The sequence below is a fragment of the Bos javanicus genome, chromosome 21, assembly GCF_032452875.1.
Source record: "Bos javanicus breed banteng chromosome 21, ARS-OSU_banteng_1.0, whole genome shotgun sequence".
Classification (NCBI taxonomy): Eukaryota; Metazoa; Chordata; class Mammalia; order Artiodactyla; family Bovidae; genus Bos; species Bos javanicus.
In genome coordinates this window covers 14,414,202-14,990,917 of record NC_083888.1, presented here as the reverse complement: position 1 = coordinate 14,990,917, position 576,716 = coordinate 14,414,202, and the positions used below count along the sequence as shown (strand labels likewise).

Genomic DNA, 576,716 nt, shown 5'->3' with positions numbered 1-576,716 from the left:
CATTCTGACTTATCCCCTAACTAGACCAAAAGCAATTAGATGGGCAGATCCTTCATTTTTAAGCTTATTACAGAATTTCTCAGAGCTCCTACATCTTCCCAAAGAAACTGTAAAACCCTCATCACATCACTGAAACTCCTTTCCCATCGGGACCAGTCTGCTCCTAAAATCTCATTTTTTTTTTTTTAAAAAAGCTTGATGGTGCCACATCAGGATCTGGGTAGAATCCAGAATCACAGAGGCACTTAAAAATGGGACAGACTTTCTGGGAATAAAGTTAACTAAGCCATTTTTGTTCTTTTTAATCTAACTGTGTGAACTCACCTGTCACTCAGAAGGAGGATCTGGGAGCTTCTTCACGCTCACATATTTTCATTGGAAATTGAAGAGGGGTCCAGGTTAAAGTGATTTCTTTCACCCTCACCACTAACTCCCAGTTCCGACTAGTTCTTCATTCAAACACGCAGTGAGCACCTGCTGTATGCCATCCTGGCTTCAGGAAGCCTGGAGATGAAAGAGAGACACTGTTTATGTCTCAAGGCTGTCCTAGTTCAGGACAAGATACAGAAAGGGTGCCCCCTTCTATTTGTACAAAATAGAAGGACCACCCTCCCTGAAGGACCTTACTGCCTAGATCAGGGCTGCTAATACTCAGCCACTGGTCACTTGTGGACACTGAGCCCTTGAAATGTAACTGAGGGACTGCATTTGTAATTTTCTTCTATTCCAATTAACTTCAAAGCCAATTCTTCCTCCTATGAACATGCACACATGTGCTCAGTCATGTCTGACTCTTTGTGACCCCATGGGCTGTAGCCCACCAGGCTCCTCTGTCCGTGGGATTTCCCAGGCAAGAATACTGGAGTGGATTGCCATTTCCTTCTCCGATACTTGATTCTATTACTAGAAAATTTAAGTATGCTTGAAACAACTCGGGAAGGTGAGTCTCCTTTTTGAACTCTGTGTGCTTAGTCACTTAGTCGTGTTTGACTCTTTGCCACTCCATGGACTGTAGCCTGCCAGGCTCCTTTACCCATATGGATTCTCCAGGTAAGAATACTGGAGTGGGTTGCAAAGCTCTCCTTCAGGGGATCTTCCCAACCCAGGAATAGAACCCAGATCTCCCGCCTTGCAGGCAGATTCATTACCAGCTGAGCCACCAGGGAAGCCCTTTTGAACTCTAAATGTTATGAAATATAAGCATGGATCAAGTATTTCTGATGAAAATTTAGCATCCAACTTGAGATGTGTTGTAAGTGTAAAAGACACACTGAGTTTCTAAGACTTAGTATGAAAGAAAGAATGTAAAATGAATAATGTATATGTTTCTTAAATGATAATGCCTTGGCTATGTTGGATTAAATAAAATATATTATTAAAATTAATCACCTAAGATTTATAGTTTTCCTTTCTAAAATGTGGCTACTAGAAAATTGAAAGTGACATCTGTGGCATACTGGATAATGGTGCTCTAGAAGAAGAGATAGGCAAGGAAACAGAAAATTAAAACTTAATGGGTTAAGTGTGAGATAGAGAAGTAAGGGACAAATAGGTGGAGTATTCCAGGGGATAGGATGGGTAGGAGTTCATAGGCCTAAGAAAGTAGAAAAGAGAAAAAAGAGAGTCCCAGCTAGAGAGATGCCTTGACATGGGCAAGGACGTGGAAGTATAGACAAATCTCCTACATCAATAATGCAATTGAATAAAAAAAATTTAAATGGGACAGGTGGTGAGAAAGGTGGGATGAGGGTACACCAAATTAAGGGACCTGAGCATTAATCTAAAGATGATGAGGGGCCATTGAAATACTTTAAGGAAAGAAACAGCATCTTCAGAGCTGCATTCTAAAGCAATCTCCCTAACGGCCATGTGAAAAATGGATGGCTGTAGACACCCCTCCATCTAAAGAGAGCAAGGCTGAAATCCCGGGGTCCTTCTCGAAGGCACGTTGAGGGAAGAGCAACAGGAAAGGAAGGGACCACACAGTTTGCTGCTATGCTGTAAGGATGCTGAAGTCATTTAGAAATGAAAAAGGAATTTGATATTGTTGTTCATGTTACTTCCTTTTCTGAAAAAGATCTAGTCCTTCTTAGAAAGTGCAGACCATCGCAGCACTGTTTATAATAGCCAGGACATGGAAGCAACCTAGATGTCCATCAGCAGATGAATGGATAAGAAAGCTGTGGTACATATACACAATGGAGTATTACTCAGCCATTAAAAAGAATACATTTGAATCAGTTCAAATGAGGTGGATGAAACTGGAGCCTATTATACAGAGTGAAGTAAGCCAGAAAGAAAAACACCAATACAGTATACTAATGCATATATATGGAATGGTAACAATAACCCTGTATGCAAGACAGCAAAAGAGACACAGACATATAGAACAGTCTTTTGGACTCTGTGGGAGAGGGAGTGGGGGATGATTTGAGATAATGGCATTGAAACATGTATAATATCATATGAGAAATGAATCGCCAGTCCAGGGTTGATACAGGATACAGGAAGCTTGGGGCTGGTACACTGGGATGACCCAGAGAGATGGTACGGGGAGGGAGGTGAGAGGGGGGTTCAGGATGGGGAACACATGTACATCTGTGGAGGATTCATGTTGATGTATGGCAAAACCAATACAATACTGTAAAGTAAAAAATATATATATATAAAAAATATTAAAAAAAAAAAAGAAAGAAAGTGCAGACTAAACTTGAAAACAAACACACATATTTAAAAAGGCAAGTTACAATCAGAGAGCCCTGAAAATATGAGCTTCTGACAAACCAAATCAATTAATTTATACCCTGGGGCATGAAAAATGCAATTACGAAAAGAAGAAAAAAATTGGCCGTGTTGTGAAGACAGATTTTCCAGGATTACGTCCAACCTTGATGCTACTCGGATCCCGTTGATCTGACTGCTCTGTGTGGAGGGGCCTGCCTTTCATGTTTTAGGCCTTGGGACTCTCCAGGCAGATGCCTTTGAATGCAAATATTTCAGCTCTTCCTTGGAACTCTCATTAGTTTCTGACTTCATTATTAGTGCAAACCTCAATTTATTATTCATTTACTTTTATTTCCCTACCAGGAGGTCAGAGGGTATTTTTTAATAAGGAAATGTAAATTGCTGCATTTCTGTTTTTCCATTAAATGCCAACCACTTGAAAATTATGTGTTATTCTATATCTCCCAAGAAAGATTGAATGAATTAGAATTAAAGATGTGTAAAATGCCTCAGGCCTCTTAGAAGAATAATGTTCCAGAAGCATAACATAGAAATACAGATTTATAAGTACCACAGAAAATTGCCCTGGGTTTAATCAACACAAATGGTCACCAGTTATCAGGCAGTTCTTCTTGGACAGGTTGGGGGCAGAAGTCAGACAGCCTGGTCTCCATCTTGCTGTGTGTCTGGCCTCGGTACCAAATGGGCCATTCACTTAATGGCCCTGGGCTTGCATTTCCTGGTGTGTGAAATTAAAATAATAATATCTGCCCTCTGTACTCCAGGGGGCTAGTGGTAGAATCAAATAAAATATCTTCTATAAAACCAATTGGAAAGCAGACACTTTTCATTGCATATCACCAGAACTGGCACATGTTTGCAGACAGTAATTAAGATTATGGTGGCTGATGCTGCTGTTTTATTTCTCCAGCTTTAGCACATACCTCCGCATAAGGCCCATCATAGGTTCTCAATAAATATTGTTGAATGGAAGCATTCTTTCTCGGCGAGTTCTTTTTCTGACAGAGTTTTGAGAGATCCCCCTCCATATACTTCTTCTTCTCATGAATAATTTTTAAATTTATTTTTATTTTATTACTATTTTTAAATTTTTATTGCAGTATAATTGCTTTACAGTGCTTTGCATTAGTCTCTGCTGTACAACAAAGTGAATCAGCTGTATGTATATATACACTCCCTCCCTCTTAAACCTCTCTCCCACCCTCTCCATCCCACCCATCTAGGTCATAACAGAGCACCCTGTGTTAAGCTCCCTGTGTTATCTAGCAGGTTTCCACTAGCTATCTATTTTACATAAAAGCTTCTGCACAGAGAAGAGAACCACAAGCAAGATGAAAAGACAGCTCTCAGAGTGGGAGAAAATATTTGCAAACGAAGCAACTGACAAGGGATTAATCTCCAAAATATACAAACAGCTCCTGCAACTCAATATTAAAACAACAAACAACCCAATCAAAAAAAAAAAAAAAAGAGCATAAGACCTAAGTAGATATTTCTCCAAAAATGACATACATCTAGCCAAGAAGCACATGAAAAGATGTACAACATCCACCCCACTAATTATGAGAGCATTGCAAATCAAAACTACAATGAGGAATCACCTCACACCAGTCAGAATCAGTTCAGTTCAGTTCAGTCACTCAGTCATGTCCGACTCTTTGCAACTCCATGGACTGCAGCACACCAGGCCTCCTTGTCCATCACCAACTCCCGGAGTTTACTCAAACTCATGTCCACTGAGTTGGTGATGCCATCCAACCATCTCATCCTCTGTTGTCCCCTTCTTCTCCTGCCTTCAATCTTTCCCAGCATCAAAGTCTTTTCAAAGGAGTCAGTTCTTCATATCAGGTGGCCAAAGTATCAGAGTTTCAGCTTCAGCATCAATGCTTCCAATGAATATTCAGGACTGATCTCCTTTAGGATGGACTGGTTGGATGACCTTGCAGTCCAAGGGACTTGCAAGAGTCCTCTCCCAACACCACAGTTCAAAAGCATCAATTCTTTGGCGCTCAGCTTTCTTTAGAGTACAATTCTCACATCCATACATGACTACTGGAAAAACCATAGCTTTGACTAGATGGACCTTTGTTGGCAAAGTAATGTCTCTGGTTTTTAATATGCTGTCTAGGTTGGTCATAACTTTTCTTCTAAGGAGCAAGCTTCTTTTAATTTCATGGCTGCAATCACCATCTGCAGTGATTTTGGAGCCCAGAAAAATAAAGTCTATCACTGTTTCCATTGTATCCCCTATATATTTGCCGTGAGGTGATGGGACCAGTCAGAATGGTCCCAATCAAAAAAATCTACAAACAATAAATGCTGAAGAGGGTGTGGAGAGAAGGGAACACTCTTACACTGGGTGGGAATGGAAATCGACAACAGCTCCTGTGGAGAACAGTATGGGTGTTCTTTCATGAATTCTTAAAGCCATCTTCCTTCATCTCCAGTTTGTGCACCTTAGTCTTTGATTTTTCAAAGCTGGCTTTCTGTGCTAATTTCTCTCCCAGACCCTCTCTTTTAAACCTCACTTCTGGCTGAGGGCTGCCTCCAATTTGGTCTCAGTTAGGGCTTTCTCTGGTCCTCTGAACTTTGTTTCCTGCTCCTTCCCGTTGGAGTTCTAGGAAATCTGTGTTCTCCCTTTTCTTTTGGTGTTGTTTCTTAGTCACTAAATTATTGTCTGACTCTTTTGTGACCCCAGGGACTGTAGCCTGCCAGTCTACAGAAGGCTGTAGGCTCCTCTGTCCATGGGATTCTCCAGACAAGAATAGTGGAATGGGTTGCCATTTCCTTTTCCAGGACATCTTTCCCAACCCAGGGATCAAACCCGTGCCTCCTGCATTGCAGGCAGATTATTTACCATTGAGCCACCTGGGAAGCCTCTTTTTATTTCACGCACCCACAAATGGCTTTGAAAATGTCAGTTCTCACTTAAACTCATCTGCTGCTTTTTCCGGATTCTTCTTTTTCCTCCCCCCACCCCCCGCCCCCTCCATATCAGCAAATCCTTTGCTTCATTGTCAGTGAAACTCTTTTTCTTTTTTACATAGTTCAACTTAACACCACTGTAATCTTTCTCATTACATGGTTTCCTTTTTGGGTAAACCATTATTTTGACACTGTATAGCCTCCTTCCTTTCGTTACCTTCGGTAGACAGCTCTTATTTAATACTAGGCTTCATGTTGATTGTTTCCTTCAAGGTTAGAACCACTACTATAATATTTTAAGATTACACAGTATCTGGTCTCCAAGAACTTCTAGAAGTATCATGCATTTTGGAAAGAGTGAAAGAGTAGGGCAGACCACCATTTCTAAAGCACAATTTGTGCTTACTGGAAACTTGAATGGCATCACAGTCTATCCCCTGAAGTGTTAATTAGCCCCTTGCTTCACCAGATGGACTACATTTCCAGCCTGCAGGAGTACATGTTCTTTCATATATTTACTCTGGCTATTCACTACTTTGCTTAGTGGTATCCCATTGTTCCAATACTTTGGCCACCTGCTGTGAAGAGCTGACTCATTGGAAAAGACTCTAATGCTGGAAAAGATTGAAGGCAGGAAGAGAAGGGGGCAACAGAGGATGAGATGGTTGGATGGCATCACTGACTCAATGGACATGAGTTTGAGCAAAACTTTGGAAGACAGTGAAGGACAGGGAAGCCTGGCATGCTGCAGTCTGTGGGGTCACAAAGATTTGGGCATGACTTAGGGACTGAACAAATTAAAAAAAAAATCCCATTGTTCTAGGCCAGCTAAGGACAAAAAGAGATGATGGAGAACCTAGTTACAATAGTAATAACTATAATAACATTACTAGATACTTCACCAGACAAGTCAGATATTCTTCTAAATACTTTATATATGTTAGCTCATTTTATCCTCCAACAATTCTATGAAGCGAGCACAGTAAGTATGCCAGTATTATAGTCGAAACATTGGGTTTAAATAACTTTCCCAAGTGGCACCACTAGTAAGAGATGGCACATAAAAAGGGCACAAAAGCCAAATTTAATTCACAGTTGTGTCTGCAAGAGGTTGGTCTGCTCATCCCAATGGGTCTACATCATCTCATAGCATATGTGGGGGAAGGTGGTCCCTGGCAATGTGGTGATTATATACAATGGAGGGCAGTTGTAAGGGCCAGAGGAAAATGAATTTGTGAACAAAAACTGCAAAATGAAAGAGAGAAAACTTGTTTTGTGACCAGTTGTAAGAAGATCAAAGTTTCGGGTTTCTTATCAGAAAGTACACACCATCACCGTGAGATAGTAGTAATTTCTGATGAAAGTGCTACAATACGATCCTAAATCCGTGGAGTGCACAGGTCAAATGGTAGCTGCCAGTTCACACTGGTGACCAAAGGGAATCACTATTACGGGTCTACAGTCCACAGTGACTGGACCTGTGATATCGACTTCATAGCAATTTCACTACCTGAAATTTCTTTTTGTTTCCATGGGTCACTTCGGAGTGGTAAGCAGGAAATAGAGGGGGAAAGGAATTGATTGACACAACGGAATGTATAAGCCATGCATATTAAATCATCCTAAATATTCTTCAAAAGCCATGAATTGAACAAGGCCTTCTACAAGGAAACTCATGGCCATTACTCAAACATTTCTATACCTCTCAGTGGTGGTTTCCCTTCCACGATCATAATGACAACCATTTCTGAAGATTTTCCCAATCTCGTCCCAACTGGGACACCCCCATTCATCCTTTATGTTCCTGCTCACCAAATTCCGCTTAGGAAAACCTTTCTTTACTTTCCCCAAGCTGTATGAGATGCACCTTTCTCTGCACCCCATGGCATTTTGTGCTTCCTTATGGCAGCAGTCAGCTTATTGTCTTATAATCCTTCATTTATTAACAGCATTGCTGTCAGTAAATTGAGTTTCCTGGACAGCAACCCTATTGTATAGAATCTATATGATAGACCTTTACTACTCACAGCGAGGATTACCATGCTGCAGATAGTCAAAAAAATAGAGGATAGATGAATGGAAACATGAATAAACAAATTAATACACAGATCAACCTTCACTCTACTTTTCAACTATTTTAAATGACCTATTCAAACCATAGGCATGCCAGGGTTTCATTAGAAAGAGAGCATCACAAATGAATGAACTAGAATAAAAGATTTATATAAGCATGAGACAGCAAAAGAGACACAGATGTATAGAACAGTCTTTTGGACTCTGTGGGAGAGGGAGAGGGTGGGATGATTTGGGAGAATGGCATTGAAACATGTATAATATCATATAAGAAATGAATCGCCAGTCCAGGTTCGATGCAGGATACAGGATGCTTGAGGCTGGTGCACTGGGATGACCCAGAGGGATGGTATGGGGAGGGAGGTGGGAGGGGGGTTCAAGATGGGGAACACGTATACACCCATGGCAGATTCATGTTGATGTATGGCAAAACCAATACAATATTGTAAAGTAATTAGCCTCCAATTAAAATAAATAAATTTAAATTAAAAAAAAAGAACTGGACCTTACACAATTGTAAAAGTTGATTAAGCAGTCTACGTAAAGCCATTGCTTCTTCATCTGAGGAGAAGGCCAGAGCCAGCAGTGCAGGCAATTGGGAGGGGAAAGTAGACATGAAGTGGGTGAAACAAGGACAAACTGGGACCCATGAGAACAGATTGGAACGCATGTCTGCCTCCAACCTCAATATGCGTGATATTGTGGGGCCTTTCTACCATGGAGTTGTATGCGTACCTTGGCCAAGATTCAGAGCAGCTGACACAGGAGATTCAGCTCAAGCGAAGGACAGGACTGATGCTCCAGGCCAACAAGGCAAGATGACAGATCATGGGCTATACTCTAGCCTGACGATCTTACAGATGTGGCACTAAAGTCTCTCACGGCCAACCCTCACCAGCAACCATGGAATAAGGACAGGATTCTGGGGGAGGCAGTTCCAGCTTAGCCAAGTCTACACTGGACAAAGCCACCACAGTAGGTATACTATCATAGCCTACCCAAAGTGAGACCCAAGCACCGTTTTGCAATTTGAGTTTCCTACTTAGGTAGGGCCCATGCGAATGAGAAGGTGAGAATAAGAAGAGCCAGAGAATGTAATCACCAGGCAGCTACGGTAGATTGCATTACGGGCTCCAGTTTCCCAACCCTCTTTGCATCTACACATTTGCATGCCTCACGGGGGACAGGTTGTACTTTCCTGAGCCTTCACTTTGGGTGTGGCCGTGAAACTGACTTTGGCCAATAACATAGGGGTGGAAAAGATAATGAAGAAAGTCTGTCTTAAGAGGCTACATCTGCTTCCACTTTTCCTTTTTCTGTTTTCTGTCTCTGTGAGAAGATCCTAAGAGGGGAATTGGAAAGCATGAAATAGGGCCATCTTCCACTGCAGATGCATGAGTAATGACCACTCGGTTTTAAGCTCTGTGTTTTGGAGTTGTTACATAACAATAGTTCATCGACACAACTCAAAGCAGAAAGAAGGAGGCTCCCGTTGAAAGCCTGTCTCTGAGAGCTGTAGCTTAGCACTTGTGTGAGTATCACTATCAGCTGCAGTTCTCCACTGAGCAGTACTTGTGCTTTGGTGCAGCCTGGCCATTGTTTTGTGCAGTGAGTCCTGCGGGGTAGGGAGTGCGCAGTGTGCGGGAAAGAAGATTAACTCTGATGTGGGCCACCTCTGGCCAGTCGTGGCACACGAGAGATGCACATGGATCAGTAGCCAGAGCCTGCAGATTAGGTGAAGCTGAAACAATGTGTGCCCAGAGGAGGTTAGGGCTTGGTCGGACTTGGAGTTTTTCTAAAGGAATTTTATTATTTTTTTAAATTTATTTATTTTTAATTGGGGAATAATTGCTTTACAATGTTGTGTTAGTTTCTGCCATACAACAATGTGAATCAGCCATAGGAATATACATTACATGTCCTTCTTGAACCTCCCTCCCATGTCCCACCCCATCCCACCTGTCTAGGTTGTCACAGAGCACCAGGCTGAGCTCGCTGCACTATACGGAGACTTCCCACTAGCTATCTAATTCACACATGGTAATGTATATGTTTCCACACTACTCTCGCAATTTGTCTCACCGTCTCCTTCCCCCACTGTGTCCATTAGTCTGTTTTCTATTTCTGAGTCTCTCTTCCTGCCCTGCAGATACGTTCATCAGTACTATTTTTCTAGATTCCATACATATGCATTAATATATAATATTTGTTTTTCTTACTTCATTCTGAATAGCAGGCTCATCCACTTCACTAGAAGTGACTCAAAGCCACTCCTTTTTTATGGCTGAGTAATATTCAACTGTATATATGTACCATAGCGTTTTTATCCATTCATCTATGCCCTAGCTGTTGTAAATAATGCTGCAGTGAACACTGGGGTACATGTGTCTTTTTCAATTATGGTTTTCTCAGTGTATATGCCCAGCAGTGGGATTGCTGAGTCATATGGTAGTTTTATTCTTAGTTTTTTTTTTTTTTTATTTAAGAAATCTCCATACTGTCTTCCATAGTGGCTGTGTCAATTTACATTCCCACCAACAGTGCAAGAGGGTTCCCTTTTCTCCACTTCCTCTCCAGCATTATTTTCAGATCAGATTTGGCTGCAGGGCTGCTGTATAAACAGCTTCTTCTAATGGTTCCCCATCACCTATAGGATAAATGTCAAATGCCTCAACAGGGCAAGAAAGGTGCTTTTCTGACCTAGCCTCCTCGAACCTTCGGAGACCTCTCTGCAGTCCCTCCTTGTTCCTCCTACTCTCACACACCTGCAGATTCTCTTTGCCTAGAATGTCCTTCTCTCCTCTCTCCTTAGCAAGCTCCTGCTTATCTTCAGTGAAAGTGAAAGTCGCTCAGTTGTGTCTGACTCTGTGATTCTGTGGACTATACAGTCCATGGAATTCTCCAGGCCAGAATACTAAAGTGGGTAGCCTTTCTGTCCTCCAGGGGATCGTCTCAACCCAGGGATCGAACCTAGGTCTCCTGCACTACAGGCGGATTCTTTACCAACTGGGCCACAAGGGAAGCTTGTTCTTCAGAGGCTATCGCAAATGTTCCATTTTCTCTGTGGATCTCTCACTCTTTAACTACTTGCAGCCTCCTAACTCACCTCTAGGCAGAACGAACGCTCCTCCAAGTCTTGTGTTGGTTATGTCGCTACCTCCTCCGTTAAATATAACCTCTTGTGGGCAGGGACTGGGTCTCCCTCACTACCACATCCTGCTTCAGCATTTAACCCAGAACCTGGCAGGAAAAAGGTGAGCAGCAGATTGTAGTTACTAGGTTGCTAAGATACATTTCAAGAGGATGAAGATTTTTCTCTACTGAAGTTTGTATTGCTATCTAAAATGGTGACCTTGTTAATTATCAATGGGTTCCACGGCAAAGATGTGAATTTTTCAACTCCTTTGAGAAAAGAGGTCAACTGGGAATCAGAGAAGAGCCAGAACCTTAAAATATACCTGAAAAATCTCAAACACATAAAATGACTACATTCCCATCTAATGCAAAATAGCTTAACAGAAGCCCACTTTAAATGAGCCACTTAAATAGATGCTGACAGGATATATGCTTAGCAAGGCTTTCACTTGGTTTCAGAGCCTTCTCTCTCACACAACTATGATTTTTTTCTTCTTTTTCCAGAATTTCATCTCATTTTCCAAACACCACTCACTCTTTCAGCCTATGAAAAAGCTGAAGTGATGTTTTCTTCTTCCTAAACTGACAACAGAGGAGCCAAAGCAGTACTTGGGCAAGAAAGCAGAGAGATCTCTTCTTTCAGTTTCAGATTTAGCCAAAATGATGTGCAGTCTTCATTGACCTTCATGCTGTCTGCCCACAGCCAGACCTAATCATCTCCCATGTCTAGGGGCAGCATCACACACTGTCCAGGAGTGCCGGTTCTGTGTGTGTGTGTGTGTGTGTGTGCACACGCGCGCTTATTCGCTCAGTCGTGTCTGACTTGAGTTTTTTTGCAACCCCCAGACTGTAGCCCCAGAGAAGGCAATGGCACCCCACTCCAGTACTCTTGCCTGGAGAATTCCATGGACGGAGGAGCCTGGTGGGCTGCAGTCCACGGGGTCGCAAAGAGTGAACATGACTGAGCGACTTGACTTTCACTTTTCACTTTCATGCATTGGAGAAGGAAATGGAAACCCACTCCAGTGTTCTTGCCTGGAGAATCCCGGGGACGGGGGAGCCTGGTTGGCTGCCATCTATGGGGTTGCACAGAGTCGGACACTACTGAAGCAACTTAGCAGCAGCAGCAGCAGACTGTAGCCCACCAGACTCCTCTGTCCCTGGAATTTACCAGGCAAGAATACTGGAGTGGATTGCCATTTCCTCCTCCAGGGATCCTCCTTCCTGACCCAGGGATCAAACTTGAGCCTCCACATATCCTGCATTGGCAGGCAGGTTCTTTACCAGTAGTGCCACCTGGGCCTCCCTGCCAGTTCTCTGAATTCTCTGCAAACCACATTTCCACTTGGCTAGCTGTGTCCTGGGGGCTTCCCTTGTTGCTCAGTGGTCAAGAATCTGCCTGCCAATGCAGGAGATGCAAGTTCAGTCCCTGGGTCTGGAATATCCTCTGGAGAAAGAAATAGCAACCCGCTCCAGTATTCTTGCCCCAGGAAATCCCATGGACAGAGGAGCCTGGCCAGCTACATTGCATTGAGGTGGCAGAGTAGGAAACAGCAACAGCTGTGTCCCACTAGTCATGATCAGTAGGGGGTGCTAGAGAGCGACTGTGAGGCTGCAATAGGAGGCAGGCACTTGCTCCTTTCTTGTGTCCCTTTCAGCTTCACTGAAGCTGGTGGTGGCAGCAGCAGTTCCTTCCTGTGTCAACAGATAAGTTTTCAGCATTTGCAGAAAATGGCTTATCGCATATTCCACCCCTTGCCCCACTGATGCCAGATGCAGCCAAGCGACATTCCCCATAAAGATTCTGAGTTTCAATTCCAGGAATCCTCCTCTGAGTTTCTAAGGTTTAAAAAAAGTTCCAGTCTTTTTTATTTTGTTCCTCCAGGCCTTCAAGGTGGTGGCTACTTTTCTGCCGTTGTAACATCTTGAAACCTTAAGACCGTCTTCTTTTTCTTCTCATTTAACTAGGTAACAACTTTCTACTTTGCTAATAATTATTGATATTAAATTCTTTCTGTTTAAAAAACTGGTGTATCTCTGTCTTGTCATGGAAATCTAGCTAGTATCAGCTATTTCAGCTGCCTGTTCCCTCCTCTGCACCCACTGTAGGCTTCCTAAGCTGATGATGTCCCTGTTAAGGTGCCCTGATCGGCAGGTCCCATGCACACCCCTGGATTCTCCTCCTGGGTTCTGCAGCCCTCTCCCTGTGATTTTCATGCTTGTCACAAGCTCCAGTTACCACTTCAGCCACGATTCTGGTCATGGGGGACTCAGGCTCAAGTCCCCAACACCCACCCTTGTACCATAGGTCACAGCCTTCTGTTCGGACTTTCCAAACCCCTCAACCTGTGTTAAGTTCCCTGATTGCTAACAACTGGTTCCATGGTGGGAAGGTTTTGTTTTATAGTTTTTTCCTGATTTCTGTGATGTGTAAATACTCCCACCAGGACCAATTTCACTGAACATAGAGTGGGGGCTGGAAACACAGTACTCTATTATGTGGGCTTCCTGGGTGTCTCGGTTGTAAAGAATCTGCCTGCAATGCAGGAGACACGGGTTCGATCTCTGGATCAGGAAGGTCCCCTAGAAAAGGAAATGGTGACCCGCTCGAGTATTCTTGCCTGGAGAATCCCATGGACAGAGAAGCCTGGGGCATGACTCTGGCATGACTTGGTAACTAAACAACAAAACAACTCTATTATATAGTAGTTTCATTATAAGGATAAAATAGACACAATACCTAGTGTAAATAATAGAAATACATAGTAAAATAATTAAAAATTATGAGTTCTGAGTATATGCTTTCTTTTTAATGTAATTTATTTAGTTGTTTGGGCTTCCCTGGTGGCTCAGCAATAAAGAATCCACCAGCAATACAGGAGCCACAGGAGACATGAGTTTGACCCCTGGGTCAGGAATATCCCCCGAAGAAGAAAATGCGACCCACCCCAGTATTCTTGAATGGGAAATCCTATGAACAGAAGAGCCTGGGTGGGCTACAATCCATAGGGTTGCAAGAAGTGGGACATGACTGAAGCAACTTAGCACGTATGTACACATTTAATTGTTTTTGCATTTAACTTGCATTTTTATTGTCTCTACTTGACAACTGGGTCACAGAATTTCTGAAAATTTAATTAGCTCCCACCAGCCAATGAGAGCTAGCTGTGATATAGCAAGGGTCAGTGCTGTATCTACAAAGTGTCCCGCCTGTATCCATGGAACCCTGAAGCTATGTAGGGCAAGCATGATGTGAAAACCACTTCTCTGGGGACCAATAAACTCAGGCCATCATTCTATTTCACGCCATCACCACAGCAACACATCTCAAATACAAGTCAGTGATTTGCGGGAGCATCCTGCAAGGCATATAAACACAGAGACCCCCAGAACTCCAGGGATACCAGCCTCCTACCATTATAAAAGGATCCTGGGCTTCACCGTTGGGCCTGTGGTTAAGAATCCACTGGCCAACGCAGGGTACATGGGTTCAATCCCTGGTCCAGGAAGATTCCACACGCTGAGGAGGAACTAAGCACATGCCACAGCTACTGAAGCCCAAGTTCAGAGCCTGTGCTCCTCAACGAGAGAAGCCGCCACAGTAAGAAGCCTGTGCACGGCAACTGGAGTAGCCCCTGCTAGCCGCAACTAGAGAAAATGCCGCGCAGCAGTGAGACCCAGTGTAGCCAAAAATCCAAATAAATAAATCAGAAAGGATCCCTGGCCTTTACACAGAATGGCTGCAACTACGTCCCAACACAGCCAATAAGTAAATATTTTAAAAAGAAACAGGTAGTAGAGATGTAGCTGTCATAAAGCAAAGGAGAAGAACACAGAGAAAAGCCAGTTTATACTTCTGTGAGGACTTCTCTGAGTCGCAAACATAATAAATACCAACAATCATGATTGTAATGTGAAACACCGCTTCAGTTCTTGGTATTTATAGGATGAAATCCTTTGAACTGGGCTCCCCATGACACCACATGTCTTTCCTGAAATGTCGGTGCATACTGGTTGTGTTTCAGGGAACTCTAGGACCAAATTCTTGGGTTTCATCAAAATGAAAGGCATAAAGCCTTCACTGGACTTAATACATGAATAATTAGAAATCAAGCTGAAACCTTGAATGAATTCCAGAAACAAATTAGTTGCTGATTTTGCAAGGCAGTTCCGGTCTGGAACAGCTAATGTTTGCCACATGGTAGGCACCCTCGTTTTACAGATGAGTATATGGAGGCATTGAATTTAACTTTCTACGGTCACACGGTTAGTAATGGCAGAGGCAGGCATTCAACCCGCCCAGTCCGAGTTTAAAGCCCCTTCGTCATTGTGCTGCACTGACTTCTTCTCAAAGCCACTTAACCCTTGCTGCTAAGAACTTTCTAGAGCTGGAAGCTGCAAGAAAGAATCTTGAGAATTTGCCATCCCCCCCCTTTCCTGCCCCATCTCCATACACTCTTACTCCTGATTTCACACAGCCTATTGGTTTTGAAGGTTTTGCTTTATAATTACTACTGGCTGTGCTGAGTCTTCTTTGCAGGGCGAGGCCTTTCTCTAGCTGTGGTGCACAGGCTCTCTAGTTGCATCGTGCAGGCTTAGTGCCCTGTGGCACATGGGCTCTTAGTTCCCTGACCAGGGATTGAACCTGCATCCCCTGCGTTGGAAGGCAGATTCTTAACCACTGGACCACCGGGCAAGTCAAGATTTAATCTTTAATTCAGAAAACAAAGACGGTGTCATCTGCCAGACACCCCTCCCAAACTCTTCCGATCCATGGTCTCACAAATGAAAGAATCCAAGCTGGATGTGTGGTTTTCCCCCAGATGATATTAATACCAAGAGCTATTGTCCATGGGTTGCCTACCATGAGCTGGGATGTGCTATACTTTCAGCAAGTGGTGGTCAGTGGCATCATTTATCACACTGCTGCTGCTAAGTCGCTTCAGTCATATCCGACTCTGTGTGACCCCATAGACGGCAGCCCACCAGGCTCCCCCATCCCTGGGATTCTCCAGGCAAGAACACTGGAGTGGGTTGCCATTTCCTTCTCCAATGCAGGAAAGTGAAAAGTGAAAGTGAAGTTGCTCAGTCGTGTCTGACTCCCAGTGACCCCATGAACTGCAGCCTACCAGGCTCTTCCATCCATGGGATTTTCCAGGCAAGAGTACTGGAGTGGGGTGCCATTGCCTTCTCCCATTTATCACACTACCTCCCCACATTAACCCTCATAACTATACTCAGATGTAGGTTTCATTTTTACCAATGAGGTGACTGAGGCTCCTTAAAGTTACAGTACCCTGGAAACATCCCTTGGCTAGGCGGTGGCCGAACAGAGATTCAGAGATGCCAACTCCAGCCTCGCCCTTCTCCTACCTGCTCCTTCTCAAGAGCACTTCTCTGCGAGGAGGAGCCATGTTAGAGGGAGCCCCCAGGTACACATTACTCGAATTATGCTTAACTACTGCAGAGACTTATTATGCATTTTCATCTTCTCAGTGCTTTCTAATTAAAAAGGAGGGGAACGCGGTGATCTTTTTGCTCTGTAACGTCTGTTCTCTCTGAGTGGAAAGCAGAGGGCCCCCAACGAGAGCCTTTGCATAATAGAGCTCATTGTATTGCAATCAGCTGTTTAAGTGCAGAGTTCTCCAAGGTCCTTTTTTACTATGCTATGCTATGCTGGAGAGAGTTAATTAACAACAGTCACTAATCACTTCCCGGAGCTCCGTCTTGATTACCAAGAATATGTGAATCTACTTAGTCACCTAAAAATTTAAAGTGTGCCCTTACTGTAACAGTCTTTAATTAATAGTAATAATAATATTATTATTCCTATTTAACATCAGTGGAGTGCTTACTAAGGACCAGGTGCTCTGCTATGTGATTTTTATTTAATCCTCACAAGGACTTTAATTAGAAGCAGGCACTGTTGTTTTTCTTTCCACCTTACCCATGAAAACCCGAAGTGAAGGTTAAGGTGAAAGTTAAAGTTGAGGCTTGACCCTAGGTGTATGAAGCCCAGGGCCTTGATGGCCTCCACATCCTAGGGAATAATAAATCATTTTGTTTTATATTATAACAAAACACTCCTTTACTCACCTAGCAGAGCTCAGAGTCATGACATCCAAGAACATGAAGACACTTAGAGCAATAAACTGAAGTTACCAACCATCTGTGGGCTTCCCAGGTGGTGCACTGGGTGAAGAATCCACCTGCCTATGAAGGAGACGCAGCAGACGTGAGTTTGAGCCCTGAATCGGGGAGATCCCCTGGAGGAGGACATGGTAACCCACTCCAATATTCTTGCCTGAAGAATCCCATGGACAGAGGAGCCCGATGGGCTACAGTCCATGGTGTCACAAAGAGTTGGACATTACTGAATGCACACACACACACACACACACATATGGACACACACCAACCTTTTAACTTTAAGGAAACATTTCCAAGACCTTTGAGCTTGGGTCAATGCCAGCTAAGCCCATGGCAAGTAGCAATCAATTCTCCCAGTTGGCGCCCCTAAGACTAAAACCTGGACAAGACAGTATGCTGGTGGCCTCTGAGTGGCCAAGTGGAAACCCATCTGAGTGGTGCAATCTAATAACTATTCTAGCTGAGACTGGTCTTCACTGTACACATCCTGCAGGACCAAGAATACGGTTGTATGGTTAGTGGGAACCAAACAAAGAATTTAGGATTAGAAGAGGAGTCCCCAACCTCTGGGATCTAAAGCCCAATGATCGGAGCTGATGTAATAATAGTGTGTTAGTCGCTCAGTTGTGTCCAACTCTTTGTGACACCATGGGCTGTAGCCTGCCAGTCTCCTCTGCCCATGGAATTCTCCAGGCAAGAATACTGGAGTGGGTTGCCATGCCCTCCTCCAGGGAATCTTCCTGACCCAGGGATTGAACATGTGTCTCTTATGTCTCCTGCATTGGCAGGCAGGTTCTTTACCACTAGCACCACCTGGGAAGCCCAGTCTCTACCATACTTGCTAGAAATAGTAACACTGGTTATGAAGCACTGCCCTAGACCTCGTGGAAATATTTCATTAGTATGTGAGCTGAACTTCCTTCTGAAAATTTGAAAACTTCTGAACTCTGGAAATGGTCTGACTTCAAGGAGTCTTAGACCACTATAGACCTGAATGGGGTGGTGGGCTGATGGGACTGTGTCTGTAGAACAGTGCAGAGCACATGGAAAGGGCTCCATGAGTGTGAGCAGGGCACAAGTGTGACCTGGCACCAAACTGGGGTCCATGTCTCATTCCACTCCCCTCCCACCTGACCTTGATGAACTGCATAACATTTCTCAGGCTCCTCATGTGAAGTGAAGATGATGGCCGTTATGCCAACTGAATCAGTGAATACATGCAAAGTATTGGTAAATTGCTTGGTACATCACAAATACTAGTGGTAGCTATTCTTATAATTATTGCACTCTGACATAGATTAAAATTACTCTTTTATAAATGATACGGCATTAGAGCAAAACTCAGAAAACAAGGTAGTTAAACCTGTGTTGGTATTCCGAGAATTTTGCAGAGAATAAAAAGGCTACCCAGTGTATTAATCTAAGCTGACCTTTTGTGCCTTCTTTAATCAGATTAAAGTACTTTTTCATTAAAATAGTTTTAGTTTGTTTTCATGTAATGTTCTTGATGGATTCTCCACCCGCAGAAGTTCTAAGGCAAAAACAAGAATAAAAGGAATGTTTCTTGTTTTCACCAATACAAGCTGTTTCAGAGGAACAGGTGAGGATGGGAAGATTGGAGGAACTCAATAAGGATGCTGTTCTCAGGACTGTAGGATTCAGCTATTTTTAATCCCTTCCACCCTTGGTGGGGTGGCTGTGGACATGTGCCACTCACTCCCAAGAGAACTTGCCGCTCGTTGGGAGTGTTGCTGGTGGATAACTCCACATTCCCTCCAATTACATCCATTACATGTGTGCCAAGACCTCTCTTCCTCCATATGGCTGGCAGGTCCTCGGGCCAGGCCATTCCTGCCTTCAACATGAGATTCCTTTAATGGGCAACTATCCCCAGGGAAGCCCCATTGCCCTGTCTGTCACTTTCTTAGAACTGCACTCTGAAGCTTGTTCAACCCAATCCTTCCTCCCCTGTCTTCTCATACAGGTATCTGATTTGTAATTGGAATCTAAAGACTCTCCTTCCCCAGTTGTGCTTTCTCCCCGCTTTTTAGTCACAGACAATCCCCCCAAGTAAATACCTTGCTCATCTAATCACTTCTAATTCCATTTTGATGTTTGCTCCTTAAAGGACCCAAACGGACACAAAGGACCCGGACTTTATTTCCCAGAATCCCTTGCCTTGGGAGTTATGGATGCTATTGAGGTTTTGCCCCTGAGATGTTCTTGCAGAAGATTTAGAAAGAAGGAAGAAGGGAGACATTCATCTCTGTGTAGCTGACAATTGAGCTCCAGTAGATTTGGGATTTTGCAATAACCCGAGTCCACATTCCACTGTCGAATCACCAGGCTCATGGACTCAGGATGCTGACATTGGCAGCAGCAGAGGACCTCAGATCACAATTGCCATGGCAGGATTTCAGAGCTGTGCAGCAGCATCTCTTTAGCACCTGCCCTTCCAATTTTTCCAATAATTTCTTTCATAAGCACCCATTTAAAAAAAAAAACTTGATTTCTGTTTAAAACACCTGAGGTGATTTTCATTTCTTGAACTAAATGCTGACTGATACAGCAAATGGATTTGCAAGTTGCAAGGTTAACTTGTTTGTGCTCAGGGAAAATATTTAATAAAAGCTGTTAACTTCTAAGATCTTCTCCAGTGGCTCAGTGGTAAAGAATCCACCTGCAATGCAGGAGATGCAATTAGATCCCTGGGTTGAGAAGATCCCCTGGAGGAGGGCATGGCAACCCACTCTAGTATTCTTGCCTGGAGAATCCCATGGACAGAGGAGACTGACTGACTGGCTGTACTCCATGGAATTACAAAGAGTTGGACATGACTTAGTCACTAAGCATGCATGCATACACATTACCTTCTAAAACTTGGAAGTGAGACTACTTACCTACCAAACTACTAACTCAACAGGAAGGGATTATAAGGATGTAGAGGATTCCTTTGTGCTGGCTGCTCCTCACAAGGTGTTTCAAGAAAAATTGAGCTCCAGCAGGGATTTGCCAGAGAGCAAGCAAGATGGAAGGGAAGAAGTTATCCAGGGATTAAGGTTTTCACTGTGTTGGAAAAGGCAATGAATATATACCTGGTTTCCTTGAACCAATCCTTGAGATAATCCTTGTTTATATGGGCAAAAGTGTTTCAGTTTGAAAAATAAACTACATGGCCATCCTATTTATGCCCTAAATAGCTAGAGAGAGGGGACTATTGTTCAAAACATTTTTCAAAGACCTATTGAATTGAGATCTCTTAGTTAAACAGTAAGTGAAACAAAAGTAGCCCTCACTGACTAAGGATCACATGAAGATGCTGCCTTTCAACTCAACTTAGTGTTTTAACAGGCTTTAGTGTGTGGCGCTATCAAACTGGAAGTGAAACAGAGCCGGACTCTATGGTCCTTCCACCGTGTCCTCTGCCTGACTTTTGTCTGCAGAAGAACTTTAGTCAAAGAAGTTTAACTAGGGAAGTGAGAAAATGCAGAAACAAAGGCAAACAGTCAGAGAAGACCAAATAATAATAAAGCAGTCATTAAGCATAGCCAAGGACATTTAGGTCCTTCTCGAGGGCTGTAGATAATATTCTGAGCCATGTCCTGTGAGCTGTCTTATAGATACCGAAACCCCCATCAGATGGAAGAAGTTAACTACAGGATGACCAGACTGTAGCCTTGACCTAAGCTGCAACAATTCCAAGAACAATTCAAGGAAATGAGAACAAACTGACGCTGCAACTGAAGATTAACTGTACTTAAAACAATCAAGATGACGCTGGTCAGACCACTGCGTGACCAGTTGCCCAGATGACTGTCACCTAACTGTGCTGTTTCTGCATGTAGCCCCCTCTCTCCCCTATAAAAGCTCTAACCCACTGATTGTCAGGATAGGGGGTCAAAGAGTTGGCCTTTGGACAGGCATCCGCCCGTCCCCCAGGTTGCCAGCATCCAAAATAAAGCAAAATTTCCTTTCCATCAACCTGGCCTCTTTATTGGATTTTCAGTGGCAAGCAGCTGGCCCCTTCAGCTACAGAAGTGTGATGGGTATAACAACAAAGTGGGCTTAAGGTAACGTCTAGGAGAGAACTTGGGGAGGGCTTCTGGCACATGGAACTCACTAGACTCAAATGGAGTTGTTTTGCCAACGAAATTATAAAACTGGTTTGCAGACCCTGCGGATTTTTAAGCAAGTCCTGGATCCTCCAAATTCTCACATATAGAATAAGCTGTAAAAGCTGTGTCACGGCCAGAGGTGTCTTACTCTGCGAAAACTGCTTCAGATGTGAATGTGGTGAAGAAGGGAACAGCAGGAGGAAACTCTCAAGGTCAGGGTCAGGGAACGCAGAAGAATATGGCTAGAGAGTTTTTCCAACAGAACAGAGCCAGCACAAAACCAAGTAGCTAATTCCCCTGCAGTTTAACACTCAGAAAACCTTTGGGGATAGGTATAAACAAGCCCCATTTTATAGGTGGAGAGACTAAAATTCAGACAGTTTGACTGATTTCTCCAGGACCGCACACAATCGACTGTGCAGATTTAAAGCAGGTTGCGCTGACTCTTGAACGGATGTTCTTTCCAGTGAGGTCAGCCGTCTCTCTACCCAGACAGCTTCAATTTGAGGATGCAGTGAATAACGCACCTGCTGGGTAGATGCCTACTTGTCTAGCCTGCCCTGAACATTCATGGGACTCATTGCTCACTCAGTCCACTAGGAGAGGAGAAGTGCTCCCATTACTTGATTTATTTCCCTTATTTCTTAACAGAATAAAGTACTCACCACTGGCATGACTGGCCTCCTTATTTCATACCAGATTTATTCTAAATGACTTCAGGCTGTTTCCCAAAAAAGCCAGACTTAAAGGACAAAATTTACCACTGCACAAGTTATTCAAAAGAAATGTTTTAGGCTCTGGCCACATTTAACCTCTATCTCTGAAAGCCACTGGGCAATTGAAAAGGACAAGGGGATCACTTTTCACTGGGTCTGAAGACCCCATTTTTAGCTACCTGAAAAAGGGACCTTGTAACCTGCATCAACTCCAGGGCACATCTTTTAATGACCAAGAATATCAGTGACAAAGCCAATACTTCTCTCCAAATGCCAGATTAGTAATTGGACACGAACTTCCTGGTGGTCCAGTGGTTAAGAATACACCTGCCAGTGCAGGGGACACAAGTTTGATCCTTGGTCCGGGAAGATCCCACATTCCGTGGGGCAGCTAAGCCTGTGCGCCACAGCTACTCAAGCCCTTGCATCTACAGCCCATGCTCTGCAACAAGACAAATCACCACAATGAGAAGTGTGCGCAACTAGAGTGTAGCCCCTGATCACCACAGCTAGGGAAAGCCTGCACAAAGCAACAAAGATCCAGCGCAGCCAAAAAGATAGTTTAAAAATTAAAAAATAATAATTGTACAAAACTGTCACACCCCATTTTATTTGTGTATCTCCTTGACTTTATAAGAAGTAATAAGGACTGTAGTTGACTCCTGAAAGGGGCAACCTAAACCTTTGTAAGGTCTCAAACCCAATCTGTCCCACTTCAAATGATGCCCACTTGCCAATCTCTATCCCTTTTACAAATGATCTTTTTTTTTTTTTTAAACGAAGAAAGGATGTTTTGAAGGCAGTTGAGTTTTCAGAACAGCAAATGATAATATGACCTCAGAGCAGAAAGGTCATAAATTACACCCTGTGATAGCCCGGCCACAGTACATCCTTGAGTTCTCATGGAGAAGTCATTATATAGCAGTGAATAATGGGTAGAACACAGTGTTTTTCTTCAGAGTTCACAATGCTCCATTCGTTCTTTACTCACAAAGCAATCACCAAACTATGTGAAGGGCACATCTGAGGCCCTTCTTTATATGACCAAAAATATCAGTGACAAAGCCAATACTTATCTCCAAATGCCAGATTGGACACAAGTTTGCAGGGCCAGAGAACAAGACACGAAGCAATTATGCCCCAAGTAATCATTATTACTTATCAACAGAAAAAAAAAAAAAAAACACATTTGTGGGTACAGAGTCTAAAACTACTGGGTCAAAAGCCCACTGTAAACACCAGCCCATTCTATCCCTTCAATTGGGCATTTTTGCTAAAATCCAATAATGATCTGATGACAAATCTAACAAAGATCTTACACAAACCTGAATGCATATGGAGCTTGTTGATATGCATACAAAATAAGCCAGTTCACAAAAAGATAAGACCTTAATCTTCCTCCATCTTTTGGGGGGTGATCCATAAAAATTAAATTAAATCTGTACTTTCCCTATTCACTGGGTTAGATTGTTTTTGTGGTTTTTTTTGTCATTGTTTTTTTTTCAATTTCATTTTATTTTTAAACTTTACAATATTGTATTAGTTTTGCCAAATATCGAAATGTATCTGCCACAGATATGTATCTGTGTTCCCCATCCTGAACCCTCCTCCCTCCTCCCTCCCCATACCCTCCCTCTGGGTCGTCCCAGTGCACCAGCCTCAAGCATCCAGTATCGTGTATCGAACCTGGACTGGCGACTCGTTTCATACATGATATTATACATGTTTCAATGCCATTCTCCCAAATCTCCCCACCCTCTCCCTCTCCCAGAGAGTCCATAAGACTGATCTATACATCAGTGTCTCTTTTGCTATCTCATACACAGGGTTATTGTTACCATCTTTCTAAATTCCATATATATGCGTTAGTATACTGTATTGGTGTTTTTCTTTCTGGCTTACTTCACTCTGTATAATAGGTTCCAGTTTCATCCATCTCATTAGAACTGATTCAAATGTATTCTTTTTAATGGCTGAGTAATACTCCATTGTGTATATGTACCACAGCTTTCTTATCCATTCATCTGCTGATGGGCATCTAGGTTGCTTCCATGTCCTGGCTATTATAAACAGTGCTGTGATGAACATTGGGGTACACGTGTCTCTTTCCCTTCTGGTTTCCTCAGTGTGTATGATTGTTAATAGGCTTGGATACATCTCGATTGGATCCTAAGCATAAGCTGAAAACTGAGAAGACAGGTTTTGTCCATGTTAAATAGTTAATTTGGGGGAAGCATCTTAAAAGGGGTTCCCAAGCATAGTTGAGAATTTTAGGCAAAAAGAGATAAATCTTACAAAGTTTTTTTGTGTGTGTGTGTTTTAAGAATAGGAATACACTGAAGACACGAATTGCCAGAGGCCTGGAAGAGTTTATTCTGTCACTTCTCCCTGGTCACTGGTTCACTGCATTGGTGTGCAAGGCAATCTCAAGAATTCCAAGCACCTTCTTGCAATGTCTCACTCTTAGGGTTGTCCTACGTAGCATATCTGGGGGTGTCTATTATATTGGGCAGTCCATATCCCCTAAATGTATGCACGCTGAAGATGAGATGATGGGAAAAGACGTACCCCATCACCATCTTTCCTTCTCTTTCATTTCCTGCCTTCCTAGTTCTTACAACCCGCCATGCTTAGCCAACGCATCCTCCGCCTCCATCCATATGGTGGTTTGGTGAGTCTCCTCTTCTCCAGTGGCCCTCAGATTCCTCCAGCAGATGAATTCTCTTTGCCCACTCCAGAAATCATTTTATCAACAAGGGGGAAATTGAGCTGGAGCAGCCAAGGGACTCTGGAAGCCTGCACACAGCTGCTTGAGATGAAATGTCCTCAGTACAATGTGGGGACTCTTCTGGTGGTGGTGACCAGGGATCCATGACCCTGCCATCCACTGTGCTACACCTCCCAGGAGGTGGAGAGAGTGAGCAGATGGGGAATTCCAGCTCCTTCTTTTTAATCTTCCATTATTTCTTCAACCTGTTTCCCAAACTTCAGGAGGTGAGAGAGGGTTGCTGAGTGGACTAGAGGAGGAGAGACTCACACCTGCCACTCAGCATGCAGGGCCATTCCCTGCTCCTCTTTACACCTCCCCTCAAGAGCCTTACCCTTGCTTCTCCAAACCCCTTTCTCTGCTTGAAAAAATGGAGCTCCTTTAGTTATACCAGGAGTAGATAGCTGAGGCTTGGGAGCCCCCTTAGACCCCCCCACTGAGCCTGGTTTTATTAGTTTGCTGTTACTCCTCACACACTTTTGTGCCCTGAGATGCTGCATGTACACAGTCCCTCAGGAATGAGTATGTGGTGCTGGTTTAGCCACTAGTAATTTCTGACTCATGATCCCATGGACTGTAGCCCACCAGGCTCCTCTGTCCATGGGATTTCCCAGGCAAGAATACTGGAGTGGGTATTGATTTCTTTCTCCATGGGATGTTCCCCACCCAGGGATTGGATCTGCCTCTTTTGCATCTCCTGCATTGCAGGCAGGTTCTTTACCACTGAGCCACCAGGGCAGCCCCCAGGGATAAGTGTTAGTACCTGCCTATTCTGGCATCTTTCTAAATGACTAAAAGACAGCTAAGAGGGAAGGGTCCAAGATTTCCAGTGTCTGGACATTCATCAGGGCTCTAAGAAAGCAAACGGAAAGAGATGGATCACAGTAAGGACTTACAAAACAGGATACCAGACCAAAGAAGTTTGGGATGACTTTTAACAGAGGTAAATGTGAAATAAATGCTTTGGGATAAGAATAAATACAGATTGGAAGCAAGAATAAAGAGCTGGAGCTACTGGTAAAAAATGGGCTCCATGAAGACTGCTGAGTTGCGGCATTAAGATTTATTACACACACGTACCAGACACACACATACACAAAACCCCAGAGAGGTGGGTACTATTTTTATTATTCAGTTTAACACACTGCTGCTGCTAAGTCACTTCGGTTGTGTCCAACTCTGTGCGACCCCACAGACGGCAGCCCACCAGGCTCCCCCGTCCCTGGGATTCTCCAGGCAAGAACACTGAAGTGGGTTGCCATTTCCTTCTCCAATGCATAAAAGTGAAAAGTGAAAGGGAAGTTGCTCAGTCATGTCTGACTCTTCGCAACCCCGTGGACTGCAGCCTACCGGACTCCTCCGTTCATGGGATTTTTCCAGGCAAGAGTACTGGAGTGGGTTACCGTTGCCTTCTCCGTTAACACACTGAGATACATAGAAATTAAGTAATTTGGGCAATGTCACACGGCTAGTAAATAACAGTGTGTGTTAGTCTCTCAGTCATGTCCGACTCTTTGCAACCCCATTAACTGTAGCCTGACAGGCTCCTCTGTCCATGGAATTCTTCACACAAGAATACTGGAGTGGGTAGCCATTTCCTTCTCCAGGGAATCTTCCTGACCTAGGGATCAAGCCCAGATGTCTTGCACTGCAGGCAGATTCTATACCATCTGAGCCACCAGGGAAGCCCAGCATGTGACAGAGTTCAATTCAAACCCAACAATCTATTGTCTTGAGTTTGCTTTTTATTTTCCCAACATTATACAAAAAAATTCATTGATAACCTATGTCCATACTATTTAGGGTCAATAGTTTTGACAACCTTGATATATGTGTATTAGTGCATCTTTTTTCCTGAAACATTTAAAAGTAATTTTTGTGACAGTTTGAAATGGAGCTAGACCCTATAGTCCCCCTCATACACACACACACACACACACACACACACACACTCACACCCACCCACTCACACACACACACCATGTTCTCTGCCGGCCTTTTGTCTGTGGAAAACTTTAGCCAAACAATAAGTTTAATCAGAGAAGTGAGAAAATGCAAAAACAAAGGTAAACAGTCAAACAAGACTAAATAGTAATAGTTTAGCCCTTAAGCAAAGTCACAGACCTTTAGTTTCTCCTCAAGGGCTATAGGTAATATTCTGAGCCGTATCCTGTGAGCTGTCTTATAGATACTGAAAGCCCACCAGGTGAAAGGAGTTAACTAAGTGATGACCAGACTGTCTGCAGTAAAGAATCTGCCTGCCAATGCAGGAGATGCAGGAGACGTGGGTTTGATCTAGGGGTCAGGAAGATCCCTTGGAGGAGGAAATGCACCCTACTTCAGTATTCTTGCCTGGAGAATCTCAGGGACAGAGGAGCCTAACAGACTACAGTCCATAGGGTCACAAAGAGTCTAACATGACTGAATGAGGCAAGGAGACCAGACTATAGCCATGGCATGCTGCTGCTGCTAAGTCGCTTCAGTCGTGTCCGACTCTGTGCGACCCCATAGACGGCAGCCAACCAGGCTCCCATGTCCCTGGGATTCTCCATGGCATAAGGTTCCACAAATCTGAGAACTAGCCTCAAAGAAATGGGAATAAACCAATACTGGAACCAAAGACTAACTGTACTGAAAACAATTAAGTTGACATTGATCAGACCACTGCATGAGTAATTTCAAGATGACCGTCAGAGCTAATGTGCTATTTCTATAGGAAGCCCCCACCACCTGGATTGTCAGCACCTAAGTCAGTCTTGGAGAAGGCGATGGCACCCCACTCCAGTACTCTTGCCTGGAAAATCCTATGGACGGAGGAGCCTGGTGGGCTGCAGTCCATGGGGTCGCTAAGAGTCGGACAGGACTGAACGACTTCACTTTCCCTTTTCACCTTCATGCTTTGGAGAAGGAAATGGCAACCCACTTCAGTGTTCTTGCCTGGAGAATCCCAGGGACGGGGGAGCCTGGTGGGCTGCTGTGTATGGGGTCACACAGAGTCGGACACGACTGAAGCGATTTAGCAGCAGCAAGCCAGTCTTTGGGTAGGAGTCCACCCTCTCCACAACCCCCATCATCCCCATGTTGCTGGCCTCTGAAATAAAGCAAACTTTCCTTCCCACCAACCTTGCCCTTTTATTGGACTCAGAGAGGAGGGCAGCCATACCGCCCATTTCAGTACCAGTTTTTCAGGCCCCAAGGTGAGGCTGCATTCTCGCGATACCTGCCTCCCTGGGGTTTTCCAAAGTAGAGTGGCGGCCATGATGCTGGGCGGGGATGGTTGCAAGGAGCCTGCTGCTCCCGACTAGCTGGCCTTGAGGGAGGGATTTGGGGGGACGTTCCTAGCAGCTGCCGAAACCATTTGTTTCAAGGATCCTCCCTGTTTCTCCCCGGCTGGGCACTGGCTGCCAACTTAACGCTTTTCCTTGGTGGAACGGAAACAGGCATCTGGAAGAACTGACGAGCTCCAGGACTAAGTCCACGGGTATGCACCTGGGAAAATACTCTTTTGAGCTCAAAGTACTATTTGGGCATTTTGCTAATTGGTCCTGATGTGTGTCTGACGTTGAGACCATTTGCGATCAGGGAGTGCTATTGGGCGTTCTTGCCAATTGGTTCTCACGTGTTGCTATTGCTGTTGCTAAGTCACTTCAGTCGTGTCCGACTCTGTGCGACCCCATAGACGGCAGCCCACCAGGCTCCCCCGTCCCTGGGATTCTCCAGGCAAGAACACTGGAGTGGGTGGCCATTTCCTTCTCCAATGCATGAAAGTGAAAAGTGAAAGTGAAGTCACTCAGTCGTGTCCGACTCTTAGCGACCCCATGGACTGCAGCCTTCCAGGTTCCTCCATCCATGGGATTTTCCAGGCAAGAGTACTGGAGTGGGGTGCCAGTATGGGGAAACATTTGTGAGCACGAAGGTGCTATTTGGGCAGTTCGCCAGTAGCTTCTGATGTCTGTATGTCATTGAGGACCATTTGTGATCACTGAGTGTCATTTGGGCTTTTTTGCCATTTGGTTCGGATGTACGTCTGACATCAAGGACCATTTGTATTGGGAAAATGTTTGGGGCTGCATATTGGTCATACCTCCCCAGGATTTGTGATAGTTCAGTCTTCTGATGTGTGAATGTATATTCCATTTGTGTGATTGGTATCTTTGTTGTCTTTTGGCAAATGGGAAATTCAGGTTCAATGCATTAGAAAATTTTTAGCTATGAAATTATGGCTCAAGAAAAGGATAGATGATTTTTTTAAACAATATATGGCAGCAATATTAGACTCCAGCGAAAATTGGTTAAGATGAAACTCCTTTTTTGGAATTCTGAAATTGGTTCTTTTTGCATATGCAGTTAGAGAAAGCTAGTTTGATAAAATACTGTTTTCAGAATTCTGATTCTGAGAGAACAAAAATATGCCTAAGAGAAAGCTTGAATTGAACTCTTATCATGTCCTTGAAATACAAATACAGTTCACTTTGCCTGAGACTTCAGCTTTGGGTTAATTAGTAGAACTTCAAAAGATCTTTGGGTTCATTAAACACATACCTTGTACCATATTAAATTGTGCTATGAGAAAAAATGTAGTTTTTGAGGTTATGGAATATGTTCTTAAGTTTGCCAATCAGAAAATGCTGGTATAATGTTCAAGGACTCTCTTCTTGGTTTTGTTAAGGTTTCTTAAAGGTTAAAAATAGTAGTACGTAATTAAAGATGCTAAAATGATAAAGGAAGCATTTCAGTGTGTAAAGTAAGTAGGGTATGTAGGATATGCTGGCAAGAGAAGGTAAAGACTGGAGATATTTTCATTGAGGAAAAAAGTAGAATAATTTTGTTCCAAAGCTGATTGCTAATAAATGGGGAAAATAAGGGACAAATTAATATGAATCCAGAAAGTAATAAAAGGTTTTTGAAAAAGAAACTTTGGGGAAAGAATCTTTTACATTGTCAGGATTGATTAAGATTAAGAATTTAATTAGATAAATTAATTTTGTTATTAATAGTAAGCTGGTTCAAGACTGGAATTTGGTTTTCTTTCTCTGTGAAAAGAACAAAGTTTTCCTGGAATATTGAACTGCTTTTGATAACAGCTCATAAGTTTCTTTTGTGGTTAACTTTTGAGTATTCCAGAAGGCCCCTGAGGCATCTCAGAAGAAATATTAAAGTAACTGGGATTATTTGGTACATTAAATTACATGGAGAACATTGTCAAATAAAAGTGATAAAAAATATTAAGTTATACTTTGTGGGTAAATGTCATTAATATAAATGTTCTAAAAGTTATTAAACAAATACAGGTTTTTGATAACTTGCAGGTCATACTGCTAAACTGAGTAAAACATTTAATAAGCTCCAATGGAAAGCTATTATTTTGCTTTTAACCATATTTTTGATGCCAATGTTTAGACTGGGAAAAAAATTGTCTAGTGAAATTGTCACAAGGTATAACTACTCACAATATATATCACTGAGGAATATCCAAGAAAAGGGAGATTTGAGATGGAGCAGAATGCTATGGTGCCCCCCCCCACCCCCACCCACACGTCCTCAACCTGTCTATAGCTGCCACACACCTCTCCTTACACTAAGGCATTCTTGTACACTACTACTACTGCTGAGTCACTTCGGTCCTGTCCGACTCTGTGCGACCCCATAGACGGCAGCTCGCAGGCTCCCCCTTCCTTGGGATTCTCCAGGCAAGAACACTGGAGTTGGTTGCCATTGCCTTCTCAGTTCTTATACACTACAACAGTATGATATATCATACCCGAAGTATTTTTATAGAAACTGTCTAGTACCATCCATCATCCAATACTGAATCCATATTCAAATATCCCCAGTTGTTTTGAAAAAAGTTTTTTTTTTTAATTAGAGGCAAAATTAAAATTCACACATTAATTTTTCTAATATTTCTAAGGAAAGGTGCTCCATCTCATTTTTTCATGACATCAAATTTTTGAAAAGACCTGGCCAGTTAATATCTGGTTTTGTCTGAGTCTGCTCTGAAAAGACTGAACACGCTGTCCTTCAAGGGCAAAAGTTCAAGTCACCCCAACACTGAGTTCACCCACTTGGCCTTCTGCCAAAACACACACCCTGCCCCTACATGGGAACTTCCTGTGGCCCCCTGCAGTCTACCGTAATATTTAATATTTGTCTATATCAACACCAGTAAGTTTCTGAATTTATCTTTATATGCTTACTAGGGTTATAAGTTCTTGCATAAGGCCTGGCACAGAGCAGACCCTCAGCATATGTTTCTAAATAAATAAGCTAAATTTCTCTTTTAACTTTTTAAAATTTCAGTATAAAAGCATTCAGAAAAGTGCATAAACTTTAAGTGAAGAGATTTAAGGTCTTTTATGAACATATACCCTAGAACTGCCATCTGATCCAGATAAAAGCTATTTCCAGCGTGGCAGAAGGCATCCTCCTGCCTCTCCCAGTTCCCATTCACAAAGGTAGCCATTGTCTGGATTTCTGTCATCACAGGTCAATTTAACCTTCTCGTAAACATATGAATAATAGAAGTTTTTCTGTGTGTGGCTCTCTCACTCAAACAAGTGTCTGCAGATTTATCCATATTGTTACATTGTTCTTCATAATTCAGAATTTATTATTCTTCAATGCTATGTAATATTTCACTGTGTGAACAAACCTCAGCTTATTCATTCATTGCTACTCTTTGGATTTATTTCTATTTTGGAGCTTTATGAAAAATGCTTCTAAAAACGTTTTCCCATGTGCCTCTGTTGTATATAGATCTAGGAGTGGGATTTCTGGGTCGTCATGAATGGACATATTCTTCTCTAGTAGACACTGCCAAACAGTTTTCAAGGGATTTGTTCTTTAGTTTACCTTTCCAAACATAGTGACTGAGAGTTGACATATTCTATATGTTCTCCTGAAGTCTTCTATATGATGTCTTCTATAACACCGGCTGTGCTAGGCTTTTTAATTTTACCTGTTCTGGAGAGTGTGCAGTGGCATGTCATTTGGCCTAAATGTGTGCTTTCTATTGTCACCTTTCTGTGCTCTTGTTGACTGTGGGTATATTCTCATTTGTGAGATGTTTGCCCAAGTTTTTCATGGTTGAACATTAGGTTGATAATGTTTTCCTTAATTACTGATATGGAAAAGTCCTGCTGCTGCTGCTGCTAAGTTGCTTCAGTCGTGTCCGACTCTGTGCGACCCCAGAGACAGCAGCCCACCAGGCTCCCCCATCCCTGGGATTCTCCAGGCAAGAGCACTGGAGTGGGTTGCCATTTCCTTCTCCAATGCATGAAAATGAAAAGTGAAAGTGAAGTCGCTCAGTCGTGTCCAGCTCTTCACGACCCCATGGACTGCAGCTCACCAGGCTCCTCCATTCATGGGATTTTCCAGGCAAGAGTACTGGAGTGGGTTGCCATCACCTGGATGCAGCTAATTTCTTTTTCTGTGATTTGCCCATGCACTGTATCAGTGGTGTCTTATGGATATTTAAGGTAGTTTCCTATTTTATTCTTGGAGCTGTATTGCTTTACCTTAATACATTTAGATTTGTGATCTACCTGAAATTTATTTTTTCCTATTTAGATATCCAGTTTCTATATGTACCATTTATTGAAAAGACATTCTAAACTCCAGCGCCAAAATTCGGTCATAAATCAGGAGACTACAAATATGTAGGCCTTTTCCTGGGCTGTCTATTTTGTTCTGGTATATCTGTCTACTGTTATAGTAACACCCCTCTGTCTTGATTACTCTAGCATTATAGTAAGTCTTCGGAGAAGGCAATGGCACCCCACTCCAGTACTCTTGCCTGGAAAAGCCCATGGACCGAGGAGCCTGGCAGGCTTCAGTCCATGGGGTCGCTAAGAGTCGGACACGACTGAGCGACTTCACTCTCACTTTTCACTTTCATGCATTGGAGAAGGAAATGGCAACCCACTCCAGTGTTCTTGCCTGGAGAATCCCAGGGGCAGGAGAGCCTGGTGGGCTGATGTCTATGGGGTCACACAGAGTCGGACACGACTGAAGTGACTTAGCAGCAGCAGCAGCATAGTAAGTCTTGAAATATGGTATTAAAAATCCTTCAGTTTTACTCTATTTAAAGTTCTTTTTGTACTCTTCTTAGTGCTCTGCATTGTCATATAAATTTTATAACTAGCTTGTTAATTTGTACAGAAATATCTGCTGGGATTTTGACTGAGATTTCATTAAATTTATGGATAAATTGGAGACAATTTGACATTGTTACAATATTTAATATAATCACAAATGTTATCCACCACTCCATTTACTTGTGTCTTTTAAAATTTATTTCAGTAATGTTATATGATTTTATAAGTAAAATCTTGTAGATTTTTCTTTAGGTTTATTTCTAGGCCTTATTTTTGGTGTTTATTGTAATTGTTCCTAGTATATAGAAATGAAATTTTATCTTGCCATCCTTAGATTTTATCCAGCAACCATGCTAAATTAACTTAACTTATTAAGTCTAATATGTTGCTTATTTTTGAGTTATTTATATACATTGTCTACATATAGCATGTCATCTGCAAATAATGTTTTATTTCTTCCTTTCCAATTTATTTTTCCATTATTTTCTTTGCTTTAATGCACTGGATAACACCTTCAGTAAATATTGAATAAAAATGGTGGTAGCAGAGATCCATGTCTTATTTCTGATCTCAGAGGCAAAGCTTTCAATATTTCATCAACATGAGATTTGCTATACGGGTTTTTTTTTTAATTATTTATTTATTTGGCTGCCTCGAGTCTTGGTTGCAGCACATGGGATCTTCACTGCATCGCTCGGGATGTTTCATTGCAGTGCAGATTCTCTAGTTGTGGTGCCTGGGTTTCAGCAGTTGGGCTTCAGTATTTGTGGTACATGGTCTTAGTTGCTCCTCAGCATGTGAGATGTTAATTCCGCAACCAGGGATTGAACCTGTATCCCCTGCATTGCAAGACAGATTCTTAACCACTAGACCACCAGGGAAATCCCTGCTATAGGGTTTTTATAGATAACTTTTCCTTTGTCAGATTAAGGCAGCTTTCCTCTATTTCTCTTTTGCTAATAAGCATTTCTATCATGGGTGAATGTGAATTATATTGCATATCTCATGCATTTAGGGCTTCCCAGGTGGCTAAGTGGTAAAGAATACACCTACAATGCAGGAGATGTGGGTTTGATCCCTGAGTTGGGAAGATCCCCTGGAGAAGGAAATGGCAACCCACTCCAGTATTCTTGCCTGGGAAATCCCATGGACAGAGGAGCCTGGAGGGCTACAGTCCATGGGGTTGCAAAGAGTCAGACACAACTTAGTGACTAAACAACCATCTCATGCACTTACTGAGATAATCATATTATCTACCCTAGTTTTCCATTTATTCAGTGAACTAATATTTAATTTTCAAATCCTCAACCAACCTTGCATTCCTGAAATAATCCCAACCCAGATGAGCTGTTTTATCCTTTTTATGTGTCACTAGGTTCTAGTTGCTAATATTTTGTTTAGGACTTTCACATCTGAGTTAATGAGGAGATGAAAAACAATGCTTCTTCTAATATATTTGCTCAAGTGTGTTATTAAGGCTATGCAACCCTCATAAAACAGGTTGGGAAGCATACCTGGTTTTTCTACTTTTTTATGCATGCTCACTTCTCAAAATCAGAAGTCCATTTCCCCCTGGGTTTTTTGGTTTTTTAATCCTATCTACCTTAACAACCCTAAATTCCAATTTTATTTTTTCCCCACTTGCAAGCCTTTGCTCTCTGTGCTCTGTGACAGACGTCTTCAAATGTTCTGAGAGGGAAAGTGGTGAATGTGGAATTCACATTAATCTGTTCCTTTCCTTTCAGTATCTTGGCCCTTCAAGATACTTGGCTGCCCTGGTTGCCCTATGATGGTTTCAACAGCGTTTTAAAGACCAGATTGTATAGATGTTGCTTCCAGGAGGAAGCTATTTATTGTAACCAAAAAAAGAAGTGCAATTCTTGTCTTTAAGGTTGATGTCAGATTGGGTCGCCTCTCACTGTTCCTTCTTTGAATGAACGGCTACTACATGGCAGTATCCACAGAATGAGGTATGAGGAGCTATGAAATAGTGCTTGCACAACCAGACTCTGCAGTCAAACGTGGGCTTGGTTTGGTTATGGGTATGGTTTGGTTTGGTTATGGGTATGGTTTGGTTGGGTATGGTGAGTTACAGCTGCACCATAAGTAGCTGTGTGACTTTGCAGAACTTTTCTCAACCTCAATATACTCATTTTAATATAGAATAATAATATCACCCATCTCATAGGCTCATTGCAAAGGCTTAGTGAAATAATACGTGAGGTGGTTTCCTAGTGCCTAGAGCATGGTAATCATACAAAGCTCTAGCTGACACTGCATTCAGTTCAGTTCAGTTCAGTCGCTCAGTCGTGTCCGACTCTTTGCGACCCCATGAATCGCAGCACTGCGTTAATATTCATTATTATTTGCACTGGTATCTATGCCCTTTTCAAAAATTATTTATTTATTTAAATGTGCCGGGTATCAGTTGTGGCACATGGGATCTTCGATCTTATTTGCAGCCTCTGGGACCTTTAGCTGTGGCATGTGAACTCATTTGTGGCATGTGGGATCTAGTTGCCTGATGAGGGATCAAACTCAGGCCCCCTGAATTGGGAGTGCAGAGTCTTAGCTACTGGACCACCACAGAAGTCTGTGACATCTGTGCCCTTTTAGTATTTCTCTTCTTCAAATGTTTTTTAGTTGATCATTTACCCAAGTGTAGAAAAAACTGGGTTTATATTTCTTTATGTGCCTTCATATAATAGTTGCTCAATTAATCAGTTAATAGATTAATTGAAGAGATTTAATTCAGCACATTGCTAGTGATGACTTACTTCATATCATTGGTTCTAAAATAATGGTGATTTCTATCAGCAGCATTAAATTATGACCTTATCAGCTGCTTTTCCTTTAAGTCAAGTCTCATCTCAGTCCGTGAAACCATTTTAAGCAGTCATCAGCCAATCTCATCTCCATCCTAAACCAAGCCAGGAAGAACCCAATACTTAAAAGGAAAATGATGGAGTCCCAGGATCTCTAAGGGCAGAGCCATAGCCATGCTGAAAAGAGAAGTAATTTTTCCCCATTGTGATTTCATATTCTGTCATCTCTAGGAAAAAATAAATGGTTGTAAATAGAATGATGAGTTTCATAGGTAGCCTGACAAAGGGACCCATAGACCATAACTGAAAAGGACACTCAGGTAGAAGGATCCAACTTCACCCTTGCCCATCCAACTGAGCTTATCATCACCCCAGCACTTGCGAAGTGTTATCATCCCCCTGACTGGAGCCCAAGGCTCTGTGGAACCTGGAGTATGAGATCAGAGTATGGGATAGAAGGTGAGATCTCTTGTGGAAAAGATGGATTTTCCCAAAGCTTGTCAGACTGCTAGGGCTTAGGAGGGCTGTACACTGTGGTCCTGAGGGTAGAAAGATCAGTTTCACACATGAAGATGAGTCCTCACAGAGCAGTTCTAAACTTTACTATGTTTGAAACATACAATTTGAGGGTCTTTGTTGGAAAAAAATAATACAATGCTTAAGATACAAAAGTTGGTTTCAAAGAATTATTTAGAATGTGGAAGGAAATTACAACAGATTATGAATTCTAAAAAGCATTTAAACAAAATTTACTTACTACAAACAAAGTAAATAAAATCTGTTGATTACTTGACACACCTCTTCAGTAGTGTTTGCCCATAGTTTTTACCTATCTCTGGGATTTTGCATTATTTCCTGTAGAGAGAATAAGAAGATGGTTCAGTTTTTCCTTTAGTAAGTAAAACATGTTTTTTTTTTTAATTAGTGAGAGATTACAGATTTTATTTTAGCTTCAAAAAGTATTTTTGGTAAAATGCCAATAGTGTAATAACTGATCTTCCTCTTGGGTTATGCACTCGAGCCTCCCATTCAAGCCACAGAGCTTCAGTGACCGTCTTCCAATTTCATATAACTAAGCCAAAATACTGAGGGTGACAGAGAGCAAGAAATAACCTGTATCCTTGATGACATCATTATCCCATTAACCATCCCCAGGGCTGCTTTATTTTAGTGTTTATTATTTTGTGAGATAAAAAAATCACTTTATTGTTGTAAAAAGAGAAAATTTGGTAATGTAATATAATTTTTTAAAATTATTATCAGTTTTTGAAAACCAGTATCTTCTTTTCTTTCTTCTTTGATCTGTAGGTTTGGGAGAAATTTCCAGGCTCGTATCTGATCCAGTAGGTCTCATATCTTCATTTCTCTCCCCAACTGACTGCACACTTGTGGTCTGGACCCCGTATGAGATCTTCTCATGACCTTGGGACATGTTCTTTTGTGTGATGATGCTGGGTGACTCAGTATGTTAGGGTCTTCTAGAAACCATTCCATACCAAACAGCTGCTAGCAGCTACACAGGAGCGTGAGCGTAACCACATAAATACTTCATATTGAAACACACGTCTGTGGTCCCTCCAATGGCTCTGAACCAGAGGGGATGTGTGACAGATAATAAAATGGAATGCAGTACAGGTTGGTTCTTAATTGCTTGCAATTAAAAAAATCATACTCCGGTCAATTGCCCAAAAACATACAAGCCCTTGAACACATTGCTAGGACTGCTCCCAGCGTCTTATAAGGGGTCCATGTAAGTAAGAAACTGAAGCTAAGTCTTCTTTAGATTCTTGGCAAGTACACCCTTGCCAGGACACTGATACACTGCTATATCCAAGTATATCTTCCCTTGTGTATGGCTAAGAAGTTCTACCTTGGCTAGAGTTTTATCTGTTGCCTTTTTTTACTTTGTATCTACTTTCCAAAATGCCATTCCTTGTTTGGCAAAGAAATGTACTTGGAACCCATGCATTAGTCTTGTGAAGATGGAGTAGGAAGGAGATGGGGGAGCTTCTCCCCTACTTTGAGCTCTAGGCATCCAGAGGGGGAGTTACAGCCCATCAAGAAAACTACACCAAGAAATTGCCAGTAGGGAAAGCCCATCCAGGAGTGTTCCAGAGAGGGCTCAGGAGGGTCGCTCACACCTCTCAACAAGCAAGGTTCCCAGGATGAAGTGGATTTGAGAGATAATAAGGCACCTGTCAGCAACTCCCTTCTTTGTCATATTCTCACACAATTGCCCTGCATCTGCCATTTGGCCCTCACGGTGCAGCCAAAATAAGAAACTCAGATTTTGAGGCCATTTAACAAGGAGGAAAAAAAATGGAGCTATGGTTGCTGGTCTATCATTTCTGTTTGGGTCACTTTCTGGTTAAAATATAAATTGAAGACTGTCCCCCAGAAAGTGGGGATGGTGAGACGAATTGGGAGATTGGACTGGCACATATACACTATTGATACTATGTATAAAATAGATAACTAATGAGGACCTACTATATAGCTCTGGGAACTATACTCAGTGCTCTGTGATGACCTAAATGGGAAGGAAATCCGAAAAAGAGGGGGCACATGTATATATATACTGCGGACTCACTTTGCTATCAGTAGAAACTAACACAACATGGTAAAGCAACTATACTCCAATTAGAGAGAAAGACTGCCCCCCACAAATGGCCCCCAGTCAGTGACCCTTTGGCCAGCTCAATCTTAAATACAGTTCCTTCCATTGCTAAGCAGAATGGAGGGTGGAGGATACACACTCTTGACCGGGCCTCAGTCTGCCCAGCAGATGGAGATTGGCTCCTGTCCTGTGACACCAGCTGGGGTCAAGTGGACATGGGAACTGGGGAGTTAAGATAACCCAGACACAAGGGTCTAACAGAACACTAAGGCCCTGTTCTTGATCTTTGCCTGAGGAATTTACCAATGCTGCATTGGACTGCGACCAGGTCTTTTCCATGGTTACAAAGGCCCATTCTTACTGGGGCAAAAGGCAGCATGCATGTGCCTGCCTGGAATTCTAGAGAGCAAATGCCATGCTCGTGTGTGTGTGTGTGTGTGTGTGTGTGGTGTTTGTGAATAGATGACAAATATTTAACAAATGCGTATGGGCCTCATTCTGGATCATAGTTACTTAGATATGCTAGCTGATTCCAAAGTTCATAGCTATTCTACACCACAGCTAGCTGTCTCATTAGAACAGATTCCCTAGACTCAGAAAATGATAGCCTTCCAGAACCACTGAGCTATGCAGACTATGTGATGAGTTGAAATAGAATATACCATCCTAAGAATACCTAATAGTTATCAAATGCTTATGGACACTGTGAATGATAGAAATATTAGAGCTAGAAGAGAGCTTACAATGAATCATGGCTTCAACTAACGTTTATTGAGTACCTATTACATGTCATTCATTTTTTCATACATAGAGGATGCAGAAATGAATAAAATAGGCAGCTTATTTTCCCTTGCAGAGTTTACATCCTAGTAGAAGAGACAAATAATTAGCAAGTAAATAAGTAAGATAAACTCTGATCTTTATAAGTGCTATGATGGAAAGAAACTAGGTGTATAATATAGACACTTAGAGGTGAGAGAAAGCTTATCTAGATAGGTTGGTCACGGGAAATCTCCAAGATGAATGTTCTCCATTTGCCCCCACAGATCCACTGTCTACCCTTCCCTATAAGCTCTGAACCCATGGAGGCTGATCCAGCAAATCCAATGATAAGCAAAGTGTCTGGGGAGGACAGGGATGCATCAAGAAAGGCCTGGTGAACCCCATCACAGGAATCACTGTGGAAATCTATAGACTTCTGGAGTGAGGCCACTCACTTGGCACCATTCTTTTGGGGGACCAGCCAGTGCACTAGTAGGAGATGTGAAGATATTCATATTCTCCATAATGCCTTCCAGAGGGCATCCATCCTGGAGGAGGCTATAAACAATCAGATGAGATTATCTGTCCTGTAAATGTCAGCCAGTCTCTCTCTCTCTCATTTTTTATAAGAAAAGGAATTCACTGTTTATTAAAGAAAAGCAAATTAAAACAGGGATGAGATATCCTACACAACTATTAGGATGGCAACAATCCAAACAAAGCTCAAATACTAATTGCTGGCAAGGACACACAATTACAGATTATTTCATATGCTACTGGTTGGAATGTATAATGGTACAGCCACTTTATTAGACATCTTGTAGATTCTTTCTATGAAAAACATAGTTATCAGTCAGTCTCCTTTCCCATCCACACTAGTGTTTGCTCAGACGGCCATGAATAAAGTGGTCTTGACAACAGGGATGCAGAAAACACCTGGGCTCAAAAGCCTGGACTTTTGGCTACTGCCCTTGCTGATGGTCCTCTCAATTGTGAGAGTAGCCAATGCTGAGTGCCTGATTGGGACTGTTCTTCTAGGGGACCTGCCAATGCTGCCCTTACATTGTAGAGAGAGTAACATTTGTTTTCACAGTTGTTATTGTTCAGACACTCAGTCGTGTCCAACTCCTTGTGACTCCATGAAGTGTAGCACGCCAGGCTTTTCTGTCCTTCACTATCTCCCTGAGTTTGCTCAAACTCATGTCCACTGAGTTGGTGATACCATCCAACCACCTTGTCTTCTGTTTTCCCCCTTCTCCTCCTGCCCTCAATCTTTCCTAGCATCAGGGTCTTTTCCAATGAGTAGGCTGTTCACGTCAGGTGGACAAAGTATTGGAGCTTTAGTTTCAGCATCTGTCCTTGCAATGAGTAGTCAGAGTTGATTTCCTTTAGGATAGACTGGTTTGACCTCCTTGCTGTCCAAGACCACAGTAATATATACATATTCCAAATATGGATTTGCCTTCTCTTCCTGCAATACTTCTGCCAATTCTTTTCCTTCCTCTTGGTATCCCTCACATTACCTCTGCCAGGAAAGGAAGAGAGGCAATGAGAACTGATACTGAAGAGACTGTGTCTGATCCTTTGCCTGGATTAGTCTACATCACAATCTCACAGTGTAGGCACTGTTATCATCCACTTTTTGTGGCTCTGCAAACCAAGACTTGAGGAGTTTAAGAAACTTGCCCTAACTGTTTAGCTAGCTTATGACATGACTAGGGTTAAATCCGGAGAAGGCAATGGCACCCCACTCCAGTACTCTTGCCTGTATTGCAGGCTGATTCTTTACTGCTGAGCCACCAGGGAAGCCCCAATAAATAAATACAGAGAGTAAAAGGGATACATATTTTTTTAGAAGAATTCCAAATAATTTATGTAAATTCTCCCTCTGGCAAGAAGTGGAATGTAATTTCTCTCCTCCTGACTTCAGCCTGGACTGAAAACTAACTTTTAGAAAGAGGAAAAGAGTAACTTGACAGTAGAAAAATCTGGCAGATCTTTACCTTAACCAAGATCACCTTAACCAAGACCACCACTAGTAAGTCGTATTGATTCCATGTGCTCCCTGCTGTGGTACTGTGAGAAGAGCGCTCACTGTGGTGTTCTTCCCCCAAACTCTTAACCCTGGTCTGATCATGACAAAACAGGAAACAAACCCAAATTGAAGGACATTCTACAAAATATCTGACAGGCACTCTTTAAAACTGCCAACGTCGTGGGAAACAAGGGAAGACTGGGAAATTGTTGCAGGCTGGAGGTGACTAAAAAGACATGACAACTAAAGGAAATGTGGTGTCCTGGACTGTATCCAGGAACAGAAATAGGGTGCTTGTTAAAAATGCAACTGACAAAATAAAACCTGTAGTTTGTAAAGTATTGTACCAATATATATTTCTCAGTTTCTGCAAATACAGCATAGCTCTATATAATGTTAACATTAGGAAAAGTTGGGTTAAAAGTATTTGGAAATTCCCTGTATAAAGTCTGAAATTGTTTTTCCATAAATCTAACATTAATGCAAAAATTTTTTTCTTTAAAACTTAAGAAACTAGACCACTGTACTAGATCACCTCTGAGTCATAGTATTTGATAGAATGTCCCTGGATACTATTCTCCCCTGAGAACAGTTAGTCATGGGCCCAGGAAATTTTTCCTTTCTATCCAATTAATACAGAAAATAAAGAAAGCATAATAGGAGAGACCCAGGAGTTGATTTAGTCTCCAGTTAATCAACAGTACTCCAAAGAGACTGCATTATTAACAGCTGTGCATGATTTAATAAACTCAGTGACACTACTAACAGCTATTGGTTCAATGATGGAATTTTCTCAAAATACTCATAAAAACCACAGGTCTTGCATCTATTGTGATAATCTCCAGCTTCACCAACAAAATTGCATACCGGCCTTAATGAATAGCCACTGGAATAAATCATTTGAGACAGTCCGAAGCTTTATTATGTATTTGCTTGAAAAATTGGCCTCTTCTATGAATACATATAATGTATTTCTCAAGCCTGTCTCCAATACAACGTCATGCTGTTGAATCAATATAGACAGTAAATGGACTCCACAAACAAGGGAAATGAAGTGTAATTACCCAGAAGCAAAATCAAGGGCCTGCCCTCTCCATAGCAGCTGGGTTTCCTCCGGTCACAACTGCAGTAGGACCCAAGTCTCTTCAATGCAGTTGGCATTCAATTATCCCATACGTATTGAACATCGAGTTCTGAAATTCATAAAAATACCCACCACTGTGTGCCAGGAAGTACAATTATTATTTTACTATCAACCCTGCAAAATAGGCAGTATTATCCCCACTCTCAGAAATGAAGAGATTGAGAGTCTGAAGCATTAAGCCATGTTGTTAGTTGGACATCAAATCTAGATTTACCTGGCTTTAAACATCAAGAATTTCCCCAGATACAGCACTGTTTATTCACAGAGCCTATTCTTAAAGAGATGGGAATACCAAACCACCTGACCTGCCTCTTGAGAAATCTGAATGTAGGTCAAGAAGCAACATTTAGAACTGGACATGGAACAACAGACTGGTTCCAAATTGGGAAAGGAGTACGTCACGGCTGCATATTGTCACCATGCTTATTTAACTTACATGCAGAGTACATCATGAGAAATGCTGGGCTGGATGAAGCACAAGCTGGAATCAAGATTGCTGGGAGAAATCAATAACCTCAGATATGCAGATGACACCACCCTTATGGCAGAAAGCAAAGAAGAACTAAAGAGCCTCTTGATGAAAGTGAAAGAGGAGAGTGAAAAAGTTGGCTTAAAGCTCAACATGCAGAAAACTAAGATCATGTCATCTGGTCCCATCACTTCATGGAAAATAGATGGGAAAACAATGGAAACAGTGAGAGACTTAATTTTGGGGGGCTCCAAAATCACTGCAGATGGTGACTGCAACCATGAAATTACAAGACTCCTGCTCCTTGGAAGAAAAGCTATGACCAATCTAGACAGCATATTAGAAAGCAATGACATTACTTTGTCAACAAAGGTCTGTCTAGTCAAAGCTATGGTTTTTCTAGTAGTCATGTATGGCTGTGAGAGTTGGACTATAAAGAAAGCTGAGCGCTGAAGAATTGATGCTTTTGAACTGTGGTGTTGGAGAAGACTCTTGAGAGTCCCTTGGACTGCAAGGAGATCCAACCAGTCCATTCTAAAGGAGATCAGTCCTGGGTGTTCATTGGAAGGACTGATGCTGAAGCTGAAACTCCAATACTTCACATCCACCTGATGTGAAGAACCGACTCCCTGGAAAAGACCCTGATGCTGGGATAGATTGAAGGCAGAAGGAGAAGGCAGAGGATCAGTTGGTTCGATGGCATCACCAACACAATGGACATGAGTCTGAGCAAGCTCCGGGAGTTGTTCTCCACTGGGACAGGGAGGCCTGGCATGCTGCAGTCCATGGGGTTGCAAAGAGTCGGACATGACTGAGCTGAGCTGAACTGAACTGATCTTTGCTAACATGGGCCATGGAACACAAACCCTACGCTCCTGGAAAACTAAATGTGAAAAAGTTATTCTTGAGATGAAGGTCATTTGATGTTTTCTTTCAAAGTCATTATTTAAATCAATTGCTTTTCAAAAAACATGAAAGATCAATTAAACACCATTTGGTTATCAGTTAATTGGTCCCAATTTTTTACTTCAAAGGTGTGCACTAAATTATATGTAAATATTGGTAGAAAATGAGAGTTTTCAATGGCAGACACACCTGTTCAAAGTATAATCCAGGGATGTGACTTTTACACTTTTTTCTCCCTTCAAGTCACAAGAAACTGTTTTTTCTTTTCAAAATCTGGGAAAAGAGCAACTAAGCCTCCATGCCACATCTACTGAGCCCAAGCATCACAACTAGTGGGCCCGTGCACCACAACTAAAGAGCCCACGTGGTGCGGCACAGGCGCCGTATGCCACAACTAAGGCCTGATGCAGCTGAATACGTAATTAAATTTAAGAAAAATAAAACTGTTAAAAAGTAGCCATAGAGAGAAGTTGGTAAACAGAAGGCTACACAGCAGAAAGCACCAATCACAGACCTGTGAAGCACACTCCAGATATGGGAGCAAAACTCAGACAGGCGAGGGAGCAGGATGACTGAACCTCAGCTCTAATTTATATATGTCTATAATGCTCCCCTGGTGGCTCAGATGGTAAAGAATTTGCCTGCAATGCATGAGTCCTGGGTTCATTCCCTGGGTCGGGAAGATCCCCTGGAGAAGGGAATGGCAACCCACTCCAGTATTCTTGCCTGGAGAATTCAATGGGCAGAGGAGCCTGCTGGGCTACAGTCCATGGGGTCACAAAGAGTCGGACACGACTGAGCGACTAACACACACATATTTTGGAATTATACATGATATACAGATGCCTTTTTGTAGTCTGGATTTATATATTTTTGTTTATTTCTATACGTACAAAAATATATGATGATTATATGAAAAGATATAAAATGTGAAAGTATATTTATGTGTTAATATTATATATAATCTCAAAATATAAGATAGGCATATTGCTTTATTTTTAAATTTTTAAGACATTTTAAAATTTTTATTTAAAAAATTCTATAGCATTTTACACTTCTCCAATGTTTCACGCATATGATTTCATAAAATCACATAATAACCCTTTTCCCCCACCCCTGCATTTCCCCTCCCACCTTTCTTCTCACTGTCAGTAGCTACGTTTGTTCTCTGTATCTGTGAGTCTGCTTCTTTTTTGCTTCATTCACTAGGTTTATTTTTTAGAGTTCACATATAAGTGATAGCCGGCAGTATTTCTCTTTCTCTGTCTGATTGATTTCACTCAGCATGATGGCCTCCAAGTCCACGCATGTCGCTGCAAATGGCAAAATTTCATCCTTTTTGATGACTAGTATTTGTTTATATGTGGTGTATACCTACATATATCTTCTTTATCCATTTATCTGTTGATGGGCACTTAGGTAGGCAATTGTTTTGCATAATAATTTTTATTTTGAAATGATTCAGTAATCTCAGTTTTCATTTTTCACTGGAAGTTCAGGGCTAATCAAATGTGGGGGCATGCCTTGATTGGATAAGAAAACCTCTTCAAAACAATGGTGTATAATTGGGAAGTTTCCAGCTCCTTAGAGAATGTGATGAAAGCTATAGAATTTCTCCTTGAAAATGAATTCACACTCATTCATGTGTGTGTTCTTTCTGAGACACGCATGAATGCCTGGTGAGCAACCGTTTGGAGAGTCCAGGAGCCTCCCAAGCCTTCGGTCATGTTTGTTTCTAAAATGTAGGGGAAGAGATTGACAAGCCACCAAGAGTTCTAAAAATCAGTTCACAAATCCTTTGTTAAAGCGGTTCTGAGCTTTCTCTGGTTGCACACATGGGGCTGTTTTCCATGCCTTCTGATTTCTAGATAGTGTTCCAGAGGCACATGCCCACAAACAATGTAAGTCAGACAAGCAAGAGCAGAACAGAGCAGGAGACCATACACTCTGAACCTTTGGTACATTAGCAAGAGTCCCCCAAAGCTTAGAATCTGATAAACAGGCAAACCTGGCAGGCCAAAGAGTCCAGTCCACAAAGACATGGCCAGGGGAGCCAGAACGCTGGCCTGGCTGCCTCTAGTTTGTGTGTGGGGCAGAGTGGAAACAAGGTGTTGGAGCTGAGATCACAAAGTCAGTATACAGAGCACGTGGGGTGGTCCTGAATAACAGAACAGAGTGCATCATATGCATGTTTCACTTTCATTCATTCAACTGCACACACAAGGAAATTAGAAGGAAAAGCATAAGTAAGAACAAAATGAAGAGTGAATAATTTAAATCATGCAGGCTATGAGGCCATTCCATTCACTGAACACAGGCCAAAAGGCAGTGGATGCAAAGCTGTTGGCAAGGCCTAGGAGAAGAGGAAGAACATGTGAAGAATGCTAAGGATTTCTTGATCACTGACCAGGAATCAAGCCTATCATTCAGTTGGAAAAAAATAAGTGACTGTTCAAAGAAATCCAAGAGGAATTAGGACCTGGGCCACAAAGAAACCTTAGCCAGTAAAGAAAGAGATAAACCTGTGATGTCAACTGCAAAAGATAGAAAAGCCTAGATAACTGCTTTAGAATTTGGGGATAGGTAGAGAATGAGTCTCCCTCTCTCTCTCCTTTGCTCTCTCTCTTAGAAAGGAGCTTACAGTATTCATTCATGGCAGAAAAACAGAACCAAAAATATTTGCTAATTAAGAAATATGGCCAGAAACCCAGAGTCACTAGCTACTATATTCCTGCTTCAGTCTGGTACGTTACTGGATTACACATTTATTGGATACTCCTAGGGTTTGTCACAGAGAAATTTAAAGCACAGGCTAAAGTGGATTTTATATCACATCTGAACTTGAATAAGAAAACTCAAACAGGGAAGGCCCTAGACTCAGCCCCACAGATATCTCGTGAGTGTGTGGAAAGCACTCGATCTGGACTACAGACTGTCGGTCATTGTTGCTGTTTGGGCCACTGGGAGGAAACACTGGGTTTGTAGCCCATGGAAGTGGGGGATTTGGGCATGAACTAACATTTCATTTTTCAACCTTACCTAGACCAAAGAATTTTCTGAGGGGTTCTACATTTGTCATCAATCTCAAAGGCACTCAAACCATCCGGGGAGAATCACAGTACATGAAGTAGTCATTCTGCTGACTTCAAAAGCAAATGAAAAGTATTATATCAAATATCAGACACAAATCAGAGGTAGAAGATGACGAGAGATTACAAGACGAAAATTTCTACTGATCACTGGGACCTACTTTAGACTTGGCAGAAATGAATCTTTCTTGCAGATATATTAGTCTATACAATTCTCTTATCATATCTGCAAAACTGCTAGGAAAAGTTATCACTGTCCTTCAGATAGTTCTTTATGTTTTATACTATGCTTTAACATGTACTATCTCATGCTGTAGTTATGAGGCAGAGTGTCACAGTGAGGAAACTGAGCCTCAGGACTTAGTTTAGTGACTTGTCAAAGTTCAGACCTGGACTGGAGATGGCTATTTGGTCACGATGGCAAGGAACAAAATTTCACCACTAATAACATCCTATTTGCTGCTGAGTCGCTAAATAGTGTCTGACTCTCTTGCTATAGCACCAGGCTCCTCTGTCCATGGGATTTCCCAGGCAAGAATATTGGAGTGGGTTGCCATTTCCTTCTCCAAGGTTAGATCTTCCTGACCCAGAGATCAAGCCTGTGTCTCCTGCATTGCAGGCAGATTCTTTACCGAACCACCTGGGAAGCCTGATAACATCCTATGCTGCTGCTGCTAAGTCGCTTCAGTCGTGTCCGACTCTGTGCGACCCCACAGACAGCAGCCCACCAGGCTCCCCCGGCCCTGGGATTCTCCAGGCAAGAACACTGGAGTGGGTTGCCATTTCCTTCTCCGATGCATGAATGTGAAAAGTCAAAATGAAGTCGCTCAGTTGTGTCCGACTCTTAGCGACATCATGGACTGCAGCCTACCAGGCTCCTCTGTCCATGGGGTTTTCCAGGCAAGAGTACTAGAGTGGGGTGCCATTGCCTTCTCCGGATAACATCCTATACTGAAAGAAAAGGAACAACTCTTTGCTTGTCTCACTTCTTGTTTAGCACTTCTTGTTTAGCACTTGCAGAACAACAAGCCTATTAGGGTATTGGTCCCTCAAATTCCATCACGAATCCAGGATGAATGGATGCCCAATTTTACAGACTTCCCTGGAAATAATACTGGCTCACTACTCTTTCCTGCATGTCCCAGTTCAGTGCTGTTGTTTTGCTTTTAATCCCTCCCCCATTTATCTGCTATAAAGCCTCGCCAGTTCCAGCATTCTAAACTATGTGTCAATACAAATGCAGGAGGCATTTGTCATGTACTTAACATGCTGTGTTTCTACATCCACCTCTGGAAAATATGGCAAGTGTATGTCAGTCTCTAGTGTCTTTGTGAGATTTTCTCATTACAGAAAACCAAAAATGGCAGAAGATGACTTATTTTGTCTGTAATTTAGGAAACCTTCTATTGATTCTTGTATAATTGTAATAATGTCTCTAGAACTCAACATTATATTCAAACCCTCAACTCCCTCATGCATTTGGCGGGTTTTGAAAATAGAATAGAAGGAATGACTTCAATTTTAAAAAGGAAAACAAGTGCTGAGCTCATGTAAAGTAATTATAACTTCATGAAAGTCTTGAGATGTGGCATGCATAAATGCTTCTCAAAACGGGCTCTCCCCTCCCTTCCAAACTGAACCTAAATCCAGTCTGCTCTCCTATACCCAGACAGAGGGCAAATTTATACTTATGAATTTTGCTGTCAGGATAAAATTTTTAAAAGTATTCCTTTAGGCACACATCTAAATGACATTTGTAACATCACGAGAAGCCTATAAAAAGACACTAAAGAAGATATATGTTCTATAATCTCAATATAAAAATATGTAACATAAAATATATTTTAAATGGCTGGGAAGAGGTACATAAAATGTTCATAATAATGATCTCTGGGTTATACAGTGATGATTAACTTGTGATCTTGTTTTTTCATTCTCCTAAGTTTCTACCATAGTTATGTATGGGTTGTTTTTAAAGATACTATTTTTCTTAAAGCAGTCCTTCCCATATTATAGCAATTATGTATCAGTGTTGCACTCCTACAACTAACTACTCCCACATTTAGCTCCAACTACTAGCAGGACTTAACTCTGCTGCTGTACTCCACCTAGCCCTCTTCCTTCCCCACTCTTTATGTCTATTCCTGTTGCTACAATTATACTCAGTATGTTAATAATTCCCAAACATGGAATATTCCATATCTCAGAACTCTCCTTTGAACTAAAGTTATGTATTGAGACGCCCAACTAGCATGACTACCATGATCACTCAGTGACACCTCAATTTCATTATGTTCAAGTCAGAATTAGGACCCAGGCTGCAGAGAAAGAAAAACATTAAGGTAAATGATGATTTGGGGTTACAGAGTTATTACTCTGATGGGAATCAAGGAAGATGATGCTGGTACAAAAGAGAAAGTAATCAGAGAGTGAGAGTCCAGCAAGGAGGCTTTAAGATGACACTGAGACTAAGGGCAATTTTCTTTCTCATTAAATAATCATAAGGGTTACCAAAAAGAATTACCTCATTGATGCAGTGATTTTGCCAAGTGCAAAACCTTTGTCTTTAGGGAACAAGTAAATGTTTCAGGAAATTAATAATGAAGCAACCACAAGAAGAACAGTTTCCCCTACTCACTCTCCATTGGTTGCCCTTTTCATTCTCAACAGGTGCTTGAAAACATTCATGAACAATTTGAGATTAGGATTTGATTAAATTTTTTAGCCTTTAAATTTTTTTTTTTAATTTTGTGTTTGCGGTATATTTTTCTCTGTTAATCAAACCTCTTTAAGAGCATCTTTTGGAGAAGGAAATGGCAGCCCACTCCAGTATTCTTGCCTGGAGAAATACATGGATGCAGGAGCCTGGTGGGCTACAGTCCATGGAGTCACAAAGAGTCGGGCATGATTTAGTGACTAAACAATGATGACAAAGAGTATCTTTAAAGGGATAAAACATGAGAAAGGTGAATATCTTAGATTTGTGGACTTACTGAAAGCTGGTATTGAAATGAGGGTTCTTCCATGAATAACACTTGTATTATTTTCCTTATATTCACTAATTAAAAGTAAGGTTCAAACGCCATTCTGTATCATTGGATCACTTCACCTCTCTGAGCCTCTGTTTCTTCCTTGGTAAAACAAGGATGATGATGGTGTTCACCTCCAAAGACAGCCGTGAGGACTAAGTATATAGCATTTTTCACTGGGCTTAGCGCACACTGTGTGTGCTAAGTCCCTTCAGTCGTGTCCAACTATGTGCAACCCTATGAAGTGCAGCCTGCCAGGCTCTTCTGTCCATGGGATTCTCCAGGCAAGAATACTGGGGTGGCTTGCCATCTCCTCCTCCAGAGGATCTTCCTGACTCAGGGATCAAATCTGCATCCCGTATGTCTGCCTTGGTAGGCGCTCTCTTTACCACTCGCACCACTTGGGAAGCACATGCTAGGACATAGTAAGTGGTGGCCGTGGCTGCAGTGATGTCAGTGGTAGCTGTAGTGGTGGTGATGGCAGAGATGACGGTGGTGTAACAGTGGCGGTTGTTGTAGTGAAGGTGAAACTTTAGTGGTGGTGGGGGGAGGATAGTGGTAGTGGCGGTGGTGGCAATGGTGCCAGTCGTGGTGGTGGCAATGATCCCGGCGGTGCTGGTGGTGCTGGGAGCAGTGGGACAGCGGTGGCAAGTGGCACTGCTGGGTGTGCAGGTGGTGGCGGTGTTGGAAAGAGGGGTGGAAGTGAGGTGGAAATGAGGTGGTGGTCCAGGTGGTGGTGGGGGATGTAAAGGTAGAGACGATGCAAGAGGAGGTGGAGGCGGTGGAAATGGAGGCGTAGGGAGGGTGGCTTCCCTGTACTTCATTCCTAAAGCTAGGGTGCTTTCCTCAGCGGGAATACAACCCTGACTGGTTGGTCATCAGAGTTGAGCAGGTCTTTTCAAGGGCATTCCATGAGAGCTGTTGCAAAGCATCTTTTCATGTAGGACTTTACTAATTCCCTAGTTCTGCCCATGTCCCAGCTCATGACACTGCCTGTGGCTCTAAAAAGTCCAGAAGGGAATTAACTGATGAGAAAGCCAATGTATTGAATGAACTTAACTTGAGAGAGGGTTAGAAGATCAGTTTAATTTTTTTCCCCTCGGTCCCTTCAAATCCAACTTTTTCTCCCATTCCTGGATGAAATCTTACACAGGACTTTCTGGGTTTTTGTTGTTGTTGTTGTTTGTTTGTTTGTTTGTTTAAGATATTGAACAATTAAGCCCTCCATTCTGGCATCAAAATGTTAAGCCAAATCTAATAATTATCTATTTCCAGGGGAGTAAAATACAATAATCAAAACCTTGTAAATTTCTCACCAAGCACACACTTGCGTCAGGTTGGATGCCTGGTCTCTGCCATTCCTGACATGCTGTTTCTGAATATCCCAGGCAAGGCCAACAGGGTGAGTGGTTTAGGTGAAAAAGAAACTGTCATACGTGTTGCCCTCTTGTCTTCTGGGCTGGTCCCTCTGGATGGAAGGCAGAAGATAACCATCTTCTGGATTTTGCACTCATTGGCACTTCTGCAGGCTCCTCACCCTAGACACACACAGCACACACACACAAACACACATGCACACATACCACCCCACCATACCTCTGAGAGTGGCTCCCTCATCACAGGCAAGACTCCACGTCTCAGGCTCTGGACTGGGATGGCCCAGCCCTCTCTCGGGGTCACACTATCCCACCAGTCTGTCGTCTTTGGTCCCTTTCACCAAGTCCTCTTCTGGTCCCTGGAGAATTCTGACCTTTGTTGCAGTGTCAGCCTCACCCACTCCTCTTTGGCTTCTCTTGATGATGTTTTGACACATGTTTCCAGGTGCCCCACATGCCAGTAGGGCACATGCTGCACTGTTGGGGTGGTTTCATCAAAACCCTCTCACTTGACTTAAAATAAGAGAAAAAAAAAAAGCCCTTACTACCCTCCCAGGGATACAGGGAGGAGCCCTGAGACCTGACAACTTTGCCAAAGAAACCCTCCATCTACCACCTGTCTTAAGCCTGGACTTGGATGAAGGGCCCGTGCGTGCTGAACGTGTTTTCCAGTCTCTCAGCATGCCCTGCTGAGGACTGGGGGTGCTTGTGCCGACTGTGCTGTTGCAAGGCTTCAGGGCCCTGCTGGGAGCCCTAGTCAGGCTGACATTTACCATCCCCTTAGAATAGGCTTCGAGTACTGGCAAAGAAATGAACAACAACAACAAAAATTATGAGTGTTCTTGGTCTAGGAAAACAAACACAAAAAGGAGACAATCATAATTTTAAAAAGTACCTGTGTTTGTTGAACAAAGCTTTTATACATCCTGTTGCGTGATTTTCAAGGACTCAGAGATGGATATGGGGATCAGAATAATAACCTAAAATTTGGATAACATGGCAGAGTTTATTGAGCACTTTCTCACAAATTGTCTCATTTGATCCTTGTGAGAAGCCTGTGAAGTCGATGCTGTTCATTTCATTTTACAGGAGAGCCAGCATCAGGAGTGGCAAAGGAGGTTAGTCACACAAATCTCTGACCCATATCAACTGAGGCCTGCTGGCTAGAGCAGTGTTATTCAGGTTAGAGTCCAAGTGTAGAAATAGAAAATAATCATTGAGGAATGCTCATAGCAATTTTTTTTTATGAATAATCACATTTTGGGGGCTTCCCTGGTGGCTCAGATGGTAAAGAATCTGTTTGCAATGCATGAGACTCAGGTTCGAGTCTGGAGTGGCAACCCACTCCAGTGTTCTTACCTGGAGAATTCCATGGACAGAGGAGCCTAATGGACTACCAGTCCATGGTTTATCATATTTCATATACTCCAATTATATTGTACACATGTATATCCTCCCTCTGGAGCCTCTATCCCACCCCACCTATCTAGGTCATCACAGAGCACCCAGCTGAGCTCCCTGTGTTACGCACCAGCTTCCTGCAAGTTATCTGTTTTACACATGGTCATGTATATTATGTCAAGGCTACTCTATCGGTTTGTCCCATCCTCTCCCTCATGCCCTGTGTCCACAAATCCATTCTCTATGTCTGTGGCTCTATTCCTGCCCTGCAAAGAGTTTCATTGGTGCCATTTTTCTAGATAATATATATTTGTTATCTAGAAACAAATAGAAACAATGTTTTTCTCTTTTTGACTCTGTATGACTCTTAAGTTCATCCACATCACTATAAATCTCATAGCAGTTTAATGTTGCCATAACATCCGTGCATGTAATCAGTAGACTTGTTCCATTGAGTAGGGCATGGACCACTTCAGGTGTTATCAGGCTTACAGGATTTGTGCAGCATGAGCTATATATTAGTCATATACAGTAGGACTTGCATTCGGGTCTGCAATCGGATAGACATTAAAAGAGAGGGGGGAAAAGTCCTTAAGAGTAAGTAAATTAAAAAAAAAATGCCCTACACAGAGCAGTGCATTCAGGAGGATCATAAGCAGTACTGTGGTTGATTAATGATGTCTGCATGAGTGTGGGGGTAGGAGGCAGTGATGTGCAGCCTATATTATGCCCTCTGCTATGTCATGAGGTCCTGTTATAGCAGAACCCACTTAGGTCTTGAAAAGAGACATATATGGGAAAAAGAGAGCTTCCCAGGTGGCTCAGTGGTAAAGAATTGCCTGCCAGTGCAGGAGACATGGGTTCAATCCCTGGGTCAGGAAGATCCCCTAGAGAAGGAAATGGCAACCCACTCCAGTATTCTTGCCTGCAGAATTCCATGGACAGAGGAGCCTGGTGGGCTACAGTTCATGGGGTTACAAAGAGTCAGACGCAACTGAGCACATGTGCACACATGTGGAAAGGAAGCTAGATATTACACTGATAAATCTATGTCAACTGGAAAAAAAAGCACAACTTACAGGGGAGAGTTTGTTTTATTTGGTGGATTTTTCTGAAAACTCAAGCCCAGAAGGCAGTCTCTTGAGTTTGAGGGACTGCACCAGAGGTAAGGAAGGAGCCAGGATATAGGAGAGTTTTGCAACAGAATCCAGTAAGAAATGGAATATTTCATGCCACATCAGTAAGCAACAGATGTCACAGTCACCAACAATTGCAGTCACTAGGATGGTGAGCTAGTGAACCCTGAGGGATCTCAGAAAGGAAAAGAATACCCGTCATCTAGAAGCCCTCAGTCTGCAGCCACTCTCCATGGTGAGCTCTGAGGGCACTCAGGATGTGAAAACACAGAACACTGGACCCAAATAGCTGAAGTTCATATCAAAGGAATGATTTCAGTGAGTCCAAACTCTGACATCTTCCCATATATAGAAAAGCACTTAAGTGCTTAACTGGGGGTATCTGGTTTTCTGTAATTAACAATCATCTTTTGATGTTCTATCTTCCCTTTGTTGCAAATGTTCTATATAACCGGGCTTCCCTTGTGGCTCAGCTGGTAAAGAATCCGCCTGCAATGCAGGAGACCCAGGTTCAATCCCTGGGTTGGGAAGATCCCCAGGCGAAGGGAACAGCTACCCACTCCAGTATTCTGGCCTGGAGAATTTCATGGACTGTGTAGTCCATGGGGTCGCAAAGAGTTGGACAGGACTGAGTGACTTTCACCTTCACTTTTCCCTTTACCTCCTCAGAGCAATTTCTCAGAACTATCTGAAATGCTGTCTCTGGGACTGCAGTCCTCATTTTGCCCCAAAATAAAACTTAACTCGCAACTCTCATGTTGTGCAAATTTTTTTCAACAGGTAGTCAAAACATCAAAGATTATGTTACTTAAAGAAAACCAGACATCTCAAGTTAATATGTTTCATGCTTTTCTGTGTATGGAAAGATGCAAGTGTGGGCTCACTGAAATCATTCATTTGATATGCAACTTAATTACCTAAGGCCACTATCCTGTCTTTGTCCATCCTGACTCACATCAGGGTGTACAGTGGGTGTTGCTGCAGTGGCTGAGGACTTGATGACCACAACCCACAACATCCTCTGTTTACTGACATAGCAGGTCACGCTCTTCATCCATACCTGATTACAAAACCACTTTCTGTTTTCAAGATGCTTTACAAGTTTTAAAGATATTTAACATGTACTGTCTCATTTGATAGTTGGGACAATCCTGTTAAGACAAAGAACAGAGCATTAGTTCCATGCTACAGAGAGGAAAGCTGTGAGCCAGAACATTTACATCCCTACCCACACCCAAAGGGCTAGACAGTGGTAGTGTTGGAACTGGAACCCAGGCAGGTCTCCAATTTTCAGTCTAAATATTGGTACCACCACCCCAGGTTGCCACACTGTGCCTGGCTGATGGCAAAATAAAGGGATTTTTAGGATATAGCTGATTCACTGTGCTGTACAGCAGAAACTAACACAACATTGTAAAGCAACTATACTCCAGTTTTTTTTTAAAGAAATGGATAGGCAAGCTTTGAGTAAAATAAAAATGTCATATGATGTCAGTTTTGCTTCAGAAAAGTTTAGATAATTTCATGGATGGCATTCCTAGATGGTTTTAGATTGACATCACTGAAGGCAGGCTGCCCTGATAATGAAAAGCAATCGCCACTTTCAAACAAATCTCTGGGATAGAGAGGACCATGGGTCTAAACTCACAATGACAATTTCTCCCTTCATTTCAAGTCTTAGGCCTAGTTCCAGATGTGATCACTTGAATGATGTTGTAAATTGGTTAGTAAAACTTTCTTTCTGTGCTGCACGCATCTATTGAGCATTTGCTGTGTGCCAGAAACTAAAACAGTCCTGAGAGATGCAAACAAAGCAGGAACAAAATATGCATGAACAAATATTTGCAATGAACAGGGCTTCCCTTGTGGCTCAGCTAGTAAAGAATCCACCTGCAATGATAAAGACCTGGATTCGATCCCTGGGTTGGGAAGATCCCCTGGAGAAGGGAAAGGCTACCCACTCCAGTATTCTGGCCTGGAGAATTCCAAGGAGGGTTTGCAAAGAGTCAGACACGACTGAGTGACTTTCACTTTCATCTTATGTGCAATAATAACAGATACAAAGAGGTCCAGAACTGCTTCAGAGGAGGGAGAGATTATCTCTGTGGGCAGAGAGGGTAAAGAAAGCAGGAAAGGAAAAGGATTCACCAAGGAGATGACCTGCTCATGGCATGTTTTGTAGGGTGAATAAGCAGACAGATCAAGAAAAGGCATTCAGATAAAAGGAACAGCAAATGCAAAGGCACAGAAGATGTTGACTCTCATGATGGGTTTGGGGAAATACAGACTATTCTACTCACGGTTTATGTATATGTGTGTGTGTGTGTGTGTGTGTGTGTGTGTGTACACCTGCATGCACACACATGTGTGTGTTTTCTGGTAAAATACATGACTTACCGTTTTACATGCACAATTCAGTGGCATCAAGTGCCTTCGCGCTATTTTGCAACCCTCTGAAGATAGATGGTTTCACATCCACTTTTTTCAAAGGTACTATGGGAAACAAATCAGGATTTGACCTACACCTTGAAGTTTTTCAAAGAAACTCATCTGTTGTTCACAGGAAAGGTACACATTTCTCCTTATTGAAACTAGCCAGGTGCTTAACCTCACTGAGACTTAGTGTCTTCTTTGATGATATAAGGATAGTAACAGAACTGGCATTCCTGAGTTGTAAAAATTAACCACGTAGAGTGGTTGGAACAGCATTAGGACACTATAAGTGCTTCATGTTTTATTGTTGATGGTGGTGATGATGCTAGCGGTGGTGGTAGTGAGGATGGTGATGGAGATGATAGTGATAATTTCTCCTTTACTTGGTCTCTTATCCCCCACTGGCACATCTTGGCTTCCAGGACCAAATATGGAATGAATGTGTGATAATTTGATTATGATTTGATGGTATGGAGTATTGTTGAGCCCACAGAGGCTTTACTGAAGACTTTTCAGCTTGTTATCTTGTGGGCAAAGTTGATGAACTGCTGGTAGAGCTTATTGGCATACTAATCTAAGTCTCTTCTACCAGAAACCTCACAGCACTGCCAACCACTTTCTGTAAATACAGCCAGTCCTCTTTATTCACAGATTCCATATTTGTGAATTCACATACTGCCAACATTTATTTGCAACTCAAAGTCAATACTCATGAAACTGGCGGTCACTTGCAGACATGCAGAGAGTGGCAAAAATTTGAATTCCCCAGGACACACATTCCCAGTGGAGGTCAAAGAAGGTGACACTCTGCTTCTTGTTTCAGTTCTCAGACTGTAAGCAAGTGTTCTTTTCACGGTCTATTTAGAGCCACGTGTTTCACATTTCTGTACTCTTTGTTGGTGATTTTGCTGTTTGGAATGGTCCCCAAGGGCAGTGCTGTTCAGTGCCCCTAAGTGCAAGAAGGCTGTGACACGCCTTATGAAGAAAATAAATGTATAAGATAAGTTTCATTCAGCCATGAGTCATAGTGCTGTTAATCATGAACTCAGTGAACCAATTTTCTGTTGAATAAGGTGTCTTTAAACGGAAACACAAAGACCAAGTTTATGTACTTATGGTTTGATGAAAATGTGATCAGAGGTTCTCAGGAAGCTAGCCATGTATTTCCCCTAGAAGTAGTAGTTCAGAATTCACTAATTCTGTGTCTGAAGTGACTTTGTAAACAGTGACTATCTCAAATAACAGGAATCCGTTGAATGAGGAAGGAAATGGCCCACAGGGTCCCCAGTATGTGAGCGCGTTGGTGGAGAGAGGTGCACAGTGACATTAGTGGCTCCTTCTGGTGCCAGGCTCTGCTGGAAAAAGGGAGGTCTTCTGCTCTGACATTTGCTGACTCAGGGAAGACAGGAAATGCTCCCATCATGGTTTGGGCACAAGAAGTTTCCACAATTCATCACATAAACGTTTCTGAGAACAGACTTTTGGGTGTGGGGTGGGCTTTCCTTTTCAGAAAGCTACCTACACAGACTCAAAATGACTTAAATTCCAGTTTCCCTTTTCCCTTGAACTTTGGTGAAGCTTCTGGGAAATAATGTTACTCTTCCTAATCAGACCTTCTGGTGTCTTTCCTTCTAAATAGTACACAGAATTACTAAAATGTCTTCAGTATGACTACTGTGCACTTGCCCTGGAAGATGACACCCACCTCTGGGGCCAGGTCTAAGCATCCAGAGTGATGTAGTCCTAGGCTTGCACAGTTAAAAAAATGTATTACTTCTCTTGCTCCCAGCAGTCATATCTTGAACTGAGTAGGAGGTTCTTCGTATCACAGTGACATTCTAAAGGGGATGCCATGAGCTGAAATGTCTGGTGGGATAGTGCCTAGTCTGTGAGGGAGCTGGGGCAGACACCTCATTGCTCATCCTGTATTTCAAGGCATTATCCACCAAGCAGCTGGGCAGTCCGGGCATGAGTATAATGATGCCCCCTCATGAGACTTCCCTGGTGGTCCAGTGGTTAAGAATCTGCCTTCCAATGCCAGGGACCAGGTTCAGTTCCTGGTCAGGAAGCTAAGATCCCAAGTGAGCAGGGCAACTAAGCCCATGTACCACAACTAGAGAGCCCACGTGCTGTGACAAAGACCTGATACAGCCAAAATAAAAGTAAATAAACATTAAAAAGCAAGCATTACCCTTCTTGTGCGCTAGAGGAGACAACGTTGCAAGCTCCCTGTGCACCCCTCCCTAGATTCTCACTTTTTCCTCCTCTTTCCTTTTCTCCCCTCTTTCTCTCTTCCTTCCCTCTTTCTCTGTTTCCCTCTTCCCTGTCATCTCTCCATCTTAATCAGCTCAAATGCTCTTTAATACTAATCAATGTCACACCCTTGCTAGGTGATGGATGGAATATATATTTAGGAGTTTGGGGTTTGAGCCCCTTCTGTCCCTTACTAAAGGCATGAGTTTGGTCAGTTTGTTCATCAAATATTGAGTGGGAAAAATATTCTTTTCTGGGCACCATTCTGGGTCCTTGGGCTAGTGCAGGACATAAGCAGAACAGTTTGATGTCGTTGTGAAGGTCAGATGCTAGCAGGCATAGACGACCAACAGTAAACATGGTAGTTATATAAGATACAAACGAGGAGCGCTCTGGAGTCGGACGCACTATCTTGTGCCACAGGGGTGGCCGATAAGTGCTATGGAAGAGAGAAAACATGGAGCAGGATTCACAGGATGCACACAGCAGGATGAGGGAAGACCACAAAGGCTTACCCTCTCCAAGACCCCACACACTCTTATATAATATGTGGGTGACACTCACTAGCTCTCCTTGCCAGGGTGAAATGAAACAATACATGCAAAAGGGCCATAGAAGTCATAAATCATGAGAAAAATGTTTACTATTTGAGGAAGAGTGTTTTCAGCCATATGACCCCAAGTTTAACATAAACTCATTATTGGGACAAGAAAGCAATGAGGGACAGAAACTCACATTTGCCACGTGTCTACCTTGTGCCACTTACTGTGTAAGCCTGCCACCTCAGGGACCTCTTCTCATCTTCACGGTGAACATCATTATCCCAGTTTGGTGGCTGAGAAGTGACCTAACCCGCCCAAGGACAGGGCACAGAGCTGGGAGATGATGGTGCCAGACTGAGGCTCCATCTCTGCCTTTCTGGGGCTTTTTCCTCCAGAGATTCAATATGTAAACCTGGTGGATGACCTGTCAAATTCCTTCAATTCCAACAGTGCACAGAGTCTCAGTGATTACTCTGCTGAGTGAGGATAATTGGATGACCCAGAGAGAAACCCGTCTCTGAAGAAAATGAGCTCCTTGGCTTCTTATAGCTCTCCTGGCAACACAGATCTCGGGGGAATCAGACATCAGCAGCCTGGCTGGTCAAGATGAAGGGGAGGGCGGCAGAGGATTGACTCAAGGGGCTTCCCCCACCTCGTGGGGTCCTAGAACCCATGAAGAAGATAAGAACATGGGTATTAAGCTGCCACTTTGAAGCCTCTGAATAGCTAAATAAGAAAGGTTGGACCACAGATGAAGAAGCACCTTCTGACAGTGAGGTAATATCAGAAGGGGTCACCCACCATGCAATAAGCACAAGGTGGCTTAGAAAAGGCAACAGTATATCTATCAAGATCCAAGTGTGTGCACAGGAAGCACTGACAAGTATGTTAAATATTCCTTGCCAAGAATTGGCCAGGAAAAAACAGGGTTCTTTCATGCTTTTATCCCAGTGTTTGAGGTTTTGAGGTATTAAATCACTTAATATTATAGGTAACATAGTGTTTTTTGGCTGTTGTCTCCTGTCTGATCCCTGTCAGGTTATGAATAAAGATAGTCTGATTTACATATTTATTAGCTGCATTTTATAAGAAAACAGCAGCCTCGTGTCTCCCATGGTCCGCAGTCTGCACTGACTGGCAAGGACATTTAAAATAAGCCCCTGTCACAAACTCTTATTTATACTGGTCATAGTGATAGCTGTGCATGAAATTATAATAGAGAGATGCTCCCATAAGTCTGGGCTGAATATCAAGTTTAAGTGCAATGAGGTCATTTGGTGAGTCTGTGACTCTTCTAATTAGGTAAGGGAGATACTGATACCCCTGAATCCCCACCTCAGGACACAGTGCCCAGATCAGCTCACAGAACAAAGGTTCAGAGTATAACATCCTGTCTGGGTGCAGTGGCACCTATGTCTTTTGCAGAAAGACTTGTCACTTCGAGGGGACATTTAAGGGGGCCCCAACATTCATGGTGGTTTGTTTAGAACCCCTTGAATCACTTGGCCACCACTGCAGAGTTTCAGTCATTCTCCTGGGAATACGGGCTCCTTCAACCAAGAAGGCACTGAACATAGTTAGTTTCCTAGTCCAGTTTCCTTGTCTTATAGAAAAATGTGCTGAGTCACTTTAGTCACATCCAACTATTTTCAGTCCTATGGACTATAGCCCGCCAGGCTCCTCTGTCCATGGGATTCTCCAGGCAAGAATACTGGACTGGGTTGCCATGCCATCCTCCAGGGGATCTTTTCAACCCAGGGATTGAACCTGAGTCTCTTATGTCTCAGGTTCTTTACCACTGGCACCACCTGGAGAGCCCCCTAATTACCTTTATATTTTAACAGTCACTCTTCTTCACAGACATAGAGGTACCTACAAGTGGAAACTGTTTGGTAAAAAATACAGGTGTCTTGACTGAGGAGGGGTCTGTGATGGTAGAACTGGTGCCCTCCACCGTGCCTCCTCTAGGAGGAGACTCCTCATGTCTTTTCATTTCCTAGAACACAGATGTTCACCTGTGTTGCAGGACCATCTAGCAGATAGGCGCAAGAGAATAAAATTCTGAATGAATCCAAATTTTCATTTTCTAATTACATCTTGGGGTTTTCTTTTCTCAGCTCAATTCAGTTGTGTTGACTCTTTGCGACCCCATGGACTGCAGCACACCAGGCTTCCGTGTCTCACCAATTCCCAGAGCTTGCTCAAACTCATGTCCATAGAGTCAGTGATGTCATCCAACCATCTCATCCTCTATTCCTTTACTAACTACTGACATAATCATAACTGTGTGATGATTCAAGTCTCATGTGAGTGGCGCAGCCACCACTGGACCCACATTTTGACTGTGAAAAAGAAAATCTCTTTAACACTCTACTACTTAACTTGTTAATCCAACAACTTACTGGCCTCCTGCCTACTTCCCTGGTCATGGGAAGGACTTGAAAACAATATGGACATTTGGCACAAGTCTTTGAAAGAGGTATTCATTATCTGTTTTCTCAAGAGAGCCTGGAAACAACTTTATATTCATTCCAAAAAGAGGCATCTTCTGAGAAGTCACACCAAAGGTAATTTGCATCCTTATCTAATGAGAGCATCACAGGCGGCTTCAACGATTTGCTGGAGACTTGAAGATCCTGTTTCTGGGACATCAGTCCTCTCTAAGCTGTTTCAGTTCAAGATTTACTCATTGACTCAGAGGTTCACTCATTTACTCAGAATTCATTCCTATGAACATAGATTAAATGATGCAGACATAATATAAATTTAGGAATTGCTGGGTGGTTCTCCAGAGGTAAAACACTGATAGGTACTTTAAAGTCCCTTGTGACAGACAAGTCTTTGGTTTTTCTTCACTTGTGTGAGCTCAAAACTGGAATCTTCCAAACTGAGCTTGACCACTTAAGGTCAAGGACCTCCCTCAGATGTGTGGCTCTTTTGGAAAACTGGATGCATTCTTAGATCATCTCCTGCAGGCCTCCTGCGAACTGGCGTCCAATTTCCAGCACCTGTCTTTCTCCTTGACTGATTCAAACAGGTTGAAGCTCCTTGAACAAGGCTTTCTCTCCAACATTTAACCTCCTGACCAGGATCAAGACACTTTCAGGAGGGACCCACAAACTGCAATGGGCCCATCAGGGGTTTCTCTCAGATGTTCAGTTATAGCCTGAGAGGGGCACAAGGGATGGAGACCCCATGAGGCACAGGCAGGTCAAGGGAGGGACAGGGAACACTGCAGGGAAAGGTGCAGGTGAGCTGGGGTTGGGAGAGAAATAACCCGGTCCAGAGACCAGGAGGGCCTGCTGACCTCACCCCCATAGCGTTCTCTCCTCTTCACTGTCCACAGACAGGGTTCTCCCTCCACCATTGCTCTTTCTCATCCCCTCAAAATCACCATTAATAGAACATTTGGGTATTGTATATAAAATCTGGAAATTGCATCTTCATGTGAGAGGGAGAGAAAATAAAAAAGAAATGAAGGCTATCAAGAGGACAGGAGATAACAAGTATTGGTGAGGATGTGGAGAAAAGGGAATCCTCATACATTGTTGGTGGGAGTGCAGATTGGTTCTGCCACTATGGAGGTTCTTTACAGATTTTAAAATAGATTTAATTTTCAAATAAAAAATTACCATTTTAATCCAATTAAAAAATATTTATTTTAGAATAATTAAGAATCGCTACCATATGATCCAGCAGTCCCACTTATGGGGACATGTCCAAAGAAAATGGAGACAGTACCTGGAAGAGACATCCGCATTCCTGTTGTCATTACATTATTCCCCACAGCCAAGAAATGGTAACTTCCCAGGTGGCACAGAGGTAAAGAATCTGCCTTTCAATTCAGGAGACAGGGATTTGATCCCTGGGTCAGGAATATCCTCTGGAGTAGGAAATGGCTACCCATTCCAGTATTCTTATCTGGAAAATTCCATGGACAGAGAAGTCAGGTGGGCTACAGTGCATGGGGTCACAAAGAGTTGGGCATGACTGAGCACGCATGCACACAAAAGAAATGGTAGCAACCTAACACGGATGGATGGATAAAGAGAATGCTGTATATATGTACAATGGAATAGCACTCAGCCTTAAAAAATAAAAGAAAATATTGCCACTTGCAACAACACAGATGAACCTGGAGGATATTATGCTAAGTTAGATAAGCCAGAAGTAGAAAGATAAAATACCTTATGATCATACTCATATGTGAAATCTGATAGACTCAGAAGCAGAGTAGAATGGTGGTTGCTAAGGGCTGGGTGGTAGGGAGAAACGGGAGCTATTGCTCATCAGGCACAAAGTTCCAGTTATGCTGGATGAGTCAATTCCAGAGAGCTTATGTACAGCCTGATGACTAGAGTTAACAATACTGTAATGCATACTTGAAGTTTTCTAAGAGGGTAGATCTTAAGTGTTCTCACTAGAAGGAAAAAGAAAAGGGAATAGAGACACAGACATAGAGAACAAACATATGAACACCAAAGGGGGGAAGGGAGAGGAGTGAGATGAATTGGGAGATGGGGATTGACATGTAGACACTATTGATACTACATATAAAATAGATAACTAATGAGAACCTACTGTATAGCTCAGGGAACTCTGCTCAGTGCTCTGTGGTGGCTTAAATGGAAAGGAAGTCTGAAAGAAGAGATGATACATGTATCCATATAGCCAATTCACTTTACTGTACAGTAGAAGCTAACAACATTGTAAAGCAATGATACACCAATAAAAATTAATTAGGAACCTCCCTGGTGGTCCAGTGATTAGGAATTTGCCTTCCAAGGTAGGGGATGTGGGTTTAATCCCTGGTCAAGGAACTAAGATCCCACATGCTGAGGAGCAACTAAGCCCCTGCCACAACTAGAGAAGCCCATAGACTGCAATGAAGACCCAGCTCAGTGCCCACCCCCCCCCCCAAAAAAAAATTAATTAAAAAAGTAACTATGTGAAATGATGGATCTGTTTCTGCTAATTAGTTGGATTGTGGAAATCATTTCACAATGTATACAGACTTCAAAACTTCATGTTGTTCACCTCAAATATATACAATCTTTATTCATCAATTATACCTCAATAAAGCTGAACAAATGAAAGTAGCATACTTGTCAGGCACTTACTGAGTCTCAGGATCAGCCTGCCTTGAACTTGACTTGTTCCTCTTATGGGATTTGATGGTGAGCTACAGTCCACGGGGTCTCAGAGAGTCAGACATGAGTAAAAAACTAGCTCTTTTACTTTCATCACACTCAAGTGGGTAGGTAGCTCACCTCCAGCCAACAAAAGCCAGACTCTTCATGAATAAGGAAATCCCAGAACTACTGGCAGCAGACACCCAGAAAGTTATTCCACAAAGAAAATTTATAGGCTGAAGGCTCTATAAATCAGCCAATTGGAAGAGAAGATTGATCAATATGAGAGTAAGGAAGCTACTTAACCTGTCCACACCTAAGTGTCCTCAGCTTAAGATAGAGTTACTCATATGAGCCCACAGTGTTGTCAAAAAGACAAATAATTTGTAAAAAGATTTTCAGGACATCAGTGCTCAGTAAGTGCTAACGTTCATATTACAGCAACACCATATGGAAAAAATAAAAGAAGATCCTGTCTCCAGAAGTTTGCCTTCCAGTGGGAAGGCAGGGGTTAAAATAAACAGATGGAACAAGTAGCATAATCACCATAGTAGAGGTGAATGCTTCTGGAAACTTTAGAAGAGTTTTTCCAGGTTTTCTGGAGACTAAGAAAAGACTCCCAGAGAAGATGGCACTTGAACTAGAATACTGAGGATGCGAAGCAGCGGTGTCTGCCATAGGGACATATCCTAGGATCGTCTTCCCACCCCGCCCCACCCTGCCCCAGACCAAAGTACTGAAATATGCAAGGAAATAGAAGTCCTGGAGAACACTGGACTTAGGAAAGAGCAAATACTTCAGATCTTGTACTCTAAGGTTGCACATGAGTCAAGTATAAAATAAACCAGCAATACGATTTTTTAATGGCCAGAAATTTGAAAACTCAGGCAGGCAAAACCAATTCACCCTTCTTAATTAACTGTAGAGAAGAGTTGATAACATCAGCCGCCTTGTTTACAAGAAAACATCAGATATTTCTGCTCCTTAGCTATTATTTACTTCCAGAGTGATAGATTAACACTGAATATATTCTCTGGAAATTATCCTAATTAAGTAAATAATATACAGGATCTGAAACAAACCGCAAAGCAGTCCCTCTCAGTGTTACCTAGATCCAGTGTAAAGTTGAAAGTATTAAGTTTTACTTTTTTAGTTTTTAATTCTTTTGGCTGTGCCACATCTTTGTTGCTGCACACGAGCTTTCTCTAGTCTCAGAGAGTGGGGGCTACTCCTCATCGTGGTGAGCAGGCTTCTAATCACGATGGCTTCTCTTGCTGAAGAGCAGAGCTCTAGGGCATGTGGGCTTCAGTAATTGTGGTACATGGGCTCAGTACTTCCAGTCCATGGGCTCAATTGCTACATGGCATGTGGAATCCTCCCAAAGCAGGGATCAAACCCAAGTCCCCTGCCTTGGCAGGCAGATTGTTAACCACTGAACCAGCAAGGAAGTCCAAAAGTAATTTTTAAGTGTCCTATTTTTCAGTGATTAAAAAGCATCGTGACCCTCAGTCAGACATGGTGTCATTTCCTACTGCATTAGCCAGTGTTCTCTGAAGAAACAGAACCAATTAGGCTGATATAACCCATATCTCTGTATCTATCAATCTATCTATCTGCCTGTCATCTGTTTATCTATCTATAATCTATCAATGTATCTATCTACCAACCTATCCTCTATCTAGATTTACTATAAGAAATTGGTGAATTTCTTATAACACTGTTTATAGGGACACTCTTGTGACTATAGAGACTGAGTCCTCGAATCTGCAGTTGGCAAACTGGAGGCCCAAGAGAGCTGATGATTGAGTTTCAGTTCAGGTTCAAAGGTCTGAGACCTTAGCAGGCGATGTATTTCCAGCCCAGAGTCTATAGGCTAGGGACCCAGGAAGAGCCCCTATTTCAGTTCAAGTCTGAAGGCAGGAAAAAACCAGTGTCCAACTTGAAGGCAGTCAGGCAGAAGAAAATTTTCTTACTCATAAAGCCAGTCTTTTTGTTCTATTAGATCTTCAACTGATTGAATGAGGCCCACCCACAACAGGGAGAGCAATCTGCTTTATTCAGTCTAACAACTCAAATGTTAATCTCATCCCAAAACACCCTCATACACATACCCAGAGTAACGTTTGACCAAATAACTGGGCACTTTGTGGCCCAGCTAAGTTGACACATAAAATTAGCCATCACCTATGTAGTTGCTGTGATATATTATTTGGCATTTGCACTGGCACATGATGGAATTTTTTTCCTGAAACTTTGTTAATTGCAATACCAAAGATATTTGTTATATCCCAAACTGTATATATAAGATTTAAAATCAGGAAAGCCATCTTCAGAGTTCAGAAAATCTCATTTGCATATCCTTAATTGTCAAAATTTCTTTTGATTCTGCATTAAAGTATAATGTAACAGAGCATTATCAGAAGGGCTCCAAATATTGGTAATTTATAACAAGCAGCTCCGAGGGTTCCAATATTGAGAGAGGGAGAGGTACTCTGTCATCACAGGACTGGACTCTGCTGAGTTTCCAAGGCAGCATATAGCTGTTCTTTATAAAATATGTATCATTAAAATCCTGCTCCTGGATAGAGCAGACCCACACAGTGCAAGGTAAAACAAAGTTCTGGCAGCGGCTTCTCTGATTGATGTAAATAGCCAGTCCTGTTAATTCAGGACTGGGGTGATTTTTCTCTTGGTCTTCTTTACCAGTCTTTGCACAATGGTCACATTAATTGATTAATTGTGAGCTTTCCTTTGGGCTGCCTGCTGTTTAAAATCCCTAGGGAATTTCACTTAAGGTTTAAAAAAAAGCTCTATCACAATCATCCCCCAGAAAATCCTTTTCCCAAAATAGGAAGAGAGTCAAGATTTAATGAAGATTTTTTTCCCTTTAAGTGTTCACTTGACCACTCCTTTTTTGCACCTCACATAATGTCTTAAGGATGTAGTGTTCATTCTAACATTACAGCCTCCTACTCTTGGCCACCTTGACTCCAGCAGCCAAGTAGTCTCTGATTGACCAGGCCTACTTAGTTGCACACTGAGTAGTGTGCAATTTGATCAAAATATGTATAAAAATTTTTTGAAGAGATGGTGTATTAATAGGGAAGAAGATGTGTTATCTTACAGTTTTTGAGAATAGCTTTAAGTGTTTGGCTTTGTTTTTCTAATATGGAAGAATCAGTCATCACTGGGATATTTTAGAATCCTAAGGACATCAGAATCAAGAATCAGTTGTCTGATGCTTTTAACAATAGCATGCCTTCAAAATTTTTGCTTCAACACTTTGAAAGCACTCATTTTCTTGTTATTTTTCATTCACTAAGTCATGTCCAATGCTTTGTGACTCCATGGACTGCAACAAGCCAGGTTTCCCTGTCCTTCACTGTCTCCTGGAGTTAGCTCACATTTATGTCCATTGAGTTGGTGATGCTATCTAACCATCTCATCCTCTGCTACCCTGTTCTCCTTTGGCCTTCAATCTTTCCCAGAATCAAGGTCTTTTCCAGTGAGTCAGCTCTTTACATCAGGTGGCCAAAGTATTGGAGTTTCAGCTTCAGCATCAGTCCTTCCAATGAATATTCAGGGTTTATTTCCTTTAGGATTGACTGGTTTGATCTCCTTGCAGTCCAAGGGACTCTCAAGGGTATTCTCCAACACCACAGTTCAAAAGCATCAATTCTCAGGATTCAGCCTTCTTTTTGGTCCAACTTTCACATCTGTATGTGACTACTGGAAAAACCATAATTTTGACTCTACAGACCTTCGTCAGCAAAGGGATGACTGCTTTTTTAATTAACTGTCTAAGGTTATCATAGACTTTCCTTCCAATGAGCAAGTGTCTCTTAATTTCATGGCTGCAGTCACTGTCTGCAAGAAAATAAAATTTGTCACTTTTCCTGATTTTTCCCCTTCTATTTGACATGAACTGATAGGACTGGATGCCATGATCTTAGTTTTTCAAATGTTGAATTTTAAGCCAGTTTTTTCACTCTCCTCTTTCACCTCATCAAGAGGCTCTTTAGTTCCTCTTCACTTTCTGCCGTTAGAGTGGTATCATCTGCATATATCATTTTCTTATTCCAAACCAATTAAATATTCTGTGTCAAACAGTTCATTCATGTGCTTATGACCTTTTAGAAAAGTTATTTTTTAATGCTATGAAAAATAAAGTGAAGTGAAGTGAAAGTTGCTCAGTCATGTCTGACTCTTTGCGACACCATGGACTATATAGTCCATGGAATTCTCCAGGCCAGAATACTGGAGTGGGTAGTCGTTGTCTTCTTCAGGGTATATTCCCAATCAAGGAATCGAACCCAGGTCTCCCACATTGTAGGTGGGTCCTTTACCAGCTGAGCCACAAGGGAAGCCCAAGAATACTGGAGTGGGTAGCCGATCCCTTCTCCAGTGGATCTTCCCAACTCAGAAATTGAACTGGGGTCTCCTGCATTGCAGGCAGATTCTTTACCAATTGAGCCACCAGGGAAGCCCATTTTAATGCTATAAGTGAAAATCGCTCAGCCATGTCTGACTCTTTGCAGCTCCATGGACTATAGAGTCCATGGATTCTCCAGGCCAGAATACTGGAGTGGGTAGCCTTTTTTCAATGCTGAGCTACCACACGCCCAAGGTCAGGGGAGGCAGCCTAGAGGAGCACGTCCAAGGAGCAGTGGCTGCACAGGTGCAGGAGGGCCGAGAGAAGCTACTCCACATTTAAGGGCAGGAGGGGTGGCCCTGAGGAGATACTCCTAGTCCAAGGTAAGAGAAACCCAAGTAAGACGGTAGGTGTTGCAAGAGAGCATCAGAGGGCAGACACACTGAAACCATAATCACAGAAAACTAGCCAATCTGGTCACACGGACCACAGCCTTGTCTAACTCAATGAAACTAAGCCATGCCCTGTGGGGCCACCCAAGACGGGTGGGTCATGGTGGAGAGTTCTGACAGAATGTGGTCCACTGGAGAAGGGAATGGCAAACCACTTCAGTATTCTTGCCTTGAGAACCCCATGAACAGTAGGAAAAGGGAAAAAGATAGGATACTGAAAAAGGAACTCCCCGGGTCGGTAGGTGCCCAATATGCTACTGGAGATCAGTGGAGAAATAACTCCAGGAAGAATGAAGGGATGGAGCCAAAGCAAAAACAATACCTAGTTGTGGATGTGACTGGTGATAGAAGCAAGGTCCGATGCTGTAAAGAACAATGTTGCATAGGAACCTGGAATGTTAGGTCCATGAATCAAGGCAAATTGGAAGTGGTCAAACAGGAGATGGCAAGAGTGAACGTTGACATTCTAGGAATCAGCGAACTGAAATGGACTGGGATGGGTGACTTTAACTCAGATGACCATCTACCACTGTGGGCAGGAATCCCTTAGAAGAAAGGAGTAGCCATCAAGGTCAACAAAAGAGTCCAAAATGCACTACTTGGATGCAATCTCAAAAATGACAGAATGATCTCTGTTCGTTTCCAAGGCAAACCATTCAATATCATGGTAATTCAAGCCTATGCCCCAATGCGTAACACTAAAGAAGCTGAAGTTGAATGGTTCTATGAAGACCTACAAGACCTTTTAGAACTAACACCCCCCAAAAGATGTCCTTTTCATTATAGGGGACTGAAATGCAAAAGTAGGAAGTCAAGAAACACCTGGAGTAACAGGCAAATTTGGCCTTGGAGTATGGAATGAAGCAGGGCAAAACTAATAGAGTTTTGCCAAGAGAATGCACTGGTCATAGCAAAACCCTCTTCCAACAACACAAGAGAAGACTCTACACATGGACATCACCAGATGGTCAACACCGAAACCAGACTGATTATATTCTTTGCAACCAAAGATGGAGAAGCTCTTTAGAGTCAGGAAAACAAGACCAGGAGCTGACTGTTGCTCAGATTGTGAACTCCTTATTGCCAAATTCAGACTGAAATTGAAAAAGTAGGGAAAACCACTAGACCATTCAGGTATGACCTAAATCAAATTCCTTATGATTATACAGTGGAAGTGAGAAATAGATTTAAGGGACTAGATCTTATAGAGTGCCTGAAGAACTATGGATGTAGGTTCGTGACATTGTACAGGAGACAGGGATCAAGACCATCCCCATGGAAAAGAAATGCAAAAAAGCAAAATGGCTGTCTGGGGAGGCCTTACAAATAGCTGTGAAAAAAAGAGAAGCAAAAAGCAGAGGAGAAAAGGAAAGATATAAGCATCTGAATGCAGAGTTCCAAAGAATAGCAAGAAGAGATAAGAAAGCCTTCTTCAGCGATCAATGCAAAGAAATAGAGGAAAACAACAGAATGGGAAAGACTAGAGATCTCTTCAAGAAAATTAGAGATACCAAGGGAACATTTCAGGCAAGGATGGGCTCGATAAAGGACAGAAATGGTATGGACCTAACAGAAGCAGAAGATATTAAGAGGTGGCAAGAATACACAAGAGAACTGTACAAAAAAGATCTTCACGACCCAGATAATCACAATGGTGTGATCAGTCACCTAGAGCCAGACATCCTGGAATGTGAAGTCAAGTGGGCCTTAGAAAGCATCATATGAACAAAGGCTAGTGGAGGTGATGGAATTCCAGTTGAGCTATTTCAAATACTGAAAGATGATGCTGTGAAAGTGCTATACTCAATATGCCAGCAAATTTGGAAAACTCAGCAGTGGCCATAGGACTGGAAAAGGTCAGTTTTCTTTCCAATCCCAAACAAAGGCAATGCCAAAGAATGGTCAAACTACCACACAATTGCACTCATCTCACACGCTAGTAAAGTAATGCTCAAAAATCTCCAAGCCAGACTTCAGCAATATGTGAACCGTGAACTTCCAGATGTTCAAGCTGGTTTTAGAAAAGGCAGAGGAACAGAGATCAAATTGCCAACATCCGCTGGATCATTGAAAAAGCAAGAAAGTTCCAGAAAAACATCTATTTCTGCTTTATTGACTATGCCAAAGCCGTTGACTGTGTGGATCACAATAAACTGCGGAAAATTCTGAAAAAGATGGGAATACCAGACCACCTGACTTGCCTCTTGAGAAACGTGTATGCAGGTCATGACACAACAGTTAGAACTGGACATGGAACAACAGACTGGTTCCAAATAGGAAAAGGAGTACGTCAAGGCTGTATATTGTCACCCTGCTTATTTAACTTCTATACAGAGTACATCATGAGAAATGCTGGGCTGGAAGAAACACAGCTGGAATCAAGATTGCCAGGAGAAATATCAATAACCTCAGATATGCAGATGACACCACCCTTATGGCAGAAAGTGAAGAGGAACTAAAAAGCCTCTTGAGGAAAGTGAAAGAGGAGAGTGAAACTGTTGGCTTAAAGCTCAACATCCAGAAAACTAAGATCATGGCATCTGGTCCCATCACTTCATGGCAAATAGATGGGGAACCAGTGGAAACAGTGTCAAACTTTATTTTTGGGGGCTCCAAAATCACTGCAGATGGTGATTACAGCCATGAAATTAAAAGACACTTACTTCTTGGAAGGAAAGTTATGACCAACCTAGATAGCATATTTAAAAGCAGAGACAGTACTTTGCCAACAAAGGTCCGTCTAGTCAAGGCTATGGTTTTTCCGGTGGTCATGTATAGATGTGAGAGTTGGACTGTGAAGAAAGCTGAGAGCCGAAGAATTGATGCTTTTGAACTGTGGTGTTGGAGAAGACTCTTGTGAGTCCCTTGGACTGCAATGAGGTCCAACTAGTGTGTCCTAAAGGAGATCAGTCCTGGGTGTTCATTGGAAGGAATGATGCTAAAGCTGAAACTCCAGTACTTTGGCCACCTCATGTGAAGAGTTGACTCATTGGAAAAGACTCTGATGCTGGGAGGGATTGGGACCAGGAGGAGAAGGGGACGACAGAGGATGAGATGGTTGGATGGCATCACCGACTCGATGGACATGAATTTGAGTGAACTCCAGGAGTTGGTGATGGACAGGGAGTCCTGGTGTGCTGCGATTTATGGGATTCCAAAGAGTCGGACACAACTGAGTGACTGAACTGAACTGAACTGACTATTAACTTGAATTTGTGTTGACTTTATTTTAGACTATTTATAAATGGTGAACTAAGTTTCTGAAATAAAGGTTTTTATTTCAATTTTCTACAAAAAAATTTAAGTGGATACCACTGCCCTTGTAAACTGGATTGTTGGGACTTCCCTGGCAATCCAGTGGTTAGATTTTACCTTCCAATGCTGGGCATGTGGGTTCAGTCCATGGTCAGAGAGCTAAGATCGCACATGCTTCAAGACCAAATAAACCAAAACATAAAGCAGAAGCAATGTTATAACAAATTTAATAAAGATTTTTAAAATGGTCCACATCAAAAAAAATTTCAAAAAAATAAACTGGATTGATGTCATGCGCACAATATTCCTGGAAGTCTACAAATGCTGATTGTGTGTTTTCAGGCTGGTGGTCTTTGAGGTTTATGAAGAGGCTCCTGCAGGGCTGCCACGTGAGGGACGAAGGATCTTCAAGGCAGCTCTGCTTCTAAGTCTTAATTATTGACCTTAAATGAAAGAGTGCAGAATGGAAGGTCCAAGACTATAAATCTTTCTAGGCAATCACTTAGGTATCTTTCTCACTTATTTCCCATGACTTTTGTGGGAATAAACTACTTGATTTTTATATATTAATAAAACAAACTACTATGTTTAAAATGAATAGTCAGCAAAGAACTACTGTATAGCACAAGGAACTCTGCTCGATGTTATGTGGCAGCCTGGCTGGAAGCGGGGCTTGGGGGAGAATGGATGCATGTATATGTGTGGCTGAGTCACTCTGCTGTGCACCTGAAATTCCCACAACATTGTTAATTGGCTATATCCCAATATAAAATTAAAAGTTTTTAAAATAAATTAGACAGTACCAAAATAAATCAAACCCAGAATCTCAGTGGCTTACCCCAACAATGAAGTTTTGCTTACTCATACCAACTTATATGACTAACACAGGTTGGCAGAGAGTCCTGCTTCACTAGACACCGAGAGACCTAGCTTGACTGCTATTTGGGGAGCACAGAATTCCAGGTGCCTGGGAAGTAGAGAAGAATGGGATGTTTGCAATGTCTGAATAATAATGTTCAACAGAAATCTCTCTTTTTCCCTTCATCTCAGACTCCTGACTTCCAACTCCCTCCCAACCTTTCTCTGGTTGCATAATATCTTGAACACTTTTCCTGAAATTCTAATTGTGTCTGTCCTTGCCCTCTCCCAACAAACTTCCATACAAGTTAGCACCCCTCCTACAACACACACGCATGCACACCCCACAGTAGGAATGAGTGTCTGACAGTTGACAATGCTTATACACATGTAGTAGAAGCAACTGTCAGTAAGAAATGTGAGCATTCAGAATGCCTCGAACTTGTTGACTCATAAGAATTGGTTTTGATGGTCTCCAAGCCCTGCCATTCCATGCGCTTATATATTTGAAAATGGTTCATAATAATCCTCTGGTCATGTTTAGTACTACTTCTCTTGTATATATTGTAGCAGCTCATTGATGATAATGGACCTACTTCAATTAGACGTGTGTGTGTGTGTGTGTGTGTGTGTGTGTGTGTGTTAGAGGAGGGCATTAGCAGGATCATTCCCATCCAAATGCAGAAATAGCAAATTCAACTGAAATGATCAGGCAGAATTTCCAAAATTATAATTGCTCAATGCTGGCAGAGGTACAAGGAGACAGGCATGCTCGTACACTACAGGTGAGATATGGACTCTAACACAACTTTCCTGAAGGATAATTTGGAGATATCTGTCAAAAGATTTTAAATTGTCCATATACTTTGTTCCAGCACTTCCATTTGTAAAATTTGTTCCTAGGGGTAAGCACAAAGATTTAATTGTACAGTTGTTCAGTATAACATTATTTATTATAGGCTTGAAACATCCTAGATGCCCAACAATAGTAAATCGAATACATCATTTTATATTATTGGACACTACCCAACAGTTGAAATTACATTGTGGAAATACACTTATTGACATGAAAAGCTGGTCACAGGTTATTATTATATGTTTCCATTTTGGAAACAACTACACACACACGCTTTTTACCTTTGCATAAGATGATTTGACTTGGCTGATTTTTATCTTCTTATTCTAATTTATCTGAAATGACTTTTTGGCTGAGATATTTGAGTAAAAAACATTATTTTGAATACATTTGAGATGTGACATTTTTAAGGAGGTCTAGGGTTGACCCATCCATGCATCACCCCTACTCACCCCAAAACCCCCATTGGACAGATCACATAATCCTTGGCTAAATCTCTCTTGCCTCTCTTTTCCAAAAGCTTTTTATTTTGTATTAGGGCATATCTGATTAACAATGTTGTAATAGTTTCAGGGGAACAGCAAAGGGACTCAGCTGTACATATACACATATCCATTCTCCCCCAAACTCCCTTCCCATCTAGGCTGCCACATCACATTGAGCACAATTCCAAAATCCTTTTTGGTTATTCATTTAAAATATATCCGTGTGTACATGTGGATTCCAAACTCCCTAACTATCCCTTTCCCTCATCTTTCCCCCTGAGAGCCATAAGTTTGCTTTATAAGTCTGTGTCTCTCCTCTTATATTGTATTCACCTAGCAAACAGCCTCCCACTGCGGTTATTTCTGTCTGTGACTTTCTGCTTTCATTCATTTTATTCTTTTTTAGAATGAATAACCACAAAAACCTTTCACAACTCTTTCCTCCAATACCTTGAGTTTAGATCTGTTCTCTTTTTCACAAAATTCTATACTAGCCCCACGGGTCCAAGCATCATGAACAGTGTGTTAAAGCCTTCCTCCAGCCCACCTGTCCCATCCTTCGGAATTCTTATCTCAATGAATGATATTTGTTATTACAGAGCCCTCAGGGTCAAGTCATATTCCCTTGTCCACTCCCACTACTCCAATCATGGGAATGGGATTAGATACAAGACCAAAGTTGTTGGTATTTACATAGAACTCATGAAAACCTGGAAAAATGATGAAACTCACACTGACGACTTGAGGAGTTATAAAAACAATATTGAGAAATAATATTAAGCTTCCAGGTAAGGGCTTGCTTATCCTAACAGCTGGACTGTGGCAAATGTAAAGCTTTTGAGTAACCTTATATGTTTTCCCAACATTTGTCATGGGTATTTGGTTAATAGACAACTAGATAAAATTCTACACGAACAAGCCCTTCTGTTTCACTATCAGAGTACATGAATGTCCTCACAAAAGAAGTCCTCTTGTTAACATTGTGCTGAGTACACCAATGAACGTTATTTATGTGGCAGGAGCAAATGGAGAAAATAGAGGCTGTTCTATTATATGAGAAGCAAATGCCCACCTCTCCTTTAATCAGCCTTTGTATGACTTGTGCTGTTCAGACTCTTGTTTCATGTGGTAATGGCCTTGCACATCTGCCTGTTGGGGCAGTTTGTCCTCCACCATGGCAGAATCAATGAGCATTCTTCACTGGTTTAAAAGCACAGAGTGAGAGACATTGCCCTGGAAGAAAGGAAAATATGACTGAGCTAAGAATTCTTCAACACCTTCCAAAGAGCTTCTCCCTAATTCTGCACGCTGGTGGGGCTGCCTTCCTAAGGAAGTCATCTGTGTACATACACGTGGAGCCTTCCAAGGCTGGGCACACACGAGCTACTTCAGGACCGTGTGGGTGCAAGTGACAAATTCTCCTGCTGGTTACGTTATCACACATCATGGCAACACTGAGGAGCCATCCATCTGGATTGGCTTTATACTCTGAAATATAAGGTTTCAGAATTGGGTTAAATGTACATTTATTTGTGGAGGCAGTTTTTTAGGAAGAAGAAATGGCAGCAGTGGAGGTCAAAGCCAAACAGACATTGAAACATTCGACACCTAAGGAGATAATATGTGACCTAAGGGGATTTGTTTCATTAACTGGTGTCTCAAAGCTTCCTCTAGAAAAGTTCTTTATTTATAGATGCATATGCCTCACCCCAGTTAAAAATATACAGTTTAGATGGGAGCAAGAGGTTAAACCTGCAAGGATAAGATTACAAAAAGAAATACGACTCTCGCTATAAACTCAATATCTTTTGGGCTGACCGAGGGCCCCTTTAAATATAACATTACTATTTGTTGTAGGTAATCTCAGTGGAGGCATCACCAAATTTACAATGACTGCTTTCAACAAGATGGCTAAACATTATTGAAATAATATGCCTTGATTAAATCTGTGATAAATCAACTATACTTAAAGCTCCATAATGCATTAGGGAGAGAGCCAACTCTTGAGAAAGAGTGACTACCGTGTCAGCTGTTCTGCTGTCAACAGCCCACACTGAGTGAAAGGCTTGTCTTATTTCATCAGCGAGAGGGACTGAAGAAGAGGAATTTAGGAAGGGATTGATGAGGCTGGCAGTCATGGATGGTGATGTCCTCCACAGTGTATAGCCAACCAAGAGCCATGGGTTCTTTCTGCTCCTGAGGGATCATAACTCGAGGGGGAAGGACAGAGACCCATCAGGGCAGGGTTGGTCTACAGAAGGAAGACTATAACAGCAAGTAGAAAAGTAGAAGGCAGTGACACCCCACTCCAGTACTCTTGCCTGGAAAATCCCATGGATGGAGGAGCCTGGTGGGCTGCACTCCATGGGGTCACTAAGAGTCGGACACAACTGAGCGACTTCACTTTCACTTTCACTTTCTTGCATTGAAGAAGGAAATGGCAACCCACTCCAGTGTTCTTGCCTGGAGAATCCCAGGGATGGGGGAGCCTGGTGGGCTGCCGTCTATGGGGTTGCACAGAGTTGGACACGACTGAAGCGACTTAGCAGGAGCAGCAGCAGAAAAGTAGAAGGATGAAGCACAGGGAAAACTGGATTGGAACCAGATCTAGGTTCTCTGTGGGTCTTTGACAAATATCTTGACTTCTCTGAGCCTTGGTTTTCCTACCTGAGCAATAGTGATCATTACATACAGAGTGTATTAGTTTGCTGATGCTATCATAATAAAACACCACAGACTGGATAGCTTAAACAATAGAAATGCATTTCCTTATAGTTCAGGAGGCGAGAGTCCAATATCCTGAGTTGGTTTCTCCTGAGGTCTCTCTCCTTGTATTGCAGACAGCCACTTTGTCATTGCAGATTTGTTTCTCATTGTGTCTTCACGTCATTATTCCTTCATGTGCTCACATCACTGTGTTCTCTCTGTACGTCCAAATTACTTCCTCTTATCAGGATACCTGATAAGAATCAAGAAGAATTGATGCTTTTGAACTGTGGCATTGGAGAAGACTCTTGAGAGTCCCTTGGACTGCAAGGAGATCCAACAAGTCAATCCTAAAGGAAATCAGTCCTGAATATTCACTGGAAGGACTGATGGTGAAGTTGAAGCTCCAATAGTTTGGCAAGCTGATGCAAAGAGCCAACTCGTAAGAAAAGACTCTGAAGCTGGGAAAGATTGAAGGCAGAAGGAGAAGGGGATGACAGAGGATAAGATGGTCGGATGACAAAAACTGACTCAACAGACATGAGTTTGAGCAAGCTCTGGGAGATGAAGGACAGGGAAGCCTGGCACCCTGCAGTCCATGGGGTTGCGAAGAGTCAGACATGACTAAGCGATTGAACAACAACAACAGTCAGGATACCAGTCCTAGAGAGGAGGGCCCACACTAACAGATTTATTTAAACGTAATCATCTCTCCTCTCTCCTCTCTAAATAGAGCCACAGTCAGATCTAAGGGGTTATGGTTTTGACATATGAATTTGGGAGCAGGGGACATAATTCAGTCCACAAGATGAAGCAAATGTAAATATGCAAGGAGATAATGGGTATTCAAGCACAAGGCAGGTTGCAGGGTGCTTTAGGGCAGGATTCATTATCACTTGGAAGGAAATGACAGAACACTGCCCCAGACCTTCACCAGGAGCAACTGGCTCCTGGAAGCCTTCTTGTTGAGTCGGAAAGTAGAAAAGGAGGGCACGGGGAATGGGAGGAAGGAGGGACACATACAGAACAATTTTAGGAATATTTTGGCCAGTGGGCATCCATTCTCTTTCATATTTTTACTTTGATTTCCTTTGAGAACTTACCTCCTCTGTAGAAATATCCTGCATTACTTAGCTAACTGGTTAGAGTCTCCTGGAACATTGTGTCCTACCAAAGTGATGTAAGGATGAAGAAAAATTGTGTTTCATTGATTTCTTCTGAAGAGCTCTGATAGCCCAAAATGTCATAATTCTTGCTTTTCAGTTGCTCAGTTGCATCCACCTCGTTGTGCCCCCATGGGCTGCAGCACACCAGGCTTTCTTGTCCTTCATCATCTCCCAGGGATTATGTAAACTCGTTGAGTCAGTGATGCCATCCAAGCATTTCAGCCTCTGTTGTTCCATTCTCCTCCTGCCTTCAATCTTTTCCAGCATCAGGGTCTTTTCCAATGAGTTGGCTCTTTGCATCAGGTGGCCAAAGTACTGAAGCTTCAGCATCAGTCCTTCCAATGAATATTTAGGGTTGATTTAGGATTGACTTGTTTGATCTCCTAGCTGTCCAAGGGACTCTCAAGAATATTCTCCAACACCACAGTTCAAAAGCGTCAGTTCTTCGGTGCTGTCCTTCTTTATGGTCCAACTCTTACGTCCATACACGACTACTGGAAAAACCATAGCTTTGACTATATGGATCATTGTCAGCAAAGTGATGTCTCTGCTTTTTGATATGCTGTCTAGGTTTGTCATAGCTTTTCTTCCAAGGAGCATGTATCTTTTAATTTCATGGCTGCAGTTACTGTCCACAGTGACTTTGGAGCCCAAGAAAATAAAATCTTTCACTGTTTCCATTGTTTCCCCATCTATTTGCCCTGAAGTGATGGGACTGGATGACATTATCTTAGTTTTTTGAATGTTGAGTTTTAAGCTAGCTTTTCCACTCTTTTCTTTTTTACCTTCATCAAGAAGCTCTTTAGTTTCTCTTGACTTTCTACCATAAGGGTGGTGTCATCTGCATATCTGAGGTTACTGATATTTCTCCTGGCAATTTTGATTCCAGCCTGTGCTTCATTCAGCCTGGTGTTTTGCCAGATATATTTTGAAAATAAGTTAAATAAGCAGGATGACAATATACAGCCTTGATATACTCCTTCCCCAATTTTGAACCAGTCTTTTGTTCCATGTCTAGTTCTAACTGTTGCTTCTTGACCTGCATACAGGTTTCTCAAGAGGCAGGCAAGGTGGTCTGGTATTTGGATCACTTTAAGAATTTTCCACAGTTGTTGTGATCCACACAGTCAAAGGTTTTAGCATAGTCAATGAAGCAGAAGTAGATGTTTTTCTGGAACTCTCTTGCTTTTTCTATGATCTAACAGATGTTGGTAGTTTGATCTCTGGTTCTTCTACCTTTTCTAAATCCATCTTGAACTTCTAGAAGTTCTCAATTAATATATTGTTAAAGCCTAGTGAAGGATTTGGGGCAGTACCTTGCTAGTATGTGAAGTCAGGGAAATTGTACAGTAGTTTGAACATTCTTTGGCATTGCCTTTCTTTGGAAATGAAAACTGGAATGAAATGATTGGAGTGAAAACTGATCTTTTGTAGTCCTGTGGCCACTGCTGAGTTTTCCAAATTTGCTGGCATATTGAGTGCAGCACTTTAACAGCATCATCTTTTAGGATTTGAAACAGTGTAGCTGGAATTCCATCATCTCCACTAGCTTATTCATAGTAATATTTCCTAAGGCCCACTTGACTTCACACTCCAGGATATCTGGCTCTAGGTGAGTGGTCACACCATTGTCGTTATCTGGATCATTAAGACCTTTTCTATACAGTTCTTCTGTGTATTCTTGCTAGTTCTTCTTAATATCTTCTGCTTGTTAGGTCCATAACCATTTCTGTCCTGTAGTCCCATTTTTGCATGAAATGTTCCCTTGGCATCTCTAATTTTCTTGAAGAGATCTCTAGTCTTTCCCATTCTAATATTTTCCTCTATTTCTTCATGTTGTTCATTTAAGATTGCTTTCTTATCTCTCCTTGCTATTCTTTGGAACTCTGAATTCAGATGGGTATATCTTTCCCTTTCTCCTTTGCCTTTAGCTTCTCTTCTTTCCTCAGCTATTTGTAAGGCCTCCTCAGACAAACATTTTGCCTTGTTGCATTTCTTTCTCTTGGGGATGGTTTTGGTCACTTCCTCCTGTACAGTGTTATAAACCTCCATCCATAGTTCTCAGGAACTCTTGTCTGTCTAATCCCTTGAATCTGTTCCTCACTTACACTGTATAATCATAAGGGATTTGATTTAGGTCATACCTGAATGGCCTAGTGATTTTCCCTACTTTCTTCAACTTAAGTCTGAATTTTGCAATATGGAACGCATGATCTGAGCCATAATCAGCTCCCAGTCTTGTTTTCGTTGACTATATAAATCTTCTCCATCTTTGGCTACAAAGAATATAATCAATCTAAGTTCCTTATTGACCATCTGGTGATGTCCAATGTGTAGAGTCACCTCTTGTGCTGTTGGAAAAATGTGTTTGCTATTACCAGTATATTCTCTTGGCAAAACTGTGTAAGCCTTTGCCCTGTTTCATTTTGTACTCCAAGGCCAAACTTGCCAATTACTCCAGGTATCTCTTGGCTTCCTATTTTGCATTCCAGACCCCTATGATGAAAAGAACATCTTTAGTTCTAGAAGGTCTTGTAGTTCTTCATTGACCCATTCAACTTCATCTTCTTTGGCATTAATGGTTAGGACATAGACTTGAATTACTGTGATGTTGAATGGTTTGCCATGGAAATGAACCAAGATCATTGTCATTTTCGAGATTGTACCTTAAGTCTGGTTTCTGCCCTATTGCTGGTTCTTAATGCTTTTCAAGATTCTTTCCTCTAATTCTCTTTTGCTCAAAGTAGCCAGAGTTTGGGTCTGTTGCTTACAACCAGAAAAGCCGTTAACTGGTAACAAAGTAGAAGGATGAACAGAAAGAAGTCTGCAACAGAGGAGCAAAGATGGAAGGAGGGAATATGGAAGGAATAGAGAGGATAGAAAATTGAAAGAGAGGGAAGAAGAGATGGAAGAAAGAAATGGATAAAAGGGATGGAAAAGAAGAGGAAGGATGAATGAATGAAAAGGTCACATGGCATAGCCACTCAGATCTTCCTTGAGTGAAATCAGCTCTATACCAAGAGAAGAGAATATGGTTTTCTGCTAATGCTTAACATACAGAGTTTCAGCTCAGTGAGATCTTTGTATTCATGGAAACTAGTGGTCCACCCAAGTCATTTAACCCCAAAAGTTTTCACTTCCTGGAGCACCCTCTGGTTATTAAACCTTTTATGGAGCAGAAATTTGCTCCCAATAATGTATATGCTATGGAGCAGCTCAACACAGATCCCCTAGCAGACTTGCAAATATTTTCAGACTCATTGGGAGAGAAAGGGTGGATATACAGAAGCTATTCTCAATGAGGTCTCTATATCCCAGATTCTGGTCCTCAGCTCCATAGGTCCAGAAACTCAACTTATCCAGGGGACCTAGAATGGACCAATCACTTTAGACAAATTTATAATATTATGGACAGATAGAACAGGATCCCGATTTCTCAGTACAGAAATACTAGGTTAGAATCAGATCTGGATCCAAATGTAGCCCCTGTATTTCTTATCTTGTAACTTTTGTGCCAGCTTATTAACTTCTCTGAGTTTGAGTAATGCCTGTGATTGGTGCAAGGGTTGCATTAGATATTCCCTGTGACGTGCCTGGACATTAGGAGGATCCACCACAAATCACTTGTCGTCCCTCACTTTCTGTACCTGACTCCTCTCCTGAACCTCTTCAGATGCTCTCAGCCTCATCTGTTCTTGCTTCAGCCCCTGTAACAACAACCAGCTCTGAGTGGGCTCTGACTTACTTCAAGCAGGGGCACCCTGGCAGTGTCTTCCGCCTGCCTGTTTCGGCTCCTCTCCATCATGGCCATTCTACGGACCTGAGGTGTGGGAGGCTGCAGAACACTGCTTGGTGCCCTCCTGCACATGGCCTTGAAGGGTATGGGGATTACCCCCATAGAGTGAATCTCTGATGGAGAGACAGGACCCAGGATAAATCCTTCCATCCTTCTCCATTCCCCTGTCCTGTGACCATTGATAAGGCCTCTCAGAGGTCTGTCCCTACATCCTTGGACCCTTGGTCCCTTAAAATTTGGTTTCTAGTGGCACTTGGCTGTGGCTTGACTCCAAATCATCCTTCTGTTGGTTTTTCCTCCTTCTCTCCCTCACTCTCTGAGGTGCTTACTCCCTACCTTGTAATGACAAAGAAGCTGTTTTCCTTAGAAGATCCAGGCTAAATTGAATTCTGACTTCCTTTCCCTTTGCAGTCACCAGATTACCTACATCAGTCTGTCCATTGTCTGGATCAGACAAATTTCATGAAATTCAGGAGATCACACTAAAAGCTTGCAGTTTGCTGGTATATATGTAGAGTGAAACATTATACAGCCTTAAAAGTAAAAAAGAAAAATTCTGTCGTATACTACAGCAAGGATGAACCTTGAGAATGTTGTCATTATTTAGTCCCTAAGTCATGTCTGACTCTTTTGCAACCCCATGGACTGTAGCCCGCCTGGCTCCTCTATCCATGGGATTTCCCAGCAAGAATACTGGAGTGAGGGATTTCCATAATGGTCCAGCAATTAAGATTCATGCTCCCAAGGAGAGGGCCTGGGTTCAATCCCTTGTCAGGGAACTAGATCCAACATGCCACAACTAAGACCTAGTGCAGTCAAATAAGTAAATATTTCAAAAGAGACAACTGGAGTGGTTGCCATTTCCTGCTCCAGGGGATCTTCCCGACTCAGAGACTGAACCCACATCTCTTGCATTGGTGGGCAGATTCTTTACCACTGAGCTACCAGGGAAGCACTTTGAGAACATTACACTCAATAAAATAAGCCAGTTGTAAAAATGAACAAAACTGTAAAGTTCCACTTATACCAGGTACCTAGAATAGTCAAATTCATAGAGACAGAAAATAGAATGGTGGTTACCAGGGGCTGGGGGGAAGGAGAAATGGGGAGTATTGTTTAATGGATGCAGAGTTTCTGCAGGATGAAGAGTTTTCAAGATTGGTTACACAAGGTGAACGTACTTTAAGAGTCCAGTGGGACAATTCCTTCTGGAGTTTGTAACCATATATTTTTTTGAAAGATTATTTATTGTTTTTGTTTGGCTGTGCTGGGTCTTAGTTGCGGCACTCAGGATCTTCATTGATTTTCATTGCAGCATGCAGGATCTTTAGTTGTGGTGTATGGGTCCTAGTTCGCTGGCCAGGGATTGAACCTGGGCCTCCTGAACTGGGAGCGTGGAGTCTTAGCCACTGGAGCACCAGAGAAGTCTCTGTAAACCATATTTTAATAAAAATAGTCAAGGATTCGCTAGACTTAGTCTCTTATAATTAGACTATAAATATTACCTAAGCTACATTTTAGGTCTCGAAAGCCCTCTGTCATGGATTTGACTGTCTCCCCCTCCTAAATTCATATGTTGAAATCTTAACCTTCAGCACCTCAAAATGGACTTTATTTGTAAATAGTGTCATTGCAAATGTAATAAGTCAAGACATGGTCATGAGGGTAGGCCCCAGTCAAATATGAATCATGTCTTTATTAAAATGGTAAATTTAAGACACACACATACAGGGAAAATGCCATGTGATGGTGAAGGCAGAGGTTCTACGAGGTAAGACAGGCCAAAGACTGCTAGCAAAGCACCTGAACCTGGGGGAAGGCACAGAACGGACTCCTTCTCACAGCTGCGAAGGAGCCCACTGTAGCGAGACTGCAGTCTTAGACAAGATATTCCCATGTTGTTGAAGCAACTATTGCTTTCTTAACTGGGGGCCAAATGATGGATCCTTTTAAAATTAGAGAAACTAACAAGTTCTCATTGTAAACAACTGTTTTGTTGTTACCTATAAAACAAAAGTCAAATTAACCTAAGAACTCTTTTGAATGAGAAAAACCGGTTTAGGAAGCTTCATTGAGCCCTTCCCAATGGGTCTTATAGATACTAAAAAGAGCAATTAAGAATATCAGCAGATACTTGGAAAAAACCCCAAAAGATCTAGCTATTATTTCAATGAGGTAAAATTTATTTTTCTTTTAAAAAAAGGAGTTACTGTAGGTGAATTTTTAAAAATTCTTCAGATGGTTATTTAGAATGGGGTAAATAAAGTAGACATTTATGTGATTAAAACAAGATTTGATATTACTACACTACCTAACATTTCATGCAAAGATGGGCACTATGAAGGACAGAAATGGTATGGACCTAACAGAAGCAGAAGATATTAAGAAGAGGTGGCAAGAATACACAGAAGAACTGTATAATAAAGATCTTCATGACCCAGATAATCATGATGGTGTGATCACTCACCAAGAGCCAGACATCCTGGAATATGAAGTCAAGTGGGCCTTAGAAAGCATCACTACAAACAAAGCTAGTGGAGGTGATAGAATTCCAGTTGAGCTATTTCAAATCCTGAAAGATGATGCTGTGAAAGTGCTGCACTCAATATGCCAGCAAATTTGGAAAACTCAGCAGTGGCCACAGGACTGGAAAAGGTCAGTTTTCTTTCCAATCCCAAAGAAAGGCAATGCCAAAGAATGCTCAAACTACCGCACAATTGCACTCATCTCACACGCTAGTAGAGTAATGCTCAAAATACTCCAAGCCAGACTTCAGCAGTACATGAACTGTGAACTCAGATGTTCAAGCTGGTTTTAGAAAAGGCAGAGGAACCAGAGATCAAATTGCCAACATCTGCTGGATTATCAAAAAAGCAAGAGAGTTCCAGAAAAACATCTATTTCTGCTTTATTGACTATGCCAAAGCCGTTGACTGTGTGGATCACAATAAACTGTGGAAAACTCTGAAAGAGATAGGAATACCAGACCACCTGACCTGCCTCCTGAGAAACCTATATGCGGGTCAGGAAACAACAGTTAGAACTGGACATGGAACAACAACAGACTGGTTCTAAATAGGAAAAGGAGTACGTCAAGGCTGTATATTGTCACCCTGCTTATTTAACTTATACACAGAGTACATCATAAGAAACACTGGGCTGGAAGAGGCACAAGCTGGAATCAAGATTACTGGGAGAAATATCAATAACCTCAGATAAGCAGATGACACCACCTTTATGGCAGAAAGTGAAGATGAACTAAAGAGCCTCTTGATGAAAGTGAAAGAGGAGAGTGAAAAAGTTGGCTTAAAGCTCAACATTCAGAAAACGAAGATCATGGCATCCGGTCCCATCACTTCATGGCAAATAGATGGGGAAACAGTGGAAACAGTGGCTGACTTTATTTTTCTGGGCTCCAAAATCACTGCTGATGGTGACTGCAGCCATGAAAGTAAAAGATGCTTACTCCTTGGAAGGAAAGTTATGACCAACCTAGATAGCATATTCAAAAGCAGAGACATTACTTTGCTAACAAAGGTCCATCTAGTCAAGGCTATGGTTTTTCCAGTGGTCATGTATGGATGTGAGAGTTGGACTGTGAAGAAAGCTGAGCGCTGAAGAACTGATGGTTTTGAACTGTGGTGTTGGAGAAGACTCTTGAGAGTCCCTTGGACTGCAAGGAGATCCAACCAGTCCATCCTCCATCCTAAAGGAGATCAGTCCTGGGTGTTCATTGGAAGGACTGACATTGAAGCTGAAACTCCAATACTTTGGTCACCCAGTGCGAAGAACTGACTCATTTGAAAAGACCCTGATGCTGGGAAAGATTGAGGGCTGAAGGAGAAGGGAATGACAGAGGATGAGATGGTTGGATGGCATCATCGACTTAATGGACATGGGTTTGGGTGAACTCTGGTTGTTGATGATGGACAGGGAGGCCTGGTGTGCTGTGATTCATGGGGTCGCAAAGAGTGGACATGACTGAGTGACTGAACTGAACTGACCTGAACTGACACCACCTAAAGTTGGCTTTCCTGGAGTCTGAGACTGCAAAGAATCAGTTTGCCAATGCAGGAGATGCAGATTTGACCCTTGGGCCAGGAAGATCCCCTGGAGGACACGGTGACCCAGTCTAGTATTCTTGCCTGCAGAGTTCCCTGGACAGAGGAGCCTGGCAGGCTACAGACCATGGGGTCACAAAGAGCTGGACATAACTTAGTGACTAACACTAAGTCACTTAGGTCTGGCACCTTATCACACCTACCATAGCAAATTAATATGCAACCCCCCCACCCCCCCACCCCCGCACTGAGATCTCGCCTACACGTCAGGTTCCATCTCCCCTATCCTGTACTGTGTATTTTTTTTCTTTTCTATACCCAACAGCAAGACTTCATATATATTTTGTATAATTTTGGATTGCAATGTATGCCATCAAAATCATTGGAAGCCTTGACTCTATCATATATTGCATTTGCTCCCTTCCAGGTTTATATTTTCTGTAAACCCAGTATTCAGCTCATCTGCAGTAGGGACTGCGTCCTCTTTCTCCTGGGATTCAGAGCGTGACTCAGTGGTGCTTAGAAGGACATTGTCCTCATGATACACATTCTGCCTAGCCAAGTGAATAATCGTGATTTTATTACTGATGTCACCAACATGTTTACATGATTGGCACATTTCCCATAGGTTAACCAAAGTCTGTGAGATGCAAAATCCTATCTCCATTAAAATGATTTGGTGGTCATATAATAAAACATTCACAATTTCATTACAATTTTATTTTAAAAAATCAGAAGCTGCTGAAAACTCAGCAGTTTATCCTGTGACTCTGGCATGCTGCAGTCCGTGGGCCACAAAGAGTTGGATACAACTTAGTGACTGAACAACAAACAGCAGCTATCTGCTTGCTTTCTTTCCTTTTGGTAGTCGTTGTGCCCACAGCCTCCTAGATGGATAGGTAGATAGATAGATGATAAATATCACTAGGTATCGAGGGGGGTTCATATATATTGGCATCACAGTCGTGCATAGAATGGCTTGACTGAATTCAATACATAGGAAGACCAAGAGTGTCTTTTGTGTGTTTTGCATGAAAGTGAAAAGTGAAAGTGAAGTTGCTCAGTCGTGTCCGACTCTTCGAGACCCCATGGACTGCAGCCCACCAGACTCCTCCGTCCATGGGATTTTCCAGGCAAGAGTACTGGAATGGGGTGCCATTGCCTTCTCCGTATTTTGAAATAATAGACCTTAAATTCTCCTTGAGTAAATCTTGTTTGATATTGTGTCACAGAAGGGAAACAGCTTTGACTTCATTTTTCCTCTCTAATCCCTCACACCAGGAGTCATAGCATCTGTTGATACCATCTTGCTCTCAGTTACCATTAACTCTGAGTAATCCTGGGTTCGTCTCTTCACCTTCCAGGAAAATGAGAGCCTTGGGGAAGCCACCCTCTGAGGTCCCTTTTTCAGTCCTAATCCTGGGAGGCTTTGGGGTGGTAGGGGGCAGGGAATTCCTCATCATCAATATATGTTTTCAAAATGGCAGTTCTCTTGTTAAGTCAAGCAGTTCTTGCTAGAAATTTGACAGAGACAGAATTGGAACAGGTTTAGTAATCATAATTTCAATCTCTCTCCAGACATGTTTTTCTGATGTTTATAAGTGAAAGGTATCAAAAGCATTCCATTCACTGGTGTGAATTTTTATTGAATATTAAGAGTACATAATATATGACTTGGGAGGAAACTTCTATTAAATCTGTTTGGGGCCTTATGTAGATAAAGCTATTCAATTTGTGCTTTGCTTTGAAATGGATGCATTAATATTCATCTACAAATAATCTCTGGCTATTATTTTTACAGGTGCCTGAAACAATATATGCCTTTGAAAGACATGTGGGGAATCAGGGACTTCCCCAGGGCCCTAGAGAGCACCTTGATGATAATGCTTCCATGATATGACCCAACGAGGTAGTGCCAATATTCTTTTGTGATCGTCAGAGGTGGCAACAGCCCTGATGAGTAGAGATGACATGAATACTAGTGAGATGTCAAGGGGCCAGGGTAGAGAAGTACCACTTTCTCATTAGTACAGAAATAGAATGTAGAGGAAATGTCAAAAATAAATAAAATTAAATTTTGGATTTTTCTCCAAAACCTAGCCTCCAAAAAACAATCTTTGAGGAAATTAACATGTATTGATGGTCAACTCTGCATAACAAATGTTACCAATGCAGTCACATCAAAACCCACAATAGCCCAAGGAAATACCAACATCAGACTCTGTTCATAGATCTGCTGGGTGGTGTTTCAAAGGATAAAGGTATGGTAGGGAAAACCAGTATTTATTTAGTATTTATCACATTCCTTCCAAAAGTTGTGACTAACCTTCATAAGAACATTTTGAGATATGAATACACTTGACAGGTGAGGAAACTGAGGCTAGTAGAGGTTATGTGTCTCACCCAACCAAGAAGTGTCACATTTAACTGGCTCTGTGGACTCCTGAGTCTAAACTCTTTCCATTCTACCTTGCTGCCTTAAGGAATATAGTTGAAATTTGATTTTAAAACATTAACCCTGCAACTTCCCTCATGGTCCAGTGGTTGAAAATCTACCTTTCAATGCAGAGGATGTGGGTTTGATCTCTGGTAGGGCAAGTAAGATCCCATATGCTGTGAGGCAATGAAGCCCACATGCTGCTAACTGTTGAGCCAGCGCCACAACTAGAGAAGACCCAGCACTTCAGCAAAGACCCTATGCACTGCAAGGGAGACCCAGAGCAGCCAAGAAAAAATTATTCCTAAAAACATATTCAGTCACTCAGTCGGGTCCAACTCTTTGTGACCCCATGGACTGCAGCATGCCAGACTTCCCTGTCCATCACCAATTCCTGGAGCTTACCCAAACTCATGTCCATTGAGTCGGTGATGCCATCCAACCATCTCATCCTCTGCTGTCCCCTTCTCCTCCTGCCCTCAATCTTTCCCAGCATTGGGGTCTTTTGCAGTGAGTCAGTTTGTCACATCAGGTGGCCAAAGTATTGGAGTTTCAGCTTCAGCATCAGTGCTTCCAATGAACACCCAGGACTGACTGATCTCCTTTAGGATGGAGGGGTTGGATCTCCTTGCAGTCCAAGGGACTCTCAAGAGTCTTCTCCAACACCACAGTTCAAAAGCCTCATTCTTCAGTGCTCAGCTTTCTTTATAGTCCAACTCTCACATCCATACATGAATACTGGAAAAACCATAGCTTTGACTAGACGGACCTTTGATGGCAAAGTAATGTCTCTGCTTTTGAATATGCTGTCTAGGTTGGTCATAACTTTCCTTCCAAGGAGTAAGCATCTTTTAATTTCATGGCTGCACTCACCATCAGCAGTGATTTTGGAGCCCCCCCAAAATAAAGTTTCTCACTGTTTCCATGGTTTCCTCATCTATTTGCCATAAAGTGAGGGGACCAGATGCCATGATCTTAGTTTTCTGAATGTTGGGTTTTAAGCCAACATTTTCACTCTCCTCTTTCACTTTCATCAAGAGGCTCTTTAGTTCTTTGCTTTCTACTATAAGGGTGGTGTCACCTGCATATCTGAGGTTACTGATATTTCTCCCAGTAATCTTAATTCTAGCTTGTGCTTCATCCAGCCTGGCATTTCACATGATGTACTCTGAATATAAATTAAATAAGCAGGGTGACAATTTACAACATTGACATACTCCTTTCCCAATTTGTAACCAGTCTGTTGTTCTATGTCCAGTTCTAACTGTTGCTTCTTGACCTGCATACAGATTTCTCAAGAGGCAGGTCAGGTGGTCTGGTAGTCTCATCTCTTGAAGAATTTTCCACAGTTTGTTGTGATCCACACAGTCAAAGCCTTTGGCATAGTCAATAAAGCAGAAGTAGATGTTTTTCTGGAACACTCTTGCTTTTTGCATATTTTTTCATTAAAATTTCTACAATTCTTTTGGGCATTGAGGCATTTTTTCAATAGTCTAAAATTTAAACATATTTCAGTAGGCAAACTGTTCTCTAAATCTTTTTTTTTTTTTTTTTTAATTCCTCCACACAGCAGTGCAGGGTTGACTCAAGGTCCATAAATTTGCTATGGTGGTCAATTAACCTTCTGGAATTGTATGTCAGATTGAGTGTGTGTGTGTGTGTATGTGTGTGTTTGTGTGTGTTTGTCTACAACTTTCAAAAGTCTCAATTCCAAAGAAGGTTAGGAATTCATGGCATAGATTAATAGAACTATTGTTAGTCTCCAGGTCACTGGTGCTTGCAAGGAATGTAAGAGGATGAACAATATAAGCCACAGAGGAGGTGGGTGCTCAGCATGAACTACCAGATCCTTAGAAGAAATCCACTAACAAGCTTAAGGGAGGTCAGAGTCCTGCAAATTTGTGTATGGATAGAGTCATCACCAAGTGTATCTTGTTCAGTCCTGAGCACCATAGTTACAAAGGGCCTTGGCCAACCAGGGAGTAGCCAGAGGGGAGCAACCTCGATGGATGTTGCATCAGGAAACCACTCAATGCAAAGAAGAGGTGGAGGGATAGAGTGTGAAAGGAACGCTCAGACACTGAAAGTAGGAGTGTAAATGGTACAACTTTGGAAAGCACTATGGTAATACATATTAAAAATGTGGATATCCTACAGCTTGGCAATGCTACCTGTCCACAGAGAAACTCTTACCCATGTGTATAAGGAGACAAGTAGAATATGAATTTAGAATTATGTGTAATAGCAGAAATAAAAATAACCAAAATACAGAAAAATTTAGAGCCTATATATTTATTGACACAATTTGTTTAAAAAATGTAGAATAGTCACAGAATGGGGAATGAATAGCTCATAAAATGAATGAACTTCTCTGGTGGTCCAGTGGTTAAGAAATCTGCCTTGCAATGTAGGGGACATGGTTCAATCCCTGGTTGGGGAACTAAGATCCCAGAGGCCACATTGAAACTAAGCCTGAGTGCCACAACTGCTGAGCCTGTGTGCTCCAGAGCATGCACGCCATAACTAGAGAGGCTGCGTGCTGCAGCAAAGACCTGATGCAGCCCCCAAAATAAATAAAAGAATGTTAAAAAGTAAAAACATAAATGTAAACAAGCAAAAACAATGCAGTATCTGTGAAGCATAATAAAGTAAAACAATAAAAGATAAATAATTAAAAAAAGTAAACTGAATAAATTATGTACCAATGTGGACAAATCTCAACACAAATTATCAAGACCATTTTTTAAAGGTTATATACAATGTGGTATTCGCCACATAAACTTTAAAATTATGCAAAAATAAACAATATATTGTGCATGTATACATGTATATACGGTAAAGTAGAAAATGTGTTTGGGAATGATTACACCAACTTTCAGAAGATTACCTCAGGGAGTAGGATAAAGAATGGCTTTAGAGCAATTACAAAGGGAGTTTTGGCTTTGTCTGAATTATTTTTTTGATCTGAAGGAAATATGGAAAAATAGTGCAGTTTAACAAAGGCAGATAGTGAATACATACTTTGAATTATCTCTAGTATTGTTGTTGTATATCTCTGTGCTTGAAAAATTTTATAATATCAAAACACAGAAAGACTTGGTGAGCTGCCTTTACTGAAAAGTTTCAGGTTAGAGCTGAATGTCTTCTAGAACAGGAGTCCCCAGCCTCGGGGGGATTAGGAAGTAGGTTGCACAGCAGCCATGAAACTAAATGATGCTTGTCCTTGGAAGGAAAGTTATGACCAACCTAGACAGCATATTAAAAAGAGACATTACTTTCCCAGCAAAGGTCCATCTAGTCAAAGCTATGGTTTCTTCAGTAGTCATGTATGGATGTGAGAGTTGGACTATAAAGAAAGCTGAGCGCTGAAGAATTGATGCTTTCGAACTGTGGTGTTGGAGAGGACTCTTGAGAGTCCCTTGGACTGCAAAGAGATCCAACCCCTCCACCCTAAACAGATTAGTCCTGGGTGTTCATTGGAAGGACTGATGCTGAAGCTGAAATTTCAATACTTTGGCCACCTGATGCAAAGACCTGACTCATTTGAAAAGACCCTGATGCTGGGAAAGATTGAAGGTGGAGAAGGGGATGACAGAGGATGAGATGGTTGGATGGCATCACTGACTCAATGGATGTGAGTTTGGGTAAGCTCCGGGAATTGGTGATGGACAGGGAGGCCTGGCGTGCTGCAGTCCATGGGATTGCAAAGAGTTGGACGTGACTGAGTGACTGAACTGAACCGCACAGCAGGAGCTGAGTGGCTGGCAAGTGAGTGAAGCGTCATCTGTATTTACAGCTGCTCTCCATCATTCACTCTACCGCCTGAGCTCTGCCTCCTGTCAGATCAATGGTAGCAGTAAGTCCTCACAGGAGCATGAACCCTACTGTGAACTGCACAAGTTAGGGATCCAGGTTGCATGCTCCTTATGAGAATCATCCCCAAACCACCCCCTCATCCCGGTCCCTGGAAAGATTGTCTTCCATGAAAATAGTACCTAGTGCCAGAAAGTTTGGGAACCGCTGTTTCAGAGGCAATTCCTGTAACCACATAGACTAAATTGACCAGTGGCTCTTTTCCAGCTCGAAGCCTCTCAGAGTCTGGCGCCCTCAACAGCATCCTAGCATTTGGATAACCAGCCTGCATCTGTGTTGCACCTGCTTCGTTTCCCCTGGTGAGTTAGGTGCAATGCTGGAGCAGAATGCAAGGAAATGAAAGTCCCTTTTGATTGGATGCAGCCAGGGTCCCTTTCCACACTTAGAGCCCGTGTTTGATTCCTACTCAATTTGAGAAAACTTCCCCAACTTACTGTTTTCAGAGTTCCAGCCAGAGGTTAAATCATGTTAGAGACTGTCTTTATCCGTGATCCCTTTCACCTACCTTCTTATTTCTCTGGGCAAGAAACCAACCTCACCACCCACTCTACCCTTGTCCCCAGTACTTTCAAAACAGCTCTGGCCCACATAAGGGGCCTCTTACCTCACCCTGTCACCTCCCCATATGCCTCCCTCTGAACCAGCATCCCACATGGTATAGGCTGTTTTCTTGCCCTTTCTCTGTTCAGAGCTTCACTGTTTACCGTTTTCTACCAAGGTGAAAATGAGGTGATGACATTTGCCTGGAATCAAGTTCCACAGTCTCTATGGTATCTGTTTTGGGGGTAAGACTTTAACTCAAAGTGGCTCATGGGATTGATAGAATGAAAAAGAAGCAGGAGTGGGACTTTACCATCAGTGGTAAAGTATCTCCTTGCCAATGCAGGGGACATTGGTTCAATCCCTGGTCAGGGAAGATTCCGCATGCAGCGGGGCAACTAAGCGTGTGCCTCAACTACTGAGCCCGTGCGCCCTAGGCCCATGCTCTGCAATAAGAGAAGCCACCTTAATGCTCAAGCACCACAGCTAGAGAGTAGCCACAACTATGCAACTAGAGAAAGCTCGCGGCAATGAGGAAGCCCGCTCGCCTCAATGAAGGCCCGGCGCAGTCAAAAATAATTAAAAGTGATAGAGAAAGGGGAAAATAATGCTTTTCAAAAAGAAGAAGTAGGAGAGATACTTGGTGGCAGGCAGGCCTCAGACTCATGTCTAAGAGGTTCTTGATTCCTCCAGACAACCTTTCATTTGAGAGAATGCTTTCCTTTTGACTTGGCATATGCATTGGGAGCCAATCAGTCCTGGTGTGAATCTTTGTTTGCTACTTTCTGGCTGAGGAATCTTTGGCAAGTTTCTTAAATATTATGTGTTCTTAAACATGCAGCCCTCTTAGAAGTTAAGGAACAAAATAAAGTATGCATTAATATGATAATACTCAATTAATGTTAGTCCCTGAATTAGTTATCTATGCTACATAACAAATTGCCCCCAAACTTAGCAGCTTATAATAGTAACTTTGTTTGGTTTTTATTTATTTATTTTTAAAGATTTATTCCAGGCACTTGTGGTTTTTTAAGTTATTTATTTGGCTGCATGCAGGATCTTTATTGCCTCATTAGCGATTTCTCATTGCAGGCTCTAGAGCACAAGGCTCAGTAGCTGTGGATCAAGCTTAGTTGTTCTGCAGCACGTGGGATCTTAGTTCCCCGAGTGGGGATCAAACCTAGGATCCCTGCATTGCAAGGCAGATTCTTAACCAGTGGACCAGCAGGGAAGTCCCAATGATACATTTTAATCTCACCATTTCTGTGAGTCAGGCGTCCAGGTGTGACTTGGCTGGGTCCTCCGGCTCAAGGTCTCTTACAGGCTGCAGCCAAGGCGTCAGATGGGGCTGACGTCATCTAGTGACCTGACCAGAACAGTTACTAATGGGCTGTTGGCTAGAGGACCTCAGTTTACCACTGGTGATGGCAGGAGGCCACCCTGCATTCTTTGCCACAGGGTCATCTCAACATGGTAGCTGACTTTAGAGACAGAGGGAGAGGGGAGTCACATTCTTGTATAGCCTGGCTTCAGGATTGACATCTCAGTTTTCCCATGTCCCACACATTAAAGGAAGCCACTAGTACAACCCACACTCTTGGGGATAAGATTATACAGAAGTGTGATTTCCGGGAGGTAGGGCTCATTGGAGACCATTTTTCAAGGCTGCCTACCACAGCTATGTTTCTTTTTCCCTGTTGTGGGTCGATACTGATCAAAAGATATGCACATACTGCCCTTTGTCATGGAGAAGGCAATGGCACCCCACTCCAGTACTCTTGCCCAGAAAATCCCATGGACAGAGGAGCCTGGTGGGCTGCAGTCCATGGGGTCGCTAAGAGTCGGACATGACTGAGCGACTTCACTTTCACTTTTCACTTTCATTCATTGGAGAAGGAAATGGCAACCCATTCCAATGTTCTTGCCTGGAGAATCCCAGAGACAGGGATCCTGGTGGGCTGCCATCTATGGTGTCGCACAGAGTCGGACATGACTGAGTGACTTAGCAGCAGCAGCAGCAGCAGCCCTTTGTCAAAGCTGTTTTAATTTCAGGTATTACTAATGCATATACATATAACTTCTTAATATTTTTTGTGTGTGTACTTTTTGTTTTGTTTTGCTTTACTTTACAATATTGTATTGGTTTTGTCATACATTGACATGAATCTGCCACAGGTGTACATGTGTTCCCCATCCTGAACCCCCCTCCCACCTCCCTCCCCATCCCATCCCTCTGGGTCATCCCAGTGCACCAGTCCCGAGTACCCTGTCTCACGCATCAAACCTGGACTGGCGATCCGTTTCACATATAATAATATACATGTTCCCATTCAGATCATATTTACATAGAAATTATATAGTATTCCCATGTACACATATAACTTCTTTGAGAATTTCTGATACCTTAAGACCAGTGAGTATGTGCTTAGTCTCTTTGCAACCTCATGGACTGTAACCCACCAGGCTCTGCTATCCATGGATTCTCCAGGCGAGAATATTGGAGTGGGTTGCCATGCCCTGCTGCAGGGGATCTTCCCAACCCAGGGATCGAACCCAGGTCTCCCACACTGCAGGCAGCCCAATGGCCTCTCATCCAGCATGTCTTTGGGCCTGAAGGATGTTCCATCCACTTACAGGTACAGGGGAGGTCACAGTCTGAACCCCCACCCCCATTATTCACCACCCCATTCTCCCTTTGATTCCTCGGAAGACAGGCCATCTCCCCTGCCCAGCTGGGAAGACCTAACACAGGCCCCCAGCCCTGTCACTTTGCCTAAGACCCGGAAGATATTGTATGCATTTCCCTCTTACCTCCTGGTCCCTGCCTGGTCCATGCATCTCTCTGTTGAGACATCAACTGTGGCCCCATTTTTGCCAACCTCTAGTAAATTAAAGAATCATTTCACGATCATACAGGCCTTGTAAACACAGCTCTGTGTCGAAAAATTCAAGAATACCAAAGCCTCCTACTTCTTCTTTTTTTTTTTAATCGAAGTATAATTGATTTACAATGCTGTGCCAATGTCTGCTGTATAGCAAAGCGACTTTTTCGTTACACACATACAGACGTTCTTTTTCTGGTACATATTCTTTTCCATTGCAGTTTATCCAGGATATTGAATAGAGTTCCTTGTGCTACACAGTAGGACCTTGTTGTTTATTCATCCTATATATAATAGTTTACAGCTGCTAAACCCACACTTCCCTCCTCCTCCCGGCCCTTCCTTGGGGACTAGAAATCCGTTCTCTCTGTCTGTGAGGCTGTTACTGTTTTGTAGATAGGTTCATCTGTGCCGTATTTTAGATCCCACATGTAAGTGATATCATATGGGATTTGTCTTTCTCTTTCTTGGTATGAAAATCTCTATTTGCATCCATATTGTTGCAAATATGAAGCCTCCTTCTTGTCTTTATCATGCAACTTCACTTTCTATCAAAACCTCTGAACCTTGAAAGTGTCAGACAGACAGATGTTTGTAGCTTACGTTCTTGTTGCTCTGTCACTCTGTCCTGCTTACCTGGCCCCACTCTGGCCCTCTGTTTGCCCCCCTCCCACTGCTCTTCTTTGTGGTCATTTCCCAGCACCCAGGGGAACTGTGGGCCAGCACCACTGGTCATCTCCTCACATCCCCTCTGGTGCTTTGCGCCTCACTTTTGCTCACGTTATCCCCTGTATCTATGATGCTTTGCTCACCTGACTCTCTTCTTCCTCCTTTAGAACACAACTCAGTGCTGAGTCCAGGCAACTGAGCGTTAATTCCTAAGCCCACAGTGGTCCTTCTGTGACAGAGAGTAGTATTACTATAGTACTTACTGTGTTATATTGTAATGTCCGGTTTGCATACTCACCTTCACCCTAGGGGCCTTCTCCAAAACGGACCCAGTGTCCATTGTGTTATCTCAACATATTAAGATACTATGTTATCTCAACAAAGTAAAGGTCATATATTACTGGGACAAGCCCACAACTAACATCATACTCAATGAAGAGAGATTGAAAGCTTTTCCTCTAAGTTCAGGAGCAAGACAAAGTGTGCCCACTCTCACCACGCCTCTTTAACATGATAGGGAAGTCCTAATTAGAGCAATCCGGCAAGAAAAAGAAATAAAACATATCGGAATTGGAAAAGAGGAAGTAAAATTGTCTCTATTTGCAGATGGCATGATTTTATATACAGAAAATCCAAAAGATTGCAACCAAAAAACAGCTGGATCTAATCTAGGCATTATGTTTATTCCTGCTTTGCAAATACAGTAAGTCCCCTATATGTAAACCTTCAAGTTGGAAACTTTTAAAAATCCAAATGTGCCTAGAGAAAGGAGGAAGAGAGATATGACAAAGAAGAAGTAACCGAAGACCTAAAGGGATTCACGATGCAGGAGAAGGAAGGGGATTTTCTGTATTTGTGGGGGTGCTTTTAGCTTTTGAGGCACAGGCCTTGAACATAGAAGGCTGCACAAAGGTTGCAGCAGCTGTTCACAAAGCAATCCAGTGCTACCGTGTCATCTGTATGAGAAAAAAATAGCTACTACCCAGACTCTACATCATCTCATTCAGGAGGGTAGATAGAATTAAATCCAGCAAGGAATCAGAACCCGTGCCACCAGCGTCAGGCGTCAGTGAAATGGCAGCTTGCCCTCCATCTCCTATTGCTGCCGATTCTTCAGTTCTACCATCTCTCACCTCCTCTCCCAACTCCATCAGGAACTCTTCTTACTTGTCCTTCTTGCCAGTTCCTGTAAGCCAGCTGTTGTACTGTATTACTGTAGTTTTCAAGGAATTGTACTGTAAGATTAAAAACATTATTTTTATTTTTGTGTGTGTTTTTGTGTGTATTATTTGTGTGAACAGTATTATAAACCCATTACAACACAGTAGTATATAGCTGATCCTGATAGTTGGGTACCTAGGCTAACCTTGTTGGACTTACAAATGAACTGGATTTATGAATGTGTTCTTGGTATTGAACTCCTTTGTATGCAGTAGAATTACTACATACAGTGGGTTGGGAGAGGTTAACAGGTCAGTTCAGTTCAGTTCAGTTCAGTCACTTAGTCATGTCTGACTCTTTGTGACCCCATGGACTGCAGCATGCCAGGCCTCCCTGTCCATCACAAATGCCCAGAGACTACTCATACTCATGTCCATTGAGTCAGTGATGCCATCCAACCATCTCATCCTCTGTCGTCCCCTTCTCCTCCCACCTTCAATCTTTCCCAACATCAGGGTCTTTTCAAATGCATCAGTTCTTCACATTAGGTAGCCAAAGTATTGGAATTTCAGCTTCAACATCAGTCCTTCCAATGAACACCCAGGACTGATCTCTTTGCAGTCCAAGGGACTCTCAAGAGTCTTCTCCAACACTACAGTTCAAAAGCATCAATTCTTCGGCACTCAGCTTTCTTTATAGTCCAACTGTTACATCCATACATGACCACTGGAAAAAACCATAGCCTTGATTAGATGGACTTTTGTTGGCAAAGTAATGTCTTTGCTTTTTAATATGCTGTCTAGATTGGTCATAACTTTTCTTCCAAGGAGCAAGTGTCTTTTAATTTCATGGCTGCAATCACCATCTTCAGTGATTTTGGAGCCCAGAAAAATAAAGTCTGCCACTGTTTCCACTGTTTCCCCATCTATTCGCCATAAAGTGATGGGACCAGATGCCATGATCTTCGTTTTCTGAATGTTTAGTTTTAAGACAACTTTTTCACTCTCCTTTTTCACTTTCATCAAGAGATTCTTTAGTTCTTCTTCACTTTCTGCCATAAGGGTGGTGTCATCTGCATATCTGAGGTTATTGGTATTTCTCCCAGCAATCTTGATTCCAGCTTGTGCTTCCTTCAGCCCAGCATTTCTCATGATGTACTCTGCTGCTGCTGCTGCTAAGTCACTTCAGTCGTGTCTGACTCTGTGCGACCCCATAGACGGCAGCTCACCAGGCTCCCCCGTCCCTGGGATTCTCCAGGCAAGAACACTGGAGTGGGTTGCCATTTCCTATTCCAAATGCATGAAACTGAAAAGTGAAAGTGAAGTCGTTCAGTCATGTCCGACCCTTAGCGACCCCATGGATTTCAGCCCACCAGGCTCCTCCATCCATGGGATTTTCCAGGCAAGAGGACTGCAGTGGGGTGCCATCGCCTTCTACGGATGTACTCTACATATAAGTTATATAAGCAGGGTGACAATATACAGCCTTGATGTACTCCTTTCCCAATTTGGAACCAATCTGTTGTTTCATGTCCAGTTCTAACTGTTGCTTTCTGACTTGTATACAGATTTCTGAGGAGGCAGGTCAGGTGTTCTGGTATTCCCATCTCTTTTAGAATTTTCCACAGTTTGTGGTGATCCGCACAATCAAAGGCTTTGACATAGTCAATAAAGCAGAAATAGATGTTTTTCTGGAACTCTCTTGCTTTTTCCATGATCCATTTGATGCTGGAAATTTGATTTCTGGTTCCTCTGCCTTTTCTAAAACCAACTTGAACATCTAGAAGTTCACAGTTCACATATTGCTGAAGCCTGGCTTGGAGAATTTTGAGCATTACTTTACTAGTGTGTGAGATGAGTGCAATTGAGTGGTAGTTTGAACATTCTTTAGCATTGCCTTTCTTTGGGATTGGAATGAAAATTTTCCAGTCCTGTGGCCACTGCTAATTTTTCCAAATTTGCTGGCATATTGAGTGTAACACTTTCACAGCATCATCTTTCAGGATTTGAAACAGCTCAACTGGAATTCTGTCACCTCCACTAGTTTTGTTCATAGAGATGCTTCCTAAGGCCCACTTGACTTCACATTCCAGGATGTCTGGCTCTAGGTGGGTGATCACACCATCATAATTATCTAGATAGTGAAGATCTTTTTTGTACAGTTCTTCTGTGTATTCTTGCCACCTCTTCTTAATATCTTCTGCTTCTGCTAGGTCCATGCGATTTCTGTCCTTTATTGAGCCCATCTTTCATGAAGTGTTCCCTTGGTATCTCTAATTTTCTTGAAGAGATCTCTAGTCTTTCTCGTTCTATTGTTTTCCTCTATTTCTTTGCACTTATCACTGGAGAAGGCTTTCTTATCTCTCCTTGCTATTCTTTGGAACTCTGCGTTCAAATGGGTAGATCTTTCCTTTTTTCATTGCTTTTTGCTTCTCTTCTTTTCACAGCTATTTTTAAGGCCTCCTCAGACAGCCATTTTGATTTTTCACATTTCTTTTTCCTGGGGATGGTCTTGATTCCTGCTTCCTGTACAATGTCATGAACCTCTGTCCATATTTCTTCAGGAACTCTGTGTATCAGATCTAATCCCTTGAATCTATTTGTCACTTCCACTGTATAATTATAAGGGATTTGATTTAGGTCATACCTGAATGGTCTAGTGGTTTTCCCTACTTTCTTCAAAAATACATCTGAATTTGGCAATAAGGAGTTCATGATCTGAGCCACAATCAGCTCCCAGTCTTATTTTTGCTGACTGTATAGAGCTTCTCCATCTTTGGCTGTAAAGAATATAATCAATCTGATTTTGGTGTTTACCATCTGATGATGTCCATGTGTAGAGTCTTCTCTTGTGTTGTTCGAAGAGGGTGTTTGCTATGACCAGTGTGTTCTCTTGGGAAAACTCTATTAGCCTCTGCCCTGCTTCATTCTGTACTCCAAGGCCAAATTTGCCTGTTACTCCAGGTATTTCTTGACTTCCTACTTTTGCATTCCTGTCCCCCATAATGAAAAGGACATCTTTTTTGGGTGTTAGTTCTAAAAAGTCTTGTAGGTCTTCATAGAACCATTCAACTTCAGCTTCTTCAGCATTACTGGTTGGGGCATAGACTTGGATTACTGTGATATTGAATAGTTTGCCTTGGAAATGAACAGAGATCATTCTGTCATTTTTGAGATTGCATCTAAGTTCTGCATTTCAGACTCTTTTGTTGACTGTGATGACTACTCCATTTCTTCTAAGGGATTCTTGCCCACAGTAGTAGATATACTGGTCATCTGAGTTAAATTCACCCATTCCAGTCCATTTTAATTTGCTGATTCCTAGAATGTTGACATTCATTCTTGCCATCTCCTGTTTGACCACTTCCAATTTACCCTGATTCATGGACCTAACATTCCAGGTTCCTATGCAATATTGCTCTTTACAGCATTGGACCTTGCTTCCATCACCTGTCACATCCACAATTGGATGTTGTTGTTGTATTGTTTTTGCTTTGGCTCCATCCCTTCATTCTTTCTGGAGTTATTTCTCCACTGATTTCCAGTAGCATATTGGGCACCTACCGACCTGGGTAGTTCCTCTTTCAGTGTCCTATCTTTTTGCCTTTTCCTACTGTTCATGGGGTTCTCAAGGCAAGAACACTGAAGTGGTTTGCATTCCCTTCTCCAGTGGACCACATTCTGTCAGAACTCTCCACCATGACCCATCTGTCTTGGGTGGCCCCACATGGTATGGCTTAGTTCCGTTGAGTTAGAAAAGGCTGCGGTCTGTGTGATCAGATTGGTTAGTTTTCTGTGATTGTGGTTTTCAATCTGTCTGCCCTCTGATGGGGAAAGATAAGAGGCTTATGGTAGCTTCCTGTTGGGAGACTGGGTCTTGTTCTGATGGGTGGGGCCATGCTCAGTAAATCTTTAATCCAATTTCCTGTTGATGGGTGGAGCTGTGTTCCCTCCTTGCTATTTACCTGGGGCCAAACTGTGGTGGAGGTGATAATGGCAACCTCCTTCAGAGATTCCATGCATGTAATTCTACACTCACTGCTCCCAACCCTGCAACAGGCCACCACCAACCCACGCCTCCACTGGAGACTCCTGGACACTCCCAGGCAAGTCTGGGTGGTCTGTTGTGGGGTCACTGCTCCTTTCTCCTGGGTTCTGGTGCACACAAGGTTCTGTTTGTCCCCTCCAAGATTCATTTTCCCAGTCCTGTGTAAGGTCTGACACCTCTATGGCTACTTAAGGTCTGACAAGGTCATGAGGTCATAAAGGAGCTGGGAGAAGTTTGGAGTCCAATCTGTCCTGGAAGTCAATGCCCTTGACTGTTTAGCTAGACAGCCTGCATCTCCCCGCCCAGCCCTGAGTCCTCCACCCTCCCCTGTCAGCAGGAGGCCAGCCTGGGGTTGGTGCTCAATCCCTGTCTGTCTAATACAACTGAATGCAACCAAGCTGTTTATACAAAAGGAAATTACATTCCTACTGCCTTCATCAGAGCCAGGAGAAATGAACAGGTCTTTTTATATGCCTTTGATTTAAATGTACTTATCTAATTTTTTCCTAAAAGACTAATCATCTTCGTCATCAATACATAAAGGCTCAATAAAAACTGCAGATAAAACATGGATGCAATTTGTTGTTGACATATAACCACCTTATATCAACCAGGTCTAGGTGCATTAGAGAAAAAAATTAGAGCTTTAATTACTTTTTGGCAAAATGTACAGTCATTCATAAGGGGGCTCTCGACTGTTGCTGAGTCAAAGCTGTTTGCATGTGTCTCACTGGCCCTTTAAATACCACTCTCTTGCTCTTTGGGAAAAGGAGAATGATGTAATTCTTCTAATTATAACTGACCAGGCTCTTCCATACTCGGTTTGATTCCCCGCAGGTTTCACTATTTGCCAATATCTATTTCACTGTAGCAGAAACGGGAAAAAAATTCCCAAGCCTAATCATCTAGAAATTCTTTGACTCTCTTCCACTTTAGTGGAATCACATTTTTGCACTTGAGGTCATCTTTATATATGAGAGGAGAGCAAGGTTGGGAGAAAGTTGGTATTAAAAATAGAGCAAAGTTCCAGATTCTCACTCTTTAGAGCTCATGGAAGATTCTGGCCTTTTATTATTTATGCCTAATGCTGGCACTACCACCCCTGCCTTGAGAGCATGCCAAGGATCTTCACAGTGCCCTGGCTTCATCTTGCCAGCTGCCAGGGTTGGCATCTTTCAGGAGGTTTCCTTTTATTTCTGCCCATCACATCCAGACACCATGGTGGCAGGACAAGTCCAGGCAAATGGAGCATCTGTTCACCTGCTAGGCTTGCCTCCCAATCCGAAACCCTGACCACCTCTCCCACTGCCACCTACTTCCTCCCCATACCCAAGGATGCCTCAGCCAGGAACATCACCTGCCCCAAAGTTCACAGTTTAGGGATGGAAGCAAAGATCAGTTAAATCATGAAATTAAATACTGAAAATATGCTGCCAACAAGAAAATCCCTTCTAGTCAAAAAATTCAACTTTTATACATAACCCCCCTGCTTGTGAATCTAATGCAAATGTCACTCTAATGGCAGTATTCTGGAATAGTTAAGAATATATGTTAAGCAAATGGAGGGTTTTAGGAAATGTTGAGTTTGACTCCATCATAACTGGTGATGGGAAAAATAATCAGGTGAGCAAGCAAAGGAGAAGCGAGTCTTGGTTGAGTCCTTTCCATGATAAGCACCATGCTTAATTCTGAATTCAGAATATCTCATCTAACTGTCACCATCACCCTTTGGGTAAATCTAAAAGTCCACATTCTTACAGTAGAGGATACAAGGTTCAAGGAAGTCAAATAACTCTTCCAAGGTCTACCCAGGTGGAAACTTGAGCTCTGGTCAGGTGATCTCCAAAATGCTATTTTCCTTCCACCTCACACTGAGAAGGACCAGGGATCAAGTGTTGGCCCAGTCAACCAGAGGAAGGTGTAGAATCAGAACAGGGAGTTAGGATAAGAGCTACTCTTCTAGAGAAGGATGTGTGGCCCTTTGGTCCAAATCCAGTGCCTAGGTTAGGAGCTGTACCTGAGCAAGGGCAAGGTGACCGACAGGGAAGAGACAGTGGCTAATAAATTCATCAGATATGTTCAGAGAAGCACAAGGAAGCAGGAGAGAGGTTCCAGGGAGGTCCAAAGCCAGCTCAAGGGGAGTGGTGTTCAGGTCCAGGGTCTGCATCTATTTGGAAACTGGAGAACAGGACAGAGAATGAGGCAGATGACTGAGCACTCAGTCGCTGGACCAGAGGTTCAGGTTTGAGGAGGGACCAACCCCAAGCCTGGCCTGCTGCTGAGGTGCTAAGCCTAGAGCCCTGGACCTCTGTGTGTCCAAATACCAGATGAGGCTGCTCCCCAGGAGGGTCTCTGTCATCACAGGTTCCCCAGTTGAGAAACCTGCAGCTGTGGAGATGTGAGGGTCAGTGATTCTATGAAGACCTGGGGCAAAGCCTGAGCTTTATCCCATTTTACAGAAGCCAACAGGATTGCTAGTTCCCTCCATGTTCGGTGGGTCAGCACATCACTCACTCAGTCACCAAGAGCTCTTTTGAGTCCCTAGGATTCTTTCATTCCATTGCACAGCTGTGTTCTGCTCTAGGTATAAAAAGACAAAAACCAGCTTTTATGTTGAATGTCATGGGAAATAAGTTGGTAAAATAGAACTAAAACACATGTGCCCAATGTTCATTGCAGCACTATTTACAATAGCCATGACATGAAAGCAACCCAAATGTCCGTCAACAGATGAATGGATAAAATATGGTGCAGATACACAGTGGAATATTACTCAGCCATGAAAAGGAACAAGATTGGTCATTTGGATAGACATGGATGGACCTAGAGTCTATCATACAGAGTGAAGTAAATCAGAAAGAGAAAAACAAATACCATATATTAATGCATATATGTGGAATATAGAAAAATGGTACAGATGAACCTATTTGCAGGGCAGGAATAGAGACACAGACCAAGGGAAGAGACTTGTGGACACAGGGTTAGGGGGTGGATGGGATGACCTGGGAGATTGGGATTGATGTATGTGCACCACCATGTGTAAACCTGCTGTAAGCACAGGAAGCTCAGCTCCGTGTTCTGTAGTGACCTAGGTGGATACAGGGTGGGGTGGGAGGGAGGGAGAGAGACCCAAGAGGGGATATACATACATACATACATATATATATATATATGTGTGTGTGTGTGTGTGTGTGTGTGTGTGTATAAAATCCACTTCATTGTACAGCAAAAACTAACATTGTAAAGCAACTATATCCCAATTTTAAAAAAAGAAATGATTTGGTAAGAAAGACCTCGACTCTCATTCTATAATCTAGTAGAGATGATAGGACACAAACTGGAATAGATACAAGATCAGGTCACATGTGCTAAGGACCCCTGTGGAGGAGTGAAGTAGCAGCTCTGCATAATAAGAGAGGAAGGCGAGCTCTCCTAGGGACAGGAGGGTGACTGAGATGACTTGGTGAGATTCCAGGAACACGTGAACTTTGTTGTAAAGACACAAGGAGGGGGTGGGGTCAGGAGGTTGCAGGTCAGGGGTGACCCTCATCTGCATGACATGCACTCTTCTTATTCCTCTCTGACTGGCCGTTTCCAGTCATGGAGGCCAAGCTCCTTGGTCATCCTTCATGCCTATCTCTGACCTCAAAACGCGACACCTTACTCTCCGTGCCCTTCCAGTGACACATGTTCTGCTCCTGAAGATCATTAACAAACAACCTCTCCACCATCAAGTGGTCCAAGATCAGATTCTTCCCCTGACTTTTTGTTGAATCCCCTTGAACTTGAAAAACTGTGTGGCTAGAGTTAGCAGGTCTCTCTTGATCAAAGGCTTTCCTGATGGCTCAGATGGTAAAGAATCCACCTGCAAGGCAAAAGACCTCAGTTCAATCCCTGGGTCAGGAAGATACCCTGGAGAAGGGAATGGCTATCCACTTTAGTATTCTTGCCTGGAGAATTTCATGGACAGAGGAACCTGGCGGGCTATAGTCCATGGGGTCACAAAGAGTCAGACACAACTGAGTGACTAACATTCTTGGTCAAAGTGTAAGCCTTCCATTACCAAATGGCAAGACTCCTGTAGGAGAGCCGAGAAAGCCTGTCTGCTCTCCAGGTCATATTTGAAAACTACTAGAGGAGAGGAGATTGTTGGAGAAGGCAATGGCAACCCACTCCAGTACTCTTGCCTGGAAAATCCCATGGACGGAGGACCCTGGTAGGCTGCAGTTCATGGGGTCGCTAAGAGTTGGGCACGACTGAGCAACTTCACTTTCACGTTTCACTTTCATGCATTGGAGAAGAAAATGGCAACCCACTCCAGTGTTCTTGCCTGGAGAATCCCAGGGACGGGGGAGACTGGTGGGCTGCGGTCTATGGGGTCGCACAGAGTTGGACATGACTGAATCGACTTAGCAGCAGCAGCAGCAGAGGAGATTGTTATTATGCTGTAGGGAGTCCTTGGTAGGCCAAATGATCTTCTGGAACACAGTTAACCCCATCCTATGTGTCTGTTTTCTTAGAAGACAAGTTTTCTTCTTCCTTAAGTATCTGTGGGTTCTTGGGCATGTGTTTTCATGGAAGCTTGATTTGACTTAAAATTGTCCTTCTCTTCAAATCATACATGGACCTCAGAGCAGAGAAGTCATTTTTAAAACTCCATGTTCAAAGGGTCTGGCACAGCAACACTCCATGAGGCTTGGCTGCTAGCCTGGTTGGCTTTATGCTGCGCTCACCCGGCTCAGCAACAAGCTGGGGTGGACCAGTGGCTTACTTGTTGTGGATGCTCTTCTCTGCCTGCACATGAGGGTGCTTCATGGAAGTCAGCCCTTCTGTAGGTGCCGCTTCATTCAGGTCTGTTCTGCAAGGCCTCCAAGGTCTACCCATTCTGGGTACCAGGATCCTAAAGGCCTAGGGAGTTAACAGCCTTTGGTTGAAGTTATTTCTCCTCAGTAGGAGGAAGCAGCATAATGTGATAAAAAGGGGAATGAACCCCAAATCAGATAAGCTGAGCTCAAGGTGCATCTTTGGTAATTACTAATTGGGTGAGCAAAGTACTAAATGTAATCTCCTTTAAGGCTCTGTTTGTCTTTACAGTAAGATAAGCAGTACCTATTTCAGAAAGTCATAAATATAAATGAATCTGGATCATAGTAGTCCTTTGGTGAATGATAGCTATACTTAATCTTCCTTCTTTGAATTTCAAAATTTTAATGAAAAAAATGTTTAAGAAAAGTGAACCCATGCTCTTTTAAAAAAGTTATTTCAAGGATACACATTTATATTTGGTTTCCTAATAGGTTGACATAAGCTTAGACACATCTTCATAATGTATGTTTATGCATATATGTTTCTATATCCAGACACTAGGTGCCTGAGGGTGCATATGTGTACACACACACACACACACACACACACACACACACGCATGCACAACACCTCAAATTAACTGCAGATGTGGTATTTGGTTTCAACATTAATTTTCAGCCCCTCCTCACTAAGAAATTATTATTTCTAAACTGAATTAACATCACTCTGTCTTTTATTGTAAACACACCTGCTGGTAAGAGTCTTCCCAGGGCCCCTAAGTCAGCAGTTCTTAAACTCAGGTGCTAGCTGAGCTGCAGCAGCAGCCCCAGTTCACTAGTTGCTGTGAGAAACAGAGCACCATCTTCCTTAGACAAAACTAGTAAGCCACTTTAGGATTTCATCCAGCATCTAGACAAGAGAAGGAATGCCATGCCCAGCTCTGTATCCCCAGTGACGGCAAGAACCATTTGCCACACCTGTGGGATAACACCCACACTCAGCTCTTCTGGCATATTTGGTTGCTAACTAGATCATATCACTAATCGAGTTTCAGTGGAATTATTCATGCATGTGTCTTTCTCCTGTGCAAGACCATGAGTTTCTGTGTATGTGGAGCATGGACATTTCTGTGTCTCTAGTGTCTAGCCTGCATTGTATGGCTCCTGGCACATACTTGATTAAGATGGATGAATGGATGGACATATGGATGGATGGACAGATGGATGGGTGGCACTTTTGCTGTTTTGGCTGTCTTAGGTTGGACAAAAAATTGTTCAGGTTTTTCCGTAGCTGTTACAAAAAACCTGAATGAAATTTTTGGCCAACCCAATATATCAACCTTGATCCAAAGTCATAGGAAAATTTTTAAAAATAATATTTACCCTATTTTTAAAGATTTTCAAGTATTATCTTCTCCATGACCAGAGACTGAGTCTTTTGACAATCAGCAGCATGTGGTTATGCTGCCCTGTATACCATTCTTGTATCTATCAGTTTTTACTTCAGGACTATCTTCTGCCCACTGTAACACTACTTCTGCTGCCAGGCATTCTTCCTAGAAGGGGATCAGAATATGCCGGCCCAACACGTGCTACTTTGATGTAAAGATTATTTTGAGCTAAAGGAAATTGAGAAATTGCAAACACTGGAAAAGCTTCCTAACCTTACCCAATCTGTCTAAAACAAGGGCATAGTTTTTCCTTACTGAAGGTGCCCCCCTCTCACGTCACAAAGAGAACAATCCTTTAAAAAAAAAAAAAACACACATTTATTTATGTATTTATTTGACTGTGTCAACTCAGATCCCTGCAGCACAGTTCAGTTCAGTCGCTCAGTCGTGTCCGACTCTTTGTGACCCCATGAACCGCAGCACGCCAGGCCTCCCTGTCCATTACAGACTCCCTGAGTTTGCTCAAACTCATGTCCATTGAGTCAGTGATGCCTTCCAACCATCTCATCCTCTGTCATCCCCTTCTCCTCCTGCTCAAATGTTCCCAGCATCAGTGTCTTTTCAAATGAGTCAGCTCTTCGTATCTGGTGGTGGGACCGAATGCCATGATCTTATTTTTCTGAATGTTGAGCTTTAAGCCAACTTTTTCATTCTCCTCTTTCACCATCATTAGGAGGCTCTTTAGTTCTTCTTCACTTTCTGCCATAAGGATGGTGTCATCTGCATATCTCAGGTTATTGATATATCTCCCAGCAATCTTGATTCCAGCTTGTGCTTCTTCCAGCGCAGCGTTTCTCATGATGTACTCTGCATATAAGTTAAATAAGCAGGGTGACAATATACAGCCTTGACATACTCCTTTTCCTATTTGGAATCAGTCTATTGTTCCATGTCCAGTTCTAACTGTTGCTTCCTGACCTGCATACAGGTTTCTCAAGAGGCAGGTCAAGTGGTCTGGTATTCCTATCTCTTGAAGAATCTTCCACAGTTTATTGTGATCCACACAGTCAAAGGCTTTGACATAGTCCATAAAGCAGAAATAGATGTTTTTCTGGAACTCTCTTGCTTTTTTGATGATCCAGCAGATGTTGGCAATTTGATCTCTGGTTCCTCTGCCTTTCAGCTTGAACATCTGCAAGTTCATGGTTCACGTATTGCTGAAGACTGGCTTGGGGAATTTTGAGCATTACTTTACTAGCATGTGAGATGAGTGCAATTGTGCAGTAGTTTGAGCATTCTTTGGCATTGCCTTTCTTTAGGATTGGAATGAAAACTGACCTTTTCCAGTCCTGTGGCCACTCCTGAGTTTTCCCAATTTGCTGGCACAACAAACTTTCACAGCATTATCTTTTAGGATTTGAAATAGCTCAACTGGAATTCTGTCACCTCCACTAGCTTTGTTTGTATGATGCTCCTAAGGCCCACTTGACTTCACATTCCAGGATGTCTGACTCTAGGTCAGTGATCACACCGTCATGATTATCTGGCTAGTGAAGATCTTTTCTGTACAGTTCTTCTGTGTATTCTTGCCACCTCTTCTTAATATCTTCTGCTTCTGTTAGGTCCATGCTATTTCTGTCCTTTATCGAGCCCATCTTTGCATGAAATGTTCCCTTGGTATCTCTAATTTTTTTGAAGAGATCTCTAGTCTTTCCCATTCTATTGTTTTCCTCTATTTCTTTGCATTGATTGCTGAGGAAGTCTTTCTTATCTCTCCTTGCTATTTTTTGGAACTCTGCATTTAAATGGGTGTATCTTTCTGTGCCTCGCTTGTGGCTCAGATGGCAAAGCATCTGCAGCACATGGGATCTTCACTACATCAGGTGGGATCTCTTGTTGCAGCTTGTGGGCTCTGTAGTTGTGGCACACAGGCTTAATTGCCCTGTGTCATGTGGTAATCTTAATTCCCAGACCAGGGATCAAACCCATGTCCCCTGCATTGCAAGGCAGAATCTTAACCACTGGAGTAACAGGGACATCCCAAGAACAATCTTTATGAGCAGAGATAGCTCTGGGATGTGTCAAGCACAAACAGAAGCTTACTAAATAACTCCTAACGTCCCCTCGTTCAGTTCAGTTCAATTCAGTCGCTCAGTTGTGTCCAGCTCTTTGCAACCCCATGGACTGCAGCATGCCAGGCTTCCCTGTGTATCACCAACCCCCAGAGCTTGCTGAAGCTCATGTCTTTTGAGTCAGTGATGCCATCCAACCATTTCATCCTCTGTTGTCCCCTTCTCCTTCTGCTTTCAATCTTTCCCAGCATCAGGGTCTTTTCCAATGAGTCTGTTCTTCACATCAGGTGGCCAAAGTATTGGAGTTTCAGCTTCAGTATCAGTCCTCCAATGAATATTCAGGACTGATTTCCTTTAGGATGGACTGGTTGCATCTCCTTGCAGTCCAAGGGACTCTCAAGAGTCTTCTCCAACACCATAGTTCAAAAGCATCAATTCTTCGACACTCACCTTTCTTTATAGTCCAACTCTTACATCCATACATGACTACTGAAGAAACCATAGCTTTGACTATTCAGATCTTGCTCAGCAAAGTAATGTCTCTGCTTTTTAATACGCTGTCTAGATTGGCCATAGCTTTTCTTCCAATGAGCAAGCCTTCCACCCCACCCCACCAAATATTTATCTTCTCATAGTTTACCACTCCTAGAAGCCCAAACACCTTTTCTTTGTCAAGTCATGTCTTCACAATTTATCACCCTTTGTTAAAATGGTATATAAACTTCTGAGTCTAACTGCCTCTTTGGAACTTCATTTCTTTTCTGTGAACTCCTTGTGTACATGTCAAGATTAGCATCAAATAAAATGCACAGGCCTTTTCTTTGGTTACTCTTTTTCAGTTTAATTTGCAGATGCAATTTGCAGAATCTAAGAGGGTAGAGGCAATTGTTTCCTCTCTTACACCCTTTGTTATCTCTTTCCTGACCTTATTTTGGACTGTGGGAGCTCAAAATAAACTGTAACATAGGTGTCCCCAGAAGGAACTAGAAGGCTTGTAAATGAGCACCTTATCTAATTAATATACAAGTATCCGAGAGATTGAGCTACTTTGAAAAGTTTCTCAGACTCTGAGACAGTACTTTGTAGCTGCCAGTTCATGACTGTTCTCTTGCGTCTCCTTTCCCTTCCCCTCTCTTCTCCCTTCCCCTCTCTAACTCCCTTACAGTTCGGTACCTTTCTTTGTCCTTTCCTCCTCCCTTTTCCATAACTCCTGGGGTTTTGGTTAGAGACCTCACATCAGTCTCTAGGATGTGCTAATCTGCTGATTAGAAAGGCCCCCCCACCCCCACCCACCCGGGCCACATGGATTTCCTCCTCAACATGTCATCAACCCCAGCTTAGCTTATTTAATGACCCAGTCCTTCAAAACCAGTGACTACTGAAATCACAGCCTTTGACTGGCTATTATCTGCCCACCACCTTCCCATTTACAACAGTCACTGGAAACTAGACAAGGAAGTTTCAGCATCTAAAATCAATGCCTAAGAGACAGAGACAGGGAACAAAAATACCAAGGGGGAAAAGCAGGAGAAGCTGGGAGGAATTGGGAGTTTGGGATTGACATATATACATTATTGATACTATATATAAAATAGAAACTAATGAGAGCCTATTGTATAGCACAGGGGACTCTACTCAATGCTCTGTGGTGACATGAATGGGAAGGAAGTCCAAAAGGGAGGCGATATATGTATATGCATGTCTGATTCATTTTGCTGTACTGCTGCTGCTGCTAAGTCGCTTCAGTCGTGTCTGACTCTGTGCGACCCCATAGACGGCAGCCCACCCTGTCAAGAACACTGGAGTGGGTTGCCATTTCCTTCTCCAATGCATGAAAGTGAAAAGTGAAAGTGAACTCTCTCAGTCGTGTCCAACTCTGTGCAACCCCATAGACAGCAGCCCACCAGGCTCCTCCATCCATGGGATTTTCCAGGCAAGAGTGCTGGAGTTGGGTGCTGTTGCCCAGACACTAATACATGGAGAAGGACATGGCAACCCACTCCAGTATTCTTGCCTAGAGAATCCTGTGGACAGAGGAGCCTTGGTGGGCTGCTGTCCATAGGGTCGCACAGAGTCGGACATGACTGAAGTGACTTGGCATGCATGCATTGGAGAAGGAAATGGCAAGCCACTCTAGTATTCTTGCTTGGAGAATCCCAGGGACAGAGGAGCCTGGTAGGCTGCCATCTATGGGGTCACAAAGAGTCGGACACGACTGAAGTGACTTAGCAGCAGCAACAGCAGCAGACACTAATACAACACTGTAAAGCAACTATACTCCAATAACATTAATTTAATACAATTAAATTTAAAAAAATAAAATCTATTCCTGGAGGATCAGGCCTCATTGTTATTAAGCAGTAAGCTCCCCCAAGGACTGGAAGAATGTTCAGAAAATGTCTTTAGCTGTGTCCGTTGAAGGGACATGGAGGCAACTCCTACCACTCCTGCTATCTCAGCAGCCACTGGCACTGCCTGGGAAGAACCTTGGAATTCAGGGCTCCTGGAATATCCCCACACTCCCAACACCCTTCAGTGGCCTTACAGAAGGTGGGTCCCAGTGATGAAAATGGGGTTGCTGTTTTTAGTTCTCACTCCCCTCTTTATTTCCTAGGATTTACAGGAAGAAAGGAGCAGGGGAAGAAAGTCAACTTTACACCATAATCTTCAAGACAGTTATCTTCCCTTTGAATATCAAAGTGACTACCAGCAAGATTTTAACCCTCCTACCCATTTTCCCAAAACTGGAGGGGGACCTTTGTCCCCATGCTGTTAGTCTTTTATTTGTCTAGACATCTTCAGCAAATGTTAAGTGTTCCCTACTGCCCTTGGCACCTTTCATCTTTTGTGATCAAGTCCAGACACTTACAGCCCAAAGGAGGATCAGGTCAAATGTGCACTGACCCCAAAGTAGGCTTCACCCAGGCCCTACTTTGCTATCTGGTGGGTTATACTGCACAGCCTAGAAGGAGACGACCTCAAGAGCGTTTATACTCCCTTCATTCAAAAAGGGAGAGTAGGACTTCCCTTGTAATCCAGTGGTTAAGACTCTGTGCTTCCAATATAGGTGGCATGTGTGCAATCTCTGGTCAGGAAACTAAGATCCCATATGACACAGCCAAAACTGAAAAAAAAAAAAAAAAGAGAGAGAGAGAGAGGCAGAGAGGGGGTAGTTGGGGGGTGGAGGGTGTCAGTACCTACAGTGATTAAACATGGGCTCAGGAGTCAAATTGCCTAAATTTGAGGCCCAGTTCTTCCACTGCCATCTCTGCGGCTTTGCACAGACCACCAGCTTATCTCAAACTTCATTGTCACATAGAGCTGTGGGAGCTGAACTGGGCTCATCTGGGTAAAAGCTTTCAGTGCAGGGCAAGCTCTCAATGTCAGGGGTGACACCTGGAGCTCCCTTCTGTCTCCCACTACTCTTCCTCAAGTTCTCTTAATTCTCCAATGTCAAGGCAGAACGCATTTTCCAGACAAACCTCCCAAATGATGTTACCCAGCTCCCAATGCATGAAGAAACATTGGCCCCTCCCTATCTGACAGTTTAAAATTAAGTTTGCTCACCCCTGGGAAAGGTGGGGAAGGGTAGAGACCAAGTGGGTGGGTCCTTGTCACTCTGCATTCCCAGTCGTGCCAGATTGTTCTTGTTGTTCAGTCGCTAAGTCGTGTCCAACTCTTTGCACCCTCATGGACTGCATCATGCCAGGCTTCCCTTCCTTCACTATCTCCTGGCGTTTGCTCAAACTCATGTCTATTGAGTCGGTGATCCCATCCAACTATCTCATCTTCTTCTCCTCCTGCCTTCAATCTTTCCCAGCATCAGGGTCTTTCCCAGTGAGTCAGCTCTTCACATCTAGTGGCCAAAGTCTTGGAGCTTCAGCTTCACCATCAATCCTTCCAATGAATATTTAGGGTTGATTTCCTTTAGGGCTGACTGATTTGATCACCTTTCTGTCCAGGGGACTCTTAACTGTCTTCTCCAGCAGTGCAATTCAAAAGCATCAATTCTCCAGTTCTCATTCTTCTTTATAGTCCTACTCTTACATCCGTACATGACTACTGGAAAAACCATAGCTTTGACTATATAGACCTTTGTCAGCCAAGTGATATCTCTGCTTTTTAATATGCTGTCTATATTTGTCATAGCTTTTCTTCCAAGGGGCAAGCATCTTTTAATTTCATGGCTGCAGTCACCATCTGCAGTGATTTTGGAGCCCACGAAAATAAAGTCTATCACTGTTTCCATTGTTTCCCCATCTATTTGCTATGAAGTGATGGGACCAGATACCATAATCTTAGTTTTATGAATGTTGAGTTTTAAGCCAGCTTCTTCACTATCCTCTTTCACCTTCATCAAGAAGCTCTTTAGTTCCTCCTTACTTTCTGCCACTAGACTGGTATCATCTGCATATCCGAGGTTGTTGATATTTCTCCTGGCAATCTTGATTCCAGCTTGTAATTCATCCAGTCTGGCATTTTGCATGATGTACTCTTCTCTAGTGGCTCAGATAGTAAAGAATCCACCTGCAATGCATAAGACCTGGGTTTGATCCCTGGGTCAGGAAGAGCCCCTGTAGAAAAAAATGGCAGCTCATTCCAGTACTCTTGCCTGGGAAATCCCCTAGACAGAGGAGCCTGGCAGGCTACAGTCCATGGGGTCACAAAGAGTCCGACACAACTGAGTCACTATCACTTCATTCTGCATGTAAGTTAGATAGGCAGAGTGACAATATACAGCCTTGACATACTCCTTTCCCAATTTTGAAGCAGTCAATTTTGCCAGGTTGGTAGTAGAAGATCCTTATCCTCGTAAATGCTCCATAGAGGAGGGTGAGAAACACCGTGAAGCTGTCATGTCCTGGCCTTGCAAAGAGTTACAGGGATGGTTTTGGCAAGAGGTATCTCTAGAGCACTTTATCCCAAAGCTATCAGCATAAAAGAGAATATAAAGAAGATAATCCTGAAAATCCTAAAGCCTTTTAAGAGGGATTATCAGACAGGAAGGAGTTTCTTAGACTCTGAAAAGACAGTTCATGGTTGGAAAAGCCCTGGATGATGAGTCAGAAGACAGGGGTTTCAAAACAAACTTCAGCTTTAAGAAGGGTGGCCTTGGAACTTCCCTGGTGGCCCACTGGTTAAAACTGTGCTCCCAAAGTAGAGGCACAAATTCAATCTGTTTTTGGGGAACTGAGATCCCACTTGCCACACAGTGGGGCCAAAACAAAGGAATTGTGGCCTTGACCAAGACAGCTAAACGCAGGGACCATAGTTTTCTCAACTCTACATGAAGGGTAATAGTTCCTTGTTCAGCAGTTTGCTGTGAAAATTTGTGGGGATCTGTGTGAAAGACACTTAAAAATTATGATGTACCATACAATATTATTATTATAAATAATAATGAAAGTCAAAAGGAAAGTCTGAAACTTAGAGTTCTTCAGTGTTCTCAAAATTGTCTAAGAATACAGGAATTTTTTTTTAGGTCAGTGGTTTTGAAACTTTATTTAACATGACCATCAATAAGAAAAGTCATTTTACATTAGGAGCCAGGATACATATAACACATATCTGTGTATGTACATGTGTATTAATTCTCCAGAGAAACAAGACCAACAGGTATACAGAGAGATTTATTTAAACATTGGCTCATGTAATTATGGAGGCTGAAAAGTTTTATGATCTGCTCTCTATCAACTCTAAAGAAATCCCAGGAAGCCAGCATGCATGCATCCTAAGTTGCTTCAGTCGTGTCTGACTCTGCCACCCTATAGACTACAGTCTGTCAGGCACCTCCGTCCATGGAATTCTCCAGGCAAGAATGCTGGAGTGGGTAGCCATGCCCTTCTCCAAGGGATCTTCATGACCCAGGGGTCAAATCCACGTCTCTTACATCTCCTGCATTGGCAGGGGTGTTTTTTGCCACTAGCACCACTTGGGAAGCCCTCCAGGAAGCTGGGGGTGTAGATTATAGTCTGAGTCTGAAGGCCTGTAAACCAGGAACATCAAGGACAAAGACTGATGCCACAACTCAGTCAGAGGCTGAATTCAGATTTTCTCTACCTTTTTGTTCTATCCAGGGCACTAACAGATTAAATGATGTTCTCCCACTTTGGAGGAGGGCAATCTGCTTTATCCTTATGGCAGAAAGTGAAGAAGAACTAAAGAGCCTCTTGATGAAAGTGAAAGAGGAGAGTGAAAAAGTTGGCTTAAAACTCTACATTCAGTAAACTTAGATCATGGCATCCGGTCCCATCACTTCATGGCAAATAGATTGGGAAACAGTGACAGACTTTATTTTTTTGAGCTTCAAAATCACTGCAGATAGTTACTGTAGCTATGAAATTAAAAGATGCTTGCTACTTAGAATAAAAGCTATGATCAATCTAGACAGCATATTAAAAAGCAGAGGCATTATTTTGCTGACAAAGGTCTGAATAGTCAAAGCTATGGTTTTTCCAGTAGTCATGTATGGATGTGAGAGTTGGACCTTAAAGAAGGATTAGCACCGAAGAAATTATGCTTTTGAACTGTGGTGTTGGAGAAGACTCTTGAGAGTCCTTTGGACAGCAAGGGGTACTGGGGAAATGAACACATTTTCAATAGGTTTCCCATGTTTTTCTACATTTGCTTCTTTTTGTCCCCCTTCTCTACAAGGATGATGTTTTAAAAAATTAATGCACATTAAATTAAATGTGCATCAATTAATCACATTTAATCAAACCAGCCCATCCTAAAGGAAATCAGTCCTGAATATTCATTGGAAGGACTGATGCTGAAGCTCAAACTCCAATATTTTGGCCACCTCATGTGAAGAACTGACTTATTAGAAAAGACCCTGATGGTGGGAAAGATTGAAGGCAGAAGGAGAAGGGGACAACAGAGGATGAGATAATTGGATGGCATCACCAACTCGAAGAGCATGAGTTTAAGCAAGCTCCGGGAGTTAGTGATGGACAGGGAAGCCTGGTGTACTACTGTCCAGGGGGGTCGCAAAGAGTCAGACACAACTGAGCAACTGAACTGAACTGAATCTGCTTTACAAAATCCACCAGTTCAAATGCTCATCTCTTCCAGAAACACTCTCACAGACATCTGAGCAGCCCTTGGGCCAATCAGGTTGACATCTGAAATTAACCATTACAGCATTCAAAAACAAACATTTCACAGTGTAATACTTACCTTGAAAATAAAATGGACTCTGATATGTCCCATTGTTGTTGTTCTACTTGAAATAAAATGCTGATCATTAATCTTTAAAATGATTTTTTAAAACACCGATAGGTCGAAACTACAACTTCAGAAACACTAGTGCAAATTAGTAGATTAGATTAGTAGTGTAGGTTTACTATCTGGCCTCTATTTTTTAAAGAGCAGTCCAGGGGGTCGCAGAGAGGCAGACACAACTGAGCAACTGAACAACAACAACTCTGAAGGGCTCGATAATAAATTTTAGGCTTTGTAAGCCATAGAGTTTCTGTTGCAGAAGACAGTCACAGACCATGCATAAATGAATGAGAACGGTTGTGTTTCAATAAAACTCATTTACAAAAACAGGTGACCAACCCACCGGCCATAGTCTGCTGACCCCTGGTCTAGATGAACTAAAGTTTTTTTAGGCAAAAACGTGCTAAAGGACTATGAGACCGTAATGCAGATAACCTTGAAAACCTTCTGGGTCTCTAAGACCTTGCAGAGCTTGCTGACAACCTCAGTTTGGCCTCCTGTATCAATCCACTCTCCCAGAGAGAGAGAGTTCTTCCAGCAGCAGAAATAGCCAGCCCTGTGTCTCATGACAAGTACTCCTCCCAGTGCAAATCAGCAACCTGGCATCTGGTCATGAATTGAATTAGTGTGAGTCATTGCCCGAGAGCCTGATCAGACTTGAGTGATAAAAAGAGTCATGTTCCAGAGCCTACAAAACCAAGGACTGGATTCCAAAATGTCTCATCTCATGAAGCACTGCCTTCCCAGTTCTGCTTCTTCCCCCATGGCCCCAGCCTGGAGAAACAAGACTGGCAGAGTATTAACTATGGAAATCTAAACAATTGTGCACTGGCATAGGAACTTCCGGTTTCATTTGGTGTTCAGTTGCTAAGCTGTGTTGAACTCTTTGCGACCGCTTAGACTGAAGCACGTCAGGCTTCCCTGTCCTTCACCAACTCCCAGAGTTTGCTCAAACTCACGTCCATTGAGTCGGTGATGCCATCCAACCATCTCATCCTCTGTAACCCCCTTCTCCTCCTGCCCTCAATCTTTCCCAGCATTAGTTGGGTCTTTGACTAGGAGGAAGGAAATTCCAATAATGTCTCTGGAGAAGGACACATTTTTACCCAAAGCTTCTTTTTGGCAGTCTACAGAATCTTTTAGTTTGACCTTCCAGAAAGTCATCGTGTCTTTATTTCAAAGTGAGCAGAGGGACTTCTCTAGTGGCTAAGACTCTGAGTTCCCAACGCAGGGGGCCCAGGTTTCATGCCTAGTCAGAGAATGAGATCTCACATGCCACAATTAAAGATCCCATATGCCACAACTAAGATCTCATGCAACCAAGTAAATAAATAAATATTTTAAAAAAGAAGTGTCCAAGCTATAATTAAAAAATAATAATAATGAGCAGAGCATAGCCCGGTGGCTTTTGACACAAACAACCTATTGTCCTGCAGCTCCACTCAAGAGAACCAGTGATTTTGACCTCTGTTGGCACCTTAAAGGCATAGGGTTTATTATGAGCTCACCAAGGGGTCAGAAAGCTCTTTCATAAAGGACCAGATAATAACTGGTTTAGGTTTGCAAGCCCAGAGGCAAAAGCAAAGACCTATACAAGCATTTCAAATGTAATCATTTAAAAATGTGAAAATCATTCCTAGTTCATTGGGCCCTACAAATACAAGAGGAGAGTTACATTTGGCCCATAGGCAGTAGTCTGCCAACCCCTGGTTTAGAGGAATGGAGCGCAGAACAGTAGCATAGCAACATTCTTCAAGGGGAAAAACAATGGCAGATTTGGTTTTTGAAATATATCCTTTCAAAGTCATTGCCCTTTTTAATGGGTAGTATTAACTGAAGGGAATTTATTATACTGGAATAAGGATAGTAAAGTAATGCTCAAAATTCTCCAAGCCAGGCTTCAGCAATACGTGAACCATGAACTCCCAGATGTTCAAGCTGGCTTTAGAAAAGGCAGAGGAACCAGAGATCAAATTGCCAGCATCCACTGGATCATGGAAAAAGCAAGAGAGTTCCTGAAAAACATCTATTTCTGCTTTATTGACTATGCCAAAGCCTTTGACTGTGTGGGTCACAATAAACTGTGGAAAATTCTGAAAGAGATAAGAATACCAGACCACCTGACTCACCTCTTGAGAAACCTATATGCAGGTCAGGAAGCAACAGTTAGAACTGGATATGGAACAACAGACTGATTCCAAATAGGAAAAGGAGTATGTCAAGGCTGTATATTGTCACCCTGCTTATTTAACTTATATGCAGAGTACATCATGAGAAACACTGGGCTGGAAGAAGCACAAGCTGGAATCAAGATTGCCGGGAGAAATATCAATAACCTCAGATATGCAGATGACACCACCCTTATGGCAGAAAGTGAAGAGGAACTCAAAAGCCTCTTGATGAAAGTGAAAGAGGAGAGTGAAAAAGCTGGCTTAAAACTCAACATTCAGAAAACTAAGATCATGGCATCTGGTCCCATCACTTCATGGGAAATAGATGGGGAAACAGTGGAAACAGTGTCAGACTTTATTTTGGGGGGCTCCAAAATCACTGCAGATGGTGATTGCAGCCATGAAATTAAAAGACACTTACTCCTTGGAAGGAAAGTTATGACCAACCTAGATAGTGTATTCAAAAGCAGAGACACTACTTTGCCAACAAAGGTCCATGTAGTCAAGGCTATGGTTTTTCCTGTGGTCATGTATGGATGTGAGAGTTGGACTGTGAAGAAAGCTGAGCGCCGAAGAATTGATGCTTTTGAACTGTAGTGTTAGAGAAGACTGCTGAGAGTCCCTTGGACTGCAAAGAGATCCAACCAGTCCATTCTAAAGGAGATCAGTCCTGGGTGTTCTTTGGAAGGACTGATGCTAAAGCTGAAACTCCAATACTTTGGCCACCTCATTCGAAGAGTTGACTCATTGGAAAAGACTCTGATGCTGGGAGGAATTGGGGCAGGAAGAGAAGGGGATGACAGAGGATGAGATGGCTGGATGGCATCACTGACTCAATGGACGTGAGTTTGAGTGAACTCTGGGAGTTGGTGATGGACAGGGAGCCCTGGCGTGTTGCAATTCATGGGGTCACAAAGAGTTGGACATGGCTGAGTGACTGAACTGAACTGAAGGATATTTACTAGGTTAAAAATTAAGGACATAATTTAATATTAGAAGGTCTTAAAAATAAAATTATATGGTTAATCTTCTTATAAATGTTCTTTATGATATAGTGTAAAAATATGATATTTTAATCTTGTGGATTTAGAACAGGTACTAGTCAATAAGTTGAAGATACAGGTATAGTCCTATAGAGTAAAATTCCATGAAAATTCTATATTCTTGAGATCCATACAATGAGGTGAGAAGAAAAAAATGTTTAGAATCTGGCTAGAGGAGCAGAAGTCACCATGTAGACTGGACCTGGTTGTCCTGTTATGGACCCTTGAGCACATGATAATGATATATAAGAAGCGAAGCCACATGCAGATAAGGTAGAAAGAGAACCTGGGATGAGCTTCACATGGTCTTCTGAGTCCCATTGGAAGGGAGTACTATAGTGGGGTTGGGTGGAGAACAAAAAGTGAAATTGTGAAAAACTAGGATGGAAAATATAGGAAAGAAGCTGTGTTCTTATTAATGACAACGTTTAGGGCACTGAATATGCCTGCCAAACCATCCATCTTCATGATTCCATGTCATCCCATCTGTTCTGATCATCACCATTCCTGCTGGCCTGAGGCAGTGTAACAAGGAAGAGAATCAAATAGAGATTTTAGTTAAGGAGAAGAGCATGGTCTTTGCTGGGAAAACAGACAGAAACCCCAGGGCTGAAAGATGAGATGGGGCTCAAAGTTGGAGAATGGGTATAATGATCTGAAGCCAACAAGAGCAATAATGTATATAAATACAGAATCAGAGCCAGGAGTTCAGGACAAAGGTCTTGGGGATATAATGTACGGCATGGTGGAAATGGCACCCCACTCCAGTACTCTTGCCTGGAAAATCCCATGGACTGAGGAGCGTGGTAGGCTACAGCCCATGGGGTCGCAAAGAGTCGGACACGACTGAGCGACTTCACTTCATGGTGACGATAGTTAATAATACTGTATTGTTATTTGAATGTTGCTAAGAAAGTAAATCATAAAAGTTCTCATCACAAGAAAAAAATGTGACTATGTATGGTGACAGATATTAACTAGGCATATTGTGACCATTTCACAAATATACAGATATTGAATTATTATGTTGTATACCTGAAATTAATATAATGTTAAGTGTTAATTCGGAGAAGGCAATGGCACCCCACTCTAGTACTCCTGCCTGGAAAATCCCATGGATGGAGGAGCCTGGAAGGCTGCAGTCCATGGGATCACTGAGAGTTGGGCACGACTGAGTGACTTCACTTTCACTTTTCACTTTCATGCATTGGAGAAGGAAATGGCAACCCACTACAGTCTTCCTGCCTGGAGAATCCCAGGGACGGGGGAGCCTGGTGGGCTGCCATCTATGGGGTCACACAGAGTCGGACACGACTGAAGCAACTTAGCATCAAGTGTTAATTATATCTTGATAAATAAATAACTAAAAAAAATATAAGTGATCACCATGAGAAACAGATAATCGTCCTTAAAAAAGAAAGCAGCAGAGAAGCACGTTAATGTGAGCCTGACATTCTAGACATGTTTCCCCCTTGAGGTATTACTATACTGAAGCAGCTCAGAGCCAAGAGACTAAGAGGTAGAGTATAAAGTTGTGTCTAAGAGGCTGAGTGGCTGAGCAAAGATGTTGGTAATCTCACAGAGCTGGGAAGGCAGACATTCAAGGTCAGAGCTCACCAGATAGATGAAACCCTGGAAAGCACACTAGAGCAATAATGAACTGGAAACAGACTATCCATCCTAAAAACTGAAACCAGTCTTCAAACTGCTCAATCACAAACTGGATTGCAGAGATCTGACTCAATTCTGCCTACCAGAAAGGAAAAATAAACTCTTTGTGGAATGTCAGCCAGAGTCTCATATGATCTTGATAATTTCCCATACATAATATTTGACTCTCAATAAAGAAATTATCATGCATTCTAGGAGTTAAGAAAAGTGACTAAAAACTAAAAATCAAGAGAGAAAACAGAAAAGATGACAAACTTGATAATTCATTTTGAAAAGAGACTAATTAAAGTATAAAAATTAAGGACTAATTAAGTTAATTAGTAGATGAGCAGATTAGACACAGTAGAAAAGAGGATTAGTGAACTGCAAGATAGGTCAATAGAAAATATTCAGATCAACTAATGTAGAGAAAAAAGCATCAAAGTGTGTGAAAGTTTATATTAGACCTGAGCTACATTAAGAAGATCTAATATTTGTAATATTTGGATAATAGACCTGAGATACATTAAGAAGATCTAATATTTGTAATATTTGGATAATTCATATACCAGAAGGAAATGATTAAAAATTGGAACAGAAGCAATATTTGAAGAGATAATTGAGAATAAAGTCAGAAAAGTGAAAAAAAGCGTGAAATCAAAGATTGAGAAAGTTATTTGAACTCTATACAGAGTTAAAAAAGAAACTTCTTACAGACAAAAATATTCTAAGACCAGATGACTTGAATACAGATTGACTAGATTATCTTCAGTGATAAACATACATATAAATTCTGGATGTAAATGATGAATGTATTTTTTCTCATGCCTCACAGAACAGACAGGAGCTTCTTTTCCTGCATCTTGCTTCAATTCTTGACCAGCAAAACACATGCGAAACCTTCCAAAGCAAACTCCAAGGCCAGATGTCTCCACTGAGGAATAGTTACAAATATTAAAGGAAAGACCACAATAGTCTTATATAAGATCTTTTAGAGAATAGAGTGAATACTTTGTAATTAATACTATGAGGTCAGTGTAATTTTGATTCCCCATACTGGCAATACATTATAAGAAAGAAAATTACAGGTACATCTTTCTCAAAAAACTATTGTTTCACACAGAGATCAAGGGTATATTAAAAAAAAAAAAAAAACTTGCCTTGCTAAATTTATTTAAAATATCACATTAGGATCAATTTTAAACTTATTCAAAGAATAAATATTGGTTTAAAATTCAGAATTCAATTGATTCAATTCATCCTATTAATAGAAGAAAGAAAAACCAAATAATTTTCTCAATAATGAAGAAAAAATATTTGACAAAATTCAACCCTGATTTGTTATTTAAAGAATAATCTTTTAGTAAACTAACTATAAAAAAGGAGCCTCCTTATTTGACAGCATATCTACAACACACAAAAAACAAACATCATATTTAATGACCAATTATTACAATTTTTATTGGCAGTTAGGATGAAGACAATGACTCTGCCCTCTCCATTCCTGTTTAATATTGTATTGAAGGCTGTGACCTCTTCAGTATATTACTACAAAATAAACATAATGGATTAAAAAGGAAGAAAATAAAGTTGTTACTCACAGACAACATGATTTTACACACACAAAAAGTGTTTAAAAATATATAAATCATTAGAATTAGTAAATAAATTTAGTAAGGTGGTTAGATAAAAATTAATATAAAAAATAAATTTATTCCCATTGTCCAGCATCCAACAATTTTTACAAATGAATTAAACAAATAATACCATGTAGGATAATATCCCCAAAGTTCTAATGCCTAAAAATAAACAATATGCAAGGCTTTTACAATGCAGAAGAACAATATTAAAAGAATACAGATGAAACCTAAATAAGTGTAAGACTATATCCTGTTTTGTGGATTAGCAGAGACAAATGTTGCAAATTTGTTGACTTTTCCAGGTTGATTTTAATACCAGGAGGTTTATTTTTGGGAACTGAGAATCTGAATTTCGAATTTCATATGGAAATGCCAAACACCAAAGGTAGCCAGAATAAACTTGAAATACTTCCACCAACTGATGTCAAAACTGGTTATAAAGGCATTGTAATTAATATATTAATTAGCGCAAGAACAGACAAGTAGGCCAGTGAAACAGAGTAAAAAGCCCATAGAGTTATACAAAACACACTTGCTTTATGACAGAATTAAAAGAGGATATTGTTGACAATAATGATGCTGAATCAGCTTAAGATTTATATGAAAAAATAAAACATGGTAAACCAAAACATGAGTCTTACCTCAACCCACATACACAGCTCAAGTTTTAATGGACTGTTGAAGGTGCAGAAGGATATCTTTAGGACTATTTGATTTAGCAAAGATTATTTACACAGTAAAATATAGGCACCATTTATAAGGGAAAACACATACATTGGCCACTTTTTGAGAGAGTGGAATTACAAACCACATTTGGAGAATATATTTTAATCTATATTACGAACAAAAGACTCATAGCCAGAACCCAAAGAGAATATAAGAATAAAGAAAATATTGATAGAAACATAAGAAAAAATATATTGAAAATCAGAAAAAAGAGTTGAACAGTCACTATTAAAAACATTAATAATCACTAGAATAGGTAAAATTAAAAGGATTAATTATCAAATTAATCAAAATTAAAAGGATTAATTATCATATCAAAATGGTCAGTTGTAGAGAAACTGAAATCTTCATACATTTCTGGTAGAATGCAACTTCTCCAGAAAACTGCATGGCATTACCTGCTAAGGCTGAATGTATTTATACTCTGTGATTCAGCACTTCCTTTCCTAGGAATAGATAGATGTACCCAACAGATATCAACATACAGGTTCAGCAGTAGACATGATTAAGAATACTCACAATGACTTTATTGATAATAGCCAAAATAACCATCTGTAGAAGAAGGAATAAATAAGTGGAATGTTTTACAGCAATGAGATGAATGAGTTCCTTCTACATGAAAAATATGAATAGATCTTATAAAAAGAATAAGCAAAAAACCTGCTTTATTTCACTTATATGAAGCTCAAATATAGATGAGGCTAATCTACGGTATTAGAAATTAGGAGAGGGGAGACTGGTAGAACGGCATAGTGGGAACTGACAATACAGTGACCAACTGACCTGATTTACCTGGGACTGAGACTTTAATCAGGGTATTCAGTGTTAGAACTGGGCTAATCTCAAACAAACTTGAATGGTTTGGTCACTATAATTGGCAGGATTTTGTGTGGTGCCTCTGCTGAGTTGTTGATCTCTTTCTACACCAGAGTGGCACTTACATGGCAATCACTTTGTGATAAGCTATCTGGCTATACCTGCGTAACTTGTTGTCTTCCTTTTTTCATGTATGCCTCACTAATAAATTTACTAAGCAAACGATCTAGCATTTATGCGTAGGGTATACAGAAAATCATCCCCAAATCCTATATTGATTTATGTGTGCTTTTTCTGCTGATTGGAAAGACTCTTCCTCATTAAGCTCATGCTTATTCACTCACTATATATTTGATCAGTACCTACCACCAGGTAAGTGCTGTTCCAGGGCCTGGGAATACAAAAGCAAGCAATGCTTGTATTCTTGGGGAGCTTTCATTCAAGGAGCAGGAACAAACAAACAAACAAAAAAACATTACAAAACATACTAATATGTAGCATGCTGCTGCTGCTGCTAAGTCACTTCAGTCGTGTCCGACTCTGTGCGACCCCATAGACGGCAGCCCACCAGGCTCCCCATCCCTGGGATACTATTAGATATAAAAGTGTAATCAAAAAATTAAAAATGAAGAGGGTCAATGTTTAGAGGGTCATGAGAAACTGATGTTCAGGAAAGGGTGGGTCATAGAAGGCTCTTCCTTCCTTTCATAGAAGGAGGTGACATTCAGTAGAGATCTGAATGAAGTGGAGGAACAGCCGTGCCAGTATCTTAGGGTAAAGAGAGAAGGCGAATTCCACGTGGAGGGAGCGATGACTATAAAGTTCCTGAGATGGGAGCATAAAATCCATCACTTTTGAGTACTTATTACAAATAAAACTATCCATTTAAAGTCTGCCTTTCCTATGACCCACTGATAGCTTCATTAGGGCCAGGAACATATCTGGCTTATTCACCAAATGTTCCCACTGTCAAGCATGGTGTGTGCACTTGCCCAGTATCTGTAAAGAGAACAGATTACAACACGATGTTTTTGCATATCCTTCGGTTTGTTCCTGGGCTATCTCTTCTGTCCCAAGAATCTGTTTATTTGTGCCTTGGTCTCTCACACTGCTTTAATTGCTGTGGCTTTAGAGTTTGTCTTGACATCTGATGATATGGACCACACACTGGAGATATAAGCATAAGTAAAAATAGACAGATGTTGTCATTGTCCTCATGACGGTAAACTCCTGGTAGGATGGTGGAGGGAGGAAAGCTTAACTTCAAAGGCGAGATTGGCAGTGTTATCTAGGTCTTGGGGCGTAAGTGCAGAAAATTGAGAACTAGAACAGCTTGTCTGGATAAGCAGGTTGAGGATTTGACATGGGAAAGTCTTCCAAATAGGGCTCAGGGTTTTTATTCGAGGTGAGTTTCTTGGGAGCCATGTGTAGGTTCTAAAAAGGGCGTGTGCTATTTCCAGTCCCCAAACCAAGTGGCGAGTGTTAGTATCTGTGAAGCAGAGCCCAGAATAAATTCCTGCTGAGAGGGTATGACTGGTGTGGGGCACAGTGTGATCTGTCCATCTGATCCTCACGAAGTAGCAGCCACACAAACAGCTCAGACTGTCCCTCTGTGCCCTTGCTCTGAACCAGTGCAGACCTGGGGCCCAAGGGTTAAGTGTGGATTTTTAAAAATTAAGCAGCTATCTGAGACGGCCTGATGCGATAACCCAGCAGCGCCCTTTGGCTGGGGCTTGAGTCTCCCCAGCCCCAAACGTGGATAGTGTTGCTGGCTGCCCCAGATTTTAGAGGGTGAGATGGCAGGAGGTGAAAATGTCAGTGTCCTTGGCCAGGAGAGGATGCCAAGGCAGATTTAGAAACCTCAGCAAGGCCATGCACAGGAAAGTAATCAGACATGTATTTCAGTCTTTGCACCTTGGTTGCAAATTATTTCCAAAATCTTATGCTTATGTCCTGCTCTCTCACCACCAGCTTCCAATCCAACGGGTAAAACTGGGTCTATCTTTTATGTTTCATGTTTTGGTCTCAAGTTTGAGCCTAACTGAATTTCCATAACCCAATTCATGCTCTATCTGATCTTTTAAGTTCATTAATTAATTTTTGGCTGCACTGGGCCTTCACTGTGGTGCACAGGCTTTCTCTAGTTGCAAGTGAGCAGGGCCTGCCCACGGTTGTAGTACCTGGCTTTCTCACTGGGGTGGCTTCTCTTGTAGTGGAGCATGGGGTTCTAGGCACATGGGCTTCAGCAGTTGCAGCACACAGGCTCAGTAGTTGGGGCACACAGACCCAGTTGACCCAAGGCATGTGGAATCTTCCCAGACCAGGGATTGAACCCATGTCTCCTGCCTTGGCAGACAGATTTTTATACACTGTGCCATCAGGGAAGTCCACGCTCTATATGACCTTCACCGACTATTTAAGTAAGCAGGATAGTTTTATAAAGCTAATAACTACCCAGTTTTGTATGATGAGTTTTCATAAAGCAAGACGGCACTGTCATGAAGTCTCACCAGCTCCTTGCTGCAGGCAAGCACGGACACCTCACCTGCAGGGAGCCGGGCATGTGAAGTGTCTTAGCTGGGGTCTTAGGGAGGTAGGAGAAGATTGTGGTGGTTTCTAATATTCGCCAACTTGCTATGAGCCTCCACGTAGACTTGTTACTGGCGCCTCATTACCATCTTCATCCCTACGTGCTCAGATTCTCTTTTTCTCATGGAGAAGGGATTTCCAAGGAAGAAAAGCACCCTTGGCCCTTCCTGGATTGTCTTCCAGGAACAACAACACATCATGGGAATGTGTTTGTGTGCCACCACCTAGCAGGGCCAGCAGACAGCACCCCCACAGTGGTCCCAGTCCCCCCACCAGAGCTTGCTGACAGACCTGCTCCTGTGGGACACTAGGCAGTGTCCTTGTCCCTTCTAGGGGGCAAAGAATCAGTAGTGGTTGATTGAATGGATCAAAGGCATAGTCTAAAGGTACAAACTGAGTTCTCCAGGCCAGAATACTGGAGTGGGTAGCTGTTCCTTTCTCCAGGAGATCTTCCCAACACAGGGATTGAACCCAGGTTTCCTGCATTACAGGTGGATTCTTTACCCGCTGAGCCACTAGAGGGGACAAGGAATCACTAGTGGTTGAGTGAATGGATCAAAGATGTTGTCTAAGGGTATAAACTTCCAACTAGTAGACAAGTCCTGGAGTTCTTAATGCATAGTACAGTGAATACAGACAATGATATAGTCTAATCACCACATTTTACTGGGTCTTACTTATTGCCACCAAAATGAAAGAAATGATAATTATGTGATGTGATAGAGGTGGTAAGTAAAGATACAGTGGCAATTATATTACAGCATACAAGTGGCTCGGAGGTTAAAGCATCTGCCTCCAATGCGGGAGACCCAGGTTTGATCCCGATCCCCTGGATAAGGAAATGGTAACCCACTCCAGTATTCTTGCCTGGAGAATCCCAAGGACGGAGAAGCCTGGTGGGCCATGGGGTCACAAAGAGTCGGACACGACTGAGCAACTTCACTTTACTTCACTTCATACAAATGTATCAAGTCAACATGGGGTATACCTTAAAATTACAGTTATATTTTTAATGTATTTCAATTAAAAAAAGATGAATGAGAGAACCCCACAAAGTAGGGGGATCAATTAAACGGTCTGGGATGAAACTTCTGGCCTTAGAGATGACAGAGCTCATTCAAGTCCAGCCTCTGGGCTCACAAACCCTTTCACCTTGCGAGTTACTTTACCCTCTCTTTGCCTCCACTTCTTCCCCTGTTTGGAGAAGCAAACACCTACTTCACAGAAGGGTTGTGAAAATTACACTTGGCAATGTATATAAAGGGTATGACCTAGTACCTAGGTCCTGAGGCAACACATGAGCAAATCCACCGTGGAGAACTAGCTGTGACTCCAGCCATGGTGCCTGGCCTGCTCTCTGTGTGAATATTGTCAAGACCCCCATCTTTATCTTTTTATCTGGGATCAAATCAGTGATTAAGAAATATTCGCCTTTTTTATGTTGTTCAGTCACCAAGTCATGTCCATGTCTTCCCAAACCCATGGACTGCATATATATACACCTTTTGTAAGGACCTTTTATATATCTTAAAAAAAAAAAGAAAAAGAAAAAAAGCCTTTAGCATATGTCTAAACACTGAATCTCTTCCTTACCTCTGTATGCCTCAGGCTCCACTCTTCCTGGTGTACAGTTCAGTCCTGTTTACAACTGTCTGTTCATGGCCTTAAAAACAAATGATCAAGAAATGTTAGGGATTGAAGTAAAAATAAAATAGCACACATTACAAGGATACAGCTTACTGAATTTTATTCTTCACCCCTTACTAATCCCATTATTCTCAATGATGCCATTATTCTTACCCTTCTGGGGTAGGAATAATTGATTATCTATCTATAGATTCCACGTAGACCTCTATTATTATGGTTCTATTAGTAACATAGGAGGAAAGAGTGGTTAACAAAAGTAGTAAGATTTGTACCAGAAGGAAATGATCAGGAGCTTCAGACTTAGGTAAACAGGGAGAGACAAGGGGCAGATGAATTCCAGCAAGTTAATTTGTGTTCACCAAGTCTCCCAGGTTCCAGAGGACAAGGATGTTGGAAGAGCCTGGAAGTCAAGCTGCAAGGTAAGGATAGAGGGCTGCTCTCCATGTCCTCAGCCTGACCACATGTTTGATGTGAGAATGAGGTCATCGTGTGGGACCACCATCATCGTCCATGTTCTGAGAGTTGACCAAAAGTCAGAATCTTATGCAAGATTGTGAACCAGAGTTAGATCCCACTAGAATTTAGCTCATCTTTGAGATCTGATCAAAAAAGCAAAACAATTAGGCTGATGGTAACAGGACTCATCCTCTCACAGCCTGTTGAAGAGAGGCAGACATAGAAGTGGAGACCTGGAGAAAATATTGAGTTACTGGCCATATGCTGGAGGTTCCAGGAGATTCATATGAGGAGTTCAAGATAGGCCATGGGCATTCTCAAACCACATTTGGCAATGGAGGGAGCAGTGATTTCTAACTTCCTTGGAAGAGAAAAGTTTTTACCCATCATCGGAATTTTTTAGCTTAGCTTCCAGGTGATGCCCTCAAGCCCTTGGTACCCTATTTCCAATAAATCTCCACTTAAATACACAAAGAAACAAAAAAACATGGGGAACCATCACTGTCCTAGACCTGGGAGAAAAATCTAAGAAAGCTTAACTCTTCTTATCCCATTTTATCTGGGTGAGAGAGAGTTCTTTAACTGTATTATGGTCCTTCTCAGTTTTATTGTGATATAAAGGGATTCATAAGCTGGGTCCCTTCTTCTCATTCAAGTTTAAAACCAGTTGAAAGAGAGACAAAAGGTAGTCAAAGAAATGAATTTACGATAGGTGCTTTATTACTGATTAAGACTCAACTGGAAGATATAGTTTAGATGTGCAATTATAATGAGCGGCTCAAAGCTGCACCCCAGTTAATCAATCCACACAAGTTCAGACAGTCTTAGGAAACATCAAGTCTTCCCACAGGAGCAGAGCCATGACTGCTAAGCAGACCATTTGGCAAAGAACAAGCTAGAGCACAAGTTCCTCTCAGCTGCCATTTTCCAAGAGAAGAAGAAGGAATGGTTGGTTCCTTCTCCCAAATGGGCTTTTCCCACTCAGAAAAGCCACTCTCTTCCAGAGATAAATAAGCCAGAGAGAAGAGAAAGGCTGAGCACTTCTCTCTAACAGATGTTGCTCTTCACAGAAGGATACATCACGGGTGGGATGCAATGCTCCCAATAGTGGATTTTCATTTATTTCTTCTCATTTGCCATTTCTCTCTCAAAGAGAAGGAACCACCTCTTTTCCTTCTTCGGCACTGTGGTCCTTGGAATGGTACACTGGATGAGAATACTCTCTGTCACATGTAGGCTGACACATAAGGGATTTCCATATGTTCATGGCAGTGGCAAATGGACTGCTAAATGGCTAGAGCACCCTGCACAGGACTTGGCTGTGTTACCAGCAGTCAAGCTCAGGGCTTTCATAAAATGGCAAAGGAACCCTTCCACATGGGAACGCTGATTCATCCAAACTGTGTCTGTGGGAAGGTGATGGTATCATGGCAGGATGAAGGATTTCCGGGGAAAGAACAAGTAGGAGAGTGGATGTGTTTCTAAATCCATTCATGAATTTGAGGATATAAGTGGGATATTCATTTTTTTTACTTAATGTTTAATTGATTTACAATGTATTAATTTCTGCTGTACAGCAAAGTGATTCAGTTATACATATGTATGTGCTGTGATTAGTCGCTCAGTCGTGTCTGACTCTTTGCAGCCCCATGAACTATAGTCCATGGGATTCTCCAGGCAAGAATACTGGGGTGGGTTGCCATACCCTCCTCATACATGTGTATATACTCTTTTTAAATATTCTTTTCCACTGTGGTTTGGGGCATTCAGTATTCATTCCTTCAACAAATATTCCCCAGTGTCTATGAGGGCTAGCCCCTGCTCTGGGGATTCAGCAGGGGATAGGACCCAGGCCCTGGCCTCATGAAGCTTTCTTTCTGCTCTGGATGGCAGGAAATACAGTGTAACAAATAAAGAAATAATATGTATTACCACATGTAGAGACTCACTGCTATGAAGGAAGATACCACTGGGTAAGGGAGTAGAGAATGACAGAGATGTCAGGGCGTACATTTTTTGGGTAACAGGTGTCTGGATGAAATAACTGTCAGCAGCTGGAGACAGTTACATGCCTTGGAGTCTTGCCTTCCACGCAGTGAAGAAATCTCAGTTCTAGATTCTCGGAAACTCTTTTGCCAGCCCCAGTGTGAACAAATCAAGGGACAAGGAGTTTTCTGGGTTTTTAAGAAAACTGTTACTGCTAGACAGCTCCAAAATGTAATAAGAATTTTCCTTAAGCTGATAATTTTCTCATGCTGAAAGGCTTGTGATAGTTTCTGGAGCAACCTAGAATAAAATGCCTTCTTCATTCATGTGCTAATAATCGACTTTTTTTTTTTTTTTTTTGAGGGCCTCCTCTCTACATGGGACATCTCTGGTGGCTCAGATGGTAAAGCATCTGTCTACAATGTGGGAAGGTGGGGTTCGATCCCTGGGTCGGGAAGATCCCCTGGAGAAGGCATGGCAGCCCACTCCAGTACTATTGCGTGGAAAATCCCACGGAAGGAGAAGCGTGGTAGGCTACAGTCCATGGGGTCACAAACAGTCGGACACGACTGAGCAATTCCACTTTCTTTCTTCTTACTTTTCCTCTCTACATAGAATGCCACTTACAAAGATGGGCAAGTTCCTTAACTTCTGTAAGCATCGTTTTCCTCATTTGTAAATCAGGAGGAACAGGGCTTGCCTTACTGAGTTTTGATCAAAATTAAGGTAGGCAACATATCTGTACCCAGGTACTGAATTATAACAGAGCTAATCTAGCACAAGGCTGATTGATCTCCTGTGATACCCAAGATAATCCTGGAATGAAAGGTTTTCTTTCCTCAATTTATAATAAGTGGATGGGTCCTTACAAAAGTAAGTTTAAAACTTAGTTCATTGGAAGGACTTGCCTGGTGGTTCAGTGGCTAAGACTCTGTGTTCACAATTTGGGGGGCCTGGGTTTGATCCCTGGTCAGGGAACTAGGTCCCACATGCTGCAGCTAAGACCTGGTGCAGTCAAATCAATAAATGAAAATAATTATTTTTAAAAAAAGTTCATTAGATTTCACAGTCCAAATATTTTCCAAAGTTGCATGCTTACTCCTCAGAAAGAGCTTGTCCTGGACTAATTCATGTTTTCTAACACCATATCATCTCTTCAAATTTTCATTATATGGCATTATTCCTAGGCTTTTTCATCCTGTCTGTTTCCATTTGGATACATGCCTTTTGAATGGGGAACATTTTGGCCAGGTGAGCTCTGACTGGCAGAGAATTAAATGGACTGAGTTCACCCCCATCTCCTTTGTGTGGGCACTGAATCTCTATTAACAACATGACATTTATATCAATTTTTAAAAAGTACTGCATCACATGAATTGCAAATATTGCACAAAAGATTATTGCAACCTTCATTCTTAAGTGAAATACTGTGAGAAGAGGAATCCCAATCTTTCTGTCTTCCATTTATCTTTTTGGGAATCATGAGTTTCTCATTTATATGGCATACAGAGTATTTTTTTATGGTCTTCTTTCATATCCAAAACCCCACTAAAGTAAGAAAGTATCAGTTCAGTCCAGTTCAGTCACTCAGTCGTGTCTGACACTTTGTGACCCCATGAATTGCAGCATGCCAGGCCTCCCTGTCCATCACCAACTCCCGGAATTCACTCAAACTCACATCCATCAAGTCCTTGATGCCATCCAGCCATCTCATCCTCTGTCATCCCCTTTTCCTCCTGCCCCCAATCCTTCCCGGCATCAGAGTCTTTTCCAATGAGTCAACTCTTCGCATGAGGTGGCCAAAGTATTGGAGTTCCAGCTTTAGCATCAGTCCTTCCAAAGAAAACCCAGGATTGATCTCCTTCAGAATGGACTGGTTGGATCTCCTTGGAGTCCAAGGGACTCTCAAGAGTCTTCTCCAACACCACAGTTCAAAAGCATCAATTCTTCAGCGCTCAGCTTTCTTCACAGTCCAACTATCACATCCATACATGACCACTGGAAAAACCATAGCCTTGACTACATGGACCTTTGTTGGCAAAGTAATGTCTCTGCTTTTGTATATGCTATCTAAGTTGGTCATAACTTTCCTTCCAAGGAGTGTCTTTTAATTTCATGGCTGCAATCACCATCTGCAGTGATTTTGGAGCCCCCCAAAATAAAGTCTGACACTGTTTCCACTGTTTCCCCATCTATTTCCCATGAAGTGATGGGACCAGATGCCATGATCTTCGTTTTCTGAATATTGAGTTTTAAGCCAACTTTTTCACTCTCCTCTTTCACTTTCATCAAGATGCTTTTTAGTTCCTCTTCACTTCTTAGGGGTGGTGTCAAATGCATATCTGAGGTTACTGATATTTCTCCCGGCAATCTTGATTCCAGCTTGTGCTTCTTCCAGCCCAGCATTTCTCATGATGTACTCTGTGTATAAGTTAAATAAGCAGGGTGACAATATACAGCCTTTTCCTATTTGGACGTACTCCTTTTCCTATTTGGAACCAGTCTGTTGTTCCATGTCCAGTTCTAACTGTTGTTTCCTGACCCGCATATAGGTTTCTCAGGAGGCAGGTCAGGTGGCCTGGTATTCCTATCTCTTTCAGAGTTTTCCACAGTTTATTGTGATCCACACAGTCAACGGCTTTGGCATAGTCAATAAAGCAGAAATAGATGTTTTTCTGGAACTCTCTTGCTTCTTCTATGATCCAGTGGATGCTGGCAATTTGGTCTCTGGTTCCCCTGCCTTTTCTCAAACCAGCTTGAACATCTGGAAGTTCACAGTTCACGTATTGCTGAAGCCTGGCTTGGAGAATTTTGAGCATTACTTTACTCATGTGTGAGGTGAGTGCAATCGTGTGGTAGTTTGAGCATTCTTTGGCATTGCCTTTCTTTGGGATTGGAATGAAAACTGACCCTTTCCAGTCCTGTGGCCACTGCTGAGTTTTCCAAATTTGCTGGCATATTGAGTATAGCACTTTCACAGCATCATCTTTCAGGATTTTAAATAGCTCAACTGGAATTCCATCACCTCCACTAGCTTTGTTCATAGTGATGCTTTCTAAGGCCCACTTGACTTCACATTCCAGGATGTCTGGCTCTAGGTAAGTGATCACACCATTGTGATTATCTTGGTCATGAAGATCTTTTTTGTACAGTTCTTCTGTGTATTCCTGCCACCTCTTCTTAATATCTTCTGCTTCTGTTAGGTCCATACCATTTCTGTCCTTTATCGAGCCTATCTTTGCATGAAATGTTCCCTTGGTATCTCTAATTTTCTTGAAGAGATCTCTAGTCTTTCCCATTCTGTTGTTTTCCTCTCTTTCTTTGCATTGATCGCTGAAGAAGGCTTTCTTATCTCTTCTTGCTATTCTTTGGAACTCTGCATTCAGATGTTTATATCTTTCCATTTCTCCTTTGCTTTTCACTTCTCTTCTTTTCACAGCTATTCGTATGCCTTCCCCAGACAGCCATTTTGCTTTTTTGCATTTCTCTTCCATGGCGATGGTCTTGATCCCTGTCTTCTGTACAATGTCACGAACCTTAGTCCATAGTTCATCAGGCACTCTATCTATCAGACCTAGTTCCTTAAATCTATTTCTCACTTCCACTGTATAATCATAAGGGATTTGATTTAGGTCATACCTGAATGGTCTAGTGGTTTCCCCTACTTTTTCAATTTCAGTCTGAATTTGGCAATAAGGAGTTCATGATCTCAGCCACAGTCAGCTCCATGGAATGCTCCAGGCTAGAATACTGGAGTGGGTAGCCTTTCCCTTCTCCAGGGGATCTTCCCAACTCAGGGATAAAACCCAGGTCTCCCAATTTGTGGGCAGATTCTTTACCAGCTGAACCACAAGGGAAGCCCTGTAAGAAAGTATAAAAAAGGCAAAAACCACTAAGAGTAAAGAAAATGGATAGGGGAGGGAAGGATGAAGGGCAGTAAGATTATTATCCTCTGAGAAATTTTGAAAATACTGTCTGGATGGCAAATACCAATGGGAGCCTTTGATGAGCAGAATGATGTGGAAAAAGCAGAAGTTAGAATTAAATCGTACAAGTCAAAGATTTAATTTTTGGCAGATGTGAGAGAGGAAATCTGGAGCCTTGTTCTCAACTAAGGAGCAGCTTGGAAAGCCAGACCTTTATCTTGACAAGGGGAGCCTGGGGCAAACTCGATTTAGTGTTGATTTCCTATTAGGTCTTTTCCTTATTAACTTCTTTATCTGATACTTACAGAGCCCTGATAAGTGTTGTACAATGCTTCCGATGCAGAAGATCCAGAGATAAATAATATATAGTATATACCTTTGAGGAATAGCAGTTTCTCCTAAAGGAAATCAACCCTGAATATTCATTGGAAGGGTTAATACTGAAACTCCAATACTTTGGCCACCTGATGCAAAGACCTCACTCATTGGAAAAGACCCTGATTCTGGGAAGGTTGAAGGCAGAAAGAGAAGGAGACAAGAGGATGAGATGCTTGGATGGCATCCCTGACACAATGGACATGAGTTTGAGCAAGCTCTGGGAGACAGTGAAGAAGGACAGGGAAGACTGGCCTGCTGAAGTTCATGGGGTCGCAAAGAGTCAGACACAACTTCATACACAGGAAGGTTTTGTAGAGGAGGTAATGTTTTATCTGAGTTCTGAAGGAAGCTAGGACTTCTCAGGCATATAATGGGGAAAGATCCTACTAGAAAGAGACATAGCTCATAGTACAAAAACATCCTCTTAAAAAATTTTTTTTGATTGTGCCTTTCAAGAATCTTCTCCTTTTTTTGTTCTGAAGTTTATGACATTATAATGGAATTCCAGCTATTTTGATTATTTGTATTGCAAGAAGATACATCAAAAAGAAAAGAAAAATGAATTGTTGAAAAATTTCCAGGTGGGTGTGTTAAAAAAAATTCTCATCTAATCTGACTACCACAAATAGGAATGAAATTTAATATATTTTAATGATTTTAAAATGCAATTATTTAACCACCTTGAATTTGATGCGCAGAAGTATGATAAAGCCACTTTGGTGTGTTGTTTGGTTTTTGTGAGACTGAGAATCCAAATAGTACAATGCAAAGGTGTTCTCTTCCCTGGGAAGACCAAGTTCAAAGACCTGAAGAAAAACACTCCCATCAGATGGCCTGCTTCCTGTAAAGCTTTATTAACTTAAATGAAGTGTAGAATTTCTTATCAAGAGCTTGTATTTCCTATAATTCAGTAAGATTATTATATCATTGCTTTGAAGTTTTTCCTTATGTGAGCACACAAGAATATTCTTATAACTTAGCTTAGAACAATCTTTAGAGGAAAGACAGTTTCATAAGACTTGCTATCCTATGAAGGTGTCTCAGGTGGCACAGTGGTAAAGAACCTGTCTGCCAACACAGAAGACACAGGTTCAATCACTGGGTCCAGAAGATCCCCTGGCGGAGGAAATAGCAACCCACTCTAGTATTCTTGCTGGGGAAATCCCAAGAATAGAGGAGCCCAGTGGGCTATGGTCCATGGAGTTGCAAAGAGTTGGACATGACTGAGCATACATGCACACATACACACATATATTCTGTGATTGTCATAAGGTGATCTAGTAGAAATAACAGAGGAATACAAAGATATATATCAATCAGGACTTCTTACATTTCTTTTCAGATCAGTGATGAACAATATTCCACCTAAATCATTTATTAATCATCTGACTGACCATAAACATTATTTTTTTCTCCCCTAAAGGTTTTGAAACACGAGGGGGTAGGGCTCAGCCTTTAAAATAATGACATAGCCCACGGACATGGCATAAGCTGATTAGAACCAAATAAATCCAAATGACTGATGAGTAGACCCACTAGACCTTGAGCCTCAGTATACACTCAGTGTAACACATCAGCAAGCTAGGATGCATGCTCAGGTACCATGATAGTTTCCAAGAGCAACCATAAAGGTCAAGAAGTGGGCAGTGGCCTGATTCCTGGAAATCTCTGCTTCTTCCCCCAAATTGTTGGAATAATCCTCCCACTCATTGTGCTCAGTTGTGTGCAACTCTTGTGTAAGCCCATGGACTGTAGCCCTGCCAGGCTTTTCTGTCCCTGAGATTTCCCAGGCAAGAATACTGGAGTGGGTTGACATTTTCTTCTCCAGGGGATCTTCCCAACCCAGGGATTAAATCTGCATCTCCTGCATTGCAGGAGGATGCTTTACTGCTTGAGCCATCAGGGAAGCCCAAAGTGAACGTGTTATTTGCTCAGTTATGTCCAACTCTTTGCCACCCCATGGACTGTAGCCCACCAGGCTCCTCTTAGCTTTTATGGGCTGAGTAATTTCCCACTCATTAGCCTATGAAATTACTCAGCCTGTGAAAGCTAACCACACCACATTTCAAGGCTGCTCTTGCCTTCTGAGATGGCCCACACTCTGTGGAATGTGTTTCTCTCTACGTAAATCCTTTTCTTACCAATCACTTTGTCTCTCATTGGACTCTTTCTGCAATGAGACATCAAGAGCCTGAGCTTCGTTAGGTCCTGAAACCAGGTGTGTGATCTCATTTGGAAGACTGTGGGTTTTAGCCAGGTTCAAGTCCCAGTCGGAGCTAAACAGCTTCGGTTCTACCTGTGATTTCCTATGGACAGGGAGCTCCAGGAAAGCAGGGACCATGACTGTCACTTTTACAGGTTATCTTTGGAACCTAGCATAGCACCTCTCACCGACATCAGTTCAGTTCAGTTCAGTCGCTCAGTCGTGTCTGACACTTTGTGACCCCATGAACCACAGCACGCCAGGCCTTCCTGTCCATCACCAACTTCCGGAGTTCACTCAGACTCACATCCATCAAGTCCTTGATGCCATCCAGCCATCTCATCCTCTGTCGTCCCCTTCTCCTCCTGCCCCTAATCCCTCCCAGCATCAGAGTCTTTTCCAATGAGTCAACTCTTCGCATGAGGTGGCCAAAGTACTGGAGTTTCAGCTTTAGCATCATTCCTTCCAAAGAAATCCCAGGGCTGATCTCCTTCCGAATGGACTGGTTGGATCTCCTTGCAGTCCAAGGGACTCTCAAGAGTCTTCTCCAACACCACCGTAGTAGAAGCCTAATAAGCACTCACTGAATATACAATGTCAGCAGTTTATTTAGGCACTACAAAAGAGGCAAGCAAGCTCCACATGTGTTCCAGAGGACCAGTGCAGTTATAGTTTTCAGAATAATCCAGAAATATATAAGAACCAGCAGCCCAACAGAGGAATCATCAGTACAGTTTATCAAATGGAGACCTACTTGGGTCAAGAGCTCTTGTTGAAATTCTTTTTAAGATTTTTTTTTTTTTTTTATGTAGACCATTTAAAAGTCTTCATTGAATTTGTTACAATATTGCTTCTGTTTTATATTTTGGTAGTTTGGCCACAAGGCTTGTGGGATCGTAGCTCCCCAGCCAGGAATGGAACCTGCATCCCTGCATCAGAAGGTGAAGCCTTAATCACTAGACTGACAGATAAGTCCCCCTTGTTGAAATTTAAAAACACTCTTGGAGGCACATGTATATGGGTTACACTCTAGTGCCATTTGATTTAATCAGCCATCAACATTAGCTACTCAGATTTATATCTGGAAAAAAAAATCCTGTGTTCATAGAGAAAGATTGTCATCTTAGAAGACTTCAGCTTTCCAGGAGTAGGGGATCTGAGATAATAGTAACTATCATATTTAAAGGGCTTCTCAGCTGGTACAGTGGTGAAGAATCTGCCTCCCAGTGCAGGAGACACAAGAGACGTGGGTTTGACTCCTGGGTCAGGAAGATCCCCTGAAGGAGGAAATGGCAACCCCCTCCGGTATTCTTACTTGGGAAATCCCATGGACAGAGGAGCCTGGGAGGCTGCAATCCGTGGGGTCACAAAGAGTCGGACATGCTTGAGTGACTGAGCACACACACATCATATTTAAGTGCATACTTCAAGCTAGGCAATCTTCTAAGTGTTTATCTCACTTTCTTCTCCCTAAACTCTATCAAAAAAGGTATTATTATCCAACTTCTACACAGAAGGACACTGAAGATAAGAGAGGTTAAAAGGTGTGTCCAAGTTCAACTCAGCTAGTCAGCGATAGAGCCAGGATTTAAACCAAATCTGCTGCTTTTACCAACTACAAGGGGTTGGCAATTTTTTTCAATAAAGGGCCAGATACTAAATCTTCTAAGTTTATCGGCCATACAATCTCTAGCCTGAGTTCTCAACTCTGCTGATGGATTGTGAAAACAACCAACAGATAAGTAAACCCATGAGCATGCTTGCACGCCAGCAAAATTTCACTACTGACTCAAGAATACAATCTTATATCATTTCACGTGCCACAAAATAGTCTTCTTTTTAGCTTTTTTTAACATTTAAAAATATAAAAACTGTTCTTGTCTCCAGCTATACAAAAACAGGTGGTGTTAGATTTGGTTTGTGGGCTATACTTTGTCAACTGCTGACCCTACTATACTCTACTCCCCCCCACCCCTCCCACCACCCCCACCCCTCCCACCACCCCCCCCCCACCCCAGTTTGGAAGCAGGAAGAGTGCTATTGATGTCTGGAAAGTAGATTTGAGGAAAGGCAAAGGAAATCTGGAGAAAAATGTCTGTGTTCTTTGAAGTGCATGCAAGGATTGAGGTGGCCTTTGATATGTCAGGATAAGCTTACCTTTCTGGAAACTTTCCTGGCAGTCCAGTGGTTAAGAATCTACCTTCCCATGCAAAGGATGCAGGGTTAACCCCTGGTTGGGAACTAAGATCCCACATGCCATAGGGCAGCTAAGCCTGTACACTACAACACATTCCACAATTAAGGGCCAACATAGCCAAAAATAAGTAAACATTTTTTTAAGTTCATCTTTTTGTTGAATCTGATGGTCTTTTAATATCATGGGCTGTTATAATGCAAATTGAGATGTCAGGAATAACCAATAAGTCTGCAAACTCCTTCTTGCTCAGCCCTTTACTCTCCAAGTCAATCCAGGGTTCCCCATGATGTTTTTACAACTTTACTCTTTGAGAAGAAAGAATGAAAACCAAGAAGAGAGAATGTCATTCTTTACTTCCTTTCTACTTGTATTGCATAACATTGACTACAAGCAACTGAAATAACAAAATAACAGGGCCATGAAGAACACAAAAGTAATATATTTCCTTCTCATGAAAATTTAATCAGTCCTGAGCTGCATTGTTCCACCTTATATTTCTGCTGTCAGTGGAACATTTCAATGTGTGGCCTAAGATGGATGCTGCATTCTGGCCATCACATCACCATTCCAAAGAGAAAGGTATAGAAGAAGAGCAAGGCTTCACTGTTTTCAGGCACTTCCATTGTTGTTCACATCCTAATAGAACACAGTCACAGTAGCACCTAGCTGCAAGGGAGTCTGAAAAATGTAGTCTTTGATTCCTGGCATTCAAGTTTTCAACTAATGTTTAGATGTTTATACTTAGCAAGAAGGGGAGAAGAGATGTTGGTGCCAAATTGACAGTTTCTGTCACACAGTGGATTGGTAGAGGGGGACAGTTGCCACCTTATGCTCTTCACATCCACCACTGCAACACTGATGTCAATCAAGAGTTCTGATCACTTCTCTCTTGGACAAAGTTCAGAGTTGCTAACCCTGGATGCACCTCACATTCACCCTGTGTATCTCTGCCTCTCCTGGGCACCAACCTCAGTAGTCAGCCTCCCTTCCTTGTTCTGGAGTAATAACTGGCAACCCACTCCACTATTCTTGCCTGGGAAATCCCATGGACAGAGGAGCCTGGCAGGTTACAGTCTGTGGGGTTGCAGAGCGTTGGACCTGACTGAGCATGAGCACTTCCTGTTCATCCTAGTTGCCGACCTTTCTCTGTTACTACCATGGCTTCTTTCAGCTGGCTTCACAACACCACATTTTGGCAACATACTCTAGGGCTAGGCTGGAACTGTTCAGGCTGACCTGACCCCCACAGTCATCAACCCAGGTGACCTTCTCCGGCGGGTGTTCCATCCATATGTCTCACTGAATGTGTATCACAGAACCCGTCATCCATTTAATGTCAAGATAACGCTGAATGTCTGAAACACAGACAGTAATCTATTTTTATTTCAAAGATACATTTGAAAATTATGAAGGGCATACCATAAAGATAGAGAAGAATGCCTATTTAGCCATTGTTTCTTTAAAAATCAACTTTAAAATGTAAAGCATTACCACATGGTCTCATCATCAAGCATTATTGTCAGTGGTAATAAGTGTGTTTGCTTAAACTGATGTGCAAATCTAAAATTCGAAAAAAGAAGTCTGTTAGCTGAATGACATTCAGTTGCACAGCCACTGATAAGGTAAGCAGAGTTTTAGTACCGAAGAGAGCAAAATGAGACATGGCTCTTTGTTCTTTTTTTTTTCCCCTCTTAAGAAGTACAATTTAATGCCATTGGAAAAGATATTTTTAAAAATCTATTATAGAGTCATTTCTTTAGCGAGAAGAAGGGGATACGAACACGGAAAGGCCTATTTTTCCTAAAAGCTATCTTTTGCCAAGCTAAAGTCCCCTAATATAAGATCACAATGACGTGAATATAAAATATGCTTGTTAGACATCCTGCATCACACAGGGTAGCCAACAGACTGCTCTGGAAATGCCAATCTCGTGGTGTACAGCCACCCAAATACCGAGGCCAGCATCACTCCTTAAATTTTCTCCCTCTTGTTGGTTAGATACTTGTTTCCGGTCTGGATATGCAGGTTATTTAAGGAGCTGTATGGCAACCCACTCCAGTGTTCTTGCCTGGAGAACCCCAGGGACGGGGGAGCCTGGTGGGCTGCCGTCTATGGGGTCGCACAGAGTCGGACACGACTGAAGCGACTTAGCAGTAGCAGTAAACAAGTACATGCATTCGGAGGAATTCATTTTACTAATGGGTTGAATTTGGTAAGGTTTTGAGGTTTAAGAATATTATGATTCAGTGCATTCTGTGATCTTTTCCCTCATCTCTGCCTCCTCAGAAGATCTCCAAATACTCGCATTCGTTTTCAAGGCTCTTTTAAGTCCAACTTTACGTCCTTTGGACGTTAGCACTATGCAGAGATCAGCCTCGGGGCCACCCAGGATGATTCTGTTTATATTTATTTGGTTTAGTTTTATGCTTTCTGCAGATATGGAAGACTGTCCCCAGAATGGCCTCTGGCAGTGTGTTTATCACTCAGTTTAAGTGTGGGACACAATTACCCCTCCAACTGCTAGAAGCCAAGGTCAGGGCTGTAGAAGCAGCTGTGGACTATATGGTGTACATATTAGCATATGTTAGAAACCAGGCGGGCAAGGAACTGGGGAATTCAGAATACAGTGGTTTACAAATGCTCCCTCTAGCCCCATTAGGTTTTCTCAGTGCCCTTGCCCCAAATCTCTTCAGACTGAGAACTAAGGTTCTTTCCTTGTTTACAAAAACCCTACATGCCATGGTGGCCATAACACTCTCTATATGGTAGCCCACACTCTTTCAATATTAAGCTTTCTTGAGTCCACATTTGTGTATGCTAGGAAATAGCAAGGCACTGCAGTATTCTTGCCTGGGAAATCCCACGGACAGAGGAGCCTGGTGGGCCGCAGAGGGTGGGAAGCAACTGAGCAACTAATGCTTTCACTTTCTGGCATTTGAAAGAGACCCAGAGCTTCTCAAAGAAGCTAGTGTCTGAATTTTTTAATTTTTATAAGTTAAATATTCGTGGAGCTCTTATTTCGGCAGCAGGCATAAATGAAGAGACAGCTGAGAAGTTAGTTGAGAATCTTTCCTCCTGTGGTTTCTACCTGTTGTTGAAACTGAGAGTTCCCTTTGTCACTGCCACAGCTCTCTTTGTGCCTAATTGGGTTTTGAAGGAACATTAGGCATTTCCTGGTGAAATAATTCACAGGGAGAGTCAGGAGAGAGTTGAGAAAATGTGTCCAGATTCATAAAATGGGGAAAGGGTATCACACAGAGGAGAGATAATAAAACAATCTAGGGTTGCCAATGAATGAAAGGTGAAAGCAAGCAGGAAATGAGGCTGGAAAACTGCACATCAAGAATATATGTATATATATATATATATTTTAAGTTAAAAAATAATATATAGCTGACAAGATTTTAACTTCAGAGAAAGCAAGCTTACAGATTTTTTTAGTCATTATTAAATAAAAGTCAAGGACTACATGATGAAATCCACCCAAATGTGGATTGCTTGTACAATTTTGCTCTTATTATGGGAAAGAAATAAAGTCAACAAGCAATAGAAAGACCACATCTGAGCAGTAACTCTGGCTTTCGCTGTTGGTATGAGCCTCATGTCCCTAAAAGCCTATTGAAAAGCAGCAATTATAAAAGCCTATTGGAAAGCAGCAATTATGCTAGCAATCTAAGGCTCCATCACCATCAGAATCACTTCCTCCACATGCTGCTAATTCAGAACAGACACAACGTGGGCTTCTTTATGGCCAGAGGGGAATGAAGGCTATCGCAGGCCTTGTCCAGGTCAAAAGAGGTTTCCATTTCCTTTCCACAAACATACTGCAGTGGTCTAAATTGACTTCATAGTGATCAAGGATCAAAAGGGTCCATTGCAGCCGTCTGCTTTGGCTTGACAGGATGCTCCTAGGGAGTAGTGGGTCAACGTTGAGTCATCTTTGCTACTTGCATGCGTGCTAAGTCACTTGAGTCGTGTCCAACTCTTAGTGACCCCATGGGCTGTAGCTCATCAGACTCCTCTGTCCTTGGGATTCTCCAGGCAAGGTTACTGGAGTAGGTTGCCACGCCTTCCTCCAGGGAATCTTCCCAACCCAGGGATCGAACCCACATCCCTTCTGTCTCCTGCATTGGCAGGCAGGTTCTTAACCAGTAGTAGTTCTTTACCTGGGAAGCCCATTCTTGCTACACGGCTTATCAATGTAACCAGGTCAAAACACAGAGATCATCTTGGTCTCATTTCTGTGTCGGAGGAAGACGTTATCTAAGATGAAAACAGCCAATATTTTGTGTTTGTGTGTATGAGAGAGAGAAACAGAGAAAGATTCAGAGTGCCTCATGGCTTGGAAAAGATGTGGCTGGTACCCACATGGAGGCATTAAAAGACAACAGCTATTTTGAGACCACCATTGGATTGTGCTTGGTGAAAATGGCTCTAAGCTAAAGATGCTGAAATCTAACATTATCTTTGAAATTGCATGTGATTTATTGCTTTAAGTGCCACCACCAAAGGTCTCCAGCGTCTTGGTCAGTCCATTCAGTAGAGTCATTAAAATAACCACAAACTTTTTAGTCTTTATGCCTCCTTCAATGGTCTGGTTCCTGAGGAAGCATTCAGGCCTTCTGGGACCAGTCAATTATGAAATAAAACTGTACATCCTCCATGCTAGGATGCCCAAGGGGGCCTTGTGGCGGTGGGGTAGAAGAGGGACTAAGATTAAATAAATGCACCTTTGGACGAGGTCCCATTACAAATGGGTCTCACAGTTTAATGGGTTATTGTGCCATGAAAAAAGTCTTTGATGGGCTGCTGCTGCTGCTAAGTTGCTTCAGTCATGTCCAGCTCTTTGCAACCTTATGGACTGTAGCCTACCACGTTCCTCTGTCTGTGGGATTCTCCAGGCAAAAACACTGGAGTGGGTTGACATGCCCTCCTCCAGGGGTTCTTCCAGATTCAGGGATCAAACCTACGTCTCTTACATTTCCTGCATTGACAGGCGGGTTCTTTACCACTAGCGCTACCTGGGAAGCCCTTTTGACTCTTTTGTCTCTCTATCCTTCCCATGCCCTGCAGTCCTGCTGTATCGCTTTCCTAGCAGCTCCTTCCTCCTACATCTTACCTTATTCTATCATTTGCCCATAATCAACAGGTATGGAAGAACTTAGACTCAATCAGTTCAGTTCAGTTCAGTCACTCAGTCATGTCCGACTCTTTGCAACCCCATGAATCGCAGCACACCAGGCCTCCCTGTCCATCTGAGGTTATTGATATTTCTCCCAGCAATCTTGATTCCAGCTTGTGCCTCTTCCAGCCCAGCGTTTCTCACGATGTACTCTGCATATAAGTTAAATAAGCAGGGTGACAATATACAGCCTTGACATACTCCTTTTCCTATTTGGAACCAGTCTGTTGTTCCATGTCCAGGTCTTACTGTTGCTTCCTGACCTGCATACAAATTTCTCAAGAGGCAGGTCAGGTGGTCTGATATTCCCATCTCTTTCAGAGTTTTCCACAGTTTATTGTGATCCACACAGTCAAAGGCTTTGGCATAGTCAATAAAGTAGAAAGAGATGTTTTTCTGGAACTCTCTTGCTTTTTCCATGATCCAGCGGATGTTGGCAATTTGGTCTCTGGTTCCTCTGCCTTTTCTCAAACCAGCTTGAACATCTGGAAGTTCACAGTTCATGTATTGCTGAAGCCTGGCGTGGAGAATTTTGAGCATTACTTTACTAGTGTGTGAGATGAGTGCAATTGTGCGGTAGTTTGAGCTTTCTTTGGCATTGCCTTTCTTTGGGATTGGAATGAAAACTGACCTTTTCTTGTCCTGTGGCAACTGCTGAGTTTCCCAAATTTGCTGGCATATTGAGTATAGCACTTTCACAGCATCATCTTTCAGGATTTGAAATAGCTCTACTGGAATTCCATCACCTCCACTAGCTTTGTTCATAGTGATGCTTTCTAAGACCCACTTGACTTCACATTCCAGGATGTCTGGCTCTAGGTGAGTGATCACACCATCATGATTATCTTGGTCATGAAGATCTTTTTTGTACAGTTCTTCTGTGTATTCTTGCTATCTCTTCTTAATAGTGAAACAGTATTATCAATATCTGGCAGAATTAAGGAGATTTCTATAACCTTGTTTTACTAGCGACTGGCATGGTCTCAGTGAGGACAATATCTAGGGTTTGTCTTTTGATAGAGAGTAGAAGCTAAAAGAAATTACTTTCTCAAGGAAACCTAGAAGAGAACAAGAGCAACGATGTGCCTAATACAAGGTCCTGAGAGAAAGAATGTGATCTGGTAGGAAGGCCAAAGCTTAGGTGCAGGAAGGTCTAAGTACAAATTTCAACATGGTCTCTTATAAATTGTGTGGCCTTGAGATTATTTCATACCTATGACTTTTAGTTTCCTTGTCTGCAAACTGAGTATCATAAAGGATTATTATAGATTGCAAACAGTATAATTCAATATAATGGTTTGGCACATGATAGGTATGTGATAAATATGAATTATTATTTTATCATCATTACCATCTTCAGAGCTGAGGACCAATCTGAGGATACCAAACTCAGTTAGCAAGTCCAAAGAATAATGAAAGTTTCAGAAAACAGTAAACAAAACCATGGATCTGAATGGGAGTGAAGTGGTCCCAGGCAGTGTGATGTCAAAACTGGAATGTCTGTAGCCTGTCTACACTGGCCTCGAGTTATGTGCTGTGTGAATGAGTGAGTCCCATTTAAATGTATAGGGTGAGGTCAGCACTCTCCACCAGTGAGTGGGCTTTGGAGCTCCTCTTATGTCCTCAGGCCCAGGATGCAGCCTGTCTGATGAGAGCTAGACACCATCCATCCAGGGAGATACCATTTTTGTCTCTCCTCTGCTAGGGCTGGGCTTCTGTGAACATGAGATGAAACACAAACAGTGGAATCCCATCCTCAGCCAAGATCTAAATTGAGTGCTTTGGATGGACTGTTCACAGTGCATCATTTGTTCAGGTGCAAATATGAGGGAAGAGAGGGCCTCGGGGAAAAAATGGGGGAGGAGGCTCTGATAAGAAGGAAAAGCCTAAAACAAGAAATTAAAAAAAAAAAAAAAAGGTTACTAGCTTCTTAATTTATTCACTTATAAGTGAATTTTGGGCTTAAGAAAGTAATGTCCTCATTGCCGAAATTAAGAATGAACTTTCATTAACCACTGAGCTTGGGCAAGAAACTAAACCCTTCTCTTTCTCCATTTCGTCATCTGTAAAATGGAAAAGCATTAGTCTAGACTGTATTAAAAGTCATATTAACATTTCTTTGGTCTAAACACCTTGATGTTATGGAGTCATTAATAGCTGCAACTGATTGGAGAAGAAACAGATCAAGCTATGTTCCAAACCATCTCCCAGAGGTGCTCAGGAAATGAATTCCAAATTAAGGAGACTTTGTAATAATAGAAGAAACACTTTGCCTCTTTTGTTTACTTTTTCCCCAGGTATAACTTGAAGAAAGAAGTTATGGAAACTCCAACTGTGCTTGACTTTTCTTAACATTTTATGTTATTTTATACCAGTGATAATACAATATGATGACCAAAAACAAGTTAGACTTCTTCAGTTTAACTTAATTCTTGACTTCTAAACAACAGTGAGAACAAAGCCCATAGGAAATTTGGCCTGCCGGACACGTTAGGGAATCTCACAGAATTAATTAATGGCAGCCCTCTTGATCTTTTTTTTTTTTTTCTATTTATTTAAACTAAACATAGGAGAAGGCGATGGCACCCCACTCCAGCACTTTTGCCTGGAAAATCCCATGGACAGAGGAGTCTGTTGGGCTGCAGTCCATGGGGTCGCTGAGAGTCGGACACAACTGAGCGACTTCCCTTTCACTTTTCACTTTCACACATTGGAGAAGGAAACGGCAACCCACTCCAGTGTTCTTTCCTGGAGAATCCCGGGGACAGTGGAGCCTGGTGGGCTGCCGTCTATGGGGTCACACAGAGTCGGACACGACTGAAGTGACTTAGCAGCAGCAAACTAAACATACATCAGTTAACCCTCTTCCCCCACCCTCTACCACACCCTACTCTTGACAACCAACAGCCAGTCCTCTGTAGCTATGGGCTTGTTTATTTTGTTTTAGTTTGGGGTTTTTGTTTTAGATCTTGCTTGTGAAAGGTGGTACAGTGTTTGTCTTTCTCTGATTTATTTCACTCAGCATAATGGGTTGGACCCTTGAGGTCCAACCATTTTGTTACAGATGGCTAGCTTTCATCCATTTTTATGACTGAATAACATTTCATTGTGCATATGTACCAGTTCTTTATCCATTCATCCAGCAGTGGACATCTTGGTTGTTTCCACATCTTGTCTTTTCTAAGTCATGTGGCAATGAGATGGGGGTGCATGTATCTTTTCAAATTAGTGTTTGGGTTTGTTTGTTTGTTTGTTTGTTTTCAGATAAGTACTCAGGAGTGGAATTGCTAGATCATATGGATGTTCTATTTTCAATTTTTCTTCGGGAACATCCATACTATTTTCCATAGTGGCTGCACAAATTTACATTTCCACCGACAGAACACAGGGGTTTCCTTTTTTCCACATCTTTGCTGACACTTATTTCTTGTCCTTTTGATGATAGTCATTTTAACAGGTAATATCTCTCTGTGTTTTTGATTTGCATTTCCCTGATGATTAACGATGTTGAACACCTTTGCTTGTACCTGTCGGCCATCTATATATCTTCCCTGGAAAAATATCCATTCAGATCTTCTGCCCATTTCCTAACTAGAGTGTTTTGTTTGTTTGTTTATTTTGCTATTGAGTTTTATGAGTTCTTTATATAATTTGTATATTAGCCCCTCATCAGATATTTGACTTACAAATATTTCCTCTCAATCAGAAGGTTGCCTTTTCATTTTGATTATGGTTTCCTGAGCTGTGCACAAGATTTTAGTTCAATGTAGTCCCACTTCACTTCACTTCACTTTATGGCAAAAAGAAGGGGCAGTAGTGGAAGCAGTGACAGATTTTCTTTTCTTCGGCTCCAAAATCACTGAGGACAGTGACTGCAGCCATGAAATTAAAAGACACTTGCTCCTTGGAAGGAAAGCTCTGACAAACCTAGACAGTGTATTAGAAAGGAAAGGTGTCACCTTGCTAACAAAGGTCCATCTAGTCAAAGCTCTGGTTTTTCCAGTAGTCATGTAATGATGTGAGAGCTGGGCCATAAAGAAGGCTGAGCACCGAAGAACTGATCCTTTCCAACTGTGGGGCTAGAGAAAGACTCTCAGGAGTCTCTTGGACAGCAAGGAGATCAAACCAGTCAATTCTAAAGGAAATCAACCCTGAATATTCATTGGAAGGACTAATGCTGAAGCTCCAATACTTTGGCCACCTGATACAAGGAGCCAATTCACTGCAAAAGATGCTGGAAAAGAGTAACAGCAAAATGAGAAAAGGGTGACAGAGGATGAGATGTTTAGATAGCACCACTTACACAATGGACATGAATTTGAGCCAACTCTGGGAGATGGTGAAGAACAGGGAACCCTGGCGTGCTGCAGTCCACGGATCACAAAGAGTCAGACGTGGCTTAGTAACTGAACAACAACAAAGTCCCATTTGTTCATTTTTGCTTTTTTTTTTTTTTGGTGTTGGATTAAAAAAATTATCACTAAGTCTTTAATACACTTTGCTTGAAGTTTTGTTTATGGTGTAAGATAGTGGTTTCTTTTTTTTTTTTTTTTTTTTTGCATATGGCTATCCAGTTTACTCAACACCATTTATTCATTTATTAAAGAGACTATCCTTTCTTCATTGTATACTTTTGCTTTCTTCATCATAAATTAGTTGGCTATATATACATGGGTTTATTTTTGGGGCTCTCCATTTTATTCCTTTGATCTATGTGCCTGTTTTTATGTCAGGCTACAGCTTTGTAATGTAGTTTGAAATCAGGGAGCATGATGTCTTTAACTTTATTCTTTCCTGAGATTGATTTGGCTATATGTGGTCTTTTGTGGCTCCATACAAATTTTAGAATTGTTTGTTCTATTCCCATGAAAAATGCCATTGGAATTTTGGTAGGGATTGCATCGAATATGTGTATTGTTTTGGAACATATGGACATTTTAATTCCATACGTTAAATGTTAATTCTTCCAGTTAATGTTAAGTGTTAATTCTTCCAGTTAATTCTTAAATGTTAAGTGTTAATTCTTCCAGTCTATGAACACAGACTATCTTTCCATTTATTTGTATCTTCAATTTATTTCATTAATGTCTTATCATTTTCATTATGCATGCCTTTCACTTCCTTAGTTAAATTTATTCCTAGATATTTTATTATTTTTGATGCAATTATAAACCAGATTGCTTACTTAATTTTTCTTTTTGATAGTTTCTTGTTAGTATAGAGAAACACAACAGATTTTTACATATTGATTTTGTACTCTGCAATTTTATTGCAAGTGTTTATTAGTTTTAATACTTTTATTTAATGTTTTACTTTTTAATGTGGTGTATCACATTGACTGATTTGCAGATATTGAACCATCCTTACATCTGTGGAATAAACTCCATTTAATCATGGTATAGGAGCCATTGTTGGATTTGGTATGCTAATATTTTGTTAAAGATTTTTGCAAGATTGTTTTAGAGATATTGGCCTGTAATATTCTTTTCTTGTGGCATCTTTGTCTGGTTTTTGCATGAGAGGCTGGAGAATTCCATGGACTGTATAGACCATGGGGTCGCAAAAAGTCAGACTTGACTGAGCGACTTTCACTGCATTCTGATGCTGCCCTCATTAAATGAGTTTAGAATAGTTTCTACCTTTTCTTTTTGAAGAGTTTGAGTTTTGGAGAGTTTCTAGTTTGAGAAGAATTGGTAACAATTCTTCCTTGAATGTTTAATAGAATTCACCAGTGAAGCAATCTGGTCCTGGACTTTGGTTTGTTGGGAAGTTTTTGATTACTGATTGAATCTTCTTACAAGTAGTTGGTTTGTTTAGATTTTCTATTTTATTGTTATTCAGTTTTGGTGGACTGTATGCATCTAGGAATTTATCTAATTCTTCTGAGTTGTCCAATTTATTGGCATATAACTATTCACAGGAGTCTCACGATCTTTTGTATTTCTCTGGCATCAACTGTAATATCTTCTCTTCCATTTCTGATGTTATTTGCTTCTAATCCTCTTCCTTTACTTTTTCAGTGTGTCTAAAGTTTCATCAGTTTTGTTGTTTTAGAGAACCAGCTCTTAATTTCATTGATCTTTCTGGATTTTTGTTTTGCTTTGGTTTTTTTTCCTCTATTTTATTTATTTCTACTGTACATTTGCTATCTCCTTCCACCTACTAACTTTGGGCTTCATTTGTTTCTATTTTTCTAGTCCTTAAAGTGTAAAGTTAGGTCGTTCATTAGAAATTTTTCTTGTTTCTTGAAGTAGGCACTTATCATTATGAACCTCCCTCTCAGAAAATTTTTGCTGCATTACATAAATTTTGGTATGTTACATTTCCATTTTCATTTGTCTTAAGGTATTTTTAAACAATTTTTATTTGGCAATTTTTGGCTGTGGTGGGTCTTTGCTGCTGTGTGGGCTTTTCTCTAGTTGCAGTGAGTGGGGGCTACTCTACTTGCAGGGCTTGGGTTTCTCACTGTGGTACTTTCTCTTGTTGTAGAGCATGGACTCTGGGTGTGCCAGCTTCCGTGGCTGCAGCTCCTAGGCCCTGGAGCCCAGGCTCAGTAGTGGTGGTGTACAAGTTCAGTTGTACTGCAGCATGTGCGATCATCTCAGACCAGGGATCAAACCATGTCTCCTGCATTGTCAGGCAGATTCTTTACCACTGAGCCACCAGTAGCCTATCCACACATATTCTGAGCATATTGTTCTGGCCTGAAAGCTCCTGCTTAAAAAGTCTCCTGATTGTCTTATGGGGGTAACCTTGTACAGAGCAAGTTGCTTTTCTCTTGATGCTTTTACAATTTTCTCCTTGTTTTTAACTTTTGACATTTGGCTATGTGCCTTCCTGTGGGTGCCTTTGAATTTATAATTTTCGGAACTCTCTGGGCTCCATAGATCTAAGTGTTTGTTTCCTATCCCAGGTTAGGGAAGTTTTCAGCCATTATTAGATTTCTGCCTCTTTCTCTTTCTTCTTCTTGGAGTCATAAAGTGCAAATGTTAGTTTATTTGATGTTCTCTCATAATTCCCTTCCCTGGAGAAGGAACTGGCAACCCGCTCCAGTATTCTTGCCTAGAGAATCCCATGGACAGAGGAGCCTGGCGGGCTACAATCCATGGGGTCACAAAGAGTCGGACACAACTAAGCAACTAACACACACACACACACACACACACACACACAAAGCCCTTACGCTATCTTCACTTGTTTTCATTTTTCTTTCTTTTTGCCACTTTGATTGGGTGAGTTCCACTGCCTTGTCTTCAAGTGACAGAAGATCTGCTTCATCTAGTCTGTTGTTGAAACTTCCTAGTGTATTTTTCAACTCAGTTACTGTATTATTCAGCTTGTGATTTCTATTTGGTATACTTCCATTCTCTGCTGAAGTCCTCACTGTGCTCATTCATTTTTCTCTACAGTTCAGTGAGAATCTTTATGACTATTTCTTAAACTCTTCATCAGGTAAATTAGTTATCTCCATTTCTTATTCTTTCATTCAGGACGTGCCTCCCTGGTTCTTCATTTTGCTTGACTCTCTGTGTTGATTTCTTCACAGTATATAAAACAATCATCTCCTCTAGTCTTGAAGGACTGATCTTGTATAGGAGATGAACCTTGCTATTCAACGCTGCCCCAGCTCATTGTTTCTCAAACCTGTGTGCTTGTCCAAGCAGACTATTATACTTCCAGTAGCTTCCAGTAGTTGAAAATGTGCCAAAACCTGCCAGTATCCCAAAGGGGTGGATCTCAACCTCTAGATTCAGGTGCTAGAAGCCAGGCTTTCAGTAAGGCAGCAGTTTTTAAAAGTATGCAGTTATATACAGATCTGTGAGACCACAAGCATAAGCCCCATGGGCCACCAGAGCCAGGCAATCTGGAGCTGTCCCCTGGGCAGAAGTCACAAATATCAGGGCTCCAGACTAGTGTATACGCTCCTTTCTGGAAGATGCCGGTGAGCTGGATCAAGACAGAGGGAGAACACCGAGATGGCATCCACAGCCTGCATTCCTTGAGAGAAACTCCATAATCCGCTAGACATGTGCCAGATGTGAAGCCCAGCCCAGAATGCTAGGACAAGCAAAGAGGCCCCTTCACAGAAAGACCAGGAGCCTGGGCTGTGCCTCAGTACACTGTCCATGCAGTGCTCTGGGGGTGGTAGCCTCCCGAGAACCGTCTCTCCAACTGCCACAGTCTCACAGGAATCAGGAACGCGAGCCTCCCTGGCCACCAGAGCTAGGTGATCAAGGGATATCCCCAGGGCATCAGTCACAAAACCTGGGGCACCAGACATAAAAACCATGGGGCCAGATGCACATAAAGCTCCCCCCCAGGAGAGTGACAGTAAAGATAGTACCCATCCTCCAAGTCTTCTGGAAAGGATTACAGTCAGCGCCTAGATTCCTGGATGTGTGTTTAATTAGAAACCTGCCCCTCAGGCCACAGTCATAATGATTAGTTAATAAGCCTCCTTCACAGACAGACCAGGCCTCTGGGTCTGTTGCCTCTTGCTGTGCCCTGCGGGTGGTGACTATTTAAGAACTCTTTCTCCATTGCTTATGTCCTCTGGGATCCATGAGCAGAAGCCCCCCTGGCCACAAGAGCAAGGTGATATAGAGGTGTCCCTGGTAGCAGTCACAAAATTCAGGATAGTGTACAGGGGTGTGAGCTTCTTCTGTGCATTCGTGCATGCTCAGTCACTCAGTCGTATTCAACTCTTAGCAACCCTATGGACTGTAGCCCACCAGGCTTCTCTGTCCATGGAATTCTCCAGGCAAGAATATTGGAGCTGGTTGCCATTTCCTACTCCAGGGGATCTTCCCGACCCAGGGATTGAACCCACATCTCTTGTGTCTCCTGCATTAACAGGCAGATCCTTTACCACTGCACTGCCTGGGAAGCCCTTGAGCTTCTTTCTGGGTGACCCTAAATATTACAGCCACACAGGACCAAGAACACACACTCATCTGACTTCCAGAGCCAGGTGATCAAGAGATGTCCCTTGGGTGACAACCACAAAAATGAGGGTGCCAGATACATATAAGGGCTTCCCAGGTGACACTGGTGGTAAAGAACCCACCTGTCAATGCAGGAGATGCAGGTTTGATCCCTGGGTAGGGAAAATCCCCTGGAGGAGGGTATGGCAACCCGCTCCAATATTCTTGCCTGGAGAATCCCATGACAGAGGAGCCTGGTGGGACCCTGGGTGTCCATGAGGTCACAAAGAGTCAGACACAACTGAAACAATTAGCACATATTCATATAAAAGCTCCAGATTCAAAGTGAAAAAGGCTCATTTGCTAATATTAAAGTGCTGGCCTGTGGGGCGGGCATCAAATTTAACACACACATTAGGGAGCCTGCTGGAACCCTCTCTGGGGATGGAGACAGGCAGACCATCTTCAAGCTCTTCCTGCACTGTGATCAATATGGACTTTTAAGAAATCTGTTTTCTTCTTTTGAGGATATATGTGATGGTTGAAGAATAACATGAATATTCCACCATTTATCTTCTGGTATGTGCCTGGTATATGTTCAGTATTAAGTGTTAAGTATTTTTACATCAATTACTTCATTTAACATTTATGACAGCCTCAAGAGCTCAGTATATATTACCAACTCCATTTGAAGAGGACAGAGTTAAGTAATATGCCAAAATTCACAGTTAGAAAACAATGATGGAAGAGGTCAAACCCCGGTGCCTTCATTGAATAGTGAGTCAGTCCCTATGACATCCCAGACACTGTGCCAAGAACCTAGGTGCCAAGGTGATTAAAAACAGATACAGTCTAATCTTCTGTATGATCAGGCCACTCAAGATGGCTGCTCTCTTGCTCTCTGCATATCCCCTGCTTGACCAGAGCCTGCTCCACTTCTACCCTACTCACCTGACTGACCTTCCTTCATACTTGCCCCAAGCCCCAGCCAGTGATGTTCTTATCAAAGGAGCAGTGAGGGGCGTGTCCCTCTACTGATTTCCCTGGTGAATAATAGACCACGCAACGTCAATTCCCCTACAACTGGTAACCTCCCCTTCCCCTCTGGGAGCAAAGACTGCCACCATATCCTGCCCGCCATCCACTGCACAGTGGGGTGTCACTCTAGGACTCTGCTTCAGGGGTGTAAGCTTACCCATCAGTTAAATCACTGATATCTCTGTTGCTGACTCTGGGCTCTCTCTTCTGTCTTGAAGTTGGGCAAGCACAGCCCTTGTAGGCATGTAGGGTATAGCCCAAAACTTTCATCTACCAAGGAAGATGAATAGAAAGAAATTCATTGGACAAACCGACACGTGTTAGAATAGCAGCAAACCCAAGACTAGAAAGAATTACATGGCACTTGCAGAGCCTTTAAAGAGGGATTTGACCTAGCCAGGGAGCTTGGGAAATGCTTCCTTGATGTGCCTGGAGAACTGAGAGTTGAAGATCATTATGGGCAGAGGGAACAGTGTGTGCAAAGGTCCTGTGGCAGAAGATGGTAGGAACCATGAGGGACTAAGAGAAAGCCAATGTGATTAAAACAGAGAGATCAAGGGTAAGAATGGGATCTAGCACAACTGGAGAGGGAGACAGGGCAGGACATGCAGAGTTCCATGGATGAAAAAGAGGAATTTTGTCTTTCTCCAAAGAGCAATGGAACCTCATTGAGCTACTAAATTAGGTATAAATTCTCTTCCTTATTTAGCCAGTGGAAATGAGGTCAAATAAACACCCACCTTATGGAGAGGGGGAGGAAACAGAAGAAAGAAGGGGATGGTGTTCATGCTTTTTCTTCTTGAGAGTATTGGCCCAGCTCATCATAAGGTGAACTGTCTGTGGCAACAAATTGTCCATGAAAAGCCACAGAGGGCCCAACCTGGCTTCTAAAACACTTTGCCAATGGAAATCTTACAGCAATTCTCATTCTCAAAACAGTTATATGATAAACAGATGAGTTTTATTTGCTTTGTCTACAAACCAACAGATTTTAAAGTGCCTACTCACCCAGGATGGTGGTTAGTAAAACTAAACACGCATAGGAATCAAATTCAGCAATGGGTAACTACTGATCTCTGGCATTATCAGTTGTTTTGAATGATGTGTGGGGAATGTTCTCTCTCTGTTAAAGGATCCCAGGCCCTTTGAGTTATGCAAAAGTTTGTTGTTGTTAAGTTGCTCAGTCATGTCCAACTCTTACAACCCCACAGACTGCAGCAAGCCAGGCTTCCCTGTCCTTCACTATCTCCCAGAGTTTGTTAAAACTCATGTCCATTGAGTCAGTGATGCCATCCAGTCATCTCATCCTCTCTTGCCCCCTTCTCCTCCTGCCCTCAATCTTTCCCAGATTCGAGTTTTTTTCCAATGACTTTTCACATCGTATGGCCAAAGTATTGGAGTTTCAGCATCAGTCCTTATAGTGAATATTCAGAGTTGATTTCCTTTAGGATTCACTGGTTTGATCTTCTTCCTGTCCAAGGGATTCTCAAGAGTCTTCGCCACCACTGTATTTCAAAAGCATCAGTGCTTCAGTGCTCAGGGTTCTTAGAAGAAATAAATGAGGCAAAGGTTGGTTTCACTCCTGTTATTGAAGTGAGCATGTGTTCATCAGCTCAGAGATAAAACTGTGTCATAAGAGAAAGGACATGAGTATCTATGGTTTTCAGCTGTTTTTAGTAAAATCAGAAATTCTGCGCTTCCTTATGATGACTGAACATACTGTTCTGGCTTTATGAATATTAAGAAGTTTTCAAACCTGCAAAGGTTTCTGTATAGATAAAAAAGTGAAAGAGTCTTAAGTCCAGTTCTCTGAACTTCAGAAGGGACAAGGCTCTCCTAACAGGTCTCTTTGCAGAAATGTAAGGAAAAGCAGGAACATTCTAGAAAACAGGTCTTTCTTTCTTTTGGACTTTGAACAGCACAGAGAACTCAGGTGAGGCCATTCCATGATCTCAATATGCTCTGTTCATATATCTGATGTTCACGTATTAATCACTCAGTAGCTGGTTCCTTGCTGGGCATCTGGGAAACTCCACTCCCCAGTGAATAAGTGAAGTTGCTCAGTTATGTCCGACTCTTTGCGACCCTAAGGACTGTAGCCTACCAGGCATCCCTGGAATTTTTCAGGCAAGAGTACTGGAGTGGGTTGCCATTTCCTGGAAATGGGATCTTCCTGACCCAGGGATCAAACTCAGGTCTCCTGCATTGCAGGCAGATGCTTTATCATCTGAGAGACCAGGGAAGCATATTATTTCCTACCAAAATGGCAGGATACTCTTTGTTGCTTCCAGTTGGAAACAGCCATCCTGGACCCTTTTGAGCTGACCTCTAGCAATGTCTCCACTCTCTTCTCTGATCTCTTTCCTGTACTTTATGGGGTGATTTTCTTTAAAACTTCCTTTTATTAATAATTGGAGGACAATTATTTACAATGTTGTGTTTGTTTCTGCCATACAACAACATGAATCAGCCCTAAGTGTACATATATCCCTTCCCTCTTGAGCCTCCCACCCACCTCCCATCCCACCTCTCTAGGTCATCACAGAGCACCAAGCTGGGCTCCTTGTGCTATACAGCTGCTTCCCACTAGTTATCTGTTTTACACATGGTAATATGTATATTTCAAATATGTCCACAGGTACTTCCAAATTCCTCCTTCCAAAAGGTGGGACCTAATCTTGAGTGTGGGCTAGACTTCTTGACTCATTTTACAAATAGAATATGGTGGCAGACTGTATCTCCTGAAAAATAGGTCATAAAAGATATGACAGCTTTTTCCTTCCTCTCTTTCTTGGAATACTCACTCTGGGGGAAGCCAGCTGCCATGTTGTGATGATCCATCAGACCCTGTGAAAAGGCCCATGTGTAGGGGATGGAGGCTTCCTGCCAACAGCCATGTGACTGCGCCATCTTGGAATTGAATTCTCCAGGACTAGTCAAGCTTTCCGATCCCTGTGTGTACTAAGTTGCTTCAGCTGTGTTAACTCTTTGTGACCTTATGGACTGTAGCCCAGCAAGCTCTTCTGTCTATGGGATTCTCTGGGCAGGGATATTGGAGTGTGTTGCCATGACCTCCTCCAGGGGATCTTTCCAACCCAGGGATCAAACCTGAATCTCCTGTGACTCCTGAATTGCAGGTGGATTCTTTACCACTGAGCCACCAGGGAAGCCCTCTCATCCCTGTAGCACCAACCAGAACCACCTAACTAATCTACCCCCAATTCTTGACCCATAGAATGAAGAAAATAAAGATTTGCTGTTTTAAGTGTCTGTATTTTGAGATGAATTGTTATATAGAAATAGATAGCTAATATACCATATAATCGGAGAAGGCAATGGCACCCCACTCCAGTACTCTTGCCTGGAAAATCCCATGGATGGAGGAGCCTGGTAGGCTGCAGTCCATGGGGTCACTAAGAGTTGGACACGACTGAGCGACTTCACTTTCACTTTTCACTTTCATGAATTGGAGAAGGAAATGGCAACCAACTCCAGTGTTCTTGCCTGGAGAATCCCAGGGACGGGGAGCCTGGTGGGCTGCCGCCTATGGGGTCGCACAGAGTCAGACACAACTGAAGCGACTTAGCAGAAGCATACCATATAATTGGAGAAGGAAATGGCAACCCACTCCGGTGTTCTTGCCTGGAGAATCCCAGGGACAGCGGAGCCTGGTGGGCTGCCGCCTATGGGGTCGCACAGAGTCGGACATGACTGAAGCAACTTAGCAGCAGCAGCAGCAGCAGCATACCGTATAATAATAGCAGCAAAACATTACTCACATTGTTGAGTTTATGGAACATAATCTCCTTACAGAAAGGAACCACATCTGCTGACTTACCTCCGCGCACTGGCCCAAAGTCAGTATTCAATACCTATTTGTTGATTCAGTGATTGATAAGACCTTAGTTACGTGACTGGTATTGTGTTATTCAGTTTACACAAGCTTTCTTGTTTAATTCTCACAGCTGTTCTATAAAGTGTGTTTTTCATGCCTGTTTTACAGACAGGCATTCCAAGGCTTAGCAAGATGATGCAAGTAGATAATGGCCTCCCTGTGACTCTGGGAGCTGAGAGTCGCATATGAATCTGGGGCATTCCCTAGACTGAGGGTCCAGCCACACTGAGTTGTGTTACTGCACTTGCTTTCCTGTCAGCTAGAGTCTTGTTCTTCCCCTTCCTCTCCGCAGAACGCCAGTGACCCAGCCAACATGTGCCAAAGGTCCCATGGAGTTGTAACTGCCATCAGCTCCGGCAAAATAGCATGAGAACAGGTTCAGTTGGTTAGGATGGGAAGAGCCAGGTCTGCTTCCAGAGCAAGAAGCTGGGCAGGACCTGCCCAGGGCAGATAGGAACCAGCCACTGTCTTTCTTAGCAGAGACTCCCTCTCTCAAGATGGCTTCATACACGTCCAATCTCCAGTACTGGCAGCGAGGTCCAGGCTGATTCAGAACCGCAGAAACCAAATGCCCAAACTCAAGGCAAGATCCACAAGACTCTACCTGAATTCTCCAAACACAACACACCCTGGGGATTAAATTCTAAGGATCCAAATCCCTAAATGCATTCCTGGCCCCTCACTAAGCCTTAATGGAAAAATGTTGAGTTGTTGAAAACAAGGATGAAAGAGATTAACCTAGTAAATCCAAGCAGCAATCAACATGCAGAGAACACCAGCCTAACATGTTCCTGTCTAAATACACAGTGTCTTGTGGTAACCTAGTTTTTCCTTTTAAAACACAAAAATCTGCAGTACCAATGCAATTTATGTAGAGCTTGAGAGTTTCATTTTTTGCTGTTTTGGGGGCCTTTTGTTTCATTTCATAAAATGGTGTGGCTCTGAGATTTTTAAGTTTGGAAATAACCTTACCAAACTTTGGTCTTGTAAGTATATCTAGTCCTACCTTTAAGATGGCTAAATTTTTTTGGTGAAAACTAAATTTTGAATAGAGTTCTAGGGGCTTGTATAACCCATGAGAGAATCTCAGTGAAAGTGAAAGTATTAGTCGCTCAGCCATGTCTGATTGTTTGCGACCCCATGGACTGTAGCCCACCAGGCTCCACTGTCCACAGGATTCTCCAGGGAAGAATACTGGAGGGAGTAGCCATACCCTTCTCCAAGGGATCTTCCCAACCCAGGGACTGAACTAGTTTCTCCTGCATTGCAGGCAAATTCTTTGCCTTCTGAACCACCAGGGAAGTCCAACTCATATCTGCTGCTGCTGCTAAGTCACTTCAGTTGTGTCTGACTCTGTGTGACCCCATAGGCGGCAGCCTACCAGGCTCCACTATCCCTGGGATTCTCCAGGCAAGAACATGGAGTGGGTTGCCATTTCCTTCTCCAATGCATGAAAGTAAAAAGTGAAAGTGAAGTCGCTCAGTCATTTCCGACCCTTAGCGACGCCATGGACTATAGCCCACCAGGCTCCACTGTCCATGGGATTCTCCAGGCAAGAATAGTGGAGCAGGTAGCCATACCCTTCTCCAGGGGATCTTCCCAACCCAGGGACTGGACTCATTTCTCCTGCATTGCAGGCAAATTCTTTACCTTCTGAGCCACCAGGGAAGTCCAACTCATATCTAGAAGTCTTAAAAAGGTAATGCATTTTGAAATTTTCCCAATAAGCAACTTATTTTTCTGGTGGGAAAAGAGGGAAACAGGGAATAACATTATTTGTTTTAATGTCAAAATAATTTTTAGAAGACTATATAATGACATAGAAAGAAGCTCACTATACACTACAAGTGAGAAATAGTATAACTATTGTGATACTCTTACATTAAATATATAGAGAGAAAATTTATGTTCACATATGGAAAAGACTAGGATAGACATGAAATATTAATAGTTAGTCCTCCCCTTGTTCCCTCCATCCATCCTTTCCTTCTTCCCAGTGTTTCTTCGGGACCTACCATGTGTCAGACACTGACTTATCTTCCAAGTGTCCAAAGATGAGTCAGTTCTGCCCTCAAGTGCTTCAAAGCCCAGTGGGAAATTCAGTGAAGTGAACAATCAGGAAAAAAAAAAAAAAACAGATGCATAAAAGGCAGCAGAGCATGGTGGCTCTGAGAACTCACCCTTCCAATCAGCATGGATTTAAGTCCAAACCACAGTTTTTCACTTTCTATGTACACTGAAGCAAATTTTCCCACTTCTCTAAGTTCCACTATCCACATGTGCTAGTAGGAATAGAAATACCTACCTCACAGGACAGTTGTAATAATCAGGAAGCTTATAAATATGAAGAGCAGAGACCCAGCTGTAGTAAGCACTGAATAAATGGCCACCATTGGTTGTATCGTAGATGGCAGAGTGGGAACTCAGAGGAAGCTTACAGGCTTCTGAAGATCAAAATCCTCCCAGAAAGTGAAGTCGCTTAGTCATGGCTGACTCTTTGCAACCCCATGGACTGCAACCTATTAGGCTCTTCCAACCATGGATTTTCCAGGCAAGAATACTGGAGTGGGTTGCCATTTCCTTCTCCAGGGGATCTTCCCAAACCAGGGATCAAACCCGAATCTCCTGCATTGCAGGCAGATGCCTTACCGTCTGAGCCACCAGGGAAGCTAAAATCCCCAAACTCACAGTCAAATGGCTAAGCTTGAACTAGTAATGATAACTCCAGAACCTACAATTGGTGTGTTTTGCAAACCCAATCAGCTTTGAGCTTCATCCATGTCTGAGATCTCTTCCGAAAGACACTGAAGTAGCCCCAACCCACAAGGCAGATCTATAACAGCTCACAGGCCACCCCAGAGACCCTCAGACTTCCCACATTTCTTTCATTTCACATGTCCTTTTTCCATTCATGTTACTTAACATTTTCATTCCTATCATAATTGGCATAATTGGGCTTCCCTGGTGGCCCAGACTGGTAAAGAATCCACCTATAGTGCAGGAGACCCAGGTTGGATCCCTGGGTTGGGAAGATCCCCTGGAGAAAGGAATGGCTGCCCACTCCAGTATTCGCCTGGGAAATCCCATGGACAGAGCAGCATGGCAGGCCACAGTCCATGGGGTCACAGTGGGACACGACTCAGCAATTAACACATAATAATTACCAGAGTTGCTACATCTTACTTTCTCAAGAGGTAGTGTGGTGAGGGAGAGAAAGCCCAGTCCTTGGAGTCAGGCAGCCCCAAATCTGCATCCTGTCGCTAGGAGCCCAGGAACATTGCGTGAGCCATCTGTGCCAGCCCCTGTCCTTCTGTTTGGCCTGAGAGTGAAAATAACCACCTCATGGGTTTGTTGTTGAAATGAAGGTCACTAACCCAGTAACCAATGCTTGGCACATGCTCTACAAATACTGGTTTTCTTTCTTTGTCAATAAAGACCATACATTGACTCCGCACACAGAGGCGTGGATGACACTGTCACTCAGCACCAACGTGCCTTCATTCTCTCCTCGTGTAGAGCAAATAAGCCTTTCAGAGGCTTTTAAAACTGAAGCCCAGCTGAACTAACTGTGTTTTGAGAGGAAAGTTGTGCACGTAACACTCATTTTAGGCATCATTGGACAGTACTGACAAGAGGGGCCATGAAATTGGTCAACTCGATTGGGTTTCATTTGCTGTTGGGGCTTCCTTGGTGGCTCAGATGGTAAAGAATCTGCCTGCAATCTGGGAGACTCGGGTTCGATCCCGGGATCAGGAAGATCCCCTGTTGGAAGAAATGGCTACCTGCTCCAGGATTCTTGTCCGGAGAAGCCCATGGGCAGAGGAAACCGGTGGGCTACACTCCATAGTGTTGCAAAGATTCTGACACGACTGAGCAGCTGACACTTTCCCTTTCACTTTTTTTCATTCACTGTTATTACCCAACAGTCTGAATGAGAAAGCCTCTTCGGCCAAATGGTCTTAGTTTCATTAGAAACTATACTAAAGTGTTGCAACTGAAAGGTGAAGCTACTCCAAATTAAAGCAAAATGACTCAAAATATTTCATTCATCCATTTATGTAGATCCCCACGCATTTGGCAACTAGAAGATACCTGTATAACACTATTCTAGAAAAAAATGAACAGCAAAAACCCCTGTTCCCACAGAGAACTTGGTAGATACAATGCCTGTGATCTCTCCTCGCCCTATGGGCTACATAGCCTGCCAGCTGCAAATACTCACAGGTGTTCCCTGTTCCCGTGACACGCCTCAGCTCTTTGGTAGACACCTGCTCTCCACTGAATTATCTTCTCAGAGGATATCAATAACCTCTTCACCAACAAGACAATGGGTCCCACCCCCGCCAGGCCCCCCGCCAACTCTCCGCCCATTTTTCATGGTTTCTAACACAGTTGACTGCTCTTTTCTCAAATGTCTCTCATCCGTTGATTTCTCTGCAAATTGTACTGCTTCCCTTTCATTCATCATCTTCATTGTTGGCAGAGTTATTTATTGAAAATCCAGTTCTCTCCATATTATTCTCCTGTTTAGCATCCTTCAACGTTTGCCCATGGCCTGTGGGATAAAGTAGGATTTCTCCACTGCCCCATAGAAAGGTCCTTTGAGTCATGCTCCTGCCTGTTCTTACAGCCTGGTCCCCTGTTAGTTCACTTACAGAAACTTCATTCTCCAGTGATGTGAACAGGCTTCTCTTCAAGTCTCCAGCCCTCCACTCCTCTATTTACAGGGGCTCAGCCAGATAAGGATCTTCACCTCCCTGAAAATTCCACCGTGCCACCCAGAACCTGTTTGTGGTATGGCTGCCTCCATCCCTAGTTTTGAGCTACTTTATGGGAAGAATGTGTTTTGTCCTGATACTCTAGGGCCTAGCACAATGCCAGGCACGTTATAGAAAAATGAACCAGACTTTGGCGGTTCTGTCGGTTTGCCTCTGCAGTTTCTCAACTATCTTTATCCTGTTCCTTTCTCTCTGTTGTGTCCCAAACAAAAGAGTTGAGCCTTTGTTGTTGTTCAGTCACTAAGTCATATCCAGCTCTCTGCCACCCCATGGACTGCAGCATGCCGGGCTTCCCTGTCCTTCACTCTCTTCTGGAGTTTGCTCAAACTTACGTCCACTGCGTTGGTGATGCTATCTAATCATCTTATCCTCTGCTGCCCCCTTCTCCTCCTGCCCTCAATTTTTCCCAGCATCAGGATCTTTGCCAGCGAGTCAACTCTTCGCATCAGGTGGACAAAGTACTAAGTCTTTTACCCCTGGAGAAAGTAATGGCAACCCACCCCAGTACTCTTGCCTGGAAAATCTCGTGGATGGAGGAGGCTGGTAGGCTGCAGTCCCTGAGGTCGCAAAGATTCGGACGTGACTGAATGATGTCACTGAGTTTTAGTCATATACCCTTTTACTTATTTTCTCCTGTCTTCTACCTCTCCTTAATAACGTGCATCTAAAACAGAGAAACCAGAGCAACATTCCCAAAGTATTGGGTTGGCCAAAAGTTTTTCTGGTGTTTCCATACAATGTTACAGAAAAACCTCAATGAACGTTTTGGCCAATCCAATATTATTTGCACATGGGCAGTTGGTAAATAGCCACTGACTCAGTGGATGCCCTACCCACCTACCTGGTCGAGGCCCCCAAGAATGACCTGCCCACTTAGCTGCTACCACTGCCTCCCTCCCCAGACTTCAAGTTGGAGGAACTTGACACATCAGGGGAGTTGTAAGACCTGTCCCACAGTAAGCCCAGCATTGATTCCACTGAATTGGTGTTCAGTTTGCACATCAGGTGGCTCAGATGGTAAAGAATTTGCTTGCAACACGGGAGACCCAGGTTTGATCCCTGGGTTGGGAAGATCGCCTGGAGAAGGGAATGGCTGCCCACCCTAGTATTCTTGCCTAGAGAATTCCATAGACAGAGGACCCTGGCAGGCTACAGTCCATGGGATTGCAAAGAGTTGTACATCTGAGCAACTAACATACCCATCAGTGTCTGCTTAGAAGCTGTCAATGGTACATATAACCTATCACAGAAAGTCAACGTTTCTCAGCATAGTATCAAGGCCCTTCATAATTGGATCCAATTTTTAGCCATATTTACAAATAATATAAGCAACATTCTATACAAGTACATCTAAAACTTAATATGCATGTGAATCATCAATCAAAATGTAGATTGATTCAGGAGGGCTGGAGTGAGGACCTGAGACTGCATTTCTCACAAAGGTCAGGGATATTGATGGTGTTGCCTCCCAGACCCAACTTTGAGTAGGGGGGGACTCACCTCCGAGCTGCTTCTGCCCCTCTGTTCCCACTAAGACTTCCTCCCAGAATCCCCTCTGGGCTCCGTTAGTTAATGGGTTAACCCCTCAAAGCCAAGCTCAAATGTGACCTCCTCACTAAAATTTTCTCTTGTCTCCTGAAGTAAATATGAACTCTGTCTCCTTGGGGTTTTGTTTGTTTGCTATGGGAAACCAATCACCCCAAAGACATAACTAGCAAAGCTTTCACATATATTTCCATCTTAAGACAAGTCTTATTGTTTTTCTGTAAGTGCCCCAATCGTACCCCAAAATGACCTGCACATTGGTGACTAGGTCTGCATAACTGTGGAAGTACAATGGAAGGCTCCCATCCATTCACAATAAAATAATCAGAAAAAAATGCGAACAACCTAGACTGTGAAGAATGGCACAATCACTTACGTTCATAGTAATACACCCGGAGGCAGAAGGAGCCAAAAATAGCTCCTGAATCTCAAAGATTAAAGTTATACTCACCATATTTTATTAAGTGAATTTGCATTCTAATTCTCTGAAAACTGACATATGGTGTGTACATGTATACTTGTGTGTCTATGAGTGTGTATTATATGAATAATATGTTCTGATTCCTTGAAGATCTATATGGAATATATGATTATGTATTTTAGTTACATGCAATATTAAAAGCATCCTTAGCACCAAGTCTATGCCTGCCATTCCTGTAACACACACACACACACACACACACACACCTTTCTCAGGGGAAAAATTTTAAAGCTAGGATTCCACTGTACTTCCTAAATTTTCCAAATAAACTCTTCAAAACCTTCAGTTGTTTTGCCTGATATTGAAGACCTGATTATTATCTGGACTGAGCCTAGACAGTGGTTGCTTTTCCTCTTTTTTTTTTTTTTTTGGCTTTCACATAATTAATGTGTATTGGTCTTCGTTCCTTAGAGATCGCTAGTGGATACAAACACATATAATAAAGTTTCACAAGCAGATAAAATTAAATATGCAGAAAAAAACACAAGAGTTGAATATTAATGAAGCCAGGAAGAGTGGCTGGCTGGTCAGGTATTTCGTAAGGTGCTGCCTTTTCTTTAGCCTGGAGCAAGGACGTGGTACCCCAGGTCTTCCTTCTCGTGTCCCCATGCTCTTCTTTTTGGCCTTCCCATAGCCTGTCGGGGCAGATGGCAGACACTCCCTTCTTCCTCTTCACTGGGACTTGTTCTACACATGTCTTCCCTTGTCCAGAGGTAGGTAGCATAGACCTCTCTGTTTTCCCTGGGATTGTATAAGAAATTGCTGCTTCACTTACTAGGAAGAATAAATCACACAGGGACTTGCCTGGTAGTCCAGTGGTTAAGGCTCCATGCTCCCAGTGCAGGGGGCCTGGGTTCAATCCCGGGTCAGGGAACTGGATCCTGCATGTTGCAACAATGATTGTGAGTGCCACAACTGTGACCCGGCACAGCCATATAAATTAAAACAAGACAAATTGCTTCAATCAAAAAGAATAAATCACATATTTATTTCATATTTATTTTAAAATTTTCATTCAATATGTGCCCGCGTGCTAAGTTGCTTCAGTTGTATGTGATTCTTTGCAACTCCATGGACTGTAGCCTGCCAGGCTCCTCTGTCCACAGGATTCTCCAAGCAAGAATACTAAAATGTGTTGCCATGCCCTCCTCCAGGGGATCCTCCCGACCCAGGGATTGAACCTGTGTCACAGTAGGAATTGGCAGGCGAATTCTGTGCCATGGAGCCACCTGGGAAGCCTTGCATTCTCCTTGCTTTGTCTCTAACTTCAGCTCCTGAGAATTCCTTGTTCCTGATTGTCTGTAAATTGTTTTTTGCATGCCTCAAAGCTTCAGGGTTTATATTGGCCTATTTCTTATAAATCTACCTTACTTCTCACACACAATTTGCCTTGATCTCAGTAATTTGTCTCTGCCTTCTTTCAAACTCTTGGAGTTTCTCTCACCCATGACAAATACCTAATTCTTCCATTCATGTTTTATTTTTCCCAGGTGCTGTTTCTTACCCTTCATCCACAATCCACTGCTATTTACATCACTGCAGGAAAATATTTGAAGCAGTCACTAAAGGAGTCATCTTTGTGTAGTATGGGGTTAGTGAAGAGGAAGAGAGTCATGGGAGCATTTCATCCATGACCAAGTTCTCAGCATCATGTCAACTGCCTACCTGGTCACACCAGGAGAGGTCAGAGGATAATAATACTTGTGAATCTCTACCAATTGTGTGTTTCATGGTTCTTCTCTTCTTGCCACTGGAGAATATTCTATTAGAATTGCAAAGACTGTGGAGATTACAGGATACAAGGCAATGATTTTACAGAGAGGTTAAAAGTTGCCCAGAAAGCTTAAGGCCTTTGCCCAACATCTAAGGGCTAATCAGTACAGAGGTTAAGACCAAAATCTAAGTTTTCCAGTTTCCAAGTCCAATGTTCCTTCCACTGCATTAAAAATTCCTTCAACACATGTAAGTAAGTGGAAATATTGAGTTGACCATAAGGTTCATTCAAGTTTTTCTATAATATCTTATGGCAGAACTCAAATGAACCTTTTGGTAAATCCAATCAATTTAGTTCAGTTGCTCAGTTGTGTCTGACTCTGCGACCCCATAGACTGCAGCACGACAGGCTTCCCTGTCCATCATCACCAACTCCCGGAGCTTACGCAAACTCATGTCCGTTGAGTCGGTGATGCCATCTAATCATCTTATCCTCTGTCTTCCCCTTCTCCTCCTGCCTTCAGTCTTTCCCAGCATCAGGGTCTTTTCCAGTGAGTCAGTTCTTCATATCAGGTGGCCAAAGTATTGGAGTTTCAGCTTCAGCATCAGTCCTTCCAATGAATATTCAGGATTGATTTCCTTTAGGATTGACCAGTTTGATCTCTTTGCAGTCCAAGGCACTCTTAAGAGTCTTCTCCAACACCACAGTTCAAAAGCATCAATTCATTGGTCAATCCAACAGAACTGGAATTTTTTTTTTTAAGTCAAAATTTCAGTGGGTAAAACTCAAGAAGATTTTGCTTTACTCATTCATTTTATTCCTCTTTATCAGATCCCCACTATATATCACTACTGCTGGGAGAAGGATAAAGGTGGGAGCAAACAGATGCCAATGTGATCTATGGACCTCAGACACTAAGCAAATATCCATGCAATCAAATCATACCATATCTCAAGAAGCAGTTATTTTCTTTTCAACATAACAGCATATGTAACATAAAGTCTCACTAAATGATGAACGTGTCTTACCATCAAGATGGCCTGGAAGGGAGCCAAGTTCTTCCAGAGAGTATTTGCATTCATTTCTTTCACCCAGGGCTACTCCCAACATGAAACCTCTTTTAAAGTATATCCTACATTAAAATACACTCCTGGGTATATGCCCAGGGGTGGGATTGCTGGGTCACGTGGTAGTTCTATTCTTAGTTTTCCAGGGACCCTCCATACTGTTCTCCATAGTGGCTACATCAATTTACATTCCCTCCAACGATGTAAGAGGGTTCCTTTTTCTCCACACCCTCTCCAGTGCTTATTGTTTATAGATTTTTTGATGATGACCATTCTGATCATCATCAGATGGCCATTCTGATACATCATTGTAGTTTTGATTTGCGTTCTCTAAAATTAGTGATGTTGAGCATCTTTTCACTGGTTTGCTGGCCACATGTAAGTCTTCCTTGGAGAAATGTCCATTTAGGTCTTCTGCCCACTTTTTTCTTTTATTGATTGGGTTGTTTGTTGTTTTGGTATTGAGCTGCATGAGCAGTTTGTATTTTTTGGCAATTAGTCCCTTATCAATTGGTTCATTTGCAAATATTTTCTCCCATTCTGTGGTTGTCTTTTTGTCTTGTTTATGGTTTCCTTTGCTGTGCAAAACATTTTAGGTTTAATTAGGCCCCATTTACTTATTTTTATCTGCATTACTCTGGTACGGATGAACCTATCTGCAAAGCAGAAATAGAGACTCAGATGTAGAGAACAAACGGATGGACACTAGGGGGGACATGGGGTGGGATGAATTGGGAGACTGGAATTGACATACATACACTGCTGCTGCTGCTGCTGCTAAGTCGCTTCAGTCGTGTCCGACTCTGTGCAACCCCATGGACTGCAGCCCACCAGGCTCCCCTGTCCCTGGGATTCTCCAGGCAAGAACACTGGAGTGGGTTGCCATTTCCTTCTCCAACGCATAAAAGTGAAAAGTGAAAGTGAAGTCGCTCAGCCGTTTACGACTCTTAGCGACCCATGGACTGCAGCCTACCAGGCTCCTCTGTCCATGGGATTTTCCAGGCAAGAGTACTGGAGTGGGATGCCATTGCCTTCTCCGATACATACACTACTATGAATAAAACAGATAACTAGTGAGAACCTGCTTTATGGCACAGGGAACTCTACTCAGCACTCTGTGGTGACCTAAATGGGAAGGAAATTTAAAAAAGAGGAATATATGTATAATGTGTGGTTCATTCGTTTTGCTATACACCAGAAACTAACACAACATTGTAAAGCAACTATACTCCAGCACAAAGTAAATAATTTAAAAATGAAAAATACAGTGTATCCCCTGATTGAGCTTCTCTGGACCACACTTGCAGTTGGGCTTCAGACCAGACACCTGCATGATGATCACCTCCTGATACAAAGTCGAGGAGAGAGTTGCTGCTTCTTCCCACCAGGACTAAGGTGGAGTTTCCTTGCTGTCCCTTTCTCTCTGGGCTGGGTTTGTTTCTGATGTGCCCTTCCATTAGTGAGCCAACTTCATATGTGGAGTCCCATGCTAAATTCTGTACCTTGAGTGTTTGGGTTTTTTATCCAATTTTCTCAGAGGTAGATACAGTAATTGTGCATTTTACAGTCAATGGCATTTTTGGTTCTATAAAATGCAATGGTTTTAAATTGTGATAAAAATTATGAAAAAGAAGACAAAAGTGACACAAGGAAGCACAATTAGACTAATTTAGACTGACGGCCCTACAGATAAGGGACGTGTCAACTGTATGAGTTTGCTAAGTTTGCAGTAACAAGTAGCACAGACTGGGTGGCTTAAACTGCAGAAATGTATTTTCTCAGTTTTGGAGTCTGGAAATCCAAGAGTAGTGGTTAGCAAGACTGACTTTTTCTGAAATCACCTTTCCTATCTTGCAGGTCGTCGCACTCTCGTGTGTCTTCACGTGGTGTGTGCTGTGTCTACATCTCTATCCTGACCTATTTTTTCAAGGGCACAAGTGCGGTTGAATTAGGGCCCACCCGAATGACCTCATTTAACCTTAATTACCTCTTTAAAGATGCTATCTCCCAATACAGTCAGATTCTGAGGTCCTGGGGGTTAGGACCTCAACAAGCGAATTTTGGGGAGTGCCTAATTGAGTTCATGGGCTTCCCAGGTGGTGCTAATGATAAAGAACCCACCTACCAATGTAGGAGACATAAGAGACTCAGGTTTGATCCCTGGATTAGGAAGCTCCCCTGAAGGAGGGCATGGCAACCCACTCCAGTATTCTTACCTGGAAAACGCCATGGACGGAGGAGCTTGACGGGCTACAGTCCACAGTGTTGCAAAGAGCTGCACACAACTGAGCAACACAGCAGGTGGATGCACATAGTTGGGCTCATAAAATAAACTGAAGTCTGGAAGATGGGACAAACGACCCATCGTTTGTCCAACCCATCGTTGACCCAACTCCTTCCCATCTCTGGAAAGGAGTTGACTTTTCCAGACAGAGGATCAGCCTGTGTAAAGTCCTCTTAGATGAGGAAGCCAGAGGTAGTTTCAAATTCCTTTAATGTGCTACCTCCAACAGGTTTATATTCAAAGGAAAAGAATATCATTACAGCGAATCAATTTCTCTTGAAATCTGAAATAGGAATATGATGAAACTTGATTATAAATTACTTTTAAAATCATATTTTTAAAAGTAAATGGGGTTATGCCCTCTGATTATAATTATCACCCATTTTTTCCTCAATCTGAATGTGATTTTGGGCCCTGTTGCTATGCTAAATGCCTTATGAATTGACATGGGAATCTCTAACAAGATATATTACCACCATTATATATGCCTTTTGGTAGGGAAGTATTAAAGCCATTCTCTCTCACTGCTTGTTTAGAATAGCCTCATATCTGGGGGCCAAGCATTCCAGACAAGGTGAACAGACTATGACGTTGGAGAATAAATGATGATCTGTAACAGGCTCATGGATGAATGTTTTCCATCTGGTGTATAGAAGGTGCCCTTCCTCTCAGACCATACTCTTCAGTTCAGTGCAAAAGTCCACGCTCATCCCAGAACTGCTCCACAGGTGTTTCCTGGGATTTCATGAAAGTGATCATAAAAAGCACAACTCATATTTTTTTCACATGCGTAACTACAGCAAACAGGACCTGAGGATATCTCTGCTTTGACTGGGCCATCTCAAAACTGGATCTGAGTTCCTGGTTTGTTGTAAGATTAGACAAAAATCTTTCAAATTGTTGTGCTGGGGAAGATTCTTGAGAGTCCTTTGGACTGCAAGGAGACCAAACCAGTCAATTCTAAAGGAAATCAACCCTAAATATTCACTGGATGGACTGATGCTGAAGCTGAAGCTCCAATACTTTGGCCACCTGATACAAAGAGTCAACTCATTGGAAAAGACCCTGATGCTGAGAAAGACTGAGGGCAAGAGGAGAAGTGGGCAGCAGAGGATGAGATAGTTAGACAGCATCACTGACTCAATGGATATGACCTGGAGCAAACTCCAGGAGATAGTGAAGGACAGGGAAGCCTGGTGTGCTACATTCCATGGAGTCACAAAGAATCAGACACAATATAGCAACTGAACAATTACAACTAGACAAAAAGAGCTTACTTATATTTCCAGAGTTCTGCTACAAGAGCTTCTTGACAGAAGTAAATGGTTTACTACACTGAAGAAGTGCCTAGTTACAGTAGAGTTCATCAGATGAAAGGCACGATTCTTTTTTTCGAGCAAGCGCTCTTCTCTTAAATGACCAAAACACTCATGTGAATTTCTAGGAGGGTGTTCAGCATTTTCCATCCTCTGTCTGGGTTGGGTGACATATATTAAACGTATATATTAAACGTCAGCTTGCACTCGCTATGCTAGCATGTAGAGCTCATGGAGTTTCTTTTGCTCACAGGAGCAGGGCACCTTCTATTCCAGGAGTTCAGAGAGTTGTGGTGAGTTGCCTCTTTCTCACTTATCTGCCATTCTCAAATAGAAATAGGAGAGGCAGTCCCCAGGAATGAGATTTGAGATGGCAATTTCCCCCACCTGCAGCCAAACCCCATAATGGGTGGGAGATGTGGGGGAATTCTCACCAGCTGAGACCCTTATTTTCTCTCATTTGGACCCCAGGTTGATCATTCTAGTCCAAAAGAATAAATCTCCCTTCCCTCTCTTCCCCCACTTCCTACTACTGTCATTATTTCATTCTGAGAAGAGCTTTGGCTTTGATAAAGAGCAATGATGAGAGATTAATGGATCATTCATTTATTCATTCAAGCAGTAATTAACTGTGCATTTTTCTTTCATTTTATTATTTATGCAAGTTAAAGTTCATCGGTAACAGGAATTCTTGCAACTGCAAAGTAAAACTACATAGATGTAAGAAGTCATGTAAATGGTTAATGAGATTACCAAGGTTAGCAAAACTTTCGTTGTAAATCAGTCTGTACGCGGAAAATAAAAATTATGAGTGCATAAACACAAATCCATTTTGACTTTCAGGCTGTCACCCTGAAGCCCTAGCAGCTTGAGTCCTTATATTTGTGATGTTATACAAACTATTACTATTTTCTTTTATATTCAGTTTGCATGAGTACAACCACCAGAGAATAAGATCTATCTTTAAATTAAACAAAAATCCTACGAGACGGTCAGTGCTGCTCTACGTACTAGCACGTTTTATTCTCCAAATCTCTTATTGAAATTGTTGTGCTGTGTATCTGAATCTTCTTTTAACTTCTCTTCCACCCTTCTAATCTTCCTTTTGACTTTTAAGTTTATATTATTGATTATTAGATCAAATAATTGCATTTGGTTTGATAAAAAGAAAGAAGGCCTCAAAGTAGTTAAATCCTGACTTCTTGTGTTAATTTCAGGCTTAGTGGAACAAAGCAGCTGGACTACCTCAAAGATCAAAAGCAAGGCAAATATTCAGCTGTTGACTCTGAAGCACTCTCAGAGAAAACAGCCAACTAGCTGACACCAATAAAGTCCCAGAACAGTTGATTAAGTTTAAATCTGTCGCTTTTACCTGGGGGCGGGGGAAGGGGGGGAAACTGTAGGCTTATGTGGTGAAATAAACCATTTATTTCAAAACTAAACTTTGAAGTTTGAAAATAAAAGATAGAGTTATGGCCCAGTAAGCAAAGGGCTATTCCAAACTGGAGGGCTCATCTGAATTTCAAATGGTGAGTCACACCCTAATACAGCTTTCCAGATGGCTTAGTGGTAAAGAATCCACCTGCCAATGCAGGAGATGCAAGAGACGTGGTTCAATCCCTAGAATGGGAAGATCCCCTGGAGGAGGAAATGGAAATCCACTCCAGCATTGTTGCCGGGGAAACCCCATGGACAGAGGAGCCTGGCAGGCTACAGTCCATGGAATCACAGGGAGCTGGACACAACACCCTAACAGGTGAGTCCCCACTTCCATGTGCAGGAGTGGGCTCTGGGAACCGAGCCCTGCAGACAGCACAGAACCACCACTAACATTCTCACCAGGTCACGGATGGGCTTCCCTATAGACAAGCTAAATGCACAGGACCTGGAAAGAAAATCATTCAGTCTTGCCTGCCTATAATCCTGGTCAAAAGTAGAAGAAATTCCTAGGGGCTTCCTGGTGGTCTCGTGGTTGAGAATGTGCCTTGCCATGCAGGAGTTGCATGTTTAATTCCTAGTTGGGAACCAATAAGATCCCACATTCTTCAGAGCAACTAAGCCCGCTTGCCACAACTAGAGAGTCTGTGCACCCCACATGCTGCAACTAAGACCTGATGCAGTGAAGTAAATAAATATTACAATATACATATGTATATATCCATAAAAAAAACAGTCCTTTCCCTTTTCCTTTTGCTGCCTAGAAATGGCACACAGACTCTGGAAAAAAAAAAAAAGGCCTAGAAGGTGGAGCCACAGGAGGCGTAGAGCAGTGGTTCTCAAATTTTGCTGCATTACTACACGTTAGAACCACAAGAGAGTTTATAAAACTTCTGACGCCATGTTGGGGGTGTGGAGGTGAGGATGGCTCATTGAATCAGGTCTGTGGGTGAAAACCAGGTGTTAGCATTTGTTAAAGACCCCAGATGTCTCTAATGCTCAGCAAGGTAGAGACCAGAGGAGGTAAAAGTGGGGTTTCTCAATTAGATGGAGCTTGGGTGTCTGCATTCCTACCAATCTCCCAGGTGGTGCCCACTGCTACTGGCCCCCAGAATGCACTTTCAATAACAAGGTGTAGGGCTCCTCATCCCACCCCCAGCGCTGTCCTGGCAATATAAAAGGAGCCAGTGTTAGTTGCTCAGTTATCTCTGATTCTTGAACCCATGGACTGTAGCCCACCAAGCTCCTCTGTCTGTGGAATTCTCCAGGCAAGAATACTGGAGTGGGCAGCCATTCCCTTCTCCAGGGGAATCTTTCTGACCCAGGGGTCAAACCTGGGTCTCCTGCATTGCAGGAAGATTCTTTACCGGCTGAACCACAAAAGAAGCCCAAGGAGCTAAGGGAAAAGAAAAGTGAGCCTGAGGCAGACATTCTCTGTAGTTAGTCTAACCTGATGGGGAGAGGGTGGAGATGGGTGTGTGATGCTATTTGGAAGGGTGGGTCTCATTGCCACAGTCTAGAACAAAGGATTAAAAAAAAAATGTGCATTACCCAAGAGGACGGAATTGCTTGCTGCTTTGAGGTGGGACACCCACTCCACCTGACAGCCCTTCCCTTCTTCCCCACACCCCAGTACCATGCACGTGGGAAGAATTGGCTTGTACATATCTCCATCTATACTGCCCAATTCCTCTGCCTCCCTGTAATTACACAGCCCGAGGAGGAGGGAAAGGGCTCAGTTCCCCCCTCCCCCACCGGCTTTAGCATATGAATATGCTCCAGGTTCTTTCATCTTTTTATTTAATAATATATGTATATATTTTTAATTAGAGGATAATTACTTGACGGTTTTTGCCACACATCAACGGGAATCGGCATTAGGAATACATATGTCCCCTCCCTCTTGCAGCTCCTCCCACCTCCCTCCCCATTCCATCCCTCTGGTTGTCACAGAGTACTGACTGGGTTCCCTTCGTCACGCCTCGAACTCCCACTGCCTATCTATTTTACATCTTGAACCAACCCCCAAGCCATCTCGTCTCTGTGAACTCTGGATTTCCTCTGAGCAAAAGCTGTCTCCTTGCACACAACTTCAGAAAAAGAGCCCTCTGTATGCACCTGCTGTCCACAATTCTCTTAATTTCTACCCTGTTAGTATTTAAAATGTGGAAATATGGCTCCTCCTAAGTTTGCACTAATTATTATTTTAAAATACTACCTTATCCACCTACTCCTCTAGGTACCTCCTGTAAGTGGAATGGCACAATATTTGTCCTTTTGTGACTGGCTTATTTCTCTTAGTATGATGTCTTTAAGGTTCATCCACGTTGTAACATGTGTCAGAATTTCCTTCCTTTTTTAGGACTGAGTGGGCTTCCCACGTAGCACTAATGGTAAAGAACCTGCCTGCCAGTGTGGGAGGTGTGAGACAAGAGTTTGATCCTTGGGTCAGGATGATCCCCTGAAGGAGGGCACAACAACCCTCTCCAGTATTCTTGCCTGGAGAATCCCATGGACAGAGGAGCCTGAGGGACTACAGTCCATGGGGTCACAGAGAGTCAGACATGACAGAAGTGACTTAGCACACACCCACAGTGTTATATCGTATGCATGAATCCTATTTCATTCATCGTGTTCACATGCTAAGTTGCTTTTAGTAATGTCTGACTCTTTGCGACCCCATGGACTGTAGCCCACCAGGTTCCTCGGTCCATGGGATTTCCCAGGCAAGAATACTGGCATGGGTTGCCATTTCTTCCTCCAAGAGATCTTCCTGACCCAGGGATTGAACCTGCACCTCCTGTGTCTCCTGCACTGGCAGGCGGATGCTTTACCACTGTGCCACCTAGGAAGTCCTATTCATTTATCTGTGGAATGGATACTTGGGTTTCTTCCACTTTTTGGCTGTTGTGTGAATGATGCTGCTATGAACATGGATGTACAAACACCTGTTTGAATTCCTGCTTTCAATGTTCTTGAGCATATACTTTAAATGGTGTTTTAAGACTATTTTCCAGATGTGTATTTCTAAAATACAGAAATACAATTGGTTTTTTTGTGTTGAAAATAAACTACTGCCTTAACTTCCCTGGTGGTTCAGACGGTAAAAGTGTCTGCCTACAATATGGGAGACCTGGGTTCAATCCCTGGGCCGGGAAGATCCTCTGGAGAAGGAAATGGCAACCCACTCCAGTACCCTTGCCTGCAAAATCCCATGGATGGAGGAGTGTGGTAGACTACAGTCCATGGGCTCGCAAAGAGTCAGACACGACTGAGCGACTTCACTTTCACTTTAAAATATTATTACTTTTGATTACTTAGTGTTTTGCATCCCACTCCCCACTTACATTTGCACTTGTTTTGAGGAGAAGGAAGGAGGGCTCGAAGTAGTTAACTCTCAACTTCAACTGTTAATTTCAGGTTTAGTGGAACAAAGCAGCTGAACCACCTGAAAGATCAAAAATCAGACAAGTCTTCAGCCAACAGGCAAATGCTTCACTTGCCTTACCCCAGCCCCAGTCCTGTTTTATTTACTCCGTAACCAATTAGAATCTGGCCTCTGCTCCCCCAGCTGCAATAGAAACTAACATTGCAACATCCATAAATTAAAAAAAAAAAAAATCCTCGTTGCAACACTGTTTTAGTGAACATTCCTTTCACTGTCTGTTTTAGTTGACATTTTTTGAACATTTCAAAGAAGTCAGACATATTACTATTACCGAAAAAATTACTATACTTATACCTAAATCTATTCCTAGAATGTCATCCTGTTTCATTCTCTATTTTACTTTTATTTTATTGATTTACAATATTAGTTTCAGGTGTACAACATAGTGGATCTGTATTTTTGTAGATTATAGTCCATTTGAAGTTATAAAGCAATGGCTATATTCACTGTACTATATGTCCTTTTAGTTCATTTATTTCATACATAGTACTTTGTACGGGCTTCCCTGGAGGTTCAGTGGTAAAGAATCTGCCTGCAATGTAGGAGCCACAGAAGACGTGGGTTCAATTCCTGGTTTGGGAAGATCCCCTGGAGGAGAGCATGGCAACCCACTCCAGTATTTTTGCCTGGAGAATCCCATGGACAGAGGATCCTAGTGGGCTACAGTCCATGGGGTCACAAAGGATTGGACATGACTAAAGCAAATTAGCATGCACTCACTTTGTACATCTTAATTCTATGCCCCTATCTTGCCCCTCCCCCCTAACTTCTCTCCCTACTGGTGACCACTTCTTTGTTCTCTATACTTCTTTATTACTTTTTCAGAAACTTTTTATTGTTCACCATTTTTAAAGTCTTTATTGAATTTGTTACAATATTACTTCTGCTTTGTGTTTTAGGTTTTTTTGGACAGGAGGCATATGGGATCTTACCTCCCTGATCAGGGATCAAACCTGCACCCCACGCATTGGAAGGAAAAGTCTTAACCACTGGACCACCAGGGAACTCTTCTCTTTATTATTTTAATAACATTTCTATACTTCCTAAAATTATAGCAGTTCTTAATTAAAAACTTTCTCAAGGTTATAGTATTCCAACCCAAACCAAAGAGAAAATGAATAGTTTGGGCAGCCAGGTTTACAGGATCCCATTAATCAGCTGATTCTTGGTTACGGCATAAACCCAGGTTTTTTTACCAAGCGTGTTCAAAACAAAGCCATGGACATCAGGCTGAAACTTCCATCTTGAGATAATATTCTCTTTTAACATCAATAAAGAAAAAAAATTTAGGTTCATAGTTTTCTTCTTTCCTCGCAGATTTTAGTTTGTAGTAGCCTGGAATTTCCCCACTAAATGTTGAAATCTTTCTTGGCCAGCATGACATAGCTCATTGTCCTGTTATTGTGATAACCTGGTCTCTCAGCATTATTTACAGTGTATAGATACCATACTAGTGGCTATAGTTCATAGACGCCCCTTAGGAGTTTTGTCTCCCGGGAAAGGTAGTGTTAAGGCTGTGCAATGAGTGCTGTTTTTCAGACACTTGGCCTTTTCGAGTCATCCTGAAACAGTTTGAAGCTCCTTTCTGCATAGTTACTGTGTGTGAGTACCATGCCTAGTCCCTCCCCATCTTGGTTCTGTATATTTTCCCAAGGTGATTTGGTAACTCACAGTTCCCTGTATTTCTCCTTCTCTTCTTATACAGATAGATATTAAGTTAATATCTCTGTTTTAAAGGCAAATAGAGTTAATAGACAGAGAAGGCAATGGCACCCCACTCCAGTACTCTTGCCTGGAAAATCCCATGGACAGAGGAGCCTGGTAGGCTGCAGTCCATGAGGTCGCTAAGAGTTGGACACAACTGAGCGGCTTCACTTTCACTTTTCACTTTCATGAATTGGAGAAGGAAATGGCAACCCACTCCAGTGTTCTTGCCTGGAGAATCCCAGAGACAGAGGAGCCTGGTAGGAGGCCGTCTACGGAGTCGCACAGAGTCGGACACGACTGAAGCGACTTAGCAGCAGCAGCAGAGTTAATAGAAGAAATAAAATACTGATTTATATTAACCTCTTTTCATTAAAACTAATAAAAAAATCGGTCCCTTTATAGTCAGACTTCTACATTCATCCTAATGAATTCATCCTAACTTTTACATTCATTCCTTCAGTGTACTTTATATTAATTTTTTCTTAGTATCATTATGAAATTATAGCCTTGCTCAAATTCATCATATTTCAAGTAATCACAGTTATATAAGCTTTTTGACGCTCAAGTTTCAATTTGGCCAGTGGGAGACCCGTAAGCTAGCTCTTTTGTCTTTTTAGCACTGTCCCTTGCATCTGTGCTTTCTCCAACACGTGGCCGTTCAGGTCCATTCTACTCTGTGTGTGTACATACGCCAGGAGAGCTAGTATCCTCCACTCAAGTGTCAGAAATCCACATCTGGGCATCTAGAAAGTTCATGTGAAAATTAGCGGTGAACCAGCTGACACTGCTGTTGAGACCCTTCTAGAAGGAAAAATACTGCTGTTTAACACCCCGAGTTCACATTGCCTTTTTTTCCTAATATCATTAACATAATTAAGCCACTGAACTTGATTCATATCATGAGGATTTATCGATAGCCTCTAAGACTTCCTAATATATTTCTGCAGCCAGTGACCGCCACTTGAACCCTGTGTCTTTCATAGCTCCAGCCACAGTATGGGCTTTTGTGCTTGTCTTTGCATCGCGCTGATAGTCCAGGACTCTTGAGCATTTGGTTTCTGTACCTCGTGGCCCTTAGCTCACTGATTTCCAACCTCATCCCAGATGACTCCTTGGCCGCTGGGAGATGAACCTAAGTGTTTCTTGCCCCTGGATGGTGGCCTGTGAATTTTCTGCTATTCGAAGAAAGGCTTGACTTCACTCATCACGAAGCCTCTTCTCTGCTGAAGGACACCACTTTTCTCTTTGTCCGTATTTCCTCACCACCTCTGTACCTGTCCCTGCAATTTCTAGCCATTGACATCCAACACATTTTACTACAGGTAGAAACCTGTGGTCTCTGGATAGTCTCCTCAATGACAACATTGAAAGGAAAGGACAGAGCACTCTTCTCTCTGTCTCAATCTGGTTCCTATACTTCCTTTGAGAAATCTGGGTTTTCTTACATTTTTCACAAGGAGGATCCTCCTTGACTGGTGAATCCAGACTTTTCTGATCTCTCTGTTCAAAGGATGCAGAGCTCCACAAGCGTGTGCTCTGGCAACATCCTTGGGTTCGGTGGGGAGTAGGGGCCACACCACCTTGTGAGCTGGGCCAAGTATATACACCCTCTCACCTTTACACTTTGGAAGGGGGCTCTGGAAAAGGGAATGAGAGAATGCGTTCTTAGTGAGATAAGAGCTAGACAGCAGAGAACAATCAAAGGACTTATATATGATCTCTTATTCAAAAGAACTTCGGCAGGATGGAGCCTGGTTTCAGCCGCAGCCTGGGTTTCATTGTATGCTTTTGATCTAGAACAGAGTGCGTAAGAAACACCAGTTTGCTCGAGGTTTCCCATTAAACAAGGCAATTTGGGTTGAGAAATATAGTATATATATATTTTTAAAAATAGGTAAATTTTCTTTTAAATTACAATCCTAATGCATGTTTATGTTTTAAAATGGTAACTCAGAATATATATGAATGTAAAATCTGCCATTTATGAGCAAGGCTCAATGCTAGGCCCTTGACATTGATAACTCTTCCAGTATTCCTAAATATATACTGGGACAGGTACTATGGTTATAGTGCTCTGTGTTCAGTATTTCTGCCTTATGATTATTTTTAACTTTAAAAGTTAGTTTATATTAGCGTATAGATGATTAACAATTTTGTGATAGTTTCAAGTGGACAGAAGAGACTCAGCCCTACATATACATGTATCCATTCTCCCCTAAACTCCCTTCTTACTTATGTTTTATGAAAGATAACTTTTAAGTGGCTGGCCAGTCACCTGTTCATGAACACATACAATTTTTCAGTACTATAAATAATTATTCAATGTATGTATGTGCTCAGTCGTTTAGTCATGTCCAACTCTTTGAGGCCCCGTGGGCTGTAGCCCACCAGGCTCCTGTGCCCATGAAATTTCCCAGGCAAGAATATTGGAGTGGGGTGTCATTTCCTCCTCCAGGGGGAATCTTCCCGACCCAGGGATCAAACCAATGTCTCTTATTATTCAATACGTAGTAAAAAGTAAAGCATTGTATTTCCATATCTGTTTGTGTTTCTCTTTTCTTAAGCTACGTTCATTGGAAGGGGCTTCCTGAGCCAGCGGAAGGGACCAGTGTGAGTACCTAGGCTGTTGTGTTGTTTAGTCACTGAGTCGCGTCCAGCTCTTTTGCGACCCCATGGACTGTAACCTGCCAGGGGCCTCTGTCCATGGGATTTCCCAGGCAAGAATACTGGAATGGGGTCCTATTTCCTTCTCTAGGGGATCTTCCCAACCCAGAGATCAAACCTGCATCTCCTGATTTGGCAGGTGGATTCTTTACCACTGAGCCACCTGAGAAGCTTTGAGTACCTAGGTAGATATCACCAAAGAGTTTTGTACTAACACAAACTCTTACCTCTGCCAGCTATTTATTATGGAAATTTCTGTCAAACTTTTATCAGCACAGAAAACATTTTTTTTTAAAAATGTTTTGCCAGTTTAGTGGGTGAGTAAAATACAGACATTGTTTTAATTAGCATTTGATTAGTTATGAGTGTGAATATTTTTACATGTTTATTAGATTTTGTATTTCTTTAAAATTTCTGTGATCTTTTAATATTAACCTTGTCTTTTGTTTTAATGATATTCTGTTTTATATTTTCCTTTTGTTCCTTTTCTTTATTTCCTTTGTTTTAATGATATTATCCTCTGCCCTGTTGGTAAATTACTTTTCCGAAGTTGTGATTTTATTATTGTGAATGATGTTCCTTGACATAGAGGAGTTCTAATTGTGTAACGGCAAAATCTATTTAGCTTTTCTTTTGTACTTACTTCCATTGCTCTTATATTTAGAATGTCTTTCCCTCTCCAGAAATCTGATAATTATTTACTTATATTTTTGTCTATGTATACTTCTTTAATCCATCTGTTTCAGTGGTGTTTCGGGCTACTGTATGATGAGGCTATTGTTTGAGTTAGTCAATTTTTTTCAATTATTTGATGAATAACCTCTCCCATTTTTTGTTGTGCTTTCTTTGCTAAGCTGGAATGTATACTAGAGTCTATTTTAAGGCTTATTGCTCTATTTTATCAGCTGTCAGTTCTCGAACTAGTGCCATACTGCTTTGTTTGATGTTGCTTGCAATATGTTTTAAATCCTAGTTGGACAAGCCTCCTTAACCTAAGTGCCCAGTTTTCCTTTTTTAATATATTCTTAATTTTTTATATTCCTATGAATGAACTTTAGAATCACTATGTCATTAAGAAAGATAACATTGCTTATTTTTTGGTTTTCATCATGTCATTGAGTATTTAACCTAAATATTGTCACTACAAAACCGTGATAGTGTTTATTGTTCTTTTGTGCCGTTTTTGTCTGTTTTATATTAGTGCTACACTGACTTCATAAAATGAATCTTTATATTCTTAGCTTTTGTTTTTGTATTTGGAAAAATTATATACTATGAAATTATCTGTCTTTGTGAAAGTCTGAAAGTTATCACTAGTGAAATTTGCAGACAGTGAGATATCTTCAGAGGTCTTGCTGCTGCTAAGTCACTTCAGTTGTGTCCGACTCTGTGCGACCCCATGGACTGCAGCCCACCAGGCTCCCCCGTCCCTGGGATTCTCCAGGCAAGAACACTAGAGTGGGTTGCCATTTCCTTCTCCAATGCATGAAAGTGAAAAGTGAAAGTGAAGTTGCTCAGTTGTGTCCGACTCTTAGCGACCCCATGGACTGCAGCCTACCAGGCTCCTCCATCCATGGGATTTTCCGGAAAACAGTACTGGAGTGGGGTACCATTGAGTTGGGTAAAATTTGCCATAAAATAATCATTTAAGTCATTTTATCAAATTGATTAGCATAGTATTTTAAAATAATATTTTCATACTTATTAAAATCTTCCTGTTTTTATTTTTGTTTCATTTCTACTTTTATATTTTGTTTTTTCTGTTTACTTTTCATCTGTTCTCAAGTTGTGTTAAAACAAAACGCGGTTCTTGAATTTGTATTTCAACTTTACTATTTCTATTTTTAAAAATTTGTTCAATTCTCTATGCTTATCTTTAGAAAAATTTTTCTTCTGTTTTCCTTGGTTTTGTCTTAAGTACATTTTAATTATAGTACAAATCCCTTGAAATGTATATACTTTGTCTACTTGTTTTTTCAAAGACTAGTCATTCTGTAAAGGGCTCACATGAAATAATAGTGTTCTGTCCATTTCCTCTTATGCATCTTTACTTTATATATCTGTTTCATAAACTGTGTATTCTTTGATGTCTTCATTTAGGATGCACATTTTTATGTACTCTTTGACTCTTTTGGTATTATTTGGCCTTGTATCCATTCTTGTATAAATTTTATAATACTATCTCTATTTTTACTTTGTTTCTATTTTTCTAGTAAATATTTATTCATTAAAAAAATTTTAACCTATTTGTGTCCTTCTATTTTGGATATGTTTTTTTATTATTAAGTCACAGTTGGATTTTTCTTAACCCAATCTTGAAGTCTTCACTTCATTTGTGTCTGACTCTGGACAACCCTATGGACTGCAGCCCAACAGGCTTCTCTATCCTTGGGATTCTCCAGGCTAGAATACTGGAATGGATTGTCATCCCCTTCTCCAGGGGATCTTTCCAGTCCAGGGATCAAACCCAGGTCTCCTGCATTGCAAGCAGATTCTTTACCACTAAGTCACCAGGGAAGCCCCCAATATTTTAATACAAGAGGTTAAATCATTTAAATTTATTGTTATACCTCTCCATTAACTCATCCTGGATAATCACTTGGGATATCTGGGGGTTTTACTCAGGCAGGGTTTCAGGGAACTGAATCTAAATAGTGACATGAGAAACAGCTGCAGACCTGAAAACAAAGACAAACTCACACTTGGTCATGGGCAAGTTCATTTTTCAAAGGACCATTCTAAGTGTCACGTCTGTGCAATTGATCAGAAATCTAGAACAGGAGCCAAATCAAAGAAGGTTAAAAGATCAAGACTCAAGTGAGGAGTAGGATCAGAAAACACGGCTAGGAGAGCTTCGCTGAGGAGGAACACTGGGGAGACTCAAGCATTCTCAATCCTTTAATGTAAGTGAAAATGAAAACAAAAACCATGTTAATACTGATGAACAACAACTCAATTTCTTTTTTTTAACCTCAAGGTCCCTCCCGAGAGCATGGACTATTGCAGAGGCAGATGGAAGGAGGCAGCACCACCAGATACCAGAGGGGCCTGAGCTGGGGGTCAGTATAATTAGATTTTATTCTTAAACTTGCTGTTGATGTTAGGGCACCCAGTCCAGAATCAGTTGCCAGGCAGTGCCCCATGCCAACCCCACATGCCTACAGTGGGAATCCAACATCCAGCCAGCTCCCGGGAGTGTGGGCCCAGAAACCTGCTCAGCGTCTTGGCACCATCCCAAATCAGGGTGATCCAGTCCCTGCTGGCCCAGGTGGCAGCAACTCACTTTTCCAATTCATGCTTAGGCTAAGTATTGGATTAATTTTTTTCTTTTTTTAAAAACATTTTGTATTGGAGTACAGTTGATTTATAATACAATGTTGTGTTCATTTCAGGTGTACAGTAATGTGAATCAGCTATGAATATACATATCTCCACTGTTTTTTAGATTCTCTTCCCATACAGGTCATTAAAGAATACTGAGTAGAGTTCCCCATGCTATAAATAGGTCCTCATTAGTTACCTGTTTTCTATATATAACCTATTAACATTTTGAGGATCATTTGTTACTGCTGTTAGCCCACTTGACTAACACTGAGAGCAAAAAGGCATTTGATAAAATTCAATATCTACTGCTAATTAAAAACTTGTCAAATGGAACATGATTCTTTATTAACTTGTTAAAAATACCTACCTTGTATCAAATGCCAACATTGTTCTCTTTTTATTATTGGAGGAGAATCGCTTTATAACGTTGTGGGGATCTCTGCTGTACATCGAGAATCAGTCATAAATATACATATACATCTCCCCTCCCTCCTGAGCCTGCCTCCTGCCCCCATTCCACCCCCGTAGGTCATCACAGAGCATCAGGCTGGACTCCATATGTTAAACTGCAACTTCCTGCTGACTATCTGCTTTACACGCGAGAGTGTACATTACACGTGAGAGTGTGCATTACACATGACCGTGTATATTACACGTGACTGTGTATATTACACAGAGTGTATATGCATCACGATACTTTCCTAACTTGTCCCGCCCTCTCCTCCCCCGCTGTGTCCACCAGACTATTACGTCTGCATCTCCATTTCTTCTCTGTAAATAGGTGCGTCAGGACTATTTTTCTAGATTCCATATATACGTGTTATTTGTTTTCCTCTTTCTGACTTATTTCACTCTGTATAACAGGCTCCAGCTTCATCCCCTCACTACAACTGACTCAAATGCATTCCTTTTGTGACTGAGTAATACTCCATTGTGTGTGTGTACCACATTCTTTATCCATCTATCTGCTGATGGACATCTAGGTTGCTTCCATTTCCTGGCTATTGCAAACAGTGCTGCAGTGAACGGGGTTCATGTGTCGTCTTTTAGAATTGTGACTTTTGCAGGGTATATGCCCAGTAGTGGGATTGCTGAGTCATATGGTAGTTTTATTCCTAGTTTGGTAAGGAATTTCTTGATAAATTTCTTTAGACAAAGATTTCCTATTAACCCCACAACTACCCTGTGAAATATGTATTTTATTCCAATTTTAAAGATAGGAAAAGAGAGGCTCTGAATACGTGAGTAAATTTTCAGGACCAACATTAGTAAATTGGAGAACCATTTTCAGAAACCAGGTTTTCCTGCCTCAAGCCCATGATTTGAACCACTGTGTTATTTCATTTTCTTCCCAAATTACAATTTTTCTTGGTTTTTATTTTCCCCATTTTTATAAGTATATATTCTTTTTAATCAGAGAAGGCAATGGCACCCCACTCCAGTACTCTTGCCTGGAAAATCCCATGGACAGAGGAGCCTGGTGGGCTGCAGTCCATGTGGTCGCTGAGTCGGACACGACTGAGTGACTTCACTTTCACTTTTCACTTTCATGCACTGGAGAAGGAAATGGCAACCCACTCCAGTTTTCTTGCGTGGAGAATCCCAGGGACGGGGAAGCCTGGTGGGCTGCCATCTATGGGGTCGCGCAGAGTTGGACACGACTGAAGCGACTTAGAAGAAAAAAATTCTTTTGAATTCTTCTACTTTGGTTCTTCAAAATTACAGTTTAATGTATAGGTTCTCTAATTATCAAATTCATGAATAATATAATAATTCATTCCTCTATAAGATGAGGAATTTAGTACCCTTCTAATTCTCCACATACCTTCTTTCCCACATTCATTGCCAATATCATTTGGGATTATAAACCTATTTATTACTAGTTTTATTTTTAGTTATTTTAAGAAGTAACTACAACAAAAACTTTCCATCTGTACCGATATTCTATATACAGCATTTTTAAAAAACTTAATTCTACACATTTGGCTTGGACTATTACAATGTTTTTGAACCCACTTTTGATATTCTTGATTTTTTTTTTTTTGTCCTTAAGTAATATTTGTTCCATTTGAACCTATCTTTCGGTAAATTTTTCAAAAAAAGGGCCTGGGGTATCTTTTTTGAACCCCTGATTAGAATAACTGAGAATGTCTTTTTTGTTTTCTTTGAAGATTAACATCTCAGCTTGAGTCATAAGCGTTTTCTCTTAGTATCATTTAGACTTCGCTCTATTATCGTCTGGCATCAGTTGTGTGATGCATTCTCAAATCAGCCTATTTTCATTTGATGATAAGTGAGTTTAATGTTTTGTCTAGATAGTTGAAGATTTTTTAAAAAATGCTTCATATTCAAAGAAATTTGCTGCTGCTGCTAAGTTACTTCAGTTGTGTCCGACTCTGTGCGACTCCATAGACGGCAGCCCACCAGGCTCCCCCATCCCTGGGATTCTCCAGGCAAGAACACTTGAGTGGGTTGCCATTTCCTTCTCCAATGCATGAAAGTGAAAAGTGAAAGTGAAGTCGCTCAGTCGTGTCCGACTCCTAGCGACCCCACGGACTGCAGCCTACCAGGCTCCTCTGTCCATGGGATTTTTCAGGCAAGAGTACTGGAGTGGGGTGCCATTGCCTTCTCCGAAAGAAATTTGCTAGATCATATCAAATTGTGTACCTTCCTTCATTAATTTTGCCTGGAAATTGTGTGCTATTTTAAATTGTACATTCAACTTATTTTCTCAGCTTGAAAAGTTTTCTTCCATCATTATTTTTCTTCAGTGTTGCCGCAACATCATTTTAGTTATATCTTCCTCAAGGGGGTCCTTCTTATCCATATATTAAGTCTTTATTTACTTTTGATCAACTGAATTACCCATCTTTTCTCTCATCTTGTTTTTTCTGTTTCTTTTCTCTACATTGATAGACACCTTCTCGAGCTTGATTCTGTATCATTTGGGTTTTCTGCAATTTGAGTTCTGATCTTCCAAGTCAGATTTCAATCCCACAACTTTCATTTAGGTTTACGTGGATCCAAATCTTATCTGCCAGCTTCCTTTCCAAATTCCTTTAGAATCTGAACCATCTAGCGGGGCAGGGTGACTTTTTCTTCTGTTTTCCCTCTTTGGTTCTCTTCCCAGTACTAGTTACTGATCACGTGGGTCCTGGCTCTTCTGGGGGCAGAACTAGGGAGATGAAAGACGCTGATCAGAGTCTGGACAGGAAGAAGGAGGTGAGTGTCCTCACCAATGGGATAAATGCTAGAGCAGAGGCCGGCATAGGTGTAATGGGATGTAGGCAGGAGTGAGGCGGTGGGGGAGTTGGCAGGGCAGTAGGGAGAGGGTAATCTTAAGGGCTTCCTGGAGGAGGTGACACTTTAGGTGCATCTTTAGATACTAGTAGGTGTGAGCTGAAGAAAGGGGCGGTAAGGGCAGAGGAAAGAGCAGATGCAAAAGGAGGAGGAGGAAGCATGGTGAGCCCAAGGAACCAACATTAATTAATTCTGGCCAGATTACAGGGTGAGAGCCCAGGGCCGGGGAGAGGGTTGAGGTATTTTTTTAGCTCGCTAGGGCAGCCATAACAAAATATGACAGACTGGGGGGCATAACAACAGAAATTTACTTCCTTCCAGTTCTGGAGGCTGGAAGTCTGAGATCAAGGTGTCTGCAGGCCTGCTTTCCTCTGAGGCCTCTCTCTTGACTGGCAGATCCTGTCGCTCTGTGCTTTCTGTGTCCTTAGCTCCTTTTCTTATAAAGACACCGGTCCTGTTGGATTTGGACCCACCTGTATGACTTCACTGTGCCTTAATTACCTCTCTAATGGCCCCGCCTTCAAATAGGGCCACGTTTTGTGTAATGAGGGGCTTAGGACATCAACATATAAATTTGAAGAGGAGAGCAACCAATCAGCCAGTGACAGGCAGAGACTGGGCAGCCTTCTTGTTCGGTGTATCACAGCCTGAGCACCCCCTTGCCTGTCACCCCACAGTGGAGGAGAATGCCCTGCAGGAGCTAGACAGGCTTTAGTAAGGAAGGCGGGCTGTGGGGAGGACCCTAACCTAAGGTGGGGTGCTCCTCCTCTCATCTGTTTATAATTTCTTTATATATTCTCATCTGTATCTAATTTCACATTCTCCATTTAGGGCTCAGGGGCACCTGAACCTGTGGATTCCCTTTCATGATCTTAGTCTATCCTCTCCTTGGAACCCTTTATCACTTAGATCAGTCTGCAAGTTAATGCATTGCATTGCGCTGTGCCTGCCAAGAGGACACAGGCTTAGAGCCCACCGCCCCTCAGGAAGGCGGGCAGCTGTGGCCACTTTCTGCCAAGCTTAGAACCCGTGAGACTCTTGCCATGATATTAACCTCTGAGTCTCCAGCTTCCTTGGCTGGAGATGCTGTGATGCCTTGCAGACGTTTTCAGTGCTGGCTGATTTCATTTGCCTACAGTTGCTGTCAGTACCCATCCTTAGAATAATGCTACAAAGATTGGCATGCATCGTTCAGAGATGAGGAGCAGAGCTGAGATATTCCTTTTCTGAGAAAGAAAAGTAAAAGCGTGGTGTCAGTGAAAGGGGCTGAGAGGGGCACTTCCTGTTGCAAGAAGGATGTACTTTGGTGGGCTGGAGAAGTGGGTCCCTGGGGAGAGTACCTGGAAGGAAGTTGTCTAGAAATCTGGACCCCTTCTGGGTTATTTTCCTGTTCCAGTCAAAAATATCAAGGTTCTTGGCAGGAGGTCTGTTAGACCCTGAGCAAGAAATTTTCCGTTATTTCTAAAGTAAGATAGTCTCTCCACCCTTAAGAAGCTAATGGCTTATTTGCATAAATACATTTTATTTACAGAAATATCAGTTTGTTGTTGTTTCCAGTCACCAAGTCATATTTGACTCTCTGTGACCCCATGGACTGCAGCACGCCAGGCTCCCTTGTCCTTCAATATCTCCCAGAGTTTGCTCAAATTCATGTCCATGGAGTCCGTGGTGCTATCATCTCATTCTCTGCTGTCCTCTTTTTCTGCTCTCAATCTTTCCCAACACTGGGGTCTTTTCCAGAGAGTTGGCTCTTCACATCCAGTGACCAAAATATTGGAGCTTCAGCTTTAGCATCAGTCCTGCCAATGAATGCTCAGGATTGATTTCTTTTAGGATGGACTGGTTTGATCTTGCAGCCCAAGGGACTACCCAGAGTCTTCTCCAGCACCACAATTCAAAAGCATCAATTCTTGGGTGTTCAACTTTCTTTATGGTCCAATTCTCACATCTATACATGACTACTGGAAAAACCATTGCTTTGACTATATAGAAATATCAATGAATGTGAAAGTCACTCAGTCGTGTCCCACTCTTTGAAAACCCATGGACTGGGGCCTGCCAGGCTCCTCCTTCCATGGGATTCTCCAGGCAAGAATACTGGAGTGGGTAGCCATTCCCTTCTCTAGGGGATCTTCACGGCCTAGAGATGGAACCCAGGTTTCCTGCATTGCAGGCGGACTCTTTACCATCTGAGCCACCAGGGAAGCCCCAGAAATATCAACAGAAGGTAGCAAATGGTGAGCTCCCTAGATACACTAATGTTGGTACATGTTTGCTTTTATTTCTTCTCCTTTATCACAAAACTCATTCTCCATAAATATAACATTTTCTAAAAACCATATTTTCTCATACCTATCCTTCATTAGCTTTTTTTTTTCCTTCTGTTTCTCCACTTGGATTTGTTTTTTAAATTGCATCCACATTAATGCTTATCCTTTTTACTTCTTAGTTGAGTTTAAGATATATTCAAACTAAGACATGTAATTAAAAATACAGAACTATGGGTATAGAAAGCAGCAAACACAGGCTATATGGTAGAGAGACATATGGATAAGGCTAATTGGAAAGTGGAGGTGGGGAGAGAAAAACCCTAAGAAGGTGAAATAAGCTTCAACTCAGCCCAAATATTACTTTCAGGCCAAAGAAGTTGGCCCAGCCCCAATTCTATCCTTGGTTTGACACAATACACGATTGGTGTATTTTCAGAAAAAGAAAAGAAAAATCCATCCATAGGGTGAATATCTAAGCATCTATTTTCCATTCCAGTGACAATCAGAAATCATTCTTTGCATTTATTTTTCAACTTTGTATTTGCCTGTGAACAAAATTGAAGTTGGCAAAAGACAGTTCATGTGAATTACTTGAACAACGGTTTCTCATTGTGTTGAATTACATTGAGGCTGCTTGCTGTGAAATCTTGCCACAGTCCAGTAACAGTGGAAGATATTGTCATTTTTTTTTTCCATGCCCATGAAGTTAACCCACTTCTCTCCTACAGGAATGAATTGATGGTGCTTTTTAAAGCAGGAGAGAAAAGCTCTCCAAGTTCAAACCACTAAGCATATCCATGCAGCTTCTTAATATTTTAGGAATAAAAAGTCAGTTTATCTTCCCATGTCACTCAATCTTCTTTATGCTTCCCTAGGTCAGATTTCCAGAGTACAGGCAGCATCTCAGTGTTTGGAATACTTTTAACAGCAAAGTAAGGGCTCATGGAATCAGAGCCTCAGCTAGAAGATTTTTATCTAACTCTGAAAAGTCAGACTTTTCCCTGGTGATCCAGTGGTTATGACTCTGTGCTTCACATCCAGGGGGCTTGGGTTCAATCCCTGACTGAGGAACTAACATTCCACATGCCATGGAGCATAGCCAAAAATTAAAAATTTAAAAATTTTTTAAAAAAAGAAAAATCACCTAGTCCCAGGAAGGAGTTGAGAGGCTAAAATAACCCCAAGGGTTCTACAGTCATTCACATTCATACTGCATGCATGTGTGGTCAATTGTCTTTGTGTGGTCTGACTCTTTGAGACCCCATGGACCATAGTCCACCAGGCTCCTCTGTCCATGGGATTTACCAGGCAGGAATACTGAAGCGGGTTGCCATTTCCTTCTTCAGGGGATCTTCCCAATGCAGGGATTAAATGCAAGCCTCCCATGTCTCCTGGATTGGCAGGCGGGTTCTTTACCACTGAGCAACCTGGAAAGCCTCACTCACGGTGACCGGTTCTAAACACATCATCCACCATTGGCGGGGCAGATAAACGAAAAAGGCTGCAGCCTAGAAATGGTGGCTACATCATTCCTCGAGGCCACAGTCAAGGTCGCCCAGTTGGTGGATGGGGTTTAAACTAATGTTTTGCTCATGACATGATGGTCCACTTCAGAAGCTGATTGGAGGGGTCACCCCAGATCATAGGAAGCTTAAATTTTTTCTTAATCTCATTCCCCCTCCTCCTCGGTGCTCCCCCAATTTAGGGTGGGAAATACAGCTTTTAATTCCTGCCACCAGCTAGCCATGAGCTCCCAAAGTCACTTGCTGCTTTCTTTCCATGAGTAAAATGGGGTTAATAAAGACCTGCTCTCCACGCTGTAAGAGCTGAGTGAGACACAGGACCTCAGAGCACTCTATCAGCACTCACGTGCTCGACAGATATGAAGACAGTTACCCTGAATATTCACTGGAAGGACAAGGCTGAAGCTCCAGTACTATGGCCACTCGATGCGAAGAGCCGACTCATTGGAAAAGACCCTGATGCTGGGAAAGATAGAAGGCAGGAGGAGAAGGGGGCGGCAGAGGATGAGATGGTTGTATAGCATCACTGACTCAGTGGACATGAGTTTGAACAAATTTCCTTCTGACTGTCGTGGGGCTAACTGGTACCGTGCAGGGCCTGTGGGGCTCCCGGGCACAAAGACTTTCTGTGTCCCCCATTTCTTTGATTATAGGAACCAGCCTTCATTCAGCCACCATGACATTCTCTGAGTTCCAAGGGACAAATTCAAGCAGTTGTTAATTAGGGGAAGGAGGGGATGCAAGACCAGGGAGAAAGTCAAGAGCAGCCTTGGGGTAAGATCCTGTTTCCCCATCGAGGGATACACAGAACAACATCGTTGAGCTATTCTGGGCTTTCCTGATGGCTCAGATGGTAAATAATCTGCCTGCAATGTAGGAGACCTGGGTTTGATCCCTGGAGAAGGAAATGGCTACCTACTCCAGTATTCCTGCCTGGAGAATCCTATGGACAGAGGAGTCTGGCAGGCTGCAGCCCATGGGGTGGCAAAGAGTCGGACATGACTGAGCAACTAACACTTTCACTTTCATTCTGCAGGTACTGAAACCCCCTCTAGGTGGGAGAAGTTAATGATTAATGATGGTATGCTGCCAACAAACCTGTAGACCCCAGACCAGTTAGACCTGGAGGTTGACGATGCTGACTCCTGCTTACCTGACCACCAACCCATCAGAAGAATGTCCACAAACAGATCATACCCTCTTTGAGCAGTTACTATAAAACTTCTCACTCCCTTCCCCAAGCTGGGACACATGGTTGAGGGCATTAGCCTACTTTGGCCCCTTTTGCTTGGCAAGGTGATAAAGCCCAAAACTACTTCACCCAAAACTTGGTTTCAGAGATTCGATTTGGCACTGGTGTGCAGAGAAGCTGAGCTTTGGGCCTCGTAATGCCTGACTGCCTTCAGGCTGACTTTGATTATTCTTAAGGCTTTAGGCATTGAATTATTTTCATGGCTGCTTACCATTAATTGTAGGAGGAATCTACAACCCTACTCCAGAATCCTTTCTCTGACAGCAAAAGTGTTTGATTTTTCTACAGACAGTTAAGTTTTATGTAAAATAAATGGTCAAAAATGAAAAATAGTCATCCCTCTTTTGGAATGTTTTCATTGTTGTTTTAGTCGCTCAGTCATGTCCACCCCATGGGCTGTTTTAGTCGCTCAGTCGTGTCCACCCCACATGGGCTGCAGCCCACCAGGGTCCTCTGTCCACAGGATTTCCCAGGCAAGAATACTAGAGTGGGTTGCCATTTCCTTCTCCAGGGGATCTTCCCGATCCAGGAATTGAACCCACATCTCGTGCATTGGCTACCAGATTCTTTACCACTGAGCCACCAGGGAAGCCCCTTCTGGACTGTACTGGAGGCAATGTAGTATAGACAGAGAGCTGGACTTGGATACAAGTCCTGTCCCTTTTGTGTGACACTGGGCTGGTCACTCTACATCTCTGAATTTCCATTTATAAAATAGCAACAATATGAATCCCACCCTCCCCAAGAAACAGACCACTGGGTGATAAACAGATAAACAAGATAATACATAGGGAGTTCCAAACTGGGGCTGTGATAGCAGACACCTTGGTTTCAAAGGCTGGTCCTGCCACTTACAGGATACTTGTGACATTGGTAAATGTAGTTAACATTTCTGGGCCTGTTATTTGTAAAACAGAGCTAATAGTATCTAGTTTAGAGGGTGGTCGAGTGGCTTAAACTGTAAATGTGGGTGAAGCACTTAGAACAACCGTGCTTGGCCAGAGTCAGCATACAACAGACATTAGTTCTTGTTATCACAAAGTATGTAAATAAGACTCGAGGACTAGACTGCACTTTGAAAGCTAGTTCAATAGTGACAAGGTCTCTCTGTTCAGATGCGAGTAAAGGGTCTTAGCTCAGCTTTGTAGCTCACAGTCTGGAAGGCAGGGAAGGGGGTGAGCTCATCAAGGGTCTTCTTGGGAAAAAGTGATGAGGTGCTGTCATGATGCCAGAGTGCCAGAGCGGGCTGAGGGTGTGAGAGGAATGACCCATGGAAAACTTGGCTCTGAGTGAGGGGAGGATGTGGAGAGAAAGGGAGGGTCTCCAGGAAGGTGATAGTCTCTTGGGGAATGGGATAGCTGATAGTGACAGGGATCAGGGGCAACGGAAAAAGACCTCTGTGGTGAGAACCAGTTCAGAGAGGAGACAGCCCAGACAAGGGGAGGGGAGAATCTGTAAGGAACACCAAGCCTAGGTGAGATCATGTCTGGGCCCACAGCAGGAAGCATCAGTTTGTATTTAAAAGTTATGGCAAGACAACACCCCCCACCATTACACCATTCCTTCTCACTCAAGTTCTTTGGGAGTAAGTAGAAATTATACAAGTGTTAATTATGATTCAGTTTCAGATTTAAGCCTGCTTTGGTACCCAGGAGCCTAGAAGAGTGGGTCTTTTTCTTAAACACAGTTATTCAGTTCAGTTCAGTCGCTCAGTCGTGTATGACTCTTTGCAACTCCATGAACCGCAGCATGCCAGGCCTCCCTGTCCATCACCAACTCCCGGAGTTTACTCAAACTCATGTCTATCGAGTCAGTGATGCCATCCAGCAACCTCATCTTCTGTAGTCCTCTTCTCCTCCTACCCTCAATCATTCTCAGCATCGGGGTCTTTTCCAATGAGTCAGCTCTTTGCATCAGGTGTCCAAAGTATTGGAGTTTCAGCTTCAACATCAGTCCTTCCAATGAACACCCAGGACTGATCTCCTTTAGAATGGACTGGTTGGATCTCCTTGCAGTCCAAGGGACTCTCAAGAGTCTTCTCCAACACCACAGTTCAAAAGCATCAATTCTTCAGTGCTCAGTTTTCTTTATAGTCCAACTCTCACATCCATACATGACCACTGGAAAAACCATAGCCTTGACTAGATGGACCTTTGTTGACAGACTAATGTCTCTGCTTTTTAATATGCTGTCTAGGTTGGTCATAAATTTTCCTTCCAAGGAGTAAGCGTCTTTTAATTTCATGGTTGCAATCACCATCTGCAGTGATTTTGGAGCCCAAAAAATAAAAGTCAGCCACTGTTTCCCCATCTATTTGCCATGAAGTGATGGGACCAGATGCCATGATCTTCGTTTTCTGAATGTTGAGCTTGAAGCCAACTTTTTCACTCTCCTCTCTCACTTTCATCAAGAGGCTCTTCTTTGCTTTCTACCATAAGGGTGGTGTCATCTGCATATCTGAGGTTATTGGTATTTCTCCTGACAATCTTGATTCTAGCTTGTGCTTCTTCCAGCCCAGCGTTTCTCGTGATGTACTCTGCATGTAAGTTAAATAAGCAGGGTGACAATATACAGCCTTGACGAACTTCTTTTCCTATTTGGAACCAGTCTGCTGTTCCATGTCCAGTTCTAACTGTTGCTTCCTGACCTGCATACAGGTTTCTCAAGAGGCAGGTCAGGTGGTCTGCTATTCCCATCTCTTTCAGAATTTTCTACAGTTATCAAGGAGAGGTTTTTCAAAGGATTGGTTAAGCCCCCCAGTGGACCAAGTGGAAGATGCTGAGTGCCTCCTGGTACTCAGCAGTACCAGGAGTGTTCAGTCCTTTCCAGGCTTCACTGAACTTCCAAATGCCGTCTGGGGACCAGCAGACCCTGTGGCCCAAACTCCTGGTAATGACTAAAAAGAGTGGCTGCGACGGGGAGCCCAGATATTCAGGCCAAGGCAAGGAAGGGGCCCGACCACAAAGCTAGGGGAGGGGTGGGGACCAAGGCAGGCCTGTGGCTAATACCTTCCCGCGGCCTCTAGCCGCGTGGCCACATCATTCTTGAGGATGGGCTCCAGGCACGCAAGCGTGCTGCACAAGGCCCTCTGCTGGGGTCGCTGCGACCCTGCAGCCACCTAGACCCCTTTGGCTGGGGGCGATGGATGAACCGCGCAGCTCCGGATGGGTTAATGGGACTTCTCCTTCGCTGCGCTTCCGTTCTTTTCTCCTCTTTCGGTCTGGGACCTTTGAGCACACCCAGTGGCCTAGGAGAGCAGATGCAGAGGCCGGCAGGCTGTGGAAGCCTCAGCGGCTCTGACCTCCGGCGCGTCCCCACGGCCCAGAGCGCAACATCTGTCCCCAGAAATAGCCGGGCGGGCGGAGTTGGTAGGGGAAAACCTCAACCCTTTCCTAGGGACGCGGTCTTCTTCCTCTTCCTAGAAACCGTTCCTCCCCTCCTAAGTGCCCCGAGGTCGGAGCTCTAGGTCCCCGCCCCGCGGGGGAGCCTTCGCACCCCACCTCGGCGCCCGGAGTTCCCCTTGCAGTACCACCCAGTGTCCGCGGCGGCGCCCCGCGCTCCGCAGCGCCTTCTAGGGGCCGGGCACGGCCTTCGTGCCAGCCGGAGCACCCGCTCCCTGACTCCGCAAGGGCTCCCCCTCTCCCGCGTGCTTCGGGCCACCCGGGCCCTCCCAAGCCTTGGCTGGAGGTCCGCGCTCTGCGCCCCCAGGCCGGTATCTTCGCGCCTTCCCCCGGGGCGCACGGGTGGCGCGGAGCGGCGCGGCGGGCGCGCGCAGCGGCGATCGAGGCCGGGGCCTCGCGTTAGAAGAAGGGGAGACGAGGGCAGGCGCGGCCCGCGGGCCCCAGCCAGCGGGCGATGGCAGCGGCGGGCGTCCGCGGGCGGCGAGGCGGCGGCGGCGGCGGGCGGCGAGAGGAGCCCCTGTGATTGGCACAGCCCGAGCCGGAGGAGGAGGCGAAGGGAGGGCGGAGGAGGAGGAGAGAAGGAGGCAGGGGGGCGAGCGCGGCGGCGGCTGCGAAGAGCTGTGCCTTCCACCTCTCCAGCCCCGGCAGGACGGGGGCGGCCGCCGTGGGCCCGGGGCGGGGACAGCACGCAGCCTCGCCGCGCGCACCCCCGCCCGGCAGCGGCCCCGACACCCAGCGCGAGCGGGAAAGCGGCGGCGGCGGCGGCGGGGGAAGGATGCAGGCGAAGAAGCCGGGCGGCTCGTCGGGCGGCGGCCGGAGCGGCGAGCTGCAGGGGGACGAAGCGCAGAGGAACAAGAAGAAGAAAAAGAAGGTGTCCTGCTTCTCCAACATCAAGATCTTCCTGGTGTCCGAGTGCGCCCTGATGCTGGCGCAGGGCACGGTGGGCGCCTACCTGGTGAGTCTCCCGTGCCAAGTCCGCCACGGGCCCCTTCCCCAGCGCGGCTCCCAGGTGCCCGGCTGGCAGGAGGAGGGGGCAGCCCGGGCGCCGAGGGGCAGGCGGGCATGACCTCCGCCCGGCGACGAGGTTGGCGAGTGGTGCAGAGGCGGCCGCCGGGGGAGCTGCCGGCCCGGGCTGCTGGGCGAGCGGGGAGCCGGCGGGACCGTGGATGCCGGCAGGGAGCTGGGGGGACCCGGGGAAGAGAGGCAGCGGGCAGGTGGGCGTGAAACCATCCCTCTCCCCCACTCCTTCTAAAAACAGCCAGAGGGTGAGTTCTGGTGCACTCCTGGAGGGGAAGGCATCGCGGTTTTCAGGTGACCTGCACAAGGAAAGAAAAGCCCGTTAGCATGTCGCGTCCTCTACTCCCCATTCTAGCCGCCTGGAGAACACATCCATTATGCATCATTTCTCCCAGTGCTTTCTCCATCCGCCAATTACGGAGGGATGTAACAGTTTAGAGGAAAAGGCGCCCAAGTGTGGGGCACTGATCCGAGCTGGGGCTGCAGGGGGAATATTCCCACTTCGTATCCCATTAACCATCTCTCAGCGTCTGGGATAAAGTTACAGTACCTGGAGAGCAGCTGTGAGTTTGTGCAGTTCTGCCGCCCACTCTTAGACCTGAATTCCCCACCATGGTCTCTCTCGTGTACAAGGGGGTGTTGCGCCATGGTGCACATTGTACATGGATTCCATCTGCCTTCTGAAAGGGGGTATTCATGTTCAAATGGCCAGGGGTGCATAACATATCAGAGGAAACAGCTTGTAATGACTCAGCACTGGCAAATACCTGCTTTACCCGCTGTCTCCTGCCCCGCGCAGGTGGTCCCAACTTGGGTTTCAGAGAATGCATTTCCAGAGCCGAGTATTATCTTGACTAAACGGGATTTTTCAGAGTGTATAGTGTTAAGGCGTTTCTTGACTATTGACCTGAAACTGAAATCAAATGTCATAGACTTTGAGTGTTAGTGAGCAAGTTTGATGGAGATAGAACTGGACAAGATTTTGGCTGTGGAAGTGCCACATCCCCAGATAGAGCCATGCTTTGCACGATGGTCCCATTAATCCCTGGCCTTTGGGGTGCAGTTAATGAGGGTCAGTCGCTCGTTGCCCTGTACCATTCCTCAACAGTCTCCTGAGACTTGGGGCTTGCTGTCAGAGGGAAGTACAAGCAAGCTAGCTCTCTGGTGTGGGGTAAAGTCAGTGATGTGGTTACAAGAGAGGGCTGTTCAAACTCAGCTCGGTTCCTGGGGTGGCAGACTTAACAGGGCTTCTGAAAGTCAAATGCATTTTCTTTGCTCTGTGTCAGATGAGAGGCGTTTAGATCCCAGTTCCTGCCTGCATCCGTGACATGTATGCTGCCGGTAAGCCCTGTAGCCAAAAGCACGTTTTCTTTTCCATTTAGATTTTTGTTTTACAAAATGCACTTGTAGTTTGAACACATAGTTGTAGACAGTACCTGTGGCCTTTGCAGTTTTGGAATCAGGGAGTGATCCTGTCCTGGGGTGTGAGGGGAGCGTATCAGTATATCAGAGTGTCCTTGGAGGAGTTTGACTGTCATTAAAATAGAGACATATATTACCAAGACGCAAATGCACAGTAATAAAAATACCTGTAGTTCTGTACTACAGCATATGCAAAGTATGTGATACCTAAACCAGGGCTGTGTTTATCAACAGCTGCCTCCAGTTTTTAACAGTTTGCCTCAAACCAATTTTGCTCAATAGAGTGGATTATTCATGTTCCATATAATAGTGTCTACTGTTGGCAAAAGCTGAATTTATGAAGTGTACAGAGTGTTATGGGTTTGGAAATTTGTGGACACAGATCTGGAAGCTCACCATTTATAAATTATTTTACATCTAGGGGAAAAAATACCAAAAGAACTTTTCACACCACAAATGATAAAGGCATGGGCCTAGTTTTAGCTTGCAATGGTTTAAGGCTTTTGGAAAGAAATGAAGCTGGGCTTCGATCAAGTGAGTGGCCTAAGCCCCTTTACGAAGTTAGAAAGCAGAGGACTGGTGGATACTAGTGGCAGGGCTGGCGCTGGGGGACAGGAAGTTGACTGTGGTACCAGAATTGGTGAGGAATTGAGTCCACCTGCTGGGGGCCTCTCGGCATTTCCAGCCTGGGCTGAGGGAAAGCCTGGTTCGAGGCGTATGGTAACCGGAGTCAACAGGTGACTGGCAGAAAGCAGATGGAGGCCCAGGAAAGGAGTGGCTTAGGAAATTGGATTCATTATGATTACTATGAGTCGAGGCATCAGTTGCTCAGGACTCTGCCTTACCCGGCTGATCGCAGCTCTGCATTGCCACCTGAACCTCATGAAGATGAATAGTTTGCTTGTCATGAATTGGATTGTGATGGCTTTTGCTCTTTCTGGCAGCTTGTGATTTTCTTCTTCATCTGCTATTTGGAAGGTAGAATTAAAAGCTGTGGTACCCTCAGTGATGTGAGACTTCTTCATGGCTAATTTGAGAAGGAAACATTGTAGAAGGTTTGCCAGAAAGGCTTTCTGGAAACCTCAGAACCTGTGCTTGTAGGCAGTCACACCCACGGGATCCACGTGCAATAGGTGATCATGCACACGGGCTCCATGTGCAAGGTATATGTTCTCTGGGATCTTTACCCTGTCAATCAGCCTGTCCCTCTGAGGAAGCATTTTCAGATACCTGGTGAAGAGCACACCTGGGGGCCCTGCTTACTTTCAGGAAGAGAAGGGTGACGGCAGATTCTCTGCCTATGATATTATTTCCTATTTGATTTCCAAGTCCATGTCATTTACTATGACATTTACTACCTTATTATTTCATCTTCCCAGGTGCCTTTTTTTTTTTTTTTAATATTTGGAGGCTTCATTTCACTTCTCCCTTTTCTTTCTGAAAAGACAGATGACCTAGTGTCTTTGATGAAGCTGTAGAACTTCCCGACTGTAGAACTGAAGCAGGAAGTCACCTGTGATTTGAGAAGCAACTTTGAAAAGCTGGACTCTCTGTGTGTGTGTCTGTGTCTGTTTTCCCTTAAGAACCTGCACATGCTCAAGGTAGACCCGTATGGGAGAAAACCACCCTTTGTTAAGCGAGGCAGGGGACAGGCAACTTTTGGCCCGGGGATCGGGTCTCCTGGGGCAGTGCAGAAGGGCTGAGACCCTGATGCCTAGACTCGATGGTGATCATGATGTAGATAAGGTGACTCCGGTGCAACCCGGGCCAGCTGTGGATTCTGAAATCTCTTACCCTTGCCAGTGATTAACTGGAAATCATGCTGCACATAAGCCAGCAGTCACAGGGAAATGGTCTCTTGTAGTCACTTAAACCTCCTGACTGGCTAGGACATTTTTTTTTTCTTCCTAAGAAGAGGGGACCCATTCCATTTGAACATCACTGTGTGCAGAAGAGAGAATGCGATTTAATTTTCCTCTCCTTGGGTCTTTGCTTCGGGTGGCTCCAGTCTGCATTGACCTACTTGCGAGGATGTAACATCTGTTAAAGTCTTGGGCTGTTTGGAGAAGACACAGGCCTGTGGAAACTGCATGGAGAGAAAGGTGTATTGTTTGCACTTGATGGAGTTTGGTGGAGACCCACTGGGATATTCCAAGCCGTTCACTGAGGGTAGCCTTGCCTACAGAGGTTGATGTGCATTCTCAAATGACTGAGGACTGGAGTTGATAAGGATGTGTGCAGGAAATTAAAACCTCGGACACCTCTGGGCTCTTACGGATGAGATTCAATTACAAATGCATTTGAATTTCTTCAGGATAAAATCCTAAAAAGGCCAGTTTAGCCTCTGGGTGAGGCACACAAGAGGTTCCTGTGAACCAGGGGTGAGGATGGAGGATGTCCTTGGGTTTTTTTTTTTTTTTTTTTTTTTGCAGCTTGTTATTAAAATAATGTAGGATCTTCCTGGGCAGTCTGGTGCTAGGACCCTGTGCTTCCACTGCAGGAGTCACAGGTTTGATACCTGGTCGGGGAAGATCCCACATGCCATGAAACGAGGCCAAAATAAAAATTTTTTAAATAGTTTATTTTTTATTGAAGTATACTTGATTTTTATTGAAGTATAATCTAGCTTTTATAGTTGTTAAAATAAATAGTTTATTTTTTATTGAAGTATAGTTTCAGGAGGACAGCACAGTGATTCAGTTTTTCTATATATATATATATATATTCTTTTACAGATTTTTTCTGTTACAAGTTATTACAAAACATTGAGTATAGTTCTCTGTGCTGTACAGTACTTTATCCCTGTTTATCTATTTTGTTATACAGCAGCGTGTGTCTGTTAATCCCAACTTCCTAATTTATCCTGCTTCCCCCCTTTCCCTTTTGGTTATCATAAGTTTGTTTCCTATGACTGTGAGTCTCTGTTTTGTAAATAAGTTGATTTCTTTTTTAATTTTAGATTCCACATATAAGGGATATCATATAGTATTTGTCTGACTTGTTCAGTTGCTAAGTCATGTCCTGCTCTTTGTGACCTCATGGATTGCACCACGCCAGGCTTCCCTCTCCTTCACTGTCTCCCAGAGTTTGCTCAAACTCATGTCCATTGAGTCAGTGGTGCCATCCAACCATCTCATCCTCCGTTGCCTGACTTGCTTCTCTGTGTTTAGAGTTATGCAAAAACCAAGTCTGAGGTTTTGGTGACAACAGAAGGAGACGGAGGGCTGAGTGTGTGAACAAGGTTCCATCTCACTGCTTTTGGTCACCTTTTTCCTAGGCCTGAGAGCATTCAATGAGCTTACAAGGTGAAGCAACTGGATTTGTTCTCTCTATATATTTTTTTGTATTTCTAAAGCATCATTGTGAAGATTTTTTTTTTTTTTTTTGCATATCTAACCCAGAAGCAGACAGCTGAGAGACAATTTTTAAAGTCCTTGTCAAATTAGTATGATGACTAAGGCAACTGTAGTTTCCTTAATCAAATTATTTTACACACTTTTGGTTACTCAAAATGACAAATTCCCTTCCATTTGCATAATTACTATATAGCCCCAGGTAGGAAGAAAAAAAATTTCCCTGATTTTTTTTTTCCTTACAGCTTGGTTGAAAATGTTTAGCTAATAATCACTTAAGGGGAAAAAAATGTTTCTGGCAATTCCTTTCAACCACCTTTGCGTATATACCTCAGTTTCTGTGGAGGTTTCCTCTTGTGTGTTTAGCAATCGAAGAAATGGAATTAGTTGTGAAGGGACCAAGAGCTGTTTCCTGAATTGGGTAACTCTCTGCACTTCAGTTTTAGGTACCTTCCAAAGAGGGCGACCCAGAGGCCTCTCTGCAGCGGCCCTGCCTTGCTGATCAATTTCTCAGCATTTAAATTCACCTTTTTGCTGGCTGCCTGAACAGTGTCATTCTGAAACTGCGTAAGTTTCCTCTTGTGCTGAGGCCACCTGGGCAAGAGTCTCTCTGTGACTTTCTCTTGCTCTTCTTATGACAGCAAGCTTGGTGGTGCTGTCTCGTCCAGGGACGGAGTTCACTTAGCAGACTGGCCAGGCATGAGTAAGTGTAATGTCCCCAAAATGATGAGGTCACAGCTGCCTTCCCTATATAAGTAGGTCTGGGAAAAAAAAGAAAAAAAATTCTGTGAATGTTGTTGGCTGGTTAGAAAGAGAGAGAGAGCAGAGATTGGCATTGGTTTCAGGGTCTGTGCCAGGCCTCCTGCAGAGGCTGTGAGAGCCACGGGGACTTGTGCTGAGCTGCCCGTGGTCCTTGGATTGCAGGGGCTGGGCCTGACTGTGGACAGATGAGTGACAAGCTGCTGAGCCTCTGTGGCCCTGGAGAACTCGGCTCTGGACAGAGTGGCGTTTCTCCAGCACCTTACTTCCAAATTCACAGACACGTTTCACTTGCACAGATTTAACTGCACACATCATGGACTAACCATGCTCCTGTGAAGTCGAGTCAAAATACCCATTGTCATGTCTCATCACTTCTACTCACCTGGATTTTGTAGTTGTGGTTTAGTCACTGAGTCACATCCAGCTCTTTGTGACTCCATGGACTTTAGGTCACCAGGCTCCTCTGTCCATGGGATTTCCCAGGCAAGAAGAATACTGGAGTGGGTTCCCATTTCCTTCTCCAGGGGATCTTCCCAGATCAGCAATCGAGCGTGCATCTCCTGTGTCTCCTGCTTTAGCAGGCGGGTTCTTTTTGACTGAGCCACCAGGGAAGCCCGGATTTTGTAGTACTGTGTCACTCACTTGTGTCTGACTCTTTGTGACCCCATGGACTGTAGTCCGCCAGGATCCTCTGTCCATCGAATTCTCCAGGCAGGAATACTGGAGTGGGTTCCCATGCCCTCCTCTAAGGAATCTTCCCAACCCAGGGATGGAACCTAGGTCTCCCTCATTGCAGGCAGATTCTGTACTGTCTAAGCCACCATATTCTGTGCATTTGTGTGCATTACCCATTTATATACATGTTCTTATACAGGGTTACACTCACCAGATACAGTATTCTGTCATTTGGGGGGCATATTAAGGGGCATTTTTGTGGTAATTTTGATTATATGGAGCCCAGGTGGATTTAGAACTCAGTCTTTTCTGAAGACAAGTCACCTATATTTTATTCCCTCTCTGAAATGCCTTTGGTAATCTGTAGGCCAGGAAGATAGCATCCTTGCTCTTTTAGTTTAGTTTTGCTTTCTGTTTCTCTAAGTCTGAAAAATAGATGATACACAGGAAGCAGTGTCATCTGTGACTTTGGTTTATAAAGTAAATTGATGTGGTTCTAAGACGCTTGTATTTGATGTGATCTGAGTGCTCAGGTGTTTCTGTGAGAAACAGTATTGCTCAATGATACAAACTCCAAGTTAAATGGTAAAAATTCTCAGGTGGAGAACATCAAGCACTCGTGACAGCTGTGACTTACTGGTTGAGCATCCTAAAACCCAGGATTCACTCCTGTTCTCCTCTTGCCAGCTCTGTGAGCTGGGGTTGGTCACTTAACCTCTCTGTGCACTGGTGTTTGCTTTTAAAACTCATAGTGTTTCTGTGAGTATTAACTCAGTCAGCATACATAAAGCACTTTGAACACGAACATGTGGTGAATAGTCATGAAAAATGAAAGTGAATTTACTCAGCTGTGTCCCACTCTTTTCAACCCTATGGACTGTAGCCCACCAGGCTCCTCCATCCATAGGGCTTTCCAGGCAACAATACAGGAGTGGGTTGCTGTTTCCTTCTCCAGGGGATCTTCCTGACCCAGGGATCAAACTCAGGTCTCCCGCATTGTGGGCAGACTCTTTACCCTCTGAGCCACAAGGGAATCCCAAATAGACAATAAATACTAGCTGCTATTCTTATTCAGAGGTTCATGTGGTAATATCAGGGATATCTTGAACTCTAAAAATAGATTTCTTATTTAGACTATTTCTATAATGAAAGCTAAGTAGAAATTTTGGAATTTCTTTTAGACACTATGGTGACCCTCAGATCACATCAGATTTTTTGTTTTAACTATCTGAAATATGTATTTTAAATATGCATATTTAAATATGTATTTAAAATATGTGTTTTAAATACACACACACATACATATATATGGACGGAGGAGCCTGGTAGGTGCAGTCCGTGGGGTCGCTAGGAGTCAGACACGACTGAGCAACTTCACTTTCACTTTTCACTTTCATGCGTTGGAGAAGGAGATGGCAACCCACTCCAGTGTTCTTGCCTGGAGAATCCCAGGGACGGGGAGCCTGGTGGGCTGCCGTCTATGGGGTCGCATAGAGTCGGACACGACTGAAGCGACTTAGCAGCAGCAGCAGCATTATTATTATTAAAATAATATGGTTATACATATTTACATAAGAACTATATAGCCCCAACCAATGAGAAATAAAATCATTTTGGTCAAATTTCTGGTTTGGTTTAGTGTATCATACATTCAAATCATTTCCTGTTTTGCTGTGCATTTTGTCTGGGAGGTGAAAAGTTTTTAAAAGCAAGAGATAAGTACTAGTAAATAAATTGCTAATTCTGTTCATTGCCTTATTATAAGTACAACAATCCATTTCATCTTGTTGTTCAGTCGCTAGGTCTTGTCTGACACTTTCCGACTCCATGGACTGCTTCACTCCAGGCTCCCCTGTCCTTCACTATCTCCCGGAGTTTACTCAAACTCGTGTCCCTTGAGTTGGTGATGCCATCCAACCATCTCATCCTCTGCCACCCCCTTCTCTTCCTACCCTCAATCTTTCCCAGCATCAGGGTCTTGTCTAATGAGTCGGCTTTTCACATCAGGTGGCCAATGCGTTAGAGACTCAGCTTCAGCATTTCATGTTACAGATGCTATAAAAATTATTAGTCACATGGAAGAGAAGTCCACTATAATAATGGTTCTGCTGGCCATTTACAGTCAGTGGGTACTCTGAGGTGAGCAGAGAAGGGACAGCACATGGCCAGCCGGGAGGACAGGTGCTTCTCTACAGGAGGCCCTGAGGATCTTTGCTCTGGTTTGTGGCCACAGGGTAGAGAAGATTGGGTAGGTCTTCTAGGTCTGTAGGCAGCTGAGAGGCAGGGAAGAGAACATCGGACTTAGAGTCAAAAAGACCTAGGTTTGAACCTGGTCCTGTTCCTTACTTGCTCCCAGTGACCTGACTTCTCTGAGCCTCAGTATTCTTATCTGAAAAATGGGATGCTGAGAGAGCCCATCTTACAGATGGTTGAGAGATTGAAATTCAGGGACACGTGATAGAGTGCTTCTCGTAGGGTGCAGTGTTCAGTAGCTGCTTTACCAATAATGGCATAGCCCTACTCGCTGACCTTGACACAGCAGACATCCCTTCCAGGGACCTGAGGGTGTGGGCTGTTGTGTGTGGCCTGGGCTTTGTTTCCTTAATTGGAGATCTGTTTCTCTGGATGAAAAGTAGCCACATTAAGGCCTCCTGGGGTGTTGGGAGGTGGACAGGGGGACATATGTTGTGGACATATGCTACCCTCCAGGCAGCCTTGTTCAAGATGTGCAACCTCAGAGCTCAGCCCTGGTTGCAGGGAAGAGCTCAGGTCCCACTTAGCACCCACTGCCTTCACCTTAGTCCTTTTACAGTTCTAAGCGGTGATGCCAGAAGCTCAGCTTCTCTGCACACTGGTGCTGAATCAAGTCTCAGAAATGGCGTTTTGGGTGAAGTAGAAGAGGATAGCTTTATAGTTTGCTGAGCCAAGGGGGCAGCAGTGGGCTAATGCTTTCACAACCATGTTTCCCAACTTGAGGAAGACAGTGAGTTTTATAGCAGTTGCTCAAAGAGGGTGTGATCCATTCATGGACATTCTTCTAATGAATTGGTGGTTAGGAGTCAGTATCATCAACCTTCGGGTCCAGCTGGTCTGGGGTCTGCATGCTGGTGCAGCCTACCATCATTAATTGTTAATTTCTCCCACTTGGAGGGGGTTTCAGGCTCTGTAGAATAGCTCAAAGATATGGTTGTGTGTATGCCTTGATAAGGAACCAGAATCTTATCCCAAGGCTTCTCTTGATGGTTTGTTTCTCTTGCGTCTCACATCCCCTTCCTTCCCTCATTAACAACTGCTTGAATCTGCCCTTTGGAACCCAGGCAAGGTCATGGAGGCTGCATGAAGGTTGTTCCCTGTAATCAAAGAAATGGGGGACACAGAAAGGCCAGGAGCCCCGCAGGACCCTGCTTGGTATCAGCAGGGCTCAGCAGACGCAGTTGTGGGAAATTCCCTGATTGTGGTCCTTTTTGGTTTCTTGGAAGCAGAGCAAAGGAGATCCTGACAGTCTTGCTGCCCATTTGGTGGACACGTCCATCAGGGCCTGCGGCCTGGCGGGGGTCATACAGCAGGGTAGATACTGCCTGGCGCCATTCTCCTCCCATCAGTGGTTTTGAATCTTCTCTCTCCTAGCCAGGTCAGTCCGGTCCTTGGGAAGGACAGGGTTTATTTTAGGTGAGTTCTTAGGTTCACCTTCAAATGCCACAGGCGTCTCAGGAACACACAGGCTGAGGGCCCGTGAGCCCCAAACCCCGGTGGCTCCCTGTTGGCCTCACTGAGGAAGGAACTTGTCAGCTTTCTAAAGCACTGAACTTTCTACAGCCACAGTTGTGAAGTGAGCGAACACGAGAGACTTCCTTCCGGGGGTTTCGTGACAACATGCAGAGCGGAAGTGGCCCGTGGCCCATTGGATGTGGGCAGACTGTCTGTCATCGGCTCTTCCCAGCTTCTTTCTTTCAGTTCTTCTTTGTGACTTGAGTCAAGCCCTTCTGAAAAGGGAAGCCCTTTCTAACAGACTGTTTAGTTTCTTGCTGTTTAGTAGAGATCATGGTAACCCAGCCACTTCTTAAATGACTGGGTATTCCTCTCCAAATAGGAAAGAGTTATTTGACTGGCGAAGTTATGAGAGTTGGACATTAGAATTTTCTTATTTATCCCTTCCAGTCAACACTCGTTGGAAATACTTGATGACAAGAGGAACATAGGTTGCTGTGGGCCCTGCTGTTTGAAGCAGGGGCAGCGGGGAGATGTGGGCCCATTCTTCCCTTTGGCGTCATGATGATTTCCCCTGTAAATACCCTGACAATGGCTTTTTAGTACCTCCTTTGGGGGATGTCTTATCCCACCTGGCATCTTAAGTTCCAGGTAACATAGTCAAAGAGGACACTTCTATAAGGAGAGGGTCTTACTTCCAGGTCAGCTTTGGTTGGAATCTTTGCCACGAGCTGTCTGTGGCCTCAGGCCCCTCCAAGGAGACAGTGGTGTGGCGCTCTCTTCACAGGGATGTGGCGGAAGGTCCAAGCTGTGGGCAGTAGCAAGGGCCATTCAAAAGCCCGAAGTGTGCCGCTTGCTTTTCTATCTGTGCCTCTCTGTTCATGTCTCTATCCATCCACACTCCCGGTGGGAGTTCTGTACTGCGTGCAGATTCTAATTCGTCTGGCGGCTTGCCCTTCGGGACAGGTCTCTGGATAATGAACTTGGCTGTCCAGGTAACCCTTGAAACCACAAAGCCTGTGTGGCTGTCACTTGTGAGCATCCTAAAGCTGTGTAGTGTTAGCAGAAATAGGAAGCTGTGCAGGCTTTCAACAGACAGTCCTGGGGGCTGTAATGAAATAATACAAACAGAATAGCCAGTTCCTTCCTACATCTCTGTTCACACAACCACAGGAACTGGAGAAAGGTTGAAATGAGTCTTTGCACCTCCATTTCTACACTTGCAAGGTTGGGGAGGGAAAGCAGTGGCCAGTCATGTTTTTCAATTAAAGACTATTGTAAAATGTTCCTGCCAATGGTATTGTCTTTCTCCCCACCTTTGGAAAAGGCTCATGTAAAATAGGCAGGCTGTTTCTAATTGTTGGCCCCCTCCCCCCTTCTGGCTGTGAGTCTCCATTCTCAGCTGATTGGAATGAGAAATTACCACCTGGAATATAAGCAAGTTGAAATTGGAAAGCCACCCTCTAACTGATTATGTAAGCTTGAAAATACTGTACCTGAAATCTCTTCCCTTAATGAAGATAAAAATCTCAAAGCAGCACGGACGCACCTGTTTTTATTATGTAAGATTCAATTATTGTGATGCAACCTGTATAATAAAGAATGGTGTTGATTAGTTCAGCTCCCGGTTGACTTTTTGGGTCAGAGAATTGTTTGAAGTAGACCCACAGAGCCGCTGAGAGCTCAGCCCCCAGGAAGTAGGCGCCCTGCTTCAGCACCAGCACCCCCCTTTCTCTCGAGGGGTGCAAAGGCTTAACCTAGGTCTGTGGTCACCACAGTACTAACATTGCAAGAGCCGATGTCCATTAAGGTTGGCCTTAGAGATGGCTCATGCCATTCAGCAGAACGTGTGGGATGATGGCTGTTGACTGGAGTGGGCTTTATCTTCGGTCACTTCATTTCTTGAAGCACTGCCATCTTGGCACTTGGGATGCTGATGGCTCATGGGGTGGACTGTCTTGTTTGCGATAACTGGCGTGTGTTTCAGTGTGGCTCGTGACATTGTCCTCTTCTGAGAGCCATACACGAGGCGGGTACATAGCACCACACGCTACAGGGTCAATTTCTGATTCCCAGTCCCCTGAGTTGTAGCCAAGGAGGTTATTCTGTGGCCGTGGTGAACACTGGAGAGAAAAAGACGTAAAGGGAACAAGACCAGTTGAAATAGCTACAGAAGAGCCTCAGACAGACCTCCCTTGCAAAAAAAATTAGGGCAAGACTCACGATGTGGCGTGTGGGGTGGCCTCCCCAGTGCTGGTAAAAACTGTGTTGGTTGCAAGGCTTAATGTGCCAACAACAGGTTTTTCAGCCAGACTGAAGGAGGATCTCTTTTGGAAACAAACAACAGCAACAAAAAGATAAATTAGTGCCTTCCCTTTACCTTTGCTGGGACTTCCCTGGTGCCTCAGGTGGTACAGAATCTGCTTGCAATGCAGGAGACCCAGGTTCAGTTCCTGGGTTGGGAAAATCCCTTGACGAAGGGAATGGCTACCTGCTCCAGTATTCTTGCCCAGAGAATCCCATGGACAGTGAGCCTGGTGGGCTACTGTCCATGGGGTCGCAAAGAGTCGGACGTGACTGAGCAACTAAGGCTTTCTCTTTACTTTTGCCAGTGTGGTGGAGATGCATGTAAGTAGATCAAGAAGTCCTCGAGCAGTTCTGCAGCTTTGCCGGCTGCAGTCGGGGACGTCTGCCTTGCTGCTGCTGGACTCATAGTGGCGCTTGGAGCCAGCAGCCCCTGGGCTCAGCCCAAAGGCAGCCCGTGGAACTTGTGAGATGCACAGGTGGATTGATGGCCTGTGTCCTGAGGTTGGCCTTGGCCTGCGTGGGGAGCCTCGATCTTACGTCTGTGTGGAAAGCTCTATGTTTGTGAATTACTTGCATCTTCAGCAGAATCAGGGCCCAGAACTAAGTCACTTACCTAAATGTACTCCAGAGCTGCCAACAGTAGCCAGCCGGCATGAGCAGGTAAACAGGACGAGTTTTATTTTGGGACATAATGATTAGAAACATGTATAGTTAAAAATAATGTTTTGATGAATGCTGGGGGTGGAAAACACTCACTTCTCTCACTGCCTTTTAAAGCATCCCTCTTCTTCTTTTTATCTCTTAAATAGAATTGCTTCCTGATAGGAAACACTACCAATCCTTAATCTAGTGAATAGATAAAAATATATGCATTTATATTTATCTGCCTTCTGACACTTTGGATTTCCTTGGGGAATGTTTTCGTCATTTAAGAATAATAGTACCAACGCAGCCAATTAAAAATAACCCCAGGGTCCTGGCACCCCAAGGCCATCAGGGAAACAATTCCACGTGGCAAGTGAAACATTTTAGATCCTTTGCTTTAAGAAAGCTGAGAGTTCTCGCTGAGGTCTGTCACCTTGTGGTTGCCTTTCTCTCTGTGCCGGCTGAGAACAGTGAGGGTCACGGTGGTCAGCTCAGCTCTGTCGCCTCCTGCTCATTTATTCATTTTTATTCTGACCTCCCTGCGCTGGCCCCTGACCCCAACAGAACCAGGCTTCGCCAGCCTGGCAGGATGTCACAGTCGGGTCTGTGAGACTCCGGTGAGGGCGTGCTCCTGGGAGTCCAAACCCGGATCACTGTGGAGTGGGACTCTGTGCCAGGCTTATGCCACGGGCACCGTTGACAGCTTTATCCAGCTCCCCTCTGCTGGCTTCCCACCGTCCTTGTTCAGGGGTCGAGGCAGTGAGTCCTTACCCCTACAGGCCCTAACAATCCAATCCCATCCTTCACCACAGACGGCATGGTGATTGTTGCTGTCTGGGACCCGTCCTGAGCTCTGTTATATCTGATCTCAGAGTGGGAGTGAGGGAGTGGGCTCTTTGTGTTTATTTAAACCTTTGCTTCCATGGGGCTCATAGGGAAGTAGGGTCATTTTTAAACATTTTGGGCATCTCAGATGTTAGACCACCATCAGATGGTCTTTTCTCCCTTAGATGTAGAAAGATGTGATGTGTATTAAAGAGAAGGTGGCCTTGACAGTTATCCTTGGGTGGGGAGCTGGACTTAGAGGGGGACTTAGAGGGAAGGTGGATGAATATAAGTGTATTTCTGTGGGTGTTTCTGAAAGAAGGACCCAGGTGTGGTAAGTAGTCTCCTGGGACTGCCGGAACACATCATCACAAACTGAGTGGCTTCAAGCAACAGGTTTCTTTTCTCACAGTCCTGGGAGCCAGAAGTCTGAAATCAAGGTGGCAGCACCACCCTTGCTCTGAGACGCTGGGAAGAATCCTCTCTTGCTTCTTCCTCGCTTCTGCTTCTGGAGGTGGCCCTTGATGCCCGCATCTCTTAGCTTGCAGCTGTACCCGCTAATGTATGACTCTGAGGTCACATGGCATTTCTCCTCTGTGCGTCCCTCTCCTCCTCTTATAAGGTAGTTGTGGATGAGGACCTTACCCTAGTATCCACATCTGACCTTAATTACATCTCTTAAGACTGTTTCCTAATAAGGTCACATTCACAGATCCCAGGAGTTAGGTCTTTACCATGTCTTTTGCCAGGGTTAGGGCGGGGGGCGGGGAACACGTTCAACCCATTAGTTGAACCCATTGCTTCCCAAGTGGCTTTGTAGTAAAGAATCTGCCTACCAATGTAGGAGATGCAAGAGGCACAGGTTCAATCCCTGTGTTGGGAAGATCCGATGGAGGAAGAAATGGCAACCCACTCCAGTACTCTTGCCTGGAAAATTTCATGGACAGAGGAGCCTGATGGGCAACAGTCCATGGGGTCCCAAAGAGGCAGACATGACTGAGTGTGCATGTGCACACACACACACACACACACATTCGACCCATTATGCCAGGAAAGAAAAGAGCAAAGGATCTGAAAACAGTCTAAAGGTACAAAGGAAAAAAAAGAAAGAAAGAAAAGGACAAACTGCCCTTTTTAGAGTTTGGGAGTGAGTCTCAGTGAACTCTGGGAGTTGGTGATGGACAGGGAGACCTGGCGTGCTGCGATTCATGGGGTCGCAAAGAGTTGGACACGACTGAGCGACTGATCTGATCTGATATGAAGAAGATTATGGGATATTGGTTGGAGAGTTACTCTAACTGGGAAGCTCTGTCTTAGAAGAAATGCTGCCCTCTGACGATTCCTTGCTTGCTTTCTATAAGAAGATAACTGTGTTTCTCTCTGTGAGGGGCTGGTGTGGCTTATGGGAGTGGACCTGTTGGATTATTGAGTAGCTTTGAACACGTCCTTTCTGTATTCTGGGCGTAACTGAATGCAGAGATTGCATTAGATGATCACATCATTTGATGAAGGGCAATTTCTAGGCTTTTCTAAAAAGCCTAGAAATACATGCGAGTGAGCATTCTATGTGTATGGATGTTGGGTGGGGGTGTGTTTGTGGGCAGCCCATGTTCCCTGTCTCTTACACTTGGGACTTATTCACAGCTGGTAAAATGTGCAACAGTCCCTGTCTCCTCCCTGAAGCTCAGTCTGATTTGGTGAGGCTGACAGACACTTTAGGGCTGTGCCAGCCAGTCTGAGATTTGGCCGAGTCCGTGTTCCGTGAGGACCAGACATCTGCCTTCTCACCTCATTCATCTCCGTGGTTTCTGGGTGGACGTGGGAGCTGCATGATTCTCGGAATTTCCCAGCACACGCTCCTTGTAAAGACTTCAGCTCGGTCTCTGCCAAACTAATTAACTTGAACAACTTCCTTCAGTGCTGTAAGCAATATAGAGTTGAGTAAGGCGTGTTCTTGGGCCTCATGGTGTTGATACATTTCAGTGGGGGAGATGGCCTGTTTTTATAATGTTTTCATTAATTGCTCATTCATTAGACTGTGTTAGGTCCCGGGCCAGGCAGTGGGGTCAACCCTCTCGGAGCCTCGAAACTAGTCTGGGTGTGTTCACCCGGGGTGGTATGATCTCTGGCCATAGCAGCAAAGTGCTGGTGTCAGGGGGGAGGTGGTGATGGAGATGGATTTGAGAGGATGAGGGAAATGGTTATGGTTGCAGATGGAGAATAATTTGCTTGACTTTGTTCAGGGTAGATCTAAGGGAATGAGCAGTCAGGGTTAGTGTTGAAAGAGTCTGACTAGAGAGAGCCCTTGGATGTGGGGTGGAGTTGGGGAGCCCCCAATTGAGCAGAGGCAGGCTGGGAACAGGGGGCCACGGCTGCATCCTGGATCGTGCCAGGGCTGGCACCAGGGAGCCTCAGCTCCAGCCAGCAGTGCGGGGCTGTTGGTGTCTCTCTTGGCCAGTCTTCTGTCCTCCCCTCCCCACCACCCCACTTTGAAGTAGTGCCTAAAAATGCTGCTAGAAGCCAGACTTTGAGCGTGTGGAAGGAGGCCACAGCCTCAGACGGGGCTAGGAGCAGGCATGGCTGTGTTGCATGATGGAGCTGAGGGGCAGGAGGCTGCCCTGGGTCCCGGAGCACTGTTTTCAGGGGGACGGGAGCAGTGGAGGAGGGGGACCTTGCCATCCACACACAATGACACCTCTGTCTTCATCCTCTCTCTTGAGTTATCTCCAAATGAGATTTCTGCAAGATGAGCCAGCATTAGGAAAGGTCCTCTCCTATTGGACTTAAAAAAAAAAAACAAAAAACACTTGAGCTTGGCCTCGGATGTATCAGTTCTGGATAACTTTAAAGCTGGTAACAGAACAAACTGTGTTCACACACAGGAAACGTCTCCAAGCAAAAAGTGGGCGTGTGGTTTTCAGTTTAAAAATTGGATGGAGGCCATTCAAACTTCCCCTCCTGCTCTCCTTGAGAAGAACTTGGCAAGCTGCTGGGGCGGAGTGGGGTTGGGGCGGGGTGAGTGGGGGGGCACTCGTCCTTGGAATAGTCATCATTACATCTGCTAAGACTTTGTTTCCTAATAAAGTCACATTCGCAGATCCCAGGAGTTAGGACCCGGGAGGGTCAAGAGAAAAGATATCCTAGGAACAGGGCTGGTTACTGGGATGAGGCCCTGTGACGTGGGGGACTAGGAGGCTGGTGGATTTACTGAGCATGTTTGCCTTTCAGCTTCAAAGGCTGTTGTGGAGGGTGTGTGGAGTCTGGCTGGAATACCTCCCTGGCCTGTGGACTCACACCTGTTGCCCCACACAGCTGGTTCCAGCATGGGCTGAGATGTCTCGAAGCCCTGTGTGGCCACATTGCTTAGCTTTACCATTAACTTGAACTTCAAGTTCATGCTGGTGGCTTTTTTTTTTCTTAACACAAAGACCTTATTGTCTTACTTATTATGCAAGGAATATGTGTGTTAAAATTTTGGAAAATACAAATAATTATAGACACATTACAAAGTGAAGAAGAAGCAAACGTCATCCGTGATGCTGTGACCTGGAGTCACAATGTTGACTTTTTGCTGGGCGAACTTTCACTCTCTCTGGGTCTACCCACCCACATTCTTTCACGGCTTTGAGGATGTGGTAGTGAATATACCTACTTCAGATGAGCTTGAGGCTACCAAACGAGGTAATCTATTCAAAGTGCCTAGCCAGTACCTCTCTGCAGTATGTTGCTCTTATTAATTATTTATAATAAAATCATATCACATTACACATTCTGTTTGGAACCTGCTCTTTCCCCTAAACCATTGCAACCACCTTCTGTTACATTAGATGTTCTTCTCTGGAGTCCTGGTTTTAAAGGAAAATGACCTTATGGTAACTAGACTTATCAAAATGGTCATTTTGAAATGTATAGAAAGAACATCAAATCACTACCTTGTACACTGGGAGGTTACATAGGGTTGTAGGTCAATTATACGTTAAAAGCAAACTCATAGAAAAGGAAATCAGATTTGCGGTTACCAGAGGCAGGGATGTGAGAGGGAGAAATGGGTAAAAATAGTCAAGTTGGTCAAACTTCCAGTTGTGTTGAATGAGTAGTAAGGATGTTTTGCACAACATGATAAATGTAATTAACACTGCTGTCTGTTACACACGACAGCTGTTAGGAGACGAAATCCTGAGTTTTCATCACAAGGAAAGAAATGTTTTTCTTCTATTTCTTTCGTTTTTATCTGTATGAGAAGATGGATGTTCACTAACCTTATTGTGGTCATCATTTCATGACATATATAAGTCAAATCACTATGTGCCCTTTATACTTATACAGTCTTGTATGTCGATTTTATCTCAACATAACTAGACCAAAGAAATTTTTGTAAGAGAATAAGAAAGAAAACTGACCTTCCTGTTTTGTAAAAATAATATATGTTCATTATGAAGAATTTTAAAATGAAGAAAACTTTGAATAAAGATAGTTTCAGTTCAGTCACTCAGTTGTGCCCGACTCTTTGCGATCCCATGAATTGCAGCACACCAGGCCTCCCTGTCCATCACCAACTCACGGAGTTCACTGAGACTCACGTCCATCGAGTCAGTGATGCCATCCAGCCATCTCATCCTCTGTCGTCCCCTTCTCCTGCCCCCAATCCCTCCCAGCATCAGGGTCTTTTCCAATGAGTCAGCTCTTCACATGAGGTGGCCTAAGTATTGGAGTTTCAGCCTCAGCATCAGTCCTTCCAATGAACACCCAGGACTGATCTCCTTTAGGATGGACTGGTTGGATCTCCTTGCAGTCCAAGGGACTCTCAAGAGTCTTCTCCAACACCACAGTTCAAAACCATCAGTTCTTCAGCGCTCAGCCTTCTTCACAGTCCAACTCTCACATCCATACATGACCATAGGAAAAACCATAGCCTTGAGTAGACAAACCTTTGTTGGCAAAGTAATATCTCTGCTTTTCAATATGCTATCTAGGTTGGTCATAACTCCTTCCAAGGAGTAAGTGTCTTTTAATTTCATGGCTGCAGTCACCATCTGCAGTGATTTTGGAGCCCAGAAAAATAAAGTCTGACACTGTTTCCACTATTTCCCCATCTATTTCCCATGAAGTGATGGGACCAGCTGCCATGATCTTAGTTTTCTGAATGTTGAGCTTTAAGCCAACTTTTTCACTCTCCTCTTTCACTTTCATTAAGAGGCTTTTGAGTTCCTCTTCACTTAAGGAACTCCAAATCCTACCATTCAGAAATAATCATGACCGATGTCGGGGTTTGAGAGTGATAATCACCTTTTTACTTTCTTTTTTCACCAATTAAGAATCAATTGATGGTATTCACAGAGGAGAGGAAGAGATCGTGCAAGCTTGCTAGGTTTCTTCCTCAGCCTTACTGATTGGGTAAGTCACTCAAGCCCCCTTTGGGGAGGACTGAGTGAGGAAGTTGGAAGAACAGGTGTTTGTTTGTTTGTTTGTTTTTTCTCAGTGACTTCTGAAGGGAGAGAGGTTCCTCTAGCATGGATCAAGGTATTAATTTTAGGAGGAGTTTAGAGTGATTCCCCCTACAAGGTGGGAGACCCAGGTTCAATCCCTGGATTGGGAAGACCCCGTGGAGGAGAGCATGGCAACCCACTCCAGTACTCTTGCCTGGAGAATCCCATGGACAGAGGAGCCTTGTGGGCTACAGTCCATGGGGTCGCAGAGTTAGTCACAACTGAATGGTGATGCTTTCCCTTTCCCCCTTATAATTATCAGCAGCAGCATACCATTGCAGAGTTCTTCTGTGCTTACATGGAGAAATGGTGGGCTGGCTGGACATACTTTATAAGATACATGTTCTTAAAATGAAAAGTTTCATTTCAGTCAAGTTTAATAGAAGATTTAGGGCTTCCGTGGTGATTCAGTGATAAAGTATCCTCCTGCCAATGCAGGAAATGCGGGTTTGATCCCTGATCCGGGAAGATTCCACATGCTGTGGAGTAACTAAGCCTGAGAGCCACAACTCAGTCCACGTACCGCCAAACTGCTGAGCCCACGTACTGCTGAAGCCTGCGTACCCCAGAGTCCATGCTCCACAACAAGGGAGCCCACCACGAGGGGAAGCCCCAGCACCGCAGCTAGAGAGGAGGCTCACTCGGGGCAGTTAGAGAGAAGCCCGGACAGCAGTGAAGACCCGGGGCAACCAGAAACAAATAAACACAATTTTAAAAACTTAACAGAAGATTGACTTAAAACTGGAAAGAGGCCACTGTTTTCTGCTCTTGAACGTTGCTGTAGAGGAGTCCATGGCCAGTCTAAGTTTTCCTCCTTTGTAGATTGTTTGCTTATAGATGAGATGCCTGGGCAATTCTTTTTTAATCCTGGACATATAACTTAGTCACCGTATATGTTACTGGTGTATAACGTGTGCTGTACATTTCTGGAACTTGATATTTTCATTCAGTTAACAGAGTCCATTCTTTATTAATCTCAGGGCACTTTTCTTATAGTGCCTTTTATACTTTCTTGGTTCTGCATGGTGAGTTCCCTGCTATAACCATGTCAGTTATCTATGTTGATTGTCTTTGAACTCCTTAGTTATTTGTTTTCCTTTGATTATTTTAATCTCTGATTTTAGGCCTATATTTACTGTATTGATGTCTCGCTTCCCTCTAGTCAGTACATTGGTTCAAAGCCACCTTTCCTTTGTTCTATACAGATTTTATTTTATATATTGATCTCTAGTGTTTATTTTAATCTCCAATTTATTTCTTTAGGTCTACAATCTTGTTCCTTTTTGTTTGTGTTTGTTAATATTGCTTTGACTTTTCAGTTTATTGAGCTCACAGTCACATAAAGTTTTTACGTTTCAAAGATCCTTTAGGGGGAATCCTCTTCTTGGGTTTTGTTTTCTTTTAGGCTGAATACTTTTTTTTAAGGTGGATTATTTTGAAAGTCTTTATTGAATTAGTTTCAATATCATTTCTGTTCTGTGTTTTGGTGTTTTGCCCTGAGGCATTGGAAGGTGAAGTCTTAACCACTGGAACACCAGGGAAATTGTATGACTGCTTTGTCTTTGATTCAGTGTTTCATTTTTTCCTTTCTGTCAAGAGTCTGTGTTTATAGCTGCCATGCTTTTTTGTTGGCTTTTTTCCCACTTAGTTCTTGCCGGAGTGAGTCTGCCCAGATCTTTGTTGTTCTGGGTGTGGGTAATTTCTCCATGTGAAGCTTCTCTTTACTTCCCCCCTGACTGCCCAGTTAGAGTCTGAAGGCTGTTGTTTCTGTTGATGCTTTCTGTGGCCGGAAGACACCAAGCAGCCAGGATGAGCTGAGCTATAGCAGGTGGCACACACGGTGCAGACTAGTTCTGGCCAGAAGACGTGGGCTTGGTAGCTTTTGCTCCGGGGATCTTTTAAAGGTCCTATAAGCGGGCTCCGTCTTCCTGTGTGGGGGCGCACCCTGTGTATCCATGGGCGGTATTCTGTGACCTGGCTTTCGCTCCTGGAGCCTTCCCTTCCTTCTCGCAGGGATAAGTAGCCGCATGGCTCACAGCTCCTCCTCGGCCTTTCCTCCCGTGCAGATGCTGTCACTTTTCCCAGTGAGAAAAGAGGAATACAAGGATACCTATCAGTGTGCTTTTCTCCAGATATGCAATATTAATGAAATCTCTCGGACATTAATTTATTCACTGGCTAATTTTCCCGAGGGTGGTGGACTTACGAGCCTTGCTACACTATACCATTCTGTTCTGCTCTTAGAAATTTTCTTCACTTTTCTTGGGAGGCAGTATTTAGTTTTATGACACTGGGGTGGGTTCATTCTCTTATTTGTTTCTTGACTGGTAATTAGTTTATTTCTGATATACCCCCCCCTTTTTTTTTTTTGGTTAAGTTTCAGAGGAGTGAGATTTTGTGTGGAAGTTTGTACCATTTTAACGGAGAAGTATTGTTTTCAAAGATTGAATGGTGGTGGTGGTTTAGTTGCTCCATCATGTCTGATTCTTTTGTAGACCCACCCACCAGCCTCCCCTGTCCATGGGATTTTCCAGGCAAGAATACTGGAGTGGGATGCCATTCCCTTCTCCAGGGGATCTTTCCAACCCAGGGATTGAACCTGTGTCTCTTACATTGCAGGTGGATTCTTTACCACTGATCCACTGTGTTTTGTTCTATTTCATCCCCTTATTTCTGTATGACGGGTTGTTTACAGCTTTGTTTTGCTGATATAAATCCAGATTTCTCATGACTTTATTTATTAATAAAGTAAAAATACTTTCAGTCAGTTCAGTTCAGTCACTCAGTCACATTCAACTCTTTGCAACCCCATGGACTGTAGCATGCCAGGCTTCCCTGTCCATCACCAACTCCCAGAGCTTGCTCAAACCCATGTCCATTGAGTTGGTGATGCCATCCCACCATCTCATCCTCCCTTGTCCCTTTCTCTTCCTTCCTTCAATCTTTCCCAGCATCAGGATCTTTTCCAGTGAGTCAGTTCTTCACATCAGATGGCCAAATTATTGGAGCTTCAGCTTCAGCATCAGTCCTCCCAATGAATATTCAGGACTGATTTCCTTTAGGATTGACTGGTTTGATCTCCTTGTAGTCCAAGGGACTTTCAAGAGTCTTCTCCAACACACAGTTCAAAAGCATCAATTCTTCGGTGCTCAGTTTTCTTCATGGTCCAACTCTTACATCCATACGTGACTACTGGAAAAACCATAGCCTTGACTAGACAGACCTTACTCAGTAAAGTCATGTCTCTGCTTTTTTCTTCTAAAGAGCAAGCATTTTTTAATTTCATGGCTGCAGTCACCAACTGCAGTGATTTTGGAGCCCCCCAAAATAAAGTCTGTCACTGTTTCTATTGTTTCCCCATCTATTTGCCCTGGAGTGTTGGGACCAGATGCCGTGTTCTTTGTTTTTTGAATGTTGAATTTTAAGCCAGCTTTTTCACTCTTCTCTTTCACTTTCATCAAGAGGCTCTTTAGTTCCTCTTTGCTTTCTGCGGTAAGGTGGTGTCATTTGCATATCTAAGGTTATTGATATTTCTCCCGGCAATCTTGATTCCAGTTTGTGCTTCATCCAGCCTGGCATTTTGCATGCTGTACTCTGCATATAAGTTAAATAAACAAGGTGACAATATACAGCCTTGATGTACTCCTTTCCTGATTTGGAACCTGTCTGTCGTTCCATGTCCATTTCTAACTGTTGCTTCTTGACCTGCATTCAGACCGGCTCTTAGTTGTGGCTCAATGGATCTTCTATCTTAGTTGCAGCATGTGAGATCTAGTTCCCTGGCCAGGGATCAAACCTGGGTCCTCCGTATTGGCAGCGTGGAGTCTTAGCCACTGGACCACCAGAAAAGTCCCTCTCATGTCTTACCTATTTTACTTTTCACAGTGAAATGGAATAAGGAGATTGGAGGGGATGGTCACTGAGGGGAGGGGAACAGACATTTTGTGAGAGTCTTACATGTGTCAGGAAGTGTGTACATGGTTGGATTTGACTCTCATGACACCTGGTGTGATAAATACTCTTATTTCTATTTAACAACCAAGAACACTGGGACTCTGGGAATTTGAATGACTCGCCCACATGGACAGAAGGAGTGTTTGATCCTGGGTATCTCAGTTTTCATTTGCTCTGAAATCCCTTCTCTTTTCTCAGATGACACCTCAAGAAACTGCCGCTGAACCGAGTGCTTAAGTAGGTTTGATGTTTTCCTATCACTGTAACACATTACTCCTTGTGAGAGAACATGGCTGGTCGTCTTTTTTTTTTTTTTTAATTTTTAACTGCAGAAAAAGGTCACGAAGGTTGAGCATGACTTCATTAGACCAGAGAACTGTGTTATCTGTTCCTGCTTCCTGTGAGTGCAGGGTGGCCTTTACAGGTGAGGCGAGCTTTTGGAAATGAGCTGTTGTCTGTTTCCCAGCCGGGCACAGGGTCCCTGCTCCCAGCGTGTTGCTACCTGCGTGCTCAGCCCTTGACTGCATTCTCTGTCTGAACAGCCAGCCACTCACAAACAAGGGCCATTATGTAATAACTCTGCTATAACAACCCCCACAAAATTACAGACTGCTCCGTGCCAGTGGGAACAGACACTCTAATTAATGTTCACTTCTTCATCAGATAGACATTTTTCAAAACCTTAGTACAAAATTACGTGTACCTTATTCAAAAAGTGTTTCACCGGACTTACTGAGAATAGATTTATATTTATTGAAATAGTGCTGGTTGGGGAATCATTTATTTACCTTAGGTCTCGGTTTTATTATCGACGCCAAAAATGAATACAGTGCCACCATCTTACTGGTGTGGAATGTTTAATGGGTTACAAAGTGTTGTCATGGTTTATGTCATTTAAGCCTTATATAACCCTGGGAGATAGGTGGGCATTTTTACCCCTCATTTATTTTTAATTCTATATTGTAAATTCTCAAACAAGACAAAATTAGAAATTATAGTACAGTGAACACACCCATGTATTCACCACCTAGGACTGAACAATTATCAACATTTGGCATATTTGCTTCATATATATACACAGAGGACAGAGGATGCGATGGTTGGATGCCATCGCCAACTCAAAGGACATAAGTTTGAGCAAACTCTGGGAGATAGTGAAGGACAGGGAAGCCTGGTGTGCTGCAGTCCATGGGATAGCAAAGAGTTGGACATGACTTAGTGACTGAAGAACAACATATATACACATGGAAGTATGTGAATGTACATTTTTTAGCCACTTGTAACTATAGAAATGAAGCTACTTCACGCCTTAGTACTTTGTTATGCCTCTCCATGAGGTATGATCATTTACCATAAAACCACAACCTTATTATCACTCCTGATAATATCCCCTCATTTCAACTCATACCTGCTACATTATCAAATTTCTCCAAATGTTGCCAAAGTATCTCCATTGGGCATTGCTAGCTCCATCTTTAGCTCCATCTCTAGAACTCTCTCTTTTCTAAACAACCACAAACCAATTAAAGATCTTGCATTTCATTTGTTATAGGACTTTCAGTCTCTTTTTTTCCAGTTCTTTTTATTGTGATAAAATACATGTAACATGGAACTTACCATCTTCAATATTCCTAAGTGTACAGTTCAGTGACATGAACTACATGTGTGTTGTCGTGTGACCATCACCGTTATCCATCTCCAGAACTCTTTTCGTCTTGAAAAACTGAAACTCTGAGCCCATTAAACAATAACTCTCTATTCCCTTCTCCTAGCTTCTGGCAAGTACTGTTCTACTTTCTGTCTCTATGATTTGAATACTCTAGATAGCCCACGTAAATGGAATTGTACAGTATTCTTTTGTCTCTGAATTATTTCCCTTCACGTACTGTTGAACTGTACTTCAGAATTTCCTTCCTTTTTTTTTTTTAAGGTGTGTGTGTTTATTATTTTTGGCTGTGCTGGGGTCTTAGTTGCTACACTCAGGCTTTCCCTGCTTGGGTAAGTGGGGGTGCTGTTGTGATGCACGGGCTTCACATTGTGGCGGCTTCCCTGCTATGGAGCGTGCGCTCTAGGCACGCGGGCTTCAGTGGTTGTGGTTCACGGGCTTAGTTGACCAGCGGCGTGTGGAATCTTCCTGAACCAGCGTTCGAGCCTGTGTCCCCTGCATTGGGAGGCAGCTTTGTAACCACTGGACCACCAAGGAAGCCCTTTCCTTCCTTTTAAAAGCGGAAATAATCTTCCATTGTAAATATATTCTGTAAATATTGCTTCCACTGTAAATATTGCTTGTCCGTTCATCTGTTGATAGACACTTAGGTTGCTAACACATTTTAGCTATTGTGAATAATGTTGCAATCAACATAAGCCTATCACTTTCAGTCTCTTGTAATTCCCCCACTTTTTGCTACTGATGTTGACTTTTTAAAGAGGTTTTCGACTCTTCGAAGAGGTAGGAACCTTCTACAGAATGTTCTCTTTTCAGAATTTGCCTAGTTATTCCTCTTAGTTTGATCTAACTTGTCCTCTCATTGAGCACTAGTGTTTTTCTTGATTAGATTTACATTTTGTTTATGTTAGGTCACTGGGAAGGCACTCTTCTGAATGCATGCTAAGTTGCTTCAGTCATGTCTCACTCTCTGTGACCCTATGGACTGTAGCCTGTCAGGCTCCTCTGTCCTTGGGATTTCCCAGGCAAGAATACTAGAATGGGGTACCATTTGCTCCTCCAGGGGATCTTCCCAACCTAGGGATTGAACCTGAGGATTTTATGTCTTCTGTATTAGCAAGAGGGTTCTTTACCACTAGTGCCACCGGGGAAGCCCCCCTCTTTGAAGTACTTCATATTAAAATGGACTTTAATAGGTTAAAGGTTGGACTTGCCTGGTGGTCCAGTGGTTAAGGCTCCATGCTTCTACTGCAGGGACCATTGGTTCAATCCCTGGTCAGGGGAACTAAGATCCTGCTTGTCACACATCCAAAAAATAAATAAATAAAGATAGAAGTGACATCTACAATATTAATAAAATAAAATGCCTGTTGTCCCCTGTTCCTCGTGCTAAGGTTGACTGCTGGGTTGAGATGGGTGGTGACAGCCAGACCTCCAAGTGGAAGGCACGTTCTTTCTCTTGAAGCTGGTATCTTCTGTGCGCGTGCTGAGTTGCTTGAATTGTGTCTGACTCTTTCTGACCCCATGGACTGCATCCTGCCAGGCTCCTCTGTCCGTGGGATTCTCCAGGCAAGAATACTGGAGTGGGTTGCCATGCCCTTCTCCAGAGGCTCTTCCTGACCCAAGGACTGAACTCGTGTGTCTTTACGTCTCCTGTATTGTCAGACGGGTTCTCTACCACTAGTTCCACGTGGAGAGCTGCTTTATCAGTAATAATGACCTCTCTTGTCTGTTGAGTGTCTGCTACGTGCCTGATACTTGGCATACACTATCCTATTTAGCCTTTGCTCTTGTCCCTGTGTACAGCTCAGTGTTGGGGACCCGGTCGCCCCTCTGCTGTGAAGACACTTCTCAGGCCTCTGTTGCTCCTGCTTTCCTCTTACGGTGGTCATGGTCTTTCGCCCAAGGCTGACTGGCATGATGTGGGCACTGTCTGCCCAGGTTATAGATTCCTGGATTCTACCCCCAGCTCCACCCCTCAGGCATGACTCTGGGTTGGTTTTTCACCCTCCAGACCTCAGTGTCCTCATCTGTAACTTGGAGAGAATAAAGGACCCGGCTCAAGGGGTTCTTGTGGGCGTGAACGGACCCATCAGATGTGAAAAGCTGAGTACAGTGGTTGGCACACGTGCTTAATGAATCTCGGCCTCATTCTCACTGTCACCCCTCCCATGGGTCCCTGAAGACAGTTGTCTGGCCCTTTTTGCTCTAAGGGTTTTATGGTCAGTACCATGGGGGAGGGATGGCTGAAGATCAGGAGCCGAATTGTGCAGGAGGCTCTCGAGCAAGGTCTGCAAACTGTGGCCCGTGAGCCAGATCCAGCCTGCAGACAGCTTTGTGAGCGCCGTGTTTTTGGAACATAAACACATGGGTTCGTGTCCAGGTCCTTGTCTTCAGCTCCATTTGTGATCCAGCAGCAGGGGTGGTTGTGACAGAGACCACGTGGATGGAGGAACCTTAACTGTGTACCGTCTGGTCTCTTCCAGGATACACTTGCCAATCTCTGCTCTGAAAGTGATCTTGCAGAGGCAGCAATGAGCGGTCCTGAAGACCACTAAGAGAGATCTTAGTTCCCTGCCCAGGAACTGATATTGAGCCTGGGTTGCCTGGATGAAAACCAGGAATCTGAACTGCTAGACCACCAGTGTCTGGAGGCTAGACGCAAAGTGGCCCTGGCTCTTACCGCCCACCCCCATTGAAGGCTGGAGTGTTTCCCGGAGACAAAAACCAGAGAGAGGGTTTGGGCATGGTGTCATAAGTCAGAAGCAAGGCGGAAATACACATCCAGAGAGCAAGGGTATGAGCGTCCTTCCTAACGAGGAGGAGCACAGTGAAGAGGTGATTTAAACCCCTCAATTAGGACAGTCCTTCTGGGTCTTGTTTACCTCTTTGACCAAGTGCCTTTGGCCAATTTCCTTGTTTCTTTCTTCACACCTGACTGGTCCTAGCACCTACCCAACATGGGTGCACAACTTCTTGCTAAGATGGATCCCACCACTGTAGATGGATCCCACTGTAGGTCTGCCAGTGCATGTCCACACTTTATTAAGGGTTGGCACCCTCTCCCTTTCTGACCCCCAAGGAGCCTTCCTGCGCATGTGCAGACAGGAAAGCCTTCCTTGACCTCAGGAGTGGTCGTCTTAGCTCTTCACATCAGCAGAGCTAAGCTTCTGCCACTAGCTTTGTCCTTGGAGTGTCTGGGTGAGAGCAAAGCTTCAGTTTTGCTCCACTTGACAAACACCAACTGTCCAGCCCAGGGGCCCATCTATCTCCTACCTACAAAGCATAAATAGTCCTTAGAGTTGTGGACTCTGATGGGGGGGTCCCAGCTCCTCAGATGAGATGCTGCCTCCTACTGGACCCCCGCTCTCAGCTTTCACTCCCAACTCGGCCTTTCCTAGTGGCCCCAGGCTTCCGGACTCAGACCGTAAGGCTGGCTCTGGCCTCTGGGCGGGCCTTTCTGCAGATCTTAGGCTGACCTCCTGCGAACAGAGGACATGTGTGGTCACAGGTATTCTGAAGGCCCCAACCTGGAGACATTCCTGGACTGAGCAGAGATATGACCTGGCCTTTCTGTCGAGTTGGCCTGTTGTGTTTTGCACGGCGTCTCCCACGTGGCCCTGCGGGCCTCAATGTTGAGCTCCCCTGGGCTGGCCGCAACGATGAGCTCCCGTGGGCTGGCCACCTCGTGTGGATGTGCTCTGTGTGGCAGGAGTTGCTGTACCCCAGGCCTTCTACTCACATTCCTGGTTACGAACACTCTAACAGCTAATTATAGATACTTTACTTTTGCCAATATGTTTGGGGTCCTGCTGTTTGATGCAAATGGAACCAGTTCAACTCCATGGAGTGATAAATCCCATTTCCATCACTTTCTTCTGCATTTGGACTGAAACAGATCACTTTCCCAAAGTCATTTTCTATTATTTGTGGCTTGTATTACTTGATTTATTTCCTGGTCTTTAAGATAGTTTTTATTGATCTGAGGCATTAAATTCTGATGGGAAAGAATTTCTTCCCTTACATTTTATGCTATGGCATTAAGTATTTAATGTTTTAATTAATTTGGCATGAAGCCCCTGCAAATGATGATGGCAGTTCTCTGTATATATATTTTTTAAAGATTTTTTTTTTAATTTGGACCATTTTTAAAGTCTTTATTGAATCTGTTGCAATACTGCTTCTGTTTTATGTCTTGGTTTTTGGTTCACGAGACATGTGGGGTCTTAGTTCCCCAACCAGGGATCGAACCCACACTTCCTGCACTGGAAGGTGAATCTTAACCACTGGACCTCCAGGGAAGTCCCATTTTTGTATATATTTTTAATTTTTATGTCCAGCCCTGCTCTCTTCTCTCTCTTGCCCTTAAAACATTTAAGGTGTTTGTGTTCTGTGATGCTACCATAAAAATTCAAGATCTATTGAGCTTCTGTGATTTGCCAGGCCCTTTTGCCAGCCATTATCAAAACACACAGAAATCTCTGCTCCAAAGGTGCTTACGTTGTGGTACTTTCCTGCAAATGTTTGTAAATTACATCAGAACAGCAACAAAGGCCGAGATTCTTGGAAGAGTGAGTGAGTATGGACGGCTGGATGTAAAGACCCCTTTATAGAGATGGGCAGGAGCAGAACATTGAAGTGGACCCCGCAGAAGAAGTGGGATCGTTGGTGCAGGGAGAAGGTGTGGGCTTAGGGGAGGAGGGGCAATGTCTGACAGAGGGCTGTGGCTCTGGCAGTGGCCCCCTGTGGAGAAGGGGAAGGAAGATGGTGCCATTGGATGAAGGTCACAGTGAAGTAAAGGAAGGCCTTGAACTCTAGACTCAATCTCCTAGGCAAAAAAAAAAAAAGAGTTTAGTTTTCCAAAAAGTGATCTGTGAAGGGACTTCCCTGGTGCTCCAGCAAAGAACTCCATGCTTCCAATTCAGGGGGCCAGCTCGGGCCACCCCTGGCCAGGGAGCTAGACCCCACATACTGTAATTTAGAACTAAGACCCAGTGCAGCCAAGAAAAAAGAGGGCGGGGAGGGGGTGTCTGTGGAAAGGGGTGTCAAACAATCTGCCCTGAGCATGAAGCCAAACGTGTGTGTGTGTGTGTGTGTGTGTGTGTGTGTGTAGGGGTGTCAGCGCAGATATTGTCCTGGGGAAAGACTTCTATCTGCAGCTTGACTGAAACACAGAGCACCAGCCGGCAAAATGGGGCAGAATCCCAGAAGTAAAGCTAGAATCCCAGAAGTAAAGCCATCCTTTTGTGAGATCTTAAGCAGGGTATGGGTTTGGGCATTAAACCGGCTCCACGACTCCAGATGCGTTCCTGGTCCTCGGTGGTGGCCAAAGGCATCAGAAGATGCAAGTATTAATGGCTCCTCGGGTGTCTGTAGGTCAGGGTGTCATCACGTGGTCTTCTCAACACAGGCTCCTGCAGTGCAGGGACGGAATACGCGATGGAACCTCTGGAAGCTTCTGTTCAGTATCTTCAGTGTCAGGTGTTAAGAATGACATTTTGACAGGGGCAGATCAAACATTCTCTTATATTTTAAAAGCAGACTCCAGTTTTATGTTAAACCATCCAGAATTGTCACCTCCTCACTGCCTTCCCTACAACTGAGAGCATGGATTTTCACGTCCAGAAAAGTTTTCATTCACCAACATCCGAATAATAAGATACAGACAGCAACTGAAAGAAGTACCCACGCTTCACCAAAAGGGCCTTATGCTAAAACAATGTTGCATTTCCTGGAGATTTTATCCCTTTTTTGTACATGTTGGAACTAAGAATAGAGGCTTTTCCCCTATCAGTTTTCTTCACTTCTTTCTTGTAAGCAGTTACAGTCTTCCTGGCATTCAAATATTTCTGAAATAGCTATTCTCAGACATAATAACAGCATAACTGTAAAACAAAGTATGTGACTCTGATTTGAAACTCTGCTCATGTTCTGTACCTGTGCTATTGAACACTCACTTATTTTTGGTAAATTTTTTATTTTTTTAATTTTTATTTTATATTGGAATAAAATTTATTTACAGTGCTGTGTTACTTTAAGGTGTACAGCAAAGTGACTCAGTCATGCATGTACATATATCTGTTCTATTTTAGATTCTTTACCCATATGGGTTGTAACAAGAATACTGAGTAGAGTCCCCCATGCTCTACAGTAGGTCCTTGTTGATTACTATGTTTTGTGTATATATATATACATATATATAGAGAAGGCAATGGCACCCACTCCAATACTCTTGCCTGGAAAATCCCATGGACGGAGGAACCTGGTAGGCTGCAGTCCATGGGGTCGCTAGGAGTCGGACACAACTGAGCAACTTCACTTTGACTTTTCACTTTCATGCACTGGGGAAGGAAATGGCAACCCCCTCCAGTATTCTTGCCTGGAGAATCCCAGGGACGGGGGAGCCTGGTGGGCTGCCGTCTATGGGGTCGCACAGAGTCGGACACAACTGAAGTGACTTAGCAGCAGCAGCAGCAGCAGCATACATATATATTTGTTAGTCCCAACCTCCTAATTCATCCCCTTTCCCACCTTTCCCACACTTTTACCTATGTGTGTTGAATGGGGCAGCCATGCTTCTGAAGGCAATTGTGTAATTTGATAGGTCATTGTTATATAGACTGTTAGCATAATGGTTCTCATAAAATATTTATTGCTTGTCCCTGAGCTGGCAGCCCATAATGCAGGTACATCCAGCATCACCGCATACACTGTGACATGTTTGGTTTGTATCATTTGTCTGCCTACCTCCCCGCCCCCCCCCCCGCCCCCCGCCCTTTTAAAGCCATCATCTGCATTTTCTACTTTGAAGTACATTAGTTACCATGGAAACAGTGATGTCATTGGAGGGGGTGAGGGTTGGTAACATCTGTATGGACAGTATCAGATCATTTTATTTAATGGTTTGAAATTTATTCCACACTTGGGGAAGATTAGGAGTATGTTTGAGAGGATAGTGTGCTTATGCACTTAGAGCTAATATGATGTGTGTACATGTAGCTAAAGGCTGCATTTGTGTGATATTTAGGTTGCACACAAAAATATGCCTGAAAATTAAAGAAGAAAAATACAAAGCAAAGAAATAGGAAGGTCAAGGGATTCATATCATTTCCAACTGCCCAGGGCCCATGGTTCCAAAAAAGATACCTAGAGTTCCCACTATAGATATGGTTCATGTAAGTCATGGTCCATTTTTCTCATAAAAATACTATGATAAGTCTTTATCTTTCTGAGTGAAACTCATGCTCCAGGTGTTGGTTGATTAATTCTGATGTGCAGCTGAATTTTTGGCAAGATCCATAAAGAGGTGCCAGCAGTCTCAGAAGCTGTGTGTGATGGCAGAGGTGGTGCCAAGGAGGGCACCTGCGTCCCTTTGAGTGCTCAGGGCTCTGCAGCGTGTCTGAATGAAGCTGAACTGTGCTCTCCTTTGACCTATGCATCCTTTTGTTAACTTTGAATTTTGAGCCAGTTGTACATTCACTGGCATATATAAGAAATAATGCAGAAAGATACAGATACAGAAATAATACAGAAATTAATGTGGGTTATTTTTAATTAACATGATTAATACAGAAATAATACAAAACTATGCCCAGTGGTACAGAGTGCATAATAATTGTTGTTTAGTCGCTCAGTCGTGTCTGACTCTTTTGCAGCCCCGTGGACTGTAGTCTACCAGGTTCCTGTGTCCATGGAGTTTCCCAGGCAAGGACACTGGAGTGGGTTGCCATTTCCTTCTCCAGGGGATCTTCCCAACTCAGAGATCGAACCTGGGTCTCCTGCTTGGCATGTGGATTCTTTACCACTGAGCCACCAAATAACCATAGTCAGAAGTTGACATGGATGCAGTTCACCTGCTGGTTTTTCTAGTTTTACATGCACTTGTGTGTATGTATGTGCAAATTTAGTCTTTGCAGCTTTATCTCATGGGTAGAGTCCTGTGACCACCACCACAGTCTAGGTACAGACCAGTCCCACCGCACGGATCCCTCCTGCTACCGTCGTAAAGCCACACCTCCCCTAATCTCTAACCCCAGGCCACCCCTACAGCCGTCCCACAGTATGTGAGGGTGATTGATTCCAGGACCCCTCGTGGATGCTAAAAACCCACAGATGCTCAAGTTGGCATGGTATAGCCAGCCCTTCATATCCATGGATGCAAAGCCCACAAATATGAAGGGCTGACTATAATCCATTCTTCATCTAGGGAATGTTGTCATTTCAGACTGTTATGTAAATAGAATCTATACAGCATGCAGCCTTTGAGATTAGCTTTTTTTCACTCAGCGTAAATCCCTGGAGATCCATCCAAGTTGTTGCTTGTATCAACCATCCCTGGATTTTAAGTTCTGAGTGACATTCCCTGGTATGAGTGGACCACCGTTAGTTTGAACATTCACTCCTTGACGGGCACTGGACTGTGTTTATTGTTTGTCTTTTTAAACTGAAATCCTTGAGAGAGGGCTTTGCACAGAATCAGTGAGTGTTTTTAAGGTATCCAGGACTTTTCTAAAGGTCTCTCTCTAGAGCATTTGTTCAGTCTTTAAGTCGTGTCTGACTCTTTGCAACCACATGGGCTGCAGAATGCCAGGCTTCCCTTTCCTTCAGTACCTCCTGGAGTTTGCTCAAACTCATGTCCGTTGAGTCGGTGATGCCATCCAACCATCCCATCCTCTGTCATCCCCTTGTCCTTCTACACTCAATCTTTCCCAGCATCAGGGTCTTTTCCAGTGAGTCATCTCTTAGCATCAGGTAGCCAAAGTATTGGAGCATAAGGCCCAGATTATTTATTAATAAAAGAAAGGAAGGGGGTTCTCAGGGGGTGCTAGTGGTAAAGAACTTGCCTGCCAATGCAGGAAACATAAGGGAGTTCAATCCCTGGGTCAGGAAGATCTCCTAAGAGAGCGCATGTCAACCCACTCCAATGTTCTTGCCTGGAGAATCCCATGGACAGAGGAGCCTGGTAGGCTACAGACCCTGAGGTTGAGAAGAGTCGGACATGACTGAAGCAACTTAGCATAGCATAGAAGGAAGGAATGGACTGGAGAGAGGCTATGGAGACCCAGCAGAGTGGGCTGGCCAGGCCATGTGTTGGGGAGCTTGACATTCTTATATTAATAGTTGTTTTCCCTGCAGAGGGAAGCAGAAGCACCCGATGCTCTAAGACCTGCGTTTAAGCATCTGCATCCCTCTCCCAGCATTGATGGAAACAGGTATTTTTTCTGATCCAAGAAACTGTAATACCAACTACTCAGCCTGCTTGGTACCCTGATCCCTTTGTGGAGAAGATGAAAACCTAAATTCTTGTTCTGAGACAGGTCACAGAGGAAATTGTTTTCTTGGTCTCATTGATTGATTTTCATCTGGGAAGTGTTCCACTTGGCCTTTCCAAACTATGCCTCAGGATTGGGGCCACATGACGGAATTTAAACACCAAAATCATTCTTGGAGTACCAGCCATACGCCCGTGTTTCCCAGCCATACACCCGTGTTTCTGTGTTGAGATTCGTGGGAAGCAGCCCGAATATCAGACCCACAGATCTGACATTGCTTTTCTTATTTAAAGACTTAATTTACCCTGTGTTTTGTGCAACCAGCAGGGTCTGCCCTTATCCTCTGCAAGTTTAAGCTATTGACCTAAAGAAAGGACGGGTTTCTAACACTGGGATTAAAGGTTTGAAAGCCACTCAGAGAAACCTGGCATATTGAAAGCTTTTAATACCAACGACTGTCGGTCAGAGAGTCAGCTCTCTGACTTTTAGAACTGAGCAGTGGAAGCAAGCCCCCCGGGAAATAAGCAGCATGCAGAAATGGCCCACAGGGAAACAGACGTCGCCTTTGGCCTTTAGCCCAAATGTCAGGAGATGGTTTTCATAGCATAAGCGCCATGATTTCTTTCATGATTTTTTTTTTTAATGTGGACCATTTTTAAAGACTTTCTTGAATTTGTTATAATATTGCTTCTATTTTTTTTTTTTTTTTGGCCCTGAGGCATGTGGGATCTTAGTTGCCTGACCGGGGATGGAACCCCCTGCATCAGAAGGCAAAGTCTCGCTCGCTCTCTCTTTTTTAATTTTATTAATTTGGTTGTGCTGGGTCTTTGTGGCTGTGTGCAGGCTTTCTCTAGTTTTGGCGAACAGGGGCAGCTCTCCAGTTTCGGTGCGCTGGCTTCTCGTTGCGTGACTTCTCTTGTTGCAGAGCACGGGCTCCAGGTGCATAGACTTCCGCAGTGGCAGCAAACGCCAGCTCAGTAGTTGTGGTACACAGGCTTAGTCACTCCGTGGCATGTGGGATCTTCCCAGATCAGGGATTGAACTCATGTCTCCTGCATTGGCAGGCAGATTCTTTACCACTGAACCACCAAGGAAGCCCTAAAAGGCGGAGTCTTAACCCCTGGACTGCCATGGAAGTGAAGCACCGTGATTTCTTTGCCTGGAAATCTAGCCCTCATCTTCTAATATTAACCTGGGATATCATGCTTGAGTGGGGTAGCCCTGCCCCTCCCTTCCATCACCCCCTACCACTTCCCGCCAGGTCACGTGCCCTTGTCCGGAGGCCTGCTTTGCCATTGACCCCATTATAACACAAACCCCTTAAGATGCATGCCTTGAAGTACAGTTGCCTCTTGCTGGGGAGTTTGGCTCTCAAGCAGCCTGGGACACCAAGCTTGCGGGTGGTGGAGGATTACCCAAGGATGCTCCTCAGCTGTCTAGAAGGTGAGTAGTGCATTTAGGGGTTGTGCAGTGTGAAAAATGCTTAGCCCGCAATCACACTTAGCATCAGAGTGATGCGTGTACTAACAGAAGGCACATGAGGACAAATGCTTAGCGGGAGGACTGGAAGGTCACATCTCCCTTCTCAAGCACAAGTTCAGGAAGTGCCTCTGCCGAGTGGAACTGAGGATAAACCAATCACACTCTTTAAATAATGTATTGTTGAAGCTGAGTATTTGCTTATCTTTGTGTTCTCAGCTCCCACCTCAGGGTTGAGCATGTGGTGGTGTTTGGTAAATATTTGCCAAATGAATGAATGAATAATCAAGAAGGGAGAAGTAAAATTTAACTAATAAGGGATGGATGGCAGAGTTTCCACCCTCCACTCCCATAGCCACTGTACATGACTTTTCAGCCCCACTCTGGTTTTACAGAACATGTTCAAGAAGTATAATCCCATCAAAGCTAGTCAATTATGGACTAGAAAGAACTGGAGTTTTCTTTGCAATTAGGTGGCAACTGGTATCCCAGTGAGCTGCAATACCATCTTATTCTTTAAGAAGTCAGTTGGGCTCTTGGCCTGAGCATCATCTTCTGAGAAACCTCCCTGCCTTGAGAGTGAAGTAGAGGAAGAAACGAACACACAGGCTGAAATACAAAAGAAAGATGAGGCAGAGATCCAATAAGCATGTAAACCGCGGAGGCCACAGAGGCAGGAACAAGGGGCTAGAACTAGCCAGAAGCTAGGAACACTGGTAATTGTCGGACGGCACGCCTACTGTCTAGGACTTGTCACAGTCGATCTGGAACACATATGCCCATTCTGGTTGCCCCAGCCCTCGAGACCCGCCTTGCTCATTATTGAGCAGCTCCTTTGGGTCCTTTGCCCTGAAGCTGTGGCATTCTGAGCTAGTTTCTGTTCTCAGTTGTGGCTGAATGTAACATGTATACCATGAATCATCCCTTTTACTGTCTTAATGGAAGAAAAAATAGAAAAAAAAAAGAAGTTGGTCGGGCTGTACTCACCATGCCCTGAGAGTCAAGGAATGGTAGATGGGCTGCCAGTCATGGTGTGGCCTGGACCGGCGCCTGCTGCTGTAAACAGCCAAGTGGCAAGGTCTTGGGAAGGAGCCAGGGGCTCCAACTGTTCACATTACAGACCTCTCTATCAGCTTATCGTGACCTTCAGGTTGCCAAGATGCTGTGAGGGCAGTAGATAATAAAATAACTCCCTCTTTCCTCCACACTCTCCACTGTTTCTTTCTTTTCTTTTTTTTTTTTTTAACAGCTAGCAATAAATGGGCTGGCTTTCACTTTCACCAAGTGCCTGGGTTGTTTGCTTTGAGACATCTGCTCGTCTTGAGAGTAAAAAGAGAAACAGTTCTGAGACCCCGGAATTCCCTCTTTCTGGTTTGCTTTTTCACTCCATCAGCTGAGGCACCAGAGGGAATGTCAGAAACCCCAGGCTTCTCAGTAAAAGACACGCCTGTTTGGGGTCAAAACCACTCAGTCTCTGCCTGGCCTTCTTGCTCTAATACCGGAACTCGTGGATGATATGGGACCACCAGGCTTTGGCTTTGTTGGGATATTTCTTTCAGAATTTTTTTTCCCCCCAGACCATGCAGCATTACTTCCCTGACTAGGGAAATAATTTTAATAATAAATAACATTTCTCTACAGTGGAAATGCAGAGTCCTAACTACTGGCCCACTAGAAAAGTCCCTTTGCTGGGAAATTTAGAATCCGCCACGTGTTTAACATTCCTTGCGTTTCCTTACACATAGCCGTCATTTCCACAGGGATTTCTCTATGCAGTTATTTGCAATTATTTTATGCCATTATGTAGCCTTCAAATTGCTGTTGGCTATAAATTCCAAGTTGTGATTTATGTCTCTTAAGTACTAAGGCATTCCTTTCGTACATTATTCATACTCTTCTAATTAATTATTTCATGTGCTTGGCTGATTTGTGTGTAGAAATTTTGGTTCCGAATATTGTCCAAACAGAAACCGTATTGGTCTTATCTCTGAGTGCAGCATCTTCACGTATCATGTTGCAGCCATGTGATTCTACACCATGTGGCATGAACCGTGCTAAATGCTTTTTATGTATTGTCCACTTAATCCTCCAGGTAATACACCCACAGAAATTCTGCACAGAGTGGAAAGTCTGGTCACCATATCATCATATAAAGTCACGTGAATGACCAAAATAGTGGTCCAAAGAATGATAAGCATAATTAGAGAAAAGGAAATCAAAGCTACAATGAGGTACCATCTTAACCCAGTTAGAATGGCCATCATTTAAAAAAAAAAAATCTGCAAATAACAAATGCTCGAGATGGTGTGGAGAAAAGGGAACCTCCTTCGCTGTTGGTGGGAATGTAAATTGGTGCAGCCTATGGAGAACAGTATGGAGGTTCCTCAGAAAACTAAAAATAGAACTACTGTATGATACAGCAATCCCATTTCCAGGAATATAGCTGGACAAAACTAATTTGAAAGGATTCATGTACCCCAGTGTTCACCGCAGTATTATTTACAATAGCCAAGAAATGGAGGCAACCTACATGTCCATTGACAGATAAATGGATGAAGAAGACATGGTGCATGTAGCATTGGAATATCACTCAGCCATAAGAAAGTGATGAAGTAATGCCACTTGCAGCAGCATACCATCTTAAGTGAAGGAACTCAGAAAGAAGAAGAGAAATACCATGTGATATCACTTATATGTGGAATCCCAAATATGACCCAAATGAACTTACCTATGAAACAAGCTCACAGACACAGACTTAAAGTTTCCAAAGTGGGGCTGTGGGGGGAAGGAGGGGTGGGGAGTCAGAGACTAGAGACAAGCTGTTACATATAGGATGGGTGGACAACAGGGTCCTACTGTATAGCCCAGGGAACTGTATTCAGAGTCGTATGAGAAACCATGATCGAAAACAATGTGAATAAGAATGTATGTATCTGTGTAACTGAATCACTTTGCTGTACAGCAGTATTTAACACAACATCATGAATCAACTACATTTCAATAAGCTAAATTTTAAGAAAAGAATGATAGGAATCGCGATAGTGTCTAACACCGTTTTAGGGTTTTTATATGCTTTAACCTCTTTAATCTTCTCGAAACCCTCTGAAATAGTATAACTGCTGTCCTTATTTCATAGCTGATAATGAGGTCCTGCGAGGTTAGAAAACTTTCTCAGTGTCATGCGGCTTGAATGTGACAGCACTAGGCACCAAAAGCAGAATTCTGACTCCTGAGCCTTTCCTTCTAAATTATAAAGTGTTGCTTTAAAGTAACGAAACCATTATTAATGTCTTCAACAGAGATCCTGTGAATCACTAAAATCGGAAATTATTATGAAACGTTCATTTTCTCGTATTAAATAGAGTTTGAGTGATTTTCAAATTTGCATCCTTTCTAGGAAGCCTGAATAATTTAATTCCAGTTCTAATTTTGACATTTCCTTTTTGAAATCATCGGACTCATTGGTTCAAAGCAAACATTTTGGGAATGCCTGCTCCATGCCAGGCCCTGTGCTGAGTGTTTTTCATCTGTTATCTCATTTAATTCTCATAATACCATTATCTTTTGAGAGCTGAGGAAACAGAGCTGCACTGAGATTTAGCTCATAGTGCCCATCCCAGCAGCTTGGGGTTCCATGGCTGGAGCTCTCCTGGCAAACTCACCTGCGTTCTAGGAGTACAGAGTCGGAGGTCCTTTCCCAGTGCATCGGGAAGGATTCCTGAGAAAAAGTACAGTCATGTGGGCTATCTGATTCCTGCTCATGTAGTTGGAAAAAGCCTATACATCTTACGTGGGGCCCAGGAAGGAAGGGGCTGATGTTGCCATCAGCTCAGGGGGGTTGAGTCTCCCCTCTGCTCTGGGCAGCTTCTCAGATGGTCCACATGGAGCTGAGGTGGTGGCCTTCTTTGCCCCTCCCTACATCACTGGCCAGCTGCAGATCCGGCTGTGTATTTATTGATTTCTTAGATATTTCTTTGTTTCCTTGGCTGTGCTGGGTGGGTCTGAGTTGCAGCATGCCAACTCTTAGTTGATGCCTGTGACCAGGGATCGAACCTGGACCCTGCGTTGGGAGTGCAGACTCTTAGCCGTGGCCCACTAGGGAGGTGCCCCGGCTGTGTCTTTTCTACCATTGCTGTGCTTAGTCTGTGGGTGAGCTTCAGAAGCTCCTGTTAGGAGACACAGGACACTCAAGGGCAGAGTGCCCTTCTCCACGCGGCCCTGGCTCTGACACCTCTGGTAGTAGCCGGGAAGGTGCCTCTTCCTTTCAGCAACCATGGTCTGAACTCATGTTACAGGAAAAGGGACCCCTTCTGTGCCCAGAACCATGGTCTTCTAGCGACACTTAGCATGAGACCTTGGAGGGAGGGCGAGTGTGTGAAGTCCTTCCAGGGGCCCTGCGTGAGTATGAACTTGGACCTGGTGACTTGCCTCTTTATGCTTGGCCTGTCCAGAGAGAGATGTAAAACCCAGGCTGCTGGCATCAGGGTTGTTTCTATCAGCTGACCCTGTTTCTGTGCTTGCTGACTGGTAAGTCACCTCAGTGCGGGGACGCATTCAGTGTCCTGATCTTTACGGCTTTCTTCTCAGGACCTCACGCTGACTCCATCAATCTGAGTGGCCTAGCATAACTCCAGACAAGAGTTAGGGTGTGATGTGATGGCCGTTTGTTGATTCTCTTTGAAAGTCCTGAAGATGAGGGATAATAGGTGTTTAATGAGCTCCTGCAGGGTGGCAGGTGCTGACAAGTACCTTACAGCCTCCATTTCTAATCCCACAATTGATATATTATCATTCAGAACCCGAAGCTTGGAGGTCAAAGGATTCTGCTTACCGCAGACAATGCAATTGATGGGGAGAGGGAGCGGGAGTTAATTTCCTGCATGCATCCGTGTGGTGGCCAAGACTCACTCTCCCAGTGGAATCTGTGCTGGCTTTTATGGCCTTTTGTGAGAAAGCTCGGGGAGACCAAGGTGCGTGAACAGCAGGCGTGCATCTTTGTCACTGCCAAGCATCTATTCCTTAGCCCTGGATCATGGATGGATGTATTAGAAATGCCTTCAGTTGCAGAGTTGATACAGGACATGTGAACAGACTGATGATATTTGGCTTTGTTCATCAATACTTCCCTTTTCTTGTGTAGAATATTGTCATCTTTTCCCCTCTTCCTTCCCTGGACCTTTTTCCCACGAGTGCAGGATGTTGATGTTCAGTCCCCTGGTCGTGTCCAACTGCTTGCCAGCATGCCAGGTTTCCGTGTCCATCACCATCTCCCAGAGTTGGCCCAAGTTTGTGCAGGATGGCTCCAGCCCTTTCCTGACTGTGGTAGGGCTGTCCAGGCACCCCGGTCCACTCAATTCCCCCAGCTGCAACCCTAGAGCTTTTTAAGATCTCCTCAGCTCTCTGGCTGAGACACTGCAGTCACCAAGCCTGTCACTAACCCCTCACCAGGACCCACCCCATTGAGTGCCATGGTACAGCCTGTGTGGACGGGGGGCCCCACAGCAGCTGGTACCAAACAATGCCTGTTCTCATCTGGGCATCCCGGGCGGGCCTGGCAGCTTCAGCCGTTTAGAGCCCAGCTGGGTCTGGAGTTGCTGGGCTGCGCTGCAGAGGTGATTTGCTGCTTGGTGCCAGTACAAACAAGACAGATTTCAATCCAAGGAACTCTGAAGGGCCTGCCACTCTCTCCCTGTCTTCTGATTGTCTTTACGATGAAAGATGTCTGAAGTAGCCCCACTGTTCAATGAACCCAGGCTGGATATGACTGCTGAGGTTTACAGGATCACTCTGCTGTGCTGGCTGTGTGCTTTGGACAGGTTCCCTAACCTCTCTGAGTCTCTCCTCCTGTATCTTCTTTAAAAAATATTTTATTTATTTTAAAAATGTATCTGGCCATGCCGGGTCTTAGTTGCAGGTGGCACGTGGGATCTTCAGTTACAGCATGCATGATCTCTTAGTTGCGGCAGGAAAACTGTTAGTTGCAACATGTGAACTCTTAATCACGACATGTGGGATCTAGTTCCCTGACCAGGGATTGAACCCAGACCCTCTGCATTGAGAGCGTGGAGTCCTAGCCGCTAGACCAGGGAAGTCCCTCCTTCTGTGTCTTGATATTGAATTTAATGATACGTATGCCACACAGCTCATGCCAGGATTTAATGATGGGATCTTTGTGGAGAGCACCTTGCCCAGGCCTTGGCACACTGTGTGCCCTCCACAGGTAATGAGCTCACTTCCCCTTTCCTCGTAGGATTCCAGCTGAGAGAAGACAAGGCCAGATCAAGTTCTAGACACGCAGCTTTGCTGTCTTTACCACTGTCTGCAGGGATCTGTGCTTGGCTGGTTTCGGATACTTTTAAACAAAAGTAAAAGAGCTTTAATTATGCCCTTGTTTGTGGTTTGGTTTGGTTGCCTCATTAAAAGATTCGAGAATACTGCCTGCCCTCTGGCTTCTGCAAAGTGCAGGCCTGGCAGGAAGTCAGGAATGGTAAGTCGGTCCTTTCTGGTGAAGCTCCCAAGTTCTTCTGGCTCAGAGATGGGGCTGGCCGTGTCGTCTGGGCGGGGTGTGGCTCAGGGCACACCTCCTGAGTCCATGTTTTCTCCAGCATCACCCTGCCGTGGGTGTGCCTTTGGCCTTTAGAGTTACACTCGCTGTTGCTCTTCCCTCAATTTCAGTTGCAGTCTTCCTCTTAATACAGATGACAGACGTCACTGGGATTCGTACCGAGCAGACAGCAGGGGTGTTTAGAGTGACTTTGTGGTCACATTACCTGGATTCCAGTCCACTTCATACCAGATGGTCTTAGATATAAAGAACCTCAGTTTCCTTATCTGCTGACTGGAATAGTGGTAGCAGTAATCTTACAGGATTGTATGAGGATTAACCTATGAAAAGTGGTTAACGCAGATCCTGTCCCATAAGTAAAATTGCCTATATTAATATTAGTAATGGGCTTCCCTGGTGACTCAGTGGTAAAGAACCCACCTGCCAGTGCAGGAGATGTAGGAGATTTGGCTTTGATCCCTGGGTCGGGAAGATCCCCTGGAAGAGGAAATGGCAATCCACTCCAGTGTTCTTGCCTGGACAATCCCATGGACAGAGGAGCCTGGTGGGCCACAGTCCATAGGGTCACACAGAGTTGGACACGACTGAAGAGACTTAGCCTGCACGCACAGCCTCCCAGCAGGCACAGGGCTCTCCTAGTGGCCCAGCCTAGGACTTTATTCTTCTCTGTGTGGCTTGGACCATTCTGATTCTCACTGTGCCTCTTAAAGCAAAGGTGTTCAAGATGTTCTATCTACCTTTTTACTTCTTCAAGCCAAGAGACTAAGTAGACTCCCCAGGAGATCCTGTCTGCTCTCCATCCTTTGCTGCTGCTCTTCAGTCGCTCAGTCATGTCTGACTCTTTATGACCCCGTGGACTGTAGCCCACCAGGCTCCTCTGTCCATGGGATTCCCCAGGCAAGAATACTGGAGTGGGCTGCCATTTCCTTCTTCAAAGGATCTTCCCTACCCAGGGATCAAACTCCTGCTTTGGCAGGCGGGTTCTTTACCTCTGAGCCACCAGGGAAGCCCCCTCCATCCTTTAGCAGGAACCAAGTAAACGCTCTGACAAGCACCAGCTCCAAAGGCAGATGTCTTACCCTTCTCTTTTGGTTACTTTCCAGCACTCTCTGGTCTGGGCAGCCTCTCCCCTCCCTCCAGCTAGCCACTGGGGCTTGCTTACCTTTTTCTTTGCTGCACCAGGAAGCATTTGACACCTTAGTTCCGTGACCAGGAATCGAACCTCCTCCCCGCTCAGTGGAAGCTCAGAATCTTCAACCACTGGACCGCCAAGGACGTTCCCAGGCCTGACCTTTGAGAAAGACCTCTCTGCTGTCCTGACCCATGCGGGCCCCAGTTCTGTCCTGGATGGACGGGCGTGGCTCCCAGGAATGAGGAATGGAGGCCTGAAAGCCTTGCTGGGTGTGAACTTCCCATTCATTTTAAATCACCTCTTTCTCCATTTTTATTTTTATAACAATATCACAACAGTGGCTGCTCTGTGTGTGCATTCTGTCAAAAAAAGAATTGTGAAAAGGTGAAAAGCGTGTCCCTCATGTAATTATAGACTGAACCTGAGTCAAATATTATACTTACTCATTAATGAGAGAACCAGTAAATCGGTAAACAGAGAACATTGGAAGAAGTAGGTGTTCATAGGCATTTTGGGGGAAAAAAGTAAAAGGATAGAAGAGAATGACTAGGTAAGTGTGGGGAGAACGGTGAGGTACCCCAGCTTCTGGAAGTGCTGCCAACAAAAAGCCTCTCTGTCAGCTCCCCTCAGAGTGCAGGGGACAGAAGGTTTCCCCGTCTTCTCTTTCAGGGCCTGTGGGTGGTTGGTCTAATGACTACCTTAACATAAAACAGGTTCACAGGAAGAAAAGCAGATTTAACTTTGTGTGAACGGGAGCTCACAGAAAATATGAGACTCCAGGAAACGACCAAAGTAAGGGCTTCCCTGGTGGCTCAGTGAATAGGAATCCGCCTGCCAATTCAGGAGACACGGGTTCAATCCCTGGTCTGGGAGGATCCTACATGCTGAGGAGCAGCTAAGCCCAGGCACCACAGCTACTGAGCTCTCACACGTAGAGCCCGGGAGCTACAGTCACGGAGCCCACATGCCGCAGGGACTGAAGCCAGGGTGCCCTAGAGCCTCCACTCACAAGGAGAGAAGTCACCACAATGAGAAGCCCACTCACCGTAGGGAAGTGTAGCCCCCACTCAACCAGAGAAAAACCCATGCAGCAATGAAGACCCAGCAGAGCCAAATATAAATAAGTAAATACAATTATTCTTTAAAAAAGGAAGTGACTAAGGTAGGCAGCTTTTTTACCTTTTAAACAAAGAGACAATACATTTTGAAGAATTAACAAGACAGAGGGATCTGGACTTGGGGTGGTAAAGCCGTGAAAAAGTAACGGGGCTTGTTGACACAGCCTTCTCAGCCTTGAATTCCCTATCTCTGGTGATAAGGATGTCTCTCTCCTGTCTGTTACGGGGAGGGTGCCTTTCATGTGGGAGGCTTATATCCTCTGTTTAGAGAGACAGAGAATATCTTTGTTTATTGTTTATGTTCCATAAATAACTTTAAGTCAAAACAATCAATATGCCTAAGTGTGTTGTATTTGGTGCAGCCTGCCCAGAACCCCATCAAGGGGATGCCTGATGACAGTCCCCTGGCCTGCTGGGCACCCCACGTCTGATCCATCTCTGGGTGTAAAGGCCGGACCTCTCACCCACTGCTTGCATCTCTCCAGGCTTATCCTGTCTTCAGAACTGCCCACAGGGCCAGCTGAGGCTTCTGTTGTGACCACATCCTAGTTCACTTTTTCTCTCTACCCAGAAATCTTCAAGGTAACAAGTAGCTTCACAGCGTCCATGCCCTTAATATATGTTGTTGTTCAGTCACTAAGTTGTGCCCAGCTCTTTGCAGTCCCATGGACTGCAGCACGCCAGACTTCCCTGTCCTTCACTATCTGCTGGGGTTTGCTCAAAGTCATGTCCATCGTGTCGGTGATGCCATCCAACCATCTCATCCTCTGTCATCCCCTTCTCCTCCTGCCCTCAATCTTTCCCAGCATCAGGGTCTTTTCCAGTGAGTCGGTTCGTTACATCAGGTGGCCAAAGTATTGGAGTTTCAGCTTCACCATCAGTCCTTCCAATGAATATTCAGGGTTGATTTCCTTTAGGATTGACTGGTTTGATCTTGCCATCCAAGGGACTCTTAAGGGTCTTCTCCCCTTTCAAACCACAGTTTGAAAGCCTAAAATATTTGCTGTTGACCTTATTATGGTCAATAGCAAAATCAGACCCAGATATATTCCTCTAGATACCAGAGTTTGGCCGATCTGTAGAGTCAGACAGCAAATATTTCAGGCTTTGCAGGCTCCCTGTCTCTGGTGCTCTCACAACTCTTCAGCTTTGCCCTGGGAGCAGGAAAGCAATCACGAAGACTAAGCAAAGGGCTGTGTTCCAGCAACACTACTTACAAACACAGGTGGAGGGCGGGATCTGGCCCATGCACCAGAGTGCCAACCCCTGCCCTAGAGAGTTAAGTCATCCTTGGGCAAGTCTGTTAAACAGTGCCCTGGTGTGAAAGGACAAGCTACCTGCCATCTTTGCTCCGCTTGATGCTTGTAGGATATAAAGTCTTTTTATTTATTTGCCTATTTTTGGCTGCACCGGGTCTCCATTGCTGTGGGAGGGCTTCTCTATTTGTGGGAAGAGGAGCTCCTCCTTATTGTGGTGCCTGAGCTTCTCATTGTGGCGGCTTCTCTTGCTGTGGAGCACAGGCTCTAGGGCATGAGCGCTTCAGTAGCACAGGGTGTATGCTCAGCAGTGGTGGCGCATGGGCCCTAGAGCATGGACTCAGTAGCTGTGGTGCACAGGCTTAGTTGCTCCTTGGCATGTGGACTCTTCCCAGACCGGGGATCAAACCCATGTCCCCTGCACTGGCAGATGATTCTTAAGCACTGGCCCACCAGGAAAGTCCAGGATGTAATTTCTAAAGCCTACAACTGCCTACAAAGTGCTCGTCTCAACCATTTCACAAATGAGGTACCAGGATTGGTGAGGAGTCTCCATGGTCTTAGTATTTAGGTAGCTGATAGTCTGAAAGTGAGCTTGGTGGATCTAGTCCTGAGCCAGCCCTGCCCCCTTGGACCAGCCTCCTTCAGTCCTGGGAAGTCCTCCTTTTCATTCAGTCACGGGAAGCAGAGGTTTGAGTGACTCTTGGAGAAAAGCACCCCAAAACAGAGCTGACTGCAAGTTCACAGAGCCCAGAGGTATCTGAAGAGGCCATGCCCAACATCCCACTCTGCAGATGTGCTGGGCTAGGCCCAGAGTAGGTGGGTTTCCCTGTAAGGCAGTTTGAGTGCTGAGAGCCCTTATCCATTAGTGTGTTAAAGGCATGCCCCTGCACCGTGTTTCCTGGACCTCGTTCCTCTGAAATCAGGAGGAGGCAGCAATAGCTTACACATGGGGGCAGGGGTCTTACCTGGCCATGCCCCTCACTGCCTGTGACGTCGACAAAGCCCCAAGGCTCTGTTAGCACCACTGAGAAATGTGCAGGGTCTCTCCTCCAGCTGTGCCTTCGCCAAAGTCCATTAAACAGGGCCTGGATTCAAATTCTGACTCCTCACCAGCTATGTGACCATAGGCCACTTTTATAACTCTCTGTACTGTTCAATATGAAAATGAAATGAATGTATCTATGTAAAGCTTGTAGAATAATACTTGTAACATAGTAAGCACTATGAAAGTATTTTCTGTTACACTTTTTGTTATTGTTATTATCTTTAGCACTTAGTGTGGTATCTTGCTAGTAATTGTTGTGGTTTAGTTGTTCAGTCATGTCCAACTCTTTGCAACCCCATGGACTGCAGCATGCCAGGCTTCCCTGTCCTTCACCATCTCCTGAGGTTTGCTCAAACTTATGTCCATTGATTTGGTGATGCCATCCAACCATCTCATCCTCTATCGTCCCCTTCTCCTCCTGCTTGCAATCTTTCCCAGCATCAGGGTCTTTTCCAGTGAGTCAGCTCTTCTCATCAGGTGGCCAAAGTCTTGGAGCTTCAGCTTTAACGTTGGTCCTTCCAGTGAATATTCAGGGTTGATCTCCTTTAGGACTGACTGGCTTGATACCCTTGCTGCCCAAGGGACTCCCAAGAGTCTTCTCCAGTATAGGGGCTCAGTAAGTGACATTCAATACATAAATGAGCCATGTAATCAATTAGATTCATGTTCAGTCTGGAGCACTGCTCTCCAGTAGAGCTCCATGTGATGGGAGCATGCTTAACTCCATGCTGTCCAGTAGGACATCCACTGGCTACATTTGGATAATGAGTACTTGACATGCAGGTATTGTGACTGAGGAACTGCATTTTCAATTTTATTCAGTCTTAATTTAAACTTCCAGCCACATGAGCCTGGCTAGTGGCTACCATGTTGAACAGCACAGCCCTCTGTACAGTCTAGTGTTCAGAGATTGTATTTCAGTGTTTTTGGCATTTTTCAGATATCTGCAGCTGATTCCCATGTAGCCAGAATTGAGAACCACAGGACTAGAACACTTAGGCCAGTACTTCTCATCCAGCCCCACATATCCATCAAGAAATAAATTCAAGAAGTCAACATTAAGCTCCCATTGTATGCTAGTTACTCTTCTGGGCACTAGCAATCAGCAAAGAGAGAGCTAGATCTTGGCTATCCAAGGATTTGTGTACTAGTGAAAGAGGAGATAAAATAAAGGCACAAATAAACAGGCCACTGTTTTTTTTTGTTTGTTTTTTATCACTGGAAAGACTGGAAAGAGTTTGCACTAGCTCTCTCAGTAGGCTTTTGTAGAACTGTACATGAATCTACGATGATCTTTGATGTTAATTGACCAAGGTTGGATGTTCTGGTGATTTGGGCCGGTTGTTGTTGCTCAGTTGCTCAGTCGTGTCTGATTCTTTGTGACCCCATGGACAGCAGCATGCCGGGCTTCCCTGTCCTTCACTATCTCCTGGAGCTTGCTCAAACTCACGTCCATTGAGTCGATGATGCCATCCAACCATCTTGTCCTCTGTCACCCCCTTCTCCTTCAGACAAGGTGCTTGAGTCCAATCAGGACAAAGAGGGTGTTGCAATGGTGACTGGCTTGGAGGGAATTGTGGTGCTTGTTTAAGGAAAGCCTCTGTCAGAAGGGAACACCTGAGCTGAGACCTGCGTGGTGAGAAGGAGTGAGCCTTGTCATGATCTGAGGTCAGAGGATTCCAGCAGAGGGAGAAGTAAACGGTCTTGAAATTGGGGCTGTGCTTGGCCTATTTGCAAAACAGGAGGAAGGCCAGTGTGATGGGAATGGTGAACACAAAAGACTGTGAACACTGGTGAGCTTGGAGAGGAGGGGAGGGTGGAGTTTTTCAGGACTGCGTGGGCCAGAGTTCTGAGTTAGGATTTTGTTCTAAGTGCTGTGGGGAACTGTAGGACCACCCTGAGCAATGCCTCCTGGACTCAGTGTCTCTTATCTCATTTGTCATGCTGTGCATGCGTGATGGGGAGGGGCGTGGTGATGTGTAGTAGCTCAGGGGAGGGCATACTGGTGCCAGGGCACTGACAGTGGCTGTGCAGATGGAAGGGTCAACAGACAGGTATCTACCCAGGCAGAGCCAACAGAACATACTGCTGGGTGGATTGGATCTTGAAGGTCACAGAGTTTTTATATGACTTTCTCTCCAAATATACCTACTTCCCAGGTGGCTCAGTGGTAAAGAATCCACCTGCCAATGCAGGAGACCCAGATTTGATCCCTAGGTCGGGAAGATCCCCTAAAGAAGGGAATGGAAACCCACTCCCATATTCCTGCCTGGGAAATCCCATGGACGGAGGAGACTGGTAGGCTACAGTCCATGGGGTTGCAGAAGAGTCAGACATGACTTAGCGACTAAACAACAACAACAACCCCAAATATACCTATACAGGGAGCCTGGGTATCTGGTATTCCCTCTAAGTTCACCTTCCTTTCCTCTTCCTTCAGGAGACTGCTAAGATGTGTGATGCCCAGAAGTGTAGGTTAGGGGATTATAAAGCAGGCAGCCTGAGGCAATGTTCTCTGACTTTAAAGTGCACATCATCTGGGGATCTTCTTAAAAGGCAAAGCCTGACTTTGTTGGTCTGGAGTGTTGGTCTGAGCTTTTGCATTTCTAAAAGGCTCCCCCATGCTGCCAGGACCACCTGTGCTTGAGCCCCACTGTACCTAGGGAGGGCTGACTTCCTGCTACACAAAGGCATGAAACTGAGACCCTCCAGAGCCTGTGAGTCTTTGGAGCAGGTTGCAGGTGCCTGGGAAGTTCTCGAGAGAATCACGAAGGAGTCCATTCTTCTAGATCCATAGAAGTGTCTTGGACTTGTGGTCGTGAGCCCTCTCTAGAGACCCAAGGAATCTGCTTAGTGCCTGGAGGAACCAGGGCCCCTTTGTCCTTTGGGAACCAAATTGCTCAACAATTATTTCACAGCCTGTAGCAGTGTAGGCGCAGCTTTTCAAATCCAATCTCCAGAACTACAGTTGAGGAGGGATATATTTTACATGAAAAAGAAGCCGTTAAAACAAAATGACCTGTGGGCAAGAAGGCCTGGGACTCTCCTGTGTTGTGTGTTATTAACACAAAGCTTTTAACTTGATGTCTGGGTGGGAGAAATGAGACTTGATTGCAGGAGATATTAACAATGAGATGATCAGTTTGAACTGAGAGGGAAGTTTGACTCCGAAGTGATGCCTGCGGCTCCGGATCCGTTTCTTAATGGAAAGGGAAAAGGAAGTGTCAAGAAGTTTAATCTGATACATTTCACTGAAGAGCATCCCTATAAGTGAAACCTATTACCAGGCTGCAGGATATAGGGCTGTTTTGAAATGAATGTACTTATTCCCTTGTAGAAGGGACTAGTTCAACCATATTGATCATCCGGGGAGGATTGAATGTTTTATTGAGGCAGGGTTTCATATGGAAGCTTTTTGTAAATGAAACTAACATTTGATGACTGGGAGAAAATTATTATGACTTGCCATCTGGTTCCTCAGCCAATACCATTGATTCATGGTGCTTGTAATGGTTCTTAATAATCTGTCCCATTTCATATTGTATGAGATATTGAAGCTATTTTCCTAATTCCTCCAGTCTAAACATTTAGGGTTATTGCACCAAGCTTCCACTCCAGCTTCCTTTGATCGATTTTTTTTGAATTCTCGAGTGCTGTCACATTTATCATTATAGGCTGTTACATGATCACGTGGTAGTTTGCATTTTTATTATGTTCTTCACTTCTAAAAATATTGGAGAAGGAAATGGCAACCCACTCCAGTATTCTTGCCTGGAGAATCCCATGGACGGATGAGCTTGGTGGGCTACAGTCCGCGGGTCACAAAGAGTCGGACACGACTGAGCGACTTCACTTTTACTTTCACTTCTAATATATTCAGATCTTCCTTGTGAAACCCACATAGATTTTTTTTTAGCTAGGTGGGGGGAGGACATTGAACTATCTCAACTCACATCCCTCAAAATGATCAATATCCTTTCTCATTTCTGAGTGAGAAGCTATTCAGTAAAGCCCCTTCCTCTGTGTGTGGGTTTGCCCCCATTTCCAGTGTTTTTCCTGTTTGTTTCCCTTTTCTTTCTGGAATTACTGCTTACCCCAGAGATAGCTGCTTAAAAGGAAGGGTCAGGCATAGTCTGAGAGAGTCCTTCATGAAATGTCTTCGGTTCATAATAGAGTCCTAGAATTACGGCAGCAGCTTTTTCTGTGTTTGTAGAAGTGTTGCCAGCATAAACACATGCATCTCTCACCTCTGCAAGGGCTTCCCGGGTGATGCTAGTGGTAAAGAACCCTCCTGCCAATGCAGGAGACATAAGAGACACGGGTTCGATCCCTGAGTCAGAAAGATCCCCCGGAGAAGGGAATGACAACCCACTCCAGTATTCTTGCTTGGAGAGTCCCATAGACAGAGGAGCCTGGTAGGCTACAGTCTATAGAGTCACACAGAGTCGGACATGACTGAGCGACTGAGCTTGCACACGTCTCTGTAAACCAGCATGTTGCTTCCTGGGTGGGGAGTCAGAGTGATGGCCCGGATGATCACAAAGCACCCTTATCTGCCAATAACATAAAAGTCAAATACATGGCATGGCCACAGTTACTCTTCAGGGGTAGAACTCTAGGCAGAAGTGGGGCCTTCCTGGTGGTGCAGTGGATAGGAATCTGCCTGCCAATGCATGGGACACGGGTTTGATCCCTGGTCCTGGAAGGTTCCCCCATACCGTGGAGCAACTAAGCACATAACCACAACTACTGAGCCTGTGCTCTGGAGCCCAGAAGTTGCAACTATTGAGCCCGTGTGTTGGAACTGCTGAAGCCCCCGAATCTAGAGCCCCTGTTCCACCAGAAAGAGTAGCCCAATGAGCAGAGGAAGCCCACACCAAGCAACAAAGACCCAGCACCCCAAAACTAAAAGTAAACAAAAAATTTTTAAGTGGTGTATGGCGCTGCTTCTTCTTGGGGGGACACTCTTTCCACAGTGAATGAAGGTGTCTGTCATCCTGATATGCTGTATCTTGTAAGAGAATGGTCAGAACTGTCTTTAGAGAAGTCTGTGATGCCAGCTGTGGTTCTGCCAGGAGATATCATAGCCTCAGGAGCCAAACAGTCCTGGGTGGAAATCCTGCCTCTGCCACTTTCTAGCTGTATGGTCTTAGGAAAAATAAGTAACTGTTTTGATCCTTAGTCTCCTCTGGAGAATAGAAGCCTGACTTCTTGGCCACTGGAGAGTTGTAAGAATTTACAATAAATTTCTACCACCCCGTGTGCCACCGTTTGTATTAGCTGTTGCTTTCAAAATGAAGCAAGCATATTAAGGAGTTGGACGTGACTGCTCATCTTTTATCCTGGGTTTTACTTTCTTTGTGCTGTTCTAAGTAACCTCAGTTGTGTCTGACTCTGCGACACTGTGGACTGTAGCCTACCAGGCTCCTCTGTCCATGGGATTCTCCAGGCAAGAATACTGGAGTGGGTTGCCATTTCTTTCTCCAGGGGATCTTCCTGACCCAGGGATTGAACCCACATCTCTTATGTCTCCTGCATTGGCAGGCAGATTCTTTACCACTAGCGCCACCTGGGAAGCCCCTTTTCATTGTTTGAAAGTGAAAGTGAACTTGCTCAGTCATGTCCGACTCTTTGTGACCTCGTGGACTGTATCCCGCCAGGCTCCTCTGTCCATGGGATTCTCCAGGCAAGAATACTGGAGTGAGTTGGATCACCATAAACAATCAACAGCCTTCAACTGGACTGTTTCTTTCCTCCTGGCTCTTTAGACTCTGTTGCAAGCAGTTTTCAGTGCTGATGCAAATGCTGAGACTGTCATCTTGATAAAGCCTGTCTCCCTGGATACCAGTGGCTGAGTGGATGTTTTTGTTCCCACGTGCCAAGCTGAATCTACCCTGCAGCCTAGGCTCTGGCAGCAGGGCACCCAGGGCAGCATCGGAACTGGATGTCCAGCGCCTGCGACTACAAGGCCATCTCCTCTCTTTTCTTACCCGTCGAGGCATCCTGCAGTGGTTGATATGTCAGCTGCGGGAGATTTTTAAACAGCTGGGAAAAGCCAGGTGCATCTGAAGGCACGAGAGTCTTCGCTCTAGACACACACAGTTTCTGTGTTGGAATGGAATGAAAGGCAGAAAGCACATGCTCGTGGTTTATTTCCAGTGTTCTTGGGTTGCATGCAGGTGTCTCTTTCAACACATCTTATTTTCTAAGCATGAAGTCAGAGGGAGATAATGTGACCCAGTTAACATGACAGGGCTCCCGTGTGTCCCAGGGGGAGGCATCCACTGACCATCCATCACACACGCAGCTCCCCGTGTAAGAACAGGGCTCTGACCCTGGGTCAAGAGTGCATGTAGCAGCATACTCTCAGCTCTCTGGTCTCAAGTGAGACAACAGCCACTTTCTTACCAAGTGCTGGCTGTACTGCCTGTGTATTGCTCCACTGGAGAGGCAATGCCTCTGTTCTAGAAAGTGGAGATTGCAGTCTTCACAGAATGCCTTTTCTTGTACATTTCATAACGTTTCTAATACCATCTTAGATCTGCTTGTCTCTGTGGTTTCCCAAAACAATAGGTCTCTCCCAGCCTCTAGATTTCATGAGACACAAAACATCTCATTTCCATAATTATTCTCCTTTTGAGTCCTGGCTCTATTATTCTCTGCTCCCCGCCCAGAACCATTTGGATCTCTTCTCAAAGGACCAAGAAGGCTATACACACTTGCTCATTTCCAACTGATCTGGAAAAAGTCCACTAAAGGAATTTGGCATTTCGATCCACAAGCACTTAGCATTATTCTCAGGGAGTTGGGATCTTCTTCTCCATGCCTTCATCATAAGACCACCAGCCCATGCATACACCCATGTGTGTTTGTGTGTGTGCACGCGCTTCATTGCTCAGTCATGTCCAGCTCTCTGTGACCTCATGGACGGTAGCCCACCAGGCTCCTCTGTACATGGGATTTCCCAGGCAAGACTACTGGAGTGGGTTGCCATTTTCCTTCTCTGGAGGATCTTCCCAACCCAGGGATCAAACTCTCACTTCCGATGTCTCCTGCTTTGGCAGATGGATTCTTTACCACTGAGCCACCTGCTAATCCCAGTACCACCCCTGCTGTTGCTCCAGCGGCTGCTAAGTCGCTTCACTCGTTTCCGACTCTGTGCAACCCCACACCCCTAGTGGAGGGAAAATTGCATCTTGTGGGTGGGGGAGGGGCACAAAGATTGGATTGTTCTTTTTCTGTATAAACCATAAATGGATACACAGCATATAAGCAGACATACAAGATGTCTATCAAAATATCACGTGGGCCCAATTAGGAAGAAAGGTCTAAAAAGGTTCTTGGGTGTGTAATAATGAAAGAAGATTGAAAACTGCTGCTCTAAAATTTTCTCTTGATGCCTCCTATTCCCTGCTCACAGTCAGTATTGCTTAAAAGGAGACCCCTTGCTCTCCACTTGGGGTGAAGACATCGCCACGTGCAGTTCTGGAAGGAAGGAAAAGCTAGTGTGTTTCCAGCTGAATATTTGTTCATAACTCTTTATGGAAAAGTCAAGCCTGAGTTTTAAAAATAGCGCCCCTAATGTACCCTTTTAGAATCTTTTGGAACTCTGGACACCACCTGATGGTTAAATGGTCACACCAACACACGTTCCACAACTACTGATTTAAGAGAAGGATAGAAAGTGGCTTAGATTGGAAGCTGACCCAGGTCCAGAAAACGGAATTGTTCCATAGGCCTCCTGCTCATTGCCTCTGCTCACCTCTGTGCCTGGCAAACTCAATGGCACAGCCTAATTCAGCTTCTGTACGTGGGTACTGAACTGAATCTTGGACACTGAGTTTTGGTCAACATCAATAAAAAAAAAGAATAGCTTTATTGCTTTGCTAGGTAGAAGCTTTATTGCTTTGGCCTAGGTAGAAGGCCACAGTGGGCTAATGTCCTCAAAGCTGTGTGTCTCAACCTGCAGGGGGAGGTGAGAAGTTTTATAGTAATCGTAGTGAAAAGTTTCACAGAGGGCACGATCAGCTTGTGGACATTCTTCTGATGGGTTGCTGGTAAGGTAAGGGGAGTCAGCACCATCCCCTTCTGGTTCCAACCAGCCTGGGTTTCGCATGCCTACGGACAGTGCACAATTTCCTTCTCCCACCTGGGGGGGGCGGTTAGTTCTGCAGAATATCCCTTGAGGAGGAATCAGGACCCTGCCACAAGGCTGCACTGCAGTTTCTTGACTGTTGCTCCCTCGTCTCCCCGTCATCTGCCTTTCCCTGATTAGCGCACGTTTGAACCTGTCCTTTGGAGCCCAGGGAAGGTCTTGAAGGCTGAGTGAAGCCTATTGACTACAAACAGGAAATGGGGGACACAGAAACCCTTTTGTGGATAGGAGCTCCACGGGGTCCTGCTCAGTTTTGATGCCATAGTTCACCAAGCACACTCCAGCCCTTTACTTCCTTGAATTTGTAAGGAAGGCTCTCTCCACTCAGATTTCCCTTTCTTTCATCTTGATCTATCAACCTTCTACTGGTTCTGTAAGACCTAGCTCCAAAGATTTATCTTGCAGGAGGAACTCTTTCACGAACCCCCTTACCACCCCCATTTTCTCACTGCACTACTCCACATTCTGCTTTACATTTTGGTTATTTGTACATGTTGTCTTATTTTTCCATTTTATTGAATTATAGTTAATATACCATAAAATCCATCCATTCTAAGCATACAATTCAGAGATGTTTTAGTAGGTTTCTAACATTGTGCAACCAACCCCACAGTCCAGTTTTAACGTGTGTCTGTCACTCCGAGAAGCTTACTCATGGCTGTTTGCAGTCTGGTTTCACCCCAGCCCCAGGCACCTGCTCTCATTCTCTGTAGGTTGGCCTTTTCTGGATGTTCCATGTAAATGGAATCAGTTCAGTTCAGTTGCTCAGTCATGTAGTAAATGGAATAGTACAATATATAATCTTTTTCTTCTGGCTTCTTTCAATTAACATAATCTTTTCAAAGCTAATTTATGTTGTAGCATGTTTTGGTAGTTCCGTTTTGTTGCTGAACACTATTCCTTGAAATTATAATTTACTGTCTATTAGGTAGGAGATCAGTCCTGGATGTTCTTTGGAAGGAATGATGCTGAAGCTGAAACTCCAGTACTTTGGCCACCTCATGTGAAGAGTTGACTCATTGGAAAAGACTCTGACGCTGGGAGGGATTGGGGGCAGGAGGAGAAGGGGACGACAGAGGATGAGATGGCTTGATGGCATCACCACTCAATGGACATGAATTTGAGTGAACTCCGGGAGTTGGTGATGGATAGGGAGGCCTGGCGTGCTGCGATTCATGGGGTCGCAAAGAGTCAGACACGACTGAGCGACTGAACTGAACTGAACTGAGGTAAAGTTGATTGGATTAGTATTGTATTTATGGATATACCACATTTCATTTATTCATTAACCATTGGTTATCATTTGGATTGTTTTTAGCTTGAGATTATTATGAGTAATGCTATTTGCAATCTTTAGTGATCCAGTGGATGTTGGCAATTTGATCTCTGGTTCCTCTGTCTTTTCTAAAACCAGCTTGAACATCTAGAAGTTCACGGTTCATGTATTGTTGAAGCCTGGCTTGGAGAATTTTGAGCATTACTTTACTAGCGTGTGAGATGCGTGCAATTGTGCGGTAGTTTGAGCTTTCTTTGGCATTGCCTTTCTTTGGGATTGGAATGAAAACTGACCTTTTCCAGTCCTGTGGCCACTGCTGAGTTTTCCAAATTTGCTGGCATATTGAGTGCAGCACTTTCACAGCATCATCTTTTAGCGTTTGAAATAGCTCAACTGGAATTCCATCACCTCCACTAGCTTTGTTCATAGCGATGCTTCCTAAGGCCCACTTGACTTCACATTCCAGAATGTCTGGCTCTCAGTGAGTGATCACACCATCGTGATTATCTGGGTCATGACAATCTTTTTTGTACAGTTCTTCTATGTATTCTTGCCACCTCTTCTTAATATGTTTTGCTGCTGTTAGGTCCATACCATTTCTGTCCTTTATTGAGCCCATCTTTGCATGAAATGCTCCCTTGGTATCTCTAATTTTCTTGAAGAGATCTCTAGTCTTTCCCATTCTATTGTTTTCCTCTATTTCTTTGCACTGATCACTGAGGAAGGCTTTCTTATCTCTCCTTGCTATTCTTTGAAACTCTTCATTCAAATGGGAATATCTTTCCTTTTCTCCTTTGCTTTTCACTTCTCTTATTTTCACAACTATTTGTAAGTCCTCCTCGGATAGCCATTTTGCTTTTTTGCATTTCTTTTCTTGGGGATGGTCTTGATAACTGTCTCCTGTACAATGTCACGAACCTCTGTCCATAGTTCATCAGGCACTCTGTCTATCAGATCTAGTCCCTTAAATCTATTTCTCACTTCTACTGTATAATCATAAGGGATTTGATTTAGGTCATACCTGAATGGTCTAGTGGTTTTCCCCACTTGCTTCAATTTAAGTCTGAATTTGGCAATAAGGAGTTCATGATCTGAGCCATAGTCAGCTCCCGGTCTTGCTTTTACTGACTGTATAGAGCTTCCACCTTTGACTGCAAAGAATATAATCAATCTGATTTCGGTGTTGACCATCTGATGATCTCCATGTGTAGCATCTTCTCTTGTGTTGTTGGAAGAGGATGTTTGCTATGACCAGTGCATTCTCTTGGCAAAACTCTATTAGCCTTTGCCCTGCTTCATTCTGTACTCCAAGGCCAAATTTGCCTGTTACCCCAGGTATTTCTTGACTTCCCACTTTTGCATTCCAGTACCCTATAATGAAAAGGACATCTTTTTGGGGATGTTAGTTCTAAAAGGTCTTGTAGGTCTTCATAGAACCGTTTGACTTCAGCTTTTTCAGCGTTACTGGTTGGGGCATAGACTTGAATTACTGTGATATTGAATGGTTTGCCTTGGACACGAACAGAGATCATTCTGTCGTTTTTGAGATTGCATCCAAGTACTGCATTTTGGATTCTTTTGTTGACTATGATGGCTACTCCATTTCCTCTAAGGGATTCCTGCCCACAGTAGTAGATATAATGGTCATCTGAGTTAAATTCACCCATTCCAGTCCATCTTAGTTCTCTGATTCCTAGAATGTCGACGTTCACTCTTGCCATCTCCTGTTTGACCACTTCCAATTTTCCTTGATTCATGAACCTAACATTCCAGGTTCCTATGCAATATTGCTCTTTACAGCATAGGACCTTGCTTCTATCACCAGTCACATCCAAAATTGGTTGTTGTTTTTGCTTTGGCTCCATCCCTTCATTCTTTCTGGAGTTATTTCTCTACTAATCTCCAGTAGCATATTGGGCACCTACCAATCTGGGGAGTTCCTCTTTCAGTATCCTATCTTTCTGCCTTTTCATACTGTTCATGGGATTCTCTAGGCAAGAATACTGAAGTGGTTTGCCATTCCCTTCTCCAGTGGACCACATTCTGTCAGACCTGTCCACCATGACCCGCCCGTCCTGGGTGGCCCCACACGGCATGGCTTAGTTTCACTGAGTTAGACAAGGCTGTGGTCCATGTGATCAGACTGGCCTGTTGTCTGTGGTTGTGGTTTCAGTCTGTCTGCCCTCTGATGCCCTCTCTCAGCACCTACCGTCTTACTTGGGTTTCTCTTACTTGGACCTGGGATATCTCTTCACGGCTGCTCCAGCAAAGCACAGCTGCTGCTCCTTACCTTGGACATGGGCTATCTCCTCACATCCGCCCCTCCTGACCTTGGACGTGGGGTATCTCCTCTCAGCCTCCACTCCTGACCTTGGATGTAGGGTAGCTCCTCTTGGCCACTGCTCCTGACCTTGGACATAGTATTGTAGTGTGTATTTGTTAATCCCAAACTCCTAATTTACCCTTTCCCCACCTTTTCCCTTTGGTAACCATAAGTTTGTTTTCTATGTCTACAGGTCTATTTCTCTTTTGTGTATACATTCATTTATATCTTTTTTTTAGATTTCACATGAGTGACATCATATGGTATTTATCTTCCTCTGTCTTCACTTAGTACAATAACCTCTAGGTCCATGCATGGTGCACAGACGGCATTGTTTTGCTATTGTCTGTGGGTGAGTAGTATTCCCTTGTATGTACGTACCCCATTTTCCTTACCCATTCTTCCGCTGATGGACGTTTAGGTTCTTTCTGTGTCGTGACTACTGCAGACAGTGCTGCGCTGAACTGCACTGAGAGTGCTGCATGCGTCTTTCTGAATTACGGTTTTCTCAGGGTATATGCCCAGGAGTGGAATTGCTGGGTCATATGGTAGCTCTAATCTTAGTGGTTTAAAGAACCTCCATCCCGTTCTCTCTAGTGGCTGTGCCAGTTTACATGCATGTGGTAAATTTATATACAACTTTTTAAGAAACCACCCAGTTGTTTTTCAAAGTGACTCTAAGCATTTCATCCGTTCACTCCTATCAGACTCATTCAGAGGTTTCCAGTTTCTCCATGTCCTTGTTAATGCTTCGTATTGTCTGTATATTTTTTATTACACCCATTCTAGTGGGCGAGTAGTGGTACTTTATGGTTTTCATTTGCATTTTCCTAAAAACTAAAGATGTTGAGCATCTTTTCAAATGCTTATTAGGCATTTGTATTGGTGGAATGTCTGTTTAAATTGCCTATTTTTAAAATTGGGTTGTCTGTCATTTTATTGTTAAGTTGTAGCATTGGTAGACGGAGAAGGCAATGGCAACCCACTCCAGTGTTCTTGCCTAGAAACTCCCATGGATGGAGGAGCCTGGTGGGCTGCTGTCTATGGGGTCGCACAGAGTTAGACACGACTGAAGTGACTTAGCAGCAGCTTAGCAGCAGCATTGGTAAAAAGTGTTGTTCAGATCTCTATTCTTAACTGATTTTCTTTCTAGTTGTCTTATCAGTTATTAAGAGGGATATTAAGGTCTGTATCTATTATCACTGAATTGTTTATTTCTCCTTTCATTTGTCAGTTTCTGCTTCGTTTATTTTGGGGCTGTCTTATTATTTTGATGTCATTAGGTTTACATCTACCATTTTGTAATTTGTTTTATATCTCGTATCTTGGTTTCTTTCATCTTTATTGCCTTCTTCTGTGTTAAATAGTTATGCTTTATTTTAATTCCTTCTCTCCTTATGTTTTGAGTTATTTTCCTAGCGATTGCATCTACAATATGCATCTTAAGTTGTCACAGTCTACTTCAGATCAGTACTAACTTAATTCCTATAAAATATGGAAGCTTTGCTCCAATGCAGCTCGGTTTCTTCCTCCTCATTTGTGCCACTGCCGTACATATATTATATCTGTATTTGTTGTAAATTAAACATTACATTTATTGTTTAATGTATCCTATACCTCTTATTATTTATTTTCTTAATATTTGAGTATCATCAAATGTGAGAACACTCCTAGCATTCTTTTTTAATTTTTTTCATATTTTCTTCATATAAATTGTATACTTCTGCTTATTTATTTGTTTATTTGGGGCCATGCTAGGTCTTCATTGCTGTGCATTGGGCTTTCTCTAGTTGTAGCCAGTGGGGGTGGTTTTTCGTTGTGCTGTGTGGGCTTCTCTCTGGGTGGCTTCTCTCTGGGTGGCTTCTCTCGTGGCAGAACGCAGACTCCAGGTGCATGGGCTTCAGTAGTCTGGGCACGCGGGCTCAGTAGCTGCGACTCTCGGACTCTAGAGCGCAGGCCAGTAGTTTTGGCACACGGGCTTAGTTGCTCTGTGGCACGTGAATCTTCTTGGACCAGGGATCAAACCTGTGTCCCCCGCATCGGGGCGGATTCTTATCCACTGTACCACCAGGGAAGTCCACAATCCTATACCTTTTAAAGAAGTTAAAAGGAAAAATAGATAGCCTTTTGTGTTTACCCACATATTTAATTTTCCTGATACTCTTTTTTAATGTATACATTTGCATCACTCTGTGGTGTACTTTCCTTTCCACCTGAAGGAATTCCTTTAGTATTCCTTGCAAGGAAGATCTGCTAGCAATGAATTCTTCCAGTCTTGTTTATCTCAGAATATCTTTATTTTGCCTTCAGTTTCAAATGATAGTTTTTTTGGTCATGGGATCTGTGATTGATAGTTTCTTCTTTAAGTTCTTTAAATATGCTGTTCCACTGCTTTCTGTCTTACCTTGTTTCCAATGAAAAGTCAGCTCTTAATCTTATTGAACATCCCTTGTATGTGATGAGTTTTTTTTTTTTTTCTCTCCTTACTTCTTTGAAGGTCACCTGTTGGTTTTTTTGCCTTTTAGTAAGTGAACAGGTTATAATGTGTCTGGGCATAGATCTCTTGGCTATTGCCCTACTTGGGATGTGTTGAGCTTCTTAAACCTATAGATTTATTAAATTTTGGATATTTTAGCCTTTATTTTTTTCAAATACTTTTTCTGCCCTTTTTATCTCTTCTTACATTATGGGACTTCCATTATATGTATATTCGTATACTTGCTGGTTGCCCATAGGTCTCTGAGCTTCTGTTCATTTTTCTTCTCAGTTCTTCAGATTGATACTATATTAATTTATCTTCCAGTTCACTGATTATTTCTCCTGACATCTCACATCAGATATTGAGCCTCTCTAGTGAAATTTTAATTTCAGTCATGCTTTTCAACTGCAAACTTTCCATTGTTTCTTCTTGTTGTTATAATAACTGTGTCTTTATTCAGATTCTCCATTCATTGGATTATTATGATATTATTATTAAAATTTTAAACACAGGTTTCTTTGGTGTTTTAAAGATTTACATTAGGTGCTCGGAGTCTTTGTTATGTCCAACAGTGAGGAACCACTTTGCCTCAACTTATGTTGATTATGTTTTTCCCCTGAGAAAGGAAAGACTATGCTTTCCTGTTTTTTTTTTTTTTTTCCTTTTTCATGACTCTTAATGTTTTATGAAAAATTGAGTGTATTAGATAATATATTCTCTCAGAGAAGGCAATGGCACCCCACTCCGGTACTCTTGCCTGGAAAATCCCATGGATGTAGGAAGGCTGCAGTCCATGGGGTTGCTGAGGGTCGGATACGACTGAGCATCTTCACTTTCACTTTTCACTTTCATGCATTGGAGAAGGGACTGGCAACCCACTCCAGTGTTCTTGCCTGGAGAATCCCAGGAACAGGGGAGCCTGGTAGGCTGCCATCTCTGGGGTCGCACAGGGTCAGACACGACTGAAGTGACTTAGCAGCAGCAGCAGGTAATATATTGTAGCAACTCTGGATTCAGTTTTCTGTGCACACCCTCACTCTCCAAGTGAGATTTGTTTGTTATCGCTGTTTAATTACGTACCTAGACCAAATCTGTGGAATCTGTCTCTCTTGTGGATGGTCACGGATATCTTGGCTCTGTTTTTGGTTTTTAATTCTTGTGTGTGTATGTGTATGTCTCCTGTTTTAAATTCTTATTTTATTTTTAAGTCTTTCTTCTTAGGAGTCACCTCTGTGTCTGCATAGTCAATGGTTGGTCATTTCAGATGCCTCAAGTGCTACGCTATTATTCAGACTTAAGGCAGCTTTTCGTCTTCCCAGCCTTTACTTTCCTCTGGGCCCTCTGGCCTCTCCTTCACCTGTGCACACAGGCTCGCAGGCACACAGGAGTGAGGAGAGAAAGTGGATCCTCTCTGCTCTCTTCTCCACTTGTGCGTGGCCTTTCAGTCAACAAGAGATCTGCGGGGGCTTATTTGGTCAGGACTGTGTGGTTGGTCTTCCCGTTAATTTTCTGTCTAGTCAGACTGTCTGTTGCTGGGCCTAGCCAGCATCAGGCCCCCAATGTAGCTGAAGTGGACTCTCCTGTCCATTCGCTGCTGGGATTGTTATTCTTACTTAGAGCACCATGGGATGTGGGTTTTCGAATCCACTGCAAATCCAGTGGACTCCCTCCAACCACACGGCTGCTGGTTTGCAAGGCCAGTCCACCTGGTAGAACCCCTCGGTCAACGGGAGGGGCATGGGAGCCAGGGAGGAAACCCAGACCCCTACTGTTCTTACCAGAGGTTCGGAAGTTCTTGAAGAAATGCTCCTCAATTTGTTAAATGTTTTAGTCAGTTTCTAGAGTCTTGAAACAGTTGTGTTTGATAATTTTATCTGGCTTGAGCATTGTTCTTTGAGGAGAGGAAAGTTTAATTGGAGGATAATTGCTTTATAATGTTGTGTTAGTTTTTTGCTGTACAAAAAGTGAATCAGTTATATGTGTACCCACATTCCCTCTCTCTTGAGCCTCCTTCCCAGCCTCCCCCTTATCCCACCCCTCTGGGGCATCACAGAGCACTGGGCTGACTCCCTGAGGTTTTCAGCAGCTCCCCACTAGCTGTCTATTTTACACACGCTGTGGGCTGCCGTCTATGGGGTCGCATAGAGTCGGACACAACTGAAGCGACTTAGCAGCAGCAGCAGCAGCAATGTACATATGTCGGTGCTACTGTCTCAATTCATCCCACACTGGAAAGGGATTTTATTAAGCTGCTCACACTGCTATTCTCACCCCCATTATCTTTTCCCATCTTTTAGAGAGGAAAAACCACGTGGCAGAAAAATCTTGCCTTGGTTAAAGGCATGCAGCCTGACACCAGACCTCGTGGGCTTTAATTAGCCCTGACCCTTTCTGCCTGAAAGAACGTGGGCCAATTACTTAACCTCTGGGCCTCTGCCTCCTTAACCATAAAGTGGGGATAATAATAGTACCTGCCTAATGGGATTATTGTGAGAATGAAGTGGGTTAATACACAGAGAGTGGTAGGAGCAGTGCCTGCTGCACCGTAGTGCTACAAAATGTTAGCTTGTGTTATTTCAGGGAGGGTTGGGACTTACCTAGGACTTCAGTTCCCATATCCTTGACCTACTACCTTGCCCACAATCAGTCCCTCTGACCCACAGATCATCTTCATTAAGTGATGCTTGAAGTGTGGAGGAAATGAGGGCAACTCTCAGAGAAACCGCAGGCGCGAGGAGGAAAGACTGCGGGGGACCCGAGGAACAGATGGCTCTGTGCCTTGTTGAGGCCAAATGCTGTTCAGTCTTTGTCTTGGGCTCATGGGTATTTTTCCTCCCAGCACCAGGAACTGCCTGAAATGTCCAAGTGCTGCCCACGTACTGTATTGAGTTTGAGACCAGGTCTGCTCTGTTGCACTAAGCAATTAATTAGCACGGTTCCCACATTTCAGAAATTTCCTTGTATCAGGCTCCAGGGGTGGACAGAACAGCTTGGCCAAGCTGCTGCTTTTGTCGTTGTTCAGTCACTCAGTCGCTGACCCTTTGGGACCCCGTGGACTGCAGCACTCAGGCTCCCCTGTCCTTCACTATCTCCTGGAGTTTGCTCAAACGCATGTCCATTGAGTCGACAATACCATCCAACCACCTCCTGCTCTGTTGCCCGCTTCTCCTCGTGCTCTCAAGCTTTCCCAGGATCATGGTCTTTTCCAATGAGTCGACTTTTTGCATCATGTGGCCAAAATATTGGAACTTTAGCAGCAGTCCTTCCAATGAGTATCCATGGTTGATTTCCTTTACGATCGAGTGGTTCAATCTCCTTGCTGTCCAAGGAACTCTCAAGGGTCTTCTCCAGTACCACACTTCAAAAGCATCAATTCTTTGGCGTTCAGCCTTCTTTATGGTCCAACTCTCATATCCATACATAACTACTGGAAAAAACGTAGGTTTGACTATACACACCTTTGGTCGGCTTCTTTAGGTACTTGCACAGAGGGGAGGGCCACTGGGGAACCGCAGGATGACAGGGGAACTTACAATGTGTGTTTACCAACCCAGGTTGCTGTGTGCCTGTGCAGAGCCATCGCATCTGTGGGAATTGGTACTGTTGCCACCAGCGGGCACAATGGGATATGGACTGAATTCTGTCCCCGCTTACCACCTTGGTGGGTCACTATTGAGCAGGACAGATGTATGTAGTAACTGGCTTATCCAGCCTGAGCCCCACTCAGTGCTCAGAAGCAGGGCTGCAGACATGATAAAACAACTCTTGCTCTCAAGGAGTTTCATTCTTCATGGGCCATGCCGGACAGGCCAAAACAGTGTTGGCCAGGGAGAAGGTAAAGACAGGGGATGTTCATGGAAGAGGTGTCATTTGAACTGCCTGCTGTTGGATAAGGAGGGGTTTCTGCGGAGACTGGGTGTGGAATGGATGGTATTTGCTCATTTGCAGACCAGGGTAGGAAAGTGAGAGCGGGGCTTGCTGACCCCTCCTTGTGCAGGAAGCTGACGAGAAGCAGAATGCAGCTGGATCTCCACAGGTCTGCTAACCGAGGACAGGGAACTTGGGCTTTCCTCATTGGCAGTGGGCGTCACTGGAGACTTTTACGTGGAGAATTAATTGGGGGATGGACTGAACGAGGTGAGACAGCAAAGAGCACAGCAGTCCCTGCAGGTGCACTTGGGAGAAATTGGGGAGGAAGAGGGGATGAGCAAGAGGACTGAGACCTTCGGGGTCTGGAAGAGGGAGTGGGAGGATGGGGAGGGAGAGGAGGAAGAGCAGAGGCCAGTGGGATGAGGGACCGAGGAGGGCCAGGGGGTTTCTGCGGCCTGGGACAGGGCAGATGATATCCCCAGATGCAGAGGTCAGAGGGGTCGGGCCCGCTGAGTGGTGAGGAGGGCAGAATTCTGTGCTGGGAGCTGTGGAGGCCAGGCACAGTGACCATCCGGGGCTGCAGGCAGGGACCAGGGGTCGTGAGCATGTGGGAGGCGGAGCATGTGGAGACCTTCCCATGAGAATAGAGCAGTGACTCCAGAACCCTCAGAGGTGACCTTGGAGAATCCTGGCCAAGAGAACAGGACAGAGCAGGATGAGCAGAGGTATGGAAGGACGGCAGCTAAGCGGTGCATGTCACAAGAGAGAGGGGCCGGCAGGGTCAGAGGTCAGAGAAAGCCCGGACGACGAGGGCAGGAAAATAGCACACCCATCGAAGATGTAGGAGCTCCTCGGGAAGTTTCAGCAGGAGCAGCTTCCACGGCCCTGGCAGTCGGAGAACGCCACTGCTCCGTGTTGACTTGAGTGTGAACAACAGGGCCATCTACTCTGCAGACATAGACTTTCTTTTGTAGTTCTCTAAACATTTATTTATTTTGGCAGTGCTGGGTCTTAGCTGCAGCCCACAGGATCTTTAGTTTTGGCACGTAGGATCTAGTTCCCCAACCAGGGATGGAACCTGGGCCCCCTGCATTGGGAGCTCGGGGTCTTAGCCACTGGACCCCCAGGGAAGTCCCAAGCATGGAAGGAAAGATGAACAATGGCAGTGACCAGAAGGTGATTTTAAGTTTGGGTTTTGACATGGGTGGGCTTTGGCCAAGCTTGGGGAGAGAATGGAGACGCGGCCAGTGGAGGGGGAAGAGAGATGAAAGGAGGCAGAGTGGAGGAGGGGGGTCTTCAGGAGAGGAAGAGGGGTGGCTGGGCAGAGGGAGCCGTGCTGAGTGGGGGGAGGCTGGAGCTCAAGTGGGCACCCCCTTCTAGCTCCGCCCCGAGTCGCCTCCCACATCAGGATCCAGCAGGAGAGACTCTGTTGTCACCTCCACACTTATGTCCACTTCTCTAGCTTTTCAATCAGTTACAGGGACCCCTGTGGGTACTTGGTTCGTATATTGGCACAGCAGTTTTATCTCCTTGAACAAGGTAAGTTGCATCCAACAAGTCATAGACTATTTACTCAGCGAGGAGCAAGGCCAAGTGGTGCTGAGGACTTGTTTCTAACATGGGCTGGGGACATGGGCTGAGCAAGGCCAAGTGGTGCTGAGGACTTGTTTCTAACGTGGGCTGGGGGACATGGGCTGAGCGTCAGGAAGCATTGTTGTCACTCACAGGCATGTGTGTGTGTGCGCTAAGTTGCTTCAGCTGTGTCTGCCTCTTTGTGACCCCACTGACTGTGGGGTCCGGCTGGCCAGGCTCCTCTGTCCATGGGATTCTCCAGGCAAGAATTCTGGAGTGGGTTGCCATTCCCTTCTCCTGTAGGCGTGTGATCCTGGACTAACTATGCCTCTGCTCTGGTCTCCTGGGTCCTCCCAGTAAAGTGCTGGAGGCGGGGCAGGGGGCGGTGGCTAGGTCATCTTCAGCATCCATTTTGGCAGGAACGTCCGTCATTCCCTCCATCCATGAACGTGTGTCCCCAGTGAAACTTGAGGGTGCGCTGTGCCTGAGATGCACTGAAATGGCAGTTGAAGGATCTGTAACAGGATTTGAACAGTGAGCTGGTGTGAGCAGGCTGGAGAAGATGAACTCTTTCCTTCATTGCTCTGACACCAAAACTGGACTATATCCGAGTCTTCTGGAAGCTTTTTTAATGCACATGAGCAAGCAGTGTTTTGTTCTGACCCCTGTTTATCTTACGCCTGGATACACAGGCTTTGGCAACCGTATTATTTTCTTATCAGCTTATTTGGGTGGTTCATTGCTGAGAGAGAATATAATTAGGTGGAAGTAGATTATCTTGGTAGTTAGGACTTAACCTTACCTGTCTGGTGGTTTGCTCTTAAGGAATTTATAAGTAATGACTTTGTACACTGTCCTGGTAGAAGCAGTTCATGTGTAGCCTACTCCTGTGGGATTACAAGTAAAACTAGGAGACCAGGCAGAAAAAGAAATGCTTAAGCATAGCTCTGGCATTGTTGTTGATGTTGTTCAGTCACTCAGTCGTGTCCAACTCTTTGCAACTCCATGGAATGCAAGTCCATGGAATGCAGCATGCCAGGCTTCCCTGTCCTTCACTATCTCCTGGAATTTGCTCAAATTCATGTCTACTGAGTTGGCGATGCCATCCAAACATCTCATCCTCTGTTGGCCCCTTCTCCTCTCGCCCTCAGTCTTTCTCAGCATCAGGGTCTTTTCCAGTGAGTCGGCTCTTTGCATCAGGTGGCCCACTGTTATTGCTCTAGCATGGCTGCAGACTTGAGTCAAGAGATTCCTGGTATGCAAAGCAAAAAGGGAAATACAGTTATACTCTTTCCTGTTTAATAGTCTTTGGTTGGAGGTTCCTGGAGGGACAGGGATGGGAAACGATAAAATTAGTTCCTAGGGAAAGCAGAGCTTTTTCTAGTACTTAATGAAAACCGTTTCTCATATCAGCTTTATCCTAGTGTTTCTGAAAGTACATATATATTTTCTCAAGGGATCCACAGTATTTGAAAAAAGAAGGCCTCCACAGTCAGCAGTTTCAGAAACTATATATCTCAATGGATAATTAACAATGAATATTACCTTTGGGGGATCTCTCATAGTTTTGTAAAGAAATCTATTTATCTTTGTTAATCCAGAATTTTTAAAATTTCTATGACTTCATAATGTTTTTCCTTCCTACATAGCTTTAAAAAAAACACGTATTTATTTAAACTGGAAGATAATTACTTTACAGTATTGTGATGATTTTTTTGCCATACATCAGTATGAATTGGCTATAGATGTACATGTGTCCCTTCCCTCCTGAACCCCCCTCCCACCTCCCTCCCTACCCCACCCCTCCAGGTTGTCACAGAGCCCCGACTTTGAGTGCTCTGTGTCATACATCAAACTTGCACTGGTTATGTATTTTATATGCTTTTTAAACAATTTTCTTTCTTTGGCTGCACTGAGTCTTAGTTGTGGCACTCGGCATCTTTGATCTCTGTTACAGCATATGGAATCTTTAGTTGTGGCATACAAACTCTTAGTTGTGGCATGCAGAATCTAGTTCCCTGATCAGGAATCGAACTTAAGCCCCCTGCTTTGGGAGCCTGAAGTCTTAGCTACTGGACTACTGGGGAAGTCCCTCCCTGCACAGCTTTTAACAGTAACTCCATTTGGCTGGGGGTTGGGGGGGATGGCTTCCCTGGTGGCTCAGATGGTAAAAAATAAAATCTGCCTGCAATACAGGAGACCCAGGTTTGATCCCTGGGTGGAGAAGATCCCCTGGAAGAGGGAATGGCTACCCACTGCAGTATTCTTGCCTGGAGAATCCCATGGACAGTGGAGCCTGGCGGGCTACAGTCCACAGGGTCACAAAGAGTCAGACAGCACTCAGTGACTAACACTCACTTTCTTCCACATTTTTTTAAACAGCAGGCTTAGCTGACAGAGCCCGGTAGCCTTCTCCACCAAGGTCAGGGGTGCCTCCCCCCGGCAGGGAGCCTAGTACTCAGTCACTCAAGTGTGGAGTCAGTGGGACTGGGCATCAGTCCTGGCCCCTCTGCTCACCAGCTGCATGGCCATCAGTGGGACAGTCGTCTTCTCCAGCCTCAGCCTTCTCATCTGTAAAACTGGATAATGATATGACCCACCTCCTGGAATCATCATGTATAATCATCATGAATAATCACTATGTCAATAGAGCCTGCAAGACCATCCCTGGATAAGTAAATAATAAGTGTTCTTTGGGTTGTAATGAATCTTCCCCCCATTCCGGAAGGTACCCCGCCTGGAGGCCACATTCCTCCCACGTGCCTGGGTACAAACTTGAGTGCTTCTTTGGGTACTGACCGTGCTTCTCTTTATTCTGGCAGCGAGCAGCTCTCTTGGCCCTTTGTGATAGCTATCTTCATAGTTGTCTTGTCTATTATACTATGAGCTGGTTAAGGGCATCTGCAGCCCTGAGATTAGAACCTGGCCCAGCTACTCTGTCTGGGGTTTTCAGTCCATCTAACACTAAGCACAGGCCCTAGGGCATGTAGTGAGTCTGATTCAGTGAACACGGCTCTGTCTGGGGAGTATGTGTGTGTGTACATCGTTAGTGTATCAGATGGAAATCTCTCTCCTAAGACTGGTCCTCTATACTTTTTTGTTGAATGTAATTCTTGTTGAGGAAATCATTTAACTTATATTGTTCTTGAAGTTTCTCTAATAAAAGAGACCTGGCACCACATAAATTGTGAATTCAAAGAATCGTCTCAAGTCCTGTGAAAGGTACTAAACACAGACTATTAATAATAGGACTGATGCAAAAGATTTCTGGTAATACGTTTATAGCTCAGTCACTGAGTGAAAGAAAATTCTATTATCTGTGCCCAGTAGGGACAGAAAACCCTTGTTTTTCTGCAGTGGACCACTGAGCTATAGAGAAAAATCAATGGTGAGACTCATAAGTAGGAAGCAAATTTAGAGGTTTTTTGTTTTTTTAAAGAATAGGATCATAAAATATGACACATTCTCTTAGAATTAAGTGAACATAAGATTTCACTAAATATAAAGAATTTAAAAAAAGATGCCTCTGTTGTACTTTAGGGCTATTTAGGAGAAAATGTAAGCAGGAGAAGAGAGAAAGCAAGAAACAGGGACTAGGGGGGGAAATGGTCTGAAAAAGATGCAAATAATGCAGAAGACAGAGGAAGTCTTAGAGACGCAGGTGAGTGAGGTCTTTCTAAGGAAAGAGGATCCACGACTCTGGGTCTCAGACAGAGTGATCAGAGGGAAGCGATGGTCTCTTATGAAAGACCCAGGTGCAGAGAGGGCTGGCGGGTGCTGCTTCTAGGAAAGGTACGGCCGTGTTGCACATTCGCAACCTCAGGCATAACTGCGGTCACAGTCACATTGTACAGCATGTTTCCTTCTCATTTTGACCATGTGGCAAGATTTAAAGGATTAATCATCACCTCTGTATTACAGACCAGGAAAGGGGGGTTGCAGGCGTGTTAAAATGCATGACCATTTCAAAATCCCTCATGTCTTCCATCCACCCTTCTTCTCATCCTTTTCCAAAACATGCTGATGCCTGTGGCATGGGCTGGAGGCCAGAGGCATGTCTGCACCACAGTTTCTCTGTGTAATTCTTATTCTGTTTTTTTTTAAAGAATTTTATTGTTGTAAATTTACACCCATTTATTATGTGGCCATAAAAGGGGCTAATTCATCCCATCAGAAATAAAGTGACATAGGGCTTCCCTGGTGGCCCAGTGACTAAGACTCCACACTCCCAATGCAAGGGGCCCGAGTTCAATCCCCAGGCAGGGAACTAGATCCTGCATGTCGCAAATAAGGGTTTGTGTGCTGCAAGGAAGATCACAGATCCCTTGTGCCACAACTAACACCTGGCATAGCCAAATACATACTTTTTTTAAAGGCAGCATTAAAAAAGAAGTAATAAAGCAACATTGGCTGTTTGTCTTCCCTGGCTGACCCGTGAGGCGGGTGGGCAGTCTGTCTGCCACCAGGGCAATTCCAGGGCTCACTGTTGTGCTGTCTTCTGATACCTGGTTCTGCAAACCTCAGATCCTGGAATTCACAAGTCACTACCTTGTGTGTGCTATTTCCCCTGTGCCCTAAATGACTCACTCCAAGGAGCTGCTGTTCAGGTGAAAACAGAACCACGCAACGTGCCTCCTCACCTGATGCACTTAATGCTGCTGCTTCGTCGTAGGGAGACACTGTCCGAGCTTTTGAGGTTGGGCCCCTTCCTGCCTTTGCTGTGAGACACATCCTGGCCCATCAGACAAGCAATTGATATGGGCTTGAAAATTCCTTCCACAGGCTTAGAAAACAAACTTGCATTGAAGTTGTGCCGAGAATGGCTTTTCCATGTCAGCAGCAGGAGCACTTTGCAAGCTTGTTGTAAACGGCCAGCATTGTTATTGCCAGACGCGGAAATAAGGCAGTTTCCCGTACTGGATGGTGGAGAAGCCAGCAGGACTTTGGCAATCTGTGGCCTGAGACCAAGTCCAGCCATAGCTTATTTTCATTAATAAAGTTTTCTTGGAATGCAGCCGTGGCCATCAGTTACGTACTGCCCAGGGATGCTGCTTGGGCACTCAGATGGCAGAGTAGAAGAGTCGCTATAGAGACTGAGTGGTCCAGATGCTGAAAATATTTACTACCTGGTTCTTCATGGAAGAAGTGTGCTCATCCCTGTTCAGGAGCTCGGGGCCTTTCTTTGACTGCGGTTTAACGTGAGGTTGACAGCCAGACTGTTTCTGCGTCTGCTCTCAGCATCACCGGGCCCCGCTGCTGGGCGTGTGGTTTGCAAGTACAGCTCACACTCCCCGGGGGGCACGGTTGCTGGACTGTAGTGTCCTGTGCCCCTTGGAGTAGAAGGGCTTCCAGGTGTAGCTTCTCTGTACTTGTGGGCTCTCCCCACCCTTCTCAGCCCTCATGTGGGCTCCAGATTGAGCTGGAGAGACTCCCCGAGTTCCTCCTGGGCCCCATCTTCCTGGACCCAGACTGTCAGCTGTGGCTCTGCTGCTGTTTGCTCCCGAGACACCCCACATCGGCACCCTTCTCTGTGGGCCTGACAGCGTGTGCCTGTGGAAGCCTCACTTCTCTCCAGCACTGCTGAAATCATCGCCAGGGCAGTTTTTCCTCCCTCCATCCCACGCCCCGCTGCCAGGATAGTGTCTCCGAGGGATGGCTCCTGCTCAAGAACCTCCCTTGGCTCCCCAGTGACCTCCAGATCAACCTCAGCCTGGTCTTCAAGGCTGTTTCATCTCCCCACAGGGCTCTTGTAACTGAAAGTGGGGTCCACCTGGTTGTCACTCAAAAGCCGATAAAGAGGCCAGGTTGGTGGAAAGGAAAGTTTGTTTTATTGTGGATGCCAGCAACTGAGGGTAGTGGTGGGGGGTGGATGCCTGTTCAAAGGCCGATTCCCGCCCCCCCACCCTACCAACAATCAAAGGCTTTTTTATAGGCTGAGCGAGGGGGCTACTTGCAGAAACAGCACAGTCAGTTCTGACAGTCACCTGGCAGTTGCCATCGGTGGTCTGACCAGCATCATCTTGATTGTTTTAAGTGCAGTTAGTCTTCATTTCCAGGGTCAGCTTGTTCTCATTTCCTCGAGGCCAGTTCTTGGAATTGTGGCAGCTCATGTCATAGCTACAGTCTGGTCATCATGCAGTTAACTCTTTCCATGTGGCGGGGGTTTCAGTATCCATTAGACAGCTCACAGGATATGGTTCAGAATATTATCTACAGCCCTTGAGAAGGAACTGAAGACCTTTGCCTTTCCTTCTCCAGGGGATCTTCCCAACCCAGGGAGCTAACCCGGGTCTCCTGCATTGCAGGCAGATTCTTTACCATCTGAGCCACCAGGGTATCCCCACTTACGGACTAAGCCATTATTATTTGGTCTCCTTTACCTGTTCGTCTTTGCTTCTGCATTTTCTCACTTCTCTGATTGGACTTATTCTTCGGCTAAAGCTTTTCTACAGACAGAGGCAGGCTGAGGACACGGCGGGGAGGGACCATGGTGTCCTGCTCCCTTTCCCCCAGGCTGGTCTGAGCTCGCCCTCCTCAGTGCCTCCCCCACCGCAGTGATCTTCACTCTTAGAAAACTGTGCCTCACCACGCCCCCCCCCCATCGCCCATGTATTAAAATCCAACTTATTCTTGTTGCATCCCAGATCGATCTTCCTCCACTTGCAGCCAGAGGTGTGTTCTCATATCCCTTGAGCCTCCTGCCACTCTAATGCATGACCCTACAAGGCCAGCTGTATTGTTAGGACCCTTTCTTTCTCCTCTCCCCCAGGTCTTAAACCCCCACAGGGCAGGGATTCCTTCTCAGCCTTAGTCATGTTCCTTGTACTTCCCACCCCAAGCAGGCTTTCTGTGTGGCTCTATTTGGAAGTCACATGGCGCATGCACACCATGGATGTGGGTACCAGCGGCGGTGAATCCTGACCTCATGGTACTCTTATTGTTAGCCTTGCTGCACAGGTGTGGAGACAGCGCAGAAAAATCCACGTGGCCAAGTGCTGTCAAAGCCAGATTTGAGTTGGAGGCCCCGGTGCTCCACCCCATAGGACCAGGGCGCGCTGTTGTGAGCACCCTGCACTTGGGCCCTGGCATCCACGCACACTCCCCCACCTGCCTGTGTATTAGCATCACCTGGGAGCTTTCACAGACTCCCTCCTGGGTCCCGGCCTCACACATTATATCTCAGTCCCTGTGGGGGTGGGGTAGGGGGCAGTGCTGGTGTGTTTTCCAGGTGATTCTAGTCTAGTCTGCACCCCCTACTCCAGAATAAGAAAATGGACAGGTTGGGGGAGGGCTCACGCAGGCAAGCCTGAGCTTCAGCTGCTGCTCCAGGAGCTTGGCTGCGTGTTCCGTGACCCCCTGGTAAAACTGGCCCTTTCAGAGGTGAGAAAAGACCCATCTGTCCATGGTCTCCTGTCTCAGGGCATTTCTGACTACTCTTTGCGACCCCATGGACTGCAGCCCGCCAGGCTCCTCTGTCCATGGGAAGCTGGACATACCCTCATAACCCAGGGAAGCTGAAGGTCTCCCTTTGGGGCTGGGCTCCCTGCATGGGGCGAGTGCCCCCCAGTGTGCACCTCAGACTCCCTAAGAGGTGAGCCTCCCCAGATGCAACCCAGATTTCCCACAGGAGGAGGAGAGACTGGATGTGAGCCAGAAGTGAGGGAGGGCTTTCAATTGACATCTCTTTAAAAAAAGCGGGGGCTTCCCTGGTGGCTCAATGGTAAAGAATCCACCTGCCAAACAGGAGATGCAGGTTCACTCCCTGGGTTGGGAAGATCCCCCAGAGGAGGAAATGGTAACCCACTCCAGTATTCTTGTCCAGAATCCCATGGACAGAGGAGTCTGGCAGGCTGAAGTCCATGGGGTCACAAAGAGTAGGACATGACTTAGTGACTAAACAACAGCCACAAAAAGCAAGCTTTTTAATCTTGAGGGGAGACAGGCTTATTGAGGATGGAGAGCCCAGTGGAGCAGGATTTCCAAAGTCTGGTCCACAGATCAGCAGTATCCACATCACCTGGGAGCTAGTTAGAAATGTAAATTCCCAGATGCATCCCACATGCTCTGAGTCAGAGGTGACTCTGAGCTTGGGCTCCAGCAGTCCCATACTCTCCGGGTGATTTTGCTCCTAATGAAGGTTGAGAACTGTTGCTCTCTATTGATGGTAAGTATCTGTGTGGACAGGCTTCCCTGTCCACACAGGGAAGAAAAGAATTTGCCTGCAATGCGGGAGACACAGGTTCAATCCCTGTGTCGGAAGAAGGAAAATCCCTGGAGAAGGAAATGGCAACCCACTCCAGCATTCTTGCCTTTAGAACCCCATGAACAGAGGAGCCCAGCAGGCTACACTCCATGGGGTTGCAAAGAGTCAGACTTGACTAAGCAACTAACACTTTCACTTTTCACTTTCACGTGTGTGGGACACTTGGAGTGTCGGTGGTGTTCATACCTCCCCCACGCTGGGCACCAGAAATCTACCGCCCCAACCCAGGATTTTTTTTATAAAACCTCAGACTCCTGGGCCTCATCTCAGGATTTGGGAATCTATATTTTTAACCAGTGCTCCAGGATATTCTGAAATTCAAGTGTATTTTTTTGTTTTTAAATTGGGATAGCAGAAACCTGATAAATATTGTGTTCTTTTAATAATCACTTTGTATCTACTTGGTGCAGGGTGAGGACACCTCCTCTTTTCCTCCTGGAGCTTCCTTCATCTCTAATTATCAAGACATTGCCATCAGTCCTGTTAGCTGTTAAGTAGAGACAACCATCGCTGCTGGCAGGCATCTTCCTCATTTTTGGATTATTCATTGCCACCTATGAGCCACAAGTGGGTTTATGGCCTCGTGCATACTTAATTAGTTGAACTTCTCCAAATTATGGTTTAAATAAGTGAAGACATTAGCCTCTGACATAATTGGGCCACAAAGCATCTTTTCAGAATATCTGTGTAGCTTAACTCTAGATTCAAAGAGGTGTCCGTGAAGCTTTGAAGAGGTCACAGGGTCAAGGAGGTCAGGACCCTACTACTCCTATTCTTGCAGGAGTGGGGGCCCCCTTCCAGGACTGGAGAGGGGGCTCTTGTCTAACACTTGGACATGAATTGTCCTAGGAGACACACCTGCTGACAGAGGGGGAGCAGGAGGTAAGGGAACTCAGGAGAACTGCCCTGCCACGCGGCTCCCTGTCTCAGGTTCCATGGTGATGGGGTTAGTTTCCAGGTTGTCTCTGGCCCCTCATTCTGACTCAGGGTCTTTCGTGCAGCCCTCAGCCAGGATGGGTTCCGGTGAGGAGGATCCTGGGAGGTGGGTAGGATGTGTGGGACCTTCTGGAATTCTTCCTCTTGGTAGTGGCTCATTGGTCCGGTGTTCCTTGCCAGGACCTCCTGTCGCAAGGTAACTCATGCAGAGGGTCGCTGTGGTGCCTGGCCAGGGTGGATGGTTTCGGCCAGTGTTTCCCCTCCTACTGTCTCCCCTGTGGGTCGCTCTGCAAGGAGCAGGTTTGAGGCAGGACAAGAGTCACAGGCATGGGCCCCCGCGTGCTCTAGAAGAGCAGGTTCTTTTTTGTTTGGCCCACAGCTGCCTCTCGCCTTGCCACCCTATGTCATCATTATCGTCCACGCCTGTGTGATGTGTTATGACAGGGCACACCTGCTAGAACGGAGCGGCGCTCACATTTCAGATCTGCTCCCAGGGACGATGTCACAAAGCCTCGTGGCAGAAACGGATTACACCTTCTGCTCATGCCTGCCTGTCCTTCCTGCCAACGGCTATTGCCCTCTCCTCCCCAGCTGGAGGTCACCAGGCTGCAGACCCGCCAGCCTGCTTGAGGGCCACCCAGGAGATGCTGCCCACACATGTCCACTTCTGTTACTGCCTTCTATTATTTTAGTTAATTTTTAAATTTGTGGCTGTGCTGGGTCTTGGTTGCCGTGCGGGCTTTTTCTCTAGCTGCGATGAGTGGGGAGTGCTCTCTGATTGCAGTGCACGGGCTTCTCACTGCCGTGGATTCTCGTTGCAGAGCACGGGCTCCAGGGTGCATGGGCTCAGCTGTGGCAGCTCCCAGGCTCCATAGTCGTGGCCCACCAGCTTAGTTGCTCTGTGGCATGTGGGATCTTTCCGGATCAGGGATCAAACCTGTGTCTCTTGCATTGGTAGGCAGATTCCTTACCACTGAGCCACCTGGGAAGCCCGTTACAAAGCAAAGAAGGGGCTAAATGAAACCTTCCTTTTCACTCGTCCATATCTTTGGCCAAGATCTCTGGGAGCATTTGAGAGCCATTTTAATGAGACCAGGAATCATGAAACTTCTTTTCTCGACCATGGCCACTACTTGGTGCTTGAAAAACAATCTAACTTATAGCTCAAGCTGCACGAGTTGTGAGCTGGCCTTGATTTGAGTAGAAAGACAACAGAAACAGGAATCAGAATCGGAATGCTGATGAAGGAGGGCGACACAGCTGTCCTGTCCTTGGTCATGAACAGGGACCTGCACAGTCCTGGGCCCTGCTCTGCAGGGCACACCCCAGGCCCAGGGATGACAGAAAGGCTGTGGTAGTTTGTGTCGTTGCCTTGGTGCTGTGCTAACCCAGGTAGAAGCATCCAGAGGGCTTTAACAAAATCCCAGCTCCCTGGCTTGGAAACTCACAGAGGGACCTGGCATCTAAAATATTTAAGTGCTTCCTGGGTGCATCCAATCTGAAGGTAGCATTGGAAACCCCTGGGCTAAAGGAGTCTTTTTAAATGTGTGGGGTTGAAAGGAGGCTAACAGGAATGTCTGGGCTACTGTTGTGTTTTTTTTTTAATAATAAAGGTAAATAGCATAGAGCAGGGGCCCCCCAGCCTCTGGGATCTAATGACAGCTGATCTGAGGTGGAGCTGATGTAATAATAGAAATGAAGTGCATAGTAAATGTGATGTGCTTGAATCATCCTGAAGCCATGCCCCCAGCCCTTCCACAAAACCAGTCCCTGGTGCGGAAAAGGTTGGATGCGGGTGGAATGCAGGTATGTTAACAAGCACAGGTGTGTGTGTGTGTGGACATTGCAGAGAGGCTGTGCATATGGGATGCTGACACCTGTGCACATATTTAGACATTTGGAGGAAGGCTAGAGCCACTGACTCTTATTCCTCCCTTAGCAGCACACGCTCAAGCACTCAGAGGCAGCCCACTCTCCCTAAAGATGTTATTCTGCCTCTAGGACACTTCTCAGATATTCTTGTTCATTTCCATTGCCACGGTACTGACCTTTTCTTCTCCCTTGTCTCAAGAACAAATAGCCCAGCCTCTTTTTCTGCTGGGGTTTACTTCTGCAGTCCCCATTCAATCCATCCTCCACACGCCGACCACACCTGAGTCACCCTCGTGTTTCTAGCGCTTTGCTGGTCCCAACATGTGCGTGCTGCACACTAAGTCACCCCAGCGTGTCCAGCTCTTTGCGACCCTATGGACTATAGCCTGCCAGGCTCCTCTGTCCATGGGATTCTCCAGGCAAGACTACTGAAGTGGGTTGCCATGCCCTCCTCCAGAGGATCTTCCCAACCCAGGGATCAAACCCGCATCTCCTACGTCTTCCTGCATTGGCAGGTGGGTTCTTTACCACTAGCGCCACCTGGGCAGCCCCAAGGATAAATGGTGACCATGGTTGCGGATGGCCCTTACCTAGCATTTATTCATACAAGTGTTTACTCCTGGCACCAGCTCTCAGAGGCATCACCCTTATCCCCATTTTACAGACGGGACAGTGAAAGCATGGGGTGCCTTTGCCCAAGGTGATTGAGAGTCACAGATGGTCCCCGAGCTTTGGTTCTGCACCCCTCTTCCCCGCCTCTCTGGACGCTCTCTGGACATGTAGGGAAAGGCTACTCTGTGCTAATGGACTTTTCATACTGCTGTGTCTAATCTTCACATCCATCCTGCCTGGTAGGCATTATTATTCCTGTTCCAAAGAAATCAAGGCTTGAAGAGGTTAAGTAACTTGATCAAAGTCCTGAAGCTAATTAAGGAGATCCTAGGTGGGATTCCAGCCAGCTGCCCCTCGCTCCAGGCTCTGCGTTCTTTTCACCACACTGCCTGGGATTGTCTGATTCCTCTAGGGTGGCTTCTGTGACTCCGTATAGTCTGTTTACCAACCTACCTTTCCACTCCATATGTTCCATTCCATCATGCAGTCATGCCACCCGGCATCTGCTCACCCAGTTGCTTTTGCCTGGAGTGTTCTTCCCTGCCCAACTAGGGCTCCCATGACAGGGACTCCTGTACGGCTGATAATACCCTGTGTGGAAACTGCACACCGCAGGACAGGGAGGCTGTTTGCGTTTTCTCTGAAGGAACCCTAAAATAATGCATCTCCTCTTCACCCTCCTATGTGATTTTGCATCATGAATGTAGCTTGTACCCAGCACACACGTCTACCTTCCTGCTAGGGGGGCTTCTTGAGGCCAGGTGTCATCCCTTCCTCCTGTTTCCTTTGTTTCTATTTTTGTTGGAGTATAGTCGCTTTACAATGCTGTTAGTCTCTGCTGTACGGGGTGAATCAGCTATATGGATACACATATCCCCTTTTTGGATTCCCTTCCCATTCAGGTCACCACAGAACACTGAGTCCTGTCCTCCTGTTTCTGTCTTTTGTGTCCTGGGCATTGTGAAGCCAACAGCAGATATTCAGTAGATATTTGTTAAACAAATGAGGGGCAGACAGGGATGCAAAGGTGGGGAAAGTCATCAAACTGTTTGACCCAAAGAAACTCGATACAGCTGGAGTGCACAGAACAGTCAGGAAAATATTTACCTGATGGCCTTGAGAGAAATGTCCAGTGTTTGGAAATTTCCAGAAGGAAGTGAAGAGCTAATGATTATCCTACTGAGCTAATCTGGCTTGTCCATTTTGCCTACCCCAGGTTTTTTTCTCTTTGTAATTTTATTTCCTTCAATATGCTTTGCTAATTACCTCCTGGTAAAAAGCCCAAGAGTCCTATACCTCCAGCATGGACTTGAGAGATAAGATGTAGTTGGGAGACAGTCTGTGAAAGATGTGCCTTTTAAGACTTTCACCGGACTCCTGCAGAAAGGAAAGGCTACCCACTCCAATATTCTGGCCTGGAGAATTCCATGGACTGTATAGTTTATTGGGGTCACAAAGAGTCTGACACGACTGAGCGACTTGCACTTTCACAAGCCCTAAACGGGGCGGCTGTGGGATGGGGGAGGTGGTTCTTATGCCTAGAGGCAGAATCTTGCAGGATGGAAACAGATGCCAAGAAAACTTCTTTGCCCGTGGGAAAGTTAATTCTTTAACCATTTAATTAGGGTTAATGTTAATGTTAGTCGCTCAGTCGTATCCGACTCTGTCGAACCCCCCTGAACTGTAGCCTGCCAGGCTCCTCTGTCAATGGAATTCTCCAGGCAAGAATACTGGAGTGGGTAGCCGTTTCCTCCCGCAGGGATCTTCCCGACCCAGGGATCGAACCCAGGTCTCCTGCATCGCAGGCAGATTCTTTACCGTCTGAGCCCCCAGGAATGAACAGTTAGCATAACGAGTAGACGGTTTTTGGACTCAAGGTGTAAAGCACTTGGCTGCTGCTGCTGCTAAATCGCTTCAGTTTTGTCCGACTCTGTGCGACCCCATAGACGGCAGCCCACCAGGCTCCCCCGTCCCTGGGACTCTCCAGGCAAGAACACTGGAGTGGGTTGCTATTTCCTTCTCCAATGCGTGAAAGTGAAAGTGAAGTCGCTCAGTCATGTCTGACTCTTAGCGACCCCATGGACTGCAGCCCACCAGGCTCCTCTGTCCATGGGATTCCCCAGGCAAGAGTACTGGAGTGGGGTGCCATCGCCTTCTCCGGAAGCACTTGGCACAGGTGGTCAAAACAAGGCAAACCTACAGGCTCGGTGGGAGGGTTTAGTATACGCAGGTGCGCTGCGCTGCGGGAAGGGGGCCTCCCGGGGGGCTTTCCATCAGCACGGGCCTTGAGACTGCGTTCTGCACCCCACAGGTGAGCGTCCTCACCACCCTGGAGCGGAGGTTCAACCTGCAGAGTGCCGACGTGGGCGTGATCGCCAGCAGCTTCGAGATCGGGAACCTGGCGCTCATCCTCTTCGTGAGCTACTTCGGGGCGCGCGGGCACCGGCCACGCCTCATTGGCTGCGGCGGCATCGTCATGGCACTGGGGGCACTGCTGTCCGCGCTGCCTGAGTTCCTGACCCACCAGTACAAGTACGAAGCGGGAGAGATCCGCTGGGGCGCTGAGGGCCGCGACGTCTGCGCTGCCAACGGCTCGGGTGGGGACCAGGGCCCCGACCCAGACCTCATCTGCCGCAGCCGGACCGCCACCAACATGATGTACTTGCTGCTCATTGGGGCCCAGGTGCTCCTGGGCATCGGTGCTACCCCCGTGCAGCCCCTGGGCGTCTCCTACATCGACGACCACGTGCGGAGGAAGGACTCCTCGCTCTACATAGGTAGGCGTTGCGCCAGCGCCCGAGGGGCCGCGGTTCCCTTTGTGGCTGTGTAGGGGGCCAGGGCGTGTGAACAGAGGAAGGAAATTTGGGCCCTAGAGCTTTAAGTTTCGTCCGGAGCTTTCATTCTCAGACTGGGGGTGTTTGGTGAAAATGCTGATGCCTGAATTGCACACCCCAGAAAATTCTGGGGGTCTTTGGGGTGCAGCCTGGACTTGTAATTTTTTAAAGAGCTCCCCAGGTGACTCCAGTGTGCAGCAGAATTTGACTTCTGCTGCGCATGAGTATCAAAAGCCGGGAAGAGGGAGGAGGAGATTGGGGGCAGTTTTAAATATATATATTTATCTGCCTTTGTGTGTGTGTGTTTGGACTTTGGGCGGCCTGGTATTTGCCACCGAGGAATCCTTGGGGGTCTGCACATTAGAAACCCCTGTTTTTAATCATCAAAATGACCTCCTGGTCATTGTCTTATTGAAGCTCAAAGATAAAAGTGATTGCAAATGCCCAGCATTTGGTATTATTCAAAGTTGGTAACTTTGTGTGTGTATGTAAATTTTTTTCCGCTGTAATGGGGTTATTTACTAGAACCGGATATTGGGGACGAAATAAGGTACATGTGAACTTTTGAAAAAATTTGTTTTGTGCTACAATGACTTCTGTTATTTTATACTGGAAGGATGGAAACCATCTGCCAGCGTTGGGGTTAAGAAACATCCAGGGGTTGAATTACACTTACAGCAAATGGGCTTCTCAGTCACTGCTTCTGGGCACTATTGCATGGTCATTTGTAGGGCAAGGGCCGGCCTGCCGAGCATCTCCGTTTTCTTGTTTACTGCATTTAATTTTGCCTCCCACCATCTGTTAGCTTCTATGATTTGACCCCAGTCACTGAGTGCTTAAGCTTTGGGAAGAAAGTAAAATAAATTACCAACACCTGTAGAAGCTCTGTGCCTCCCGAAAGCAGTGTGCCTTGGAGCATAAAGTTAATTACAATATGGAGGTTTAGGTTAAACTAGAACTTGCACAGAATTCGTCAAAAAGCCTCCTACCTGCCAAGTTTCCCCCATACGCTGCCCAGGCTGTCTGAGACAGGAGGGTTCAAGGCAGTTACCCCCTGAATGCTGATTGTCCTCGGTGACTTCATGTCCTACCTATGAGGTAGATGACTCTATTGAATGCATACGTCGTATGTCTTAACCCTCTGTGAACAGGCTCTAGAGTAGAAAGGTGGAGAGTATGCATCTCCCCCTAAAAGGGTGGAGAGCTTGTGGGCCTGGTCACAGCCTACCTGTGGAATACACAGGATTGATGGCTAGTCCCTCCACCCTGTGCTTAGGGGTTTCCGTAATTGTGTCTGGAGGTGGGCACAGTGGGGAGAGGGGTCTAAGGAAATCATTTGCATTTTGATGCTTTTAAGGCTTCAGTGAAAACCCCTCCAATATGAGTCTGCTGCAGGCCAGGGAATGGGCCACAGCCTGTAGCCAAAACAGTCTCCTCGGGTCCAGCCGGGCCACTGGACTCTGACTTGACTGATACCACTCTGGTACCCCAGCATAGAGAGATTTTGGAAGCAGTAACAGCAAGTAGATAAATCAGAGCCCAGGGAAGGAAAAGGGTAGCGAAACACTGAGCTCTTGTGTCTCATGATGAAATCAAGTAGAAAAATGTCTCCCTGGCATCTCTCCTGAAGCCACAGGTGAGGTGGATGACCTCTGCTTGGAGCCCACGCCTGGAGCTTGCACGCTCAGCGTCCTCTTTTGGAAGTTTACCCTGATGCTGCTGCTGCTAAGTCGCTTCAGTCGTGTCTGACTTTGTGCGACCCCATCCCTGGGATTCTCCAGGCAAGAACACTGAAGTGGGTTGCCATTTCCTTCTCCAATGCGTGAAAGTGAAAAGTCAAAGTGAAGTCGCTCAGTCATGTCCGACCCTTAGCGACCCCATGGACTGCAGCCCACCAGGCTCCTCTGTCCATGGGATTTTCCAGGCAAGCGTACTGGAGTGGGGTGCCATTGCCTTCCCCATTACCCTGATGAGTCAGGCATTTTCCAGCACTAATGGGGCCTGGTTCATAGGTCAAGCTTAGGATATGGACTCCTTTCGGTTTTGTGAGAGGTCTAAGCTTGGGCTATTGTAGCAGGCACAGCCCTTCTCTCGTTCTGAGACTTTTTCTCTGGGATTTACAGTGACTCTCTAGTAGGAGGAACGTCTCAACCAGATTTCTAGCTAGGCCTCCTTTTCCTCTCTGACAGTTTAGCATTCCCAGAGTCGGGAGTGTGTCTGCGTGGTGCGTGGGCAGCTTGGTGGCGTCTGGCCAGATTCCAAGACATGACAGTCCAGGGCTGTGAGCAGGCCTTCCTGAGTGCTTCTGAGCTGGTTTCTTGGGTCTGTGTTTTGAGCAACAGAGAGCAAGCTTCTGCACAGATTGGCCTCCGTAGGTGGCCTTTTGTTCCCTGCATGGTTGGAATTCTCCAGGAACAATTTAAGAAGGCCATGCATATGCAGAGCATAACTGATCCGATCGTTTACTGTACAAGTCATAAAACATGTTTGTGACCATGGGACTGTTTTGGCATTTATCTCTTGTAAGAGGGAGCTAGTTTCTGAAGCCATTTAATTTGGCTTCGGGAAGTATTTAGGGGAGCTGACCGAATGGAATAGGTATGAATTATGACGTCTTAACTCCCTGCAGGAGGACAGTCTGAAGGGACTGGCCAGCCCTGGGAGGTAGGTGTCAATGGATGCCTGTCACCCGTCAGGGTGGAGTAGCCTGTGTGCCCCTTGGTTCTGCCCCTTGGTTCTGCCCCTGCGGACCTGATTGAGAGAGGCCCATGGCCAGCCATCTGATCACAGGCCTGACATGTGAGTGTGAACTGGGATTGAAAGGGTTTTAAACCGTGCATGTGTGAAGCACAGGAGGTTCACGGCTGCTGCTTCCCCAGGGGTGTCAGCGTCGATCCAGCCACAGGCCACTGGTGACAAGTCCTACCCCTTGAATAACTCCTCTTAGCTTTTTGGTTACATGAAATCCTGTGTTTCTGCATCAGTACGCTTCTGCATTGGTGACTCACGATGGGTCACCTGTATCGTGAGTCACCAGCTGGGTGCCGTCAGCACATCCACGGCCATGACCTAGACCCCCTACAGCCAAGGGGAAAGGGAAGCCTTCCCTCTCGAATCAAGCTGATATTTTCCACCCAAGTGACTGTTTGGTCCAGCCTCTTGAGGCTGAATTACTGCCAAACTCCCGGATTCCTTGATGGTCATTCACAAGGGGCTTCTAGGGCTGGCACCATTCTGCGGCCGCTCCTGCCCAGCCTGGGGAGGGAGCCAGGGGAACTCATTACCAGGGGACAAAACCTGATGAATGGGGACACCGCTCTGCTGGCAGACTTCTCAGGACCACACAGTGTGGAGCCAAGCCTCACGGCCCAGCCGGAGGGTCACCCGGGGGTGGCACGTGGCGCTTTCTACCCAGAGGGACTGATGGAGCAGAGTGGCGGGGGGACCGTGTGAAATGGGGGCGCGAGTGGGGTCCACCAGCCGACCTCTGGGAGCTGCTCCTACTACTCATGCATGTTCTGACCTTCCACGAGCTCAGCTTTCTCAGCTACTCTGTTTCTCCGAGTTCAGACACAGCCTGTTGCATTATAGGCAAGAGTAAGTAGGCTAATGGAATGGACTCGCCGGCTCCTTTCATTAGGTTGCTATGTCAATCGGTTGGTGCCTTGTTTTTTTTTCCCTTTGGGAAGGAAAAGGCTCCAAAGGAGAGTGGTAAGGTTTGTTTGTTTTTTTTTAATAACTTTATTTCTAGTTGAAAAGTATTACATGTTCACTGTGAAAAGTATAGAAAAAGAATCATTTAAGAATAATTACTCGTAGCTTTATGTTTATAAATCCTCCTTTTCTGCATTGTTATGCTTTTCTCCACACAAAAGAGGTTTTTATCATAAACATATTTTGCTACTGTATTTCTCTCTCAATATTTCTTGAACATTTCCCTGTGTCATTCAGTCTTCTTCAATGATGATCTTTCTGCATACATCATATTCCCTTGTGGATCTGTACCATAATATTAAATGCCCTCTATCGTTGAACATGCATTTTTTTTTTAAGTTTTGCTCTTATAAAACAAAGCAGACAAGTGAACTGTGATTCTGAAAGGTTAAGTAACTTGCCTAAGATAATGAATGGGGCTGAGCACAGGATCTGAGAGTGGCCTTTGTTTTGGTATGTCTGGGGCAGGGCTGAGGTGGGTGGGGCAGGGGACAGAGGGCTGGGGGATGCTCCAGGGAGTCAGGAGCATGTGAGGGCATTTCCCTAAGAGAGCCTGAAGCCTCTCTTAGGGAAAAATCAGAGGTGCCCGGAGAGTGAGAAGAGAGCTGGGTGTCTCAGATCCAAAGGCAGGCATGCAATTGGAATGGGGGATGGGTGTGAAAGAAGAGTGCAGAGTCGGGAGGAGGGAGACGGGAGTGCTGGCTGACAGCGCACGTCCGGGGTCTGCAAGGAGTTTTGCCCTGTTCCATGGTGCTCTGAGTATCGATGGGTGCAGATTAGAGCTGGAGGATTCCGTGTTCCCCGCACCTCTCTCCAGAACTGTGGACAGCATACTCTCACTTGGCTGTTCATTCCATCGGAACCACGATCACCATGGGGAAATTGCCCTTGCGTCGTGTTGGAAATCTGTCTCCTTACAACATTCTGTGCGCTGGCTCTGGTCTGCCCTTTGGGTCCACTTTGGGAAGTGGGGATCCCTCTTCCCTGTTTGGTCGCCCCACAGCTGGCTGAGTGCCAGCCTCGCATGGGCAGGGAAGGGCACCTGAAACGTGGGTCTTCTGTGCTAGGACCTCTGTTCCTTACTTGATTCGGTTTCCTCCTACATTCAGCCACTGTTTCCCTCTTTATGAGGGATGATGCCAAGGCTGGAGGGCTTGTTACTCTGGGGCAGAACCAGGTGAACAGGACATGCAGGCTTTGGGTGCTGTATTGCTTTGCTAGGGCTGTGTTATGTAACACCACAGACTGAGTGGCTTAAACCAGTGGTCCCCAAACTTTTTTCTTAGCACCAGGGACTGGTTTTCTGGAAGACAATTTTTCTGCCAACCCAGTTGGGGGAGGGTGGTTTCAAAGTGATTCAAATGCCTTACATTGATTGTGTACTTTAATAATACAAATATTAATAGAATAATCAGTTCAGTCACTCAGTCATGTCCAACTCTTTGCAGCCCCATGTACTGCAGCACGCCAGGCCTCCCTGTCCATCACCAACTCCTGGAGTTTACTCAAACTCATGTCCATTGAGTCAGTGATGCCATCCAACCATCTCATCCTCTGTCGTCCCCTTCTCCTCCTGCCCTCAATCTTTCCCAACATCAGGGTCTTTTCCAGTGAGTCAGCTCATTGCATCAGGTGGCCAAAGTATTGGAGTTTCAGCTTCAACATCAGTCCTTCCAATAAATAGTCAGGACTGATTTCCTTTAGGATAGAATAATATATAGATATAATGATGATAAATACAAACATATAAGTAAGTTAAGTAATATAAATATAATGATAAATAAGAAATAGAAATATTATGATTGCATTAGTTCCACCTCAGATCATCAGCACTAGATCCTGGAGGTTGGGGACCCCTGGCGTAAGCAGCGGAAGATTTATTTTCTCACAGTTATGGAAGCTGCAAGTCCAAGACCCTGGTGTCGGCGCCAGCTCCCTCGGAGGCCACCTCGCTTGGCTTGCAGATGCCGGCTTCTCCTCCTGTGTCTGCACGTGGTTGTCCTCCTGTGTGCTCACAGGTCTGGTATCTCTGTGTCCTGATTTCCTCCCCTTCCAAGATCACCAGTCAGATTGAGGTAGGATTCACCCATATGATCTCCTGTAACCTCAGCTCCCTCTTTAAGGCCCTATTTGCAAATGAGTCACGCGTTGAGTAACTGGGGGTTAAGGCTTCAACCTATGAATGGGGGGGCAGGGCATGATTCAACTCATAACAGGAGCCAGGGGGACAAGACGTCTGCCCCTTTCGTCCTAACTTCTCTATAAAGAACTTCATTGTCATGTTTGTTTGGTTCCCAGTAATCAAGGAATTATTTGAGAATGTAGTTTTTTTAAAAAACTTTTTATTTTGCAACAATTACAGAATCACAAGCTGTTGCAAAATGCATGGAAGTTCTCTGTACACCCATCCAGTTTCTCCCCATGATGCCATCTCGCATCACTGTAGTACAGTATCAAAACGGGGGTGTGAACATGAGTATAATCCGTGGGGTGTATTCAGATTTTCAGTATTATGTACAGAGATTTGTGTGTTTCTATGTGTGCCTGTGTACAGTTCTGTGCGATTTTATTACATGTGGATGATGATGTTTTAAAAACGCAGAATGGGGACTCCCCTGGTGGTCCAGTGGATAAGACTCCGCCTGCCAGGGCAGGGCACAGGGGTTTGATCCCCAGTCTGGGAAGATCCCACATGCCTCAGAGCAACAAAGCCTGAGAGCCATAATTACTGAGCCCATCCGAGTGCTGCAGATATGGAAGTGTGCATGCCGAGAGCCCATGCTCCAGCACAAGAGAAGCCACTACAGTGAGAAGCCCCTACACAGTCAGAGAGTAGCCCCTGCTTGCCACAACTAGAGAAGGCCCGTGCAGAGGAATGAAGACCCAGCACAGCCAAAAAGAAATGCATAAATAATTTTACTAAAAGGAAAAATTGCAGAATGGGATTAAGATGAAACCAGATCATTCTGAGTCGTGTGTGTTTCACACACACACACACACACACGGAAGATGCAGAGATAGAGAGAAGGCTATACGTAGAGTGGGAGTCAACTGGAGGAAACGGATTCTTTGTGAAGGGCTTGTTCATTCCCAAGAATGGGATCCTTGTAGGGTACCTGAACACACGGAGCGGTTCCTCCAGTTGGGAGGCACATCTATGAGACACCAATGTGTCACATTTTCTTTGTTTACCACTTCTGTTGAAACCCGCCGGAGCCCTCCACATTCCAGTTAATGATGCAAAGAGAATTATTCTCAGATTTCATCTGCCAAGTGTTTGTTTAGCACAAAGGTCACTAATATCAGGCAGCAACCAAAGAGAACTAAATTTCTCTTCCGAGCCCTGGGAGTCCAGAGTTATTTTGCCTCTGATGAGTTTTTATTTTAACTTGACATTGGGTAAAATGTGTTTTAACTCTCCAAAGAGTGTGGGTCGGGTATGGATCAAATACACTGTGATTGCAGTTCATCTGAAAAAATAATTAAAAAGCCATCCCTTGTGGGAGCAAGCACAGCTCGTTATATTCTTGCAGCTTCACTGATATTGAAGCTCCCCTTGTTAATTTCTATTTTTGTAAATAAATGACACTGTAAAACCAGTCAATTTGTTTTGGCTGGATTCCATCCATTCCTTCTCCCCAGTGACTGGTCACATGCCATTTTTAGTGTGTTTTAGCAACTTGCTAGGAGATGTGTGTGTGGCTCTTATCTGGCACTTCCATATTCCCCGGGCTGATGGATAGTTCTCATTCATTCTCAGCTGCTCATAATTTATGCCCTAGGATTCATGGGATCACTGCCATGCTCCCTGCCTGGGTGACCTTGGGCAAGACTCCGAGTTTGGGCTCTGATGGTCTTGAGATTCAAATCCTGGCTCCTCCACTGACCTGCCCACCAGGATTTTGGACACATTTTCAGTTAACCTGAGCCTGTTTCCTTATCAATAAATGAGCTTGGAATCTACCAAGCGAGGCTTTGCTTGGATATTAAGTATCATGCCATGGTGGAGGCCAATAACCGCTGCCCTCTTCATCTTTGTGGATGTATTGTCTCCATTTCCAGGTGTAGAAACAGGAGGCAGGAAAAAGCAATTGACTTATTTAAATACAAGGACAGGTCTTTTGATAAGAGTGATTGATTGGATCTTGATTTTCAGTCCAGGTATCATCCATCTAGTAGATCTTAGATGAGCAACTTCCTCCATCCTGAATTAAATCAACAGGGCTCTTATTTGCCTGCAGACCCCTTCCTGTGGCTCATCTCAAAATGCAGAAAGTGCTACAGCTGCCCCAAGCAGCAGGCGATCTGGTTTGTATTAAGTCAGAGGCACCCCAGAGTATGGCCATTGCCCTAATGTGATATATTGATGGCTTTCTGGGTTCCAGCACATTGCTTCTTAATTTGCTTCTTAATATTTGTTCCGTTTTAAAAAAAATGTTTTCTTGTCTTAGTAAAATTGGGAAAAACAAAACAGAATAAGTACATATAAATAATTTTTAAGCAGATCCCTATAGAAAATTGTCAATGTTTAGATGTATTTTCTTCCAGCCATTTTTCTTCTTTTATAATATTTATTTGGCTGTGCCAGGCCTTAGTTGAGGCATGTGGGATCCAGTTCCCTGACCAGGGATTGAACTCGGCTCCCCTCCATTGGAAGGCATAGTCTTAACCACTGAACCACCAGGGAATCCTCAGCCATTTTTTTCCCTTTGTATTTAGTTTTACTTCGTTAAGACCATACTCTAAGTAAACTTGCTTTCTGCCAATGAAAAACTTTTTTTGTGTCTCATGAACAGTCAACATCATTTTAGATGACTGTACCGTGTTTTGCTAGAAAATCTGGAATGAGTTGGGTAGACATTTGGGTGATGGATACTTCTGTGACTGTAGCCTCATCCATATTTGCTGAAGCTCAGGTTGGTTGAGATAGACTCACTGGGAGCTGGAAACTAGCTGTTTGGCCTTGCTGTGGCTTTTTCCAGAAGGTAAGTGAGGAGGCATAAGGAGTCATGAACAGAGACTTTGGGCCACAGTGAGTGTTGGTGCCCTTGTCTTGAGGACCCCTCCCACATCTGCTGCATGCACGTGTGTGTGGTCACTCATATCTGACTTCTTGTGACCCACCCCCAGACTGTGGCCCGCCAGGCTCTTCTGTCCATGAAATTTCCCAGGCAAGAATACTGGAGGGGCTTGCAATGCCCTCCTCCAGGGGATCTTCCCGACCCAGGAATCAAACCCGAATCTCTTACATCTCCTGCATTGGCAGGCGGGTTCTTTACCACTAGTGCCGCCTGGAAGGGACTGTAGGTAGAGGAAGAAGAATCCTCTTGAAGGTTCCCTGAAGGGAGCATTGGGAAACCAATCCTATATAGGGCTGGTTGGGGCTTGTGGATGTTGATTCTGTGTGTGAAAGCATCTTTGTTCAGGGATTTTAATTTTTTCTTTTCAAATTAGTTTTTTTTTTTTCCGGCCAAGCCATACAGCATGCTGGATCTCAGTTCCCCGACAAGGGATTGAACCCGTGGAAGTTCAGAGTGTTAGGGTGGAAGCTCGGAGTGTTAACCACTGGACCACCAGGGAAGTCCTGTGTTCAGGGGTTTGGGAAACACAGCATCATAGTGTTTGATAGACAGAGAGGAAGACCAGAGAGGGCCCAGGCTGACCTAGAGAAGATTCCTGGGGACGGTGAAGATGCACGGAAGGGAATTTTCCTTCCTTAAGCACCTGAGTCTCCTGTTCGTTACTTCTTTACCACAAGCCTCTTACTGCGCTTGGTGGGTGACAGCAGACCCCTTTCCACTATTTTTCCTCTTGACTGTAACACAGATATTATGGTTCAATGAAAGTTTTGGAGGTGTTGTATTTTCCTGAATAACATGCATCTTCTTTTCTTTAGTTTACTTCTGACCTTTTACTTCCCCTTTCTCAGATAGTCTTGGCTTGACTTCCTTTTTTCCTTTCAGCTACAGGAGCTTTCTGCGAGAGCAGACACCACGAAGGGTTTGGTTTCTGTAGAGGGTTGTGACTTGCTGTTATTAGATTTGGGGTTATAGGTTAATGACCTTCCTCTTCAGTGGGATGTGAGTTTTTCATCACTAGAGAATTCTTTGGTGTTACAATGCTTCACAGAAGAGTCTGTGTTGTGGTTGGTTGTTTTGGTCTGTCTAGAACCTCATTGTTTTCACTAGGAAACTGGATCTCCCGTTCTGGGTGGTTCTTATGGACTGCCAGAGATGAGCAGAGATGGTCCAGGCATGGCCAGACATGACACAGAGAAAGACTCTGGTCTGCAATGATTGGCCCCAGGAGTGAGACAACCAGAGTCCACCATGATGTTTGAAAAATGGACTGGAGGGCTGGGTGGGGGGTAGAGAGAGATCTCTTATTTCTCTTCCAGGACTGAAAGCTCTAATACCTCTGTATGCCCACAGATTCTAATGTCCATCTTTGTTTTCACATGAGCTGAACTTGATCTCAAAGGAAAGTAGACCACTAGGAATAAGAGAGGGCACACGGGCTCCCTGGATCCCGCCATGCCTGAAGCTTGAATTCCAACTGGCATTCTCCGAGAATCCCCTTGAGCACATAAATTATCCCTCCCAGCATTTGCAGTCAAATGCTGTAGACTAGGATCCCGCGTGAGCTGCTGCTTAGTCACTTCAGTCATGCCCAACTCTTTGCGACCCTGTGGACTGCAGCCAGCCAGGCTTCTCTGTCCATGGGATTTTCTAGGCAAGAATATAGGAGTGGGTTGCTCTGCCCTTTTCCAGGGGATCTTCCCAACCCAGAGATTGAACTGGGGTCTCCTGCATTGCAGGCAGGGCCTTTACCACTGAGCCACCAGGGAAGCCCCAGGATCCTGCCTGTGCTAAGTCACTTCAGTTGTGTCAGACTCTTTGTGACCCTATGGACTGTAGCCCGCCAGGCTCCTCTGCCCATGGGATTCTCCAGGCAAGAACACTGGAGTGGGCTGCCATCTCTTCCTCCGGAGGATCCTGCCTAATGCAGCTTAAATGCTGGTCATGTCAGATCAGAGTTGGACTGGATTGATGTCCTCTTGCTGCTAAGTCACTTCCATTGTGTCCGACTCTGTGCAGCCCCATAGACGGAAGCCCACCAGGCTCCCCCGTCCCTGGGATTCTCCAGGCAAGAACACTGGAGTGGGTTGCCATTTCCTTCTCCAATGCATGAAAGTGAAAAGTGAAAGTGAAGTCACTCAGTCGTGTCCAACTCTTAGTGACCCCATGGACTGCAGCCTACCAGGCTCCTCCGTCCATTGGATTTTCCAGGCAAGAGTACTGAAGTAGGGTGCCATTGCTTTCTCCGATGTCCTCTTGAGGTCTGACTAAGCACCTTCCCACAGGGTTGGTGTTTCAGTCCTCATGTGAGACAGCTGGCTGGTGATCAAAACACTGGCTGCTCATAATGTTCTTACTCTAAAGAACTAATGAACTGTATATCCAATCAAAGGGTTAGGTTGAAGGTTCTGGTTTAGTTCTCTTTTTCTTTATTTCATAGACATTTAAGATAAGATGCAGGATAGAGACCGTGAGGCCGAAAGTATGCCCCTTCCACTTTATCCCTACCCACTCCCCCCTCCACTGGAAAAAAAAAAAAAAAGTAAAAGTATTTAAAAATAACCTGGTGGCAGGTTTTGTGCAGGAACAATAAGTATTTAATAGCAAATTGCTTATGTGGGCAGGAGAGTGTTGAGCCCATGAAACTTATTCAGCGGTACTATTTATTGGATGGAAAAAACATAACCAACCCTGGCTGCTTCGCACGGCTCTGCTCGCCAAAGCTACCCTTACTTCCTCTAATGACTTCATAGTGTCAGGAATGAATAAACTAAATGAATATGTTCCAGTCCCAGTTCAGCTCTGCCATTTATTTTTGCCAAGCCGTGTGTGTGTGGGGTGTGTGTGTGTGTAGGCACATGCTTGTTTTTGCCCACGTGGCAGATAAAATCTGAAGATTCTAAAGAATTCGGTGGCTCGAGGACACTCATAAGAACTTTTAATTGCTTTTTAATTAAAAAAATTTTATTCTGTATTGGAGTACAGTTGATTAACCGTGTTGTGTTATAGCGAGCTCAGCTCGGTGCTCTGTGGTGACCTAGATGGGTAGAAGGGGGTGGGAGGAAGGTCCAAGAGGGAGGGAATATATGTGTACATTTAGCCAATTCACTTCATTGTACAGCAGAACCTAACACAACATTGTAAAGCAACTATACCCCAATAAAAAGAAAACCTAATGTGTTGGTTTCAGGTACACAGCAGACCGATTCAGTTGTACATTTACATGTATCCATTCTCTTTTCAAGTGCTTTTCTCCTGTAGGGTATTATAGACTATTGAGCAGAGTTCCTTGTGCTATATAGTAGGTCCTTTTTGATTATCTGTTTTAGACACTGATAGAAAGTTACATGTAGTCTTGAGAATTGCACTTGGTGAATTTGCCTGGAGGATGTCAAGAGAAACTGAGTGCTGCTTAAGTGGGCTATTTGATGCTAAAGGTTGTTGGATGTGCTTTAGGGGGAGTTGACCACGACCTTTTAAGGTGGTATGGAGATACATGTACACTTGGCATGGAGCCTCTCACTGGATTCTCCAAGAGGTTTTTGACCCCAGAAAGGTTAAAACCCCCCTTAAAGTCCTTATGTTGAGCAGACCCTGATGACCGGAGACGGGGGATGAGATAAACCAAGAGAGTCGAGGTGATGGGTTGTATGGTGTGACGGATGGCATTTGCGGGCTGGAATGTGGTTCACTGCTCAGTCCTCAACTTGCTCTGTTCCCTGGGGAGACACTATACTTACGACAGGAAGCATTTCGAGCATCACTTAGGCAACTGTGGTGAAAAGTCAGAATGTGTTCTCAGTGGTACTGGAGACACCCTCTCAGCCCTCATCCTCCTGTTCCTTTCCCTCCAACCCCCCAAAAATAAATTCTTTGGAGGCTGAAATTTTCTATCCCTTCTTTCAGCCTAACCCTGGGTGTTTTGGATAATATTCAGCAAATTTTCTGTGCCAGTTTGATGCACAGATAGGAAACATCAAAACTTTTTTTTGCTCTAAAAGCAAAAACATTTTAAAAATGCACTTGGATCATTAATGGAATCTGCACTCTCAAAGTCAAAACTTTCCATGTGTTCTTACTAAGGAAAATTCTTTTGGAGCAATTAAAAGGAAAATAAATAGGCAAAAAGTTGTGAGGGGTCTCCAAAAACTCATCTGAGATGCTGAATCCCCTTCTCCAAATTAAAAAGATGCAAATGAACTTATTTACAAAGCAGAGCCTCACAGACATAGAAAACAAGTTTACAGTTATCAAAGAGAAAAAGGGAGAGGAGATCAGTTAGCTTGTAATGAACATATCCCTCTGCTTGGGCTCAGTAGTGTCTGACTTTGCAACCCTGTGGGCTGTAGCCTGCCAGGCCCCTCTGTCCGTGGGGTTTCCCCAGCAATGATACTGGAGGAAGTTGCCATTTCCTACTCCAGGGGATCTTCCTGACCCAGTGATCGAACCCTCATCTGATTCTTTACCACCGTGCATTGGAGAACCTCAGTGAGCATAGATGCACTTACTTTATATAAAGTAGGTAACCAACAAGGACCTACTGTATAGCATAGGGGAACTATACCAGTATGTTATAATAACCTTTAAGGGAAAATAATCTGGAAAAAATACACATACATGTAAAACTGAATCACTGTGCTATGCATTTCAAGCTAACATATTGTGAATCAACTACACTTCAATTAAAAAAAATCATCTGAGGACATAAATAAACTTGGCAGACTTTCTGTGGGTAATATTTTATCCCAGAGATTTTAGGATAGTTGCTGCATTTGAGAAACCTTACCACCTTTACCAATTACCATTGCCTCTTATTTCAAGTATGAGAGATACAGGGTGGGGGCTCAGAGTTGAGCTCATCCTAATCTCTCTCCAAGGAAACATGCTTTTCCCTCTTTCTTTCTCCAAGGTTCTAAGCATGTGATGCAAATGGATGTGATTTCCCACTGCCTCCCGTTCTGGGCAAGGCATTATTACCATAAGCACATTCACAGCTGCCCACCTGCCTCGTGGGTTGTTAATGGAGTTTACAAAGGGAATTTGGATCCCCAGCAAGAGACCTCATTAACACAGCAAGGATCTAATAGATTCTAAAATTGTGTATGGACACTGGGAACCTTTCGAAACCCAGTGGTGTTTATTCTTAGATCTAGATCATTTCCCCTGGCCTCAGTCTGTACATTTTGTATCACGGGGGGAAACTCTTGTCTTGATCCAGCCAGACCAACTGTATTGGTTTAAGTTAAGCATTAATGCTTTGTGATTGTGGGACTAAAGACAAGATTCAAAAGCCATCAGGCTGTATAAAGGACAAAATGTCTCCCACACTGGTGCTTTTGTTTTATTTTTTTTAATACCGGCCTTGTTACTGGCTGTGAGCAAGTGTTTAATTTTAGGATCCCTTGTTGTCACCAAGAACACTTAGCAGCTGTCAGTTTGTTTAGACAAGTGTGTTAAGCACCCACGGGTTTGGATAATGACCACACTGACACTCGGTACGCTAGCTCTCACTTGTGGACTGCTTGCTGTGTCAAACGGGAAACAGGAGCTCTGCATGTGGTCACCCTTGTTCCTAGGATTGTTACTCTCAGTGTACCGATGAGGAATCTGAGGCTGAGGGAGGCTGAGCAACTTGTCCAGGGTCATACAGCTGGCAGGTGGCAAGGCCCGGTGGCACAGTGGTAAAGAACTCACCTGCCAATGCAGGAGATGCAGGTTCTATCCCTGGGTTGGGAAGATTGCCCTGGAAAAGGAAACGGAAACCCACTCCAATATGCTTGGCCGGAAAGTTCCAAAGGAGCCTGGCAGGCTACAGTCCATGAGGCTGCAAAGAGTCAGACATGATTTAGCAACTAAACAACTCCATTACCCTGTATCTTTCCCACCATAGGCTCCCCTCCCCGTCCATAGACAGTATGATACGCCACCAGCATAAATAGGACCCCAAGTCTGCTATGCTGCTAAAAATGGCTTAACTACCTAATTTTCTCTCTCTCTCTCTCGCTCTCTTTTTTTGCTATACTAAATACCTAAAGCTGTGGGTTGTTTTAGCAGTAAAGTATGAAATGGTGATGAGTTTCTGGGCCAGGAGAGGTCTCATGGGTACAGACCACTCGGGCCCTGGTTTTCCCCGTGGGAATTTTTAAACTCTGATCAGATAAAGCTTTGTTCCCACCAGAAACCCCACGTGACTTGTTTTCACAATCTCCCTGTAGTAGAGCGAGAGAAGCACCCGCCCCAGACGGTTTTGTTTACATTGGAGACCTAGCAATGTTTAATTGGTGAACGTTCACCCCTGTTACGCAACTTGGACTTGACTTGTTTTCACTCCCAAGCTTGGCTCTGCTGCCTTGCTTTTCTGTGTAAGTTGGGGAGTGATTTTAGAACCTACTAGACCGTAACTGGGACAAAACTGGTGAGAAGGTAGGATCAGAAAGACTTGGTGGACCAGAGATGAACACAGGAGAAAGAAAAAGAACAGGCAGACATCAACAGGTTAAAAGAAGGTCAATTCCCACGGGCCTTTCTTTCTGGGGAAATAATCGGCCTCCACCGTTGTTCAGCCCAGTGGGGTTTGGAAGAACTTCAAGCATAGAATGTTTATGGAAATGAACTGTGGTAGCAGGATAAGGTAGTTACAGGATGGATCAGATGGTGGCAGAGCCCTCCTTTAGTCAACCTGGGGGACCTGATGTCCAAGTAGATGAACACTGTCCCCCGTACAGGCAGACCTCGGAGAGACTGCAAGTTCTGTTCCAGGCCACTGCAATAAGGCAAATAGCGCAATAAAGTGAGTTATAAGACTTTATTGGTTTCCCAGCACATATAAAAGTTATGTTTATACTACTCCATGCGTGTGTGTGCCTGACCAGTCGCTCAGTCGTGTCTGACTCTCTGCAATGCTGTGGCCTGTGAACCACCAGGCTCCTCTGTCCATGGCATTTTTCAGGCAAAAATACTGGAATGGGTTGCCATTTCCTTCTCCAGGGTAACTTCCTGATCCAGGGGTCAAAACCCACGTTTCCGGCATTGACAGGTGGATTCTTTAACTGAGCCACCTGGAAAGCCCTCCTGTTTGTACTATACTATATTGTATTCAATTATTAAGTTTGCAGTAGCATTATGTCTTAAAAAATCAATGTGTATATCTTAATTAAAAAATATTTTATTGCTGAAAAATGCCAACCATCCTTTGAGCCTTCAGTGAGTTGTAATCTTTTTGCTTGTGAAGGGTTTGAAATTTTGCAAGAATTATCCAAACACGGCAGAGACACAAAGTGAGCAAATGGTGTTGGAAAAATGGTTCCGATAGGCTTGCCTGATGCACGGTTGCTGCCGTGAATTTGTAAAAATTGCAATATCGAAATTTCCCTGGTGGTCCAGTGGTTAAGAATCTGCCTTGCAATGCAGGGAACATGGGTTTAATCCCTGTTTGGGGAACTAAAATCCTACATGCTGAGGGGTAACTAAGCTCACACGCCTCAACTACTGAGCCTGAGAGTCCACGTGTCACAGTGAGGGATCTTGTGTGAATCAGCAAAAGGTCCTGAGTGCTGCAACTAAGACCCGGCACAGCCAAATAAATAAATATTTAAAAATGCAGTATCTGCAAAGTGCAATGAAGTGAGGTTGTCAAGCCACACTTTACTAAGGTCTTGTTCGTGGCCTGTGGACAAGTGACCCCTTTTTTACTGGTCTACTTGGGGAAGTAGAGAGAGGGTTCAGAGGGAAGAAATCAGGTGTGAGTGACCAAGTGTTCAACCTACGAATCAATCAGGAAAAGAGTTGGAAATTTGGGCAAGTGAACTCTTCCAGTTCATTACTCTGAACCCATATTTCTAGCCTTTTTTTTTTTTAAGTTTTAATTGTGGCTAAAAAAGTCAGCATAAAATTTACAATGGTAACCATTTTCAAATGTGCTGTTCAGTAGTGTTACACATACTCACACTATTGTCCATCAGATCTCCAAAACTTCATGATCTTGCAAAACCGAAACCATGTATCCCACTAAACAACTCCCAGCCTCTGACAACCACCCTACTACTTCTGTCTTTATGGGATTGACTGTTGGTTAGCTCATATAAGTGGAATCATAGGGTATTTGTCTCTTTGTTCACTTTGTATTATGTCCTCAAGGTGCATCCATGTTGTAACAGGTGTCACAATTTCCTCTTTAAAGGCTGAATCATATCCCTTTGTATGCGTATTCCCATTCCCAAATGGCTATTTGGTTTAGCCATTCATTCCCTGATGAACGTTTGGACTGCTTCCGCTTCTTGGCTACTGTGAATAATGCTGCTGTGAACATCTGTGTGCAACCTATTTCTGGCTTGTTAAATGACATCTACTTGGGTGTCAAGCTCAGCTTAAGTCCAGAATTCAACTCCTTCATTTCCTCCCAAGTTTGCTTTGTCATTGACCTACCATCTTCTTTCTTCCATCCCCCCCGCAACCCACATTAAAAGCTACCACCTCTTACTCCTGGAGAAGAGAACAGCTACCCACTCCAGTATTCTGGCCCGGAGAATTCCACAGAGAGGAGCCTGGCAGGCTAAGTCCATGGGATTGCAAAGAGTTGGACACGATTGAGTGACTTTCACTCACCTCTTGCTGGGGGCTTCCCTGGTGGCTCACATGGTAAAGAATCTGCCTTCAGTGTAGGAGACCCAGGTTCGATCCCTAGGTTGGGAAGATCCCCTGGGAGAGGGAATAGCAACCCACTCCAGTATTCCCGCCTGGAGAATCCCATGACAGAGGAGCCTGGTGGGTTACAGTCCATGGGGTCACAGAGTCGGGCATGACGGGGCAACTAACACTTTCATTTTCACCTCTTACTGGTCACGACTCCTGGAGATCCCTTGTGTCTGGCTCCCAGTTCCCTCTACATTCCTTGCCCCAGACCAGGTTCTCAGCCCCTCTCAGGTAGACAGTCGTGTCAACCCCTGATGAGTCTTGCTGCTCCCAATCTGGTATGTCTCCAAATTCTTTCCATGGTGCTACTACTCCAAAGCACAATCTGGAGAGAATTTTCTGGAGCCTTTGTTACAAAAGTTCCAGGGCATCTGCATGGAATTTATTTATTTATTTATTTATTTTTAAATCTTCCAATTTTATTTTATTTTTAAACTTTACATAATTGTATTAGTTTTGCCAAATATCAAAATGAATCCGCCACAGGTATACATGTGTTCCCCATCCCGAACCCTCCTCCCTCTTCCCTCCCCATACCATCCCTCTGGGCCGTCCCAGTGCACCAGCCCCAAGCATCCAGCATCATGCATCGAACCTGGACTGGCAACTCGTTTCCTACATGATATTTTACATGTTTCATTGCCATTCTCCCAAATCTTCCCACCCTCTCCCTCTCCCACAGAGTCCATAAGACTGTTCTATACATCAGTGTCTCTTTTGTTGTCTCGTACACTGGGTTATTGTTACCATCTTTCTAAATTCCATATATATGCGTTAGAATACTGTATTTATGTTTTTCCTTCTGGCTTACTTCACTCTGTATAATAGGCTCCAGTTTCATCCACCTCATTAGAACTGATTCAAAAGTATTCTTTTTAATGGCTGAGTAATACTCCATTGTGTATATGTACCACAGCTTTCTTATCCATTCATCTGCTGATGGACATCTAGGTTGCTTCCATGTCTTGGCTATTATAAACAGTGCTGCGATGAACATTGGGGTACACATGTCTCTTTCCCTTCTGGTTTCCTCAGTGTGTATGCCCAGCAGTGGGATTGCTGGATCATAAGGCAGTTCTATTTCCAGTTTTTTAAGGAATCTCCACACTGTTCTCCATAGTGGCTGTACTAGTTTGCATTCCCACCAACAGTGTAAGAGGGTTCCCTTTTCTCCACACCCTCTCCAGCATTTATTATTTGTAGACTTTTGGATTTATTTGAAGTTTCTTACATGCCCAGTGAAGGATAATAATATGCTTGTATGTATTAATATAGTGCGAGTGTTTTTTCCTGCCGTCTATGGGGTCGCACAGAGTCGGACACGACTGCAGCGACTTAGCAGCAGCAGCAGCACTGTAGTTTTTGAAATACTAAAAGTAATTTGACCCTTTTTCACAAGTAGAGGCAGGTTAAATTCAATTGTCTACATTTTATTCATTCACTCACTGATTTAACAAATACCGATTGAGAACTTGAAAGTGTTAGTCTGTCAGTTGTGTCTGATTCTTTGCGACCCCATGGACTACAGCCTGCCAGGTTCCTCTGTCCATGGAATTCTCAAAGCAAGAATACTGGAGTGGGTAACCATCCCCTTCTCCTGGGGATCTTCCCAGCTTGGGATTGAATCTGGGTCTCCTGCATCGCAGGTAGGTTGTTTACTGTCTGAGACACCAGGGAAGCCCCGGAGAACTTGCCGTGTGTCAGTCAGAGCACTGGGGATCCCTGGAGGAGTCAGACCCACTGCTCCACCCGCCTGTAGGAGTCATGGTAACATTGGCAGATGTTTATATGAGCTTTCCGTGTGCCAGAGACTATATACATATCTTTAGTATATTATCTGGTGTGGTTTCCAAAACAATCCTTTGAGTTCGATTTCATTGTCCGTATTTTATGGAAGGCAGTCAACACAGACTGAATAAATAACCAGTCCAGTAGGGGACAACATGGGGATTTGAGCCCGATGGTTCTCTCTCCAATGAAACTGTTCCCAGCAAATTCTATCAGCAACTGTCACGTAAAGCAAGAGCTCAGAAGATAAGGCAGAATGAAATGCCAGGCTAATAGCGACCTGCCACCACGTTTGTCTATGTGTAGTTGGAAACCATTGACCAAACGTGCTCAGGAATATTTTACAAGCATAAGTAGTGACTCGGTGCCTTGCAGAAATGCAGGCCAGACCACGGCTGCTGTTAGAGAAAAGAAACAGCGTTCAGCTTGTTAAAACAAGAACTTGTGTAAACTCCACGTCTGAGGTGTCAGATGCTATTCCCTGATGTGATGCATTATCCAGGCAAGAAAATAACATGGCAAAGCCTCTCGCCCAGGCTCAGAAAGGAAGGAGATGTCTGAGCTGGATGTCTGGGAGAAACGGTTTCAGAACTTGGGAGTGTTTACAGCTGGGGAGGTGGTGTTGATTTCCTGTGAATCATGGAGGCAGCCCAAGAGGGAGCCCCTCACTTTGTGTGCATGTAGGTGAAGGGAGAAAGCAGAGATTGTTGTTATTCATCACACCTAAGACAGAGCGTGTTCTTTTTCTTCTGGCCTGAGCAGCATGTGGAATCTTAGTTCCGGAATCAGGGATCGAACCTGCACCCCCTGCGGATGCATGGCGTCTTAACAACTGGACCTTCAGGGAAGTCCCAGGCGTGTCCTTTTAAGAAATCATTTCACTCCGGTTGGAGATAATCAAGCAAATAATCTGTGAGCATTAAATTTTCTAATTTCAAGTCAGGCTGGAAGATTAGGCTCCCCAGCTTGCTGTCTGCAGTGGTAAGCACTTAGAAAGCTGTGAGGGGTGGGCGGCTCCACTGGGCCCCTGTGCTGGGCCCTGAGCTCAGCATTGCCCTTATGTTTCCTCATTTTATCTTTTCATGACCATTTTACAGCATAGGAAGCTGAGGCTCTGCAGAATAAAGCACCTTGTCCCAAGTCATCTCTTTTGATATGTGAGTGGTAAGATTTGAACATAATGTCTACTGTTTGTGTCTGGCCCCAGAATTGGGATTTTGTAGAATAGCCAATTTCTTTTTATTATTATGGGAAATTAGAGGTATATGCAAAAGGGGAAAGGATAGTTGAATGAACCTGTGTGCCGATGGCCCAGTCATTATAAAAATGTGACCTTTCTTCTTTCATCTCTGCTGCCACTGAGTCTCCCCTCTCCTTGATTATTTCAGGTGTATTGTTTCTGAAATTTTCAGAGGTATGTATCATTTTTGGGTAACTAGTATTTCTCAAAGATGAGCACTCTCTAAAAACCTAATCACAATATCATTGTCATGCCTTAGGAATGAAAAACAGTTGCTTAATATCAATAGATACTACTCAGTGTTCAAATTTCTTCACTCCTCTCAAATAAAAGTGTTTGATCAGATCCCCAAAGCTCGGTGATTTGCAATTTTTTGCCTTGTCTCTTAAGTATCTGTTAATCTCTAGGTTTTTCTCTCTTTCCTCTTTCCAGATAAAGAAACTGTATCATTTCTCCTACAGTTTTGTGCAGTCTGGGTGGTTCTTTTTAACACCTTCTTCTGAAGTCTCCTACTCGCGTTTCTTGTAAGTTGATTGTGTTAGAGCTAGAGGGCTGATCAGATTCAGGTTAATTTTTTTTTTTTTTTTTGGTGCCAAAAATACTTCTCAGTGGTGATGTACACTTCGTTTATAAGACATGCTGTCTGGTCCCCTCTATGGTGTTGACAGCCATGGTTGATCATGGTCTTAATTGTGGTAACATTTGAATTCTAGCATTGCTTCATTTTCTATTAAAAGAAAGTTCCTTATTTCAACTATTTTATTATCCTGAGATGAAAGTGAAAGTGTTAGTTGCTCAGTCCTGTCTGACTCTTCGCAATCCCATGGACTGTATTCCGCCTGGCTCCTCTGTCCATGGAATTCTCCAGACAAAAATACTGGAATGGGTTGCTACTCCCTTCTCCAGGGGATCTCCCTGACCTAGGGATCAAACCCAGGTCTCCCGCATTGTAGGCAGATTCTTTACCTTCTGACCCACCAGGGAAGCCCTGAGACAGTATTACAATAAGAAAAAGCAGAAACTTTTTGGCCCTGGTTCTAAGGTGTTCCTGTGGAGGCTTCCCCACACCAGCAAGCCTTTCTGGTGTCCACGAGATCAACTCACCTCTGACCCTGTCTGTCTGGAGATAGAATGAGGTTCCCAGGTAAAGGGCTCAGTCCTGCAAAACCTCCTTCCATTTCAGATGTCATTTGTAAGCCCAGATTGTTATCTGGGCTTCTAACTGAAGCATGTAAATCATAGGCTCCTATGACCCTATGGTTAGGTTCCATTCATTTGCTGGAGTGGCTCGCAGAACTCAGGAAGAACCATTGACTCACTAGATTACTGATGTTTTATACAAGGACGTTAAAGGCTATGCATCAGCAACCAGGTGAAGGGATGCAAAGGGCGAGGTCTGACAGAGGAGCTTGGGGCCCAGCACAGGGAAGCCTTGAGGTTCCCAGACTCAGGAGCTCTCTGAAACAAGGGACCAAAATGCTGTCCTGTGGGGCTTTGATGGAGGCTTCATTACATAGTCATAATTGACTAAATCATTTGCCAGTGTCACTGATTCAGCCTCAAGCCCCTCTCTTTGCCCCAGAAATCAGGGGGTGGGATTGCAAGTTTTAACCTTCTAATTGGGACTGAAAGTTTCAACCTTCTGATCACACATCACAGGGTTGGTTCTCCTGGCCCCACCTGTGGTGGGATGAGTAGTCATTGACATAAACCCATTGTGATGGAATAGGACTCTTTCCTCCATCCATGGGATTTTCCAGGCAAGTGTACTGGAGTGGGTTGCCATTACCTTCTCTGCTTATGAATAACAAGACACCTATTTTCACCTTTGTGGCCCTATATATGGGCTTAGCCAAAAAGTAAGTTCCTTTGGGTTTTTCTGTAACATCTTATAGAAAACCCAAACAAAAATTTTGGTTAACCCAATATGAGAAAAAACCCATACACTCCCACACACACCCACCTACCTTCCCAGGTGGTACATTGCTGAAGAATCCTCCTGCCAGTGCAGGAGGCTGGTTCAGTCCCTAGGTCAGGAAGATCCCCTGGAGAAGGAAATGGCAACCCATTCCATTGTTCTTGCCTGGAAAATTCTATGGAGAGAGGAGCCTGGCAGGCTATAGTCCATGGGGTCACAGAGAGTCAGACATGACTGGGCACGCATGCGTGTATACTTCTACAAATCATAATATAACAGTGATGATAAACATTTCACTAATCAGATTTTTTTCTAGCTCTTTTTGTCCTTAAAGCATGTCCTTTTGGGGTAGTTATATTACTATGTTTAAAAATCATTGACCATGGCTCCTCTCTGTGTGGTTAGGACTCTAACTCAATGAGCAGTTAAACTTACCCCATGTTGCTTTTGATCTTTATAGATTACTTCTTAACACATAAGTTTTTATAGTTATGTAAACTACATGATTTCAAAGTCAAATCTACAAAACAGGAATATTCTGAGAATTCTAGCTTCTAAACCAGTCACTGCTGTCTGTACCTTCCCTCACCTTTATAGTGGCCATCTGTTTGGAGTTTTTCTGTATTAAAAATGTTACCAAATGCACTTACATATTAATATCTCCCTTTTCTTGAATACAAGGTAGCTATTATATACATTTTCCTCCACCTGACTTTCCTTGACAATATAGGCTGTAAATAAAGGAACATGGCATTAGATGAAGAATTAGGATAATTAACATTGTATAGAGACATAGAATCACTGAATTTTGAGAGCTGGTGGTAATAACAGCAAATACCCCTGTGGCATTTACTCTGTGTTATGCCCTGTTCTACCCACTCCAGTGTTCTTGCCTGGAGAATCCCAGGGATGGGGGAGCCTGGTGGGCTGCCGTCTATGGGGTCGTACAGGGTCGGACACGACTGAAGCGACTTAGCAGCAGCAGCATGCCCTGTTCTAAGTGCTTCACATAAATTCACTCAATAATTCTCATAATAGTCATCCTCTGGAGTATGTACTGGTACTGTCCCCATTCTACAGATGAATAAACTGAGGCGTGGGGAGGGGAATTAGATGACTTGTTCAAAGTCTCAGAGCTGGTGTCTGGCAGATTTGAATGCTGGTGTCTGCTTTCATATACCACACTTTGCTTTAGAATTGCAATTCTGGTTTCGTGGTTTTTATGAGTAAGGAAGTTATAATCCCTGGGCAATTAATAGTCTGCCTGCCCATGTGCCCAGTCCCTAGATTTCTTTCTTTCTTTTTCAAATGGTCACTACTTTGCCTTGAGCTCCTTGTTGAGTCTAGAATTTGCTTTTATTAATGTCTAAATGTTATAGTGTTATAAGCTAAAACTTGGCCTGTTGTTACTTCATGGATGCTCAGAAGACATGAGCTGCATGAGTCAGAGAGAAACAGTTATTACTCCTGGTACAAAAATCTGCATGCTGTTACTGTTCCTTTTGTCTTGTCAGCAGCACAGGGGTGATTTGGAGGGCATGATGGATAGGTGGATGTCTGCTCCTGCGTGGAGTTGTGTTCCAGGCAAGGAACACTGCATTTGAGGAATCCACAGCTTTTCTAGCAGACAGTAAGCAAGCCTGTTCTCTGTCTTAAAGGGCAGTTCTCTCCTATGTCAAGACTGCTTGCTGAAAAATGGCAGGGTAATAAATGGCCTTGGCTTCATCCCACACACAGAAATTGGGCAGGAGCTCAGAGAGTATCAAGGGCTGCTTCTCACAATACTTTTTTTTTTTTTTAAATACTCATTTATTTTGGCTGCCTTGGGTCTTAATTGAGGCGTGCTGGCTCTCTAATTGTGGTGCTCAGGCTTAGTTGCTCCGTGGCATGTGAGAACCTGGTTTCCTGACCAGGGATCTGACCTGCATCCCTGGCATCACAAGGCAAAGTCTTAATCACTGGACAGGGAAGTCCCCTTGCTACTTCTTCATACCTGTCTTATTGGCTTTAAAATGGTCAAATGGGCACCCTGTACCATTTCTTTGACAAATTACTGCTTTTTAAGACATCTGCCAATATTCCCTGACATAGTAACTCCAGATTTTGTAGTTATCAGACTCTCACTATAGTAAAAACAAGATCCCAGGGAGATCTCTTTGGAAAGCCGCCCTGAATGAATTACTAACACTTGCCACATTGCAGACCTATGGCTTTTCTTTTTTATTTGTAACATAACATTTTGAAACCAGCCAGAGGCATGAGGTTGACAAGCATCGATCAGCTTCATTGCTGTATCATAGGTTTCTTTATTTCCTTTCTTTTTCCTGGTTGAACGTCTTTCCAGTGTTGAGCCAAGTTTTTCTCAGCCACGATTTTTATAATTCCGTACATTACGGCTCTGTCCAAGACTGTGATTATAACTTCACCTTTTCCTAGTAATACCTTGAGCTTTGAATGAGAGCTGTCATGGTGGGGTGGTCCTCTCTAGCAGGATGGCATCCTCGGGGAATTTCCTGATTGAGGTGCTTATATTAAGTAAGGAATATTACGGTCTAAGCCTTGCACCTTTGAGGGAGAGAAGTGATCTGATTAGTTAGAAGAAAAGGCAATGTAATGAACTTTTTGTCAATGTGGTTATCAACTCCGATCCATTGAGGGGTCAGAGACCTAAGATCATTAAAAAAAAAAAACAACAGGTCCTGGGTTAGAGGCAGGGGAGAGGTGAGGCCAATGAGGGCAAAGGTCATTCTTGCCACACAGTAGCCCTTACCTTCACATGAGCCCACTCTTATTTGCTATGAGGATGGAATCTCTTCAACCAGCTGGATTATTAAGCCAAATATGTGAGCTGTGGGTAAGCCTTAGCCTCCTCTCTCCTGATTTTAATTCAGTCTCAAGTCTAGGGGGGAAGGAAGGGTGATGTGGGGGGTTGCTGGTATGGGGGAGAGGAAGAGGGTTTGTCACTTCCTGGTGGTGCCAAGGGAGTGTTTCACATGACGGCACACTGGGCCTGTTACTGGACGGCCGTCAGTGCCCGTACCTCGCCTGCCTTTTAGGAGCTTTTGTGCTTCTTGTTGGAAGATCTGTTGTTTGACCGGCCTCTGTGGGTTATTTCAGAACCTTCAAACTGTTTCAGGGACGTCCCACCACAATTAGCCTTGGGAACGTATGCTAATTGGGAATATAAAGCTCATTATTAAAGTTTTCACAGGTCTGAATGGAGAGAATAAAGCCTGGCTACTTAGCAAACCACTGAGCACAGGATGCTGGTGGCTGAGTGACCGCACTGCCAGCACTCCACCCTGGCTGTCTATTGCTCCCGAGCTCTGTGACTCAGTTTCCCCCATGGTGCAAGGAGAGCGATGATACCATTTCTCTTAATCGCAATGTTGTGATGATCATGGAAGTGACATGAAAATGCACCATTCCTAGCAGGTGGTAAGTGCTCAATGCTTTACTAAGTAGAGGACAGAATGTCTGCACAAGCCCCATTTCCCAATTTTTACCTGGCTTCTAGGTTTAAACTGTAGTCGATTTTTTTTCCTAAATGTGACCTGCAGCTGCACTGTCCAGTATGGCACCCACTAGCCACACATGGCTATTTATCTTTTTTGTTTTTATTTCTTTTCAAAGTATTTTTTAATATGTATGTTTATTTGGCTGCTCTGGGTCTTGGTTGCAGCACGCAGGATCTTCAGTCTTTGCTGTGACGAGTGGGAGCTTATAGTTGAATAGGAACTCTTAGTTGTGGCATGTGGGATCTAGTTCCCTGACGAGGGATCGAACCCAGGTCCCCTGCATTGGGCGTGCGGAGTCTCAGCCACTGGACCACCAGGGAAGTCCCCACATATAGCTATTTAAATGAATTCAAGCCAACTAAAATTAAAGATGCGATTGTTCAGTTGCATTGGCTGGATTTCTTTTCTTATTTTTTGGCTACACCATGTGACACGAAGGATCTTAGTTCCCTCTGCTGCTGCTGCTAAGTCGCTTCAGTCGTGTCCGACTCTGTGCGACCCCAGAGATGGCAGCCCACCAGGCTCCCGCATCCCTGGGATTCTCCAGGCAAGAACACTGGAATGGGTTGCCATTTCCTTCTCCAGTGCATGAAAGTGAAAAGTGAAAGTGAAGTCGCTCAGTCGTGTCCAGCTCTTAGCGACCCCATGGACTGCAGCCCACCAGGCTCCTCCATCCAAAACCTGTGCCCGCTGCATCGGGAGTGTGAAGTCTTAATCTCAGAACCAAGGGGAAAGTCCCACCATCTGAATTTCAAGATGCAAGAGCCACATGTGGCTCCTGGCTCCTGTTTGGGAACGTGCAGGCTGTTGAACATTTCTTCTATGGCAGCAGGTTCTGTCAGACAGCTCAGGGCTGGAGGGTTTAAGCCCCCGAGGGGTTTGATGACGACGTAATGACTGTTTAACTTTGGAACTCTCTTCCTGGCACCATGCCTCTTTCTATATCCTTTTCTGCAGATAGAGAAGAATGTAGGTGGTGCCGATATGGGACTGAACAGGCTATTTCCCTGGCTTAGATAAAGAAACCCTTGCAGATCAAGTTGAGGAGGAGGAAGTTTCTCCAAGGTGAAGGCTAGGGCTGTCCCCAGAGGTGGCTGAGGGCCGCCGACTGCCTTTCAGCCCCTGTGATGGTCACAGAAGCCGCGTTTCCCCCTTTGGCCACAGTCCCCAAGATGTTCTCGAGTTCCCACGACCCAGTCTGTTTCCCTCGTGGGCACCTTGTGTCCCAATTTGTGTCCCTAAAATAAGGTCACTGTGATTGTGGGACACCAAAGGCCTTTCATTCATTTGCTGAGTATGGATAATTAATATTGACCCAACTCTGCGCTCAGAGTCCACATGGAAGGAAGTCCCATGTGGAACTGGAAGTCCCCTTCCAGTCCTGGAAGGGGGTTGGAGAGTCAGAACACCTTTATCTCTGTTTCTCCTGGGTTTCATCTCCATGAGAAAAGTGTGGCTGCATTTTGTAGCTAAATAAGCTGCTGTCATCCCGGCTGATGATGTAGATGGAAACCCCCCACTTACATTACAGTATTTTTCTGCTTATGAGCTCTTGAGGGCTCATTAGAGGAGACATTAATAAGGACTCGGCTCTACTGACATTTCTCTGCCTTTGCTAGGAGCATGGAGCACAAGGAAAGCACTCTCTAGATGCTGGCCCTGTGGGCACAAGGGCTGGAGCTAGAAACTATGACTGTACCCTGCTCTTGGAGGAAGGTGGTCTCTGTGAAGGCAGCCTAGTAGAGGGGATTTCCGAGCTGCATTGTTAAGAAGAGGAAGGAGGCTAGTAAACTGGGGGAAAGGGAAGAAGGGAAGGGGGCATTTGGGAAGAACAGATTGTGCAAAGTTTTAATTTGAGACGGTGAGTAACTTATCAGAACAATTCCACTTCCAAGATAGGCAGTCCTGGGTAAGTTACTTGACCTCAGTTTTCACATCTGTAAAATGGGAGTGCAATTAGTAACAGTACCCACTTCATCAGGCTGTTCTGATGATGAGTAGGTGAATGCATGTGAAGCATTCACAGTGTCACCTGGCTCAGAGTAAGCACTTAATGAAAATCAGCTGTCACCATAATTCTTTCTTCCTCTTCCTAGTATTTTAATCATTATTAAAAGAGAAACAGGTTTTGGTGTTGGAGTCAGATGTCAGTTTCACCACTGATCCTGTGCAAACCACTGCCGCTTTCTGAGCCTAAATTTATTCATCTTTAAAATGTGGAGAATACCATCTGTGTTATGAGACTTCTTGCAAAGGTTACATGAAATACTGAAGTTTAAATGAAATACTGACTATAAAATGCTAGAACATGGCCAGGAAAAATAGCAGGGCCTCAGTAACCTTCCTTTCCTCCTGTCCTTCTCTTCCTACCAACTTTCCTGGTAGTCATGGGGTAACCTATTTAGTTGAAAAGTGATGGGATGATATGGCATCTGAGGAAAATTAGTCCAGCAGCTCATGTGCAACACTGCAGCTTAAATAGAAAATAGAGACATGGCTTTTTGGTATCTTGGTATTTGTGTCATGGTTACAGGATGGCTTCTTCTATGATTCCAGTAGTTCTTTCTAGGAGCCAAGATGCTTTAGATGTTTGATGTATATTTGCTGATTTAACCCTTAAGACAAGCATAAGAAGTAGGAGTATCGTTCCCATTTTACAGGTAAGGAAACTGAGGCCAGAGCGATTAACTCTCCCACAATCACCCAGCGAGTATGTGGTGTTGCGGGCATTTGCACCCTCATCCACAGACCCCAGAATCTAACTCCACGGCCTCAGTGGTTGGCAGTTCTAGATTTGGTCAGGGACTGCCGTTTTCACTTCGGCAATCTTACAGTTAGGCACAGTGGGATGGATGAGGGATTAGCAGAGAAAGAAAGCAGAGGCAGGTCACCGGTGGCTTTAGCCTTCTCTGGAGGAACTGGGCAAAGAGGGCAGGCCCGGAGGGTTCCAAACTTAGGCCATGATGCTCTCCCACCTCTAGATGAGACCTTGGCCTGGTGCCTGCCCTCTTCCGGGAAGCGCCTTGGGCATTGTGGAGGGGAACATGGCCCTGCAGCGGGACTCCACACTGCCCAGCTCTGCAGGCCTCCCCCGCAGCTCTGCAGAGGGCCAGCCCTCCCGCTCTCCGCTTCCCCGCTGGGGAAGGCAGCAGACGCTGGCTGCAATCCTCCTGTGTGCTCCACACCTCTTGGTGAAAGGAGCCTTTCATGGGACTTGCACGCAGACATGTGAGCTGGTGGAACCAGAGAAGGTGCCAGGCTGCTGCCCCTTCTCCCCCATCCTGCGTCCTAGCCCAGACCTGGTACTCCTAGGCCTCCTTCCTGCTTCCTCCATCCACCTCTGCCCAGGACCTCTCCCCAGCTATAAAAGCAGCCCCCACAGTCCACAGGGTGCTGCCCAGAGCCTTGCCACCTTCCCGCTGGTGTGTTACTGAGCCCTCCCGTGGGCCACTGATTTAAGCACAGAGAGGTCAAGTCACTTGCCCAGAGTCACACAGCTGGAGAGTAGCAGCAGCAGGCAGGCCTTGAGCCTCAGTAGTCTGGCCCTGGGGCACATGTTCCAGGCCTCAGGAATGCAGAATACTTTCTGTGGTTCAGGGAATTGCGTCAGGGTCATTCAAGAGCATCGCTCTGGTACCTCTCACCCCGGCAGACACCTGGACGCACACTCACACGGTCTTGTGAGCCTCCTCGGCTTCCTGGCTGTTTGCATTGGTGCACCTGCAGGTATTCCTCAGAGCTCAGGGTCTCCTTTGGAACCCAGAGAGCCTCCTGGGCCCAGACACCCCCATGCCAGCCAGTGTTTTGCACTGAGTAAACCTCATTTTCTATGGGTGACCTGGGTAAATACCCTGACTGCCACCTCTCAGGCTTCTTTGTGCCGCTTTCTGACTGGCCCAGGCCCCCTCCCTCCCCACCTCCGGCAGCTCGAGAACATCTGGGCAGGCCTGCTAAATGTTAATGAGGCATCCGGCCCAGGAGGGCCCCCTGGACCTCTGGCCTCTGGCTTTGCCATCCTGCCATTTTACCAGAGTGATTTATTGACAGGGAGGCAGAGGTGGAGGGTGGGAGGAAAACACCCTTTTAAACTGAGGGCTGGTTTTGCCTGCATTAATGTGCAAGCCTACAGCTAGGCAATTAAAGGTCGTTAGGCAGCTACAATGCGAAATTAATTCTGCAGGCTCACCCCCCACGCCTCCTTCCCTTGCATGACTGTGGGCAAAATTGCTCCAGGGCAGAGAGAAAGCAGGTGGTTCCGCTGGCCGGTGAGGCGGTTGAAGTGTCCTCTTGGGAAGAGGCTGAGTGCTTGCTGTGGGTTGTGTGTGTGTCTGTGAGTGTGCATGTGTGTGAGGGGGGGTGTTATTTAGTCACTAAGTCCTGTCGGACTCTTCTGTGGCCCCCACAAACTAGCCCGCCAGGCTGCTCTGCCAGTGAGATTTCCCAGGCGAGAAGACTTGTGGGAAAATAGGTTGCCGTTTCCTTCTCCAGGGCTTCTCCTTCTGGCTGTCCTTCCCAAGCCAGGAATCGAACCTGGGTCTTCTGTATCAGCTTACTGTTTTCGGTAGCAACCACATGATTCCCCTGCTTGATTAATGGTGAAATGGAGGCCCACTGGGAGGCTTTAGCAGGACATCAGAGCCCTGATGGAGGAGGAGATGGCAGCCCACTCCAAGATTCTTGCCTCGGAAATCCCATGGACAGAGGAGCCTGGCAGGCTACAGTCCATGGGGTCGCAAAGAGTTGGACGTGACTTAGAGACTGAGCGTACACATATACAGAGCCCTGAGTGAGAAAAAGATGACTCGGATTATGTCGTCCTCTCTCCACCCCCACCCCCCTTAGGGGGGGTTCTGCCTTCCCCCTCCTAGGCCAGTTCTAGCTGGGCACCCATGGCGTGGTTCTCTCCGCCTGCATCTTTAGGCCTAAGGGCTGAGGACACTCTCCCGCCATTGCTCATCCTGGGTGGGGGCTCCCCTTGGTGGGCCCTTGGCTGTGGCCTCACACTGCACATCGTCATCCATCGTGTGCTTTTCAGTGCAAAACTGAGCGTGTAACCATCTGCCACACGCACACCCTCTCTGACCACCTACTTCTCTGCACGGTGGCCTCAGGCATGTTACACAACCTTACTGGGCCTCAGTTTCCCTCATCCGCGAAATGCCTCCTTAGGGTTATTGATAGGCCATGTTGATATACTGAAGGGGCTTAGAAGAGCCGCTGGCACTTAGGAAGCCCTACACAAGCATGGCTATTATTTTTATGATTTCCGTATCCTTCTGCAAGGCCCCTCTTCAGACTCTAAAGCTGGCTTAGGCCTCTGGGGCCCTTCTATTCGCGTGTGAGCCCCACAGGGTTTCAGCAGCTCCAGGTTTCTGAGCTGCGGAGCAAGAAGGACAAGGCCAACAAGGGGGAGCTGTATTATCCGGGAGGCTTGAGAGATGTCCCCGAAGAGATGAAGTGCGTGCTGGCTGCCCCGGCTTCTGGCGAGTTTCCCTCTCGGTACAGCAGCTGCCGGGCTGGGGTCCGGGTGGCTTTAGCTTCAGTGCTCACCTACTCGTGACCTTTCTGAGTCAATAGATAGTGATAAGAGGCCAGTTAAGAAATTTAGACAAAGCTTTATTGGGGCGCCTTCTGCACCCAGGGGAAGTGAAAACAAGTAACAGGTTCCCTTGCTGACTCCCTCCCCAAGTGGGGGCAAGCTGGTTTCTAACATGGGGTGAGGGTAGGGGTGTCCTCAGTGGTCTGGCCAGAGGGCTGGCTCAGGGGTTTGCCTACCCCTTTGGTGAGGGGGTGTGTAGTACCCCGTTTTTGCTCCCAACACCCTGTTTGCTCCTGGCTTTTTAGAGGGGCACTTGGATTTCTAGTCTTTGCGTGTCTTGTCCATAATTTGCCCCACCTGCGCATGCACGCAGTTGCACTTATTTTTAGTCCCTTATAGTTTCTTTGCATTTTGTTGCTCCATTTCGTTTTGCCAGGTGCAAGCACTGAAGCCCAGCGTCCCAGGTCCCCGAGATTAGATCCAAGCCTCTCTCGCTACCGCGTCCCTTTGGACCCTTATCCCTCTGCCTGGCCCTTGGCAAGCAGACAGGACACAATGAAGTCCTGGGGGGTCTGAATATCTGAAGCGGGGGATTCAGCGACTGCTTCTTTACCCATGAGGTGTCCTTCACGAGGAAGCCCTCCTTGAGATCTGGACACTTGAGTCACTTCTGAAGCAATGTGAGGGGTGGGGGGCTGTCCGGCCAAGCAGAACTGATGGTGGTCATCCTGAGATGAGGTGTACACACACACACGTGTGCAAAGAAACATCACTCTTGCCTGAAACTTTCTAAATTCTCATTTTAATATGTGAATGATAAAAATCTCCTACATTCCTATTTTAACCACTCTCCTATATTTTCTATTAGAAAAAATGAAAATGTTACTCAGTCCTGCTGGATTCTTTGAGACCCTTTGGACCGTAGCCCACCAGGGCTCCTCTGTCCATGGGATTCTCCAGGCAAGAATACTGGAGTGGGTAGCTGTTCCCTTCTCCAGGAGATCTTCCCAACCCAGAGATCAAACTTGAGTCTGGATTGGGAAGATCCCCTGGAGAGGGGAAGAGCAAGTATTCAGGCCCTTATTGAATTATCTGGACAGTTTACATTCTGCTATAGACTTTGTACTTTCTTTATTCACTCATCAATATTTTCTATGTGGTTGGCTCTGGACTGGGTGCTGGGAACAAAAGACACAGGGCCCTGGAATCGTGGCGTTGACGCTTTAGTAAGGAGGAGCTCACAGTGATTGAATGCGTAAGTAAGTAGGCGGACAGTAATCACAAGCTGTGGTGACCGCTGTGGGAGGGTAGCAGGAGCCCTGCAGGAAGAGTGTGTGCAAAGGCCCTGTTACTGCGTATGACAAAGGAAAATAAAACCCGTGTGGCAGGGTGAGTGGAGGGGTATGAGAGCTGCCGCTGAGGCAGGTGGAGAGAGGACGGCAGGGCCCTGCAGGAGACAGTGAGGCCTTCGAGGGCTGTTTTCATTCTCCGGGTTTGCACTGGAGTGATGTGATCTGCTGATGTTTTGCTGCTGAGTGAACGGGTGACGGTAATAATTAGGAGACTGTTGCAGCAGCTGGAGTAAAAGGTCATCATAGCCTGGATGACCAGGCTGTGCTGTGGGGGCAGTGATAGACTCAGATGGACTTGGGAGGGTTTTTCTTTTTTTTTTTTTTTAATGTAGTCTAGTTGATTTACAATGTTGTGTTAGTTTCAGGTGTGCGATAGTGATTTGGATATATGTGTGTGTGTGTGTGTGTGTCCTATTACACGTCTTTATAAAATATTGAATATTGTTCCTTACGCTATACAGCAGGCCCTTGTTTACCTGTTTTATTTATAGTAGTGTGTATCTGTTAATCCCAAACTCCTAATTTATCCCTCCCTGTCCCTTTTCCCCTTTGGGTAACTGTAAGTTTGTTTTCTATGTCCATGAGTCTTGTTTCTATTCTGTAAATAAGTTCATTTGTATCTTTTTTTTTTAGATTCCACATAGAAGAGATATCATATGGTATTTGTCTTTCTCTGACTTCACTTAGTATGATAATCTTTGGGTCTATGACAGAGATTTTTGAAGATGAGTTGTTAGGAGTTCCTGATGGATTGTGGTGAGGAGTAGGGAAAGATTATAGACAGAAAGAGAAAACTCCAGGATAACTCTAGAGTTTCTGGCTTCCTCAAACACCTCATCTCTTTCTCCTATTATCTTGGTTAAGAATCATCTGACATTTTCTGGAAACGTGTAAATATCCCTCGGTGATGGAAAGGCAGGGGTCAGGCAGGGTCAGGGAGGGTCAGGCAGGGTCAGGCAGTGCTGTGTGCTAGCTCATGGTCATGGGTTCAGTGTGGGCCTCTTTCTCCAGATACAAGTCCCTGGGTCACCCTGGGTCCCTGGCCCATGAGGACAGGCCTTTTGTCATTTAAGAACTGAGAAGACTTCAAGATCACTCGTTTAACTTCTTCTGTATAAAGTTAGAGATGCTTCTCTGGTGGCTCAGTGGTAAAGAATCCACTTGCAATGCAGGAGACAATGGGTTCAGTCCCTGGGTTAGGCTGATCCCCTCCAGAAGGAAATGGCAACCCACTCCAGTATTCCTGCCTGGAGAATCTCATGTACAGAGGAGCCTGGCGGGCTACAGTCAACGGGGTCGCAAAGAGTCAGACGTGACTTAGTGATTGAACAGCAACGTACAGACTTAAGCAGTTTGTCTGGTGTTGTACAGCTGGTCAGTCTACACTCTCGCCAGAGGCATCAGTCCCAGGCAGCCAGTGGGACCAGTTACATCCCTGCCAGTAGTTCCCAGATGCCTTGGTTCCGGGCAGTGCTGTGCAGTGCACCCTTGAGGAGCACTCAAGGTCATGTTGGACAAGCTCCTTTTGGGGTTCATGGCTAATGAGAGAGCCTGGAAAGTCGTTGGTGCTGGTGACTCACTAAGACGCATTCATCCCTACCCAGGTCTGAGGGGAAGAAGCCTTATGCATGTTTATGTATGGAAACTTCTGGGCACATCTGGCCCTCTCCAGAGGCAAAACAAGGCTTTATAGCAAAATCTGTGCATTCCCCCTCCTGTGTCTTCCTCTAATGAAGAAGCTTCGTTTGTTATATTAAAATAATAACTTAGACCTATTCAAGAGAAAGGTCATATAAGGAATTTCCAAAAAAAAAAAAAAAAAGAATGAAAAGACAGTGAGCGGCCTCCATTTACATGGACAGAGAAAGAGGACAAATTATGTGGACCCAAGGGCTCTTGCTGAAGAAGAACCTTCCAAATGGGCCTGAGATGACAAATCAAAGGTACAAATTCACCGGTATTGTCAAGAACTGAGATGTTGAATCTCTCTGCCCTGCAGCAGAAAATAACACATTGTAAGTCAGCTATGCTTCAATAAAAAAAAAAAAAAGAAAAGAGCTGACATGTCAAATGGTCCAGTCAATTATGATATATGAAAAGGATGGAATATTTTGCAGGTATTGAAGATCATAGTCTGAAAACTATAGTGTTACATTCAAATGCATATGGTAGATGATCAAGTGAAAAACAGACTCCAAAAATGTAGTACAGGGCGGCTACATAGTGTACTTAAGGAAAAGGACTTAAAAGAATTACACCATTTCCTGCCCCATGCCCGAATGTCTCTAATGGAGGGTTTTTTTTTTACATTAAAAAGAGAGAAAGCAACCAAGACCCACCCATTTTTCCCAGTTTAGTTTTAATGCTCAAAGGCCAAGGAGAGAAAGACAACGACCTGAGTTTTCAAAATTCTCTTCTAAGGAAGGATTGGTACCCATCCTTTGAGAAACATTCAGCAGTTGACGGGAACTTGTCACCATGGAGTGGCAAAGTCGGGGGATGACAGGTGACTTCAAGGTGGGATCTGCCAACAGGCATCTATGGGGTGTGCTCCATCCCTAGTGCCATACTCCAGCATAGCAGCACTAAGGAAGCTTGCCAGGGGGCCTCTGAGGGGTGGAACAACCCACAGGATGTCATACCAGGGGCAATGCTGTGCGCGTTGACCTTTGGTCTTACGCATTTCCTCTCTGGACCTCTGCTGGGGCTGTGGAGGGCAGCATGACAGGGCACAGGAAGCTTGGCTCTTCAGAAATAACCATGCTTACCCCTCCCAGGACCTACCTCGTGGTGCACAAGGATAAGACCCCCTCCTTGCCAAGCCTGGCCGTTTCAGAAGGCCCAGTGGCAGAAAGGGATGCTTGCCCCTCCTGACCAAGAGCGGCTTGTCTTTAACCTGGAAGTCCAGTTAGTACGCAGGCCTTTCTGTGAAATCTTGAGGATTCTCACAGGCCTCGCCTCTCCTGAATGCGTTTCTGTAGCTTTGGTGTGGCTGAGACTGGCCAAGTTAGCATCCTTCAGCCTCTTGCCCATGGGGAGCCGTGTTGCCTGGACCCCCTGTATTTCTTCTTCCCTTTCTTCTTTGCTGCCTGTGGTGGCCCTTTGTAAGGATATACATATTTTGTCTATTCATTCATCAGTCAATGGATATTTGAATTGTTGCTAGTTTTTGGCTACTACAATGCTGCTCTGAACACATATGTATAATTTCCAGGTTCAGTTCAGTCACTCAGTCGTGTCTGACTCTGCGACCCCATGGACTGTAGCACACCAAGCTTCCCTGTTCATCACCAACTCCCAGAGCTTACTCAAACTCATGTCCATTGAGTCAGTGATGCCATCCAACCATCTCATCCGCTGTCGTCCCTTCCTCCTCCTGCCTTCAATCTTTCCCAGCATCAGGGTCTTTTCCAATAAGTCAGTTCTTCACATCACGTGACCAAAGCATTGGAGTTTCAGCTTCATCAGTCCTTCCAGTGAATATTCAGGACTGATTTCCTTTAAGATGGACTGGTTGGATCTCCTTGCAGTCCAAGGGACTCTCAAGAGTCTTCTCCAATACCACAGTTCAAAAGCATCAATTCTTCGGCACTCAGCTTTCTTTATAGTCCAACTCTCACATCCATACATGACTACTGGAAAAAACATAGCTTTGACTAGACGGACCTTTGTTGGCAAAGTAATGTCTCTGCTTTTTAATATGCTATCTAGGTTGCTCATAACTTTTCTTCCAAGGAGCAAGCATCTTTTTAAATTTCATGGCTGCAGTCGCCATCTGCAGTGATTTTGGAGCCCCCCAAAATAAAGTCTGTCACTGTTTCCATTGTTTCCCCATCTGTTTGCCATGAAGTGATGGGACCAGATGCCATGATCTTAGTTTTCTGAATGTTGAGCTTTAAGCAAACTTTTTCAGTCTCCTCTTTCACTTTCATCAAGAGGCTCTTTAGTTCTTCTTCACTTTCTGCCTTAAAGGTGGTGTCATCTGCATTTCTGAGGTTATTGATATTTCTCCCAGCAATCTTGATTCCAGCTTGTACTTCATCCAGCCCAGCATTTTGCATGATGTACTCGGCATATAAGTTAAACAAGCAAGGTGACAATATACAGCCTTGATGTACTCCTTTCCCGATTTGGAACCTGTCTGTTGTTCTATGTCCATTTCTAACTGTTGCTTCTTGACCTGCATACAGATTTCTCAGGAGGACATAAATTTTCTTTTATTATTTTGACTGCGCTGGGTCTTTGTTGTGGAGCATGGGCTTTCTCTGTATTTGTGGCTTATGGGCTTAATTGCCCTGTGGCATGTGGGATCTTAGTTGCCCGACCAGAGATTGAACCCATGTCCCCTGCATTGGAAGGCGATTCTTAACTACTGGGCCACCAGGAAAGTCCCTGAACATATATTTTCAATTCTCATGGGTATATGCTCAGGAGTGGAACTACTGGATTACATAATTGTGTATAATATTTTGAGGAATTACCAAACACTCTTCCAAAGCCATTGCACCATTTTACAATTCTACCGAAGTTCCAGTTTCTTGACAGCTTTGCAGACACTTGTTATAATCTTTTTGATTGTAGCCATGCTAGTGAAGTGGTGTGAAGTGGTTTTGATTTGCATTACCCTTATGCTTAATGATGTAGAGCTTCATTTTCATGTGCTTCTTGGTCATTTGTGTATATTCTTTGGAGATATGTCTGTTCAGATCCTGTGCCTGTTTTTAAATTGTTATCGATCTTTTTATTGCTGAGTCGTTAAGAGTTCTTTATATTTTCTGCTTACTAGACCCTGACCAGATACGTACTTTGCAAGTATTTTCTCTCACTCTCTGGTTGTCTTAAGTATACATTTGTACTAGTGCCTTTCACCAGAATTTTGAGCTGTTGATCGCCACAAAGGCTAGTGCTCAGACACTCCAGCAGCAAACAATTACATCTTTGTTTCGCTAGCATTTTACCCAGAGCTTGGCGTGAAATAAGTACCAGTGATTTGAGTAAATAAATGCATGGTTTTCCTTTGCCACTTTCCGAGGATAAAAATGGATCTGGGTAAGGCAGGCTGAAATGGATAATAAATTGCCGAGCAAAACCACAGAAGCAAGAGATGCACGTTTGCACACTCAGGCCTCTAGTGTGTGGATATCATTTTCAAGATCAATGAAGGGGAAGGATGGACTGCAGCGCTGGGCTTGCACCTGCATTTCTGATGCAGTAAATATACTTCTCTGAGATCAATAGGGCATCTCTGCACAGCTCTGTAAACGTGGTGTAATTATCGCACTGAGAATTATAGTTGTCACCTATTGATTGCATCCTCTCGACAAGTATTTGCACATTTCCTCCTGCCCCCACACTGCTCCACCCCAGTTCCAAAATCTAATCCTTAGTGATCTCCTCCCAAATCACTGGGTTCAGTGAAGAAGAGGTGAAATCCAGCAAGGCAGGTGCCAGCTCTCTTGTTACCATCACCTTGGTCAGGGAAGAGGCAGCTGGAAGGGTCTCAGATTTAGGGGAAAAGGGGGCCAGTGTCACACAGAGAAATGGAATCAAAGAATCCAAACAAATGGGTAGGTGTCAGCCGAGGTGGTAGGGGTGGGGTGTGGACGGCGCGCTGTGTCTGGAATCAGCTGGAGAGAGAGGGATTTCTCATTCTGCAGATAAGACCTGGAGGGAGATCTAATCCTAGAAAGAGATCACATTCCATAATCCTAGAAAGAGGTCCCAGGCCATCCCTGTAGAGGAAGACATCTATTTATAAAGTTGCTAAATGTCAGATAAACTGTCATCTTAGAAAGTATAAGTCACTCACTCATTCACTAATTCTTTCATGCATTGAGTGAACACTTGTTGGGCTCCAGGAAGGACCTTGCCAGGGCTGCAGAGAAGAGTTAGGGACAAACTGTCCTCTTGGAGCTTGTCTCCTTCTGCAAAACCCAGGCAAGGAGGCAGATGAATCCAAAGGAGACTCAGAGGTGGTGAATGGGATGGGGACTCTATCCCAGAGGCTCCCCCAGGGGCTCAGCAGGGGATCCAGGGAGCAGGTCGAGTCTACAGGGAGGAGCCGGTGTCTGTCAGATAGACTGGGGCATTGCCAACGGAGAGGGAGGTTCCTGTTGGGGCCTGCACCCATGAAACCACAGGGCAGGGCGTGGATGGGAACCAAAGGGAGTATGCCGAGATGGTGGCCACGGCTTGTCATCGGGAATGGGGACAGGGAGGTTGGCAGTGGGAATTTCCCGCCCTGTGTTCAGCTCTGCAGGGTTGGGGTGGGGGATTGGGTGACAGGAGATCTGGGAGGGAGGGGTGGGGAGTCTGCTGGGTTGGTCTCAGGGTGGGGTGGCGGCATCCTGCCTGCGCAGCTTGGTGAGTCTGTGTGGGGCACTGCCTCTGTCCCTGGGACACCCAGTCTCATCTCTGAGGCTGACTGGCCCATGAAACAGCATCTTCCTTGGGGTAGGGGGTTGGAAGGGCGAGTGGATTGATTGCCAACAGTGAGCAAGTCTCACACTTTTTGTCCTCAGGACTCTTAACACTTTTCAGAATTACCAAGAATCCCAGTGATCTTGTGTTTACCTGGGTTATATCTTTGGATATAGACTGTACAAGAAATTAAAACTGAGAACACCCAGGCACACATCCATCTGCCATCAAGTGACAGTGTCTTCAGACATCATGTGGAAGCCCCCACTGTACACTCGAGAGGGGATGACAGTGGAGAAGGCAAATAAGGTCTGGGTATTATTCTGGGAACAGATTTGACCTCATAGAGCCTCCTGAGAGGGTGTTGGGAGCACCAGGAGTTCCAGACCACACTTCAAGGTTCTGTTGGATTACAAGCTATACGTGTAGGTCCGTATTCTGCTTGGTCCCTGAGCCCCTAGTGTGGCTCAGTATTATACTATATATATATATATATATATATATATATATGCGCACACACACACACATACACACACACACACACACACATATAATTGGAGAAGGCAATGGCACCCCACTCCAGTACTCTTGCCCGGAAAATCCCATGGATGGAGGACAGTGGTGGGCCGCAGTCCATGGGGTCGCTAAGAGTCGGACACGACTGAGCGGCTTCACTTTCACTTTTCACTTTTATGCACTGGAGAAGGAAATGGCAACCCACTCCAGTGTTCTTGTCTGGAGAATCCCAGGGATGGGGGAGCCTGGTGGGCTGCCGTCTGTGGGGTCGCACAGAGGCAGACACGACTGAGTGACTTAGCAGCATATATATATTATATGTCTACCCACTGAGTGGGCAGGCCTGGGGTGCTCTCTGGAGGCCAGGTCTTGCTGCCTGTGTGCTCAATCAGGTCCAACTCTTTGTGACCCCATGGACTGTAGCTCACCAGGCTCCTCTGTCCATGGAATTTTCCAGGCAAGAATACTGGAGTGGTTGCCATTTCCTACTCCAGGGGATCTTCCCAACCCAGGGACTGAACCCCTTTCTCTTGCAAATCTACTGCATTGGCAGGCAGGACTCTTTACTCACTGTGCCACCTAGGAAGCCCAGTAAGAAATTCCTGCCCCCTGCAGTTCCTAGGGGGCTAGAGTTCAGTGTGAAATTGTCTGTGGAATTCTCCAGGCAAGAATACTGGAGTGGGTAGACATTCCTTTCTCCGGGGGAATCTTCCCAACCCAGGGATTGAACCCCAGTCTCCTATATTGCAAGCAGATGCTTTACTATCTGAGCCACAAAGGAAGCCTCAGAGTTCAGTGTGGAAGTGCAGAAGCAGATATTTCTATTGCGACTGTGATGAGCCTGTCAGGGAGGGTAATGAGCCCAGCCCGCGGGCTTCCCCAGGGAAGTGAATCCAGACTCCTAGCAGAAGAGGAAGTTGGTGGATGGAGAGTACTGCAGGCTGAGGAAGGGACTGGTTGGAGGGGGAGAGGTCAGCCTAAAAACCCTCCCCTTCCCTCCCAACTGGAGGATCCCAGCGGAAGTCCATTGCTGGCCTTAACCACCTCCGGATGGTGCTGAGTGCAGCCTCCCTAGTCTCTGTTGCCGGCAGGGGCTACTGCACATTGTAGGGGGGCACCCAACTCCCGACCATGCCCCCGACTCCCGGCCACGCCCTTCCTCGCCTGTGTCTTGAGCCGCATTCTTCCTGCTGCCTGTGAACCCTCGTCAGATGTTCCTGGCTCTCACACCGCAGTTCCATTGTTTCTTCCCCTCGTTTTCCCACCATGCCCCAGTTGCCTTGCCCAGCTCTGTTTCTTCCTATAGCTCATGCCTAAGAATGATCACAGCTCACTTTCATAGGCTGAGCCACTGTTCCACAACACTGTGGAGTGGGTCTAATATTATCCCCATTTCACAGGTGAGGAAACCAAGGCCAAGAGATTAAGTATCTAGCATAAGGCCACAGTGGGGAAGGAAATGGCAATCCACTCCAGTATTCTTCCCTGGAAAATCCCATGGACAGAGGAGCCTGGTTGGCTACAGTCCATGGGGTCGCTCGCAAGAGTCGGACACGACTTAGCGACTAAACCACCACCACCATAAGGCCACAGAGCTAGGAGGTGATGGGACTGGGATTGAACCCGGGCAGTCTGGCTCCAGTCTGTCCTACTAACCACTGCACTAGGTTGACCGCTCTTAACCTGTCATTTTCTTTCCAGCTCTCAGAGCACGTGTTCATTTCCCAGGCTACCACACAGTAGGTGCCCATTAGAGGTTTGACAAATGAGTTTCATCTTCCTATCCTGCCCACCTCCACGTCATGCCTTATGCATTTGCCATTAATAAAGAAATGAATATGTGGGCTGACGAACAGACAAAGAATAGATGACTGCCACCTGTTGGTGTGTGTGGAAGCTGTAACTACCAGCATTTTTCAGGGCAGAGGTGCGAGTTCATAAATACTGGACAGGTTCTGAAATCATCCCCGTCGTTGGTGAACGCAGTTTTGAAATGACTTTGTCACTGTAATGTCCCTGGCCAACAGGAGGTAGTGTTTTTACTCTCTTATCTAAAGCCAAAGCCTCTTGGGGCATGTGGGCTCCAAGGCTTGGGCTGGGGCTCTTATTTCAAAGCGAGGAGAAGAGGAGGAGAGTGCTTCCCCAGGCAGGTAATTAGGAAGCCCATCCATGGGTACTTGGAGATCAGAGCCAGCTTTTGGAGGATGAAAATGAGTTAAAAGTCTGGTCATGATAATTCCCTTATCTCTGACTTCCTGCCAGCACTGCTGATGTCTGAGCTGCTCAGAATCTGGGTGGCCTCTCTACAGGGCTCTTGATGCAAAATGAGCCCCAGGTGTTGGGGATAAAAAACCCACCGTTGGTCATTACCACGCCCCCTCTTCTGGGCCACCCTGGGTGCCCTGGCTTTGTGGGGTTTTCCCCTCCAGCTCTGCTGATCTGCAGGCATATTTATTTGTAAGTGGAGTAAGTGGAATTTTTCAAAGGGAAGCACTTTGCAAATGATGAAAAGAAAACAACTTGAGGTAAATGGCTCATCTGGCAATGGGAAACAGCCCCTGGCATCAAGAGCTCTTTAACCTTGTCTGAACAGGCAGCAGGGAACTTGGCTTCTGTATCATCTTACAGAAAATTTTTCTGTCTCCCTACTGAGGCCAGACCCTGGGGAGAAAGAACCAAAAACCCAACCCAGGACCCTTGGAAAATTTGATAGGTAGGTGTCTCTGCCCCGTACGGTCAACCTCGGTGCCCTTCCTATCCAAGCCTCTGTGACTTCTGTCCCCACATGATTCCATAGTTCTCCACTTGTCTCCTGACTTCCGCCCCAGTCGCTTCTGATACTGCGGCCCACAGAAAGATCTAAAACTCCAGAGTGGATCTGCTCCATTCCATCTGTGAACAAGGCCTCTGGTGCCCTGTGCACCCGCACAGAAGCCACAGAATTAAAGCTGGGCTTACCAAGGCCTGCGGGGCCCATGTGATCGGGCCCTTTTGTCTTTCTGGCCCCGTCTCCTCCTGCAGCCACACTGGCCTCTCTGCGGCTCTCAGTTCATCAGGCCTGTTCTTCCCCAGGGCCTTGGCATCTGCCATCCCCGCTGCCTGCCTCCCCACATCCTCCTGGTTCTCCCTCACTTGGCTTAGGGCTGTGCTCAGGTAGCATCTTATCAAACGGGCCCTCCTGTGGCCTTCCATAAAGTAGCCCCCCTTCTCTCTCGCCTGCACTCCCTGCCCCACCACTGTCAGCTTTAGGTTTGCTCCACAGTTATTATCGGGGAAGGCGATGGAACCCCACTCCAGGACTCCCGCCTGGAAAACCCCATGGACGGAGGAGCCTGGAGAGGTTGCAGTCCATGGGGTCGCTGAGTGTCGGACACAACTGAGCAACTTCACATTCACTTTTCACTTTCATGCATTGGAGAAGGAAATGGCAACCCACTCCTGTGTTCTTGCCTGGAAAATCCCACGGATGGAGGAGCCTGGTGGGCTGCCATCTATGGGGTCGCACAGAGTTGGACACAACTGAAGCGACTTAGCAGCAGCAGCACAGTTATTATATATGTTATTTCTATGTTCAGTTTTTTATAGTTATTTATATGTTCAGTTTCTGTCCTGTTACATCAAAATATACATCAAAATGTAAATGCCTTAAGGACAAGGACTTTATTTACTTTTATTTTAGATACTTCTTTTTAGGGGGTACATCGCATGTGGTCGATCCATTCATCCTTTGATGGACATTTGGATGTTTTCCACTTTTTCACTCTTACAGATAATGCTGCTGCAAACTTTTGTGTACAAGCGTCATGTGAATGAGGAGAGCTTTGGTTGGACATCTTCAAGTCAGTTCACAGATGCTGTCTTTGAGGGGTATTCATGCCTGGAGCCATGTCCCAAATCTCCCAGTGGCTCATTGGTTTCAAATTATGATTGTATTTTTAGAGAGCTGTGTTACTTGTCCCAGCAGGCATTCATTTGCTATAAGACTGATTTATCATTGTTTCCACTTTTCTGTGTGACTGGCTGGGTATCTCTTTAATGTTGCCACTTGTGATTCCTTTCTTTGTACAGACTAGTTAACATCTTTTTATTTTTTTATTAATTTTCATTTTGACTGTGCTAGATCTTGGTCATAATGCTCAGTCTTCTCTAGTTGTGGGGCTTGGGCTTGGTTGTAGGATCTTAGTTCCCTGACCAGGGATTGAACCTGAGTCCCCTGCCTTGGCAGGTGAATTCTTAACCACTGGACCACCAGAGAGGTCCCCTAGTTACCCTCTTGATGTCTCTCCTAGTTTTACTCTGCTCAGCTACTTGGCTTTATTTGACTCCATCCTCAGAACTGATTGTGTTCCTTTCTCCCTAGAACTTCTCTTTTCTGAATGAAATTTGTTCCTCCTGCACCAAGAACCCTCGACTTTAAGTGGATTTGTCTGAAACGTGATCTTTGAGTTCGTCTCATTCCAGTCAACTTCTTTATCTCCTAATTGCATTACCCACGACCCCAGCAGAATTCCGAAAAGCATTTGTAGAAGATTCATTAGGTTTGGACTGCTGGTGAGGGTGTGATAACAAAGGCAGCCTCAGGGCTGCTCTGCCAAGTGCCAGGGTTTGAACTCAGGGTAGCTTTTCTCTTTTGCCCGAAGGAACGCTTGTGCAGATTTGCTCTGAAGGGCATCTGTAGCAGCAGCCAGTCTTCTTGGGAAGGAGAATTGAGGTGCCTAAGGCCAGCTCTTTTGTTCTGCTCTGAGGACACAAAGAAGGGTTTGTTGAAAATATCTGTCAAAGGTGGGTGGGATTCCAGAGATCATCCATGTCTCAGGTGATCAGAGCGCCTTTTTAAAGATGAATGAATGAATGAATGTTTTTCTTTTGGCTGCACTGGGTCTGCGTTACTGCGTGTGAGCTTTCTTAGTTGCGGCAAACAAGGGCTACCGTCCAGTTGCGGTGTGCAGGCTGCTTCTTACAGTGGCTTCTCTTGCTGAGGAGCATGGGCTCTAGGCACATTGGCTTCGGTAGTTGTGGCTCACAGGCTTAGTTAGTTGCCTGGAGGCAAGTGGGATCTTCCCCAACCAGGGATCAAACAAGTAGTGTCCCTGCATTGCAAGGTGAATTCTTAACCACTGAACCACTAGAGAAGCCCCCGTCAGAGCACTTTTGAGTGCATTTACCCTGCGTGTAGATCAAACCTCAGGGCCTTTGCACGTGCTCTTCCATGTCACTCAGGCCTCTGTTCCTCTGTCACCACATCGGTAAGGTCTTCCCTGAACAGCCTGCCCCCACCACTCACCTCCCACCTTCACTCTCGGCCCCCTTCCTTGGCTTTCCCTTTCTTTACACCACTTATCTTCACTTTGCATATTATGTATTTCCTTGTCTCTTGCTGTTCCTCAACAGAACGCAAGCCCCGTGAGAGTGCATCATCCAGTGTTACATCTTTAAAACTTAACACGGTTCTCGGAACATAGGAGGGACTCAGTGTGTGTTGAGTGAATGCGTGAATGCATTTGCTTTTTATGAAAACCCTTGGGGCAAAGATACTGTTAATGCCGTCGTGTGGGAGAAGGAACCAGAGTCAGATGACTAGAGGTAATTACTCAAGGTCACGAGTTGGGATGTGACTGAGCCCTGAATTGAGTTGGCTCTTCTGGGACACTGGGCAGCCACCTCTCAGGCTTACAGGGTCCAAGAAAGCCTCTGTAGGTCCTTTGGAAATTCTCAGAAAAGGTCACAGTCTTCAGCAGGAAGTGGCATGCGAGGTGCACAGAATGGAGTGGAAATTTTAAGAGCTACGGAGCAAGGATTTCCTGTGACCTGAGAGGGAAAACAGGAAATAAGTGAAACCTGGAAAAACAGCGGTGGGAAAGACGTGCAGTGATCAGGGAAGGTGGCAGGGGAAGGAGGGAGGGTGACGCAGTGGAAGTGGCTGCAGGAGGTCGTAAACCCGGAGGAACCTTCCACAGGATGACTTAGGAGCCTGCGATGGACGCAGGGCCCACTGGTCCCCTCAGGCTGTTCCGCGCATTCCCCCACCCCTAGTATGCCCAGATGTCTCTCTGCAGCTAAATCCTCTGCAGAGGATTATTAGAAATATTAGCAGTCCAGGGGAGGAGGGGCAGTACCCTGAGACCATGAACTCTTGAGTGCTGTGCTCAGGAGAAACAACAGATACCCCAGGTCACACTGGATCTGACTGTGGGGTGCGTGCTGCGACTTTTCTGTGGGAGGCGGTACTTGTGTGGATGGGGAATCAGGGTGTCCTCCATTTATGAAAACAAGTTGGCAGAAAAAGGAAGCTGGTGGTGGCGCCAGAACACTCACTCAGGATTATCAACTTGGCTGGCGCTGGTGGTCACAGAGCATCAGGTGCTGATGTGAGGAGGTCAGGACTGGAACCCAGAGGCTCCCGGGCGACCTCCTGTTCCTGATCCTGGGCTTGCTTTCCGTGCATTGTTTAACATGGCGTCAAGTCCTGCCTGTAGACTCTCCCACCTGTTCTGTGCTGGCTCTCCAGAGAACCACAGCCAGAGCCTCCTCCGAGAGGCTCCGGGGGACTTGTCCTTGGTGACAGCACACAGACGACACGTGCTGTGGGGCTGAGGGCTTTCAGAGATTCTGGGGGAGAGAGAGGTGACTGTTAGCCCAGTGCATCAGAGCACAGGAGAGTGAGAACAGCCTGGGGATTCAAGAGAAGACATGTGAGGACCCCTGCCCCCATCTCTGCACCTGGGGCCCCAAGCCAGGCCTCGCCCTCGGGGTCCTCAGAAAGAGACTCTTAGCCCCGTGGGTGGTTGAATGCCCCAAGGTGAGTTAGAAGCCCGTGATGCCGCTCGAATTCCCGGACTCTGCGTGGAACTGAAGAAGGACTTTTAAAACTAGACTTGACAGGTCAAAGGAAATGCCCTCCATTGTGAGGAACAGCCTCATTTGGGCCTCTGCGGCTGTCTCAACCTCAGGCTCTCTAACAATACCCTTCATTAACTGTCCGCTTCAGGACCCACACCCGGCTCCAGGCAGCTCCCCTCGCCCTTCTTCCCCGCTCTTGCCAGCGGCCTCTTTCCCGTCTCACCGGCTTGGCCTTGTGACTGGAGTGGGCAAGACTCGCCTTAGGGTGTGCCCTGCGGAGAAGCAGCAAGGGAAACAGGATTCTTTGTCTGAAGGTGCCCTCGGGCCGGGGGGAGTTAGCAGGAGTATGTGTGAGTTTGTGTGTGAGAGTCTGTATGTGAGTGTAAGTCTGTGTGTAAGTGTATGAGTGTGTGAGTCTGGGTCTCTGTGTGTGAGAGTCTGCATGATTGTGTATGTGAGTCTGTGTGTGGATGTCTGTGTATTTCTGTGTGAGTCTGTGTATGAGTGTGTGTATGTGTGTATTGCTGTGTGAGTCTATGTACGTCTGTGTGTATGAGTGTATATATGTGTGTGTCTTTGTGTGAATGTGTGGGTGTGTCTGAGTCTGTATGTGGGTGTCTGTGTGTATTTCTGTGTGAACCTGTGTGTGAGTGTATGTATGTATGAGCCTGTGTCTGAGTCTGCATGTGGGTGTGAGTCTTTGTGTGTGTGACTGTATGTAGGTGTATGTCTTTGTGAGTGTGTGTGTCTGTGTGACTCTATGTGTGTGAGCGTATGTATGTGTATATCTTTGTATGAGTGTGTCTATGTATGTCTGTGTGTGAGTGTATGTGTGTGTGTGTGAGTATATGTGTGTGTCTGTGTTTCTGTGTGAGTCTGTGCATGTCTGTGTGTGAGTATATGTGTGAGGGTATGTGTGTGTTTCTGTGTGTGTCTATGTATGTCTGTGCGTGTGAGTGTATGTATGTGTGTGTCTTTGTATGAGTGTGTCTATGTATGTGTGTGTCTTTGAGCATATGTATGTGTGTGTCTTTGTATGAGTGTGTCTCTGCATGTCTGTGTTTTTGAGTGTGTGTGTGTGTGAGTATATGTTTCTGTGTGTATGTGTTTCTGTGTGAGTGTATGTATGTGTGTGTCTGTGTGTGAGTGTGTATCTGTGTGTGTGCGTGCACACGTGCCCTCAGGGCAGTTCTTAGGCCTGAGTGTGGACACTGCTCTAAATGGCTTCCACTCCCAGAATGGGCTGCTGGAAGCCTCTGGCCGGAGAGAGGCAAAGCCTTCTGCGCTGGTCCAGCCCGAGGAGGACGTGGATCGCAGACCCCAGCTGTGTTGGAAGGGAGCGGGAGCTCAAAGGGGAGCCCGGAATGGGCTCTCGGGAAGCTCGAAGCTGGCCGCCGTCAGCATCCGCTTGGGGCAGCTGTGTTTAGAGTCGGTGTGGCTCTCCCTAGCCAGGCTCACTCGGTGAATCACCCAGAGGGCACCCGTGCCTCTCGCTCTGGCGGCTGCAGGGCGCTGGTGCCCAGCAGATTGTGGGCCGCTCTGATCTGGAGCAACTCGGCTGAGTGTAGGCAGGTGGAGAAACGACCCAGAGAGTGACGGGGGCTGCCCCAGCCGTACAGTGACCGCGCTTATGGTGGCGATGAGGTCAGGGCATGTCTGCTCCGTGACAGATTTGGGCCGCCGAGGAGAGAGGAGTCCAGGCTTGGTACTGACCGAGACCAGTGCAGATGGAGTGGGCCACAGTCGGGGAGTGTGGACGGCGCAGAGTTTAAGCCGAGGAGGACTCTGAGGACCGAGTGTCCTCTGCTGTATCATGTGCACCTCTCAGCGAGATGGTCTTCCCTCTGAACACAACGTGGCATCGCTGTGTCCCCACGCTGCCTTGGGAAAAAAGCCCCCTCTTGGATCTGGGCACAGAGCTGCAGTTCTGAGCAGTTCAGGCTATGACCCCACCGAAGTATTGAGCCCAGCGCCCGAATTTTGTGGACTCAGGTTTGTGTTAAGACACTAGGCAGGTATGTGCTTTTGAAATGCAAATTGTAGGAACATTTATTTCCGTGGGTCCCTTAGCGTTAGCATTCTCCAGGTCCCAATCAGCCTGGGCATTTTAGGGTGCCTCAGCAGGGGAAGAAAGCCATGCCTGGGCCTTGGTGACTCTTCTCAGAGCCAGCAGCTGGCAGGACTCATGTAAAGACGTGGTTTCAACCCGAGGCTGAGTGATAAGGTGGTGCTTTGCAGAATGTAAAAAATGTGAACCCTTGCTTCTGCAAAGAGCTTGGCTGCTCTACCACAAATCACATTTGTATGGCATTTTACTTCCAAAGGGCAGCTTTAGTCATGGAGAAGACAAAAGCTCTAAGTTGTTATTTTTTGGACAGCAAGAGAAATGAGACATAATTTGTGTTTTTGAACTCTGCTTTCAAATCACTTTATAAATGGCTTTAAAACTGTCATAGTGTGTGTTCAGGCTGTTATAAAATAAATACCACAGACTGGGTGGCTCAAACAACAAACATTTGTTTCTCACGGTTTTGGAGGCTTGGGGCTGGGAAGTCCAAGATCAAGGCCCTGGCAGATTCCGTGCCTGGTGCTCACTCACTTTCTGGTTCCTATAGATGGCTGTCTGCTCACTGTGGCCTCACATTGCAGAGGGGACACGGTTGCTCTCTGGGGTCTCTCTTATAAAGCACTAACCCCTTGGACTGCAAGGAGATCAAACCAGTCCATCCTAAAGGAAATCAACCTTGAATATTCATTGGAAGGACTGATGCTGAAGCTGAAACTCCAATACTTTGGCCACCTGATGCGAAGAACTGACTCATTGGAAAAGACCCTGATATTGGGAAAGATTGAAGGCGGGAGGCGAAGGGGATGACAGAGGATGAAATGGTTGGATGGCGTCACCAACTCAATGGACATGAATTAGGGTAGGCTCCAGGAGTTGGTGATGGACAGGGAGGCCTGGCGTACTGCAGGCCATGGGGTCTCAGAGAGTCAGACGCAACTGAGCAACAGAACTGAACTGAATCCCACTGATGACGGTTCCAACCCTCGTGGCCCAGTCACCTCTCAAAGACCCCATCTCCTAAGATGAGAACACTGAGAATTCGGATTCCAACGTACAAATTCAGTATACAACATACTCATTCAACCCCTTCCAAAAACTCTTTGTAAATGATCCAGAAGAGTTGCCTCTGAAGTATTTTTTTTTAAATATCTGTTTATGTATTCATTTTTGGCTGTACTTGGGTCTTCATTGCTGTGTGTGGGCTTTCTCTAACTGCGATGAGTTGGGGTGACTCTCTAGTGGGGGTGCTCAGACTTCTCACTGTGGTGATTTCTCTTGTTGTGGAGCACAGGCTCTGGGCGCACAAGCTTAGTTGCTCTGTGGCATGTGGGATCCTCACAGACCAGGGATCAAACCTGTGTCGCCTGCATTGGCAGGAGGATTCTTAACCACCAGACCACCAGGAACCTTCTCTCTGAACTAGTTTTGAAATGCCTTAATCCATTTGTGTTGCTAATGGTTTTCTTTATAAAGAGGCACAGACATGATTAAATGATAAGAATCTATGTCTAAATAAATGCAATAATTCTTGCTTTTATATTTCTTTTAAATAAAAATTCTACATGATGAAAGAGCTTTTTAATTGTCAGAGCATACCAGAGAGTTATAAGGAAGCACAGAATGCAGTTTTCTAGTTTGATTACACAGAAGTGGACTGGGGTCTAGATTAATCTATAAGAGTACAAATAACTCCCTGGTAGCTCAGCTGGTAAAGAATCTGCCTGCAATGCAGGAGACCCCAGTTTGACCCCTGGGTTGGGAAGATCCCCTGAAGAAGGGAAAGGCTGCCCACTCCAGTATTCTGGCCTGAAGAATTCCATGGACTGTATAGTCCATGGGGTCGCAAAGAGTTGGCCGTGACTGAGCGACTTTCACTTTCACAAATCCCCTCTTTTTTTTTTTTTTTCCATGATAAATGTGTGTTTTATTAACATTTCTCCATTATAACCAACTCTAAATATTATAAGTGAAGATTTAGCAAATTTGTTAGGGGTGTGCTGGCATCGCAAACATTTAACATAATTAATATGGCTGAAACTAGATGTACCAATGTATTTTCTTTTTCTGTTTGTTCCTTCTTTCCTGTTCCATTGTTTTCCCTTACCTACATGGCTTTGGAATACTTAGAATACTTTAATATTCTATTTTAACATGTGTATTGTTCTTCCAGCTATATCTCTTTGTATTGTTTTTATTATTGGTTGCTGGAGGAAACAGTGCACCACTTCCATAAAGACATAGAAGCTTTGTAACCATATAAGTCCTTTTACCCTACTACCAACTGACACTTATGATATAGGTCCTAAATGTGCTATATTTATGTAAATCAGACAACACTCCAGAAAATGTTAAAAGTTTTGTTTATAATAGCCATACATATATAACCAAACTTGAGGAGGGAATAGTTCTTTATATTTGTCCAGATATTTATTATTTCTGTTGCTCTTCCTTACTTCCTAAAGTTTCCAGTTTTCTTTATAGTCCAACTCTCACATGCATACATGACCACTGGAAAAACCATAGCCTTGACTAGATGGACCTTTGTTGGCAAAGTAATGCCTCTGCTTTTGAATATGCTGTCTAAGTTAGTCATGACTTTCCTTCGAAGAAGTAAGCGTCTTTTAATTTCATGGCTGCAGTCACCATCTGCAGTGATTTTGGAGCCCAGAAAAATAAAGTCTGACACTGTTTCCCCATGTATTTGCCATGAAGTGATGGGACTGGATGGATCCTGTTACCTATCAAATATTAAATATCCAGATCCTGGGAGCTGTTACATCAAGTATCAAAAGCACAGTTTGGGGCTGTGGTTACTTTCAACAATGCAACTATCTGAGAGGCACTAGAACACACCACAGAAATAAAAGTCAAGGTCAATGCTTTAGCAGTCTCCCAAACCCCATGGGCATGAGCTCTCTTCCTGTCTACATTGTCTGCAAGATTCGATGCCAAGAGTTCTCAAGGGCAGATCTTCAGGCAGCCAGATCAAGGGGAAGGCTTTTCCCCCTGTTCTGTCTTGCCCCTTCCTTCAAAGATGCAAAGTGGCTTTGCAATGCCTGTATCGTATCTTCTCTCCCCTCTTTTTCCTTCCCTTATTTGTTCAGATGCTTCCACTCTGACCATTTGCTCGATTCCTCTCCCTCGTCACCTCAGAAAGTACCCAGGCAGGCAGCCCATCCATCAAAACGCAGCACACGTCCACTTTCTCAGACAGAGCAAATGATCATAAAGGCTACGGAGGAAAGCACATGCACCCCGTTTCGGCGTAGGATCAGAGACTGGGAAAGTTGTCTGCAGGATGCCCCGCAGCCCGCTTCGGGCTCCCTCCACCTCTCCTTGCGGAAGGAGTGGGAAGAGAGTTCAGCTGATGATACTTTCAGATGATGCTTTCTAGCCTCCTGAGAGCTCTCTTTCAAGTAAACTCTGCAGAGTTCTGCTGGGATCATTGGAGACAGAGTGTGAGTCATAGACTGGCCTTCTAGAACTCTCTGAACTCTTATTTATTATGCAGCATGAAAGTGGCCCCACTAGAGCAGAACAGTGCCTCTAACTGATCACATCTGGTCACTAGGTGAGATGAATAAGTCACCAAAAACCACCATGGGGACAAATTGTACCAAAGTCTGGTCCTAATGCAGGGAAGTTCTGGTTCAGACAGGCAGTGAGAAGCAGCTGGGATGGAGACATGTGACACCTCCTCCACTACTGTGTGCAGAGCACTTACACGCTTGCACACGTACTCACACACATACACGTCCATCATCTTTGTGCCCTAACGACAGGCACTGCACTGCTATTAGTCACCCTTAGGGTGACCCTGGGTATTGGTACCCTTACGCTTTGCATGCACACCAACACCTCTGCATGGAAACCTCTTTCTTTTTCCCCCACCCCGTGGATCTGGCAAACCCTGGTTGCTTCATGTAGAGTCAGCTCAAGGGTCTCCTCCTTTGCAAGCCTTCTCTGAGCACCACCCCCATCCCCGCATACAAACACAGGGGCTCCCTTCCAATGATGCACGTGGCACGGCCATCCTTCATCATCACTCTGTGATATGGCATCTGTTGCCCATGAGCCTGTCTCCACATTCTACCCGGAAGAGTGAACCATGTTTTTTCATTGTAAAAGCGGATGTTGTGTGCATCAACATGCCTAGCACATACAGGCCATTTTGTTAAATGAATCTTTGTTAAATGAATGAATGAGCAAATGAATAATGTGGTAGGAGGAGGAGGATTGCTTTGGAATATCTGGGCATCGTATGTGGACACTAAGAACTCGTTGTTCTTATGGAGTACAATTTCTTACACTTGTCTGTCTCTATAGTTATTATTCTCTTTCAATCAGGAGCACTACCAAAATCTGCTTTGGACTTGGTAACCCTAACCTATATATATTGGGTGAGTCAAAAAATTAGTTTGGCCTTTCCATGAGATGTTATGGAGAAATCCAAACGAACTTTTGGCCAACCCAGTGATTTCTTTCCTGGTAGACATGTTAGAAATGTCCCTGCTGTTGCCAAGGCTGGCCTCTGTGTTCTCACCTGAGACATCTCTGTTCTCAGGGATGCAAGGGATCAAGCTCCCTCTCCAGGCCCTCCTGATGGTGGAAACTGGGCTCGGTTCCAGACTGAGTGGTGGGAAGTTGGCCAGAGTTAGCTGCTTGTATTGCTGGCTAGAAGAAAATTGGAGCTGGAAGCAGTGGTCAATTTCCTGGCTTTCTGGGCCAGAATTCCCTAGCATTACGTTTGCCATGGTGACCAAGGTAGTATAGCATTTTCCCCTCTCAGCTAAGTGCTAAAAGGTAAAAAGACTTTCTTTACTCACATGGAAAAACATTTAACTCCAATCAGGAAAAAAAAAAAAAATCTTGGGGCCATTAAAAAAAAAAAAAAAAGGCATTGGCATTGAAATATAGCACCTTGGCCCAGGCTGCTCAGAACACTTCATAAGGAATGTCCTGGCTGCACATGCAGGAGAGAGGTAGGGTCTGTTCTGAGCTGCACTTTAGTGTATGATTTAAAATGTGGCCACAGTGCCGGATATTTGCATACTTGTCTTGGGCCCTGTTTTTAAAACAAGGAGAGATGTGATGAAATCCGCAGCTGGTGAGCTAGCCCCAAGCCTGGGCAGTTGGGGCTCCAGCAAGGCTGTGGAATCGCTCGTGTGAGGTGCCAGTAGGGTGGGGAGAGGTATGCATGCCGTCCTGTGGCTGCAGCCAGCACAGCAGAGTTGACATGGAATTCTAGGTCTGTGACCATTCCCTGTGACACTCCTGCAGTATGAAAGCAGGAAAGTAGGGGATGAGCTGTCAGTGGTTCACAGGGACCCAGAAGGAGCCCTGGTGAAGCTTTATTTACTTATTTATTGTTGTTTAGTTGCTCAGTCGTGTCTGACTCTTTGGGACCCCATGGACTGTAGCACGCCAGGCTTCCCTGTCCCTCACCATCTCCCAGAGCTTGCTCAAACTCATGTCCATTAAATCAGTGATGCCATCCAATTATCTTGTCCTCTGTCCTCCCCTTATCCTCCTGCCTTCAATCTTTCCCAGCGTCAGGGTATTTTCCAATGAGTCGGCTGTTCACATCAGATGGCCAAAGTGCTTGAGCTTCAGCATCAGTCCTTCCAATAAATATCCAGGATTGATTTCCTTTAGGATTGACTGGTTTGATCTCCTTACTATCCAAGGGACTCTCAAGTGTCTTCTCCAGCACCACAGTTCAAAAGCATCACTTCTTCAGCACTCAGTCTTCTTTATGGTCCAGCTCTCACATCTATACATGACTACTGGAAAAACCATAGCTTTGACTCTGTGGACCTTTGTCGGCAAAGTGATGGTCTCTGCTTTTTAATACGCTGTCTAGGTTGGTCACAGCTTTCCTTCTAAGGAACAAATGTCTTTTAATTTCATGGTTACAGTCAACATCTGTGCTAGATGTTTCTTTTTTTAAAAAAATAAATGAATGGACCCATTTTACCCAATACCCTCATACCTCCAGGTCTCTCCTGACGAAAAATAGCTAGTGAGCGTGGATCCCACTGCCATGCGGTGTCTTGCCTTGCAAGACATGCCTGCACAGACATGAAGCTTCCTTCTCACAACCAGCAGCCTCCCCCAGCCAGCAGAGCACACGGGGCTGATACCCGTTTGGCACACGGGGAGTGTGTGTGTGTGTGTGTGTGTGTGTGTGTGTGTGTGTGTGTAGATCCTTAGGTAGTCATAGCCGTATATGTCAGATTCTCACTGTTGGTGAATTGTATATTTGCAAACTCACCTACTCAATACTTTATTTGAAACCTCAGGATCAAGCCTTGTCACACTTTTGTGATCACCTGTCACATATGCAGAGCACCGAAATGTTCAAGTGGCCCCCGACGCACATCCCCAGCGAAGGTCACATACGGCCGTGTTCTGCCTGCTTGCTTCAGCTCTGCTACTGTAAACAAGTGTCCTTTCTGTGGTCCAGTTCATGCTGCATTTTTGTCCTTTCTGTTGGTGATTTTGCTGTTTGAATATATTCTTGCCTGGAGAATCCCATGGACAGAGGAGCCTGGCGGGCCACAGTCCAGGAGGTCGCAAAGAGTCAGACATGGCGAGTGGCTAACACGTTTCACCTTCACTTTGCTGTTTGAAATGACCCCCAGGCAGAGTGCTGAAGTGCCGTCTGGTGTCCCTAAGTGTGGGAAGACTGTGATGTGCTTGACGGGAAAAAGAGGTGTGTGATAAGCTTGGTCCAGGCATGAGTGACAGAGCTCATGTTGGGCTGCAAGTTCAGTGTTAATGAATCAGGAACATATTAAATAAGGTGTCTTTGGCCTAGCATGCTGCAAATCATGGGATCGCAAAGAGTCAGACACAACTGAGCAACTGAACTGAACTGAAGCAGAAACATACTAAACAAGGTTATACACTGATCTGCTGATGGAACTGCTGCCTCCAGAGGCTGGCAGGTGCCTAACCATGTAGTTCCCATGGGAGCAGTGGTTCAGTGTTCACTAATTCAGTCTTTGTAGCGCCTACATGGAGCAGAATTACCTAATTCATGAGTACTGAGAATGAACGGAGTAAAGTGCTTCTTGCAAGAGTGTTACATAGATTTTTGTATCTGCGGTGCCGCATTTGGAAACATTTGGCTGTGGTTGTGTGGAGAAACTTCTCGGACACAGATTGTGGGCTCACATGGGTCTGGTGCTGGGGTAGGGGTGGGAATGGAGAGGAGGGGGCTGCTGTGAACAGGACCCCAGGAAGCTGCTGTGTGTACTGACCTGTACTGTGGGTGAGAACCGAGGCCCAGGGAGTGTCCTAACATTGCCCCTAGTTTGCTTCCTGTGACCGCCTGGTCTGCTGCGGGTCTCGGCTATGCAATGAGCTGTGCCCCCATCCACACAAACCCTGGAAAACACAGAGGGTAGGCACTGGGGCAGGGGACTGAGATGGAAGGATGAGGACTTTCAGCTCTCCGCTCCCTCAGTCCCCAGAAAAGAACTGGTAATGGATATCCAGGAACAAACAAGTTTCTGCATACCCACTGCTGTGCATTTGATCTCATCTGAACTCGACAGTGATCATCTCCTTCTGGTGACTCGAAGCAGTTGCACAGAGGTTACCTGAATTGTCAGAGGACATAGCTAATAAGGGATCGAAATTAGATTCAAGCCTCAGTTAACTAATGATGCAATGAATAGGCATCAGTGGGTGACTAGAAAAACAGAACAGCAGGAGGAAGCTAGGATTTTTGTCTGAGTGTATAAAATAAGGGCTTACCCGGTGGCTCAGCAGTAAAGAATCCGCCTGCGGTGCAGGAGACGTAAGAGACCTGGGTTCAATCCGTGAGTTAGGAAGATCCCCTGGAGTAGGACATGGCAACCCACTCCAGTTCTTGCCTGGGGAATCCCATGGACAGAAGAGCTTGGTGGGCTGCAGCCCATAGGGTCGCAAAGAGATGGACATGGCTGAGTGACTTAGCATGCAGCATGCATGCAAGATGGAGTTGCCTGAGTGATCACAGGGGACGACGGTGAGTTAAGACCATGGTTCTCAATCTGGGATGATTTATCCCTTAGTGGATGTTTGGCGATGTCTGGATTCATGTTAGGTTGTTGAGGATGGGGGGATGCAATGGGCATCTAGAGGACAGAGGCCAGGCATGCTGCTCAATATCCTGATGCACAGCGCCGCCCCACAGCAAAGAATTAGCACTAAATGTCACTAGTGCTAAGGCTGGGAAGACCTGAATTAAGATGAAAGCAGGTTCTTAAAGGAGGTGTGTTGCTCAGATATCTGGGGTCCGAGTGTGGAGACCCCGGAGGTGCCTGCACACAGGCCAAAGGGAGACCGCAGTGTTGTGACAAGTGATAGCGTTTTTATTATACTGGGGGTTTCCGGTTACGTTTCCTCTGTTGACAGATTAGAGACTATGATCCGGAAATTTCAGCAAAAGTATTTCCTTCAGACCTGTCATCATTCCTGGCTCAAAGTAGACTTTTTCTTTGTACATTCTCTGTATTAAGTAAGACGTACTCTGTGAGCCCTGCGGTCCCATGGTGTCAGACAAGAGATCAGTGACAAGCGAGAGAGACAGTGTCCCCGGACCTGGGAGGCCAGGCTGGGGGCCTTTTGCTGTCTGTAATGACCACGGGTGTGGGCACCGCTTGGGGCCTTCACTGGGATCTGACACTAAGGACAAGGCCAGAGGCAGCAGTGGGTCCCAGAAAACAAGGTCCCAAGGGTTTAGACTGACCTAAGTTTAGGAACGTCCCTGGTGGCTCAGACAGTAAAGACTTTGCCTGCAATGCAGGAGACCCAGGTTTGATCCCTGGGTCAAGAAGATTCCCTGATCCAGGGAATGGCTAGCCACTCCAGAATTCCTGCCTGGAGAATTCCCTAGACAGAAGAGCCTGGCAGACTACAGCCCATATGGTTGCAAAGAGTGAGACACAACTGAACAACTCACACTTTCACACACAAGTTTAGGGGCACCATTGACTTTTTATTTCTCGGACTCTTCTTACTGTTTGCAAGGTTGGTTTGTTGGGTGTCTGCAGGCCTATTTGCAGTATATATTTGCGGTGTGTCCTGGAGGAGCTGGTGAAGTTTTCAGAGACAGACTCATGAATAAAAATGAATTGTGCAAATTCCTTCCTGCGCTGGGAGTATTTGCTGATGTTGGGGAGGGGGGGCACCAAGCTGGGGGCATGTGTCTTAGCCTAGAGGAGCCTGAGGAGGGTGAGGGATGTCTCAGTTAAGTCACTGTCAGGACCAGAAGGTGGAGGAGGAGTCCAGGAAGAGGGAGGAAGATGCTGGAAGGTGGAAGCAGCCAGGCAGAGGAGGGGCTTGGCTGTGGGACGTCAGCTTAGCCTGGGGCAGGTGGATAGACCCAAGGCCATGGAGAACCAGGTGCCTCTGGAAGAGGGATCGCTGAAGTTTCAAGGGAGATTTCTCTTTAATTTTTTTAAAATTTGTATTTTTAATACAATTTTCAAAGGTTACTTTTCATTTACTGTCCATTAGAAGATGTTGGCTGTAATCCCCAGGTTGTTCAGTACATCCTTGAACCTGTCTCACACCCAGAAGTTTGTGCTTCCTGCTCCGTGATCCCTGTGCTGTCACTGCTGGTTTATCTGTGAGTTTGCTCCATTTCTGTTACATTCAAGAGTTTGTTGCATTTTTTAGATTCCACTTGTAAGAGATACCGTACAGTATTTGTTTTCTCTGACTTATTTCACTTAGCATAATGCCCTCCGAGTCCATTCATGTTGCTGTAAGTGGGAAAATTTGATTCTTTTATATATGCATATCATATATATAGGGCTTCCCTTGTAGCTCAGCTGGTAAAGAATCCACCTGCAGTGCAGGGGACCCCAGTTCAATTCCTGGGTCGGGAAGATCCCCTGGAGAAGGGATAGGCTACTCACTCCAGTGTTCTTGGGCTTCCCTGGTGGCTCCGTTGGTAAAGAATCCACCTGCAGTGTGGGAGACCTGGGTTCAATCCCTAGGTTGGGAAGATCCCCTGGAGGAGGGCGTGGCAACCCACTTCAGTATTCTTGCCTGGAGAATCCCATGGACAGAGAAGCCCGGTGGGCTGCAGTCCATGGGTTCTCAAAGGGTCAGCCACAATTGAGCAACTCAGCACAGCACAGCACATCATACATAGATAGATAATGTATATATACACACACACACACAAACACACACATATATACACTGCAGCTTCTCTATCCATTTGTTGATAGACACATAGGTTGTCTCCATATCTTGCCAATTGTGAATAATGCTGCTATGAACATTGGGGTGCATGCATTTATTGAGTTAGTGTTTTTTTTTAAATTAACCCAGGAGTGGAATTGTTAATATCAATACCAGGTCCTATAGTAACTCTATTTTTAGTTTTTTGAGAAACCTCTATGCTGCTGTCCACAGTGGCTGCACCAGTTTTCATTCCCGTCAACAGTGTAGCAGGGTTCCCTTTTCTCCACGTCCTTACCAACACTTGACTTGTATTCTTTTGATGACAGCCTCTCTGACAAGTCTGAGGTGATATCTCACTGTGGTTTTGATTTGCATTTCCCTGATGATTAGCAGTGTTGATCATCTTTTCAGATGCCTCTTGGCCACCTGCATTTCTTTTCTCTCAAAGAGGCAGGATCCCTCCAAGAAGGCAGACTGGTTTCCAGCCTCTCTACATTGGGCAAGTGTAAGGTCTCTCCAAGTGTTGTGATAAAGCTAGTGTCCCATTTTGCATCAAAAGAGAAGACGATTTCTTCATCAAAAAGCATTCCCTTCTGGGTACTAGATACCCTTCCCAGAGGATGGGAGTCTGGATGTCTAGCTGCCTGGGTTCCCACCCAGCATCTCTGCTTCCTCACTGTGCGCTTGTGGGTCATTCACTTGATTTCTCTGTGTCGCAGTTTCTTGTCTGTAAAATGAGTAGAAAACATCATTGTTTTTTGTTTGTTTGTTTGTTTTTATGAGATGAAATGACTTAGCACAGATAAGTGAAAGTGTTAGTCATTCAGTCATGCCGGACTCTTCAGGACACCATGCACTGTAGCCCGCCAGGCCCCTCTGTCCATGGGATTCTCCAGGCAAGAATACTGGAGTGGGTTGCCATTTCCTTCTCCAGGGGATCTTCCCAACCCAGGGATCGAACCCATGTCTCCTGCTTTGCAGGTAGATTCTTTACCATCTGAGCCACCAGGGAAGCCCAGTGCAAATAAAGTAAATGCTCAGTTAACGTCAGCTAGCATGTGCCCTATTTACCGTTTAAGGGAGGCAGTGGAAAAGAACTTGGAGAGAGAGTGTCAAGCCTCAGGCTGAGCTTGAGAACTTGCAGCCTGATGTGCTGCAATTGGCTGTCAGAAGTGCATTGTTTTTAATTGAATTTGAATGCCTTTGCGGGGGACTGGTAGGATCCACATTCTATCCTGCACCCCACCCCCCTTCCCCAAATCTGTCCAGCCTCACACACTTAGTAACCCCTGGTCTTGGCTCCCTGGACACAGGGGCAGAGAACACAGGAAGCTGTGGTCCATAGGGAGGAAAAGATATGGGGGAAACTGCAGGATTAGCCCTGAACTGAGCCAGCTGTCACACCCACAGACATGGGTGTGAGCCCTTTGGATAAAGTGGACTGTTTTCAAAGGCCGGATTCTGCCCAGATGCTCACTGATGATCAGTTTCCATGGCAGCAGGTTCCCAGGCCAGGAGGGCGCCCTGCAAACCCAGATGGTGGTTGTGGGCCTGTGTCTAGGTTGACCCTTCCTTGCAAACGTAGCTCCCTCCTCCCACTCCCTTTTTCCATCCCACTGTCTGCTTGCACTCCCACCCCAGCACCCAGGGGGCACTCCAGGCAGGTGCCTCCCCTGGCATACAGCAGCTGGGAGAGCAGTGCTTGTGACGGAGCTGGGTAGGACCTCTCGCCCTGGAGAAGGCGGACCTTAGGCTGAAGTGTGACCTTGGGCAGCTCCTCAAGCCTCACAGTGGGTGTGACGTTCTGCCTGTGACATCGGGTACTGGTTTAGCTTGCAGCAACTCTCTATGATTGTTAGGATGCCAGAGACAGGCGCTAGGTACAGAGGGGACTGAAAAAACAGTAGGTATTTACTCTGCAAGGAATAGGCATTCAGAATCATTCAGTTAGTATTATTTCTCAAAGCTTGGCCAAGCAGTCCACAGCCTAGGACTGCAAGGATGCATGCGTGTGCTGTCTGGGGTAAGGGACCCAGACTGCCCTGGGGACAGGGTGGATGGAAACAAAGGTATTCTATAGGCAGAGAATTTTTTTTTAAGTTTTAACCATGTATAGCTTATTTAATTTCCTGTTTAATTGTTCCAGCTTTATTGAGATATAATTGATATGTAAGTGTGCTGGGCTGTGTCTTCAGAGTAAGAGTGGAGTAATGTCCTGATTTGGGACTGCTCTCAGGTGGATTTTGTAGCCTGGTGATGGGTCCTCGGGCTTACTGGGACTCTGCTCTCCCAGCTCCAGGCTCAGCTTGTTTCCCTACAGGTGGGAAGTTGGGCTGCTTCTGGTACAAGGCGTTCTTCTTAGCGTCCTCCCTGGCCTCCATTACCTTGAGGAAGACAACACAAGCTCCTTCTGTATCTTACGCACCTAGGAGGGGAGGCTCTGGACCAAAAGGGAGTTTGAATCTCTGCTCTCTGCTCCTTGTTGTGTGACGGGGAAGCAAAAGTATTTTGCCTGAAGCTCTTTATCCTTTAAAATGGAAATACTGGAGTGCAGAGCCTGCCTCTAAAAACTGTAGGGACTATTGAATGTGCTAACGCTGGTGAATGCTTAGAACACAGAGCACTCCATGAATATTCGCTATCATGATGAAAAATAATCTGATATCTGCTATTATCATCATCTTTAGCCACTCTGAGTCCCATTCTGTCAGAGAGTAGAAATATAATGGGAAGGAGTTCCCTGGTGGTCCAGTGATTATGACTTTGAGTTCCCAATGTTGGGGACCTGGGTTCAATCTCTGGTCAGGGAACTTTTTGTTTCATGCTGTAGGGTGCAGCCAGAAAGAAAAAAAGAAATATGACGGGAGCCACAAATGCAAGCCGTAATTGTAAATTTTCTACTACCTTAAAAAGTAAAGTAGCTACAGTAAAAAAAAAAAAAAAAAAAAAGGAGGAACAGGTGAAACTAATTTTGATGCTATATTTAATCCAAAATATCTACAATATCGTTTTGACACTTGATTGATACAGAAGGCTATTTCACAATTGATACATTAGCTATTTCACACTTGTCCTTGGATACTAACTTTTTGAGACCCAGTGTGAGTTACACTTTCAGTGCATCTCCATTTGGACCAGCTACATTTTAACAGTCCTGTGTGGGTAGTGGGTACCTTACTGGATAGCATTGCTGTAACCATATATATGATCTGCTTCCAGAACGTGCCATCATCCCTCGAGACTTTCACTCATCATACTCTTCCTCATCAGCTCCATTGTTTTTATTGGATAATTCCCATTTATCCCTCGGAGTGAGGTCTGGCATCATATTCTCCTGGGAGAATTTTGTGACCCCCTAGTCTGAGAGAGGGCCTCTCTGCCCACAGGTCCGGACTGCTGCCTGTACCCCGTGGGCTTTGGTGGATCACAGGAGCAGTGGGGAGGGGTGAAATGGAAGGGGTGACTGTGCACAGTTACGAATGGTAACCCAAAGGAACATCGGCAGGCGTATTCATATTTACTTTCTATTCTACCTTTTTGTGTGTTTGGCCTGGTTTACAAGAAATGGTATTTCTCTATACTCATTGCTTAATGCAGTCTTGGATTTATGTGATTTAAGGTGTAGTTTTTAGGTGTGTCAGATCATGTGATTTGGCTGAAGTCAGTCTCCAGAACCTTAGATGGACAAATTCCCCAAAAATTTGTTTTGCTCTTTGTTGTACACTGGAAGAACAGAAATGAGAGGAGTACAGAAATGCTACGTTCTACATTTAATAGTTGACAGGCTTACAAGTAGTATATGATTGGCCAAAAAGTTTGTTCGGGTTTTCCACGCCATCTTACAGTGAAACCCAAATGAACTTTTTGGCCAGCCCAGTATTATTAGGATTGGCTACTGTCACATTCATGACAACTAAGCTGTGTTTTCTTCTTACACATTTTATTTTGTATTGAGGTATAGCCAATGAACAAACAACGCTGTGATAGCTTCAGGTGCCCAGCAAAGGGACTCAGCCATGCACACACATGTATCCATTCTTCAGACTCCCCTCCCGAGGGAACATAGGTATACCTATGGCTGATCCATGTTGATGTTTGGCGAAAAACAACACAATACTGTAAAGCAATTACCCTTCAATTAAAAATCAATACATTTATTATTTTTTTTAACCTGGGTCTAATTGATATTTATTTATAGAAAAATTCACTTAACAGCAAAGTGCTCATTTTTTTTAAATTTTATTTTATTTTTAAATTTTACATAATTGTATTAGTTTTGCCAAACATTTAATTGACAAAAAACTCCCCCTCCTATCCAGGCTGCCACCTAACATTGAACAGAGTTCCCTGTACTCTATCGTAGGTCCTTGTTGGTTATCCACCTTAAATACAGTGTATGCACATGTCCATGCCTAACTATCCCTTCCCCCCATCCTTTGCCCCAACAACTGTAAGTCAGCTGACCTGGTTTTGAGCCCTTTTCCATTGCCTCTGAGGCCTTTGCCATATTGCCTAGTCTTTACCTGTCTCAGTTTCCTTGTCTGCCAGCTGGGCGTAATGACCATCTGAGAGAATTATGATAAATAGAAAATACATAAGTAGAGTCTATTAATTTTCATCTGGTAGAGTTTTCTATTGTTTGCTTTTTAGTTATTCACATGTAATTTTGATAAATCACGATTCTCTGTTTTTCTTTTGGAAAAAAAAATTGTTGATCCAAGACTGAAAAAGGAGTATTAAGCTCATTCATATGATGCTGTTCTTTTCAATGTCTCCTTGTTGCTAATTTTCAGATGCTGAAGTAAAATATACTTTCTTCATGCTATCTATCTTATATGAAATGACCTTGTTATTTTTCTTTTCTTTTTTAAAAGTCAGATTTTTTGCGATATTACCTCTGATAAAATGTACTGTTTCAAGTGTACAGTTTGAGTTTTGACAATTGGGTATAGTTGTGTGAACACCCTTGTAATCCAGATGTAGAGGTTCCATCACTGCTAAAAGTTGTCTCTACGCTCTTCCCAGACCACCCCCTCTGCCTTTCCTGGTCGCTGGCAGCTACTGGTCTGAATACTACCCTTATAGATTTGTCTTCATTGAATGTCATGTGAATGGAACCAGTGTGTATGTAGCCTTTTGTGCCTGACTTCTTTCATTCAGCTGAATGCTTCTGAGATTCAGCAGTGTTGGAATACTACCTGTAGTTGATTCCTTTTTATTGCTGAATAATATTTCATTGTATAGACATACCAAATTGTTTATCCATATGCCAGTCAAGGGATATTGGGCTGTTTCCAGTTTTTGACTATTATGAATAATGCTCCTATGAACACTTGCCCACAGTTCTGTGTTTTCATTTCTCTCTGGTAAATACATAGATGTGGGATTGTTGAATTTTATATATGTAGTACTTTTTTATGGGAATTTTATCTTATTTTAATATTGTTCTTTACATTTATGTTGTCTGATATTTTTCGGTGCATTCTTGTAGTTTTATACTTTCTAGGGCTTATATTTTATGTGCTTTGTCAAACAATATATTTGGATTATGGTTTATCTCTTTAAAACTCATTCTGGCTTTTTTTTGATTTCTCTCCTTTTATATGAATTTTATGTTTTGTGTTTGCTTATTTATATATTTTATCTTTCCCTTTATGAATTACTGGTGTGAATTGGAAGATTGTTTTTAATCCTAGTAATGCTTTTTGTTAGATTGTAGACCTGTATTTCTCTAATCATTATAGATAAGGGAAAAAACCTAGGAGTAAGATCTTCCTTCCCATTGAAAATATAAGAACTTCATTGACTTTCTTCCTTTGTTTTTCAACCAGCCCTCAGCCAATTTCCAGTTGTTAATATAATCTAAGATTATAGTCTCTGATTCTGTATAGACTAAGGTTCTAATTGCATAATTATTTCTACCATAAAATATGTCTTCAAGCTCAGTTTTTGGCTTTCATACTCAATTTTTAAACCAAAATTTTAGCAGCCATTTATACTTCACTCTTTACTTTTAGATGATGATATTGCTCTTTGCCTTTCCTAGTATCCTGGGGCTTTCTCATTCTTGAGTTCTTGATTTTAGTTCTTGAGTATGTGTTTGAAATGTTTTCTCAGCAAAAGCATATGGATGATGTATTGGGTTGGCCAAGAAGTTGGTTCAGGTTATCCATAATGTCCTATGGACAAACCCGAACAAATTTTTTGCCAAACCGATCTGAGTTCCTGAGTATCAGAGAAGGCTTTGTGTTTCTTTCCACCTCAGTAATGAGTTTCCCAGGTAGAAAACTTACTTGTCACAGTAATTTTTCCTATCACAATGGAGCTGTTGTCTTTTGGTGGAAGAGTAAGCTAAGATCAGCCTGACCTCTGTTCCTTTGTATGCAGATAACTTGCTGCTTTGCCTTCAAGCCTCTAACCAACCAGCCATGCCCTCATGGTCTATGGCGAGAAGTGAACCATCTGTCCAAGGATATCCTGATACATTTCCTGTTGTCAGTGAGACACTGAGAGGAAGCGTCTCCTGGCAGCTCTAGAAATGGTTTCATTAGGTTGTAAACCAAATAATAGCTCAGTACATTCTGGTTTAATTAGGAGGAAAGAAAAAATGTTGGGAATGTACCCCAGGGAAATGGACTCCTAAGACATCGCAGCAAAGAAGGACCAGAGGCAGATCTTTGCTTTGCAAGCACACCTTACTAGAAAAGCTTTTAATGGTTGAGGTTAAAAAAATATTGTCTTGTTTTTAATATTAACAATACTTTTAAAAACTGTATTCGTTTGTTTTGGCTGTGCTGGGTCTTCATTGCTGCGCAGGTGTTTCTCTCGTTGCAGCGAGCAGGGGCTACTCTCTAGCTGCAGTGTGTGGGCTTCTGGTTGCGCTGGCGTCTCTTGTTGCGGAACCTGGACTCTGGGGCACTCGGGCTTCAGTACTTGTGGCGCACAGGCATAGTTGCTCCACGGCATGTGGGATCTTCCTGGGTCAGGGACAGAACCCGTGTCTCCTGCATTGGGAGATGGATTCTTTACCACTGAGCCACCAAGGAAGCCCCAAAATAGCATCTTCCAAATGATCCCCCACAGTGGACTCTAAACGCTACATGGACAAGAGCATTGGCCGTCTTGTGTTTTGCTCACTGTTGTCTCCTCAGAACTTGCATGGGACCAGGCACAGGAGAGACCCTCACTCAGTAAATGTTGACTCTTTACTCACATACTGAAAATGGAAATATTGATTATTGGATCAGATGTTGGACTGGATAATCTCCTACATATGCATAAACAACATGCCTTTGGCTTCTAGTCGGTTTCCTCCCGTCACCACTTCGGGGGAGATTTTTTAGATTTCTCAGATTCACCAGGACTAGGAAGCATGTCTGCTGGAGGTCATTGGTCAAAGTCAAATCCATAAATCAGTTACCAGAGGGTTTTTCTCACCCGTAAATTATAGCCTCAGTCCTGCACAGCCCTGTCCTCCCATTATGGTTTATGAAGACGGATTATTTCTGATGTCGATATTTCCAATCCTTTAAGTCTTTCTTTCCTCAGTGAACTAAGCCCCCTCATTCTTCAGTAAAAATGGAGCTGTGCATCAGTTCCTGGCATCAGCACAAGGGAAAAGCTTTCTGTGAGCATATGGCCTTCAGAATGAAAGCCAGTGATCTTTAGTTCTTAATTACCCAAACCACCGACTCATCTAAGCTCTGGTCCATGTTCCAAAGAGGAGCAAAGGATTTGGATGTCAGTTTAAGTCTTAGCATCTGTTCTGTATTCAGAGCTCAGAGTATGGCAATGTGTACTTTTCTTTTTTTTCCCTTCTCAGTGGAAAGTAGTCCTTTTCTGCTCCCGCTAGAAAATTTGTACATGTATTAGCATTTTCCCACCAGCGTAGATTTAATAATTACCCAGGTGTCTACCTTTTGACAGCGTATGCTAATGATTTTAGTTTCCTAGAATAAATTCCAGTCTCAGAAATCATGAATGAATTCAAATGTGAAAGCTGCTGTGGAAAACAGGAGTTCAGGGGCCAGCAAACAATGGCCCACAGGCCAAATCCTGTTTTTGTCAGTAGAGCCTAAAATAGTGACTCTGGCCTTTTATAGGAAAACTTCTTGCCAACTTCTAATCTAGTTCAGTGCTTAGAGTCAGCTACTACCCTCAACTACCCCATCTACTCCTCCATCTCTACGCCATCTCTCCCATTGGTTCCCTAAATCGATGACCAACCTCAGGACTCTTCAGTTCAGTTCAGTTGCCTGTTTGTATCTGACTCTTTGTCACCCCATGGACTGAAGCACATCAAGCTTCCCTGTCCATCACCAACTCCCAGACCTTGCTCAAACTCATGTCCATCAAGTCAGTGATACCATCCAACCATCTCATCCTCTGTTGTCCCCTTCTTCTCCTGCCTCCTCACTTGGGCTAATTACCACTTATGAGTTCAGACCTGCTATTTCACCTCTGATGTACAGATGCCTCATCTGCGCAAGGAGAAGTATAATACATTTCTTGGTGTTAAGCCTTGTACCACATTAGTTTACATGCATAAAGCACCTAGCATGATACTTGGCAGTTAGGAGACCCTCAATCTATGTTCCCCTTCCTTCTTGTTAGCTCTTTGCCAACACATGTGACCATCTATCCATGCTAGGAAAAAAGTTAATGGCCCCAGAGTGCACAGAAGTGAATTTGCAATCAGACAGCCTAGGTTTAAATCACTGCTTGGCCCCTTCCTTACCAGCTATGTGACCTTGATCCAGACGTTTAATCTCATTAAACCTGCTCCCCGAACAGTGATAATAATAGTGTCTATTTCCTAGTCATATTGTGACTACTCAGTGAATAATGCATGATAAGCGCTTAGCAAAATGCCTTGCACCCTGTATGTACTAAGCGGCCCCACGTATCATTTTCATCATGCCTTTATTACTGAGGTGCAGGCTGCTGGTGAGGGTGGTGACTTTTCACCAGCTCTGCTCCCATTCGTCAGCCTCACCTCCGCCCCTGAGCTCCACTTCTGCAAACAAAGAAAGCAGGCGTCCTCCTGGGAGGAAGTAAAACTCAGTTTCACCTTCTGAAATGGGGCATCACTGAAAATAAAGGGGGCTCGGTGGAGAGGCTGGATTTGCATGTTTCGTTTTTTATTTTATTTAAATGTTTTTGTTGTTGTTGTTTTTGCTGTGGGCCATTTTTTAAAAGTCTCTATAAAACTTGTTACAGTATCGCTTCTGTTTTTTGTGCTGGGTCTTCATTGCAGTCAGTGGACTCTCTGTTGCCTCACATATGGGCTTCTCTCCTGTTGTGGCGCTTGGGCTCGGTAGTTGTCAAGCTTGGGCTCTCTAGTTGCGGTTCGTGGGCTTACTTGCCCCGTGGCATGCGGGATCTTAGTTCCTTGATCAGGGATCGAACTCATGTCCTCTGCACTGGAAGGTGGATTCTCTACGACTGGACCACCAGGGAAGACCCAGCACGTTTCTTTTAGGTGCACTGCCTGGTTGCCTTCAGAGTTCTTGCATCCTCCTCGGGTCCCCTCCATCTTCACTGTGCACTTGGAGTGTTATGTCCCTTCCCAGCTCTCAGGGGACTGCTGGGGTGGGAAGAGGACCCAGCCTCAGGTGGAGCTCCCCACCAAGTCACATTCATTCATCCCTTTGTTCGTTCATTCATTTTTTTCACTCAACATTCATTTTACTCTTCTGTGCACAGAGATATCAAGGGAGATGAATACTTAGCTCTGCTGTTAAAGAGCCCAGCATCTTGGGCCCCGATTTTGAGGATGTGTTGGAAAGGGAAGAACTCGAAGACTGGGGAAGTGAGGAGTTTTAAAGTCACTGGAGCTAAAGATGGTGAGTGAATGAACAGAGTGATGGAGCAGTGAGGGAGGGTTCTAGGCTAGGATGAAGCTCTCATCCTTACGAAGTTTCTCATCTTGTTTCCAGTGGGTCCCTTCAAAACACAGCTCCTTGCCTATAAATCCCCCTTGCCCAGGGATCATTCTGCAGGGCTCATGCGTCCCTGCCTCCCTTGGGAGCATTCTCCTTGTGCCTTTCAGCTGTGGGTGATCAGAGGGCAGGCTGGAGTCCCTGCAATGTGAGTGAGTGTCCCTTACTGTCCTGTGATCCATGAGTAGACCCAGCCCCCAGGAACACCTGCTTTCAGCGTTTGGTGCGTGCTGAACAGAGGCCATTGGCTGACTTTCCCCAGACCCAGGACACGGTGACTCCAGGAAGGAGAGCACCTACCCACCCCTCTGGTGTCCTAGGGGCCGGGAGGCCGTATGTCAAGCCCCTTATGGAACAGCGAGTCCCCCTGGGGCGGAAGTGCCCTGCAGCTGTGCCTTCCTTGTCAAGCACAGGCCTGGGAGGGCCAAAAATAGCCTGTCCTGGGACCAGAGCCGGTCCAGGAAGTGGTGAGAGCAGGTTTCCTCCCTCCCCGGAGAGCCAGCCAGCCTTGCTTGTCCCCGGCAGCCTGGGAGGGTAGAATCCTGGGCTGGGGCGGAGTGACTGGGATCCTCGGGTTCCTGTTGCATCACCCAGGCCCACCTTCCTCTCCCAGATCTGTGCACCCTTCACGCCAGAGCTCTCCTCAGAACCCTCTGCTCCTGCTCAGAAAGCCCCTCCAGATGCCATCACCAGCCAACGGGAAGCATGACCCAGCCTGTGAGGTCGCTTGGAGTGTGCCGGATTCTCTCATCTCCCATCGCGCTCCCCCCTGCCCCCCGCCCCCACCCCGTGCCCTTTAGCTCCCGCTGAAGTTACTCCTCAGCATTTCCCAGACAAGCCCGTGTTCCTACCTCATGGCTTTTTGCTCCAGCCATTCCAGCTGTGAATGCTTCCTGCCTGTGGACATCCTACAGTCCTTCAAGGATTGGCTCAGGTGCCAGGTCCTCCTGGCATCATAGGCATTATCGTTCACCTTGGACTCTTTGGAACAAAATGCCCAAACCAGAACTGCCTGGGCAGACCTGGCTGTGAACCTCTCCAAGAAGCTGTTGTGAAAAGGAGCGGGTCCCTCCCTTTCCTAATCCACTCACTTCTTTCTTGGTAAAACCCTTGGAATGGATGCCAGGCTGAATATGAACATCAGCGTAATGAATATGGACATCAGCATAAACGTTCAGTTCCTGTCCCGGAGTCTCAGCTCCGTGGACTGCCCTCCCTTCCCCAGCCTCCAGCACGACCATGTACTTGAAGGTCCATTCATAGAATCAGCCTGTGGGGGAGCATGTTTGCCTGGGAAGTGCCAGGTTCCACGCGTGTTCCTCTGCACCACAGCACTGCTCAACCAGGTTACCCGGGGGCAGGCTCCTGCCATGAAGCCCTGGCACCCTGTTTCAGCTGGCAGGCCAGACTCTCCCGACTTTAGGCAGCTGCCCCAGGAGGTCCTGCCAAATTTGTGGCAGGAAGAGTTAGCTGATGGTTGCCAGGAAAGGACCGCCTACGGGTCATGCCAACCACACATTTCTTGAGGTTGGAAATGTGGTGTGGCTTCTTGTTTTGCATCGGTAGATCACTAAGCAATCAGAGCAAGACCCCCAGCTCTAAAGTGGCTTGGCCTGCACACAGGAGTGCCTGTTGAATCAACTTCACAGTCTGGCCTCGACTTTGAGGGGTGGGCTCAGGTGGTGCCATGGTAAAGAGTCTGCCTGCCAGTGCAGGAAATGCAGGAGACTCGGGTTCGATCCCTGGGTTGGGAAGGTCCTCCTCCCTGGAGAAAGAAATGACAACCGCCTCCAGTATTCTTGCCTGGAAAATTCCATGGACAGAGGAGCCTGGGAGGCTGCAGTCCTTGGGGTCACAAAGAGTTGGACACAACTGAACGCACACTCTCTCTCTCTATGAGAAATAGTTGTAGGAAGTAAACTTCTACACTTTAAGAGCCCTGTTGAAGTTTCCTTTAAGAATTCATGAGATTAATTGCACCCAGAGGAATAATTCCCAAACTGTTTTTTTTCCCCCTTTTTTAGCTAGGGAATCCTTTATTCAAACAAATTCTTAGGCAGACATCCAAAATGGAAAACAATGAAATAGAGCTTTTCTGGGTAAAGGAGATGATGGGGCTTGAAGGTCCATGCACCCACCAGCCAGCCCCCTCTCCCGAGTATCTGAGAAAACAGCATTTAGGGAGGAAGACCTCTGCCCTGGAATCACAGATGACTTGGGTTGCTAATGGGGGAGGCACAGGACAAGTGTGCCAGAAGAATAGGAGCTGCCCACCAGTATTGCAGGAGGTGTGCAGTGAATACTAGGGCTGCCTGGATTTGCCCAGAACCACCCAGCTCATTCATGAAGGCACCCCAGTGAGTCCCAAGGCCCAGGCTGCCCACACCACAGCCAGCAGGGGAACGAGAACCCATCCAAGTGTGACTTGCCTGCACATCCTAGGAATTGCATGGCTCCATGCCTTCCCAGAATGGCATCCCTGGGTGAGTCTATGGGAACCTCAGCAAGAGACAGCTCCATCCCCAGTAGAGTGTCCTCTCCGTGTTGCTGCTGTTTAGTCGCTCAGTTGTGTCTGACTCTTTGGCGGCCCCACGGAGTGTAGCCAGCCAGGCTCTTCTGTCCCTGGGATTTCCCAGGCAAGAATTCTGGAGTGGGTTGCCATTTCCTTTTTCTCCAGGAGATCTTCCCAATCCAGGGATTGAACCCGCATCTCCTGCATTGCAGACCGATTCTTTACCACTGAGCCACCAGGGAGACCCCATCTCTCTATGTATCCCCTTAATTATTCCCCTCTGCCAGGGGTGAGGCTCGTCAGAAGCAGCAATCACGTTTTAACAAGTTACAGCTTACAAGATGCACTTGACCTCTAGCAGTTGATGATAACTGAACAGGCATGGTCCTGTGTCCTGAGCATTTCATTTCACTTTTGCAACACTCCCATGAATATTGCCCAGTTAAGAATTTTAGTAACGAGACCTAGGTACCTTTTTCCCCACATTTTTCTCAGAGCACGGCCTTGAGAGTTGTTGGGCGAGAGGAGAGAGTTGCTGCTTACTTCTAGAGCAATCCTCAGGTTGCCCCTGCCCTTCATCCTCATCCTTTGTCTGATCTAATGGGCATGCTGTCCAGCTGAGGCGATCCAGCTGGTTTCTCTCTAATTCCAGCTTTATCTTTAATTGACTCCCCTGGACGGACTGAGAGCTAAAATCCATCAGGAGGAAACACAAGGCTGAATTTTGCCCCAGTGCTCAGCACACTTTTAAAAGTAAATTATTTATTTCCTTCTTGAGACACATTTGTTTGGCTGCGACATGGAGGAGGCCGTGGGGCCTGATTTTTCACTCGGTGAAGATGAAGATTTAATACTTGTGACCAAAAGCAATAAAATAGTGTTGATGGACAGAAGCATGAGATCAACATGAAATTTGCCATTGGAGCAGAAACAGGGTGGAGGGCAGTTGGAATTCACCAACACGTGTATAGATCTCTGACTGTAGAAGTCCTGATGAAAGGTGCTCAACCAGCGGTGCGTCCCTGAATCCCAGCAGCGCTCGAATTTGGGTCTAGTTGCTGTCGTGTGTTGCAGCATGAATCGTCTATAATAACTGGGCTCATCAATCAAGGAGGGAAGTGAAGACAGTTACTAGGGAAGAGGAGAGACACTTGGTGGGGGCGGACGCGGTTCCCGCTCACGTGGTTTTCCAGCTCAGCCCCTGCACCTCTGCCCCACTCCCAACCAGACAAGAATTCTGTTTATGCAGACGGGGAGCTGCAGGGTCAGGTTCGCTCTTGTTTCGTCACCCCCTGAAAAGAAGGGTCTGTGCCTTTATCGAGGTTTGCTTGCTCGCCTGGACTGTCCAGTTTGTTGACTTTTCTCAAGGGCCAGTGGTGGGAACCCAGTGCTGAGACCTAAATCCTCTTTCCAGACAATTTCTGAAACTTCAAAGGGAGATAGAAGTCTGTCTGATAACCTCTCTCTTCAGCTGTGTTTCCACAAGTAAAGAAAAAGTGAAAATTTAAAGCGGACTCCTTGGAGGATTCAACTGTCCTTCTTATTGGAGATTTATGAATAATTTTAAAAGTGCAAAATTTTCACAAAGTCTGGTTACCTTGGTACCTTTTTCCTGAGAGATAAGATGGTATATTTATGTGAACGTATCTAGATAAGGGTATCCGAATGCTTTGGCTTAGTGAAACTTTGATCAGCGAAAGTTTCTGTAAGTGCCAAGAATACTCTAATAATCTTTATTTATATATAAATTATGCGATTGTATTACTTTGTTAATATAAAAGTTAAATTATGGAACAAACCAACACATACATAGAAAGAGACATGAAATAAACAGTATTTTTGAATGTCACCTAGCTAATCCTGATGGCTTCTTACTATCAGTTCAAGATGAAAATAGTGATGTTTATTATATTATAAATGATTTTGAGTATAAACTGATATTTCAAATTATTTTCTCCACGATTTCACATTTGTTGCTGATCTTTTTTGCCATTGTTTTTAACCTTGTAATATGTCTGACAAAAGTTTTGCTTAGGGAAATATGAGGCCTTAATATGAATTTTCACAAAATGTACACGCTACATTTCCACCACCCATATCAGGTAATGCAGCATACAGAAGCTTCCAGCATGGCTCCCCTTGCCGCTACCGACCCACTTTCCCCCAAAGTAATCAATCCTCTGATATCTATTAATGTGGATAACCTTCACCTGTCTATCTATTAATGTGGATAACCTTCACCTGTCTTTGAGTTTTATATTCAGTTGACCCAGCAACATGGGTTTGAATCACATGGGTCACCTTACATGTGAATATTTTTCAATAGTAAATACTACAGTGCTGTATGGTCTGTGGTCGGTTGAATCTGTGGATGCAGAAGGCCAGCTCTAAGTATGCAACAATCTCCATGTTGTTCAAGTTGTTCAAAGTGAAAGTCGCTCAGTCACCTCTAACTCTTTGCTATATAGTCCATCTAACTATATAGTCCATGGGATTCTCCAGGCCAGAATACTGGTGTGGGTAGCCTTTCCCTTCTCCAGGGGATCTTCCCAACCCGGGGATCAAACCCAGGTCTTCAATGAAGGCAGATTCTTTACCAGCTGAGCCACAAGGGAAGCCCAAGAATACTGGAGTGGGTAGCTTATCCCTTCTCTAGCGGATCTTCCCGACTCAGGAATTGAACCAGGGTCTCCTGCATTGCAGGCAGATTCCTTACCAAGGGAGCTTTCAGGGAAGCCTATTGAAATGATACTGTATGTAATCCGCTGTGTATGGCTTCTTTTGCTCTGCATTGTTTGTTAGATTCACCTTGTTGGGTGTGGTGGACGGGAGTTTGCTTTCCTGCACCCCGTGGTATGACGGGTACCACTGTTTCATCATCTACTTCATCCACCGTGCTCTTGGTGGACGTGTGTACAATTGACCGGTTAGAGGCTGTCATGATTCCTGCCCTCCGTGAGCGTTATAATGCTTAAGTTTTGGTGAAGGTCTGCATGTGTTTCTGTTGCATGTGTACCTGGGGGTCAAAGTCCTGGGTCATCAGTATCTTCATCTTTAGTAGTCCCACTCAGAGGTTTTCCAACACAGTTGGGCCAATTGCACTTCCAAGTGAGCAGACAATGTGTGGAACATTTTCATGTCTTCACAAATCCTCGGTATTATTGTCTTTTTCATTTTTTTATTTTTAGATAATTTTTAAAGGTTACTTTCCATGAACAGTTGTTGCAAAATACTGGCTCCTTTCCCCATGTTGTACAGTCCATCCTTGAGCCTGTCGTATATCCAATAGTTTGCACCTCCCACTCCACCCCCATCGCCCCTCCCCACTGGTAACCACTTGTTTGTTCTCTCCATCTGTGTCTGCTTCCCTTTGGATATATTCACTGGAGCTTCCCTCGTGGCTCAATTGTAAACAACCCGCCTGCCAGTGCAGGAGACACGAGAGACGTGTGTTTGATCCCTGGGTCAGGAAGATCCCCCGGAGGGGAGGGCATGGCAACCCACTCCGCTGTTCTTGCCTGGAGAATCCCATGGACAGAGGAACCTGGCGGGCTACAGTCCACGGGGTCGCAGAGTCAGACATGACTGACATATTAACTAGTTTGCTGTATTTTCCAGGTTCCACAGGTGAGTGATAGCGTACAGTATGTGTTTCTCTGTCGGACTTATTCCACTTAGCACAGTGCTCTCCAGTCTATCCATGTTGCTGCAAAGGCAAAATTTCATTCTATTTTATGGCTGAGTATATTCCTGTGTGTGTGTAAATATATAGAGAGCACCTCTTTTTTTGTCTTTTAACTTGAGCCCTTCTGGTGATACACAGTCCTTTGGTCAGACAAGGGGTCCCCTAAGCCCTGGGCTTTACACGGCTCCCAACCAGTGGCCTCAGAAGGTAGAGTGGTGAAAGGCTTACCCCCTAGAGTGCTAGTTGCAAGCGGCCCTGGAGTTCCTGCTGCCAAGGACCACCAGACCACTTCTAGAGCCTGCATGTCCTGCAGAGAGTGACCCAAGGTGTGGCCAGAAGGTGCTGTCAGCAGTGGTGGGATGGAACAGGAGTGAGTGTGTGGAGCTTGCACCTGTGGGCTCTGGGATCTCCATGCACACGGGAGAAAACAGAGCCCAGGGCGGGAGGAGGACCAGCAGGACCAGGGGCCAGCTCTCCCCCAACCACCAGCTCTCCCTCATCTCCAGCTCTCCCTTCATCACCAGCTCTCCCTTCATCACCAGCTCTCCCTTCATCACCAGCTCTCCCTTCATCACCAGCTCTCCCTTCATCACCAGCTCTCCCTCATCACCAGCTCTCCCTTCATCACCAGCTCTCCCCCATCTCCAGCTCTCCCTTCATCTCCAGCTCTCCCCCCATCTCCAGCTCTCCCCCCATCTCCAGCTCTCCCTTCATCACCAGCTCTCCCCCATCTCCAGCTCTCCCCGCATCTCCAGCTCTCCCCCATCACCAGCTCTCCCTTCATCTCCAGCTCTCCCTTCATCTCCAGCTCTCCCCCATCTCCAGCTCTCCCCCCATCTCCAGCTCTCCCTTCATCACCAGCTCTTCCCCCATCACCAGCTCTCCCCCATCTCCAGCTCTCCCCCATCACCAGCTCTCCCCCATCACCAGCTCTCCCCCATCACCAGCTCTCCCCCATCACCAGCTCTCCCCTCATCACCAGCTCTCCCCCATCTCCAGCTCTCCCCATCTCCAGCTCTCCCCCATCTCCAGCTCTCCCCCATCACCAGCTCTCCCTTCATCACCAGCTCTCCCTTCATCACCAGCTCTCCCCCATCACCAGCTCTCCCCCATCTCCAGCTCTCCCCCCATCACCAGCTCTCCCTTCATCACCAGCTCTCCCTTCATCACCAGCTCTCCTCCATCTCCAGCTCTCCCCCATCACCAGCTCTCCCTTCATCACCAGCTCTCCCTTCATCACCAGCTCTCCCCCATCTCCAGCTCTCCCTTCATCACCAGCTCTCCCCCCCATCACCAGCTTTGAGAATTCCATGTTTGGTCCTGTCTTCCAAGTTCAGGTTCTCTTAAGGAGCGTGGAAGGCAAAGCCAGTGGAGGTGGGCCCTTGGTGCACCTGTGGGCAGGGTCTGTGTGGGTGAGGGGCTGCTCGGCTACTGTGCCCCATGTTTGCTGGGTGTCCAGGTAGTGGGGGCTTGGGGGTGGTGATGGTGCACAGGCAGCCAAGCCTTGGCTGGGGGATGAAGAACGTCCCCGAGTCTGCCAGTAAAGAGGACAAGAAAGTGGGCCTTAATCCTGAGAGTTTCCCAAGCCGTCAGCGTAAGCAGCAGCTGGATGCTGGGGGCAGTGTTCCGTTCCTGCCCCCATCCTGCTGTGGCCTCCTCGGCTGCATCTTCTGGGAGCTATAAAGTCCCCCAGAAATAGAATGTGGGCCCCTGATGTAGCTTTAATTGTCTGGTGACCAAACAAAGAATAAAGAGAAATAGGTGGAATTAATTAATGTATTTTAACCCAGTATAGCCAAGATATTTTCATTTCAGCAAGTGATCAACATTCCGCTGTTACTGGCACAATATTTACATTGCTTTGTGTGCTAAGTTGTGAAATCCGGTGTGTAAACATGCCTGTAGTGCATCTCAGGTCACGCCAGAGACTTCGTCTCCCCTACTAAATAGTGCAGCCCTGTGGTGAGAAGTGAAATCAGTTTGCTTTTGTGCTGCCCATAGTATTTGATGTAAACTGTTGCTTCTGTATAGTTGGTTGTTATAAAGGTATAATTGTAAAATGAGGCTATGAACGTGTTTTATTTAATAATAAACTTGTTTTTAACCCTTTAAAAAATGTATAGTCGATTTATAATCTTGTGTTAATTTTGCTATGCAGCAGAGAGATTCAGTTACACACAGACGTGCATTCTCCCATGTTCTTTTCTATTACAGTTTGTCAGAAGACATTGAGTATAGTTTCCTATGCTACAGTAGGACCTTGTTGCTTATCATTCTATATATGCAATTGCATCAGCTGGTCTCAAACTCCCGATCCACCCTTCCCTCACCTCTCGCTACCCCTTGGCAACCATGCGTCTATTTTCTATGTCTGTGAGTCTGTTTAACATTTAATGTTGAGACATGTGATGAGTGTGTCTCCATTTGAACTTTTTCCTGCAGATGCCTGAGGTGGTGAGTGTAAACAGTGGGGGTGACTCGAGCAGCCGTGGTCAGGTAGAGTGACCCAGCGCTGTCCAGGCCTGTGTGTCCACGCCCAGGCACAAGCAGGGACCATTTCTTACTCCTCTGTGGGGCTGCTCAGCATCTAGGTCTTTGCTTTTTGCACGCAGGTAGGTTTCTTACAAAGAAGGAGATTAGATCTGCCTCGTTCTTCTTTTGTATTCCTAGAAATGCTAATGTACTCCCCCATTCACTCAGCTTGTGTTAATGAGCGCTCATTATATACTGGGTACCAGGAGCTGTTCTAGACTCTGAGGATGCAGTGGTGAAAAGACAGAGTTCCTGCTCTCTTTGAATGTGTGTCGTTGATGAAAAGCCTGCTTGGTGGTTGTTGCTAGTAATAATAACAGTGCCACCACCAGTCATCGACAGGGCTCAGATGCCACTCTGACATGGGACTCATTTTGAAGGTACTCAGGAAAAAAATAGCAATTATCTTGAGCCTTGGAAGATAAAATTAACCAGCAGACACACCAGATATTCAAAGCGTCTATTAGAGGTGTTCTACTGGCCATACCAGCAGGATGTGAGGTTTGGCTGGAAGACATGAAGAGGACTCCTTTAAGAACACCTGCTGTGAATCGGCTTTGGCCCATAAGCCAGTTTCTGGGCTGTCCTCTGTGACCTGACAAATAGTCGTTTCTTGTTTACAGATGGGGGGTTTTCTGGGGCCTGATGGTGTTACCAACCAGGGTTCTTGACTAGAGGCCAGACAAGAAATTCAGGCTAGGCTTTCTTGGGGCCCCTGCTCCTGCAGGGGGAAGCGAGAACAGGTAAGTTTCCCCTGCTTGCCCCCTCCCAGAGTGAGGGTGAGCTTCCCCCACTTACACGAGTTCCTTATGTGCAGTGGGGGTAGGGGTGTGGCCAGGGGTGTTTTGCCCACCCCTTGGGTGACGATGTGTGCAAGGGGCTCTCACAGTATCTTTTGCTCCTGACACTGTTTTGTTCCAGGCTCTTCAAAAGTGGCAGTTGGATTTTTTGTCTCTTTGTATCTTTGGGGTCCAGAATTTGCCCCAACTGCGCATGTGCGCAGTTATTTTTAGCCCCATACAGTGTCTTGGATCTTGCTGCTGGAGGAGGGGTGTGTCCAGGTGCAAGGAGAGCAGCAGTGCAGCCTAGGGCCCTGGGTCCCAGCCTGTCTCAACAGGAAGGAGACACACATTTAAAAGACAACACAGATCAGAAGCCTGGCATCACCTGCCAAATGTCAAGTGAAAAAGCTGACGTAATAAATTTACATGGAAAATGTAGTACTTAAAAAGTTAAAAATCAAGTGAACACCAATACAGTATACTAACACATATATATGGAATTTAGAGAGATGGTAACAATAACCCTGTGTACGAGACAGCAAAAGAGACACTGATGTATAGATCAGTCTTATGGACTCTGTGGGAGAGGGAGAGGGTGGAGAGATTTGGGAGAATGGCATTGAAACATGTATAACATCATGTATGAAACAAGTCGCCAGTCCAGGTTCAATGCACGATACTGGATGCTTGGGGCTGGTGCACTGGGACGACCCAGAGGGAGGGTATGGGGAGGGAGGAGGGAGGAGGGTTCAGGATGGGGAGCACGGGTATACCTGTGGAGGATTCATTTCGATGTTTGGCAAAACTAATACAATATTGTTAAGTTTAAAAATAAAATAAAATTTTTAAAAAATTAAATTAAAAAAAAAATCAAGTGAACTATAGAAACATTTTGTTCCACGGGGTGGTTCAACACAAGGAGTTAAAAGGAGATGAAAACTTGGAGTTCAGTTAGGAAAATAACTAGAACCTTTGTGTCTGTGTTGGTGGCTTTCAGATGTGCGTGAATTCAGAGTCACCTGGAGGACTCACTGCAACACACATCGCTGGTCCCCACCTCCAGAGTTTGTACTTTGTAGTTCTGGGCTGAGGCCTGGAAATCTGTACGTCTGACAGGTTCCCAGGTGCTAGTGATCAGGTCCCAGAATCACACTGAGTCTAGTCTATTTCTTTACATTGCTGTTAGACACCAGAGCTTCCCTGGTGGCTCAGATGGTGAAGAATCTGCCTGCAATGCAGGAGACCAGGGTTCGATCCCCAGGTCGGGAAGATCCCTTGGAGGAGGACATGGCAACCCACTCCAGTATTCTTGCCTGGAGAATCCCATGGGCAGAGGAGCCTGGTGGGCTACAGCCCACGGGGTTGCAGAAGAGTCAGATACGACTGAGCGACTAACACTTAGACACACACGGTACCTCGTGCTTTAGTTTGCTGTGGTTGGTGCAAGCTTGGGCCACATGGCCTATTATGCAGAACAAGGTAGAATGCTATCTAATGGTGGGTGCAACAAATGTTAAGGGAAAAGCACCGCAACTTCTGTCTGTGTTTTCATCACTGCCTTAGGCTGACCTTGGTGTCTTTGACTGAGTCACTCAGCCGATCTGTGTTTCCCTGTAGGGGTTTTAAAATTAGGCTCTCAGTAATCTGGCCTTTCCCTTCGGCTAAAATCCGGACACACTGACCTTCTGCAAAGTCTGCAAGAAACCAGACCCACCGTGTAGCTGTTCACCCGGCTTTGTGTGTTAGTTGCTCACTCGTGTCCAACCGTTTGTGACCCCATGGACTGTAGCCCTCCAGGCTAGTCTATCCATGGGATTCTCCAGGCAAGAATACTGGGGAAGGTAGCCATTCCCTTTTCTGGGGAATCTTCCCGACCCAGGGATCAAACCCGAGTCTCTTGAACTGCGGGCAGATTCTTTACCGTCTGAGCCACCAGGGAAGCCCATGGCCTTGCATAAATTGCTTCTGTCCTGCCTTAACCCACTGCGAGGTCTGTTCTTCCACAGTGACCCCCGTGCAGCTGCCACCTCATGAATAAGCTCCTCCTGGTTTTCCTGTCTTTCTCCCTCCATACTCTTTCTTATATGTGCTTTGTATGGACTCCTGCTGCAGCACTTATCATGCTTTGTAACATGTGTTGCCTGCTTACTTGGTAGACTCTTCCTGGGCATCAGACCCAGCTTCTTCAGTGTTGTAACCCCCCTCTCCCAGGTGATGTACAGCAGAGACACGTAAATATTTATGGGCTGCACAATTAGATGCTTTAGTGAGAGCATCCCAGATTTCTCAGTCTATGAAAGTAAGTAGCATGAAATCACAACCAATAAATGGAATGCAGAGTGTTCAAATAACTGATATTTGGAAAAGAGTTGCAGAGCCATGGCTCAAATACGATAATAGTGAGGATTCCTGAGATTTCCACTACATTACTCTGCATCGCAGTCAAGCCCAAATCTAACTCTGCTGACATTAATTGTTTCATGGAGGAACCAAAGTGTTATTCATCTGCGAATAGAAAGCAATTTGCTGATACCAGCCCAGGGGTATGAGTGAATGTTACAAAATCGTTATCCATAAGCATCCGTAATCTCCTTTATATTTTGACCACAGTTGATAGGTTATCAAGTGAATCAGAGGACTGGTGTCTAAAGCCTCAGCTCCAACATAATCACTTGGGAAAATATTTGATGAGACAGTGAAGAGATTACGAGAATGAAAATTTCTACCATTTACCTAGAAAAAAGTAGCTGCAGAACGGTAATCATCCAGAATATTTCAAAATCCATTATCAGAGGGTCTATGATCTCTTATGTGTATTTTCAATTACAGTGCTTATCACTTCTATGCTACACATACAAAAATTTTAAAAATCATACGGGATGGGGAGGACAGAGATTTAAGCCGAAGGAAAGTGGGGTTGGGGGGTGGCGAGGGGTGTTTGTTTTTTCTTTTTAGGAGATAAGCGTTGGCCAGGGGACTACTTACAGTGTTGACAAGGGAGAGCAGAGTTTGTTTTGAAGAAATTGTGGTGTACTAGAGTTTTGTGAAATGCTTGGCTATGTTTTATCTTTTTCTCTAATTCATTGCCTGAGATAAAACGATAGCTATTATTAAAAGAGGAGGATGTCCAGGGGGAAAAATGAGGGGAAGGGATAGTTAGGGAGTTTACTGCTGTACACACTGCGGTATTTAAAATGGATAACCAACAAGGACCTACCGTATAAAGACATAGAACTCTGCTCAGTGTTATGTGCAAGCCTGGATGGGAGGGAAGTTTGGGGGACAATGGATACAGGTGTATGTATGGCTGAGACCCTTTGCTGCCTGCCAGAAACTATCACAACATTGTTAATTGGCTATACCCCAATATAAAACATAAAAGTTAAAAAAAAATTTTTTTTTTAAGAGGATGGCAGGGTTATCATCACGGTCTGTCCCAGGACTGGGCAGATTAGTGCCCCCTGCCAGCAGCCCCATGGCAAACTTGGTTTCCTGGTACCGCCTTCCTGACTCACCTGTTCTTCTTAAACTCTGGATCCAGTTTTATTTCATCTGTCTTCCTCTTGCCTCTGGGAGTCCCTAAGACACTGTTCTTCCCTCTGGCTCTTTCCTGTATGTACTCAGTTATACATTTACAAATGCCACTGGGGCCTCTCCACTTGGATGTCCAGCCCTAAAAGAAGAGAAGGAGACAAAGGTCCCTCAACTAAACACGTGTGCGTTAACCCACCTCTCCTTCTGGATCTTTCCTCTTGTGCAGACATGCCTTGATCAGCCTCTTCCTACTGCTTTTGCTCTTGCTTGCAATGCCTCCCAGCCCCACTCTGGGATGGGGCTCTCAAATGCCAATGCCTGTAGAAACCAGGGAAAGAATTTGAGTGTGTGATGCTGGCAGGGGCGGGGTGACAATGGCAGCTGACAATTCGCTTCAGGGTTAGGGAGCAGCAGGGCCTGGTGGGGACAAGTGCCCTGGCTGAAGCAGGGCAGCTCCTGTCCACCCTTGTGGCTGTTGTTGAGTCACTCAGTCATGTCAGACCCTTTGCGACCCCATGGACTCTAGCCCACCAGCCTCCTCTGTCCGTGGAATTCTCCAGGTAAGAATACTGGGGTGGGTAGCCATTAGCTTCTCCAGTGGATCTTCCTGACCCAGAGATTGAACCTGTGATTCTTGGATTCCAGATGGATTCTTTACCACTGAGCCACCAGGGAAGCCCCCTGGCCATCCTTACCATCTAAGAATGTGCGATCCTGGACCCAGTGTTACCAGATTGCTTTGTTTTTAAAGATAATGTGGAATCTATTTCTATGTTGTTTTTTTTTTCTGTAACTTACTTTTTATTTTATTTTAAATTTTATTTTATTTTTAAAGTTTATAATATTGTATTGGCTTTGCCAACTATTGAAATGAATCCGCCACAGGTATACCTGTGTTCCCTATCCTCAACCCTCCTCCCTCCTCCCTCCCCATACCATCCCTCTGGGTCGTCCCAGTGCACCAGCCCCAAGCATCCAGTATCGTGCATCGAACCTGGACTAGCGACTCGTTTCATACATAATATTATACATGTTTCAAAGTCATTCTCCCAAATCTTCCCACCCTCTCCCTCTCCCTCTCCCTCTCCCACAGAGTCCTTTTCTGTGTTTTGAATCACCTTATTTTATAAGTGATAATGTTTGAAATTAAAAGCATCAGCATCCTTGGGATTGTATGAACACACTGCTGTATTTAAAATATATAACCAACAGAGACCTACTGTGTAGCACAGGGAACTCTGCTCAGTATTCCGTAGTAACCTACGTGGGAAAAGAATTGGAAAAAGAATAGATACGTGTGTATGTGTAACTGAATCACTTTGCTGTACACCTGAAACCAATACAACACGGTTAATCAAGTGTGTTCCAATATAAAATAAAAAGTTTTTTATTCAAAAAAAGCATCCTTTGGCCTAACATTGAATAGCTCAGTATCTGTCCTTTGTGAACCTCAGCTGCCAGTTTGCAGTCTCTAATTTAGAGACACCGAGTGCTATCTGGTAAACCACAGGTAGGGTCTAAAATTGTCTGATAGCTACATTTTACAAAATAAAAAGGAACAGGAGCAATTCATTTTAGTATGTTTAATTTAACCCAGTATTTCTCAAATATTTCAACATGGATTCAATAGGAAACAAAACTGCTAGTGAGATACTTTGCATTCTGTTTTTGCACACTGAGCCGTTGAAGTCTGGTGTGCGCTTTACACTTTTGATGCATCTCAACTGCATGAGCCCCATGTGACTACTGGCTATTGTATTGGTTATCAGAGCTCTGATGGTGAAGGACAAGAATTAATTACATACATACAAAATAAGGTGAGAGTTTATTCATTATGCTTGCGTTATTGTTCAGTCCCTCAGTCGTGTCCGCCTCTTTGCAACCCCATGGACTCTAGCACACCAGGCTTCCCTGTCCTTCACCATCTTCCGAAGTTTGCTCAAACTCATGTCCATTGAGTCAGTGGGTAATGCCATCTAACCATCTCATCCTCTGTTGCCCCCTTCTCCTCCTGCCTCCAGTCTTTCCCAGCATCAGGGTCTTTTCCAATGAGTCAGCTCTTCGCATCAGGTGGCCAAAGAATTGGAGCTTCAGCATCAGTCCTTCCAATGAATATTCAGGACTGATTTCCTTTAGGATTGACTGCTTAGAGCTATGCTTGCATAGAGCTAGGTAATTTGAATATTAGGATAAACCAAAGTAGAAGAAGCAACTCTTGAGAATGATGAGTCTAAAAAAGACATAAAGAACTGTGGGGAAAAATTCTGGGTGGCACCAGAGGGATCGATTACAGACTTTCAAAGGCCCCTCATGCCTGGCTGATGGGAATTTTTTATAGGACTTTTCTACTGAGAGCTCTGCTTGTCACATAAGAGTTCACAGCTGATGTTTGAATTCACACTTCAGGGTGGGGTTACACTTTGGATTGTTACAATGCTGTTGCCCTTCTGAAATGTCAGGGTGAGCATTTGTCCTTAAGCAAATTTAAAACAAAGTGATCATCATAGAAGTCAGTGTAAAATAGGGACGAATATTCTGAATTCAGTGATGACTTTGTCATTCAATTAAGATTTAGCAAATATACTCCCTGCCAAAGAGGAACATTTCCATTCAATATTTACTTTCACTGTAGTTTCCTGCTGGGGAGCAGAGCCCAGCAGCTGTTGTCAGCTTTGGCCTAGAGAAGATGGTGACCACTAGTGAACTGTTTCGGAGTCCCAGCTCCATGCTTTTTAGGTTTTCTTATGACTCCATCCATGGAACATTCGAGAATATACTGAGGCTGCAAATATGGAGGTCATGATGGTCAGACATTGGCATCTTCCAAAAGTAAAGACAGTGACATGCCACAGAGTGAAACATTCTGGACACACCGTGCTTTCCTCGGGCCTCTGTCCTCCTAGTAAAGACCAAGGTCTGGTCATTTTTGCTCCTTTGCTACTGGAGAAACCAGGGACGGTCTGGCAGTATCTCTTTGTTTTTAATGTTTATTTGGTAATGTGGTTGCACGAGGTCTCAGGAGTGGCCCGCAGGGTCTATCGTTGCAGCATGAAAACCCTTACTATGGCCTGTGGGATCTCGTTCCCCGCCCAGGGAGTGAATTCAGGCCTCCTGCATTGGAAGCTTGGAGTCCCCGTGCTTAGAGACCACCAGGGAAGTCCCAGTATGAGTTTCTCAGTACCGTCTGCCATACCTGTTTATCCTGACTGTAATATAACCTTATACGCATAAATATTATAGAAGATACTCACCATCAGAAGACACTTAACATCAGTGCTTTCCAGGAGCCTGTGGTTGCATCTCTGGTAAGTCAGGGCAGTGGCAAAGTCAAGAATATCATTCTGGGTTGAACTGACAATGCTGTTGGAAAGGCCGTCCTGGGGGTTGGTGGGGGCAGCTGCCGTTGCTGTGGCATGTTCCCGTGTCTTAAATCTGGGGCATGGATCTGACTGTCCCACGTTCTCTCAGCTGCTAAGAAGCAGGAGTCAGGGACCTTGACGTTACCCCAGACCCTCAGAGAGGTGGTGTTTCCCCATCTTTGCTCCATCTGTCCCTTTTCCTGGGCCTCCTCTAGGTTTCAGCCTGGCTCATCTCCTGTGCATGGCTCTGGTGGGAAGAGGAGGAAGCAGATAGTCTGCTTTTGTGCAGGGAGGCCCTTTCCCACAATTGTCTTGGGACACACACTGGTCTCCGCAATCGCATTAGTGCAGACATGTCAGTCAAGGTGAACAATTTCAGTTGGCGTTGAGCCTTATGAATTCTGGTGATGATTTAGTTGCTAAGTTGTGTCCAACTCTTGCGACCCCCCCCCCCGCAACTGTAGCCCACCAGGCTCCTCTGTCAATGGGATTTCCCAGGCAAGAATACGGGAGTGGGTTGCCATTTCCTTCTCCAGAGTATTTTCCCGACCCAGGAATCGAACCCAGGTCTCTTGCATTGCAGGTAGAATGCTGAATTCTAGAGGAAGTATTTCATAGTGATATACTCAGTGAAGGAGAAAGTTGCAGAGCACTTCGAGTTTGAGGTTACCGCTCTGAACATTTTTATAGAATGATTAAAATTTGAAAGCTAATTTATAGAGAAAATGATTTCAAATGGAAATTGAGACCTAATAGTTGCTTCCTTGGAAATGGCTTAGAAAGTGGATAATAAAACAACAGAGAGCAACAGTGGAACTTGACTGCATCTGTTCTCCTGATAAATGCGCATTGATTATCTCACCAAATGCCAAGCACTTAAAAGGCAAGGCGTTTCTTCATTTAGCTGACCTGGTGCTATGGTAAGCAGCCTGCTAGGTTGGCCTCCAGTAACCCTTGCCTCCTGGTGTTCATGCCCTCGCATGGTGAATAGTGCTGGAAGCAGTGTGATGACGGGGTAGCGATGACGTGTGACTCACAAGGCTAGGTAATAAAAGGTGCTGCTGCTTCTGCCTTGCTTTCTGGAATCACTTGCTCTGGGGCGAAGCTGGCCACATGTTGGGAGGACTCTTCTATGCAGAGAACTGAGGCCTCTTCCTAGCTGCAGTGCGCTCTTGCCAGCCATGTGAATGAACTATCTTGGAAGCAGATCTTGCAGCTACAGTCAAGCCTTCATATACTTGCAGCCCTGGCTAATGTCTCTTTTTTTAATTTTTAAATTATTTATTTATTTGGTTGTATCCAGTCTCAGTTGCCAGGCATTATCTTAAGACCTTTGCAAATATGAGCCTCTTCGCCCTCATAACCGTCCTCTGAAGTAGGTACTGTTGCCATACCCACTTTATCCATGTGGAGACTGAGGCCCAGAGATGCCTTGCTCAAAGTCGCAAAATTTGTAAAAGGCTGCAGTGGGATTTGAATTAAGCAGTCTGAGCAGAGTCCATGTTCTCAACAAATACATTGTATTGTTCTTTTAAAGGAACCACCTTTTTTCCAACTGTTTTTCCAAAATAGTTTTAGGAAATCAGTTCTGAGATCAGGTGGTTGATGAAGGGCCGGATTAAGATCTAGGATGGGGAGGAACTGGATGCTGAACTCACCCAGGATTGGGGAGAGGGGAGCAGGGAGGTGTGGAATGTGGGTGGAGTGGCTTCGATAAATTCTTCTCTAAGCCTCTGTCCCCTCTACTGTAAAGCTAATAGCAGTTCCTATTCGGGACTTTTTTTAGGGTTAAATAAGATAAAGCATGGAAGGCCTCTAGCTGGGGGTGGCAGGGATCAGCACACCTGAGTTCCTGTCTGACAGCACCTTCTGTTTGCCATTGCCAAAGCGAGACTGGCTCATCTGACTGCTGTCTGCCCTGGTCCCTGCAGCTTTGCTCTTGGCTTGGATGCTGCCTGCTCTCTGAGCCCACGTGACCCCAGCTTTCCCATCTGGTACACTGCCCTGAATTCCCACATAGGAGAAATCAACTTCCTGATCATCCCCTGACCTTCATTGCTAGGATGCAGACTAATAACAGCGAACCATTTCCTGTGCTTAATTACATTATTCACAGTGCTCTGCAGAGTGGGCGGTTTGGAACCCCAACCACTAATTTACAGAGCAGTTGGGAAGACAAAAATAAAGGAGAAGGGCTTTGGTGGTTCTGTGAGTTGGGCATTCTGAAGCCAGAGGTAGTTCTGTTGGGTGTACAGTTATCCCTGGTATTTGTGGGAAATTGGGTCCAGAACCCCCTATGGATACTAAATTCTGAAGGTCCCCAGGTCCCTTGGATGACCCTCTGGATCCAGGCTCCCACGCCTGCAGACTCAGCCATCAGCTGATTGTAAACATATACACGGTCGATACATGGCTGGTTGAGGCTGGTTGAGGTACGGAACTGGCAGGTATAGAAGAGTGAAAGTGTTAGTCGCTCGGTCACGTCTGACCCTTTGCAACCCCGTGGACTGTAGCCTGCCAGGCTCCTCTGTCCATGGGATTCTCCAGGCAAGAATACTGGAGTGGGTAACCTATCCCTTCTCCAGGAGATCTTCCTGACCCAGGAATGGAAGTGGGGTCTCCTGCATTGCAGGCAGATTCCTTACCATCTGAGCCACCAGGGAAGCCCAGGACCCATCATATTTGGAGATTCAGGGACAGTGCCACAAGGAGTGGGAAGTGCAGGGCGTGGAAGCCACACAGATGGAATCCCAGTTCCATCACTTTATGATATGAGACTTTGGACAAGTTATGTAATTTCCCCAAGTAGAATCATGATGCTGACCTCATTCATTCCTTGTGAGGTTCCCTTTCTCTTTATAATGACTGTATTAGAGAGGTAGTATCATGAACAGCTAATGGTTGGGCGTTAAAAGCTCACATAAGAAACCCCTCTACATCACAAAGGAAATAAAGGATAATTTCAGATCAAAACAGTATTGCCCGAGGCATTCCAACAGGCAGCTCTAGAAATGCTGCTGGCCTGTGCGGTCCATGGAGGTACCTGGTGGGAGATCAGCCTTGGATACTTAGACCAGCCTGGCTGGGGGCATAGAGGTTGTCTCTCTTCATGTCTGTTTCTGACCCTGAATAAGAAAAGTAGTTATGCACCCTGACAGCCTGTACAGATTTAAAAATCTTTTTAAAGATTTTTAAAAAATCTTTATGTACATATTTTGCATAAGATAGGTGGGAAAAAATATTTTACAAAGAATATAGTATGCATTCACAATTAAAAACACAAAATAAGAAAAATCAGAAAAACCTGGACAAGTTAGAAATAGTAGGGAGCTTCTTATTCTGATTTTAAAAAAGTCTTAAAAGCTACGGTGAGCATGACATTGCATTGAGGAACTTCAGGAAAGATTTCACTATGCTTTTGTTTCTTCTGTTCATTATCACATGGGATATTCTAGCTACTTAAGACAAGAAAAAATGGGAGTGTAAAATCAGGAAAGAACAAACAAAATTGCCCATATTTGCAGATGATATGATTATCAATGTCAAAATGGAGAATCTGTAAACTTAGTAAGAAGTTTGATAGATACAAGATCTGTGTACAAAAATCAATAATGTTCCTATAGATTAACCCAAACCAAGTAGAAAAAGTTTGTTGTTGTTGTTGTTTTAAAAGAACATTTACACCAGCAACAAAAATCAAAAAGGACATTAGGAAAAAAATTGACAAAAATAAGCAAGACCATAATGGACAATATTATTTTAAAAAACCCTGTTGAAGGGCTTCCCTGGTGGCTCAGTGGTACAGAATCCACCTGTCAAAGCAGGAGACATGGGTCCATCCCTGATCTGAGAAGATCCCACCTGCCAAGGAGCGACTAAGCCCACGCACCACAACTGTTGAGCCTGTGGTCTGGAGCCCAGGAATCGGAACTACTGAGCCCATGAGCCACAACTGCTGAAGCCCGCATGCCCTGGAGCCTGTGCTCTGCAAGTAGAGAGCGTCCCCCACTCTTTACAACTGGAGGAAAGCCCACGCAACAAGGAAGACTCAGCTAAAAATGCAAAACCCCAAATTTAGACCTTTTAGGAAGAAAAGAACAAACCTTTAAATAGAAGTTGATTACATTAAAATTAAAACCTTCTTAATAATATACACTGAATTAAAAGGCATAATGTGAGATGATTATAAGTCATCTGCATAATTAGTCAGGAATTAATATCCAAAATATGTAAAGAATTCTACAAATAAGTAAGTAAAAGGTTAAGCCATAGAAAAAAGGGTACAGAATGGGAGCAGGGAGAAATCAGAGGCAGGAAAACTGAATGGACAGTAAGCATAAAAGATGGTCAGACTCACCAGTACAAGGCTTCCCTCATAGCTCAGTCGGTACAGAACCTGCCTGCAGTGCAGGAGACCCAGGTTCAATTCCTAGGTTGGGAAGATCCCCTGGAGAAGGAAATGGCAATCCACTCCAATACCCTTGCCTGGAGAATCCCATGGACAGAGGAGCCTGGCAGGCTACAGTTCTTGGGGTCACAAGAGTTGGACACGACTTAACGACTAAACCACCAAACTCACCAGTAGTCAGGGAAATGCAAATTAATAACACAGTGAGGTATAAGCCCACACATCTCAAATTTTGAATTTAAAATCTGGCAAAAATTAAAATCCCAAAACACCAAGAGCTGCCAAAAAAAAAAGAAAATGTGGAGATTTTCATACAATGCTGCTGGGAATGAAAATTGGTAAAGTCACTTTGGAGAGTAAGTGGCAGTTTCTACTACAAATCAGCAATTCTGCATTTATAGGTACACTCCAGAAAAAGTCCATCTGTAGACTGATTCCAGAGGAAATCCAGCATATGTACATGAGGAAATATATTTGTGTAACATTCCTCGTGAGTTAAAAACTGAAGCTAATCAAATGTGTGTCATTTAGGAAATGGATGAACAAAGTATTTCGTACGTATAACATAGAATTAGTCTATAGCCATTAAATCAATGAGTTAACTAAATCTGGAGATCTTATTGCTGAGTCAGAAAAGTTGCAGTCAAGTAGTATGCTGTTTATGTAAATTTTTTAAAATAGCACTTTTATAAGAGAGGAGGAGAAATATCGTGTGACTTGCCTTACATGCATAATCTAAAAGGAAATGATACAAATGAATTTATTTACAAAATGGAAACAGACTCACAGACCTAGAGAACTTATGGTTACCAGAGGGGAAGGGGAGGGATAGTTAGAGAGTTTGGGATGGACATGTACACTCTGCTCTATTTAAAGTGGGTAACTCACAAGGACCGTAGTATGCGGCACAGGGAACTCTGCTCAATGTCATGCGGCAGCCTGGATGGGAGAGGCGGTTGGGGGAGAGTGGAGACATGTATGTGTATGGCTGAGTCCCTTCTTGCTCACCTGAAACTGTCACAACATTGTTAATCGGCTACACTCCAATTTTTTTAAAAAGTGCAAAATACCAAAGAAAGAATGTGTGAAATAGTAGGGTTAGGGTTAGGGAGGCCTGCAGTCCATGGGGTCACAAATAGTCAGACACGACTGAGCAACTGAACTGAATAACATAAGTACCAGAATTATAAAATTATACATGGGAAAGTCATGTAGGAGATCATAAAAGCAGTCTTCCCTGGGAAGGAAAGGTGAGAAGTTTGGACCGAGCTGAAGTCAAAAGGAGGCTTCACCTCTGTAAAGGTTTCTTTAAGAAAAATAGAATGAAAAAGAGAGACCTGGAAGCAGTAGTACAAATATTATTAACATTTGTTAGATTTAACCTTGCTTGTATCTTGGTAATTCAATTTTGTGCTGTATTTATATGTTTAAAATCCTTCTGGAAGCAAGAGCCATCAGTGCCCTTCATGTTTGCCCAAAGGAGCAATGTGGAAATGAGTCCTTGCTTTCGGGGCGCGTCCCTGCTCACAGGGAGCTGTTATGCACTGTTATGCATGGGACGGGTGCCTGTGCCCACATGTGTACAGGCTTGTATTTGTTGATCAGCTGGTGTTGCCTTGGCAACTTGGGATGCCCTGTCATCTGCTGAATTGAGGGTAGGTGAATGACTTTGCATATCAGCTGTTTATTTCCTTCTGAGGGATTCAGTCTAAAGCAAGTGTGATCAGCCTCTCTTTGTCCTTGAGCCTTCTAAATATGCAGGGTTTCCCTGGTGGCTCAAATGGTAAAGAATCCACCTGCAATGCAAGAGACCTGGCTTCAATCCCTCGGTCGGGAAGATTCCCTGGAGAAGGGAATGGCTACCCACTCCAGTATTTTTGCCTGGGAAATTCCATGGACAGAGGAGCCTGGCAGGCTACAATCCATGGAGTCACAAAGTGTCGGACACAACTGACTAAGCAACGACAACAACGTGCTTTAGAGACTACAGGAGTGAGATGCTGTATTTGCATTGTAGACCCTTTTCCCAACACTGGGGGCGCCACAGGGAGAGGAGGGGTTTGGGACTCAACACCGGCAAACGTCATAGGATGCTGCCTAGCTAGTGCTGTAGGGTAGATTCCTGCCTCCGGTCGCTGTGGTCCATGAGAACCTCCTGGCTTGACTTGCTCCTTGTCCAGCGTGGACTTCCTCGGGGAGATACCAGGACTTGCTGCTCCGCCTCCTGGGCCCACTGGCCTGCTGTGTGCCCCAGTTCTTCCTGCCTGTCCTTGTAGTGGTTGAGCCCCGTGCTAGGATCTGGAGGACAGAAACTGTTGTGAGAAGGATTGAATGAATGCTGGTTAGGCTCTTGATCTCAGGTAAACCTCCGGGGAAACTTAGTGAGTTCAAGGCTGCGTTAAGTGCCACTAAATAAACCTGTGTACTTTAAAATATATATATATATCTATTTTTAATTGGAGGATAATTGCTTTACAATCTTGTGTTGGTTTCTGCCACACATCAACATGAATCAGCCACAGGTATACACATTTCCCCTCCCTCTTGAACCTTTCTCCCACGTCCCACCCCATCCTGCCCCTCTAGGTTGTCACAGAGCACTGAGCTGGGCTCCCTGTGTGAGCAGCAACTTCCCACTGGCTATCTGTTTTACACGTGGTGATGTATATATTTCAATGCTGCTCTCTCAGTTTGTCCCACCCTCTCCTTCCCCTGCTATGTTCACAATCTGTTTTCTATGTCTTCCTTTCTGTTCCTGCCCTGCAAATAGGTTCATCGGTATCATTTTTCTAGATTATATATATATATATATGCATTAATATACGATATTTGTTTTTATTTGTGTAATTTTTATCGATACAGAAGGGTTCAAATTCTTAGATTGTAAAAGCTGGTCATGTGAAGGATTTCTGGCTAACCTGACCATCCTTCCAACCAATGGTTATCGAGTTCTTTCTATCTGCCTTTAAAAATGGGAAGGCCTGAGTCCAGGGTGGTGCATGAATCCTTTTCTGTTAGCCAGGTTGGCACTTCGCCCCACCCCGAGAGGCACTCAGTCAGTATAGCCCCTCTCTCCTGCTTATAAGGGTCATCAGAATGTCCCCTTTTCCAGCCACACTTCTGAGACCATCCCACAGCACCTTTGGGTAATTGATGAGTCCATATTGAGCCCTTAGCTGCTAGGACTTGGGATCTTAAGCCACTGAGGACATGGAGATTCTTAACCCGTGGGGTAGACCTGGGGTTTTCCCATCAGTATTAACCCAGATGCACATTCACAGGGAAAGAAGGTACTGCCCTGTCACCACTGCAGGTGTTAACTGTCCCTGATAATTGGCAGGCGGTATCCAGACCTCAGTCCTGGTGCAAGACACCAGGAGTCGAGAGGCTGTCCAGTGCACGCTATCCAGTGTCACTCTGCAAAGGCACGTGAACAAAGCGCTTGCTCACTGCACAGAGGGATGCATTTTATGTGTCTGGTAACAGGTCTTAAAATTCTTTCAAGTCAAGTATCGGGAGCAGCATAGCATGAACATATTTAATTCCTTTTCTCTTTTTATTAAGGAAAAGCACTATTAACATGGAACTTGGGTCTCTTAGTCCCTATCTGACATTCTGAGAGTTTTCCTTCTTCCTGGTTATAGCCTTTGAAACAATCTTATGTGCTTGACGCACACTTGGTAAATGAACAGCTGCATAGAATAGCTACTCCCAGAAATTGATAATAGCAATTGTCTCTCTGGAAGGGTTGGGACTGGGCAGGAGACTCGGTTTTTTTATTGAATATCTTGCTTGCATTTGAATTAAAATTTCCCGAAGGTGTACCGTTTTCAATTAAGAACTTGGTTAATTAAAAAGCTCTTTTGTTCTAAGAACACAAGCGGTGCCTATGCTGAGAATATTGCGTGTACTAAATGGAAACTCTGCACCGTCATTTGCACCCCCACCCCCTGTTCTTACACTAACCAGCTTTGCGGTGGAAACAGCTACTTAAGCATCTCGAGTCTCAGTTCTTGAATCTGTAAAGAGGGGGTGGGACACTTGTATATCCTCACAGTGTGTCCTAAAGGTGGGATGAGATATGTTTATCCCTCTTTCTGTGTTTAAATTACACTGGTAGCCTTCCTCCAGATTGCGTGTACCTGGAGAGTGGGAAATGCTTCGTATGTCCCTTTGTATCCTTCCACCCCCACTGCATGTTCTGTGACTTCCTGACGGGAAGGGACCTTGTGTCGCGTTGTTTACTGATGCATCTCTGTGCCTGGAACAGTGCCTGGCGTGGTGTGGGCGTGGCGTCAGTGTTGATTCGGTGAATGCATGAATGTGTGCATGCTCCAGAGGGATTCAACTCATGGTACTTGAGGCTTGAGCACCAGTTTGCTGACATAATCTCCACACGTCCTGTCTCGTCTGCAGTGTTTAGCATCAATAGATGTCCTTGGCTCCAGAGAAGATACAGTCCTTTCGTTTAGTTTCCATCATCTGGCCCGTCAGACATTAATCTTAAGTGAAGTCGCTCAGTCGTATCTGACTCTTTGCAACTCCATGGACTGTAGCCTACCAGGCTCCTCCGTCCATGGAATTTTCCAGGCAAGAGTACTGGAGTGGGCTGCCATTTCCTTCTCCAGAGGATCTTCCTGACCCAGGGATCAAACCTGGGTCTCCTCCATTGTGGGCAGACGCCTTTCCATCTGAGCCACTAGGAGCCACACTGATCTTGGCATCTGCCAGTACACCTAGCCCTTCTGCCTGCTGGCATTAAACACTGTTGGTCATAGGTTTCCCTCCCATTATTCCTTCAGCAGTTGCTCTGTTATTCTCTCTGCTCTACTGATGAGGAATCCCAGAGCTTGTGGGAAGGGCCAGGGGTTGGTGAGTGAGAGCAAGACCAAGCCCAGTACTGACCAGCAGCGTGAACATGCCAGGCCCCCTGGGATTCACAGAGACAGGGCCAGAGGGTGGCACCTGGTCAGATCACAGCCCTTGCCAGTTGGCTCTGGTAGAGCAGCGCTGCGGTTGGCCTCTCCTGGCAGTGCCACCCATTAGCATTGCACAGCTGGGCCGGGGACCAGCCAGCTGCACGGTTCCTGTGAGAGTCATGTTCTCACCTGCTCCACAGCTGGGGCTGTCAGCCTCCATCTCAGATTCCTGATGATTGTCCATAGTAACTGAAATGTGCTGGACGGGCAAGTGCATTGCTGTGTGGTACCTGGGCCGCCTCGGCCACTTCACGTAAATGCAGATTCCTGGATCCTTCTGGGAGAAGCCCTAGGGGAGCAGGGTAGAGAGGCTTGGGAAGCAACAGATGTAACAAGCTCCAGTGGATTCTGATTCATGGGAGAGGTTGAAAGTTATTCTGGAGTAGAAGAGAGTCTGGCGTTCAGAGCTGGTCCGACCTGAGTGTGAGTCGAAACTCTGCCACCGCCAACTGGGTGGCTCCGGGCATGCAACTCTGCTGGCACCTCTGTGTCTTCCTTCACATGAGAGGGATGGTGATGCTGGTGTCTGTCTCACAGAACTTCTAGGATTAAGTGAGTGAGTGTGTGTGAGGTGGCATCCGTGTATCTGCCCCACAACAAGCACTTACGAGTGTTAGTTGGTGATGCAGTGCTGATGTGCTGATGCTGACCACCCTGGGGGCAGAGTTTCTGTAACTCTGCTCCAGCACAGAGAAGATGCCTGAGCGGGGATGAACTCTGGATGAATTGTGGGCCACTTTCTGACAACCTGAACACTAAAGACTAGAGACATCAGCTCCCTGGATTAGCTGTCACTGTTGTCTGGTGCCACAAACTCCCCAAAGCGATTTTCAGGGAAGCCTTGACTGTAGCAGAGGATGGATGCTTTTGATTTGGAGGGAAAAAAAAGACTTTTTTATGTGGGCCATTTTTTAAAAAAGTCTTTATTGAATTTGTTACATTATTGCTTCTGTTCTATGTTTTGATTTTTTTCTGCCATGAGGCATGTGGGATGCTAGCTCCCTGGCTAGGGATCAAACCTGCAACCCCTGCATTGGAAGGCGAAGTCTTAACCACTGGACCACCAGGGAAGTCCCTGGTTTGGGAATATAAAGCAGATGCAGCTGCAAAAGCATGCGCAGGAGCATCCTCTCCTTTGCCTATTAAATGGATTAGTCCCAGCTGAACCGTGATGATTTTTCTTATGTTAAAACATCTTTGTTTTATTTTGTGCTCTGGGAATACCAGGTTCTAGATGCATCTACAGCTTGCATTTGAGTACTTCCCTAAAGCAGTGGTGTCTGGCAATAGGTAAAATACCATGCAAAGTGTGATACATGGTTCTGAGCCCAGAAATCTCAGAAATTTCTTTATTGACCCCAAGTAAACAGTGATGCCTTGATTTGCTACAACTCACTAAGGAGCAGCATGTTGGTGAAAGGCCAAGTTAATGAGATTTGCATTCTATTTATTTCAAATACAGCCTAGTTCAGTAAGTAGCCCAGTTTTCTTCTCGCAATTTGGAGAGCAGTATACAAAACTCCAAAGAGTGATTTGCTCACTTGGGGAAGGGAGCCTCCAAAATGTGATTGGTCTTTGAAAAATTAATAGAAAGCCACCAAGGTCACTCTGCCGGTTGGTCATTTGCATGTTGGTAAAGAATCCACCTGCAGTGCAGGAGACTCAAGTTCCACCCCTGGGTCAGGAAGATCTGGAGAAGGAAATGGCAACCCACTCCAGTATTCTTGCCTGGTGAATCCCATGGACAGAGGAGCCCGGCGGGCTACAGTCCATGGGTTTGCACAGAGTCAGACATGACTGAGTGACTGTAGCACCACCACCACGTGGAAATGAACCCATCTGTGTGTGAATGCTCCTGGCTTGGAACTGCCACTGGCCCAGAGCTCAGAGCTTGTGTTTGGCAGTGCAGGAATGACCGTGTGTGGTCAGTTTGGGAGCAGCCAGAAATCAATGGCCCACCTGTCCCTGTCCTGAGCAGGCACATGGCACATCATTGTGACATCCTGCGTGGCTCAGTGTGGGTATGTTTGGACTCGTGGTGGGTCTGGGGTATAGCCCGGAGCCCGGCCTCCAGTTGTTCTCATGTTTCAAGGCAAGCCTGAGAGTGACCTGCATGGAGCAACACGCATTAGGCTCAAGCACTTGTCTGAGCTTTGGTGCTACCTATCTGTTGCTACCTATTTAAAGGAGGGGCTTTCCAGGTGATGCTGGTATTAAAGAACCCACCCACCAATGCAGGAAACAGAGGAGATGCGGGTTTGGTCCCTGGGTAGGGAAGATCCCCTGGAGGAGGGAATGCTGGTCCACTCCCATATTCTTGCCTGGAGAACTCCATGGACAGAGGAGCCTGGCAGGCTGTAGTTCATAGGGTTGCACAGAGTCGGACATGACTGAAGTGACTTAGTGTGCATGCACGCACACACATACACATTTAAAGGAATACTCAGAAATGCCAGCTGCCCTGCACCTGGAAATTTGGGGAAGCTCCCGTCCTGTGAAGAGTGGAGTTTGGGTTCAGTCTTGCCCACTGGGGAGCCAGTTACTAACTAGCCCGTTTCCAGGCAACCCTGAGGGAGTTCCCAGCCTCAGTCCCTGGATAACCCTCTTGTGTCCCTGTCACCCTTGGCTGTTTAAGGGTAGCCTGTCCATGTGGGAGAAGGAATACGAGCCATGGTGATCCAGTGGTTAAAACTCCAAACTTTCAATGCAATGGTCAGGGAACTAAGATCCCACATTCCATGCAGTGCAGCCTGAAAGACAAAACAGATCCGGGTGAATCTGAATTCCACTCCTGCATGTCCTGCAGACAGAGCTGGGGGCTCAGTGAAAGCCTCTCTGAGCCTCAGCGCCTCTAAGTGTCCCCTGAGAAATAAGCTGGTTAATTGACCCTAGTGAAGATTGAAGAAGATGTGCAGCACATGAAGGTTGGTACCGTGGCAACGGAAATGCTCAGTGCATCTTGGTTTGCTGCTGAGTGCTCTGTGGTCTCATGCTTGGGCATGCGATGGGGTAATTTGCTAATGTATTTTTTATAAAGCCTAGAAAGCAACAATGAGAAAATGTTCAATTTATAGGTTAATTAGGTCTTACGTATTCCTGCCTGTGCTGGACCTGAGGCAGGAGATAGATGGGCTTCAGGATGAACAGCTAGAGTTTTTCCCATGTAGACAGATGCTCCAAGATGACGAGGAGGAGAAGCTCAGCCTTCCCAGTTAAGAGCTAAAGAGACCTCATGTTTCTCTTTCTCAAAGTCAAGGAGACCTTCCTGACTACACAAGGGCAGAATGGCTCCTTGGCGGTCAAAACGGGAGGGAGCACTACTCTGTAGCACTTGAAGTCCGCCTACCGGTAGACCCCTTTGCTAGAAACCATCTTGCCCAAGGTATGTGCCCATACAGGGGAGGACTTTGAGATAAACCAAATATGGATTTATCTATATCCATCTTGCCAGGCAAAGCAAGATGACTGGCCAAAGGAGACCCGGAAGAAGTGCCCCGTATGAGTGATTCACACTCCTGTGAGGGTGTGATGCTCTCTCTGAGCTCACCCGGGTGTGTCTATTCACACGTACCGTTTTCCTCCTAATCAACACTTTACTTGTTTCACCACTTTCCATCTCTGTGGAAATGCATTTCTACAAAGCCCGCAGGCGAGGGTGTTGTCACTGACTGCTGGTTTCAGTGGCTAGGATTCGGTGCTCTCCCTGCCGCAGCCTGACTTCAGTCTCTGCACAGGAGTGAAACCCTGCTTCAAGCTGCTATAGGCCAGGCCACCTGAGATCAGAGTTGCATAAGAGTGTTGCCATCCTCTATTTCTTCTGCATCTGGAGGAAAGGCAGGGCTTCTCCCCATCCTAGTTGTAAGAGTAGGTGGTCTTGCCGTACCAAGATCAGTGGAGAGATGACAGGAGCTAAAGATCTGTGATATGAGCTAAGACTTCCACGCAAGCCGGATAACACAGTTTCCTTGTCAGACACAGTATGTGCGTGTGTGCTCAGTCATGTCTGACTCTGCGACCCCATGGACTGCAGTCCACCAGGCTCCTCTGTCCCTGGAATTCTCCAGGCAAGAAGACTGGAGTGGGTTGCCATTTCCTTCTCCAGGGGAGCTTCCAGACCCAGGGATGGAACCCGCATCTCTTGTGTCTCCTGCATTAGCAGGTGGATATTTTACCACTGTGCCACCTGGGAATGCATGAATGAGGTTTACTGGACTTTGTACGGCTGCTGAGTTAGGTCAAGAGGAAAGATGCTTTTCTGTTAAAGAGAAACAGTTCTGAGTTCTTGCTGTCAACTGTCTACTGTTCAGATCAGACGTATTTCTGCCCAAGCCTGCCTTTCATGCTCCCAACACTCCTGTCTGTCAAGTGTTTTAAAGTACACTGACTTTTTTTTTTTAATCCAGCTGGAAAGAAACCCTAAAATCAATTTTCTATTTGTTTGAAATGACTGCAGTCATTGATAAAGACTCAAACCGTGAGTCCCAGAGCCCCCGAAGACGAAAGGGAGTAAACTTAATAAACAGGATGGATGAGTTCTGTAGTGAGTCACTCATCTCTTTACTGGCTAAGTGTTCATTAAGTACCACATCCAGAAATGGAGTTCCCCTCTAGAGAAAATGCTAATTAAGATGCCTCTTTGAGCCCCCACGTTTACCCTCTTAGCAGTCTCTCCCTTTATTTGATCTCCGTTTCAGAAGGCTGGGGCCCTTTATTTAGACGAAGTAATTTCTAAAGGAAGAGCAGAAAGGCCAATTACATGATAGTTGGGGAATTGTGTCACCTCGAGTTATATAACTTTCCATGTTAGATCATACTGATTAAGCACTCATGCACGTTGTCCAAGAGTTTATAGATGAAATAAGCCACTTTCCAGCCATACCCAGGAGAGCTCGAGTGTGTGTGCAGTGAAATGTGCGGGCCAACGTCATTACCCATGAGTCCTTTTCTGAGTAAAGGCCTGATTCCTGTCAAAAAATTAGGAAGAGACTGCTGCTTCCCCTCAAACCTGTCTGGTTCATGTTAAAGCTGGTTGGATAACGTGCAAACACTAATTAGGTAGGCGTTGTTCTGTAGCAGAAAGTCAACAGCTTTCAAGCATTGAGACTCGGAGCTTAAGTTGACAGCATGCAAGGCACATGGCTGGGATATGAGGCTCGGGGGGGGGGGCCCTCTCTTACACTGAGCCCATGAAGACCTCAAGTAGGAGGTATGTGAGAGAGGAAAAAAGGGTGTCAGATGTAGTTTAAGGCCAACACAAAGGAAGGGGCATTTTTTTGAATAGGGAGACTGTGGTGGGGGCTTGCCTGGGAATGAGTCACAGAACCTCTTCAGGGAGTTGCCAGGAAAGCAGATTATTATTTTTTTTCATTATTTATTTATTTCCCTGGTGGCTCAGACAATAAAGAATCTGCCTGCAAAGCAGGAGACCTGGCTTTGATCCCTGGGTTGGGAAGATCCCCCTGGAGAAGGGAATGGCTACTCACTCCAGTATTCTTGCCTGGAGAATCCCATGGACAGAGAAGCCTGGCGTGCTACAGTCCATGGGGTCGAAAAGAGTCAGACACCACTGAGTGACTAACATTTTCACCTTCATGTATTTAATTAGTTAACTTTACTTTTGGTTGTGCCGGGTCTTCATTGCTACACGAGCGCCTTCTCCAGTTGCTCGAGTGGGGACTTCTCTCTAGTTGGCGTTGTGCAAGCGTCTCATTGCATTGTCTTTTCTTGTGAAATGTGGGCCCTAGGGTGTGGTTGCAGGCTCAGTTGCCCTGAGACATATGGAATCTTCCCAGACCAGGGATCAAACCCGTGTCCCCTGCCTTGGCAGGCAGATTCTTATCCACTGGGCCACTGGGGAAATCTGAGAAGTGGATTATTTTAATTGGTGGTAAGAACCTAAGCTTTGGGGTCAGTAGGCTCTTCTGAAAATCAGAACTGATTGGGGTGGGAGGGGTGGAGGGAAGGCAGGTGCTACATTAGTTTTCCCTGTTCTGTAATTTTTGAGGTATCACAAGTTAAATGTATTAAAATAAGCCCTGAAATATAAAACGAGGCTGTTCTGAGGTCAGTATGAGTATTTTACCCAAATATTGGAGATTCAAGCTCTCCTGGTGTGCAACATACTAATTCATAAAGAGTGCAAGGTTTTTATTTTCTAAATCTTTGAAAAAATCTAAGAAGTAAGTCGGCTTTATTTTAAAAAATGAGCTGCTATACATTTTTAAAAATATCCACTTGTTTTGCTGTGTCAGGCCTTAGTTGCAGGGTCTTTGCTGCCCTGACTCTGTGGCTGTGACACGAGCTTAGCAGTTGCAGTGCACAGGGTTAGTTAGTTGCTCCACAGCGTGTGGGATCTTAGTTCCTGGACCAGGGATCAAACCCCCGATCCCTGTGTTGCAAGGTGGATTCTTAACCACTTGACCAGCAGGGAAGTCCTGAAGTTGGTGCCTTTAGGAGAGAAGCCAGATTGACAGCCATTAGGGGGTTTGCCATTCCTGAACTACCGGGCCATGTATACAGTCTCCAGTGGGACCAGAGAGGTTGCCTTTGATAAAGAAGTCAGCTCACTGAACCAGACCACCCCATCGCTGATATCATGTCTTGAATGAACTGGGCAACCCCAGACTTGGTCCACAGATGGCTCGTGTACAAAATCTTGAGGGATTTTTCTGTTACTGCAAATGCATGTGTGCACGTGTGTGCACACACACACTTTGGAGCCTTGGAATTAGAAATGTGTCCAACTGAAACCCTGGCCCAACAATAGAGAACTCCTTGGAGCTCAGCTTTATAGAGGAACACAGAGTGGGATTCGCATCCCAGCTTCCCCACCTGAGTGTGTAGTGCCCTGAGAGCAAGTCAAGTTTTCTTTCTGAATTCCAGTTTGCTCTTTTTTAAAATCACGACGCTAGCAAGTCAAGTTTTCTTTCTGAATTCCAGTTTGCTCTTCTTTAAAATCACGATTGTGATGATAAAGTAATATTTGTGAAGTCTCTAGCTGAGTGGCATGTGCATGTGTGCTAAGGCTCTTCAGTCATGTCCAACTCTTTGCAACCCCACGGACTGTAACCCCACGGACTGTAGCCCACTAAGTTTCTCTGTGCATGAAATTCTCCAGGCAAGAATACTGGAGTGGGGTGCCATGCCCTCCTCCAGGGAATCTTCCCAAGCACATACAGTAAGCTAAAAAATTATAGTTAACATTTTTCATTTTAAATACTTTGACCCATGACCTCCTTTCTAAGCTAGTTCATTAAAATGATCTAAAATGGACAGGTTTGGAGAGTCAATATTGATAGTAAAATAATGAGTTAGGTTTAAAATTCTATGTTCAAGTTGGTAGAACATAAGGAGTGTGTGTATATATATACACACCCACACCCACAAACACATATATATAATACACACACACACACAAACACATATGTGACGTTTGTAATAAGTACCAATTTTTTTCTCAATGATACTTTTCAATGAAAATTGACAAATGTGATTACTATGCATAGAAAACAGTAATATGAACATTTATATGCTAAGTGCAAGTGTAAAGTTGAAACTAAAAGTGAATATTTTTGTAAAACCGATCTGCTTTGGATAGCACCACCTGTGGTCAAGGAAGGCCAGTAAATTCCCTGCCTATCCGAAAGAGAAATGCTGTAGCTGTAGAGACTCTATTTGGAGAGATTTTATGGATTTCTGGATTTCTGATGTGTAAAATGAGTTTGTACCATGTCATAGATGGAGTCATTTGTAGGGAGAATGAAAAATGTATTCCTTCTGACATCTCTTTTTTTTTTGCAGTGACATTTGTATACCATGACATTTCTCTGCTCCAACTTATTTTCCTTCTCAGTGACCCCAACCATCATCTGAGGGGAGGTCAAGGGCTGCCCGTTGCCCCAAATTTTGTGCTCTACTGAGCCATCTGCTGAGTTACAGTTGGGAAGTCTGTGAACCTTTAAGTCTCGCCATTAGTGTTTTCAAGAGGGACAGCTCTGGAATTGAAAGAAACAAGAGCCAGTTCTGTCAGGGTTGTATGTCGGGGCCCGCAGTTCCATCTTGGAGAACACGTGCAAGATGCCCTGGGCCCTGCCCCATCTCCATCTTTCTACCACTTTGCGGTCTGGTTAGGCAGCTTGGGCTCTGAACGGTGCCCTGAGTTAGATTCCTCCAGTTTATTCCGTCTCTGAGCTTTGCTGGCCCATTTGATACAGTTTCCAGGAGGGCTGTCTGCCTGTTGGGCAGCTGTGCAGTGAGTTAACCAGGCACAGGAGTATCAGGAAGAGAGCATATTTTGACCCAGACCCTGCTGTGGGTTGGGCTCTGCCACCGTGAGCTGTTTGATCTGGGGCAGGTCTCACAACGTCTACAGGGCTCTCTTTTCCTCCAGTTTGAGTAACAGTACCCACCTCCTTCAAAGGGATCTTCTGAACTCCAAACGGATGGTACAGGGAAAGGCTTCCCAAAAGACTCCTCAAAGTTTCCTTAATGTTAGCTCCTTGGGAGCTGTAATGAAGACCTGGAGGCTTTCGCTAAGTTGTGTCCACCTCTTTGCGATCCCGTGGACTGCAGCACGCCAGGCTCTGTCCTTCACCATCTCCGGGAGCTTGCTCAAACTCATGTCCACTGAGTCATTGATAAACCATCCTACCACCTCGTCATCTGCCACCCTCCTCTCTTCCTGCCTTCAGTCTTTCCCAGCATCAGGGTCTTTTCCAATGAATCAGCTTTTCACATCAGATGGCCAAAGTATTGGAGCTTCAGCATCACAAATTCCAGTGAATATTCAGGGCTACGGATCTATGTCAAAATGGCCCCAGAAACTTATTCTACACGTGCTCTTTTCCTTTGTTCCCGTGTGATTAGCGCAAGTAGGCAAGTGATGAGAGGAGGGGAATGTGCTTTACAAAAATGTGCAAGGACTTCCCTGACTGTCCAGTGATTAAGACTCCATGTTCCCAAGGCAGGGGAATATGGGTTCAATCCCTGGTTGGGGAACTATGATCCTGTGTGCTGCAAGGCATGGCAAGATAATGAATGAATGAATAGAGAGACATGCATTCCACAGAGGCCTTTTCCACATTCCTGATCTCAAAGGGAGGGGTACAGGGCCAAGGTGACTTGTGGAGGAGAAGCACCCTGCAGGCTGGATTCCTCCAGGTTTTGGTCTCACCTTGCCATCTCCCCCTCCTCCTGGCAGCCTAGGGGGCAGACAGACGGTAGATGAGGGAGGAGGTTCCCCTGAGCCTATAAAACCACCACCTGATGCTTGATGTCCTTACTTCTCTTTGTTACCCCAACACTCAGCTCAGGACCCCAGAAAACTTCTGTGAGTTATGGGGTATTAGTGCACAGAGCAGATGCTCAAGTGATTCCATCTGTCTATCCAGTGTTGCTCTAAAGTGTTTCAAATAACACTTCTCTAGAAAGGGGCTTCATTAAAACAAAAACAACAAATAAGCTTGATAAAGGTTGCTTTTGGAAACTAATGGTGTGCACGAATGTAGTAAAGGCCCTGAAAAGTGCTATGCCGAAAAACCAGCTCAGTGTCATTTAACCCAGCGTTTCCCAGCTTCACTGTGATCTGGGAAACTTTTTTTCCCTTGATCGTGTGCATGCTGGGAACCACTCATCAATGGCATATTGATTGGAATTCATGTACAATCCTCCATCCTCATACAGTTACATATAATTGCGAGGCTTCTGAGTAGACATTTGCTTCCATTATGCTCTATTGTCCTCCCCTGGCTGTAAAATGAACTTCAGGTAACTTGTCCCCACATGCTTTGTTGCTGATGTCACTGGGGATTGAGTGTTTGGCTAGGGTCATTTCGCCACTTCAGAAGCCCTGCTGATCTCTTTGTATGATGGCCTGGTAGCTGCCTTGAGCCTCAAGTCAGTTGTAAATGATAGGACAAGACCCCCTGGGCAGTTCCAGAGAGGCCCTGATGACTTTAATCGCTGTTCCTGTAACTGTGTTGTGAAGACGCATCCAGGGTGTCCCCTACCTCTCCCCAGCCCCCTAACCTGTCCCCCTGCTCCTACTCATTCTGTCTCACTTGGACCATCTCAGTAGCTGCCTTAACCAGACTGTTCCCAGCACAGCAGCCCGGGGGTCCTGCAAACACGCAAGCCAGATCAAGTCACCCCAATACAGTGTCCTAGAAACACGAGAGTCCTAATGATGATCAGAGTCCCTGCCACCCTCCCAGTCCCCCATCCTGCTACGATTTCCCCCAGACTCCTCACTCTTCTTAGAATGCTCCCGGCAGGGTCTCACCGTGTGAGCTTTGCATTTTCTCTCCCTTCTGCCCGAAGACACACTTCCCATGTGATACCCAAGTGGCTTGCCTCGTCTCCTACTTCCAAAGTCTGTCTGATGCCATCTTAGTGGTAGGGCCTGCCTGTGCTGCCCTGGTTTATTCACTGCAGCAGTGGCTCTTGTTGGACAAGTGAGTTTCTAGAAAGAAACACATTCCTTATAACTCCTTGCTAGGAGTTCTCTGACCTCGGCCTAACCAGGTAATAACAGGAATGCCCTCACCACATGCTTCCCTGTGATTAAAACAGCAGCCCTCCCCCACCCCACCCCCTTCCCCCTCCTCCCTGCATCTTCCCCCTCTCAACACCCATCGACACGTGATGTCTTTATCCATCCATGGTTTATTGTCCCCTCTCCCCGCAGGGGTGTCTGCCGACTCAGGGCAGGCCTTTGTTCCCCAGCTCTAGCAGTGTGCTTGTCGCTGTGTCACCTAAGCAGACTTAGAATCTGGCACCTAAACGGATGAATGAGAGCCGCCCCCATCCTCCATGAGCGACACTGCTGGGATGAGTTACACGCACGGGGTTTTGAGCATCAGGGCACTTTCCGGTCTGCGGTGTTGTTGGGAGCTGCTCCTCCTGGTGGGTTTTCCCAGGTTCAGAGGCTGCTGCTTCTGAGTCAGGTTGTTCCAGCTGCAGCCTGGTGAGAGCCGCAGCCTCAGAAGCACATGGGTAGGGAATTGGGGGAGGCTGGTGAGCGGAGACCATCCGGAGGAGAGGAGGCTCAGAGTAGAGCCTACAGAACTGCCGGCCCCTCCCCATCCCTTTCAGTGGTTTTCCTTTCATAATATGCTTTTTGCAGGCATGCTTTTTGGCCAGAGTCTGTCCTGGTTGCCTCTTAACACATACCATCTTATCTTAACCTTCTCTCTTACAAACCTGAAATTGCAGTGGTTTGCACCTAAGCAAACAGGTCCCCACTGAGGGGGTCACTTTGATAAACAAAGTAGAGAAGGGCTCAGTCTTCCCAGGCCTCAATTGCCTTGCAGTAAAATGAGCAAATCCGAAGTGAAAGCTGGGGCCTTCCCTGGTGCTCCAGTGGCTCCTCCGATGCAGGAGGCCTGGGTTCGATCCCTGGTCAGGAAACTAGATCCCACATGCCATAACGAAGATTTCACAGGCCACAACAAAGATCAGAGATTGTACAAAGATCAAAGATCCTGCTTGCCACAACTGAGACTCAGCACAGCCATATAGATAGATAGATAGATAGATAGATAGATAGATAGATAGACTTTTTTTTTTTTTTTAAAGGGAAGGCTGCAAGGGGCCCCTCATGTCCTGGACATTCCATTATTCTAGGAATCAATTATCTCTAAAGCTTGGGACCACCTGTCATTCTTTCTATGCTCAGCTTAGTCAAGCTCTTAAAAAATGGCAACTATGTCCAAGGATGCTGGTGGTCTTGGGGAGAGGACTTGCCACCACCTGTTTGGGTCTAGAAACGATTTGGTTCCAAGACTAGGGCTGCAGTGAAGGACCTCATCCAGGTAGAAGGGACCTCCTGTGATGGAGACACTTCTGATTTCAGGCTGTAGAGTAGTTTCTACTCTTGGCCCTGCCAGATTGAAGTGCAAGCAAATTCAGAGAAGCCCCAGGTGGTCAGAGAAAGTACAGAAGAATCACAGACGAATACAAGCCTGAAGAATTTTGGAGAAAGCCTTTATGAGAAAGAAGATGCATTTGTTGAACTTAAAGGTGCAACTCTGGTAGCAGCTCATTGCCCAGAGCTGTCACAGACAGTAAGCCAGAGGCTGGACCATACTGGGTCCCATGACACGTGGCCCCACAGTTCTGACAACTCAGCTTCCATGGCTGGCCAAAATTTTGTCTTTCTCTGCCTGCCGAAGATGAATAAAAATTATGGAGACAGAGTTGGGAGGAAATAGAAAGATGGCTCTAATTCTCGGCTGGCAGAGAGGGAAACAGAGTAGGCTTATGCCTCAAGAACTGCGCCCTCCCCACTCCATGGGGAGTCCAGGGGCTGATATAAGATGAGGGGTCGCAGTCAGGAGTCAGTGATGAGGAACAAAGGCGTCCGCATCTTGATTTCTTCCTCTTGCATGGTTTCAAAGACAGTCATAGGCTGTATCAGTAACCCAGTAGTTGAGTCTGGCGGTTCGATGGCTCTGTGGCCTTCGTTCTGATACGTAACTGCAAGGGGAAGGCTGTGGTCAGGGTAGACACCAAATATGGGATGTATTAGCAGACAGTCCCCGGTGACTCAGGGGGTAAAGAATCTTCCTGCAATACAGGAGGCCAGAGTTCCATCCCTGGGTTGGGAAGATCCCCTGGAGAAGGGAATGGCTACCCACTCCAAGTTTGTTGCCTGGAGAATCCCATGGACAGAGGAGCCTGGTGGGTTACAGTCCATGGGGTCGCACAGAGTCAGACACGACTGAGCGACTAACACAAAGAAAAATAGATGTGAAGTGTAGCTCCTGCAGAGTTAGGGGGTGGAAAAGCAAACTTAGTTACAGACAAGCAGAGTTAAGAGCAGTTAAAATTAAAGAAAGAAAAAGCTAGGAATGTTCAGGCCTGCCCACTGTTCTCTCTATCTTCTTTGTTCTCAGGAAAGGGAAAGAAAAAAAACTCTTTTTTTTTTTTTTCCTTTTCACCGCAACACTTCTAGAAGGACTAGTGTCCTTGCCAGGCTAGAAAAAAAGAGGGAGCCTCTGTGCAGGGGGTTCCTGCCCAACAGAGCTTCAAGCTAAAGGAGAGAGCAGCTCTTCCAGACTCCCTGAGGAGGGCCAGAAGGGGCCTGGCTCAGCACAAAGGGAGTGTGATTCCAACGTCAGATTCCACCATTGCCCTCAGTGTAAACTGAGGCAAACCCCAAAAGATGAGCTGCTTCAGGATTCATGGAGGAATTGCAGCTCGGGACAAGCAAATGGAAACAAGCCGCAGGCCAGTCGCTGAGGTTTTGGGACACAGGTTGTGTTTATGAGCAGGGAACATAAAGACAAGGGAGTTCAGGTTCAAGTCAGTTAAAGTTGAAAACAGAAACCAGCCTTGAAAATGTCCCAAGCGGATCAGACTAGTCCAGCCACACAAAAGAAACTCAATTCAGGCTGCTTGGTGAGACTGGCCCGCCCTGGGTCATCTCTCGTTCATGACTCCGGCAGGACTTCCCAAGGTTGATAGGAAGGTTGATAGGAAGGTTGATTGCGGATCATTGAGAAAATTCCACAGCTATCATTTCTCTATAAACCAGGCATTTACTTGAAATCAGTCTGAGTCCTTCAGTTTTGTTTTCCTGAGGACACAAGAATGAGGTTCTGCATTTTATATTTTCTGGGTCTACGTTACATTGAAATTCTTTGCCATTTTTAACTCATCAGCTCTCTCGGCAGTGCAGAGTATTTGGTATGGTTGTCCCCATTTCACAGATGGGAATGTGGAGGCTCTCAGATGTGAGTATTGCCTTACACAAACACTACTGCTAGCGAGCATGAGTATTTCACTCCTCTGATATTTCCAAGATGCATGGCCTGCACTTTGGCCGGGTGTTGTGCTGGCTGCTACCTTGATGGAAGGGGGAGTGAGATGTGATCCCAAGCCTGAATGCCTTCTATGGCAGAGACCTCACTGTGGCAAAAGGCCAGAAAGTGGATGGTGTGAGTTTTGTTCCTGTGATCTGATGTGCTCCAGCGAGCCCTTAACTGGTGAGGCAAGCCCAGGTCACCACCTGAGTGGGATTGTACTTACTAGCTAAGGACCTAAACTATTAAGGATAAGCAAAAGGTCATTTCCAGTGAGATAGAAATCGCCACTTAAAATCAAACTTTATTGTTGTTGTTGTTGTTCAGTCGCTCAGTCCTGTCTCACTCCTTGCAACCCCACCAACTGCAGCATGCTAGGCTTCCCTGTCCTTCACCACCTCCTGGAGTTGGCTCAAACTCATGTCCATCGAGTTGGTGACGCCATCCAACCATCTCGTCCTCTGTCGTCCCCTTCTCCTCCTGCCTTCAACCTTTCCCAGTATCAGGGTCTTTTCCAATGAGTCAGCTTTTCACATCAGGTGGCCAAAGTATTGGAGCATCTGTCTTGGTTTCAAATCCCACCGAGACATGGACCCATCATACAACTATGGCATCTGAAAAGATCTTCAAAGATCCCCCTTGGCAGGAGGATGTTGGGGGAGGGTTTGGACTTTGTCAGACACACAAGGGTTAATTCCTGGACCTGCCCCACACAGCGCTGTGACCTTGGGCAGGACACTGAGCCTCTCTGAGGCTTAGTTTCTCACCTTGTCAAATGGCATAAGAATTGTGCTCTCCTGGGACTTCCCTGGTGGTCGACTGCTTAAGACTCTGCTTTCCAGTGCAGGGGGTGTGGGTTCACGTCCTGGTCAGGGAAGTAAGACCCCACATGCTATGTGGTGTGGCCAAAATTAAAAAAAAAAAAAATAGTGCTCTTAGTGTTTCCTGATGGATGACAGAGACTTGGGCGGAATTGAGGTGGATACTGTAGGTAAAAGACTAGGCCTGCTGGAGGTGCTCCCTCCAAATAGAAACAGAGATGGGGAGGCCTCTTTGGGTCCCCTGCTGTGTTTTCAGTACCTGCTCCCAAGAGTCCAGCTGAGGCCTCCTCATCTCCCCCCACACCCAGGCAGAAGTTTCGGCATGTTGCCCTTTGAGCCTGCCTGGGTGGACACATATGGAGGAAGGTCAGTGCCTCTGTTACTCCTCATTAGAAAACACCCTGATGCTGGGAAAGGTTGAAGGCAGGAGGAGAAGGGGATGACAGAAGATGAGATGGTTGGATGTCATCACTGACTTGATGGATATGAGTTTGCGCAAGCTCTGGGAGATGGTGAAGGACAGGGAAGCCTGGCGTGCTGCAGTCCATGGGGTCACAAAGAGTCAGATGACTGAGCGACTGAATAACAACAAAGTAAAAGGAGGCGACACAGAAGCTGTTGGGCAGCTCTCCCCTGGCTCCTGCAGTTCGCAGGCTGTGTGTGTGGGTAGCTGGCTGCCCGCTGACTCCGCTAAGTGCCTCCCGGGTGTGAGCCAAACACCTGGGCCCGGATGTGAAGCGTGGGTGCAGAGAAGCGGGGAAGGTGCTGGAGTGAAACCTGGTTCTCTTTGGAGGCTTTCGGGTTAGGGTTTCTTTCCAGGCCGGAAGTTTCAATTACAGCCGTAATTGATTGCTATTATGGGCACTGAACTGTATTTGCCCTGGGCCCTGGAAACAGGAAATCAGCCAGGCCTATTAGAAGTGGTGTGCAAACAGCTCTCTGAAGAAAAAGAGACTTCATGGTTCAAGAGCAGTGGGAGACAGCCAACCTGCCCTCTCCTCCATCCTAAGGATGGAAGCATCCGCTTCCTTTGCTGCATTCACCCTCAGACACTTCCTTCAGAAATCTGCAAAACTTACTGAATGCGTAGTGTGCCAGACTCTGAGCGGGAGGCAGAGGGGGAGATGGAAACTTACTGGACATTGACCTTATTTGTAGAGGAATCGGGGGGCGGGGCCCAGGCCCAAAGCATGCTGGGAACTCAGCAGCATGGCCAATTGGAGGACAGCAAAGGGAGGATAGCGTGGGAGGAGGAGGAACCGGCGGCCAGGAGCTGATGTGCAGGAAACAGATCTGGCTGATGGGTACGTTCCGGGGAGAAGAGGTCCACAGTCCAGGGTGCAGGCCCCCCCAAAAGGGCCTGATGCGCTCTGACTTGGTTCCATATTTTAGGAGACACGGCAGACAGATGCCTCGGAAAGTGGGAAATATTTAAAGTCAGGGGAGCAGCAATGTCTAGATCCAGGTGGAGAGCCATCTGGAGTGGCATATGACAAGCTAGGTCTGTCCTCCAGGGGCCGGGCCATGCAGAAGCTAGGCCAGGGGATGAGCGCTTGGGTAGATGTCCTGCCATTAGATGGGGTCTTGCACACATTCCCCCAGTAGGCTGGGGTCCAGGGCAGCTTCCATCCCTGAGGGAGAGCTGGAATGCTAAGCGAGCAGAAAGTTGAAGCAGAAGCCAACTACTGCTTGATTCTACTCCTCCGTGAGGTAACAGGTGAATGGGGTGTCCCATGACATTGGGGCACTGCTCCTGTGTTCCAGCTTTAAGACCAAGTCTTGTCCTTGCTTGCTGGTGGGGCTGGCACGCCTGACCACTTCTGCTCATGAGCCAGGGAGGGCCTGAGCTTGTGGGGAAAGTGAAAGAAAGTGTTAGTCGCTCAGTCCTATGTGACTCTTTGTAACCCTATGGACTGTAGCCCTCCAGGCTCCTCTGTCCATGGGATTCTCCAGGCAAGAATACTGGAGTGGGTTGCCGTTTCCTTCTCCAGGGGATCTTCCCGACCCAGGGATCAAACCCAGGTCTCTTGCATTGTGGGAAGATTCTTTACTGTCTGAGATACCAGAGAAGCCCCTTGGGTGGGAATGGCTTCTGAAACAGTGGCCAGGAGACCTGGTGAAGGCAGGAGCTGAAAGTTTAGTGGGAGAAATAAGACATAAGCAAAGGGCAACTGGAAGAGCTCTGATGAGTTGGCACATGAGTACTGACCAAGTGAATTGAGAAGCCCTTGCTTGTTGGAGGGTTGAAGGATAGCAGGAAAGGATTTCTGGCAGGCATACTTCCAGGAAGAGCTGAAGTTTCAGCTGGGCCTTAGAGGAGGGAGGGGAATATTCTAGACAGGAAAGCAGTGTGGAAGAGGCCCAGGCACAGAAGACTGGGAGATAGCAAACCATGTTTGGATGTTGCAGGTTTGTGGAATATGATGTGGCAAGGCTCTGAAGGTCAAGGGGAGCACATGGTCCTGACCCCATGGGACTCTGGCTTTTATAGGCGGATGTGGTAATAGCGTCAAGCATGCGACACTGGGGCACTAGGTGGAGGGAAGACCAATGGGAAGAGCTGCTGCATGGGCCGGAGAATGAATCAGCAAGGGCCTGGATGAGGATAGTGGAGTAGAAACGGAGAAGGGATGGATTCCAGAGATTTATCAAGGCAAGGGAGGAGGAGACTGGGGGCAGAACCCACACAGACGGAGTGGCAAGTGGTCACAGTCATAAAAGGAGGCGGAGATTAGGAGAAAACAGTGAGGAGCTTTGAGCAGGTGGATTGATGGTGCTCACAGGCATCTGAATGTTGATATCTCGAGGTGAGTTAAATGAGGTTAAGCAGCAGGAAAGGTTAGACCGGGTTGTATATTTGAAAATCTCTTCTACGGCATAGATCTCACATAGCTGCAGCAGAGACTGCTTGCTTTGAAGAGTATAGAAAGAGAATACAGCCACTCGATACCAGGTGTGATGGGCCAAAGAAGGAAAGTGAAAGTGTTAGTCCCTCAGTCATGTCTGACTCTGCAACTATAGCCCACCAGGCCCCTCTGTCCATGGGATTCTCTAGACAAAAATAAGGAGCAGCTAAAGGAAAAATCCAGGGTTAAGAGGGAGCCATGCAAAGCAATGAGGTGCCATTTGCAAAGAGGGACAGTGTCCAAAGAAGAAAACATCAAGCGTGAGCAGTTTCAGCTGCTGCTGGGGGATTAGAGAAAATGAAAATCCATTTCTGGTTATTAGAACTGACACCTCAAAGGCCTAGATCAGCAGTATCCAACCTTTTTGGCACCAAGAACCAGTTTTGTGAAGACAGTTTTTCCAAGGACGAGGAGACGGAGGCGGTGGTTCAGTGATTCAAACACGTTACATTTATTTTGCACTTTATTTCTATCATCATTACATCAGCTCCACCTCAGATCATCAGGTGTTAGGTCCCAGAAGTTGGGGACCCTTGGTCTAGAGGATATTTGAGAATGTTGTTTCCATGGAGTCAGAGAAGCTGGGGTTAAGGAGGTGGTGGTAACCTTAAGGGTAGGGATAAAGAGTGGATGGTATTAGAATAGCCTAGGAAAGGATGCAGAAGGGCCACTATGTTTGCAAAGCTGAAAGGGAGACCAAATTATGTTCCCAGATGCAGAGGAAGATGAGTTGAACAGGTTGGAGAGCAAGGAGTCCTGCATGAAGCATGTTCTGAAGATGCCGTGAGCAGGGAGTTTGGGCAAAGACACTGGCATTCTTAGAGGCTGGGCAGTAGAAGAAATGGGATCCAAGTGAATATTTTGGGGTGTATAGGGCTGAAAAGGGGATTCTTGCACCAAATAGCCACTGTCTTCTTAGAAACAGGCAAGGAGAGAGTGGTGGCCATGGGTGGTGGGGGAGGGTGAGAGAAGGCAAGAGGGGGACCCTTGTGGGGGATTGGCTCAGGAATCAGTGAGGGGAGAGAGAAGGGGGAAGTGAGCCCCAGGGGTGCATGAAGCTCCTCGTGATGGATGGTCAGGAGAAAGTCCACAAGGGATGCTGAACTGAGTTCTTGTTCCACCAGACCAGGCTGCAGGCTTCCAGAGGGCTAGGTGAGCCTGGGATGTACATGAGCCAGCTGAAGCACAGGGAGAGGCCCCAGACGACACAAGGTTTGGAAAAGCTGGAAGGGAGCTTCTTGAAGGAGGGAAGCTAAGCAGGTGATGGACAGAGAAGCCAAAGGGGAGTAGAAGGGGGGTGCAGGGGAGGCGACCACAGAGATGGAGCAGAGAGGGTGGTGGTGTGGGTCAGGGCTGCCAGGGGCCGACATAGAGCCAGGTGGGAGGGACCAAGGCCCCTGGGGGGCTGAGACCCACAGGCAGAGCTGAGAGGTGCGAGGCCAGGCCTGGAGGGGGTGTGTGGGGGCGTGTAGTCAGGAAGGCGTTGACTGGGGGTCACTGCTTCCATTTTACCAGCTCTGCTGCTAAGTAGCTGTGTGGCCTTGGGCAGGCTGCTTGCATTTGCTGGATAAGGGACTCCTGTCAGCATCATTCCTTACATCTCTCGGACCCAAAGGTACCCTGGAGGGGCTTCAGAGCAGCGGCCAGGGTGCTCTTCATAGCCAGGGCCGGCACCCCTTACAGCCTGGCTCCCGTCCCGTCCCTGCCCTCACGAGGCCCACTCGTGGCATCAGGAGCAACGACAGGCAGGCAGCACCCCACAACACGGCCTCTCGCCTTCTGCAGGAATCTGTGGCTCTGAATTTCACAGCTGGCTTTAAATCAGTGCCCTTCACCAACCTCCCTCTGGCAGGTAAGCCAAGGACACCAGAGTGAGTCAGGAAAAGTGAGGCGGGGCGGGGAGCACTGATGGGGAGGAGTCCCAGGGCAGGGGTGCCCCCGGCATCCTCCAAGCCTGAGCCCGCAAGTCTCTGATCCTGTTCACTCAGACCCTGCGGCTGTTGGGTGCCCCTCCCCCTTGCACCCCTAAGTGACAGCAATGTGACTGCAGCATCTGATGTCGCTTCCGGAGCGCTCTTGGGCCCGGCCTGGAGACAAGGCACCGTGTGGGGACAATTTTTCCCCGGAGGCTATATTTAGAGTGCTTCAGCTGAACCGCTGCTGTGAACTGTACGTCTTAAGTAGCGGTGTGTGCGTCATTAACAAGGCTGCAGGTGTGCGCGTCCTGGGAGGGCTGACGCTGTTCCTAACGGGATGGGCGTCTATGGGCTGCTTGCTTTAGCACTGCCGTGGTAGCTTTGCGTATTATATATAACTCGATAAATGGAAGCTGTATCCCTGGGTGTGAGAGTCAAACCTTCAAACCTGGGCTCTGCCACTTAACAGCTGTGTAACCTTGGGCAAGCTCTGTACTTGACCTCGTTTTCGAACCTCAGGCTACTCATCTGTAAGTTGGGACGAAGAGCCCATTCATTGGGAAAGACGCTGATGCTGGGAAAGATTGAGGGCAGGAGGAGAAGGGGGCGACCGAGGGTGAGATGGTTGGATGGGTCCATCGACTCAATTGACACAAGTCTGAACAAACTCCAGGAGATGGTGAAGAACAGGGAAGCCTGTCCGTGGGGCTGCATGCAGTCCATGGGGTCGCGAAGAGTAGGACACGACTGAGAGACTGAACAGCAAACCTGGGATCCTGACAGGGGTGATTTCCTGAAGTTCATGGGAGTCAGATCCGGTGAGGCATCAAGCTCTTCAGTGGTCAATAAGTGTGAGCCCACCCCCTCCCCCGCCGCCATTTTCTTTTCCTTAGAAGCTTCTTTTCATTTATCAACTTGGTTAATCACTTCTATGGCCAAGCCCAGCCCAAGGGCCACGTGTGCTGTTGGAGGTTGACAGGCTCGGGGGACAGCAGGAAGACTTGTGAGCTGAGCCTTAAGGGGTGGTCAAGAGTTTGTTGACAGAGATTCAGGGGTTGGTGTCAGAGAGAGCATCCTCCTCTTTTCATGGGCAGGCAGGAAAGAGAGGCCTTTGTCCCTTTCCGTGAGGGTTGCCTCCAGTCCCCGAGTCGGCCCCGCACAGAGCCCACCAGCAGCCCTTGAAGAGCCTGCCCTCCTTGTCCGGGAAGATGCACCCCTGGTGCTCACAGGCTGGCTCTGCCCTGCCTGGCTATTCAATTGGGCACCCTGTGGGGCAGGCTTAAGGTTTCCGTGGCTCTGGGCCCAGGTGCAGAAGAAGAGACGGGGGTCATAGTGGCCTTCATGGCGGGGCAGTGAGGACTGCATGTGTGCACACGTGCTCAGTCACTCAGGCGTGTCCGACTCTTGCAACCCCACGTACTGTAGCCCGCCATGCTCCTCTGTCCATGGGATTCTCCAAACAAGAAGACTGGAGTGGGTTACTGTTTCCTCCTCCAGGGGATCTTCCCCACTCAGGGGTCGAACCTGGGTCTCCTGCACTGCAGGCAGATGCTTTACTGCTGAGCCACCCGGGAAGCCCAGCTGTCCAGTTATTACCCTTTCCCCAAGAGTATGCCCCCAGCTCCAAGGCGAGGACTGTTGTGTTTCTGGTACAGGAGCTCTAAATACGTCAAGTTTTTCAGCAGTCATATAGATTTATAGAAAAGACATTTCTTATGCAGCCCCCCGCCCTGGCACACACCTTTGTTATGTCCTAAAAGTTCCAGTTTGAAGCAATGTTGAAATCTGTCAGCTCCATGAGTGAACACTCCATCTTAGCAGAGTGATTTGACAGAAATACTAAATTCCAGAAACCATGTGAGCTGGCCCACATGAGCCCTGCCCTGGGAGAGTTAAAAAAAAAAAAATACACTGCAGGTTATGGGGGCTAACTAGCATTGAAAAGCTGTTGTTTTATTTTTAGTTTGTTGTCTCTGTGCCGAGACAGCATTGGCTCTCCTGTTGCGTTCTGTGGGGCCAGAATTGATGAAGGAAGAGAGCAAGGTCAATAGGATGGAGATGAAGGAGAGATGCCCAGTTCATGCTCTACCTGGTCCCCCACCCAGAAAAGAAAACTGACCCAACAGGCCGGGGACACAAGCCCAGCTGTCTCCTTTTTGACATCAGTGCTCAAAAGAGACCTGTTTACCCGTCTTATCACTGTAATAAACGGGACAATTTAGCAAATGTAGAAGGTAGTATCGTGTACAGGGCAGCGTTTTCCAAAAATCTAACCTCCCTCAAGCCACCTTAGAATCATTTTTAATTGTTTCATTATTTCCGACACGTATAATCAGAAGTGATTTAAAAAAACAATTTTTGGCCGTGCTGTGTGGCGTGTGGGGTCTTAGTTCTCTGACCAAGGATTGCACTCGAATCCCCTGCATTTGGAAGCATGTAGTCTTAACCCCTGAACCGCCAGGGAAGTCCCCAGAAGTGACTTTTTTTTTTTTTTTAATTCTACTGATTTATTTATTTGGGGCCATGGTGGATATTCATTGCTGGGTGGGTTTTCTCTGTTTGTGGCCTTGGGGGCTGCTCTCTAGTTGCGGGCTTCCCATTGTGGTGGCCTCTCTTGTTGCAGAGCACAGGCTCTGGGTGCACAGACTTCAGTAGTTACGGCTCAGGAGCTGTGCTCCCGGGCTCTAGAGCACTGACCCAGTAGCTGTGGTGCACAGGCTTAGCTATCTCAAGGCACGTGGGATCTTCCCAGATCAGGGACCAAACCCATGTCTCCTGCATTGGCAGGCAGACTCTTTACCACTGAGCCACCAGGGATGCTACCCCCAGAAGTGATTTTAATGACAGGTTAAAAAAAAATAGAATCCTAGCTCCACTGGTGTGTGATGTTACCTCAATTGCATATTCTTTCCAAGCATAGTCCTTATCTGATCAAGGGATGTTAAAAATGGGGTACCTACCCCAGAGAATAATTTGTGAGGATTAGATGAGATAATATGTGGGTTTTCCTAGACACATAGCAAGCACTTAACAAATGACAGCCACGTGTTTGTCACCATGGTTGAAGTGCCTGTTGTCCTCATCATATCCTCACATTTTAGGGTGGCCCAGGTGTACTATGGGCTTCCAGGTGGCTCAGTGGTAAAGAATCCACCTGCCAAAGCAGGAGACTCAAGTTCGACCGCTGGGTCAGGAAGATCCCCTGGAGGAGAAAATGGCAACCCACTCCAGTGTCCTTGCCTGGAAAATCCCATGGACAGAGGAGCTTGGTGGGCTACAGTCTGTGGGGTCACAAAAAGACAGACATGACTTAGCAACTAAACATCAACGAAAAGGCGTTTTACCTTGAATGGTGTAGCATCAAAGACGTGGTCGTTATTCATTCATTCTTTCATCAGAGAGTTATCGAACTCCTATATGCGCCAAGGATTAAGACCACAAAAATGAGTGAGACACAGCCCTGCCCTGAAGCAGTTTCCTTCCCCTCTAGAGAGATGCTCGCAGAAGCAGACACATCATTCTTTCGCTCTAATGATGACTCCAAGGGAAGCAGGCAATAGGGGCATTGGGAACCCAGGGAAAGGGAAGAAGTCGGTGAGGAGCAGGCAGAGTGTCCGAGTCCCCTTTCCTCACCACTCCGTGCCACTTAACTAGAGTAACGCCTGGATTTTAGAAAACAAAAGCCAAAACTGCTTCGTAATGAGGGTCTCACACTTGCTGGGAGTGGCAGGAAAGCAAAGTCAATACATTTTATTGCTTTGGGACTCGACTGAACCAGAAGGTGTAGAGATGAGGCAGGAAATCCTGTCTGAAGTCAAGCTTCCCATACATTGATATAAAATCCTGATGAGCCCTTAAGGGGAAGAGAAATTAAAAAGTTTCCCTGAGAAATTCCTGACTTTAAAAGGGTGAGATTTTTAGCAAACGAAGTTGAATATTCAGAGGTGCTTTCTTTCCCCAAAATTATTTTTAGCCCCTAGCATGTAGTTTCTCTAGCCCACTTAGGTGCAGCATGCAGATTAGGCCAATTGCATTTGGGAACAAAAACAAGCCACATCCTCCTGTTAAAAGTCGGAATATTTTAAGGCGTGTGCATGCGGTTGTTGCCACAGGGCAGCACTGGAGTGAGGTAGGGAGGGGCAAGGTAATAGTCCAGGGTAATTGTAGTTTTAGTTGCTAAGTCATGTCCGAGTCTTTAGAAACCCATGGACTGTAGCCTGCCAGGCTCCTTAGTCTATAGGGTTTTTCAGGCAAAAATACTGGAATGGGTTGCCATTTCCTCCTCCAGGGGATCTTCCTAACCCGGGGTTCAAACCCACATCTCCTGCATTGGCAGGTGGATTCTTTACCACTGAGCCACCAGGGAAGCCTTGCCCGGGGAATAGTCACCCGTAAATAGTTACCAGTAAAACTCTTAAGGGCATCAGTGGCCTTAGTCCACTTGCTCTAAAGTGTGGGGAGTTCTGGGATGGAAGAAAAAGCTCAGGCCGTGTCAAAGTGGTGATTTTCTCAAAATGCATCATTTTTGCCTTATTATTGTTTGTATGAAAAGACATAAAATGAAATCTCTTCTTTTGTTTCTGAATTCATCCATTGAGGGTTTAGCCAGCTCATCTCTCTTTGAACCAGGTCTCTTGCTCTCAGGGGCCACAACCAGAACTACAAATACACAGTTAAAAGTGGCTTTGATGAGCAGTATAATAAGTGCATGAAAAGTTGAGACAGGATGGGACAGACTTAACTGCATGGTCCACCAGGGAGTGTATCTTTGAAATGACTGATGACATCGGAACCGGGATTTCCAGAATTGCCAGGAGGTTGCCAAGGAAAGAAGGATGCTGGGCAGTGAGAACCGTGTGGTACTGATGTGCCTTCAAGGGAAACTTGGGGTTGTGGACCCTGGAATAGAGCTGCCAGAGACGATCTGATTCCTGGAAACAGAAATCATGGACTCACTGAACAGATGGTTATCTTGGCAAAAAGAAAGTAAAAGTGAAGCACTCAATCATGTCTGTCTCTTTGCCACCCCATGAACTATAGCCCACCAGGCTCCTCCATCCATGGGATTCTCCAGGCAAGGATACTGGAGTAGGTTGCCATTCTCTTCTTCAGGGGATCTTCTCAACCCAGGGATCAAACCTGGGTCTCCCGCACTGCAGGCAGATTCTTTACCATTTGAGCCACAAGGGAAGCCCTGTCTCAGCAAACCCGTTCATTTTATAGGAGACGGAACTCGGAGCCGGTGGGTGACTGGCCCAGGCTCCCACAGCTACAGGGAAGAATCTGAGACAGGATCGGGATGAACCCTTTGGGGCTCGGTTTCTTCAAGTGTGACATGAGGGCTTGCGTGCTAAGTGTGCTCAGGCCTCTGAAGGGTTTCTTGGTGCTTCTCTGCAGCCTCCCAAGGATAAGACTCAACTTGAAGGGAATCCACTGTTCTTTACAGAATATACAAGAAAAAAAAGTCAAGTAGCCGTTTATATCCTCAGTGGCCACATTTGTGCCAAATGGCCAAGCCAGTCCTGTTTTCAAGATGAGGGGATTGACATTCACTGCATTAAAAAAATTTTTCTTCTTTCTCATCTTTTGTTAATCTATGTGAGAAGAAGCCTGGAACTTTCAGAAAGTAGAGCTGTAGAGGAGCAAGATTGATGTTTAATAAACACCTTTGAAAGTGGAGTTGGTTCTTACCCTCCTCCATTGGGAAGTCATCCTCTGAAAGCTGGATTCTTATCCCTTGATCTTTACCCTGAATGGCTTTTGAGCTCTGTCTTTTGGGGCTGAAACATTTTTCTTTGCATTCGCCGTGGTGGCAGAGAGGATGTGTTTTCTGTTGAGCTTGGTGTGCAGTATTTGGAACAATGTAGTGAATCAGCTGGGCAGTCTGTGCCCTGGTACTTCTGCTTGGTGGGTTCCCAGGGCATCCCACCATGCCTGGTTAGCGTGTACATGTACATGGGTTTAGTCATGTACAACTCTTTGCGACCCCATGAACTGTAGCCCACCAGGCTCCTCTGTCCAAGGGGTTCTCCAGGCAAGAATGCTGGAGAGGGTTGCCATTTTCTCCTCCAGGGCATCTTCCCTACCCAGGGACCAAACCCAAGTCTCCTGCATTGACAGGCAGATTCTTTAGTGTCTGAGCCACCAGGGAAGCCCACTTACGTCTTAGGCTCTTATTTTAAGGCCACGGATGATACTTCATAGGGTTCTTGTGAAGAGTAGAGTGGTGGGCGGGGTGGGGGTCATTGTAGGCACTGAACGTGTGAGAATCGTAAATGGCAATGCTACTGCGCCTGGCAGACATCCTAATGGAGGCCACCAGTGGTTTGGGAACAGTGCTAGGCGCTGGGCCAGGCCCTGGAAATCCTTGGTTTCTAATCGTTGACCTAATTCTGAAAGGCAGGTTCATCCTGTTTCTCCTGAAAGGGACATAAGGCCATAGTCTCAGCCACTGTCCAGTCTCTTCTTTCCCTGCCCATCCTCGCACAGGCTTCTGTTACTGTCACCCTAACCTGGGGTGACGAGATCATCTGCTCAGTCCTGGAGCAGGGAGGTTGTCCTGGTGATCCCGTCTGTGAGTGGTTGCTAGTCACCTTGCCAACACCGTGTGATTGACCACAGGAGCTAATGTTTCCCAGGGGCCCTTTAGCAGCAGCAAAGACTTAAAAGAGTGGGACAGAGGTTTCTAAGTGACTTAAGAGATTTTCTGAACCACTAATTACTTCATAAAAGCGTTTTATTGGGCTAGCGTGATCAATTATTGGCATTGTCTGTCTGCATGTCTCAGTCCTTCTGCCCCGGTCAATGCATTGCTGGGACTCTGCTCATGTCCTGCAAAGGAGGCTTTGATGTAGGTCTCTGCCATGCTCACACACAAGCCAGTGTCTGCCACTGGTCACCATCTGCAGGGACAGGGGCTCTGGCTCTCTGCTCTGTGAGTTACTTGAGTTACTGTCAATAGGACATTCCAGCAGGAGAACTACAGCCTGGGCGGGTGTACCTCTCGACCCGATTGATTTCACTGATTTGCCAGTGGACAAGAGCCTTGGTTTTTACATCTGCAGAATGGAGTTAAGGAGAAGGAAGAGGGGCCGGCAGTGTTTTGTTTGTTGGTTGGTTCTTTGACTGGGTTCTTCTCCATCTGAGTATTTAAGGAGTTTCTAAGGGCACAGAGATAACCAAAGTAGGTGGTAGGTTTAACATCCAGCAGAGAGAAAAATGGAACTAGCCTGATCCTATTTCATTTTTGTTTTCCCACTGATGAGAACAGCTCCACATGAACAGGGTGGGGCAGGCAGGTGCACAGAGCCACTGGCGTCCATGGTGATTACAAAAAAAAAAAAAGCAACAGGCTTCTTGGGGCCCTCTGAGTCCTGTTTTCTCTTTCCTTTTAGAGGATTTGGAGATGTGAGCACAGAGATCCACTGCCTGGTTCTTTAAAAAGAGGAGGAATGAGGAAAAGGGGGTGGGAAAGTTGTCATGGTTTTATTAAGCAAAAGATGGATCTTAGAAAGCAGACAATACACACAGAGAGTGGCAGGCAGCGCTGCTCTCAGATGTCTGGAGAGGATCAGCAAACAGATGGGAGCGTTGATAGATTACTGGGAGTTGTCATGAGCGCTCTAAAAACAAGCAAAGTCAAATAAATGCTTTGAAAAAATAAAATAAATGCTTTACATTTTTGATCTGGTTGCTATTACGTCAAATAGAATGTTGTCTCCTGGAGACGTCTAACCAATGTTCCCCTAGTAACCTTATGAAATTGTTAAACAATAGTACTGTGTTTTGATTTCTTGAGAGAGTTGCTGTCAGAGACAGGCTCAGACCTTTGGATGGCACTTGTCCCCCAAAATCCTCAGGTTGCACATCTAAAGAAGAAACTATCATTGTTTTCCCTATATTGTGGATGATCCGTTTTAGGCTCAGAGAGATTAAGCAACTTATCCAAGGTTGCACAGCCTAAGAGGGCAGAGGTGATGTCTTACCCTGGATTCTCTGCTTCCTCCACCCCTACTCTGGACCATGACACTACACTGCCTCTCAGGGACTATTGAAACTACACAATTTACCCTCCAAGCATTCACTAATGGATTGACATTGGTCTGGAAAGTGTATCAGGCCATAGGAGTCTCCTTTTGCTTGCAGCAGTTCAGTATTTTTACCTATGACCCTAGTGAAAACATAAGGGAACACTTCCATATATGCTAAACCAGTGGTCCAGGTTGGAGGATCCCAGATCATGCAGAAGATGGCAAAAATAAAAATAACCTCACCTGTCCCAACAGTGGGCAGAAACCATGGGAGCCTTTGCAAAGTGTACGTTTGTGTGTCTTAGCTTTTAGTTGAATCTTTGGCACTCAAGGGTGGAGGCCATGAAAGGGATGAGGACATTGAAGAGCCTCTGTTGACTCAAGTCCTCCCATCGCAGCTGCCTTCTCCATCTGCACAAGCCACCTATTTGAGAACTGAGAAATGGAGTATTTCCTGCCATATCAGTAAACAAGGATGTCACGGTCGTCAGCAGTTCCAGCCCTCCAGGGCAACCAGGAAGGAAAACAGTACCTGCAATCTGGCAACCCTTGGGCTGCAGCCACTCACTGCGGTGAGCACTGAGCAAAAACACAGGATACTGGCCCCAGATAGCTGAGATGCTTATGAAAGGAATGATTTCATCAGGCCCAGACTCTTGCATCTTTCCATACATAGGAAAGTGCTAAATTTCTTAATTCGAGAGACCGTGTTTTCCTTACTTAACAATAATCTTTTGATGCTCAGACTACCCGCCCCTTGTTGCAAACTTCTATATAACCTGACTCCTCCACCATCACCCCTGCCCCCAACCCGGCCTCCTAGGAGCAGTTCTCTCAGAGCTACTTGAGATGCTGTCCCCTGGGCTTAAAGTCCTAAAAAACTCCCCCTGAATAAAACATAACTCAATTTTTATATTTTGATTATTTTTTAAGTCAACAGAATCTTCCCTAGTATTTCTGCTAAGGATTAACAGTGGGCAGAAGACTAGTCCATTCTGTGGATGCATTGCTTTTGATACTAGATACCTCCAAGGGAAGGCTGACCCAGAGTGCCCAATGGAAAGAGAAAATAAATCACAGAGTGTGGGAAGCTGATCAGTCTTACGTCAGGTGATGATGGAGCCAGAATGCGAGGAAAACAGTGCAAGCGTGCAGGCAGCCTCGGCAATTTTGCTTTTAGTCTCTAAGGAGAGAGTGGTATAGTCAGACAGATCCCAGGCCCCTGGACCCCATTTCTACCATGGGGAAGCTGTAGCTCTGAAATCTGATTCTTCAACCTGGCCTCAAAATTCTAGCCCTGGGGATGGAGACATTTATCTGTTTCTTGACACTCAGAGCACCCTTTCCACCATGCTTCATTCAGCAAATGTATTTATTCAGTAAGTACTGGGTTGGCCAAAATGTTCATTTGAGTTTTTCCATTAGATGGTACAGGAAAACCCGACCGAAGTTTTTGACCAACTCAATATTTATTGGTGGCCGACAGTACCAGACAATGTTCTAGGCCCTGGGGACATTTTTAATAAAATAAAAATAGAGAAGAGGAAAGAAAAAGACACAAATACCAGCCCTCAAAATTGGGAAATGTTCTAACCCAGAAGGAAGATGGTTGGGATATTGGACATAATGTAATATTCAAACAGCTCAAGTAGACAATAAATTTTTTAGGTGAGAATGGTCAGGACTCGGACTTTTTTTTTTTTTTTTCCTTAAGTGGTTTGTATTCCACGAAGAAATCACTACTTCTAATTTTCATCGAGACCATGCGGCACCTGGGCCTTTGTCCATCTCTTCCCAGGCCAAGGGCAAAAATGCCAGAAGTTTGGCATTCTCAGGGATTTTTGTAGGATCTGGACAGGAGAGTTTTGCCTTTTACTGGCATATCAGTTAGAAGGTTAGAAGATCTTGACTTCTTGCTTCAGGGGTGTGTGTGTGTGCGTGTGCCCACCTATGTGTGTGTTTGAACTTCAAAGCCTGACCCACCATCAAACAACCCCCCAAAGTGTCCATTGCTTTAAAAAAAAAAAACAAAACTTCATTTCCTTCAGGCTCAGAGGGCATACATTTAAGTAAATAATTAAATTACATCCTCCTGCCAAGTAATTTCTTAAAGAAGAGGCAGTAAATGGCATCCCTTCTGGGAAAGCTATGCTGTAATCACGGGATGGCTTTCTTCAAGAGGAAAATGTTTACTTGAAAACTCTCGACAGCCTAAAGTATTTCCATCTCAGTTGTCTGACCCAGGAGAAAGAAAGAAGCTGTGTTCACTTTCAGAGGATGCCAAATTTAGGATTTGTCTCTGGCGACGTGGGAACAGCTGTCTGGGATTGTTTAGCCTTCCGGCCAGGCCCTTCCACTGCAATGAGCAGGAGCCACAGGGCCTCTGTGCTTGGGGATTAAAGATATTTGCATTGGACCAAAGCACAGATTATACCTGGCTTTGTAAGCGTTCCTACACAAATGTTCCATTTTGCATCTTTTACCTGCTTGTGCTTGCATGGTCAGGCGCTTCAGTTGTGTCCAACGCTTTGCAACCCCATGAACTATAGCCTACCAGGCTCCTCCGTCCATGGAATTCTCCAGGCAAGAATACTAGAGTGGGTAGTCATTCCTTTCTCCAGGGGCTCTTCCCAACCCAGGGGTCGAATCTTAGTCTCCTGTATTTCAGGTGTATTCTTTACCTCGGAGCCACCAGGAAAGTCCTTTACGTGCTTAAGTGTGGTCATTTGCCTGAGCAGAGACCTGTGTGACTACTTGTTATTGAAAAATGTTTATATTTTCTCATAAAGGAACACATACCTCCCCCACTGACAATTTGAAAACATAATAAAGGCTGAGAAGGAAAATAAGAATCATTCATTTTCCCACATCCCAGGGATAAAGTCCTTTTTTGTCTGTTTCTTTCCAGTATCTTTTTTTCCCCTTCAACCACATATATGCAGTCGAGCCAACACTGTGTAAATGAATTATTCTCTGGGATTTTGTTAAAAGGGAAGGTGAATGCCCTCCACCCCAAGGAGCTGGGTCCCTCTTCTAGCTGAGGTCTGCTCACTTGCCTTCATGCCATTTTAATAGAGCTCTTCCATCTGCCATTATGAAACGTAAAAAGAGCTATGGTTCAATCAGGCACAGTTGTGGCTCGAGTGAAGAGTCTGTGAGCCGAAAGGCCACAGGTCAGTTTCCCCGGAGCGGTTCTCACACTTCTCAAGGTACATTATTGCTCTAATAAAATGTTCTTGGCTATAATTTTGTAACAGTTGGTAATAGGAGCCCCAGAGGAACTGGGCATTTATCTAAAACACAGACTGTGCCCAGGCCCCCGCCCACATAGCAAAGTTTGCTTTAATGATGTTCCTTTGAATAATTTAAATACTACCCTCCTGTTGATTGGTTGTTGTATATTTTATGCTGTAAAATGCCCCAAAGGGTTAGTTGGTTTTCAAAAGCCGAATGTTAGACACAGTTGGATTTTTTTTTTCTGTCTCTGGCCCTGAGATTTATGCCTGGATGCTCTTCTTAGAAAAATACCAGAGGGAAAGACCTTTGTGAAATACAGAGTTTCATTCTGGGAACCCACAGTGGAGGATTTCTCCCCTTCTAAAGCCTCTATGGCAGGAGCTTCTCCATGGGAGGGGAGGGGTTGTGGTGATGGGCAGGGCTTTTCCACCCACCCCGCCCCGTGCTATGTACCCATTCTTTACTGACTGAGCCACCAGGGAAGCCCAAGAATACTCGAATGGGTTGCCATGCCCTCCTCCAGGGGATCTTCCCAACCCAGGGATCAAACCCAGGTCACCCACATTGCAGGCAGATTCTTTACCATCTGAGCCACCAGAGAAGCCCAAGAATACCAAAGTGGGCAGCCTATATCTCCTCCAGGGGATCTTCTCAACCCAAGAATTGAACTGCAGGCGGATTTACCAGCTGAGCTACAAACCTAGAGAGCATTTGAAAAAGCAGAGACATCACTTTGCCAACAAAGGTCCATATAGTCAAAGGTATGGTTTTTCCAGTAGCCATGTAAGGATGTGAGAGTTGGACCGTAAAGAAGTCTTAGCACCAAAGAATTGGTGCTTTGGAATTGTGGTGCTAGAGAAGACTGCTGAGAGTCCCTTGGACTGCAAAGGAATCAAACCAGTCAATCCTAAAGGAAATCAGTCCTGAATATTCATTGGAAGGACTGATGCTGAAGCTGAAGCTCCTTGATATTGGGAAAGATTGAAGGCAAGAGAAGGCAGCAGCAGACAGTGAGATGGCTAGAGAGCATCACCAACTCATTGCATGTGAATTTGAGCAGATTCTGGGATACGGAGAAGGACAGAGGAGCCTGCAGTCCATGGGGTCTCAGAGTTGAACATGACTTAGCAACTGAACACCAACAATACCACCCCCCTTAAAAATGATTTAACAAGGACCTACTGTATAGCACAGGGAAATCTACTCAATACCTTTTAATAACCAATAATGGAAAAGAATCTGAAAAAGAATGGAAAACAATCTGAATCACTTTGTACACTAGAAATTAAAACAGCATTATATATTACTGTACTTCAATTAAAAAAAAAAAAAAAGATTTAGCAACCTCAACTGCTGATTCAACCAGGGAACCCTGTGTGAACTTTGAAGAGCTCTGCCCTCAGGGATAAAAAATTTAGGAAAATTTAGATCTGACAGGGTCTGTGAGGCTGTCTCTTCCAAGATCTAGGATTTACAGATGAGTAAACAGCTTCTTCCAGGGCTAAGGACCGTGTGGTGAGCCACCGCCATCATGCCAGAGGAGGGTGAGAACTCACATCTCCTGAAACCCAAGCTAAGCCTCTCCTGTGCCTCCAGGGGACCCTCCATGCCCATGTTCCAAGGACACCTGAGATGTATCACCAGGATACCATGGAAACAGGAAACACCCTTTGCTCAGGGATCAGATTACTTGAAATAAGATTCCAACCTATGGAATTCCTGCTTTGTGACTAATTGGAGTGAGTGCGTGTGGAATGGGGTACGTTTCCCGAACCTCGTCTTTTAGCCTTTCAAAGCAAGGTTCTGCTCGGAGGATTCCCAGGATCTGCTGGGGCCTCATTTACAAGTGCCAGGGGCAAAGAAGAAAAAGACAAAGGAAATCGATGGAGCCTTGAATGAGACAAAAATTAAAGTAACTAAACACGATGGGGGGTGCTTTCAAAGAGATGAGTCAGTGGAAAAATCATAGCGGTACAAAAAGAATTTGAAAAGCGTGTAAAGAAAGAGTGTTAATTATGTTAACCTTTAAGAACTCGTGCAGCGTACATCGGATCAGGAGCCTGTTTTGTTTGGTTGGAAGCAGCCATCTCATGATACACACTTTCCATGACCCAAAATGAGGGGGGTGCCTTTGCTGCTCAGTTGCTCTAAGCAACCCTCATGCTCCCTAAGACCTCCAAAGGCGGGAGGTGCACCCCTCCCCCCACTTTGCAGTTTCACTGGACAGTGTATAGAGGTCTGGTGTGTCTGTGGTCGGTCTCTCTGTGTGCCTTTGCCCTTTCACTCCTGGGGAGGGGTCAAAGGTTGTGAGGAGAACACGTCTTGGGAGCAAGACGGAGAAGGTTCACCCTGGGTTCTGCCCCTTACCAGCTATGTGATGCTGGCCGAGTGGTTAAGACTTCTGTGCCCCAGGAGAGCAACCATAACTGGAATGTCAGCTGTGTGCTCTCAAAGGATGGGCGTGGATCTTAGTGCTGAAGGAGTTCAAACCTTCAGCTGAGTCTCACCAAGAGCATGTGGGGTGCTCCTGGAGAATGCAGGACCCCAGAGTCCTAAAGCCAGAGGAGGCTTTGGTGTGGTGGCCTCAGTGGAGGAACAGTCAATCCTGAATATGTGTTGGAAGGACTAATGCTGAAGCTGAAGCTCCAATACTTTGGCTACCTAATGCCAAGAGTCAACTCATTGAAAAAGACCTTGTTGCTGGGAAAGATTGAGGGCAGGAGAAGGGGTCAAAAGAGAATGAGATGGTTGGACAGCATCACCAACTCAATGAACGTGAGTTTGAGCAAACTCCAGGAGATGGTGAAGGACAGGGAAGCCTGGTGTGCTGCAGTCCACGGGGTCACAAAGAGTCAGAAACGACTGAGCCACTAAACAACACGGTGATCTATGGGCATCATGATGGTGGCGATAGACTGCTCTCACCCTTGGGCCCTTGCCCATATGGTTTTCTTTTTGTGTTAAGTCTCTGCAGCAGTGATCATTGGCCAAGAGAGGGACCAGGAGGTGTAGTTCCCTAATAGAGGGTTGGTGTTAAACTTTATCCAAAATTGTCTCAAACCCAGAGGATCATGGTGCGTGCAGACATGTGACCAGGGCAGAAAAGGGGGAGCAGCAGGGGTCAGGTGTGAGGACAAAGCTAAGTCTCACCAAGAGCCTGTGGGGCACTCCTGGAGAATGCAGCACCCTACAGTCCTAAAGCCAGAGGGGGCTTCCGAGAGATGGCCTCGGTGGAGGGAACAACCACAGGGAAGGCTGGAAGGTTGAGGTTGAGAGTCTCGGGTCTGTGCTGTGCTCCCACCACCGTGGAGTAAATAAAGGCGCAATGAGGGCATAAACAGAGTTGAAGCTGGAAGGGAGGGATTTGGGAGAAGGCCGTGGATTTTAGATTTTTCTATGGATGCAATGGGTGAACCATGAAAGCTGTTCACTAGCAACAATGCTCTGGGTTTTTGGCAAAAAGCTCTGGCTGTCGTGACTGAGTGAGCTGGAGTGGGAAACCACTGCAGATGTGGGGCCCGTCAGAAGGTCTTTGTGATTCTCCTGGCAAGCCGTCAGGAGGATGGGGACCCACTCAGAGAGGCAAGGTGCTGAGGAGACAGCTTTGAGGAACATCACAGCAGCAGTGTGAGAAAGACTGGGAGTCTGCTTGGATTGGGTTTCTAGGGGACAGGGAAGTCATGACAATTACTGTGCAATTTCAAGTCTGTGTAGCTGGTGGGCTGTGATAGGAAGTCAGGGTGGGGAAAGAGGGGAAAGCAAGAGAGAAAAACAAGTCATGCCTGAGCATTGTGCCTTTGAGATGTCAGGGGAAGTGTCCTGGAAGCATCTCATACTTTAGCAAGTCCAGACCGAAGCGCCTGACCCCCGCCCCCAAACTTGCTTTCCCTGCAGGCCCACCCATCCTGTTTCTAGGGGTCCCCACCTTGACGTCTCCCATCCCCCACTCTTTATAAAGACATTAGCAGGAGACTTGGGCAGTGTTCCCTTTACTCTATGTCTGCAGCCCACCCCCTCTCCCAGCCCCCAGGGGTCTCTGCATCCCTGCACGGAGCACCCCGGCCATCCTCCTTGTACCTTCACAATCCACTGTCACCTGGGTCCCCGGGAGCCATCAGATCCCATCACTTCTCTGCTCAGGGCCTGCCATGGCTCTCCATCCTTCTGTGTAAAAGCCAAGATCATGCCGACAGTCATCAGGACTCTCTATGACTGCCACGTCCCCACTGACTCTGCACCTGTGTCCGTCCCTCAGTGTGTCCAAGCCAGGCCGGCCACTCTACTCCCCCAGCAGAGCAGGAGTACTCCCAGGCCTGGGCCATGGATGCCCTGTCTGGAATGCTCACCACCGGACAACCTCATGACTTGCCCCCTCTCCCTGGAAGTCCTTACTCAGGTGTCCCCATCCCAACAAGTCCCAGTCTCCATCTACCCCCAAACTCGCCCTGCCCAGCACTGTTCTCCCCATTTTTTTTCCACCATCAATGTAGGAGTCACTGGTGTAGAGAGGGTACTTAAAACTCTGAGGCTGGATTAGGTGGCCCAGGGAGAGGGTGTGGCTTAGAAAGGGAGCCTGGAGCACTGCCTTGCTGAGTGGGCACAAGAGGCCAGCCTGGGCCACAGACCAGAGGGAGCAGCGGGAAGGCTGGAGTAGGCAGGATCCTGGCAGCCAGTGGGGAGAAGCGCTTCCAGGAGGAGGAGGGTCACCTCTGCCCAAGGCAGGATGACGGTGGCCGTCGGATTCATCCATTTTCAGACCGGAGGAGGCCTCCTTCCCGCGGCCCCTCCAGCAGTGACACATAGCTATCGTTAAAAGAACCAGGAAGAATAATGCCTCCGTTGGTCAGTTACACGTCTGCTTTCATACCCATGGTCCTAACTCACTTCCGGATAAGCTGTGACGTGCCACGTGATCCACATCCAGTCTCTCGTTGATTCTCTGTCACAGTGCAGTGAGGTCACCACCCCTTACAGCCCAGGGAACTGAGGTTCAGTGGCTTGTCCACGGTCCAGGTTAAAGAGGCAGAACAGAACTAAGGATACAGGATAGGCTCCCAGGATGGACTGAAAATATGGGTTTTCAGGCTGGGCTGGTTAGTCCTGCAGGCAGGGAACAGCTCCAGAAAGAGCTGCCCACTAAACTCCCACACCAGAGCCGGGCACACAGGAGACCTTGAAAGTCCCTGGAGGCCCTTTGATGAATCTATATAAAGAAGTAAGACCAGCTCAGTAATGATGCCAATAAAACTCCCTCCGTGTCCATAGTGATGCAGAGGTAAACTCTGCCAGAGGGAAATGTCACTCTTTGCCTTTGCTCTTTCTCTTGCCAGAACCGTGTTAGGTAACAATCCCTGTTGTAAGGCCCGAAGGGATCTCAAAACCCAGATCTGTTTAAATATACAAACTTAAGTAAATATGCACACAGAACTGTGAATTTTAAGAAGACTCTGTCAAGGGCAGTGATCTGCAGGAGAACTAGGAACCAGTCTGCTCACTGCCTGATTGCAGTTCCCGCCAGCACATGGCAGAGCCAGAGGGCTGGATTCTGCCAGCCCCCAGGAAGCTCACTCCAGGACAGCCTGGAATTACCACCAGAAGTGAGTTCTAACTCCCAGCGACCCCTCACTTGCAGAGGCGCATCCATCCCTGAGAACCTGAGTGTCTGCTCATCCAAGGGCCCTTCCTCACCCACGAAAGTCTCGGGTCTGCTTCCTTCCTCCCTTCAGGGTTGGGGGTACAGCTTGCTGCTGTCAGCAGCGCCTTTGGGGTGTGGGGGCTGATGGTGGGAGAGGACGGGAGTTTCCAGTGATATCCCAGTTTGGGATCCTGGAGGCTGGTCCCCATGCTGAGCTCGTTGTCAGGGATGGATGCTCACGCAGGGCTTTGTTCCAGCTGTGGATTCCGCCAGGGGCAGCCGAGGACTCTACTGAAACAGAGATCTCCTCGGGGGTAACTGGGCAGGGCCACGGCCCAGGCTGGGACCAGCACCACCAGGCGACTCTCCAACTGCAGAACCTTCCCCGGGCCATGTTGCAATTAGAGGAAGACGTCCATCTGTTTTCTGGATTCCTCCTGCGTGTCTGACAGTCCTAGCCAGCTGGGTTTCACGAAACCCCAAAAGGGTCTTGCCTGAAGCACATTTTTCTCTCATTTTTAAAGCTGGTCTGAGAGTTTGTTCTGGGAAATCTCATCTGTGCACTTCCTTTGCCAGCCTTTTGTTGAAGAAGGGCTGTTTAGTCTCTGAGAAACCTCCTGGGACTTTTTAATGCTTCTGTTCAAGTTATTCTTCTCCTTTCCCTGAAAATTCCACTGCACCAAGAATTAAGAGGCTTCAACTCCTGAGGACTGTCCTTGGGTTGAGAAAATGACAGGCTTGTGTCCATCCCACCTGGGCAAAGGCACTAATTATCATTTTTAAATTGTATTTCTTTCTTTTTGGCTGTGCTGAGTCTTTGTTGCTGCGTGTGGGCTTTCTCTTGTCGTGGCGAGTTGCGGTGCTGGGGCGTCTCATTGCGGGGGCTTCTCTTACTGTGGACCATGGGTTCTGAGGCGTGCAGGCTTCAGTAGTTCTGTTGCACAGGCTTAGTTGCCCCACAGCATGTGGGGTCTTTCCGGACCAGGGGTCAAACCCATGTCCCCTCATTGGCAGGCGAATTCTTAACCACTGGCTCACCAGGGAAGTCCCAGTGACATCATTAAGTAATCTAGCCTTCTCACTTACCTTAATAGGGAGCCATATGTCTCTGCAAAGCCAAAGTTTTTTTTTTTTTTTTCTAATTAAAAAAGTAACATTGCTTTAGTTACCACTCCCTGGTTCTAAGTACTAGCTTTGGTGATAAACAGTTACATAACTAGGAATTCACCTCCCTGACCTCATCTTCTCTCTGAAAGGGAGAAATCAGGCAGCATGTGAAATTTCCCCCAGCTCTTGTGGCTATGTGTAATCACAACTCCACATCCTGTGCTGTGCCAGAAAGCCCCCAGATTTCATGGTGAAATGACAGTCTTCATTCACCTGAGCATTAAAACTTAGACAAGTCTAGGGGAGGCAGGCTGCGGCTGTTATGGTAATGTTTCTTGAAGACGTGTTCTCTGGTGGACCAACTCCAGCTATTTGTTCCTTTTTTCCAATAAATAGCGACTGAATGCCTTCTAGGGGCCACCCACTGTTCCCCAAAATCAGTACCCAGGGAGCTTGTACTGTAGCAACATGCCCTGGATGCTTGATTGCGTCCTGTAAGCCTTGGGGCCTTGACCCTCTGTGACCTATCTGCTGCTTACAACCATCCTTTTTAAGATCCACAGACATTTTCACCCACCTGAGGTTTTGGTAATCATGTCTATGCCAAATGATGTGTTTTATGGCCAAACTTTTTTTTTTTCAGCCTGACTTTTTGCACTAAAATTCATGCATTATTCATTTGACCCTGCAAACAATTCATTTGTGAGTAGATAGAAACCCAGAGTCTCAGAGGCTGGTGCATGGTGACATTTTTAAGAAATGGTCAAGCTAGCTGGCCAACCCAGAGTTTTAAGAATTCTAAGTCCAGGCTTCTTTTGACTAAAATCTCAATAGTAAAATCACGTGTTCACATGCAGGGAGTCAGTTTCTGGAATACTAGACCTAGACCTGTTGCACAGGTCCTGTTTGCTGGCTTTGCCCCTCCACCCCGCTGCTGCTGCTGCTGCTGCTACTAAGTCACTTCAGTCGTGTCCGACTCTGTGCGACCCCATAGACGGCAGCCCACCAGGCTCTGTTGTCCCTGGGATTCTCCAGGCAAGAACACTGGAGTGGGTTGCCATTGCCTTCTCCATTGTGTGAAAGTGAAAGTGAAGTCGCTCAGTCGCGTCCGACTCGTAGCAGGCATCAGTCAAATCCCTAACAGATTTGAAGCTGCCCTGACAGTGCTGTGTCACCTGTTTGGAGTTGCCACAATCCCTGCCGTCATGTCACTTCATTCTCTTTTGGTGTGAAAATGACTGCAGGATCTCCAGCCTGAGACCTGGACTTCTCAGCAGCTCACAGTGCCTTGTTCCATCAGTTCATTCAGTTGCTAGAACATTGTCAGGCTCCTGGGACCTACTTATGCACAAGGCTTCCTTTCAGCTTTTGCTTTTGATTCCCCTCCCCGCACCACATCACTTTCCAGCATAGCAGCCTTGTGGTGAGTATTTCAGCAGTCTTTACTTCAACACCATCACCTGGGTCTCTGTTTAACTATAGGGTGCATGCTGTGAAGTTGCTTCAGTTGTATCCGACTCTTTGCGACCCCATAGACTTTAGCCCACCAGGTTCCTCGGTCCATGGGATTCTCCAAGAAAGAATATTGGAGTGGCTTGCCATTTCTTCTCCAGGGGATCTTCCCAACCCAGGGATGGAATGCTGGTCTTCTGCATTGGCAGGCAGATTCTTTACCACTAATGCCACCTGATAGGGCGGTCTGTCCTTAACCACTCGTGTCTTTCCTGGACCATTAGTGTCCCATGTAAAGAGAAAAGTAGTTAGCCTCACACATGCAGTAATGGGACCTGAAGGCATCCTCTACTCACTGCAAAAATTATTTGGAGGTGGGTGTAAGTCTTCCATGAGGGTCAGACACAGCAAATTGCATTGGAGCTAGAGGACCTGTTCAGGTGCTGCTTTCTCTCTGCAAACAGGAAGAGCTGGGTGCATGTATGTGCTGCTTTATCTCTCTGGTCCAGTGTCCTCTCTAAAGTGCAGATAAAGATCCCAATCTGAACAACCTCCCCTATTTTATCTCTCTGGTCGGGGTCCTCTCTAATATGCAGATAAAGATACCAGTCTGAACAGACTCCTCAGCTAGCCAGGAGAACATATATGAGCTACTGTGAATAAAAGTACTTGGCAAATGGGGAAGTTTTATACAAATGTGAGAGATCATTAGTCATCTTCTGTGAACAGAAAAAGTGATCTGTGGAAGAGGGCCTGGGGATATAGAAGCTGGAAGGATGTTTGCAGTTTTGATACCCAACTTCACTGATACTAGTATTACATCTCCATACGCTGTAATCTTTGCCAAAATAATAATTATAGTCTCAAAAAAAAAAAAAAGACAGTTTCTCATGAAAGCAAACAGGTCAACTATTCTTTGAATAGTTAGGTCCCATCCAGGTGTTGGTTATCCTGCTAGGCTGGTGGGTTTTGGTGACCTGATTTCTGATGGGTGTGTGTAGTACCAGGAGGTATTCCAGGGTGAGACGGCAAGTAAGCACATATCTGCATCAAGTTGCAAAGAGCAGAGTAGTGCTATAGGCAGGAAGTCCAGGAGTCAGTCAGTCTCCCAGCCTAGAGGCCTCCTTCCTGCGATCTGGCCACGCAGTGGGTAACCAGGGTAGGACCGTGAACTGCAACCTGCCATGGCCTAAGAGCAGTGCCCACAGTGACACTGGTGCCACCCTCCCCCCAGACCCGCACGGTGTTCCGTTTGTGCAGTGATGTCTGACGAGGGCGCAGTGGTGCCTGGACAGTGCCGCCCACCCCCACCATTGCCTGTGTCGTGGCCTTAAGGAGGCCAGAGAGTAGGATAATTGCACTGATAATGGCAGGTGGGGTGGGGAGAACAGCGTGGGCATCAACCTGGAATCGCCACCCTTTGGCTGTGGCTCTCAAGCATCGGTGTACATCAGAAGCATCTGGGGAAGCTATTTAAAAATCCCCATTTCCAGATCCCACTTTTATTTTTTAAATTTATTTTTTATTTACTTTTATTTATTTGGCCATGCCAAGTCTTGGTTGCGGCATGCGGGATCTTTAGTCGTGGCATGTGGGATCTAATTCCCCAACCAGGGATCCAGCCCGGGTCCCCTGCATTGGGACTGTGGAGTCTTAGCCACTGGACTGCCAGGGAAGTCCCCAGATCCCACTTTTAGAAGGTGAAATCAACTCAGTCTGGAGCACAGCCTGGGAATCTGCATTTTGAAAGACGGCAGAATTGATTCAGGTGCAACCCTAGACCTTCAGGTGTATGACCTGACTTGTCCCCACATGCTGTGGGGCCAGGGCTCTGCTGGCCTGGGGACTGTCTGCTTTACTCTCGGTAACACCTATCCCACGGGGCCACAGGGAGCATCAGATTGAATGGGACATCCAACCTACAGAGGGACTTAGCAAATGTTCATGTTTGTTCTTTTTTCATAGCAACCCTGAACAAGAGAGAGAACTAGATTTATTTCAGCTAACCTCGGAGACATGGGGCTTCCCAGGTGGTGCTAGTGGTAAAGAACCTGCCTGCCAATGCAGGAGTTGTAACAGATGTGGGTTCAATCCCTGGGTCCAGAAGATCCCCTAGGGGAGGGCATGGCAACCCACTCCAGTATTCTTGCCTAGAGAATCCCATGGTCAGAGGAGCCTGGAGGGCTACAGTCCACGGGGTCACACAGAGTCGGACACGCACAGGAGGCATGACAGCCCTTGGTTCTCTGAGCCCGATCAGTGCCTGTGTCATACAGGTGAGCTGCCGTCACTCAGCAGGTGTTCATCCGAGGCAGCACCTTGCTCAGCAGGCATTGCGGGGCCAGGGAGCCAGACACAAATGATGTGGGGGAAATAGTTGCCAGCACCGTGGATCGGAGGTGAGACTGCAGCACTGGAGCTAAATCTTGTTTGCTAAATGGACAGAACTCAGGAAATCAGCTAAAATGCAGCAGAAGACTAAACCATGCAGATTCGGGGAAAGGAGAAAGGAGTGGTGGATTTCCTTGCTTCCGGGATGAACTGTGCCACAGTTTATTTTAAAAAAACTTTTGATTTTGTAATGGGGTATAGCCGATTAACAAGCAATGTTGTGATAATTTCCAGTGAACAGTGAAGGGACTCGGCCATACATATACATGTATCCGTTCTCCCCCAAATTCCCCTCTCATCCAGACTGCCACATAACATTGAGCAGAGTTCCCTGTGCTAGACAGTAGGTCCTTGTTGGTTATCCATTTTAAATGTAGCAGTTGACGCATATATTTTAAATGCAGGTGGAGACAGGTTTCTCCAAATGTATATGTATACATGGGATTAGAATCAGAGTTTCAGAATCTGAAGGGATCTCACACTCACCCAGAGGCACCCCCCAATCCTTTTTACACACGCCGAGTGTTAAAAGTCAGAACCTTAGCATCCCATGGTGCTGCAGTGTCTTAGGTGCTAAAAGAGATGAAGAATTTGAAACGTATAAACACAGAAGGTAATTGGAATGATGTTGAGATATTTAATTTTAATCTTTTAGAAAATCTATGGGCCATAGATTCCTAGCTAAGTGATGCTGAACACATTCTAATCATTTAATTGGAGGGTTGGCAGGTGGGAGTGGGGATGTTTATTAATTTAATAGCCATGAGGCTCAGCTTCAGGCTGAGCAGAGTTCCCACTGATCGGTGGGAGTGGGCGTCTCTCTCCACTGAGCCCCAGGGAGCTTGGGGTTCCTTTAGCGCTCCCTGGAGCTGTGCCTTGAGCCCCTCTCTCCTGCCAGTTGTAGAAGGACCCTCTGTATCCCATAAGAGTTGTGGGTTTGATCCCTGGGTCGGGAAGATCCCCTGGAGGAGGGAATGGTAACCCACTCCATTATTCTTGCCTGGAGAATCCCATGGACAGAGAAGCCTGGTGGGCTACAGTCATAGGGTCACAAAGAGACATGACTGAAGCACCATAGCATGCATGTGTGCATGGTATCAAAACCATGCCAGGCAGAAGCTGTGCAAAACATCCTGGGATCATTTTGTCTGGCAAACCTAAACTTAATTTCAAAAGCAAGAAGATGTTGGATATTGAAGACAGTAGTAGAAGATGACTTAAAGAATGGGATGTGACTATTTTGCTTTGGTATCTGGAAAACGCTGTCTGGGGCACGCAGACGTCAGGCCAGTTCACACAAGGATAGATTCTAAGGTCATGAGTTGTTCGTGTGCCTGGGAACACTCATGAGCCTGGTGGTGAACACTCATGAGCCTGCTGGTAGGCACTGTGAGAGGCAGGAGGCACTTCCTGCTTCAAAAGAGCTCAGAAGGGAACCCCACGTTGCCTGTGCCCAGTGAGAGCACAGATTGCTGATCTTGGACTGGAGCCATGGGGGTCTGCAGGTGAGGGTCAGAGGAGGCCTCCCAGAGAGGGTGCAACTTCAGCTGAGCCTCTGAAGGTGAATAGGAGTTCACCAGTCAGACAAGGGAGAAGGACAGATGTCCCTTGCCGTGGGGGTGGCATGTGCCAAGATGCAAAAGTGTAGGCTGATGAAAGCAATGCCCATCGAGAACCCAGCAAGCAGAGGACAAGGTCAGGGAGAATTGCAAAGTTGGTGACATGCTGGGGCGGGGGAGCATATCCACCCGAGGGGCTCAGGTCATCTTGGCCACATGAAGTCATCAGCAGGTTTTAAGATGCATGTTTTAGGAGGACAACTCAGGTGGCCACATAGTGATTAAAAGATAGGGGAGAGATTCTAGAAACAGGATGGCTAAGCATAACTCTTCAGTCCTGGGTGAACTGTATGATTTCTTGTGACCTGCCTCTGTGCAGTCATCACAGCTGTGGCTGCCAGATCAGCTGAGGGTCATTGGCCCTGTTGTTTGGGCTAAGATGTTAGTCACTGGCCAAAGGGATGCATTGGCTTTTCACAGATTCCAGTCAACCTGACTCTTTTCCTTGGAAAGAGCCAGCCTCCTGCACCTGGCAAGGCCTTAGCCCAAGGACCAGTGGTGGGAGGAAGAGCTTGGACTAGAAGAGCAAACCCATGGGATTATAGACATTCTTCATCTCCACAGTGCAGGCCATGAAAGCAAACAGATGCCAAACAGCTATCTCCTGACAAATATTCAGTATCCTTAATGTGTTCATTATGTGTTGGCAAGACTTGGTTTTGAGTCCAAACTCAGAAAGAAGCTTTTGATTCATTTGGTGATGAGTAGACCCAAGGTTTTTGAAGATCAAAAGAACAAGGAGTAGAGTAAGATCCATCCTTGGACCACCCAGTCCAACCCCCAGTGAAGAGCTTGTGCCACACACACACACACACACACATCCTCAGCTACCTTTTTGTTCAGTGATGCTCAGATTTGAACGTTTTTGGGTTAGTCTCTCAGTCATGTCCAACTCTTTGCAACCACATGGGCTGGAGCCTGTCAGGCTCCTCTGTCCGTGAGATTTTCTCAGTCAAGTGTACTGGAGTGGGTTGGCATTCCCTTCTCCAGGGGATTGTCCAAACCCAGGTTTCAAACCTGGGTCTCCTACATGGCTGGCAGATTCTTTACTGTCTGAGCCACCAGGGAAGCTAAATTCACCAAATTTGTATGCCAGGTGGTAAATGGACTGTATACACGAAAGAACTGAGTTTCATCTGCAATCTTTTCCAATGTGAGGATCTCACCTGGTTCCCAGTTCGCTTTAGGATCTACCACCTTCCTGAGCATCTTCTCTGGTTATTTTCATGTACTGACAGTCACTTCTATACATTGTCTCTTGCACCAGGCATTTTCCATGCAGTAGCTCAGTCCTTCCCTGGAACTGGCAGAGGTCGAAATTATAACCCTGGTTCTGGGGATCAGTCTTGGGAAGCTGTGTAGGCAGCTTCCCTGTGTAGGAAGAGCAGCGTAGGCAGCTCTTGGCCTCCCTCCCCGTCTCTCCTCCTCTGTCTCTCAGTGGTGTTTGCCATCCCTGATGAGGGCCTTCTGCCTTCAGACATGCTTCTATCACTTCTACCTCCCCTCTTGTTTGTATTTAAATTTTTTATTGAAGTATGGTTGAATTACAATGTTGTGTTAATTACTGCTGTACAGCAAAGTGATTCAGTTATACAGATACATACATTCTTTTTCATATTCTTTTCATTATGCTTTATTTAAGCTGGCTTAAAACTCAACAATAACAAAACTAAGATCATGGCATCCAGTCCCATTGTATGTATGTGCTAAGTCGCTTCAGTCGTGTCCGAGTTTTTGCTATCCCGCCTACCAGGCTCTTCTGTCCATGAGATTCTCCAGGCAAGAATACTGGAGTGGGTTGCTATGCCCTTGTCCACGGGATCTTCCCAAGTCCCATCACTTCGTGGCAAATAGATGGAGGAAAAATAGAAACAACAACAGACTTTATTTTCTTGGATTCCAAAATCACTGTGGACGGTGACTGCAGCCCTGAAATTAAAAGATGCTTGCTCCTTGGAAGAAAAGCTATGGCAAACCTAGACAGCTTATGAAAAAGCAGAGACGTTACTTTGCCAACAGAGGTCCGTCTAGTCAAAGCTATGGTTTTCCAGGAATCACGTACGGATGTGAGAGTTGGACCGTAAAGAAGGCCAAGCGCCAAAGAATTGATGCTTTGAACTATGGTGCTGGAGAAGACTCATATTCTCTTCCTTACGGTTTATTGCGGGATATTGAATATATAGTTCCCTGTGCTATCCAGGAGGACCTTGTTGTTTATCCACTCTCTCTTTTAAAGGGAGCTTTTCTCTTGACTGAGCTGCTCCCTTCAGATTCAGCCTGGGTCTCTGTTCCCTTCCCAGCACCGTACCCAGTGGCTCCACGGCCCAGACTACACATTCTTGGCCTCTTCAGGTGAGATTCAGCCCCACCTGTCAAAGGTGACGCCCCGTCTCATCACCACCATCACCCTCCTCTGGGCCATGCTCTCCTCTCTTGGGCTCCAGGGGTGGGGCAGCCCACTTCCTTCCCGCATCGTGGACCCCTGCTCCCTTGCCCTCATCCTCCCTTCCCACCAGTCTTCCTCCTCCAACCCCCAAAGGATGAGGATGTGTCCTGGATCCCTGTCCCCACCTCTCCCAGAGCACATCCCTTCCCCTGACCAGATAAGCCCCGCTCCAGGAAGGCTCTGGACCGACCTGCAGATTCGTCTCCTCCTCGGTGGGTTTCTCGGCAGCGCGGCTGCGCGTGTACTCAGCCTCTCAGGCCAGCAAAGGGGAGGCCCCTTGGCTGCTCCCCGCCCTTCCCTTCTTCCCAGAGCAGACGGGATGTCCTGCTGGATCTTCAGTCCCAGAGGCCTCCCAGCCCCAGGTCTCCATCCTCTGCATCCCAGGGCCGTCAGAGGCTCCTCCTCTCCCTCTCTACCCCCAGGGCTTCAGGGCGTCCCAAACTCAGGGGCTGTGTCCACATTATATTGTAGATAATGTCTACATCGTGTCATCCCCCTACTTGAGAATCTGCCACGGCTCCTCAGTCAGCGGTCGCATCCAGTACAGCCTGCCGGACGCTCCAGCTTCTTCCCAAACGGCCGCTTGGTCTGTCCAGTGAGATCTTTCTCCCCGGCTCCCAGCGGGCTCTTCAGCTGCAGAAGGCAGGGCCCCAAGTGCCCAGCTGCACCCCCACACCGGCTCTGTCTTCCCTCTGCTCCGCCTTCCTCCCTGGCTGGAACCCCTTCTCTGCACCCATCTACCTCCTAGCCACTCACCAAGCGTTGCCTCCAACCCTGCTTCCTCTTGTTTCTAAAACTTAACAAGCAAAATGTACCAGCTCTTCCAGTTCATCCCGCATCCCTACCCCATGTCCCTTTCCTCCACACCTTCTCCAGCATTTATTTTTTGTAGATTTTTTGATGGTGGCCATTCTGATAGGTGTGAGGTGATACCTCATTGTAGTTTTGACCTGCATTTTTCTCATAATTAGTGACGCTGATTTGCTTCATTGCACAGCAGAAAGGAATACAACATTGTAAACCAACTATACCCCAATTTATAAAAATAAAAATTAAAAAAAAATCAGTTCTTAGAATAACACATACTCATTGTAAAATGTGTTTTAAAGTACAGAGAAGTATATAGGAGAGAAGAAAAAAACTTAAAGTTTTACCACCCAGAAATTAAGATTATAATTTGCGTGTCATTTCCAAGATGAAATGCACAGGCATATATAAAACTATAGGTTATTTTTGCATCATTGGTGTTGTGCTATTTGTACATTTTCTCTTTCTTTCTTATATTCAAGAACGTTCCCATCCTACTAATTCATCCTTAAACCGCAATTTTTAAAGCCATATAATAGCCCAGCATATGGATGTGCATTTGATTTATTTAGCCTGTCTCCCTCTGTAGGTCAGGTCCTGGCTTCCAGCTCTCCAGTTATAAATAACAAACATCCTTGTCCCCTGACTCGGGCCATTTGTTTCTGTGTCATATGATGTGGCAGTTTTTAATAAAACAGAGGCCAGTTGCATTTATTGAGCTACTACTGGATGCTAGCCTCTCTGCTGACTGCTTTTCCTTTCTTCCTCAAGCCTCACAGCCTCCTTGCAAAGCAGATATCCTCAGGGTCTCGGGTCACTTGACTTAAGTCACCCGCTTAGTTGGTGATGAGGTCCCATAATGGATTCAGGCTCAGCCTTTGATCCCACACACAGCCCCCGTTGCTGCGCCCTGTGCTGTGATGTTCAGAATGCATAGCAGTGTGCATCTGAGGGCAGACACTAAGCCTTAATGAAGGCAGTGGATGGCCTCATGGATTTTACCATCATTTCCCAGCCGGATTATAAAATGCTCTTAGATGTCTGATGCACACCTCTAGGCTTAATCCTCGACCTGATTAGAGCCAGCAGGGACTTTCTCATCTTATAAATGCAGACGCTGAGAGGCTTAACAGACATCTGCAGTGTCAGGGTGTCAGCTCTATTGAATAGTCTTATGATAGACACATGAAAAGTGATCTTTAAAGAGTCATTGTCTTTATTATGTAGACTTAGCTTTCCTGTGCTCATGTATTAGAATCTGTAGCTATAGAGATGTGTGAAAGAAGCTGTCTTGTCCAATGCAGCATAGACCATGGCCACTGAACCATATTAGCATTGGAGAGTCGGTGCTGAGCCTTGCAATTCCTCAGCTGCATATGTGTTGATTCCAGGTAGAACAGAGTCACAAGAAGAGTATGACCCCAGCCTAGAATTTTATTTCCCTAATTGTCAAGAATGTTCCCATCCCACTAATTCATCTTTAAACAGCATTTTTTAAAGCCATATAATAGCCCATCTTATGGATGTGCAGTTGATTTATGTAGCTCATCTCCTGCTGTAGGTCAGGTCCTGGCTTCTAGCTCTCCAGTATTAGAAATAACAGGTTTTGTTTGTTTGGTTTAGTTTTTTTGCTGTACACAGTCTTTGTTGTGGCATGCAGGGTCTTTAGTGGGAGCATGCAGGATCTAGTTCCCTGACCAGGGATCAAACCCAAGCCCCCTGCATGGGGAACGTGGAGTCTTAGCCACCACATCACCAGGGAAGTAGAAGTCCCATCATTTCCCACAGTATTAAAATCTGATTTTCAGTTGCCCATTTGCTGGGGGTTTGCAACCTACTCTACTACTCTTATCTGGAAAATCCCATGGACGGAGGAGCCTGGTAGGCTTCAGTCCATAGGGTCGCAAAGAGTCGGACACGACTGAGCAACTTCACTTCACTTCTTTCCTTTAGGCAAGTGGTTCTGACACTGTCAGTCACCTGGAGGCCTGATGCTGGCAGGGCCCCTTTCCCTTCTGATTCTGTAGGGCTAAGGTGGGGCCTGATCGTTTGCATTTTGGACAAGCTCCCAGGGGGATGTTGTTGCAGCTGGTTGGGGACCACACTTTAAAAACCACACTCATAGGCCTTTAAAAAGATATTGGAGGGCTGGCCATGCAATTAACTAAGGCATCGTTATCCTTTCTGTTTAAGATGGCAAAACCCACATGATTCAAGTCATTCACTCCATGCACCACTTGAAACCCACAGTGCTTTCAGCTTTCTGCTCAGCCTCAGGGCCTCTTGCTTCACTGTCAGCCCCACCCCATGCCCGAATCCTCCCCAAGTCTGGCAGTGTGACAGACACCACATCTGAGCAGCTGGTGGGGGGCGAACTCACCTTGACGCCCAGAGACTGGGATCTTGAGAGCTGGGGTGGGCTCCACAAGACAGCTGTGTGCTGGCTGAATGACAGGGCCCACGGCCACCCACGTGTGCCCCTAAGGGACCCCCGCCATTCACCTGTGGACAGCCTTTGACTGCCAGCTTGCCAGCCTCGGACCCTCTCTTCTTACAGAAACTGCTTCCCTGATCTCTCCCTAAGTGGAATCTGAGGTCTGTCTGAACTGCTGCAAGCCTCCCCAGAACCCCCGTATCTAACCCCCCAGTACCCACTGTTTCAGTGTTGTCTGGAGCTGCTTCTGCCATCCGGCTCCTCCATCAGCCCCAGGAACAGGCAGCCAGTTGTGATGGAGTCAAGTTTGCCTCACCCCATTTGACTCTGAAACAGGACTGTGCCCTGCCTCTTCTCCTGGGGAAGTCCCAGAAGCCCCCCAGTCCCGGTGCCCCCCTCCCACTCATTTCCCTTTTTCTGTCCATCCTTGTGAAGTGGCCCAAGTACTCATGGCCAAAACCACCTGGAGTACAATTATCTTTTCTCCTTTCACCCCAGTACCTAAAAACACCCACTTTGGACCTTCCCGGTGGTCCAGTGGTTAAGACATCACACTTCAGTGCAGGGGCACCGGTTGGATCCCTGGTTGGGGAACTAAGATCCCAAATGCCACATGGCGTGGCCCCAAAATAAAACCACCACCCACTTCCCCAGCAATGCTGACTTCCCTGTGGCCCTAAGTGTGCATCTACCCAGTAGGAAAATGATGAGACCTTCCACGTAGAGCTGGAGCATCTAAGGGTCTTTGAAAGAACAGCCCCGGACATAGCTGGACTCGTGTGAGATGCTCAGGTCCCGTGGGCTGAGACTGATGAGAGGTGGAGGCCAGGCTTGTGCCGTGCCCTCACCCCCCACCCCCCACCGGATGGCCTGGCTCCCCTGTTGGCCGCAAACACTCTTGGTGGGTTCCATGTGCCACCTCCCAGCACTTTCTCTCCTCATTTTCAAGCCAAAGACATGAGCAAGTAAGCGTGAAGTCCTCGCCTCTAGGTGCTCATTATCTGGTCGCCATGGCTTCTCCCAGAGAAAGGAGAATCCTGAGCAGAGCACAGCTCAGGGCACTTTCTTTCCCCTCAAGAAAGGGAGGAGAGTGGTGGGGGAAGAGGAGGTGGGAAGGATCGGAGGGACAGAGTGGGTATTGTAGGGAAGACAGAGGGTCTCACAAGGCGTAGCTTTGAAAGTGCTGTATGTGTGTGTGTTAGTTGCTCAGTCATGTCTGACTCTTTGCAACCCTGTAGCCCTCCAGGCTCCTCTGTCCATGGGATTCTCCAGGCAAGAATACTGGAGTGGGTTGCCAGTTCCTTTTCCAGGGGTTCTTCCCAACCCAGGGATGGTATCTGGTTCTTCCACAATGCAGACAGATTCTTTACCCTCTGAGCCACCAGGGAAGCCCTAAATGTGCTGTGACTAGTGTGAAATGTGGCCATGGGTCCCTGGCCCTCGTTCACAACAACAATCCAGACTTAGCAACAGAGCTTCTCCACTCTGGCACCAATGACATTTGGGGCTGCATAATCCTTTGCTGTGGGTCTGTCCTGTGCATTGCAGGATGTTAGCGGCATCCCTGGCCTCTAGATTTAAGTAGCCACCTGGGAGATGTAATCATCACAAGAGTCTTCAAACATCACTGTGTTTAACTGCTTCCACCCAAACTGAGAGCCAGTCAACAGATATTATTGGGAAGCTGAGCACCAAAGAATTGATGCTTTCGAATTGTGGTGCTGGAGAAGACTCTTGAGAGTCCCTTGGACAGCAAGGAGATCCAACCAGTCAATCCTAAAGGAAGTCAACCCTGAATATTCATTGGAAGGATTGATGCTGAAGCTGAAGCTCCAACACTTTGGCCACCTGATGCGAAAAGCCAACTCATTGGAAAAGACCCTGATGCTGGGACAGATTGAGGGCAGGAGAAGAGGGCAACAGAGGATGAGATGGTAGTTAGTGTCATTGACTCAATGGACATGAATTTGAGCAAACGCCTAGAGATAGTGGAGGACAGGGGAGCCTGGCATGCTGCAGTCCATGGGGTTGCAGAGTTGGACACAACTTAGTGACTGAACAACAAAGGGAAGCTGGTGGTTTCACCTACATTGACTGATTTAATCCCCACAATAATCTCATGAGGTGTGGGACGTTAGCCCCACTTTGCAGATGTGGAAACTGAGGCCTTGAGGAATTAAATGTGAATAGATAAGATGACATACAGTATTAGAACCACACCTTGGATCCAAGTTGCTCTGACATCAGAGCCCATTATCTTAGAATGTATGGTTGCAAGGAAAAGAAAACTCCCTGGCAGGGTTTATTTTAAGGATACAATGGGATATTTCACAGGAAGCTCAAGACAGGAAGTGAAGTTTGGGTCTCTCAGAAGTAGAATGGAAGGTTGAGAGCTAAGTTTGCACTCTCAGTGCTCCATGACGTAGCTTATGCCTGCGTCTTTCCACATGGTGACTTCCCTTCCTGGTTTCTGCATAGATGCCAAGTCTCCAACCTTACTGTGCCTTAGTCCCTGTTGGAAATCCAGATTCCCAGGAGAAACAATGTGATTGGCTCAGCCAGGCTGAGTGGTTTGCTCCTGGCCCAATCAGCTGAGTGTGTTAGGGGTGGGGTAGGTAAGGGGAGGAAGTGATTGGCCTCAGTGACACCCTGAGCTCTTGCCACTGCCCCTTGCTCCAACCGTCACCATGGCAACAGAGTCCAATCTGCCCAGCACCTGGAAGGCAAGGATTTTACCCTCCAGGACCTAAGCTACCATCTCCTATGAAGTGAAGCCGCAGGGGACGATGAGAGCAGACACATCTGTCTTTAGCAAACAAGTGAAGCTGAATCACCTCCCCCCCTAAGAAATTGATCTTTACCAACACTTAATGAAGAGTTAGCTGGTTAATAGCCCATGACAAATCCGAAGGCTGTTAGGGGTCGAACATCCCAGACATTAACAGCCACAGTAGCCAATTTCCAAGAGATTACTGACATTCGGGGCCATTCAGGAAGACATCCAGGGGGAAATAGTCACAGAGCAATTTCGGCACAGTGAGGAGGGGAGGAGCCTGGGTGGCAGCGTGGTGATGTACAGTGACATTGGCATCTCTGGGCAAGAGCACGGTTTGCTTGTGGAGCCTTGTGATCACAGGAGGATTAAGAACAGAAGGAGCAGCAGATCTGCGTAGAATTCCCTAGAGCTCAGAAGCAGCCCAGCAGGCCCCCCAAGGCCCAGAACGCCTTGGTGCCACTGAGGCTGTTTCCAGGGGCTCTCTCCTCTCCTTGTCCCGTGATAGGCTGTGTTACAGTCAGTGTGACTGATCTCTAACCAACACACTTTGTGACTGCCGCATGCAAATAAGCTCCTTCTGCTTGTGAGATGTTGCCCTGTCACTCTCGGTATTTTTTTTTTTTATCTTTATTTATTTGGCTGTCCCTGGTCTTAGCTGTAGCATGTTGGTTTGTTTTTTTTTAAGTTGTGTTGTGTGGAATCTTTAATTGGACATGCATCATCTTCAGTGACAGCATGTGAGCTCTTCGTTGAGGCTTGTGGGAACTAGTTCCCTGACCAGGGATTGAACCTGGGCCCTCTGCACCAGGAGAGCAGAGTCTTAGCCACTGGACCCCCAGGGAAGTCTCCTCACTTCCTAGTATTGTCAGCCTCCAGTAAGCATTCTGCACATGTGATAGTGCAACCATTGTGGGCCACCCCCCCAGCCTGGCCCCTGACCTCAGGGGCCACAGAGGGATGCCTGATTTGAAAGCGAAGATGTCAGTGCTGTGCGCTCCAGTGGAGACAGAAGCGAACACGGAGGGTGCACAGGCCAAGGGTGCTGCTGTGGACACTGTGGTTACACAGAGCCATCACCCTCGGAGGCGTGGTGTGCTGTCCAGAGTCGCAAAACGGGCTCCTGCCACCCAGAAGCTCACCCGGCTATGGTGGGGAAGTGCTGCTTGCCTCCACTCCCTGCATCTCATCCACCAGGGAATGCTCTCAGCTGTGTCCCTGGATTGCGTCTCAGCCCATCACCTCCCTCATTGCCTGTCTGCCGGGTTGGTCCAGTGTACCACCACCATCTCCCGAATCCACCCCCTAACCCATCACTCAGCAGCCAGAATCGTCCCCATGCCTGCCAAAATGGGCCAATGGTTTCCCGCCCCCCTTAGGGTAAACACAGGCTGTTTATCTTGAACCATGAAAGAGAATCCGACTTCTCCCCTGACCTGTGTCCTTCCACTCTGCCCCTGCTCATTATGATGTTTCTAAGATCCTTCAAGTTTGTGGCCACCTCAGGCTTTCGCACTCCCTCTTCTCTCCACGTGGGACTCTCGGCCCCGGAAAGTGCCTCCTTCTCATCTCCCAGGGCCCATCTCAAACCCTTCTCCTCGGAGCAGACCTCTCCAACTACCCCTCCCCCTTGCCTCCCACCCCGTGGCCCTCTGTCACATTCTCCTGTTTTTTTCTTTGTAGTTTCTGGAATTATTAATATCCAGAATCCATATTATAAACTAACTATAAGTATTCATTTATTTTGTTATAATAGAGATGCAAGCAGTCAGAACTTAGTAAGAAGCACGTCACTCTCAGGGACAGCGGGGAGGTGACGTTTGAGCTGGAATGTAAAGCAGTGGGGTGACTTGCCAGGGCAAGAAATGGATGGAAGGGATTTCAGGAGAGGGAATGGCAGAAGCAAAGGCCCAGAGGCCAGTGAGTGTGTCAGCCTCAGGGCACAGCTTTTGGGCAGTGTATCAGTAGCCCAGCTGCACCTGAAGGCGGCATGGGTGTTGATGGGGGCAGAAAACTCATGCCAGAACATTTGAACCTCATCTTACGGGCGGGCAGTGGAGGGTGTCAGCAATACATAGTGAATGCTGTTGCATAGACCTCTTACATTTGCTTGATGGAACCAAATAGTCAAAGTTAGAAAGTGAAGCTGTTTTTTTTAATAGGCAGGAGTCCTTGGGAGGCAAGCTTGGCAAGGGAGGGGGAGTGCACTGAGATCAGAAGCTTCAGCTTAAAGTGAGACTCGAGGAAAAAGCTCTGGGCTGGTGAGACCTTGTTTTCTGAACACGTCTGGACCCGAGCAACCACTTTGGCATTCTCTTGTGGGGCGAGCGGAGCCATGCCGATCTTTGAGAGACCAGCCAGGCAGGGGAGCCGCCGTGAAACCAGCCAACTGACTGTGCCAGGAAGACACACACATTTTCCACCGAAGGCTTTCTCCCTCCCCTGCTGGCTCCAGCCAAACAGAGACAAAGTGCCGTGTGACGAGGGTCACATGCTCTCGGTAATTCCACAGTGATGAGTCCTTGTTGTAACGTCCAGATGTCACTGCTATTTTGGGCAGATGTTCCAGGGAGCAGTCGCTGATGACCTCACAGGGGTATGACTTTAAAGAGCAAATGACACGGCTGCTGTGAGTCAAGCTGGTCTCTTCTGTCTTGGTCCCTGTATCCCAGGACCCTGAAGTCAGAGCAAAGGCAGTGGCCCCATGTCAAAGTGTCCCCACACTGTCCCTGACTGGGACCACCAGCATATCCTCACCCCCTTCCTGCCCCAAGTTGCTGAGTGAGTTCACAACTTGTATGATTGGCCGAGGGTCTTTGAGAGAAGTTTTCTCGGACATAGCACTTACAGCCAGCGGGGTGTGCTTTGTTCCCCTCCTCCAGCTTGGGAGGGAATCAAACCTGTGTGACTGTGAGGCAGCCTCTTAACCTCTCTGAGCCTCTGTTTCCTTATCTTTAAAAAGAAATACCCATGTGGATGAGCTAGAAAAGAATCAGGCGAGATCACGTGTGCTGTGGCAGGTTGCCTTCTATAAGACATCACATAATGTTATAATAAGTATCATGGCAGTAGCCTCCTCAAACATCAATCCTAGACTCAGAGAAGTGTTAAAACTGGATGGAACTTCAGTGGTTTAGCCAGTCTAAACTCTAAGCCAGTAAAAGAGCTCCTGCTCAGGGGTCACCAGCCAGGGTCGCTGGCCTCTGCTTGGACTCCTCCTACATCGGTGGGATAGCTTTTTAACAAAAGTTTTTATTGGTGTATAGTTGCTTTCCTGCTGGCTCAGATGGTAAAGAATCCTCCTGCAATGCGGGAAACCTGGGTTCGATCCCTGGGTTGGGAAGTTCCCTTGGAGGAGGGCATGGCAACCCATTCCAGTATTCTTGCCTGGAGAATCCCCACGGACAGAGGAGCCCGGCAGACTGAGTCCATGGGGTTGCAAAGAGTTGGACATGACTGAGCGACTAAGCACAGCACAGTTGCTTTACAATGTGGTATTAGTTTGTGCTGTTCAGTCAAGCGAATCAGCCATACGTACACATATATCCCCTCTTGTGTGCATTTCCTTCCCATTTAGGCCACCACAGAGCAATGGGTAGAGTTCCCTGAGCCATCCAGTAGGTCCTCATTGGTTACCTGTTTTATACATAGTGTGTGTGTATGTGTGTGTGTGTGCGTGCGTGCGTGCGTGCGTCAATCCTGATCTCCCAGTTCATCCCATCTCCCCTTCTCCCCTTGATGTCCATACACTTGTTTGGTCTTCTGGGCCTCTGTTTCTGCTTTGCAAATAGGTCCATCTGTCCCCATATTCCTAGAGTCCACATATGTGCATTAATATACAGTATGTGGTTTTCTCTTTATGAACTTCACTCTGTATGATAGTCTCTGGGTCCACCCACATCTCTGCAAATGGCACAGCTTCGCTCATTGCTATGGCTGAGTGGTGCTCCACTGTGTATACGGGCTGCATCTTCTTCGCCCACTCCTCTGCTGATGGGCATCTAGGCTGCCCCCATGTCCTGGCTGTCGTAGACAGTGCTGCAGTGGCCACTGGGGCGCGTGTTGGGTGAGACGGCCCTTTTCCTGGGTCCGCTATTCCAGCCTCACTCGAGATTCGGTGCTCAGTGCACTCCCTTACATGCAGCCTGGCTCCTTGAACGTCCCAAGTTTTGCTTTCAGAGCATTCTAGAGCCATGTCTTCAGTACAGAACCCACAATGCATGTGGCCTTTGGGCACTTGGACGTATGACAAGTCCAAACTGAGGCATGCTGTCCATGGAACACATGCTGAGTAACAAAAACTTACTGGGAAAAAAAGAATATAAAATCTCCTGAATAAGCGTATATAGATATCAGATGCATTTGTGTTTATGTTAATCCATTTTATTTTAATTTTTATCTTTCACATGTTGCAACAATAATATTAAATATAATATTAAAATAAACTTCACCTATTTTGCTTTTCCTTTTCTAATGGGGCAACTAGAAGAAGTTAAATCATGCACGTGGCTCATATTCTTTTATTGGTCAGTGCTGCTCCAGAGTTGTGTGCACAATCAACTGGACTCAGTCCTTCTCCCAACAGCCGTCCAGATAGTCTAACACATCCCCTAGTCGTATCTTCTCGACAAGTATCCCTGAAGCATGTGCTCTGTGCCAGGCGCTGTGTCACGTGCTGAGCTGGGATGTGGTGATGAACAAAAATCTTGTACCCCTGGGGTTCCAGTTTGATGCGGGAGAGAGATGTCACTCAAAAGTCTAACAAGCAGGACCGTGGCTCCTGGGAAGAAATTCAGGGCTGTGCTTCCACAGGTGGGCTCTCGAAGCCCCATTTTGTTCTAGTACACTTTTTATTTTACAGTAGATTTACATTTGCAGGAAAGTTAGGAAAACAGTACAGAAAGTTCCCACGTATCCCACACCCACTTTCCCTTTTTATTTATGTCTTATAATAGTGTACAGTAAGTCCCCGACATAACAACAGGTTCTATTCTGAGAACATGTTTGCAAGTCCAATTTGTTCGTATATCCAACAAAGGTACCCAACTAACTAGGTAACCCAACCAACAACTGGGTATGCAGATGACATAATCAGCTGTATAGCACTGTACTGTAATTGGCTTATAGTATTTCTCACACAAATAATATATAAAAAACAAAAAACAAAACATGTTTTAATCTTGCAGTATAGGACCTTGAAAAGTACAGCAGTACAGCACAACAGCTGGCACTCAGGGGCTGGCACAGAGTGAACGGGTCAGAAGAGTTCCTGATGGAGGAGCGAGAGGAGGTGGGAGAGAGCAGAGCCGAAGGGTCGTCAGCAACAGCAGACGGGGGGCAAGCTATCATGTGATAACGTACGCCAGGCACATGAGCTAACTTACATGATTGGACCTGCAAATGTCTTTGAAATTTCACAACCTAAAGGTTCGTATGTGTGGGACTTACTGTATTACATTTGTCATAATTAATGAACCAATACTGATACATTATGATGAACTCAAGTCTACCCTTTGTTCACATGTCCTTAGTTTTTAGTTAAGGTTGCCTGTCAGAGAAGGCAATGGCAGCCCACTCCAGTACTCTTGCCTGGAAAATCCCATGGATGGAGGAGCCTGGTGGGCTGCAGTCCATGGGATCGCAAAGAGTCAGACACGACTGAGCGACTTCACTTTCACTTTTCACTTTCATGCATTGGAGAAGGAAATGGCAACCCACTCCAGTGTTCTTGCCTGGAGAATCCCAGGGATGGGGGAGTCTGGTGGGCTGCTGTCTATGGAGTCACACAGAGTCAGACACGACTGAAGCAACTTAGCAGCAGCAGCAGCAGTTTTTTATGTCCCAGAATCCTCTACAGGACCCCACATCACATTAAATACCCTGTTTCCTTGGGCTCCTCTTGGTTCTGACAACTCTCCAGACTTTCCTTGTTTTTGATGACCTTGAGAACGTCAGGATTGGTGGTCAAGTTTGTAGGACATCTCTCCCTTGTGATTTGTTTACTATTTTTCTTTGTGATTAGTTGGGGGACATGGGTTCTGGGGAGGAAGACAGGGGTCAAGTGCCACTCTCATCACACCTTATCAGGAGCACACACTGCCAACAAGACTGGTCACTGTGGATGTCGACCTTGATCGCCTGGCCGGGGAGGGCTTGTCAGATTTCTCCACTGCAGACTGAGTCTTTTCCCCTCTTCTCTGTACTGCGTCCTCTTTCAAAAGACATCACCACACGCCACCCACAGTCGAGGGGTCAGGAGTTCTGCTCCACCTCCTTGAGGATGGAACAACTCTAAGGATGATTTAGAATTCTTATGTATGGGAGGTTGTGTCCTCTACTTGTTAATTCAGTTATTGATTTATATCAGTAAGGACTCATGAATATTTATTTCAAACATTCAGTTATAATCCAGTGCTCCTCTATTTTTTTGTTTAAATTGTTCTAACTTTAGCCATTGGGTACTCTTTTCAGCAGCCCCCGTGTCCTTCTGACATACCCTAATCCAGTGAGGTTTTGGGCTTCTTTTTTTTTTTTGAGCAGTTCTCTACCTTCTGTTACTACTAACTATAAGACTAATCTTGTATTAAAATAGAAACTTTTTAAAATTGAAAACGTTTTTATTTTATATTGGAATATAGCCAGTTAACAATGTTGAGATAGATTCAGGTACTAAGCAGAGGGACTCAGCCGTATATGTGTGCATGGTCAGTCACTCAGTTGTGTCCGGCTGTTTGAGCCTGCCAGGCTCCTCTCTCCATGTGATTTTTCCCAGCAAGAATTCTGGAGTGGGTTGCCATTCCTTCCTCCAGAGGATCTTCCCAACCCAGGGATTGAACCCGTGTTTCCTGCGTCTCCTGCATTGCAGGTGGATTCTTCACTGCTGAGCCGCGGGGGAAGCCCCAAGCCATACATATACGTGTATGCATTCCCCCCAAACTCCTCTCCCACCCAGGCTGCCACAGAACTTGGAGCAGAGTGCCCTGTGCTACACAGTATGTCCTCGTCGGTTATCAGTTTTAAATACAGCAGTGTGTACATGTCCACCCCAAACTCCTGAGCTGTTGCTTCCTCCCATTCTTAGCCCCTGGCAGCCGCAAGCTCCTTCTCCAAGTCTGTGAGTGTCTTTCTGTTTTGTAAATAAGTCCATTTGTATCATCTCTTTTTAGATTTCTTAGGGATGTCGTAACAATATGTCTCCTCCTCTGTCTGACTTAACTTCACTCAGCAGGACAGTCTCTAGGTCCATCCACGTTAGTGCAAATGACATGTAACACTCATCACCGCACACAGTTACAGACTTCTGTTTTGGTAACTTTTAAGATCTCGTCTTTTAGCAATTTGCAAATATTCAGTATAGCATAGTTAACACTAGGGCTTCCCTGGGGCTCAGACCATAAACAATCTGCCTGCAGTGCAGGAGACCCAGGTTCAATCCCTGGGTCGGGGAGATCCCCTGGAGAAGGGAACGGCTACCCACACTAGTATTCTTGCCTGGAGAATTCCATGGACAGACGAGCCTGGCTGTCTACAGTCTATGGGATCAAAAAGAGTCACACATGACTGAGTGATTAGCACTTGACTTTCCTAGTTACCTATAGTCACCATGCTGGACGTTGCGTCCCAGGACTCGTTTATTTTATAACTAGAAGTCAGTACCTGTTGACCCCATTCAACCATGTCGCCCACCTCGCTCTCCCTCTTTTAAAGATGCTTTTAAAAGCTGTATCACCACCTGTACCACTGCACTGACCTTTTAGCCAAGCCGAAGAGACCCAAAGTTTTGTTTCTCATGGAAGCTCCTCCTAAGTCCAAGCTCCCTGTTTTGTACCTGTGCCGTTTATTTTTTCCTCTAGTGAAGAACTTTCTTCTCCTGGTCATTCTCATCTTGATTCCACTTCATCCAGCAGCCTTCCAGTCTCCTGTGGTCTGGATTTCTGGATTCCACTCCATGCCCTCCCCCTCCATGTGACAAACCAGATCTACCATGCAGACAAGGCAAGGACTGGCGCCTCCTGCAGCCCCTCCAGCTTGCTGCACCCAGCAGTCAGCAGGAGCTGCATGTGGTCCTCCCCAAGCAGCCTTTCACCATCTTTTAAAAAAATATTTTATTTATTTATGGCCATGCCCCATGGCGTGCAGGATCTTAGTTCTCTGACCAAGGATCGAACCCATGCCCCCTGCAGTTGAAGCAAGGAGTCTCAACCACTGAACCAGTAGGGAAGCCCCAGCATTTCACCATCTTCAACCAATACTGTCAGGAAAGACAGTGTCAGATAAGATCCACTGTCTGTTGGCTTTCTCCTAGATTATGCAATCTAGCGACCTCATGAAGATAGGAAACGAGGTTTGTTGGATTCAATTTATTTGCAGGGAATCCATTTTCAACCGTATTTATTGCCATTTTTCCCTTAAAAGTCCATAAGCCATTGGTTAAATCCCCGCTATGATTCTACTGATGTCATTTCCAGAATCTATCAGTCTTTAAAAACCAAACACTTGCCTAGTGCCAATTTGGTGGTATTTTCTCGGTGATATTTTTACACATCTTTCTCCGTGGTCTCTGTGTGCTTCTGAGCTTTTGTTCACATTCAGTTTGCAGAGCAAGCAAAGAGCCTTGAAGTCATTGGAAAGCATGTTTAGAAGTCTTTTCCTTCGTTTTTCTTTATTTCTGGATTCCAGTTCCCTCAGAACCACACTTGTTCAGCCTTTTGGGGTTGAAGAATATTTGCCCCAACAGAAGAAAAAACATACAAAATCATAGTTGAGTACACTTTCTTGCTGAGCCATCTGCTCTAAATCGAAGATGCCGCTTCATCCTACTCCAGAAACGCCTTTCTGGGGTCTTTCCCTTTTAAACCTCACCCCTTCTGCGCTGTAGCAGAGCCAACACTTTGCTTAGAGGTTCCTGCCATGCTTTTGCATCTGTCCTTCAAAACAAGTCAGTCATTAGCAACCCTAAGTTGATCTCAGAGTTTCCATTTCAACTGTAGACACAGCTTGCCATTTTCCTCCTGTGAGGTGGTGGCGAGACTGTTTATCTGGAGGCTTGGAGGTCTTCTCTCCAGTCATATTCCCCATAGGTCTCCTTTCAGACTGTTTGCCATCACTCCCCTAATACCCAGAGCCAACCCTCCCTTTGATGCTGGGACATGGTGGGTCCATCAGATCTTCCCCACTGGCCCCACTGGTGAGAAGGTGTCCCTCTTGTCAGCCTAAGAAAGCCTCGCTGGCAGCAGGGTGTCTGGGTCTGTAGGTTCCTGGACGTTATGACCTTCAGGTCTGCTCCATCACCTGGATGTTCAGGGAAAGAACAAGCTTTTCCCCTTCTCATTTTCATCTCTGGATGCATTTGCCTTCCAGTCCGCTTTACCATGTCACCCAGTCGGTTCTTTCATCATGGGTGGATGAACATCATGCCACCTTTGCCCCTCTGGTCAGAAAAATACATGCTCAAGTATCCAGCTGTCTCCTGGTCTGTCTCCTTCCAGAAGGTGGTGCTCGCCTGGCAGCTGCCCTTGTCTTTTCTCAGAGCTAATGTTTAGAGATAAGAATGTTAGCAGGCACCAGCCTTGCATGTAGCGCTTGGAAAAGAACATATACAGTGAATTTTCAATCGAGTATTGAGGTGGGTCTCAGGGACTGAGACCAGAGTGGCCAACTGGCTCCTCTGCTGTGCCAGCCTCAGGAAGCCCTGTGGCTCATGAGTCAGTCCTCAGCTTCCTGTCGCTGGAAGCGGGGTGCTGGGCCCAACTTCACCTGGACTGCAGGTGAGAGGGCTTGGGCCGAAGGAAGGGTGGATCCCATGTCCCCTTCCTCCTGCAGCCCGAGCAGTGCATCATCACACTGAGCAAAGGGACCCAGGAAACGCTGGCTCTGGGCGACAGGTTATGATAGTCATTTTCTCATTGCTTTTGAGCTACTTGCTTTTTCTTGAAAATAATGTTCAAAGCTAAGAAATTGGCAGGCAGCAAACATCACGTGCAATGCTCAGAGAAGAAAATATACAGTGGATTTTCAATCAGAATATTGAGGTGATGGAAGCAACCTAGGTGTCCATCATCAGATGAATGGATAAAGAAACTGTGGTGCATGTATACAATGGGAGATTACTCAGCCATAAAAGGAACACACTGGAGTCAGTTCTAATGAGGTGGATGAACCTAGGGCCTATTATACAGAGTGAAGTGAGTCAGAAAGAGAAAAACAAATATCGTATATTAATGCATATATATGGAATCTAGAAAGATGGTGCTGATGAACCTATTTGCAGAGCAGCAGTAGAGATGAGGCAGGTTTATGGACCGGACAGGGTGGGATGGGGCAGGAGGAAGAAGTGTGTGGGGCAAATGGAGAGATTAGCATGGAAGCATATACACTACCATGTGTAAAACAGACAGCCAACGGGAATTTGCTGTGTGACTCAGGGATCTCAACCCGGGGCTCTGTGACAACCTAGAGGGATGGGAGGGACACGTGTATTCCTATTGCTGACTCATGCTGATGGACGGCAGAGGCCAACACAATGTTGTGAGGCAATTCTCCTTCAATCAAAAATAAAGAAGTTTGGGGGAGGGGAAGAGTATTGAGGTCTCTCAGGGACTGATATACATGACTCTCTGGACGTGATAAAAGCCTCTGCACACATATACCTAAGTCCATCCATGTGACCCTGAATCCCAGGGAAATGAGTCTCCCTTGGGCTCCCCCTCCTCAGGGCATGCAGAGCCCAGCCTGCATCTCCTTCTTGAGTCTGACTGTCTCTGGTCTTCAGAGAGCAGGGAAGAAGGCAAATGAGCAGTATCCAGATGTTGAGTGACGAAAGTATTTGCTGTGTCTTGGTGTGAGCTTTCCTATACGACCTCCTTGGCCATCTTACATAGAAACCACTAGTTGTCAGAGGCTGTATGGGTCCTCAGAGCTTTCCTAGCCTTTCTTTAGTGGACAGATGGGGCACCTGGGTTGCAGAATGAAGAGGTTCTCTGACCCAGCTGGTAGCAGAATGCCAGAACTGGAGCTCCATCCCAGCTGTTAATAATGGTTAATAATCATGTGTAACATAAATGAAGACCTGTTGTGTGCCAGGCAGTGTTGAAGACTCATGTCACTTGTCATCTCTCATTTTTATTCTAACTCTGAAAAATACATAGTATTATTCCAAGATTTATGGTTAAGGAAACTCAGGCCCAGAGAAAGGATGTGACTTGTATGTAGTCACACAGATGGGAAGGGGTCAAACTGGACTTGAGCTTCATCGCTTCTCATTAAATGCAGTCATCTTTGAGTGAGCCATCTAGTCGTGAGCCATCCAGGATTCCCCTACTAGCAGGAATACACACACACACACACACACACACACACACCCCGCTCCTGATCCACACACACCTGATCCATATAGGGTCCCTGGGTCCCCGGGAGGTGGGGGTATTATTCCACAGACTGGGAAACTGCAATCAAGTCCTGCAGATATACTTCAAGAGCCCTTTCCACTCTTTAGCATCAGTAGATCTAAAGCTCTAATCTGGCCATAGAGTTAAAGAGGAAACACGTTTCATTCCTTGAGTTTTCCTCCTCTGACTCAATGAGTTAAATGTAACCAGAAGGCTGAGATGAATGCCTTAACCCATGTTATCAGCCTGTTCCCTCTGCAGGGTAGGGGGTGGCCTTCAGATGACCTTGAAGGCATGTTGCTGGACGCCCTTCAGAGTGTGGCTCTACTGCACTGGGTGGCCCCATGGAAGAGGAGAACAGGCAGATGTGGTCCACTGTTAAGTCCACTTAGGATGCTTGCCATCTGGGAGACAGTTATCCCAAGCCCCCATCACAAGCCCCATCAGAGACAGGTACAATGGAGGTCCTCAGTGGTATGAGTTTCTAGGGCTGCTGTAATGAAGAAGCACAAACTTGGAAATGGAAAACCACAGGAATGTGTTCTCTTACAGCTCTGGAGACCTGAAGTCTGAAAAGGAGGTGTCAGCAGGGTCAGTTCTTTCTAGACATTCTGCTGGAGTATCTGTTCCATGGCTCCCTCTGCCCGGTGGTTGTGCATTACCTGGCGTCCCTCCATCTTCACATGGCCTTCCCCTCTGGGTCTGTGTCCCCCTCTCCTTTCTCTTATAAAGACACCTGTCATCCTTGGAATTCTCCAGGCAAGAATATTGGAGGAGTTGCCATTTCCTACTTGAAGGGATCTTCCCGATTCAGGGATTGAACGTGGGTGTTCCACATTGCAGACAGATTCTTTACCAGTTGAGCTACCAGGGAAGCCCATAGGATATAGAGCCCTCCCTAAATCTGGGGTGATCTCAGCCTAAGGTCCTTAATGAAATCAACAATGACCTTGTTTCCAAACAAGGTCACATTTGCCTCCCTGGTACCCAAGTTAGGATTTGAACAGATCTATTTGGGAGACACTATTCAATCCACTAGGGCTTGCCAGGTGGCACAGTGGTAAAGAATCCACCTGCCAATGCAGGAGACGCAGGTTTGATCCCTGGGTTGGGAAGATCCGCTGGAGAAAAAAATGGCAACTACTCCAGTATTCTTACCTGGGAAATCCCATGAACAGAAGAACCTGGTGGGCTACAGTCCATGGGGTTGCAAAGAGCCAGACACAACTGAGCAACTGAGCTCAACAGCACATTGAGTCCACTCGATCAGTGTCCAGGTATTGTTTATCAACAGTCTGGGCAGCAGTGGAGAGTCTTGGGGTCAGGAGGAAGGGGGTGAGCCTTTCTGCCCCAGCCTCACTTACCAAGCACATCACCTCCCTTCTCAGGGGCTGAGTTTCAGCAGAAGAGAAAGGCTGAAGCCATGGCCCTGGAACAGGTTTCTAAAAAGAGCTGGTTTGCTGTCCATCTGCTTTCCAGGAAGCAGACACGTGTCATGCAGCGAGGCTGGTGTAGCCTTCCCGCTGCCCTGAGGCAGGGGGCTGGACTCCCTGACCTCCCAAAGCCCTCCCCCAGCCTTGGTGCACATCACTGTCTCTGACTGTGTACATGCTTCCTTGGAGATTTTTGTCACCCTGCCTCCATCACCCACGTCCAGTGCCTCTCCCCAGGGCTTGGCAGGACACGTGCCTGGCCTGTGGGCAGGCTTGTCACTTTACTTGTTATACAGCATGTGAGCAGCGATTGGCATCTTGCCTGCTGTGGGTTCCATGCCCCTGACCAGATGGCACACAAGGGAGCCCAGGGCTCCACTTTCCACAGTAAGCCAGGTGGCCAGCGTCCCTGGATCTAGAAACCAGAACCTTGACAGGTGAGGAGGAGGGGTACAGACGCAGTGGCCTCCTCAAGCTCGGAAGGCCCATTACTGCCTCCAGCCAGCACTGAGCAGCCTGCTCGCCTAACGCAGCATGGAGTTGGTGCCGAGAGAAGCCTCTGAAAGGTGCTTGGATCTAAGTTCCCTCAGGCACTGGTCTTCACATTTTGGTACCCACGGTACCCAAGGATGTATTTTACTCATTTAAATGCATTTCAGTTCAGTCGCTCAGTCAAGTCTGACTCTTTGCGACTCCACGGACTGCAGCATGCCAGGCCTCCCTGTCCATCATCAACTCCCAGAGTTTGCTCAGACTCATGTCCATTGAGTCAGTGATGCCATCCAACCATCTCATCCTCTGTCATCCCCTTCTCCTCCTGCTTTCAATCTTTCCCAAATCAGGGTATTTTCCAATGAGTCAGTTCTTTGCATCAAGTGACCAAAGCATTGGAGTTCCAGCTTCAGCATCAGTCCTTCCAATGAATATTCAGGACTGATTTCCTTTAGGATGGACTGGTTAGATCTCCTTGCTGTCCAAGGGACTCTCAAGACTCTTCTCCAACACCACAGTTCAAAAGCATCAGTTCTTTGGTGCTCAGCTTTCTTTATAGTCCAACTCTCAGATCCGTACATGACTACTGGAAAAACCATAGCTTTGACTAGACAGACCTTTGGCAGCAAAGTAATGTCTCTGCTTTTTAATAAGCTGTCTAGGTTGGTCATAGATTTTCTTCCAAGGGACAAGCATCTTTTAATTTCATGGCTACAGTCACCATCTGCAGTGATTTTGGAGCCCCCAAAAATAAAGTCCCTCATTGTTTCCATTGTTTCCCCATCTATTTACCATGAAGTGATAGGGCTGGATGCCATGATCTTCGTTTTCTGAATGTTGAGATTTAAGACAACTTTTTCACTCCTCTTCCACGTTGATCAAGAGGCTTTTGAGTTCCTCTTCACTTTCTGCCATAAGGGTGGTGTCATCTGCATATCTGAGATTATTGAGATTTCTCCTGGCAATCTTGATTCCAGCTTGTGCTTCTTCCAGCCCAGTGTTTCTCATGATGTACTCTGTATGTAAGTTAAATAAGCAGGGTGACAGTATACAGCCTTGACATACTCCTTTTCCTATTTGGAGCCAGTCTGGTGTTCCATGTCCAGTTCTAACTACGTTTGTGAATTAATAAACATTTTCTCTTTTGGGTCTGATTTATAGTAGGTGCCCAGTAAGTGAGCCTTGTTCTTCTGGGACCCTCCCCTCTCCTTGCTTGGGTCTGGGAGTGTGTTTGAAGGTGGATTGGCTTGAGCCCATTCATCAGCCTGCTCAGTGTTATAGGGCTGCAAATTAGCAGACTGAGAGCAGACAGAAATTCATACAGACCAGAAGGAGAAGGAGGGTGCAGCTGAGCTCCATCTCGGGGATTAAAGAGGAAGAAGAAGCACAGCAGAAGCTCTCCTCCACTCATGTTTGAATCATTTCTGGTTCATGAATAACTGCTCCCCTCCTCAATAGTCCTGACACTCTGAGATTTCACCCAGATTTGTTCATTGAATGACTCAAGATTGAATCACTCCACTGTTCTCCTGCAGTGATAGATTAGCTAGGAAATCTCTAGAACCTCAAGGGCTGGTGGAACTGCTGGGCAGATCCCAAGAAAGCTAAGCAGTGGAGGTGTGCACTCCCTGCCTTGCTGGCCGTCTTGGTGGGGACAGAGCTACAGGGGGACCATAGGAATGCTGAGAGGTGGACAGAGTGCTGGGGAGAGGGGGGCCTGGCAGGGAGGGCTCCCAGAACCCAGGTCACCCCTGCAGATGCCCCCATGGGCTTGTTCCCAAGAGCACTGCCCACCCTTAGCAGAGCAGGACTTGGCTGCAGAGTGATGCTGAGGCTCTGGGCAAGCCTTAGGTAGCCCCTTCCTGCTGCCATCCAGAGAGGCACTGACGGGCTGCCCCCCACCCCCCCACACAGGGCCATCCCTGGAGATCCCAGCACTGTCCACTGCCTTGGCTGCCCGGGCCCTTCCCACAGGCCCTACCTACAGTGATGAGAAAACTCCAAACATTAAGGAAATCCAACCAGAAGGAAGACCTGAGCCACTAACTCCAAGCTTTCAAATACCTGTGCAAGGCAGACAGACACACCACATACACATATACACACATATATACATGTATATGCATGCATACACATTCATATGCATTCATGAGCACACACTCATATACATACTCAAATGCTTGCACGCACATATACATACATGCATGCACAGTTCATGCAATCACACATATATGCTTGCATACACACACATGCAATTTACATCTCATTCTGCTCCACAAAGTTTTCCAGGTGACAAAAATTCTTGCAGAATGAGTGTGAGTGAACCCCTTGTGCCTCAAAAGCAGGCCCTAAATGGCATGAGAATCTCCTAGTGTGAGTGAGGGCAGTTGGGGGCACTCAGTTAGGTCACCCAGCAGAGCACTGGAATCTGAGGGCCTAAAAATGCAGTTCTTATTTGGGTGGGAGCAGGGGGAGCTCTGGAAATACTTGGCCGCTCAAGTGAAAAAATCACTGTCAAAAAATAATAGTAGATGCATATTTGTAATCATCTAATTCATCATTAGCATCTGTAGGATAGAGTAGGGAGGGAGTATTTTCATTTTGGAAAACTACTCAGAAAAGCCCAGGCACCAGTCAGGGGGAAAAGATGGCAGTCTAGGGACCAGCATCCGGCTTCCCTACCTTCATGTCCAGCCCAGAATGAGCTGTGCTGGCCCCAGACGTGGTCCAGGTGGGCTGCCTGCTCCTCCTCCAGTGGCTGACCTCACCCAGGAAGAAAAAGTTAGCTTCCTGGGCTGAGTGGGGTCATGTGGCTATAGCGCCTCTCCCTGCAGGCAGAGGAGGGAGCAAGGTCAAGAACAGTGAGACCCCCAAGCCCACTGCTCCACCCCGGGAGCCCCAGAGGTGCACCCTTGGCCCATGATATCCATAGGGGTTGGCTTTCCCTGGCATTTCTGAGGAGGGGGGCCTGTCTGTGCTGAAGCTGGGGTACAGGTTGGACAGCATCCATGCCTCCCCAGAGCCCAGTCTAGCAGGACCTGTCGAATGACTGTCAAGGCAGTCCAAACACTAGTTGGAAAGGAATTTCCAGACACAGAGCATTTCAGAAGGGAGGGAGTTTATTAAGAACAAAGAACAGAGATTATGTGGGCCCTGCGAGTGCAGAGGGCCAACCTCCAGACTGATCAGGGAGAGTTAACTGTTTTTGTGAATTAATAGCTCATTTTTATAGCCTCAAGACAGAAAATTCCTGCTGGAAGGTGATTGTCTGGGGCATTATTGGGCTTCCCAGGTGGCACTAGCAGTAAGGAAGCTGCCTGCCAATGCAGGAGATATAAGAGACGCAGGTTCAATCCCTGGGTCAGGAAGATCCCCTGGAGGAGGGCACGGCACCCCACTCCAGTATTCTTGCCTGGAGAATCCCATGGACAGAGGAGTCTGGCGGGCTACAGTCCGAGGGCTGGCACAGAGTCAGACAAGACTGAAGTGACTTGGGCACGCGCATGCACACACTACAGGATGTTCACTAAAGTAGGCATCTTTGCTTAACTGGGAGTTAGGAAGCTGGTTAGCAGTGATCAGGGGCTTTGGGCACAAAAGCGGTTCAGTCAGCTTTGAAGGTGACCTTGGTTCTGGGCTCCGCTTCTGTGGCCTCCGTACAAGGCCTGACACCTGTGGCCCTGGGGCAGGACTTGGCAGTGACCTTTGCAACCAAGGCGGGGCTTCTGCCTGATGGTGAGGACTGTCACCCCAGCCCCCACTTCCTGTCCCTCCGAGGCCCTACCCTCTCCCTCTCTCCCTGTGAAGCGGTTCAGGGTTTGTCTACATTCTACAGCATTCCGCAAAAAGGGGTCCCTGTCTGCCTGACCTTTTCCTGCAATTTGCTTCCCTCTGGCAGCAAGCTCACCTTTCCCTGCCTCGCTCTTCTGCTAAAAGGGCAGCTGGGGGCAAGAGCAGAGATGACCCGGGGGAGCTGTAAGCAAGGACGCTGGGCCCCCAGCCCTTGATGGTCCTTCCTCCTCCTGTCTGGGCACCAGAGTGGCATTTACACAGAGGAAGGAGAAGGGGGTGAGTGACTGCATTCAGGGGACCACTGGTTACGAGGGCTCTGGGAATTCTAGGTAAGGGGCAGGTCATACCCCATGGTAGTATTAATACACACCTTGCGTTTACAAACATGAGCTCATTTGATCACTCATTCGTAAAGAGTCCCCTAAACCAGCAGTCCCAACCTCCAGGATCTAACGCCTGACGATCTGAGGTGGAGCTGATGTTATAATAATAGAAATAAAGCGCACAATAAATGTAATGCACTTGAACCATCCTGAAACCATGCCTCACCCTTCCTGTTCCATGGAAATTATCTTCCACGAAACCAGTCCCAGGTGCCGAAAAGGTTGGGGACCCCTGCCCTAAGCACCCACCTGGGATCCAGGCTCTGAGCTGGGTATGAAGGAGACACGAAGCGCAGTCTCTTGCTTCTTTTGTGGTACCGCAGTGGAATGAGCTGCTTTTGAAGTCAGCCTTTTCTGGGTTCAAATCCTGACTCCGCCAGGAGTTCCTGTGTTCCTTAGGAAGTAGCTTCATGTCTCTGATGTTCTTCACCTGTAAAATGTGAATGGAAACAACACGTCGTAGGTTGACCTTCTGGTTAGTATCTTTGTCGTTGTTGTTCAGTAGCTAAGCCACGTCTGACTCTTCGCGACCCCATGGACTGCAGCACGCCAGGCTTCCCTGACCTTCACTGTCTCCCAGAGCTTGCTCAAACCCATGTCCATTGAGCTGGCAATGCCATCCAACCATCTCATCCTCTGTCATCCCCTTCTCCTCCTGCCCTCAATCTTGCCCAGCATCAGAGTCTTTTCCAATGAATTGGCTCTTTACATCAGGTGGCCAGAGTATTGGAGCTTCATCATCAGTCCTTCCAGTGAATATTCAAGGTTGATCTCCTTTAGGATGGGCTGGTTGGATCTCTTTGCAGTCCAAGGGACTCTCAAGAATCTTATCCAACACCACAGTTCAAAAGCATCAATTCTTTGGTGCTCAGCCTTCTCTATGGTCCAGCTCTGCTGGATTGTTTGGAGGGGACTGATGGGTATGAATCCTTCTGTGTCCCCGGGAGCTGCCCTGTTCAGCTACTTCTGAGGTCTCTGCATGGTCAGAGGGCCACACGTGCGCTGTCTGTGACACCTCCAAGGAAATGACACTAACTTATATCAGCCTTTGGCTGCATCAGCCCCAGAAATCAGAGTGATTCCTGAGTCCATCCTCTTCTTTTCTGTATGAAAATACTTTGTTGATAGAAAATTATGATGAATATCGCTTATGTCAGCCCTGAGACTGAGGTTGAATTTCTCTCAAGATGGGAAAAGGAGCCCAGTCTCCTGCACCTGGTTCCACCTGGCACGTGACCAGCACCAGCCTCCCAGGCCTCTATGCCAGCTGGTCACACTTACAGAGTGCTGGTCACACTTACAGCGCGGTGGGGTGACAGAGAGCTTGGCCAGTCACACATTCTCAGGATGCAGGTTCTCCTTCTGTACCTGAAGGACACTCCCTCCCCTGCTGCAGGCGGTTACAGTTACCTAGAAATTCTCAGCTCCTCCCGCAGGGCACAGTTTGTTCCAGAAGCATCGGTTCCCACCCCAGTCTCTTCCATCAGACTGTGAGCTCCTGGATTCCAATTTCAGCAGAAACGCAGCAGGAACAAAATCACAGAAGACAAACTTCTGTCATTTAGCAGACTTTTTTTTTGGCAAGTCTTGTGTGGTTTGATTAATAACATTCCATTGTGCATTATGAAAAATAAGATTTGGAAACAAGCCATCAGCAGGATTTGGAGGGAGCGGGAAGGGAGGGGTCGCAGACTGCCCCCAGGTCTCTCCTCCATCTTGTCCCAGGTGGAGGGCAAGGCCTTCCCAGGCCTATCCTTGTGCCCTTCTCCTTTCTCTCTGTAACCGGCCCTCAGTCATCTCTCCACCATCAGATTCTGCCCTCCGGGAAGTACCCAGCAAGCGCATTGGCACAGAAGTGCCGGTGACTAAGGAATGCTTCCTTTTCCAGATGAATTTGCATATTTTAATTGAAGGCAGATGTCTTGAGTTAATTCAGTGTAGCAAACTTGGGCTGAGCATTTAGTATGCTCAAAGGAAGAAGATTCTGCGAGCTCAATGGGGTGGGTAGGGGCAGCTTTATGGGGGAGGTGACATTTGGGTTCTGTATGGATTTTACAAGGGTGACTTGGGGAACAGCCAGACCCTGTCCAAGTTAGATTAATCTGAGAAGCACAGGGATGCAGAGGCTGGGAGTATGGTGTGTAGAGAAGGGACTGGAATGTCTTGTGAACCATGCGAGGAGGTGTGAATTTCATCCGGAAGGCATTAAAGGATCCCTGGTGAGTTTTGAAAGGGGTTAGTGTGGTCACACTTGTGTCCTGGAGAATGCAAATCTGTTGGTAGTGCTGGAGAGAACTTGGAAAGGGCAGGGCTTGGCGACACGGTGACCACTTGGCTCAAGGAGTGAATGTCTAATTATGAGCTCTGAGATGCCAGCAAGCTGGTAATGGAGTTATGTGGGGGCATTGAGGTTCAGAACCACAGCCCAGAGGCAGGCTCTGACAGGCCAAGCCACTCCTCCGGGCTCCTGCTCACATGGCAGCCCACAGCTTGGAGCCTGGCCATTGGAGTTGTCACTGTGGTCCCTCTTCCAGAGGCTCATTAAGGCTTTCCTTGGAAATCAGTGTCTGGAAACCATTGGCTCCCTTCCAGCTCTCTCCCACCCCAGGCATCCCTGGGAGGGTGCCTCGATCAGGGCCTCCCCCACCAACCTCCCGCAGGTCTTTTTTGAGAAGTCAGAAGCGGCAGCTCTATAACCAGGCCAGCCCTTTGATGGCTCAGCATTTCTCAAGGTAGGAGGTGGTGAGAAGACAACACCAGAACAGGAAACGTTAGTTGAGCCTGTGCTACCAGATCCCCCCAAAAGGACAACAAAAATGGAGAGCTAAAAATGGCACCCCTGGGCTTGTTCAGGTTCTGCTTTTAAGACTGAGTGCCAAGCTGGAGGGTAGGTTAACCCTTTGGGAGCGGCGATGTTTCAGTGGGGCCCGTTTTGAGGATGTGGCCGTGACAACTGAGAGTGTGGACATAAGGGGAGAAGGGTATCTTGTTAATGTGACAGATGCTAACTGGGATTATCTGTTGTGTGTAGACAATCAGTGAAATCCATTCAGAACAGGGTTGTAATGCTATAGTGGAGTGACAACTGCTGCAAACTCAGGCAGGCCCAGGTTCAAATCCCAGCTCCACTACCTGTTCACTGGGTGACCCGGGCCAGTGTCTGCATTGCTGGAAGCCTCTCTTTCCCAGTCTGTAAAATGGGAACAGTAAGAACCCCTGCACTTGATTATTGTAAGACTGAATGAATCATGGAATTCACGGCCAGGTGCAAGGTGAGGGCTATGCCTGGACTTGTTCCTTTGTTTCTTTGGCACCTGGTGGCATGTGGGATCTTAGTTCCCTGACCAGGGATTGGACTCATGGCCCCTGCATTGAAAGCACACAGTCTTAATCAATGGACGCCAGGGAAGTCCCTAGACTTGTTCCTTTAAGTAGTATATTTAAAAAAAAAATTTTTTTTTAATCAGCCAGGCATTGTTCTAAGTTTTTGCATTTTCCATGCAATATCTTATTACTTAGGGTAATCTTATGAAGTAGATAATCCATTTAATTTAATCAGATTTTATAAATTTTATTGACGAGATGAATGAATCTTAGGGATCTGTTTGCTCTGAGTTTACTAATGACTGGAGACCTGTTAATTTCTCCAATTGGGCTGACCTGGCAGCTGTTCAAGCCACAGGTCCTGCCTGCGACAGTCTGCTGACAAACTGGCCTTCAGTAGCTGAGCCCCATAGATGAGCCCTACCAAGCACACACCTAATTCTAAACTCTGCTTTCAGATCTCTAACATCCTAACCATCCCTGCCCCTGCTCACCAGAGCTTAAAAGTCAGTTGGGTGGGGACTTCCCTGATGGTTCAGTGGTTAAGAATCTGTCCTGCAGTGCAAAGGGTGCAGGCTCAGTCCCTGGTCAGGGAACTAAGACCCCACATGCCTTGAAGAAACTAAGCTTGTACATCACAACTACTGAGTCTGTGTACCACAACGAAAGATCCTGCATGCTGCAGCTAAGACTTGATGTAGCCTTTAAAAAACAGTCACAGAATCAATTTTAATCAATACACAGGAATCACTTGCATTTCTATATACTAACAATGAAAAATCAGAAAGAGAAATTAAGGAATCAATTTCATTCACCATTGCAATAAAAAGAATTAAATCTAGGAATAAACTTACCTAAGGAGACAAAAGAACTGTACACAGAAAATTATAAGGAATCACTTGCATTTCTATATACTAACAATGAAAAATCAGAAAGAGAAATCAAGGAATCAATTTCATTCACCACTGCAACAAAAAGAATTAAATATTTAGGAATAAACTTACCTAAGGAGACAAAAGAAAATTATAAGACACTAATGAAAGAAATCAAAGATGACATAAACAGATGGAGAGAAATTGCATGTTCCTGGGTAGGAAGAATCAATATTGTGAAAGTGACTATACTACCAAATGCAATCTACAGATTCAAGGCAATCCCTATCAAATTACCAACGACATTTTTCACACAACTAGAACAAAAAATTTCACAATTCACATGGAAACACAAAAGACCCCGAATAGCCAAAGCTGTCTTGAGAAAGAAGAATGGAGCTGGAGAAATCAACCTTCCCGACTTCAGATTATACAACAAAGCTACAGTCATTAAGTCAGTATGGTACTGGCACAAAAACAGAAATATAGACCAATGGAACAAGATAGAAAGCCAAGAAATAAACCCAGGCACCTATGGGTACCTTATTTTTGACAAAGGAGGCAAGAATATACAATGGGGCAAAGACGGCCTCTTCAATAAATGGTGCTGGGAAAACTGGACAGCTACCTGTAAAAGAATGCTACATGTGAAAGAGTGAAATTAGAACGCTCCCTAATATCAAAAACAAAGATACACTCAAAATGGATTAAAGACCTAAATGTAAGACCAGAAACTATAAAACTCAAAGGAAAACATAGGCAGAACATTCAACATAAATCAAAGAACACCCTCTATGACCCACCTCCTAGAGTCATGGAAATAAAAACAAAAGTAAACAAGCGGGACCCGATTAAACTTAGAAGCTTTTGCACAGCAAAGGAAACTATAAGCAAGGTGAAAAGACAACCCTCAGAACGGGAGAAAATAATAGCAAATGGAAAAACTGACAAAGGATTAATTTCCAAAGTATACAAGCAGCTCATACAACTCAACACCAGAAAAACAAGCAACCCAATCAAAATGTGGGAAAAAGACATAAACAGGCATTTCTCCAAAGAAGACACACAGATGGCTAACAAACACATGAAAAGATGCTCAACATTGCTCACTATTAGAGATGTTTCATCACTCATATTACAGAAATGCAAATCAAAACTACAATGAGATATCACCTCACACCGGTCAGAATGGCCATCATCAAAAAGTCTATAAACAATAAATGCTGGAGAGGGTGTGGAGAAAAAGGAGCACTCTCGCACTGTTGGTGGGAATATAGATAGATACAGCCACCGTGGAAAACAGTATGGGGATTCCTTAAAAAACTAGTGATACAACCATCATATGACCCAGCAGTCCCATTCCTAGGCACATATGACCCAGCAGTCCCATTCCTAGGCACATATGACCCAGCAGTCCCATTCCTAGGCACATATGACCCAGCAGTCCCATTCCTAGGCACATACCCCGAGGAAACCAAAATTGAAAAAGACACGTGTATCCCATTGCTCATTGCAGCACTATTTACAATAGTTGGAACATGGAAGCAACCTAGGTGTCCATGGACAGATGAATAGATAAAGAAGTTGTGGTACATATACACGATGAAATATTAGTCATAAAAAGGAACACATTTAAGTCAGTTCCAAAGAGGTGGATGAACCTAGAACCTATGATACAGAGTGAAGTATGCCAGAAAGAGAAAGATAAGTATTGTATTCTAACACATATATATGGAATCTAGAAAAATGGTACTGAAGAATTTATTTACAAGGCAGCAACAGAGAAACAGACATAGAGAACAGACTTACGGACATGGGGAGAGGGGAGGAGAGGGTGAGATGTATGGAGAGAGTAACATGGAAACTTATATTACCATATGTAAAATAGATAGCCAACGGGAATTGGCTGTATGGCTCAGGAAACTCAAACAGGGGCTCTGTATCAATCTAGAGGGCTGGGATGGGGAGGGAGAGGGAGCGAGATTCAAAAGGGAGGGGATATATGTATACTTATGGCTGATCCATGTTGAGATTTGACAGAAAACAGCAAAATTTTATAAAGCAATTATCCTTCAATAAAAAAAATAATTAGAAAAATCATTTGGTTGAATTCACATCTCCATTCTAGTTTTTCTACAAGGAGATAAATGGAGTGGGCTTGATCATTCGGTTGAGTTTCCACAAATATGTGGCCAGCCTTTTCCATATAGCCCCTGCTTCCTGCAGTAACTTAGAATCTGTGTGCTCAACCCCCTTTATAGCTCTTTTTAAAAACCTATTTCTTTTTTAAAACAATGTTATTGAGGGACAATTTACATACCATAAAATCTACTCATTTTACATGCAGTTTACAGAGTTGTCCAACCTTCACCACAATCTAATATGAAAATGTTTACAACTCCCTTGCTATTTCTATTTAAAAGTGAATAAAAAGTTATAGTACTGGTCCTGTTGAGCCCGTGACTGGAAAGTTTTAAAAAGAGGAAGCTCTCTATTAGAGGCTGGAAGCTTCCCTGGCTGGTCAGGGAAGGAAGAAGGCAGCTGAGAACCTGGGAAGCTTCTCATGGGCAACAGTCCAGGTGGAACTCGAGGAAGAGTGAGGACCAGGCACCCGTGATTCTGCCTGCGGGAGGCCCAGGTGTTGGCCATTCTCAGCACCCCTGGTGGGACCACACCCTCAGTGCTGGGCAGAACCTCTGGGAGGACGCGAAGAGCCCCCAGCCGGTCGACCTCATGAATCCCCGTGGATTCATGGAAAGGAAAAGGCCAGCCCAAGTCTAGATTTCAGAGGGGAGTCGTTTCTGTGCCAGAGGTCCAGGGCCATGGGATGTTCTCTAGGTCTTCAGAGGAGAGATGGGCCAGTGGGGAGAACGGGCAGAGACCAGGTTCCCATCCTGGCTTCCCAGTGACCAGCCCTAAGCCTCAGTACCCTCCTCTCAATATTGGTGAAAATGCTTGCTCCTGTCTCTGACATTGTTGTGACATGAAATGAGAGGTGCACACAAACAGTCTAGGATGTAATGAGGGCTCAATAAATAGCAGCTTTCTAATTATTTTTAATAACAAAAAAAGCAGCTTCTTTGAGATGCAAACCTTGAACACACTGTGGAGGCATAGCTGGTTCTTTGGAGGAAAGGGGTGGGGTGCATAATGTGGCAGCTTCAAGGCCACGTTCTATTTAACTGGTTTGTCTGGCTCTGGGCAGGCTGCTTGACTTCTCTGAGCCTCAGTTTCCTTATCTGTAAAGTGGGCCTAAGGATATGCTTACCTTTTCGGGTTGCGGGTAGGATCAGATGAGACAGTGCCTGTAGAACTCAGGCAGGGCCTGGCACCTGCCCAGAGTCCTAGCAGGGCTCCTTACTCTTCTCTGTGGATGGAAACCTTGAATTCCTCAATTCACATCAAAATCAACATCTCAGTGAATGGGCGAAGCATTGAAAGATGCTATTAAGGACCTGATGAGACTCCAGATGCTATTCTGGGGAGCCTCTGCTTTGCTTGTTCACACCGTGAATGTAAACATTGTGTGTAGGGGGAGAGGAAGCTGGCGCTTAAGTAGGAAAAGACTGAGGGTCCGTCCTGCTGATGGCGCCCTGGGCATGTGTGTTTGTGTGCAATAATGCCCCCTGGTGTGTCCCATCATGGCTAGATCACCATGGTCACACCAGGCTATAGGAAGGGGTCCGTCTGCAATGCAGGAGACCTGGGCTCAATCTCTGGGTTGGGAAGATCCCCTGGAGAAGGGAAAGGCTACCCACTCCACTCTTCTGGCCTGGAGAATTCCATGGACTGCATAGTCCATGGGTCGCAAAGAGTTGGACACGACTGAGCGAGTTTCACTTCACTCCTTTACCGCTGAGCCAGTGGGGAAGCCCCTTGCAGCTCTCCGCTCCAGGGCAGGACTCATCCACCCCTCCCTCTGCTTCCCGTGTGGTTTGCATACAGGCTGAGGTGGGGTCCTCTCAACTCAGCCCGCCAGTGCTGTCGTGCCCACCACTCAGGCCCCTGGCCGCATGCCCTTCACCCTTGAGGGGAGGGTCAGAGGACTCAAGGTGGTAAGCTGGCAGGGGATGTCACTGTGATATTCGCTGGTTTCTGTTCTTTCTTAATACAGATATGGCAGACTTCTCACACATGGGGGGTAAGGAAACCTACAAGCCTAGCGTGTGGTTAAAGCATTAACCCAGGGTCCATGTCAGCAGCTGAGTCATTAAATAACTCCTTAAGCCTTGCCTTACTGCAAGAGGGCCATATGCAGCATTTGGGACCTGCTTTCTACAAGTGGGATTGATGTAGACTATTTTTACTTTGCAGCCAGTTGACGGGTTGAAACTAGTGACTCCAGGCTCAGGCTGCCTCCTAAGGCTACCCAGCCTAGGGGCGTCAAGGGGTGCAGCCATGCCAGAGCGTCAGGGTAGAGATTCAGGAAGCTATTTGTGGACTTCCTAATTGGCGTGCTTTGAAAGGCAAACTTCAAACTTGCAGCCACGAATTAGACTCTCTCTGCTCAGCAAATCACATCTGAGATTTACTAACCCCTTGAGCCCAGCCCCCGCCCCCACCTGGCTCCCACTTTTAAATACGAATCAGATGGTTTACTCTGTTCTACTTTCCTCTTCAAAAAGGAAAGCAGACTCCAAACCTAATTAGGATAGGACTTCGAAGCTGTAACTAAATTCATTCACAGTGGTAGGGAATGAATTCCCTACCGTTCCCATGAATTCCTGAGACTGCACTGGGACGCCAGGCTTCCTCTGGCCATCACCTATTGCAAACCTGATTCAAAACAGTATCGTTTATTCAGGTTAAAGCTACTAGACAGATTAAATAAAATAAAAATGAACGCTGCTCTTCTCATGCTTGGTGGGGCCACGCAGCGCCGGTGCCTTTGATCACGGTCAGCACAGAGGCTCCAGACCAGAGGAAGTCTCTGGAAACACAGTCCTCATTAATTAACAGCTGCAGGCACTTGGAGTGTTCTGTCCAAATGGTGTGAACAGCCTCGCTCCTTTGGCGGCCAAAGCTGGAAAGCAGAAGAATCTCAAATAGAGCTCCTCTTTCCAGCTCCGTGCTGAGTCCCGCCCCCTCTGCAGGGTTTGCAAGCAGTGCGTCTGAGGAGCTGTCACTCATTCATCACGTGACCCGCTCATCACGTGACCCAGGAGATCCAGACCCTCTGTGGGCCTCCCGCTGCGTGCGTGCTTAGTCGCTCAGTCATCTCCAACTCTTTGCAACCCATGGACTGTAGCCCACCAGGTTCCTCTGTCCATGGGATTTTCCAGACAAGAATACTGGAGTGGGTTGCCGTTTCCTTCTCCAGGGGGTCTTCCCGACCCAGGGATCAAGCTTGCATCTCCTGTGTCTCAATTACCTCTATACTGTGCTGGATCCCATGTCTATATACAGGGAGAGTATTGGAGACCCACAAATATTTAGGGATTCCTAAATACTGTGTGCTGGCACCTTGCTAGGCTCTAAGGAGGTAAGGAGGAATAAGACAGAGGGTCTTGCCCTCAGAAGTCCATACCCTAAACTGGTCGTTCTCATTCAAGTTCACTCTTACCTCCAGGGACATTTGGCAATATCTTGGGATACTTGTGGTTGTCAAGCCTGAAAAGTGAAAAAAGTGAAAGTGTTAGTCACCTCTTTGCAATCCCATGACTGTAGCCCTCCAGGCTCCTCTGTCCATGGAATTCTTCAGGCAAGAATACTGGAGTGGGTTGCAATACTGGGGTTGGAAAGCAATTATCCTTCAATTAAAAATAAATAAAATTTTAAAAAGTAGTAGTATAGGAGTGCTTTTAATAAATAGGATATATTATAAGTGAGTGGTGGAGTAAAGTTGGGTAGTCATCTATAGACAGATTTTTCTTTCAATAGGAGGAATAAAGAATGGCTTCATGGAGGAGGGGGGAAAAAAGAGAATACTGGAGAGGGTAGCCTTCTCCAGACCTAGGGATCCAACCTGGGTCTCCCACATTACAGTCAGATTCTTTACTGAGCCACCAGGGAAGCCCTGGTGGCCTCTAAACAGTAGGTAGACACCAAAGGGAGCGCTCAGCATTGTCTGATGCACAGGACAGCCCTCCACAACCAAGAATTACTCACCCAGTCACATCAGTAGTGCCAAGGTTGAGAAACTCCGGTCTAAGTAGACCAGCCCAGGTGCAAAAGCAAAATGCACCAGTGCACCGCGGTGGGAGTGATGAGAATGAAATCAAATATTCTGCACCCAGGGCCCTACAATTTATGGTTATCAGTAGAAGGTCGTCCCCTGTCATCTTTTGTGCATTGTACAGGTATTTCTGCAAGGATTTGTGTTGGCAGCAAACATCCAGAGCAGATTGCTTCACAGGTATATACATGCATTACTGGGCTTCCCCAGTGGCTAAGCAGTAAAAGAATCTGCCCACAATGAAGGAAATGCAGCATGAGCCACAGGTTCGAACCCTGGGTTGGGAAGATCCCCTGGAGAAGGAAGTGGCTAATACATGTATTAAACACTTACCAAATTGTGTACTTTATATGCAGTTTATTATATGTAAATTATACCTCAAATTCAGATCAGATCAGATCAGTTCAGATCAGTCACTCATTCGTATCTGACTCTTTGCAACCCCATGAATTGCAGCACACCTGGCCTCCCTGTCCATCACCAACTCCCGGAGTTCACCCAGACTCACGTCCATCAAGTCAGTGATGCCATCCAGCCATTTCATCCTCTGTCGTCCCCTTCTCCTCCTGCCCCCAATCCCTCCCAGCATCAGAGTCTTTTCCGATGAGTCAACTCTTCGCATGAGGTGGCCAAAGTACTGGAGTTTCAGCTTTAGCATCATTCCTTCCAAAGAACACCCAGGACTGATCTCCTTTAGGATGGACTGGTTGAATCTCCTTGCAGTCTAAGGGACTCTCAAGAGTCTTCTCCAACACCACAGTTCAAAAGCATCAATTCTTCAGTGCTCAGCCTTCTTCACAGTCCAACTCTCACATCCATACATGACCACAGGAAAAACCATAGCCTTGACTAGATGGACCGTTGTTGGCAAAGTAATGTCTCTGCTTTTGAATATGCTATCTAGGTTGGTCATAACTTTCCTTCCAAGGAGTAAGCGTCTTTTAATTTCATGGCTGCAGTCACCATCTGTAGTGATTTTGGAGCCCAGAAAAATAAAGTCTGACACTGTTTCCACTGTTTCCCATTCTATTTCCCATGAAGTGGTGGGACCGGATGCCATGATCTTCGTTTTCTGAATGTTGAGCTTTAAGCCAGCTTTTTCACTCTCCACTTTCACTTTCATCAAGAGGTTTTTGAGTTCCTCTTCACTTTCTGCCATAAGGGTGGTGTCATCTGCATATCTGAGGTTATTGATATTTCTCCCGGCAATCTTGATTCCAGCTTGTGTTTCTTCCAGCCCAGCGTTTCTCATGATGTACTCTGCATAGAAGTTAAATAAGCAGGGTGACAATATACAGCCTTGATGAACTCCTTTTCCTATTTGGAACCAGTCTGTTGTTCCATGTCTGGTTCTAACTGTTGCTTCCTGACCTGCATACAAATTTCTCAAGAGGCAGATCAGGTGGTCTGGTATTCCCATCTCTTTCAGAATTTTCCACAGTTTATTGTGATCCACACAGTCAAAGGCTTTGGCATAGTCAATAAAACAGAAATAGATGCTTTTCTGGAACTCTCTTGCTTTTTCCATGATCCAGCGGATGTTGGCAATTTGATCTCTGGTTCCTCTGCCTTTTCTAAAACCAGCTTGAACATCAGGAAGATCACGGTTCACGTATTGCTGAAGCCTGGCTTGGAGAATTTTGAGCATTACTTTACTAGCGTGTGAGATGAGTGCAATTGTGCGGTAGTTTGAGCATTCTTTGGTATTGCCTTTCTTTGGGATTGGAATGAAAACTGACCTTTTCCAGTCCTGTGGCCACTGCTGAGTTTTCCAAATTTGGTGGCATATTGAGTACAGCACTTTCACAGCATCATCTTTCAGGATTTGGAATAGCTCCACTGGAATTCCATCACCTCCACTAGCTTTGTTCGTGTGATGCTTTCTAAGGCCCACTTGACTTCACATTCCAGGATGTCTGGCTCTAGGTCAGTGATCACACCATCGTGATTATCTGGGTCATGAAGATCTTTTTTGTACAGTTCTTCTGTGTATTCTTGCCATCTCTTCTTAATATCTTCTGCTTCTGTTAGGTCCATACCATTTCTGTCCTTTATCGAGCCCATCTTTGCATGACATGTTCCTTTGGTATCTCTGATTTTCTTGAAGAGATCCCTAGTCTTTCCCATTCTGTTGTTTTCCTCTATTTCTTTGCATTGATCGCTGAAGAAGGCTTTCTTATCTCTTCTTGCTGTTCTTTGGAACTCTGCATTCAGATGTTTATATCTTTCCTTTGATCCTTTGCTTTTCACTTCTCTTCTTTTCACAGCTTTTTGTAAGACCTCCCCAGATAGCCATTTTGCTTTTTTGCATTTCTTTTCCATGAGGATGGTCTTGATCCCTGTCTCCTCAATAAGGCTATTTTGAAAAATAAAGTAAAAAAATAAATCCAGTTATAAGAAAAAAAAAAAAAAAGGATCTTCCCAGTCAGGTTCCAGGTTCAGCCTCCTATAGTCTTCCATACATAAATTGTATTAATACAAGTACTAAGTGCTGTGCTACATCGCTTCAGTCATATCCGACTCTTTGCAAACCCCTGGACTGTAGCCCACCAGACTCCTCTGTCCATGGGATTCTCCAGGCAAGAATACTGGAGCAGGTTGCCATGCCCTCCTCCAGGAGATCTTCCCAACTCAGGGATGGAACCTGTGTCTCCTGCGTCTCCTGCATTGGCAGGCAGGTTCTTTACCACTAGTGCCACATCTTTCAATCTCCATGAAAAGAAGAGTGCAGTCTTTGCATTTGCTGCACAAGGGAAGCATCCTTGCAGTTGATAGAACTCTGGCTTGTGGGACCCTCTGCTCTTCTGACTCTGGTTCCAGTTCCATCAAATTCCAGCCCTGTCAACAGGTCCTCAAGGCCCTCGAAACAGAGGGAACCCTGGATGAAGCCAGGAGGCGGCTTTGAGCAATGAGTATTCTTTTGCTTTCTCCTTTCTTTCTCATCTAAAGGCTCTAGCCCTTGACAAAGCTCTCCCAGGCAGAACTGTAAATGAGTCACTGGGTGACGCCCTGGGGAAACCCTCCCTGTGGGTAGTGCCTGAGGACCCACCCGGGGGACATAAACCCATTTTCCTGGTTTCTTTCTTGCCTCTCCCCACAAAGATGAAAAATAAAATGTAAAACAGGTTAGACGACTTCCTGTAATCACTTTTATGCTTAAGAAGAGAAAACAGAAGTATCTAAAGGGACCAAACTGGCAGGCTAACCAAATAAGAATGCGGGAAGGTCAGAGCATGATGAGGGTTTTCATCCATTGGATGGACATCGGGCTCATTCAAAGCTGGCTTCTCCAGGCAGGTCGTCTTCCCAAAGAGGCGAGAGGCAAGGGGAGAGAAGAGGAGCCTTGATTCAGTCTCGGTCCCCACATCGGTGCTCTTAGGGAATCACTCAGCCTCTGAGCTGGTTTCCCAGGTGGCTCAGTGGTAAAGAGTCTGCCTGCCAATGCAGGAGACCTGGGTTCAATCCCTGAGTTTGGAAGATCCCCTCAAGAAGGAAATGGCAATCCACTCCAGTGTTCTTGCATAGGAAATCCCATGGACAGAGGAGCCTGGTGGGCTATAGTCCTTGAAATGAAAGTGAAAGTCGCTCAATCGCGTCCGACTCTTTGCGACCCTATGGACTATACAGTCCATGGAACTCTCCAGGCCACAATACTGGAGTGGGTAGCCTTTCCCTTCTCCAGGGGATCTTCCCAACCCAGGGATTAAACCTAGGTCTCTTGCATTACATGCAGATTCTTTACCAGCTGAGCTATCAGGGAAGCCTCTTGGGGTTACGAAAGAGTCAGACACAACTGAGCAACTAAAAAGCAATAACAACAGCCTCTGAGTATCATGAGCATCCATGCCCTGGTCAGCACAACAGGTCATGATGGTAGCTCAAACCCTTGTTTGGAGGATAAAGGCGTTTGGGTGTATGAGTGGGCTTTGAAAGTTAAACAGCCTTCTATGGTTAGTGTTAAATGCCAGGAGTCTGATGATAGCATTGTGGTCATGTCTTCATCTTTTAAAGATAGATCTTGAAATAATTATGGACAAAATGAGGTCTGGGGTTTGCTCTAACACAGAGGCAGGAGATATAGGTGGAATATACATAGAAAATGGACCATGAGTTGATGAAGGTTGGGACTAGTAATGGGTAATCTGGACCTTCATTATTCTAGTCTGGACTCTCTACTTTTAAAATTTGAAGTTTTCCATTCTTTCAAATTATCTAGAAAAAACTTTTCTTAATTTTGGCCACACCACATGGTATTTGGAACTTCCCCAACCAGGAATCAAGCCCATACCCACTGTGTTGGGAGCGTGGAGGCTTAACCACTGGACCACCAAGGAAATGCTAGAAAATATTTTAGAAAAGAGTTTTGGAGGTTGATCCCACAACAGTGTAGATATACTTAACCCTTCTAAACTGTAGACTTCAAAGCGGGTAGGATGGTCAATTTTATGTGAATTTTACCACCATTATAAGTATAGATGGATATCTTTTAAAGTTAGTTTTTCAGATTGGTATGTTTGGGGCTGAGGGTGCACACAGAGATGCTGAGGATCAGAGAGAAGAAAGCTAGTCGGGATGAAGAGGGTGCTGCAACACTAAGCTGGGATTCTAGGACCAGATGAAAGGAAGGCTTCTCCCAGGTGGGGGTGTGCGGATAGGAGACGCGCTTTGGCAGTGCCATTGTGGGTGGCTGGCATGAGCTGGACCTTGAGGAGTGGGGGCTTACTAATAGGAGGGAAGGGGGAGGTGCCGTGGAGCCCCCACGCTCCTGCCCTGGGAGTGGAGGAGGCAGGCGGTGTGGCTCCCTGCTTGGGGAGGCTCACGCTCTGCAGGGGAAGCAGTCCAGAGAACACTGAGTCCTCCCGTTTGGGCACGATGCAGTGCAGATGGAAGGCATTCAGAGGACAGTGTGGGCTCTCTGCATGCCCAGCTGAGTAATTATACTCCGGAACGGATGAAGTCAGAGCTGTCATCACTTCCTTTCTAGCCTTTTAAACAATACACGTCAGAGACGGACTCCTTTGAAGCTAAGCCTTACCTGTCTGGGAATCATTTTCCTCCAGCATTCCAGTCCACAGAGTGATGGGTGGCCCAGAGTGCTCTTCCCAATGGATGACGCTAACCCACCAGTGGAGGTGCACGTGAAGGATGCTGAGACAGGGAAGGGGGCCTTGGGCAGGCTGTGGCCTCTCTTCTAGTCCCAATTCTTCAACACCTGGGGCTACGTCACTTCATCTCTGGGGCTCTCCACCTGTGAAATGAGCAAAGCCATCTCTGATGACCCTGGTGGTCTGCTCCATGGCAGAGTTTATGCAGACAGGCCATCAGGGTGGTCCCTGTGGGCAGATCACACAGCACATGTCTTCGTCGTGATTTGGGGGCCTGGAGGTGACGTGCGCTTGTTCCTTTTGCTGAGTAACTTGTACCAGAGCCTAAGTAGGTCCCTGAAAGTGGGGGCCCATCTTTCTTCCTCCTATTACTGAGAGTGTGATTAACAGCGACAATCAGTTCCTCCTTATGAGATGCACTGCTGTGTGAGATGCCTGGGTAGCAAAGACAGTGCTCGAACTTTGCTCTTTCCCTCATGGATTCCAGTAACTTCTCAGTTAATAGGTTTCAAAGGATTCTGGATGTGCCAAGTGGAGGCTTTGGGAAAGAACTGAGAAGTTCAACAAGCAGAGCCCCCGCTTCAGCCCTAGCCACCATTCACCACACATGAACACACACACAATTTTTTAAAAATATTTACTTAGATTTATTTATTTGGCTGTGCGGAGTGTTAGTTGTAGCACACAGTGTCTTTAGCTGCAGCACCTGGGGTGTAGTTCCCCGACCAGGGATCAAACCCTGGAACCTTCACTGGGAGTGCAGTCTTGGGCACTGGACTCCAGAGAAGTACCCCCCCCAACACACGCAAAATATTCTTTCTTTAAAGAAAATTATATTCATTTCCTGGAGTCATCACAACAGATTACCATAACCTTGGTGGCTTGGAAAAAGCAGAAATGTCTCTTCTCCTGGTTCTGGAGACCAAAAGTCTGAAATCAAGGTATCATGGTGCCGCACTCCCCCCAGAAGCCCCGAAAGAGCATCTTTCCTTGTTTCTTCCAGCCTCTGGTCCCCCTGGGCATCCTATGGTTTGTGACTGTATCTCTCCAGACTCTGGCTTCACATGGCCTTCTCTTCTCCATCTTGTGGTGTTATAAGGATATTTGGATTTAAGAGCCCTCCGGGGGACCCAGGATAATCACTTCTTTTTTTTAATTTTTATTTATATTTTGTTGGCTGCACTGGGTCTTTGTTGCTGTGCACAAGCTTTCTCTGGTTGCGTTGAACAGGGGCTACCCTGTAGTCACCATGCTCAGGCTTCCCATCGTGGTGGGTCTGGGCTTTCTCTAGTTGTGCTGAGTGGGTGCTGAACTGAAATTGTAGCGTTCAGGCTGCTCATCGCAGTGGCTTCTCTTGTTCTGGAGCACAGGCTCTAGGCACACAGGCTCAGTAGTGGTGGTGCGTGGGCTAAGTTGCTCCGTGGCATGTGGGATCTTCCCAGCCCAGGGTCTGAACCCACGTCCCCTGCATTGGCAGGCGCATTCATATCCACTGTGCTACCAGGGAAGTCCCTAATTACTTCTTGAGATCCTTAATTAATTACATCTGCAAAGACCCCTTTTCCAAATTGTGTTGACCAGGTCTGGAATGTGGACATACCTTTCAGTAGGGGCGAGGGGGTGTCATTCAGCCTACCGTGAAACCTTGCATAGAGATCCACGCAGCAGACTGGAAGAGGCGTGGACCTCACAACCACGATCTGTGCAGTGCCCTCCACCTGGCAGCGCCTGGCACCAAGGGGCAAGGCTGGAAACCGGAAGTGTAGTAGAGAGAGCGCTTGGTGGGCTTCAGAGCCAAACCCTAGGCTGGGAAATGAGCTGCAGGTGAGACGACTTGGCCTGTCAGTTCTTGCCTCGCCCCTTGACACCCTGCCCTATGGAAACGGATGGCAGGGGGTATGGAGACGCACCTGACTGCACAGCACGGTGGTCAGGAACCAGCGGACCAGGTGGCTAATGGCTTCCAGAAGCAATCAAGAGCTTCTCGAGTTGTAGTGGTCCAGGATTTTGCCCCCTCCCTGACTTGAGGGTACACCTCAAGCTTATTCTCTTCTAAGTGCTAGAACACAGTCCGTGTTAAACAGTCATGGTTTCCTCCCCACCCTGCACCACCCCTGTCTGCTTGCTCCATAAATTGGAGATGGGCAGAGGGGAGATGGGCTGCAGCCTGGCTGCTGCAGAGCAGGGCTACTGAACCACCACACCAGGAAACTTCAGGCTGCGTTGTTCTTTCCTGTGAGGGCCGTCCTGTGCATCGTAGGCTGTTCAACAGCATTCCTGGCCTCTGCCCCACAAGACTCCCAGCACCTGCTCTGACGGCCGCAGAGGCTGTGCCAGCTCTGGGTCCCAGCACAATGCCGCTTCCCTGTCTCGCGCGGCGAGCAAGCGCTTCTGTCCAGTCTGTGCTTGCCTCACCGTGTCCTGTATTGATGACATCCCCCAATCCAATCAGCCTCCCGACCCTATCGGGAAACCACAGAGGAAATGAAGCTGGTGGGGCGCGCTTGTTCTCGGGCGCTCTGCCGACTTCTGACGGCGACGGCTCTCTTCGCTGAGAACACGTGAACCCAGTGCTGAGTACCCCACCCTCGAATTCCACCAGGCTTCAAAATCAGCAGACTGTCATTTCAACAAGCAGCCAGGCCCCCTTAGTGATGAATCGGGGTGAAATTGGCCTGTCACTCCCAACCTCAAGCATCTTCCACTGTTCTCCAAGCAGAACCTCTGTCCCCGGGATACTGCTGGAGGTGAGGCTGGAAACGGGACAGTGCAGCCACTGGGTCCCCTCATTGTGACCTTTGCTCCTGTCTGTCTTGCCCTGCGATGGGACCTCGGAATATCCAGGCATGCCTCTCAATGGAGAGATTTCTCTACCTTTTTTTAAGCATGCATTTATTTTTATTTTGGTTGTGCTGGGTCTTTGCTGCTGGGCTTGGGCTTTCTCTAGTCGAGTTGAGCAGGAGCTACTCTTCGTTGCAGTGTGCGGGCTTCTCCTGTTGTGGAACACGGGCTGTACAGTCGCAGGCTGCGGAAGTTGTGGCTCATGGGCCCTGGAGCACACTGGCCTTCTTTAGCTGCAGCTCGTGGGCTCAGCAGTTGCCACGTGCAGGCTCTAGGGAGTGGACTCAGCAGTCATGGTGCCAGGCTTAGTTGCCCTGCAGCATGTGGGATCCTCCCAGACCAGGGATCAAACTCGTGGGAAATCTCTCTTCTGGGGCACCTTTCAGAGCCACAGTGCAATCCAGTCCCCTGGCTATAGGACTCAGTTCTGATGATGGGATTTCTGCCCAGCTCCTGTCCCCGCCTTGTGAATACCCACTGGGCTTCTGAGCATTTGCTCAAGTGGAAGCCATCCTACTCATATTCCGTGGGCCCGAATCCATGGATAACCTGATGGGCAGCACCTAGGGAGCCTCTGCCAGCCCATTCCAGCCTGCCTCTGACCCTGTGCTCACACTGGTCCACACTTGTCGGCCTTCTTGGGCACCAAGCTTACTGCTGATGCGTGTACCTCTCCCATTTGCTCTGAGCCCAGCCAGCCCCACCTGTCAGCGGACACTCAGTGGGGGACTCGCCAGGTCCCCACCTGCCTCAGTGACCCCAGCCTGCTCTCAGAGGCCAGTCCACCCAGCACTGTGTGGACTTGTACAGCCTGGCACCCCGACCCTGCCCATGGCACTGGCCATCCCAGATTTGGACTTTGTGTTGTAAAGTAGTGAACTCTGACTTCATCATCTCAAACAAGGGAAAAGTGTGATTCAACAAGCTTTAGGAAGATGAATCGAGTCAAGCACAGACTGTGTGGGTTGGGGAATTCAGGGCGCTGTGGTTGCTGGGTGTAACCAGTTATGCAAAGGCCTCTCTCCCCCTGCCCTGGTATTTTGGACCCAGTCGTGTTCTTGATGACACACCACGAGGACCTTCGCTGATGGCCGCAGGGCTGATGGCTGATGGCCACGTCATTTGCCCCAGCGTGTCTTCCTGCATACAGGGAAGGTACCTTCACAGGAGCAGGTGGGGGACTGTCCTACCTTGCACAGCACAGGCACCTCCCCTCTCTCCTCCAATCCGTCCAGGGTTTGAGCAGGTGTCTGGCTCCCTCTGGTGATGTGAAGATGCTTGGGCATCCCCCATTTCCCCTGATGGTGGAAAGCACGCTTGCTGAGTGGAGGACCGGTAAACTAAGGGTCCCCAGAGAGCCCCCAGGCTGAGTAAATGTGTATCTCATATATACATGTGACACATATAGTCAGTATATATATGACACATACACTCAGCCCGAGGGGCCCTCTGGGGTCCAGTCTCTCCCTCTGGTCCCCCGAGCACACACCAGTTCCTTTAGAATAACTAGAAGTATTTTAATGACCTGTGACCCTTTCTATCGCCCTTTCCTCCTGCCCAGTGGTGGGTGGGAGAAAGTGCAGGATTTGGGAGCCCCCAGAACCCCGGCTCCTCTTTGCTTGTGTGACCACAGGCTGGTGACCCAGCTTTTCTGGGCCTTGGTTTCTTCCTTTGTAAACTGGAGGTGACAATAAGCAGGTCTCAGAGTTATCACGAGGATTCGATCATTTACCAGATCTAGAGCACCCAACACCCAAGAGGTGCTTAATGAAGAATTACCTCATTATCGTAACCAGCAGCGGTGTCTGTGTGGCTGCATAAAAACAGAGTGAGCTTACGTTCCTGAGCAGTGAAGACCAATGAGGACCCTTCCTGTGGACAGCAGAGCACTTTGGCGAATGAGATGGGAAGTGCTTCCTGAGGTCTGAGAGCTGACCTGCGGGAGCACCCTACCCTCCCTGTTCTGCAGGGGCTGGGTCCAACCTCCGACTGTGGGCCCTGCTGCCTCCCTGGGGCCTGGGCCTGTCTCTGCAGTTCTCCAAGCCTCAGTGACCTCACAGTAGTGTCCTCTCCCTCTGGGAGCCGCTCCGAAGCCGCTGAGAAGGTTCACTGAGGTTCCAAAGTCCTTTGAAGATACAGGCTGTGCCCATTGGGTTAGAAGATAGGAACTCTCTATCAAGTCTCTTCTCTTCAAGAAGCAGCTGGCAGAGGCCAGGGGAGGCTGCTTGGGGTCAAGTTCAGTGGGTCCATCCAGTGGTGACCCACTTCTGGTGCTGGGGTCCAAGATGCAGCCCCCCGAGGAAGGGAGGCCGACCTGCATCTCACGTGTGCATGCTCAGTTGCTAACTCATGTGTCTGACTCTTGTGACCCCATAGACCATCACCCGCCAGGCTCCTCTGTCCATGGAAATCTCTAAGAATACTGGAGTGGGTTGCCATGCCCTCCTCCGGGGGAGCTTTCTGACCCAGGGACTGCACCCACGTCTCCTATGTCCCCTACATTGACAGGCAGTTTCTTTACCACTAGCGCCACCTGGGAAGCCCCACATGCGTGCTCAACCAGAGACCCCGTGCCTTCAGTGGAGTTTAATTCATCCTATCCTCATCCCTCCCCACCCCCGCCCCCAGCCCTCTCTGAATCGCCACTGGCCACCCTGATCCTTTTCCCTCTGCAGCGGGATGTCTGGCCTCCAGGCTCACCCTCCTGACACACAGCTCTAGAGGACACACCAGGGCCCAGGAGCTGCCCACGTTCCCACTGCCTGACCTCGGGGAGGCTGTGTCCGCCTCTCATCCTGGCCTCACCCCTCTCCGCCTGTGCCCACGCTCTCTCCCAGACCACCCTCTCCCCTCCTTCCCCAGTTTTCTTAAAACCTTTGTCTTTGTTCTTTTCTTAAAATTATTTATTTATCTGGCTGCTTTGGGTCTTAGCTGTGGCGGGTGGGATGTTTCGTTGTGGTGCGTGGGGTCTCTGGTTGTGGGGTGCAGGGTCCCTAGTTATGGGATGCAGGGTCTCTAGTTGTGGGGCACAGGCTCAACTGCTCCGAGGCATGTAGGATCTTAGTTCCCCGACCAGGGATTGAACCCACACCTCCTGCACTGCAAGGTGGATTCTTAACCACTGGACCACCAGGGAAGTCCCCGCTTTGTCTCTGTGGTTATTTCTGCTCCCCACTTGCTGTCCGTGAATCATCGGCAAGTCACTTCGTCTCTCCGTACCTCTGTCTCCTGGTGTGACAATATCTGGGAGTGTACCTGCTGGTAAGGCCATGGTGAGGATTAAACGCCTGGGAAGGCAGGTGCCCGGCCCTCAGCTGGCCATGTGTCTGTGCCATCCCCACCCCATCATCGTCACTTGTCATAACTTGACTTTGGTGCTCAGCAATGCTTATCTGGTTTTCTGCGGTTCTATCACACGGAAGCTCAGGCCCTGCATAAGAACCACTGGGCTTGGGTGCAGCATTCAGCAAACACCCTGGGTCAGCCAGAAAGTTCATTCGGGTTTTTCTGAACGATGATTCAGAAAACCAGAAACGGACTTTTTGGCCAACCCCAAACTTCCGTGGACACAGGGCGGGTTTCAGACATGATAAATAAGACGAGGGTCCCACACAGGCAGGAGGAGAGAGCCCCCTGCGGCTTTACCTGTGCTTCCAGCCCTATCCACAGGCTTCCCTGGTGGCTCAGGGAAGAGCCCTGAGTAAAGAATTCCTGGTAAAGAATCCGCCTGCAGTAACGGAGACCTGGGTTCAAACCCTGGGCTGGGAAGGTACCCTGGAGAAGGAAACGGCTACCCACTCCAGTATTCTGGCCTAGAGAATTCCATGGACTATATAGTCCATGGGGTCGCAAAGAGTCGGACACCTCTGAGCCACTTTCACTTTCAGCCCTTCCCAGGGGGTGACACCCACTGAGGGCTACTTGTCAATTCCCTCCAGAAGCCTGGGCGTTCTTGGATGGTTTTGTTCATGTTTTGGGGCTGCACTTCTGCGTCTGGATGGCGCTCTGCATTTCCTAGGACCTTCTCACGAACTGTTACATGGGACCCTCACACCTGTCTCAGAAGGTATGTTGTTTGCTGCTGCTGCTAAGTCGCTTCAGTTGTGTCCGACTCTGTGCGACCCCATAGACGGCAGCCCACCAGGCCCTGCCGTCCCTGGGATTCTTCAGGCAAGAACTCTGGAGTGGGTTGCCATTTCCTCCTCCAGTGCATGAAAGTGAAAAGTGAAAGTGAAGTCGCTCAGTCGTGTCCGACTCTTCACGACCCCATGGACTGCAGCCCACCAGGCTCCTCCATCCATGGGATTTTCCAGGCAAGAGTACTGGAGTGGGCTGCCACTCCAGTGTTGTTTACTAGGACTGCTTCAACAGACCGGCTGACTTACATGATAGGCACCGTGCAGCATCACTGCACAGAGGAACAGGCTCTCCCACCGTTCTGGAGGATGGAAGCCCAAGATCAGGGTGTCCTCCGGGTTGGTTTCTCCTGAGGCCTCGCTCCTCGGCTTGCAGACGGGTGCCTTCCCCCATGTATCATGTGCATTTTCTCTGCGTGTGCCCCCTGGTGTCTCTTCCTCCTCTTCTAAGGATACCAGTTGTGGTGAATCAGTATCCATCCTAAAGAGAGTGAAAGTGTTGGTCACTGAGTCATGTCCAACTCTTTGCAATTGCATGGACTACAGCCTGCCAGGCTCCTCTGTCCGTGGGATTCTCCAGGAAGGAATACTGGAATGGGTTGCCATGTCCTTCTCCAGGGGACCTTCCCAGCCCAGGGTTTGAACCCAGATCTCCGTTATTACATCCTGACCCAGGGATCAGAGCAAGTGTTCTGCATTGGCAGGTGGATTCTTTACCACTGAGCCACCTGGGAAGCCCCATTTTAGCTTGATCACCTCCTTAAAGGCCCTGTCTGCAAATACAGTGCCATTCTGAAGGACCTGGGGATTGGGACATCAACAAATGAATTGAAGGATGGGGGCGGGGGGCACAATTCAGCCCATAGCAGGAGGTAGGCAAGGAAGGTTGCTGCCGGTTTTACAGGCGGAGATGCCAAGGCTGAGAGAGGGTGAGTGCCTGGAGCCCTGCCTCCTGCTGCTGCCAGGAAGCCCAGGCTGAGGCTGGGAGGGCAGACGCTGGACTCCGGGCTCCTCCACACTCCACTGCCCCTGCTGGCGGCCGGCAGCGGGGACGACAGGAAGCTGTGAACCCAACCACCCTGTGAGCTCAGACCATCTCTAGACAGGCCTTCTGGGAAGACCCTAGTCAGCTCGCAAACAGGATGTGGGCCTTTCAGGAAGGCGCTCCCTGCTGTTGATTTGAGTGGGTTTCCTGCCCGTGTGGCTTGTGGCTTCCTAGCTGTCACCCTGCTCATCACGTCTTCTCATCTCACCAGCCAGTGTGGTCTCAGCTCTCGGGGCCCCAGGGTTTTCCAGGGGTTTTCGTGGAACGTGGGTGAGGACGGGAGTGCCCTCCCTTCCCCAGAAGAGAGTCGCCCAGCTCCAGCAGTGCCTCCTGGTACCTGCCGTGTACAGAGAAGGCTATAGGGAAATTTGATGGTTGCTCCGTTGGTGATACAGGCTTCCCAGGTGGCTCACATGGTAAAGAATCTGCCTGACAGTGCAGGAGATGTAAGAGACGTGGGTTCGATCCCTGGGTCGGGAAGATCCCCTGGAAGAGGGCATGACAGCCCACTCCAGTGTTCTCTCCAGGAGAATCCTGTGGACAGAGGAGCCTGTAGGGTTACAGTCCGTTGGGTCACAGAGTCAGACAGGACTGAGCATGTCCGTCTGTGATATGTCAGCCCCCTCGGGGGCACTGACTCGGGGACCCCTGTGCTGTAGTTGGGTGCACAGTTGTGGCGACATGCAGGACCGCTCTGGCTGGCTGCACAAGAGGGACTTGGGTTCCGCCTCCAAGCTCCATGTACAGTCTGGCCACGCTCGGTTCCCAGCCACCCCTCCATCTCGCAGGCCTGACATCAGATGGTGTTGACATCCTTCCCTTTTGCCACGTGTCCACATGTGTTTTGGGGTCCCAGCTGGTTCCTTGCACAAGGTCATCAGAAGCAGAGCCCAGAGGTTCTCAACTTGGCTGCAAAGAATCACTTGGAGATCTTGGAAAAAAGCCCACTGTCTCGGCTGCACCCCTGACCAGCTCCATCAGATCTTGCAGGAGGTGGGCAGGACTGAGGCATCAGTATTGTTTTTAAGTTTCTCAGGTGACTCCAATACATGACTTTGAGACCCAGGGACCTAGCCGGCCTTGGAGGCAACAGGTACGATCCTGTGGGCGGGGAGGGGCATGTAAGTTCTGGCATGTGCCATGAAGCCGTAGCAGCTTGGTGTCTGGTTTATAAACTTTGCCATGAGGATAATTCTATGGCACAAATTGCATTTAGCATCTAGCCCCTAATCTGTGTTTAGGGGATGGTCACCCTCTCCTCCTCTCCCCGCCCTCCCACCTCCCCCTCAGAAATAAGCAAGGTCAGTTACGTCACGCTGTCAGGCTGCTGGCAGCAGGCACTGGATAAATAGGTATCGCATGTTTTGCAGGCTTCCTGTTGTTCATGCATTCATGTTTTATTCATGCACGTATGAAGCCGAACGTTCCCTTCTTAGGGGAGAAATTGCAGCCTGCAGGTTTCAAGACGGAAGAATACATTAGTGTAAATCGAGGGCACGGAGGCAAGTGAGAGACGAGAGCAGCAGTGCTCTGATGAGGGTTTGGTGGGCAGGTGGACACGGAGGACGAGGATGATCTGGTCGGTGTGTGAGGTCAGGACTCTGTCTTCTGGGCTGGTGCTGCCCTCTTGTGGGCAAGAGTCACAGTCCACCCCAGCTGCTCTGTGAGGCAGATACCCTTTTTTTTTTTTAACTTTTTATTTTGTATTGGAGTATAGCTGGCTCATACCTACAAAGAATCTGCCTGCAATGCAGGAGACCCTTGTTCAATCCCTGGGTCTGCAAGATCCCCTGGAGAAGGGCATGGAAACCCACTCCAGTATTCTTGCCTGGAAAATCCCCATGGACAAAGGAGCCTGGCAGGCTACAGTCCATGGGGTCACAAAGAGTCGGACGCGACTGAGCGACTAACACACAGACACACATAGCCGATTAACAAGGTTGTGACAGTTTCAGGTGAATAGTGAAGGGAATCAACAATACATACACATGTGTCCATTCTCTGCCCAGTTCCCCTCCCATCCATGCTACCACATAACATTGAGTAGAGTTTCTTGTACTGTACAGAATGTCCTTGTTGGTTATCCATTTTAAATATAGATAAAGACAGATATTCTTAATCTAGACTCAGCATTGGCGAATGAGTCATTGGGAAATCAAGAAGTGTGACCAGGGTCTCAGCCTAGGTCTGGCTGATTCCAGAGACTTCACTGCTGTACCATGATGTCGTCTGTCCTTTCTCTAAGAACCTAAGTGATGATCCTGGAGGCCTGTGTTCAAATCCACCTCCAGCAAGTACTAGCTGTGTGGCCTTGGGCAATCGATTAACCTCTCTGAGCTTCTGTTTTCTCATCTGCAAAAAGAGTTTCACAATATGTACCTTACCAAATGGCCATGAGAATTTTTGTTTGACCTCAAGTACACAGAAGGGAAAAGACTTGAAGAGATTGTCTCAGGATGCTCAGTTCAGTCGCTCAGTCATGTCTGACTCTTTGTGACCCCATGGACTGCAGCACACCAGGCTTCCCTGTCCATCACCAACTCCCGACGGTTACTCAAACTCATGTCCATTGAGTTGGTGATGCCATCCAACCATCTCATCCTTTGTCATCCCCTTCTCCTCCCACCTTCAATCTTTCAAGCATCGGGGTCTTTTCCAGTGAGTCAGTTCTTCACATCAGGTGGCAAAGTATTGGAGTTTCAGCTTCAGCATCCGTCCTTCCAATGAATATTCAGGACTGATTTCCTTTCCTTTTTTCCTCAGGATGATAGGATATTAGTAAATCGTTCCCTTTTCTGAATGTATTACTCTGTTGTTTTTTTTTTTTTAACTAAAGTGCAGTTGGTTTATAATATTGTGTTACTTTCAAGTGTATAGCATAGTGATTTTCTTTTCAGATTATATTCCATTATAGGTTATTACAAGATACTGGGTGTAATTCCCTGAGCTATACAGTAAATCTCTGTTGCTTATCTATTTTATGTACTCTGATAATGAAATGGAGCTTCCCTGGTGGCTCAGATGGTAAAGAATTCGCCTGCCAGTGCCGGAGACATGGGTTTGATCCTGGGTTGGGAAGATCCTCTGGAGAATGGAATGGCAACCCACTCCAGTATTCTTGCCTGGGAAATCCCATGGACAGAGGGGCCTGATGGGCTACAGTCCATGGGGTTGCAGACAGTAATATACAACTAAGCAACTGAGCACACACAATAGTGAAATATCTGAATGCATTACTTTCATAATCAGACAAAAACAAAGGATTCATTAGACCACTCTCCTTTGAAAAGAGGTCAAAGCACTTACCACTGTGTACCAGCCCAATGAGACACCATTGGAGAGACGGTTGTCTTTTCTCAAATCAGGCAAATATCAAGCAAATTTCAGGATCCCTCCAGGGAACACCGTAGACTTCCCCTGAAGGGGCCTTTCTCCTTGTCAAGCATAGAAGCCTGAGCTCCCCCTCGCCCTCCCCCCGACCCTAGCTCAGTGCTGCCTCAGTCTTTGCTAAGAAGCCAGGGCTGTCACCTGAGATCCCAGTGTCCTAGGGCACCCTCCCTCCTCACAGCCGGGAAGGGATCCAGGTGCCAGGCATCGTGGCTCTGAATCGTATTAGCTTCTTCCTTCACTCTTGCCATGAAGCCAACCGAGAAATACCTGGCCCCTGAAATTCCCTTTACTAGCACCTTAAGTTCTATTGAAATAGAGAATTCTCTTCCTTAAAAGTATATTATTGGGACTTCCCTGGTGATCAGTTGGTTTTAAATCCATCTTCCAGTGCAGGAGACGTGGGTTCAATCCCTAGTCAGGAAACTAAGATCCCACAGGCTGCAGGGCAGCTAAGCCCACATGCCTCAGCTACTGAGCCTGAGTGCCACAGCTAAAGAAGCCCGCATACCACAGCAAAGACCCAGCTTAGTTAAAAAAAAAGTTTCTAAAACATTTTCTTTACAAAATCTTATCATTTGTTTCCAGGCTGTGTTGTATATTGTTTTGTGTGCTTAGTCACTCTGTCGTGTCCGACTTTGCGACCCCATGGACTGTAACCCGCCAGGCTCCTCTGTCCATGGAATTCTCCAGGCAAGTATACTGGATTGGGTTGCCATGCCCTCCTCCAGGGAATCTTCCCAACCCAGAGACTGAACCCAGGTCTCCCATATTGCAGGCATATTTTTTTACCGTCTGAGCCACCAGGGAAGCCCAAACCCGAATCTACTGAGAGTGGTGTTCAAACCTACATGGGCACTATCCCATTGGATCTTAAGTTCAATGCCCTAATCACTCAACGATCTCGGTTGCTACATATTCTTTTAGAAAGAAAGAGAAATAGAAGTCGCTCAGTTGTGTCCGACTCTTTGTGACCCCATGGAATGGCCCACCAGGCTCCTCTGTCCATGGGATTTTTCAGGCAAGAGTACTGGAGTGGGTTGCCATTTCTTCTCCAGGGGATCTTCCCGATCCAGGGATCAAACCCAGGTCTCCCGCATTGCAGGCAGATGCTTTACTGTCTGAGCCACCAGGAAGAGCACTCTTTAAAAAATTAACCTTTTCTATAGGGACAAACTAGAAGGGAATATCTAAATGAATAGGAGTGTTTCTCTTTAGATGGTGAGAGATGGTAGTTGTACCGCCTTCCTTGTAATAAAAATAGCTCAAATCTATTAAACAATTACTGTATGCCAGGCACTGTGACACGCACTCATGACATGCATTCATCACTTCAACCTTGGAACAACCCTAACCTTGCAAGGTAGGAACTATTGTTACCCCAGTCTCAGGTGAGGGCCCAGAGGCCCAGAGAAGGTAATTAACCTTCCCAAGGTCACACAGCTAATGAGCGGGCCCTCTCTGTGTTCGTGGGCCCTGTGTTGCAGTGCCTCTCCATCCTGGCTTTATTCTCAGATCATTCTTCAGTGAACATGTGCAGCTTTTATGATGAGGAAAAGAGTTTTTGTTTTCAAGTGAACCTGTCTGGTCCCACCAATGCAAAAACATTGAAAGACCCCACGTGCCGCAACTAAGACTGGGCACAACCAAGTTAATTAATAATGGAAAGAACACATGGGAGAAATACAATGCAAATGCAATAATGCCCAAAGGAAATACGGGAATAGTGACATTTCTATATATTATTCTGTGTAGTCCACATTCTTTGAAATAAGCATCTCTTACCTAAGTAACCAAAAAAGTAAAACCTGTAAAGCAGAAAAGGAAATCCTGCTGCCAGAAGTACCAGCAAGGAGCATAACAGCTACTGTTGTTTGAGAACCATCTATGCTCCAGGAAAGATATTATCTGGAGCCTTTGTCGGGTGCTAATGCATTTGCTTCCTAAAGGCTCCTAAGAAGCTGGGGGTTGTCGTGAGCCCATTTTACAGAGTTGGAAACTGAGGTACAGGGAGCATTTGTGCTGCGCTCACAGACACACAGGGCACATTGGAGCCTGCCGCTGTGCTTCCTGTCACGTGCTGACTCAGCCTCCAGCCAGGTATCATCCCTGCCCTGGTCCACCCGTGACCCTCAGAGATGTTACTGGATGCATCTGACTACCGAGTGAGTGGATGCGCTGGGAGAAACCCCTGGGCTTCTGGATTGCCTGTTTTGCTTTTGCTTCCAGAAATATACAGAGTTTGTGCCTTCTGCTCCTTGGGGACAGCCTTTGCCCCTGTGTCCCTGTCTTGATGGGCTCTTGGCACAGAAGCCAGGCCCTGTGTCACACTCCAGCAAAGAAAAGGATGAAACTTGGAGGGGAGAGTCGGCATTTTCTCTTTCACGGGGTACCACGTGTGCAGCTGTCGCTGAGTGACAGGCCTCCTCCACCAGGGGCCAGGAGAGAGCAGGCCTTCAAGTGGGCCTGGCTGCAGAAGACTCGGGGCCCACTGAGCAGGGAAACGGGGCGCCCACAATGTATTTCCTTTCCCTGGGGTCTGCTAGCTCTTCTCCACCCAGCATAGCCACAGAGCATCCGTGGAGACCAGCATCTCTGACATGCTGTATCTGGACCTGGGTCACACTGGGCCCTTACATCTGCCTTTATTCACCCCTCCCCACAGGCGCTGTAAAATACATCTTATTACCATCTGCTGTTTTCAGATGTGAAAACACAGAGAGGGCGAGGGGCTTGCCCAGGGCTGCCCACAGTCACGTGGTGGTACCAGGATTCATACCCACTTCCGGAACCAGATGGCTTCTGTCCGCGTCCTCGTTGTGGTGTGAGGCGTGAGAAGCAGGTGGCTACCTGTGAGCGGCAGGGTTTGGGGTTGGGTATGGTTTTCCCTCTTTAATGTTGTTACCTGCTGGAGCTGGCTGGATACCCGTGCTGCAGGGGGCACGGGGGTGAGCTGTCCCTGGAAGCCAGGGGCCCTGGAGCGAGCTGCCTAACCCCTGTGAGCCTCAGTTTCTTTTTGGATACAGCTGTGGTGAAGGCAGCTGCCTCGTTGCCTTGGTAGAAGGAATCATGAGATAACGATGAGATAATGGATATAAATCGCAAAGTCCAGTCCCTGGCATCACATCAATACAATAAGCACTCGATAAAGAGTCAATAGCCATTTTGCTATAGGTATTTATATACACACGTGTGTGTGTATGGAATGTAATAACCGTGTTTTTGTGCAGAGAAAATATTACAACCTAACAAATTATTGTGAAACAAATATCTACATAGCCTGAAAATAGACCAAATTCAAAATCAATGCCTAAGAATCCACCCCGCCCTACCACCCCCCCCACCTCTGCCTCCTCCATCATAACTCCCTCCTTCCCTCCAAGGCAACAGTAACCACCATCCTGACTTCTCTATTATTTATTACCCTGTTTTATCTTTACAGTTTGACTTCCTAGCTGTATATCTCTCCATGGTTTAATTTTGCTGTTTTCAATTTTGTGTAAGTGGAATTACACCAATGGGTATTCTTGCCCTTGTTCTTTTGGAATTATATCTTTTAAAATGAATCCGTGTTATTGATGATATGTGAAGAGGTCACAGCTTGTTTCTCTGTTGTCCTGTTGATGGCATTGGTTGTTTCTAGTTCGAGGGTCTTGCAGTGTTGGGATGAGCATTCCTGGCTGTGTCTCCCAGTGCATTTCAGACTTTTCTGTAGGGTGTCTGCCTAGGAATTAGGTTTGTGGGTCATTGGGTGAGTTCCTCTTTAATTTTATAGACACTGCCAAAGTTTTGCCAGAGTGGTTGTCTAATTTACACTCCTACCAGCAGTGTGCAAGAGTCCAGATCACCTACATCCTTGCCAACACTGGGTACTGTCAGGCTCTTCAATCAGCTGAAAATCTAGTGACATTTCACTGGTCTTATAATTTACACGTCCCTGAATTCCAGTGAAGTTGAGCATCTTGTCATGTTCCATTGTTCATTTGAGTTTCCTCTTTTGTGAAGCATCTATTAAGGTTTATGGCCCTTTTCCACTGCTTTGTCTTTTTCTTTCCTAATTTTTAAAAATAATCGTATTTATTTGGCTGCACTGGGTCTTCACTGCTCTGCAGGCTTTTCTCTAGTTGCGTGAGCCAGGGCTACTCTCTGGTGGTGGCGCATGGACTTCTCACTGCAGGAGCTTCTCTTGTTGCAGAGTACAGGCTCTAGAAGGCTCATGCTTCAGTAGGTGGAGCTCCCAGGCTCTGGAGCACAGGCTTAGCAGTTGTGGTGTTGCCCCTTGACATGCGGGATCTTCCCAGACCAGGGATCAAATCCATGTCTTCTGCATTGACAGGCGGATTCTTTACAGCTGAGCCACCAGGGAAGCCCTACAACTGGTTCATCCTCTTCTCATTGATTTATAAAAGTTTTTAAATATGGTCTTGATGTGAGCTGTCTGATTCTCCTATACATGTTTTTAAGGATGTATGTTACATGTATATTTTCCCACATCTTAGATTTCTTAATGTGCTCTTTTGATGAATCTAAGGAATGACCTTCTTAATTTTAATATAGACCAACTTGTCAAGCTTCTCTTTTAGTGGTTTGCGCTTTGTTTGGTTTAAGAAATCTCTCCCTGCCCCCAACATTGTGGCAGTACTTTTGTCTGTTATCTTCCAGCAACTTTATTGTTTTGTTTTTCTCACAGGTCTCTGATCTGCCCGGAATTGATTCTTACATGTGTTGGGCAGCTGATTTTTTCCCCTAGGATTTCAAGCTTACTTAGCACCATTTATGGAAAAACACATCCTTTCCCCGACTGCTTCGTATGTACACTTTCCCATAAATTAGGTGTCCACACAAGTGTGGATCCGTTTCTGGGCTTTCTCTTCTGCTTCACTTGCATATTTGCTATTTCTTGTGCCAGCAGCACTCTCTTCTCATCATTACAGCTTTAAAAGCAGGCCTAATGTCCAGTAGGGCAAGTCTTGCCAATTCTTCTTCTTCTTGCAAGGTATCCAGGCTGGTCTTGGCCCTCATTGTTTCTATGAACAATTTAGAATCAGCGTGTCACTTTCTACAGACACACAAAAGATGTTCTTTAGTATTATTATTCATAACATATATCAGTAATAATAATAAAGTTGAGTAATTCTTCCTGGACCAGGAAATTCCAAATACATAGAAGTCTCCATTTGGGTTTGGCAGATTTTTCTGGTTCTGCATGCCTGGCCTGACTTCTTGCTAGAGACTGTCATGTCAGGCCCCTTGGCACACTGCATCTAGAAGGAGGTGCCTCCCCAGCGCTGGGAGAGACACACGCAGAGAACACTGTCCCGGGAAAAGCAGGAGGGACTGAGTCCCAGTCAATACCAGGTCTGAAAAATGACCTGCAAAAATGTCCCATGGTCACATAATTAGCAAGCAGATTTGTGCAACCTCTTGTTCTTAGAGGTTCACATGTGTATTAGCAGGTGTTAAGCTCTGAGGTTATCCTCACATTTGCTTAACAATTGTATTTGTTTGCCTATCACTGCTGTAAAAAGTTACCACAAATTTAGTGGCTTAAGGTAAGCCATATATGATCATACATTGTGGGTCAGAAGTCCACAATGGGTCTCACTGAGCTAAAAATGAGGGTGTTGGCAGGACTGCCTTCCTTCTAGAGGATCCTTTCTGGAGGGGAGAGCCCATTTTCCTTCCTTTCCCAGCTCCTGAGGGCACCCACATTCTGGGGCTCAAGGCCCTGTCTTCCGTCTGCAAAGCCAGCTGTGACTAGTCAAGTCTTTCTCATGATGCCACAAGCTCTGGTTCTGTGGTCTCATCTCCTTCTATGACTCTGAGTTGCCTTCTTCCTCCTTCCACGTTTAAAGGTGATTACATTTCCGGAGTCTATGGAGTCACAAAGTGTTGGACATGACCTAGTGACTAAATAACAAAAGTGTGATTACAGTGGCCCACAGGGGTAATCAACATGATCGCTTTATTTTAAAGTCAGCTGATTAGTGACCTTAATTCCATCTGTAGCCTTTGTTCTCTGTGGTCAGTTATGATTACAGGTTCCAGGGATTAAGGCATGGACATCTTCGGGGAGTCTTGTTTCGCCCTCTGCACGATGGAAGCCTTAGCCTGCAAGCCCACTCACCCCAGCCTGCTAGCGCGTATAATGTCGAGCTCTGTGATTTACAGCGCACGGCACAGTGGGCGGTCTTTCTCTAGCTCCGCCCTCTTAGGCCCTGTCCTCTTCAGCACCGACATCATATGGTAGGTCAATTTGTTTATGGCCTTTCTTCTTCCGAAATACAAACTCCACAAAAAAATCAGGGACTTTTTCTGTTTTGTCCACAGTCATATCTCAGCTCCTCGAGCAGTGCCTGGCACCTGTAGGTTCCATTATGTATTATTTTTCTCTTTCTTTTTTAGTTTTAAAATTATGAAAATATGATAACACTTTTACGGGAGACTGGGAAAATACAGAACAAAATCACGTATAGTTCCACTATATATTACAATTATTTTTTAAGTAGATAAATTGAGATTTTTAGTTGGAGTTTCGAATGGTTGGAAGTCTCTCCAGTAAGACAGTGAGCTTCTCCAGGGCAAATCCTTGTCCAGTTCATCTCTTCTTCCCCAGTGTCGAGAGCTGGCTGGTTCTAAGTCAGAAAATTGTACAACGTGGGTGGCAGGTTTACAGCAGAGAGTCCCAAACTTTCTTGGTTCATTATACCCTTGAAGTGAAGTGAAAGTCACTCAGTCGTGCCTGACTCTTTGCGACCCCATGGACTATACCGTCTGTGGAATTCTCCAGCCCGGGATACTGGAGTGGGGAGCCGTTCCCTTCTCCATTGTACCCTTAGTGTTTGATTTTTCACAGAGCCCTACATCTGCAAGATATACCTAGTCTTTGTGGCTTATCAAGCTGTTCGCTTCAAATGACTTAATGTAATACTACTACTACTAAGTTACTTCAGTCGTGTCTGATTCTGTGTGACCCCATAGATGGCAGCCCACCAGGCTCCCCCGTCCTGGAAAAATAAGACACATTACTTGAAAGAAAAAATATTTACGTTTTTGTTTTTTTAAATTTTAAAAAGTATTTATTTCCTTGGCTGTGCTAGATCTCAGTTGTGGCATCTGGGATCTTGTTCCCTGACCAGGGATTGAACCCAAGGCCCCCTGCACTGCCACCAGAGAGGTCCCATCTATTTCATTTTTAAGTAAGCACAATTACTAATAGGCTGTGTGTCCCTGCTGGGAACTACACAGCTTCTTAAACCTTGGAATCAGGTGGGACTCCACCACCCTCATATCCTGTGTTCTGCATTGATTTCCATGTTTGCTGTTTATCACAGCAACTACTCAGTTCACTAAGACAGGATGTAGTTGAATGTAGCTCAGTCCAGTGTTGAAACCATCAGCTACCTTGAGCGGGTAGTGGCGAGTAGTTGTACAAGTAGCATCTGACAAATGTCAGATATCACTGGGTTTCCCTCGAAAACTTAAAACATTTTGCTGCACCCCTGTGAGTTCACAGTCGTATCCTGGGGTGCCTTGGCCCACAGTTGGGGAACTGCAGATTTACACTACCCTAATTTACAGAAGGCCTGTGTTCAGAGCAGGATGCCAGAGTTTGATCACCATGGGAGTCACTCCATCCCCTCTCCCTTCGTTCAGTCATCATGTCCCTGGGAAGCCAGGTTAACATCAGAATGCTCTTGGTGGGTGGGCAGTCAGAGCATGGGGTGGACTCTGGATGGCCAGTCTGTCTGGACCCTTGTGAGGCTTGGGATCACGGCTGCCTCCCACTTCCCTCTCTGCGACCTGGCCTGCCCCCAGCTCCAGCCCCTCTTGCCTGCTGCTGGCTTTACGAAATGAGGCATGGGAGGAGAGGGGAGGACTGGGAACCCAGATGTGGTAGCCTTCATTATAGAGAAAGAGACATAGGGGACCCCTATTTAGCATTTTCATGACTCTTTCTAGGTGCCAGACCCTGTTCTCAGAGCTTTACAGATACGTGGTCATTAAGTCCTCCCTGCGGAGTAGGCCTGGTATCATTCCCATTTTACAGATGGGGAAAGTTGAGGCACCAGGAAGCGAAACAGACCTTCCCCAGGACGCCCAGAGCCAGGAAGTGGTGGGCCTGGGATCTGCACCCAGGTGGCCCCTGCTGTCTCCTGAGCTGTCTGAGGGGAATGAGAGAAACACAGCTGCAGGGCACACTGCGCTGCCTCCTGGCTCCTTTGTTGGGAAGGGAGGTGCTGAACCTTTCCTTCTGCTGTGAAATGGGCCCAGGAGACTCCCCCATCGAGGTCACTGAATGGATTACAGGAGATTAAGCTTGTAAAGCAGCGGGCTCAGAGTGGCAGCACAGGAGGGGGCCACTCTCCTTTCTCTGATCTCTGCCTCTCAGGCTCCCCTCCCAAACATACAGCCTGGCAGACAGTAGGGGGCAGCAACGCGCCACTGAGTAACCTACACCCCCACCCCTCACCCCACCCCGCTACAGCGACCCCAGGACCTGGAGGTCCTCACCATTCAACACAGGGATGCTGGGTGGATTTTAGCGCTGGACCGTCTGTCTTCTTAGGCAGAACGGCTGTGTGTTTGGTTTGGTTTTGGGGAGGTGGGGGGTGGTTGCTAAACAAGAACAAAATCACAGCCTGGTGGGATGAATCGACAACAGAGTGAGGAAGCACATTCCAAAGTGCCTTTCTGTAAGATCACAGCCGACCTCACAGGCTCTCAGGGGAACAGCACCCTCTGCAGACCCAGGACTGTGCCCTCTGATGCTGCGTGATCTGAGCTGTTACCCTGAGATATTTCTGCAGCAGAAAGGGTGCTTCCTGATGCATGAAGCCATCCCCACTACTGGATCATCCCTTGGAGAACATTCTGGAATCTGTTGCTACTAGAGGTTCAGTTGGCATATCTCTGAGGAAGAGCTGCTTTTTAAAAAATGCACCCAGAGACCATGGATAGCTGTATGTGTACGGCTGAGTCCCTTCACTGTTCACCTGCAACTATCCCAGCATCATTTGTTCATCGGCTGTACCCCAATATGAAACAAAAGGTTTAAAATAAAAAAGATAAATTAAAGATGTCCCCAGAGATTTCAAACAAGGAGGGGGTGCCCGTTGCACAAAAATGCACGTCATACATCTTTTTTTTTTCTTGTTTTTGGGATGAGATTCTATGACTTTTCTTTTTTTCATTATGTATTTATTTTTATTTTTTGACTGTGATTTGTCTTTGTTGCTACACAGACTTTTCTCTAGTGGCAAGTGGGGGCTGGCTGCTCTCTAGTTGCCACGCATGGGTTTCTCATTGCTATGGCTTCTCTTGATGCAGAGCGTGGCCGCTAAGGCGTGCGGGCTTCAGTAGTTGTGGCACGTGGGCTCAGTAGTTGCTATTTCCAGGCTCTAGAGCACATGCTCAGTAGTTGTGGCTCCCAGGCTCCAGAGCACAATGGTTGTGGCGCACGGGTTTAGTTGCTCCGCGACATGTGGGATCTTCCAGAATCAGGGATGGAACCCGTGTCTCCTGCATTGGCCGATGGATTCTTTACCCCTGAGCCACCAGGGAAGCCATGCTATCGGGTTTCTTTGGGAGAGAGTTCTGTCCTGTTAAAATGGAGAGCCACAGTCCAGCATTTCAGAGACCCGAGCCCTGTCCTAGAGGAACCGGATGGAGCGGTCACTTTGGCACGTGGCTCTGCTGCAGTGGCCTCTGCCTGTTGGAGCTACCAGAACGGATGGCTGACCTGTCTGGGCCCCACAGGGCTCCTGTGGGCCCTGAGCTTGAGGGATGCCCCCCGTTTGTGTCATAAGTTGCAGAAGGACAGGGCACCCAAGGCCTGGAGTCTCCAGCTTCCCGTGACACTGGCCTGTCCACACTCTCTGCTGCCCCCACGTTGGGGAGGGGCAATACGCTCTCAACACCAGCTCTGAAGCTCATTAGCTGTTTGTTTTCCTTGACACTAAACGCTGGGTCCTTTGACCTATTCAAGATTATAATTTTTATTGTTCACTCTGTGGGGGATGGAGCAGTGATTGTTACATTGATTGTGGGGGTATTTAATTTGCATGAAAAGAAGCATGTTATCATGTGAGGAGAGGGCGGGGGTGGTGGTGCTGGAAGTCGGAGCAAATGCCAGGAGCATGGAAGGGGAGTCAGAGGGATGGTTCTGGGCAAGAGAATTGTGTCCCTGTCTTCAAGTCCCTTTCTTTGGGAATGGCATGAGTAGTCAGTTTACTTCTGACCAGTGGCTCCCCTCTGCCTTCATCTGTGTCCTGCTCAGGACATAACTGGTTTCAGGATTTGCCCTGAAGCACCAAGTCCTTCAGTCTCCCTTGGGTGCTGCTCTTACCTTGGACACCCCCTGTCCACACTCTTGACCCTGTATCTTTCTCAGCATCTCTTCCTGCTTCCCTTTCCTCCATCCATCGAGTAGAGCCAAGATCACTCTTCTCCCTAACTCGGCCCAGCTAAGGACAATCCTAATTCTAGCCCATCTTTGAAAGATTCCCTACATTCTAGACCCTTCCAAAAACACCCCCACTTCTCTCAGTTTTCTCTGTTCAGTTATTTCAACCTAAGTTGTGACAAACCAGAGCCAGTGTTGTAATAAAGTAGGTTTGCTGCTCTCTGGATTCCTATAAACAGGAATAACTGGGAGACCAGGCTCACCAGCTGGGTACAGGAGTGGCTATCTTGAGACACTTGAACTTCTAGATTGCTCCAAATCTAAGAGTAGGATTTCACTGAGGGTGGATTCATTCCTCAGTGGAATTCACAGGATTCCATTCCTGTGATGGAAACTATCCTCTTTCATCCCTTCCTTCATCAAACAGCATTTTTTATAAGACATCTTTAAGTACTTGCTTTGGGATTCTGGGTTCTGGTCTGAAAGTGAAAAAGACCTGGTTTCCTTTGCCAAGTATGTAGAAATCAGCCAAGCTCCTGTCTAGAGTTTCTTTTTTCTTTGAGTATAGTTGCTTTACAGTATTGCCTTAGTTTCTGCTATACAGCAAAGCGAATCAGTTATATGTATACATACATCACCTCTTCTTTAGGTTTCCTTCCCGTTTAGATTACCACAGAGCACTGAGCAGAGTTCCCTGTGCTACACAGTAGGTTCTCGTTAGTTACTAATTTCATACATAGTATCAATGGTATGTGCCATGCTGTGCTAAGTCACTTCAGTCGCGTCTGACTGTGTGTGACCCCATAGACTGTAGCCCCCAGGCTCCTCTGTCCATGGGATTCTCCAGGCAAGGATGCTGGAGTGGGTTGCCGTTTCCTTCTCCATCAATAGTGGATGTATGTCGATCCCAGTCTCTGAATTAATTCCACCCCACCTTCCCCCTTGGTATCTGCATATTTGTTCTCTGTCCGTGTCTCTCTTTCTTCTTTGTGAATAAGATCGCCTGTAGCATTATTTAGATTTCACATATATGCATTAATGTATGGTATTTGTTTTCCTCTTTCTGACTTACTTCATTCTGTATGACAGACTCTAGGTCCATCCACATCTCTGCAAAAGGCACCATTCCATTCCTTTTTATGGCTGTGTAATAGTCCCTTGGTTTCTTTAGTTTTGTTTTCTTCTCCCTTCCAAGTCAGTGAGCTCCAGGAAGGTTTGGATTTTATATTGTTTGTTTCAACACTGAGTCCTCTCCCTAAGAAGGCTGGTTGGTGCAAAGGAACTCGATAAGTATTGATTGAGTGGATAAGTATTTGAGCAGATCCATCTCTGGAGATTTCAGGCTGAGTTAGTCTACTCTGTGAGCAAACCAGAATTACCCTCCACTGAGCTCAGATTCCCTCTGGTCAAATCCATTTCCTACCCTGTTTTTGATGTGCCCACATAGGCCTGTTAGATGTGCCCACATAGACCTGTTAGCCTGCACCCTCCAGGCTGTCTGCTTGAGTTGAATTGACCATGTACTGATTGTCCCCACAGGTAACCAGCTTCCTAAGAAAAAAGCACTTCTTTACTGTTAGTTTTATTCCTAGGGCCTTGTGAACTGTCAGTGCTCAAGTTGAAATTTGGTTACGTGGAGAACCAAATGATGGCTTTTTAGTTTGGGCTCATTGTTTTTTCCAGAATGAACCAAAAGTTTTGTGCAAAATTGCAGGTACTGTATCTATTAGATACATATCAGGTGGGCCAGAAACGTTGTTGGGGTTTTCCCACACGCTGTTAAAGAAAAACCAGAATGAGTTTTTTTGTGAACCCAGTGCTTAGGCACATGCCTGGTACCATCTTCTCAAGTCCTATGAAAGAGCTTGAGTCCTGAACAGCTGTTACAGCAACAACAGAGAGCAATTCCAAAAATACGAGTGGGAGGGGCCCGCAAAACTGAAATTAATAAAATGTCTAATTAAATGTGCTCAAAGCATGCCATTATGTCAGCTTTGTTATGTGCTAAATTTAATGCCCATAAACATTTCATTACATTGGAGAATAATTTGTGGCTTCAACTTTTCTCACTTCATAAGAATTCCTGAGTGTGCACAATAAGGGCTGAGACGTCTTTGCCAACTGTAAATTAAGTGAATTACATAAAGCTAAATCAATGTGAGTGCAAAATGATAAAAATCCTTCCCAAAATGTTTATGGCCGAAAAAAAAAATTTTCATGATAAACGTGGATATATTTTATTGGTCTGATGTGACATGGGGTGGAGTCCTCTAAAAGTACGTGTGCTGCTGCTGCTGCTAAGTCGCTTTAGTCATGTCCGACTCTGTGTGACCCCATAGACAGTAGCCCACCAGGCTCCCCCGTCCCTGGGATTCTCCAGGCAAGAACACTGGAGTGAGTTGCCATTTCCTTCTCCAATGCATGAAAGTGAGAAGTGAAAGTGAAGTCGCTCAGTCGTGTCTGACTCTAGCGACCCCATGGACTGCAGCCTATCAGGCCCCTCCATCCATGGGATTTTCCAGGCAAGAGTACTGGAGTGGGGTGCCATTGCCTTCTCCAAAAAGTACATGTACTGGGGGCCTAGAAATATTTCAGAGCAACCTACGGAAGCTATAGAATTCCTGTGTGATAGTGCTTCAATAGGGTTTCCAAAAATTAAAATAGTAGCTTTCCCCTCTAGGATATTTAGACTAATTCCTCTGATATCATTTGTCTAATCAAAGCTCTCATCTGATCAATGTAAAACAGTTTTCTCACGCTTTGACAGTTTTGCTCATTGAATGTCTTCTGCTTTTAATCTAATCTTGGTTTCATCTTCTTTCAGGAATCCTGTTCACGATGCTGGTGTTTGGACCAGCCTGTGGATTTATCCTGGGCTCTTTCTGTACCAAAATCTATGTGGATGCAGTCTTCATTGACACAAGTAAGGAATTTATCTCAATTTCTAAGCCCCACACATAAGCCCTTTCCCCTTCACAAAGGAGCCCCAGCCCTCTGAGTTCTAAAGCCTTCCTACTAAGAAGCAACTATTTAATGCAACCTCCTCTCTAGCTGGTGGCCCCCTTGAGATTAGAGAAAAGATGGTGAGTGTTGGTTCAGAGGGCCTGGACTCAAGCCTGTATTCTGTTCATGTCTGCCTAGAGGCTTAATAACCCCCTGGAGTTGATTTCATTCTTCAAATCTGAATTTTCCTCATCTGTAAATTCAGGGTAACAGAACTTATATCTGCGTTCAGGACTGTTGTAAGGTAAGTGAGGGGACAAATGTGGAAATGCCCGGTAAACACACATGGCCACTGAACGTTGGTCCATGAACCCATAAGAGGACCCTGTTTCTTAAACTGGAGCACCTAAGTGCAAATGTACACATGGGATCAAGGAGACCGGCTTTGAAAATTGTTTCTATAAGACACTGTTGTGGTGGGCTTTAAAGAAAACATGTGCTGTGTGCTAAGTTGCTTCAGTTGTGTTCGACTCTGTGCAACCCCATGGACTATAGGCCGCCAGGCTCCTCTGTCCGTGGGATTCTCCAGGCAAGAACACTGCAGTGCATTGCCATGCCCTCCTCCAGGGGATCTTCCTGACCCAGGGATCGAACCCATGTCTCTTGCATCTCCTGCATTGGTAGGTGGGTTCTTTACCACTGGCACCACCTGGGAAACCCTAAAGGAAGTATATCATACTTCAAACCTATGTGTTTGAAGTGTTCTTAATGGGAAGATTAAACGTGTTTTTCAGCCTCCTCTGGGTGCCCTGCTTTAGCACAGCAGTTGCCAAACTTTTTGGCAGCAAAGACTGGTTTTGTGGGAGACAGTTTTTCCGTGGACCGGCAGTGAGCAGGGGTGGATGGTTTCAGGGCGATTCTGATAAAGAGCACACAACATCCATCCCTCTCGTGTGCAGTTCACAGTAGGGTTCTCGCTCCAATGAGAGTCTAATGCTGCCACTGATCTGACAGGAGGTAGAGTTCAGATGGCAACGTGAGCAATGAGGAGCGACTGTGTATACAGATGGAGCTTCGCTCACTTGCCAGCCACTCACATCTTGTTATGCACCCCAGTTCCTACCAGGCCACTCACCAGTACCAACCAGTCTGTGGCCCTGGATTGAATAGCATGCTAGTCTATATGGACTAGGCTATGCGGTTGTTGTTGAGTAGTCACTAAATTGTGTCTGACCGTTTTGCAACCTCATGAACTGTAACCCACCAGGCTCCTCTGTCCATGGGATTTCACAGGCAACAATACAGGAGTGGGTTGCTATTTCTTTCTCCAGGGGAATCTTCCCGACCCAGGGATCGAACCCAGGTCTCCCGCATTGCAGATAGATTCTGAACCACCAAGGAAGCCCCAGGCTATGCAATGGTAACAGGAAATTCCCAAATCAAGGTGATTTTATGCAACCAAAGTCTGTTTCTCAGCTGTACTGAATATCCAGTGCAGGTTAGTGGTATTTGGGGTGAGTAGAGGGTGGGACTGGCCCCTGGTAGTCCCTCCAAGACCCAGGCTCACAGAAGTTTTATCTGACTGTTGCCTGCCCAGTTGCCAAGAAACCAGCTCTGCCTCAGAAATGACATGCATTGTTTCTACTCACATTTCAGTGGCCCCAGCAAGCTGCCTGGTGTGTTAATCTGTTGCTTTATGGCAGATTACCCCAAAGTTAGTGACTTTAAGCAAGAGTTATTATCTCAGTTTATTTCTCTGGGTCTGGAGCCCAGGAGCAGCTTTGCTCAGTCACTGAGTCGTGTCTGATTCTTTGCGACCCCATGGACTGCAGCATACCAGGCTTCCCTATCCTTCATCTTCTCCTGGACTTTGCTCAAACTCATGTCCATCGAGTTGGTGATGCCATCCAACCATCTCATCCTCTGTCGCCCCCTTCTCCTCCCACCCTCAGTCTGGCTGGTTCCAGCTCAGGGTCTCTTATGAGGCTGCAGTCAAGGAGTTGACCTGGTCTCAAATCATGAGAAAGCGCACCTGGAGGGGCTCTGCTTCCAAGCAGCCCCAGTGGCTGTTGGCAGCCCTGGGCAGGTGGACTCTGAGGCTGGCTCCCATGGGCCTCTCTGCAGGGCTGACCTCAGCACGGCCTCTGGGGAGCAGACAGCCCAGGATAGGGTGAGAGCCCCTGAGACAAAGCCGCAGTCTTTTGAGAACCTAGCCTCGGGAGTGACACCTTGTTGCTTCTGCTGCATTTTGTGTTAGAAGCAAGCCACTTGTTTCTGTCTACACTGGGGAGAAGGAATCCTTCCACAAGGACATGAATTCCAGAGGTGGGGATCACTGGAGGCTGTCTTAAGCACTGCCCACCAAACTGTTGCTTAGTCGCTCCAGTCGTGTCTGATTCTCTGATCCCATGGACTAGAGCCCACCAGGCTCCTCTGTCCATGGGATTCTCTAGGCAAGAATATGGAGCAGGTTGCCATTTCCCTCTCCAGGGGATCTTCCCGACCCTGGGATCGAACCCCCTATGTCTCCTGCGGCTCTCGCACTGGCAGGCAGATTCTTTACTACTAGCGCCGCCTGGGACCCCACCATATGTGGTCACAACTCAACCACACGCCTGCAGAAGGGCGCTGTGTTCCAATGCAACTTAGCAAGCCAAGAAGCCACATTCCCTTCCTCTCTGAAAACAGCGTGGGAAGCCATTGCCCTTCTTCTCATCCTGATCTATTCCCAGGATCAATAAGAACTCTCAGTCCCCCGGTTCTCCATTCATCATCTCTCGACAGTGCTAAATTTACTAATTCACCCCAAAGACATTATGTGGTTTTAAATCCAATCAAGTCACTTTGTGATTCACTCCATTAGTTCCACTGATATATTTACTGGTAACTAATGATGTTACAAATTTCCAAACGGAGGGGGAAAAAAATCAAATGCAGCCTTATTTATTTATTCTTTTAGAGCACTGGGTCTGTTCAGGAGGTGATTGAATGCTGCAGTTTTGTAGTTTTGGGTTGGCCCTTTGATCCTATTCCTAGTGAATGGGATGAGGGGGTGACCTGGTCAGAGAAACCACACAGGTGAGAGTCAGCTCCCATCTTGCCTATGGACAAAAAGCCCACTTCTGCCCTGCACCAAAGGCAGGACAGGACAGGAGTCTCGAAGGAAGGGAAGGAAGAGGGAACCTCCCAGAGCATGGGGAAGGCTGCCTGGGATGAGAAAGCAAGTATCCAGGCAGCCAGTTTTGCCCTCAGTGTATTGGCAGGGCCCATGTGGATCCAGGCTTGGGGAATACCAGCATCCCTGAGCCAGAAAGAACCTCAGACTTCACTCTCTTCCAACTCCTTCCTTTTATAGACAAGGAAACTGATTCCTAGAGAGGGGAAGTATGGGCATACTAAGTCACTTCAGTCGTGTCCAACTCTTTGTGACCTCTATGGACTATAGCCTGCCAGGGTCCTCTGTCCATGGGATTCTCCAGGCAAGAATACTGGAGTGGGTTTCCATGCCCTCTTCCAGGGGATCTTCCCGACCCAGGGATTGAAACTGGGTCTCCTGCGGCTCCTGCCATGGCAGGTGGATTCTTTACTACTCACGCCACCTGGGAAGGGGTGTACCCAATCTGAAAGGTGTATCTATAGAAAACCCAGATCCATGAGCAATGGGTGGGTGTTTCCACTTTAAGACCCCGCCCTCTCACTAAGATTCTTCTTGGGAATGAAATAACATCTTTTCCTCAGAGCCTGGAGTGGCCGAGAGGCACACGCGTGGCTGGAGGGGGCACCGCCTGTCCACTTGCAGTCCGCTGGGCAGCTGTTCCTTTGCTCAGGCTGGGGTGTCGTCCCCGCCCATTCTGCGCCACACCTGTCCTCACCCTTCAGGCCCAGGTGAGGCAGTGGCATCCGTGGTCCTCTGCTCACTGGCAGTTTGAAGCCTCCGGTGCCTGAGACGGATGGGCACGTTTCCATTCCGTCTGGGCATCCTGCTGATGGCTGCCTCCCCCCTCATGAGTAACAGTGGACTTCCAATCTGATGAAACTCTAGGGACAGATGGATGCCCGTGAGTCACCCTCTTTGTCTGCCTCCTTTCTGCAGGCTCCAGGAGGGCTGGTGCTGCTCTTTACCAGCAGAGGGCACAGGAATACAATTTATTCTGTTAGGACCCAGTCAGAATTCCACAGTTTGCAGGGTGTTAAGTCTCTTCATTCATGTCTGACTGTGCGACCCCATGGACGGTAGCTCGCCAGGCTCCTCTGTCCCTGGGATTCTCCAGGCAATACTGGAGAGGGTTGCTGTGCCCTCCTCCAGGGATCCTCTATCTAGGGATCAAACTCACATCTCTTATGTCTCCTGCATTGGCTGCGGGTTCTTTACCACTAGCACCACCTGGGAAGCCCCCCAGATTTTAGTTTTTCCCCTCTTGTGCCTGAAACTTGTCACTCTATCTACGAGTGGATCAGTGCTGTATTTCAAGGACCAGGTTTTCAGTTCTCCCAGGATGACCCTTCCCTGTCTTCCTCACCGACTAAGACAGAGCACCTCTTTAGGGCTGTGCACCTGTCATGAATGCACAGGCCACACACACAGCCATGTGTTTCTGAAATTCAAGCAGAGAGCTGGGCAAGGGACTGGGAAAAGCAGTAGCCTGGGAATTGTGTGAGGTGGGCAAGGCAGGTCCCTGGAAGGCCCTTGTTCTGGGGCAGCTGGAAAAGAGACCGTGGCTTCCACCAGGCAGTCTGGCAGTGGTTGAGGAATTGTTGTTCAGTAGCTCAGTCTTGTCCTACTCTTTGTGACCCCATGGACTGCAGCATGCCAGGCTTCCCTGTCCTTCACCGTCTCCCAGAGTTTGCTCAGACTGCCATCCAACCATCTCATCCTGTGTCATCCCCTTCTCCTCTTGCCCTCAGTCTTTCCCAGCATCAGGGTCTTTTCCAATGAGTCAGCTCTTTGCATCAGATGGCCAAAGTATTGGAGCTTCAGCTTCAACATCAGTCCTTCCAATGAACACCCAGGACTGATCTCCTTCAGAATGGACTGGTTGGATCTCCTTGCAGTCCAAGGGACTCTCAAGAGTCTTCTCCACACCACAGTTCAAAAGCATCAATTCTTCGGCACTCGCCTTCTTTATGGTCCAACTCTCACATCTTGTACATGACTACTAGAAAAGCCACAGTTTTGACCTTACAGAAAAGGTGAGACACATGAGGGAGCCCAGTTGGAATCTGTGTGTTGATGAAGCTGGGGGGTGTGGGGGAGGCAAGTGGTTGTCGGGACAGACCAGCTGTGGAGCCGAGGTACGCCGTGAGTACCTCCCCCGGGGGTACTCAGACAGGGATTCTGCCGTTGCTGCTGCCTGTCATCTGCATGGGAGTGTGTGTGGCTCGTTTGACCCTTCTCCTTAAGGATAGAAACCTCCTTGCCCAGGCTAGCGGGGAGGGAATGATGGTGCCTGCAGAAGTTCCTTTCTGGAATATGCTTGTAGAACTGAGATGAGTGAAGAGCAAAACATAGAAGAAAGAAGGACTTGGTAGAAGAGTGGGATACCAGCATCCCTGAGCTGGGAAGAACCTCAGACATAATTCTCTTCCAAGTCTTGCCTTTCATAAACAAGGAAACTGACGCCTAGAGAGAGGGTAGGATGTGCCCAATCCAAGAGGTGTACGTGTAGAAAAGCCCTACCACTTTTCTCAGTGGAGGCTTCACAGCCTGATGAGTGGCAGCCATGAACTCACTAATATTTGAAGCCATACATCGAGCGCCTCATTGGAACTGCGGAGCATTCCCACGAGAGGGTGGGTCCTAATGCCAGCCCGTTAACACCCTGACCCCTGGGCCATGGACCGGTAGTGGTCCTGTTAATACCAGACCACCCAGCAGGAGGTGAGCTCCATCTGTATTTATAGCTGTTCCCCATCACTCACATCCCCCAGATCCATGAAAAAATCATCTTATCTGAAACCAATGCCCGGTACCAAAACGGTTGGAGACCACTGCATTATCAGATGAGGTGGCCATCTCCTCTTGCAACGATTAGGAGTTCTGAGTTGGAACATGGGGACCAGACCTCCACTCAGATCCCAGCTGGACCCCTTATGGGCTGTGTGATCCTGGGGACATTTGTCCTCATGGGTCTGTGTGTGGATGACATGAGTTAATCACACAGAGAAGTTGACACAGTGCCTGGGGGTTAGTGAACACACAGTATAATTAGGTGTCATGAGGAACAGAGAGTGAACTCACTTCCATAGATACTAGGAGTCAAAGCTCAGGCCAGTCTGACCCCAGTTGGGCAGCTCGCTTCCCTGAAACATCTCCAGGCATTTAACTAGAAGGCTGCCCCCTTTCGTGAACAGAGGCTTTGCTGAGATGACCTGGCTTGGCCAACACGGCCGTACAACATGGCCTCAGGCCCCTCAAAGCCCTCCTCGCCACAGCTGCACAGCGTCTGCAGCTGCCAAAAGGCAGATTCATCTACTGGCTTCATAAAAATGTTGACGAGCAGAGACCCCTGCAACTCTGGCTGCTGCCGCCAGATTCCTTCGTGTTGGACTAATTAGCCCAGCAGCTGGGGTTTGGAACAGTCCATGCTGCCCTCCACCCCCAGCTCCTCCCTGCCTCCAGCTTCTAATTCGGTCTGTAACATAATGATACTTTTGGAATGCTTGAGTCCCATAGCAAAAGTTTTGCAAAATAGGTTAGAAAAATAGGTAAATGGGCTGAAGGGAACAAAAAGAAAAACTGCTCAGAGAGCCATAGTGTTGCTTACACATCAGAATGGCCCCAGACTAAGTAAATATTCCCAGTTTGCTTTGATCTGTTCTTCTCACGGTCTTGGTATCCCCATGGGTGGCTTGGTTAGTTAGTTTTCAGCTGGTTTAAACTTGTTGCTGGGAAGTCCTTTTTTTGAACCTACAATGGTAGCAGGCCTTGGAACTGGCGGGAATTCTCAACAAAGCCCATATGTTTGTGTGACCTTCAGCAGAGGGGAAAGCAGCTGCTGAAAGCTTGTTCAACTCACCCAACGAAACCACAAAGCCCTCCCAACCTTGGATTCCATGAGTAGAAGAGTCAGAGCAATGAATTGTGTAAGTCAGGAATCCTAACAAGCCTGCTCCAGTGGTTCAGTGGTAAAGAATCTGCCTGCCAGTATAGGAGATGTGGGTTTGAGCGCCGAGTCAGGAAGATCCCCTGGAGAAGGAAATGGCAACCCACTGCAGTATTCTTGCCTGGGAAGTCCTATGGACAGAGGAGCCTGGCAGGCTACAGTTTGTGGAATCACAAGAGTCAGACAATACTGAGTGACTAGACAAAAACAATAACCAGCCTGTAGACACCTGTGCAAAGGCAGACCCACCACGCACTGGCCTCACGGTGACCCGGGCGTGGCTCCCCCTGCTCCTTCCCAGCATTTTTTTTCTTGGTGCCTGAAATGACCAAGGGGCAGGCAAGTGACTGGAGGGAGCTTAGCCAGGATATTCACAGAGTCTCCTGGGGATGCCAGGCGTTTGCACAGCCCAGGACCCTGATTCCATCCCCATCCTTTTCAATATCTTTCTTTATCCACAGTTCTAGATTCATTGGCAATTTGATGCATTCTAAGTAAATGAGACAAACTGATGTTCTTCACTTGTATTCTGAGCATCCTCCTGAGAGCAGCCTTCATCAAAAGGCTGAAACTGCAGCCATGTTTAAAATCAAAACACTAATTAGAACCAGATAGAAAGAGAAATAGATTTCTACACCTTTCCCTCTGCTACTGCTGCTAAGTCACTTCAGTCGTGTCTGACTCTGTGAGACCCCATAGACGGCAGCCCACCAGGCTCGCCTGTCCCTGGGATTCTCCAGGCAAGAACACTGGAGTGGGTTGCCATTTCCGTCTCCAATGCATGAAAGTGAAAAGTGAAAGTGAAGTTGCTCAGTCGTGTCTGACTCTTAGCGACCCCAAGGACTGCAGTCTACCAGTCTCCTCTGCCCATGGGATTTTCCAGGCAAGAGTACTGGAGGGGGTGCCATTGCCTTCTCTACCTGGACCTAAAAGAATACCTTTGTTATACTAAGCCTACCCAGCGCCACTTTTCTTAAAAGTTAGGAATTTTTATTGCCTAAGACATGGGTTCAATCCCTGGGTGGGGAAGATCCCCTGGAGGAGGCCTTGGCAACCCACTCCTGTATTCTTATCTGGAGAATCCCATGGACAGAGGAGCCTGGTGGGCTACAGTCCATAGGGCCGGAAAGAGCTGGACAAGACTGAAGTGACTTGGCACACGTGTGTGCACGCACAAGCCATTTGTACCAGTCAGAGTAGGCTGAGTTATGCTGCAGTAACAAACACCCTCAAGATGTCAGTGACTTGGGAATACTAAAAACTTATTTCCTGCTTGTGTTATATACCCGAATCAGGTCAGCAAGAATATTTTGTTCATTATAGCTTCTTAGGCATCATCTTTGGGAGAACTGCACATGCTTCACAATCAAGCAGGAAAAAAAAGAACATAGGAGTCATGCACCGGCTTATATATATTGCCACATGGAAGTGACATGTGTCTCCTCACTCACATTTGACTGGCAAAACTCTGTGGTGATGGCCACGTGTAACACCACAGGAAGGGAGGTGAGATCCTCATTCTCAGAGGAGGAGACCCACGTGCAGATGTAGGGTAATGTTACCACACATGCTTTGCCAATCCACATAGAGAACTCCCCTTTAACGTCAGTAATTCTTGTTGTCATTATTCAGTCGCTCAGTCATATCCAACTCTTCATGACCCCATGGACTGCAGCACACCAGGCTTCCCTATCCCTTACCATCTCCCAGAGCTTGATCAAACTCATGTCCATCAAGTCAGTGATGCCATCCAACCATCTCATCCTCTGCCGCCCCCTTTTCCTCCTGCCTTCTGTCCTTCCCAGCATCAGGGTCTTTTCCAATGAGTCGGCTCTTTGCATCAGGTGACCAAAGTATTGGAGCTTCAACATCAGTCTTTCCAATGGATATTCAGGGTTGATTTCCTTTAGAATGGACTGGTTGGATCTCCTTGCAGTCCAAGGGACTCTCGAGTCTTCTTCAGCACCACAGTTCAAAAGCATCAATTCTTTAGTGCTCAGCCTTTGTAGTCCAGCTCTCACATCTGTACGTGACTACTGGAGAAAACCACAGTTTTGACTATATGGACCTTTGTTGACAAAGTGGTGTCTCTGCTTTTAGTATGCAATCTAGGTTTGTCATAGCTTTTGTTTCGATAATGCTGAGTTGTGACAATTGCCAGGCCAGAGGGGGTGATAGTCAGCTTCAATGGCCAAGAGGCGTCTTAAAAATACTATTCATTGTTGAGATAGAGTAAGGAAGTGCCTCAGAAAAATGAAATTGGATCATTAGCAGAGATGTGGGTGGACCTAGAGTCTGTCATACAGAGTGAAATAAGTCAGAAAGAGAAAAATATCATATATTAATGTATATCCGTGAAATCTAGAAAACAGATACAGGTGAACCTATGTTCAGGGCAGGAATAGAGACATACCTGTAGAGAACATCCAATGTGGACGTGGGGTGGGGGAAAGGGGAGGGTGGGACAGATTGAGAGACTAACATTGATATGTATACATACTATGTGTAAAACAGATATATAGTGGGAATCTGCTTTATAGCACAGGGAGCCCAGCTTGATGCTCTGTGATGACCTAGAGGGGTTGGCAGGGATAGAGGGGTGGGAGGAAGCAGATATATGTATACATTTGGCTGATTCACTTCATTGTACAGCAGAAACTGTACATCATTGTAAAACAATGTAAAACAATGTAAAACAATTACATATATGTGCTAAGTCACTTCAGTCTGGTCTGACTTTTTGTGATCCCATGGACTGTAGCCCTCCAGGCTCCTCTGTCCATGGGATTCTCCAGGCAAGACTACTGGAGTGGGTTGCCATGCCCTCCTCCAGGGGATCTTCCCAACCCAGGGATCGACCCCAGGTCTCTTATGTCTGCTGCACTGACAGGCAGGTTCTTCACCACTAGCTCCATCTGGCAAGCCAACAAAGCAACTCTGCTTCAATTTTTACAAATTTGAAAAAGAAAAGATGTGTCTCAGGCTGGTGTCAAGCATTCACTGTCTCCACAAGAGCTCCCAGAACCAGGCCGAAGCTCTGCTCATGAGGCTGGCCGGTCCTGAGGGCAGCCCGCTCCAAGGCTGAGTAGTTTCTTCTCGGCCTGTTATTTCTCTCCCTGCCACCGTCCACTGGATAATTGAAACAGAGGGGAAAAAAAATCAATACTTCCCAGAAGAGTCAGCCGTGATTTTCCTGGTTCTTCAGATCCCTGCCTTCTGCAGACCCGCCCCGCCCGCCCCTTCCAAAGCGGCCGGTGTGCGCTGATGCTGTCACAGGTGGGTCCTAGCCCTGTCTCAGGAACTGTGAGCACATACTGGCTTTCTGCCTGCAGACACAAGCCCGCAGGGAGCGAGTCGCCTCACTTTCACACAAACGCCCGCCTCCCCCAGGGCCGCCCCTCTCCCAGGAGTGCTTTCTCACCGTATAGCAGTCACTAACTTCCTATCTAAAATATGACTGTCCACGTGCTTCTGATTTCCTTCTCCCAAACAGCTGCCAGGCTTTCTCTCCCCCTGCTGGCTCACATCTGGCAGCTTTATGGGGCCCAGAGACAGAGGGGGGAAATACTGTATTTCCCCTTTCCCGTCTTTTGTTTTCATTCAGTGCTTGGCAGCAGGTGAAGGAAAACAGTAAGGGATTGGTGCGAACAGTCTTGCTCAGCTCCAGGGTGGTGTGACTTCCTTTTCTCTTCTCCTGTTTGCATAAAGATGCTTTCAACATCACCCTGTTTTTCTACACTGTACTTTAAAAAAAAAAAAATCTGTACCTTTTGTTGGAGTAGATGGGTTTGAAGACCAAGCATTTTCACACCCCCGATAGCAATGGAAACTGACACTGGTAAATTAGACTCCTACTTGTTAATAACCATCAGAAGGCATATAATTGTGCATTGCTGTTGTTTAGTCCCTAAGTTCTGTCAAACTCTTTGTGACCCTACGGACTATAGCCCACCAGGCTCCTCCGGCCATGAGATTTCTAGGCAAGAATACTGGAGAGGGTTGTCATTTCCTTCACCAGGGGATCTTCCCCACCCAAGGATCAAACCCACATCTCTTGCATTGGCAGATGGATTATTTACTACTGAGCCGCTAGGGAAGCCCTAATTGTGCATTAGTGCCATGCAAAATTTCTCCATATAGGAATTTACTTTAAAAATACTGTTTATATCCAGTGACTGAGCTACTAGGAAGCTCTTCTCAGAAGTGTTGATATTAATAAAAAGATTAAAAAATACCTCAGTATACAAGACTTAAGAAACTAGCTAAAAATTTATGTAATCCCTAAAATGGAATATTACGTAGCATTAATATAATGTGTGGTAATTTTGAGAGATCTTTACAATGCATTGTTAAATGAAAAAAAAATCTATACCTTAAAATTCCCATTGACATAAATATACCCCTAAAAGTTCAAGATTAAGTGCTCCAATACGTAAGAGCCTACTATGTGTCAGGAGATGCTGGTTCATTACCTCTCAGCCTGGTAACCACTGTCCTTGGCTGTCTATCATCTTTATTCTGCAAATGATGAAACTAAGAGTCAGGGAGGGTGAGTAACTTTCCCAGCATCACATGCTAGTAAGTAGCAAGAGTGGGATTTAATATCACACGCTAGTAAGTAGAAATAGTGAGATTCAGCAAGCCCACTAGAGTGTGCGCTTTCTCCTCTCCAGCATATACCTGCACAAAAGCGTCTGGTCCATTCAAGTGCCCTGGCTATTGCTGCTTGGTTGATGTCAAGGCCTCCAGGTTAGAGACCACCAGTGTTCCAAAAGCCAAGTTGCCACCTATCAGAAGAGCTGGTCATCTTACCCACTGCCCAGAGCAGAGGAATTATCCGTTAAGAACCCTCTAGAGAGCCCGAAACAAAGGCCTTCCAGTCAAGAGGGAGAGAGCAGAGCCCTTGGCATCTGGATGCCTATGTTCTGGTCTTCAACTCTTGTGGATGTAGGCAAGACACTCAGCCTTTCCAGTTCCTTTTTTTTTTTTAATATAATTTTACTTATTTGTTTTTGGCTGTGCTGGATCTTCGTTGCTGCACAGGCTTTTTCTCTATTTGCAGCTAGTGGGGCTACTCTCCGTTTGCGGTGCATGGACTTCTCACTGCAGTGGCTCCTCTTGTTGTGAAACACGGGCTCTAGGGCAGGTGGGCTTCAGTGGTTGTGGTTCCCAGTCTCTGGAGTACAAGCTCAGTGGTTCCGGCACACAGGCTTCGTTGCTTCGTGGCACGTGGGAGCTTACCAGACCAGGGATCAAATTTGTCTCCACTGGCAGGCAGATTCTTTACCATGGAGCCATCGAGGAAGCCCACACCCAGCCTTTCTAAGCCTTGATTTCTCCATCTGTATTATATAAGGACAATTAAAAAAAAAAACTCTACCTCATAGGGTTGTGGGGAGGGTTGATTGGAACTCCACATAGCGCCCGGTGCAGAGTGAGCCCTCGGCAGATGACAGCTGGCATTTTCATTACTGATAACTGAAGAGTCTTCAGGAAGAGCACTTAGACATGGGGGAGTGCTCATCCTGTGACTGCGGTCATTTCTCTTCCCAAGCCCGTCCAGGCCTGCAGCCTCATTACTTCTTAGCTCATTTGCTGTATCCCAGATCGCTGAGATGAGTTTCCTTCTGTGCTCCAGGGGCGTGGGATCATCATCAGAGATACCTCTAAGCAGCTCACGTGGGAGCGCCCTGCTCTGCAAGGGAGACGTGGAAAGAGGGAAAAACATCTACCAAGGGGGCAACAGAAATGTGCATCTTCTTGACTCCAGCTGGAAAGTCAAACAAGTCATAGTACTAGAAGGCCACACCACTCGCACGGAGCCTCAAAGCATAGACACTGGCTACAGAGCTTTCAGTAGAGGACTGGCCCCCAGACCACAGGCCATCACGGAAGTTTGAATTAACCCATCCCCATCAGCTTCCCTGGTGGCTCAGATGGTTAAGAATGTGCCTGCAATGCAGGAGATCCAGGTTTGATCCCTCAGTTGGGAAGATCCCCTGGAGAAGGGCATGGCTACCCACTCCAGTATTCTTGCTGGGAGAATTAGTCCATGAAGTCGCTAAGAGTCAGACATGACTGAGCAACTAATGCTCACACACACATACACACTAGCAGCTTAGGAAAAGAACCCTCACCATGAATATTAAGCTCACATCAATTAAGTGCTTAAGCACGCGCCAGACACTGTTCTGAGCACTTTGTGTCTGGTGTGGCTCATTTGATCTTCCGAACTCGATCAGGGTAAGTACGTCATAATAATCAGCATTCTATAGATCAGTTCTGCTGAGGCGTGGAGTTCAGATCGCTAGCCTGAGGTCGCACTGTGAGAAGTGGGCAGGGTTTCTTTCCAGGTGTCCTGGCTCTTGGTTTCCATTCTGCACCACTCTATATTATCTGTGAACCAATTTAAGGCTGGGAGAGTGCGGTGTGGAAGGGGATCTCAGGGTAGCAGCTTTGTGGGGGCGGTGAGTGTGAACATACATAATAAAAATACACCCTTGAACGATTAATGTTTCTGTCTCCCTGTGCTTTTGTTAGCAGACCTTGGCAGCTCTGCCAAGTCAGTCAATGCCTGCCTAAATTCAGGGGGTGTCTGGCTTCTCACTGTTTTTGTTTAGACAGATACAAGCACAAAGTAGACAAGAAAATTAAGGAGGGAATGCGATCAGCCTTCAGCTTGGGGAAAACCAGAAGCACAGCTAGGAGGCCCAAGGCTGCTCTGCCTATTGTCCACTCTTCCCCACCCCTGGCCTGTCTGTACAGCTGATTGCAAGCCTCAGCCAAGTGCCCGGCCCTGCCTGCTGCTCTCCTGTTAACCGTGCTCTCTCTGGTTGTTGCAGGTAACCTGGACATCACCCCAGACGACCCCCGCTGGATCGGAGCCTGGTGGGGTGGCTTTCTGCTCTGCGGTGCCTTACTCTTCTTCTCTTCCGTCTTGATGTTCGGGTTCCCACAGTCTCTGCCCCCACACTCAGACCCCGCCTTGGAGAGCGAGCAGGCCATGCTCCCCGAAAGAGAATACGAGAGACCCAAACCCAGCAACGGGGTCCTGAGACACCCCCTGGAGCCAGACAGCAGCGCCTCTTGCTTCCAGCAGCTGAGAGGTAAGGACACCTCCTTCTTGAGGGACGCTCAGGACTGGATGCTGGGGGACTTGAAACAGAATCCCCTTGGTTTTACATGATCTGCCTTCCCTGGTCCTGTGCTTAACTGACCCCTGAGAAGTAAATGCACTTTATAAAGCAAAAACAAAGGGACTACCATTTATTGAAGGGGCAGCAGACGAGATCCTCCCAGCTGAGAACCCAGTGGCTAACATTGCACCTGGTGTAGGATAAATATAAGTGTCCGTAGAAGGAAGAAAGTGGGGAGGGAAGGAGGGAGCCGGATGTTTCATGCCCCCACCCCGCCCCCTGCTTTGAACTCTTCCAGGCCACTTGCAAGCACATGAAAGCAGGAAAAGACTTTGAAGCTGGTTCTCTTTGCCTGATGCAGGCGTTCTTGAAAAGCCACATCCAGAGTGCATTTCCTTAGATTCTCTCTGGCCCTCCAGCCCCTCCATTAGAGATGAGAGCCGTGTTCCTCTGGAAGGAAATATTAACTCAAGTCTTGATAACGAAGTCCCACTTCAGAGAGTGGCAAAGTGCTCACCATCGTTTTTAGAGGGAAAAGAAGTGCATATTTTTTTCACAAAAGAGACACAAACAGTGATGCAGAATGAAAATGAGGAGTCCCCCCCACACACCCCCTGGTGCTTTCTATATTTGGCTCAGCATCTTAGAGGTGAGGGTGATGATGGGCAGCCTCAAAGCTGCCCCCTCTCCCCACTTAAGAGAGATGTGCAGTGCTCCCTAATTCAAGGACCCCTTCTTGCTGGGTGTCCTGAAGAACGTGCTAGATTTGGGAAGCGGGCAGGAGCAAGTCTGCAGCGTTCCTTCTCGGTGAGGCTGGGGTGGGAAAGAGGTAGACGGTGATTTCTTTGCAGGAACCAGGCATGTGGCCTGGCCCACCGTCAGCAGCTGCCACCTCGGGCTCACAGTGCTTGCTTTAGAGGTCTGATGAGTGCCTCTACTGGGCTCTAATGAGGGGCACTGTCTCTGGAGATGCTTGAAAACAGCAGTGAGAACCTCAGATGACCTTGAGCTCAGATCCCCATCCCACCCTTCACTGGCCCTGTGGTTATTACCCTGTCCATGCTTCATCTCCACGAGCGTGGAGTTATAACACAGTTCCTGGGTGACAGCCTGATCTTGAGAATTCAGGCACTGCCTGTGGAGACTGTCTGTAAATACCACCTGGTAGCCAGGGAGGGATTCAAGGAACTTGTGCTAATTCCCAGAAGATGCTAATTTAACAACCTAATGTCCTATTTCACTCCATGTTCTGTGATGGCTTCTACCAAAGTCGTAATGTGGAATTATCTGTAGACGATCTTAAAATACATCTCTCTAAGGATCAGAGTGCACTGTTAGATGAGAAAGTGAGTGTTGGTTGTTCAGTCATGTCCAACACTTTGCAACCCTATGGACTGTGGCCTGCCAGGCTCCTCTGTCCATGGAATTCTCCAGGCATGAATACTGGAGTGGGCTGCCATTTCCTTCTCCAGGGGATCTTCCTGACCTAGGGATAGAACCTGGATCTCTCTTGCATTGCAGGCAAATTCTTTACGTCTGAGCCTAAGTTGTTTTTTTTTTTTTTTTTAAGATGAGAAGGCCACCTGCTTTATATCTTCTGAGGTTGCCTTGGCTTAGAGTCTTAGGAGTCTGTGCCTCATAAAATAAGACTCCCCAAACAGGTCCCCTTCAGGAGCCCCCAGGTGGCTGGAGGGTGATGCTTAACACCCCTCTGATAGCACAGCTGGCCACAGCATCCCAGGGAACAGATTCACAGCAACAGCTGGGGCTGGCATGAGAATGGGCCTTGCAGACACTTGGACCTATCTGGTGGTAGCCTTTCTAGGTATTAGGTTGGCAGTACAGTTCCTTTGGGTTTTCCTGTAACATCTTAATGGCAAAACCTGAACTAACCTTTTGGCCAACCCAATATTTCCTTACCCCAGGATGGCTTGCTTTCCTGAGTCTCTCATGGTAAGACCTATACCTGTAATCTCTTGCCTTTCATCTCTGGGGATACACAGATTAAAAAAAAAAAATACAATTATGCCATCAAAGAACTCACTATCCAGGGTAGAGACAGGCCAGCAAGCCAGCAAGGTGGCCTAAGGTGGTGACGATGACAGCACCAGGCAGCCCTGCATTATGGAAATACAACAGACGGTCAAGGAAGGCAGGGCTTGGGTCATCCCAGACAGAGCTGAGCCACGTTTGGAGGATGTCACAGCTCCAGAATTCTCAGGCTCTGATCCAGTCTCTGGTTAGCCCATTTGTTAGTTCAGTCACCATTTTCTGAGACTCTGCCAAGCTCCAGGGACACAGCAGTGGGTGAAGAATCTGCCTGCAATGCTGGAGACCCAGGTTCAATCCCTAGATCAGGAAGATCCCCTGGAGAAGGAAATGGCAACCCACTCCAGTATTCTTGCCTGGAGAATCCCATGGACAGAGGAGCCTGGGGATTTCAGTCCATAGGGTCATAAGAGTCGGAAACAACTTAGCAACTAAATCACCAGCACCAGAGACACAGCAGTGAGCAAGGAAGCTTACATGCTGGAGCTTATATGGTAGCAGGGGAGGCCTGCAGTGGGCAAAGCTGAAGCAGTGGCAAGGTGAGTGCTGGGTGTGCTGTGGCTGGCCTGGCAAGTACACAGATGGGTAGACAGGGCGGAGGCTCCTTGACCAGAGCCTCCACGGTTACAGCCCGTGTATATGTGGGCTCCCCTCTGATAATTAATGGTTTTTAATTTAGAATTAGTGATTCCCAGCAGCGTCAGATCCATTCATGGACCTAAAGGATGTCCCAGCAGGAGAGGAAGGCAGTGCATCTAGAAAAATCCCCAGGAGCCAGAGTCCAGTGGAGTGAGCTGTTATGGGAGTCAACAAATTTTGCACTTGCTAGCTCATGAAGAGGGGGCCATGGTGGTTTAGAGCCTTCACTTTTTCCACCCAAGACAAAGTGTTTCCGCCACAAGAACATTTCCACCAAAAGCACCACATGAAGCTGCCAGGTACTCCCAAACTCTTCAATCTGATTTACAGCCTGGAAAGCCCAACTGGTCTGCATACAGTATGCAGCACGCTTATGAGTACGGATAGGCTGAGCATTGTCGCACATGTTAGAGAAATTAGCATTGCTCTATGGATCTATAGGTTGCAGTTTCTCATTCGTTTCATTTGAGCTTGCTGTTGTTCAGTCAGTAAGTTGTGTGTGACTCTTTGCGACTCCATGGACTGCAGCACTCCAGGCTTCCCTGTCCTTCACTATCTTCGAGAGTTTATTCAAACTCATGTCCGTTGAGTCAATGATGCCATCCAACCATCTCATCCTCTGTCATCCCCTTCTCCTCCTGCCCTCAATCTTTCCTAGCATCAGGGTCTTTTCCAATGAGTCAGCTTTTCACATCAGGTAGCCAAAGTATCAGAGCTTCAGCATCAGTTCTTCCAGTGAATATTCAGGGTTGATTTCCTTTAGGATTGACTGGTTTGATCTCCTTGCTGTCCAAGGGACTCTCAAGAGTCTTCTCCAGCACCACAGTTCAAGAACATCAGTTCTTCGGCGCTCAGCCTTCTTTATGGTCCAGCTCTCACATTCGTACATGACTACTACTAAAGGGTTCCTAGTCCAGCCATCAACTTGTGTCTCCTGCCAAGCTCTCTAGAAAGCAAAGGTGCCTGAGAAGAGCTGGCATAAGAATAGCCACACCATCCCCCTCCCCGGTGGGACTGAAACGCAGCCTCTTCTGCTCTGGTAGGGCCATAAGGCTCCTCAGATCAGATCAGTCGCTCAGTCGTGTCCGACTCTTTGCGACCCCATGAATCGCAGCATGCCAGGCCTCCCTGTGCATCACCAACTCCCGGAGTTCACTCAGACTCACATCCATCGAGTCAGCAATGCCATCCAGCCATCTCATCCTCTGTCGTCCCCTTCTCCTCCTGCCCCCAATCCCTCCCAGCATCAGCGTCTTTTCCAATGAGACAACTCTTCACATGAGGTGGCCAAAGTACTGGAGTTTCAGCTTTAGCATCATTCCTTCCAAAGAAATCCCAGGGCTGATCTCCTTCAGAATGGACTGGTTGGATCTTCTTGCAGTCCAAGGGACTCTCAAGAGTCTTCTCCAACACCACAGTTCAAAAGCATCAATTCTTCGGTGCTCAGCCTTCTTCACAGTCCAACTCTCACATCCATACATGACCACTGGAAAAACCATAGCCTTGACTAGATGGACCTTTGTTGGCAAAGTAATGTCTCTGCTTTTGAATATGCTATCTAGGTTGGTCATAACTTTCCTTCCAAGGAGTAAGTGTCTTTTAATTTCATGGCTGCAGTCACCATCTGTAGTGATTTTGGAGCCCCAAAAATAAAGTCTGACACTGTTTCCACTGTTTCCCCATCTATTTCCCATGAAGTGGTGGGACCGGATGCCATGATCTTCATTTTCTGAATGTTGAACTTTAAGCCAGCTTTTTCACTCTCCACTTTCATTTTGATCAAGAGGCTTTTTAGTTCCTCTTCACTTTCTGCCGTAAGGGTGGTGTCATCTGCATATCTGAGGTTATTGATATTTCTCCCGGCAATCTTGATTCCAGTTTGTGTTTCTTCCAGTCCAGCGTTTCTCATGATGTATTCTGCATATAAGTTAAATAAGCAGGGTGACAATATACAGCCTTGACGTACTCCTTTTCCTATTTGGAACCAGTCTGTTGTTCCATGTCCAGTTCTAACTGTTGCTTCCTGACCTGCATATAGGTTTCTCAAGAGGCAGATCAGGTGGTCTGGTATTCCCATCTCTTTCAGAATTTTCCACAGTTTATTGTGATTCACACAGTCAAAGGCTTTGGCATAGTCAATAAAGCAGAAATAGATGTTTTTCTGGAACTCGCTTGCTTTTTCCATGATCCAGCAGATGTTGGCAATTTGATCTCTGGTTCCTCTGCCTTTTCTAAAACCAGCTTGAACATCAGGAAGTTCATGGTTCACATATTGCTGAAGCCTGGCTTGGAGAATTTTGAGCATTACTTTACTAGCATGTGAGATGAGTGCAATTGTGCGGTAGTTTGAGCATTCTTTGGCATTACCTTTCTTTGGGATTGGAATGAAAACCTGGTCTAAATCCAGCTCAGCCACTTCCTAATCATGCAACCTTAGCCATGCCATTCAGCTCCCCTTGGTTTTGCCATGTGGTGTCTGGTGTAACTTTGTAGAAGCTGCATAAGGCCAATATTAGGACTTAGCTCTGTTTCTAGGTTAACAGCAGTGGTCCCAACCTTTTTGGAACTAGGTACAGGTTTCATCGAAGACACCAGTTTTCCATTCATTCAAGCACATTGCATTTATTGTGCACTTTACTTCTATTATTGTTACATCGACTCCACCTCAGGTCATCAGGCGTTAGATCCCGGGGGTCGTGGACCCTGGTAAGACACAGAGCTCCTGTTCGGTGACAGAGGACTTCAAACCTGTAATCCCTTTCTAGTGCTCTCTCCCCTCAAAGCAGGCTTTGAAGGTCTGTTTCTACAAAGTTGGCCACCGGTTGGGTTTTGTTATGAGAAGGTGAGAGATGGAAAGCTCAGAATCTTTTCCAGAACTGTGTAGAAAAGCAGTCACTTCTTCCCAGAAGCCCAGAAGCCCCTGTCTGGTGGTGACTGTCACATAACCAGTTCACAAAGCAGGCAGCTGGCGAACAAATGCTTGGGCTCGTAAAACGAACAAATGCTTGGGCTCCTAAAACTCTAGCACTCCCCCAGGTGGGAGCCTACATATCCAAGACACATTTTTGCCTCTCAACTGTGCCATCAAATAACTTTTCCTTCCTGGCTCTGAAAGTGAAAGTGAAGTCGCTCAGTCGTGTCCGACTCTTTGAGGCCCCATGACTGTAGCCCCCCAGCCCACCAGGCTCCTCCATCCATGGATTTCTCCAGGGAACAGTACTAAAGTGGGTTGCCATTTCCTTCTCCAGGGGATCTCCCTGACCCAGGGATCGAACCTGGGTCTCCCCCATTGTAGGCAGACGCTTTACCATCTGAGCCACCAGGGAAGGGAAGTTCCTGGCTCTAAGGCCCCTCATCTCTCATCTTGTTCTTCAGAACATTTTGCTGGGTCACCTTTCAGGAGCCCCCACATCCCTACCCTTGTGCTATGCCCACTCCTCCCCCTGTCCAGGCTTCCCTGTCCTTCACTATCTCCTGGAGCTTGCTCAAACTCATGTCCATTGAGTCGGTGATGCCATCCAACCATCTCATCCTCTGTCATCCCCTTCCCCTCCCGCCCTCAATCTTTCCCAGCATCAGGATCTTTTCCAGTGAGTCAGCTCTTCCCATCAAGTGGCCAAAGGACTGGGCCTTCAGCTTCAGCATCAGTCCTTCCAATGGATATTCAGGACTGATTTCCTTTAGGATTGACTGGTTTGATTTCCTTGCAGTCCCAGGGACTCTCAAGAGTCTTCTCCACCACCACAGTTCAAAAGCATCAATTCTTTGGCACTCAGCCTTCTCTATGGTCCAACTCTCACATCCGTTCATGACTACTAGAAAAATCATATCTTTGACTAGACAGACCTTTGTCAGCAAAGTGATGTCTCTGCTTTTTAATATGCTATCTTGGTTTGTCATAGCTTTTCTTCCAAGGAGCAAGCTTAATTTCATGGCTGCAGTCATTATCCAGTGATTTTGGAGCCCAAGAAAATAGTCTGTCACTATTTCCATTGTTTCCCCATCTATTTGCCATGAAGTGATGGGACCTAATGCCATGACCTTGGTTTTTTGAACATTGAGTTGTTTGTTTGTTTTTTTATTTTATTTTTAAACTTTACATAATTGTATTAGTTTAAGCCAACTTGTTCACTCTCCTCTTTCACCTTCATCAAGAAGCTCTTTAGTTCCTCTTCTCTTTCTTCCATTAGAATGGTGTCATCTGCATATCTGAGGTTATTGATATTTCTCCCAGAAATCTTGATTCCAGCTTGAGCTTCATTCAGTCCAGTATTTCTCATGATGTACTCTGCGTATAAGTTAAATAAGCAGGGTGACAATATACAGCCTTGATCCACTGCGTTCCCAATTTTGAACCAATCTTGTGTTCTATGTCCAGTTCTAACTGTTGATTCTTTCCCTGCATACAGGTTTCTCAGGAGACAGGTAAGGTGGTCTGGTATTCATTCCCATCTCCTTAAGAATTTTGCACAGTTTCTTGTAATCCACACAGTCAAAGGCTTTAGCATAGTCAATGAAGCAGAAGTAGATGTTTTTCTAGAATTCCATTGCTTTTCCTATGATCCAGCAGATGTTGGCAATTTCATCTCTGGTTCCTCTGCCTTTTCTAAATCCAGCTTGAACATCTGGAAGTTCTTCGTTCACATACTGTTGAATCCTAGCTTGAAGGATTTTGAGCATCACTTGGCTAGCATGTGCTGCTACTGCTGCTGCTAAGCTAGCATGTGAAATGAGCACAATTGTGCAGTAATTTGAACATTCTTTGGCATTGCCTTTCTTTGAGATTGGAATGAAAACTGGCCTTTTCCAGTCCTGTCAGCATTGCTGAGTTTTCCAAATTTGCTGGCATATTGAGTGCAGCACTTTCACAGCATCATCTTTTAGGATTTGAAATAGCTCAACTGGAATTCCATCGCCTCCACTAGCTTTGTTCCTGGTAATGTTCCTAAGGCCCACTTGACTTCACACTCCAAGATGTCTGGCTCTAGGTGAGTGATCACACCATCGTGGTTATCCAGGTCATTAAGATCTCTTTGTACAGTTTTTCTATGTGCAGTTCTTCTTGCCACCTCTTCTTAATATCTTCTGCTTCTGCTAGGTCCATACCATTTCTGTTCTTTATCGAGCCCATCTTTGCATGAAATGTTCCCTTGGTATCTCTAATTTTTTGGCAAGATCTCTAGTCTTTCCCATCCTATTGTTTGCCTCTTTTTCTTTGCCTTGTTCACTTAGGAAAGCTTTCTTATCTCTCTTTGCTATTCTTTGAAACTCTACATTCAGATGGGTGTATCTTTTTCTCCTTTGCCTTTCACTTCTCATCTTTTCTTAGCAGTTTGCCTGACATGTATTAATAGGTGATAGCGGTTGAATGAATGAATGAGTAAATAAAGGAACACTTTCTTGCCAGTGTGCAAGCACATACATGCTCACACACACATACACACAATAGCAGTTAGTGTTTGTTTTCCATACACTATCATTTAATCCTCCCAGCCCCATGAGAGTACCTCCCAGCCCCAAGTGGTACACTGATACCATTTAACAGACAAGGAGATTAAACCTTACAGTTGGAAAGGAAAGGCTGTGGGAGCCGTGGGAGGGCCTCAGGGCCTATCTTCTCTTTAAAAAAAATTTTTATTGATCATTTATTTATTTACTTGGCTGCCTTGGGTATTAGTTGTGGCATGTGGGATCTTCTGTTGTGGCATGTAGACTCACTAATTGTGGTGTGCAGGCTTAGTTGATCCAACGGATGCAAGATCTTAGTTCCCCAGCCATGGATCGAACCTACATCCCCTGCATTGCAAGGAAGATTCTTAACCATCGGACCACCAGGGAAGTCCTGGTGCCCGACTTCTTGACCACAACATTGTGTTGCACCTTTGGACAATACACAGGCCCTCCGTTAAAGAAAAAGTGGCGTCAGCGGGTCCTAAGTGACTTTTCAGCAGTGTGTACTAAAACTGTGGCTCAGTCGTGAAGTGAAAGTTGCTCAGTCGTGTCTGACTCTTTGCAACTCCATGGACGATACAGTCTATGGAATTCTCCGGACCAGAATCCTGGAGTGGGTAGCCATTCCCTTCTCCAGGGGATCTTCCCAACCCAGGGATCGAACCCAAGTCTCCCACATTGCAGGCGGATTCTTTACTGTCTGAGCCACCAGGGAAGCCCATGTCTACTTGTTCCCTCTCCAAAAGAGAAACTACAGAGCCTGACTCTAGAGGACCTTCATTTTTAGGGGAATGAAATCTGCCTGGGTTGATACCTTCCCCAACCCTCGCCCCACTCATACCCCTAATGCCACCATCACCAGGTTCTGTTGACTTTAGCACCTAAATATCTCTCAGACATCCTGAATGTGGTCTCCCACACTCCAGTCTGTCCTGACCCCTCCAAGCTGTCGTCCACCCTAGGATGTATTCACAATGCATCTAATCCCGATAGACAGAGGTGTGATAACTGACCTAGAGCCAGACATCCTGTAATGTGAAGTCAAGTGGGCCTTAGAAAACATAACTACACACAAGGCTAGTGGAGGTGATGGAATTCCAGTTGAGCTATTTCAAATCCTGAAAGATGATGCTGTGAAAGTGCTGCACTCAATATGCCAGCAAATTTGGAAAACTAAGCAGTGGCCACAGGACTGGAAAAGGTCAGTTTTTATTCCAATCTCAAAGAAAGGCAATGCCAAAGAATGCTCAAACTACCGCACAATTGCACTCATCTCACATGCTAGTAAAGTAATGCTCAAAATTCTCCAAGCCAGGCTTCAGCAATACATGAACTGTGAACTTCCTGATGTTCAAGCTGGTTTTAGAAAAGGCAGAGGAACCAGAGATCAAATTGCCAACATCCACTGGATCATGGAAAAAGCAAGAGAGTTCCAGAAAAACATCTATTTCTGTTTTATTGACTATGCCAAAGCCTTTGACTGTGTGAATCACAATGAACTGTGGAAAATTCTGAAAGAGATGGGAATATCAGACCACCTGATCTGCCTCTTGAGAAACCTATATGCAGGTCAGGAAGCAACAGTTAGACATGGAACAACAGACTGGTTCCAAATAGGAAAAGGAGTACATCAAGGATGTATATTGTCACCTGCTTATTTAACTTATATGCAGAGTACATCATGAGAAATGCTGGACTGGAAGAAACACAAGCTGAAATCAAGATTGCCGGGAGAAATATCAATAACCTCAGATATGCAGATGACACCACCCTTATGGCAGAAAGTGAAGAGGAACTGAAAAGCCTCCTGATGAAAGTGAAAGTGGAGAGTGAAAAAGTTAGCTTAAAGCTCAACATTCAGAAAATGAAGATCATGGCATCCGGTCCCACCACTTCATGGGAAATAGAATGGGAAACAGTGGAAACAGTGTCAGACTTTATTTTTGGGGGCTCCAAAATCACTACAGATGGTGACTGCAGCCATGAAATTAAAAGACGCTTACTCCTTGGAAGGAAAGTTATGACCAACCTAGATAGCATATTCAAAAGCAGAGACATTACTTGGCCAACAACGGTCCATCTAGTCAAGGCTATGGTTTTTCCAGTGGTCATGTATGGATGTGAGAGTTGGACTGTGAAGAAGGCTGAGCACCGAAGAATTGATGCTTTTGAACTGTGGTGTTGGAGAAGACTCTTGAGAGTCCCTTGGACTGCAAGAAGATCCAACCAGTCCATTCTGAAGGAGATCAGCCCTGGGATTTCTTTGGAAGGAATGATGCTAAAGCTGAAACTCCAGTACTTTGGCCACCTCATGTGAAGAGTTGACTCATTGGAAAAGACTCTGATGCTGGGAGGGATTGGGGACAGGAGGAGAAGGGGACGACAGAGGATGAGATGGCTGGATGGCATCACTGACTCGATGGACATGAGTCTTAGTGAACTCTGGGAGCTGGTGATGGACAGGGAGGCCTGGCGTGCTGCGATTCATGGGGTTGCAAAGAGACACGACTGAGCGACTGAATTGAACTGAACTGAACTGAGCCCTTGACATGGCCACCAGCCTTGTGAGGGGCTGCCCCTCCAGGCTGTTCCCACACCTCCACCCTGTTCCCGCCACACCAGCCTCACCTCTCCAGCCTCCTTTTGGTCCTCTGTATCCCCAGGATCCCTTCCTCCCAGGACTTTGCACTTGCTGTTCCCATTCCGAGGATTCTGATCCCATCTTCAGAGATCAACTCACATCATTTCCCCGAGGACATTTTCCTGACATCCTAGGGCACCCCCTCCGCGGCGTATTGCTTTCTGTGTCATGAGCAGTGTGTGACCTTTGTAGGAGTTATCATCTCCCCCGGAAGCTCCGTGAGGCAGGGACCACATCTCTCTGCCTGTGCCCTTGTGTTCAGTTGGCCAAAAAGTTCACTCAGGTTTTTCTGTAAGATGTTACCAAAAACCCTGACAGACTTTTTGGCCAACCCAGTACGTGACTGGTGCTCAGTACCCATCTGATAAACGATGGGTTACATGGATAGGAAAGGCTCTGATGCTGGGAAAGATTGAAGGCAGAAGGAGAAGAGGGAGACAGCGGATGAGATGGTTGGATGACATCTGTGATTCAATAGACGTGAACTTGGGCAAACTCCAGGAGATGGTGAGGGACAGGGAGGGCTGGCGTGCTGCAGTCCACGGGATGGCAAAGAGCCAGACACGACTGAGTGACTGAATAACAACACGTGGAGGGCTGGACAGGCACTGCCCAGCTCAGCACAGTTTGCTGCTTCTCCTAAAGCCATCGTCACCCACAGTCCCTCCCAGGGCTTTGGCCTGTGTTTGACGCACTCTCAGACACTGGCTGGTGGAGCTGTAGGGTAAGGGAGCTAGAGAAGGCGAGGTTTGGAAAAAGAACAAGACCGGCACTTTACAGGAACAGACCACCTTTAGTGAAGCAAGAAGGGGCAGCAGTCAGATTAGTGAGCTGCTGCACTAACCCAAGAAAAGAATAAGGATATATAGGCATGTGTGTGGAAAGCTACTGTCTTAAGGGGGCCTGTTCTCCAAGATTGTTCAGAGTAGTTATCTCTTAAACAGCTGGGGCAAGGAATTCCACCTGGGAGCTGGGCATAATCAACCTTAATGTCCATTTTTTCTTCGGGTGAGAGAGTTCTTTGTTTTGCATAGAATGGTGGGGAGGACCTGGAAGGGAGTTTTAACTCCAGGCTATTTTGAGCCCTGTAACTTTCCTTCAGGAGCAGGAGCTCCACCTGGACTGAGTGTCACGGCTGGCTCCCGGGTGGCTTTCCTATATGCGGAGGAGAGTCTGTTCCTGACACTGAATCAGAGTCTGCCAGCCCAGTGGCTCCACTGACCTGCCCTGTGCCTTTGGGTGCAGGTCTTGACTTGCCCGTCTTCCTGGCAGGTGTCTTGCTGTTTGGGCAGAGTGCATCCTCACTAGCCCCCGCCTCTGCCCTTCCCACTCTTCCGTGGGGGCCCCAAGCTCGTTAGCCCACCCTGGGACCGAGTTCATGCCTCCAGCGTTGGCTTCTCTGCCAAGCCGCCTCCATCATTTGTGACCCAGCAGTCGGTTTCTGCTACATTTTTCCTAATTAGAGGCCTGTGCCTTTCGGCATAATGTTATTATGAGGAGCCTGGTGATCTGCGAGTCCTTGTTCCACAGGCTGAACGGCTGAGTGTGTTTTATCACGCGATTTGTCTTCCAAGCTATGCTCCCCCGTCGTGAGAATTTCCCGTTAGAGTCTTCTTTCTTGATTCCATGGCCCAGGAAACCGGCTGCCTTCCCAACCTCTTGGAATCCTGTGCCAGGCTGTGGTTCCGATGCAGCCGTGTCACAGGAGTTGTTTTTACAGGTCCCCAGGGGCCAGACGGGTCAGTGGCGTCACTGTGTTTGATGTGTGTTTGTGTGTCTTTGATGGAGGACACACTGCGGGTTATGTCTGTTATTCAGCCATAGCTCCCCATCTCCAGTTATTTCAGCAAAGTGCCTGAAATGAGCATAGGTGAGGGCACCTGGCACCATGCCTGGTTCACTGTGGATGCCCCCCTGTGCTTTTGGAAAGAAGGGAGGGAGGGAATAACTAGAAGACAGCATTTCCCAGCGGGGGCTCCTTGGAACACAAATCCTCTGCGATGCCCAAAGAAGTACAATTCAGCAACATTAACAGGGAGGAGTGCTTCCATGGGTAAATAAGTCGGGAAACTGTCTGAATGCTGTGATGCTCTTGGCGATTCACAGAATATGTGTTAAAGGCTCTGAGAAGGCCAGCTGTACGGAAAGCTGGCTGACTTTGTCAGACTTCTGTGATCCCGGGATTCTTTTATTCAGGTCAGCTCTTTAGGCAGTTGTGAAATGTTGCCACAGTACAGGCTAGAAGGTGGTGAGGATTATGGGAGGTTCAAGGGATGCCGTGAGGACCCCAGAGGAAGGATTCGAAGACAGGTGCGTGAAGGATGCAGCGTGTCTGCCTGATCTGGAAGGATGAGCAGGAGACGCATGGATGGAGGGGAGAGGAGGGGCTTCTGGGCTGGGATGCCCGAGATGTGCGTAGTTTGGGGAACAGGATTTAGAGAAGATCGTGCTAGAAGACAGGCTGCTCTCAGCTCCCACGCCGAGCCGAGTTCCTGGTATCCAAAGCTGCCCAGTACGTCTTTGGTAAAATTATGAATGAATTATTGAGGGTCTTCTCATTGCCCTCCTAGTGAGACTAGACTTTATTTTATGAGTCCTTGTTTCCCAACCAGGGATTCATGTCATTGTCATTTCTGGGCTTTTTTTTTTTTTTTAAATAAAGCAGATAAAACATTTTAAAATGAAAATCTCAGAAATAAGATGCTAGTATTCAGAAAAGGAGTTAATAAAAGAAAAAAAAATTAGGAATTAAAAAAATGCTGTGGACTTTTCTTGAAACACACACAGGCAGGGTCTCCATCCCTACAAATAATGATTCTCCGAGTCTACAGTGGGGGAGGGAGCTGTGGGAGAGGTGATTCAGGCATCTGAACATCCTGAAAGCTTCCCAGGAGATTCTAAGTGAGCTCCCAGTTAAAAAACAAATGTCAGAGCTGAGGGAGATCCCTTAGGGGGTCTATACCAGGGGCCAACTTCCCTGGCAGTTGCATATAAGATACAATGGGGGAGGTGACCTACTGATGAAATAAGGTTGGGAGTCTGTGACATGACTCTTTGAGATTTACACCAGCATTTTAAAAACGCTGAGAAGGCCTGCTGTAATGCCAGCACTTCCAGAAGTAGCATTAGAAAGTGTAAGTTTAGAGATGGGTATGTACGTATGTCAGCTTGAGTGTTTGGCTTCATCATCTTTTCTAGACACTGCTGTTTCTCTGTTTAGACTTCCCAGGAATGAATTCTCCCATGGTTAGTAGTTTTGGGGGTTTTTTTCGATTTTTTTGAGGCTTTTTTTTTTTTTTTGGTTTTAGTATTGCTTTTGTTGTTGTTGTTTTCGTTCTTTCTTTTTTAGAACTGCATAATTTTTATTTGTTTAGTTAGTTTTGCTGTGCCGCATGGAATGTGGGATCTTCCTTGACGAGGGATTGGACCTGAGCCCCCTGCATTGGGAGGGTGGAGTCTTAACCACTGGACCACCAGGGAAGTTCCTCGTTAATGTTTTTGTGAATGCCAAATGAAGTCACCCTGGCCGCCACTGGGGTGTGGCAGACTGCTCCCAAAGAAGGTTCTAGAGAAGGCTGAGTGAAGTTATAAAAGTGTCTTATTTGCTTACCAAGAACTCTTGATTTCTGTAGTCATTTTCTGTCTGCTGCCAGCATGGAAAAATGCAATATTTGGGGCTGAATGAGAGCCTGCTGTGTCCCAGGCTCCTTTCTCCGCCTCCCAATCCTGCGGAGATCATGTTTCCCGCTTCACACTCCTGATGCTGAGAAATGACTAGGGTGGCCCCAGTTAGGAACTTGCAGGCTTGCAGACACTAAGCATTCTTTTGTGGACTCTTTCTTCTTGTTTTAATCCAGCTAATGGGCAACCACACTGCTCCTCCTTGGAGGGGCTGTAGGGAACTGTTGGGCTCTGGGTTGCCCTAACCGATCCATACCCATCTGACACTTGGGTTTCACTTTAGATGCTCATTTCCTGTGTGGATGGGTTTATTATTATTATTAATTTATTTTTAATTGAAGGATAATTGCTTTACAAAATTGTGTTTGTCTCTGCCATACATCAACACGAACCAGCATTAGGCACACACGTGTCCCCTCTGTTGAACCTCCCACGCCATCCCAGCCCTCTAGGCTGTCACAGAGTCCTAGTTTGAATCATACAGCAAATTCCCATTGGCTACCTGCTTACATATGTTAGTGTATACGTTTCCATGCTACTCTCTCCGTTCGTCCCACCCTCGCCTTCTTCCCCCCACCCCATGTCCACGAGTCTGTTCCTTATGTCTGCATCTCCATTGCTGCCTTGCATTTGCAAGGCTCATCAGTACCATCTTTCTAGTTTGCATATATATGTGTTAATATACGATATTTGTTTTTCTCTTTCTGACTCACTTCACTCTGCATAATAGGCTCTGGGTTCATCCGCCTCATTAGAACTGACTCAGGTGTATCCCTTTTTATGGCGGAGTAGTATTCCATTGTGTATATGTACCACAGCTTTATCCATTCATCTGTTGATGGACATTTATGTTGCTTCCATGTCCTAGCTGTTTGTGCTGATGGTTTCTCTTTTGTTCACTCAAACTATGACCTTCTCTAACAAAGCAGGTGTTACCATCTGCCTATTACCTCACTGAAGATGAAGCCTGATGGCTACTGCTCTCAAAGTTGGCCGTGAGAGGGTGCTAGAAGCTCCCTTGGGTCCCTGGGGCAGAGATTAGGGGATGGATCCTCTGTAGTGGTGAGACCACAGGGGGCCCAAGGCTGCCAGTCTGGGGCCAAACTGGTAAGTGCTCATTTCCAGAAGACTAATCAGCTCCATGGGCCTCCCCTCCCACCAGGATTTCCTTCACCCCTACCTACCTAAGGGATGGATTGGGCACCTCCAGAATCAGTGATAGAAATGGCCATATTAACTAAGATCTCCACTTCCCTCACAGCCCATGAACCTGTGGAATATGGTGTGATCATAAATCAGCCTGTATCTACAGTTAATGTTCCTTAAGAGACTATGACAGTTCCCTTTTAAGGCTATGCAATTCATTTGTTTCTTTATTGGATTCTTTCATCTACCTTGTATGTATTATCTGTTCTTACCCGGCCTGCAATGCAGGAGACCCCAGCTCAATTCCCGGGTCAGGAAGATCTGCTGGAGAAGGGATAGACTACCCACTCCAGTATTCTTGGGCTTCCCTTATGGCTCAGCCAGTAAAGAATCCACCTGCAATGCAGGAGACCTGGGTTTGATCCCTGGTTTGGGAAGATCCCCCAGAGAAGGAAAAGGCTACCCACTTCAGTGTTCTGGCCTGGAGAATTCCATAGATTGAATAGACAATGGGGTTGCAAAGAAACATTAAAAAGAATACATTTGAATCAGTTCTAATGAGGTGGGTGAAACTGGAGCCTATTATACAGAGTGAAGTAAGCCAGAAGGAAAAACACCAATACAGTATACTAACGCATATATATGGAATTTAGAAAGATGGTAACGATAACCCTGTATACGAGACAGCAAAAGAGACACTGATGTATAGAACAGTCTTATGGACTCTGTGGGAGAGGGAGAGGGTGGGAAGATTTGGGAGAATGGCATTGAAACATGTGAAATGTCATGTATGAAACGAGATGCCAATCCAGGTTCAATGCACGATGCTGGATGCTTGGGGCTGGTGCACTGGGACGACCCAGAGGGATGGTATGGGGAGGGAGGAGGGAGGAGGGTTCAGGATGGGGAACACATGTATACTAATTAAATAAAAATTTTTAAAAAAAGAGAGAGAAAAAATATATAAATAAATAAATATAAATTCAAGTTTGTGAAAAAAAAAAAAAAAGAATTGGACATGATTGAGCAACTTTCACTTTCTCTTACCAGGCACAATGCCCACCTCTGGGGTTGGAGCTGCTCCATCTCTGCTCAGCCCGAGAGCACTGGCTCCTCCTGGGGGACAGACAGGGGACCCATACCAGGGCATCTGGTGGGGCTGGTGGTGCTGGGATGACAGGCTGTCCTGGGCATTGTGAACCGGCTTGGCATCTGGTGAACACTCACGCTACCCCATGAAGCTTCATTTTTCTCAGGATTCACTCAGCCTTTGCTTTGCTCTTATGCCTCCATGATGATGTTTTCCACATCTCCATTATTTCTTCCATCCTCTTTCATTTTTTTTTGGTCATGACTTGAGTACTGTTGTTTATCTCACCCAGATCCCCCCATCTCTCTTCTCTTCTGCTTGTGGGTCTCCTATGTTGGGAAGCACTTCATGGTGGCTCACCTTTCAGGAAAATACTGTTCTGTTGACTTGAGGCCCCACCAAGAAACCTGAAGATTTAAAGATGAGTCCCAGAGTGCAGGCAGAATTGAGTTCAAATCCACCCTCCTTCACCTCTTGGTTTTGCATTCTGGGATGTAGATGGTTGGGTTTCAGCCTCTCAAGGGAGCCTTGGTTTCCTTGTGTCTAAGAAGAGGATGGTAAGACCACCCCCTAGTGTAATAGTTGTGAGAGTTAAAAAGAAACCTCACCACGGTGCCCAGTCAACACTGGTTGCCAGGCAGATGTCTGGCTGTCATTGTCATAATTCCTGAGCAGTTGCATAGACTGTCCCGGTCTCCCCTCTTGGGGAATATGAGCCATGCTGTATTGACAGCAATGTTATTAAAGAGAAAGGAAAGGCCAATTTAAGTAGAGAGACTGAAGGCAGAGAGCCTGAGGGTCAAGGGTAGTATAACTGAGCCCTCACAGTGACCACTCCTCAGGGTATCTCTAATTGCCAGGACAAGCAGTGGACAAGGATTTGTGCCCCCTGACCCCTTGACCTGCTGAACAGCCCTCTGCAGGAGGGGAATCTTTTTGGAAAGCCCTTGTCCTCCAGGAGCTCTGCTCACCTTCCCCAGTCTGTTAATGCACCATGTCTGATCACAGACATTCCAACAAGTCTGAGGCAATCTGAGGGCCTCCCGATGCAAGGGCTCTTTCCCTAATATAGCCAAGGATTATTTCTATTGTATTAATTATTATTAATTGCTATCAAACTCTTTTTTATTGAAGTATACCTGATGGCTCAGCGTTTAAGAATCTGCCTGCCAATGCAGGAGACTCAGGTTCAATCCCTGAGTTGAGAAGATCCCCTGGAGAAGGAAATGGCAGCCCACTCCAGTATTCTTATGTAGGAAATCCCATGGACAGAGGAGCCTGGCAGGCTACAGTCCATAGGGTCACAAAAGAGTTGCACATGACTTAGCAACTAAATAACAACAAATAACCGATTTACAATATTCTCTTTCAGATGTACACAGAGTGATTCAGTTATGCACATACATGTGTGTATCTATATTCTTTTTTCTATTGTTTTCCATTATAGTTGTTACAAGATATTGAAAACAGCTCCTTGTGCTATACAGTAGATCCTTGCCATTAATCCTATCAGACTCTTAGCTGTATCCTAGAAGCACTAGAAAGCATGCCTTTTTTTTTTTTTTGGCTGCTCCAGGTATTTGTCACAGCACACAGGATCTTCAGTCTTTATTATGTCATGTTTGATCTATTGCTGCATGGAAATTCTCTTGGTTGCGGCATGTGGGATCTAGATCCATGACCAGAAATCTAACCCAGGCCCCCTCCATTGGGAGTACGGAGTCTTAGCCCCTGGATCCCCAGGGAAGTCCTTGGGCAACATGCTTTACGGGCAGCCAGTCTCATTTCATGTTTGTGGCAATCCATGGGATGGAGTGATGTACTCAGGTCACAGACCTACTCAGTCTTGAAGCCAGAGTTGTAATCCCAGTGACCCTGCTCCTTAGACCAGGTTCTTAGCCATTATTTTATGCAACGTCATTCAGTGAAACCTTTTCTGTGGTACAGGGCTATTCTGTAGGCTCTCCGGTCCTTTCTTTCTTTCACCCCTCTGTCCTTCCCTTTTCTGGGGCTCCCCAGGTGGTACTAGTGGTAAAGAACCCACCTGCCAGTGTAGGAGACGTAAGAGATGTGGGTTCAATCCCTGGGTCAGGAAGATCCCCTGGAGAGGACCGCAGCCCAATCCAGTGCTCTTGCCTGGAGGATCCCACAGACAGAGGAGGCTAGTGGGCTGCAGTCCATGGGGCCACAAAGAATTGGACATGACAACCCCACTGCAGTACTCTGCCTGGAAAATCCCATGGACAGAGGAGCCTGGTAGGCTGCAGCCCATGGGGTCACTGAGGGTCGGACACGACTGAGCGACTTCACTTTCATGCATTGGAGAAGGAAATGGCAACCCACTCCAGTGTCCTTGCCTGGAGAATCCCAGGGACAGGGGAGCCTGGTGGGCTGCCGTCTATGGGGTCGTGCAGAGTCGGACAAGACTGAAGTGACGTAGCAGCAGCAGCAGCAGAAGTGACTTAGCACGCACATCCATCCCTTTTCTACTTCTGCTCTTTTTAAACAACATGGACTAAGCCCTTAGTCGTGTCACATCTGGCCATTTTTCCTAAGCACAGTGGGAATGTTTTATCATTATTATTCTTTATTCTAATAATTAAGCCACACTTTGGTTACCAGAGGCAGAGTACATACTTAGTCCTCAGGCCAACATCAGCACCTCTCAGAACCCAGACCAGAATGGCACAGTGATTATAAGCAGGCTGTGTAGCAACAGGTGCCAGGGTTTGAGTTTCTGCTTTGTTCCCCTAGCCAAGGGACCGCTGTCTTCTCATCTGTGAATGGAGGATTTTAATCTTACAAAGAGGGCTTCCCTGGTAGCTCAGATGATAAATAATCTGCCTGCAATGCAGGAGACCTGGGTTCAGTCCCTGAGTTTGGAAGATCCTCTGGAGAAGGGAATGGCTACCTAATCCAGTATTCTTGCCTTGAGAATCCTGTGGACAGAGGAGCCTGGGGGGCTATAGTCCATGGGGTTGCAGAGTTGCACACAACTGAGCAACTAAAACCCAGTCATCCCAGGAATGTGATTTTGTCATGAGACTCATGCAAGTGGACATGTAAGCAGTTAGAATGGTCTTTGGCACACAGGACATGTTCTGCCAGGGTTAATCCTCAGGACTTCTCCAAATATGCCTTTCTCCCTCCTGCAGGACCCACAGATTTCTAGGAAACTCCATCCTAGAGCAGGGGGTCCCCAACCTCCAGGATCTAATGCCTGATGATCTGAGGTGGAGCTGATATAATAATAGAAATAAAGCACACGAAAGTGTAATGTTCTTGAATCATCCTGAAACCATCCCCCACCCCACCCCAGAAAAAATTGTCTTCCGTGAAACGGGTCCCTAGTGCCAAAAGAGTTAGGGACTGCTGTCCTACAGGACTGCCTTCCGAAGCCTGTTCTTGTTGCTGTTCCACTGCTAAGTCGGGTCTGATACTTTGTGACCCCATGGACTGCAGCACGACAGGCTTCACTGTCCTTCACTACATCCCAGAGTTTGCTCAAATTTGTGTCCATTGAATCGGTGAGGCCATCCAGCCATCTCGTTCTCTGTCGCCTCTTCTCTTGCCCTCGATCTTTCCCAGCATCAGGGTCTTCTCCAGTGAGTCGGCTCCTCGCATCAGGTGGTCAAAGCCTAGCCGTGGAAAACTTGTCTTCCCTACCGAGGGCTCCCCTGTCACTCTTCCCAACTTTGAATCATTCCGCCAGTAGCAGCACTCAGCCCCTGGTGAGAGGTGAAAAGGTTTCCCCAGCTGTAAAGCTGCGTGATACAGGCCCACCTGCCTCCCACGCCAGCTCCCAACCTCTGAGGCTAAATCAGAAGGTGGGAGGCAAATGGCTGCGGGAGTCTGTAGGTGTTTGGCAGCCTGGTGTGGCCTCGGTTCACCAGTCTAGGCCACCTCATTAGCAGCTGCCACCTTGGAAAGTTACAAGTTTTGTGGGCTTAATACTTCATTTGCATGGAAAAGCCTGGAAGACTGGGAATAGCCCTAAGATCAAGCTAATTAATACCCCTTAAGTTGGGGCTCTGGAGGGTAGACCAAGCCTTTGAAAAGGAATCTTCTTTGAGAGCACTACAGGTCATTGCAATAAAACCCAGAAAGGGAGGAAGAACTTAGGAGGAAAATAGCCAAACACGAGAGGAAGCTGTCGTTTCTAGAGGCAAGTCGGTCAGGTAGATGGGGAAAAAAGATTGTCCTTTATACAAATAAGTCCCAGTCAGTCTTCCCTGGGCCTCCAGTTAGATAATTCTCAAACTTAATGATTTTCACATCTAATTCGAGGCAAAATTAGTCATTCGATATTAAGACAAAAGCAGGCAGGCTCCTATCTTGACAAGAAATCCTTCCTACTGAAATGGAATTATCTCTGGAATAATTAAAATGCTTGCTGAAGTATGAAAGTGTTCCATTAGCTAGAGTTGTCTTTGTTGAGAAGCGCCCTCCTTGTCCCCAGGTAAACCATGATGGCCATGATCAAGGAAAAGAAAATAGGAAGGCTGTGAAAAAGTTGGCTTAAAACTCAACATTCAGAAAACTAAGATCATGGCATCTGGTCCCATCACTTCATGGAAAATATATGGGCAAACAGTGGAAACAGTGACAGACTTTATTTTCTTGGGCTCCAAAATCACTGTGGTCAGTGACTGCAGACACTAAATTAAAAGACCCTTGCTCCTTGGAAGTAAAGCTAGACCGAGTATTAAAAGGCAGAGACATCACTTTGCTGACAAAGATCTGTCTAGTTAAAGCTATGATCTTTCCAGTAGTCCTGTATGGATGTGAGACTTGGATCATAAAGAAGGTTGAGCACCAAAGAATTGATGCTTTCGAACTGTGGTGCTGGAGAAGGCTCTTTATGGTCCCTTGGACTGCAAGGAGATCAAACCAGTCAATCCTAAAGGAAATCAGTCCTGAAGATTCACTGGAAGGACTGATGCTGAAGCTCCAGTACCTTGGCCACCTGATGTGGAGAGCCAACTCTTTGGAAAAGATCCTGAAAGACTGAAGGCGGGAGGAGAAGGGGATGACAGAGGATGAGATGGTTGGATGGCATTGCTGACTCAACGGACATGAGTTTGAGCAAACTCCAGTAGATGGTGAAGGGCAGGGAAGCCTGGTGTACTGCGGTCAATGGAGTCACAAACAGCTGGACACAACCTTGCAAGTGAACAACATCAAATAGATAATGTGATCAAACTTGAATTCTCATTGGTGTCATTTTTGAGCCAGAGAACACAGCTGCATATTGATGGTGTCAGCTCAGTGGCAGTATTTGTGGACAAGTGTGGCCGTGGTGCTTTTTCTTTGGAAGTCCCCAGATCTAAAGAATCTTCACAGTAACAGGAAAGTGAAGCCTCCAATTAAATATACGGCAAAGGATGGTTTTCGTAGAATGTCACCAACCTGCTTACTGATTGTCAACAGTATTTCCAGAGTTTAGATACCTTAATGCTGAGAGACTACAGTGATGGAGCAACAGTGTTATTACCTGCCAAAACATGAACAGCTGGGGGCTTCCAAATTCATTTATTACAAGGAAGCACTGTGGTTGTTCATGTAATCCATACCACTCTCTGTGAGGCTTGGTACTTTTTGACATAATCAACCCATCCCTTGTCACAGATGCATTGTACCATCACAATGTGTTAAACCAGCCTTCACTCGTTAGCAGTGATTTATGATGATGGAGTCTTAACATCCCAGGGGTTTTTGTTCATGAAGACATATACTTACCTCGTTACCTTCTGTTTATGCCCAATCTCTTATTTTTGTTGAACAGTGCACATTTTTAAACGTTACGCAATCAACATTGCTCTAAATATTTGTACAATACTTAACAATGTGGATTTAACAAAGGGAAATTTTCCAACGTTTAAACACAGATTTTAAGTGTAACCTCTTCTAGACAATTATTCAAAATGACATTTTTGAAAAAAGATTATTATAAATGTTTGAAATCATGTAAAAGGTGAACAAAACACACTCATAAAGGCCTGTGCACTTGCAGTAAAGTAGGTATGTGAATAAAGTAGCTGTATGAATACCATGGATTCAAAGTTGTTTTCCCTTATCTTTATTCTTCTTCATACTCTTTTTAAAGGGCTTCCCAGGTGGTGCTAGGGGTAAACAATCCACCTGCCAATACAGGAGATGGAAGAGATGCAGGTGTGACCCCTGGGTTGGGAAGATCCCCTAGAGTAGAAAATGGCAACCCACTCCAGTATTCTTGCCTGGAAAATTCCATAGGCAGGGGAGGCTGGTGATTTAAGTCCATGGGGCAGCAGAGTCAGACACAGCTGAACCACCAACACCCTTTTTAAAGTTTTTGTTTTGTGCACGTGTGTGCATGCATTTATTTAATCCAAGAGTTGCCTTCCTAAGGTTTTAGTAGTTTCTCAGAGGGTAAAGCGTCTGCCTGCAATACGGGAGACCCAGGTTCGATTCCTGGGTCGGGAAGATCTTCTGGAGAAGGAAATGGCAGCCCACTCCAGTATTCTTGCCTGGAGAATCCCACGGACGGAGGAGTCCATGGGATCGCAAAGAGTCAGACACGACTGAGTGACTTCACTTTCTGAAACAACTGCAGAACAGCTGAGGCCACCAGCTCCGGTTATTGTCTGATTGCTTCTCGCCTGGAATATAGAATTGGATTGCTCAGTGCATGGTGATTCTGAGCCTCCAATCATTTGGCTCAGTCCATTCCAATAACTAAGTTCCTTTCATTATGTCAAAGGCTCCTTAAGTCCCTGTCTTATATATAGATTTTCATTTTTGAAACTTGGTATCTTTCCCAGAAATGATAAGTTTTAAGTTGTATGTATCTGCCAGTCTCTGACCCATTGTTCTGTCATTTTGATTAATTGAGCATGTCTGTTAACATTATTAAAAACTTATGTATCTTCTATTATTATTTTATTCTAATTAGTTGGGCCATTTAGAGGTTTTGTCTCCTAGGAGATGAGATTGAGCCTGTGTAATTAGCTCTCTTCTTTAGGACAGCTGGCTAATTCATCACCTTGGTGAGCAGTGCTAGACACAGCTCACCTGCTTATTTTGTATGACCATGGGCCCTGATTGGTTTTTCCTAGACTTGGGATGTTACCTGCTTCATTTGGAACTCTCTTTTATCTTTTTCTGTTCACACAGGTGGGATCGAGTATACCATGAGCCAAGTGTTCCACATTATTATGATTATGGGAGAACAGAGGTCCCCTAGCTTGTCACTGGTATACCACTTTTACACATTTCTGCCTTACCTCCTTACCAGCTGTACCATTATTTACAAGACTTCTCTTTTAGTAACTGTAAATCTGTTTGTTTTTCTTCTAGTTGCGGCAAGCAGAGGCTACTCTTTATTGTGATATGTAGCTTCTCATTGCAATGGCTTCTCCCTTTGTAGAGCAGGGGCTCTAGAGCGTGGGCTCAGTAGTTAGGGTGCATGGGCTTAGCTGCTCCACAGTATGTGGGATCTCCCCAGACCAGGGATTGAGCCCATGTCCCCTGCACTGGCAGGGAGATTCTTAACCACTGGACCACCAGGGAAGTCCTAAATCTACTTGTTTTAACCTAGCATCATCCTAAGTTATCGTAGCCATGAAACCAAACACTTGATTTATCAGTTTTATTTAACTTTTTTTTTTACTAAGTGTACATCTGAATAATAGAATAAATATTGAAATGATAGGTACGTCCTGGTATCCCCAGACTCCCTTGCATATTGCCAGGACATGTCATCACTCCACAGCTGAAGAGATCTGGTCAAAGACCCTGTACCAAGAATTCTAATGGCTGAAAATATCCAAATAACGTGATTACTTTCTAAGGATTAAGAATACCAAATCTCTCACTTGTAAAAGCACAGAATTAAAGTGAAATCCCAGTGGTTTATGAAACCACATACTTAAAAAACAGAGTATAATACAATAAGATAGAAACGAACCAGCTCAACAAAAACCTGCTTCGGTTCCATTGGTAATTAAAGTGGTAAACAAGCCACAAAGTAGTTTTGCCTACCGTTAATCCTCATCTGAACCCTGAGCACCAGGGCAGCTTCTAGGTTGCCTTGAGTGATGAGGAAAGACCACCAGAGGAAGGAGGAACAGATGGAGCAAAGATCTGGGACCAGTGCATCCCAATGGAGGGAAGACCCCCCAGTGCACAGACTTGGGGGGGGAGGACCAGGTCCAGCTGGGGTGGGGCCAGAGCTAGGATGGGGTGTGATCAGAAGTGTGATCAGACAGCCAAGGGTCAGACGGTGGGCCATCGTGCCATGTGTGGATTTGGGCCATTCTGGAGTTCTGAATAGGAAAATGATTACAGCTGGTCCCTCTGGCTACTGTAGAGGGAAGGGCTGTATTGGATCAAGAGTAAAAGTAGTAAAGAAGACCCTGGTTTTCCCCATGTGAGAGATCATGGAAGCGTGGCCAGGTACCTATGGTTGTGAGAAGGAAGGGCAGGATAGAGGTTGGATTATATATATACACATACATACAGACACATATATGTGAAATACACCCACACACACACACATATATATGCATATGCATACACTGGGCTTCCCGGGTGGCATAGTAGTAAAGAATCTGTCTGCCATCACAGGAGATGCAAGAGACTCAGGTTCGATTCCTGGGTCGGGAATATTCACTGGAGTAGGAAATGGCAACCCACTTCAGTATTCTTGCCTGGGAAATTCCATGGACAGAGGAGCATGGGAGACTACAGTCCATGGGGTCACAAAGAGTTGGACACAAATGAGTGACTAAGAAAAGCACATGCATACACTAACATTTCATTTTTCTTGAAACTGTTAAGATTAAACATATCTTTAAAAGAATAGATACATGTATATGTATAACTGAATCACTTTGCTGTATACTTGAAACTAACACAGTATTTTAAATCAACTATACTCCAATGTAAAATAAAAAATAAAATGAGTTGTTGAAAGAAAGATTATATTTTCTTAACACATGCAGTTATAAATATTTATCACAGGTATATTGATATATCCACTTTGTTGTCGTTCAGTCACTAAGTCATGTCCAACTCCTTGCAGCCTCATGCACTGTAACACATCCGACTTCCCTGTTTGTCTCTGTCTCCTGGAATTTACTCAGACTCGTGTCCACTGAGTCAGTGACGCCATCCAACCATCTCATCCTCTGTCATCCCGTTCTCCTCCTGCCTTCAGTCTTTCTCAGCATCAGGGTCTTTTCCAACAAGTCGGCTCTTAGCATCAGGTGGCCAAAGTACTGGAGGTTCAGCTTTAGCATCAGTTCTTCCAGTGAATATTCAGGGTTGATTTCCTTTAGAATTGACTGGATTGACCTCTTGGCAATCCAAGGGACTCTCAAGAGTCTTCTCCAGGACCACAATTAGAAAGCATCAATTCTTCGGTACTCAGCCTACTTTATGGTCCAACTCTCACATCCATACATGACTACTAGAAAAACCATAGCTTTGACTATAGGGACCTTGTCAGCAAAGTGATGTTTCTGCTTTTTAATATACTGTCTAGGTTTGTTACAGCTTTTCTTCCAAGGAGCAAGCTTCTTTAAATTTCATGGCTTCAATCATCATCCACAGTGATTTCAGAGCCCAAGAAAATAAAATATAATGTATCTATATATAACTTAGATATACTGATGTAACATAATTAATGCATTTATAATATATTTATAATATATAATTAAGTTATATTTTACCTTTTACGAAACAAACCCCAAATGCTTCTTTGTATATGTTGGATAGAAATAAAAATTTTTGAAAGGCTTATAAAATAGTGTTTCCAGTGTGCTGTTAAAAAAAAAAAAAAAGACATTGTGTGGTTTTTCCTGCTTTAGTAGTTTTCAGTTTACTTGAGAAAATATTAGCGTGTATTTTGAAGCCAGAGTTTTCACAATTATGGCTGACTTACAGATTATAGGCCTCGGCCTAAGCAACCAGGTGCTGTTTACTGGGATGGGTCGAAGTGGGACCTCGGGGGCAGAAGGCCTGGGAGTGCAGTATCTATGACCTTGGTCATCTGCTTCTCTCCCTGCAGTGATCCCCAAGGTCACCAAGCACCTGCTCTCAAACCCTGTGTTTACCTGTATCATCCTGGCCGCCTGCATGGAGATTGCAGTGGTGGCTGGCTTCGCTGCCTTCTTGGGAAAGTATCTGGAGCAGCAGTTTAACCTCACCACCTCTTCTGCCAACCAGCTGCTAGGTGAGTCTGTGTCACCCACCCGCCCCTGCCCCACACAGGGAGGCTGCCAGTGCTTGTAATACCATAGGCATTGCTGAGACCAGTCAAACAGCCCAGACCATGCTGCTCCTGTAGCAGAATATACATGTGGTCTGTGTGCAGAAGAATTTCAGAGTATTTACTTGGAGTAAGATTTACCCGCTTGAAGCAGTTGCTTAAAGTACATGATAATAAAGAGCTAAAATATAAAATGTGCATAGGAAGCATTGTGACAGGCCAGGAAGTCCATAAATTGGTGTAAACTGGAGAATTAGGGGGAAGATGTGATGAACAAAGAGGGGAATCAAGATGGATCTTGAAAGATTAGTACTGGGTTGACCAAAAAGATCATTCTGTCCATAAGATGTGATGGAAAAACCCAAATGAACTTTTTGGCCAATCCTGTAGGGTTTGATCAGGAGCTTAAAAAAGCAAGAATATTCTCAGCAACATGAAACCACGGTCAACAGATATAGAGGTTAGAAGCCATTTGCTCTCCTCCATTTTTGTGCCCATGGCAGATATAAAATAGATCATAACACTCCTGCTCCCCGAGCTCAAGTGTGCCTTACCAATCTTCTCAACAGTAAACCACAGACATCTGCCTCCAGTCCTTTGGAGTTGGCCTGCTAAAGAGAACCAGTTTCCACTCATGAGAAGCAGGATTACTTATACCTGATAGGGAACGTGATCTCACAGCACAAGGAGAGGGAAGGGTCAAAAATGACTTCCAGGTTTCTGGCTCAGACAGGGGGTGGTACCATTTGTGAAGCCTGAAAGTGTCAGAAAAGAATCAGATCTGTAGGGAAGGCTGTGAGTTCAGACGTGAAGTTTTGAGTGTGAGATGGCCGTGATGTATCCACGTGATGTCCTGTGCGTGGTTGAGGACTGGAGAGGGAGATGTGGATTGCATCAGTGTGTGCATGGTCACTGAGGACACGGGAGTGGAATTTACAGAAGGATATTGTGTAGAAATAGAAGAGTGAAACACCACCCATGAGGAAATAGAGGAGGCCACAGAAGCATCTCCGCAAAGAAACTCGTGCATCACGGGGCATCAAGGAAGAGATGACTCCAAGAAAGAAGCCATCAGCAGTGAGAGTGTCCATGTGTGATGCAACCTCACATGCCTTAGGTCCCTTCAAGAAGCAGGATGTCTTTCAGCCTATGTCAGGGCCGTGTCTTTGAAGCTGCACCGGGTGAGCCTGTGTTGTGGTGTGAGGAGCAGCCCAGAGGAGGGAAAGAATAGCTGGTGACTGCATGGCACTTCCCCAAGCTTAGCAGTGGAAGGAAGGAGTGGAGACATGGTGGGTGATGTGTGTTGCCATCAAGGGATTGGAGTAATGGTACTGTTGCTAAGACACAGTTGCTATTGTGGCAGGAAGGACTTGAGCAGGTATCTAAGCAGAGGGGAAAAAGCCAGCAGAGGCGATGTGCAGAAAAGAGAGGGAATGCGGTAGACAGTGTTTGATGGAAGAGCTCATCTGTTTCAGAAAGTACAGAGAAGGAAAGAGATATGAGGATGATCCCTGAGAATGTGACAAGTCCAGTCTGAAAGTTGAGACCACTCCCTCCCCATGGAATTATCTTCTGGAAAGTAGGGAAAACTGCCAGGCTCCGCCCCTGGCAGAAAACCACTAGACCATTCAGGTATGACTTAAATCCCTTATGATTATACAGTGGAAGTGAGAAATAGATTTAAGGGACTAGATCTGATAGATAGAGTGCCTGATGAACTATGGACAGAGGTTCATGACATTGTACAGGAGACAGGGATCAAGACCATCCCCATGGAAAAGAAATGCAAAAAAGCAAAATGGCTGTTTGGGGAGGCCTTACAAAAAGCTGTGAAAAGAAGAGAAGTGAAAAGAAGAGAAGCGAAAAGCAAAGGAGAAAAGGAAAGATATAAGCATCTGAATGCAGAGTTCCAAAGAATAGCAAGAAGAGATAAGAAAGCCTTCTTCAGCGATCAATGCAAAGAAATAGAGGAAAACAACAGAATGGGAAAGACTAGGGATCTCTTCAAGAAAATCAGAGATACCAAAGGAACATTTCATGCAAAGATGGGCTCGATAAAGGACAGAAATGGTATGGACCTAACAGAAGCAGAAGATATTAAGAAGAGGCAGAGGTGGCAAGAATACACAGAAGAACTGTACAAAAAAGATCTTCACAACCAAGATAATCACGATGGTGTGATCACTCACCTAGAGCCAGACATCCTGGCATGTGAAGTCAAGTGGACCTTAGAAAGCATCACGACGAACAAAGCTAGTGGAGGTGATGGAATTCCAGTGGAGCTATTTCAAATCCTGAAAGATGATGCTATGAAACTGCTGCAGTCAATATGCCAGCAAATTTGGAAAACTCAGCAGTGGCCACAGGACTGGAAAAGGTCAGTTTTCATTCCAACCTCAAAGAAAGGCAATGCCAAAGAATGTTCAAACTACCGCACAATTGCACTCATCTCACACGCTAGTAAAGTAATGCTCAAAATTCTCCAAGCCAGGCTTCAGCAATACGTGAACCGTGAACTTCCTGATGTTCAAGCTGATTTTAGAAAAGGCAGAGGAACCAGAGACCAAATTGCCAACATCCGCTGGATCATGGAAAAAGCAAGAGAGTTCCAGAAAAACATCTATTTATGCTTTATTGACTATGCCAAAGCCTTTGACTGTGTGGATTACAATAAACTGTGGAAAATTCTGAAAGAGATGGAAATACTAGACCACCTGACCTGCCTCTTGAGAAACCTATATGCAGGTCAGGAAGCAACAGTTAGAACTGGACATGGAACAACAGACTGGTTCCAAATAGGAAAAGGAGTACGTCAAGGCTGTATATTGTCACCCTGCTTATTTAACTTCTATGCAGAGTACATCATGAGAAATGCTGGGCTGGAAGAAGCACAAGCTGGAATCAAGATTGCTGGGAGAAATATCAATAACCTCAGATATGCAGATGACACCACTCTTATGGCAGAAAGTGAAGAGGAACTAAAAAGTCTCTTGATGAAAGTGAAAGTGGAGAGGGAAAAGTTAGCTTAAAGCTCAACATTCAGAAAACTAAGATCATGGCATCTGATCCCATCACTTCATAGGAAATAGATGGGGAAACAGTGTCAGACTTTATTTTGGGGGGCTCCAAAATCACTGCAGATGGTGATTGCAGCCATGAAATTAACAGATGCTTACTCCTTGGAAGGAAAGTTATGACCAACCTAGACAGCATATTCAAAAGCAGAGACATTACTTTGCCAACAAAGGTCCGTCTAGTCAAGGCTATGGTTTTTCCAGTGGTCATGTATGGATGTGAGAGTTGGACTGTGAAGAAGGCTAAGTGCCGAAGAATTGATGCTTTTGAACTGTGGTGTTGGAGAAGTCTCTTGAGAGTCCCTTGGACTGCAAGGAGATCCAACCAGTCCATTCTGAAGGAGATCAGTCCTGGGTGTTCATTGGAAGGACTGATGCTAGAGCTGAAACTCCAGTACTTTGGCCACCTCATGCGAAGAGTTAACTCATTGGAAAAGAGCCTGATGCTGGGAGGGATTGGGGGCAGGAGGAGAAAGGGACGACAGAGGATGAGATGGCTGGTGGCATCACTGACTCAATGGACATGAGTTTGAATGAATTCCGGGAGTTGGTGATGGACAGGGAGGCCTGGCGTGCTGCGATTCATGGGGTCGCAAAGAGTCGGACATGACTGAGCAACTCAACTGAACTGAACTGAAGTAGGAGTAGATCATGTCCTGAGAGGAATGGGCAAGGTGATATTTTCTGATCTTCTTCTTTAATGTTTCCTGTACAAACTGGCCAGTAAACCCATGTGAGGGTGCTGACCCAACATGAGTCACCAGGAAAACACATGTGAACAATGAAATGCTAGTCCACGTCCACCAGACCAACAGCACCAAGCGTTGGTGAGAAGGTGGAGCCACTGGAACTCTCGTATGCTGCTGGTGAGAAAAATTCTTTGGCAGTGCCTACGAAAGCTGAAAGCATGTGCTTACTCTGGGATCCAACATTCCACTTCTGGGTATAACCCAACAGAAATGAGTGTTTAGGTCCACTTATTTATATATGCTTAGGTAACAGCTCAGTTGGGAAAGAATCTGCCTTCAATGCAGGAGACCTGGGTTCGATATCTGGGTTGGGAAGATCCCCTGGAGAAGGAAATGGCAACTCACTCCAGTATTCTTGCCTGGTAGAATCTCATGGACAGAGGACCCTGCAGGGTACAGTCCATGGGGTCACAATAGTCGGACAGGACTTCACAACTAAACATAATATATACACATAGGTAACAGTATCTAAAACAGCCTTATGCATAAACCCCCAAACTGGAAACAGTCCAAATATCTATCAGTTAGTAGAATGGGTAAATAAATTATAGAATATTCATACAGTGGACTGCCACACAGCATAAGAAAGCAAGAGCTTGTATATATACTTCCATGTGGATGGATCTGGGACAGTCAAAAGATGTCAGACTCAAAAGAATCACATTAATAAGAGTTAGAAAGAGGAAAAGTTTGACTTCCCTGTTGGTACGATGGATGAGTCCACCTGCAGATGCAGGGGACCCGGGTTTGATCCCTGGTCCAGGAAGATTGCACATGCTGTGAAGCAGCTTTAAGCCTGTGCACCACAACTGCTGAGGCTACATGGTAGAGCCCTGGAGCCACAACTATGGAAGCTTGTGAACCCAGACCCTGTGATCTGCTGCAAGGGGAGCCGCTGCAGTGAGAAGCCCGTGCACCACAGCTAGGGAGCAGCCTCCCACTCTCTACAACTGGAGAACGCCACGCAGCAGCAGAGACCCAGTGCAACCCAAAATAAGGAAAATAAATACTTTTTTTAATGGAAAAATTAATTAAAGTAATAGAGGCCAGAATGATAGTTACTCTTGGACTTTGGGAGAATGAGGACAGCAGGGAACCCCTGAGGCTGCTGGAAATGTTTTAATACAAGGATGTGTACAGATGCAACAAGTCATCAGGTTCCCTTAATCTTGTGCACGTCACAGAACATAAGGTATCAAATTAAAAACAAAAATTAAAACCCTACCAACAAGGATGTGGCCAGACCCCGGCACCTCTCCCTGGGGGCTGCCAGAGCAGCACAAAGCTGATGTTTTTCTTTTTCTTACTAATAACTCTTTACCATCCACTCTTTTATAAGTACTTTCTTCCAAGAGATATTAGCAAAATGCAGTCAGCCCTTAGTACCCATCTGACAGAGATAGGGTGAAAAGTGTCTCTGTAGACCCAGGGGATGGTATGGGGAGGGAGGTGAGAGGGGGGTTCAGGAAGGGGAACACGTGTACACCCATGGCAGATTCATGTTGATGTATGGCAAAACCAATACAATATTGTAAAGTAATTAGCCTCCAATTAAAATAAATAAATTTATATTTTTAAAAAAAGTATCTCTGTAATTAAAGTTATAACTTCTCCTTTATGCCTACAATCTCTCTGGTTTAGCCCTCCAGCACCCAAAGACTTTCTTTCTCACTTCCTGATTTCTTGACTGCAGCTTCTTACATTTTGATTACATTTGCTTCAAAGTTGGGGCTCTGTTCTAGTTCAGAACAGATTCCTAGAGTTTCCTATCAACAAATCAATAGTCTTCAGGGCAGAAGGCAAAAATCAATCTCGCTTTCCTACATCTGTCTCTGTCTCAGTGACTCTGTCTGTTAGAGCACTTGGCCCAGAGAGAGGCAGCCTGGTGGCCATCTGTCGGTCTGTCCGTCCGTCTGGCAGTCCAGGCAGGCAGGACATGTACCCTCTCCCTGTGCCCTGCCCATGGCATCTGGAGGGTTGGCTGCGGGAGGGGCTGACAGGGGGCCCTGAGGGGACAGAGAGAGGCCACAGAAGCCTAGGGCAAGGCTCGTGTCCCAGAGGCCTTCATCAGTAGCTCCCGCAGACCTCAGGGAGGAACCCCCTGCCATCATCCCGGGCCATCAGTGCTGTCTCTGGGCCACCCGCAAAGTCATCAGTAGATGGGGCAGAGTTCCAAGAAGAGCAGCACAGATGATTAAGGGCTGATGGCCTTGATTTATGCATGAAGATAAAAAGGACTCAATCTGCATAGGCTAAGATAATGAGGATGGAGTTTTGGGGGAAGTTCTGATAACCGCCCGCATGCTAAGGCTTCATACACATCAGGGAGGGAGAGGGGAGGTGGATGATGGCTTGGAGAGAAGGTGCCCAAAGCCTGTTATTGCCATAGTTACCATCATCACCAGGGGCTGCTCCCCGCCGCCTTTGATGGAAAATGGAACGGAACACAGCCTGCTCTCTGGGCGTGGGCTGTGGTCATCGGTGTTCACTGACACAGATGCAATCTGCTCGGTCTTTCGTTCATCCAGAAAATAGTTCCCAAGTGCCCAGGCACTGAACAGGATGGAACAGTCCTTGGGGAAGCTGCATCTTAGTAGGGGGAGAGAGAACAAGAAACCGGAAAACCAGAAATGTCTGAGGCAGCTTCCATAATGAGGAGAGCCATGCAAACAATGAAACGTGGCAGGAAACAGTAAGGAACCTCAGACGGGCTGCTGGGTCACTCTAGGTGGGGTGGCCTGGGCTCCCTGTGAGGATAGGGCCCAGCCAGGTAAAGGCATAGGGTAAGAATGTCCTGGGAGCTCCCCTGGTGGCTCAGCAGTAAAGAATTCGCCTGCCAGTGCAGGGGACACAAGTTTGATCCCTGGGTTGAAAGATCCCCTGGAGAAGGGAATGGCAACCCACTCCAGTATTGTTTCCTGGAGAATCCCATGGACAGAGGAGCCTGGTGGGCTACAGTCCATAGGGTCACAAGGAGTCAGACATGACTTAGCAACTAAAACAACAACAGAATGTTATAGAAGAATCAGCAAGTGCAGAGACTAGGGGCTTGAATGGATTTGGTCTGTTCCAAGGGGAGAGAAGAGAATTGGGTATGGTTGGGGAGTCACTATGGCATGGGGGAGAGACAGGCAAGTAGGGGTGAGGTCCTGAAGATCATGTCTGTACCAGGATGAGAAAGAACCAAGCGCAGACAATCCAAGAACATCAAATAATACAAAAATACTGTGTTTTTCTTAAAATCTGACTTGTGCTATTTTCTTTGCAGAGCTCAGCCTCCCTGATTATGCTTTTCTCACCCGAATATTAAAATTAATTTGCATTCCTTTAGCACATACCAGCTGATTGATGTAGTCAATTGACCTAGAGGTCTGTTGATTGGCAAGCAAGAGGCAGCCTAAACTGGAAAATTGGCCATGCACATCTACATGGTGGATAAATGACATGCAATAGTTTAAAGCTGAGTTTAGATGAAACGAATAAGAACAAAACCAAACGAGATTGGAACTCCTAGGATCCTTTGGTCCTCCTAAGATGCCCTGAGTCTCTGAGAATCAGAAATAGCAGGTTTATGGTCCTGCTGCCTTTCAGATAGCTCTAAGAAGGTGTTGGGGAGGGAGGTAAAAATGTATGCCAATTACTCACCAGGAGCTACAAAATGTATTGATTTGATCAATGCTACTTACTGAGAAGTTGCGGGGCTGGTTAAAACACTGTCTCTCTCTAGGTTGGTGAGTTCTGAGGCCTCTGTTTAAACAACCTCCAGACCCTTCTTTGCCTGAAGAAGAGAAAATCCCCAGTTGACCTTGAGCCCTCTTTCCCACACCACCTGGGAAACACACAGAGGGCACATTGCTAACACGCACGTGTGTTTCTCAGCCCATCTGCCCTGTCTGTCAGTTGTTCTCACACCAGCTGGGGCTGTTTCCCATGAGGGTTCCCCGCTTAGCATGAGAGGTGTATGACTTACATGCCTCATCACTGTGAGTTTTTACGTGCCTGTGTGCCCCCAGTTATCTGTGGGCTCCTTGAGGGTAGGTAGAAATGAGGCTGTAAGCAGAGACTTCGGGGTACAGGGGAGGAAGTGGCACTGCAGTATTGTCACGGGGGATTCTGTTCACGCAGGGCCCAGCCTCGGGGCTGGTGCCCAGTGTCTGCGTTGACTGGCCCTGCTCCCCTGGCTAATGGTTCCCGCCCCTCTGCTCTGCTCCAGGGATGACTGCGATCCCGTGTGCCTGTCTGGGCATCTTCCTGGGCGGTCTCCTGGTGAAGAAGCTCAGCCTGTCTGCCCTTGGGGCCATTCGGATGGCCATGCTCGTCAACCTGGTGTCCACCGCTTGCTACGTCTCCTTCCTCTTCCTGGGCTGTGACACAGGCCCCGTGGCTGGGGTTACTGTTCCCTATGGAAACTCGTAAGTCTCAGAAAGGTCACACACACACACACATACACACACACCCGCCCCACCATCCCATGCCTGCCCAGGGATGCCAAGACCCTCTCTCCGGGGTAGGTTAATGGAGCCTGCTTCATCCCTAGTGACCCTGACCTGGAAGTTGATGATGCCTCTGCATCTTCCACCCAGTGTTGAAGGATATATGTGAACCTTCTGGGTGGAGAGGACAGAATTCCATTTAAAGGCTGTCTCCCAGGATGGCCAGGGGAGCACTGGGGAGACAGGCAGACGCTCACTCCCCAGAGGACTCAAGTGCCTATGTTTGGCATTTGATTTTAGGAATTAGGTGAAGATAGAAAATTAAAAATAGGTTTTATTTTAAAATTCAGCTTATAATACAAGAGAGAAGTATGCATGTGTGTTAGTAGCTCAGTCGTGTCTGACTCTGCAACCCCAAGGATTATAGCCCGCCAGGCTCCTCTGTCCATGGGGGTTCTCCAGGCAAGAATGCTGGAATGGGTTGCCATTTCCTTCTCCAGATCTTCCCAACCCAGGGGTCGAACCCAGGTCTGTTGCATTGCGGGTGAATTCTTACAGTCTGAGTCACCAAGGAAGTCCATAAAATAGAAGAGACTTCAACAGTTCCTTAAACAATAAGAAGCTATCCTTAGACTCACATAGTAATCTCAGGGTCCAACCCATGTTAAGTGTGGGGGGTGAGGAGGAGAGAAGGGAGGGAAGAAAGGAAGGAATTTAGCTCTTACAGGACATCTTATTTCCTATCTATTATCCCAAGACTTTGAACTGAAGCTGAATGAGTCCTGTCCTTAGAAGGCATTTTGGAGAGTCCTTATATATCCCGTTGGAGAAGGCAATGGCACCCCACTCCAGTACTCTTGCCTGGAAAATCCAGTACCAATGGCTGTTCCTTTTTCTACGTGAGCCTCTGCATCTCCCCGGGACTCCAGTCTGGAGCATCAGGGCTGCAGCATGGTTGGGCCACAGGATACCAGTTCCTCTCCACACAAGTCTCCTCCTCCAAGCAGGCCACCAGGCTTTCTCGTGACATTAAGTCAGACTGAGCCAGGCTTGTCTGCCACCCTGCGAGGTCAGACAGGCAGGATGGAAGCACACTGGCCAAGGCATCCTCTGTATATCCACACACAGTCCAAACACCAGCGTCCTTCCTTCCCTTTACCATGGCCACAGTGGCCACTGTGACCCCAGAGGGCAGGGGGCTGTCAATGGGGATCCAGAAGAAGACGACCTTTCTCTGATGGATTCCACCTGTCCTCTCTGTTCCAGCTCAACGCCTGGCTCGGCCCTGGACCCCTACTCGTCCTGCAATAAAAACTGTGAATGCCAAACCGATTCCTTCACTCCAGTGTGCGGGGCGGACGGCATCACCTACCTGTCTGCCTGCTTTGCTGGCTGCAACAGCACGGTATTGCTGATTTTCTGATGGGATGGGATGGGGCAGGGGAGCACAGACAGCCAGAGTAGCTTAAAACCCCAGGTCAGGGGTAAGAGTGGGCAACCACATGTGTCCTGTGGTTTGTGTCCCTGCCTTGTGAATTGTCTCAGCCTGTGCCTTGCTCTGGTGGAGAATTCTCCATCAGAAGGATGGGAGGCCTGCCAGGCCATCCAGCTGCTTCATGCTAAATCAAATAGGTTTCCAAAAGTGTCATTGAGCAATTTTAACAGAGAGTAAACATTCAAAGGAAGCTGTATGGATCCAGAGGAAAAGATTATGGTTCAAAGCTAGGAATATGATGACACCACAGGTAATGAGTTCCCCATCAACAGAAGTATGGAAAGAAAGGTTAGAACCATTTATCCGGGAAGACCTCTTCCGTACCTGAGACTATGCAACGCTAATTCAACATCTTCTGTACTCGATTTCCTTTGCCTTTATCTTCTCAGCTAGATGCCTCCCACCTTTTTCCATCTTGCCACTACCATTTCTTTTGGTTTGCTTTTTTGTTCTTGTATTTGTTTTGGGGGTTTTTCCTTCTCAACATGAATTATACAGTTGATTCTTAACCTGCATGCAACTTTCCACACTCTCTGCGTGAAAACCTGAGACTACGGGACTGGTCACCTAGTCCTGCTGATCCCACCTTGTACCTGCCCTTCTGCGCCCACACCCCGCTCTTTGCATCAGGTGGTCAAAATATTGGAGCTTCAGCATCAGTCCTTCTAATGAATATTTAGTGTTGATTGTTTGATCTCCTTGCTGTCCATAGCATGATGTATAAATATGTTTCCTAATATTGGACCATCCTTGCATTCTAGAATGAATTTCATTGTTTTGTTTTCAGCCATGCCACATGGCTGGCAGGATCTTAGTTCCCAGACTAGGGGCTGAACCCAGGCCCAGCAGTGAGACCACAGAGTCCTAACCACTGGACTGCCAGTTGTTCAGCTCCTAAGTAACACTGCATCGGACCCTTTCTGATCAGTTAGAAGATAATGTCTAGGCACTCTTTCCTCCACCATGCTCTTCAGCTGTGCTTCCTTTCAGGTTGGGTATTCCACTTTCCCCATACAACTTGTGTCTTTTCCTACTTCTTCCTCCAGTCTGACAACTCCTACTCACCCATCAGTACCCTACTCAAATGCCCCCTTCTCTGTGAAACCATCCCTGCCGTCCTTTATCTTTGAGCTTCTTGCCTCTGCAGTCTTGGTACCTGTCTCTCCTGGAGGCACCTTTCTCATTTCACTGCAGTGATCTGTTAAAAGGGTTTGTCATCTGCCCTGACCTGTGAGTTTCCTAAGTGAGCCCTGGCGCCCACAAGTGTTCTGTAAATGTCTGGAGATGCAGAGATGGAAAGAAAGACAAGATGGCTTGAGTGGCTGCTTTCAAGGAACTTAGAGTTGACATCATTTGTTTCTCCCCTTTACTTACTGTCTGTCTTTTGGGAGCAGCTATTTCTTTGAAGGAAGAAAACTGTATCATTTGTTTTCATTTCCAAAGACCTCATTTTTCCTTACATTTAACATTTAGATTCTTGGCCAGTTATTAACATTTTTCTATAGAGAAAATAAATCACCCTCAGGTGGAGGGGGCAAGGACCGATTTTTTTAAAGTAGACGATAAGGCAGTTCCTTAAGTAGGTAGAAATGAATTTTTAAAAAGAGATGGGACCTTGAGAATGGTTAAAATAAAAGTACAAGCTATTCTTTTTCATGACAACAATTTCATTAACACTTTAATATCTAAAAGCTATATTATAAATCAAGTTTGGTTACTGTGCTGTGATGAGAATGACATTGACTCAGTATAGGCTTGTGTCCTGAGACCAAAGCAGTCTGTTCCAGAGCATTCTCTGACCAAAAAAAGGTCTAAAAAATGTGTGTCTCCTGTTCTTCCCAGGACGAGGGGCTTATTGAATAAGAGCTTAATCAGGCCCGGGTTTGCTTCTGGCTGCTGAAGCAGCAAGCTGTGGAATGCAATTATCAACAGAGGGCAAGCGTCTCCGATTCCCTCTGGACATATATCGTTTATTTCCCAGACACCTGCCTCTTCTTGACAGTATGAGAGGCCTCATATTGTCTGCTGGGGGGCAGGCAATGCAGAGAGGTGATACCCCCCTGCAATGACCAGGCAGAGAATGAGAAAGTCCCAGGGCTAGGGTGGGAGTCACACTCCCCCCACAGAGGCAGGTCTCTGGATGCCTTGTCTTCCAGTGGGTGGACGAGGGCTTTCGGGTCACAGAGCTATGCGTACCCTGGAAAGGGGCTTTTGTGACAGTTCAGCCCTAAAAATAACCACAACCCTGAAACTTGCAACACTGGCAAGCTCCTCTGAGAGCCTGTGTGGGCCAGGTGACAGGGCCTTTCACAGGTCACTCGTGGTCCCAGATCAGAGGAATCTCAGGCTGTCAACCAAAAAGGAGCAAAAAGCAATTTCAAAATACTTTCAAGAATTCTGAGAAAATGCCAAAAGGGTGGATTATATTCCTGGGATGTTTACTCCCTCTTCCTCGCCCCTTCTTGTCTGCAAGCTCCCTCCGAAAACTCTTCCTCAAGCTAGAGGTTTCTTCATCCCTCTTTCCCCCTTTCGTATTTTTTCCACCTGCATCCGCTGGAGTCCTCTCCCAGTGTGGGCACAGCCATTCCGTCACCTGTACCCCCAGTCCCGTGTGTATTGTCTCACTTATCCTCACAACAACCTTGGAAGGAGGTGTTATCCCCTGATTACAGAGGAATCCTTGCCCGAGGTCACATAGACCGTGGTGGCGCCGGCATTGAAACGCAGGGTCTGCTGCACGGCAGTCTCACTGTCTTCCCTCGCCCTCTGACTTCTCTCTTTAGTATGCCTGCCTTTTCCGCCAGTTCAAAGGAGCTTTCCACGTGTGCGCCCCTCAGTCGGGGTTCTGCCTTCACAATCTGACCCTGCTGCCTCTCCAACCTCAGCCTCCCCACTCCATCCCACTCTTGAAGAACCGCTGACGCAGTCAGGCTTCTTGGGGTGCCCCCTGCGTTCCCAGCTCTCTTTCACCTCTGGACCTCTGTGCATGCTATTTATCAGGGCAGGTCTTCCCCTAAGCCCTTGACAGTCCTTAACACATCCTTATCCACAGCTGAGAAGCCTCCTCGCACCTCCTCCCTGCTTCCGAGGCTGCACTGACCACCCCGCTCCCCGCCCCCGGCCAGTCCCCTCAGAAGCCTCAACACCTGCTCTCCCAGCAGGGTGGCCCCCCTCCACCAGACCGCACGGCCCATGTTCACCTGCATCTCCATCACTTGCCCATCACTAGGCACCCACATCCATAGATGAGGTTCTGCTGTGGACCCTTGCACTCCCAGTGTTAGCCACAGCTCTGATAAAGGCCCTGGGCTTCCTGCATGCCTGGCTGGAGACTGTGCCAACCTCAGCATGCCCCAGAGAAACTCAGGTGTTAATACTACAACTGGCAGGCAGGTAGGCTGGCCACTGTAGATTTCAATACCGAATACCTCATCTGTGCTTGTCTTTCCCCACTTGACAGCTTCCATCCAGGCTTGTGAAAATCCCCCCTAACTCGATTAGACGTGAATAAATCACCGACGAAATCATTCTGATTGTTAGGAGATCTGGTTCTGTTAGTGGTTTCCTGATATGAGACTTTCCTTCCTGCCCTGGTTTGAGGTTTTGTTTTTTATTGTCTGATCTCATTTCTCCTTGAGTGATAGCAATGGAAGTTTCCAGAATTGCATTTAATATACAATTTCTAATTCTCATTGCACGTGCCCAGGAGGGGTGACGGAAAAGATGGCAACTTAATTTTCTAAGCTTCCTTTGGCAGGAATATATTGTCCAGATTGTTTCTGTCCCTTTCACTCTCAGAAGTAATTATTCCAACAGAAAGCATGTTGGGAGCTGCTGATTGACTGCTGGAAGTTGTATCCTTCTGATGTACTGAATAATTGACTTAGAAAAAGGTTTCTGTCAGCCACCAGTGGAATGTTCAAAGGCAGTACAAGTCCGGCACAGCAGCTTGTGGAGGGCTAAGGATAGACGACTCATCTGTGCCCCGCTCCAGGCCACAGGGATTTATTGAGCACTGGTTTGAATGGAGCTCAAGTAGGTGCTATGGCAGGGAGGGGATGTGGCTACCCATTTTGGATGCGTGCAGGGGGCTCCTTGTTCAGGACAGCGGGTCTCAGGGCTGGCCTTCATCCATGGGGAACGCGTAGGTGTTTGCCTGGAGGATAGGATGGGAGGGCACCTGAGTATGGCATGAATATGAGCACAGGATGGTGGGGAGGCTTGAACCTGGTGACATGGGCAAAGCTTTGGTTTGGAGTCAGGAAAGAGGAGAATCTAGAGGGAGGAGCCTGTATCCGTCTGAGCTGCAGCTCCATCCTTCCCCTCCTCTCTGCCCACACCTCCCCCTCGGATGCCAGAGCAGAGAGTGAGCCTGGTGCTCCCCAAAGTGCAACCCTTTCCCTGCCCCTCAGCAGGAGATCATTAAGGCTCTGACGGGATGCAGGTCACCGCGGTGAAGCGTGGATGGAGGTCTCGCTTTCATCACAGAGTTTTTCCTCCGTGGCCGTTATCCTTCAGCCAGTGACCCTGCCAGGGAACAAGCAAGTGCGTTTCTTCTTGCCGTGTTTCAATTTCCCATTTGCCTAGAGGCACATGGGTTGCTTGCTGATGCTCTTTGCAACAGGCTCTGAGGTCTTCACCTGGAAATACCGGCTGGGGTTGGGCCAGTGAGGTGAAGAGATTCTAAGTTGCAAAAAGACAGTAATAAATGACAGGAGAAGATCTGAGGAACTTCGCTGAATCATAAAAAGATCCCGTGAAAGTCTAGGACACATGGGAGTGTGTTATCATTCAAAGGAAGATTTCCCAGCTGTTGTACCGTCCCTGGCCTCTGCCACCTCAGGCATCAGGCAGAAGCAGGGCCGGACGCTGCGTGTGTCAGCACTCGCCCTGGCTGGCCCCCTTCTGAACTACAGGACTCAGGTCCTACCTTTCATAGAAATTGCCGTTACTTCCTGGCTGTTGTTGTTTAGTCACTAAGTCCTGTTCGACTCTTTGAGACCCCATGGACTGTAGCCCGCCAGGCTCCTCTGTCCATGGGGTTTCCCAGGCAAGAATGCTGGAGTGGGTTGTCATGCCCTCCTCTGGGGATCTTCCCAACCCAGGGATCGAATCTACGTCTCCTGTGTTGGCAGGTGGATTCTTTACCACTGAGCCACCAGCGAAGCCCTTTTTTCCTGGTAACTGAATACATTTCAGAAAGAAAACCAACATCAGTATTTCAGGACGTTGAGAAAGAAACATTCAAGTTTTCACAGCCTCAAAATACAAAGAACATCATCACCCCCTTGTCTGTCCCCTTAGTGAAGTCAGTGAAGTTGCTCAGTCGTGTCTGACTCTTCGCAATCCCACTGACTGTAGCCTACCAGGCTCCTCCATCCATGGAATTTTCCAGGCAAGAGTACTGGAGTGGGTTGCCATTTTAGAAATGTCATTTTCAACCTAGAGATTAGTTTTACTTGTGCAATTAGTAGAATTGATCCCTCAGTATTGAATACAGAGGGAAAAAGCCCAAACAAAAACAACTTTATTTGCCAGATACTTCAGAAACACTACCGAGGAATATTTTGTACGTGTAATATGAGCTGTCAAAATAGCATGCTAATGATTTCCTCCATCAATGGGAAAATGAATCCTAGCTTCAAGAGAGTCATTTTTCTATTTTTATGGTCTCCAGCTTTATTGTAATTATTTATCTCCATCATTGCATGTGAATAGAAACATTTCTCAATTTAAATTAATGGCTGGATGTAGAACAAGAGTAGAATTTTCAGTGACTGTGCTCTTCTTCTTCTGTTGATTTCTTCTTCTGGAGTTTTTAAATTTTTTTGAATAGATGGTACATTTGTGTGGCTCAAGAACCAGGAAGTATAAACAGGAGGGAGTACGAACTCCTCCTCTCCATTACTCTCTCCTGTTCACCTGCTGTTTGGTCCACGACTCTGCCCAGTAGGTAATTACTACTATTAGTTTCTTGTATATGCTCCTGGGTTTTCATGCACATTCCAGGTATTATTCTGTAGCTGTTTGTTTACTGTTTGTCATCATTTTTGCCATTTTAATCGGAGGATAATTGCTTTACAATGTTATATTAGTCTCTGCTGCACAATAGCGTGAGTCACTTATATATGTACATATATCCCCTCCCGTTCACCCCCACCCCACCCTCCAGGCATCACAGAGCACCGAGCTGAGCTCCCTGTGCTATGCAGCAAGTTCTCCCTAGCTATCTGTTTTACACACAGTAATGTATATGTGTCAATGCTACTTTCTCAATAGCTTGTTTATCTTTAATTGAAGTATAGATGATTTATAGTGTGTTTATTTTCAGTAAAGTGTACAGAAAAAGTACACAGAAAACGTGTACCTATATTTAGTTCTCTATGCTGAACAGTGGGAGAAGGCAATGGCACCCCATTCCAGTACTCTTGCCTGGAAAATCCCATGGATGGATGAGCCTGGTAGGCTGTAGTCCATGGGGTTGCTAAGAGTTGGACACAACTGAGCGACTTCACTTTCACTTTTCACTTTATGCATTGGAGAAGGAAATGGCAACCCACTCCAGCGTTCTTGCTTGGAGAATCCCAGGGATGGGGGAGCCTGGTGGGCTGCCGTCTATGGGGTCGCACAGAGTCGGACACGACTGAAGTGACTTAGCAGCAGCATGCTGAACAGTAGGTCCTTGTTGGTTATATGTTTTGTACTGTAGCTTGCTACTTGTGTTTTTTGTTATTAATAGTTTATCGTGGACTTTTTTCATGTTAGTGTGTAAGGAGCATGCTGATACCTTTTTGCAGCTGCATAATCTTCCATTGTGTGAGTCTACTGGAGTGTATCTAACCAACCCCTATTGATGGGCATTCAGGTGGATGCAAAACTTTAGTTCCTGCAGGCACTGTTGTGACTGGAGTTGGACTTATGTCATTCTATGCCCGGGCAAGTCTGCCTGTAGGATAAATTCTCGTAGAATTTCCGAGCTAATCCCACCCTGTCCGCCAGGTCACCACCACTGCTTCCAATTCTTGTCAGGCCAGCTCCTCTGTGTGCAATGGAGCCATCTAATTATCAACGAGATCTCTCGGTAGGAAAGCCCGGTCCTGCCACCCACACATGGTACCAGGCAGAGACTCCAACTCTCACATCATTTCTCCCCCAGAGAATGGCAGACTGGGAAGACATTCCTTTGCCATGCGGATGGAAAACCAGACATTTGCCAGGTCAGGAATGGTAAACTCCTTTCCTGGAGCCTAATGTGCTTTCTTCATAGTTAAATATATTGGGGGCTGCCAAGGACAGCACTAGGGGGGCTGCCACTTTATGCAGGACGTGGTCATCGGCAGGCAGTTGCCAAGGTCCACCTGCATTCTGGACTGTTGTATACACACAGGGTGAGAATCAGATCCCCACCAACGAGCCTCTCCTTCCCTCATACCCAGGTTGCTGCTGTTCAGTCGCTCAGTCATGTCCGACTCTTTGCGACGCCATGGACTGCAGCACACCAGGCTTCCCAGTCCTCCTCTGTCTCCTGGAGTTTGCTCAGACTCCTGTGCACTGAGCCCATGCTGCCCAGGTTGTCTCTGTATTTTCAGGCTTTCCAGTGATCGGGGCTCTCGCAGGTCTCAGTTAACTTGCGTGCCCAGTCAATATCAGCAAAGGCCTGTCCTACTCCTCCCTGCTCGCTTGGGATCGTAGGGTGAAGCCCCAGTGCTGGAAAGTCCTCTCTTCCAATCATGCGCCCCGTGATAATTATTTCCACCACACTGGGACATCAGGAGGGAAGATTCTAGATCAGTCTGCCGTCTCTTGTATCACCTGGGCCCAAATAAAGGACCTTTTCCATCCCTTGCCTTCGGACTTATGCTTAGCATTTACCCTTGGATTCTCTGTGGGCAGGGTCCTAGGAATGTTCCAGCCTGTACCCTAGGCCTCCGGACCACCTGCGTTTTCTGTTCATCCTGTCGAACTGACTCTTGTAACCAAGAGGGAAACCCATCCAAGTTCCCACTCAGATCACTAGCACTTACCTCCTCCCCAGCCTCTTTCACAGCTCATCTCAAATAGGTTTAATCTGAATAAATGAGTACAGAGTTGCCTAGGTCCTTTGGGAGGGACCCATCCATTTTCAGGGGGCTTCCCAGGTGGCCAGTGGATAAAGAATCCACCTGCAATGCAGGAGACATGGGTTTGATCCCTGGGTCAGGAAGATCCTCTGGAGGAGGGCATGGCAAGCCACTCTAGTTTTCTTGCCTGGAGAATCCTATGGATAGAGGAGCCCGGGCCACAGTCCATAGAGTCACAAAGAGTCGGACAGGAATGGAGCAACTGAGCATGCATGCACATCCATTTCCAGCATCTCTCCTTGGCACCAGGGCAAGCCAGTATCGCCACTGATCACGGGCCCATTCTCCCCTCTCCTAGCACCTATAGCCCAACAGGGGCCTCATTTCTGTCCAGCCACCCAGCCTGCCCTGGGTCCATTCTTGTCCCATTCTCCCTGGCTCTGTGCTCTCACCCCTCCCCATGCCTTGGCTGCACATCCCGGGATGGCTCGGCCCCGCCGTTCACTCACACCATTCATGGGATTGTGCCTTCCTGGACAAGTTTGCCTTACCTGGACCATATGGACTGGGTAGTCACTGACATAAAAGCGTCTTATTTCTGTACCATTCCAATAGGGCCACGATCGTGGCCCGATCAAGGGAAGACCCTCTTCAGAAGGGGATTTTCCCATCTCAGAGCAGAGGCAGTCCAGGCAGTTTCCTCTTATGGTAAATGGAATACAGCTGAGCCATAGCCCAGGTGCAGAGCAGAAATCTAAGACTGGGTGTAGGTTCCAATTACAAAGTACTCATTAAACTAAACAGAGCTCACCAGTCACGCAGTTCATTCAAAGGGTACTGATCACCTCACAGTCCTAAAGGCTACAAGAGTCAGAACTCAGTTCCCGGGGTCTGAGTTCTAAGCCAGCTCCTCATGGATGGGCCAGTTTCCTGTTTCTACCTGAGCACTCTCTGAGTCCACATGGTTCTAAGGACCCCAGTCCCAAATCGCTTTTTCCTCACAGGCTACAGGAGGGACCAAAGAGAAAAGGATGGGGTGGTTTGAACTAGGGCAGGGTTTGAGAGATGTTTTGTCTTTGTTGTTTAGTTGTTTAGGATGTGGTAAAACGAACGGACCTTGAGGGTTCATTCATTCATTCAGTACTGTCCTCTCGAGCTAGGGATAAGTCAGGAATCAAAACCACAGTGGTTTCTGTCCTTATTAGCCTTATGGTGACGAGGAGGCTTTGACATAGGAGTACGGGGGAGGTCGAGAATTTACCATCACATTTCTATAGAGTTTGTCATTTCTAAGATAAGAGATGTGGAAGGAAAGGACATGGGGGCTGGGAGCGTATATATCTGTCAGGGTTTGGTCAGGAAAACAGCACCCACACGTCTTTTGGAAGTACAGGGTTTAGTATAGGAAATAGAACTTATGTAGCGTGGCGGAGTTGGGGAATTGGGATCTGGAAGAAGTGAGATGAAGGACTGGAGAAAAGTCACCACACCCCCAGAAGTATCAGTTCAGGTGGGCAGGCTGAGGCTTATGGGAAATTCCCCAGAAGCTGTGCCCAGCAGGCTGCTCAGTGAGATGAAGGGGGCACTCAGGGACGTCAGCAAGACTGCATCCAGGTCAGTAGAGGTGGGCACAGGGCCTCTGTTGTCAGCAGGGTGGTCAGAAAAGAAGGTGGGTGCACACAGCGATGGTAGGGCCAACCGGCTCCTCCTGGGCACCTCCGCATTTGTCTGTCCCCAGGTCTGACCATCTGACCCCTGCCTCACTTACGAATCTCTTCTGTGTTTCCTCTGGTCCAGCTCTCGTCGTGCAGGGACGGGAATCCTAAGGAGATGGTTCCCCGCCCTGGACCGTAGAGTAGTGCCAAGATGCCAGCACAGAATCCCCTACAGGGCGCTCATCCTGGAGTTGGTTTTGATGTCTCAGCATGTTCAGAGGCTTAGGAAGGGGCATCCCAGGTGGGTCTGGGACGGGTGTGAGTTAGAGATGAAATTTAGGAGAGTCATCAGAAACCATCTGCATGCATGCTCAGTTGCTCAGTCATGTCTGACTCCGCGTGACCCCATGGCCTGTAGCCTGCCAGGCTCCTCTGTCCATGGGATTCTCCAGGCAATAACACTGGAGTGGGTTGTCATGCCCTCTTCCAGGGGATCTTCCCTGGCCCAGGGATTGAACCCGTGTCTCTTAACGTCTCCTGCATTGGCAGACAGGTTCTTTATCACTAGCGCCACCTGGGGAGCTCCATCAGAAAGCACATGGATGTAACACAATCTAGGGAAAAGTGCAGGGTGAGAAGGGAAGAGAATCTGGACCAGAGCCCCAAGGAGCTCTGGCATTTTCGAGTAGGAGAGGGGGCAGGTGCCAGCAAGGAAAATGCAAAAGGGAAGAAGGAAACCAGAGAGTGAGCCGTGGAAGCCATGAAGGCAGTGGGTCACAGGCACGCACTCAAGGGGCTCCAAGGAGAGAAAAGTGGATGGAGGGGTCGTCTGTGGAGGTCACTGGTGAGCTTAGCTGATCTGATCGCTGCATGTAGGAATCTAAGCCAGGTGGAGTGAGTCAAGAGCATGGAGGTAGTGAGCATGAACAGCTGGAAAAGTTTAGCTTCAGCATTCAGGGTGTGGGAAGAGGAAGGATCAGTTTCCTCTCCTCAGAAGAGAGGGAAGTGGCATTTTCATTTTAAGTTGAGGAGAAGCCCTTGTTTGTTATTCAGTCAGTAAATCATGTCTGACTCTTTGCAACCCCATGGACTGTAGCATACCAAGCTTCCCTGTCCTCTATCTCCCAGAGTTTGTTCAAACTCATGTCCATTGAGTCTGTGATGCCATCCAACCATCTCATCCTCTGTTGCCCCTTCTCCTCCTGCGCTCACTCTTTCCCAGCATCAGGGGTTCTTCCAGTGAATCGGCTCTTTCAGGGAGAAGCCCTGTTTCCTGATAAAAGTAGAGGAAGATCTGTTCCCATTCGCATCCTAAAACCACCTGCTGAGTTTCCTCTATTGCGTCTCAGCACTGTTATAAGACAGTGCTCGATAGATCACAGAAACGACGCGTTCTTATCCCAGGAGCTTAAGGTCTCCTCCAGAAGAATAGCAAGGGTCTCTGCCATGGGGTGAGGAGTGTGTCCCCGTGGAGGGAAGTGCCAGCTCAGATGGGGGCAACTGGGGAGGCCTTGCAACCAAATGAAATGTCAGTACTGGGTTTTGAAGATCTGTGATTTCTCTGGGCAGAGATGTGTGCAAAGAGACAGAGGGGCTGAGCCTCAGCACCTTTCACCACAGGAGATGCCCTTGGGTGCTGTAATGGGGCCATTTATACAAAAGCACCTGCTGTCGGAAGATGGCTTAGGAAGAGGGGTCCAGCCCCACCCTGTGTCTCCCCCTCCTTCCCACGGGTAAAAGCTTCTTGTGGGGCACAGTCATACAGGATGGAGCCCCAGTCTGTTACGTCTGGCAGGGAAAGAAAGGGAGAGGGAGGAGGAGAGGTGCAAGGATGGGAGACGGGCTGAGGAGGGGGCACGTAAAAACCAAAGAGGATTTGTTTGACCCTCAGGAGGATTTACCCCAGCATGTGCTCTGAGAGCCAAGCAGCCCTGGAAAGAAAGGCAATGAATCATTTATGATTGTTTTCATTTTGTATTCATTAAAGACCTCTGCACTATTATTATCAAACCTTAATTGGCTTGGCTGTTAGCTAGCGCTGCCTTTCCCTGCACCCTTGTTTCTCCCTTCACCATCAGAAATTCCTCTGGAGCATGAGCCAGGACCATGCTGGGGAGCCAGGGCAGCTGGGCAAGAATCCACCCGAAGATCAAATGGAATGCAGCTGCTTGGCTCTCTCCTCTCTGATCATATATTAATAAATGTATCTCGCTGGTCTCCAGCTCACTCCCCACCATCCGCTCTCAGCTCCCTGCCATCTCTGCACCCTCTTTGCTCTCTCAGCCACTCGAGAAGTCTCCCGTTAGCCAGCCCCCTCTCATGGCCCCACGAGCCCAGCAGCTTCACGCATGACAGCACACATGCTTTGTTCCAGGTGCCATGGTGGGCAGTGAACCAGCAACCATATGCAGGTTACCTGATTTACTTCTTTCAATACACTTCAGTGTAATTATAACTGCACAAAAGAGAGGACAAATTGGCAAGTGATTACATTGTTAATTTGCCAGTGTTTTATCACATTGTGGAAGCACGATTTCCTCTCTAATTGTGTGGGGGTTGGGCAACGCGTTTGTCTACAGTGTGGGCTTATCGAGGAATTCTGGGGCATAGAAATGAAATACACAGGAGACGGGGAAATCAGCTCTTCTCCCCATAAATATTCCTTTATTTTGCATGTGTCTTGCAGCCTCCTTCAGAAAAGCTAATTCGTTGATTCAGGCCTAATTATTGAAATGCTCCAGAATGCATAATCAGGCTGTGACAGACCCAGCTGATGGATGGCTTTAGATCTGGAGAAGGGAGATAGCCCCAGTTAACAGGGCTGACTGCTTCCCTTCCAGAATCTCACTGGCTGTGCATGCCTCATGACCATCCCACCTGAGAATGCGACCGTGATTCCTGGAAAATGCCCCAGTCCTGGGTGTCAAGAGGCCTTCCTCACCTTCCTGTGTGTGATGTGTGTCTGTAGCATGATCGGGGCCATGGCTCAGACGCCTTCGGTCATCATCCTCATCAGGTAAGCATAGCCCCAGGGACCGGAGAGCCAGCCGCCCCGCCCCACCTCCCTCCCTGCTGTGTGTCTGCAGTTCTCCCAGAAATCAGAGCTCTGGGGACTGTATGAGTCTTGCAAGCCAGCTTCCCTAGGCTGATAGGAATCAGTTATGTTTGATGGAAACCTCACAGCAAAAGTAAGGCTTCCCCAGTGGCTCAGACAGTAAAGAATCTGCCTGCAATCCAAGAGACCTGAATTCAATCCCTGGGTTGGGAAGAGCCCCTGGAGAAGGGAATGGCAACCCACTCTAGTATTCTTGCCTGGAGAATCCCCATGGACAGAGGAGCCTGGTGGGCTACAGTCTGTGGGATTGCAAAGAGTCAAGACATGACTGAGCGACTAACACTTTGAACTTTCACGCCAAAAGTAGAAAGCACAGCCCAAGAGAAAACACTGCACTTTCATGTCCTACCAGGAACAGACTCTGCAGGTAATTTTGAAAGGTACTGCAGTCTTTCATTGATATTTGCAAAGAGCAACACTGTTGGAGTGAAATGAAAATGGCGTGGGAATAGCCAAGTGTCCGTGTCTGGCTCCTGTCTCAGGGCACTGATTTGTAGTATGACCTTGGACTCAGTGTTGTTTCTGAATCTGGAACTGGAGGTGATGTCAATGGTCCTGCCTGCCTCCTGTAGTGGGCTGGGTCCTGCTGAGACCATGTGTGTGCAAACTCTGTAAAGATATAACAGGTCATTGACAAGGTATGATGCAGTGCTGAGTGGCTCCGTGGAAGCAAGCAGTGACTGCTTTTGTATACATGGATAATTGGAGAGAGTCAGCCATAATTCTGTGTTTCCCTGTTTCTTGGGAACTATCGTGGTGGGTGGGTGAGGTGTCTTAAAGGTGAATTATTGAGTAATTTTCTGAGTAACTTACACAGTTGCAAAGTTATCTAGATTTGCATGAGGAACCCAGAAGAGGCAGGCTTCATGTCTGGTGACCATCTTTTACAGAGGAAGTGGTACTAAGCACAGATAGCCGGGATGTGGTTATCTAAACAAACCAATTCAATCCCAAGGGCTGGACATAAAAGTAGGAATGAAATGCTTGGATGCAGCCTGTACAAATATACATTTTATTGTTGTTTAAGTCGCTAAGTATTCAACTCTTTTGTGACCCCACGGACTGTAGTGCATCAGGCTCCTCTGTCCATGGGATTTCCCAGGCAGGAATCCCAGAGTAGGTTGCCATTTTCTTCTCTGAGAGATCTTCCTGACCAAGGGACTGAACCCATATCTCCTGCATTGGCAGGCAGATTCTTTACCACTGAGCCACCAGGGAAGCCCTGGTATGTAACATTTGCAGCTGCTTTATCCAGCCTCTCTGTGTCTACTACATTTCCTGATCTTGGTTAGAATTCACAAGGAAAAGGATTTATACAAAGTACTTATGTTTTAAAGTTTTTAGCAAAGCTTTTTCAATGTGCAGAAGCAATAATGGTACAATAGCAAATTGCCATTTTATACTTGTTAAATTTGAAAAAATAATTTTTAAAAATTCACACCCAGTTCTGTAAGCAAGGCTCTAACAAAACAGGTAAAGTCACACCTTTCTGCTGCCATTGAGAAATATACTGATCCTTTCATAAAAGCAAGGTGGCAAATATGAGTTCAAGAGCCATAAAAACGTTCAGTTTTTTTTTTTTTTTAATGAGGTAACCCTACCCCTTGCCACTTATCTTAAGAAAATACTCTACGAGAAGAAAAGCTCAATGCAGACAGATTTTTATTACAGTGTTAACTATAATAGCAGAAAAATCTGAATTGGAATAGTGAGTTAAATTATAGTCCCACAGCTCAGTGGAATAATGAAAATTCTTAAGAATGTGAGAAGTGTTTATGAAATGAACTGTTGACTTTAACTTATATATGGATAATGGATTAGATATAATATGCACTGGATAAAACCCATCAGATCTCAGGCATGGGTTTGGGGTGGCTGCATTATTTTTGTTGCTAGGAATTCCCATGAAGTTGTATTGTACCAGTTGACACACAAAAGGCACCAAAAAGCAAGAAAAATGACCCTTACAGCCTTTAGCAATGACTGGTCCCCTTTTTTCTCTGCCCTTGACTCTGCTGCAAAAACCCAGCTCAGTAGTTGTGGCTGCAGACCAAACACAGAAAGTCAGCCGAAACCTGAATCGTGTCCAAATCTCAGCTTGATAAACAGCTCTTGGAGATTTTCAGGAAATATGTGATTCCCTTTCAGTGGACCAGCAACAGATGGCCTAAATGACCTAGGTGGGGCCCTGTGCACCTCATAGCTCCACGCTGCTGGGGCCGGCTGGAGGTACGTGCCATCACAGATGTTCTAGGCAGACACAAGGGCACAGACGGTCTGAGCCACAACCCAGATTATGGGCACCAGCCCTTGTCCCATCCCAGAGCAGTGGGCCCACTTCCACTCTTACTCCAAACAGAAGCATACTTGCCAACAGCAGCACTCAGGACATCCACAGGTGTGAGGATACCGGCTATTTAATGAGTCACGTAGGGGCCAGCACTGGGCTCTTTGTTTTCAGGATTTATTTGGCTGCATCAGGTCTTAGATGTGTCATCAGGGGCCTTTCGTTGTGGCATACAGACTCTAGTTGCGGGGCTCGGGCTCCAGAGCGCACAGGCTCAGTTGCTCCATGGCACGTGGGATCTTAGTTTCCTGACCAGGGGTCGATCCTGCGACTTCTGCATTGGAAGGCAGATTCTTACCACCGAACCACTAGGGAAGTCCCCAGCCTCTTGTTTTTTGGTTTGTTTGTTTGTGTTTTATTACTCAGCATCTGCTGTGTGTCACACACCACACTGATGATGAATAAGACACAAATAGTCCTTGGCCTCAAGGAGAAAGACAAGCATTGAGTCAGTACTAGTTGCTAGAGTAAGAGGCCTGACAGAGGAGAGCTGTGACTAGCTGTGAGGGCCTCTCTACTTGGAATCAGTAATCATTTCCAACCCCCACTCCTGTCACTCTTATCCCAGACAGTGTGAGAATGTTCTAGAAAATGTTTGAAAAGATCGTGCTCAGGGACTGCTGTGGGTAAACCAAAGCCAGGGGCACTGAGTCAGTTCAAAACAAAGGCATGTGACCATATAAAGCTGTGTGTGTGTTAGTCGCTCAGTCGTGTCCGACTCTTTGTGACCCCGTGGACTGTGGCCCACCAGGCTCCTCTGTCCATGGGATTCTCCAGGCAAAAATACTGGGACAGGTCGCCATTTCCTCCTCCAGGGGGTCTTCCTGACCCAGAGACCGAACTCACGTCTCCTGCAGGCAGATTCTTTCCCACTGAGCCACCTGGGAAGGCCAAATAAAGGCACCTTTCCAGTTTAAAAGGTACCAAAGCTGGATACAGATGAATGGACTGTTTCACAAGTGGTCCATCTAGGGAACCAACCCATGCTAGTCTGGTTGATTTCGCAAAATGATGCAGAATGACAGGTGTTTATGGTTCTGGCCTATCTGAGTAGCATAAGGGGAACTGTCTTCCCCATTGATATTTCCCCTGATACATGTACCCACCAACTTAAGATGTTTCCCCATGCCGGCAAACCCAAAATGCCTTTGAATGAAGACTTTGGGAACAAATTTGCATTCCATCCTTCAAATGACTAGTTTTAGTTAATAAAAAACACTGCTAAATTCCTAAACTTATCTTGTCCCTGCAGATGCAGTGATTTTTCAGACTTTTGGCAGGGAAGGTGAAAAAAGCAAAAGAACAAAACCATTAATAATTTTCTAAGGAAGGGCTCTGATGGACAGCAGCGAATGACTCTGGGGTCTGTTAATTAAAGTGAAGCGATAAGAATCTTTTCTTTTTTCCTCTTCATCTCTTTGCATGTAGGACAGTCAGCCCTGAACTCAAATCGTACGCCCTGGGAGTTCTTTTTCTCCTCCTCCGTTTGTTGGGTACGTATTCTTTCTTTATTCCCTCAGTAATGAATCAGATGCTTATAACCAGGTGAGTGCATATATGAGTGCAATCATGACCAGGTGAGTACAGATCACTGGAATCATCCCTTGAGTTGTCTTTTTTCTTATGAAGTTTAATTTTGATAACAAGAGAAAGGTCTGTTAAATGTTGTTCAGGGTTTAGACCTACACTCGCACACTCCCTGGATATCACAGAGTTTTTGTTGGTATTAACTGTGCCTTCGTGCCACCCTGAATTTTCATTGGCACAAGGAAGAAAAGTGAGGAACCAAAAAGAAAGGAATTTGATGGTGTCATTGGGCACCCTCATTAAGCAACCCATGAGCAGCTTGTGAAATGCTTCATTTATGGGCCTGCCAGCTGGGGGAGAGAGGTATTCTCATAATGCTTCCCAAATGGAAACTTCGCATCCTTTAAATTTTTCCAAACTGATTTAGTTTATTTACCTTGGGTTTCTGTTGCTACTGCTGCTGCTGCTACGTCACTTCAGTCGTGTCCGACTCTGTGCAACCCCATAGACGGCAGCCCACCAGGCTCCCCCATCCCTGGGATTCTCCAGGCAAGAATACTGGAGTGGGTTGCCATTTCCTTCTCCAATGCATGAAAGTGAAAAGTGAAAGTGAAGTCACTCAGTCGTGTCCGACTTGTAGCGACCCCATGGACTGCAGCCTTCCAGACTCCTCTGTCCATGGGATTTTCCAGGCAAGAGTACTGGAGTGGGGTGCCATTGCCTTCTCCACCTTGGGTTTCTAGGATAAGGCAAATATGACCTTCATGCTATAAAGCCTATATTCTGTAGTTTGGTATGGACAGAAGGAATTAAGTCTAAGAGGGGAATAGCCCATGGTTCTCCTGGAGTGCTGGGACCAGCTGAGGAGAAGCTGGAAAAGCCAATCAGATAAACCTTCTCTCTGTGGACCACACTGCTGCTTTATGAACTCCCTTTATCAAGGCCAAGATCAAGATAGGATGACATTTTTTTTCTTGAAATGATAAGGCTGTGGTCTTCCTTAGTGAATATTAAGTGATAAATAAAAATGGAAAGGAAGATAACCATGGCCTATACCTTCAGAATAAAAAGTTCTCATTCCAAATAGTATATAACCTGAATGAGCACAAAGACTAACTATAGAAATGTTTATAAAAATATTCACAAAAGTGAAAAATCGGCAACAATTCAAACATCCATCAGCAGGGAATTAGTTAAATCCATTATGGGTTCTAATTTCAGTAGGATTTATGTACCCCTTTAAACTGGAAAGAAAAATATTGATAAACTTGGAAAGGGTACATGGTAAGTGGAGGGAGAAAGAGGTCTATATTGTATATGCAAATGTTTTTAAAGTATACATAAAAGTCCCAGTCATGTCCAACTCTTTGCGATCCCACGGACTATACAGTCCATGGAATTCTCCAGGCCGGAATACTGGAGTGGGTAGCCTTTACCTTCTCCAGGAGATCTTCAAGACCCAGGAAACAAACCCAGATTCCTGAATTGCAGGCAGATTCTTTACCAACTGAGCTATCAGGGATATATATATAGGGGAAAATACTGGAAAGCTAGATAAGAAAATGGTATCAGCTATTATAATTGAATAGTGAGGCTATAAATGATATTTTATAAATTCATTTTTAAAATTTGAATGAAAAAATGTTATTACTTTCATAATGAGATTATATTCTATATAATTGCTATGTGAAAGAAAAATATTCACCCTTAAATCCATTAATAAGATGAGGCCCTCCCTGGGGAATGGAAAATACTTGACATCTGCCCTAGCTCTGCCTGTAGCAAATCACTTCCAGTCCAGGTTGTGACCTCTTTTGCCATGTCCATGACAAGACCTGGGAATCTTCTTAATCACTGTCAGTCCACATCGTTGGGATAAATGGAGAATCTTTTTTTTTTTAATTTAAATTTATTTATTTTAATTAGAGGCTGATTACTTTACAATATTGTATTGGTTTTGCCATACATCAACATGCATCTGCCATGGGTATACACGTGTTCCCAGTCCTGAACCCCCCTCCCACCTCCCTCCCCGTACCATCCCTCTGGGTCATCCCAGTGCACCAGCCCCAACCTTCCTGTATCCTGCATCGAACCTGGACTGGCGATTCATTTCTTATATGATATTATACATGTTTCAATGCCATTCTCCCAAATTATCCCCCGCCTCCCTCTCCCACAGAGTCCAAAAGACTGTTCTATACATCTGTGTCTCTTTTGCTGTCTCACATACAGGATTATCGTTACCATCTTTCTAAATTCCATATATATGCGTAAATGGAGAATCTTAAACAGCATCTTTGTCTTATTTCTGGTTCATGGAAAATAGAACCAGAAATAGTAACCAGGTATAGTAATACCCAGTGCAAACAAGTTCAACTGTAATTCAAACTAAAACATTTTAGGCCTTCCTAGAATTCATAGTGGCCTTTAGAGCCAACTACACAGGGTACTAATTATGGTGGAGTTTTTTTCTCTCATCACTGGGAGGATAGAAAATGCATGTGTGGTGATGCCCCCCATTCCACCCTGGTTAGGTGGATGGACAGATGAATGTGTAATATCAGGTAGCAGGTTGGAGACCCTTATTTCTGAAAATGGTGAAACCATCCCACATGCGGCTTCCTTGGTGGCTCAGCTGGGGGAGAATCTACCTGCAGTGGGGAAGCCTGGGTTTGATCCCTAGGTTGGGAAGATGCCCAGAGAAGGAAACGGCTACCCACTCCAGTATTCTGGCCTGGAGAAGTCCATGGACTGTAGAGTCCATGGGTCCACAAAGAGTCGGACACAATGGAGTGACTTTCACTTTTTCACTTTCACTACTTCCATTCTACATACACATTCACTCAACAAACTGACATTTATTGAGCATCTAATGTGTTCAGAGCTTCATGAACCATACCCAGGCAAGTGAGCCCAGCATTGCTCTTAGGGAATTCCTTTAGGAACTGAACAGAGAAACAAAAAGCCCTCCATTTATGGGATTACTACAGAGGTCTTTTGTACCTCTAAACACATGCTGAGGACTCAATATAGTGAGTAAAAAATAACCTTCAGAATAATTTTGATAACACAAAATGTAAGAAAAATTTGCAAGTTGTTTTCAAAATGAAAATAATGAAAATTATGAGACACTTGAAGACAGAAATGGAAAATTATACAGCATGTGTAATGTGACACCATTAAGATCACTGTATGTTGCTCTAAAGCTCAAACATTATCTAAACGAGTATGTTGCAACTTCTGTGATTATAATCTACAGCAAGAGATGAACTTTATATTGTGGCCCAGTGCATTCATATGAATAAATACAACTGAAGCAAAGATTTCATGAAAAATATTCACCCTTAATGTGTGTGATGTGCTCTGATATTTTCTATTCTATTTCATTCTTTTAAAATAGTGGGTCATGACCAACTATATTGATTGTATTGTCCAACTGGGTCACACATCAGAGTTTAGAAAACAGCTGTAGAAGGATATGCCACAGTTTCATCTTTTAATTAAAAGTGGCTCATCAGAGAAGTCTTTGCCTGATTCCATTTCCTGCAGCACCCAATGAGATTAACCACCATTACAGTTAATGAAGGACCAACCGAGAAATCAGATTTCAAGACATTGTCAAGCTTTGTGCTTGGCCCCACTTGGGTAATGGGTGATGGTAAGGACCTCACAGTTCAGTGTGATGAAACTGGAGATGCAGTCAGTAGAGAGGTGTAGGGTGGATGTGTGCAAGAGCCACCCAACCTGGGGTTGGGGATGGGAGTGTGGGTGAAAGAATGTGATAGTAACCTGAAGCATGAAGAATGCAGAAGAGTTACCTTGCTAGCAAAAAGGAGAGAGTGCTTTAGACCAAGGGACTTAAAGGAGCAAAAGCCTGGAAGTGAACAAAGGCTGAAGCCTGTTTGGGGGCTGCAGGAAGCCCTTGTGGCTGGAGGGGATGGCTGTCAAGGACACGATCAGAAAGAATTGCTGCGCTGTTGACAAGGTTGACCTTTATCCCCAAGGCAAATGAAATCGTTGATGGACTTTAACATGGGGATAAGATCCATTGTGCATTTTTAGAAAGGCCTACTGTCTGCCACATAGAGAATGTGGGAACTGAATATTAAGCCACTGGTATAACAGAGGAGCTGACAGAGAACCATGTGAGGATGCTGGCCACCAAGATGGGGAGATATGGACAGAGGAAAAGTGTCAAGGCCTAGTCCCTGAATGGAAGTGTACAGACTGAAGCATCTAAGAGGGAGGAATCCACAGTGACAGTGCCTTGTGAAAGGTTTGGATCATGTGATACATGGGCGATGTTTTTAAAGCAGGAGGACCAGAATGAGGAGCAAGCTTTTGGGAGTGGCATAGACCAACACCATCCAATAGGCCTTCCTGCAGTGGTGGAAGTGCTCCATGTCTATGCCACGTGGGGCTGTGGAGCACTTGAAATGTGGTTTCTGTAAACTGGCTTCTCCTTATTTTTGTTGATTTTCATTTATGTAGCTGCGTGTGACCAGTGACTATCATACTGGACTGTGCAGGACTTTGATGCACCACCATTGGTGGGTCAGAGCTTGAGGCAGTGGGGGCAGCGTGGGGAGACTGCTCTTTGCAGATACTTGGCTGTGAGGAGTGTAAAGAAAGAGGGAAAGACCCAGAAGTGAATGCGGGTTATCTTCCCTTGTTTTAAATGCTGATAGAAAGGAGTTGTCAGAAAGGGCAGAGACCTTGGCACCAAGAGCTTCCTACATAGCCCATGGGCGCCCTGGAGTAGGAGCAGTAACGTGGTTGGTGATATCAGTGGTGAGTGGGGAGGAATATGGAGCAAAGAGATTAAGAGTAGTGGTCACAGTAGGGCTAATGCAACTGACCATGGTGCCTGAGCTGGACAAAGACGAGGTAAGCTAGGAGAGGGGAGAAAGAACAGAGAGAGAAAGGGCACATAGGAGCTGGATGTAGTAATTCATGAAAAAAGAGTTGCAATCTGCAGCCAGAGCTTTGTTGTCTGACTTTGAGGTGGTGGAGCAGTTTTGAGAAATGACAAAACCCCGAGAGGAAAGAAACAGCCTTGACATTGAAAATGAGTTGTTGAAAGGCCTGAGTGAGAGCTCATGTCCATGGAGAAGTTCTAGTCACCCAGGACAGTGGCGGAATTTGAGTGGAAGAGGACAGAGTTGGACAAAGGGTCAGGAAATTCAGAGTAAACGAATGACTTACTCAAAGCAGAACGCCTGATGTAATCAAATCCATCCTTTTTCATCCTTATACAAATGTCCTGATCACTGTTTTTCTCTCTGGGTGTGGGCATAACATCCACTCAAGGGTCTGATCTCGTTCCTGGGGATTCTGTTGCATGCCGCAGATGCTACACCAAATTCGACTGGATTCACTACCACGAACTCTCCTCCACAAATGCCTGCTCTTGGTTTTCCAGAACAACAAGCTAGGCAAAGATCATTGGGAACATCAGCCTCAGGGTGCACTTCTGTATGCAGGGGTCATTCCTGAGCAGATTGTCCTTGGGTCTTGGGTTATTGGTGAACTAATATAAGAGACCTGTGTCTTAGAAGCTCCTTGTGTGGTTCATCCAACATTTGTTGAGCTCCCATTGTGAAGTCTTGAATTTCTACAGGCACATGGGAGAAAGGAAGATGTTGAATGAGTGTTTTGGAAGAAGTAAGCCCAGCCTGCCAGAAACTTCAGAGGAGTGGCTGTGGGATAGTGGGGTGCAGGATACAATGTCTGGAATGTGAGGGGAGACTCCTTCTACTCACCTCTGCATTTATTTATTCATTCAGCAAACTTTTGCTAAGCACCAACAATGTATCTAACTTCCTAAAGGACCTGTGGGCTTAAAAGAATATTCACAATCTAAAAATTGAGAGTTATGCTTTATTCAGTGGGAATTTTTAGGACTTCAAGCCCAGGAGACAGCATCTCAAGTAACTCAGAGAACTGCTCCATGGAAGTGAGGGAAGGAGCCAGGTTAAAGAAAACCAGATATCCCAAGTTAAGAAATTTAGTGCTTTTTCTCTGTATGGGAAGATACAAGAGTCCAGGCTCACTGAAAGCATTCCTTTGCTATGTACCTCAGGTATCTGGGCAAGTATCCTGTATTTTCACGTCCTGAGTCCCCTCAGGGCTCACCGTTGGGAGTGGCTGCCGTCCATGGCTGCTAGATGGCAGGTATTCTTTCCTTCCTGAGTCCCCTCAGGGCTCACCGTTGGGAGTGGCTGCAGGCCATGGCTGCTAGATGGCAGGTATTCTCTCCTTCCTGAGTCCCCTCAGGGCTCACCATCCCTGGTAGGTGCATTTGTTGATGACAGTGACCTCCTTTGCTTACTGATGTGAAAGTACTTGATTTCTTTCTAAGCACCAATGATATATCTAACTTTCTAAAGGACCTGTACCACCCAGGATCTATCTATGTCCTGACCAGTGCTAAGGTGACACCCCATATTTGCCATGGACCCTGCTATAGTCAGGCACAACAGGTTTGAATCCAGCTCTGCCATACTGAGCATGAGACCTTTAACAAGTAATTTAAGCTTCTTGAGCCTCAGTGAGTTTAACAAGGCAGCCAGGAATGAAATGAGAATAGAGAAGCTCCTCTCAACTTCTCGGATTTAAGAAAAGTGAATGTCAGGTATCTGTGGATGATGCTGGACAGTATCAATAGAGTCTCTTTCTTGGCATCACTGAAACAGAGAAACTCATTAATCCTTCGAGGAGAACATTCTTTTCAACATCCGTTTCTAGCTAGTGCTGGACATAACAGTAATTCCTCCAGGTTGAAAAGAGGTTCCATGGTGAATCAAGTCTTGGCAGGTAAGCTGGGAGAGGAATGGATATCTTTTGAAATGTAAATGCTGGAGTGATTTGTAGCTTCCATTTTGTTTCATAAAGGAATGTGAATTTATTTTTCTTACAAAAGCTTTTCCACTCAAATTTTAAGTTTAGACCAAAGAGTATAACTAAGCCTGGCGTTTTCAACCCACGGAGTGAATTAAGTAGCCAAAATTCAAGACCTGGAGGTTTAATCTCTGTTAATAGATTTCAGGAAAACAGAGACAATTTCCTTAAGTGATACCGCAATTTTTGCATTGAAATATAGCTGCAATTTGAGCCCGAGTATAATGGGAAGTAAGATTTAATCCTTTTAATATTCTCTGTAATAACGAGTAACAGCTCTAAGCTTCCGGATACCCTCCCCAACATATGGTGGGTTCCTAGTGTCCCAGTGGTGGGACCTTGGTTAATGCCTACTGAATCTGCGAGTTCCCCCCAAGGAAACACAGGAAGAAAAGAGAACAAAGGGGAGAGGACTGCTCCTGCAGGCACCGAGGAAAAGAGCATTCCTTTAAAACACACGGTTTCTAAGAAATACTTCATCATTATCATCAGCTGCCTTCTTCTTGCTTAGGTAACTGAGGCTGTAACAGAAGTAAGTACTAACATACACCTTACCTGTGTGACCTCCCTTCTGGAAACATCTGATTATCCTCCAAAAATGTCTTATGAAGTGAAGGATTCCTGCCAGTTGGGGTTAGTCACTGAATCTTGACTTGGAGGGTATTCTGCAAATCTTTCTCTGGAGATGAGAATTTAAAAGGAGATGAATTTTCATTGATCCAAGTGAAAAGCCAAAAAACAGGAAAGGAACCAGATTTGTTGAGCACCCACTCCAAGAAGGGCTTTCCCAAATACCATATCAACTTTGCAAAGATCAGAACCCCTGTTGAAAGCTTCAAAACCAGCCTTCTACAAACCAGTTATTCCTAGGAGCTTAGTGGAAGGATAAATAATATGTTTTCTATAGCCCTGGAAAGCCCTGATAAGAGCTCTAAAATCTTCTCCTCAGATCAACAAACTTTAAATTTGTAGGAAAGAAATGATTGGACTGGAGGTTTTGAAATATCAAGCCGGGGACAAATAACAAATAGCATCTGTTTCTCTATAGGTATAATAAAGGGGGTTGTGGGGGGTGGATTGTGATGTATGAACACCCCATGCAGTGGAGGGGTGAGGGGGCAGTTGGTAGTAATTATTGTCACTGGGTTGGGAAGATCCCCTGGAGATAGAAATGGAAACCCACTCCAGTATCCTTGCCTGGGAAAATCCCATAGATAGAGGAGTCTGGTGGACTATAATAGTCCATAGGGTCACAAAGAGTTGGACACGACTGAGCACCTGAGCACACACGCAGTTATTGTCCCAGTCGTCACTCTGTAGAAGTCTCCCACTGCCATCTGGGGAACTAGCATCTTTCAGGGGCTACAGGGCTTTTCTATGCCCCCCTGAATGATAAATGCGTAACAGTGAATGGCCATTTGTGAAAATTAATCAAGTGGGATTCCCTCTGTCACTAATCAGATGAATTTCAACAATGGCAAAGGCCTGTAAATAAGAGATCCAGCAAGGGCCTTGTTTCAAAATTCTCTACACACCTGGAACTCAGGACCTGTGAGCTAGAGCTTCTCTTTGGAAAAGCATTTTAAGTCAATAAAAAGGAAAAGATGAACTTGGCAGAAAAGAGTTGTTTTTGTTTGTTTGTTTCTGGGAATCTTAAAGGAAGCTCATAAAGTTTATGAGGTTCTACTCATAATACACTCAATCAAAAGTTTATTCTGAACTTCACCCCCAAATACCCTGTACAAGATGAATAAGGGAGCAAAAGTTCTGGCCATAGGGGACCAGACCCTTATATAACACTCCACTCACTTGTTCTAGTATTCACCTTGACTCGGTAAGGTCAAAGTAGTTCCATTCGAAAGATCAAGAAACAAGCACATAAAGAAAAGTGACTTACCCCAGCATTTCAGCTCAAGTTAGAAGGTCTTTCATCTTGAACACAAACACCCTCCAAAATATTGAGTATAAGATGAAAACCCTTGCTATGTACTTAGCTTTCTCATTTCTGTTTGAAGGCTATTTCTGACATTTCCCGGGGTCTTGTCATCCGATAGTAGAGCTTGATGAGGATAAAATTGACATCATTAGCACAGAGAAATATGCCTTACTTCAAGACAATTCCATAATATAAAAATCCTCACTTGGATACAGGTACAAAAAGGAGTTATGACTTATTGGCACTTTGGAGGGATTTTTTTTTTTAAGCAAGTATTAGTGAATGGCTCCATTGTATTGAAAATTTCCTGCAATGTGCTTAAAATTCGACCTGATTTTCCCAACTTGGATTGCATACAACTCTTTAGGCACCTGTGCATTGGAACAAGAAGCCCCAGTACCATCAGTTCCTTCCCTCAGCAAAACTTAAACGAGAGGTGTAATAGTCTTGGCTTCCCATTGCCTGGTGATGGGTGGGTAAGGAGAAAAGGAGGGAGGAGAATTGGGAGCAAATGACAACCAATAGAACTCTGACAGATAGAAAGGTGAATGGATCCACCTCTCCGTTGGACCACAGGACAGGTCAGATTTGTCCTGTGGATCCCCAAGTCCACCCGCCATCCACAGGGACTCCAGGTCGCTATTTCTTTACCTAAGTAACGGGGAGTGTGTCTAGTGTCTGTCAGTGGTTGCCATGGCAGCTCCTCCAGTTGGCTCTTTTCCAGTTAAATGAAGAAAAGTCGTCTGTTGGGGAACTGAGACAGGACACACTGGTTGGTGACAAAGATCTCGAACACCTGAGCAGCCTTCTGGGCAGAGAATGCCGGGAATGCGAGTTTCCACTTGGCAAGACCAGCCTGGGCTGCAAAGAGGGAGCAGGTTGTGTGGGATTTTGAGTTTGGCATTTTTAAACTCAAGCTGCCAGAAAGGTTAAATGCTGTTTCAATGAAAATTCTTTCTTAGGGGGGTTTCTTTCAGGGGGTCATAAGTGACAGATTTGGGGAGTGCTAAGGATTAGTGCCAAGGCACTTGGGCCCAGGAGGAAACCCTGCCAACCTGTCAATGCTGACAGGATCATGCAGCCCTCCCCCGACCCCATCGCTGACCAGTCATTAAACCGAGGAAACAGACGCACAGACACAGGAAGCAAACTTATGGTTACCAAAGGGGGAAAGGGATGGCTAACTTAGGAGTTTGGGATTAACAGACACACAGTACAATATATAAAATAGATAAGCAACAAGGACCTACTGTACAGCACAGAACTATAGTCAGTATCTTATGATAATCTATAATAGAAGAGAATCTGAAAAAGAGTAGATATATATGTATAATTGAATCACTGTGCTGTATACCTGAAACTAGCACAACATTGTAAATCTGCTATACTTCAATAAAAATGATTTTTAAAATTGGAAAACTAGACTTCAATTAGTAAAAAACCCAAGGAAGTGCCATTTCCTTCATTAAGCCTCTCCCTCCCAGAGGGCCCCTCAAAGGAGATTCTGCTATGGATATAACATAGCCTTCCTTGTTCTGGCACTCATGAATGGACTTCAGGGGTCCATGAATTCCCTGAAATATGGATGCGGTTTTGTGGGTAGGTGTATTTTTCTGGATGAAGGGATGATGCTCATCAGATTCTCAGCACATGCTCAGGTGTTCAGTCGTGTTCAACTCTTTGTGACCCCCACGGACTGCAGCCGGCCATGCTCCTCTGTCCGTGGGATTTCCCAGGCAAGAATACTGTAGTGATCTCTAGGGGATCTTCCCGACCTACGGATCAAACTTGCATCTCCTGCATTGGCAGGTGGATTCTTTACCCCTGAGCCACAGAGGAAGCCCCCAGATTCTCAACAGACCTTCCTTAATACAAAAGTGAACCTCAGTCAAGAGCTGGAAAGAACACTCAGGATACCAGGACACCTCAACAGAGGGATCTTGGAATTGTCACCACCTGCTCCCAGGGATCACTTCCTGCTTCTTAAGGAAGTTGACTGGCACCATATTCTGGCCTTGGGAATGCTATTTTTTCCAAAGCAATTAATTTGTGTTAATGCCCCGTCCATTGCTTCCCCATAATACAGATGAAAAATTTTCCCCCCAAGAGGCAAGAATCACCTGGGAATGTTTTATTTTAACCATGCCAATGACCAGGCCACACACCCAACATTCTGATTTCATTGGTCTGGGATAGGATACCTCATGATATAATGTGATCTATTGTGAAGGTTTTTAAAACCAGTTCCCAGCTCAGAAAAGTGTTCTGCTCCAGTGGTAACGTCTAAGGGAAGGAAAACTGTCAGTGTGTATGTGGGTGTTTTCCATTTTAAACCGTACACACATGTATACTTACATATCTGTCTGCATATACACATGTATGAGAACACAGCCTTCATATGTACAGGTATGTGCACATACGTATATATACCCACACACAAGGTATAGTGTGGACTTTCCTGGCGGCTCAGTGGTAAAGAATCCACCTGCCAATGCAGGAAAGGCGAGTTTGATCCCTAGGTCAGGAAGATCCCCTGGAGAAGGAAATAGCAACCCACTCCAGTATTCTTGCCTGGGAAATCCCATGGACAGAGGAGCCTGGCAGGTTACAGTCTGTGGAACTGCAAAAGAGTTGGACACAACTGAGCAACTGACACAGCAGCAAAGCACAGTGTACTCGTCGTCACCTTCTGTTCCCCTCTGATTCCAACCCCCTCTCCTTGAGAGCACACAAAGCCCCAGAAGCCCCGTGCAAAAGGACAGCACACGGAACATGATGCCTCTTAACCATCTTCTCTACAACGGTGCACTTCTTTGAGTGACACCAAGAACGTCCCCCTTCAGAGAAGACTGTTTTTCTCCTCAGACTCTCCGTGGATGATGATAATGATATCATCTGTCATCCTGTGTAATTTATTTTGTATTTACTCTGTGCCAGTTCAGTTCAGTCGCTCAGTCGTGTCCGACTCTTTGCAACCCCATGGACTGCAGCATGCAAGACCTCCCTGTTCATCACCAGCTCCCAGAGTTTACTCAAACTCATGTCCATTGAGTCGGTGATGCCATCCAACCATCTCATCCTCTGTCGTCCCCTTCTCCTCCTGCCTTCAGTCTTTCCCAGCATCAGGGTCTTTTCCAGTGAGTCAGTTCTTCACATCAGGTGGCCAAAGTATTGGAGTTTCAGCTTCAGCATCAGTCCTTCCAATGAATATTCAGGACTGATTTCCTTTAGGATTGACTGGTTGGATCTCCTTGCTGTCCAAGGGACTCTCAAGAGTCTTCTCCACCACCACAGTTCAAAAGCATCAATTCTTCAGTGCTCAGCTTTCTTTATAGTCCAACTCTCACATCCATACATGTGTATGTATCACATACATACTCTGCGCCAGGCACTGTTCTAAATGCTTCCCACGTATTCAATGAGTCAGCCTTCACAGTGATCTGAGAAGGACTCCATTTTGCAGATGGGGAAACAAAGGCACAGATGTGTGAAGTAAGATTTCATGTTAAATAACTTGCACAGGTTTGTGAAGTAAGAGGCAGAGGTGAGGTTTGAACCCAAGCAGTTCAACCTCCAGACAGGGTCTTCCCCCCACTGTGCTGTAGAACCACTGAATATGGCCCACAAACCCTGCAGTCCCATAGGAAGACACACACATGGGGAGTCCTACTCTCCTGTGGACCAGCCATCAGAGCCCGCACATTAACTGTCCTTTCCCCCGACAGGCTTCATCCCCCCGCCGCTCATCTTCGGGGCTGGCATCGACTCCACCTGCCTGTTCTGGAGCACGTTCTGTGGGGAGCAGGGCGCCTGCGCCCTCTACGACAACGTGGCCTACAGATACCTGTACGTCAGCATCGCCATCGCGCTCAAGTCCTTTGCCTTCCTCCTCTACACCACCACGTGGCAGTGCCTGAGGAAAAACTATAAACGATACATCAAAAACCACGAGGGCGGGCTGAGCACCAGTGAGTTCTTTGCCTCTACTCTGACCCTAGACAATCTGGGGAGGGACCCTGTGCCCGCCAACCAGACACATAGGACAAAATTTATCTATAACCTCGAAGATCACGAGTGGTGTGAGAACATGGAGTCTGTTTTATAGTGACTGAAGGAGGGTTGAACTCTGTATTAGTCTTTCAAGGGTCATTTTTCCTAAAGAAAAAAAAAATGAAAAAAAGTTTCTCAAAAAAAAAGATTCAATACACACACACACACACACACACACACACACACGTATACCCAGCACCTTTGTCCTTTTCTCAAAATCAGAGCCAGACAGGATTCAGAATAAGGAGAGCGTGGGATCACGTGGTTGGCGTGCAACCTCCTGGGGGCTCAGAGTCTGCTTTTGAAGGCACCTCATGGCTGTTCAGGATGCCGACAGCTGCAAGCAACAGGCACTGCCAGATTCAGGGAACACTGGTGGCCAGCTTGGAGGATGGACCCTTCTGGATATACATACACATACAAAACAAACAAAATATATCTAAAAATCTACTAAAAACACCCACGTTGACAACGTTGCCAGGATAAGCACTAGTGACAGCCCTGTGCCCCCGTGCCCGTCCACACGGGGGCGGAGGGGCACCCGAGTCGGAGGAGTGGACACCCGCTTCTCTCTCTAACGTTTGCAATAGGGGCCACGGTGCAGGCGACTCACCCAGTCTACACCTGTGGCTCAAGGCCCCAGAGTTCTCTCAGCGATGCTAAAGGGTGATCCGTGCTGGAGACTGTAGTTGGCACCTCTCACCAGCTCCATTTCCATTTCTCAAGACTGAGGGCCCCAGGGGGGGAGCCGGGCATGGGGGGCCAGCACCTCCCCTTCCGCCACAGCACCTCCTATTGGGGGGCGCCCCCCTCCCCCACCAGCCCCACAGAATGACCTCAGGAAGCAGTGGGCCTCGCCTGGCTATGACTGACTTCGCTCAGAGCCGGGGAAACCCAACCCAGTCCAAGTCATTTGCTTACATTTGCCAAACATTTTGCCATTTTTAAGGGAAAAAAAAAATGCAATGCATATGAATTTCAAATTGTTGTATGTATAATCCTCTGATACTATTTTTAACTACTTCTCAAATCTGTGTTAACCCTTCAGTCACTAACACAGTCCTCTAGGCCGAATTTATTATGCTGGTTGCTTTTAATTTTCTCCTTTTATAATGCACCAAAAATATAATGTGATTCAAGGGATGCAGTTAATCTATTGTAATTTTTTTATTATCATTTTATCCTCATTCAGATAGTTTGTGAGAATGAGACTATACAGTGTGTTATGAGAAAAAAATGCTTGAAAAAGAGTGTATATGCAGCTTGCCTTTAAAAGAATCACATTTGAGACAAGAGGAGATGACATGATGAATTGCAAATTTGCCTTCTCGACTTATGCCCCACAATTCAGTGATCGCTGTCATGGGAACCCCTTTCATATGCCTGCTTCACATGCCAAGAGGCGTTCTTTTCCGCCTGTGGTGGAGACACGCTCAGCGGCATGTTGTGTGTATGGGTGCAGGGCTTCTGGGGAGAGGAGCGAAAGAATAGCTCCCTGGCACATGCTTTGAACAGCTTGTGGTGTCTGGGATTACAGACCCACAAGCTCCTGGAAGCTACTGGACGTCCACCACCTGAAAATGTCAGTAATGTTTTCAGGGTCAGTCTTGAACTAAGCAGCCTTGTGGAGTGTATGCGTGTGTGTGTTTTGAAAGTGGCTGAACCTCAAACAGCTAGAAGTGAACCTACCATTGTTTGGGGTAAGAATCAAGGGGAAATCTCTTGCAGCCAGCAGACTCAGCCTGGTGAGTCATTTGCAGACGGGGCAAAGCTTATGTGAGAGCACAGGTGTGCTTGTACTCACGCACGCACGCACGCACGCACGGCCCAGGGAACCCACTTTTCATGTTGCAATGTCCTTGATCTTGGCCACTCCTGGCTCTGGAAAGATTCTAAGGGTTGGTTGGTTGGTTGTTTTTTTTTTTTTTTTTTTTTGTAACCTCAGACACATATTTGCAGGTCATCTAGAAGATGAAGAGCATCAGGAAAGAGTGGGGTGGGTAGTGTGCCAAAGTTTTAACAAACCCATAATTGGGGCAGTTTGAGTGAGAGCCCCAAACTAGAGAAGGCTGCGTGCAGCAAGGATGCCCGAGAGAAGCTTGTGTGGCGGTGCAGAGCCACGTGGTCAGCCGCATCCTGGGGACAGGATGCTTCCGGAACAACTTTTTCCTGTCTTGCTCGAGTCCCTCCTTGCTCCTGAAAATGGAGACGTTCATCAGTGTGTTAACTAGTTAAACGGGGTTGTTCTCCAACCAGTTCATAAACTCTGTACGCCCTGTGAATCCTGAGGCTGTGATTCCATCCTGTACGGGTGTTGAGTTGGTTTTGTCTTGAAAATGTATTGCTAGTAGATCACTGCCCTCTTGGATATGATTGGGGAGCTCTCCAAACTCAGTCCACAGACACTGAGGCTGCAAGACCTCATGTTTCATGGGGCTCTTTGCTCTTTTTTTTAAAAGGTTTTTGAAAACTCTTTTTGGCTATTTTGCCTAAGATTTTAGGCTGAGTGAGAATAAAATGTTAAGATAACAAAGGAAAACAATCCCAGGGTTCAGTTTTATCAACAAATGAATTGAAATATAAAGTCCCTTCTCGTAAGATGCTTCTAACATGTGTTGTTATCACCTTTAAAACTTTTTTAATTTGTCTCCTGGACTCCAGAACCAGAAAAACCTAGTCTAGGTTTATTTTCCCTTGTGCCGCAAGGATCCATTGTACATGCCTTGCCCGATCCAGTCCCTGGCTTCTTTGTTTGGTCCTGAGCAGGATTTTGAATGGAAAGATTTCCTGGGAAGAGCTCCAGTGGACTCAGAAAACAAAAATGGAGAGGGACGGAATACACCTGGAGCGTGAGTGCTGACGTCCTCTCGAGCCGCCAACCCCGCCGCCGTCTCAGTGGAAGGCGCCCAGGGCTGAATGGAGGAAGGCTCTCTTTGCTGCAACTTGTGACAGATTTTTGTCACTCCTACATATAGATCAAAAAGTTTTCTACCCATATTATCCCTGCATATGAAGGGAACACATCTTTCGTGAGTCTCTGTCTCTGGGGGGGACTGGGCTTGCTGTCTTCCCCGTGCTGAGTCTGTGGGCTGTGAGGAAAGCCCGCCTTCACGCCTCCACAGGGGACGCAGTGAAGCTCCCAGACACCCCGGGGACCCTTCCACTCCGGGAGGCCACGGCGTGCAGGCTTTCCTCACAGCTAACGAAGCAGCCAGAGAGGCTTCTGCTCACAGGTCCCCTAAGGAGTTTGCTGGCAGCGCTTAACAGGCAAAATAATAAGGGGAAACAAAGAGCTTCTGAGGAATCCTTTGACAGACTCCCTAATGTCTTCAGAGCAGGAGGGAATGTGCTTATTCATAAAAATTGCTTCTTTTTCATCACCTTCCAACAGAATAGCTTTGCCAAGTGATGGTTTTAGACTTTGGCTACGTGGTGTCTATACATTCAAATCCCCGATTCCAACTTCTCATCCCCAGTAATAACCTAAAGCAGGGGTCCCCAGCTCTTGGGGTGCAGAGCAGGAGGCGAGCAGCAGGTGGGCAAGCAAGCAAAGCTTCATCTGCCCCTTCCCCATTGCTCACATTACCACCTAAACCTTCCCCCTCTTCTTCCCCCCTCACCCAGCTGTGGAAAAATTATCTCCCATGAAACCAGTCCCTGGTGCCCAAAAGGTTGGGGACCACTGACCCAGAGCTTCCTCTCACTCAGATGTGGCAAGATTTCCTGAGGGCATTTGCACAAACGTTCCGCACATGGTGGCCAGCCAGCCCCTGGGATGACTGCCACACCACTGAAGTTTCTCAGGAGAAAGATTCTGCCATAGTTGCTAATGGATTATCTTCCACACTTCCAAAGCAGGTTGCTTATTAGGAGAGTGTAAAATGGAAATAAATACACACACACACACACACACACACACTCACTCACTCACTGAGAAACCCTCTGAGGAAAAGTAGTGATTGGCTCCCTGTGAGCCTACAAGGCCCGTTTTCTTGCTACCAACTGTTCAGGTCCTGGGAAGAAACCACACTTCCTTCTCCACCCAGTCAAGTCCACCAGGCCTGTGTTCTAAGCCCTGCTTAGGAGTCCTGCAGGCACTCCTGAGTGACTCGAAGCAATAAAGGTCAACCTGTAGAAATCAGTGCAATGGTTACACAGTCGGGCAGGGTAAGCTTCTGTCCTGTTTGGTGGTGGTCATTCTATTTCACTGTTTGGTTGGTTTGGTTTGGATGAGGGGAGAAAACCAGACAAGCAGGTTTTCAGTCCACCAGACAGAATATTTGCTGTCCTGTGCTGTTCTTACTTCTTTTGATGGTTTGGAGAAAGTATCTGTCCAGGAGAAGGTACTAGACACAGAGTAGGGGCTTACTTGCTCCCCTGAGCACATGTCACTGCCTCTCAACAGCCTCCTTTCAACTGTGATCTGCATTTCCCTCAGGTTAGAATCCAGATCACAGCCCTCAGAGGTGACACATTTTCCAAGAGAGGGTGTTAGTGAATTTCAGTTTGGCCTGGAAATTAATCTGAAACGTGACTACAGCCCTTTTCTTCCTCTCTCTGCTCCTCCCTCCTTGTTTCCTCCTTATCCACCTCTCCCAACCCAGTTCCAGTTCTTGCGTTCTGAATAGCTATGAGAAGGTAATTCTCTGAGAACAAACGGTCCTACTGATGGCCTTTCAACCTAGCTCCCTTGGGGTATTATGGCTGCTCAAGAATAAGTTGGTGAAACAGGAATCTCTAACTGCCAGAGAATGCAGAGAAGATGCTGTTCAGATGCTTGTTATATGGCCTGTTACCTACGATCCCAGCTTCCCTGGTGGCTCAGACAGTAAAGAATCCTCTTGCAATGCCGCAGACCTGGGTTTGATCCCTGGATTGGAAAGATCCCTTGGAGAAGGAAATAGCAACCCACTCTAGGATTGTTGCCTGGGAAATCCCATGGACAGAGGAGCCTGGTGGGCTGCAGTCCATGAGGTCACAAAGAGTCAGTCAGGACTGAGCAATTAACACTTACACTTTTTTTTTTTTTAAACCGAGGATCACATGGAGAATTTACACTCTCTGCATACAGGCCTCACCCATGCCTCCCCTCTCTCACCTCAGAGTGCTCAGTTATCATGGCAGGGAGGACATGAATTGAAAAGCCTAAAATGGGGAGTTCAGAGAAGCCTGGATGCCCCAGCACCTTAGAAATCTGTGACTGTGGTGGAGATAAAGACAAAGCTCATGCTTCTCAGGGACCATCCATGTGGTAGCACAGTTTTCCTTTGCAGGTAATATTAATGCTATTTGAGGGAGCACTATATGAGCTTGATGTTTTCCAGCCATGTTTATTCACTCTAGTAAAATTTTGACTATGTGCCAGGCCCAGAACCAGGTACAAAGGTTAAAAAAAGACATGGCCCCATCCTCTAAGAACTCACAGTTTAATAAGAGAAACAGACCTGAACACAAAAGCAATAGAATAGGGCTTACCTGGTGGCTCAGACAGTAAAGAATCTGACTATAACACAAGAGACCTGGGTTCCATCCCTGGGTCAGGAAGATCTCCTGGAGAAGGAAATGGCCACCCACTCCGGTCTTCTTGCCTGGAGAATTCCATGGACAGAGGAGCCTGGCGGGCTGCAGCCCATGGGGTTGCAAAGAGTCAGATACGACTAAGTTATTGCACTTTCACTTTTTACTTTCGTCATTGTAAGAGCCAGGGTCTATTTATTTATGTCTGGGAACAAAGAGGGCTCTTTTAGGGTGCTGGGAAGTTCCACCTAGGGGCATCAAGAATCAGGAAGACCTAGTGCTCTCGAAAACAAGAACTTAAGAGCAGTTGGTTAGGGATCCAGGGGAAGAGACCCTCTACGGAGAGAACCAGCAGAGCAAGTTCAGAAACCTTCCATAAAGGGCCAGGTGGCAAGAATTTGGGCTTTGAGGGCCACAGAATCTCTGTGGCCTCTACTTTTTTGTCAGAGCAGGGATGCAGCCCCAGACAATGTGGAAACAGATGAGCGGGCCGTGCTCCAGTAAAGCTTCATTTATAAAGACAGTCAGTCTCTGGGTGTGGCTGAGCGAAGGCTGTAGTGTGCTAATCTGTTCTGGAGAACACGGAGGTCTGAAGCAGCATGGCACACAGTCCCATGGACTGTAGCAGTGGAAGCTGCTGTGCCCTGGGCTGAGTCATGCATTGGAACAATCTAATTCAGGTACCCCATTTTCCAAGAACGAGGTAAGTATCCCATTATTGTCAGGGTTTACAATGAAAGTAACATTATCTTTCTTCTGTGTAATGAGGGGAATTGGAACTATACAATCTACAGTCTCTTCCAGCCCTGGCACTCACTCCCTAGCTCTACCAGAGTAATCATCCTTTTTTGTTAAGTGATGGAAGTGGGCATGGGAGGGGACAGTGTAGGAACTGGACAAAAAAGAGTGAATCCAGATACTGAATAGTATTCCAGATTCCTTCCCTCCTTCCCACCAATATGAACAGTGGCACTAGAAAGCTATTTAATAATAGTACATTTACCAAGCACTTACAATGAACCAGCATACAGTAGTTAAAGAATCCACTTGCCAATGCAGGAAATGCAAGAGATGCGAGTTCAAACCCTGGGTCAGGAAGATCCCCTGGATGATGGCAAGGCAACCTACTCTAGTGGTCTTGCCTGAAGAATCCCATGGACAGAGGAGCCTGGCAGACTGTAATTGCAAAGAGTTGGACGTTACTGAGCATGCACGCACATATACATAGTCCTGTGAGGCACACTGTTATTAAGCTTCAGTTTACGAGAGAGGAAAATGAGGCTGGGGAAGCTTTCAGAACTGGCTCAAAGTCACAAAGCAGAGATTCAGCCCAGGTCAATAAATCCAAAGCTTGTGTTCTCTGCCTTTTTGGATACTTCCTCCGTATTGGGCAAGAAATGAGGGACCCCTTTCCTCCGGTAGGGACTTCCTATTCAGAAGACTTACAGGGCTCCCTACACTCTCATATTCCCCCTAACAACTAAGACAAGTTGTATCAGTTGTATTGTAGAACACAGGTGTATTCTGGGGACATCCGTTCTCCTTGTTGTTATTCCCAGACTTGATCACAGAGCCCAGTGAACAACACACATGGGTGGTTCTGCTGTTACCAGGCAGGTAAGAGGAGCCAGGAGACACCTCTGCTCTGATGCATTTGGAAACACAGTTTCAAAGTGCTGAGGTGTCTGGGAGACAGTCCTCGGTGCTGCAGGTCATCAGCATTGGTGGGAAACCCCAGACACCGTTTCCCACCTGGCACCCCTGAGGTCCTCAGCATCAATTTCAGGAGCTCAACTCTAGCCCAGGCATCAGACACTGATGCTGGCCACTGGTTGGAGCTATGTCTTGCTCTGTGATCAGATATGAGGCTTTTAGGAACACAGTTTCTAGACATTTTGATTTTTGTATTAATGTCTCAGGCCAATCAATAATTGAAGATTAGCACAAATTCTGAGTCTTTTTCTGTAAGGTAAAGTGATTATGTTCTCTTACTAAGAGCAGATGGAACAACTATAGTAAATTTTCTGGAGGTTTAACATTCCATAGGTTGAGATTTTACCATCCCATTAAATCGCAGAAAATAATGTTCTTCTTAAATTCATGCCAACCTAATAGAAGGTAACTCTCATGGTGCTGGGTTTGTCAAAACTGTTGGATTTTATAATCAAAGATGATAAAATGAAGTAGAAGTAGGTAATATAGGAAATTTCATTATAAGAGAAACTTAGATAACACAAAAATTGTGCTCTAGTCCAGACTCTTAATGGAGGAAAGGGGCTGGGTGTTTATGTTTACTAAGAGGTTGCTACCCTCATGCCCTGGTGCTCAGATGGTAAAGTATCCGCCTGCAATTCAGGAGACCTGGGTTCGATCCCTCGGTTAGGAAGATCCCTGGAGGAGGGCATGGCAACCCACTCCAGTATTCCTGCCTGGAGAATCCCCATGGACAGAGAGCCTGGTGAGCTACAGTCCATGGGGTCACAAAGAGTTGAGCACAACTAAGTGACTAAGCGCACACACACGCACATGCGCACACACACACACACCCCCTCCTGCCAGGGGCCTTAGCAGCTTTCTCACACCTTCCCTGTGAGGTAAGTATCATTATTCCCACTTTACAGATCAGAAAACCAAGGCTCAGTATACCAAAGCTTCCCAAGGTCACAGAGCTAGTTAGAAAGTCTCCAGGGGCCAATGCCAGGTCTGTCTGACTCCTGAACCAGTGCTCTTTCCATGACACTACAAAAGCCACCAATCTGAGAACACAGACGTGCCTTCTTAGAAAGATTTGATGTGGCCTGTAAGGCATCTTCTATTGGAAACCACCACAGAAGTCTATAGTTTCATAGAGAAATGAGCCAAGAGCTGGAGGTGAAAAATCTAAAATAAGAAAAAACACCTTTTTCCTTTGGTAAATGCTGGAGATCTTTAAAAACACCCCTTCCTTTTTCCCTCTGAGCCATGTCAGCAAAAGCTGGCCAGCTCCTCATTGTCTTCTACCTGATTCATTCTGCACACAGGAACCAACCCCAGCTCTCTCATATCTATCCCACCTTCCCCAACTCCCTGCCCCGCTGGCTTCTAACAGAGGCCCCAGGAATGTAAAAACTCAGACCTTGTGAAAGCTGAGAAAGGATGCTCCAAACTGTACCGCTTCTTCTATTAAGCCAGATCTCAGCTGCAAAAGAAAGGAGAGACATTTCCATCTTTTGTACCAGAGTCTAGAGAAGACAAGAAATGAGTGAGGATTCTATGGTTCCACTGCAGCTCTCATTGAACCGAAAGGCTGCATGCCACGGTCATGGAGACCTCCACGGCTTGTATATCATGATAGGGACTAAGCTGGGTGTTTCTTGCCTTTTAAGTGAAGCCACAGCATCTATTTCAGACACATGGCAGAGGCTTATGCACCTCGCTCCAACAAGGAGATTCTTTTGCTCAGCAGGTGGTGACCCGCTGTGGCTGAATGGAAAGTAAACTGGCCCCAAATGCTGGTGGAGAAAGCATGGCATTATGATGCCAAGAGGTTCTCTCTGGCACAGAGCCACCTCTTCAATAGAGATTGCAATGACAGGGTCCTGGAGCACAAGGTCTGTCACCGGTGACTCAGATAAGATGAAGATAAGTTAAATGATGGAGTTGCATCTTATTCATTCCCATAGAATAAAAATCTGCATGGGCATTGGCATAGATACATATAGATAAATGCTTCTCGGAAAGATTTAGCCTACATAAAGGTCTTTGGGCTTGGAATCTGGTTCCCTGGGGTGATGTGGAGCACAACCTAGCATTTTATTGACTTCTGCTCTTATCCATACCACTGGAAAGCCAGGATGCTATTATGTAAGCCTAAAACATAAGTAGGAAAACTGGAAAAGACCGATTTCTTTTTCCTCTTGGCTCTCTTCCCCCCCTTACCCCTTTAGGCACAGAGTACCAAGACATTGAGACTGAGAAAACCTGCCCCGAGTCACAGTCACCTTCAGAAGACTCCTTTGTGAGAAGCTGAGGGCCTGGCCCTCTTCCTGCAGAGAACAGCCCGCCACCGCCCACAGACCTCGCAGGCCTGACTTAGCGTGCTCTGCCCTGTCTGAGAACCTAAGGGTCCCCGTGGGGACCGTCCGGCCAGTGTGTGGTCCTTTGAGGCCCCAAGCACAGGCCTGTGACGAGGACTGAGCAGGTGTCTGTAGCCCGGAGTCCTCCAAACCCTTGGAGTAGGCATTTTCCTGGATCGCTAGAGAGTCCTATTGGCCTGGTGTGCAATTCTTCTGCCCACCCCTCCTTTGGCTCCTGTGGGGATGGCCTGCTGACATGCTTTAGAAAACCCCCTCTTGGAAGTGCTTCTCTGGCCGGGGGCTCCAACAGTTCTTCTGAAAGCAGCCAAGGCTGGATTTAAATAGGAGGGGGTAAAAATTACCCTGTTTCATAGAACAGAGGGGGGGGGAAAAAGCACATACTCAATAGATTTTGAGTGTGGTATTCTGTATTTTTGCAGCTTATATTTTCCAGATGAGCAGTTTAGAAATATGTCATGTAAAGTACCTACTGTACGTTTGCTGAAAATTATATTAAAAGCACTATTTTAATTCTTCCTCGGTCTCACGCTGTAATCTCTATTATCTTTCTCTTCTTGTGTCTTTGGGTAGAACAATCCTAAAAGGCTCTTAAAGAGAGTGTTTCTGGCTGTGTGTGTTCTGTATTTATGGGCTTTGAATTGTTCACAAGAGCACAGTCTTAGAAGCCAAAACAGACCTGGGTTCGACTCTTCACCCCAGCACTCCCTACCAGTGTGGCATTTGGGAAGTGGCCTGACCCCTCTGAGCCTCAGTTTCATCATCTGTAAAATGGGAATACTGTCACCTGCTTCACACAATTGTGGTCAGGCTTCAGTGAAATCCCATGTGAAGGCAGCACAGTGTCTCACAGAGAAATGGTACTTGCTCATTGCTCCCCAGCCTCTAGCTGGAATTAGATGCTCTAAGACACAGCTATGGTTCCTACTGATCCATTCAGTAATCCTGGACTGACCATCTGGTTTTCCTTTCTGGTTCTCCCATTGTCTGTAAACCCCTGGGAGAGTGGCAAATGGCTTCCTCTCAGGGTACACTGCCTAGGATAGTGTGTGACATTTGATGGATGCTCATTGTACAGTTGAAAGAATGGATGGACGATGAACAAACAACCTCAGACTCATCAACCTCTGGGGCTCTGACTTTAGCCCCACACCTCTGGGGCAACCAATAGCATTTGCCTTTCTTTCTCTAGTTCCATAGATCCTCCCACAAGCCTCACCCTATGGATGGAGCTCCAGTTGCCTTCCCAGTCTTTGTGAGGCCACTTCCTAACTGGCTACTTTCTCTGCTACATCCTTAGTCCACTGGCAGGACTCTTACCTCCTGTGGACGGTCAGGTTGATGGCTGCCACCAATGTGCATATCAGAATCCTCACTACAATCATTACATCTCTAGCCAGACAGGAGCTCTAGGAGCTGATGCTCAGCCTCTGTCATTCGAAGCAAGGATCCAGGATGGCCCCAACCCTTGTGTGGGGCTGAGCCTGATAACTAACCCATGGTCTCATAGCCCTTTCTAGCCTGGATCTTGCCCTCATACCCCCATCGCTTGCATTTGAGCTCACCTGAAATCAAAGCTTGTCAAGCTAGTATTCCTTGAAGCCTGCACCCTCCCTCAGCCCTGCATGACTCTTTCACTCTGGAATCTGTGGACTCAGAAAAGCACATACTTAGGTGAGTGACCTTCTCTGAGGCCCTATTACCTTGTTCACTGGTGCCTCGAGGACTTTTCAACCTGACCCTGTTATTTATGTGATTGTTTCTTTTCCTTTCTTTTTCTTTTTGTGAAACAGCATGATTTATTCTTTCTGGCATAAAAATCCCAAGAAAATGTAATTTCAACATTTCCCATCATGATGTGAAAAGATGCTGAAACAGCCGAAAAAGTGGTTAGTGATTCCTCGTGGGAGCTGGGCTTCATTTGCACTGGAAATTCAGTCGGAGGCAGAAGACAGAGGCAGGGGCGGGTATTGCTTATGGCATCCATGCTCTCCATCCAAAATTTCACGTTTGTTTTTCATCTGCAGTCCAATTTCTTTCCTCTTGCTATCTTTTCCGTCATCTCAATTTACAGAAAACTAACACTCCCCTCTATTTTATCTGAACTTCATAAAGACATCTTATTGGGGGAATCACGAGATTCATCCTTCAGTATTTAAGCAGGTCCATGAGAGAGCTGTGCACACAGGTTGTTCAAACAACTCAGGGAGAATAGACAGCTTAGATAATCCAAATGCCATTTTCTTGCCGATGTCATATCACAGGCCACTGGGGCTTTGAACTACGTATACATTTGTTCCATCTTGATCTAGATCTGAAAATCCAACTTGACCCTTCTTTGAGTCTCTGTGGAAGGGTTAGTCATGCACCTAAGTGTTTGACTCAACTGAAATAAAAGACAAGCTGTTTCTGTGGCCTCAGACGTAGATTCAGAACCACCACAAGCATATCCACTCCACAAAGAGCTGCCTGTTTTTCTTTTTTAGGCTTTGTTATTTCAGGAACTCCTGCTATACAACTGTTTCCATAACTCTGCAGAGAAATGTCTATAATTAATGCAGAGGACAGAGACAAGCTTTTGCTTTCCAGAAAGCACTTTAAAAAGTATCTTAACCTTTCTGAGTTCTCACTTTCCCACATACGAAATGCATAAACAGAGTTACCAGATCCCTGGAGGAGAGCTTTGCAGATCTTCAAGAGTGTTTCAATGGACAGTCTCACTTCCCTCTTCCCCCTAAGGCAATTAAGGGGTGAAATGAAGATAGCAAGCAGCCTGGAACACAAAGGCAGGGTGACCAAAGCCTGAGTTCATCTGACCAGCAATCTGAAACGCAGGCTCAGGGGCTCAAACATGGCATGGAAGAAGCCAGCAGCTTCCTTTGGAAGGAGAGTTTCTCCTGTGAGAGTCCTCTCATCACCTGTCACTGAGAACTTGCCCACAACCCCCTGTCACTGGCAACTTGCCCACAACCCTCCGTCACTGGCAACTTGCCCGCAATCCCCCGTCACTGGCAACTTGCCTGCAATCCCCAGGTACAACTGAACCATCTCCCACTGAAATGGAGGTGGGAACCTCTGTCTTCAGGCTTTACACCCCTTAGCTTAGCAACAGGCTGCTTTCTCACCCCAGAAGCTCAACTCACTCCCATTTCAACTCTTCCATTTCTTTGGGGCAGTATTGTGCAGGAAGGCAACTACATTTTCATAGTAAAATCAGTGCTCAATAAGAGTTAAAAAAGAAAAGCTCACAAAGAAAATGGCTGTTCTTTCAGTTGTTTCTAAAATAATCATTGCCTAGTTCTTTAACTCCAACGCAAATGATTAGACATTACAATGCAACGCTACGAAGGGAGACACTGGTCCTCTTTTTAGCTTTCTTTTATTGAAGTACAGCTGATATTCAAGCCTGTGTTAGTTTCAGGTATATGGCAAAGTGATTCATTTATATATATTAAATCATTTTTCAGATTCTTTTCCCTTATAGGTTATTACAAAATATTGAGTACAGCTCCCTGTGCTATACAATGGTCCTTGTTTATCTATTTTACATATAGTTAGAGTGTATCTGTTAATCCAAACACCTAACTTAACCCTCCTATCCCTTTCCCCCTTCAGTAACCATAAGTTTGTTTCCTACGTCTGTAGGTTTATTTCTGCTTTGTAAATAACTTCATTTGAATCTTTTTTTTTCCTTTTTCGTTTCCACATAAGCAATACCATATGATATTTGTCTTTCTCTGTCTGGCTTACTTCACTAAGAATAATTATTATTAATAATTAATAATTATAATTATTAATAATAATAAAGTATAATAATCTCTAGGTCCATCCATGTTGCTGAAAATGGCATTATTTCTTTTTTATGGCTGAGTAATATTCCATTATATATAGTGAAATATATATATATATTATATATAGACTTCTTAGGTGGTGCTACTGGTAAAGAACCTGCCTGCCAATGCAAGGAGCACGAGTTTAATCTCTGAGTTGGGAAGGTTCCCTGGAGGAGGAAATGGCAACCTTCTCCAATATTCTTGTCTGGAAAATTCAATGGGCAGAGG

General features: G+C 45.6%; 1 protein-coding gene and 1 long non-coding RNA gene across 3 annotated transcripts; one reads left to right on the top strand and one right to left on the bottom strand.

Annotated features, from left to right (window-relative positions):
* Positions 1–95,745: 95,745 nt before the first annotated feature.
* On the bottom strand, positions 95,746–197,991 carry LOC133234133 (uncharacterized). The gene is made up of 4 exons (XR_009732035.1): positions 197,909–197,991; positions 177,415–177,515; positions 129,207–129,276; positions 95,746–97,513 (listed from the first exon to the last, which is right to left on the bottom strand). It is a non-coding gene; the product is annotated as an uncharacterized LOC133234133 (long non-coding RNA).
* Positions 197,653–573,173, top strand: SLCO3A1 (solute carrier organic anion transporter family member 3A1). 2 transcript variants are annotated; one of them, XM_061394315.1, is made up of 11 exons: positions 197,653–197,911; positions 278,316–278,781; positions 482,418–482,516; positions 496,482–496,745; positions 523,521–523,685; positions 531,758–531,956; positions 533,244–533,382; positions 546,028–546,203; positions 550,078–550,142; positions 562,741–562,983; positions 572,509–573,173. In XM_061394315.1, exons 1-11 carry the CDS (start codon positions 197,732–197,734, stop codon positions 572,589–572,591), a joined length of 2,079 nt encoding a protein of 692 aa, XP_061250299.1. In that variant the 5' UTR covers positions 197,653–197,731; the 3' UTR covers positions 572,592–573,173. The 2 variants fall into 2 exon arrangements, with proteins under 2 accessions (XP_061250299.1, XP_061250298.1); XM_061394314.1 differs by lacking the exon at positions 572,509–573,173 and having other exon boundaries at positions 562,741–564,208.
* The last annotated feature ends 3,543 nt before the right edge of the window (positions 573,174–576,716 follow it).

Excerpts from the sequence above, each read along its gene's own strand:
- SLCO3A1 (XM_061394314.1), top strand. The coding sequence starts at position 197,732 with ATGCAGGCGAAGAAGCCGGGCGGCTCGTCGGGCGGCGGCCGGAGCGGC. Across the intron at positions 496,746-523,520 it reads TTGCTTCCAGCAGCTGAGAG|TGATCCCCAAGGTCACCAAG; the intron begins GTAAGGACACCT and ends CTCTCCCTGCAG. Across the intron at positions 531,957-533,243 it reads ACTGTTCCCTATGGAAACTC|CTCAACGCCTGGCTCGGCCC; the intron begins GTAAGTCTCAGA and ends TCTCTGTTCCAG.